Source organism: Mauremys mutica, chromosome 6 (assembly GCF_020497125.1).
Source record: "Mauremys mutica isolate MM-2020 ecotype Southern chromosome 6, ASM2049712v1, whole genome shotgun sequence".
Lineage (NCBI taxonomy): Eukaryota > Metazoa > Chordata > Testudines > Geoemydidae > Mauremys > Mauremys mutica.
The window spans coordinates 62,070,092-62,553,113 of NC_059077.1; the positions used below are offsets into that span (position 1 = coordinate 62,070,092).

Consider the following 483,022-nt stretch of genomic DNA (forward strand, 5'->3'; position numbering starts at 1 on the left):
TCAATTCCCTGAACATATTTGCTCCATTTTTCCCCCTTCTAGTTATAAACACCACAATGTGTCACAAACCACCCTTTAAAGAATTGACTAGGGAAGTTGAGGCATGTCCCCTTGTAAATTAAATGCATGTGCAGTGAATAGAGAGGGCAGTCAGTCTTGATGAAATAGTGGCTCTGAGTTTTCTTCTGGAAGACAGAACTCAATGAATGTCACAAACAGTAGAAACGTTTTCTATAATAAGTGTATGAAGTATTTCTATGATACTTCTTTGAGCATGGCTAGTTGTCAACCCTACCTGCAGCAATGGTTCAGGCTTTCTCCTGCCTTTCTTCCAATTTTGCTCCTGGCTGTTATGGCAAATTTGAACAAGTCTCCAGAAATTCCTAATTCCTTTTGCTAATTTGCCTAAAACTATTAAATATCTTCCTGACTATATATACCCAGAGAGGGATCTAGTCAGCTGAGCTGAGGAGCTCATGTGTAGCTGCCACTGTGCAATTACCAGGAAATATGAAATATTAGTATCATGTATTCTATTCATTCCTTTTAGTGCATTCAGCCCTTTACTTTCCTGTCCAACACACAGTCAGTTTGGTGCTCTCTATTTTGGGCACTGTAACTATGAAAGCACTCATTAATTATTTGTATTATACTGATGCCTGGAGACCTCAATCTGGATCAGGGCACCACTAGGCTAGGTATTACACAAACACAAAGACCAGTTAGTATCTGGTGAAAAACATCCAGGCCAGATGCTCTACTGAACCCCACAGGGAGGTGAGGGAAATAAAGGAGGCAGCTTCCTAGTTCTCTGTCTGATCTTATTCCTGAAGCCAAGAGACTGTCCTCTAGCGGGGGATTGCTAGAGTGCACCTTATGCTATGGACATGAAGTTAGAGGAGCTGGCTCTGCCAGATCTGACCTCTGATGGGTGAAATTCCAATTGGGAAAATATAGGCATACAGGGAGCAGGCAATGGTTCAGAACAGCTGGCCCTCTACTTCAAAACAGGAGTCCTATAAAAATAGTATGTGATCATATAACTCCAGATTATATGATAATACACATGGGCAGAATCAAGGTTACAGTTATTTCCTATTTATAATAATGGAATTTCCTAAGATTTTATTTTTAAAATATTTTTATATTTAAAAAAAAATTTTTATTTTTAAAAAGTTTTAAGATAGAGCCAAAGAGTGCATTATGCTATTTGTTTTCTAGATAGCAGTAGGATGCTGGAGATCAGGATTACTGGACTCTATTCTTGGTTCTGGGAGACGAGTGCAAACTGGTGGTTAAAGCAGGGGTCTGAGATATAGGTTTCCTGGCTACTGTGTATTTGTCAATGAATGATATAACCCTCAGTCATCTGTGGGTCTCAAAAGTGCTTGGTAAAGTGGGTATGTGGAAAGCAGACTTATTCTACAGACAGCATAGCCAAGCACATAGGTTTGGTATATTCTTTTCAACGGGCAGTGTCACTTAATGGGCAAAACTGTGTTCCTCCATGTTCAGGATCTGATTTTCCAGAGGACACTCAGCAGTTTTTACAGTTAAGTCTCTCTTACAGGCATCTCACACTAGCCACCCAGATTCAATAGCAGCTTTTGAAAATCTTGGTCCTGGGTTCCCTTCCTAGCTGAGCCTTCAATAAGCATGAGGGCTGACTGAAAATTTTCAATGAAAACTGTTTATCAGTGGCAAATTGGGTTTATGACAAAAAAAAATTTTCACGAGTAATGTCTGCTTGCTGCAGCTATTTCTACTTTTTGTCCAAAAATTTATCACCTGAAAAGGTTTGGGCCAAACTCCAAAAAAATCAGATTAGGAAATGCTAGCATGGTGCCTCATGCCCCCATTTTCCTCTATGGGCCAGGCTCACCAGTTAGACCAAGTTTCCAGTGATGTACCATAGCAGCGAGGCAAGTGGGGAGATATAGGCTGGCCAGGGAGCCCATCCCAAAGAGAAGAATGGGGGTATAAGGTACCTAAATGTATATTCCCCATCTGCCCTGTGGGGGTATTTCCAAAATGAAGATTTTGGTTTGCAGCTGAAATTTTTTGGTTTTCAATTTTTACCAAAAAATCAAAATTCTCCATAAAAAAAATCTGAAACTAACGTCATCAAAAATTTCCCTCAGGCAGAAGAACTATTTCCAACTAGCTCTCCTTCTGCATCTTCTAGTACTGTTATCAAAACTATGAACTAATGGCAATACCACTGGAGGTATGAAGCCTTGGTCAACAATAAGGGTCATGAAGTGCAGAAAACAAGTAACACCAGTCAGTGAAAGAGGTTAGACTAAAGCTCCCAGCCCTGGGCTACTTCCAAAAGTCAATGGGTGGTAATTATCTACTTCCATGGTTCCTGGATCTAGCCCCATTGTGGTGTTGTGTGGTTCTGGGACTCTGAAAGGTGCACCATAGCAAGCACACAAGTACAAAAGCTCCTATGCATGGACACATGGTAATTTTTCTCCCCTCCAAGCTCGCAACTCATCTCAACTCAAATTTTCAGAGAGAGGCAAGGTAAGATGTGTGGATGTCAGGAAGAGCAGGGCCCTTTCTAGGTTTAGAGCAAGTTTTTTTTTTTTTTAATGAAAAGAAAGAATGGTAAGGGAGACTGCAGGCAGATTCAGAGCTGGAAGATCAGTGAACCACACAACACATTTACCAAGGACTGTCACTACATGGTTAATCACATGAGTTCCAAAATCTTTGATAGCATGATAAAAATCACCAATGACAGGGACAGACTGAGCAGCCAGCCAGGCAGTCCTAAACACCTACACAAACCAGTTGGTGTGGTGCTCATGCTGCAAGGAGGCTACATCTCTGAGATTTGCTTTGAAGATGATATGGAGATGAGCAAAGACAGTCCCTGTTTGTGCTTTAGGCAGCCTTAATGTGCCTAAAAGACTCTAAAAACCTCCTTTCCCTGAAGTGTTTTGATGGGCTGGGAGTAAAACTGGAAAAATTCTGCCCATGTCACTGTAGGGCTATTTGTTTCTCAAGCAGAACAGTTCTTGCACTGCGCTTTGGCAGCTCTGCTGTTTCATGTGGTTGTAGAGTCTTGCGCCACCAATAAAGAATAGAAGGTGTAAAAGGCAGAGCTCACAACTTCCCCAAAGAGCTGGAAACAAAGTTGTAGAATAGGACGGTGTGAACCATTTCACCTTTCTGGAGCTGGAGACAGACTTTGGTCAGGTTGTTCAGCTTACAGTCCCGGAGTTTTCAGAGCTCTTGAACCACCCACAGGACTAGTGAAGAGGCCATAAAATGAAATGCTATGCTGTACTTTTGCGGTTAAGGACTAACGCGCTGTGGACAGGCGCATACTGTTAACTCTAATCTGCACTGTGTTTATAGACAAAATCCCCTTGTATAGTGGTGAAATGTGTTTTTACTAAACTATTCCCATATTCCTTGTAAAACAAGCATGTCAGTGCATATATACAAACTAATTACCAGACACATATTATTCACAAATATATATATAGTTGTAAATACAAGCATCTAACATTTCAATATTTAAAACTTGGCTAAGGAATTTAAAGCTACTAAAGCCCTTTCCATTCCACCAGAGATGTTTAGGACCATTTCTTCTAGTGAAACATTGTGGGGTTTTATTTACTTAAGTATCCTCTAGCTTGGTTTGAAGAGTCCAACAGCTTGAAGACCATTGCTCTGGATTTGAGTTAGCTGACAGAACGTTATGATCTTCAGTAAACTCAGACTGACTTTTACATTCTGATGGTTCACTGTCTTTGCAGGGTGGACACAGCAGATTGTTTGCTGCAGGGGTATTTACTTCCCCTTCGGCAATGGTGTCTTGTGGGCATGGCCCATACGAACTTTCCGATAAGCCAACGTAGTCATGGTCAACCACTATTGCACCTTGTAAGAGATAATGGTTGTCTGCAACAACAAAGAACATTTTGGTTAGAGTGGCCCTTTCTACTTCATTTAAAGTCATTCTACATAATTATAGAGTAAAAAAGGATGATGCTGGGTGCTAACCCATTTTCAAAGCAGTTTCAATAGCATGGCTAGAACATTTTTGTGAAGTCAGTCTTACAATGTGGACAGAATTTCAGGCCCTTAATTTCTATGAGCACCAAATTTTCAGTCTCCTCTCCTCTAAGATAAGGCTTATAATGCCACCGTAGTAGTGTACATTCAAGAAAACTCTTAAAAATTAAAGGAAATTTCTAAACAAAAAATTAAGAAAGCCATTAAATACTCAAAAGTGAAAGGAAATGTTTCATTTTAGGTCAAAACAATTTTTTCAGAATTATCAGTTAACTGAAAAAATCTGTTATTCACCCAGCTCTTCCCATAGCAGACTGCAAACTCCTGGGAGATTGCGGTTGGAATTTTTTTTGGGTAAAGGTGGGTTATTAGAGGCCATGGGTAAGGCTACATTTTAGTCACGGATATTTTTAGTAAAAGTCACAGACAGGTCACGGTCAGTAAACAAAAATTCATGGACCGTGACCTGTCCATGACTCTTACTATAAATACTGGTGAATAAAACTTGTGGGGGGGCTGCCCGGGGGCCCTGCTGGTTGGTGGAGGAGGGCAGCCTGGCTGTTGTGGGGGGTGGGGAGGGGGAGAGTGGGCAGCCCCAATGGTGCTGGGGGGAGGGGGTTGGCGGGGCCTTCCCACCCCAGCAGCAGAGTTTGGGTGTGAGAGAGGGCAGGGGGTTGGGCCATGGGGTGAGGTGAGGTGGGCTCTGGGTAGTGCTTACCTGGAGAAATACTCAGAAGTGGCGACATCCCAAGATTCCTGGCCAATGGGAGCTGCAAAGCCAGTGCTCTTGGTGGAGGCAGCATGCAGAGCTGCCTGGCCACACCTCTGCCTAGCAGCTGAGCAAGGGGGAAGTTGCCACTTCCAGGGAATCGCCCAGGTAAGTGCTGCCCAGAGCCCGCCTCAATCCATCCCGTGCCCCAATTCCCTGCTCCTTCCCACACCCAAACTCTGCTGCTGGGGGAGGAGCAGGGGCCCGAGACTGCTCCAGCAGCAGCCGTTGCGCCTGCCACAGGGGCTGCCTGAGCAGCCTCAGAGCCAGCCCTGAGCCAGGCACACCGGCTGCTGCAAACGTTGTGGAGGTCATGGAATCTGTAACAAACTTGCAGCCTTAGTCATGGGTTAAGGACTGATTCTTAGGGTACGTCCATACTTACCGCCGGGTCGACGGGTAGCGTTCGACTTATCGGAGTTCGAACTATCGTGTCTAATCTAGATGCGATAGTTCGAACTCCGAACGCACTCCTGTCGACTCCGGAACTCCACCACCGCGAACGGCAGTGGCGGAGTCGACGGGGGAGCCGCGGACTTCGATCCCGCGGCATCTGGACAGGTAAGAAGTTCAAACTAAGGTAGTTCGACTTCAGCTACGCTATTCGCGTAGCTGAAGTCGCGTACCTTAGTTCGACCCCCCACCCTAGTGTAGACCAGGCCTTAGAGTGGAGGATTCAGTTGTCCTAACCTGGAAAGTTAGGAGTCCTGGCTCTAACTAACCGTTTCCTAGGTGCTAAGAATAAGAACTGAGATAAGAAAATCTTAGCATTGTACTTTTAGGCACTGTCTTCACTGCTTAAAAAGGCGGGGCTTTTACAGCAAGATAATAAACCTGCAATAGTTACGGAACTGTAAAATTCTGTGGTGTTTAGATGCTGCTTGTGATTATTAGAACTGGGAGCACTGGCTGTTGGGAGTCTGGAAGGCCAGGAAACAGGAAGGGGGGGAGGAGTTGAGGAGGCAGGGTGAGAGTTACAGAGGATGCAGCAGCAGCTTGGTAAAGAGGTCTCCACTTTATTTTTAAAGTCCTGTTGAAGTTTGTTAGTACCTTGCCTGGTTGATAAAACAAATCCTTAGTGTTTACCTTGTGTTAGCAACAAGGTGGCAGCATTATACCCCTGCTTATGCACGCCTTGTCTAGTTTACTTTGCAGTAAAAACTAAAGGACTCTCCCTTATGTTTTTACAGCAAGGCAGTTAACAGTTTAGTTTTCCAGAGTAAGAAAACACCTTTTCATTAGTGAAGACAAACTCTTAGTCAAGGAAGTACATGTTCGCATATGGATGATAGTTCTCTTTCCTTGTATTTATTTATAAAAGGCCAGATTCCAATACACTTACTCATGTCAACTAATATTTTGCTCCTCTAATTTAACAATCACTGGGATTGCTCACTGCTCCACATAAGGAAATGCATCAAAATATGGCCCAAATTGTTTCATTGTTAAAGTTTGTCAATTACTTGGAAAAACCTGGTTAATCTCTCTCCCCATTTTAATGCCTGTAAATATTTAGTCCAGGATTTTTTTAGCTGTATAAATAGATTTCTAATTCTTTTTCTCCTTTATCTTGTGATTGTTGTCCTTAATCTCTGAAGCACTAGTTGGGAACAGGGGAAATCTAAATTTTTATGCAGTCTACGCAGAACATAGTAAACATATTAGGCTCTGATCCTGTCAAGACTTATGTTAACTTTTCACACTATAGCTCCATTGAACTCAGTCAGTGGGGCTACTCACATGAATAAAGTTAAGCACATGAGTACATCTTCACATGATTGAGGAGCCTTAAACAGAACTCAGAGGTAACTCTTAACCCTGAAACTAGTAAACGAGAAAATATGGGTTATTTTTATCACACTTCTGGGGAGAAAAATGATTAAGAAGCCAAGTTTTCTTGTAGCTGTGTGTAGTGGAGGCTGACATTTAGCATAATGACCAGTTTCTCCTAAGAAATGAAAGAAGTTCCAAGTTGGTTTCAGGTGTCTTTGCTGTGTTAATTACAAAGACATTGGTATTGCTACAACGCTCAATGAGTTTGATGCATTTTCAACAGTGGGAACTATCACATGTATGCCAGTAATGTAGTAGACCCGCCTGAAAAAAAAAGTAGTTATGTTCTGTGGTAAAGGTCTTTGAACCTTGAGTTATTCAATAGTTTCCAAAGATTGTGTTAAGTGACTCAGCACTAGAAACAGAAATGGCCACTGTTATCCGATTACAGATTACACTGTAAGGACAATGCAGCTCAAGATGTCACAGAAGCAGTAGAAATAGACTGGAGATGAGTAGGGGCACTTCCAGTAACTCTCTCCCTAAGTATAACATTTTAGGCGCAGATCCATGAAGGGGACTTAGGGGTTGTAACACTGAGTAGTATGGTGCCTAGAGAAGTCACAGGAACACTGCAATTTGCAAAGCCTGAGTTGAGGTGCCTCGTCTCCCCATACAGTAAGTGAGGAGAAATAGGTACCTAAGAATGGGCTCCACAAAAGCCAGCACACTAGGTGGGCAGCCACCTTAAACTACCAATGGGAGATTCTCACAAAATGTGTGCGCTAAGTCCTGCCCTTCTTTTGGAAATAGGCATCTAACTCTGGGCTGTACAGATCCACCTATCTGCTTAACAATCAATCCATGAACCAGGCAGGCTGATCTGAGGGCGGGTCTACACTGCGGGGGCGGGAAATCAAGCTAAGATACTTCAACTTCAGCTACGCGAATAGTTGTGTATCTTAGTTCGACTTACCTGGCCGTCCTCACGGCAGCAAGTCGACTGCCGCGGCTCCCCCGTCAACGCTGCTCACTCTTCCTGCCGAGGTGGAGTTCGGGCGTCGATTCGCAGATTGATTTATCACGTCTAGACGAGACGCAATAAATCGATCCCCAATAGATCGATTACTACCCACCGATCCAGCAGCTAGTATAGACGTACCCTTACTTTAAACTGCATGTGGGGCCTGAAAGAAACTGGCAGGGGAGAAGGAACTCCCTTATAACCTTTAGCCTAGTGGATAAGGCACTCACGCTGGATGCGCAAGACCCCTGCTTCAATTCCCCCTTCCTTCTGAGGGGAAGAAGCATCATAGTGCCTGCACTGCTAGGCTTTACAGCCAGTAATTCTCACTTTCCTGACCCAATTAATATTTTACTCTTCAATTATGTAATTAAAGGTGGAACAATTGCAATAGGGGAAATGAGGGAGATCCATATCGGAATATTCCCTAGCCTAGTGGGGAGGCTGGACTTCAACTGGAGGTCTCCCATATCCTGCGTGTGTACTCTACCCACTAGTTAGGCTAAAGGTTATAAAGGGAGGTTAAAAGGGCTATTTTGTGTGAATTCACCTGAGGGTCGCTAGCCAGTAGGTGTGCTCAGAGGCTATCTACCAGATTGGGCCTGCCTGCAACTTAGGTGGGCCAGATGACTCTCCTACTTCGTGAATCACTCTGGGGCTTAGATGGGAGATAGGCATCCTGCCCCTATAGTGAGGTAGTAGTGCACATGCTCAGACAGGAGAAACTTAGGTGATGAGTGACTTTAGGCATCTTCAAGGTTAGGTGGCAGCCAAGCAGGAGTTTCATAGATTGCAGTGGTGCCTAAAATAGGAATTTGGCATCTAGGTACCTTGTGGCTCACATCCTTAATAATTAGCAATATAACTAAAAGCATTCTCCCCTGTACACTACAGGTTGAAACATACCCGATCAGAAACAGTCCACTGAGATGGTAACTACTTTTTAAGGATAGACTAACAGGGTAGTCAAGGAGTCTCTGCCCTGTGGCTGGGCTATATATAAATAGGAAGGGAAGAGGAAGCTGAGAGAGAAAGGGGAAGTAGAAGCCACGTGTGCTGCGGGCAGTGGTTTCTTTCTGGCTCCAGAAGTCCAGCCAAGCCTGATTTAGTCTTGGGGTTATGTTTGGGAGTTCTGAACCTAGGGCCTGAGGTGAGAATTTTATCAGCTGGTATGGTACTTGGTCCTGTGCTAGAGCCTTATTAAAAAGAAAACATGTTATTTATTTATTAGTGTGTGTTGGCTTCTCCTCCCGACCCATGGCTATTGCCACCCCAGTTAGGGGAAGTTAATTAAGGGAGGCCACACCTGCAGCAGCACCACACTGCAGGGTCACTAGGGGACACAGAGGGACTGCCCACACCTTTATACATGGACTTTTTATATTATAGGTGCTTTTTACAGAATTTGTAACATTCAGCTGTTTGTTCTCTCTAGATTACTGAGAATGATCCAAAATTCCAGATGTGTGAAATAGATAAATAGTTTACCCCCTTTTTTCCATGAACAAATAAATGCAAAATCTCAGTAGTTTTGCTCCTGTCTTCATTGGGACAAGAACAAAGTTAAGAAATAATCTTTAAACGTAGTTCAACCTAGATCTGCTTTTAATGTGTTTACCAGTTAGTGTGATTACGGCCAAATCACGCTGAACTGGTTTCAAACAGGAGAAGAGTTTAAACATGATTCCTTAATGCTGTTCCCAGCCCAGAATCTTCTTTGTTGAAAATGCACGGACTGCATGGACTACTGTATAAGGTCTTTGTAATTAACACTGATACATTTGCTAAGATTCCCTCTTGCTCAATAATATACCCTATGACACTAAAGCAAGTGGAATTAGAGAAGTAACAGATTTACCTTGTCCATTGGATCTTCTTATGTATGGTTTAAGGTGAGACATTTTGATGGGTCTTTTTAGTCTGGATCCTGTGGTATCTCTTAGTATTGCACATCCATTATCTGTGATGTAGTCTATAATACAGGGACCAACCCACTCTGACTGGAAACGGCCATCTTTCCACCAGTTTTTCCTTTGTCTAAGCACTTCATGTCCAACTTTAAGATGAAATGGATTTATTTGCTTTGGTTTCCTTTTAATATTGACCTTGTTTCCAGTTTGCTGTTCATCAATCCTATTTTTCTCAATCTACATGGAGAAATAACATGAATTATAGCTTGTTTTCCTGAGAGGAACCGCATGTTTTCATAACATTGATTGAATACAGAGTTTACCATGAAGCATACAGAAGTGTTATTCAAAGATCTTTCGTCATGCATGACTCATTAATTTTTTCTAAATATTTCAAATATGTTCACCGTAACACTTTAGTATTAGGTATTTACCTGGCATTTTGTAGCTTTCCTTTCCTCCAATACTCGATCAGCCTGTTTAATTGCTTCAAGGATTTTGGCAAACATACATTTATTATCCTCTTGTGCTTCCTGCAGTACATTTGACGTCTCAGACACATAAGGGTTACGATTAAACATTTGGAAATATGGTGTGTTTTGGACTGGCTCCTATTTATAGGGGGAGAACACAGGCAAACTTAGTACTTGTCTTAGTGGGTACTTGCATAACAATGTCAGTCAACTCCCAACAAGAGAGACATAATGTACACATACCATGGGAGTCAAGTTAAAAGCATATGCAATGGCAGATAAATTATCATCCCAGTCATTGGGGTGGTCTGCGCAGTATTTGTTCAGGAAAGGCTTGATTGTCTTGCATGTTCTTTCATTTGTGTCATCTGTCTGAGGATAGGACAATACTATTTGTTTCATTCCAAAGAGCTCAAATAGTTCTCTGTTGATCTTTAAAGACAAAAACATACAATGCACAGGAACAATCACTGCTTGTATTACACTGCAGTAAATATTATGTACTCAATACAGTTTCTACTCTTTCCTACCACCATATATGGGTGACAGAAAAGATTGCCTTATATACACCCGTCTACATGCAAGTTCCAATTTAAATAGTGTGGTCTGAAGGAATGGGCATGGGTATGGGATCCAGGAACTGCTGAGTTCTAAACCTAATTTTAAAAGCACAGGGTGTGGGTCGTGAAATATTTTCAATGTATAAGCAAGTACAAATTTAGCAGAGTCACCATTGATAGACACAAGTGATCTTCATGCCACAGATTGGATTCCCACTGTAATATACACTAATACTAAGGAGACTACACAGAATGTAAGCTCCACAGGCAAGGACCGTCTGTGTTTGTACAGTGCCTAGCACACAGGGGTCCTGATCAAAGACTGGGATACTACAACACTACAAATAATAAAGGAAAGAACAGAACCTTCTCTCATGAGGTAGAGACAGTTATGCTTGAAGCATGATTGTCTTCTATATGTCACTGCCATTACTCCTTCACAGAACTTTTACTAATAAAAATACATTTATGTCTATACAAGATAGAGAAAATACTTTGACTTTTTGATATGTCTTGAGTAAATGTTGTTTTATCCTTTAATTTTCAGTGATCAGAAAGGAGCGTTCTGGAAAAATATCTAAGACTAAGGCAGAGATCAGCAACCTTTGGCCCGCGGCCCGCCAGGGTAAGCACTCTGGTGGGCCAGGCCAGTTTGTTTACCTGCTACGTCCGCAGGTTCGGCCAATCGCAGCTCCCACTGGCCGCGGTTTGCCACTCCAGGCCAATGGGGGTTGTGGGAAGTGGCGCGGGCTGATGGATGTGCTGGCCGCCTCTTTCGGCCGCCCCCATTGGCCTGGAGCAGCGAATTGGGGCCAGTGGGAGCTGTGAGCAGCCAAACCTGCAGATGTGGCAGGTAAACCGGCCCGGCCTGCCAGGGTGCTTACCCTGGCAGGCCACGGGCCAAAGGTTGCTGATCCCTGGACTAAGGCATCTAAGGCATTATAAATTAGTGCCCACCCTCAGATAGCTTAGACCAGGCCCTGAATCATGAAAGCAAAGTCAATGGCCTCAACTCCTCAAAGGTAAATGCAACACACCAGTTTTCATAAACAAGTCACTGTAAATTTGGCACCTAAGCCTCTCAGATTGTCTAAAATACAAGGGTATGGTAATCAAACATACCATCTTCTCTAAAATAAAGTCTTTTTAGGGCTGACTTCTCTTACCTGATGAACAAACTCTTCTGCTTGATCAATAATCATTTTTTTAAGTGGTCCATACGAGAAAAACACACTGACAATTGCCTTAGCAATTTCTACTGCTGAAGTGTCTTGTAGTGGCAGAACCACCACCCATTTTGTGAACAAGTCTGTCATCATTATGACATACATATGGTTTCTGCGGGTGGTATTAAACGGTCCCATTAGGTCTATTGTGACTGCAGTCCATGGATCCTCTACTTTGATAGGGTGTAATTTGGGTACTATGATGGCTGTATTCTTTGCCACCTGGCAATGCTGGCAAGCATACACCTGGGTCAGAAACAAGAATAGAGGGACATTACTAACAAGTGTCTGCTGAAGGCATGTCACTAGAATAAACATTTAAATATTATCATTCCAACGAGAGCTGGAGATTAGGGCATCTCAGTCATTCTACACTAATCCCATTCATTTTACATTTCTTTATACTATTAAACATTTGAGACAGATATTCAGCTATAGCAAAATCAAATACAAACACACAACATAGCACAGGTTGGAGGTAGTTGTATGAAAATAATTTACAGCTCAACTTGGAATACCACTGATCCTGGGACTCAGCGTGCTGTTCTAGACCCACAGTATAAATTAAAGCAGCCTTCACTATCTTTGATTAATACAGCAGCTGGGCATCAGCAGCAGGTAGGGAACCCCTGGTCATGTCCCCTTTGCTCCAGTCAAGCTTCCTCCTTTGGTAGAAGGGAGGTGATGTGCATAGGACAAGTTATGCTGGCCTTATGCCACCAGAAGGTCCCTTGCACTAAGGTCATTTTCCTTTGGCTAGGTGCACAGGTTATATAGGCAGAATCTGGCATAGCACTGCACAGACCAGATTTATCTGCTTAGCAGGATCTCATCTTATATCTATCTATCTAAACCAAATGCAAAGAACTGTTTTCATTTAACATAAAAGTTAGATAGATGATCACAAGTATAAAGAAATGTAGCTGACTGCAAGAGCAACAATAATCTGGCAACACTGAACAACATGTATATGTACATCTGTATATACATTTTATGTCTCAGGACTAGATTCTGTGGGTACACAATCTATGTATTTGTGTGATAAGGGGTGCAAGAAGATTTCCAATTGGGTGTCCCTCATAAGAAACTCCCCCATGTACCCCTAATGCCCAAAAGGAGATAAAGATTGGCACAGCCACAATTTCAGTCCTTCCCATGCTCTGACCAGCCATTCTGGCAGAGTGTGGGTGGTGCGGGATAGTAAGCTGTATCCCATAAAGGGGGTTAACAGTGGTCTTGCAGCCTCTATGTATCTATCAACACCTACACATATTCTGCCTCCCTGAGTCTGAATGCTTCCTGGTGCTCTCACTGAGGGAGCACAACCCCTCACCATCACTTAGTACACGCTGTGCCTACAATGCACCATTGTGCTATACATTAAGCTACACTGTTAACAAGAAAAGGAGAAACAGAAAATACTACTTGGCCACCTTGCACATATGTAAACACTGATCCTATTGGGATCTTAAACTTGTAGTTCTGACTTTGTCTGACTAACACTGTAACTTTAAAAATAATTTAAAAATCTAAATAAGTTCATGTGCTTTGCTGAATCAGAGTCTTAGAGCTACTCAGGGCCCCAAGCTACACAGAGCATTGGAAGTTTAGTCCCAATGATCTAGCCCACAAACTTAGTTTTTCTAACACCACATTTTCATTCACTCATAATACTGAAAAGAGTCTCTCTTTCTGAACTGAAGCTAGGTATCAGCCCAATAGCAATTTGAGGAGGAATTTTCAAAAGCCCCCAAGTGACTTAAAAACACAAATCTCATAGAAGCCAATGGGACTTAGGTGTTTTTTCGAAAGTACCTACAGATCTTAAGTCCCACTGGCTTTTAATGAGAAACATGTTCTTAAGTAACGTAGGGTTTACTTTTAGCACAAACATGCTCATACACCCGTCACACACACTTTTTTATTTTTAAGTATGAGCAAAATATCTGTTCAGCTATTTGAGTTAAAGTGAAGCAAAAGATATAAGTCTTGTAAAAGAATTATACAAAGTAATCAGCACTATCTCAATTAAGCTTATTACAAAGATCAGATAAAGATATCCTGTAGTTATGACTCATACCCACTGTTTGACGTCATTGGTTATGGAAGTCCAGTAGTAACTAGACTCCACCAGAGTCAGAGTCCTTGATATTCCATGATGAGCACCTGCAGCACTTTCATGGCATTTGTGTAGCACTCTCTTCTTCTCCTCATCTGAAACAATTACCAAACGCATCTGTTTCCTGTCTTTTCCCACATAGAACAACTTATTTTCTGGAAGGAAAAAAAATATTACAGATTATGTGTCATCAAGACAGAACGATCACAGAAGTCTATTAAACTATTGGATATACTTGGTTATGCATTTTATTAAACTCATATTATTCACCATTTTCAGCTGTGTACAATTACATACCAAATCTAGCTTTTGTGTGGAATATTTATTTACTGCAGTACTCCATTAACTCTGAATACAGGGCAATGCACCCTTACTTATCGCCACAGGAGCACAAGAGAGATTGCATTCCCCCATGAAGTCTCTCTGAAGCATAATCTATTAAGACTAAGAGGGTCACATGCTTCACAGTTTCTGTTGGCAGAGGTCATTGCACACACCAGGGGCTTTTTGCACATCCCTCCATTTCCCACATGAGCACCTTGGGAGCCAATCTCCCATCGGCTCTATGCCACTCCCTCCAACCCTAACTATTGTGGTAAACCAAATGCTCCTTGTCAGGAGTTAAAATTGAGGGTTTACATTTTGAGTTTCCTTGAGTCATGGTCCCCCAATAGCTACAGATTTCACTAGTAGCTAAAATGGGCTTTAATTATTAGATGGATCTCCATATCCTTTAAATATAATTAAACATGCAGATAAAGAGGCCAAAGGGGACAGATTTTCTGTTTTTGAGAATGTTCATGTATATGCTAACCTGGGATAGACAGATGAGTTTTATTTTATAAAGCAAGTACCAAAAAAAAAAAAAATAAAAAAAAATCAGATACTGTTCTCAATGTGCTATGAGCAAGTCTTCACCTGAAGGAAACCAGAAGTAATGGATTTCCCAAGAGAGAAAATATTTCTAACCTTTGAAAAGAAATTTTTTGGCTGCTCTTCTTATTCCACTTCTCTCACTTGCTAACGTAGTTGGATGATATTCTCCTGTTCGTTTGTAATAGGAGATTTGTTTCAGATGGAGCCCACCATTCTTTCCGCTACGAACCATTGTTTGCCTAAAATGCACAAATATTTTACAGTGTATTGCAGTGACAGTTGCTCCAACCGTTACTAGATCCCTTGTAGCCCCTTCATTCCCTTATGTTTGAATATCAATTCTACACATAATGTCTGACTGTCCCCTTTCCTCACCACGTTCTTGTGTTTGGGTTCCACATGCTGGACCCGTGTGCTTTTATGCTTTCCTGAATCTGAAAATGGTCCAGGTATGGCCTCTGGCTCTGGGTTTGTAGGATGACTCTCAGGGTGCAGAGTCTCTTTGTAGCACCCCCTCCTGAGACCTAAGACACTGCAGTCCATCTGCGTAGGCCTTGAGACTAGTGCTAGCTCTCCCAGACTCCCCAGTTGCCTAAGCACACCCTCTCCTAGAGCTCCAACCTCGTGGGCCCTTTGGTTTATAGTTTCTCTCTTCAGAGATATGTGAAAGTTGAAGCAAACAGACAGCGGCTTTGCAAAAGGGATTTCTAAAAACAGTGACTTTCTACTTTAGGCAGCACAAGAGATATGGAGATGTAGGTAAAAACAATAAAACACCTATATGTGCTTCCCTGCTTCAGTTTCCTCCCAACTCAAGCATTCTTTGGGGTTTGGTCAGAGTCCTCATGGACAACCCCTACTGCAGCTCATGGCTTCTCCTCTGAATTATAGACTCTTTCTATTTCCCGCAGTCAATTTCTTTCAGCCTTGGCTGGTTTTACAGTCCAAGTCCCTCCTCTTCCAAAAGACTTGTCCCTTTGTTTCTCTCCTGCTGCATCTTTTGTCTCTCTAACTAAACCACCTAGTTGCTGTATTTTTAAAGAGCGATACCAATGCCGCATCACTTTGTTCCCTCTCCTGAGAAAAGGCAATTCCTTCAAACCCTAGTACTGTGCAGAGAAGTTGGAGAAAACTGGTTTTATCTAGGATACAGTTACTCTTTTTTCCACCCAGGCAATTTCTACTCAGATGCTGATGATCTTTAACGATTGACCTCGTCACAGACAGACCCCAGCGCCACCCTGCTGCCCTGTAGTGCAAGGAGTCTGTGGTAAGAATAAAGTAAAAGACAGCCACAGATAGGTTATAAAATCGAAGTGGAATTCATAAATTGTACATTGACAAATTCCTGAAATCACAACATAGAAAGTTTTCTGTAAATATATTGCCCAAACAAACTTTACGTAGTCTAAACACTTCAATATAATTTTTGTCTTAGTGATTTTCTCATGTGTAAATATCTGGCCATATTAATTGTTATGCTAAACCAGGGGTAGGTAACTTATGGCACATGTGCCAAAGTGGCATGTGAGCTGATTTTCAGTGGCACTCACACTGCCTGGGTCCTGGCCACTGGTCTGGGGGGCTCTGCATTTTAATTTAACTTTAAATGAAGCTTCTTAAACATTTTAAAACCCTTATTTACTTTACATACAACAATAGTTTAGTTATATGTTATAGACTTATAGAAAGAGACCTTCTGAAAATGTTAAAATGTATTACTGGCATGCGAAACCTTAAATTATAGTGAATAAATGAAGACTCAGCACACCACTTCTGAAAGGTTGCAGACCCCTGTGCTAAACATTACATTCCCTTACTCCATATTTATGGCCATCATGCTACATCATTTGTTATCTCGTCCTTTACTCAGATGTAAAACATACACAACACCTATCACATCACCTAGTCAATCCCTCTGTCTATAGCTGATGTTGTTTAGTCAATTATATTGTAAAAGATCCAAGCAATGGGGCTTCCATCACATCCCGTAGAAAGACAATCAAATCATAGAGAGAGATTGCTATTTCTATTTTTAAATACTTAATAAGGTTCTTAAATACTATGGTTGGGGATCATATAATTATCTACCCAGACAGACAGCATCTTGGTGGAAAAAATGGACAAAAACAACTCCCAGAATAGAGATGACCACAAAAGCTTGTCTTGCTCATTAATCTGTCAGGCAAATTAGATTTTGAAATCAGACTTTGCACGACAGGTAACAATTACTTCCCCACCCATGTGTTGACTTTCCTCGGTTCATGGTAATAAACTGAAATGCCACTAATAGAATATGTCATTAGTACAGGAAAAGCTTAGGTCTAACATTAGTAGCTTCAGAATAATTCCCAATAAATGACAGGTGAACGACAAAAATCCATGCAAGTTGCATGGATTTTTCCAGTAGTCCATTTTAAAAAAAATCTGATACAGCATTTATAAGCAAGAGTTTAAATTTTTACAGTTTGATTCTGCTCCGTTGTCTTCAATGGGAGCAAGATCAGGCCATAACAGACTGACATGCTATCTATCTATCTATCTATATATCATTTCTTATTGTAATTAGGAAATTATTCTTGGTGTGTAAGCAATTTCCCCACTCATCCTTGCACTGCATCACAAGATACACAGTGTGACCGAGCACGTAATCAGAATTTTAGTTTCCATACTATGTCTGACAAGAGACAAATGATTAAGAGGAACTATCTAGTCACTTTGGAAATGATCCATTCTGTCTTATATGGTCTCATTAATGTTTCTATTTGAACACTAAAAATGTAAATCAGTGGGTATTTGTTTTCAGCTTACTGTTTATATCTTCCTTGTTAAACTCTTGGGAGGGAAAAAGCTCTACAATTATTAAGTATCCATGAATATGCAGTATATTCCCCCTCCAGAAAAAAAATGAAATGTCATGTGTTTGCCATTAATGAGATTTCATAAATATCAACAACACACAGCAGGTCTAAGTTTTGTTTTGTTATTTTTAAGGAACCTAAAATTGTGCTTCACAGGTCAACAGAAAGACAAGGTCTTTACCCCATAGAATGTCTAATTTTGGACATCATGGGCCAGACTTTCATGTACATATAAGTTCCATTTGTAATACTGCAGAAACACAAAGGGGGCTTACTACAGCTGTAAGGCCGGGGAGACTCCTCAGGTACTATAGATCTGGAGCTTATATCAGCTGATCCCGGTCCTCCAGCATAGAGGACATCTGATGGGGAAGGGCTATATCAGGAGTGGGGCCTGAACACAATGTGCTCTGGTGATCCTGGCTGACAGAGTGGCTCTTTGGGAGCCAGGATAAGTGTAAACTGCCAGCATAAATTGGAGCAACCCAGAGGCTGGTCCGACTCAACTGGTGGAAGTAGTATATATGGGATAACAAACAGCAGGAAGTGGATGGGGAGAGGAGGGATGGACTACACAGCAATGAGATTGTTTTAACTTATGTAAAATAAATAAATAATCAACATTAATATTTCCAATTTTCAGTTATACTATTGCTATAAGATCAGACATGCTGGAACAACAGCATTAAAAATCTAAGCTGTATTAAATGTAATAAGTTTTCTAAGTACCTCATACATCAAGTCACTGGAAACAGTGAATGTTTTTCACATAACATACAGTATTTGTTAGAATAGCATGAAATCACATATTTAGAATTGCTCCTATGTCTTCCTGTGCAGGAAAACGGCTTTTGTTTTGGTTAAGTGAGAAGTCTTTACTCATCTCCAGCAATGGTAGCAACTATATTAGTTTGAAAAAGAGGGCTGATAAGTAGATTATATTGTAGACTACAAGTACGATGGCTAACTCAACAAACACTACAGCAAATGCTTAAACATGTACTTAAGTGCTTTGCTAGAAAAAACTAAATAAGCTTCCTTCCTGGACACTAAGAATTTCCTATGTCCCTATGGATTGTTACAGTTTTAGTATTTAGTTACTGTGTGCTTTTCTTCACACCAAATTAGATGTCTTTCTGACATGGAAGCAAAAGGAAGCTGCAAGAGCCATCATGTGCCCCTCCCCAGCAGCGTGGGCATATCGTTTCAGGCACCTGGAGCATCTCGCAGAGAGGTAAATCGCTGCAGGGCTGGGGACACCCTGGCCGGTGCCAGATCAGACCCATGCCCTGTCCACCCAACCCCTTGCATCTAGACCCCCCCATACCCAGACCCCCCGCAAACCTCCACCCCATTGAGTCTCACCCCCTGCACCCAGCCCTTCCCAGCCAGTGGCTCGTACCCTGCACCAGACTCATCTGCTAGTCCTGGCTGGGCTGGGTGAAGAGTACAATTCCCCTGCACTGAGTGGCCGGGTCTGACCCACCTCCAGAAACTTCCCCCGGTTCTACACCTCCCCTGTTTCCTGCCCCCATCACTCCTCAACTGCAGAGGGAGAGAGATCTGTATGGGGAGCTGCTCTCCCATCTGCCCAACTCTTGTGCAACTGGATCCCCCCAGACCCCTCCCCCAGCCTCAACCCCCCCCTGCATCTGGACCCCCACCAAGCCCCTCCCCCCATCAACCCCACCCCTCCTGCATCCAGACCACCCACCCATGTACCCAAGCCACACCCCGCTGAGTCCCCCAACCTAAACCCCACCCTGATGAGCCCCACTCCCTATGCACCTGGACCACCCCATGAGCTCCCCCATGTCCAAACCCCCATCCCACTGAACTCCAACCAGCTGCATCTGGACCCACACTCTGCTAAGCCCCACTTCCCCAGTACCCTCCTGCTGAGCCCCATCACCCCACACTCAGCCCCCTCTGCTGAGCCCCAATAACCTTCACCTGGACCCCGTGCAGTGTCCCATTGCCCCCCCCGGCCCGCCCCCCCCACTGAGCAGTCCACACCCAAATTGCCCCACACAGAACCCTCTCATCCCACACCTGGACCCGCCACACTAAGCCCCTCCACACTTGGATCCTCCCTGCTCACACTTGGTGCGCCTGGCATGGGGCTGCTTACCCTAGTGAGTTGCTTCACCTCCTACTCCTGAGGGAATTCTGTACCAAAAAATTCTGCACCAAAAAAATAAAAATTCTGAGCATGATTTTAAAATTCTGCAAATTTTATTTGTCAATAATTTAAATTCCAGCATGGCAGTGGGGAGCACAGGCCACTGACTGTATGTAGGTCAGAGATCACCCTGCAGCCCCCCCCCCCCCTTAGGACACAGACCGCTGGGGCAGGCCTGGCCCCTGCACTGTGTCAGGTTTGGGCGCAGTCTCACTGCCAAGTCTGTGTCACCTCCGCCATGTGCCATGTGGCACCTCCGCATTTATTTGTTGACAAATAAAATTTTGCAGAATTTTAAAATATTGTGTGTAGAATATTTAGGGGGGGGAGACACAGAATCTTTAATTTTTTTGTCACAGAATTCCCTCTGGAGTAACTAGAAAAGGTGGGCTTTTTTAAACCACTTGTTAGGTAGCACATGTCAAAATCATAGCATGGATGAGGCAATTATAGTCCTAACTCAAGTGAGCAGGTTGTGGGGAAACACCCACCTCCATCATGACAGCTTTTCCAAGTCTGGATTCACCCAGACAGTTTATAATTTCATTAATGTCTCAACAAGTGAACATGACAAACAATAGAAGGAAAGAACAGGAAGTGTCTTGCAACTCATCAGATATTACTGCTTAAGAACATAAGAACATAAGAAAGGCCGTACCGGGTCAGACCAAAGGTCCATCTAGCCCAGTATCTGTCTACCAACAGTGGCCAATGCCAGGTGCCCCAGAGGGAGTGAATCTAACAGGCAATGATCAAGTGATCTTATATTGGGCCAGATTTTTTAATCTATTCCCGCTACTTTCTGCTATTCCAGTGGTACAAAGCAGCCCTTAACCAGCTATCTAAGGAGTCCCTCTACTTAGGAGGACTGACAAGTGGCATGGTTCATCAGCAGCATCTACTCTCCCCTCCTTCTCCAGCTGACAGAATAGAATTTACGGGCCACAGGCAGCTGGTATAAAGCAACAGAGCCCTGAGAACGGGGAGGCTAGGATCCAGCCCAATGCATGAAGTGAAGTTGAGGGGTTAATATGTTTCTCCAAGATGGAATTTCTGTTTATTCAGCAGTTTTTAAACAATTAAGAATTTACATCCCAAAATTAAAACAATGTCAATGAAAAGTCAAGCACTGAAAAGTTTAGGAAATTACTGGGAAATGTCAAATTAAAGTTGTTGGTACAATCTTAATTTATCCCTTGTTGCGCATATGCATTCTGATAGTCTTTAATTACATGACCACATATTATCGTATTTTCTTGTCCTGCAGTCTACAGGTTCTTTCCTTCCGTGCCTTCCAATTTCTGAAACAAATAGAGCAGGAATCCTACTGATAAAAGCCCCTTCACTATACAACCCTGACTCAGCTCCCCAGAGCACAGTGCATCCTGTGTAATGAATGAGGCAGGGGTCCTATGGGGAAAACGTTTGTGATTGGATAATTAAAGATGATAATGGACATATACAAGAATGTGAATGAAGGTTGCATGGGCGACTGTCATTCTGGCATTTCTTAACTTCTGAGTGCTTGATTTTGCAACACTGATGTTCTTTTAACACTGTTGGGGGGGGGCGTGGGGATGCAAAACAGATGTTTTTCAGTGCTGCCCAGAGGTTGCTGCAAGGCAACATGAAACTGAACAAAGTCTTGTTAATATCACCTTGATGTTGGCAAGAGCTATCCATCGGCAGCAGCTGCCATTGGAGCCATCTGTCTGTGGGCTTGGGCAGACAGGCCATGGCCCCCGGGGAGGTATGCAAGACTGCAAACTATGTCTAAGATTTCCAAAGGGGTCTGTAAACGAAAAAAAGGTTGAGCCCCCCCTAGTGTAGGCTGTTACGCATTTAGAAGATTATCTTTGCAACCGCAAATGTTGGTTGGTTTTCTGCATGGAAGTTTACTCTGTGGGAGTAGTGATGGGCGAGCCCCACTGCCACAGGCGCCAGGAGACGGGTCCTGCGGCTGAGTGGACAGCGGAGTGTCCCCACCCCAATCATCCCAACTCCCCGCTGAGGGCCCTGAGCGGAGCTGAAGGGCCTGGCAGCCCGGCGGTCCCACCGCGGGGCAGGGGCAGGGCGGAGAAGGGGGCCCCCGGCCAGCCCCACCCATCTCACGCAGGGACTCACTGTGCCCCGTGCTTGCGGGAGAGGCGAGGCTGCAGACTGAGCCTGGCTGCGTCCCTCCCTCAGCCCCGGGGAAGCGCGCGCCGAGCCCCGCTCTCCGCCGGCGCCGCAGCAGCCCCTGCCCAGCCGGCGGGAGTACTCCGAGCCACGTGGACTACGATTCCCAGCATGCACCGCTCCGATGATTCCCCCGGCCAGGCGGCGCCGCACCTTGGAACATTTTAGTCTCCATGGAGACGAAAATGGAGCCTTATGTGCCGAGAACGGTTGTCCTCGCGACACTGCAATGCAAGCTGGGGTCTTTAGTCCCGACCAGCCGTTTCTAAGCTCTGTTTGCCAGCGAGGATTTGCACATGCGCGAAACAAACCCCCTGCGCGATAGTTTCCCCCTTGTTGCCAGGACGCAACGAGTCGGGCACGTTCAGCGATAACCAGCCACGCATTAGATTCATAAACACGCACCTGGCTATCGCGATATCCTGCCCCGAGGGGGCCGAGATCGGGTTTCTCTGGCCTGGCGAGAAAAAGTGGCAGTTCCGCGCGAGGGACTTATGTGGCGCCCCCGGAAGTGACGACTCCCAGGGGGGTTGGCCCGCGGGGGGCGGGCCCAGCCAGCCCGGGGGCGGGGCGGCTCCTGTTCGTTCCTCAATGGGCTCGGGCGGCGCGCTGCCCCTGGCACCCGAGCCGGCATGGGTAGGTGAGGAGACCCCGTCCCGGGGGCCGCGGCAGGGTCCCCCTTTCTCCAGTGGGAGGCAGCCCGCCCAGTGGCGCGAAGGTCGCTACAGCTCCGCACTCCCGGGCCCGCGGGGAGCTGGAGCCCGCCGGGGAAGGGGCTGCCCCACGCTGCGCGCCCGCGGCCAGGCCGGTCCCGGCGCAAGGACCTGGCCGGGGCGCTCCCCGCCTCCGTGCCCATCCCCGCGGCGCCTGGGTGTCAGTCCTCGGGCTCCGGGTGGGGGTTGTTGAGTCCCGGCGCCGCCCCGGGCTCGGGGGGCGTTTACATCCGCGTGTGGCCGCGCCACCCTACGCGCTTCCCGCTTGTAAGTGCTGCAGCGCAGCCGGGGGGCGCCGGAGCTGCGATCCCCGCAGGCCTGCGGCAGGGACCGGGGCCCCGCTCTAGATGGCCGCGTCCCCGGTGCCAGCAGTGCCCTTCCTCCCGAGGGCTGTGGGGGCACAGGGGGTGCCCAGAGCCACTGGGGTGCTCGCTCGCCCTCCCTCCCCCCGTGCGGCCACCCTTCGCGTGTGTAGCGTGAACAGTGCTAGGGCTGCTTCCTAGGGACCAAACGCTGATCTTAACCAGGGAGCTAGAGGTTACTTCTGGAGGACAAAACTAACTCTTTCCTGTTACCAAACTCCCCTGAAACTGTAACCGCGTGTTTGAGGTGGGTGACGCTGGGCTTTGTTCCATAAACATGAGCAGTCACAAAATGTCACACTCCTTATTCCTTAAGTGTAGAGTCAGCCTGAGGGCAGTGAAATGATAACTAGGGTGATGCACAGGTTTACAAACTGAAACCCTCTTTTTTCCATAGGAAAAAAACAACTTTAAAGGCTATTGCATGAATGTTCTTACAAAATCTTAGTTGAACTTATAAGAAATAAAATTAGACTAATAAAGAGTCTTGGGCCACCAGGTGATTTTCTCCAACTATTCAATCAGATAAGTTGGATGCAATCCTAATGTTTTATTTCAAAGAAACTGGTTTTCCATTTGCTTTTCAGAACTCTTCAGCATTTCCCAAACACGTGGATGCTGTCCATCATCTAGCAAATTAAACATATTTCCTTTAAAACATGGTGGGCATAATTGTTAGGTTTGATATCCAGCTTTCACCTGCTTTGAAGTCAGCTGACTCCAGGTATATCTGTCCTACAGAGTCACAGCCCTGGCACTGCTGTTGTACCACTGTAGTGTAGACTCTCCTATGTTGCCAGAAGGGATTTTTCCATCAATGTAGATAATCCACCTCTCTGACAGGGGTTAAGTTGTTCTAAATTTTTGCCCTGTGAGACTTGTTTTCCCAGCCCTGAGTGATGTAGCTTGGTTAACTGAAGTTTTAGGTGTAGACCAGGCCTCAGAGAGAAATATCCATGGAACTTTCATCTTTGTTGCATTGGAGAGGTGCTCAAAGATCTCAGTCCTGGTTTTGCAACAACCAGCTGAACCCATTTCAGAACAGATTTGTATAAATGAATTTATATGGAGCTGTACTGACACCAGTTTGCAATGTGATATGACAACAAACAGGCCAATGCACCTTTTGGATGTTTACAGAGAAACATGGAGCAAGGAGGAAATGATAGTCTTGGGTGGAATCATACCTCCTAGTACTTTGACTTTGGGGCACTATATTACTGAAAAGATGCTCACAAAGAGGAACAGATTTAGACAAAATCAGTGAAAGATATTGGGGTTATAGAGATTGATTTGAGGAAAGAATAAATGAGCTAAGCATCACTTGGATAATAGCTTAGGAGTCACTGAGTATTAAGGTTTTGTAAAAACAAAAGATGGAGAAGAACTATAGTAATACAAGATGGGGTATATTTCTGTGTGGGGACAAAATTAAGGGGAAATCTAGGATAAATGTTAGGAAAAACTTTGACCTTTCTCAAACTGTGAAATTGTTCGCTAAGGGAAGTAATGAAAGCCCTGTAAACTAGGCTGGACAAAACAATAGAAAATATATTAGGGCTGTCAAGCAATTAAAAAAAAATCTCAATTAATTGCGTGGTTAAAAAATAATCACACAATTAATCACACTGTTGTTAATAGAATACTATTTATTTAAATATTTTTGGATGTTTTCTACAGTCAGTTAAAACACAAATACAAAGTGTACAGTGCTCACTATTTTTATTACAAATATTTGCACTGTAAAAAAACCCAAAAGAAATAGTATTTTTCAATTCACCTCATACAAGTACTATAATGCAATCTCTTTATCATGAAAGTTGAACTTACAAATGTAGAATTGTGTCCAAAAAAACCTGTTTTGTTTTTTAATGCAATCTAAAACTTTAGAGCCTACAAGTCCACTCAGTTCTACTTCTTGTTCAGCCAGTCACTTAGACAAACAAGTTTTACATTTGCATGAGATAATGCTGCCCTCTTCTTGTTTACAATGTCACATGAGAGTTAGAACACACATTCACATAGCACTGTTATAGCCGGCGTTGCAAGTTATTTACATGCCAGATGCACTAAACATTCGTATGTCCCTTCATCTTCATTCACCATTCCAGAGGACATGAGTCCATGCTGGTGACGGGTTCTGCTCAATAATGATCCAAAGCAGTGCAGACTGACACATGTTCACTTTCATCATCTGAGTCAGATGCCACCAGCAGAAGGTTGATTTTCTTTTTTTGATTATTCAGGTTCTGTAGTTTCCACTTTGCAGTGTTGCTTTTTTAAGACTTCTGAAAGCATGCCCCACACCTCGTCCCTCTCAGATTTTGGAAGGCACTTCAGATTCTTAAACCTTCAGTCGAGTGATGTAGCTATCTTTAGAAATCTCACATTGGTACCTTCTCTGCGTTTTGTCAAATCATCAGTGAAAGTGTTCTTAAAATGAATAACATGCTGGGTCATCATCCGAGACTACTATAATATGAAATACATGGCAGAATGTGGGTAAAACAGAGCAGGAGACATACTATTCTCCCTCGAGTTCAGTGAAAATGTAATTAACGCATAATTTTTTTAACGAGTGTCATCAGCATGGAAGCATGTCTCTGGGATGGTAGCCAAAGAATGAAGGGGCATACAAATGTTTAGCATATCAGGCACATAAATACCTTGCAGTACCAGCTACAAAGTGCTATGCGAATGCCTGTTCTCACTTTCAGGTGACATTATAAATAAGAAGCAGTCATCAGTATTTCTCGTAAATGTAAACAAATATGTTTGTTTTAGTAGTTGGCTGAACAAGAAGTAGGACTGAGTGGACTTGTAGGCTGTAAAGTTTTATATTGTTTTGTTTTTGAGTGCAGTTAAAAAAATCTACATTTGTAAGTTGCACTTTTACAATAAAGAGATTGCATTGTGGTGCTTTTAAGAGGTGAATTGAAAAATACTATTTCTTTTGTTTATCTTTTTCACAGTGCAAATATTTGTAATAAAAATAATCAAATAAAGTAAGCACTATACACTTTGTATTCTCTGTTATAATTGAAATCAATATATTTGAAAATGTAGAAAAAAATCCAAAAATAGTTAATAAATTTCAATTGGTATTCTATTGTTTAACAGTGCGATTAAAACTGCAATTAATCAAGATGAATTTTTTTGAGTTAATCACGTGAGTTAATTGCAATTAAGCGATAGCCCTAAAATATATTACCAGGAAGATGGGGCTGGATGATATACATTTTTTCCATGTTGCTGATGATTGCTGAAACATGAGGCATAGAATGGTCTGGTCTTTGTGTTTAATTTAGGGAATGGGAATATTGGGGGACAGTAAAATTTATTTCCACAGTTTCTTGGCTTCAAATATAAGGATGTCTTTTTACAATGTTTTGATGCTTTAAAAATGTATATATATTTTTCTTAAATCTACTTCACCAAGGTGTGTCATGGGTGAGTGAATATGTGAAAGAGATCGTGGGATAACAGAAACATCTGTTTGGCTTAATGTTTCCCCCTATCTTAAGAGGGGATCTGATGAATATTGCACTGTGCTTAAAGAGGGAAAGCAGCTCCACAAACTAGTAGGGCTTGGCAGATTTGGTAATTGGTGACTCTTGTTTCCATACAGTTCAGTTATGCCTGTCATGCCCTAGAAAGACAAATATTTGTGTTATGAATGTGACAGGTTTCCCTCTGGGTGCCACCTGGAACTAGAGAACCACTGAGCCCTCTGACCCACCAGCCTGGGCTCCCTCTCTCACTGTGCTGCTGTGACAAGCTGCAGACATGGTCCTGTGGTCTTATACTACCACCAGCATACACATAGGTAAGGACACACCCAGCTGCAGTTACATGCAGGCTCTCTGACCAGCCACTGCATGTGGACCAACAATAGAGAGGCTACAGCCAAAATAACCACCAGCTTCCCAGCCTAGGACCCCAGAGTGGTATCTTTCTGTCCTGGCCCAAACCCCAACCAGTATGAATTTATTATCCAGTTCGCCTCCCCCTCAATGTGGAGAGGAAATGCAACATCCTTTGCCCCATGCACTTCACTCCAACTCACTGGTTTAGATAAAGCAAAAACAAGTTTATTAATTACAAAACTTGGTTCCCAGACCGGTTTGTGGAAAAATACTGACATCCCAAGATGGAGTCCAGAGACATGTCATCTGGTCACATGCCTTTGCAGTGTTATAACAGCCATTGCTTACAGGCTGGCCAGAAAGTTCACAGGAAGGTTAAGTTCTTCCATGGTCCATTGTCTTTGCTGATGGGCCATCAGCACTGTTTGGCTTCTTCACTGTTGTACCAGAAAGGCTAATTGTGGGGGTCACCCTGAGTAAGCATGATTGATATACAGATACATATTCAGTATTCCTAACTTTAGATACAAAAATGATACATGCATACAAATAGGATAATCATATTCAGCAAATCATAACTTTTCTAATGACACTTCACATGACCCGTCTTGTATAAAATTCATCATAATTATATCATAATGTCACTGTGAAGAATATGGGGTGCACTGTCACAATTAAGTTTGATAGAAGAAAGCCATATTATATGTTTAAATTATTTGTACAATTTTGCTGAGAAGATTTAAGAAAGCAGTATGATACTCCAGTCCAGAAACAGCCTGCTGGTACTCAAGTGGAGCTACAGGTTTTGTGTAAAATTAACGCCTGAGATGGGAATGTAACTTAAACAGCAAAATTCAATTTAACCTTTTTGATGGAATATATTTAGATTCTGTACATTGTCCAGATGAGTTGTTGTTCATTTGTAGCTTTTCTGTCTATAGTGTTGGTCATGAATATCAATCTGTACCTCTCCTTTCTGACTGAGAAATTAGAATGTAGCATTCATTGTGAGGGAGCTGAGAGATTACATTACAAGCACCAATCTGCTGGTGAAATACAGCACTAATACAAGCATATTTATATTTATTTAAGTTGGATATATCTAGTTTAGTAGCTGAAAGATTTTAATTCCCACATTTTGCTTTTTCACATTCCTATTCCTTATAAAATTGTTGTGGAAAATTTTTTGGCTTGAATTCTCCCTCTTTTCATTCTCTCCAGTTTGTGTCCTCTCTGCTTCAATCAGATACAAGTGTGGAAGGGGCAGTTGACTTCACTTTTTATTCAGAATATTTCCCCAGGGCCCAACAGGAATTTAGAATTAAACTGACGAGGCTTGTCTGTTTCAATATCCCTGCTCTTACATAGCCTTTACTTACTTTTTGTATGGCGCTTAAAAAAAAAATAGTAAACAGAGTGGGTTTGGAAAAAATCAGGATATCCACAATCAGTGTCCAGTGTAGACCCTTGTTTCCAAATGACTGGAAAAAAATGGCTTTAGGGAATGAAAGGGTTAACTTCTGAATAGAGTTTTTCCTAATATACAGTTTCCCTCTGTGTCTGTGAATGTTGTGTCAACAGCTCAGTGTGGATTGTTACACAGTTTGATGCAACAAGAAGTCGTCTTTGACATCAGGTTTATAAGAAACAGCACAGGCTTAACTATATATTTTGTTAGTTCGGTCGTGACACATAGGCTTTTGGAAGCAAGCTCTTTTTAGCCAACTTATTGACTTCAGTTGTATATTAATTTAATTCCTCAACTAGTGTGTGTGATGCAAAAAGAAACATTTTAGAGACGTTTGTCAACTTTAAACCTGTTGTGCTCACACAGTGTTTTATTGGTTGTGATTATTTCTGTAGCATTAAGCAAAGAGCTGCTACTTTACTATCTATGGAAGATGGGAATAAACGTTGTAATTTGCCTCTGAAAAGTACGTATCTACCAATGAAAGTTGAAGATTCTTGATTTGGTGGTTCTTGACCCATAATTTCTTGGCTATTCGTACATTTTTGTGTAAATTTTCTATCATCTTTTTATAATAGTTATTGGACCTCATCTACTGGATTAAACTCATTTAATTCTTCTTTGTATGCTGTAATAAATTTTACTAAGTTAACTAATTCTGTATTGAAAATTCCTTTTTTCCCCCCATCAAAACTGCATGTCAGAAATTCCTAAAATAAGTCTGTATGGCTTGCGGGGGTTAATAGCAGGATAGACATTTTTCAGTTCTTTTAAAAGATCCTGTCCATGTAATTAATGTCTGGCAGATGTGTGTTAAACATTTTTGTAATGTTGTTATGGGAAGATTAATATCAAAGTGGCACAGTAAGTATTTAATTACTTTAAATGGATCAGAGATCTTAAAACCTCAGATCTATTCTTAAAATTGTGGTAAACTAGTGGGGAAGATACACCATCTTCCGTGTTTCCAATGTGTCTTATTACCATGTAAGATATATGGCACTGTACAACAAGTAAAGCACTGAATGTGCCCTGGATGGTAATATTTTCATAACCATTTTTGTTCACTCTGTTTTGTATCTCTTTCCATCTTGCCTGCCTTCCTTCCTTCCCTTGTAAAGTTTCCTGATAGTGTTGGACTTGAGAAGATGCTTTTACTGGGGTTAGGCCTTATTAAAGATGTAATTCTTGCATTTTAATCTGAACATAGTTATAGTCTGACTTTGGTTTGATCCCCTGTAGTAAGAGGTTCCACATCTACAATTCTGGCACTTAAAATAGTCCCTTAAACCTGAGAGCATTTAAAGATAAGGTTGTTAGGTTGCTGCTGATGTGGAGCCAAATGAGGAAGCCAAGCTCTACATATTTTGCTGCTTGGCTCCCTAATTTGGCTCCACATCAGCAGCAACCTAACAACTTTATCTTTAGTCTTCTGTTACATCATCAACTATGTTGCAAAACTAGAATTTTTAGTCAAATAAAACTCCATTCATAGCAGTGGAAAAGAAATCATTGCATGTGGCAGAGAAAGTGAAGTGGTAAGGAGAAACATCTTATTTTCAGGCTTTTAAGAAGCTTTTGGAAACAAATGAGCTTAAGCAAACAATAATTGTCAGTCTCTTTCTGAATAGAAGAGTAAATAATGTTCCAAAGGTAAAACACTTCTAGTTGTATAATACTGACTGCCTTTAAATGCTGACAAATGGCTCTTGAGTAATCAATAGCTGGGTTTGGTCAGTGTGTATCCGTGTTTTAATTGTGCTATCAATAAGTTACTGCACTATGAATCTGATGTGCTCTGTACATGTGCTTTATGTGAAGCTGGGTTTTTTCAGACCACAGAACATATTTGACAGTAAGTGTCAAGTATTTCTAACACTTGGTTCTTGATAATGGCATAGTTGTCCCAGTGAATAGTATGCATCCTGAATGCAGTTTTTGGCAACTTACTGTGGGTATCTAAATAACATACTTGCCTTCAATACTGTTCTGTTGTTTTTCTCACCCGCATGGATAATTTAGGCTGGAATGACCTGAAAATAGCAACGGATGAATTTCACAGTCTTCAGAAGTTGGCTAGATCCCTTAATTGCTACATACAGTTGCACACTCTGCTTTAGTTCCTGACCACTCGAGTTGTCTTTTTTTTTCCACAGAATTTGAATGGGAGAGAACTGAAGGAAACTCTTAGAAGTCTGACCATCTTTCCTATGATAAGAACTGAAACCAGATGATGGGTAATGCCTTTAAAAGCAAACTAAATAAAATTCCCCTAATTATTAACGGTATATGAGTTTTGTAAAAGTCAGAAGTTTTAATTCCAGTTCTGACAATAATGGTATAATTTTTGATTTAGGAAGCATTTATGTAGGTAACATACTTGGCTAAGCATTGTTGGTAGTTACGAGGAATATGATACAGCCCTCCATGAGAGAGAACAAAAGGACATATATACTGTAATTTTATTTTTTTTAAAAGTGATGGTTAAAACCCCCTAGAATGCAGTAGAGGTAATGTTATGTTACTTTCCTGTGTGTCCACCCTAGCAAAATTAGTACCCCTATTTCAGCAGCCAACAGTAATGGCACGGATGCTGTCGTACTTATCTTTTCATGTAGGACCTTATGTGTTAGGTTTAATCAGGATTTTATAAAAGCAGTAAAACCCAGAGCCCTTTCCACACTAGCACATGCATCTTTGCTACTATTGGTGCAGCTGCTTTGTTTCTGGCAGTTGCTGAAATACTAAGTTTTATGTAGGTGAGTATGGTAAATCCCAAGTTGAATTCCTGTGGAGGTTTCTGGGAACAGGGAAAACTGCTGAAGGGAAGTAGATTTGAATCAGGGAAGAATAGGTTTTACATTGGCAAAGAATGCTCTTTGGATTATAATTTCTATTTTAGAGTACATTTGGAGAAGAGGGAGGTGGCATTGTATTCCAAAACTCCTATGATGCGTCACTGAAGTAAAAAACTCACAAAGGTCTGATTTGGCTGTTTTATTGCTGAATGTTTGAAGGTCTATATCATTGGAACACACATCCTTTGTTTGGGTAGGATTAAGTTTACATATATGTATTTTATACCTGTTTTTAATTTATTAGTTTGCTGTGTTATTTCTGGTACATGTTTAGGTGCAAAAAAGTTAAATAGTTTGGTATGCTACTGCTATGCATGGTCAAGAAGTGAACTATGGAGAGCATAAACAGGAAGTGCTAAGGCTTGTAACTTAAAGCAGGAAGCATGAACATGATGTGCATTCTGTTGACATTCGCTTTAAAGGAATTTTACCATTGCTGGGTATCTTCTGAAAAACCACAATTTTTCACTAGTATAGCTATTTACAGATTAAACTGTAAAACAGAATGCCTATTTGTCAGTCAAGGTATAAGGGGTACATACAGTCTAACTTGGTGCACCTTGAAAGCATACTATATTGAGGAACAGAAGGGAGGAGTTGAAGATTCTTGAAGATCCACAGGAGATACCTCTTACCCTAAAGATCTATCTTGTTCCTCTCTGGATGAGGAGATGACAGCTGCTCCAGTATCACCTCCTGATGATGTTGAGTTCTTTCAGGAGTTACTGGGAAGGATAGGGAAAGCAGATAAATTGACACTCTCCATTCCAATCTGCCAGACAGATTGGCAGTGCAAATAAATGGAGTCATAGAAGCCTGCAAAAGACCTATGGCAGACTTCAACCTCTCTACTTCCAGTGTGAAATGAGCAGAAGAAAAGATACCAAGTCACGCAAAAGTTATTTGAGAAGTTCTACTTGCATCCGACTCCTAGCTCCCTACTGGTATCTGCAGCACAGGAGATATCCAAGCAGACAGGACCACCTAAAACCACACTCCTGAGGACAAAGATCCCTAGAGACCTCTTAGGTAGAAGGACCTACACTCAGGCATCTCTTCAACTACAGACAGCCAACTGTCAAACCCTATTTGCTAAATATGGCTATTTAGCATGGGACAGAGTATCACTGTTCATTGAGCTCCCCTAGGAAGCTAGGGCTGACCTTATAGCCATTGTTTAAGAGGAACAGTTAGTAGCCAGAACGTGGCCATGGCTACCACCATGAGAAGGGCATCCTTATTACACTCCTCAAGGATTCTCAGAAGTCCAAATGACCAAAAAAGATCTCCACTTTGAAAGTCCAGATCTGTTGAGCTCCTGCATGGATGAGTTCTTGCATCATCTTTGTAAATGATTCTAGAGCTGCTCTGATGTTATGCTTATAAGAAGCACACGGAAGGGGGAGGGATAGCTCAGTGTTTTGAGCATTGGCCTGCTAAACCCAGGGTTGTGAGTTCAGTCCTTGTGGGGGCCAGTTAGGGATCTGGGGCAAAAATCAGTACTTGGTCCTGCTAGTGAAGGGGCTGGACTCAATGACCTTTCAGGGTCCCTTCCAGTTCTATGGGATAGTTATCTCTCACGCTTTAATCTTTTTAAAGGGGATAAGGCAGTCGGTCACGTTTATGAGAGTACAATTTAAGCATTGAAATCAGCATATGCTTACACACATACACCCCAAAAGGTTCTGCAGCTGGATCTTATAGTTACCAGTCCTAAGTGTTGCTCAGTCAGGTCCAGTGGCCAGGAGGGAGGGGGAGCTGGGCTCTGTCAAATGTGGCCAGCACATCCCTCGGCCTGCGCTGCTTCCCGCAATCCCCACTGGCCTGGAGCGGTGAACTGCGGCCAGTGGGAGCTGCGATCAGCCGAACCTGCGGACGTGGCAGTTAAACAAACCGGCCTGGCTCACCAGGGTGCTTACCCTGGTGGCCACGTGCCAAAGGTTGCCGATCCCTGGTTTAGCATTATTTTGAGTTGTTACCAGGAGGATCCACAGCTGTTTCTTACCTGTCTCTTTGGCTCAACTCCTTATCTCGTCCTTGGGGTGTATGCCTTTGCTTTAGGGTGGTCAATCTGCGATTCGGGTGATTGATAATAAAGTTGGTGCCTCTTGACTCCTCCACTCCCTTCTTTATCATCCGACCCAGTTATCCTTTCTCAGTTAATCACCATACATTCTTCACTTACACACAACAGCAAGTAAGTCAATTACAGCCATAAAATTTCTATCCTTCTGTGCTGTATAGACTATCGCCACCTCCCCTTTGAACTCTTATCCAAGTGCTCTCTTCACCATCTCACTCTTAAGTCTTCCTGGTGGCCATCACCTCAGCCTGGAGCATTAGTGAGATTCCCTGGGATAAGATGGTGTCTGGGTGTTTGCTTTTTGTGTTTTTTTTTTTTTCATTTAAACCATCAACATCCTGTTTTCTTCTTCAAAGCACCCTGAAACCTGTGAGGAAGTACTTTATATGTTTTCAGAGTTTGTTTCTTTATTACTTAGACAGGACAAAGCCATTCAAGAAATCACCCTGTTTTTGGCATTGGGGAAGGGTGTGCAAGGTCAGGCCAACTCATCCCAGAGATTGTTCAGTTCAGTGCATTACAGTCTGTTACCAACTGGCAGATACGTCCTTTCCATCAGGAACTCAGGCCCATTCAACTACAGCTGAGACTACCTCTTTAACATGCCTAGAATATTTGTGTATCTGAGATATGCAGAACAGCCTTTTGGCACGCAGCCCACATCTTTATCAAAAATTATACCCTGGATTTGGTGATGTGAGCAATTCTTTGTTAACTGTAGTTAGGATCCCCTAGTACTCACCTCCTATTAATTTGGAACTGCTAGCTAGTCTCCATAAGAGGGATCCACACAAGACTCAGAGAAAGAACAGTTGCTTACCTTACAGTAATTGTGATTCTTTGCTTTGTCTGTGTGGATCCCAAAAGCTACAGATTACAACAGGGGATTGATCATCAGGGCTCTTTGGTTCTATAGACAACTGTTTTGGCCAAGTTACTTTGCTGTGCTTCAGATTTCTGCTTAAATGGGCATAACATATGCCTTCGTCATAAAATCATTGAGTCTTTATATTTATAAACCACTTTAATACTGAAGTGAAAGTCATTGTAAATGTTTAACTTTGTATTATCGCTTTAGTGTAGAAGTATCATTCATTTTGCAATCTTTTTTTAATGGCCTGGAAAAAATCATGCTGTCAAGTAGAAATATAGTTGTTTCTCTGCTACTGTAGAATTTTTTTGAAGGTAGGTCTGTTTGCAGAACTTAACTGGCTTTAAAATCTCTAATCATGGTGATTCCCTTATTTAATTTTTGGCTAATATTATTGTCAAACACCTTTCTTTTTGTCTTTGTTAGTTGCATAATGTGATCATAAAACTGTGTAGTAAAAGTAGCTGAAGTCAAGAATGAGAGTTAAATTTCTGAACTTTTAAAGAGGATTTTATTCACTTCTCTAACAAAGGCAGAGGAAAAAAATTTTTCTGCACTTCATCTTTTTCAACCACCCTTCCTGATGGAAATAAATTTGCTTTTGACTATTATTTCCTTTGTTTCATGATTGATGTCCAGTGGTGATTAAACTGTAAATCAGTCTCAGAAAGAACCTTTTCCCCTTAAAATAATATACACATTTATTTAAGGTTAATTTTAGTTTGTCTTGGGATTTTTAATTATTTTGGCACTTTTTCTTGACCACGTATATATTTTTTGTATCAGATGGTAATACATTTGAAAATTGTGATATAAAAAAATGGTTCGATGAAATGTAATTTTTTTCAGGAATTGTTCTTTCTTTTCCTTAGGATAAAAGATTGCCCTCTCAGAGAAAATTAACCTGTGGTGTTTTGTTTCTTTTGGAGCAACAACTCAGTGAACTGATGATAGCAGTTAAAGTGCATTTGGCAGCTGACTTTGTCACAGTAACAAATGACTGCAAGAAGTGACAAACTGCAAAGGATTTGTATGTTCCCTGGCTACTGAGAATATGCACAGTATCTCAGATATTGGAGTGGCTGCAGTTTCAACATAGATCAGTTTAGTGCTTGTAAAGATGTCGGTTAGTGCAACAGAGAGTGACCCTCCTAGATTCTTTGTGGGTGGTGAAGATGGAGATGAATTATTGGATTCATCCAGATCTGCCGACTTTGATCATTTCTATGACCATGCAGAAGAGGAGGATGAAGAGTATGATTCTGTAAGTACTGTAGGAAAGTATCTTTTTTAAAGGTATAGTTAATGGCATAACTTACTTTAAAATACTAAAGGCTGAGAAATATTCTCAGAATTTACAGGTACTGTGATCATAATATGCATTAGGAGTTTGATTCTGTTAGTTGCTGAGCGCATTAGACTCACCCCAGCAAAATATTTGAGTACATGCTTAACTTAAATCATGAGCAGTCTACTAAATTCAAAGTTAAGCATGTGCTTTAGTGCTTTGGTCAATTGGAGCTAGGCAGCTCAGAATCTTGCAGGACTGAGTCCTTTGTGCAACATGTAGAAATAAAGGCATCAATAAAAATAACATGACTTTATGGCAGGGGTGGGCACACTTTTTGGGCCGAGGGCCACATCTAGGTGGGGAAATTGTATGCAGGACCGGGGCAGGGCGTTGGGGTGCGGGAGGGAGTGTGGGGTGTGGGAGGGGGTGCAGTGTGCAGGAAGGGACTCAGGACAAGGGATTGGGGCAGAGGAGGGGTGTGGGGTATATGAGGGGGCTCAGGGAAGGGTTGGGGTGCAGACTGTAGGAGGGGTCACAGGGCAGGGGGTTGGGATGTAGGAGGCGTGCAGGGTGTACGAGGGGACTCAGAGCGGGGAGTTGGGGTGCAGGAGTGGTGCAAGGTGCAGGCAAGGGGCTTAGGGCAGGGAGTTGGGAGGTGGGAAGCAGGAGGGGTTCAGGCTCCAGCCCGGCGCTGCTTACTTAAAGTGGCTCTGGGATGGCAGCAGTGTGCACTGGGGCCAAGGCAGGCTCCCTGCATGCTTGCCCTGTCCCCGGTCCCGCGCCGCTCCAGGAAGCGCTGTGGCCCCTGGGGAAGGGGGTGTCGGAGGGCTCCGTGTGCGCTGCCCTTGCCACACCTCCAGGTACCTCCCCTGAAGCTCCCATTGGCCACGGTTCCCCATTCCTGGGCAATGGGAGCTGTGGTGGGTGGTGCCTGGAGGCAAGGGCAACGCACGGAGCCCTCTGCCGCCCTGCCCGGGGGCTGCAGGGACGTGGTGCCGGCTGCTTCTGAGAGCGGCGCGGGGCCCACGGCACCATGGGGGACAATTCCACGGGCCGGATCCAAAGCCCTGAGGGGCCAGATCCAGTCCGCGAGCCGTAGTTTGCCCACTCCTGCTTTATGGTCTTAGAATAAGTATATCTACTAGCATATTTGTAGCTACTTTCTCTTGCTGCTACAGGACTCTTCTTTGGCCTTCATCAGTGTAGTATACATGTAACTACACAGATTACTTTAAAAAGATGGGGTCTTAATGACTGTTGTTGGTGAGTCAAGATATTAACCCAGAGAAAAAATATATACTTATAAAAATTCTTCAGTTTAGAAAATCACTGATTAAGGTCCTTGTTTCAGCTTTAATATGAAATCATGTTATGTGAAGAAAGTCATATGCTAATAACTTCTAAAAAAAAAATCTGAACATTTTTTTTCCTTGTGTGTTGCTTCAGAGTTCACATATGTGCAATTTTCTGGTCCTACAAGTTTCAGTCAATAAGCAAGTACTTAGCCTCTGAAATCTTGCAATTTAATTTACATTGTACTGTACTTAACTTCTGAAGTAGTGATCTAAAATTGATATTTGGGTGATCGCATGGTCACTCATGATTATCATGGTAGGGTAGTGGATGGAAAACAAGTAAGATTTTTTTCATTCCCTCAATTACTCCTCATTTTCCAGTAATTGACTGCCACCTTTCCACTATCCTGTTGTTTCTTACACTGGTCTCTAGAAATACACAAGGAAGTAGGGGTTTTTTTTGTTTGTTTGTTTTTAAAAATTATTTATTTATTTAAAGTATACCATAGGTGGTCTTTCAGAAGGTTCTGAGCTTGGAGTTACAGTTGGTGTATTTGCTAACATCTTAGCTTGACTGATATAGTAGCTCTTGCTTTGCAGTCTATCTAAATCATTATGCTATAACTCTTTTTAAAACTACAGTTCTCAGCTCAGCCTTTGCTTCAAAATAATACTAGAAGATGCATAACTTGACTTCTCCAGGAAGTGGTCACTAGACTACATTTTCATTGATTGAGAGCATGTCTGCTTATAAGCGAAGTGCAATACACTGTTAATGCATCATAAGGCTGCACAGTTAAAATCAATTAGGAAAGGCAAACTAAGCATCCAATAGCATTTGATAACTTGAACTGTATTGGCTTTTGATATATTTGTGGCACACTACACATTTAAATAAATCCACTTAAAATTGTCACATTTTCTTATCTCTAAAAAATTTTGCTTTCCTCCTTTGCTGTTTGAAAGATCCACTCAAAAAAGGAGAAACCAATATAAAGAGAGACTGTGAAACTGGCTATACAGGAGGTGTTTTGAAATGCACAAAGTAAACAGAAAAACTAGAGAGAGATTTTTCTCTAATCTGTTACAATAATCCTACTTTATTTGTAACAATAGTGTGTAATAAAATAAAAGGAGGTTTGGGGCTTCTAGGTATGTCTAAATTGTTTACATTTCCAGGGGACTCTTTTACATAATCTCATTTGGTTTTGACATTCACAGCTCAGTTTTTGATTCTCTCAAATTTGTGCCTGAGAAAAGCACTCATAACAATATTCATAAGTGTGCATTAGTGCATCAGAACTTATATCAACGCTAGTGCTGCTGACAATTTGTCAAGTCATTGTTCATGTGGCAATAGTAAGGCAAATTGTCAAACACTTTTTTGTGAACATCTAATATTGCAAATTGGTAGATGATAATTTAAAAGTAATATCTACAAATGTTGGATTGGACTATAATGTTCCTGTTCATTGGCTAGTTAAGCACTTATTGTACCCTGGGAATACTTAATCACTCTCCTTACCACCACAAACAAAAAAAACCAACACCACTAACTCTTACTAACTTTATTTTTTGTGTTAGCCACCAGAAAGGCTGATTGTGGTTGGGATATGTTCCATGGCAAAGAAATCCAAGTCCAAACCAATGAATGAAATTCTGGAACGCCTCTCCATGTTTAAGTACATCACAGTGGTAATATTTGAAGAGGATGTCATTTTGAATGAACCTGTAGAAAACTGGCCTTTATGTGACTGTCTCATTTCTTTTCATTCTAAAGGTAAAGCTTTCCAAGTAGTAGCATGAACCTCTCACTTTTAAACTTCATTTTAGCCTCTTTTTTTATTCTTTTAATTGAATATTTAGCCAAATTACAAGTTAGCAGTCTCTAGGGGCTTTTTGTTTTGGGTATTTGAAAAAAAATAACATCACAATTATAATATTTTAAACCCAGCTTTTAGTATTTCAGCTATTACAGCGTTAAAATATTATTGTATTAAATGTTTGGGATCATCTAGTCTGCTGTGGCATTTGAAATCTAGTTGCTGACCAGACAAATAACATTTACTTATGAAGCTATCAAATATATTTGTTCACCTCACCCCAGTAAGCACAGGACCATTCTCACTTAAAGAAATACTTTTGTACATCTCTTGAGGAATCTTTCTCTAGAAGAAACAATGTTCATTCTGGATAGTCACATCCCTCTACCTCTCTCCTCTGTACACTGGCAAAATACTAAAGTATTCAGTGACTAGAGATGTAGAACACAGTTTTCTAATGGTTGGAACGAAAGGGCAAGGAGCCAGAGGAAAAGGTGTTTTCTAATAGTCTAACTTGATTTACTGGGTTACTAGGCTACTCTGACTTTTGTGCATAGGTCAATTCAGCTATAGATCACACTGATTAAAACATTAAAAAAAAAACCCTCTACTCATTCAGGTCATATGTATAATATTGAAATTGAAGGGTTTTTTTTACCCAAATACTTAAACATGACACTAGTAAGTTAATATATATATTCCTTAATAAACCTTGTTTAGGATTTCCACTGGACAAAGCAGTTGCCTATGCAAAACTCAGGAATCCATTTGTAATCAATGACTTGAATATGCAGTATCACATACAAGACAGGTAAGTAATAACCACAAATCAGATATAAACCACTTCAGCTCTATTTTACTGAAAATCAGCAAATAAAATAACTATTTAAGACTGTGAAATACTGGTAATATCTTGGGATTGTCATCACAATGACACCACTAATATATGCATCATTCTACAGCAGTCTAGTAAATATACTGGCTGACACTATCTCAAAAATACTGTGTGTATGTGTACGTGTGTGTGTGTATATATACACACACATGTTCTTATGTTCTTACATACATGTAGAAGACAGTAAATTACAAAACAAATGACTAGTAAATAATAGATAGGTGTATCTTGTTGACCTTAATCTGGAATTGGACTGTACTGCTTTTGATCAGTCCTTTAGAATTATTTATTGCTTTATGTTGTGGTGTCTCTTAGAGGTCTGGTCTAGGTCAGGACCTCATAGTGCTAGGTTCTGTACAAACATATAGTAAAAGACAATTTTTGCCTCAAATTGTTTACAGTCCTGAAAGTAGAATGGAGTAAGGGCAGTGCCTTTCTCAGTTTGGTAAGATTTAGCATATAGTGGGTACTACTGCAGTCAAAATAGTAATCACAAGTTCTTCTTCGAGTGCTTACTCATATCGATTCCAATTAGGTTTGCGCGCGCCACGTGCACGCTCGTCGGAAGATTTTTACCCTAGTAACACTCGGTGGGTCAGCTGGGTCGCCCCCTGGCGTGGCACCACTATAGCGCCGGATATATACCCCTGCTGACCCAACGGCCCTTCAGTTCCTTCTTACCGCCCGTGACGGTGGTTGGAACTGTGGAGCGCGGCTTTGCTGACCTCCACATCCCTAGCTTCTCGTAGTTCTTTACTCTTTACTGTGTTTATAGTTCGAGTTCTTGTAGTTATAATTAGTTTTAGTACTTATATTTATAGTTAGTGTATATAGTTGAAGGGGGGATCGGGGATTAGCCCCTTTCCTCCGACCTGGTGCGGGCCCATGCCCAAGGCTCCGGGATTCAAACCATGCTCGGCGTGCCAGAAGCCGATGCCAATAGGGGATCCCCACGACTCCTGCCTCAAGTGCTTAGGGGAATCCCACCTTACGGACAAGTGCTGCATTTGCAAGTCATTCAAACCAAGGACAAAGAAGGAGTGGGACTTTCGATTGAAGCAGCTCCTCATGGAGTCGGCACTTAGTCCTGCAGCACCGGTACCGAGTGCCCAACAGACTGCCTCGGTGAGGAGTACCCCTTCGGCACCGGATCACTCCGGTACCGAGAAGGAGCCCCGGCACCGACCTCTACCAGCACCGACTCCCCGGCACCACTCCCTTTCCCCGACTGGGAAACGCCATAGTGCTCTGACCCTAGCCTCGCAGAAGGAGCGCTCGTCTAAGTCAGTTCGTCGGACACCAGCATCCGCTGCGGCACAGTCAACACCGGCAACGCAGATGGCAGCTCCACCTAGCGCGGCACCGTCGATTCTGGTCCCACAAGGGCCGTTGAGTCCAGTGCCAGATAGCTCCCGGGCTCATGCTGTGGTTGAGCTCGCTCTCCCTTCTACGCCAGAGACCTTCTCTATGGCAAGAGAGCTCATTGCTATGACGGAGCCGATACATCCTCAACCCCCGGCACCGCCGGTGTGGGTTGTTCAATCCGTCGGCAAGCCGGCCCTGATAAGGCCTCCTTCCGTCAGTCCACTGGAGAGACGTCATTCCAGATCACGGTCTCGGAGACGCTCCTGATCACGCCGTTCCCGCTCCTGGCACCGCTCTCCATCGCAGTACTGGTCGCACTCGCGGCGACATTCAGCATCTCGTTCACCGGACAGATACTCCTGGCACCGATCCCACTCTCGGCACCAATCTCGGTGCCGTGTGTCCCGCAGTCTCTCCCGGCGCAGGGACTCGAGATCCCAGTCAACCTCCCGGCACCGGCATGGTAGAAGGTCCCGGTCTTGCTCGCGGTACCGCCATGCTCGGTACCACTCCCCGGTACCGCTCCCCGGTACCGCCCCGGGATCGAGCGTCAAGAACAGTGGCGCCCTCCCAGGGTCTCTCGGCACCACCGTGGCCTTCGAGACACACATCGGTATTGTCTCAGGCTGGTAGTGCATCCTACCATCAGGAACGTGACTCTGATGTTCCCATTATCCAGAGACACAAAGCCACGAACAAGGTCCTCATCGCTGGTCCTTTTGGACACCTTGGGCATACCACCAGGCCCAAGGTGCCCCATCAGTGGCTCAAAGGTCGGCCCCGTCAGAACACCTGGTACCAGAGGCGACAGTGAGCCACCCTCCCCCCGCGGGCACGGACGAGGCTCCAATTCAGTCTGCAGTCACCGAGGTTCCACCTGATGCAGATGGTGCCCCTCCAGTCCACGACCCACCTCAAGACCCGTTGGTCCCAGGCTTCTCCTCCTCCTCCTCACCTGATGAGGCGGTAGCAGGAACATCTTCCTCAGGCCCTCCCCCGATCGATCTCAGGACCCATCAAGACCTCTTGAGGAGGGTGGCCCAGAACATGAACTTGCGGATGGAGGAGGTTGCTGAAATAGAGGACCCGGTCGTGGACATCTTATCGGCTGATGCACCTCTTAGAGTGGCTCTACCGTTCATCCGCACTATATAAGCCAATGTGGACACAATTTGGCAATCCCCAGCTTCAATTACACCTACAGCTAGGGGAGTAGAGAGGAAATATATGGTCCCCTCAAAGGGGTACGAATATCTCTACACCCACCCACCTCCCTGCTCCCTGGTTGTCCAATCGGTGAATGAACGGGAGCGTCATGGCCAGCAAGCATCAGCTCCTAAGGCGAAGGAGGCTAGACGCATGGACCTCCTAGGCCGTAAAATATACTCGGCTGGGGGCCTCCAACTTAGGGCGGCAAATCAACAAGCCCTCCTAAGTCGGTATAACTTTAATATGTGGGTGTCTGTGGGGAAGTTTACGGAGCTTCTTCCCCAGGAGTCCCGTCCAGAGTTTACGGCCCTACTTGAAGAGGGTAAAAAGGTGGCAAGAACCTCCCTCCAGGCCTCTCTGGATGCAGCGGACTCGGCGGCCAGAACTCTCGCGTCCGGGGTAACGATGAGACGTATCTCCTGGCTACAGGCTTCAGGCCTTCCCCCTGAATTGCAGCAGACCATTCAGGATTTACCCTTTGAGGGCCAGGGCCTTTTCTCAGACAAAACCGACCCCAGGTTGCAGAGTCTGAAGGACAATCGGGTCATAATGCGCTCGCTGGGTATGCACACGCCGGTGACCCAGCGAAGGTCCTTCCAGCCCCAGCCACACCACCCTTACAACCAGACTAGGCCGCGTCAGGACGCTACCAGAAGGCGTGACGGGGGAATCGGCGGACACAGTCTGGCCCTCAGGGAACCCAAAGTCAAGTGCCCCGTAAGCCACCAACGGGGCCCAAACAAAACTTTTGATGGGACGTCCGAGGACGGCCCACCAGTTACCCTGCCGGATCCTTCTCCCTCCTTCTTCAACCACCTCTCCCATTTCCTCCCTGCCTGGTCCCAGCTGACCTCGGATCGTTGGGTCCTCCGCACGGTGGAAGTGGGATACCACCTCCAGTTTGTTTCAGCACCCTCCTTCCACCCTCCCTACCCGTCCCTCTTCAGGGACCCCTCTCACGAGCAATTCCTCTTAAAGAGGTCCAGGCGCTCCTAAACCTGGGAGCCATAGAGGAGATGCCAAAAGACATGAGGGGCAAGGGGTTCTATTCCTGCTGCTTCTTAATCCCCAAGGCAAGGGGCGGTCTCCGACCGATCCTAGACTTGCGAGAACTCAACAAATTCATGATAAAGCTGAAGTTCCGCATGGTATCCCTGGGGACCATCATCCCATCCCTGGATCCGGGAGACTGATATGCCGCCCTCGATATGAAGGACGTGTATTTCCAATCGCCATTTATCCACTGCACAGACAGTACCTCCGTTTTGTGGTCAGCCACCAACACTTCCAGTTCACGGTGCTTCCCTTTGGTCTTTCTACGGCCCCAAGAGTCTTCACCAAATGCATGGCTGTAGTAGCCGCCTCCCTCCGGCGTCGTCGAGTACACGTCTACCCGTATCTCGACGATTGGCTCATTTGAGAGACTTCCCAGTCACAAGTTCACAGAGTCCTACTCAAGCTCCGCAGGGACAGAGCCCACCTGATCCTCATTGCTCCAGCGTGGCCGAGGCAGTACAGGTATACCCTGTTGTTCGACCTCTCAGTGGCAGACTCGATTCCCCTGCCACTCTGGCCGGACCTCATAACACAGGACTTCGGCAGGCTTCACCATCCGGACTTGCAATCCCTTCATCTCACAGCATGGCTGCTGCGTGGTTGAGCCAATCTGAGTTGCGTTGCTCTGCCTCGGTACAACAGGTACTCTTGGGAAGTAGGAAGCCTTCCACTAGGATGACATATCTCGCCAAGTGGAAGCGTTTCTCCCACTGGTGTGCTCAGAGTAACTTAGTCCCCGGACAGGTATCTGTCCCTACGGTCCTGGATTACCTCTGGTCCCTGAAAGAGCAGGGCCTGGCGGTCTCTTCTATAAAGGTACATCTGGCAGCTATTTCTGCCTTCCACCCAGGCGAAAGTGGCCGTTCAATTTTTTCTCACCCCATAGTTTCCAGGTTCCTTAAGGGATTGGAACGGTTGTACCTTCAAGTCAGACGCCCAACCCTTACCTGGGATCTAAACCTGGTGCTAGCCAAGCTTTTGGGTGCCCCCTTTGAGCCTCTGGCCACCTGCTCGCTGCTGTACCTTTCCTGGAAGAATCACTTCCTCGTCACTATCACCTCGGCGAGACAAGTATCGGAGCTACGGGCCTTGACAGTGGATCCCCCGTATACGGTATTCCACAAGGACAAGGTACAGCTGCGACCACACCCCTCTTTCCTCCCTAAGGTGGTGTCTGCCTTTCATGTCAATCAAGACATCTTCCTCCCAGTTTTTTTCCCGAAGCCGCACTCATCGCGTTGGGAACAACAACTACATACTTTGGATGTCCGTAGGGCTCTCGCGTTTTATAGAGAGAGAACCAAACCCTTCCGACGTTCGCCTCAGTTCTTTGTAGTGGTGGCAGACCGCATGAAAGGCATGCCGGTCTCTTCCCAACGGATCTCATGTTGGGTGACGTCCTGCATGCGAACATGCTATGAATTGGCTCACATTCCCGCTAGCCATCTCACCGCCCCTTCTACTCGGGCGCAAGCCTCTTCTGCCGCTTTCCTGGCCCATGTCCCCATCCAGGAAATATGTCGGGCGGCTACCTGGTCATTGATTCACACCTTTGCCTCACATTACGCATTGGTTCAACAGTCCAGAGACGATGCAGCCTTTGGTTCAGCAGTTTTGCATTCTGCAACGTCTCACTCCGACCCCACCGCGTAGGTAAGGCTTGGGAATCACCTAATTGGAATCGATATGAGCAAGCACTCGAAGAAGAAAAGACGGTTACTCACCTTTGTAACTGTTGTTCTTCGAGATGTGTTGCTCATATCCATTCCAAACCCGCCCTCCTTCCCCACTGTCGGAGTAGCCGGCAAGAAGGAACTGAAGGGCCGTTGGATCGGCAGGGGTATATATCCGGCGCTATAGTGGCGCTACGCCAGGGGGCGACCCAGCCGACCCACTGAGTGTTGCTAGGGTAAAAATCTTCCGACGAGCGTGCACACACCTAATTGGAATGGATATGAGCAACACATCTCGAAGAACAACAGTTACAAAGATGAGTAACCGTCTTTTATCTCGCTTAGGTATGTCCCTAATGTCCTTCCCTTACCCACACCAGTTGAGTCTGTGAAGCTCAAGCAGTGAGATCCTGATGTTGAGTTTTTAAAATTAATTAAAAGTTTAACTTTTTTTACTTTCAGCTTTGTTCTGTGGAGACATTTGTAATTACTGTCAGTCTCAAAGTATTATTTCATGAGCATTTCACTTTGTCGTTGCACGAGACACTTAGTGACAAACATTGAAAGATATTGGCAATGGTAGAGGCCAAGATAGTAATTGTGAAACAGTGGTTGTGAAACAAAGAGAAGTTTAGCTGAAATTATATTAAATTAAGGGTGGGCAAACTACAGTGAGCTGCACCATGCGTCTTGGCCCTGCTCTGGCCGGGGCACTGGGCTGGTGGCCACACCATGCGTCTCGGCCCCACTCCGACTGGGGCGCTGGGTTGGTGGCCACACCATGTGGCTTGGCCCCACTCCGGCCGGGGCACAGGGTCGGGGCTGCATGATGCAGGTTGGCCCCCCGCTCCAGCACTCTGGCCAGGGCGCAGGGTCGGGTTCCGCACCACGCAGCTCTTGGAAGCTGCAGCATGTCCCCGCTCTGGCTCCTATGCGCTCCAATGGGAGCTGCAGGGGCGGTGCCTGTGGATGGGGCAGCATGCACAGCTGCCTGGCTGCACATAGAAGCCAGAGAAGGGACATGCCACTGCTTCTGGGAGCCACTCAAGGTAGGCACCGCTTGGAGCCTGCCCCAGCCCTGATCCTCTCCACATGCCCCCCAATCCCCTTCCCCAGCCCTGATCCACCTCCTGCTCTCCTAACCCCTCGATCCCAGCCTGTATCACCCTCCTGCAACCCAAACCTCTCATCCCCACCTCCACCCCAGAGCCTGCACCCCCAGCCGGAACCTGCTCCCCTTCCCACACCTCTGCCCCAGCCCTGATCTCCCACCCTCCAAACCCCTCGGTCCCAGCCCAGAGCATCCTCCTACACCCCAAACTCCTTATCCCCAGCCCCATCCCAGAGCAGTCCTTCCTGCACCCCAACCCCAATTTTGTAAGCATTCATGGCCCACCATACAATTTCTATTCCCCAATGTGGCCCTCAGGCCAAAAAGTTTGGCCACCCCTGTATTAAACAGACGAGTCTCACTGAAATGCACGGAGAAGTTAGTGATGTCCCAAAAAGTCAGATATTACATTTCATATACTATTTGTTATACTTACGTACAACATTATTTGATTGTAGGTTCATGTGGTTTATTTGCTATGTTTTTATCCACAACATTTATGCAAAGAAAAAGCCTGTTCAGATGTTAGTGTTCTGAGTCCCCATTGTCATCCAAAGTATCTTCTCTGTCTGCATCGTGACCTGGCGAAGAGCTCTGGGTAGCTCAAAAGCTTGTCTCTTTCAACAGAACTTGATTCAATCAAAGATATTATCTGACCCACCTTTTCTCTCTCCATCATGAAAAGCAAATATTAATAAATGAATAGTTAATGAAGTATAGAAACACTGGAGCCTTTTGTACAGTAAAAAAAGTACAATTTCAGACACCTACCAGTTGATGACCAACAATTGTTGCAACAGTGCACAAGCATTTCAGCAAATTTGGAATTGCACTTGCATGGAACAAGTCTCTCCATACTCTGCTGTTCCTGTCTTGTGACAGACTAAAAGTGTTGGCATTGCAATTTGCACTGGTTCAGTGACATTGGTGTGAAGTGCAACTGTCTAAATAGACATCCCTTAAAGCACTGCGTACGTGAACAAAGTACCATGATAGTTATGATTATATAAAGTAAGCTTTGAGTTTCATGGACTATAAAATGTAAATATTCAGACTTTATTGCTTTGGTTGGATAACCTTTGTGCTCTTCTTTTAGGAGAGAAGTGTATAGCATCCTCAAAGCTGAAGGCATTTTACTTCCTCGTTATGCAATTCTGAACCGTGATCCAAACAATCCCAAAGGTAACAGATTTTCCTAACTTTCTTATTAAGGTTCTGTTTTTACAACTTGGAATATTTTGTTAAACATTTTGAATGGTAACCTTTAGCGTTCTGAACCCTCTGCTTGCCTGGACCCACTTCTGTGCCCCTTTCCTTTAATTCAGTCAATGACGTCCTGCTCATTGCAAGGGGGAAGGAGATGGGGAGGAGCAGATGCTTACAGCAAAAGTTCCCTACAAAATGTAGTTTTTAACTCTGCTGTGGAGGTGCTTCTGACAGATTTTGGACTTGCCATGGTCCCTCAGAAGCAGTCCCATCCTGAATAACTTTACCAAATCTGTCTGGCTGGTCTCCCGCAGCCCAACATAATGAGACCACACAGGGCACAGATACTGGGAGACAGTAGGAGGAGCTAACATTTTGAGCTGGCTGAGGGCTGTCATTCTGGAGAGTGCTAAGGATGAATTAGTACCAAAGAGCTTGCACAGTCAATGCGTTAACATTTCAACAGACTTACAACAAAGATGTTGCTCCTGGGATAAAAGGGTCAACATCAACAGTTATGGCAAATATGCAAATAACTTCATAATGAAAATAGGCTGTCCAAGCTTCTGTTGATCTAACTAAGGTATTTATATGACCCTCATCTTTAAAGTATCTGAATGCTTCACAGTCTAATGTATTTATACTCACAACATACCTGTCAGGCAAGGAAGTGCTACTATTTGTACTTCAATTCCCATCTGTAAAATATAGAGACTATATTTAATTAAATAAATACTATTGGGAATTGTGTGATTATGAGAGACTTTAATTTCCAGATATAGATCAGATGACAAATGCTACTACTAATAGGGCCTAGATTTTCCTTAATGTGATAGCTGACAGATTTCTACACCAAATAGTCACCAAACCGACATGAGGTGATGCCATTTTAGATTTTGTATTGATGGGTAGTTGAGGACCTCATAGAAGAACTGATGGTTGGAGACAACCTTGGTTTGAGGGATCATGAGCTAAATCAGTTTAAACAAAATGGAAGGAGAAACAACAATAGGTTTGCAACTAGGGTCCTTGATTTCAAATGGGAAAACTTTTAAAAATTAAGAGAATTATGGAAGTGGACTGGACTGGAGAACTCAAGGATCTGAATGTGGAGGAGGCTTGGAATTACTTTAAGTCAAGGTTGCAGAACCTATCGGAAGTCTGCATCCCAAGCAAGGAAAAAAATTCATAGGGAGTGTTTGCAGAGCAAACTGGATAAGCAAGCATTTCAAACAGTTGATTAAGAGAAAGCAGAAAGCCTACAAAGAATGGAAGATGGGATAATTAGCAAGAAAGGCTACCCCTTTGAGATCAGAAAGTGTAACTGTCTGGCTGGTGGTTCTTGCCAACATGCTCTGGGTCCAACCCATATTTCGGGTCGGGGGGGAATTTTCTCCCTGGGTTAAATTGGCAGAGACTTTGGGTGGATTTTTTTGTTTGTTTTTTTGGTTTATTTTTGCCTTCCTCTGCAGCATGGGTCACTTGCAGGTTTAAAGTAGAGTAAATGGATTTTCTGTAACTTTAAGTCTTTAAATCATGATTTGAGGACTTCCATAACTCAGCTCGAGGTTAGGGGTCTATTACAGGAGAGGGTGGGTGAGGTTCTATGCCTTCAGTCTGCAGGAGGTCAGACTAGATGATTACGATGGTCCTTTCTATCCTTAAAGTCTGAGTCCTTGAGAGGCAATCCATCTGTCCTGAAAATTCACTCTGCTTAAGATTGTTGCCTTGGAATTGGATTTATTCATTGTTTTTAAAAAAAAACAGAAGTTTTTCTCACTAGAAGTGCAAATCTCAGTGCATCCTTAACTGCATGTCAGCCTACTGATGATTCCCTAATACTTTTTTAAAAAATATATAAAAACTAAAATTTGTTACATGTCTTGTAAGACGCTATATCTAAAACTGAGAAAGAATCCAGAAAAAAGGGTTTAGGGAACATTGGGATTAAGGGAAATACCACAGTTGTGTTCCGTGAATATAACTGATTTCCTCTTTGGAGGGAAGTTGAATGGTCTTTCATAAAAACTGGAAAAACTATGACGTTTAGAAGGCAAGCTGAGAGCATAGGTCAGAATTTTCCAAAATGATTGGTAATTTTTGAGTAAAACATTCAAAGTGCCTCAATCACTTTCAGCTGAATTTCAGTGAAGTATAAGTCACTTTTGAAAATAGGGCTGGGGCTCATAAGTTAATGAGGCATTTTGGGAAAATTGTACCCATTGGTACCTCAAAAATTGGAAGCTTAACTTGATTCCTGTTAGAGACCTGAATTTCAGAAAGTGCCAAAGTACCCTAGATTAGAGACTGTTAAAATAATACAATGGGACACTCTAACTTCAGACTTAATATAACAAAATATAACACAGCTAGATGGACAGGAGTTAGAGCAATAAGATAACCTGGCAAAAGCTAGTGGGAAGTATGCTTTTTTTTTTTAATGTTGTGTGTGTATATAGACTCACTATTTCATGTCACTGCAATAGAAAGTCAAAGGGATTTGAATGAGGAGAGACTGGTGGCCTGATATCTTGCCTCAGGAAAGGCATTCCACATATAAGGGCAGCTTGAAAGAAAATGGGATATTTGAAGTGGATTAATGGGATATCAAGACTGATATCACTAAGATGGTTTGGCCGGAAGGCCATTAGAGATCCATTTTTGGAGAAATGGATGTCCCTTGCCTACTAGGGGCTTGGCTACACTGGAGAGTTGCAGCGCTGGTGGTGGCTTTACAGCGCTGCAACTCACTGGCTACAGCGCTGGCTGTACTTCACCTCTGCCTGGGGAATAACGACTGCAGCGCTGGTGCTGCAGCTCTGGAGTGCCAGTGTAAACAGTGATTAATCTTACTATGCTGTAACTGACCTCCGGAATTTTCCCATAATGCTTTTAACTAAAGAACTCTCTCTTTGTTTTGTTATGATGCCTCTCTTTGTTTTGTTGTGAACTCGGGGCTCCCGGAGCTGCTTATCTAAAAAACAAACACAGCTACTGTTTGCTGTGAATGAGGCAGGCAGGGGGATGAATGTCCACAGCTAGTGTTTGCTTGAGGAGAGAAACAGCACGGCGGGGTGGGGGGAGGAGGGGAAAGGAGTCTGTCGGAGCAGCTGCTTATCTGGTCTGAAGGCTAATTACATTTAAGAGTGAATGAGGGGTCGGGGAAGTAGTCGGAATTTGCAAGGCAGGGAGCTGACAGTGTCGGCTCCAAAAATCCACGCTCTCTCTCTCTCTCTCTCTCCCCCACGCTCCCTGTCACAGTCCACCCCACCCCCCTCTTTTGAAAAGCACGTTGCAGCCACTTGAACGCTGGGATAGCTGCCCATAATGCACCACTCCCAACACCGCTGCAAATGTGGCCACACTGCAGCACTGGTAGCTGTCAGTGTGGCCACACTCCAGCGCTTTCCCTACACAGCTGTACGAAGACAGCTTTAACTCCCAGCGCTGCACAGCTGCAAGTGTAGCCACGCCCTCGGTCTTAGTCACATTTATAGTAGAGACATTGAACCTGGATCCTTCTAATATACATGGACAAATACTCTCTCACACCTGATGTTGCCGGAGGAGGGGAGAGAGAAGAGGGAATGAAGATGCAAGTGTAGCTGTGATAGCCGTAAAAGAAACAATCTTGCTTTAAAAATATTTCATAAAGTCACTTACTTACATCATCCATTTAACTATTGAAGTCTCTTTGTGTTCCCACTTTTTCTTGTGTATTGCATTTGAGTCCAGTAATTTAACTACAGTGGTAACATCAGGCATATGAGCAATGAAATAAGGTTGGATGGTAGATCAAGTTTCAAAGTTCCTTTTGAACTTTCCTTAAACATTTTAAACAATTGGATAGACCAGTATTTCTTCGTCACCTTTTTCCTCCTCAGAAAAAGGCACTCACTTTGATGAGATTCTAGCTCTTGTATCATAAACTTTGTAATCTACAAACCACAGCCAGGAAATTGCACACGGCCTGCTTAAGCAAATACTGTAGCTGGCTGGACTTTGTGCAATAGGCAACTTGAAACAAGTGAACTCAATTCAGTTGGAAATTGCAATACAAGGTACTGAACGTTTGCCACGTGTTTATGTATCCATTATGATGCAGTCTTACAGTTTATTCCATTAATAAATACTTAGTTTCAGAGATTTTAAGATTTTTGTATTTTTAATTTCATTGGTGGTAACTTATATAGCATGCTACAATTCTATCTCAAAAATCTGAATTTCTATCTAAGTGTTGGTTTCTAATCTAATATATGGCAGTGAACATGATTGGCTTGAGATGATTAAACAGACACTTTGGGACAGAATGATTTCTTGAGGTTATGTACAAGTATATGCATCTTCTTGAAATAAGAGGGTGAGGGGAAAGATGCTAAGGTGAAGAAAACATTGATATACCAAGGCTGGCTCTGCCCAGTGTGGAAGGATGTGACAATGATGGTTCATTTCCCTGTTCTGTAATGCCAAGGGGATTGTTATGAGCTGGTGTTGCAGCATAGATGCTGGCTCTCTCTCCCTGAAATTGAGAGACTGAGGCAAGCAGATTGGATTAAAAAAAATCAGTGATTTAAAAATAAATCTTTTCTTAATAGCATTTTTTATTAAAATACAATATTTTTTCTTTTAAAACTATTTTCAATTAAATTTGAAATCATAACTCACATTAAGAGCTAAACGTACTATAACCTATCAAAAAAATCAGGCAATGCATGTTTGCTGCCAAAGTTTTAAAAGACAGACCAGTGAACTGGTGGAAGTCACTAGCTAAGCATGTGGAACCAGTGTTTGTTGACGCGCTAGACCAGTCTTTGATAGCAATAGCCTCTTCTGCAGGCGCAGAGAATATTTTCTTTGTTCAGTTTCTTCAGTTAGTTGAATTCAGCGACTAGTTAATCAAAAGTTGAGAAACCAATTGGGAGCTAAAGAAGTAGGAAAGCTTATTTTTCTCTTCCACGTATGAATATAAATGAGATTTAGAGGATGAGATCTATTAGTTCTAAAATCTTGAAGGACATGGTGACCAGAAACAGTCAGTTCAGTTCACTAACTATTGGTAATGCATCCTTTTTTTTAATCAGATCAGTCAGTTTTAAATGTAAAACATGTTTTGAAAAACTCATTCTTCTTATGTATCATGCACATTTAAGGTAGTTTTATTTAACAAATAAACAATTTTAAAATGCTATTTTTATACATTTTTAATTGAATTCAAGTTTCCGTCCACAAATGACAAACCATGAAAAGAAAATCAGTCTAGTACATAAGAAATGTATCACTCACCATTTTCTGCCGCCATAAATGGATCAATTAAGCACCTGAATAAATATATGTTAAATTATATAATTGCTTAAATAAATGTGTATAGATAAAGTGTATCCTCCTGGGTAGCAAAAAGAAGTACCAAATTATACCAACCATTGAAAATCTGCTTTTCTTTAGGAAAATAAAGTACAAAGGCAAAATGTGATTAAAATTGGTGATTTAAATCAATTTCATGTATGCTCATTTAACTCATAATTAAATTGCTTTGATTTAAATCAATCCACCCAGGAAGCAGGGGTGGTAGAGATGCTGGTGTGTTCTTTCTCTGTGCCTAGATGATGCTTGTAAATCACTGTTGCACTGAGAAAGTTCTTCCCAGTGACCTGCAGGGAAGAAACACAGATACTCCTGAGACAAAGTGAATTCCCTTCCTGCACCTATAGGGATGGCAGAGAGATGCTAAGTTATGGAGAGGAGGGTGACGAGCAGGCACCAGTGCACCATAGTTCACTGGTTATTAAGTGTTTTAGGGCTCAGCCCAGCACTGATGGAATAGATGGAGTAGAGGTTCATCCCCAGTTTGTACCAGGGGGTGTTCTGATGCCAAATCTGGGTCTGTTCCTAGTGCTTCCTTCCTTGAATGACTGCTCCAAACATGATTTATAGGAACTTAAATTGGTGATTCAATTTCAATAGTTCAATATTTTTCTTGTCTTAAACTGAAGACTAAAGATATTAATAATAAATTGTTAATTTTTGGAAAGTGAGTAATTGTGACTTTTATTGTATATACCTTTACTGCTTAATATGTCTTTAATTTGTGCTCATTTCTCCAGAATGCAATTTGATTGAAGGAGAAGACCAGGTGGAGGTCAATGGGGAAGTTTTCCAAAAGCCATTTGTAGAGAAGCCAGTGAGTGCCGAGGACCACAATGTATACATTTATTATCCAACATCTGCTGGCGGTGGAAGCCAGAGGCTTTTTCGAAAGGTGAGGAAATTGCCACACTTAAATTATTAAAAAAAAAAAAATTGTACTGAATTACTGTAATCTTGGCTCTATTATAGAGACTTAAAAAAAACAACCAAACTTTGAAATATCTTTGGAGAATCAGATGCAAATCTACACAAGCCAGAATCAAAAGACCAAATTCTCTAGCAGAGGTATGGCCTTTGTACCACAGAAGTGGTGGAAAAAGGGTCTGTAATCTACCTGCAGACAATTTCCTTAACATAGCGGAGGTCTGCTAGGATATCTACACTGCAACCAGGGTCATCTTCTCTGCCCACCATCTTGTTGCACATATGAATGGATTCATTTTCAAGAATACAAGTTGCCTAATATACTGGTGTTTTAAACTAAAGTGATGAGAGAACATACACAAACTCCTCTTGAGGAGGTTGTTGAATTTTCACCTCAAATACTCAAAACAGGTCAGAACGGAAGCTGTTATAGAGATCTGTTGACCTGAATCTGTTGACTAAAATTAAAACAAGGTTCTTTCTAGTGACAATGCATTCCTACTAACTATTGATTAATTAAAAAGTCATTGCAATTAGCAGTGAGGATGCATACTGAGGCTGGATGTAATGTAACTTTGTGTATAGCCTAAATGTAGTACTGTGTAATTTCAGAATCTGTGCCCTTAATCTGGTAGTGCTGCAGGATATTAGCACAGAGGTAGCATTGTACCATTTTATGGTATAGAAGTAGTCAGTCATTTGGGAAACTTTTGTTTAATATTTTCAAACTCTATTAAATAGATATGACTTCATAGTCAAGTCTCTAAATAGTTTAATGTATTTGTATCTATAAAGCCATCCTTTGTGGAATATGTTTAGTTATCCAAAACCAGGACAGGGAAGGAAATTGTGGAAGAAGAGACAGAAATCAGCTCTGTGTGTGTGTATATTTAAGGAGGTGAAAGGGTCTATCTTAAAGAGAGGCTTTAATAGAAAATATTTGTTTCAGATTGGCAGCAGGAGCAGTGTTTATTCCCCTGAAAGCAATGTGAGAAAAACGGGCTCCTACATTTATGAGGAGTTCATGCCTACAGATGGCACTGATGTAAAGGTATGAAACTGCACATTCTGATTTATATTTAGAACAGTCAAATACTCCCAAGAGCTTTGGCAGTTTTTGAGATGAAAATGTGTCTTGTAGGGTGGTAGGGCTCAGGCAGGCTCAATTATTACAAGACCCTTGTGGGGGTCTTGTAATAATTTCTGTTGTCAGAAGGGGGTCACGGTGCAATGAAGTTTGAGAATTATTAGTATTAGAAATTATTATTATTAGTAGATATTTGAGAAGTATTAGTATATTTACTAATAAACTATGACTAATTATAAATGCACACTGCTTTGAAGAAAATACACTAAAAGTACATTAATACATTATCTACTTTTTTTAGTTCATTTGCTTTATATATTTAGTTTTTATTAATTTAGAATTAAAATAATTATAAAAGACTAGGCATCCTCGCATTATTATTAATAAAACAAAATCCCAGCAGCGTTAAAGTAATTATTTCAGCAGGAACTCAGCCAGTCACCTACAGAATTTCCTTCCCTTAATTGTGGGGGGAATAGATTCTGGAAAGTCACCAAATTCATGTTATTTTGGACCATGGGAGGGAGCAAGTTCCAGAGTCTCTGAGCCCTTGCTGCGAACGCCCTACCAAGAACCCCCCCTTATAATGAGGGGGAGATCCTGCTTGGATACTTTGGCTGCCCACAACTGTGACAGTATGGCATGTGGAGAGGCAGTCTTTCGGGTAGGCCTACTCCCAGGCTAGGTAGACCTTTATGGGTCATAACCAACCTCTTAAACTCCACCTGGTGACCAGTAGGAAGATGCTGCGGTGCAGTGCAGATCCCAGAGTACTGATGTATTCTCCCAGTTAGATGCCTTCCTTGATAAGCAAGCTGCTGCCTTGTTCACCATTGTCACTCTTCAAATGTTTTTAAGGTGTAGCCCCATGTAGAACACATCGCAGTAGCTAATCTTGAGGTTATGAAAGCCTGAGTCAGAGCCTCCTAGCGAAACACAGATGATAAAAGGCGGCCTGTGTTGTAATGCAACTAAACAGAAGCTGGGGGTCTAAAATTAACCCTAAGCTGCAAACTCTCATAACTAATGGATGTATTCCAGCAATCACAAGGACTGATGTTACCTCCACCATCTCATCCAGTTGCTTCCCCAACTCTGCTCACCCTCATCCATTTCTTAATCTCAGTTAGACACTGGCTGAGCTACTGAATCACATCAGATGTGATGGAGACATACAGTTGGGTGTACCTGAGAATTCTTTGGGAAGAGGAGCAATTGCCCACAACTACCTATTGACATCTTGGAGAGAAAAGAACGAAGCTGTTGAAGACAGAGTAGTCCTGACAAGTAACACCTCCCTATGATCGGTGGTATCACAGGCAGCTGATAGAAGTAGTAGTACCTGTATTGACAAATGATCTTCATCCAGGAGGAGATTATTGAGCACTTTAGTCTGTGCCAAAGCCACGCTTGTACGTAGTGTGACAAGGGCCTAGGAGGTCAAAGACCTCTAGATACAGTGACAATTGTCTCACTACAACCTTCTCCTGGGAAAGATGTGATACTGGTCAATAATTAGTTAGATTGTTAGTGTCAAGTGATGACTTCTTGAGTAAATGCCACACTGCAGCTTCCTTTAAAGTAATAGGCAGCCTGCCAGCTCTGAGGCATTAACAGACTCCAAAAGTAAAAGACCCAGTACTTTCCCATTGGCCTTATCGCCCAGGAAGGACATATATCCAAAATACAGGTTCAGGTATGAAGTTCTCTAAGAACCTCAGCAAGTATTAGTGGCTGAAATTCTAGAAGAGAAGACGAGGCCCTTGTTCTCTCAAGACCAAACTCTGCCACCACAGAAGCATCCCTAATTTGATCAGTTTTGTCTGCAAAAAAATCAAGCAATTTCCTCACAACAGGAGGTATGTGGACTAGCTCCCAAACTGAGATAGTTCAGTAAAACCAGACATTTTACCACTCCAAAAATTATATATATAATCTGCTGTCTGAGACTTTGCAGGTCCTATGGTGGAGGAAGAGAACTTACTCTTTGCTTTCTGTACTGCCACAGCATATGAGTTTGATCAGTTGTAGCATAAATATTTTTTTTTAGCCTTGGCACAGACCTCCACCACTAGTGTTCTAGCCATCTTCCTTCCTGCTTTGTTTGTCACTGATAATCCATCAGGCTGGATGTCCTGTGAGAACAAAGTAAAGAGGGAGCCTAGAAGCCACCTCATCATTTGGCTAAGAGCACTACCATCTAATTTGCAGTGAGTCTATATAACAGGATGCTATTAACAGCTTCAAACTGGGTTCTGCGGAAACCGGCAACCTGGTCACTTAGAACACACAAGGAACTGTGGTTAAGTGTGTGATTCAGTATAAGGGAACACTTACACCTGCTGGTGTGCTGTAGACTGAAGGTTGGCCTGTGGGTGGCCACACAGTAACTTGCTGTGTAGACAAGCCCTCATAATGTTTTTGAACATGTGTATGCCGCTACGTGATCTGAAGTTGACATAAACTCGGTGTAGCTAAATTAATAACTTCTAATTTTTAAATAAAGGTGTACACAGTCGGTCCAGACTATGCACATGCTGAAGCTAGGAAGTCCCCAGCTTTGGATGGCAAGGTAGAACGAGACAGTGAAGGAAAAGAAGTGAGATATCCAGTCATCCTGAATGCAAGAGAGAAGTTGATTGCTTGGAAAGTGTGCCTTGCATTTAAGGTAAACAGACCACTTACTAGCTGATAAAATGTGTAGTACTAATTGTTTACTATGTGAAAATTCTGTTAATCAGTGCTCATAAACAGAGGTATTATTGTTAGAGATCTCCTGGGATGGAAAAAGAAATTGCACTCACATTTTTTTTTTTAAATTCTGGTGGACTTCTACTGTTTTTAAATAATTAGTTTTTTAATATTCTTACTGCATACTGTCAGAGGTCATAAAATGCGGAAAACCTATTCTACTGCAATGTCTTCATGAGTTAGTCTGCCTGTGCTGGAAAGAGGGCAAAGTACCACAAGAAATGAGATACCAACATCATCACTCTAAAAACAAAGGTGACAGGAGTGACTGAAACAACTATCGTGGCATTTCCCTTCTTAGTATTATGGGAAAAGCCTTTGCCCAAGTTGTCCTGAATAGACTTGCAGACAAAATCTATCCTGAATCACAGTGCGGCTTCACAGCTGAAAGGTCTAGTATCGCTGAGATAACTACCAAAAAAACCACTAACAAAAAATGCCCTTTTACATAGTGTGACAGGATCAGGCCAGATGGCTACAAGAGAGTGATAGAAGGCAGATATATTAGCCTCAGGTTAAGCAGGTCCCTTTTCCCTGGGTAAGGTAACAGGGCGGTTCCAGAACAATCAGGAACTTGCTGGAACCAGTTAAGGCAGGCAGGCAGGCTAATTAGGACACGTGGAGCCAATTAAGAAGCTGCTAGAATCCGTTAAGACAGGAAGGCCAATCAGGGCACCTGGTTTAAAAAGGACCTCACTGCAGTCAGTGAGGGGCGCGCAAGGAGCTAGGAGCAAGAGGCGCAAGAAGCTGAGAGTGAGTAGGCGTACTGCTGGAGGACTGAGAAGTACAAGCGTTATCAGACATCAGGAGGAAGGTCCGGTGGGGAGGACAAAGAAGGTGTTGGGAAGAGGCCATGGGGAAGTAGCCCCAGGGAGTTGTAGCTGTCACACAGCTGTTACAGGAGACACTAAAGACAGCTGCAATCCACAGGACCCTGGGCTGGAACCAGGGTCCTGGAGTAGAGAGCGGGCCCGGGTTCCCCCCATCCTCCCAATTCCCTATTTGATATAAGAGGAGTTGGTCTGGACTGTGGGTCCCACCAGAGGGGAAAGTCTCTCGCCTGTCCCCCAACCCATCAGGTGGGCCAGCAGAGACTGTGGGGATTGTTCTCCTCCTTTTCCCCATGCTGGCCAGTGATGAGGTTAGCCGAGTGAATGGCAGGTTTGTGCCACTAACAAAAGGAGCCAAACTGAGAACTGCCAAAAACCTCTGAGGCGAGCAAATCTACCAGAAAGCGCAGAACCCACCAAGGCAGAGGAGGAACTTTGTCACAACAGCCTTTGTCAATCTCACAAAGGCTTTTGACCTTGTCAGTAGAAGTAGACTATTTACACTTCTAGAAAAGATTGGCTGTCCATCTCAAGCATGATTTGATCTTTCCATGAAAACACGTATGGCACAGTTCAATGCAACAGCTCAGTTTCTGAGGCTTTCCAGATGCATAGCAGAGTTAAGCAAGGTTGTGTACTTGCCCCAACTCTGTTTGGGATCTTCTTCTCCTTGCTACTGAAACAAGCTTTTGGTTCCTCAACCGAGGGAATCTACTTCACTCAAGATCTGATAGGAAGCTGTTCAGTCTTGCAAGACTCAGATCTAAAACCAAGACTTGGGACGCCCTTATCTAACACTTCCTCTTTGCTGACGACGCAGCAGTGACAGCCCACACAGAAGCCCATCTCCAAAACCTTACATATGGTTTTTCCAAAGTTTTTGGCAGGCTTTGGGCTTACCATAAGCCTAAAAAGGATGAACATAATGTGCCAAGTAGTTGAGAAAGCACCCTCCATCAAGATCAACAAGTTCACATACCTGGGATCCACTATTGCAGTCAACCTTTCACTTGAAATGGAACTCAACATCCACATTGGAAAAGCCGCCACAATGTCTAGACTAAAGAAAGAGGGTATGGCAAAACAACAAACTGACAGAACACACAAAGATCTGTATGTATTGTGCATGTGTTATCAGCACACTTTTTTATGGGAGCGAGATGTTGACCTTATACTCTCGTCAGGAAAAGAGGCTCAACAGCTTTCATATCCGTTGCCTTCATCAAACCTTTGGCATCTCCTGGGAGGACAGAGTCACCAGCACTGAAGTGCTCAAGCGGGCCAGCATACACAGCATGCAAACACTCCTCAACCAGAGATGCCTCTGCTGGCTTGGGCATGTGTGCCGAATGAATGATGGGCGCATCCCAAAGGACATAGTCTACAGCGAATTGGCATCTGGAAAAAGACCCAAAGGACACCCAAAATTGTGTTTTCAAGGATGTGTGCAAGTGAGACCTCAAAGAAATGGACATGGATGTGGACAACTGGGAAGATCACACTCAAGACCGCAGCCTTTGGAAACAAGAGCTAAATAAAGGTCTCCTGAATTATGAGGGGAAGCAGTCCAGCTTAGCAGAGGAGAAAAGAGCTTGCAGAAGGCAGAGCCCCAAAGGTCAAAACATCACCTTTAAATGTGACAGATGCAGCAGAGATTCTCTCTCGAATGGGTCTCGTCAGCCACAGCTACGGCTGCCATAAAACCAACTGAGTACATTTTTTACCTTTCAGAGGTGGATTCCCATGGTCTCTTGAGACTGAAAGATGCCTACTATTGCCATTTGTGGACAAATAGAGAGAGCTGAATTCAGAAAACTCATACATAAAATATACAACTATAGATTATTACGACACGCACATTTTTCTCTCCTGTTTTGCATGTGTGCATGCTAGCTTACATTCACTCAATTTAATTTGTAAAGGTTGATTTTTTTGTATTAAACAAATCCATTTGCATTCAGCTTGCATAATCTTAAATATATGCTTTGTTGGTAACAATGGGCCTTTAGTGATGCAGTTGCAGTTAATCACATAGGTGTGACTCCTAACTGGTGCCAGCACTGGTCCCAGTGCTAGAATATATTAAGCTGTAAAGTCTTCAGTGATGTCAGAACCAAGAGTCCCAAATAAAGTGTATAGTTTTTGTATTTGAAAACTAATTTGAAATAATCTGGATAAGGAGCAAAATGTCTTTACTAATAACTATTTAAGGCTTACATCTACACTATGAGCTAGGGTGTGAGTCCCCTCCTCATGTACGCATACTCACGATAGCACAAGTATAACAACAGTGTAGCTGTGATAGCACTAGTGGTGACAGCAGAGGCACAGCTGAGCCATGTTCAGTACATTCCCACCAATTTCAGGTGTGTGGTTCTACTCTCACGCTATCTTTGGGATAGGAACTGTCTTTTGTTCTGTGTTTGTAAAGAACCTAGCACAGTGGTTCCTGGTCCATGACTAGGGCTCCTAGGTGCTATAGTAATACAAATAACAAATAATAATATTCTGAAAAGAGATGGTTAAAAATGGCATTACTGCATCAATTTTATAAATAGCATATTTTTTGGTAATTCTGAGAGATAAGGTGTGTGTGTCCGTCCGTCCGTCCCCGTCCTTATCTCTTACCACTACCAGAAAAGAGGATTCTGCAGTCCAAATTCTATGGACAGTGGGAGTTCTGACGATAATGTGGATGCACAAGTGTAACGGAAAGCAGAATTTGGCCTGCAGAATTCATGTTGCTACTGATGTGTGAGAAGTTAAGAACTCAGGTTGGGATGTAAGGCAATTAATTAGGAAAACATGTATAAACTGAACAAATTTAATATGGAGTCACTGAAGAACAATAAATATAGAACCCACAATGCCATTTTTGTGTTGCCTTTTCAGATCAGAACCATACTTAACATGCAGGTCTGGAAACACGAGACCCTTGACTGAAATGGAAACTGTGCTTTTCACTATTTATTCTTAACAGCAAACAGTTTGTGGCTTTGACTTGTTGCGTGCTAATGGACAATCCTATGTCTGTGACGTCAATGGCTTCAGTTTTGTGAAGAACTCCATGAAATACTATGATGATTGTGCGAAGATACTTGGGTAAGAGTTCGTTAATTGATATTATATGATTGGTTTATATGTTCATGCAATCATTTCTTTGCTATGGAAGTTTTCATCCAGTTTCCAAAGTAATTCTGTCTTAAACATTTTTTTTGAGAGCTCCTTTTACTCCAGGATTGAAACAAGTTCATGGAATCTTCTGGATAGTTTTTCTTTAAAGCAGGAAAAGCCTTTGCTTTTAAAGCGAGCACCATCTAGAATAACTAGAAATAAAAAATAAATGTATAAAAATTAATTTTTTTTATTTTCATGTGCATTCCCTTATGCCTTAGAAAAGTGACAATTGCAGAATTCAAAATCAGTCTGAGAACATCTTTGTTAGACAGAAAAAAAGAAATATGCTAACTTGTTATATTTGCTTAACGGATTAACTAACCCAGATAAAGGGCTTGGCTACACTCAAAACTTCAAAGCGCTGCCGTGGGAGCGCTGCGGCAACGCTTTGAAGTGTGAGTGTGGTCGCACGCCAGTGCTGGGAGAGAGCTCTCCCAGCGCTGCACGTACTCCACCTCCCCGTGGGGATTAGCTTGCAGCTCTGGGAGCCACGCTCCCAGCGCTGCGGCACTGTTTACCCTGGCACTTTACAGCGCTGTATCTTGCAGCGCTCGGGGGGGTGTTTTTTTCACACCCCTGAGCGAGAAACTTGCAGCGCTGTAAAGCGCCAGTGTAGCCAAGGCCAAAAAGTGCAAGTTAAGGTGTGCTGTACAGAGGTTGGTTGAAAGCACAGCTTTGCACTGCCCTCGTCCAAGTGCGGCTTTGGGCCTGGCTGTTGCTGCCCACATTGTGTTGAGGCAGTCATCAGACTACTGTAATTCATATTGGCTACAACAGCCCAAAGGGCTGAAAATTTAGACCGGGATTGGTGTGATATAGAAGGATCCTGACTGTGCCTTCCCTTCCTTCAACCATGCCCCCTTTTCTCTCCTACCGTGCCACTGATTTGTCGCCCATAAACTAGGGTGATTCTGTGTTGGCCAGTTAAACTGTCTTTACAACAAGATTATACTAGTGGTGTAGTGCAAAAAGGCCATACTACACTGAATCACCTGAGCCGAAAGGAGGGAAATAATTCTTGTTAGATAATAACATCGACTATAGTCTCGTTGCTTAGATTTAGTGGCAGGAAGTCTGAAGATTCAAGTGCACTTATCCAGTTTAATACAGTCAACTTAGTGTAGATTCCTACCATGGTGCAAAGAGCTTTCATCTACATTTTTTCTTTATATTAAAAATAGCATTGTTATAGCAGAGCTAAATCAACAGCAGACTTGCACTAAGTTTGGGAAGTCTAGGAATCATTCTTCATAGATTGAGTTAAGTATCTAAGATACATTACACCATCCTTTAAAAGTTCTCCAGATTAAAACCTGTATGAACAGTGATATATTCAAATTGGTGTATTTTAACATGACACTTACTAGAGTAGATCACAGGAAGCTCTTAGAAGAACTACTTATACCTACATTTTACAGATAATGTTAGATTGTCTTCTTTGTAGCTATTGTGACCAGACTTCAATAGTTCAACATAATAGTATTTAAATATTTGAAAAATAAAAATACATCTGTAAGTGCTCAGTGTTTGTCTAATAAACAGTTGTTGACTAAAACAGAATATTCCATTTAAAGAAATTAATATATACAGTATTTCAGCATTTTAATTTAGTCATAAATTTCTGGTTTTCCCCATTTAGAAATATCATAATGCGAGAACTTGCTCCACAATTTCAAATCCCATGGTCAATACCTTTGGAAGCTGAAGATATCCCTATTGTGCCAACCACATCTGGAACAATGTAAGAGAAAAGTATCTATAGCTGAATTGTGCAAAGTCCTTACATAACCTTTTTGTGAATTTTCTCTTCTCCCAAGGTATATCAGCTTCAGCTAAGAACACTTGTTTTGTGTGATGAAAACAAGAAGTGAATTGTAATTGATGTTCCAGCAATCGAAGTTTTTTACCCTTAGTCAAGCTGAGTATAGAACAGCAGATTTTCAAGTGTCGTCTGTTCTAAATATAGCTTGCTTTATTGCTAATCAGTATTCTAGTGTCAGTTTAACACACTTTTTTCATAAACATGCTCTTTTACTAAATAAACCTCAAAATGGATTTGTTTAAAAAACTATTTAAAATAGATATTCTGTAGTTAGCTAAGTTTTAAAACCAGTATTTATAGTAAATTACATTCTTACATCATTTTCAGATAACTTTGTTCTTCATATCCTACAATCATTTCAATGCTTAGTCAAGTATGTTTTGGTCGACTAAATAATAATCTGTCTGACTCACACATTTAATAATATAAAAACCATGAGTGGTGTATAGAACTGGGAAATGTAACTTGACTTTTTTAAAATTTCAGGATGGAGTTGAGATGTGTTATAGCTGTAATACGTCATGGGGACCGTACACCAAAACAAAAAATGAAAATGGAAGTTAAACATCAGAAGTAAGTCTGAATTTGGGTAAAGACAGACCTTATTTACACGTGCAGTAGTGTGTAGGGTACGTGAGCTACCCGCTGCAGTGAGAGGCAGGCTGCATCCACATTCAGTGCCGTGTGTAGCTACACCTAGCAGTGAAAGTCTTCAATGGGGAAAGGCTCATTACTGGAGCCTTTCTTCCTGCTGCCTCCACCCTGCCAGAACCTTTCCCTATTCCTGGAGTCTCTCATTCCAGTGGTGAAAAGCTCCAGCAGTAGGACACTGCACTGCTAGAAATAGTATTGTAGATGTGGGATGCATGGCATGGGCAAGTAGGGAGCCAAGTAGGGTATGTACCCTAGGGTTCAAGTATGTCGCGCATTCTACTAGCCTAAGCAGTGCCTCACCATTTGCACTGCTATTTATCCCTATACTAGCTGGGCATGCAGAGTTTGTATGTTACGCACTGCCGTAAGTGTAGACATAGCTTAAGTTTGGTATTTAGGGCAAAATTCTTGCCTTGGATATGCGAGTTCGACTCAGTGAAATCAGTGGGAATTGCACATGCAGATGCACAAACTACATTTAAATCCTAATGCTTCTTCCTGCATAACATCTCTAAGGTGCATCCCTTCATCTCTATCTACATAGCTAATTCACTTGCCCAGGCCTCCATCATTTCACATCTCCAGCAACTGTAATCTCCTTCTCTCCAGCCTTGACAGTGCAGTTTGTCTAATGCTGCTGCAAAGATCATTTTCCTGGCTCATTGCTTTGACCGCATTTCCTCTTAATTTCTGCTCTTTTTCGACTGTATCAATTGCAAACTACTAGTCTCTGCTTTTTAAGGCCTTCATAAACTATTGCTTACTCAGTTGTTTCTTGATACCTTTTGTCTCTTGCCTTATACTTGAAGTGTAAGCATTTTGGGAGGCTAGGGGACCCTCTTTGTTATGCATTTGTACGGTACCTAACACAGTGGGACCTTAATCTATGATTAGGTGCTACAGTAATAAAAATATCATCATTTGAGGGCTAGATTCTGCGCTTAGATTTTAAGTGAAAGATTTGCTGTAAGTCTGCAGAGCCATATGTTTAGTATTTTATAGCTAATAATGTTGGTTTTTTTTGTTAAATTTTGAAAAGATATGGCTGTTTACTCACGATTCTTCATATCTTTTGTGTAGAAGCTGTATTTTTTCAGTCTTAGTAAGCTAACAGAAAAAGTTCTCTCATTTTGCAGTTGTGTTTAAGGCATGTGCTAATGAGATGAGACCCCATTGAACAGAGAGGTTCACATCAGAACAAACTTTCTCATTATTTTGCAGTGTTCAAATTGGGGATTGATGAGGGAGATTAGTTCCAGCTCTTCATTTTGTTTTAATTGAAAATCTTCCTGTTGCCTTAAAGTGTATTAGATATCCTATTTATTAGATATCCTTTTAATCTGTATGTTTTCTCCTAAAGATTTTTTGATCTCTTTGAAAAATGTGATGGATATAAGTCAGGAAAACTAAAACTGAAGAAACCAAAACAGTTACAGGCAAGTCTATCTTGATTGTCTTTTTCTTGGCTCTATAATTGATGAGTAATAGAATTTCTTGTTATATATAGTGGTTTTGCTTTTGTTTTTTTAGGAGGTGCTTGATATAGCAAGACAGCTCTTACTAGAACTTGGGCAAAACAATGACTCTGAAATTGAAGAAAGCAAAGCAAAACTTGAGCAGCTGAAGACTGTTTTGGAGATGTAAGGATCTAATTTTTAATCCTCACATCGGAACTGGCATAACTGTTATATTGATCTCAATAGCTTTCAAAACTAATTCCCTTACGTTAATTTATCAACTGACAATATAATGTATAACAATACTAATCTGAATTTTTGAATATATTAAGAGGAAGGATGGTTTTGTGATTAAAACATTGCCCTGGTAGTGAGGAGGTCTGGTTTTACTTCCTGTGTGACCTTGTACGAATCACTTAATCTAACCTGTTCCTCGTCTGTATGGTGGGGAAAATACTTCCTTTGCCTTATCCTGTTATCCATGTTGTATATACTCGATCATAAACCGGTTCGTTTATAAGCTGACCCCCCCCCCCAAGATGGATAAGTAAAGATGGAAAATTTTTGTAACCCGTTCATAAGCCGACCCTATAATTCAGAGGTCAGCAAACTTTGGCTCCCGGGCCATCAGGATAAGCCGCTGGTGGTCTGAGATGGTTTGTTTACCTCGAGCGTTCGCAGACACTGAGGTAAACCTAAGTAAACAAAGTGTCCCGGAACGCCAGCTGCTTAACCTGATGGGCCCAGTACAGCAACTGGTGGGGAAATTTTTTGGTGGGGGAGAAGTTGGGAGTCAGGGGAGTAACCCCTGTGACCACCCCCCTCATGACCCTATCCCAGGACCCCCACACTCTCCCCATCCCATCCCATCCCTTCCCACCTTATCTGGGGAGGGGCAGGGGAGGATGTCTCTTACTTGGTAGGAGCTGCTCCGGCAGGCTGGGCGGCGCGGCCTCAGCCTGCTCCGGCGGGCCAGACCAGGCCTGCTCTGTGGAGAGGGGCTGAGCGGCACAGCTGCAGCCTGCCAGCCCCAGAGCTGCAGCTGCTTTGGAGGCTTGGGGGAGAGCAGCGTGGCCAGAAGTGGAGAGACTCTGGCCCCGCCTCTTCCCTTCTGTCTCTGCTATCTGTGCTGCCTCTCCTTGCTCCCTCTGTTGGGGGCAGGGGCTGTGTCCCACCTCTCCCTCTCTCTATACCCGTTCATAAGCTGAGCCCCATCTCTGGTGCTTCCCTTTTTTACTAAAAAAAATTCGGCTTATGAACGAGTATATACGGTATAATCTTTTGGGGGCAGTGGCTGACTCTTGCTATGTGTTTGTACAGTGTCTTACACAATAGAGTTCTAACCTCAGTTGGCATGTGTAGGCACTACTCTAATACAAATGGTAATTTGTGGTGTGTATACTCCCTGTATTACAGAGAGTTCAAAAAAAGAGTTGTTGCAATTGAATGAAAGATCTTGTTCTCAGTAACCCACACATAGTATGAAAACTCATTTTAAACTTTAAATAATTTTTAGTATCTCATTATGTATTTAAGGTATGGCAGTGTCTAACTAACACTTAGTGCTGAAATTGATATTAAATATTAAGTAGATAGTAATAATTGTTTCTAGACAGTTAACTTGCCCTATAATATATTGTGATAAAAGCTTGTTACACTTGGAAGTGTTATGAATCCCATTTTGGGGCTTCATTGGATAACAAATAGTGGCTATCAGTATGTGACAGATCAGATCTGGATACTGATAGCTATAAGGATGTATGGTGCCAAAGTGGAATAAATTAATCATGCAGCTGGAGAGTGTGGATGGATGGGAGTGTTTATTTCTGGTGAGAGAGACATGAAGTTTCTTGGGCAATGTGATGAAAAGAAGCAATGGACAGTACTTAATATAGCAACTGCTATATGGTGATGACCATTTAAGTATTCATTCAATATTTTTTTAATTTGACAAATCAGCAAAAATGGGCAGGTTAGTAAGATTCAAGGAATTATTATGTCCCTAATTGATAGAGGGGTATGATAGTATTAAATATATATTGGAAAATCTGTCAGTTTATTTTCCACCTCACTTTAGGTATGGGCATTTTTCTGGCATAAATCGCAAAGTCCAGTTAACCTATCTCCCTCATGGCTGTCAGAAAACTTCTAGTGAAGAAGAAGGTATAGTATAACCAGTACATACTCAGTTACATAGTATGTAGAACTTAACATGACTAGGGGGTTAATTGTTAATATGGTGTTAAATAAAACAAGGACTTGTACTCTGGCCAAGTATTCAGCAACATTTTGTTTTGTGATGAGATAATGTGATTAGCAATCTCTAAGCTGCTGAGTTTCTATTAGTAGGGTTAAGATATACTTTGCATTTTAATATTGTTTCCTAGATAACAAAAATATGGAGGGAAGAAATTTTGTAAACTGTTCACCAAAAATGATGTCATCTAGAAAAAAATTAGGTTTTCCATACATCTCCTAGTACTCTTATTCCTTTCATACAGAAAAGGCTAAAACATACAATAATGCCTAGGTATTTAAAATCCAATACCTGTGACTTTCCTGACTGCTGATTAGTTTTGTGCTTACTTTCACTTACTTTGTTTTCACTGTAATACGAGTTTCAGTTGTTTTAAAAGTACCTAAACTATGGGTATCTTAAAAGTTAAGTATTAACTTTCACTGAACTAGAGGGGTATTTCTCTATTAGAATAACAAGAGACTCAAACTTTGAAGTCATTTTCCTGAAGCACACAAACCTCAATGTATCACTTCCAGTATTATTTTAATATAATTTAATGATAATTCTTTAATAGTCATTAAATAAACATTTGCATTTGTTGGTACACTATTTTAAGTGATCTGTCTGCATATAATTAGATAACAGAAGAGATGAACCATCCTTACTTCTGGTTCTGAAATGGGGAGGAGAACTGACCCCTGCAGGCAGGGTCCAGGCAGAGGAGCTAGGGAGAGCTTTCAGATGCATGTACCCAGGTGGACAAGGTAATCTTCTTGTGCTATATGGCATAAATTAGTCTTTTAAATATACATAAAAATAAAATACATGCACACAAATACAAAGAGTCTCTGAAAAAGAATATCTGTTTGTTTGGTAGGAGATTATGCTGGATTTCCTGGGTGTGGTTTGCTTAGATTACATAGTACTTATCGACATGATCTGAAAATCTATGCTTCTGATGAGGGACGAGTTCAGATGACTGCAGCAGCTTTTGCAAAGGTACTGTGTGAAATTGTATTTTCAACAAAGAAACCTGAAACTCTCAACAAGAATCTTGTCTGTGTTTTCTAGCAAGTTAGGGGAAATGCAGAGTTATATTGCAGCCTATGAAATAAAAAGAAAAGTTGAAATTTTTTTATAGTTCATTTAGTGCTCATGAAAGGAGATCCAAATTGACATCTCTTGCATTTGCAGTCTTCCAAGCATCAGAAGACATACAGCATGGAAAGCTGCAGTAACAGTTTTTATTTATGTAGCCGCAGCAGTGTGCATCAATCCTTTCCAATAGACCACTTTTGAGGGTAAAAAGGATATTTTAGTCTCCATGCCCGTTTAATTCTTTATCTAAAAGTTCCAACAAACTATGACAAATTGTGGGCATGATGGGTGAAATAGACATCTTTTAGGAACTGAACTGAGGCCACAAATTCACTTTACATAGCTGACAGCAAATGACACATAGAGGACTGGATTGCTTTTGTGTTTTGATACCACCAGAGATGTAAAATCAATATAACCTGATTTCATTTTCTTTTTAATATAAGATATTACAAGATGGAATAAACATTTTTACTACAGTAATATCCTTTTGTAAGATTGTTAGAGCAGAAACATCTTAACATTTAGTTGATCTCAAAATAATTACTAACTGGTGAGATATAGTGGCAAACTGGCAAAAGAAATGCTCTTAATCATTATGCTGTTCAATTATGCATATAGTGATTTTGTTGTGCTGTAAAAATTCTAGGGTGATCTTGTAAAATTAAAAAAAAACACTGTTCCATAGCCCTGAACACTGTGAACTTTTAGACACAATCTGTGAAAAATGCAATCTTCAGAACTTCCATGTAGAATTATAAACTTTTTTTACCAAACTTTCACAATACTTTACCTATCTTCATATCAGACAAATTTCCCAGCCCTCTGATCACAGCCCAGAAGTTCTGTACCTACTTAAGTTTTCCACTCATTCCCCTTGTAGCAAAAGTTTGATAGCTTATTCCCATCTCCAAGAAGAGGGATATTTCAGGTATCCTAAACTTATGTGAGAGAGCACATACAGTAAGCTGTTACATGAAGATTTCATTGACTGAGTGAATTTTGATAATCACAACATTTGAGACACTGGCAAGTTATTTGAACAATATAATGTAGAGTTTATATTAACACCTTGGTTTAGAAATAGATGCATTACTACATTTTTATCTTTGTTCATTTCTGAATAACTGTATTATTCTTTCCAGGGATTACTGGCTTTAGAGGGAGAGCTCACTCCTATTCTTGTCCAGATGGTGAAAAGTGCTAATATGAATGGTCTGTTGGACAGTGACAGTGACTCTTTAAGCAGCTGCCAGCATCGTGTTAAAGCAAGGCTCCATGAAATACTCCAGAGGGATAGAGAATTTATGCCTGAAGACTATGAAAAGGTTAGGAGATATTAGAGAAATTATTTCCAACATAAGTTTATTAAAGTTTACCATGACTCAGTTTTCACACAAGCATTCCTTTATTACTCCAAAGTCCACTTGCTGTTGGTTATATCCAAAATACCAATACAAGCATATACACATTTTATATCCAACAATACAGCCAAATATTCACAACAGGATCTTGCTTGGGAGATACCTTCCCATCATGGCATGACTCCAGAAGGGTGAGGGAAAGCTCTGACAAAGAAATCCCTAAAATCCTTGCTTTTTTATACAATGTAATAAACAAGTGATGTCATTGCTGGTTATAAGACCTTAGCTAAAGCCAGAAAGAGCCATTTTAGGTCTGTACCCTACGTTTTTGCATGGTGTAGACAAACTTAATGGTTGGGCCCCCTTTTCAAAGTTATCTTCTTTCCTTCTTTTGCCATATTTCTTCCCAACTTTAGGATTAAGCATTACTTTGTAAACAAACCACATATAACCAATTATTTATTGCACCTGGTGCCCAGTTAATCAGACTAAAGAAAACATGGTTATCTCAACCCAAATCTGAAATAAAATAACACTGTGGTTTCAGTGGTCACTACAAATTTTAAAAGCGACAAGGAGTCCTGTGGCACCTTATAGACTAACAGAAGTACTGGAGCATAAGCTTTCGTGGGTGAATATCCACTTTGTCAGACACGAAAGCTTAACATAAGTGGCGAAGTTTAATTCTATTCCTGACATCCCTATGGTATTCCATACAGAATAGTTTGCCCTGTAAGTATCTCATACAGCCGTAGCTTTTGACACTTGGGTTAAGCTTTCTGCTCTTGATTTATATCACAGTGTGTTAATTCTGACTTTAAGGAAGTTGTGGACTTTGTACTTTTATGCATATGTTGAGTCTGGAAATCTGAGAGTTGAGAGCTGTGAAGGGTTTGGTTTTGTTAATGCATCCCCTTAGGATTTCCTAGATACACCTCTACCCTGATATAACGCGACCCGATATAACATGAATTCGGATATAATGCGGTAAAGTGGCACTCTGGGGCGGCAGGGCTGCACACTCCGGCGGATCAAAGCAGGTTTGATTTAATGCGGTTTCACCTATAACACAGTAAGATTTTTTTGGCTCCCGAGGACAGCATTATATCAGGGTAGAGGTGTATTTAGATATAACCAATATTTCTGTTTTATTTCATACTGCAGCTTACTCCATCTGGAAGCATCTCTCTCATGAAATCAATGAAGGTGATCAGAAATCCTGTGAGAACATGTGACAAGGTTTATTCCTTGATCCAGAGTTTGACTTCTCAAATCAGGCAGCGAATGGAAGATCCCAAGTCCGCGGGTAACTGAAATATTTTAAAACATGTGTTTAATTTGACTTCTGTCCATTTGAGACCACTAACTTTAATGGATATGCAGAAGGCAGGCACCCTTTCCTCATTAGCTTCACTGTCTCACAGATTTTTGCTAATGATACTTTAGGGACTCATACAAGTTGAGCATATATGGCTTTAGAATACAGGCTCTTCTCCTGAGAGAGTTTGCTGCAATTAGCACAAAGTTTAGAGCAAAAGACTGTGTAGTAACATTGCAATAATCAGTTATTTCTGGGGTGTATATTAAAAACTACAGTGATTGTCAGGCATAATATTACTCAAATACCCTGCAAAACTATACGTTCACAAAGAGGGTAGGCTGCTGTAAATGTAATTTAAGTGAAGATTTCCTTTGAATGTTAATATCTTCATTAAAGCTTTTGTTTGCTCTACACTAAAAAAGGTCCATGATGAATAGAAATGTTTCTCTATAAATTGTGTAGTATTAAAACAACTTCATTTTTTTTTATTGCATTTTATCTCTGTAGGACTTGCACTGATAGCTAGAATTGATGTTCTACCATTATTGCTCCTTTTCCCCATCCAAACCTCTTGTGTGCAATTTGGGGCATCTGCCCCGGCTCCGGTCAGTCTCCTGGATCCCCATATTCCTGTCTTCTGCACTTGGGATGTGTACAGGAGTGGATGGGAAATAGGGGGCACATCCCCAGAAAAAAATATTTTAATCTAAAATGTTAAAGAAGTTCCTGAGTACTGCTTAAAACCACACTGTATATGATTTATCATGCTACAATTCTGTCTGAAGACCTAGCGATGCACTTGGAAAAGGGAGCTGGGGCTAGAGCAGACATGCTGCTGTCTTAGTTACCATATAATAGTTCCATGCTAGTAGCAATGAAAACTGAGATTTCAAAACTACCCATACACATAACTACTCCCTCTTTTTCGAGCCCTTCAGATAATGATTTCAAGTATCTCTGTAGTACACCTCTACCCCGATACAATGCTGTCCTCGGGAGCCAAAATATCTTACTGTGTTATAGGTGAAACCGCATTATATCGAACTTGCTTTGATCTGCTGGAGCGCGCAGTCCCGCCCCCCCGGAGCGCTGCTTTACTGTGTTATATCCGAATTCGTGTTATATCGGGTCGCATTATATTGGGGTAGAGGTGTAGTATTCACAGTCCTCTGACCACTTTGCCTCAATGCATTTGTTATCTGGAGTGAGCTAACATTGTTTTACCCTTAAAACACATTTTAAGACTATAATTTCAATAATACATTTAAATCAGTTTAACTTTTCTGTTGGCTGATCAGTCCTAAATAGTGAAATAAGAGTAAAATATTTATCTGTCTAGATATTCAACTTTACCATAGTGAAACGCTAGAGTTAATGCTGCGCAGGTGGGCCAAGCTGGAAAAGGACTTTAAAACAAAGAATGGAAGATATGACATCAGCAAAATCCCTGATATTTACGACTGTATAAAATATGATGTCCAACATAATGGATCCTTAAAGTTAGAAAACACAATGGAATTATACAGGCTATCAAAGGCATTAGCTGACATTGTGATCCCTCAGGTAAGCACTTTACAACAAGAATAAAAATCTGTAAAAGATGCTTGCTGTCTCCTGTTTTTGGAAGGCTTCTGTATTTTGCAGTGACTAAAGGCTCCAAGATGATTTTCTGTTTACTGAAGAGATTGAATGTCAATGGTAGAGTACAGATTAACTGGCTTCACAATAAATTAGTAGTTCATAGTCCATCAAATCTATTAAATTTAGAGTGAATTTTCCAGTAGCTTGCATAAATGTGACTAGGTCTTAGTTCCCATTAGCCCAGTGTGCTAAAACTAAGTGCCCCATAACGACTATTCTTCACAGATTAAGGAGGGCAGTATAATTGGAGTAATCAAAGATGTCCCTATCTGAAGTTGAATTTTTTTGTCAGCCCTTTTGCTTCCTTCTCAGGCTGTTTGTAAGGGGCACAGTTAGCTTCAGTTAAGTGATAATAGGCAAACTGGTAAAGAATTTAAACCAAAATGGAGCTTTCTACTGCTAAAATGCATTTTGGTTTTGGTTTTAAATATTATGCTAGCAGTTAAATACAGATACCATCTTCCTTCTGTTATTTCTAACAAGACAGATGGTCATCAGGCAAAAATATACAATTTGGGTAATGTCTATAAAATTATATCTTTATTACTCATCCATATTGGTGAACAAAATAGTATCTACTAACGAAAGGCATTCAACAGGGAACCAGGAAGGTAGGAAATAGTTATCTCACTGTTAGTGTGGGAGCAAATTGTCTTCTATCAGTAAAGGAAACAAAACTTAAAATAGCAGAGCATGGCAAAAACACACAGAGCAAGATTATGGAAATGAATGCACATTAGTATTGTCTTCGCCACATGGTTCTAGATCTGTCTGCTTCTCATTTCCTTTTTTTTTTTTTTTTAAATCTACTGTCTGCAGTGCAATTTCAAAACTAAATAGTCATATACGTTACATGGAATTTCACTGGATGTAGATGGACACATAGATACCGTTGTCAGTCAAATCTAAACTGCATTCAGTATTGTGCTGAGTAGACGAAGGGAAAAAAACCCTAAATATAACCTTCAATGTTAATGTCTCTCTTTGGCATATCGTTAGAATTCTTTCTCTGTGAATCAGGCTAATTCATTCACTCTAGTAATGGATTTGCCTTTGTTTTTTTGCTTAATATATGTAACATCATTTCTGATAAAATGTCTGCTCTGCAAGGTCTTATTTCCAGTTTTGTCTACTAGTTCTTTGCCTAGATGAGAAAAAACTTTTTTTCATGAAGAGAACCAACTCTCTAATTGAAATACCACTGTATAACACCTTTAAAATTCTTGGCTGTTGGGAGTTGCCCAGGGGATCAGATCTCATATTGTGACATGGGACATTGAGAGCCTGAGAAGATACAAATAAACACATAACTGGAATACAAATATTGTACCTTATGCACATCTGTAACCTTCACAGCTTGTACTTATTGGGAGTATTTTTGTACAAGTTTGTCAGCTCTTGAAAGAATGGACTGAATTCTCATATTAAGGTGTTGGGTGCCATTGGACAAATTAAGATTGTTTTGAAAGTGCAGTGTGCTGTACTTTACTACAGAAATGTTGAACTTTTGAAGACTTGAAGTCCATGTGCAGTTTTTTTGTACAAATAGCTGGATAGACAAGAAGTCATTTTGCTCATTCAGCAACCTGATTTGCTTGTGTTGGTTCTTTGTGTTAATGCTGAAAATGAATACTTGGTTTGGTAAGCCTATTTATAGTCTGTATAGCAATAGTTAACACAGATAAGATGTTCTTAAATTCAGAATGTATTTACCAATCAAATTTTTGTAGTAGAGTACCACTGGACGTGTCCTAATGCCAGTGTAGGGAGGGAGCGAAAGAAAGACAGGCTTATCAGATAAATGCCATATTATAGGGATTTGCAAAGTTTTCTTTTAAATAGGTTATTTGTAGCAATGGGGAAACAGTACATATAAGAATACTCCCTTAAAAAAAGTTGACAAACCAACATAACATACAAAGAAAAAGGCCCTTACCTTGCTTTCCACAGTAACCAGAAGTTCTGTTATGGTGTTGGGGAACATCACCAGCAGTGTATGATTGTTTGTTTCATTGAGCAGGAGACTCCTGAAATAGAATTTTAAAGTGAATATTTTAAGTGCCCAAAATGACCAACAAGAGTATCATTCTGATGTTAATGGAGATTTCTTACTGTAGTTTTCAGATTATATTTGACTGCCATATTCCTTCAGAAAAAGGGCAGTACCTTTCTTGCAACTGTTGGAGGTCAAATGAAAAAATAAAATGCCTCCTCCTTTCAGTTAGGCCACAAAAGAGAACCTTCTTTCAAAAACCAGATTCATCCTGGTATGAAGGAACTTGGTACTTTTCTGCTGCCACCAAAGGAAACGTTCTTTCCATTCATAGGTCATACATTTCCAGTGCAATTTCTTTGTCCACGTTCAGACACTTAAAATCCATGTTTTTCAGCCACAAGAAGTGGCAGATAACTAGCTACTATTTTTCAGTTATGAGTCTTGAGTTCAAAATTCACTTCAGTGTTCTTTATAGTTTGGTTTTAAAAACTTAATTTCTTTCTGTCCAGGAATATGGTATTTCCAAGGTTGAGAAACTAGAGATTGCCAAAGGCTACTGCACTCCTCTAGTTAGGAAAATTCGTTCTGACCTTCAGAGGACTCAGGATGATGACACTGTAAACAAACTTCACCCTCTGTAAGTTCAGAATTTCTTATTACATGTATGCTGCAAATTGTCTTCAATACTTAAATGTTCCTGCAACCTTGCTAGATAACCACGTGCTTATAAGCTTAAACTATCAGTAAAGCTATGCTTGCTTCAAACAATGTATAGTAAGATTGTAGTAACAGTTTTCTAATATGGGTATATTTTAATGTCTTAAATAATTGACTGCGTCTTTTTTCCATTATATTTTTTATTTTAGATACTCCAGAGGTGTTATGTCTCCTGAACGTCATGTTCGTACTCGGTTATATTTCACAAGTGAGAGTCATGTCCACTCCTTATTATCAACTCTTCGTTATGGTGCCTTATGTGATGTAAGTTGATCATTTTCCTATTAGAGCATAAGCCATGGCTGGTATTTTTCTGAAGAACCTATGGGACCAAATCCCACTAACCTTAAATAGAAGTTGAGTGCCTAACTCCCTTAGGCTACCTTGAAAATTGCAACCTATTTTATTAAACATATTGATTTCTAATATGTTTAGAGTTATGCACCCAAGTCATATTGCCAGTCTTTGCCATATAGATTTTTTTGTTAGCAGAAAACAAGACGGAAAACATTTAGCATTACCTTGTATTTTTGATGGAAGTTAGTAAATATTAGTGTATTTGCTAACATTTGAGCTCTAAATTCCTCATGCTCAGAAAAGACTAGACCGCTTCCATACATATATTCAGATCAGGCAGTAATGCAAAATACCTTGTAAGAATGTTTTGCTTTCTTGTAAGTAGGTTGAAATTCTTCTTTGGGAAGCTGAGCAGTACTGTCCATCTCCAAAATTGTTTACAATTGGTCCTTAACACTAACTTGGTGGTGTCTAATATGCAACACATGAATATATTTCACTTAGCTTAAACATCCTTCACCTGGTAGCTGCCTACTCAGAAATCAAGCAGAACACTTCCCGAAATTCTGTTCCTGGAACTTAAGAACAACAATTTCTCCTCCCAGGTTATTGGTTAAATTGAGGGCAGGGGAGGAGGGATAGCTCAGTGGCTTGAGCATTAGCCAGCTAAACCCAGGGTTGTGAGTTCAATCCTTGAGGGGGCCACTTAGGGATCTGGGACAAAATCAGTATTTGGTCCTGCTAGTAAAGGCAGGGGGTGGATTCAGTGACGCTTCAGATGAACATGTGTTGGTTCGGTCTGCTTTGCATCGTTATCGAGCAGAATCCATCATCAGCATGGACGCATGTCCTCTGAAATGGTGATTGGAGCATGAATGGACATGTGAATCTTTAGTGCATCTGGCACGTAAATATCTTGCGACGCTGGCTACAACGGTGCCATCTAAATGCCTGTTCTCACTTTCAGGTGACATTGTAAACAAGAAGTGGGCAGCATCGTCTCCCACAAAGTGTAACCAAACTTGTTTGTCTGAGCGATTGGCTGAAGTAGAACTAAGTGGATTTGTAGGCTCTAAAGTTTGACATTGTTTTATTTTTGAATGCACAGTTATTTTTTTGTATGTAATTGTACAGTTGTAAGTTCAACTTTCATAATAAAGAGATTGCACTACAATACTTGTATTAGATGAATTGAAAAATATTTTTTTTACTGTGCAAATATTTGTAATAAAAATAAATATAAAGTGAGCACTGTCCACTTTGTATTCTGTGTTGTAATTGAAATCAATATATATGAAAATGAAGAAAACATCCAAAATATTTAAATAATGATATTCTACTATTATTTAACAGTGCAATTAATCACAATTAATTTTTTTAATTATGTGATTAATTGCAATTTTTTTAATTGCTTGACAGCCCTACTTATTAGAAGTTTACGAGGAGCATAGTAATGGCTTTATTGATCATGCTTTGATTCAGTATTTTTATTTTTTTACAATGAAGGGCATTCTTGTTGAGGGATTCATTCTATGGCTTACGGCAAATTCTCTAGTCATTTCTACAGCCCTAAAATTTCAGCAAATGCAAGGTTCTAAATGTGGCCTGAACTTGAAGAGCTAGTCTTTGGTTTGTTTTTCTAGAATGTTTGTTTAATTTTCATTAATTTAGAGGAGCGATGAGCATTTTGGGTTGAATGTAACATTTATTTTTAAAATATTACTTAAATATTCATAATTTAAGATCACAGTTTTATCTGAAATAACTTCAATTTTATTTTCAAAGTTTTTTTAATTTAAAATGTCTTACAAAATGTTTCCATTTCTTTAAGGAATCAAAAGATGAACAGTGGAAACGAGCTATGGACTATCTCAATATTGTCAGTGAACTCAATTACATGACCCAGATTGTTATCATGCTCTATGAGGATCCAAACAAGGTAAGTAGATACAATTGATAAATATCTACAGAAATATGGTTAGTTCAAACCATGTTTTAAAGAGGAGATATTCACTGTCTTTAGGAACTTTCTTCAGAGGAACGTTTTCATGTGGAGCTTCACTTTAGTCCAGGAGCTAAAGGCTGTGAAGAGGATAAAAACTTACCAGCTGGTTTTGGATATAGACCTGCCTCCCGAGAGGTAATACTTCTGGCATACTTTAGAACAAAAGTTCAAGGATTCTCTGTTCATGAATATGTTCCAATAACTTTTGTTTTAATCACTGAAGAATTAGTTAGAAAGAATGACTCTTTCTAACTAATTCTTCAGTTTTTGATTTTGATTTGGTTTTGAATTAACTTTGTGTGTACTGTATGCATATAAAAATAAACTAGTGTACAATGAGTAACAGTTATACGTCATAATTCAGGCCCTCTGATTTCAAATAAATACTTTACTTCAATAAAAGGTATACTCACTTCATTTGTTCTTTTACTGCCTTTGTAATTGCAGCCTTTTATGACTTTGCCTAATTTGTTGTTGGAGATAGTTCCATTTCTCCAATGTTATGACAAATGCACAAGATGACATTTAAGAAAAAATATGAATTGGAATTTTAGGGAATATTGGCTAGTGAGACTATTGATATTTTTCAGTTTGTATCTATGTACATGTATATAGTTAAACAATTGGGTGTTACACATGTTCAGAGACTGTGGGTGAAATTTTGCCCCCATTGAAGTCAGTGGGAGTTTTACCATTGACTTAAATGGAACCAGGATTTTACCCTTTTCATGTTCAGTGAAACTTGTAAGAAGACATGGTGTTGTGAGCAACGATATTATGGTCACATTGTCACATGTGGTAGAAGCGAGTTAAAGTAGCAAATTCTTTTTCTAGGTGTATAAAAACAGTATTTTTATGGTTTAAGAACCTTGTGTCACTAAACTTCATGCATATCATTAACACTTTACTACCTATAGAATAATTTAAGCATTTTTTGTAACTGATTTATTAATGGATTTCCATGTCCAAATAGTACAAAGTATATAGCTAACTTGAACAGATAATAAATACCTTTACTTGTAGAATGAAGGCTCAAACAAAACCTCCCATAAAAATGATAGTGATGAGGAGTCACATACTTCTAAAAGGGATGAAACGGATCGATCAATAGTGGTATTCAAGCCAATGGTGTCAGACCCAATTCACATACACAGAAAGTCGCCCCTTCCAAGATCCCGGAAGATTGGTTCTGTTGAAGTAAGTATTTTTGTCATAGTGCATATCTACTGAAATGAATTCTTCATTTACTTCTAACAAAAAAGTACAGACTATTCTGTTTTTGATTACACAAAAATAGAATGGTTTCATTCTTCTCAAAGTGCTGCTTTTATTTCATGGGAAATTCTCCATGGCAATGGTTGTCTGAAAGGAATTTCAGAAACATCGGCCATATAAATTCTTTTTTTTTCTTTAGTATTTCAAATCTTATTATATAACTCTTATTCTATGACAATGAAGATACACATTTTTTAGTCTCAACTCCTTCTTCTCCAAGCTGACTAACATACATTGCTTGCATATGCATTCTCACAAGACTGCTGCTAATGGAAACAAAACATTGAGCTTTTTCATTTGTGGGGATTGGGGTGGAGGAAGGAGAAGTAGCAGTAAGAAAATGTTGCCATCTACAATTAACTTTCATAGGGAGCAACTGATTCCAGAGGCACAGTGGTTGAAGGTAAGAGAGCAAATTGGCAGCATGCTTTGAGGGGTGGGGAATGTGTGTTTTCCAGAGTCTTCAGATAAGTTCCCTAAGACTTTTTGGGCTCCCAGTGTAGAGGCCATGACACCAAGGAGTTGAGAAACTGTCATAAAAGGTGCTCTAACATCACAATAGTGAAGCAAGTCAGTGATGATTCACTGTATGTCATTAATATGGTTGAACAGTAAAGACACTGTTGGTGCACACTAGTACCTAAGTGACACTGAGGCCTGGGCTACACTAGCGGGGGGGGGTTCGAACTAAGATACGCAACTTCGAAATACCTTAGTTCGACTTACCTGGCCGTCCTCATGGCGGCGAGTCGACTGGCGCGGCTCCCCCGTCGACGCCGCTTACGCCTCCTGCCGAAGTGGAGTACAGGCATCAATTAGCAGATCGATTTATCACATGCAGACGAGACGTGATAAATCGATCCCCAATACATCGAACACTACCCACTGATCCGGCAGGTAGTATAGACGTACCCTGAGGGTAGGTCTACGCTTAAAATACCGCAGTGGCATAGCTGCACAGGTGTAGCTGCACTGCTGTAGCACTTCAGTGAAGACGCTACTACACTGAGGGGAAAGCTACTCCTGTTGGTGTAGTTAATCCATCTCCGCAAGAGGCGGTAGCTATGTCAATGGGAGAAGACCTCCGGTTGACATAGTGCTGTTTACACTGGGGAGTAGATTGGTATAATTGCATTGCTCAGGGGTGTGGATTTTTCACACCTTTGAGCGACATAGTTACAGTGATGTAAGTTTATACTATAGATCTGGCCTGACACTAGAACATAATAGGTACAGTTTACTACCTTATTCTCAGTTGCTTAAAACCTCAAAGAACTGTATACTCTTTTCCCTGCATATTATCTCAGGAATAGATGCTTATATAGACTGGGAATAGTAAGGATTCCAAGTAACTTGGTTACTGTCAATGTGTGGAGAATAATACGGATGTTTTTGTTTTATTATGATCCGTATATAACAAAAAATTAAGAGGTGATACGTGTGAATGTATTACAGCGTTGCATTTCCTGTTTTACCATAAGCAGTGTTCGAGAGGAGTAATCTTAATGTTTTTGAAAGTGGCTTTCACACCGATCATGCAAGCTCCCTTCCTAGAGAGAAGTTCACATGCAGTTTTATAGTATTTCAAAATTTTAACCATTTTCATTTTTTGTAAATTTTCAGAAGCTGCTTTCAAGAGGTATTATTGATATGCATTGCTAAACTTTGACTTTCAGCAGGTAAAACATTCAAGTAGAATCTGTTCCAGCATCCAGCTTTTATGGAAATTCTAAACTTTTGCTTCCTATTGAATTTTGATTTTACTCATATAGCTGTGAAACTTTGTGCAAAAAAGGTAAATTGGAAGAGCAAATATATTTGTGTCTGCCACACTGAAATCTGCAAAACAGTCTTTGAAGAATTTTGACCAGTTGGTATCTTGAAAGTGTAGTTTGACTTCATCTTAAATTGCCTTTGAATTATTTCTTTAAAGATAACTCTTTCCACTCCAGTCCATTCATTTAAAGGGACACTGTCAGGTAGTTTAGGCTCAACCTAAAAGTCTTTTTTTTAAATTTTATAATCTCTAGTAAAATAAAATTCAAACTTTAAATTTATCTGGATTATAGTCTTCAGCAGGGTCTAATACAAACATGGCAGCACTGTACTAGTGATGGAGACCAGAAATGAAGTTGACTAGTCTCATTTCCTTGAGCTTACAATTAAATGGAAAAACTAAAGAATATAAATTGTGAGAAACAAATTTACATTTCTGAAAAGGTTCAGTGCTGTTTAATCTAGATCATGGGTTCTCAAAGTGGGGGTTGGGACCCCTCAGGGGGTCATGAGGTTATTACACAGGGGGTCGCGAGCTGTCAACCTCCACCCCAAATCCCGCTTTGCCTCCAGCATTTATAATGATGTTCAATATATTTTAAAGTGTTTTTAATTTATAAGGGGGGTCACACTCGGAGGCTTGCTATGTGAAAGGGGTCACCAGTACAAAAGTTTGAGAGCCACTGATCTAGATGGTATTAACACAGGTAGACCAATAGGGCTATTTTTAGCCTGACCTTGTCCCTTGAAATCTCTTTCTACTCTTTGCCACCAGAAGTTCCTTAGTGCTTTAAGGTTAAGAAATCCTTCTTGCCACCCCTGGGGAGTCAGTCATGTAATCTCCAGTCCCGTTCCAAAATCTTCTGGCTCTTTGAAATATGTGGTAGTACTTTAAATTCAAAATAAAAATCTATTAAATAATAGATAGAAAAGCTTACTATACATTGAAGGGGGAAAAACTATTAAACAGTATGTTCAGAGTAACAAATGTGTTCTGTTAACAGTGTTTTTTAAGGCCGTGGACCAGTTACTGACTACCATTGTTCTTCTATCTTGCCATTGGTAAAATTTTAGTCTACCAGAAACTTGGTGAAAGTAGTGGATTAAAAGATGTAGTTTGAAACGTTAGTCATTCCTAATTACTGTTTAATAGTTTTAAAGCTGTATATAAAAGAGTGCAAACAAACTGTATTTTTTTTTCTGATCACTGGCTCTGTGGAATCTAACTTTGCATGCTTTGCTGTTTTTTTGCCCCCTTTCTCACTTCCAGGAAGAGAGCCCCCTGAGTGTGTCTAGCCCAGAGTGTATTGGTACCTGGCTGCATTACACCAGTGGTGTGGGTACTGGGCGTCGAAGACGCAGATCAGGGGAACAAATCACTTCTTCCCCTGTCTCCCCTAAATCATTGGCTTTCACATCCAGTATTTTTGGCTCATGGCAACAGGTTTTTAAACTTTACTTCATTAAACATTATTATGCATTCCAAGCAGCAACCAACTGTCTTTAAGGACATCTAATCCCTTGTTATGGATTACATTCCAAGTAAATTCTTACCACTTGTCATTAAAATGTACTTTTTAAAATACTAGTTTCTTCCAAGAATGTTGGGGGAGGAAGGAGGAGAAAGCAAATGCATGTTTTTCGCAGAATTTTCACTGAATGTATTAGATATTTCCACAGTGAATTGGTTTTTTTTACAGGAATTGTAAACATTAACACTCTAGAAAAGGCATAGACTACTGTCTAATGAAACTGACTTCAGCTTTGGCTTAGTTGTCCTTTAAGACTTTAAAACAGCATTGCTTAATTTGGTGGTAGGTAAATTGAAACTTTTTTAAAAAATAAATGACAGACGATGCCACTTTAAATTATTGATGTGGGGTCTGATATTACTATTCAAAACTTGTTTTGTATAGATCATATTTTCAGTGGCCTCGTATTAATTGAGCAGGAAACAAACTCTAGCACTAACCATTCGTGTCTTCACTCCTATATCTGGAGATATCTAATGAAAAAACCAACACAGTACTTCATCCATTGGATTGTACAATATTTTGAAGACTTCTTGTCTAAATATTGGGGAAAGAGCAGGACAAATGAGACATAGTCAAAATATCAATGAAGATCTAAAGATTCCTCAATTCAAAATATTGTCTGTATATAGGACAATGGATGGTGTTCTAACCATGCCCCTTTCTTTTCTAAGAGTTTCAGTAATTTCCATGATTTTTTTGGAAATTTAAGGAACTTGTATATAGTAAAAGAGTGCATCAGTAAAGGCGTCTGAAGGCTACGCTGATAGAGCCCGTGCATGGATCAGTGACTGTATGGTGACTTCAACAGCCTGTCTGTCTTTCCTTTCCCCCTCCCATTTCCCTTTCAATACAGGAGCAGTTTAGGAGTGTGCATTTGGTAAAATAAAGTAAAATCTATCTCAACTGTCTGTGTTTTCATCTCTGTCTTGGTCTGTGTTCTTTTTAATTCTGAATGCCCGCTTTGCACCACCTCATTGCAAGGACTTCATATGTGAAATGGACTCCCTTCACAAAGGGATATTGCATGATCTTTCATATTTCTTTTATGTATTTCTACTAACATTTATCATACAGCTTATTAACACTTATCGGTCTGGAGCAGGCCAATATATCAAGTTTAATGGACACTTCATGCTGCTATTCTATTTTTTCTTATTTTTCTGTTTTCCATATGCAGGTCCTCTCAGACAACAATAGTAACTTACGAACACCAAGAACTATTCTGGAACAAAAGCAGAGTGGTTTAGGTATGTACATGCAATTGAAATTTTGTTTCAAGTAAGCAGACTTTCCAATGCCTTTTGTTTTGCACACAGATACATGATCTTGGATTTTTAAAACTCTTGTGTAAACAGTTCCAAATAGTATTTTGAATATAATAGTATCTACTAATTCTTTGGGACAGTATAACCCACTGAGTTGAGCAATATTTCAGCGGCAAAAGTTATTTTAATGGAAACTGGATCTTAGGGAACAGCAAAACAATTGAGACTGTTCACTGATTCTTTACTCTAACCAAAGAAAGTACTCAGGGTTATTTTTAAATTTTAAATTATGACTGACATATTAATATTTTTGTGGAATTCTTTGAAAGCAAAAGCCCCAGCATGCAAACTATTAAAAACACTTCTCCTCAAGCGAAAATAAGTGTCTTCTGCTGTGGTCACTTGAGACAACTGAAGAGATACTAGTGGGTGCAAAAAAAACCCTAGCTGGCCTTCACCAAGAAACTTTAGTTTCTAATGAGAGACTAAGGTTTTTGTACTTCCCTCTCATTCCCGCCCTGAAATATTTCTATCAGTGGGCTGAATAATTAATTTTAACTGTGGATTATAACATCTTAACTTGCTTTAATTCAGGAAATGTTCTTCTGCTGTTACCGTGAAACAGGCATTTCTTTGTATAGTTATTATGCATTAGATAGGAAATTTTGTGCTGCTGTAAGTTAATTGTCTGTTTTCAGAAATAACTAACTCGGAACACATTAAACAACACACACACACACATAAATACCTTGCATTGTGAGTTAGAAGTAAAAGTTCCACAATCTTTCCATTTAAGGCTTTGCACTTATTTGTATGTTTGATCGTTGCAATACTCTTATTCCTGTTACATTTTCCTAGTAAAATGTATACGTCTGGTGGTCTTGACTACTGAAGCCAATCTTTCTAACTTTTTGTTAAAATTTTACTACCTTCTTCAATGTGACACACTATAATTCATAGAAGCTGTTACATTTCCGTGTATAGTTGAAAGTATTACTTTGGTGAAAAAGCTTTTGCCACAGACCAGGCACCAATTTATATTGGCCATGATTTATCACATGTGCTAGTAATGTTTCCCACTGTTGGAAGGAAATAAATCACTGGGTAGATGGCTGTTTTTAAATATACTGCCATGTATATGAAATACAAACAATGAAATGTAAACTGGGCCTCCATCAAGTAATAACATTGGCTTTGCAGAATAATAATGAAGATTAAAGGAAAATACAAATTCTAGACAGAGTAATTTCTTCCCATTCTCTTAATTTGGATAATTTCATAGTATGGTGGACGATGTAAACAGAAAATGTCTTCATACTTAAGTGTATTAATGGTATTTCATCAATTATTTGGTAAACCACTTCTAATTATAAGATTTGTTCATGACTGGGCAACAAAAGTATACAGGTTTTTACATGGAGGACTACTTAATACAAGGGTCTTCTTTAGGAAAGAAGTGAAGCTAAACCTGGTGAAACTTCTGTTTTAAATTTCTATGGTTGGCTGTGACAATCGCTGAAATACAGATGCAAGAATGGACAATTTGGTTAACTTGTTCCATGTTAAATCATGAGTGATGGAAAGTGAATTTTTTCTATGTAAAGTCTGAGGAAAATGTGTGAGTACTTGAAGTTACAGACTGCCATTTCAAGGGAGTCAATTTCCATGAAAGCAATAAGCAAGATTTTCCAGGTTATATTTGTTTCAGAACTGCAGGTTCTAAAACACGTAACTTTCATGTCTTTTTTTTTTATTATTTATTTATTTATTTATGTTGATGCTGACCGGTAATTTTTCTTTACCGAACCTGACAACAGGAAATAAAGTCCCTTTGTTAAAGTCCAGTCCTCTCTAGTCACATGTAGCAGAGGGTGGTCTGATATGTGTAGAAGCACAATAAATTATAGTAGTTACAATCTACAAGTACCACTGTGACATTACAAGCATATTGTGAACTGTTCCAGGCACTGCCAAAGGCTGCCTTTTGTGTGGTAAGAGCCAAGTGCTTGCATGCTGCATGCATCCCCAATGTGAATGGAAGAGCACCTGGTTGTTGTATGTATTTTCTCTAACTCCCATCAGGGTCTCACTGTGCGGGCCTGTTTAGCACCTCAGTACTCGGGGGTTCTTCGAGCGCACCTAACCTACAGGATTATGCTCGTACTCAACGTAAAAAGCTGACTTCTTCTGGCTGCATAGATGGTATGTGCACACTCTCTCAGATGCACACACAAATCCATGTGCACACATTGAAGTTCTAAAGATGAACCCTAGGCTACTGAATCAGTGGAATCCTAGAATCCTTTGCCTTAGCATTAATTGTACGACTTTTTACTGCCTCTTTAGTGCCCATAGCTTGGTTATATTAGTTTAATGACACAGTTAATCCTTGTTCCTGGCTTCTCTATTTGATATGCCTTGAATAAATATACATTGACAGATTTTCAGCATGTACAGTTTAAGAACAATGAAGAGCTGAAAATGTAGTTGGAAGTGCTCATCGCTTAAGCCTCTGATTTTGATAATTACATATTGACATTGAATTGAAACATTACAATTCATGGAGTATTTACAAGGAGCGAAAAGGAAAAGACCACTTTAATATTACTGAGTGAAAATTTTAGGATTCCTTTTTGGTGGGTGTATGGGTGTGGATAGAGGAGTGGTAGGTTTTAGGCTTCAATAATCTTGGGTAGAACAGCTTTCACAGTAGGTTTCAGCATTTAAAGAAAATGTGCTAATTTACTTTTTTAACGCTGAGGTCGAGCAGTATTGATGCAATTTGTCCCCAAATTCATTCTTCTCAACGTTCAGCTCTAACCAGATATAACTTTGTATGCCAGAATCACCAGCTCATCCTGCTTTTCTTTCATACACTTCATTAAACACCTTGCAGTTATCAATAAAGCCACACTTTCTACTTTTAACCTCTTTTTGGCCTCTAGCCCTTTCCTCTTCTCCTCTCTGCATGCCACTTAATTCTAACCTTTTGTTCATCTTTTTTCTTTCCTTTTTTGAAATGTGTCCCTCTTTTGGTAGCTGTTACGAATTTCAGGTACCTGTTTTTCTCTTTCTCAGACACCACACGTGGTTCTGCTGTTAAAAGATTTTCTATCTCATTTGCTCGACACCCAACCAATGGTACGTTTTGCTTTTATTTAAAAAAAAAATACTCCCTTGCTTCATCCCTTAATTTCATTTTATTTCAAACACGGGGTGTACAGTTTCGTCCAATCATCTGTCCTTCCTGACTTCAACCAAGCATAGTTCCAAACATATTCATAATCACTAGATACATTGATATAGTCTTAAATACCTCCTTTATTGTTCATTTATATAAATATGATTTCAAAATTCACTCATCAAAAAATCTTGTGAAAATGGAAATATTGCTTATAATCATGAATTCCTTGACAAATTGCATTCTCTCCAATGTCTCAGGTGATCAGACTGTGTATGGTATATGATAAAAACAAACTTTTCTGATCTTGAATGGCATATACTTCTCAATAACTTAACATTCCACTTCTTTCTCTTCCTGCCGATGAGCTCCACTGTTTCCCTGAGCCTTCTGAATCTAGATAAAGTCACAATAACTGACAACAGGCGGTTGCTACCATCTTCTTGAAGTGTCACTAGATTAAAAAGTAAAGTAAAATTTAGGGTCCATTTCAGTTAATCTGCAATTTTGATGACTGAACAGAAAAACTGCTACTTAACCTTGCCATACGTAATTATCAATATGTTCGTCACGTATGCTAGTTAATTAAATACTTCACTAATAATCAGAGTTGCCTTCGTCTTGTGTTGACCTCTTGAACTCTATGGTGAAAGCTCACTCATCTCCAGTCTACCATATTTTAATGAAACCTATCTTAACATATGCAAGTTGAAAGTATGAAATATGTTACTCATAACTTTCTAGCTCACTACATGGGCCCTATAGCATGCCCTTTTCATAGAAGTTGGCTTCAATCTTCAGCATTTATCACATCTTAGTGTAGATTTTTCCAGGTTTCTTAATTACCATTTTAAAACTGTGCACCACCACTTACTGACACAATACAGTGGCAGGGTTTAATAAGGTCTTGCCATTGAAACTGAAGTGAAAATAGCCATAAAGATCTGTGCTATTGCCCTCCAACAAACCTTTTACTTAGAAGATGGTTCAGGTTAAAAAAACACAAAAATAACCATAGTTCTCACTTTGTTTTGCTTCTGAATAATTAAGTCATGAAGTAGTACTTGAAATATTGTATCCATTTGGAATTTTTAGTCAGTATTTGTACTGCAGTGGCTTCCTGAAGAAAGTGTTTAGTATAAAACTGTTAGAATCACCACAAAACCTGCAGTTATTAAAAAGTTTTTAAAAGACTGACTTAAACATCCTCCTTGAAAATGAGAAAGGTGGGCCTTACTCTGTATAAAATCAAGTCCGATAATCTAAACAAAAGAGCAGATGCTGTATTTAAAAACTCAGTGTTGGCAAAACATTTGAAAGTTGTAAAGTGAGACTAGATTCACGGAGTAGAATAGTTTCAAAAAATTTGTTAGTGCTAAAGGGAACAGATAGCAACCTACTTATTGTAACTGGATAATTTTTTATAAATATCTCTATTTAAACACAATTACTTTATTGTGCACATTGTGTATTCTGTTTCATTTAATATAAATGCTTTCCACATACCTTTTACAAGTTAATGCATGCCACATGTGCTCCTGTGAATTTTAAATGCATTCCCTGAGGTGTACCAGGTTCCCAAGTGTTCTCTACCAACTTTTTAAACATATCATTGTTTGTTTGTCTTCTGGACTGTCATTTGATTCTCCCTTTCACTTTTTTATTTCCATAACTTTGTGATATCCTTACAACCTCTAACCTATTTCACAGACACTCCCCACCCCCTTATTCTCTACCTCCCTGCCCCTTCATCTTTAGTTCAAGGAACACATTGAAACAAGTAATCTTCTGACAGTGCTTTACCTTATTTTCTGGGCCTCATGCAGAACATCCACACCTCTTTAGGTGCTGGTCCATTTCCTCTGTGGAATTTCTAAGCTCCAATGGTATGTGTGTCTATCTATTAAATGTAGGACAGCAGGATGTCTTTTTAAATTGCTGTGTTAACCCTTTCATGTCTTGCATTTTGTGTAGTCTGGGTAAAGGAAATTTCAAAAAGTAAATATAAATAGTTAATTCTTTTAAAATTTTCTTTTTAAATTCCTATGGATTTTCTATAACAGCTGTTATAGTAGTAGTAGTAATAATCATCATCATCATCATTGATAGGCATTGAAACATAGGTGGGTTTTGGGTTTTTGTTTTTTTTAGTAAAGCATGTATCCTGACCTACCCTGACACTGTCCCACTAAATTGTTCGTTAGAATAAAATGTAAATATTTTGGAAAACATTTTTGTGATGGTAACAGTTTCATTAGGTTAAAATTAAATCTTGTTGAACTTACAGTAATGCAAAGAAAGGGTTTGCGCTTTGCATGCATGCATAGTATTTGTATATTTTACACGTATGCCAAACACATTTATTTTAGTGCTTATACTGCAGCTTCGTTGCTGTCATATTAAAGAAAGTATACATGAAGTTGTGTGGTGTTTGTTTTGCACATGACAACTGAGTTTCTAAAAACATGCAACATTATAACTGTTATAGTGTAAGTGAAGCTGATTTAAGTACCCTTGAGTAGCTTGCATAGCAGGATTGGCTCTCACTTGATTCCAAGGCTGGGTACAAATATGAATACAAAAGCTCATGAGTTGAAATTTTGTAGAATTATTTTCTATGTAAATGCTTAGTAATAAACATCTTGGAAGAAATATACCAATTTATAATTTTTCAGTTCAATATTGTAAATTGAATGTTGCAGCTGTATATGAGAACACTAATGTGGACAAGTGTCACCTCTTTTGAAATGCTGTAGGATGAACGTTTCACTGAGTGCTGTCAAGCTTACATCAGTTCACAGAACTGCACTATTAACTATAGATATGTATTTTGAATGCTTTGTTTTATTTCATTAGGAATAAAAATGTGCATGACTGGTTTATGAAATGTCAATATGCCTATACTAATATTGGAAAACAAAGTTAAATATCAGTTCAGTTTTGACTTGGTATAGTTTACAGTTTTAAGTTGTGAAATTTCGAGTGATTGTAAATTATTGTTTTTAGTAAAGATAGGTATAAATGTGTGTTATAAAATTAAAATATAGTCTCAAGGTACAAAAATGCTGGTAGTGGTCTTGGTGGACCTTAAGGTGGAAACCTAAAGCAAGTCTTGTTCCTAGAATACCTGAGAGGATAGAGTGTATGCTACAAGGTGTTGCCTGTCAGGAATGCCAATGTTTTTAGCTGTTCTCTGTAAGAGCAACTCAGTTAAAAATGTTCACAGCATGACCATGGTGCTACTCCATCTTGAATGAATTAGTTACCTATATATTATTATGACTGGTATGAGAACAAGTAGGGAAAATACTGATATTCCCTGCCTTTTTTAATGAGTTTGTCTGGAACAGTAATTAACTTAATGTATTAAGCAAAGACTAGAGCAAAGATATATTTTGTATCTGTGTACACTGATTTATGTGGACATGGGTTTTGTAGTATGTAGTACACTATCTTGAGCTTACTATATGATGGAATCTGACATACCTTGTTCTAACTCCATATTGCATAGCGTCTTATGTCATGACTTCGAGGATATTGTATGTTTGCATGTTTTGATATCAGACATGTACTTTATGTTCATTTTTATGCAGTGTTTCCTGTCTGTACAACAGTTCCATTCTGGTCTTATTTCTAATGTCTGGAAATTCTCTCTCTCTCTTTATTTTTGTAGGTTTTGAACTATATTCCATGGTGCCTTCCATCTGCCCTCTAGAAACCCTGCACAACTCCCTGTCTTTAAAGCAGGTGGATGAATTTCTTGCCTCCATTGCTGCTCCTTCAAGTGACAACCTACCGGAGATGTCTACTGCTTTATGTTGTAATTAATTTTTTTTACTGTAAACCATAAACACTATTGGTCATAGTTGATCCATAGGCCACTTATCAAAATGAACAGACCAAAAAGATTATCAGTGATTGGATGACTAACATAGCGAACATCAGTGTAAATGGGGTAGGATATGAGGCTAAAATAGGGAAAGAACAAATTAAGAATTACTTAGCCAGTTCATAGGTCTTCAGGTCAGCAGGTCCTGATGAAATATGTCCTAGAATACTTAAGGAACTGGCTGAAGAGATCTCTGAGCCATACACGATTCTCTTTGAGAATTCATGGAGGACAGGAGAGATCCCAGAGGACCTGAAAAAGGCAAACATAGTACTGGTCTATAAAAATGGGAATAAGGACAACCCAGGGAATTATGAACCAGTCAGCTTAATTTTGGTACCTGGAAAGATAATGGAGCAAATAATCAATCAATCAGTTTGTGAGCACCTAGAAGAAAATAAGCTGATAAGTAACAGTTAACATGGATTTGTCAAGAACAAATCATGTCAAACCAAGAGGGTAACAAAGCTTGTGTATGGAGGAGAGCAATACATGTGCTATATCTTGGCTTAAAGGCTTTTGTTACTGTCTCTCATGATCTCCTGATAAACAAAACTAGTGAAATATAGCCTAGACAAGGGGTAGCCAATTATTTTTTGTCAAGGTCCAGATTTCTTGGTCAAGGTATAGTCAAAATCTAGACTCCAGAGGAAATAATAAAAAAAGATTTGGGGCCATTCAAAAATGTCTGGCGGTCTGGATTTGGCCTGTGGTCCACCTATTGACTATACCTGACATAGGCAAACCTACTACTGTAAGGGAGAGTGCACAACTGGTTGGAAAACCGTGATTAAGAGTAGTTAAGTGGTTCACAGTCAAGCTGGAAAGGCATATTAAGTGGGTCCTGCAGAGATCTGTCCTGGTTCTAGTTCTAGTCAATATCTTCATAAATGACTTGGATAATGGCATAGAGAGTATACTTACAACGTTTGTGGACAATACCAACCGGGGAGGCATTTCAGGCAGTGTGGAGGACAATTCAAAGTGATCTTGACAAAATGGTCTGAAATAAATAGGGTGAAATTCAGTAAGGACAAATGCAAAGTACTACGTTTAGGAAGGAATAATCAACTGCACAAATACCAAATTGGAAATGACTGCCTAGGAAGGAAGTTTGCAGAAAAGGATCTGGGGTTTATAGGGGATCACAAACTAAATATGAGTCAACAATGTAATACTGTTATGAAAAAAGTGAATATCATTCTGGGATATATTAGCAGGAGCCTTAACTGGAGTAGTGTATCCAGTTCTGGGCACCACAGTCATGGAAAGATGTGGTCAGATTGGAGAGAGTTCAGAGGAGAGCAACAAAAATGATTACAGGTCTAGAAATCATGACCTAAGAGGAAATATTGAAAAATACTGGGTTTGTTTAGGCTGGAAAAGAGAAGACCGAGGGGGGACATAACAGCCTTCAGGTATGTAAAAGGTTGTTATAAAGAGGAGGGTGATACATTGTTCTTATTCACTGAGGACAGGACAAGAAGTAATGGATCTAAATTGCAGCAAGGGAGGTTTAGGTTAGACGTTAAGAAAATCTTCTTAACTGGAAAGGTAGTTAAGCACTAGAACAAATTACCTGGGGGGTAGGTGGTGTGGAATCTCGATCATCGATCATTTTAAGAACAGGTTGACAAAGCTGTCAGGGATGGGCTAGATAATACTTAGTCCTGCCTCAGTGCAGGGGACTGGACAAGATGACCTGTTGAGGACCCTTCCAGTCCTACATTTCTATGATTCTATAATTTACCAAAAATGTTAATCAACTCTTAATGTGTTTGAAATACTTTTTCACTATGTGGTCATTGGTTTCTCTGGAATATGGAAAACTTGGAAACATTATCATACTTGAACCAATTAATCATTCTGTCATTTTAGTGAGATCACTCTTCCCCACCCACATTATTGTAACTCTGGAATGCAGGGGAAAATCAATGTTACTACTGTCAAATATGCAGTACTTTGTGGTTTACACTACATTTCCACGTTGGTTGTAATTTGTTACAGGATATCTGTTAATGCCAATGTTAACTAAACCAAACTCAAATGTGTTGTGCATCATGTATGCTTTGTGGTGTGTATATTATGGCAAACAGATGTTAAACTACACAGTTAACCAGAAATACAGGAATAGAAAATATATGTTCAACCTGGCTGAGCTAATGTTGCTTCTGGAACCATAACATCTGTATTTCCTGTTTCTTTATTATTGAATCTAAATGTTCCACATGCACAATATCTTTTCATTTAATTTTCTTTCTATAAAAGATTCCCTATGCTACATGTTAATGTTTAAATGGTCCTGAATAGAACTTCAAGTTTGCATCCATTGATGTGAATGTGCTGGGGGTGATTGCCTTCTACTGTGTGTCTGTTGCTGCTTCTCTTGAAACAGTTTTCTGCAATGTTAGACTTGCAACATTTGTGGTTTTCACTGTGATTTTTGTACTTTTTGCATAGGGTGAAAGGGGAAATGCAAACTTTTGAGGGACATGTAAAGAAATTAGACTTCTTGTGGGAACAATTGTACTTGCTATTCTTTGATATAGTATAACAAACAAAATTAGAGATGCTTTCCTCTTTCTAGTGTTTTTACTTTGACAGCACTTTATGAATAGTCAGTTTCATTTTTTATCCAGTGTAGTCAATTCCTCATCTTGTTTTATGTGTCTTTTATACATGAACAGATGGAGAAACATTTTTTAAAAAATAGAAATATGATTATAAAATGACAAAAATGTACAGAGAGGCTCACCAGCAGTTATACTATGTTTAGGGGAAAAAAGGAGATTTTAAGTGGATAGTGTCCCTTTAAAATGCAATCTTAATTTTCAGGATGCAATAGAAAAATGAGAAATGTAGACTGCCTAAAATTATAGTTTGTGATGTTGAGAGGAAACCTACAGGGCTTGCCACCTAGAGTTTGAGACCTCAAAGAATTAAATGGTTAACTGTTGGAAAAGAAGTGGGTCAGGTTGCCCTGTTTTTTGAGGGAGTGTTTGGCAGTTGGAAGGAGGAGGGAGTCTTAGCTGCTGTGGGGAAGGGCTCCCCTGTTGGTGCGGAGTTGGCTTTTATTGGTAACAAGTTTTGGGACCTGGGAGGAAAGGTCAGTGCTCTTGTTACTGGCAGGATGGAGCATGAATGCTTTTGGGAGTGGAAAGAAGTATTTTTCCCCACCCTATCTCCCTTTGCGGGGAATTGATTTGTGTGTGGACTTTTTAATTTATTTTTTATTTATTTATTTTGTCCTCTTCCTATGATGTCTTCTAGCAGTTGCCAAATGTCTATTTGCTCCGTTATAGGCTTGTTAATTAGACATCTCAGACTAGGTAGAGCAAACAAAATGCCAGTCCTAGCAGCATTCCATGCCCTGTCAAAAGTCAGGAGCACTTCTGGCAAAGCAACAATCACTATTCACTAACCTTATTATTCCTGGCAGTGTGAAGCTCTTGTGTTGCTTTCTTAGGATGGATCAGGCAGATTTTCCTCTCCTTCCCCACACTATGAAGCCATGATAAAGACCAAAAACCCAAAATCCATGGCCGGATTCCAGATTCCATAAGTATGGAATTTGACGTTTTTGTCATTTTGGTAATGTGCAAATACTTGACCAACGTTTTGTTCATGATGGTAAAAAAGACCTTTTTTTTTTTTTTTTTTTTCCCCTTCAGCTTCTTCAGCGTATTTGAGTTCGCTGTCTGGAAGAAAAAGTTCTTTAAATACATACACCCCTGCAAAAATCCAACCAACACCACTTGCAGCCTTGCCTGAGAGGCAAGCAATAGAGAAACCAACCTTATGTAAGTAACTTCTGTCATAGAGGCAGAACAGCAAACTCTTTTTGCTTAAATATGCCCAATAGATATTCAAGATGCAAAGATTTATTACATATTAAGATAATGTGCCATCTACCTGTTGAATCATTTCTTCACGAATGTTATGAAATAGCTGCCTTATTCTTGTATTTGGAATCATGTAGATAGTCACAAAATAGATGCATTATAGCATTGCACAGCTACTTTAAAAATAACACTTCAGCAGTAATGGCTGAACTGAGGCCTCCATAGAATACAGATGTGGTGTACCTTGGTGGTTACAAAAAAAACTTTCAAATTGTATTGAGGTGACTTGGTGTCTGTCAATCTGCAGTTAGGACTAGACTTCCAGACTTAGACTCAAGGCAATTAGACACAGTTTAAAAAAAAAAAACAGCAACACACAAATGTTTTGGTGGTAAAGGCAGTTTTAATGTACTACGGCTCTTCAGAAATCTAGTATCTCTGATGATGGTCCTAATGCAGACGTATAATCGAGCTACTGTGTATTAAATAAATCAGCAGAGAGGAAAGGATCATTCCACCCATGCTAGTGAAGGTCTGAGTAGTGTCCCACTGCTCCTAGTAGCCCCATAGGCTTTAGATTTTAGTTTTGATGAGCTAGACTTGGGAAGGCTTTATCAGTTGATAGTGATCAAATTCAGTGTTTCTCCCTGTGTTTTTAAACAGCTGAAATTTAGATACACTAATAGCCTTGGAATGACACATACAAATAGAAATAAATAAAACTACCTATTAAACAAATTTTGAATTCTGACTAATTCTTTGCATCTGTTTATCAAGTACATGGGGCACTTGTTACATTGTTATAGGATCATAGACTCAAAGGACTGGAAGGGATCTTGAGAAGTCATCTAGTCCAGTCCTCTGCACTCATTACAGGACTAAGTATTATCTAAACCATTCCTGACAGGTGTTTGTCTAACCTGCTCTTAAAAACCTCCAGTGATGGAGATTCCACAACTTCCCTAGGCAATTTATTCCGGTGCTTAACCACCCTGACAGTTAGGAGGTTTTTCCTGATGTCCAATCTAAACCTCCCTTGCTGCAATTTAAGCCCATTGCTTCTTGTCCTGTCCAATGTTAATATGATCCAAATGACACTGCGAGCTCTTTTTCAGTTGCTCTTTTCCTGTGTTCTTGGGTTTCTTCAGAGTGAAGCCATTTTTCTAACAATAAATTGAACCTTGTATAGTAAGGTTCAGATTCTAGTGACTGATCCAGTTTACAACTAAATTCTGTAAATATATTGTGAAACAGATGAATCATAAAGAGAATGACTTACTTTCACCTTAATCATTTGCCAATATATCCATTCCAGTGAAGCCATTCTCCACAGGCCCAGTGTCTATTTAAGAAACAAAAATGATCCTAGGTTTTTTCCTAGCACAGACTGAAATCTTTGTAAAGTTCATCCACCTTTTAATTCTATTCAGTATTGACAGGTTCTGTCTTCAAAAAAAAAACATGTCTAAATACTGAGTCCTATAAACATAGCCTTCAAGTTCTGTGAGAGTCTGCCAACTTCTTACCCTATGTCTGTCCAGGAGATTTGAAAAGCAGAATTATCTTCTCTACGTGCATTTACAAAATACTGTTCTTTAGATTTGACCTGCCTGTTACAAAATCTTCCATTTGGAGGGTCCTCAGACTTTTCGGCCCTCCCTATTTAATACTTTGGTGTTGCATCATTTTGAGGGCTGTTATAACAGTGTGTTTTTGGGAGATAACTATCTTATCCCTTCAAGATGTCTTATGCTTGTTCTTCAGGATATGTCTTGTTTACTTTTTCGCTTCCCGTTGCAATGTGATCTCCCCTCCGAGTCAACCAAGTTTACTCCCCCCCGAGTCAACCATTTATCTTCTCCAGAGATTTAAGGGATATTGAAGTTTGTCTTCTGTCCTTTTTAATTGGCTATTTGTAGTCTATTGTTGCTTCCTGCTTGAAAGAAACTGATAGTTGGAGCACTGGAGCCAGTCTAACTATCACAGCAGGGATACCATATTACTCCCCTATTGGAGCCAGTGTTTTAGAGCCTTTGGCTGAGATTTCCCATAAAGCCTATGCACAGGTACATGAACCCAATAGTTTTTATTTATTTGACTATAACTAACCATATGAAAGACTTCAACACTATTGTAAATGACTGTAGTAAAAGGTTGAACTTTTCTTATTGTAAAAATTCCAAACTGTATATCTTCAGTTTATACTAGAAATTGGCTGCAACACATTTTTAAGTTGTTTGGCTTAAGTGTATATAGTAAATCTGTTTAAAAATGCTGTCAAGAACAGTTTGTAAAAACTTTCCTTTATTTGTACTACTGCTGAGAAGCTTGAAAATATTTTTTCCTACCAAATTCCTGCCTCTTCATTAGACAGAAAGAATTGTTTGTTTTTCTGTGGCTTTCAAGCCAGTTCAGATCAATATAATTTGTTAAAATGTATTCCCTCTTCTAGCTGTCTGACTTCTATAAGAGCAGATGTTAGAGAGTTCCACAAACAGTTGCTATTGCTGGGTTATTTTTTTCATCTGTGGCAGACTATTGAATTTCAAGAGTGAATTGCTCAACACATTGTAACAATGTCAAAGTATCTCAAAAGTGACTTAATTAACTTGATTCATCAGAAGAAGTGGGTTTTTTACCCACAAAAGCTTATGCCCAAATAAATCTGTCAGTCTTTAAGGTGCCACCAGACGCCTCATTAATTAACTTGAGTTACTTAGTGATTATAATGGGTTACTTGAGTTGAGTTCACAGCAAGATTGATATAAGTTTTAATATTGACCTTTCTTTTGCTGTACAGTCTTACCAGTGTGGGGTTTTGTTTTGTTTTTTTGCTTCTCTGCAGCTACCAGTGGACCCTCCAATCGCATCTCTGATGTTACACCATCTCCTAAAGAATCTAGCTTGATGTAAAATTTGGTGATGAAACCCTTACTGAGAAGAAATGAGGCACTTCAGACAAAATTGGAAGCATCTTCCTTCAAAAACAAGCTTCAGTATGCATTTTTAATGGTAGAAAAGCAGACTAAATCTTGACTCAACTCTCCAAAGCCATTCATGTCTCTGTCTGTCTTGGTGCACTTACCTGTATATAAATTTAAATACTCTTAACTAGTGCACACTGTATATATTCAGCTGAAAGGTCTCTTCTCATTTTCTAAAATATTTAAGGCAAAGAGGTTTACTCAAAGTGTAATGAATTGCACAACTTTAATGAAAAAGCTGCACACCAGTTTTTTCAGTATCTGTTTACTATATATGTATACTAAGCAAAAAGAAAAACACCCCAACCCAACGGTATGTATTATAGTGGCTCTCAAAGTGCCGCAGTAGTTTTCATTATAAACTCCTGTTTTCAGGGGGTTTATAATGTGGCTGTGAATTTTTTTCCTGGGCTGAAATTTGATGCACATGATCTTGGCTAGGAGCATTTTTTTTATTTGAATACATTTCCAAAGAAATCGCTTGGCTCTTTGAGTTAAACAAGTGCTTCTTGCATTTGGATTTTTTAATACCATATATGCTGCAGTAACTAGGCACAAGTGAATTAAGGACGGTGTATTTTCACTTTGAATCTCCTTGTTTTTTGTGTGTTTACATCAGACCCCTAACATTTGAATATACTTTTTATTTTGTTGTTTAATATACATGGTTATATAAGGTACATGTCTGTATATCCTCCTACAGAAAAAAATTCTGTTTATATATTTTCTTATTCTAAGAAATTGTTTTGTTTACTGAAAAGATGCCTTTATTTGCTACATAGGTTTGTTTTTTAAAAAGTCACTAAAAAAGGCCACAATAAAAAACAGGGTTTTTAAGAAGCAATTACAGTTGATCTGGTAGTAAATTACCCTAGAAACTCTAAATATCCCAGGTGCGTCCTACCATCCTTTCATATGAAAGAGGAACTGCAGTGTTACCAGCATGTTTAATGTTTCAAAGTTTATCTGAATACTTAGGCTTCAGCATTTTCTGTAATGTTCATACCATTGGCATTCTAAACGCAGCTGTTGTCAACAGCTCTCATTAAGACCGTTGAAGACTTTATTAGAGCTATGAGAAGCTTTGGCAACTCAGATTATGCTTTTAAGTGGTCAGATTTTGCAGAGCAGTCATCCAGGTTCAGCAGTTTTGTGCTTTCATCTGTGGCATTTAGAATTATAGAATATATTCAAAACGTCACTGTCCACTTTTGAAAGTTCAAGTGGCTGATTATTAATAATGACTTTATAAACTGCAGGTTAGCCTTTTTTCCATTTTAAATTACAAGAGATTTAGCATCAAAGAAATATTTAAGCATCAGAGCCTTGTTTTCCTTATCCAGCAATTCTCAGTGTAACTACAGTTACACTATGAACTTGCTACAGAGTCTGTACAAATCTTTAAACATGGCACATGTGAAATGGCTTCTAGAAAATAGTCCTACTGAGTGCTGACTAAATAAATGATACCAAAAATATAAAGGGTTCACAGCTGTATATTTCAGATATTTCATTTTCTATAATGTAACCATGCAGTATGGACAATGTTTGTCTTGCACACATTTGAATGTACACATCATGTTTACTGTTTTTTAAAAACACTATTAAAATTAAGTGTGCATATCATTCCAGTCAACCAAAGCTCTGGTATAAAAATTTTGATGCGCTCGTAAATAAAAACAAGGTCAATGGCTAATTTAATGTCTATTCTGCTTTTTCATTAATAGATAGTATCTGACTTTCAGTATATTTACCTGCTTTTTTGTTCATCCCAATGCAAAAAAGCTGAAATAAAACATGTTTAGAAATATGAATTTGGATAAGAATTGGAGGCAGTCACGTATATCATCATTAAAAGCAATCATCTGAAATGGGGATAGGAAAACACTTAGCCCCCCCATCTGCAATTCATTGCATGTGAGTGCACTGCTGCACACATGCAGAGCTCCACTTACTTCTGGGGGGTCCATATGGGCACAGCAGTCTGTCCTCATGCAACAAACTGAAGGATCAGGGCCTAAAGTCACTCAAATATGAAATGGAAAAAATAATTAGAACAAGATCTGGGCGAATCAAAAGTAGGGCAACAACTTCCAGAGAAACATAAATTCAGTAAAATTTCCATTAGTCGAAAAGGAGAATTTAAAAAAAAAAAAAACCCTATCCAAACACTCAAACAGCCTACTTTTGAAATGTTAAGCTACTTAGAGTAGATAGCTTCTGCATTTAAATTCTAGAGTAGGTTACAGTACATTTGATGGCTAAATTTACTAAAATGTACATACTCCAGAACCATTCTACGCTGGCATGAGATGTGTTATGTGAAAATTTGAGGTGGATTGCTTTGTTGTTGAAGATAGAGATGAGCTGAAAATCTGGGTTTATAACAAAGTACTTTTAATCATTAACTATGCAGAGGTGCTGGTCCTTCCACAAGTAAAGAATTTTTCAAAATCAGTTTTATGTATCCCAGTCACACCCTGTCACTATCTTTGATCAGTGACTTGGGATTTTCCTCTCTACCATAAAGCAAGCAACACAATTTGATGTGGAGTTAGGACCAAAAGAATCAGCTTCACAATTCAAAAGCTTTGGAAATCATTTAAAAGTTGTAGGAAGTTATATAATTACGTTACCAGTTTTTAAAAACTGAAGATTTCATAATTTTAAGTATCTTCTGGTGCTTCCAAATTGTGATACTAATTTAATCCTCAGTATCGTGTAAGATGGCAGCTGCGTGTAATTTTATTATTTAAGACAAATACTATTCCTTGTCACTGTTTCTTGCCCCACCTGGTGGAATAGAATAGACCGAGGAAGCCAAAAGCACAAAGATGTGTTTCAACCGTGATGAGATCTCTCAAGATCCACAGACGGGGAGCTCTGGCATGATTGCTCCCCGCCCATAGAGAGCACCCTCATTCAATCAGTGGGATAATGACAGCTGGACTGCTTTTTTGGGGCCTTCACATCCCTTCCACAGCCACTTGGATCATCTCCAGAGACATATGCAACAGTGGGTCAGTCCTTTCAGCCCTTGAGACTCAGCAGAATGGACCATCCTCACCAAGCAATGATTTCCCAGAGGTAAATCCAAAAATCCTTCTGAATTTAACAATGCTATCCACCTCTAAAGAGAGAAACTCCATTGTCCAATCCCAGTTAAGTGGGAGCAAAGAGGCAAATTCATAAATTACCAGTGTAGATATGGTAGTTTTAAAGTCGAGTGAATAGGTACGTTCACAGGAAGACGTAAAGCAGAAGGGCACCTATGATAGAGCTCAGTGGGACTTTGTGAGAAGTGGGAGAGGGGTGGATGATAGGGACCCAGCTAAAGATACTTGACTGCCACAGGGAAAGCAGGATAAAAAATACTGTTTCCTCCAAGGATTCCAAACTTTTATTCTCCCATCCCCCACCCAATTCTCTGGTGGTAGATGCAGTAAACGAGTAGGGTAAGCAACACTACTCCAAGTCTCCCCTATATGACAAGGAACAAAAGTGCTTAGCCCTCTTGGAACAGATGTCCAATTTATCCATGACCCTACAATTTTGGATTGTAAACTATCAGGCAATCACGGCTAAATATAATTTCACAAACTATAATAAACTTACAACATTTATTGATCATCTTCCACAGGAACAGAGGGAACAATTTCAGGCTATAATTGCAGTTGATCAATTATTAGCCAGAACATCTCTTTAAGTGTCCTTGGATGCCACAGACACTGCTGCCAGGCCCATATCCATGGCAGTAATTATTCACAGGGCATCATGGCTCCAAGTCTCGGACCTACCAAGAGAAGTTCAGAATATTGTTGAGGACCTCCCCTTTGATGGTCAAAAGTTGTTCTCAGAAACCACGGACCACTCTTGTCATATGCTGAAAAACTTCAGGGCCACATTAAGATCTGTGTGTGTGTATATATATACCTAGAATAAAAGAAGATTTAGTAGCTCTCAAACCCCCCAGAGATCTCACCCTCCTCGTTTCTGTGGGTTTGAGATCCATCAGACCCCCCCCACAAAGTGACATAAGTTATAGAGAAAGAGGGCTGCTCATCCTCCTTCCATGAGTACGTAGTCATTGAAACAACAGTTTTGATGGATTAGTCAAGGGTTCGAATCCTCCCACACCTCTAGTTCAGCAGCTGCAACCCTTTGCCCACTTGTCTCCTTTTGGAGACCACCTTTCCCTTTCCAGCATGCTTCGAGGTGGATTACTATGGACAAGTGGGTCATACAGGTCATAACATTGGGCCCAATATACTGTGCAGCCCTGCCTCCTTTCCACTCCCCCTTTTCCCATCCCCCTGCAGGGACCCCTCTCACAAGTTTGCACTGAGACAAGAAATAGACTCTCCTTCGATAGCAGTGACAGAGTGAGTCCCAGCTCCTCACAAAGGAAAAGGGTTCTATTTCTCTGTGTCAAAGTAGGACAGAGGGTGGAGACTGATTTTGAATCTGAGACTACTAAACATATTCATAAAGTCTCAGAAGTTCAGAATGGTGACCCTGGCTCAGGTCAGATTGGCAACTCAGGAAACCTGTCTCCAAATTAACCTGTTGGAACTCAGGGCGATCCTGATTGTCCTATCTTCATTTCCTACCCCGTATCAGGGGCAAATCAATCAGGATCATGACAATCGGGTGGCTCTAGCCATTTCGCCGCCCCAAGCACGGCGGCATGCCGCGGGGGGGGGCTCTGCTGGTCGCCGGTCCCACGGCTCCGGTGGACCTCCCGCAGACGTGCCTGCGGATGCTCCACCGAAGCCGCAGGACCAGCGGACCCTCCACAGGGACGCCTGCGGGAGGTCCACCGGAGCCGCCTGCCGCCCTCCCTGCGACCGGCAGAGGCCCCCCCGCCCCAGCGGCTTGCCGCCCCAAGCACGCACTTGGCTTGTTGGGGCCTGGAGCCGCCCCTGATGACAATGTGGCCTGCATGTTCTATATCAACAGACAAGGAGGATCAAGATCCCCTTCCCAATGCACTGAAGCAATTAAATTGTAGAACTGGTGTGTAGCCCATCAGATCCAAAGTTCAGCTCTCTACCTCCCTGGCATTCAGGACACCACAGCCACTACTCTCAACAGGCATTTCTCTCATGATTATGAATGCAAACTGGGCTCTCGAATTCTCCATGATATTCTCCAAAATTGGGGACTTCCAGAAGTAAACCTCCTCAATATTCCAGGAATAAGAAGTGTCCTCTGTTTTGTTCAGGAGATGGTGTAGGCCATCACTCTCTGGAAGATGCCTTTCTCCTATCTTGGACAAAGGGACTGTTCTACGCATTTCCTCCAACACTGCTAATAGACTAATGAACAGGATCAGACAGGACAAAGCCAGGGTTATCCTTAAAGTATCAACCTGGCTGAGACAAGCTTAGTATCCTTAACTGCTTCATCTGTGCATCCAGCAATCAAGCTTCCAATCATTCATCGTCTCTTATCCCAAGACACAGGTTGTTTACTTCACAGCAACCTAGGGATCCCCTGCCTCAGGACCTGGTTCCTCGATGATTCACAGGCTTAGTTTCTACCAGCTCTGCAGAAGTACACGTTATTGAACAGCAGAAAGGAGTCAGCATGAATTACTTACCTGCAAAAGTGGAAGAGATTCAGCCACTGGTATCAATGCCACTGATTAATGTCTGAATTCTTGTGACTCTCAGCTATCCAGGGTTACCTGCTGGACTTAAAGGAATCAGGGTTATCAGTTAGCTCATTTAAAATTCACTTGGTTGCAACATCAGCTCTTCATCCTCCGGTAGAAAGGTTTTCTATATTTGCTCACCCTATGTCGTCAAGGTTTATTAAGGGTTTGGGGAACCAATATACCCAAGTTGGAGACCCCACTCCAACTTAGAATCTCAACCTCGTACTTATATATCTGATAAGACCTCCATTCGAAACAATGGCAACCTGTTCTTTGCTTCACTTATCCAGAAGATGGCCTTTTTAGTAGCTATCACATTGGCCCAGAGAGTCAGAGAAACTGGGGCCTTAATGGAAGACCCTCAATCCCCATTTAGGGTGTTCTTCAAGGACAAGATCTTTTTACACCCACACTCTAAATTCTTACCTAAGGTACTATTGGACTTTCATCTTAACCAGTCCGTCCATACCAGTGTTTTTCCAAAACCACGTAAGTCGCAACAGGAGACCTTTTCATAACATATATGTTAGATGTGCATTGGTCTTCTACCTAGATAGGACCAAGCAATTTCAGAAGCCGCCTCAGCTGTTCATTTTTATCACATACAGATCCAAGGAGTCCATGATCTCTGCCCAGAGATTGTTGAGGTGGATCTCTAGGTGTACTGTCACATGGTACAAAGCAGCTGGTGCTCAACCCCTGGAAAGGTCAATAGTACATTCTACCAGATCTCATGCAATGTCCATAGCATTACTCAAAAACGTGCCAGTATCTGAGATATGTAAGGCTGCTACATGGGTTTCAGTACATACATTTTCTGAGCACTATGTCTTGATCTAGGCATCCAGTTCAGATGCAGCACTTGTTAATGCAGTCCTATCTTCAGTTCTGGACTCAATTCTGAAGCTTCCTCCTCCTTATGGGAATATTAGTTGGGAGTCACTTGAAGTGGAGCACCTCTAGAGACACTACTCAAAGAAGAAGAAGAGGTTATTCCCCCGGTGCAGTAACTGTGGTTCTTTGAGATGTGTGTCCTGATGAGTGCTCCATTATCCACCCCATTTCCCCTCTGCTTTGGACTGTTCTCTGTGGGATGTTTGGGAGAAGAAGGAATTGAAGGTGGTACCCACACAGCCCTATATAGCAGCTACGCACAGCACAAGGATATATAGGATGCCTGCATGGACCGAACAGACATTGCTAATAGAAAATCTCTGACTCGGGGCTCTAGAGGTGCATGTGCAGTGGAACACTCATCAGGACACATATTTCGAAGAACCCCAGTTACTGCACCGAGGGAGTAATCTCTTCTTTTTTATTCTTTGTATTCCAACTGGATATTAAGGACCAAATTCAATCCCTATATTAGTAGGCATAATTCCCACAGTAGTCAGCTCAATTATGCTAAAATGAATTTTGGCCCAAAGAATAAATTTAATAAGGAGCACTTTTAACAGCTCCTTAGTCATTATCTCTAATCCATACAAAAATGGAGTTACAGTAAATCACATGCTTAGTGCATGGCACTTAGATTTTAAACAAATGATCACAATGTTTTTATCAGACCTTTTATAAAGGCCTGTTGGCAAATAATGGCTGAGCTTTTAATTGTTTAGCGCAAATTGATCTAATTTCCCCAAATTTACATAGATAGTGTTGCCCCTAATGTTGATTTTTTTTACTGACATAAACAATGTTCAGTGGTCCCACCGATTATTTTATGTTTTCAGTTACAAAAATTGCATTGGTTCTTCAGCCACCTGCATTCGCATCTCAGTGCTGCCACACTGCTGTCATTTCTATGTACTGTCAGCTGTACTGTAGGTGACCCTGTATCAGCAATTCAGCTTTGACTGCTGCATGCGTGTACTCATATTGCCCATTTTGTTTGCTTATTTTGCTTTAGAATTAAAAAATAAATAAAAATTAAATTGTGTCAAAATCTATTTTGATAGCTGATCTGCAAGTAACTTTGTTAGTTGAGGGGGATGCCTGTTTCATTTTCTCAGACTGTATTAAGAAGACATAAAGTGTTATTTTTAAAAATGTTTGTGTTTTACCTCTGGAAATATCATGAATGACCATTCTGATCTCCAGCAAAATCAGGGGGTTCAGATGTTAACTGTTGAAGAGACTGGAGTATTGCATCTTTAACAAACATGTCCTTTGTCCCAAGTGCTCATTAGGCATTGGAATTAACTACATGCTAACAAAAAAGGACCTTAATTGTCATTTCCTCAGCTTTCAATCTTTCAGTTTTTGTGATGTAATAAAGTCACCATATCAGTTTCCTGGGAAGACAAGACTGCAATGTATAATGTTTTTTAAAAATAAAAAGGAAAAGAAAAGAAAACCTTTTAACAAAAACTTTTCGGGCATTCTTTATAGATGAAGAAAAAACATCCCTTTTTACCTTTGTAGCTCACCATTAATGTATATAAAAATTATTTCAATTCTGCAGCAGGGGTGAAATCAACTTCTACAGATGTCTACCAGTGTGTGCTCCAGCTGATCTCTGCTTTGGTCGATTGTCAGATTATTTTTAAGTACAGCACAATGACAATAAGAAAAGTCCTACAGTAGCTGCTGATGTGTATAGGTCTGCTTCTTTCCCTGCCTTTAACAGGACCTCTTGAATACATGCCAGGAGACCAAGCTGTTCTTCTGGAGAGTTAAAAGTACTGGGAGAAAAGTGGTCAGCAGAGGCAAGAGTTTTAAAAAGGATATATTTAATTATCAATAACAATTGGAATTTGGGGAGGGAGATAAGTGGGGCAGCTAACCTGCTACCCAAACTTTCAAAGTGAAAAAAATGCTCAACTTCTTAGGCTTGAGTTCATGGCTCAGTGTAAACTTTAGACCAATTTGCGAACACTGGAAAATTTTGTAAAATTCTGTATATTGGTATAGGTGTTGGTGAAATGTCCTCAGCTGTTGCAAGAAGGCAGCAAACACCTGATTCTGAGGCACAGGAGGAGATGATTTTCAAACATTTGATTTCAAATATAATTGTAATCTTAAAGGAACAGGTTTTCAGCAGCTGGCCTCCTCTTTTGCATTGACAAATTACAGATGCAGTTTTACACCACATTAATTTGTCGTACAATTATTGTCACTTAGATGTTCAAGTACTTGAGTTGTGGGAGCAAATCTGAAAAGAGAAATATATAAAATATGTCCTTCTAACAGCTGAATATTTTAAACAACTACTTAGATAAAATGCATTACAATTTTCCACAAAGGTTTCTTTCCACTATTGAGGTCACTTACTATTGTAGTTTTCTCACTTTCAACCTTCACCACTAGATGAGACTCCATTTCAAAGCCTGAGAAGTCAGGCACTAGAAATGAGTGCCCTCTGACCCCATTATTAGAGTTGCAAAAATCAAACCACATAACCACAGAAAGCATTACTGCTAGACTGTCTTCCCAAGTGTACAGAGGTATATGTGTGCTATTTTTTTTAATTTATGCACTATTTGCTTAGCAAAACTAAAAGAAAATAAATAGCTTTAGAAATCTGTACATTAATAGTATATGATAATTAAATATCAGTAGTTCCTAGGAAAACTAATTTTCCCCATTACTTTTATCATTTTGGTTTCACAATAATTTATAAAATGACAGGCACTGGAGGATTATTGTAATACTAGATAGGTGGAGGCAGAAAGCCAATATGTAGTATTTCTCTAGACATTTCCCTATGCTTTGATTTTTTTTTCACTTAAGCAATACTAGCAGCAGAAGAGGAACCAAAAGCTCAAGCATCCCAGGATCATGCATGGGGTAAATACAAGGGATTACAATTATTTGGTTCCATAGAAGACAATTTGCTTGTCTTTTGGGAGAGGAGCAAAGAGCTTCCAATGGCATTTAGCCCCACTTTGTGCTCATCTCACTGCCTCTGTCCCCATCACTTTATATTTGCACTCTCTGCCATTTAATGAATATTCCCTTGAGCACTGCTGTAGTTATCAGAGCCATGACTCCAACTGTGACTTAATTTACTACCACCATTAAATTGGCCTGCTTCTTTCAATGAGTTGCCCTACAAGCTTCCAAATGACTGTTCCTGCTTGTAATCTGATTGCTATGCCATTTTGCTTGACTGCTGATGTTCTAAAACGTAGCTTGATAATTCCACCCTATTTGAATGATTGGTCTTGCATATTTGCTCTGTCCAGCTATCCCCACAGATTACTACTACTACTACTACCCTACTGATTACTCTCCCCTCAGTATACTCTGCCTCTGCTCTCTCCACACCTTTCCTTGTGTCATTGGCTCCTTTAGTCTTCATGGGAAGTTGCACAAGGCTGTATCATTGCTCCTGTTTCACTTTATATCCTTTCTTTGGTTATATAGCTTCAGCTACTAATATCTTTATGGTAATGACTCTCAAATCTTTTCCCACTCCCAACTTCTCTCTCCAAACTTGCATTTCAGTCCATTTCTCTGGCAGCTCCCCCTGGATGTTTTGCAGTCTCCTTAATTCCTTATTTTTCCTTCTGAACACTCTGATTTGCCCCTATTTTCTGTCCACTGTTATAACACTACCATCCTCTCTGTCATTCAGAGTGTAAATGGGGATTATCTTTGACTCCTCCATCTCTCTAGCTTTGCATAGCCAGGCATGCCACTTCTTCCTCTGTTACTTTTCCAAAATCTGGCCTTTTCTGTCTGCCTACATCTGCTCTGTCCTGACTACTGCCTCCTCCTCTCTTCTCTCTCCTTATATGCATCACTCCCCTCCAATCCATTACAATCTGGAATGTCAGGAACATCTTCCTTGCCCCTTCGTCTGACCATATCACTCTATTCTCTGTGAATCCCTCCACTAGCTCCCCTTGAGGCAGACATGCCAAACCCATGAAAAAAACGCAGAAATTGGGCTTGTTTTTGGCTTAATTGGCTTGTGAGTTGCTTGTTGGCTAATTTTTGGCTTGTAGCTTGTTGCTTCTTTTTTTTGATTGGCTCCCGGCAAGCAGGGGAAGGGGGGCAAAGGGGGTACATAGAGTGTTGGGGTTCTTAGATATTGGCTTATTTTGGGCCTTGTTTTGAAATTGGATTAGCTTGATTTATAGCTTATTGTGAAAGTCGGGGTGCTTATTTACCATGTGAAAGCTGGCAACTGTGCCTTGAGGTAGCTCACTAAAAATAGCAGTATAGCTGTTGCATCTGAGCTCTCAAGACCACCTGATCCCCTGGGTCTGAGCTTGGGTGGCTAGCCTTAGTCTCCACCAGAGGCTGAGACGCAATGTCCACACTGCTATATTTTGTGCACTAACTTGAGCCCCACTAGCACAAGTCTCTCTACCTGGGCTGGAAAGCTTACTCTGAGAAGGGATATAGACATACCTGGAGCGATCCAGACCTAGGAAAAGTGACCTAGCTCTATGCTGACCCAGAGGGCTTAGAAACATGTGGGATCCAGCAGTTGGGTCTATTCACAGCAATCTGGTGCCCAACTAGAGAGGGTGACTGAATCAGGTAATGACCTTTCCTTTCCTCCCCCCTTCTTCCTATCCTCCCAAAAAGGGATGTTAACTACTGGGTGAGTTTACTAAGGTCAATTGTAACTAGCGATGGCTTATTAAATAATTGAGTTATTGGAGTGGATGGTAGATTCTCACTTCAAATTAGATACTAACAATCTGTTATGGAATTCAGATGCTTTTGGCTTTTTTCACCAGCTTAAAAAGGCTATAGATCGGAGTGGCAGGGCATGACTTGATTTTCTGCTTCCAGACCTTCCTACTTCAGTGAATTGTTACTTGTGTGCTATGTATACACATAATAAGAGAGTTGCTCTCCTTTTAGTGTGATGTGAAGGTTGTCATGTGGTTAGTGTCTAATTCAGTGTGTACTTCCTGGTGGCCAAAGAAGCCATCCCCCAGCTGCAGAAGATAGGCTGATTGTTCTGGAGTCAAGTTGGGGTATTTTGGGCAAAGAGATCAGAGACTGGAGAGGTTCAGTGGGATGTGTGCGCTTTAGCAGATATAAGTGTGGAGGTTGCTGCTGCTGCAAGGTAGGTTTGTCAGCATGTTTGAATTTGAAGGTTTCCACCTCTGAGGTGCAAAACCCAGGACATCCAGCATGATCCTGAGCCTATAAAACCTGGAGAGCTGGCAGTGTATACTCAGCACTCTTACAACATTCCCAGGGCCAGGACAGCTATCTCAGGCCATGTCTATACATACAGCACTGCAGCGGCACAGCAGTACCAAGACAGCTGCACTGCTGCAGCATGTCTGGTGAAGATGCTCTGTGCCTCATCCCACCTCTGTGAGCGGCAGAAGCTGTCAGTGGGACACTGACGTAGTGCTGTCCACACCAATGCTTAGGTCGGTATAACTTATGTTGGCTTGCACGGGGGGGGGGGGTATTCACACCCAAGTGACATAAATTATGCCCTCATAGGCTGTAGTGTAAACATAGCCTCAAAAAAGGGATGATCCTGGGAAAATGTGGACAGATGGCAACCCAGTAAAACCACCTCTGCGAATGGAGGTAGCTATGGGCAGGTCTACACTACCATGCTACATCAGTAGCGCATCTGGTGAAGACAACGCTAAACTGCTGGGAGAGCACGCTCCCTTTGGCATAATTACTCCACCATCACCCAAAGCAGAAGCTAGATCGGTGAGAGAGTGTCTCTTGCTGACACAGCGCAGTGTGAACACTGCTTTAAGTCAATGTAGCTTACCTCGCTTGGGGGTATGCACACCCCTGAGGTAGGTGACACCGACTGAAGCGGTAGTGCAGCTCAGCCCCATGTGTGTCGCTGGGAGAAGCTCTCCCATACAGCGCTGTGCACGCCAGCGTTTAGGTCCGTGTAATTGATGTCGCTTGCGGGGTGGCTACTTCAAGCAGTGAAAGTGGGGAAGGGAGATTCAGGATAACCGCAGGCGGCTCTGCCAGCCCCTCACGCCGCCACGCCTGTGTGTACCGGGGGCTGGCTGAAGCGCCAGGAGCGGCCCCTTGCACGCAGCGCGCAGAGCGGGCGCCCCGCCCCGGGCCCGTGTGATCTGGGGGCGGAGCGGGGCGGGGCGGGACTCCGCGGCGTCTCTGTGTCTCTTGCGCGCGCTCGCTGCCTCTTTCTCCAGCGCCGCTGCCAGCCGGGCCCCGGCGCCCTGGACCCAGGTAGGAGCGAGGGGGTGGCGCGCTGCGGCCGATCCCGCTCGCTGACAGCCTGGCAAGGCCGCAGCCGGGCCGGCCGGTGCAGGGGGGGCGCCCCGCTCCCATCGCCGACCCCCAGTGCCAGCGGGGAGGGGTGAGCTGGAGACCCGGCTGCATAGGCGGCATCGCCCTGCCTGGCTGCGCGCAGCCGCGCTGCATGTTGGTGCGCTGCGGCCGCGGGGAGCGGGGCCTGAGCTGCGCGGCGTAGGGCGGTGGGGAGCGCCGCTGCCCCTGGTGTACGGAGCACGCACGCGGGGCGCGGGATTGCCCAGTGCCTGGGGCCTGTAGCGTGCGGGGCCAGGGCTGTCGCTTCTGCCTGTTTGGCACGAAATTGGCACTGAGTCGGGGGCACGTGTTCCAGCTGGTGGATGGGATACAATGCGTGTGCGTGGGGTGCTGTGCCCTCCCGGCTCGCTGGAGCGCCGCGCCATAGCTGCAGGGTGCGTGATGATAGGGTTCACCGAACAGCGTTGGATGGAGGATGTGTTGTGCTGTGGTCAGAGTCACTGTGGTACCTAAGCAGTGTTGTAGGTGTGTAGTTGTGAAATAGGGTGTGTGCATGCATAGCAATATACTGTACAGTGTTGTATTGTGTGTGTGTGTGGGGGGGGGTGTATGCAGGGTCCTGTAGTACAGCTGTTGTACCATGTGTGTGCATTGTAGAACATCGATGCCATGTACTGTGATACGCAAGAGAAGTCGTACAGTGTCTGGCATGTATGTACATGTGCAGTGATATAAAGCAAAGATTGTAGAGTATCTGTGACATGGTGGCAGGGTATCAGGTCCCTATAGTTAAATAACCACAATACAACAAACTCCAAACTTCATGTGTGTATATGTGTATGTGGGTGTATATATGTGTATGTGTGTATTAGTTAGCTCTTTCTGCTCAATATTAAAAGCATTAAGCTAACTAATACTGTACCTTTATTCTTCTTAACCTAATTTAGCTTCAGTAAGAAAAGTCAATGAGACTGTTAAATTCTACCAGCTACTCTAGTTCTCTGAAGCTGTCCAGCCATTCCTCAGATATGCTTCCATTGTCCTTGAGCCATGGAATTAGGCTGGGCAGTAGAGGATGTGAGGTATGTGACGTGAGATTATGCAGTGGCAGGGTTGGAGAAGGGAGCCTAGTCTGCATGTGCAATGCATGAGTAGTTGGTGCTACCCCTGCATCCTGGGCAGCAGCACTTTGGGTGGGCTGGGAGCCCTTGTTGCTTCTGCAAATATAGAGTTGACTCCACTTTTAGCTCAGAGCTCCTTATCCCTCTTCTTTCACACAGTACTGCTTCTCCCCAAATCCCCCCACCTGTCTTGTGGATCACATGAGGGACGAAGTGGGGCTGGAGATGAGCTCCTTTATGGCATGTTCTGTGTCAAAGTGGAATTTCTCTCCAGGCCTGCTTTGCCTCTTTCCCTCCCCTTCTCCCCCCCGACCCCCATTACCACCATTTCCCTCTCATAGGGGTCAGCTCCTCCCAGTTAATATATAAAAACTTTGAAAAAATGCTTTGGGACGGGGCTGGGAGTGGAGGGGCATGGCAGAGCAGTGGGGTTTTTAAGATTAGAGAGGGTTTAGGAGAGAAATGATCTATTTAACATAGATATATCTATGCTTACCCATCTTCAGAAACCTGGGAAATGTTCATATTAAAAACTTTAACTTAATGAAGATTGCTGAAGTGCATTTCCTATCAATGCAATCACTAAAACCCTAAAAAATCATCCATAAACTTAGCACCCGCCTTGGCTCATTGATCTCACCATCCATGTCTTTTAATGCCCAGATTAAAACAGACTCTGCAGCTCCACAACAAATTCCTTTTCATTTTCCACATAAACCAACGATAGTGCTCATCATTCAGTTCTTCAAAGTTGCACTGAGATGTAGAACCTGAACTCCAACCTCAGACCATTCAGTCTAGAAGTAGTAAAGTTCACCATTATCCATATTTCTATAGGTAACTTTGCCTTAAAATAGTTGTTTAGGATTTATATTCTGCATTTAACTTTCAGTTAACAAAAATTTTGAATGGAGATATATAGTGCACCTTGCATAAACACACTAGCGGTGTGCCATATAGACGCTATACAACACCCCCACACACCACAGTATTTACATAGTCAAATATATTAGCTGGCAAGCTGTTTCTGGTTTGACAGAGTGATGTGTCTCTCAGGCCTGCTCTGCTCCCTCTCCCTCAGCAATATTTATATTGTACTAGTGCCCAAAGGCCCCAGTCAGGGTATGGTGCACATTGTTACGAGTGCTCAACAAATATGTAGGAAAACAGTGTTCCTCCTGATAAGAGCTTATTATATAGCTTTAGTTTCTGTTATTTGTAGTCTAAACTCATACTCTTCTTCTATGTAGATATGTTTATATACCGTTGCATCTGTTTAATATATAGAGATGTGTTTAATGCATAACCTCACCTTGAGCAGGCACTCACATAGTTAGGTGTATATATTTAAATAGCTGCAAATAGTAGCGAATTGAGAGTAGAGAACTGCAGTTATACAGATATGATTAGGAAACATTTGGTTAGTAATTGCAGAGGGATGTGCAGTTGCAGAGGGGAGGCTAGTTGATATGCTGTGATGATGACCTTCTACCTCTGGCAGTGGTTGAATGTCTTCTATTCTGCCATTGGTTGAACGCAGTGGGACTCTGTATGATGAGTGAGAGACTAATCATTTATCCCAGAAGGGGAGTATAAGTTACTGACAGGAGAGCTGAGAATCAGACTCTCAGACACACAAGTTGTTTTCACCATGATGAAAAAGACACCCTCTTTTTTTCATCTGGGGAAGTGTATGTAAATCAGGCTCCCCATCCCTAATGGGATTTCTCTCCTTTTCCAGTGTCATGTGCAGTGCTGCTCTCAGTGTATTTTAAAGCATGTACTCTGCCCACTTAGCTGCTCAGCTGTTTTGCTGGATTATAATTTGGTCTGTTTGTGTTTTGCTAGACTAGAAGGGGTTATGAGGTTAACAAGCACAGAGGGTGGTACTTTTCAGTCATTTTGAGATGGAGAAAGGATATGAGACAGCAGTTACTTGATCACTGAAATTAAATTTTTGCATAGCACTACGGGCATTGTGGCATGGCTCTTATCTTTTCTTCTTTGAGCAGCCATATGCTGCTTACTTGGCCACCAGGCTTAAACAATCAGACACAGACACTTGCTTTTACAATAAAGATGGATGGACGGACTGATTGCTAATACTCAGTTCAGTTGTCTGGTGACATTAACAGTAAATTTGAAGCAAGTCTGGTGTATAAACAAGTGCAATTTGGCTTTTAATAGTCTTTTATCTTGAACTCACATTACACTTGCATAAATGAGTAAAGAGCATTTATAGCTTTCAGCATTTGGAAGCATATGGGAATGTGTTTGAAAAGAAGCAAAATTAAAAGGATGATGTACCCACAGATTATGGGTCACTAGCAAAACATTGGGACCTTTGTGTTTCACCTTACATTCCCACCATAGGTTTTGAGGAATTATTTCATTGCCTAAAAGTTGCCTTTTTATCTGGAATGCTTCCTGTCAGAAGGTAAATTACCATTAATTTAACCCTAGCAATAATTTTGAATTACACGACACAGGGTCTTAGTTATAAATTTCCATTCTGAGTTGCAATAAATAATATTTTTTCTTTTGAGTGGCTGTCCCCTGACATAGTGGTTGAGTTCAGGATAGTATTGTTTCAGAAATGACACATTCAAAAACCTAAAGATCTGTATTTCCAGGTACGCCTGCATACACCGTAATAACAAGTATGCATCCATTGTTCTGCTATATAAGTGAAACTATGTAGGTCAAACTAACAAAGTAGTAGAAGAGGCTACATTCCAAGGAGAGTTATATTATCTTAAGATGTCATGAAAAAATATTTGTAGGATTTAATGATTTTTGTGATATTTAAAAATACTTTTTCATTATTTTTCTGCTTTTAAGTTTTTTTTTTTTTTAACAGGGCAATTGAAGTCTTAATTGCAGGAAGTTTGGGTATATCAGGTGTTCCAAAATTAAAAATGTGAAAACAGACTTTAGAAGTTAGTTTAGTTCTTTTTGAACAATAAACATGTTTGAAAGCAAAACATTCAGGGTCTCATTCTTAAAGTGAAACTGACTGTAGTCAAAAGGAAACCTACTTTATTCATTTGCATTGTCACTTGCATGCAAAAAGTAAACAGAGTGCATAAATAATTACAAGAGAAGTGGATCTTTTAAAATTTTTCATTTTTAATAAATCTGAGTTATTAACAATGTAGGGAAATAAATTTGTTTACAACAAATGGTTTTTTTTTATTTGTCACAATCAGGGTTTCCAGTCATTCAGTAAGAACCAATTTTTAACTGTAACAAACAGGAATGTCCTTGTGATGGTTGGAAACATTGTTTTATTAACAAATGCAGGGAGATTTTTTTTTTTGAACTGTTAACAGATGGTTAAATTCAGCAAGAAGGTTGTAATAACATTTACAAGAACTTGTAGATCTTCAGGAAAAGTTAAATTTGTCAGACACATTATTTGTGAATATCCTGTAATAATGCATGAAAATATTACGAAAGTATTGAATTTTCTTAAATTGTAGCCCAACGAGTTATTAAAAGTTACATAGCCTTCTCTTCGGCCTTTCTCTTTTTACTGTTTTCAATGTCTACTCATGCAAGTTTACTCATGTAGCCTGCTCATGCAAAATGCATTTGTCCAAAACTACTTTTGAAGTCCATGCCTTTTTGTCCATATAAGGTATACACTCGGTCATGCCAATCTAGTCCACTGGCAGTCACATCTACAGAATGAGCTGGTTGTCACATGTGCCAATTCTGATTCCTCAGTAATTTATTTGTGATTCTCATCGCATTTATGGCATACTTCTCTGGGCCATCTTTGTCTTCTACTTAGAGCATCTTGTTACATTTTGTCCTTGAAGAATGGGCAGGCTGTTAACTAGCAGTAAGTGGTTTTGTTTTGTCTTTTTGTAGGAGCCTGTTGTTGCAGTTTGCTTTGAATGTCTTGGGTGTCCTCTCTGCCAAGTATTCTGTCTTTCCTAGTGTTTGTCTGAATCACATTATAACTGATGCTCCAGTCATTCAGGGTAACTTTTCCCTTCATTTCCTTAAAGGGTTTTGCTACTTCACCAGTGACTGCAACTTGTCTTGCCTTTTGAGAGCTGCCATTCTTCCTTTGTCAGGTTGATTATAGTACTTTACAGCATTAGATAAAATTGTTGCACTTGAATAATAAGTTCAGTTTGACTTCAGTTACATCTTTTGATTCTCACCCAACCATTTACTCTCAGGTGGCTTCTGTTTTTCTTCTTCAGATTTTTCCCATCCTTGGTAGTCACCAGGGTCATGTCATGCTGTCTTATGTTTACTTCTAGTCTTCTACTTATGCCTCTTCTTGCAGAGCTATCTATGTTATATTTTATTTCTTTCCAAGCTGAATATTTTTTCTCTCATAAGGTAACATTTCAGTTTTTCTTCTAAGCTGTTTGCTTTGTCTGTATGTTTCGAACAATTTGTGCAATTAATGGGTATTTTTATCTCTGAAGTTTTCTCTCTAGTTTGATAGTCCTGTGATATCTCCCCACCCCCCAGAACACAGGGTCTGCCTGCTTTGGAAAGAGATGTCTGACAATTGTGGATCCCATCGGCTGTTGGATACCTCATTTCAATTCTTTGGAGTCTGTTTTCTCACAGATGAGAATCTTATACCAGTAGCCTTTCTGATGCTGAAAGAGTTATGAGCATTTCCTTTTTGATAAGATAATATAAACTTTGTGTATTTCCTCCCACCTTTACCACCTGGGATATTTTCATTTCTGGGCAGGTCATCTTTCTTGAAAAGGATCTTGAAATGTTAAGCTTACTGTGAACTGCAACACAAGATGTTTTTCTAGAACCTGTGTACTGATAGAGAGAAGAATTCCTAATGGCAGTACTGATTTATGAACATTATGGATAATGTTATAAAATTAATGAATAAAGTACTGGCATCTTAATGTCCTCTTTTTTTTTTTTTTTGTCATCCTGTGCTGTTTTTAATATTGACTCAGCACCTCTGAATACTGTTTTCAGCTTCTGAGTCAAAAGTACAAAAAAAAGCTTATTGCAACTGAGTTACATACTATGAATTTTTTTACTCTGCACTTCACCACCATCTGACCCTAAAACAAAATATAATTTGAAACTGAGTTCTAGTGCCTCTTATTCTGAAGGTGAGCACATATTTGAAGCTCAATTTGGCTGGGCACTCTACCCAAGCTGGTTACAGATTTGCATGAATAGAGTATTCAGCACTATAATTTGTGGCATTAATAATTATTAGTCTTCATCATCTCAAGTGCATTCAGAAATACAGTTCCTCAATTAGTTGTATTTGTGTGGTTTCAATTGTATCTGTTTTTGAGAAATGTTTATATTTGGTCTGTAGGATGTGGAACCAAGCAGGAAAATTAATGTGCCTGCTTCTTCTCAAGGTCTTCTGGAAGGTGTACAGTGACATCTCTTGTAGGTTTATTTTGGGTGAACTTTATTTCTTTCGGCTATGTGGTTCAGCTTTGCCTTGTGTGTACTATAGGATACTTATTGAGCTCTATAATGGTAATAATCCTTTCAGACAAAAATAAACAATTGTTATACAAGTATATAATTCCATCGGGGATTTAGTGACATGAAAACAAACTGGAATTTCCACATCATACCTATTGTGTGTGCAATATATATAGAGTCACTATCATACATACACAAAATATTACACATATATAAATTTGCCTTAGAGATTATAAAGTGCACAATCTGCATTTTATTTTTCTCATTTAACAAATATGTAAGACAGCTATTTCCTTGACACAAGATTATAGTATTTTGCAGAGAGTGTCAACATACAGAATCTGTTTGGGCTACTTTGACCTTCAGATGTCAAAGCCATGTTTGTTAAACACACCAAAGTGACTTTGCGACATTCTTTCGTGAAGTTCAGGAGAAATAACGTTCATATGATGTATATAATTTTAATATAAAGCACTTAAAGTATTTAAATAAATGAGCAAAGAACGAAATCTCCCTTCTGTGACCATACTTTTTACAGTATATTACACATATCAATTCCTTTTTTCAGGATGTTTCTAAAAATACGAATACCAAAGTGAAGTGGTAGGTTCAAGGACTGTAAAATTGTTACTGATGTTTTTCTCTTTAATTTCTTTATCTGATGCAGCTGACCCCTTGGCCTGAATCTCTTTTTGGACAAATTGGCTGCAGGGACTTCGGCCAAATTGAAGAGATTTCTGAACACAGTGGCTTAGCTTTTTGTACTCATTTGGCGTATACTGACTACAGTACCTTGTGTGCATCACCCCGCTTCATCTGTGTCTTTGGTTCTGTTTAAAGAACTGCATGAGTCAGATGTCTTCATGGTCCTATATGAGTACTACTAGACACTTGCCAAATTAGTCTCCAGAAAGGAAAACGTGTAAAGGCTATTTGCTTTTCTTATTGTTTTTGGAAAGCAGATAAATGTGCTGAGTCTGAGAGTGTGATTATGAGGACTTGTTTGAGGTTTGGAGCACAGAAATCTAACATTTGTTACAAAAAAACCAAAACGAAACCCCAAACAAAAACTGAACGGAGAAACTTAATTTGACAAGGTTTGCTGAGCTGATTGTTGCTCTCAGTTCTCCAAAATGAACCATTATCTCAGTGGAGGTGGCACTTCTCAACCAGTCAACAATATGAGACCATTTTACACAGGGAGACCAGGGCAATCATCTGTATACTTTTAGTTTTGATCCTGGACCATCCATATAACTAACTCTCACACACACACACACACACACACACACACACGAGGGGGAGAGAAGGGGCACAAAGACAAACTATACATATAACAAAGTAAATGATTTTTAATAATAATTTAAAATTACGAAAGCAGTTAGAGCAAGTGACTAGGGGGCAGACTTGGGCTTTATTCCTGACTGGATCGTTGACTTACAGGATAACTTGATCTGTCATTAATCTGTGTGCTTCATTTTCTCTGTAAATTATTGCTATTTTACCACCTTTGTAAAGTGTTTTGAAATCATCAGATGAAAGGTGCTATAGATGCAAAGGACAGTGTTATTTTCTCCACAGCCTATCCCAAGCATTAGCCTTATCACAGTACTTTAAAACAAACAGCAGTAATTTCACCAACATCAGTTGTCTCACTAAATATCAGATTACAGATTTCACAAACAAACCACCTGTATGACTGCAACTAATTTGACTGCTGTAATTCCAATCTCTCCAATCTAAGGCCTGGTCTAGTCACATTTTTATATCAGTTTTATCTGATTAGAACAGATATAATTAAATAAGCATAAATGTAGATAGTCTGTTTACAGAAATAAGCTGTATCAAGGTAAGGACCTTTATACTGTATAACTGCCTCCCTATGAGGGGTTGTGCTGATTTCTAAACAGATATTAAAATGGTGCAAATGCTATATGTAGACAAGCCTTAAGACAGGTCTTTCACATGTTCCTGTGAGAAGAGAAGACTTTGCAGCATGGCTATAAAATTACTAAATCCTGGATTTAGTATAAACCAAGCTGATTATTTATTGGTAATTGGCTATCATGGGAAGATACGGTAACTGTTTTGCAAGTGAAAAACAAATACCCACGAACTGTTCCTGAAGCATCCTGATATTGTAGTGGCTTTGTAAAGAAGTAGAGGACACACAAATAACATTATCTGTTTGGTTCATTGATACAGACTGTTTTTGTCAGCTTTAGAGGAATGCACAATGCATTCAAAAAACCTGTGCATAAAGTAGAAGTTGGGTCCACATCAAGTTTAAAACTGATAGGGGTTTCCTTCTGAATTATTGTTTGTTTGTTTTTTATATTTGTGATGCCTAGTTTCAGTTAAGTGGTGGTTAAATTATTTGTAGTTTATAAAGATGTTGTAAAATCAAATTATTTTAATTAAATAAATGACTTGCAGATGGAGAGAATTTAAGTATTGGTTAGCATAATCCACTTACCTTTTAGGTATGTATTCCATAATCCTTTACCATGTCTGAAGAAATGGCTTAGATCAGCAGTCCAATCTTGTTTGATTCTGCAGCAAAGTCTTAATTCTGAACACGGAGTTGGAATTACTTTTATAACAGTGTATTTTGATTTGTCAGACTTCACTCAGGACCCAGGCTCTAAAGAGAAGTCGTCTTCACTATCAAAATGCAAACTGAGAAAACACTGACCAGGCACATTTCTTCAGCTTTTTTCTTTGCTTCAATGTAAAAGTTCAACTTTAAAGAATGGCGAGGAGGACTAGGCAATCTGATTTATGATTCCATTCCGCAAGTTGTTAACTTCCTGCAAGGTGCTATGTATGCTCAGCCATCTGTGAATTTATTGAGAATTGAGGGTGATCAGGACCTACTTCCACTGTCACCACCTTCACACTAGTCAATACTGGTAAAGATTAGAATTATCTAACTAGTAAACTCTTAATGAACCACCTAGTGGCAGATAGCCCCCCACACTTCCTGGATTCATCTGGCTTGAAAAACTTTTAAGGAAACCTTGCTTATATTTGCCAGACTTCCTTTGTGCTATCTAGATTCTGGGTACTTGTGATTCCCTATCACCACAGAATCTGAGCACCTCAGAAACATTAATGATTTGCTCCTCATACCATTCCTTCTGAGATAGGAAAGTCTATTATTACTTTTTTTAACGGGTGGGGAAAATAAGCCACAATGAAACTAAATGACCTCCCAGAGTATCACATGAACTCTATGGCAGAGCTGAACACAGTGCTGGTCCTTAACAACAGGATCCTTTCTTTCAGTAATTAGCATTTCCCTCCCCGTGAAGCTTCTAATATTCATCTAGTCCTAGTTGCTCCCCTTAAACATACCTACTCGTTTTTTTTCAGATACTACCCATCCCTTTCAAATGTTTCCCAGTTCCTCTGCAATCTGGTCTTTAGAGCTTTTCAGTACAACATCATACAGACACAGTACAAATTGTGTTGCATTTTGAAACTTCAGTGCTAGACTTGGAACACTGATGGTTTTGGGGATGGTTTTGTCTGTACTCTGTATGATGCCACTTTTGGCCCTCAGGAGACTTTTTATTGTTCCTATAAAGACCATCCTGGTCTTTTTTCACCAATTAAACTCTCTATGGGATGCTGCTTTTCTTCTTCCTTTTTTGTAGCAGGAGACACCATGTTTTGAACTGAAGTGAATTAAACTTAATAGTGAAAGAGCACTTGATATAATAAAACCTTTTGGTTTTTGTTCTTTCTGATTTCCAGTCTTCAGGGTTTAAGCGTAAAGTACAATGCCTTTCTTTTAGTTTTATTTTAGATAAATAATTTACATTTTTTTAGAGAAGATGTAAAAACACCAATACAAAAAGTAGTTTTGGGTTGTTTTAATCATTTATATGGATACGAAATAATGCAGAAAAGTTAGGAATTAACTCCTTTAGTATTTTATAACCTTTTTTTTGATACTTGTGCAGTATCTTTTAAGAAAACTGCTGAATCTTTCTGAAAGGTATTATCAAAAAATATTTCTAAGTATAGCTTTGCTTTATGGTGGGGGAGGATAAAACATCAAAGTTAAAGATCTGGCGCTGCTAGATGTTGAAGTTATCTGGCTGGAGGCCCAGGATAGCTCAAAAGTTTTGGTTCAAGCTTTGATGTTATAGAAATTACAATTTAACATGAAGAACTGCAAGGCATGAATACCTCTGACTGTGATAGCTCAGCATTCTTTACTGTCTGCATTGGTGCCTAGATAGGGAGGTAAAGATGCATGTGATAGGAAATGCCAGTTACTTCCATTATTAATTGGATTGACTCCATAATTAAATTACATACTTTAGCTTAAACTGGGGCATCAGTTTCTATTTTTATTTTGTGTAGGTGGCCTTTCGGGTTGAAATTTCAATGTTTGTTTTTACGCCCTTTGAATCTTCTGTGTCGGGGTTGCTAGACTTTTGCATAATATCCTTTTAATAGGAAATGTTTAAAGTTGGGTTTTTGGCTGAAATTTATCATGGTTTTCATGTTATATTGTCATCGTATCTTTAAAACAAGAGTTTAAGTCTACACAAAATTGGCAGAGCTTAATCTTGAGTAGGTCCAGTACTATAGGTAGTTGATGAAAAGAAGTATTTAGGGTTAAAGGAATTTTTTTATTCACTTTCTCTTCGTAACTGAAAGTTTATTTGTCAAGGGCTGGTGAGTAAAATCTCCTCCAGAGAAACTCATAAAGAAATTGCTTCAAAATGGCTGCCATGTCCCATTGTTGTTAATATAGGACCCAGGCCACAGGCTGGCTTCAGGCTAAAATAGCCTCTAATTCTTAATAGTTTGGGCAGGAGGAAGCTTTGGCTTCCCCTAGCAAAGATGGCCAATGCCTTCCATCGATCCCAATGGCAATGAATCAGGCTGCCTTTACAGAAGGAGGAGACATAGGGAGGCATTGTGAGGAACAGTTGATGTTGGGGAGGTAAAATCCAAGAGCAGGGAGAGAAACTGGAGGAGTGTTTGTGTCCAGGGGAATGTGGAGGGCAATGGGAAAGATGGAATGTGTGGAGGAGAATCTGAGGGGCAGGAGACAGATGCAGGCATATGAGGAAGAATGAGGGGGAAGGGAGGACAAATATGGAGAGGGGCACATGAATGGAACAGAAGACTGAGGTGGTCACTGTTGTGATCGGGAAGGGAATGTGGAAGGCTATAATGGCAGCTTTACCAACCAGTAGAGGGTAAGTAGTGGCTTTCTCCCTCCAAGCAAACATGAGGCAGTCTTACATTTTGCATTTAAGGTTGAATTTTGAATCTGAGATATTGTGCACAAATTGTGGATGAGGAAGCTCCTGGTTACATTTTCCTCTGCCTTCTGATATTTGAACAACATAATTTTTCTCTTAATCGTGTTATTTTTTTAAGTCAGTCTCATGATGTTTCGGAATCTGATTCCAGATGTATGCATGGTTGCTTGTCAATACTGCATCTGTCACCCTCCTTCATTCCTCCCTCTGCAATTTCTGATTCTGTGTTCACCCCTAATCTCCTCAGCCGCAGAATCGAGACCAGTAGCAAACTTCCCATGGAGTGTGATAAAATAGTTCCCCCAGTGGCTGTTCAGTAATGGAGCTCAGAATTATGCTTCTCTGCGGAGCTTGCCTGCCTGTTTCCCTTTCTCTTTCATGTCCTAGGACCTGGAAAGCTACAGAGGGAGGCTCCTATTGGTGGACCATTGGAAGTTTATTGGCCTGAGAGAGCCATCTGTTATCATTCCAAGTTTGGGTGAGCCTGGAAATGAAGAAAGAAGTATGGATTTGCATGTTGATGTTACATTCAATGCTTAACCATTTAAAAAGAAATTAAATGAAAAACTTTTTGAAACTGTTAGAATTGCTAACACAACCACAAAAGCAAGGATGTGAAAATTTAGTTGCCCACTAGTGTATAACATCTACTCCTCCACCCACAGGCATACACCTTTCCACTACTGCTACGGTACACCACAGCCGTAACTGTTCGCTCTAAGGATTCCAGCTTTCCAGCACCCACTTTACTGTGCTGTTGCCTCCAAATACACTATACTACTACACCAAATACCCACAAGTAATACTGTTGAGAGTGGGTTAAGTGATGAAGAGGATGTGGAGTAAGGGAAAATTGAAGGGCAAACTCATGTTTAAAAGGGGTATTTTTAAAAAATGGTGAACAGAACTAGAACACTGGTACTACCTTGGTCTTACTGGAGGAGTTTCTTCTAAGTGTGTGCTTCCTGTGGCTGGAATGGAGTGTGAAACTTAACTTTAAGTTTGTGGTATTCTGGGAAGTGCAGTTCAATAGCAGTTTATTGCTGTTATATATGTTTGTGATGTGGTAAATTAAAATATGCTGGTGGTTTTACCTGGATAATTCCATCACATGTGAGTGAGTTGGGAGTTTGTTCTTTTGCATGGAGAAAGTTGTTAAATCTTTTGAGAGGGGGCTTGGGGCAACCTATAAAAAGGGCTAATCTAAACATCCCGGAGGCCTCTCTCACTAGGGCCTAAAACACAACTGTTTCATTTCTTCAAATGTAGAGAGAGGAGGAGACCATGACTTCACAGGTATATTCAGACTTGGCTAATAGGTCTAGTCTTTGGGCAAGTAGCTATTGGGTAAATTTTTCAAGCATTTACTAGGATTACACACCAGTATTTTCCTGTTGTGGTTGAACATATCTTGAAATTATCTTATATGCAATAATGGGTTGTCGTGAAGAAGGCCTTAGAGGAAAGGGAGTGTAACACTTTTAGAATAAAGAGATGAAAAGATTTCAGGTGTAGGAAGTGGAAAGAGTATTCATATTGTGCTTTGTTCAGTTAAAAATAGCACCAACAAATAGAACTATCTGTACTTGATCAGACTGAATGCTGTGTTCACAGAAAAGCAACACAAGTTTTTGTATTGAAACTGAACATTTTTGTGGCATTCTTAGTTAAAACTGGCCAAGTAATTCTGAGAGACACAAATGAAGAGCATTTGATTCCTCGTTGTAGGACACTTTCTAGAATGAGATATAAGACTGGAGAGAGAGGTACTGCCTGCATTTTCTGGCCCAAGTAAATTTAGGAGCATTACGCTTTCTGAGATAATCTTGCTCATCTTAAGGCTTCATAAGTGTTTTTTGTATTTCTAATTCAGCTCTGTTTTTATTTTTAGGAGAGTAGAGTTGTATTTAAAATGGAAGTTGACATAAATGGAGAGACCAGAACTACCATAGCTACGCTTCCCTTACCTATTGCAGAGGTGAGTTCCACAGGCAAAGTGGAAGCAGAGAAACCTCGATGCTCCAGCACCCCATGCTCACCGATGCGACGGACTGTTTCAGGTTATCAGATCCTTCACATGGATTCTAACTACTTGGTTGGTTTCACAACTGGTGAGGAGCTCTTGAAATTAGCCCAAAAGTGTACAGGAAGTGAGGAAAATAAAGTGGAAGCTGTGCCCACCGTACGCTCCAAACAACTTGATTCAGGACTTACACGTTCCTCACGGTTGTACAAAGCTAGAAGTAGATACTACCAGCCATATGAGATCCCAGCTGTAAATGGAAGGAGGAGAAGACGGATGCCCAGCTCAGGGGATAAATGCACTAAGGCTTTACCATATGAACCCTACAAGGCACTTCATGGTCCTCTGCCTCTTTGTCTCCTCAAAGGTAAGAGGGCTCACTCTAAATCCCTGGACTACCTCAATTTAGACAAAATGAACATCAAGGAACCTGCTGACACAGAAGTGCTACAATACCAGCTCCAGCACCTTACCCTAAGAGGGGACCGTATGTTTGCTAGAAACAACACATGAACTACCATGTGGAAATTAAAGCCAACTCCTGGTAATTTCTTCATTGCTGCAAAAATCCACTGTTGGACTGTGTACATGACTGTCCACATTGTAGGTGGTTGTATCAGCTAAGTGTTATCAGAACGTTATTTATTGAATACAATTTTGAAAACTCAAAATGTCACAAATATTTGGAGGGAAACTGAAGAAAATCTGACTGCAATTGGTGGACATTTCTTTGGGACACTTTTTAACAAAGAAAAGGCTTTTGTACAGGTATCCAGTATTTACAGTGATTTGACACTCAGAAATTGGTGATGGTGTCTACTTAGTTGTTGCTAATTTGCCTTGCTATTGGAAGTTGCTGTTGAATAAGCATCAAGTTCTTCTTTTGTCATTTTCTGTACTTTACAATAAAATGTCTGTATGGTAATGGTTTGTTGTACTACAGAAAAGAATGTGAACCTGGCTGAATTGGACCACTTGTTCTTTAAAACAATCCAGTTTAAACATTTGGAAACTGGGTCTGCGCTATAAAAAAGTTTCACTGATGCAAATGAACAAAGGCTTATTTTTACTTAAAATTTATTGAAGTTATTTTTTAGTTGCACATGGGAATAGTTGCTTTTCTTTCTTTCTCTGTTTTAAAAAGTTTGGTTAAATAAGTATTTGGAATATTTAAAAAAAAAAAACGTTCTGGAAGTAAATATTTTCATTAAATTTTAAGATGATTTAATGTAATACATTTTGGGAGTTTTACATTGTCTTGACATATAAAAAGGACCCACTTTAGATCCAATATATAGATTAGAATGTCTACATCAGAAAGTAGTATTGAATGAAATTTTTGATTTTTAAATCATAATTTATATTACATATGTACTTATGGAAGATGTTAAAAACACAACTTTAGCACTGCATTGGAAATTCCAATTATTTGCAGCACCGAACACTTTTTTTAAAATTAAAAATCCAGATGCCTGAATTAGTTTGAAGGCGTAGAGTGCTTCTATAGCATCCTTGAAATTCTGAATCTGGATTGAACAATTTATATCAAATGAACTGGCTTAATTTGTTGCTTAAGAAATCATGTCTAACCATGACAGGAAATGCAATTTTAACTACTGCAAACTTAAATATATTTGGAAAATATATATAGCTTGCCTTTGTAAAAGTACTATTTTTCATTCTTTGTCTTTTTTTTTAAAGGTGCAAGTTATTACTGAGAAAGTGTGCAACCATGCTTGGTTTTGCTCAGTAAGTTATTTAGAAGTTAAAGATTTAAATAAGCACCATGTCTATGAAGTAGAAATAATTTTTAATTGGTCAGTCATCTCTGGCACAATTCTGATTTTCTTCAGAAAGAATGGAAAGCACTAGTGCAGAGTGTGTGTTGTGGAAAAACAAGAATTATTTTCTTTCTTTCACTTACTCCACAGTTGTATTTGGCTACATTAAAGAGCCCGTGGATAGTTTGCATTCTACTGGTTTGGTTGATTTTTTTTTTAAAGGTATGTTAGGAATCTTTACAGCTGATGTATATTTTAAAGTAAACTGCACCTCTGTAAACTTATTGTATTGAAGAATGATCTCTAAACTATTCCTATATAGTCTCTAGTTTCACAAACAGAATACTGTCAGATGCCAAAGAGAGTTGGGTTTTATGTTTAATGATTAAACATCACTATTTATTGATTTTTACCCTATGAAACTGTATTTCTGGCTATGAAATAAAAGGGTGATGTAAATACATTGTTGTGTAGTGCTTTGATGTGCAGAAAATGGGAGGACACTGATGGATAAGTGTTTCAAAACCGTAAGTCCTATATTAGCTTGGGACTGCATGAAGCATTTAGACTCCTGAGGGCTGATTTTCAGAAAGTCGGATGTGCAATTGTAAGTATGCTTTTGTCCATGCTGTTGCTGCAGTTGTATGCTACACATGCAAGCTGGCAGGGATGTGCGTGGCCAAATGCCAAGGTGAAATATTAAGTCAGTGCATGCATCTAACTGTCCCTTTGCTCATGCAAACAGATGTATGTGCCCATTCATGGTAATGGTGTATGCCAATTAGGCATGCAATTGCACATGCCTTTGTACATACATAATTGAATGCCTGGTGCTTTGAGAATCCTCTCAACCAATGAAACTCTCAGTCAAGGTTTCAGGGCACATAAAGTGGCTCTTACATTTACAAGAAAGCAAAATCTCAGCCCAGTGAAATCCATTGCTGTCGTCTTGCTTTCCTGGTGCAGTATCTTCCACTAAGGTCCTTAAACTCTAAAGATGCATTGAAATGGAATCTGAACAATTCTGAATCAACCTGTGAGGATCTCACTTTCATATCTTGAATATAGAGCTTCAGTCTATAATAACCTATCATTACAAAAAGAATCTTTGAGTGGGCAAAGTCTTTTCTGTAGCAGTACAAACGAGCAGAGCCGAAAGGGTGGTAATATGACACTTATTTCTGCCTTGTGCAGGGCCAGCAAAACATAAGTATCTTCATGATAAACTATGAATGGATGGCTAACTTACTGGTGTACTGAGACCAGCCTTAAATTCTTGGGAGTATTATAGGGCTTTGTGAAGCCTAGAGAAATAATGGTTTCACTTAAAGCAGAGTTGACTTAGCATATTCAGGGAAGTAAATTGGTGCTTAAATAGGTACATACAAATTCTGATACATAGTATGCAGACTAATAGCTGCTATAGGAAATAATTTAAAAACAGCTTAGAATTCAGCTTTTCCCTTCCTAAATTCCAATTTGATTCAAGATATCAACCAACCAAGCAAAAGAGATACATACATATTTTAAAAAGAGTTTACTCAAAAGCTTAATCAAACCAAAACACTTGCCGCACGCTATGAGTTTTGCCAAACTCTGGCTGTAGCAGACAGAGGTTGAGGTCCTGGCCTTAATGAAATCAGTGGAGGTTTGTCAGTGACCTCAATGGATTCAGGAGTTCACCCCAATTTCTGAGTCTCAACTGAGAATCTCCTGCTACTGACCTCAGAAATCAGATTTCAAAAGCAGACCTACCTAAGCAGACTTCAAGTGTAGCAGCAGCACATAAGGTAGGAGACAACCTTTTAAAGAACTGTTGGAGACCATTCAGAGCTTTAAAGACTGTCTTAAGCATCTTGAATTTCACCCAGAAGTGACTAGGTAGTGAGTGTGATATACAAAACACACATATTGGGGCACTTTGAGAGGAAGTCGCAGCTTTCAGCACTAGCTGAAGCTTCCACAAGCTCTTCAAGAACTCTGGCCTTGACACCGCCTCTACATCACTTCACTGGCTTCCCCTTTTCTACCACATGAAGCATAAACTACTTGTCATTTTTTAGGCCCTTTGTGTCCTATTTCTGTCTTTCCTATTGTATGTGCCATTAAGCCATTCACGTCCCACTTCTGTTGCACCAGCAATACCAGACCTTATTGTCATTGTCACATTTATTGTCATTTGTCACATTTTCCACCAAGAACCATTACACCTTCTCCCATGCTGCCCTTCATTCATGGAAGGGAACACCCAATAAAGAGCCACTACATTATCCTTCAAATATCTCCTTAAAACCCATCTCTGGTGTGGTATCTACAAAACACTTGTCAATGTTAATTGTTGTTTTGTAACCTCTGTTTACACCTAGTAATTGTTCAATTGTTACCTTGTGGTACTTTGTGCCTTATTCCACCCCATATGTGTTTGTTGTATTCACCTGTTATGTCTCATCTTGTACTTAAATTGGAAGTTTCCTGGCAGAGAACCATCTTTTCATTGTATTTGCCTTGCACAATGGGACCCCAATCATTATTTGTACTGTTGTAGTGTCTAAACTGTTAGAAGTAGAACTAAGTTTAAAACTGTACCAGACTAGAACACAGTTGTTTAAGAAGGAGAATGAAGTAGGTAGCAGAGATGGATGATGTGAACTCTTCAAGTGCTATGGGTGTTAATATCACTGCATGTTGATTAAGGATATGCTGTACTTGTATTACACCCTGAATTCTGAATATATAATTTTGATCATTGGAAAGGTAAAGTGAAGAAAAGCAATTGCAATTTTAAAGAAGATGACTAGAGAGGATCAGAAAGACCTAGACCTGAAAGAAGTAGAGAAAATCCTAGTGATAATGGAGAAGAAGCCATAATAGCTAGAGAAATATGAGCTGATAAAAACAGATCAGTCTCAGAAAAGTTAGGTCATGTCAAAAATTGGGTAATTGCTTTTGAAGAGATGATGATAATGCTGAGAACACAATGCTATGGACTGGTGAAATCTAATTGGGTTTCAAAATGTTTTTTTGATGCAAAGAGAAATAATAGATAGAACTTAAGCTTGGGTCCATGGCGAAAGTGCTAAAAGTAAAAAGAATTCAGCAGGCAAGGGACAAGGGAGGTGAATTGTGAAATACTATGAGGGTCAGTATGACAGCCAATACTTCCCAAACGCATGACTGCAACAGTGTCGCTAATGTTGTTTCTAAGTTTTGCTGATGACACCAGACGCAACAGACCAGAAAACATAAAGGAACATAATCAAATCCAAGAATCCTAGATCTCTAGAAAGTTTGCCTGGGTTAAGTATAAATTTAAGTTAAATTTCACATATAAATGCTGAGAGTAAGCAGAATATACCCCAAAGAGAAACAACCAATAACAGTTGAAAGGGAGGAATGTGAAAAAATTCTCTTGGAGAGGTGGATGGTCTTAAACTAAACACTCAATGTTTCTTAAAAGTATTAAATAGAAAAAGTAAATCTGAGAAGAAAATGCAGCCATTAAAAAAGAAAGTGGAAAAGAGGCACCAATCTAGCTCTAGAAAGCTAAGGCAAAGATAACCAAAACCAAAGCTATAAGAAGTAGTAGTAACATTCAAAAAGATATAGAAAATGTGTAGCCAAAATGTTATAAAAGAGGATGTGTAGGTAGTAGTGATTAAATTGGTGAAGCATTTGATAATGTGTCTCACTCATCTTTGACTGTATCATGTCACCACTGTCTCTTGGGATTTATTCCAATATTCCAAATCCCTAAGAAGCTTCAAACAAATCTTGTTTCCCCTGCCTGAGAAATGTTACACCAGTTTCTCTTACTCTAAAAATAGAATGCCTGCTCTCCATCCAATTATGCAATCCCAAGCAAGAATTAGATTGTTTTCTTGGTGTCTGCTGGTTCTCCAGGGCTAGAAACAGGAGCCTTTTCTCCTGTAAGGTCATCACATTTTTATTATAGAATCATAGATTATTAGGGTTGGAAGGGACCTCAGGAGATCATCTAGTCCAACCCCCTGCTCAAAGCAGGACCAATCCTCAAATGGTCCCCTCAAGGATTGAACTCACAACCCTGGGTTTAGCAGGCCAATGCTCAAACCACTGAGCTATCCCTCCCTCCGTTAGGTATGGAAATACTATTTAAGGTCATTTTTGGAAGTGTTTCATTTGTTTTAATTTTTCTCTTCTGAATCCTGTGCAGTTTGTACTCATAGTTACTAAGGCACCAGGATTTTTGGGTGGTGGTATGTAAGAAACAGAGCCATGGAACATCATGGATTCATAGAAAACTATTCAAAAAGCTCCCTTACGTCATCTTAGAAACTCTTATACCCAGAAGCTCTATTTAAAACCTAAGTGGACACGGCAGTGTTGCTTAAAGTGAAATTCAACAAAATTAAAGTCCTCATTAAGCAATTCCTTAGAATCCTCCCTAGGCATGGCACATTAATGCCTTCAGCTAGGCAGTATGAGGAGAGTGATTAATCATATTCCTTTCCTTGCCTGTAATTTTGTCTTTCAGTAGGAAAATGCCCTGCTTCACGACGTGTCCTGGTTTATTGCATTTGGCAACTTTTGAACATCTGGGTGCATAGTGGTGGTAATTGATTCTCGGTGGTTTTGGTTAGAGAGAAAATGACAAATTTTAATTTTTATTTATTTATTTATGATGTGGAAGGGTAAGCTCAGCCTGATGTTTCAATATCTGATCTCTTTGTTGTAAATTTCATTCATGTTTCTCTTAGCTTTGGCAGTATGGCTTAGGAAATAATGTCATTGAGGCACACTTGTGGAAAGAGCTGACAGAAATTGCACTAGCGGGGAAGAGGACCCTCTTGTTCACCTCCAAGACTTGGAAAAGCCCATCAGCAAAAGACTCCCATTCAGGGAAAATTAAATGACAGGTAAGGGCATGAATGTTACCATGTTTGAGTCACTTGTGTAAAAATGAGTGGATGAGATCACCCAAGGAAACTGGAGCAAAAGGAGGAGGGGGCTAAAGGGGGAGCGCTGTGGGAGACCCCTCTCACCTTCCTGGGAGAGTGGGAGAGGGAGGAGGAGGATTCACCAAGAAAAATGTCAAGTGAAAGGCTAGAGAGGTAAGAAGATGAATTGGAGGTGCGGGGCAGGATCAGAAAACAAGAGTTTGAGGAGGAGGGTATGATCACAATGTCAAAAGCAGCAGAGAGATGTCAAGGATGAAGTAGAGGCCCGAGGTTACACCAGGGAGAGGTTGATCGAGACCTTAGTGGAAGCTGTTTCAGTTCAGTGGAGAGGGCAGAAGCCAAGTTGGAGGGGGCTGAGGGTAGGGGTAGATGGGAAGAACTTGAGGATATGGCCGTACTGCACGCTCAGTAAACTTGGAGGAGAAGGAGAGAAAAATCTGAAATCACAGGAAAAACTAATAAAAAGAAAGAATCAGTCAGCTGAATACTTTTGCACACACTTTGAAACAGAAGTAACGTATACCAGCCCCTCAACACTATAAGGGTGGCTTGAAGCTCTGGTCAGTGTGCATGGGCAGCTGGCCCAATTGTTACAGACTTGTTCATTGATAATGCCAAAAATATAAGGAGCAATCTGAGCAATGAGAAGAGAGAAACCATACAAATTTTATACTATGCATTTTTATTAGATAGCTTTGGTTTAAAAGTTATTCCCAAATGTGTCTGTGTATTCCAGCATAAATGTGAAATATAGCATGTTGAGATTACAAACCCTTTATACTAGCTTTGTAACCCAGTCTCTTTTTAGCAACATTCTTGCCTACTCTAAATCAAGGTGATCAGTTATTTCTCTGAAGGTCATGGAAACCTGAGTGCTGAAACATGCCAGAATTCTGAAACTAGTGTTAGAAGCTTGAGCGAGGCCATGATTTTTCTGTAGTACTGTGCATTAACCTATTTTTCTCACACGTACAAAAAATCTCTAACAAAAGTGTTAGGAACTGAGATGCTTTTAGCATTCTATTTCAGGATGCAATACCACAGTGGCTGAAAAGCTGCACTGTGTGAGCTACCGTCTGCAAATGGATGAAAGTACAAAGAGAGGGATAGAGTACCATAGTGCTGGATCTGGCAGAGCGCAGCAGAAGTAGGACTAAATTAAGGATATGAGGTTGGGGAGAAAAGAGCAGGAAAGTGTAAGCAATGTAAGATTATTTTCTTTAACACCTTAGTTCAATGATTTAATATTTCTGATTGAGAGCAACTTGCTTAGAATTTGATGAAGGAAAATGTGGGTCTAAATCAAGGGACAATTGTGAAAGGTGTCCAGAACAACAATAATGTTATAAGTTATTAAATCCACTGAAAATTTCAAACTGTCTTTCTATATTAGTGTTTTTCTATAGCATTTCTCCCCATAGTATTTAAGGTGTTCCTTTTAATTTTTATCGAAATCTTTCACATAATTCAATTTATGTTCAATAATTTTATTTTATTTAGAACCAGAAAAAAACCAAACCACCTTAGGCTAATTTGGGGGGTGAGTGGGAAATGCTAACCCTTAAATCTATTAAATTTGTGTGGGGATAGCCTTTCAAACAAAGGATGGCAGCCTCATTGCTTGTCATTTTAAAAGCAGAACTGAGCAAAAAAGCTCTCAGTGCTGTGCTGTAGGAAACTGAGGCAGGACAAGAGGATCTGAAAAGACAGTTCCCATCCCTAATTTCTGTGAGACAGTCATCTTTTAGAGGTAATCAAGCAGTTCATAAAATCCAGTCTGTGATTAAACATTTCAAAAGGGTCTTTCGAAGGTTTAGATTATTTAGAAGTTCTCATCAGTTAGATCAGTTATTGCATGCTAGCTTCTCATATTGGTTTTTCCATTGGTCTGATAATACCTGGGGCATATCAGCAGCAATAAGCCTGAGCTAAAAATAGCCCCCTTTACAATTTCTTCAAAAGCTAAATAGCTGCATTTGAAAGGAAGGGAGCACAGAGAGTTATGAGTCTTAATGGTGAAATTACAGGGTTCAGAACAAATGTCTAAAGATACTATTTTAAGATGCTTTCCCTTAAAAGGTAACTTTGGAGTGTGAATATTCAAATCCACGAATGGAGGATTAGAAAAACAGAGCACCATATGGCCTAGATCTGTATCTTCTCAGACTATCTCGCAAGCTCAGCTGAATCCAATCTAGTCAGCACTTGTTGGAGAGGTTTCCAAGGAAGTTCCAAGAGTTGCAGAAAGTGGTGGTGGTGGTGATTCAATCAATAGGTGGCGCTCTCCCTCTAAATCAGCAATGAAGCAATGCCGGAGAATGATGGAGTGGAAAGTAGAGGAGACACTGCTGCTAGCTGATCCAAAGTAAAACTTGGGTTGCTAAATGCCACTCATGCCACTTTTAGCAAGATTAGAGAGGTTCACCCCAGTTACCTAGCAAAGATCCAATGTGGGTAGGGAAACTGAAGTATTGACATGTCCATGTGTTCAAAAGTCATAAGGCAGGCCCTCCAAAACCATGCAATTGGCTGAAAATCATGTTGTTTAAAAAAAAAAAATTAAATTGGAGGGGAGTATTTTTATTTGCTTCCTAGTTTCGGAGCCTTTAAAATTCTCTGGATTCATGGTATCAAGTTTTTCTCTGCTGTCAGGAAGGCTAGAAACTTTTTATATTTTAAATGAAAAACTGAGATTATTATGTAATCTCTTGATTCCAGAAGCTAGGACTTTACCAAATGTTGTAGAGACTCAAAATGAAATCATGAGAGTTGGGAATGCTGAAACTGGGAACTGTGTTCTGCCTTCTTCAATTCTCCCTGTAGTTTCTATATGATATTTTTAATTTTCTGTCCTTACCTACTATGTTGCTGTGAAACAGCTACTGGTTTCACCTTAGAGGTGACGGGTGGATTTCTGTGAAGGATGAAATGCTAATTTACATATATGTCTCTAAAACACTTCTGTATCCTTTGGTTTGAGGGTGCTATGTAAACAAGCATTTTTGCTATTACTGTTATCAGTAATTTGAACAGTTCTGCCTCAAAGTAAAAGGTGGTGGTTGTTTTTTTAAAGTTAGTATGTAAGTAGGAAGCGCCCTTCCTCAGTTAGGGCCTTGTCCTGCTGCCAGTCAAGTCAATGGAAAAATGCCCATTAACTTTAATAGTGCAGGATTGAGACTTTATAAAAGTGAAGCTGTAATCCTCCATTTTGATAGCAGTCCTTCCAACAGCTGCAGGTTTCCACCTCCACTACTTTGTAATGGTTTCACTGATTAAACAAGCAGAGCTTGAGCCCAAAGGCAAAACATTTCTGGAACAAATGAGATTCTTTCTAGTGAGCAATATTCAGTAGAAAAACTTTACCTCAGCTTTATACATTTCAAAAATGTGTTTATCTGTGACTTAGAGAGACAAGGTGGGTGATGTAATATCTTTTATTGGACCAACTTCTGTTGATGAGAGATACAAGACTCACTTACAGAAGTTGGTCCAATAAAAGACATTACCTTGCTTACATACCTCTCTAATATCCTGGGACCTACCTGGCTACAACTACACTGCATTTAGCTGTGATTTGTCTGTCACAAGGCATTCTTTTGGGGACTTGGGGCTCTTCCCTGCCCCTGTAACAGTGTACTGTTTGAAAAGAGAGAGAACCTTTGATTGACAGCAGTTAACACTTAATACTGATTTGTAAAAGTACTGCGCATGAAGTATACAGCAGTTTTATATCTGGTTAACAAGCTTGAAGAGCTAGAATCAGCTTTAATGAATGAAGGGAGAGGTGGTGTCAAATATAAGAGAAAAACCTCCTTCAGCACTCTGAAGGAGGGGTGTGGGGGGTGTGTGTGCACGGATGCGTGTGTGTGAGAGAGTGACTTTGTATGGGTGATCTTGAAAGTTCACCTTTAATACTGATCTGGGGGAGCATAATCCTGACTGGTCAAATGATACAAGTTTAAATTTCCTGTGAAGGAAAGGTCAGTAATGCACTATTCACTGGGACAATCTCAACACAGTGAGTAATCATTCTGATTTAAAGCTCCTGTTGAGATTGAGTGGTTTGTCTGATTGGAAGACTAAATCTGTCCTTAATCACCCTGATAAAATGACATCACCAGGACACTATAAATTGTCAAAAAGATTAATGCCCTTTATCTGAAATGCAAACTTAATCCTGAACTTGGATAAGCGAAAACACAGACTGTGCTTGATATATTGCCTTTTCATAGTTCTACGAATTTCATTTACATACATCGCTATTAGTCTCTGAAGACCAGTGTAACTGAAAAAAACCTTTTGGGTTATAATTTTGTATTATGGCATTATTGTTCAGTGCTAGAGTATTGACAGCACTTCCATTGTAATCCTCTACCTTCACAGGATTTTGATTGTGTCTAAATGTGAATGAGCATGTTCACGCTATTGGGTAAAGAATGTACATTTTTAAATAATATATTACAATGTATTTTAATGGATTAGCAATGGCTTTGTTGTTTGAGTTTTTGTGTTCGTTACATACTTTAAATGAACTTGTATTAACATATATTTAGGTAGGAAAATGGTATATTTCTTTTGGTAAAATCTGTGGACTATATTTTCCTCTTGCATGTTCGTTTTTCCTGCTCAGGGAGGAGACGACCTGGTGAGTTTCAGCTGGTGAAGTTTCATGCTGGTTGTTCTACTGGAATAGAGCGAGTTAGACCCTGTCTGTGGAACAGACACATGGGACACACCGCCTAACCAACTGTCATTGGCTAACTTCAGTATGGCAGCACAATGGCAGCCATATATAGTCTCCTGGTGTTCATGTTGCTTCAAGCTTTGTAGCCTCAGAATTAAAGATGGCAGCTGAAATTCACTTTGTCTTTGTATGGAAAATGGCTTGGAAAACTGAATCACTGGCTAGAAACTTTAGGCATTTCCATAAACATTGATAACCTTGTAGGAGTCTCTTATGACAAATTATTAAAGAGTAGCAGGCACTACAAATACATTTCAAGCACCTGACACTGTACTGCTTTTTCAGGTGAGATGGTACCTTCACCTACATCTTCTAGCTCCCACTCCCAAAATGCCATGGGATTGGAGGGATCTCTTTGATTCTGATGGGGCCAGTCGTCGTCTTCTGGTTAAAGTCTGTTTTGAAGTTCTCATTTTAAGAGGTCTTCAAGCTGTCCTGGCCCATTTAAGAACTTTTCCTGGCTCATGAGTTGTTAGTCAGCCAAGGAATACACTGCTCCTCACCAAGGATGTCAGAGGCTATGATGTGCATGCCCTGCATGTCGTATCATTCCCTATGGCTCCACTGCTATACAAGACAGCACAGTAAAGTGGATGATGGGACTCCCTCCACCCTTTGGAAGGGAGCAGGCTTGGGAAACCTCATAAAAGTTAAATTGGTTTTAAGTGGCTATCTTTTGAAAGGGAAATGCAAAACAGAGAGCAGCTTCCACTGCAGTGGAGCTCAGGAGAACTCATTAATATTTCATGGATTTTGCAACCCTGGAGGCAAAATTAGGCTTAAAATAGCCGTGAGTAAGTAAGGACTTGTGGGTGCTATTCTCTGGTAATTCCTTTTTACAGCAAGAATCCAGGACCAGTTCAGGCAAACACTATAATTATGCAACAAAGGGTTAAAAGAAAGAGAAAATATATATTTTTTCTACTGGTGGGGCAGTTGAAATCTGTTGTACAGTTTATAGGTTAAAAAAATAACAAAACCATACAAAAACAACAACAAAACCCAACAACTTGGTGCTCTGTACCTTTTGCTAAAGCCAGGTTTAGCACCTGAATTGTTTCGAGTTACATGAGGTTTTGTTTAGCACTTTGAACACTGAGTGGGGGAGTGGGAAGTAACATGGAATGAGAGATGAAGCTGTTTTGTAGATCAGTATCCTGTTAATAATTCATCCTTCTCACATGGGGCCTTGGTCTGCACATTCTAAGTAATGTAAGGAACCCTGTTGAGCATGTGTGCATGATTTAACCTGTAATATTCTTGGTTGTTTTACAAGATTTGTTATGGATGGAAATGTGTACGCTACTGGTGCATTTCTTCCTATATAACACTGTGGGTGGCTAATACTGTATAGTGAAGGCTGAGTTCTTCCTCCCCCATTAGATTGCTCATCCTTTCATGCTGAATTATACTAGCTTTATCTCAGCCCAGAAGTGAATAATATTGGAAACTTTGCACAAAATATGTTTGGCCATTTCTGAGTTGTGCATGTATGATAAATACTTTCCCCCATATGTTGCAAACAAAAAGTTTGAACCTGATTATGGCTGAAGATATTAACATGAACATTGGCTTGTATTCATCTTGTTGAGATCAAATAATAAGTTATGTTTGGAAAAGCTTGATTCATCATTTTTAAAGTTGAGTTTAAAGGCGGAAATTTCACTCGTGAACTGGAATTGTTGTAGTCTGAATTTGTACTAGACTGGGTTAGAATAATTGAGCTGTTGAATTGCTTTAGCTTTGAGATCATCTAAAATTTTAGCTTAGAGGAGTCCTTTAAAAACTTAGATTTTTTTAGTTATGCATACATAATCAGATTCTACCATTTTCTCCTATGTTCACATCAGGTATCTTTCATATATATAATTTGGAAATGGCTGATAGTAAAAAATTCAGAATGATTGGCTTGTTTAGTAGACCTCCTTGATAGATAAAGAACAAACAAAATTTGTATTAAAAATATCATTTTTATAGTTCTAAGCATATGAGCATTTTAAGCTTAGGAGTTTCTCAAATGTATGGTAGAATTTTGCTCTGTGGTTTTCTTAGTTTCCAAACTATCTACATGTTGAGTTGGCACAGAATTTCAGATGATTCAGGGCATAAGGATACTATGGTTAATAGGGATGTAAAATACTAAATGATTAAACAGTAAGCATTAGTCTTACCGGTTAACCACCCTAACCGTTAACCTCCAGCCAGAGCAGCCCCATCCGCACAGGCCGGCCAGCCGGAGCATCCCCAGACCGAGCCCCGGGTTGGCCAGCTAGAGCAACCCCAGCCCCTCTCCCTTTAATCGGTTAACCGATTAAACAACATAATTTCAGTCGCTTAAATGGTTAACTTTTAAAATGGATATTTACATCCTTAATATTTAAGAGCAGACCTGAGTTTTGAAGTACATTGGCGAGGGACATCCTGGTTTTAGGATTGTAGTGTTAAGGACGTAGTGTTCTGGAAGTATCAAATGCAATAGTCTAGAGCTAAGAATTTACAAAATCCTTTGGCAATCTTTCATAATTCATAGATTCAAAGACTGTAAGGCCAGAAGGGGTCATTATGGTGATTTAGTCTGACTTCCTGCATAACATAAGCCAGAGAACCTGACCCAGTAATTCCTGCAACAAGCCCAGGACTTCTGGTTATGCTGGAGCATATCTTTTAGAAAGAGATCAGATCTTGATTTAAAGATTGCCAGTGATAGAGAATCTAGGTAAGTTGTTCCAATAGTTAATTATATTCCAATAGTTAAAAATTTGCACAGTATTTCTAATCTGAATTTGTCTAGCTTCAGTTTCCAGCCATTGGATTTTGCTGTGCCCCTGTTTGCTAGATTAAAGAGCCCTCTACGATCAGAAATGTTTTCCCCATGATAGGTACTTATTGACTATAGTCAAGTCACCTATTAAGCTTCTTTTGGATAAACTAAATAGATTGAGCTTCTTTAGTCTCAGGTAGGTTTTCCAGACATTGAATCATTATTGTATCTTGTGGTGGGGTGCCTGCCCCACACTTGGTAAAGAGGTTTTAATGTGGGCCTCAGAGGCCAATTAACCAAACTGCTTGCACCTGGAGTGTGGGCCAGGCCTCATTAATGATTAAATCCAGCTCAGGAGGGGCTGGGTGGAGCAGAAAGGGATTGCAAGGAAAGAGGGAGGAATTCTGCAGTTGTTCTTCTAGTAGTAGGGAGTGAAGAGACCTGTAGGGGCAGGAAGGCTCTGGCAGGGTGAGGACAAAGTCTGGGGAAAGGCTTGATAAGTAGTCCAGAGAGGTGGCAGCAGGGATTCTGGCAGGATGAACCTTGACTGCCTGTCTTAGGAATCCTGGACTAGAACCCAGTGTAGAAAGCGATCCTGGGTTCACCTACCAGCACTGGTAAGGTGGCATGAAGCCCCTGGAAAGGGGATATGGACTATTGGAAGCCCTGAGAAAAGGGCGTGTCAGACCACGAGGTTAGAATGGAGGGTGGCACACCAGGTGGAGGGATCAGAGATTTGTTTTTGTTGGACTTTCCGTTACCCCAGAAGGGGAAAGACAATGGTGACCTGGTCCAAGGGCTGAGTCACGAGAAGAAAGATTGCTGCAGGACCAGAGTGACTGTCAGCATCAGCACGGGGTGCTAGACGACAAAAGAGTGGCCACGCCCAGCCCCGAGGGGTGCCCTAGTGGTGAGTCCATTTTTCCACACAACTCTTTTCTGAAATCTTTCCAATTTGCCCCTGTAATTTTTTAAATGTAGAGACCAGAAAAAGAACACAGTATTCCAGTAATGATCTCACTAATGCTGTATAGTACCACCTCCTTGCTTCTACTCAGTATTTTCCTGCATATATATCCAAAGGTCTTATTAGCTTTCTTAGCCATTGCATTCATCAGGAGCTTGTGTTCATCTGTTTATGCACCATGATCCCGTGGTCCCTATCAGAGCATTACTTACTAGACACCCTTGTAAGTGTGACCTACGTTCTTTATCCCTAGATGTATGGACTGAGATTTGGCTATGGTGTTACTAAATGTTTTACAGTGTATTGAAGCTCATGCCGTTCAAATGAGCTCAGTTTACCAAGTTATCTAGATTTGTTTAAAACAATGGAATTTAAGCATTTGTTTAAGTGCTTTCCTGGAGAGTTAAGGAGTTAAACACATACTTTCCTGAATTTGGGCCTAAGTGACTTCCTGAGTTAGGATGCTTTCCTGAATCAGGGCCCCTGTGCTTGCTTTGACTAAAAAAGAAACAGAACCACATATTTTAAATGACAAGGCTTGAAGAACATTTGAATAGTTGGAAGGAATGCAAAAGACAGCAGTGGGTTTACTGTTTGTTTTAGCATGAAGAAGGGAGAGGAGAGCAGTGAATGAATGATATAGTGCAGTGGTGTACACAGAGGTCTTCTAGGGGGTACATCAGCTCATCTAGATATTTGCCTAGTTTTACAACAGGCTACATAAAAAGCACTAGTGAAGTCAGTACAAACTAAAATTTCATACACACAAAATGAGAAAGTAAGCAGTTTTTCAGTAACAGTGTGCTGTGAAACTTTTTTATATTTTTGTGTATGATTATGTAAGAAGTAGTTTTTAAATTAGGTGAAACTTGGGGGTATGCAGGACAAATCCGACTCCTGAAAGGGATACAGTTGTCTGGAAAGGTTGAGAACCACTGATATATTTCTCATCTTCTAAACTGGATGCAGTGCCAAACGCTGCTTGTTTTACTTATGTAAGTAGCTGTATTGAAGTCACTACACATGTCAGTAAATTGAGTGGGATGTAGCTAAGTGTCTGTGTTGCACAGTTGTGCAGTATGCATGCTACATGTAAGGCTATGTTTAAAAAAATCCGAGTGTCTATCATATTATTATTTCTGCCATGTGCATGAGGGCACAGAGTTAAGGGGAAACTTTCAAATTTAATGCTAATTTTCCTGACCTTTAAATAACATTGTACAAATGCCAAGGGGGTTCATTTTAAGGTGGTTCTTTTTGTTTTTGTTTGTATGCAGCATTATTTGATGCAGTATATGCTGGGCCAAATTCCTCATTCACTTATACTTGTTTAACCACAGTGAAAGCACTTAGATTGCACAAGTGTAATTGAAAAACAGAACCTAGATCTCTGTTTTAATAATCACATTAAATACAAATACAATTTTTAAAAGTATGATAGCTGTTGTTTTAAAAAAAAATCCTGTAAATAACATGGATGTTTTAACCTCAACTGCCAAAACCTAGAATATGCAAATTCAAGATTACCACTGAGTTCATGTTATAAGAAACAACAAACAAAACCCCAAACTCTGAAAAGTGTGAACTGTGTATCTTTTCGTGTATTTGTGTGACTCAACTTCAACTTTGTATCCCCCTTTTGTCTCTTTGACTCTCAACCTTAATGTTATTAATGTATTTCTGTGTAATACATAAAGGGTATATCATTAGTGAATGCTTGCTGCATGGGGTTGGGAAGGAGAAAGAGGAATCAAAACCAGTTTGCCTGCCAGATGTCAGAAAGAATTATTTCTATTTTGCACTGTGATGTTGTTACATTGTTGACTCTCTCTGTCTGACTGCATCATCTAAAATCTGCTTGGAGTGTTATCTAGCATGCCGTGGGGGAGTCACACAAGGACAACAGCAATATGCAAGCCTGGGTTCTTCTCCAGCCCTCCAAGAACTGTCCATATGAGACTTTATTTATGAGGAGATATAAAACATTTCTGATGAATATAGATAAAATATATTGCTTAAGTTTTGAAATCTGTCTTTTTATGATGATGCTTTAAAACAAATTATCATAAGATGGTGAAGCATGACAGTTTATGGAACTCTGTATTAGTGTTTATATTAGCAGTTTCGGTGTGGGATATTGTGAGTATTTATCTACATGTGCGCATGCGCGCACACTGTGTGTGTGTGTATTCATATAATATATAGTAATATATTTAACTAACTGGTGACTTCTAGGTCTTTATATAGTTTTAGTGCTGTTCTGGGTATGATATAAAAACAGAACCTTCTGACTAGAGTTCAGCATAAATTTCCTATTTTGTGTATCAAGACTTAAAATATTACATTAATGGATTTTTATTAATATTCTACCAAAATATACCTTCATTATTCTTGATTATTTTAAAGTATAATACAGCAACTTCACTATTAATATGAAGGATATAGCTGGGTTGAACAGCATGAAGAAGTAGTTGGAAATCGGGTTATATTTTGTTCTCATGAAAATTTATATTTAGGTCATATTTATTATTTTATGTCATTTACTAACATACATTCTGAGTTTAGTATAGGGGTTTTAACTGGGAGCGGAACTATTTTTTAAATATATGTTACTGAAGAATACAGACTCTCTGAATGTATTATAGGGCATTCCTTGATCATGGTATTAGCGATTACAGATTTTATAGAAGTCTCAGTTTTGGCTTTGTGTTTTAATGCTTTGCTTCTTACTGGTTTCATTAGCTTTTGAAATTAGGTCATACCTATTTGAAAATGGACACTGCTATTACACTCTCTTGTATGTATATAGATTGCAGGAAAAAAGCTATTGAATCTGTGCACAGAAGATTAAATGTACAAGATCTGCAGTATTTTTCAGGAGATCTGCAGCTAATGGTAAGTTAACAGGAATATAGAGAAATGCATGGATGGAGGGAAAATGAAGGGCACCTTTTTCCCCAGAGTTAATCTTTCTCTCTTCATTTAGTGAAGTTCTGTGTCACTCTTATTCTCTATTAAATTTGTTTTGAGTGAGGAGGGAGAAACATTATGGCCATAAAACTGTGTCTAGCTACCTTTATCCATTACTGTGTAGGTGAGCTTTGAATTATGTACAGTATGCTTAATAAATGGAAAATAATAGGTACATGGGTGTGGATTTTTAAATGTCAGAGGGAAACTCTTTATTCCTGCTGCCCTTAAATCCTTATTACTCAGAGTAGTCCCACTGAACTACTGGAAGGGCAAGAATTTTGAATAAACTAAGTGTGAGTGATATACACACTCATTAAAAAGTATGGTCTTTCAATACTTAAAGGGACCTGTGTGTGTCATGCTTAGTTTACTCAAAGCTCCTGCTCTTCCAATGCCCAAAACATCTCATGTTTCTATATATCAATATAATATTAATTTTCACCCTTGTTGGGTGAAACAGCACAACACAGAAACATGCAAAAATACCCAAGCCATTACTCCTAAATATAAATATGCTCCTTCTATTCATATAAACATTTGCTTGTCTCTGTGTGTGTCCACGCTTGCTTAAAACTGTTGTTTAAGATCAAAAGCCAATAAGTTTCCGTAATGTGCTCTGCAGCCTAGAAACAAACTAAGTCCCATGTGATATGGCAGTTGCTAGGGGAACTAGCCTTATTTGTGAATAGGAAGTAAAGGGGATTCTGTTTCCCAGAGCAGATATAGTTCTTACTCCCTGAACAAAGGGAGCATAAATGGCATTTCCACTCCAAATTTTGCAGGGACTTCTGAGAGAGCTATTTAGACTCTGACTTACCATCTGGGAGGTGAGGCCCTTTGTAGGTGTGGATGTATTTATATGCAACTTATGCTGTAATTTTGAAAAAGCACATCTGACTTTCCAGACTCTTTCCCATGGCAATAAATTTTACTTCTGCTGACAGCAAACGTAATTGCTTTAAGCAGAATAAAATTAACTATAAAATGTTGAGCTCTGTCGTCTTGCATCATTCTACAATTCACCGTGTGTTTTTCATACAAATGTAAGGATAAAATACATCCTTTGTATTCTTTGGAGTGCCTGAAATAACTCCCAAACAAATTCACTGAGAAATCTTTGTTTTGCTATTAGGCCTGGAGTAGATGCTTTTAAAATTGCAGAACTAACTTTGGTATGGGAATATTACCATGCTGACTCCTCCATTCAATAAAAAAAGAAGCGAATTGAGAACCTCAGTTACTGTGAAACTCATATATTTTACCCATTTACATGCTGAGAAACGCTATTTTTCAGCCATATGTACAAACATCCTAGCTTTTGAGTCCATTCTAGAGCTATAGGACCCAGACCTACAAGAGTTCTACATACAGAACTCAAAGGACGTTCTTAACTGAGAAGGCTTGCAGGTTAATTTATGTCCTTGTTCCGCAAGCAGCTCAGACGCCTTGACTCATGCAGAGCCCTATTGAATTCATTGGGATTCCATGTGGGTATAAGGATCTTCCTATGCAGATCACCTTGCTGGATCAGGGCCTTAGATAGCAAACTCTTCATTGCAGAGGTTTGCTTCTATGTGTTCTCTTTGAAGCACACTTGTGGGTGTTATAAAATAAATAATAAAGGACTGATGTCATGCTGAATAAACCTTACAGGGGTGCTGAGGCTTAATTAATATCAGTAAAGGATTTAAATTCATGAGTAGAAGGGGAGGGGTTACAAACACAACAGCAGTATGCTTAGATAGTGGAGGTCTGTAGTGCTAAGTGTCCATGACCACACTGTATGGCTTTATTCCAAGCATCTAAGAGCTCAACGTGGTTATTATTCATCTAGCGCAGCCAGATTCATCACGGTCAACTGCATGACCACCACCAGTCTGTGACCGAGCAGTGTCCCCTCCTAACATCATATCCAGTCTTTAGAGAGTGATATGCTGGGGTTTTGTTTCTGAGGAGGGCAACATGACCATAAAGGGCCAACTGGCAGTGGCCGATGATGACGGTAGTCCTCCTGGGGCCAGTTCTCAGTGATACATCCCTATCATAGATAAAGTCAAACCATCTTATAGCCAGTAGTTGCTGCTGCTCATGCATATGAAATGTCCAGCCTCCTGATGGCTTGGTAAAGCAGTGTCCATGTTTCAGATCCATAAAAGAGAATTGGAAGTACACAGGTTTGCTAAATCCATACTTTTATGTATAGTTTGACCCTTTTTTTTTTTTAGCTATATACCCTATGTGGGTCCTTCATGGCCAAGGCTGCTAAACCAGTTGTCCTTAGGATGTCTGTCTGTGCCCATTTGATGACCATTTACTGTCTAGATAGATGAAGTCATCCACTACTTCTACAGTTTGTCCAGAAGTACTGTTGTCTTGTATGACAACTTCTGCACTGACACTCTGGATTTTATTTTTGCCCAAGAAACCCTTAGCCCAAGAGCAGCTGCTTTGTGCTGGAAGCTCTCTAGTGCATTTTTGAGATCACTGTGTCTTGAACAAAGACGACTACATCATCTACATAATCCAGGTTGGTAAAAGAGGTGAACCCACAGTTATACTGATATTTGTGGCGATGTGTTCAAGAAGCTGGGGGCCGGACACATCCCTGCTTCACCCTGAATCTAGTGTGAAAACTGTCAGATCTATGGGTCCCCCAATGCACTGGTGCCCCTGAGTCATTATGTAGATCTTGAATTCGTCTCAGGAGGATGTTGGGAACACTGATGCTTCATAGGGCCTTCCACAAGGAAGCTCTAGTGGCAGAATTGAAGGCTGCTGTCAAAGGCTGGTTAAATTCATGATGGATCTCATACAAAAGACGGAGAGCAAGTATAGCATCATTTAACATCATTCCTATTTCTGATGAAGTATTTCAGTAAGTTTTAAAAATAATTTGGTTTTCAGAGCAAGTCATACCTGGTAAAAGAGGCCAAGATGAAAACTGAAGCAGGCATGCTTTCAGTTCTTCGGAACGTCATTGGATGCTTTCTCTGCCTTGATATAAAACACAGTTCCCTGTAAGAATTAAGCATCTATTTCTGTTGTATGGAATAATACAGGCCAAAAAACCCCATTGTTACAAAAGCTTTTTTTGCTTTGTCAAAATTCTTAAGGGCTTGTTAAGCTCATTAAGGCAGAAGAAAATCTATCACTCTTGTTAAGCACTTTTTCTGTATGTGTCCACAAGTCAGCAAAAAGCAACTGAGATTATGCTTTAGAAATTATCTGGAGAGAGGTTGGAGGTTGTGCCACAGAAAAAAGACACTAACAATGAAGAGTGATAATCTTGAATTCTCATTTATGCTTTGCCTAACACAAAATTTGAGCATAAAAGTGGCTATGTGAATTTTCTATGACAGCCTGGAATTACTTCTTTTCAGGACTATTTCTAGCTCTGCTGCTGACTGCTTGTGTGACCTTGGGCAAGTCACTTCACCTCTCTGTGGCTTTCTTTCTCTTTCAGGGCTGAAGATATGCATGTGTTTATGGCTCAGACTGTTCAGTCTCTTGTGCCTTGTCATAAGGAATATAGGCCTTGCCTTTTGTACAGCAAGGAAACAGTTAACAATCTTTCTAGTGGAAGAACCACAGCTCTCTGCCCTCATTGCTGGAATATTCATAGGATGGGGAGAGCCATGGAGAGGAAAAGGGCATCTGTTCCATGCTCTAGATGAAGGGGAAGCTGCTTTGGGAGTGGTTAGATGTGTCTGAACAGGCTGAGGGAAACCACCCATGCTTGGAACTCTCAGCAGAGGTGAATCCAAAAGGCAGTCTGGAAGGAATGAGTAGGGAACAGAATGGGAAATCTTTGTTTGGCTTTTAAAGGGGCAGAGTCTGTTAGCTTCATATCTTGTGGATTTTATCACGGGCTTGAAACAATTTCCTTTTAATTTCTGAAGTGACTCATCCATGTATGCAAGGGCCTGGCCTGTTACTCAGATGTGACTTTCTTGGTAAGGAGAAGCAAGATAAATAGCATAAATACTCTCTCCAGTGTGCCTGACCTGCACTCGAGCTTCCCTAATTATTAATCTGTACTTTTTGTAGTCACCTGGTTAGGATAAAAGCACTTAATCCATTTTCATGCAATGCTGGTTCTAGGCTCTTTTTTCTACAGACATGCCCTATCTTCTCTCTCTGATAACACATTTTCTCTCATGTACAATTCTGGTAATGAAGGAAAGTAACTTTTTTGTCTGTGACAAACAGGGTGGTCCAGACACCCCAACAGGAGAACTGAAGGTTTAAGCCTTAAAAAATAAGCAGTTAAACTAATTCAATGTGAGCTATATTATACTATAAAAGTATATTGAGTAGGGCTTTTGCAAAAACTTGTCATATTGTGAAGTTGATGGTCACTGAGATATGCATATAGGGTGTGGCTATGAATTTGTGTATAGAGAAAGCTATGCTCAGAATCTGAGCTGCAACTTCAACTCTGCTTCACAGCATGGTGGTGAGCAGTCTAATATGAAAGTGTAAAGCCTGAGATTGCATCTTTGTTTATTTTCAGTGTAACTTGCGAATGTTTGCTTGTCCTTACTATTTCATCTTTGAATCTGTGGTTTTTCTGTTATTAACCTTTTTGTTTATTTTAATCCCTAGCAGGTCTCTGGTGTGCAAAGGAGTATGTGTGCCAGAGTGAGCTGATGACCCAAAGGGGAACGATCCAAGTATCTGGTAATCAAGGGAGGATGTATTTGGAGAGAATTAGGACAAGAAGGGCTATTAGTGTCAACCTGCGAAGTGTAACTGGATTGGTGAGAGCCAGGGTGAGATCTTATGCTTGTGGGCTGGCTACCGGGTGTCAGAGATCTGAACCATAGCAGCACATCATAAAGGCCCCCAAGGTTACAGGGCAGGCAATGACGAACTGGTCTGGATAGTCCCCAAAATGCCACACTGTCCTTTTTAAAATTCATTAGTAACCTTTTTCTGAAGGTAAATCCTTCAACCTTATAATGATTACAACTGGGATGAGGAGGTGTATGATGATTTGGGGTGCAATTCAGACCAGTGAGGGGATGTCACTCCTGCCATTTTTTTTCCAAAGTGACAAGGTGAGTGAGGAAGTACCTTTTATTGGACCAACCTCTGTTGGTCAGAGGGACAAGCTTTTGAGCTACACAGAGCTCTTACACAGAGTCACATACCACCCCCTCCATAGCCTAACTCATTGCCAGTCACATACCACCCCCACCCTCCTGAACAACCCAACCAAACAGTCTATGCAGCCTCCAGTGCACTGGGAATTTCTAACTGGGCAAACATTAATACCTTTCAGACAGGACTTGCACTTGTCAAAAGTAATGAGGTTTCTTAAAATAGGCAAGATGCAGCTTTCCAAGTCTACAGTCATTAAATATAAGTAGTATTGGTTTATGCATTTAGGCTCTGTAAAGACGACCTTATCTAAATGTGACAGCAAATGCCAGAATTAAGATTAAATGTGCGAGTCTATTTTTAACGCTTACTCAGCCAGAAGTTTCTATTTTAGTGATGTTGGGCTTTATTAGCAATAATTGATTAGCAGTCTTTGGGGAATTAACTGCACAGGATTCATGAGTCAAGGAAAGAAAAGATAATATGTAGAATTCGTGCATTAAAATAAAATTCCATTTAAACTAGTGTATAGGTGTTAAGAGAACACGAGTGATTCTGTCTCCAGCTGAATTTAGTTTAGTGAATATGGGCTGGTTTAATTTATGAAGCCAAAGTGCACTTTTCCAGTTACTGGGTGAAAGCCTCTGACACAAGAATTGGATTCTGCAGTATACAACTGGTGTGAGACCAGAATCAAACCCTTTTTGTCAACCTTGGGAATAGATAATACTGGAACAAAAATTGTCATTTTCCAGAGTGCTGGGATTATAAATATTTTATTCTAGAACTCAAACTTATTTTCAACTATTTTCCTAACTATAAGAACACCCATGTCAAGCACTGAACTTTTCGGGTGGATATTGTTTTTGTTTGTTTGTTTATTTTACCTAATAATGGATGTGTATGCATTAGCAGAACTAAAATCTTGAATTTAGTAAAAATAGGTTAAAATAAAAATAGCAGATTTGAAGTGTTCTGTATTGTAACCAATGGCATCAGTCTTATTCAACAGCACAGTTAAATTTTAGGGGATTAGACTGATCAATCATAGCTAAAAATTGCTGTACAATTATTAACTGTCAGCTCTACAGTAGCTTTTGATAAAAACTGTACATTATATAAAATGCGGCACTCAGATTTACTACAGCCCTCAGAACTAATCATCTGAATGCCCACAGTCACTTTGGCTGCCTCAGTTTGTCTTTTCTCCAGTTAAAATATCACCATTATTTTTAGCCCAGTTATGTCTCAAAATATTTAATTTTGAGACTTTGCTGTATCATTATAACTTGAGGGATCTTACTTGCTAATAATTGCATTCTCCTTGGGTAATAAATACCTCAGGTTTGGGCCTCAGAGATGATTTAGCCCAGAGTATAGTTATTCCCTGGTAAATAGGAAATAGTTTATTTTAGTTTTGAGTTCATTTAATCAGATTATGGTAATTCCCTCATGAACAGAAAGCACCAAGTTATCATCAAATAACTTTAAATTAAATTAGCTCAGTTTACCATTTTCTGCTTTATTGGCTGAGCAAAGAGATGTTTTTCTTTTATACTCAACTTCATGGCATTCTGTTTGTATATAACACAGTATCTATAGATCAAAGAATCAGTTGATGGCAGCAGTTAACACTTCCAGCATAACAACATCCCCATCCCAGCTCTGCCCATTGCCCCAATACAGTTTAAAATGTTGACATTCTGAATGCAGTGGTGGTGTTGCCGTCTGGGTCCCAGGATATTAGAGTGACAAGGTGGGTTAGGTAATATCTTTTATTGGACCAGCTTCTGTTAGTGAGAGAGGTGGGCTTGTCTCTCTCAACAACAGAAGTGGGTCCAATAAAAGATATTAACTCACCCACCTTTCTCTCTCAAACCCAGAATGACTTTTCTGCCAGACAGAAAGAAAAGAAATAAGAGCAGTGGGGTAGCGGGGGCATGAGGAGGAAAATGGGACTGGGGTGGGAGGAGATACACACAACCAGCCCTGGGTGTGGGGATGAGGGGGTTGCAGGGAGTCCTTGAAATAGAGGAGAATGGAAGGGTGGCACACAGGGAGCTTGTAAGTGGAATGGAGGGATGCTTGGAGTCCCTGGTGGGTGCAATGTGCTCAGCCTACAAAAGCACTGAAGTATGCAACTCTCTAGTTTGGTATATATTTCTGCTGAAATAATAGGAGCTGCTAGTGTATATCTGAAGACAGAATCTGACCCCTAGTAACTAAGTAGTATTGAATGTACTGTAGGCAGGGGAAGAGATACAGTAGTGGCTTTAATTTTACAGTTTGTGCATGACATCTTCTTAATATCATTGTCCTTTCCTTCTTTCCCACTTTGTAGATGCTTGAAAAAGACTTATTCAACTGTATGATTCCCAACCTCTCTAAGTGTATATAAGCGTGTGTGTCTTTGGAAGACTTCCTGTCAGACAAGAACAAATGTGCCAAGTCTTTAGCTTCCTACATAAACATTGCAGTTTTCACTTAACACTCAGCCACTCTTATATAACATGGCAGATTAAAAGCCTGACTGTTCTCAATGTTTTATGAGCTATCTGTCCTCACCATAACAAGCAGTTATCCTTGGCCTAAAAGTGTTGCTGTGGTGATAGGCAGTTGGAAGGCTTTGCCATTTCAGCTTATTTTTTTAAAACCCTTTTTAGCACTTTATCTCTGCTTAAAATCATACCTTCCGAAAGGTTACTTTTCAAAAAAAACAGAAGATTTTTGTCACTTGGAGAGGTGCATTGAAATTAAATGAAGTTCTTTATTTGAATTGTAGGAGTTGTGTGTGTAGGAATTAGGGAAGGGGAATATTTAACTGTTGATCATCTGCTCTCCATTGTTAACTTCTTCAGAATCAGGGTCATTTTTACTGAAAATGCTTCATTCTTGTACACACAAGGGTATGTTTTGTGATTTTGATAAGCAGAGATCTGTTAAGGGAATTCTGAGAGTTTCATGTGTAACCAACGTTCATACTGAAATATACCAGAAATTATAGTGGCAGTAGGGATATATCGCACAAAATGTCTTATCCAGCAAACCCTTGTCTGATCCAGCAAATCCCTGCACATGAAAGGGTTACCAGGGATTCGACCCAAAATTTGTTTAGTATGTATAATGGTATAAAGGTCAATTCCAAAACATATACTTAATTGTTGTAAACAAACATCTAACCAAATGTATTTTTTATTTGTTTTAAGTTTTTATGCTGACACAGCGACACATCTGGTGAGAGTTCTTGTGGCCAGTGTGAAATGAGTTAAATGACTTCAGTCCAGTTCTCAGTAATAAGGTGGTTAAGTGACTTCAGTCCTCAGAAATCGAACTCAACAATAAGTATGGAATGTTTTGCAGACAGACTCAGAGAAGAAAAGCATTGAAAGGGCCAGTGAGGAGGAAGTCCCCTTACACTTCAAGAGATGGTTTATTGAAGACAGTTGATGGAATAGAGTGGAAGACTTGCACTGCCAGTATATATACTGTGCCCATTCTGAGGAGAACAGTAATTCAGCCTCCAAGACAGTCAAGCTGGCATCTTCTGTGAGCACTAACATTATCTGAAAATATATAATTTTGTGGGATTTCAAAATAAAAATCGAATATAAAGCTGAGTGGTAGTTAAATTAAAAATAAAAATGATACTAAACGCTGAGGAGAATTCTTGGGAAAAGATAACATAGTGATACAAATTTTGGTGTATGGATTGCAATTATGTATTATGCTATGTGAGGTTATCTTCTGTAAGTAAGTAGCATAAGGCAAATGAGGATACCAGTAATATATTATAAGTGTTGAGGATTTTGCATTAGTGTATCTAACAGGAAAAATGACCTGCAAAACATGCCAGAAAATTACTGATTACAGAACCTTGTGAAAATATTTCTCTCTCACTATGATGAAATACAGTTTTACATTCTTGATATTAAATCAGGTCACTTCAGTTTGGCTTTTCAATGACGTTTTTAATTCTATCAGAGAAGACACACTGTGTACATAAAAAGTAGGTCACACTGCATAGATTTCACTATAAGACTGATAAAATATGCTTGCATATTGAATCTCCTTGGTGTGAAAGATAGATGGTTCTGACATTGGGATTTGGCATTAGAAAGATTGCATATATACATTTGATGGTGATATCATTATAATAACTTTTAACCTATTTTTCACATAAACATTTATTTGACTAATTTCTTTAATTATGCTCTGCTAATTCAATCGATATTGCCAGGTAGGTTAGACCCAAAATGTAGGTATTGTGTAAATATATGTAGAAAATACAGAATGGCATGATATATAAAGCTTTTATCAACAATTTTGGGATGGCTACATTACTCATGAATGGCTATGAAACACACCATGCCATATATTCTGTATATGCCCTCTCTGGTATAGGAAAAACTATGTTAGGAAAATCTGTGGTGGTTTTTTTTTAATATTGAGGCTATTTTGTATCCCTTCACCTGTTGAGCTAGGTGTCTTAATTACCAGCCCTATGAGTACTAATTGTACAGGGCTCAGGAGAAATAATAAAAACTTATGAAAATGGCCCAAAATAACTTTTCTATATCTACAAAAAAGCCCATTATCTTGAGTTTTTCCAGGGGTAGAAGGGAAGGCTGAGTCCCACTGGGGAGATAGGAATCTACCAGTCTCCCTTTTCCAGTGGTACTGTATAAAGCTCATGTTCCTCCTTCAAGTGATTGCACATGTGCATTCCACTTTGTTGCCCGTGTGCCCAGCACATGGCTGTTGGGAACTATTTCCCTCAGAGGTGCCAGTTGAGTGACTCGAGCGCCCTCTGCTGCCACCTGTCACTGTATGCAGGTATAAAGGGCAGAGCTGCAACTAGCCCCCCTCAATTGCTTCTTACTGCCTGTGATAGTCATTGGAACCAAGCAGAATAAGGACAGTGGACTTCAGAAAAGCAGCATTTAGCAAACTCTGAGAATTGGTAGGTAAAGTTCCATGGGGAAAAAAAGTTAAGGGAGAAAGGAGTTCAGGAGAGCTGGCAGTTTCTCAAGGAGACAATATTAAGTGCACAACTGCCAACTATTCCAATGCACAAGAAAGATAGGAAGAATAATAAGAAACCAATATGTCAACACCAGGAGCTCTTTAATGACCTGAAAATCAAAAAAGAATCCTTTAAAAAGTGGAAACATGGATGAAGTGCTAAGGAGGACTACAAAAGAATAGCACAAGCTAGTAGGGGAAAAATCAGAAATGCTAAGATGCAAAATGAGTTATACCTAGCAAGGGATGTAAAAGGCACTAAAAGAGGTTCTATACAAGCATTAGAAGCAAGAGGAAGGAAAGTGTAGGTCCTCTAGTTAGCAAAGAAGGAGAGCTAATAATTGATGATCTCAGTAAGACAGGTGTTTTAATGCCTATTTTGCTCCAGTCTTCACTAAAACGGTTTATGGTAACCAGATACTCAACACAATTAATATTAACAAGTCGGAAAGGAACACAAGCCAAAAGAGGGAAAGAACAGATTAACAAATATGTAGATAAGTTAGATGTGTTCAAGTTGGCAGAACCTGAAGAAATTCATCCTAGGATATTTAAGGAACTGCATTCCTTGTTTCTATACATATAATTTTGCAATTGGCAGTATTAAAACATGTTTTATTTGAATGTCCAAGCTTATTAAGCAATCCAGATTGCTCTGTATGATGGTCCTGTCCTCATGGTTATTTTCCACTCCACCAATATTTGTGCTATTTTCTTTCAGTAGTGATTTCATATTCCAGATCATTGATGAAAATGTTAAATAACATCAGAACTAGTTCTAATCCCTGAGGACCACAGCAGAAACACTCCCATTCAATTATTTATAGCCTAATGATGACTACTTTTTGAGATCTGTCAGCCAGTTCTTAATCTATTTAACTTGTACCTTATTGACATTGCATAATGATAATCTTGTAATAAGAAAGTCATGTGGTACTAAGTCAAATGCCTTATGCAGATAAATTGTTTTCCTTCCTAGTGAGAATCCTGGAGTGTGGCTGGATTTTCAGTGCTCTGTATCAGTGTCCACACAAAACATTACTGTGTGGCAAGCTGGTGCACTGTGAATTAACACCACGGCTTGCCACTCTGTACCTCACCATGTAGACAAGCCCTTAGAGTCTTTCTGAATTATTCATTTAGAGGAACAGAGACCCCGGGGGTAAAAACCCTCATATAAAATATATTAACATGATCAAAACCTATTTGACATCTATAGCAGAATTAACCTTTAAACAAGGGATTCTAAAGCACACTGGTGTTTCTCTTTGAAGTGTATTTGAAATTCAGTTTTGTGTTTTGCTTTTCCTCTGCTTTATAATTTTAAAATGGGTCAGAGAGAGAGAGAGAGAGAGAGAGAGAGAGAGTGTGTGTGTGTGAGAGAGAGACAATATGTATAATCTTCAGTAAGGAGAGTTGTCGTTATTGGGAGCTTCCTGATACATTGAGATGAGAAGATATTCCAGAGTGGCCTAAGCCTAGCTTTTTACTTCTGAAGAATTTAAGGGCAGGTCTACACTACAGCAGGTATCGACGCTCTGAGATGGATCCATCGGTGGTTGATTTAGTGGATCTAGTAAAGACCCACCAAATTGACTGCAAATCACTCTCCAGTCGACCCCTGTACTCTACTCCTGACAAGAAGAGTAAGGTAAGTCGATGAGAGATTTTCTCCCATTGTGTAGACCCCACGGTAACGCGACCTAAGGTACGTAGCTGGAGTTGCGTAGCATAGGTCAACTCACCACAGTAGTGTAGACATAGCCTAAGTCTTGGAAGGTTTGTTTCACCCAGATTGCTTTATTTAGTTTTACTCCCTCATGAGCAGTTTATAGCTTTTCTGAGATACAGGAATCAATACAGATACACTGCTCTCTAGAGTGGTCTAACCGATGACACATTCAGCAGTGCTGCCTCTTCAATTTACTTGTGCTGCATTTCTGTAATGAGTCTCCTCAGCATTATGTTTGGTATTTTCACTGGAATTCTAGAGTTAATGGAGCCCAGGATTTATCTCAGTATATTAATTTTCAAATCCTGTTACTGGTCAGAAGCCGTTGTACCATACATCATTTTTCAAACGTATTTCCTCTTGATATATTTTGCTCAAAGGCCTGTTCTCTCTGCATTAATGTGCACTTCGTGGAACTGCATTTGATAAATAATTATTAATTGCCATCCATTTAACCCAGGTGTTTGGGTGACCTAATTGTCTCATATGGTATTTGATGGCAATATTAATCTTACATTTGATTGAATAAACATAAAATAAATCACCAGAAGTCAGTAAGGAGTTATATTTAATATATAATTTTTCTATTAACATTAGAGCTAGATGAAGCATTTTCAGTGAACAGTTCAGTTGCCAAAAAAAGGAGGGGGGAAAAAAAAAAGGCAGTTTCGGTTCAACCGAAATGATTTGTGAATTTTGTTGAATTTGCTGAATAGTTTCAGCCAAAACAAAAAATAGAAACGTTTTGGTAATGCTGAAACGTGTGTCAGGTTGAAATATATATTCATATATATATTTCAATTTTGACATAAGTTAAAGGGCTGGATTCACAAATGGGGGAGGGGAGAAGGAGGAGGTGGTGGTGGTTGAAGTCTACCTTTATGAGCTCTAGCCCAGGGGTTAGGGCATTCAGCTGGGATGTGGGAGACCCAGGTTCAGTTCTCTCTCTGCCTGTTGTGGAGAAGGTATTTGAACTTGGTTATACCACATTGCAAAAGAATCCCCTAGCCACTGGGCTATGGGATATTCTGCTATGGAGCTTTCACAATGTCTCCTGTTGAAGCTGTTCCACTTATTATAAATAAATAATCATTGGGGTAGGGACTTGAACTTGCATTTCCCCCATCCTAGGTCAGTGCCCTAATATCTCCCAGACTTTTATACTCATGTGATGTGACCTTTCTCCTCCAATGGAGTAAGTGGGTGGGGAATGTGATTCCATCCTTGACTTGCTGATGAGGGCAACTGAGCAGAGACTTTTTTAAATTTGCTGTCAGCCGCAAATTATTATTCCTCCTTATGCTACTCCTTCCCTCCCTTCCCCTCCCAAAAAAGGGTGGGGGCAGCAGGGGAGAAATTGTGACTTGAGGTGTGTTTTGGAGTCACTATGCCATACAGGGATACTCTTGAGGCATGGTGCAGTGTGAACAGTGCCCTTTGCTCTGGGCTCTGCCTTAAGTCACAGTGGAACCACTACTGAAGAGATGCATTGGAAATGCATTAGTCATCACAGTTCCTTTATGTAGTGTAGTTTCTAAGACGGGGTGGGCAAACTTTTTGCCCGAGGGCCACATCTGGGTATGGAAATTGTATGACGGGCCATGAATGCTCAAGAAATTGGGGGTTGGGATGTGGGCTCCGACTGGGGTGTAGGCTTGGGGGAAGGCATAAATGAGGAGTTCAGGGTATGAGAGGGGGCTCCAGGCTGAGGCAGGGGGTTGGGGTGCGGGTGGGGGGGTGAGGGCTCTGGGGTGCAGGAGGGTCGGACTGAGGGGTTCGGAGGGCGGGCAATGGGAGCTGTGGGGATGGCACTTGGGGCGGGGGCAGTGTGCAGATCCCCCTGTCTGCCCCTATGCGTAGGAGCCGGAGGGGGGACATGCAGGGCTGGCTCCAGGGTTTTTGCCGCCCCAAGCAGCAAAAAAAATAAAAAGACACCGTGATCGCGATCAGCTCTACTGTTGCTGCTCCAGTCTTCGGTGGCAATTCAGCGGCTGGACCTTCCCTCCGACAGGGAGTGAGGGACTTGCTGCCGAAGAGCCAGACGTGCCATCCCTCTCTGTTGGCCTCCCCAAGCACCTGCTTGCTGGGCTGATGCCTGGAGCTAGCCCTGGGGACATGCTACTGCTTCCAGGAGCCGCTTGGAGCCACAGCACGTATGGAGCAGGGCAAGCCCCGAACCCCACTCCCTGGCAGGAGCTTGAGAGCCAGATTAAAAGGTCTGAAGGGCTGGATGCAGCCCCCAGGCCGTAGTTGGCCCATCCCTGTTATAAAAAAATGATTTGCAAAATAGCATTGGAATATCACATAAAAATATTTAATGTAGTCATTCATTTACTATCTCTGGACTCCAAAGGGGCTTGATTCTTGCATTTGTCTGGCTTTCCTCAATGGATAATAATCTGGCTGTCATACCGTAGAAGAATGTGAAGAACTTCTCTGAGACTTTGTGATTTTTTAAATTCCGTATAGAAAATGTTAACACTGAAATAAGACCGGAATAGAGAAAATACAGACATCCATACTACAACTTTAACTTTATCCCATCCCACCAAGGCCCCTCAACCTTATTCTGGAGGGACCACGTCTAGAGATGACATGATGGTTGAGTCTCATGAACTGTTGTTTCATATGTCACTCTATGAGGTACTAAAAATAGTGCTACTTGCAAAATAGAAACTTGGTGACTACAAATTGGACTGATAAATCTAGCTCATTTCACGTAGGTCACAAAAGATGGGATAATTATTACTTTCAGTCACTGCTAACTTGGGCCAAATTCACAACGATGGCCTAGAGATGAAATAAATTGTATCCTCTTACCAATGCCCCTAAACTATCTAGTCTCTTGGTGTGGAATTTTTAATGAAGATTTTTTAAACTAAATATAAGCATATCTGAATTATCTGCTTTAAATAAGCAAAGCATCTTGCAGCAAATATTAAGAGACCAAAGAAATAACCATATAAGACCTTGATTTCCACAGAACATAATCCCTTCACACCAGGATTTAATTCCTATCAACTCCACTGGTACTCACTAACTTTGCCTTGGGAAATTCAAGGAATTAATTATATGCATTTCACACAAAAATATGCATCAGAAGAAGCATGTACCAGGGAATTTTTCTGTGTAAATAGTTAATAAATAGAAAAAGGAAAAAGAAAGCTTGTGCAGAGACTATGGAATGGATTATTTGACCTGCAATACAGCAAAGTAGTCCCAAATTATTTCATTTTATGGAAAGAGAATTATCAATTGATATGGATTAGGTAATGCTAGATGATAAAGTATATTCATAACCTCTGAGATGCTTTTTCTTTCTGGGGTCAAAAATGGAAGGTAGCACTCAGCAGCAGAATTAAACATCGTATTTCACCTTGAGAATCTTGGCTGAGAATTCATCTATTGCTTTCTGCATAACCAGTTGATATCTGTCTTACATACTTGAAGCTGGCAGTATTTATGAGCACCTTGTGTGACATTTGAATATCCATGATTTGTCATTCATCAGTGTGCCAGCATTTGATTGAATTTGTTCATGCCACTTTACTGATATCTCTCAATACAGAGCAGCAATTCAGAGAAGCAAGTGCTCTGACAACCAGGCTATACAGATTAATAGTAGCATATTTCAGTCACCGCTCAGAATTCTTGCCTGTAGGGACAACTGGTGAATACTCCATTTTGAAAACTGTCAGCTTAGGTTTGAATAGGATCTACTTTTAGTCCATTATCAGTTTCCTAAACACCCTGAGACCAGTTGAAGCTTTGAGTATGTGACAGTTACGTTTTCTGTGAGGCATGGTTATATTCCAGGAAGGATGCTAACCTCTGTTATACCATTTATTTATATATATATATATAACCTAATAATAAAAGGTCACTGTCAATGCTGTTGGTGCAAATTGTAACCTACTTTATTATTTTATGGTGAGAAAGTCTTCTAGAATGTGTCTGATTTTCAGAGAGACTGAGTCCCTTGCAGCTCCAAGGACTTCTGCTGGAGTTGTGCATGCTTGGCAATCCTGAAAATCAGGGCAAAGGTGTAGGTCTGAAATTGGTCCACTGTAGGTTTCTTTAAAATAGCTATCACTCTGTGAGAAATTTAAAACAAAGAAAAGACTAGCACTAGTCATTAGTTTTATAGACGCAACAAAAACAATACTGCACACGTTCACACCCTTCCCTGATTTTCTGCAGCAGCTGTTAATGAACAAATGCCATTCTTTCAAGATCTCTGCTAATATCATTGATGATACTGGTGCACACACAAATGTGTTTTGGCATGATAAGTCGCTATATGAGTTGAAGATCTTTTACATAAAAGAGAGCTTTAATTTTGCCCACTCTTGGTTTTGTGCTTCCTATCTCATTGCCCCCCTAAGAACAGAAGACCCTAGAATGTGAATAATTATGATAAACTGGTTTAAATAATATACGTATTTTGAAGGGAGATATGAACTGCAACCTCTAATGCAGGAAACATTAAATACTGCATCAACATAGTCATACTAAGCCTGATCCAAAGCCCACTGAAGTTAATAGAGTGTTTTGGGAACAGGTATATAACACACTTTCCAATACCATTTTTATTTTGCCTCAGTTACACAACAGCTATGAACTTGTTCTCTGCTGACGTTTCAGTAGCTTGGTAATGTGACCTTGGCTCAGTCAACTTTCTATCTGGTCAATATTTAAAAGGAACTACAATATCGATTGGCTAGTCAGGATAAAATTGCAAAATCAATTTTAGAACACATGACCTTGTTTCATCCAACTATAGTGTATTTCGCAATCTGTTGCTCCATTGAGGAGAACATACACCACTACCTTGAAATAATGCCAGCTGATATAACACGAATTTGAATATAACGCGGTAAAGCAGTGCTCCTGGGGGGGGGGGCGAGGCGAGGCTGCGCGCTCCAGTGGATCAAAGCAAGTTCAATATAACACTGTTTCACCTATAATGTGGTAAGATTTTTTTGGCTCCCAAGGACAGCATTATATCGAGGTAGAGGTGTATTTACATTTTATGGTTAGTTTTCTGTCCTGCTAGAATTTTCTTTCTGTGTTTCTAGTGATGGCTGTAAGTCAAAATTTTAAATGACGCACAGCACCTTCAAATAGGCTGTCCGTTGAGATTCAAATCTTGCCGATCAAATCCCCTTGCAGTATTCAGTGGAAACTGAGATGGCTCAGCACTTCACAGAAGGGGCCCTAGTACTTGGCCCTACTTAAGGCCCTCTGCTGAAGATGTCCCTCAGTTCTCCAGCCTGTGGCTGCCAGCTTGCTCAGAGAATCCTGCTTGTTGCTTTAGAGCCTTCTGCTGGAATGTGCATATGGGCAGCATACAGTCTGAAGCACTGATGCTTCAGCTGAAAGAACTGTTCTCTTACATAGAAAATGCTGCCTAAAGTTTGGATGGTGATAAATGGTTTTCAGTCTTCTTTTATATTCTTTTTTTCCAGAGTCTGAAATTGGTCCAGCAGCAGAACCACCGCTGCGTGTTTCTGGGCTTTGATGGTGATTGGGTTTTTATTTTGGATTTCCTTTAAGGAAGCTAGACTCTGGGGTGTTCCTCACTGTGTTCAAATATTAATAGTTACCAGATGGTCTCTTGCCATTATCGTACATAGCACAAGATTCTTACCGAGTTTCCACTAGTTTGTTTTTGTCTTAGTTTTATCATGGACTGCAGCCTCAAATGCTATGTATTTTATATAGCAAATAAGTTGGTTTTGTTTGTTTTAAACATATTTGGTATAAAATGATATAGAGGATATAGCAATGCTGCCTAGCATCACCAATGTAGAAATTATATATTAATATGTCCCCCTCCATGCTGTTTATTATCATGTGTTGATCTTGTATTTCACCTTGATGAAGGGACTGCAACACTATGCAGTCCAAACTCTTTGTTTTGAGTCAGATCTCAAGGGAATGACGTAATTCAAAAGATAATCTGTGGAGCTCAGAGATTTCACAGTTAAGCACTTCTGGTGAGTCACTGCTGGCAATGAAGGCAAATGAAGAGTGCACACAGACATGATTTAATGATGTGAACGACTGGGAATATTTCTGTTCTGCAGAACAGGTCCTCTATTTTTGCCAGACTCTTTCATAAATGGCTCATTGCAGCAAATGCTTCATTCTGCAGTGTTTAGTCTGCTGTTCCTCTCATCTTGATGTGTGCACATTACATAGCACTGACACTCCAAGGGCATCTGGGAGCTGAAACATGAATACAAGCATTTAATCTGTGAGGCACTATTTAAGCAAGTTCGGGTTTTAATAGGTTATGTTTTTAAAAGCTTATAAAAGTTGTTTTTATAGAGGGAAACTTAAGAAGATTGTCCAAGTTAGCAATTTCTACAAATGTCAGTGGTATTCCCCGATTTATTACAAAAGGACTCTCTCTCTCTTAAACCAGCAGAATGTCAACATGGGGAATAAACTTTAAGATTGCTGATTGTATGCAAATAATAACGCTTTAGCTTGCTGACTGTTCTCCTTATTGTTGGATCTCTTATCCTCTTTGGCCTCCTTATAGCTCTCTCCTGTCCGTACAAAGCACTTCTGCTGCTCTAATTACATCACTCTCTCCTAGAATCCCTTCACTGGCTTCTTGTCTCCTGCTGCACAAGACAGTCTTCACATCTCTTTGTCTTGCCATAATGTGTTTTGTCCTCCTGCCCCATTTCATTCTTGATTCACCTCCCAATCCTCACTTCTTGGTGCTTCCTTTTTTCTCCTCCTATTCTCAGGTTTGTGACTTCTACTATGCAGCACTCTAAGAGTGGCAGAGGCTTCCACTTCTTATTTGCCAAGTGTCTTCATCTCTTCCAAAATCTTTCTTAAAATCTGCTGCTTCTGGGAATTTTAACTACCTTATCCCTATTACCAATAATCTCCTCACTTCCTTCATTTGCCTGAATTCTTGTTTTTTGTGGATTGTAGGTACTTTTGTAGCAGGAAATGTGTTTAAACCTGGATTTGTATACAATGCATATGTAACCCATTGGTGTGTGTATGTTTCAGGTCCCTTTCTATGTCGGATCCGCAAAGAATACAGGTTTGATATAGCCACAGTGAAAGAGTTCCAGTTCAAGCAGTAGTATCTCATGCTTTTAGCTCTGGAGGTCCCCAGTTCTGTTCCCAATGGATGGCAGCTACCATACATACATTTACAGCATTCCATACATGATTATTATCACTGATCGTTTGATTTGTATGGTGGTGTATCAGGAGGGGGGAATTTGTTCATCTGAGATTGACCCTTATTCAAGTGCTACAAAAAGTAAACTCCATTGTTGATTACTGGTTTTCTGTTTTTGCGCTCTCCTCTTTGGGTGGAGTCCTCCCCTTGGGGTTCACCTCAAGATCTAACCCAGATGAGGGCTAGGGGTGAACTTTACCTTTTGATAGAATCCTGTCCATCAATAATTGCCCTAATAGTATTCCCCTCCAGTTCTCCTCAGAGGGTCCCTTCTCAAGGTATGGACACAGAGTCCTTTTCTGAGAAGCAGGGGCTACATCTGCTCAGTTTCCCCCCTTCCAGCACATGGAGCTGAGCAGCCTGCTGTGCAGAAAAACTGGAGTACCTACAGGTGGAGGCTGGGGAGCCAGCCTGGATCTGGGGCTAGAAATCTGAAGACTGGTGCTAACTCATTTCAGTCTGTAAGAAGCAGCTTCTTTGAATAGCCTCTAGCAAGTCCTTTGTATTCTCAGAATCCCAGATATATACTACTTGCTTTTGTAAGAAAAATGCCCAGAGATTGGCCAAATTCTCCTGTCAGAGGCACATGTGGGCTCTCACTTGTGCACAATATATTTTAATTTTGCAAATAATGCCTTTAAAATTGGCAAACTCACCCTAGAATTATTCAGTTTGCTGAAATAAATACGTACTTGAGTTTAGCTACTTTTCGCTGTATCAGGTAGTTTGTTCCTGTTCTACAGTTTCAGAGCATTTAGGTTATCATAACTCATGAACTGCTTGCTTTCTGAACTCATTGTATGTGCCCCATATTCCACTTCAAAACTTCTTCCCTGCAAGGCAAAGATTTTATTATTCATATCAAGAAACCCCTTTTCTCCCTGTTAAATGTTAAATTGCTTTATGCAGGTTCCTCCAGGAGTTAGTGTGATGGGTTGAATCACAGAACCCCCCTTGGGAACTGCCAAGTGATGTGCCAAGACTACTTCTGCCCCTGCTTTCCCTGCCACTTGGGACCCCAGCACCCTGTCTTGCTGAGCCAGACATGCCCGTCTGCTCCAGCACCGACCAAGGGTCTGATTTACTTGCCCCAAAGCTGAAGACTTAACTGAAAGCAGCTAACAGAAGTGTTCTTGTCTTTAACACTCAGATGCCCAACTCTCAATGGGGTCTAAACCCAAATAAATCCATTTTACCCTGTATAAAGCTTACACAGGGTAAACTCATAAATTGTTCGCCCTCTGTAACACTGATAGATATGCACAGCTGTTTTCCCCTCCCCCCAGGTATTAACACATACTCTGGGTTAATTAATAAGTAAAAAGTGATTTTATTAAATACAGAAAGTAGGATTTAAGTGGTTCCAAGTAGCGACAGCCAGAACAAAGTGAATTACTGAGTGAAATAAAATAAAACACACAAATCTAAGCCTAATACAGTAATACAACTGAGTACAGGTAAAAATCTCACCCTGAGAGATGTTTCAATAAGTCTCTTTCACAGACTGGATGCCTTCCTAGTCTGGGCATAGTCCTTTTCCCTGGTACAGCCCTTGTTCCTGGTCAGGTGGTAGCTGGGGGATTCCTCACGATGGCGCTCCCTTTTGTTCTGTTCCACCCGTTTATACATCTTTTGGATAACCCTCTGGGTTCCCACCCCTCCCCTCTTCTCAATGGAAAAACACTAGGTTAAAGATGGATTCCGGTTCAGGTGACATGATCACATGTCACTGTAAGACTTTATTACCCACTTGCCAGCACACACCTATATAGGAAGACTTACAGTTAAAACAGAGCCATCTGCAGACAATTGTCCTGGTTAATGGGACTCATCAAGATTCCAAACCACCATTAATGGCCCACATGTTGCATAATTACAATAGGCCCTCAGAGTTTATAGTTGATATTTCTAGTTTCAGATACAAGAGTGGTACATTTATTCAAATAGGATGATCACACTCAGTAGCTTATAAGCTTTGTAATGATATCTTACAAGGGACCTTTTGCATGAAGCATATTCCAGTTACGTTAGCATATTTTTATAAAATCATATAGAGTGCAACGTCACAGTTAGTGCCTTCAAAAAAAATCTTGGATTAAAACCTTTTATTTTTACAGTGAGAAACCATTTTAAGGCATGATGCAGTGCTTAATGCTTTTTAATTTTCCACAAGAGTTGTGTGATTGACTTTTTGAGCTCTGTTCCATGTCAGGAAGGAAAATAAAGCAATAGAAGGAAAATGTTAAAGTCATATAAAGGGTAAAGAGCCAGAAAGAACAGCTGTGTGTGCTCAGTTAAAAGAGACTAACCCAGATGGTACTGAAAAACACAGGAGGGTGGCTTCCTATGGAATGCACGGTACCTGCCCCAGGTTCAGTGTGTTTCTACTACTGTGTCTTTAGTATGACTGAGTAAAGCATCTCTGCAAACCAGGGTTTTGCATGTTGGATTTATCAGATGCAGAACAATATTATTTACAAGATCACATAATCTGCACACTCCTCTTAGTGTAAGAAATGGCTCTCCTCTCCAGCCTCTAATAGTGAATGGTAGTTGCCTATGAGGGTAATCTTACCCATAAGAGACATCACAAACCAGAGATGATTCTATTGCTCCTCACTTCAGGAAGAAGTGAAGAGAAATGTGATTATTAGTATTAGGGTTTGTTGAGGGGATGCTTGGTTGTTCAAGGCATCAGGTAAAAGTTCTTGTCTCAACAGACATTTAAAAATATAATTAAGGAGTTAACTGTTCTTTCAAATTATTGACTTCAGATGAAAGCATTGCACCTATGAAGTGCAGCAGTATCCCTTAGTTAAAGGATGCAGTGCAACTTTAAAACTCAATTTGCTTTGACCCCAGGATTTAGACATTACATTTCAACATTAGTTATCTGCTAGTGACATGTGACAGGGACACGGCCTGAGGTTCTATGGCTCCAGGTCAGATGTCAAGAGTAAAAAACAACAACAAATGAAAACCTACATGAAAAGCCATGTTGCTACTATTTTAACCTTTCTCTGTCTTTCACATCTGTGTTGCAGGAGGTGGACTGAAGTGGATACACTTTGATAAGATTATTATTCAGAATTATATCATTTTCATTGGTCAAAAAGGAATGACAAAAATTTCATTTATTTTTCATTTTTATTTGTTAAAGACGTGGGCTGTGGCTAAAAGGGAAAAAACGGCATGTTATTATTTATATCCTGGTAGCAACAATTATGCACTGTTTTCCAGCTATGTACACAGAGCTTACACTCCAATAAAATAAGCAGTGTATAATGACTAAGGAAGAGATGTAAAATATTCAAACATATACAATTTATATATTGTCTACTTTAAAAAAATTAAGTGATCCCTAATAAACCCTCTATCTTACCATTATTAGTTGTCTAGTTTCTTGTAGGTGTCAAGAGCCTAAGCCCCACTCCTTAAAATGCAACTGATTTTTACTTACAACAGGCTTAATTAAGTCACTTAGGTGCTTTGGAAAATTTTGCCTTTACTGACTCAAGTCTTAGAGATGATGAGCACCTGTAACAGCCAGTGATTCACATGCTCAGTACCTTTCAGGATTGGGCCCTTTAACTGGGATATACACCTAAGATGACTAAATTCATGCCTGGCTTAAGTGGGTGCAACTCCAATTAAAGGCAAACAGAACTGCATCTGTTTCTGCCAGGGCTGAGGTTTGACGCCTACAATCCTTGGTCTATATCAGGGGTGCCCAAACTTATTGGCCCTCCAAGCCACATATGACAATCTTCAGAAGTTTCAGAGCTGAGCCCCCCCCCCCCCTCGCTGGACATAAGCCCCTACCCCACCACCCCACTGCAAGGCAGAGGTCTCAAGCAGCCCACTCCCAGTCTGGTAGGCAGAGAAGAGGAGGCTGTGGGGGGGCTTGCGAGCCACACTTTAATGGTAAAGAGCTGCCTGTGGCTCGCAAACCACAGTTTGGCCACCTCAGTCAATATTTCTCAAGGGGTTGGGGAAAGGAGTTGACTCCCATTGAAGATTTGCATAAGAGACTAGGCTTTGGGCCAATATGTTGTAAAACTAAAATGAAAATATCCAAAATGTATTCCACAGCTTAGTGGATGATGATAGATTATAAAATGAAGAGAGGTGTTTACCTGGGAAATTCAAAGGGAAAGTTGGTTTTCTTAAAAACTGGTCCAATATGTTGTATTTTAAAACTGATTGATTTTTTGCCTTCCTCTGCAGTGTAGGGCACGGGTCACTTGCCGGAGGATTCTCTGCACCTTGAAGTCTTTAAACCATGATTTGAGGACTTCAGTAGCTCAGACATAGGTTAGGGGTTTGATACAGGAGTGGTTGGGTGAGATTCTGTGGCCTGCATTGTGCAGGAGATCAGACTAGACGATCATTATGGTCCCTTCTGACCTTAAAGTCTATGATTCTATGATGACAGTGGCGGTTTGTCCCATTTCCCTGTAGAAATGGCAAAAGCAGGTCGCTAAGTGTGTTTGTTATGGGAAGTTGCTGCCTGGAGCTGAAGGAGTCTGGACTGCCTTCCTGGCTGGCTGAAGGAGCAACAGGACCATGGACAGATCAGTCACTGTCAGGGAACGGGAGCAAGACAGAGCTCCTGGCTAACTGCTGGGACTGAGTAAAAGACTTCATCCCTATAGTAAGGGTGAAGTTTTTGAGAAGGTGCTGGGCTGCAGTGAAGTGGCCCAGGGAACAGAAACACAGTTTAGTTAAAGGGACACAGCAGGCAGCTGATATTCATAGGGTTCCTTGGCTGGGACCAGTAGTGGGTGGGCCCGGGTCCACCACTAGTCACTAGGGAAGTGGCATAAGTCCCAAAGAAGGGGAATGTACATAAGCCCAGGAAAGGGGATGAAGACCTGGAAGAGGGTCAGTCTTTAGGACTTTGATACCCCTGAAGGGTTTAGTGGCCCAGCTGGAGAGCTGGGACCAGAAAGGGCCAGAGCAGGTGAAGACTGTCTCCAGGGAGGAAACTCTGGGGGGGATGGCCCCATACCAGGGCTGGGACTATTTAAAGACTCAGAGAGCTACAGAGATACCAATGGAGGGGTACTGGGATTTGGACTATTGGACAATATACCTCAGAAGGGGTCTGTTTTGTTTCACATACAGACTGTGTGAGAGACTTGGCTGGAGGGCTGAGTCACTGTACACCTGCCTGACAGTGAGGCTCCTGTGAGAGGTGGGTGCCACCCAGTTATATAAAGATTATGTTAACTTTTTTTTTTACACTAGAGCAAAGGGTATAAAGAAGGGCCTTGCAATGACTGATAAAAGCATAACACGACACAGTGGGAGCTAAATTTATTTACTAGTGCACACAAAAACAGCCTACTAAGAATGACAAACAAAATTTCATCATGTAGATCTTAGACTGCTGCCAGGCTCTTAAGAATTAATTGTTGGGCTTTAGCCTTAGCTAAGGGTAAAAGCTGATATTATACACACATGTGCACACACACTCTGAAAATGACTGTACTGTAGTCACTACCTTTTAATGTGAACCTTATTCAGGTCACTCTAGACCCAGTGGGACTCAGCTGTTGTTTACCATCTAGTAGCTCAGACATGATTTGCTCTGGAGATGGCTGCTCAGAAACAACCTTTCTACAGAATGGAAAGTTTTTACCCAGGAGCCCCCAAGGGAATTGGTTACAGATCCTTGTAGAGGCTGTTGAGGGGATACAAAAAAATGTATAATAAAACACAAAGTGTTACCTAATTGAAACATAGTGTGGGTTTGTTGGGTTTCAGCTTATTTGCTTGATTGTTTGCTTGGAGTGTCAAGCTGGCATCCTGGCAAAAGCAGTGAACCCAAAAATGCAGTCAGTTCAGAAATATGCAGCTTGGTAGAGGAAATGCAGACTACCCGTTGTGGGTAGTAGAATCTTGGTTCTCTAGCCCATCAGTCCCTGTCCTGGGCTAATCATCTAGTCACTAAGAGGGTGTATTGCAATGGTCCAACATTGTCAGGTAGGGATCCCTTTCTGTCTATTTTGCCTTTGCCAGCAGTATCTTGGCAAATTGTCTTTAACCAAATTGTCTTTACAAACTTTACCTTCCCATTGCTTTCTGGGTACTCAGGAAGATGTTTTGTTCTCAAATTCTCATTTTTGGCATTGGAACATTTAAATTTTGATGCAGTATCCATTGTCTGAGCATAGTGTGTTGGGTATTCTATAACTTGCAAAATGTGCCTAGGGTTTCCTGATCACAGTTCTTGCCTGAGTGCACTCCAGATAGTCCGTCTCCCATAAACTGGAGTGGTAATCTCCTGTGACCATGTAGTTCCTGCCATCAAAATTAAGAGGTCAGGTGTTCTGACCTTTTCCCAGGGTTGGGTTGGGATTTCATCAGGCTGTAGAGTCTCTTTCTGTTATCAATCACTATAGCCTTTGCACTGTTCAATGGAGCTGCTCATAACTGTGCATTCATGCCTGGCTACTTGATATATTCCCTGGCTCATTTCATACATGCCTCTATCCCTACATGTGAAGTAGTGTGTATCCATGGCATGATGTCAGAATTTAAGTCTGCTGGGATTCTGTCCAGTCCTTTTAAACAAAATCTGCTCTTGCACACACACTCATCTCTCATGTGGAAATTGTTAACTTGCAATTCTGTAGCACCACATCCTGTTCAGTGCTTTGTTGGATTGCCTAGAGCCTCCCATTAGAGAAACAAAGCTAGAGCATGTTGGTAGACTCTCTTGTTCCACAGATCCCTGGAAGATATGTTCTGCCCAGTGTATCTGCCACCAATAGTGACATTCCTAGGCAATATCTTATCCTCACATCATAGTCCTGTAGTCTCAATAACGTATGATGTAGTCACTTGGGTGCACTCAGCAGTAGCTTCTCCTTGATGCTTTCTGTTGGCTTGTGATCAGACTGCACATCTACCTTGATCTTGAGGGTGAACTGGTGAAATCATTCTATGTCAAAGAGCCCAGCCAGTAGCTCCTTTTCTATCTGAGAAAATCCCCTTTCCATGTCTGTCAGGGCTCTGCTAGCAATTGCTATGAGCTGCTGGGCATTGCATCGGCTGTTCCTAGGATTCCTTCTGGGGCATTATGCTGTAGCTGTAGCAGCTCTGCAGGGCTGTAGGACTTAGACTGGTGTCTCACTTATGATTCTCTTTACTCTTTCAAATGCCTGTTCTCGGGTCTCTGACCATGCCCATACAACACTGTGGTGTGTTAACTGTGGTGTGTTAAGGGTTCACAGGCTTTGGACAGGTGTGCGCAGAATTTGGAAGGACAGTTGGCCATCCCTATACGTTAGTGAAATCCCTTCATATCTTTTGGTCTGGGCATTTCTTTAATGGCTGTGTTTCTTAGAGTCTGGTGGAGAGGTCAATTGATGTCCCATATTGGGGACTCAGTTCTCATCTTCAGTTTATCTGTGTTCATCTTAATGTTCTGCTACTGGCATTTACTTAGGAATTGCCACAGATTACCTCCTGTTATCCTGGGCCTGGATTACCTCCTCCTTCATATCTTTCTAGATCGGCACTATATTTGTCCTTTTCCAGTCCTCTGGAATCTCTCCCATTCTTCATGACTTTTTGAAGATAATGGCTAATGGTCATAGTGGATCACAAGCTAAATACGAGCCAATAGTGTAACATTGTTGCAAAAAAAGCAAACATTATTCTGGGATTTCTTAGCAGCATTGTTGTAAGCAAGACAGGAGAAGTAATTCTTCTGCTCTGCTCCACGCTGATTAGGCCTCAGCTGGAGTATTGTGTCCAGTTCTGGGTGCCACATTGCAGGAAAGATGTGGACAAAAAGTCCAGAGAAGAGCAACAAAAATGATTAAAGATCTAGAAAACATGACCTACCAGGGAAGATTGAAAAAACTGGGATTGTTTAGTCTAGAGAAGAGAAGACCAAGAGGGGACATAACAGTTTTCAAGTACATAAAAGGTTGTTTCAAGGAGCAGGGAGAAAACCTCTCAGGATAGGACAAGAAGCAATGGGCTTGAATAGCAGCAAGAATGGTTTAAGTTGGACATTAGGAAAAACTTCCTTACCATCAGGGTAGTTAAGCACTGGAATAAATTGCCTAGGAAGATTATGGAATCTAGGGAGTGTGGGGTGTGGGAGGGGGTGTGATATGCAGGAAAGGGCTCAGGGCAAGGGATTGGGGCAGAGGAGGGGTGTGGAGTGCAGGAGGGGGCTCAGGGTGCACAGGGGTGTGAGGTGTGGCAGGGGGCTTAGGGCAGGGAGTTGGGGGGGCAGGCTCCGGGGTGGCAGTGATGTGCTCTAGGTATTTTGGTGCCCCAAGCACAGCAGGAAGGCTGCCTTCGACAGCTTGCCTGCGGGAGGTCCCCAGTCCCATGGATTCGGTGGCACACAGGCATGCCGCCGAAGGCAACCTGCCTGCTGCCCTCGCGGTGACCGGCAGAGCGCCCCCTGGGGCTTGCCGCCCCAGGCACGCACTTGGCATGCTGGTGCCTGGAGCTGCCCCTGGACATGGGTCTTCATGGTGACAATTCTTGCTCCTCTCTCAAGTAGAGGATATTGTAGTGTTGCATTTGCTCATTACCCTCAAAATGGTTTTGTTGTATCTCACCAGCACCTAGTTACATTTCTCCAATCTAATATTGCTGCTTTTCAAGGTTGTTGGGATTATGTTTCAACTGGCTCTGCAATCCATCTGGAATCAAATTAGTTGTTAATCCAATAGCAGATATAGCAATAGAATGGCTGGTAGCTTTCTTAGAATCATAGAATATTAGAGTTGGAAGGGACTTCAGGAGGTCATCTAGTCCAACCCCCTGCTCAAAGCAGGACCAATCCCCAGATTTTTACCCCAGTTCCCTAAATGGCCCCCCCCACGATTGAACTCAGAACCCTGGGTTTAGCAGGCCAATGCTCAAACCACTGAGCTATCCCTTCCCCCCAGTACCTGTACATTGAGAGTTTTTGATCTGCTCAAGTCATGTTGCAAGATAGTCTACCATTCATTGGAAGTCTCTATATCATCAATCACAGCTTGTACTGCTGTTTTTTCTTCATAAGGTTACTGTGGCATAGTGTTTCTGTTTCTCACACCCCTTACACCATTGCCCATAGGCCCAGCTTTTCAGTGGTGGATAAATGACCTTGACTGCCTTTATACAGAGTTTGGGACTCTTATATAAAGTATGTAGTTCTTCTTCCTGATCCAATTATAATTTTTTGACTTATTTTTTATATACAGGTATGAGTTCTAGTCACAGTGGGTCACATTCATGCATGAATTTACTGCACTGTGAACATACTGCAGGATATAGGCTCAGGGTTTTTCAAAAGTCTTAGTGTGGATCACAACTTAATGGAGGGTGTATTTCTTTTTGGCTCCTCCTCTTCCCTTCGTGACCATGTTGTCCATGTCCACCTATCAGTGATCACACACCATCCTTGTGGTAACTACAGTTGTGTAACCCCTTTGGGGTTTAGAGAGCATGGCCCCTTTAAATCTTCTTCCTAGGGAGGAGGGGAAGAGTGAGAAAAAAGGAGGGGAAACTCCAGGGGTGGCTCTGGAGCTGGGCGGGAGAAAGAGGCAGCAGCCCACAGGCCCTCGCAAAGGAAGCAGCAGAGAACCTGCCTGAAGCCTGAGAAGGCCAGAGCAGCCAATCGGGGACACCCCAGGACAGGAGCCAGGAGGAGCACTGGGCCAGGGAGGAATCGCCTGAGAAGGACAGGCCGGAGCTGGACCCAGTATCACAGCTGCCCAGAGCTGCATGGGGCTTTGAGTACTGGGGCTTGTGACTCTGCACTGGGAACAAGGTTGCTAGATAGTTAAGTGGGGAGATGGTCGCTCTGTGTGGCTTTGCAGAGAGCGGCAGAAGATGGCATCGGAGGGCTTTGTTGGGGGAAAGTTCACTGGCGCCTAAGACGACCAGGAGCACCCAAGACTCGGACTGGAACTTTGCTCAGGCCTCCTGAACTCTGTGTGCAGACAAATTGCTCAGTGTCTGCCCTTCCAGACTGTGCTCCCACTGGGCCCATGGGGCCTTGGCTTGGATGCAGCCCTGTTTTACTGCTCCCCCTATATTTCCCCTTGTTGTTTTTCTCCTCTCATCCCTCTGAAAATAAATACCTCCCTTTGTTATATCCATTGTACTTTTCCTGTGTGTGTGTGTGTGTTCACTCTGGGGGGTTTGGAACAGGTGAAAGGGATTTCTCCTGCTGCATTCCTGCGCACGCCTTCTCTTGGCCAGAGCTGCCTGCAGAGCAGACGCCATCTTGGCAACGAGGGCGCTAAAGTTACACTTGCTTATATAGAGAAGTAATAGTTGGACATATATTTAATTAGTTTATCTTTTAATGATAAAGCAGTCTAAGCCACTGGCTAATGCTCCACAGTTTGAGACCTACTGATCTAGGCTTTTTGGATATCACATGTGTGATGATGGACTCTTTGCAATTAAATCATTGCAATGTGCTATATTTATTTACAATTCCAATATGTTAGCTTATACTCCCAAAGCGTCATGAGCATAACAGCAGTTCTGTCTAAATACCGGGAAAGACAAAAGTGCCAAGGTTCTGTTTTAGTCTCTATCATCTCTGGCTTAATTTAGGATAATTGAATGGACAGAGTGGTCCAGATCCTCAGTGGTAGGAGTTGTTTAATGTAGCTCTGACTAAAGTATGTGGAGCTATGATGTTTTACACCAGCTGAGGATCTGGACCAGTGTAGTTGCATCCGAAGAAGTGGGCTGTAGCCCACGAAAGCTTATGCTCAAATAAATTTGTTAGTCCTGTTCTTTTTGCAGATACAGACTAACACGGCTGCTACCCTGAAACTTGGCAAAATATGTATCCCAAACTGAGTCAACTGAATTGTCTGTGTTGCATATAGTGTGTTCTACAATTTTTTTCTCTGCCAAGGAATATGAAAGTAGAGAATGCAGCATTCACCTTTCTTTCTCTTACCAGCTGAGGCCTCCAGAGATTAGAGAGTTCTTGAATGGTGACTTTGTTTAGCTAATATCTGAGGAGGCATTTTTACGTGTGAAATTTTGAATGATTATTCTGGGAAATTATTCCTGCTCTCTGATGGCTTATTTCCATATCTGTCCTGAAATTGAAACATTTATGACCTACCTGTTAAAAAAGAAGTGTTTGATGAGATGTGACCAGCAATAAAATAACTAGGCAGTATTATGTCTCAGTAAAATTAGCTATCATCTTATTATTACTTAAAATGCCTGTGATTGTGACCGCTAGATCCTTCTTTACAAATTCAAAAGCCTCTCTAATAATAATATGTACTTGTAGGGTGACAAGTTTCATCATATTGCATCAACCTAATGAACCTCTAAGTGGTTTATTAATTATGAGGGAGACCTTAATGGAAACAGTAATTAACTAAAGGCCTCGGAATGTCACTGTTTAACACTTTGCACATGACATGCCTTTCTCTTTTCATGTTCAAAATTCTGAGCACCAAAGACTCTCTAGAAAAGAAAACAGAAGGTGAAGACCCACATTGATACTATAACGCTTAAGTATCAGCAGTGAACCCTTATTCTGAAGTGTCTAGCCAGCCCATTTTAGCATTATTTGCCCCTGAGAGGATCTTCCTGAATAAGAGATGTTAATTCCTGTTTACTGCAGACAATCCACCTGTAAACCTTTGGTTGCCTCTACTTTCTTAAAATTAGCATGCTATCATGCCAGCATAACAGCTGTGCATAAGTGTTGGTATATAAGATAAGTCTGAGTATTAGGCAACCTGATTTCCATCCAAGAATGCTGCAGTGTCATAGGTTTGGCTATTCCATCATTCCTGCAGTTTAGCACTAGATTAACTCTGGTAAATCAGGCTGCGGGAGCTGACAGAGAGGTGGAGAGGGGGAAAACAGAACCAAACAAATAACTGTCCTTGACCAGCCCTCTACTGCTGGCAATTATGTACTTGGCAAAAATGTTTTTGTGGCACAACTATGTTTCCTGCTAGTTTCTCAGCCCAATGTTGGAAACACATAGGTGACCTTCTGTGGCTTCCCCTTGTGTACATTTTCTGCTGAATAGGGCAGAAAAAGAGTTCCAGTTGGAATGTAGCAAACCTGATGAATAAATCATGCTTCAAGAACATGACCTGCAATATCATACTCTGCTAATGGAAGCATTCTTGTTTCAATATAGCTATCTTTTTCCTGGCAGAGGTAAGAAAACCTTGCTTATGGATGGATTTTAGCAATAACTATAAATTCTTGAAGGCAAACAAATGAGACAGTATGAAGCACTGACAATGTAGTAATTGCACAGCAATGCCAGTCTGTGCTGCCCTGAAAACACCATCAAACTTAACTTGCATCTTTCCCAAAGTTTCATTTTTGAAACTTAATTGCAACAAAAAACGAACATGCTATTTTGTTTCTCTTCCGCCTCCCTTAAAAATTAAAAATCTAATGTAGAACTGAATCAAAACTTGGACTCCAAGCACCTCCACCATTGGGAAAGCCTGGATTGGGAACTGATATTCCTGGCTGACTGCTATTTGTCCAATTCTGGTTCCACACACTGTCAACCGTCTAATGGCTGACTAGTGGTACAACAGCAGGGAGACCAGTACCTTTGTAATGCACCTGTCTTCTTCTAATAGAAAATGGAGTGTCATGATTGCTTTCAAATTTAGACCCATATTACACTGGCTTGGTACTTTGACTATTAGCTATTTTTGTAACCCTTCTGCCAGGTGGAGCCTGCAGTAACCAGGGCCAGGTTCAATATCTAGGGGTTCCTTTTCAACAATACAACACAGAACCAGCTTGAGCCCCCCACTCAGTAAACCTGGGAAAATTACATACCACCCCTTGGCACCTTAGAGGCAATATTTCCCCACTCACGAGCACAGAGTCTGAGTGTGGAAAAGAAACTTTTAATGAAAGGAGGGAAGTCACCCAACATTAATTAGGGAAAATGTCACAAGCAGGCGTCATAATCATAAAACTATGAACAGGACACCTACCCCAGAGTGCGTGGGGCAGCGCCTTCTGCCTCATGTTCTTGAGTTCTACAACCAAAAGTTCCATTACTGTGCCCCTCTTTGCTCCCTCACTATACCCCATTCATGGTGGTTGCCCTTGGACAGTGAGGACCCAACTCTCTGTGAGTTCACCTTCCACCTGGGGAAGAAGGCACCTTGCCTGATGGGCAATCTGAGCATTTGCTCGGGCTGGTTGCCCCGCCAGCCACTGTTCCTCAGCCAACTGCTTGCCACTCTCCAGATGGCCACCCATCAGTAACCTCCTGCTGCCACCTCTCTCTCTGCTATGACTTCTGTAGGTCAGGGTACGTCTACACTACGGGACTATTCCGAATTTGCATAAACCGGTTTTGTAAAACAGATTTTATAAAATCGAGTGTGCGCGGCCACACTAAACACATTAAATCGGTGGTGTGCGTCCATGGTCCGAGGCTAGCGTCGATTTCTGGAGCGTTGCACTGTGGGTAGCTATCCCGTAGCTATCCCATAGTTCCCGCAGCCTCCCCCGCCCCTTGGCATTTCCGGGTTGAGATCCCAGTGCCTGATGGGGCAAAAATCATTTTCGCGGGTGGTTCTGGGTACAGCCTCACCCCTCCCTCCCTCCCTGACAGCGGCAGACAACCGTTTCGCGCCTTTTTTGCTTGGTGAACCGTGCAGACGCCATAGCACAGCAAGCATGGACCCTGCTCAGCTCCATACCGCAATCGTGGATGTTTTAAACACCTCGCGCACTCTCGTGCAGTATATGCTGAACCAGGACCTTCGAACCGAGGCGAGTAAGAGGCGGATACGGCAGCGCGGCGATGACAGTGATGAGGACGTGGACACAGAATTATCTCAAACCGCGGGCCCCGGCGCTTTGGAGATCCTGATGGTAATGGGGCAGATTCTATCCATTGAACGCCGATTTTGGGCCCGGGAAACAAGCACTGACTGGTGGGACCGCATTGTGTTGCAGGTGTGGGACGATTCCCAGTGGCTGCGAAACTTTCGCATGCGTAAGGGCACTTTCATGGAACTTTGTGACTTGCTTGCCCCTGCCCTGAAACGCCATAATACCAAGATGAGAGCAGCCCTCACAGTAGAGAAGCGAGTGGCGATAGCCCTGTGGAAGCTTGCAACGCCAGACAGCTACCGGTCAGTCGGGAATCAATTTGGAGTTGGAAAATCTACTGTGGGGGCTGCTGTGATGCAAGTAGCCAAAGCAATCACTAAGCTGCTGCTACGAAAGGTTGTGACTCTGGGAAACGTGCAGGCCATAGTGGATGGCTTTGCTGCAATGGGATTCCCTAACTGTGGGGGGGCGATAGATGGAACCCATATCCCTATCTTGGCACCGCAGCACCAGGGCACCCAGTACGTAAACCAGAAGGGGTACTTTTCAATGGTGCTGCAAGCACTGGTGGATCACAAGGGACGTTTCACAAACATCCACGCGGGATGGCCAGGGAGGGTTCATGACGCTCGCGTATTCAGAAGCACTACTCTGTTTAAACGGCTGCAGCAAGGGACTTACTTCCCAGACCAGAAAATAACAGTTGGGGATGTTGAAATGCCTGTCGTTATCCTGGGGGACCCAGCCTACCCCTTGATGCCATGGCTCATGAAGCCATACACAGGCAGCCTGGACAGTGGTCAGGATCTGTTCAATTACAGGCTGAGCAAGTGCAGAATGGTGGTGGAATGTGCATTTGGCCGTTTAAAGGCGCGCTGGCGCACATTACTGACTCGCTCAGACCTCAGCCAAACCAATGTCCCCTATGTTATTGCTGCTTGCTGTATTCTCCACAATCTCTGTGAGAGTAAGGGGGAGACCTTTATGGCGGGGTGGGAGGCTGAGGCAAATCACCTGGCCGCTGATTACGCGCAGCCAGACACCAGGGAGATTAGAAGAGCACACCAGGAAGCGGTGCGCATCAGAGAAGCTTTGAAAACGAGCTTCATCAATGGCCAGGGTACAGTGTGACTGCTGTGTTTGTTGATGAACACCCAACCCCTTGATTGACTCAGTCCCTGTAAGCAACTCCCCTCCCCCTTCGAGTACAGCTTACTTATGCAAATAAAGTCACTCTCACATGAATTCTTTATTGATTCATTATAAAAAGAGGGAGAGAAGTAAGGGTGTGCTTTGGGAGGAGGAAAGGATTAAAAAAATAAAATTCAGAGTAACGACATCCTTCTGGTTGGGCTGTCCACGGGGGTGGAGTGGGCTCTTTCCTGTAATTTGAAACCACGTCCTTCCACTCATTCAGATGAGCTCTTTCATTGCGTGTAACTTCCATAATATCCGAGAACATCTCATCTCGCGTCTTCTTTTTCCTCCGCCTTATCTGTGCTAGCCTTTGGGATGGAGGAGGGACGCTTGAAATATTTGCAGCTGCATGAGGGAGATAAATATTTAGAAAGATACATTTTACAGAACAATGGTTATACTCTTTCACAGTGAAAAGCACTATTCACCTTACATAGCACATGTGATTTCCCTACAAGGTCGCATTTTTCATCTTAATAGTGCCTGCTTGCAACTCTTGGGTTACAGATCTCAGACACAGGTCCAGGCATCAGGATTCAGCTTGCATGCGGCCATGGTAAGCCACTGTCTCAGTGATTTACCCCTCCCCCCCAACGCATGGCTAATACCACGCTAGCTCCCTGCTAATCAACAACCTTCCCCCTCCCCCCCATCAGTCTCTTAGTGATTTTTAGATCTCAGCAGACTGGGCAGAAACACTGCCCCACCACAAGTGATTTCAGCTCTTATTGAGTACTTAGGATAAGAAAAGGCTCCTAATTAAGCCTATTTATTTCTCTCTTTGAACCATGGGGAGGAACAGGTTCAACCAGACTGGGGACCTTTAGGGAGAGTCCACATTGCCTGACTAGTACATCTGTCCCCACGCCTCTTACTTTTACAGGAGTCTGACATTAGAGCCCCTGGTTTAAAGAGGTCCTTTCAGCTGAGGGTGAGCCCCTCATTTGGGACAGGTGAAGCACAGGTCTTTTCCCTTTCTTTATACAATAAAGACAACAACATTTCACTACCCCTACATTCAGTACTAAAGTGATTGGTAACCCAACACCAGCCAAAGTTGATCACTTTGAGCAACACCGCTCTATCTGCTGGATATCTTGGCAGAGTAGATGGGTTCATATAAATACAGTTTGCTCCTGAAATCTCCCCCCACCCCCTGATAGCTGTCAGGGGAGAACTCTGTCAGACCCTGCTTACATTTTAAAACTTCTTCGCTCAATGTTGTTACTGTTGTTGACTTGGACTGATATATTCATGAAGCTTTTAATTCCAAATGTATGGTTGACAACCACTAACAAGTTTATTAGTACAAGTTTAACTTATTTTCACCGAATTGGTTCATGAGTAGTAGATCATGTAACAGAAAAGCAAGATATGGCAGGAGGGGTGGCTAATTTATTCATGTCAATGTCTATGAGTGCCTATCCAAGGCTTCAGTCACTTTGCACACTATAAATGACACAGTACTAAAATATTACATATTAAAAGACTATATAATGTAATCAAATGCCTACCTGCTAAATTAATAAAATAATAATGCATTCCATAGCTAATCAAGTCTTCTGGCCTTCTACCCACAATGGCTTCAATGCAAGTGCAAGTACTGCTCAAGAGCTGGCATAAGCATAATGTTTCCTATATTGAACAAGTGTCTGCCCTCATCTGGACCACTGTCTCTAGTGGTGAAACCCCCCCTGCATTAGGGACAGTGTAGTGGATGCTGAAAAGGTCCAGAGGAAGGCAATGATGACGGCTTAGGTAAATGGGAAAGTTAATGTGGTGTTGTGAGCTAGCTTAAACTTGATGGATTGAGTTAAATACTTGTGGAGATTGAGGGGTGTTTGGTGTGAATGTACGCTTCACATAATTGTAAAGTTGAGTTAATCGCAAGCCCCCACCTCAGACAAAAGGAGTATGTGAACCCACACAGATATTTTTGATTGTGTGGGTAGAGGGTTGATTTGGGTTTTTTTTGGTCTGAGTATTGTTTTAGAAAAGTGTGTGGAGGTGAGAGAGAGAGAGAGAGCAGACAGAACGCAGGTACAAACAGCAATACAGACAGCCTGAAGAAAGCCACACAGGTGCCTGTATGCTGGGTGAAGCCACAAGGGAGTATTTTGAGTCTGATGCTAGGCAAAGAAGCTACCCCTGCTTCTTAGTTCTTCCTGTGTTCAGAGAAGCAGGACTTTGTATATTCTTTGTAAATTAACAAGAGTGCATCAAAGCAAATACCAGGCTCCATTAATTTCTTCTCCCAGCTGGAACATCCCCAAGGCCCTGAACTTTGACTAGCTACTTCGGTCGAAAAAGGGTAACAGTATGATGAGACATAACAACTACGACTATTTAGCAGGGAAAGGAGAAGACTCAGAGGGGACTAAACTGAAGTATTCAGGATTCTGAAGGGGAGACTAAAAAGTTACTAGGCCCTCCCTATGTTATTCTAACTCAAGAAGCGTGGTCTTTTGATTAAATAAATGGCCATTAAAGCTAGACAATTTAAACAGAAATGCTTCCTCCAACAACATGCAATCTGTGGACTTCACTGCCACAGGAGGTTATAGAGTTAACTACTTTAGCTGGATTTCTAAAAGGATTGGCTAACTTTATGATCATGACTAACATTTTATGCTACAGTTCTATGTATGCTAAACTAAGGGAATCATATCTCATGATTCAAGGTGTAAGGTGATTGCTACTAGAGTGAGAGCTTTTTTCTTTTGTTTGTTTTGTTTTTTTGCTGTGTGAAGCAGTGCACAATTGACAGGATACAATTTTTTCCCCCTTTCTCTGAAGCAACACAAGCAGGATTCTGGACTTGATGAATGAAAGGTCTGATAAATCCCATGCTTCTAATTATGTGTTAATTTGTTTTAGTGAGCGAGCTGCAATAATGTCAAACTAATGCAGAACACACACACACACTTGCAATAATATACATGGATTTTTTTCAACCTCCCCCCACTTTTCAAATATAATTAAAATGATGAGGCATATTAAAAAAAATACCAAAACAACCCAAAATCAACCTCTACAGCCAGAGAGAAACACTGAAAAATCCTTAATCTCCCTTTCAGGTATCTGGGAAAAAACTCTTGAGAGAAAAATGTAATAAACACAACTTGACAAGTACCATCAATACATTTTAGTGACAAAAGGAACTCATAATTAAGCTGACTCAAATGTATGAACGCAGAATTATATACTGCTATTTATAATTACAGTTGTCCAATTAGAATTAGATTACACATGTAATTACAACTCCAGACAAAGGTGAAAAGTCAGATTGAGAAATTTGTGTGTGTTGAGGGAACATTTATTCAGAAAAATTCCTTTTGGACATCTGCAAGGGGACTGGGAAAAAGTCCCAGGAGAAACCTCTCAAACAAAATATATATCAGATAAGTGAATACTTTAAAAAATGAAAATAAAACCAGCTACATTGATGACAGCTAAGTATGACCCTGACCCACTGACTAAAACCTCTCTGGCATGGGGTCACCAGTAGGCATAGAGAGCTCCTTCCTATGCTAGCCCTCTCGATCCAAACACTATTGTCCCCAGCAGTGTTAGGAATGGGAAGCTGTGTGCATTGCTCTATGACAATTCCTGGCTGGCAAATTGCCACTAAGGCAATGCTTCCATTTGCCACTTCACATAAATTAGAACAATTCCCAGGCTTCTGTGATCTATGCAGGCGTTAGTGCTGGGATAGAACCAGCTCTGACTCAGAGAAACGTGACAAGCCATCTTTTGGATCCTCTTCCTTTGTGTCCTGTAGAACCTGGCTGCAGCCGAGAGCTGGCTTGTTACTTTTAAAAGCAGTGACATATTTTTTGACAGATGATTTGTATTTATGATCATTTGGAGAAAAATGAAATGGTGATACTTTTCCCTTCAATTTGTTATTGATTTTGCTTCCATTTGGAAGCATCAGAATCACAAAATATAAAGAGCCAGATCCTGAAGCTATGCTTATTTACACCAGCTAAGAATCTAGTCTTGATTCTACAGCATGGAAGTGTAAATCTCAACAATAAAACCAGTGAGCCAGATTTTTCTTTCACTTACACAGGTTTTATAGCAGTGTAACTCCATTGACTTATGCTGAGTGAGACTATTTTTTGAGTTCTGATATATTTGCAGTAGAACGTATGTGAAAATAAATAAAAAACATAGTAACGTAACACTAGTATGCTTCAGAGACGATGTCAAGCATGGAGGAAAAGCGATGTATCTAATTTGTAAGGCACCTATTTGGGGGCAAAGTCTGGTAAGGTCATAAGAGAAAAGGTCCAATTCTATGACCCCTCACTCAGACTGAGTAGCACATACTCATGGAAGTATTTGTATTGAAGTCATTGAGCCCTACGTCTTGTGACCTTTATATCAATTCTCTGTGCCCCGTGGCCTAGCATTATTACTTTCATATGTGACTTAAGTGGTTTATACAACCACGAAATCTGATTCTGACATCACTTACACCAGTGAATCACTTCAGTGGCAGTATTTACACAAGAAGGGAGTATTCAACCTGAGTAAGGGTTGAAGCAAGAACTGGGACCGAACTAGGCATAAGTGCGTTGCTGGATCAGGATTGTGAGGACCCCCCTGCCCTGTCGCCTCACATATCAATTTTTTTTGTAATTGTTTTTGAATTTCTGTTTAGTTTTTCTGCTTATTAATATGGTGCAATTTTTTCCTTCATGATTTTTCATTGCAGCTTCTCTACTTGCTAGATCTCAACGCTAGTTCTCAGGAAGTATTTGCATTTGTCAGTCTCAAGCCAGTTGCACTGACCCAAGTAAGGCAATGCCTAGAAGTGCTATTTTGATTTCTATGTAGAAAACAATAACAAAAAGGAACAATTTATGATCTCTCCATTACCTGCTCTAAAAGTTGTAACAGAAATATAAATTCCATGGCTGTGCATCAAAGGAGTACAACATTATCACTAGACATGAGACATGACCATTTCCTCAGAGTTCATTTGTTTTCAAAAACACTTGTACCATTTACTTTTATATAAACTATGTTCTGTGGAAGAATTTGTTAGCATGAGCAGTGGATGGTACAAAAGATTGGTGCAAGAAAATGGATCATACAGCGGATTGCCTGTAATATTTCATTAAACATGGTGATTTCTGTATTCAACTGTTCAAACCATTGTAGCAACCCATTTGGAATGTTTAACAACTTTCCTTCCTGGGTGAACTGCAAACTAGCTACCTCAAGCATTCAAATATCAGGAGCCAGATCCACCCAAAAATCATTATTTTAAAGCAAAACATTCGGAGCTTTTGTCACTTGCCTTCTGGCTTTGCCTTGTCTAGGCTTTATGTTTTTAAATTTATTATCCACAATCCTGAGGGCTAGAAACTTACTTTTGCTTTAAAATTAAAGCTGAGCTCCTGATGTATTCAGATGATCCCAAGGTCTAAAGCCTTTGAGAAAAAGACCAAATATCACAAGACTCGCAATGAAATCTCAAGAGTTGGTAACTTTGCAACTGTTCTTCTTTCAGTTAATTGATTGTAACAGTTATATGTGTGTACCCACATCCAATTCACACTTATACTTCTGCAAATTGCAAGGCTCCTGTCTAAAATTAGAGGTAAAGTCACCACTAGAACTGAGTGAATAACTGTAAAAAATCTTATATTTGTGAAAAATCATAAATTAATTGGCTAGCTCTATACACTGGAAGAGTGATTGATTCAGACTTCTCTATAGGTCCTTACATCCGGACTACAATAAAATCTAGCAGATTCTTTCTGCATAACATCTCTGTATCATGGCCTTTTCTGTTTCTCTACACAGCTAAAACTAGGGTGACCAGATAGTAACTGTGAAAAAATGGGATGGGGGTGGAGGATAATAGGCAGCTATATAAGAAAAAGTCCCAAAAATGGGACTGTCCCTATTAAAATGGGACATTTGGTCACTCTAGCTAAAACTCACCCAGGCTTTCATCATCTTGCACCTTGGTAAATGCAACATCCTTTACTCGGGCCTTGATTAATGCAGTCTTAGCCTGCTCATATCCATTCAGTGTACAGCTGCAATGATCACTTTCCTAGCCCTTCACTTTGACTACATCACTCCTCTGTTTGCATCCCTTCCACTGTTTTCCCCGGCTCCCCCTTCTCTATTGCACCAAACATAAGCCATTTGTCTTCACTTTAAAGGCTCTTCACAGCCTTACTCAACCTGTCTATCATCTCTCATTCAGTACTGAGAGGCTGAATCTTGCCTCTGATCAGCCCATGATGCCAGCTTCCATTACCAACTTTTAAAATTTTCGAACAAGCACCATTGTGCTTTCTCTCTTGCTTTCCCCTCATAGTTGGGAGGGACGCCCCATAAATATCCACTAAGTGACCTAATTATCCTCCAGAACCCTCTTTAAAGTTCTCCTTTTCAGTGATGCCTACCAAAAACTTGACAGTGGTTATGCCACTGGTGTGCTGAGACCACTGCCTATCAAGTTGTCCAGTACTGGCTCATTGTTTCCTTGTTTCCCCCTTCCGTCTGTATCCATCTGTTGTCTCTTGTCTTAGCTTGCACTCCAAAGAGCTCACAGTCTGTTTGTTTTGTGTCTGTGCAGCACCAATGTGGTCCTGGTCCATGACTGGGGCTCTTAGGTTGCTATGGTAATACAAAAAATTAACTATAATCATACTTTTGTAAAAATTAGAATTTAGAATATTACATCATTGAATAAATTATTAGATGACTATTTTTGACTCACTTGATGTATAGTTATGGTGCATCCGTAGGTTCAGAGGAAATAGTTCTTCTCAGCCTCAGATCCATTCCTCTCCATAAATGTGGTGAGCTGTGATAGCGGTTGGCCAGACCAAAAATACTTTACAATTAAAATTTACATTAATATAGAGTGAACATGAACAACAACAAAATAATATACATTCAATTCCATATACACAGCACTGCCCTAGTGGATATGGGGCCTTTGGCCTCCCCGTCAGTCCTTTCTGTCAAAATTCCTCTGACGTCAGTCAAAATACCTCAAAATGGTATTTTGAGCTTCTCTCTTTCACCAATAGAAGTTGGTCCATTAGAAGATATTACCTCACCCATGTTGTCTTTCTAATATCCTGGGAGCAACTTCACTGCATGCTCAATTTCAATCTTTTCTGGCCCCAGCCCCACCTTTGAGTTAGACACAGTCCATATATTTCAGAGAAAACCCAACTGAGGGATCATCTTATAAAAGTAAATCCTCACAAGGATTATGTTTGCATGATAAAAACAACATATGCATAAAAAAACAGAGTAAAATATATACTGAAATTCAGTGTTTTCTCCCTTTAGATAAATACATCAGAACCTCAGAGTTACGAACACCAGAGTTATGAACTGACCAGTCAACCACACACCTCATTTGGAATGGGAAGTATGCAATCAGGCAGCAGCGGAAACCAGAAAGGAAAAGCAAATACAGTGTGTTAAACGTTAACTACTAAAAAAAAAAGGAAAAGTTTTTAAAAATATATTTGACAAGGTAAGGAAACTGTTTCTGTGCTTGTTTCATTTAAATTAAGATCATTAAAAGCAGCATTTTTCTTCTGCATAGTAAAGTTTCAAAGCTGTATTAAGTCAATGTTCAGTTGCAAACTTTTGAAAAAAACACCATAATGTTTTGTTCAGAGTTACAAACATTTCAGAGTTACAAATAACCTCAATTCCTGAGGTGTTTGTATCTGAGGTTCTACTGTACTATGATGCAGCAAGAAGTGTAGTTTATCAATTAAGGCAAAATCCCTGTTCACTGGTATAAATCCAAAGTGACTCTGCTTAAGTTAGGGGACCATGGACCACAAATAGAAACATAAAAAGACCATCCACAATGCAGGTAACATAAATTAGCTTTTATTTACTAATGTTTACAAAAGATGTGTGGTACATACCACTTCAAAAGGTCACCTGCTGCTAAAATATCATCTGTGTGGGAGATATTGTCTTGAAATGTATTCTAAAGAAAAGTATGAAGAAAAACTAGATTATTTTTCACATCTTTGTCTCTTCCAGGGGTCGGTTCATGAAGTCTTGAATGGCCTGGTGTAGGGTTACCCATTTATTAATTGAGGTTTTCAAAGCAGTAATCCATCTGAAAGAAAGGAAACACCAACAACTGCCACTGAATGGGTGTCATATGTTCACTTGGAAGATAAACTTCTCCTGAAATTGTTTTTTATAAATCGGTTGTACTGTCACGTCACTAAAAATGCTAATAATAAGTGGACTGGAGAGGTGGGAAGGGAAGAATTGGCTGTAAGAGCAACATATCTGGGCACAAGTTTCCAAATTATTTAATAGCTGCTCATTATAAGTCAAATCCTACAACTTTTAGTCTTAGGGACATCAGTGTGAGTTTTTTTCTGCACCAAGACTACAGAATGTAGCCTTTAGAAAATGACTTCATAGGCTATTTTTTTAATTATGATGATCAGTGTTGGAAGTAATTCCTCTGTGAGAACTAGAAGTACCTACTTTTCACTTAGTCTGACCTATCATGAAAGGCACTCAGGTGCTTCCATTTAGTATGGCCACCCACACATCCTTATGTGAGATATCATGACAAGGTTCCTTCTTGAACTGCCGCAATTCAGCCTTGCTATAAACTCCACTGATGACAATAACAGAACTCATGACTCACAGGTGCCAGGATATTTTGCTGCAGTGAGACTAAAGCTAGTGTTACAGAGAGATGAAAGCACACAGGTGAAAACAAAATGGAAAGATGTTAGCAAACGTTCTTGAACCACAGTATTCTTACTTGCTTTAAGAGTTTGGCAAAGAGAAGTGAAACAAAGATCTCAATTTACCGTTTGTTTTCATTTACATTCTCTGCACATAGGTAGAAGGTTTGAAACTCTTCGGATGGGGGTTTCATTTCAATTACAGATCTTCTGGAGCCAAGCGACTGTTCACTTACAGTGTAACCTTGCAGGTAAATCCCACCTAGAGAAAGGGAAACAGCACAAACAGAGAGTAGCATGAACCACTTGTTGGTCTACTATAAACTACATATGTGCCAAGTTCTTTCCTTCTACTTAGCAACGGAAAGGTTTTTACATTCTCTTTTCAGAGACCTAGGCAGTGATGCTTCCAAAAATCATGCAACAGAGAATTAAAATACACATACATAAAAAATAGTTTGTGAAAAACCATTAATGTCCATTTTTACTTTGAAAAGTGACTGGAGAAATGGCAGTTCCTCAATTGCAATGATTTCCAGATCAAATGTATTCGGTTTACAAGTAAAACAAATATTTGTTTTTCTTATTTGCCAGCCCTGCAATTCAACCTGAGATATGAGAGTCAAATTGAGTTCTTTTAATTTTGCACAGCATCACCATCAATTAAGGTTCTACAAATCTTTGGATGAAAAACGCTATACAACTGCTTAAAATTTTTTTTATTACAGTCCAAATTTTGCCCTCTGTTACACCTGTGCGCTCCATGGTGTTGCACAGATGAAACTGATCTGTCACTTATTGGAACTTAGTAAATAATTTTGTTGCTACATGAAAAGTATTGAAATCCAGCTCAGTCCCTTCTGGCTGTATTGACTCTACAAGGATAATGGAAATAAAAAGCATTAGAAAGGTACTTATGTCACTTAGGTCAGCATATATGAATACACAGAGTAGCTGTTCCTTTGAGTAAGAAAATGCTATTTTTACATAGCCACTTTTCAAAGTGAAACTGGGCACTAGGGCTCTGACTTGAAGTGTCAATAACAGAAATATAAAGTTAAGACTTAAAATGATTATGAGTCCAAATACTCAGAATAGCCTCAACCCATGTTCTACATTCATACACAGAAAATCATGCAGCTAGCTTTCTAAACACACAGGTTTGGGCAAACTTCAAAATATGGGTGTGTAATTTTGGTCATAAGAATTTAGAAGTTGCTTTTGCAAATGTGGCTCATTTTGTCAAGCACTTTAGACACATCATTTTACCTGCTTTCAAATACTTATTACATGGTGACATTTTTCAAATTCATGTTAAATTCACCAAATTGTTTTTTCCAACTGAAATACCAAACCCAAACATTCTTTCCCAAAATGAAAACGTTTCATTTTGACATTTTTTTAAACTAACAATTTCAATTGATTTAAAAGGACTTTTCATTTCAAATTTTACTTTAATTTTATTTTAAAAGATTTTTAAAAATCCTCAAAAATGAAATGTTTTGTTCAACCCAAAAGGAAATTTTGAGATTTTCAATTTGCTAGAAAATTTAAAAAGTTTTTGTTTCAGGTCAACCTGAACTGTTCAGCTACTGAACTGAAACGTAAGTTTACACAACTCTACTTAAATGTCCCAGGAAGCTGATCCAAAGTTTATCAAAGTTTGTCTTCCAAATTGTGAGTCCTACATTAATAGTCCTACTGACATCATATCAGGTACCAAGGAGACACCAGTTATTACAGTGATAGTGGACACTGTGTTTGTAAGGTACTATCTGCAATAAGCGTGGAACAGTTCAGAAAAGGAGTTAGGGTAGCAAGAGAAGATCCACTACAATGTCAAAGAAAGCTGGTTTGGTTTATTTTAAACAATAGTGTATTTAAAGACCAGAAGGGCATGATGCTGAGCAGTTAGACACAGAACTGACCTCCCAAAATATCTGATAACTAATTCTAGTTCTGCTATTGATTCATTTTATGACTTTGGGCAAGTTTCTGTCTCAGTTTTCAACCTCAGAGAGATGTTGTAAGCACTAGTTATTTCATTGTTGTACAACCCTTTGAAGCTAAAGAGTGCTATATAAATGCTAAAGATGGAAGTTCCACTCCTCCAGTGGATAGAGGTGTTTCCCTGCCTACATAATTGGGAAATACCATAATCACAGGGAAACCCGCTCCAAGCAATAACTCAGGGCAGTTTGCAACAGAGTGTGCTGTCGGTGCGATGAAGTTAAGGAGCTTGAGCAATTTTTGACCTGCTCTGGCAGGGTGGATCTTGTCACTAACATTCAGCCAATACTGCTTCACTCTCCAACCCGCCAACCCCAATATGCTTTCTGCCAGTAAGGGCACTATTTCACCTTTAGAATAATAAAATACTTGCATTAAAATAGTGTACACTCTTTCATGTTAATATGAATAATTTAAAAACAAAGAGTATCACCTACCTATGGCATGTGTGGAGCGAATGCCGGCATAAAAATACAAACAGCCATCCTTCAGAATGCAGTAGTGCTGAGTCCACATGTCCCTGCTTTTATCCAGTTGGTGGAGGAGACCCAGACACTCTGGGTTTTTGATAGCGAGGGGTGGAAGGCTTGTGTTGTGCAGGGTGACATCTACCCATACATGATTCTATAGAGTTAACACAAAATAGTTTCATGAGGAGCATGCTTTTATTCTGCAAAGACATTAGCCCCAAATTCCCTATTCTAAAAATAGCTTTTATTGCCACAGTGATTTGGAATGTCAAGGGTTCTGGAAACGCAATTAACAAGCATATATTTTATAGCAACTACTCGTTTCCTTCTCATTCCTTCTTAAAAGAATTATTTGTCTTTTTCTGCACTTCAAGTTTTGCTGGTACTAACAAGAATGGACCAAAGCTGTACTAAGAGGACTATCATGCTAGCTGTTTGGAAGTTGCCTGACTTAATTTCTTCTTATTTATTACTTCAGTTCTCACTGTTGCCAAAGCTGGAACTACCAATCACATCCTGTCCTCAGATACTTGCACATCAACAGGAGTTTCACAGAAGTATCTGAGAACAGAATATGGCAATGAGACTTGGATGAATGCATGACCATGTGCTAGATGTCTGTGACATTTCTAGAAGATGTAAATGTCCAGGTGCTAATATTATAGAACAGGCCAAAGAAAGATAGCAGAGCTAGTAAAAATTAGGAGGAAATATAGAAAAAGGTATTTAATAAGGCTGAACTGCCAAAAATGAGTTTAAACAGGAACCATGTAATTTCCCTCCCTCTTTTTTTTTTTTTAACTTCTAAAGGACATCTGGATCCAACTTCTACATCTAAACCTAACATGCTTTATTTAGCTGCAATATCTAATGTTGGGTCAACCTATGTCATTGTCATCTGAATTCCTTGTGGAGAGTGTCTGCAATATCGGTAGCATCCTGCTCTGTTTCTATAGGGATTTTCTTTTTCACTCAATTGTTATTTCTTTCTCATCCTTGACAAGCCAGAGAGAGAGAGAGAGAAAAGAGTTGATGCTATATAGCTAGCTATATTCTTTACTGTGAACAGGAAACCTGCTGGGACTTACTGCAGCAGAGTGCAATAGATAAATGTAGTCTTACACCATGCATTAGTGGAATAGATATCGCTATCTAGATTCATTAGGAGGACAGTGTCGGTGTATTAGTGTGTTGAGCCATTGCATTTGAGATGAAGTATTACAGCCCTGTAATATGTTTTTGCTGGTGGTTCTAAAAATTCAGGTACAGCACCTTGGATAGCATTTCAGACAATGCAAAAAAAGCTTCTCTGCAAAACTGAAAAATGAATGCAAAGTTCATTTAAAAAAATGGGAGAAAGCAATTAGCTGAAAACAATACTTACTAATGAAACAAGTTGTGCAATGAAATCAGTATATAACCCTCCTACCCAAAAAAGGTTATTGTCTGCTTAGAGACAAAACTAAAAGGTCAAATCAGTTAAAATAAGCACCCAGTAACTTAGAAAACAAGTCTAATAAATGGCTAATTACGCTGTTAGTGGCTGAATCAAAGTAAGGTCTTTCGATTGCAAGAGGTAAGATGGACATTGATAGCTTAAGGGCTTTTTTTATTATTATGATGTTTCCTATCAAACTAAAGTAAGATTTTTTTTCCTTTTGCTTCTATGGCTTGTTTTCTAAGCTATATTTATTTTTTATTTCTTTGGCTTTGGGTGCATAATTATAATTTTTTGTATTTATTTAATTGACTTTGTTTTCAGGCCCTGTAGATTAATTTGCATTCACACTCTCTGATCAGATTTATTTGGCCCCAAATGTAGGTTTTGTAATAATAAGCTCCTATAACCCCTGAAACCAATAGAAATGTTTCTATTATTGATTTTATTCTAATGGAGATAATTTAAAAAGAAACAACTAAACATTTCCCTTTAATGTTTGCAAAGCCATCCCTGTAGCACACTGATTGGAGAAATGACTCATATGGAGAAATGGACTATAATCTAAAGCCTAACTAACTAATTTAAACTGTGAAAAATAAACAAACAGCATGAATATTGAAAAGTAAATTAGATTTTTTAAAATTCTTCCCTTTTTACTGATCTAGGATGTAATTTTTAACCTAAATAAGAAAATTGTTTTAAATTTTTTATTTATTTTCTTGACAGTGTCCTTTTAAAGACATTTAGATTTTTACCCTAGGCTTAACCCCCAACTTGTGGTCCACTATGACCCCAGATCCCTTTCTGCAGTACTCCTTCCTAGGCAGTCATTTCCCATTTTGTATGTGTGCAACTGATTGTTCCTTCCTAAATGGAGTACTTTGCATTTGTCCTTATTGAATTTCATACTATTTACTTCAGAACATTTCTCCAATTTGTCCAGATCATTTTGAATTTTAATCCTATCCTCCAAAGCACTTGCAACCTCTCCCAGCTTGGTATCATCCGCAAACTTTATAAGTGTACTCTCTATGCCATTATCTAAATCATTGATGAAGTGAACAGAATCGGACCCAGAACTGATCCCTGCAGGATCCCACTTATTATGACCTTCCAGCATGACTCTGAACCACTGATAACTACTCTCTAGGAACGGTTTTCCAATCAGTTTTGCACCCACCTTATAGTAGCTTCATCTAGGTTGCATTTCCCTAGTTTATTTATGAGAAGGTCATGCAGGACATTATCAAAAGATTTACAAAAATCAAGATATACCATGTCTACCACTTCTCCCCCATCCACAAGGCTTGTTCCTCTATCAAAGAAAGCTGTCAGGTTGGTTTGACATGATTTGTTTTTGACAAATTCATGCTTACTGTTACTTATCACCTTATTGTCTTCTAGATGTTTGCAAACTGATTGCTTAACTATTTGCTCCATTATCTTTCTGGGTACAGAAGTTAAGCTGACTGGGCTGTAATTCCCTGGGTTGTCCTTATTTCCCTTTTTATAGATAGGCACTATATTTGCCCTTTTCCAGTCTTCTGGAATCTCTCCTGTCTTCCATGACTTCTCAAAGATAATTGCTAATGGCTCAGGTACCTCCTCAGTCAGCTCCTTGAATATTCTAGGATGCATTTCATCAGGCCCTGGTGACCTGAAGAAATCTAATTTGTCCAAGTAATCTTTAACTTGTTCTTTCCCTATTTTAGCCTCTCTTGATCCTACCTCATTTTAACTGGCATTTACTACATCCAATTCTATACAACTCTGTGAGGTAGAGAAGGGTAATGGACACCATTCCACAGATGGGGAAACTGAAACCCAGAAAAAGCAGCAAAGAGTCCTGTGGCACCTTACAGACTAACAGACATATTGGAGCATGAGCTTTCGTGGGTGAATACCCACTTCGTTGGATGCATGTCTTGATACTTGAAACCCAGAGAGATTGAGTTGCCTGCAGCCCCCATTGTGTCAGAGATAGCAGTATCACTCAGGAGTTTCTGTTTCCTAATCTTGTGCTGAATTCACTAAATTAGCTTGCCACCCGAATAATAAAGCATTACCTGATGGACAGGATGCACAGCTTTATCCATAGCCTCCAGCCACCTACAAAATGCCAGAAAAAGAAAAAAAAAAGAAAAAAGAATAGCTTGGCTTGGTACAATGGAATAAATATCCTTCACAGAGTCTTTTAGTTTGCTGATACGGACATCTTTCAAAGACATATGCAACATTGAGGACCATCCTAGGGCTTGAAAATATATATATACATGCACGGGCTTTGAGCATTATTTACAAGATGGCACTTCTAACTAGTAGCAGAAATAATTTGCCAGCAACAGACTAGGCTTATTATAAGTGCAGCAATATTACAGACAATGGATTCTTTTTAATACAGTTTATCTGTAGACAAATTAACAATACTTTCTGTTTCTTTGTTACTAGGCTGGGTAGGAGTTGGAAGTAAACTTAAAATACTACAACAAACTGGGTATTTTAAAACAAAAGAAACCGATTTCCTGACCAGGTTTTGCAGTTGTTTGGTATGACCATCCCACCACAACTACGCTATGCACACCACATATTGTTGTTATTTCTAGATATATCTACTTGGGAGGTGCTCAGATACTATGATTAGGGTGACCAGAAAAATCGGGATGGGGTGGGGGGTGATAGGAGCCTATATAAGAAAAAGACCCACAAATCTGGACTGTCCCTATAAAATCGGGACATCTGGTCACCCTAACTATGATAATAGCTTCTATGTAAGTACAGAGCTATAGATGGATGGATGGATAGATAGATAGATAGATGAGATAGAATCAGGGCCGGCTCCAGACCCCAGCGCGCCAAGCGCGCGCTTGGGGCGGCATTTTGCTGGGAGGGCGGCAGGTGGCTCTGGTGGACCTCCCGCACGCATGACTGCGGAGGGTCCGCTGGTCCCGCGGCTCCGGTGGAGCAGCCGCAGGCATGCCTACGGGAGGACCACCAGAGCCGCGGGACCAGCGGACCCTCCGCAGGCACGTCTGCAAGAGGTCCTCCGGAGCTGCGGGACCGGCGACAGCCAGAGCACGCCCCGCGGCGTGCCGCCCTGCTTGGGATGGCGGAATTCCTGGAGCCGCCCCTGGATAGAGTGTATCAAATAATTCATCCTTCATCTCTTTACATTTCTGGAAATACAGAAGAAAGCAAAAAGCAAGGAAAACTGGTTTTAAACACATCCTAACTGCTCTGACAATAGATGCTAGATTGGCCTAAAATGAGTCAGGCTGTTTGAAAGTGTTGCTTAAAAGAAACATTACCTACATGCTGCTTTTTTAAAACAGTTTTAAACCCTGGGTGGCAGCAGAAAGAAAGCAGTAGATTTCAAAAGCTCCCTAAGATTATATCTATACTGCAGCTGGGAGTGTGCTTCCAAGCTCAGGCAGACAGAGTGCTAGTGCTAGTGCACTAAAAACACAATGTGGACAGGGATAGCATGGACAGCCACTTGGCTAGCCATCTGAGTACATCCCTGGGGGAGACCGGGTGAGCTAGCCTGAGCCGTTGCCCTTGCTACCCCCAGCCTCACTGCTATTTTTAGTGCACGATCTTGAGCAGAGCTAGCAAATGTCTGTCTACTTGAGGTGGGAAGCACTTTCCTAGCTACTGTGTAGACAATATTCCCTAATTGAGAGACAAAACCAGTGCTATGGGCAGTGAGACCCAACAGACTCTTGTGGTGGGTTAAAAGTTTTAAATTGGGGTAAAAAACACAAATGCGACAGGGCAAGCAGAGGAGAGGGTAAGGAAGGGACTGTGCTCTTTTTCAGTGCTCTGCTGGCCAGAACATTGAGTGACATTATACTTGGGTGTGAAATGATGTATAAACAAGTACAAATCCATGAGAGGATTTACAATTACATTGAAGTAGTGGGATGACAATATGGGGGTAAGAATGTGCGTGTGTGTGTGTGTGGGGGGAGGACGGGGAGGCGGGTGATTCTCTCTTAAGGTCACAAAACTCAGGCATGTTTTCACCCAGGGAAATCCTGAATGGCATGAGGACATTATTTGTTCTGAAAACCTGTAGAAAGTGAGAAAGCTGAAAAATAATTTTTGGGACCTTTCAAAATCAAACCCTCACTTCTATAGGTGTGACAGGTGTCTTTTAGAGAAAATTTTGCACAAAACACCCCCACAAGCTCTAGAAAAAAGAGTTACATAAATAGATTGCTTACCTCTTCATCTCTTGGTTTGAAGTTGCACAAAAGTAGAAAATCTTGTTTCCGGTTTGAGGCACGCATTTAAACACAAATGGTTTACCCAGGCTGCTGTCAACACCAATTTCTGCACCTTCTAACTTTGTTACATCTAGAGGTTTGCACTTTCCTTCATCCTGTAATTGATGAGATAAAGGTGAAGGAAGTTTTGCCATGTCTGTAGAGCACAATCTTGGGGAATTGAACTGTTTCCTGAAATATGAAAACTGTCACTTTCCCAGGGCCTGGGATAAACGCACGGAGACATTTCCAAATAGAAGTTTGGTGTCAAACTGACATTTGTGCCTCTGAAAATATTCCCCTAATTTTCATATATTGTGGCAGCTGGAGGCTCCAAAAAACCTTCCCTGTAGATTCACTCAAGACAAAATTTTCAAACGTGGCCTCTAAATTTGCCCCTGCAATTTTGCTCTCGCAACCATTTTCAGCAAAATGTGTTTGTACATCTTCCAACTTTTGGAGGCACAACAGTAATTATAAAAAGCATCTTCATAGGTGATTTGGGAGCACAAGGCTCTTTGAAAGCCAGTGTGGCTTGTCCCCTTACGTTATTTCTGCATCTTTGAAACTCTAACTGTGCAGATCTGAGGTACCAAATTCTTGCGCTTTCAAAATTGTGTGCATACATTAAAAAGGTAGATTGCCGTGCTTTTGAAAATGTGGCCCTTAATGTCAATCTCTAAGTCAGTAGTTTTCCCCATTAGCATCAGACAACTTTCAAGAGAGCCCATTTCAAAGTCTTTTGGAGAATGTTTTAAACCGCTTTGCTTTTTAACTATTACTGGAGCACTGACAATTGCATAAGATTTGCCAGCGGCAAAATGGAAGCTGACAGTTACTTTTGGAAACATGGGCAGCATTAGTGCTATTAGCATAATGCTCAAATAATGGGATTTTATAAACTAAGAATGCATGAATTATGATGAAATTGCATGACCTTTATCAATAAGGGACAATTATTCAAAAACCACAGAAAGTGCTTATGTTGCATCTGAAAAATATACACTCAAACAAATTCTGGCATGTGCAAAATATTCAGCTATGTGTGTAAAATGAGTATTTGTGCATGTAATAATCTCTGGGCACATGTGATTACTCATTTGTACCTGTGCATGCCTTTTTCTGCAGGAGTAAAATAACCACCTAATTTTGAAAAGTAGAATCTAAAAGCACACTCGTAAGCACATTTCCCAAATCCTTGTGCTTTTTTCCCTCTCTTTCATAGCATCCAAAGTCAAAGCCAATACAATATCTGAAAGGCATTTCCAACAGTCAGTGCTGTGTGACCTACTTTATAAATAATACTTTCAATCACAAAAAACACACTGAAATATCAGCATAACTGAACGATATGGAACCTCGATGGCTGGCTCCCAAGCAATCATTTTCACTCCCTTTCAGCCTTATGTGCCTATATAGCAGGTGGGTCAGATCTGGGGTTTACGATTCAAAGTAGGATCAAATGTCCTTTGTTACCTCCTAGTTCTGTTTTTGATTAGCCTAGTCCTCCAGCACACAAGTTTTACTGTGATGGTTTCCTTCAACAGTAACTGTAGCATGACTATGCCTCTTTTGGGGCAAATGTATTTTGCCACCGAAGGCACCAATGGCTTATTGTTAGAAAAATATCTTGATATCAGACATCGACCATACCTGGGCCTGGAATTGACCCCACTAGTGCTTACTGCAGTAGTGACACATAAACATAACTGCAGTTATGACACATTAACATAACTCTACTGGTAGGTAGAGGTGGAAGTTAAAGGTTCTACTGTTTGTGTTTCATTGAGTTTGTGGAGGGGGGAAATTGTATGGGGCTGAGATTTATGTTCATTCCATTAAGTAGCCAAGACTTGGAAACAGCTCTCTGCAGACCACCAGCAAATGTTCCACAGACCACTAATCCTCCACAGGACATAGCTTGGGGTCCTCTAGGTATAGGGCAGAATGTGTATTCTATGACGCAGATGAAATAACCCCTCTTGTGGTTATTTTTTTTTAGTTGGCCTGAGTTTCGAGGGAACCATTTCACCAAAAAATGAAAGCATTTAGCAAAGTGTATCAGTCAGTAAAAGCAAAGGCTTATTTGAGTCTTAGAAAGAGACCAGTAAAAAAAAAGATGGATGTGGTATCTAACACTTCATTGAATTAATTGGTCAGTAATATAGAGTGCACAGTTACATGTTCTCGAACCAGCCTTATTTTATTTGGTGTAAATACATCCAGTGAGTAAATGACATGCAGAGCATTTTCCAAGTGATTTGCTATGATCAAAGGATTTTGTTTGACTAGAGTCAAATTTACTATTCTAGTTAAGCTGCTTTGTGTAAGAAAAGGGAAGAACTGGAGAGCTACATGAGCACATTTCATTCCATCTGCAGCAAGTGAACTCAAAATCAACAAAAGGGATAAAAAAGAAAAGATTAAAAATAAGCTATTCAAGAGAAGGCAAATCCTGAGGAGATGGTGCAAAAATAACTTTACAGAGAAAGAAATCGAGTCCTAGAGAAGAAAATATGAAAGGGAACCTGAAATGCAGTCAAAAAATTAAACAGCATTAGAAAAAGGGAAAGTGAGGGACTGGGTGGCTCAGGAGACTAGCAATGAGAAACGTAGGCAGTCATCTCCAGGTCATTGGATCAGATTTGGCTTAGTGGCAATTGGAAAGTACCTTTGCCTGTCATCTCCTCCTAAGTGTCCTCCCATTTTCTGAAACTCAACATGTCAGAAATGGAACTCTTCTTTCCTCCTCAACCATTACCCTTCCCCTCTTTCCCATTATAGCTGACAGTTCCCACCTAGTTCTCCACCTTGGGGTCAGCTTTGGCTTCTTCCTATTTTTCTCCAACTTCCAGAGTCTCTCGCTGACTCCTGTTGCTGCTCCCTGTATAACATCTCTAAAATCAGTCCCTTCTTCTTTGCCTTTGCTGCCTAAAATTTGGATTTGCATCTCAATAATTTCTTGGCTGTAGACTCCTCCTCTCTCACCTCCTTTTATCTCTCCTCTATAGGGTGGGGCACACTTTCTGGGAGAGCATGAGACCTACGTTTTCTGTCAATAAATAGAAGACTTTAGTCTCGAGAGCTGTATGCGTGGCACCTTTCACAAATATTAATTTAATGTAAAAATACTTAATTTTTTAAAACAATGGACATCTAAAAAGATAATAAATCTGAGTGAGAGGAAAAATACCTGAGGCAGGCCAGGAGAAAAAAAAAAGGTGAAAAAGTGACTCCAGTTTTCAATCTCCCATGTATACCACATATGAACCATAGGTGCTGCCATCCATGGATACAGACAGGCAGTTTTGTTGCTGTCATATAAACACTAATACGATTAATCTTCAACTCCAGTTTGGGTCCTTTTGCTGCTATTTTTCATGAGGTCTCTGTGTAGCATCAGCAAAAGTTAACTAATGAAAACACTGTTGATTGTTTAGGTTTCCTGTAAGGATCAACTGCAGGATGCATTACCTCATAAGAAGTAATCAGCATTTTACAAGATCAGGCTCCATAGGAGGAACAATCAACGGACAGCATTTGGGATAGTCTGAATCAGGACAAGTTATGGATTCGTGTGTGTGAGACTAGTCTCTGGGTAAGAGCATGCAACCTGCTGGTCTGCCAAATGCAACTTATGCATCACATCAGTGAACAGTATTTTTTTTATTTATCAATGAGAGGAATTCAGAGGAAATGGAGGAGACCAGGGAGTCAGTAGCTTTTTAAACATAAATTGATAAATATGTCCTGTAGCAGTGGGAGGCATGAAAGGTGCACAGAAGGAATCAGATTGTATGCTGTCTGTAAATAATGTGGCAGCTCCCTGACTGTGATGATAAAGCTCTGAGCAAGAATGAAGAACAAATACAAGTGGTATCTCTACAAACAATGGCTCAGACCTAAATCTATTTATAGCTAAGCCTTTTATATAAAGAGCTTATGCTGAGCAATGAATACCCCAGGCCTGTATAAGAGAACAAAGGACTGGATGTTTGTCAGACTGAAATGCTGTGAAAGGTCCACACACAGTAGGCAGATTTCTTTCTTGTTACAATAATTGGAATCTGAATATACCGCCCCTCCCCCCCCAAAATTAGGATAATTTAAAGGACTCTCTCTCTCATTCTGATGCTGTATTCAGTGTATGTGCAATCAATAGAGACCATGTACCATCTGATTTTCAGATTTCTACAGTTGTACAAACCTGTCATCTCTGTAATGCACAGTCCCAAAATGGAGAGGCGAGGTGGAGGCTGCTTTGGCATTTTGGAAAGTAGATGGCTACCTATGTTAAAGCTACCTGAAAATTGCTCTGTCCAATTAGGAAGTGATTTCACTTTAGCTTTATTATTCCTAACTGTGTAATTTTCCCCTGTTCTGTACAGCCTGGGAATGGAGTGATGTGTCAAACTCAGATATAAATAAAGCAGAAGAAAGGAGACCTGCATTCATCTGGTCAGAGGCATGTGTCTGTCTATGTGTAAACGTTGCTGATATTGAGCATTGTTCAGACCATAAAGAAACAGAAATTGTTTGCTTTTGGAGATGATTTAAAGACAAGTGGCAAGGTATTCTGAACAAGAAAGATGTTGGGAGGATAAATCTACTAACACAGGCATCCCGTAATAAAGACAGCTGCACACTGGCTAGCAACAACCATCCAAGAAACAAAGCAAAACCATTCCACTGAAGAAACCACCATGAATGAGGGGGAGACCTAGATTAGGGTTCTCTCGGTTGAAACAGGTGCTTTATAATTATCTATATGGCATCTAGCTACCACAGAGTTCAATGCATTAAATATATCTTACGTAGGGAAGAGAAGATAAAGATTGAACTATTGAGATGGATTGGCATAGGCTTTGTAATAGAGACAGACATGATACAATATCTTTCACTCAGGCAAGGTGATGTAATACTTGTTTATTAGACTGGGCTCTAATCAACTTTATTGGCTGGAAGGATTCTGTTGTTGTGAAATGCACAATCCACTCTTTCTGCTCTCCCCCACAATACTCAAGCTGTCACTCAGTCACCCTGTGCCTCAGGGCTTCCTATAGGCACTAAACCTGGGAGCCTACAAAATGCAATTTTTTTTAAAACTGTGCTATATATAGCCATGGTGACTGATACAAAGTGTATTGTCTTCCCCTTTGCTGAGATACTGGGAGTTCAGAGAGACTCCTTAGTGAAGGCAGCAGTGTGCCTACTGCAGGTTTCTCTGTAGCATGTTTCAGAATATTACAACTGTGAAAGAAATATATGGAAGGCCAGAATTGTGAGGTTTGGCCTACATGTGCCAGAGGATTTAAATGGAAGAATGGTATCAGTTTTTATTCCTCTGTTTCCATCTTTACTCATGTCCTGGCCCTCCCTAGATCATAGAATTATAGAAATGTATGTAGGGATCAAGAAGTCATCTAGTCCAACCCCCCACGCTGAGGCAGGATTAAATATACTTAGACCATCCCTAACAGTATGGGTGCAGCTTGTCTTGAAGTGGTTTCCATCATATACAGGGTTTACAATTTGGTTCAATGGCTCTCAGCACCTCCACTATAAAAATTGTTCCAGCACCCCAGCCTAACAGGTGTCTTTCCAACCTGTTCTTAAAAATCTCCAGTGACAGAGATTCCATAACCTCCCTAGGTAACCTGTTCCACAGCTGAACTATCCTTATAGTTATATTTTTTTCTTAATATCAAATCTAAATCACCCTTGCTGCAAACTAAGCCAATTACCTCTTTTCCTACCCATGCCACTTGTCTTTAAATCATCTCCAAAATTTGTCCCTTTGTTCCAGTCCCAACCAAGACATTAATCCATGTTTTGGTAATTTCCTAGCCTAATTACAAAAGCCTCCTTCTCTCCACCATCCATTCTGTCAATTTTCCCACCTCCTGTCCATCCAAAATGTTGCCATCAAGATCATCTTCCGTATTTTAAAAAGTCTGATTACAAAGTTCCATACCATTCTGAACTGGTGGCGTTGAGAAAGCAGATGGAATAAATGAAAAGGTAATACAGTATGAGCAAGTGAAGGGCACTAACTCACTCTGGACTATAATTCAAGTGGTCTGTAATTTCTGGAAATGCCAATTAGTTTCTTCTGGAGACATATATAAATGCCACATTTTCACATTTGAGGTCATCTTTGTATCTCCCAGTATACTGCAGTTTGAATTCGTTTGAATTCAGTCTCCATTTCAATTACCTGCCTGTCTCTCTCTCCCTCCTCTTTTCCTACATGTGCTGATGGTAAAACTCTAGGCAGTAGATATTAAGGACATATCAAGACACTATAGATTAGTGTTTTAAGTTCTCTATTTTTTTAAATACATGTTTTCTGTTGGTTTCTCAAAATCCTATAAAGTCCACTCTTTTTCTTTCTAGAATCATGGCACCACATGCTCTATTTTCTTTTAATCTTTTTTATTCTGTGACAAATTGATTATAAGCCCAAATTGTCAAAGTCTTGAATTTGGAAGTTGTTTTCAGTAGTTTAGTAAATTGTTGTATGATCCTCCATCAACATTTTGTTTGTATTCAACTCCAGTGTGTTGAGCTTCTTGTATAATAAATAATTGGAATGACTTCTTCAAATCTGTGAGATCTGTACTCTATTGTTGGTAGAAACCAAACACATTTCCATGATGGGGAAGAAGAATTCCATCCCATCACTTACCCAGGGAATCAAAAATACTGTGTATGTAGTTCATTAACAAAAATATACCAGCTATAAATAGAGGAATACAGATTCCACAGACTTAACATCCTCTGGGATATGTGTGGGTTAATTTGTGCCTAGTACAGTGGGGGAAGAGAGAGTTTAAGGGTCAGATTTGTAGAGGTTTTTAGGTGCCTAAAGATGCAGGTAGGAGCCCAGAGAGATTTTAAAAAGCACCCAGGTGCCTAACTTCCCAGGGGAAGGACCTGGAAGCAATGGATCAGGTTCTCAGCATAAATAATTATAACTCCATTGAAGCCAATGGAGCTGCAGCAATTTATGCTGAGCATCTGGCCCAATGTTCCTACTCTGACCCTGATACTGCAAACATGCCCATGAATAGTCCCTGCTGAATCCAATGAGATCACCACTTGTATAAAGCTACTCATATACATAATTGCTTGCAGAATGTAGGCCAGTGACATCTCTCTGAAGGGAAGACAAAATGGCCTTGCAGGCAATGTGACTGAAATCTATTGCAATACATATCATTTCACAAATGTGTGATAGGCGAGAATAAGTCTTCAACAACAACCATATGGGCAAATTATTAAATAAACAACTGCATGAACATCAGGGCAATTAGTTTAACTGGTTTTTAAAAAAAAAAAATTCTGTAGGATGGAAAAGCAAATTTCCGGTTGGATAACTTCAGTATTTGACCCAGATGCCTGTAAAATAGAGCTGAAGGAGGACATCAGTGTTTGCTGATATGAACTAAAACAAGAGCTGAGCTCAACAATGCAATCTGTACCCCATCTGGTGTAAACAGAGGATCCGATTCTCTTCTCACTTACCCTGCTGTAAATCTGGAGTAAACTAGTTGAGGTGAGAGGAATTACATCAATGTAAAACTTATATTTTTGTGATCAGAACCTGGCCCTAACTATACTTAGAAATTGGTAAATCCAACTAATTTGTTGGAAGGAGATATGCAAATAGGCCCCAGAAAGTACTTTTGTCCTCTGTGTATTATTTTAAAGAATTCTTACATCCACTAAGTAGAAGAATCTGTCTTCATCAGTGAGCTGAGGCTGAGGACATAACGTTTCATGCTTTATCTTATAGTTGACATGGACATATAACTCTTGAGTAAAAATGAGAGCATAATTTGTAATTCTCTCGGAAAAGAGAGAGGGATGAGCCAGATCTATCTATTGTTCTTCCCTTCTCCTGGCAGAAATAATACCCAGAAGAAATTACACTGCCAAAAGGCCTTATTCAGATCCCACTGACTTCATTTAGAAACTGGATCTATCAAAAAGTGAAGAAGTGCATTATTAGGAAGACCAGATTGAAAAGGTACCTATGTTAAGAGCTCTTCAAAGGACCATCAGACCACAAGAAGCAGTTGAGAGGGATTCATGTTTTTTAGGTGTTTAAAAATAGTTTAAATAAATAAGTATTACAACATTGTACTTTAAGGTGTTCTTTGGAGTAAAGAAAAAGAGGGAGAGCTGATGGTTGTCAAGAACTGTATGAACTGATGCAGCATGTGTCTCTATGGTACGAAGACTGCTAAGGTAAGAAGATGAATAATAATTATTAATACAAAACATTCATGTGATGCTCTAGATTTACACACCCTTATTCAGATCCCACAGATAAAAGCATGTTTCCTGTCCCAAAGAGCCTACCATCTAAACATAAGGTTTGGATTATTCAGATAAGCGTTTTCTTTGAGGCAATAAACAAGGCAGGGAGGGTTGTGAAAAAGGCAACATTCTTTAAAATAAATCAGGTGGTTAGAGGAAAAATATGGAGTCTTTATGTGGTCAAATACAAATGACAGTAAGAATGAGGTACACTTTCTTGTCACTAGCTCATGTTAGTTAGAACTCTACCTGGTGGAGCTCCCAAGGAGTACTGAGTAGCTGGTTGAGTGAGAAAAGAAGACTGTGTAGAAGCCATGACTACAGTTTCTTTAGTTCCAAAGGGTAGAGATGGGTGAACTGGTTTGGACGAAATAAGAAACTCTCCACATAAAAAAAAACAACTGTAACCCAATAATAGTACATAACTCAGTTCAATCCTGGTGAAGGTTTTGATATGGTTTGATACTTTCTTTGTTTGAGGCCAGAAGAAATCATTGGAGGAAGGCTGAGATATTTCTGGATTCCCCTCAACTGGACTAAAGTGGAGTCAGTCTATAAGCCCACCCCAGAAGATGCAAAAGGGGCCTACTAGCCATTCCTGGAAGCAGGGTGGGAGGGTCTATACTGGAAAGCAGTGACTCTGAAAAAGATTTGGTAGTTGTGGTGGATCATCAGCTGAACATGAACTCTCAATTTGATTCTGTGGCCAAAAGAGCTAATGTGATCCTGGGATGCATAAACAGGGGAATCTCAAGTAGGAGTAGAGAGGTTATTTTACTGCTGTATTTGGCACTGGTGTGGAATACTGTTCAAGAGTTCAAGAGACACAGTTCAAGAAGGATGTTGATAAATTGGAGAGGGTTCAGAGAAGAGCCTCTAGAATGATTAAGGGATTAGAAAACCTGCCTTATACTGATAGACTCAAGGAACTCAATCTATTTATCTTAACAAAGAGCAGGTTAAGGGGTGACTTGATTACAGTCTCTAAATATCTACATGGGAAAGAAATATTTAATAATGAACTCTTCAGTCTTGCAGAGTATAACGTGAGCTAATGGCTGTAAATTGAAGCCAGACAAATTCAGACTGAAAATAAGGCATCAGTTTATGACTGAGGGTAATTAACCATTCAAACAATTTACCAACGGTTGTAGTGGATTATCCATCACTGAAAATTTTTAAATCAAGATTGGATGTTTTTCTAAAAAATATGCTCTAGAGATTATTTTGGGGAAGTTCTATGGGTTGTGTTACACTGGGGGTCTGATTAGATGGTCACAATTGTCCCTTCTGGCCTACAGGTCATTGACTGACAGGGCAATGGGGCGGGAAGACATCCTCCCTCTCCCAAGAGCTAGAGAGGGCCTACCATGCTGTTACCTTCCCCGCTAGATTATTATTATTATTATTTGTATAGTGATGGCTTCTGGAGACCCCAGTCAGGAGAGAGGCCCCATTGTGCTAGCAGTTGTACAAACACATAGCTTGACACCCTTCTCCCACAAGGTAAGAATCTATTATGCAAGAAGCAAGGATAACAAAAGAACAGGGGCTCATGAGAGGGATAACAAAATAAGATCATGCAGTTACATAGGTGAGCTATGTATACAGTTTGATGGGTCAGAATCATTTAGAAGTTTTTTTTTTAATTAATAATTAAATAAAGTCTGCTAGCTCTAATTGCCCTCTAGTGTAACCATTACTAGTTGGTTAGTGTTTGATAGGAATCTCAGTGGAGGTGGAGAAAAAGGCCTATCAGGTTGCCTATTGACAATGCCAGGAGAAAGAAGGTACAGAAGGCTCTCCCTGCAATTGTCAGAGGGGGTAGCAGGCTGCTATAGCTCACGACCAAGAAAGCAGGATCACATAGGAGGAGCCATTGCCTCTTGGGGAAAGGAGTTTTGTGGGGAGGAGGGCTGGAAGACCTTCCAAGGCTGGGATTGTTCAAATGATTATCCAAGCTACAAAAAATAAACCTGGACTCAGACCCTTTTTTGAAGTTTCCCCCCTCACTCTCTGTGAGGTTTGTTCAACTTTCTTCACCGAGAATCCTACTTTATATGCAAACTTCATAAGGATGGTGACTGAAGGTTGTTGCTCCCTTAGTGTAACTACCAGAAGTTAATCAGTCCTGAATAGAGAAATGAATTCTTTCTAGAGTGGTGGCAGCAAAGAGTGGGTGGTTGACTCTGAATATGATCAGTTTCAAATATGAATTTTCAGTGAAAATAAAAATAAACTCTGCTCCAGATATTTCAGGAAGCCCATCCTTTTTTCTTAGAAGCATAGAATCACAGAAGATTATGGTTGGAAGAGACCTCAGGAGGTCATCTAGTCCAACCCCCTGCTCAAAGCAGGAACATCCTCAACTAAATCTTCTCATCATCTTATACTTGTGTTTTGAATGTGAGCTCTTGTATCTATGGTGAAAATTTTGAAAAATGATATTTTTTTTTGCAACAAGTGCCTGCTTTCAATGGATTTTTTTTATTTTTTTTTTGGTCAAAAAAAGAATACCTGAACACCAAAATATTTCAGTTTGAATATGCTACCATGGTACCTCATGGGAGTTGTAGTTTGGTTTCCTCATGTCTCCATTCTCCTCTATGGGCTGTGCTCCTCAGCTGAACTATATCTTCCATTATGCACCATAGCCAGGGACTCAGGTTATATATTGCCTCTGCTCAACAAGATGAGAGACTGTGGTGCATTATGGGAGATGTAGTCCAATCCTGAAGCCTAACCTATTCAAATGGAAGCAGGAGGTACCACCACAGCATTTCTGAATCATAATATTTTGATTTCCCCCCACCCCTCGAAAAGGATAAATTTCCACAGAAATTACTTCCATTTTCTATCTAGGCCTAATATTAATGTAAAAAATGGCTAAACAATAAAGTAGACATGCAACATCTTCTGCTACTGCAAGGACAGGTATCAAGTTACTATTGTAACTAGGGTGACCAGGTGTCTGGAACACCCGGTTGAAAAGATCCTGGCGGCTCCGGTCAGCACCACTGACTAGGCCGTTGACTGTCCGGTTGACTGCCCGGTAGCAGGCTCCCTGCTAGCATCTATGCTGTGCGGCTCCCAGGAAGCAGCCGGCATGTCCCCACTCCAGCTCCTAGGCATAGAATCAGCCTGGGAACTGCAGCCAATGGGAGCTGTGGGAGCAGCACCTGTGGATGGGGCAGCGTGCAGAGCTGCCTGGCCCTGCCTCCATGTAGAAGCCAGAGGGGTGACATGGAAAGCGCCATCTGGAGCCTGCACCCCTGAGTCCCTTGGCACCCCAACCCCCTGCCCCAGCCCTAATCTCCCTCCCACCCTCCAAACTCCTCGATCCCAACCTGGAACCCTCCTTTACCCCACAACCCTCATCCCTAGGCCCACATCAGAGCCTGCACCCCCACCCAGTGCCCTCACACCACTGCATCCCAACCCCTGCCCCAGCCCAGAGACCTCTCCTGCACCCTGAACCCCTCATTTCTGGCCCCACCCCAAAACCCGCACCCCCAGCCCAGAGCCCGTACCTCCTCCCACACCCCAACCCCCTGCCTCAGCCTGGAGCTCCCTCCCATACTCCAAACCCCTTGGCTCCACCCCCAGCCCAGAGCCCCCTCCTACACCCCAAATACCTCATCCCTGGCCCCATCCCATAGCCCACACCCCCAGCCAGAGCCCTCACCCCCTCCTGCACCCCAGCCCCCTGAGCCAGCCCAGTGAAAATGAGCGGGGCCTAGGAGAAGGGGTGGGGCAGGGGCGGGGCCTCAGACGAGAGGCGGGGCAGGGGGCAGGGCAAGGATGTTCAGGTTTGTGTGAAGAAAGTTGGCAACCCTAATAGTAGCTGTGGCTATGCAAATAAGATAACGTAGAGTTAATATGCTAATACTTGTGTTAAGCATGCCCAACAGAGGCCTGAGCAGAGTCAAGCTGAGATGACAGCTCATCTCTGACCAATCTACCTCCTGAGTGCTAACTAAATGTTACAACTACTGTAAAGGGGCATTTTAGTCCAGTGCACAAACTCCATTATAAACCTAGATATACAGTACCAAAATCTGTTCTGAGTCACACCAGTTTACGTTGGAGTAATTCAAATTCTTTATGCAAAAGCATAATAAATATCTGCTGTCAGACGTTACCACATGAAGGTGCAAACTGCACTGGGACCAATGTCCACCAGGAGAATTCAATGTAGGTGGTATTTCTTCCACTTGGGGCTCTATGGGAGTTCTGCTAGCTAGTGGAGGCAGCTGAGGAGATGTGCTGATTCATAGCATCTCTCCATCCCCAACTGCTTTGGCAATACGCCTTCCCTGGCCTGCAGTGTACATTTTTTGGCTGGTGGCTGAGGGGTTCTGGTGCTATGTGCTGCTGCATTCCTACTCCCATGAATTGACTTTCCATTACAAGGGCCTATGCCAGGACTATGTTGGTGGAAGCTGGCACAGGCCCTAGAATAAGTTCCCAGAGAAGACTGTTGAAGCCTAAAGCATAAATTAGTACAAAATGGAGCTAGATTTGTTTCCTTAGAAAAACCGGATTAAGGGTGGCAATTATGCAAGAGAAAAAACCACCTACACAAGAAGATACAATTACGATAGACCAATTAAAAGCATATATGAGTTTGGAGCAGTAGGCTTTTTCCTGTTCCTAAAAGTTCTATACTGTGGGCACAAGTTAGAATGCTGCAAAAGGGACCACAGTTTCTGGGTGATTGCTTATCTGTCTGAAGCTGACATATTAGTTCTATGTAAAGGACATTTTATAAAATATTTGAGAACATTAGGAACAACTGAGAACATGAAGAGTTTAATTCATCCCTGCTTCATTCCAGTTTTATGTCAGTAGTGCTCCAGTGATTTATCATTCAGGAGGTGTGTAACATACATCTGAGAGAGGGTGCACTGGAGAGGGGAGAAATGGTAGTAATAGGAAAAGCAACTGAAAGGAGGTTGTATGTTAGAGAGTGGGGCTTGCTGTATATTGCATCTTACTATTATTTTCTGCCTGCTATGCCTCTCATTGCACCCCTTACTGTATACATTACACTTACGTTGCACATCCATTGACTGCCAAGTCACTGCAAATTACTCTGATTTATCCCTTGCATCTACTTACAAATATTTTCTGGCCAGCTGACACTATCATTTATGTTATTTGGCCTAGAGACCGCCCTGAGAGTTGGGTTTACTCCAGAGTGAGGGATGGATAGATTCTCAGCTGGTGTAACTCAGCATAGCTCCACAGAGCTAAGGCTCTAGCCCTGAATTTGACCCTCATGTCTTCCTGCATTTAATTTTGCTTTAAAAGTGGGGAAACTAATGCTTGAGCTAATTGACGTGTGTCTTTTTAATAAGCTATGAAGTGTTTTACTATAAAAGACCAAAAATAGACACACTTAGAAATCAGTATATTTAATTTTGGAAGCATAACTTTCTGCTTAAGTAACTTTGTTGCAAAGTTACATAAGGGAAGGGACTGGTAACTCGTCATTATATGCAACACCTACTAAAGCGCCTTGCAAATTGTGCTATAATAGGATTGTGTAACAGATGAATTCAGCTGCTCTTCTAGGCATAGCAACTCTGAAAAATATCCGTTATCAAAATACTCCATCTGCTGGATACAGGTTGAAATGCAACCATTGGAACCTTTAGGAACTGTCCAGCAGTATTTAAAATATAGAACTTCTGTTATGGTGGTGCTCAGGGTAAGCAGATTTAAAGGAAAACTGTAATTTATGTTAAAGATTTTTAATCTCTTCATATAATTACAAAGAAGAAGAAACTTAGAAGCACTCATATATTTATATTTGACACAAACAGTAAGCCATCATCTTGCCAGTCTGCTGATTTACGCCTAGATTATGCCATTAAGAGACAGCATGTAAGAGTGCGTACAGAGGTCCACATTGCGGTGGAAGTCTTGAGAGAATTTTTGGCCAGTTCAAATATTATCCCTTATGGGGCACCATCTGGCTTTCTTTTTGGGGAGGTTAGTGCTAACTGTGACATAAATCTTGTGCAGTACCTGTACATCCCAGCCTTGCTGTGGCTGGCGCCTCCACAATTTTGCACTTATGTGCAGAAGTCTCATGCTCATGGCTAAATTTAAAAATATTTATCTCAGTAGGTGGGTCTAGAGCTCCTGCACTTCTAAAATTACCACCTCACTTAATGTCTCTCTGAGCCTGTGCTCTGTCTTGGTTCATAACACACTGTAGAACCCTAACCACAAGATAGAATTAGAATCCACCAAAGCCTAACATTGCTATTCTTGAAGTAATGTCTTCAAAGGAGTTGCATGGGTGTAAACAAAGGTAGAATTTGGCCATGAGCTTGAAGTGAGGGAGCCTCCTGTTAACATCTATGCAAAAAATACCCATCCAGGTGATAGCAGTCCTCGGCATTAGAAGTGAATATATCTGAGCACACTTCCATTACATGTCTGAGTACAACACTGCTGCACCTCTCCGTTGTAAACTATGCCACTGTTTGCTTTCTCATCACACCCTCTTCTCCTTACCTTCTTGTGTTTGTAGTAGTGAAGGCAGCCATCATGTTTCAGCACAAACCATCTCTTCCTCCAGCCCTTCAGTATCCCTGAGTGAGTTCGCTTGTGCAAATATCCTCGACATGTTGGCCTGGGAGTGTTGGGGCAGCGGCTAATGTCTGATCCAACCAAGAGGGTCAAGATATCAGGGCCTGAAATTTTTCATTACAAATATTTAAGAGTGGAGAAGAAATGGAAATAACAATTAAACTAAACTAAAAAGTGTATCCTCCTTCCTTGTAGAAATGTAAAACAAGGAATGAACAGAAAAAAAAATCTGAACTCATTTTGTACTGGAGACAGCACTGTACCTTCAGGACCCAGTTTCCAAAGAAGCCCCTGAAGTTAGGCCTGCACATTTTTCACGTGTACCTCAATGAGGTTGCAAAGCCTACATTTGAGGGGAAAAGCTGGTAACTGCATATATATATATACCTGAAGGGGACACTTCTAAGTCCAAATCCAGATTTGTGTGCACAAATGTTAGTTCACACAGAAATGTTGTGGGTGCATCTTAGGAAGCTCCTGTGAAACTTTAGCTTTTAATCTCTTAAATACGTTCCTTGGGAATTTTTTCTATGCATGTAGGGGTCCTCCTGGATTGCCACAACTTCTGTCTCAACCATCCTCCAGGCTATGGGGTACTGGATATGTGCCCCATGTGCACTTCCCTGCCCTCCCACCTGCTCCTTAATTGGCTGATGGGAATTGCTCAAAAGTGATGTTAGACTGCTAGGCTAGCTGAAAATACATGTTCATGATCAGATTCTCCTATGCTATGCTATGATACTATTTTACAATAATCATACAATACCTTGATGCTATCAGCTCATGCATGTATTTACCCCCCAAAGACCTGAAATCCTTATTACACAGATGGAACTTCTAAGCAGCACCAGGACAGACAGCAATCCCTAAAAAAACCTTGAAAGCTATGACTATGACACATTTTCATTTGCAAAATGTTTGCTGTTAAGGCTGCATCTTTTTATGGTGACAGTTGATGTTGGAAATACTGCTGTTAAGCCAAAATTCAGACCATGGGGAGTTTTCTTGGGTGAGTTAAACACCCCTCTACCCCATGAACAGGAATTTATCCAGGAAACAGCTGGTGTACACTTAAATTTAACAGTATGAATCAGTCCTCTATATTTAAAGAACTTGCTATGTGTCAAGATAATTTTGACACTGTTTTGTAAAAACATTTCAATTTACTGAATTTTCCTTGAGCCCCTATAAAAATCATATGTGGGAGAATTAAAAAGACTACAGCAGATTGACTCTCAACATGCAAACATGGATGTATTTTGATTTTAGTCACTACTGCTACTGGAAAAATATGAATGATTATTATCACTGACAATTTGTTTCTGCAAAATGCTGTGCCCTGAAGTAACCTTTCTGCTGTCCATACTAGATCTGGGTCCCCAGTAACAAAGATATTGCTAATGGGTGCATAGAGCCAGACTGTGAATTTTCCCGGTGAGGAAACATCAGACATAAATAGCATATTGGTGTCTCAGAGGCCCCTGTCAGCAGACATCTCTCTTTGAGGCATGAGTCCCAAAAGCCATATCACAGAATGTGCTCTTTGTCACATGACATTTTAGCTCAGGTTTTAATGATAGTAGAAGTAGATAATATTAGCATCTAGAGCAAGGATAAAATTGAGGTCTTTTATCTAAACCATATCTTTATCCTGTCATCAGGATATCTTTATTGTACCATCAGGTTCCAACTCCACGCATATCACATCCCTGATGTCAAACTCAGACACCCATAGAAAGTAGAGATAGAATACAAAGTTTGTCTTCTTTCTAAATATTAGGAGAATCAAGCTTGCAGTGTTTTCAGACATCACAGGAGTGGAAATTTTAACACTTGTCTGAGTTCCTTTCTGTGATTTGCTACCTCTCTCTCTCCTTTTAATTACAGAATGCACTCACTAACAATGAGACATTTGCAAAACATTCATCTGAAGGGCATAAACAATGCAGACATAAGAACATAAGAATGACCATACTGGGTCAGACCAATGGTCTATCTAGTCCAGTATCTATTTTATGACAGTAGCTGGTGCCAGAGGCTCCAGAGGGAACAAACAGAACTAGGGCAGTTAGTGATCCATCCGCTGTCATCCAGCCTCAGCTTCTGGCAGTCAGAAATTTACGAACCCCCAGAGCATAGGGTTGTGTCCCTGACCGTAACAGCCATTGATGGACCTATCCTTAATAAATTTATCTAATTCTTTTTTGAACCCAGTTATACTTTTGGCCTTCACAACATCCCCTAGCAACAAGTTCCACAGGTTGACTGTGTGTTATGTGAAGAAATACTTCCTTTTGTTTGTTTTAAACCTGCTGCCTATTAATTTCATTGGGTGACACTTGGTTCTTGTATCATGTGAAGGGGTAAATAACACTTCCTGATTCACTTTCTCCACATCCATCAAGATTTTATAGACCTCTCTCATATCTCTATTCAGTAGTCTCTTTTCCAAGCTGAACAGCCCAAGGCCTGGTCTACACTACGCGTTTAAACCGATTTTAGGAGCGTTAAACCGATTTAACGCCGCACCCGTCCACACTAAGAGGCCCATTATATCGATATAAAGGGCTCTTTAAACCGGTTTCTGTACTCCTCCCCAACGAGAGGAGTAGCGCTAATATCGGTATTACCATATCGGATTAGGGTTAGTGTGGCCGCAAATCGACGGTATTGGACTCCGGGCGGTATCCCACAGTGCACCACTGTGACCGCTCTGGACAGCAATCTGAACTCGGATGCAGTGGCCAGGTAGACAAGAAAAGACCCGCGAACTTTTGAATATCATTTCCTGTTTGCCCAGCGTGGAGCTCCGATCAGCACGGGTGGCGATGCAGTTCCAAATCCAAAAAGAGCTCCAGCTTGGACCGTACGGATGTGATCGCTGTATGGGCAGACAAATCTGTTCTATCAGAGCTCCGTTACAGAAGATGAAATTCCAAAGCATTTTAAAAAAATCTCCAGACAGAGGCCACAGCAGGGACTCAGCACACTGCTGCGTGACAAGCGTAACGGAAAGCCAAAGAATCAAATGGACGCTCATGGAGGGAGGGAGGGGGGACTGAGGACTCAAGCTATCCCACAGTTCCTGCAGTCTCCGAAAAGCATTTGCATTCTTGGCTGAGCTCCCAATGCCTGTAGGGTCAAACACATTGTCCGGGGTGGTTCAGGGCATAGCTCGTCAATTTACCCCCCCACCCCACCCCCAGAAGGAAAAGGGAAAAAATTGTCTCTTTACTCTTTTAAATGTCACCCTATGTGTACTGAATGCTGCTGGTAGATGCGATGCTGCGGCACTGAACTGTAGCATCCTCGTCCCCCCTTCTTGGTGGCTGATGGTACAATATGACTGATATCCATCGTCATCATCAGCCTTGTGGCAGATGGTGCAGTACAGAAGGACTGGTATCCGTCCTCATCATCAGCCCATGAGTGCTACTACTTCCCAGTAGATGGTACAGAACGGCTGGTAACCGTCTTCATCATAGCAACAGGGGGCTGAGCTCCATCAGCCCCCACCCTTCATGTGTAAAGAAAAGATTCTGTTCTGCCTGGACTATCATAGCCGCGGGATGCTGGGCTCCTCTCCCCCACACTGCTTAATGTCCTGTCTGGACTATCATAGCAGCTGGAGGCTGCCTTCCCCTCATTTTATCTCACTAACAAGTCACTGTTTCTTATTTCTGCATTCTTTATTACTTCATCACACAAATGGGGGGACACTGCAACGGTAGCCCAGGAAGGCTGGGGGAGGAGGGAAGCAACAGGTGGGGTTGTTGCAGGGGCACCCCCTGTGAATGGCATGCAGCTCATCATTTCTGCGGGATCTGACACGGAGCAGCTGTGCTCTCTGGTTCCCTGATACACTGGTTCTCTAGTACACTTGCCCCATACTCTAGGCAAGACTGATTCTATTTTTAGATACCATAAAGGAGGGATTGACTCGGGGAGTCATTCCCATTTTTGTCTTTTGCGCCCCCGGCCGACCTCAGCCAGGGGCACCCATGATAGCAGCAGAGAGTACAGTACAGAAGGACTGGTAACCATCATCTCATTGTTAATTTACAATGGAAGCAGATGGTACAGAACGGCTGATAACCATCTCTGCTATCATGCAAAAGCAAATGAATGCTGCTGTGTAGCGCTGCTGAATCGCCTCTGTCAGCGGCATCTAGTACACATACGGTGACAGTGACAAAAGGCAAAACAGGCTCCATGGTTGCCATGCTATGGCGTCTGCCAGGGCAATCCAGGGGAAAAGGGCGCAAAATGATTGTCTGCCATTGCTTTCCCAGAGGAAGGAGTGACTGACGACATTTACCCAAAACCACCCGCAACAATGATTTTTGCCCCGTCAGGCACTGGGATCTCAACCCAGAATTCCAAGGGACAGGGGAGACTGCGGGAACTATGGGATAGCTACGGAATAGCTACCCACAGTGCAACGCTCCAGAAATCGATGCTAGCCTCGGACCGTGGACGCACACCACCGAATTAATGTGCTTAGTGTGGCCGTGTGCACTCGATTTTATACAATCTGTTTTACTAAACCGGTTTATGTAAAATCAGAATCATCCCGTAGTGTAGACGTACCCCCAGTCTTTTAAATCTTTCCTTGTATAGAAGCTGTTCTGTACCACTAATCATTTTTGTTACCCGTCTTTGTACTTTTCTAATACTAATATATCTTTTTTGAGATGGGGTGATCAGAACTGTACACAGTATTCAAGGTATGGGTGTACCATGGATTTATATAGTGACATTGTGATATTTTCTTATTATCTATCCCTTTCCTAATGGTTCCTAACATTCTGTTAGCTTTTTTAATTGCTGCTGCACATTGAATGGATGTTTTCAGAGAACTATCCACAATCACTTCAAGTTCTCTTTCTTCAGTGCTAACAGCTAATATAGACCCCTTCATTTTGTGTATATAGTAGGGATTATGTTTTCCAATGTGCATTACTTTGCATTTATTAACTCTAAATTTTGTCTGCCATTTTGTTGCTCAGTCACCAGGTTTTGTGACATCCCTTTGACAGCATACTACCTCCTCAGACAGATCCTTAACTTGTGCCATTTATCTTTTATCCCAATATTTTGTTTGTTTAAACAAAATTATCTGTTTTCAAACAAATATTATAGTCTATTCCAGAAAAGTCCAAAATATGTCATAGCAGCAATATTCTGAAGCAAATTTTTAAAGAAAGAAAGAATTCCCAAGGAACGTATTTAAGAGATTTTTAATTTTTTAATTTTTTAATTTTTTAAATTTTTATTTTTAAAAATCAGCTTCCCTTTTCTCTCATTCTTTAACTGTAAAGAATTTGTTTGGTAAACTGAGTAAATGAGAATAATTTTGCCTGTTTGTCCATTTCCCCATATGTATTGGCAAGGCCTAGAAAAACAAGCGACTCTACACTCAATTTAGAGGGTCGACATCTTAAATTGCTAATTAAGTTTTCTATGGTGTCTATTCACCATCATGTCCAATTGCTCTCAGCACTGTACAATTATCCTGTCTCATGGAATTAGTGATGAGGTCAAGCTTACCCTTTCTTGCCAGATTTGCAGCTTGTGAATGTGGCATGCTGGTGACGTCCGTTCCATTGACAGCCAACACAATATCTCCCACCTGAAGCCCTGCTTCCTCAGCCGCACTGTCTAGAAGCAAATAGGAAAAAATGATTTTATTTAGGGAAAGTACCACAATGCATATAATTCTGTTACATTAGAAATATTGTTCGTATTTTGAATTATAAACTTCTCTAATATTTAACAGAAATCTTGTTTCTCTTAAATATGAGGGGACTTGACTCCCCGTACCTGCAGATATATATTGCAATAAGTTCAGCCTTCTCTTCAACACAATTCTTTTGTCATGTGTTCCCTGAGTTCATGAACATATAGAGTCAGATTTTTTTAAGTGGACTATACCTGGTCTGTAAGGTTTTTATTATGCAAAGGACTCTGTGAAGATGCATGGATCTATCTGTGCTGAGTTCCTTGGAGAGCCTAACTTTGTACCCCTAAAGTCCAACGCCTGTCTCTCTGATATGTATGCATGAAAGCTATGTGCATATGCTAATCTGTATTTTTACATATGGAAAATCTTGGGCACAAAACCTTGGGCACACAAATTTTAAGGCCCTTTTGAAAGCGCGCGCACACACACACACACACAATATTTTACAGCATCTCTCCCTTTACAAGACAGAGTATAGGACTGTTTAGTAGACATTCAATAAAAAATAAACCTCAGAGCAAGCCCATGCTTAGCCTAAGATGACGCATCTTCTCACAGAGATTTTTTCCTCCATTTTTTTTTAAATTTTAATTATTGTACCTTGTCCTGTGGTCATGAAACTGTATGAAACACTTCAGAATCAAGAAGCGAAAGGGGGGATTTTTAATTCACTTTCAGATGAAAAATATCATGCTGTGCAAACACTTCCAGTTGAGCAAGCCAAAAATGGTTTTAAAAATATTATCATTTTTAATACAGTAGAACTTCTTTTAGATAAAATCTTCATTGTCCAAAATAGGGTTATATCCCTTGCCACGAAACATTTACATAAACATTCACATTCTTACCTGAAATCCCAACCATCAGAATAAAGATCATCTCCCCTACTAGATTGGAATAAATAAGGTTCTGTGGTACTACACATCTAACAAAGGGCTGAGGCAGGGGTGCTGGAACAACTTTTATAGTGGGGGTGTTGGCCATTGAACCAAACTGTAAACCCTCTGTGTAATAGAAACCACTTCAAGCCAGGCACAGTGGCATCCCCAGCACCCCTAGTTCTAGCACAAATGGGCTGAGTGTACTCAAAGGACAGGCTCCCATTGACTGCAACGGGCATTGGATCAGGCTTCAAAATTGTACTCTCTATGCCAATGGCTAAATCCTGCTTGCCTTATTTCTGTCGTTACCCCATTGTTTGGGGACTACTTATGTGAGGAAGGCTAACAGGATTCTGCCCTAAATATTTTTAAACCCTTTTTCTTTAAGAGAAAAAGCAACTGACACACGGACAGTAAAATTGTGGCTGCTTCAGAACTGTTATGGGATTACTTATTTGTTTATACATTAGTTCCTGAAAACGACACGTACAAAAGGCTCATGCAAATGCCAGCTAGGAATATAGGATAAGTTATATAAGCAGAAAATATGCTCCACTTAGGTACACTAATGCATGATCACTTAAATTCTACCTACTTGTGTCTCAGATTCATTTTTCTTCTTTTCAGCGTGTAATTAAGCATTCCCAAATGTACCATGCAAAAAGGTTCTTCAGAAAAATCACTCCATGCTCTTATTGTTGAAAATATGTATAATTTTAAATTACCCAAGCACCATCATTTAGTAAATGTGAGCCTACAATATATTTCAGAGGCTGTTTATAAGCAGTGGGGAGCAAATTAGGAGGTTAATGGTAAGTAGTAGACACAGCAGTAGCATGAGTCTCTACCAATTTCAGAAAAATAAACTCAGATTATAGATCAGCTGTGTATAAAATGGCAACTCAGCCATTTTGAGTTGTATCAGGTTAGAAGATGCCATACAAGAATTTACCAGTTGAAAGGTGATTTAAGCCCACCCCTCTCCATCAGTCTTCTATTTCAAATGTTAAAAAAAAATCATAAGGGTTTCACATGCTGTTCCTTAATACAATTAGTCACATTTTGAAGAAACAGAAATATAAAGCAATCTGGCCTTAAAGACTAGTCACTTTTTTTTTTGGCAAACAACAAAAGTGTTTAAAAAAACCAACTTAATAGCAGAGATAGATAATTTACAGTAGCTATTTAATTTTTCAATTTCTTTTGCTATACACAGTATTAGTGTTACTTCTCTATGTATTATCTATGATGTATGTATTCTTCAGGCCAAAACTGTCCCCTCATCCTAGCCCCAGATACCTTATATAAACTCTTATTTTGGGTTACATTCACTGATAGAAGAGGCCAGGAGGAATGTTTCTGCAGAGCAGAAGCAGGCGGAGCTATTTAGTACCAGAGAGAAGCAGCATCTCCTCTTATTCTCCCCTTGTTGGGTAAGAGCAGAGGTGACTAACTTTGCATGTGTGGCGACATGAATTCTTTGTTTCCCAGCCTAGTGTCACAGCTGGGTCGTGAGTGGCCAGAGAGACCTAGCCATTAGAGCCAGAGTCTGCAGTCACAAGACAGGAGTCAGGTGGGTCAGGATGCTAGGGGAGCCGGAGCAGGAAGCACAGGGCACATAGCCCAGAACAGGGTGGAGCACAGATGTTTGAACAGCTTCCTGTTCCTTCCTGCTGCTGTCTTAAGTAGGGCCAGCAGACCAATCAGCTGCTCTGGGGCTCCACCAATAGGTCTGCAGGGGCAGAGCCTCATAGTGGGGCTGGGTTCATGGGGCCCAGGTAAGCAAGTACCTGCAGGCTACCAGATGGAGTGTGGGACCATGGCTCCTCTTTTAAATCCTGCAGACCTGAGTCTGAGTCCCACAGATCATGACACCTTGCAACCCTTTATGGCAGCTAGCTGTTCCAAGATATGTCGCCACATTTTCACTACTTCTAGCAATGATAGGCGCAAGTGGTAACTTGACAATTCTGCTAAAATTATCAGTAGTGAAATTATTAGCAATTCTGACATTTAGCTTTGTCATCATTCTGGTTCAGAGTTAACACCCCCTTGATAGAAGTGTAAGCAGCTTACAGTTCTCTCCAAATGACTGTTTCAAAATTACATCAGTGTCATTTTACACCTGATTAATACTGTCAAGGTAATCTTCACAACAATCACAGCTAGTGATTCCATTTTTTAAAAGAATGGAAGCTTAGCTCTGGAGTAAAATTACATGGCAATTTCTGGAAATAGGGCAATTATGGGGCCATTTGAACCACCGTATAATCATATTATATATGGAGTCCTGTGTGTATGTGATTCAAAAGTCAAGTTTTCCTAGGCTTGCAATGTTGTCTAGCATTTGACCACTGACAGGACATATTAATGGTACATATAACATATAGATAAACAAAGCTATGATTTTCTAGGAGGTATACTGAAAAAGTCATATTTATTTACTTGCATACTACGTTAGGAGATCATGGGATAAATTCTAGAAAATATTGCAAAGGAAGTGTAATATAAATTATCCGTTTCTAACATATTACTTTCCCCCCCACTGGATAAGCCTGTCCTTTGTATGGGAAGCTCTTCTACTCTGAAGGTTTTATTTTTAACATTTAATAAGCAGAACATTTACTCTGAGGCAACAGGCTAGAATGACTTTTAGAACTGAGCAGATGCTTCATGCACAAAGCATGACTGATATATAAATCTAACTATTCAGACCTTAAGGCTTTGTCTGGGTTTCTGATTGAAGTCTTAAAGCCGGTAAGTTTTTGACCTTTTCTGCTATGTTCATGGTTCTGTGCATCGGCTTCTCTATACTCCATTTTTTTCTAGCAATCCTGATTTTTTTCTCCAGTGCAGTTTTAGTGTTTGGTAGCACTACACAGATTGACTTGAAATTTACTTTTTAAGGGTTCTGTATGGTCTACAGATTTGCAGCCCTCTGAGGTTCAAACTCTAAAGTCCATATAAACTGGCTGCATGTCGGGCCATCATATTCAGGAGACAAGACAGTTTGGGACATAAGGCCAGGAAAAAAGCCCAGCTGTACAGTTATTCTTGGTTAGGGCTTGTCTACACTTACATTTTATAGTGCTCTAACTTGCTGGTTCAGGGGGGTGAAAAAGCGCTAGTGTGGACAGGCTCTGAGCACTGGGAGCTGTGCTCCCAGCACTCGGCACTTTCCCCTCATGGAGGTGGATTACCAGGAGTGCTGGGAGAGCATGACCACACTCACACTTTAAAGTGCTCCCGTGGCAGCGCTTTGAAGTTTCTAGTGTAGACGTAGGCTGTGGCTACACTTGCAGATGTAGAGTGCCGGGAGTTAAACTAGCCCTTGGAGACAGCAGCAGGGAAAGTGCTGCCGTGTGTTCACACTGTCAGCTGCAAGCGCAGTGGCGTGGCCACATCAGCAGCTCTTGCAACGCCACAGAGAGCAGTGCATTGCGGTAGCTATCCCAGTGTGCAAGTGGCTGCAACGTGCTTTTCAAATGGGTGGTGGAGTGTTACAGGAAGTGTGTTGTGTGTATGTGGGGGGAGAGACAGTGGTGTTTTGGGGGGCACAGAGTGTGTCAGCATGCTGTCTTGTAAGTTCAGACAGCAGCAGGGGGAAGGGGGAAACCCCGACATCAGCCCCCACCCTCCACCTCTCTCTCACACACACACGCACATGCACAAACGCCTGCCTCTGCAGCAGGAGCATTCCACAGTAATGGTTTGCTTTGTGTCCTGGAGCAGATAAGCATGCTGGCTGTCAGAAATGGAGCTTTGAAAGGGGGTATCTACATGCCTGCAGCCGAATTCAAAACAATGACGAGAGTGGTCACTTGACTTCAAGGGATTATGGGATGTTTCCAGAGGCCAATCACAGCGCAGTAATACAACACATCGTCCACACTGACACCTGGGCATTTCAGCCAGGGTGCAGCAAGCTCTATGCTTCTTGTGGACGTGGATTACCAGAGGTGCTCCAGCCGTGTAGTCCAGGCGCGCTAAGTGCCTTGTCAGTATGGACACCTCAGGAGTTAGGGTGCCCGGACTGATTTAATGCGCTCTAATTTGCAAGTGTAGCCAAGCCCATAGTCTCCCTCCATGCTACTGGGGCCACACAAACAGGGGATGGTAATATACCCAGGGCCAGAATAACATTTATCGTGTGGCTCTACCTATATGTGGGAGGAGCAGGAACAGATACTGGATAGTCTTTCTTTTCCCCCCTGAGTTTCTGCTGTTTCATGTGGGAATAAGGACCCTCTTCTGTGCTCTTCTGGTGGCTGGAGGAACTCCTACATTCTTGTGGAGCAAGGAGCTACCCACTGCCAAACTGATGTTTGTGCTACGAGCACAGTGGGCAGGACTTGCACAATTAAAGGAATTTTTTCTCCTGTCCCTTGTTAGGCCTTTTGCGGCTAGACTTCACCATTCCTTGACTTGTTTTTGTGTGCATCTCCTCTTTGGGATTCTTGCCTGAATGGAAGGCAACTGGGGAAGATCTGTCCCGTGCTATAAATTGGGGGAATGTTCTTATCATAATCAGTGCATCTTCTATGTCAGTCCCAAGGGTTTAGTTGCCATTTATGGCAGTCAGACTAGCAGACTTTCAGACCCCATCTTTGGGAAGAGGGTTGATTCAGGCAACTACATACAGCAGAAACTGGCTTTATTTGGCCACTTCTCAAGGGGAAGAATTCCTTCCAAATAAGGAGGATGATAGCATCTGTGCTGTGAGACTTGTGGAGCTCCCAGCTGACTAGATCCCTTAGATAGCTTGCCACAATCAATTCATGGATCTTGTTAGCTTGTTTTACTGAGTACTATGTAAGTCACTTTGGTATATTTTCATAATAGAAATTAACATGTACAGGCACCACTTACTAGTATCCACTTCAGTCACAAGGATGGGCTTTGAGAACTGGATTCGGAATCCCCAGGGGTAATCACCAGTTCCTTTTGCGATCCTCACTGTTCGTTCACGAACTGTAAAGTAAGGAAAAGGATTGACCTCAAAGACTCCCTTTATCTTTGCAAATCAAGCCCAGTTGAACAAATAGACACACACTTTTAAAGCTTGCCATCGAAGTTTTCAGTTTCAGCAAAATATGGGCTGAATTCTTGAACAAGTATAACTCCATCTCTTCCCAGGGCTATCATTCTTTTTTCATGCGGAAAACCTATTTATCTTCTGGAGATGTGTCCCTTCTTCCTCTTCGTGGCCATCTTTTCCCCTCCTTTCTCATCCATAACCCCCAGCCTGACTCTTCACAACCTTGATTCTACGTTGGGAGCTGCCAGCACAGACCCTTAAGCCCATATGGACTGCCTTTAAAGTCAGTGGAATTCAGCATTGATACAGGAACCAGCCACAATGTGAGATCAGGATCTAAACTTCTATTCAAATCCAAACCTGTCTCCCCAATAGCAATTGAAAAGGGATAGCATTAAGTGGAACTTACACATCTCAGAAGGTCTGATTCATTAGGAAATGTCATACTGATGAGTGGATTAAAAATATCCTAGAATGCACTCCTTAGAACTTCAGCTTTTAGTGGCTTGATTCCTTCACCAAGTATTTGTTTAATGGGAACCCATATTAAATTATTTATGATAGCTTCAAAGGTTACTTTACATTCAGGCAAATTGACTCTCTGTGTGTTAAAGGAGGGTAGACACTGAAATAACTATTTTAAATGGTGCGCTTTGGGAGACATTCTAAACATTTATGCCTTATTGGATTCCTCCACTTTCTGCCCTCAGCATCAGTGTTTTGGGCCCTGCCCATAGCTGGAGTTCTCTCAGCATGACCATACAGCCACAGAACACCTAGACACACCGTGAGGACACTTTGTACTTGTAAGGTTAGAATGCTTACCTGCCACTGGCCTAGGCCTTTTGCTGAGACATCTAGGGCTATTATCCGGACTGCTGTCATCCCCTCTGAAAACCCATGAAGCTGAATGAAAGTTCTCTGTGTAGAAACCTCTCTCCTCATTTTCACTACGGAGACTCAGATCCACTGAACGGGCTTCCTCTGAGTTTACTGGGAAGATACAAATGGGAATAATTTAGTTTCACTGCCAAATTAAAAAAATGCCATATGTGTAAAAGGAGTGACAGCAAAGGATGGAGAATACTTGACACTTTATCATGCGAGAATGAGGCTGGAAAAGGAAAAGGATTTTAAAAAATAAAGTTGTGTTCTTTTTTGATTCTTTGTTTATGTATAAAGACATTCTGAAAGGTTTTTAATTTTTCTTGTGTCAGGCAGGATGGGATTAGTTCATAGAAAAGACAAAGTAAGGGACAGGGGACATTGAAATCTGGGGCGGGAGGGGAATATATGAGAAAGAGGGTGAAGCTGACTATGAGTGGAAGGGTGCGGGAGAGGGAATTGGAGCAAACAGCCAATCAACAAAGGAGAAAGAATGTCCAAATGTACTATAACAGGGGTCGGCAACCTTCAGCACATGGCCCATCAGTGGAAATCTCCGGCGGGCCGCAAGACATTTTGTTCACGTTGACCATCCTCAGGCACAGCACCCCACAGCTCCCAGTGGCCGTGGTTTGCTGTTCCCATCCAATGACTGCCTAGGAAGGAGTACTGCAGAAAGTACTGCCTAGCTGCGAAATGACTGCCTAGCTAGGAGTACTGCGGAAAGAGATCTGGGGGTCATAGTGGATCACAAGCTAAATATGAGTCAACAGTGTAACTCTGTTGCAAAAAGAAGCGAACACCATTCTGGGATGTATTAGCAGGAGTGTTGTAAGCAAGACACAAGAAGTAATTCTTCTACTCTACTCCGCACTGGTTAGGCCTCAACTGGAGTATTGTGTCCAGTTCTGGGCACCACATTTCAGGAAAGACGTGGATAAACTGGAGAAAGTCCAGAGAAGAGCAAAAAAAATGATTAAAGGTCTAGAGAACATGACATATGAGGGAAGAATTAAAAAATTGGGTTTGTTTAGTGTGGAAAAGAGAAGACTGAGAGGGGACATGATAACAGTTTTCAAGTACATAAAAGGTTGTTACAAGGAGGAGGGGAAAAATTTGTTCTTCTTAACCTCTGAGGATAGGACAAGAAGCAATGGGCTTAAATTGCAGCAAGGGAGGTTTAGGTTGGACATTATGAAAAACTTCCTAACTGTCAGGGTGGTAAGCACTGGAATAAATTGCCTAGGGAGGATGTGGAATCTCCATCATTGTCTAACCTACTCTTAAAAATCTCCAAACACCTGTCAGAGATGGTCTACATTATACTTAGTCCTGCCTTGAGTGCAGGGGACTGGACTAGATGACCTCTCAAGGTCCCTTCCAGTTCTATGATTCATTTCAACTGTGCTGGCTTACAGAACAGGTCTGAATTTGGCCTATTATGTGCACATCTTTCTCTGCAGTCTTATTGGTTAGGAAACTGAGTACAGTTTCTGGAAATTTGGTATTATGATTCAGTACTGGAGGTGCTTGGAAACTGCAAAACAGCAGGAGTGTGTGGGAAGGAAAAATCAGGAGCTAAAATAAGTGTCATCACTCAAACAATGATTGAAACGTTTGACTGCCTGTTATATTTTTAGTGCTGTTGTAGCCATGTTGGTCCCAGGATATTAGAGAGACAAGGTGGGTGATGTAATATATTTTATTGAACCAACTTCTGTCAGTGGGAAAGACAAGCTTTTGAATTTACACAGACCTTTTGTTCAGGTCTGGGAAATGTACTCAGGGTGTACTCATTTCCGAGACCTGAAGAAGAGGTCTGTGTAAGGGCAAAAGCTTGTCTCTCTCACCATCAGAAGTTAGACTAGTAAAAGATATTTTTTAAAGATATCACTCACCTTGTCTTGCTATTATAATTTTGGCTCTTTTACACAGGTAAATCATTATATTTACTTGAAAAGTCCTATACATATAGGTTTATACTCTGTATATTTACTGACTGTTACACGTTAGTCCAAATTTGAATAAGTTTTGAATTGGACTCAGTGTTACATTTGTACTCGTGCAGGTTTCATAAAAATATAATTAATGACTCTCACACGTAGTATATCCCACTCCAAGTCAATACATTTCTGTGATGACTTCTGCTGATCCTTCTTATTAAAAAACACAGCAGATTTATAAATACATATTGTAAGTGGCGTATTACAGTACACAGTATTTTTTATGTGACTATCTTCTTGTGTCAGATTTTTGTTGCCTTCTCTTAAGTAATACACAACAACATTACTTTGATTGTGGAATGCCAAAAATAACAATACACATTGACCCACAAGCACACACCAACTTACCTTTGTGTTCTCCTCTTGACCACTGATTGCCCATATGTAATCAGTACATTATCTCTGTGAAAATCCTGAGATTCTGAGCCTTTAAAGCATAGTGATCGTTATTTATGTTCCATTGGATAATGTGTTAAAATAGGGAGTTTCTTAGGAACAGATCTGATTATGTGGATGAGTGATTCACTGGTCATTCAGTTACAAAGACAGCACTAATCAGCATATTGTTACATAAGCTGCAACATAAAATCTGTGTTGAAGTCTTATGAACTAGCAAGATATTATTTATGTATATGGCATAGCTGCATATACAGGACTGTGCTTAACTTCTTTAACATGGTAGAATATGAACTATTGATTGTGGTGTATTGAAAACAATGTTAAAATCATAAACTATCACTTTAAATTCTCAGGAGGTTTCCTGGTCCTGCTTGCAGGCTAGGGGACTCTGTAGGGAAGCGTATGAGCCAGGGCTTCAGCAGTCAGTCTGCAAAGAGCTAGTCTAGAGCAAGGTGGTGTGAGTTGTGCCTCTCTGCTTTACAGAATAGATTTGAGTTGTGTGTGTTAGGGGTCTGGATTAAAAAATGAATTCAGTACTTGTGAAAGATGCCAGAATGGGACAGCTCTGAAAACTAGTTTTAGTCACAAAACAGGGAGAACATGGGCAGCAGAGAGCAATCTTTACCAAACTGATACATCAAAATGGGGGAATCTTGAGTAGGGAAGTTAGATTACCTGTGTGTATCTGGCTTGAGAATACTATGTCCAGTATTTATGTCCACACTTCAAAAAGGATGTTGAAAAATTGTAGAAGGTTCAGAGAACAGCCACAAGAATGATTAAAGGATTTGAAAACATATCTTATCGTGAAGGAACTAAGGCCTGGTCTACACTAGGAGTTTATGTCAAATTTAGCAGTTTTAATTCGACTTAACTGTGCACCCGTCCACACCAGGAAGCTAATTAGTTCAACCTAGAGGGCTCTTTAGTTCGAATTCTGTACTCCTCCCCGACGAGGGGAGTAGCGCTAAATTCGACATAGCTATGTCGAATTAGGCTATGTGTGGATGGAAATCGACCTTAGTAGCTCTGGGAGCTATCCCACAGTGCACCACTCTGTTGACGCTCTGGATAGCAGTCCGAGCTTGGATGTTCTGACCAGCCACACAGGAAATGCCCAGGGAAAATTTGACACGCTCCGGCGCCTTGTGGATGTTCTGCAGGACCGCAGGCAGGAGGACAGAGCACCCCTGCACTGTATCTGCAACCGCTCTCCCCCGCCACAAAGTCCCAAACCCCCCTCACCCAAAGTAACAAGAAGGAGGGGTGACAGGGGCCGTGAAAACTGTCACTGCACCCCTGCAGAGTGCACAAATACAAGAAGGCTCTCATTCCCTAAATGTTGAGAAGTCCTTCCCTTCCTGGCTCACCGAAGCCCCAATCCCAGTTTCATCCCCTAACTGTGTAGTTGATTATTAAAAGTAGTTTGCTGTTAATTACTATTTCCGTCAAGTTTTTCTACAGAAGATTGTCTGTGAAGGGGTGGGGAAAGGGGGTTGTTAATTGCATAGGACAGTCACCTTTACCAGGGTACAGACACGGGGGCAGGATCAACAGCAGGTCACACACACAGTGCAGTCAGTAGGCACCCTGGTCGGTCTGGGAGGTGTTTTCCATGTTCTGTGTGGGTGGGGGGTACGTGACTTTGTGGCATGGGAGGGCGGTTACAGAACTTATGCAGTGGTCCTTGTCCTGGACCACAGAGCCACGCAGCAGGGGAATCTGTAACTGTCCTCCCCCGCCACAAGATCACGTAGCCCCCGCACACAAAGTCCCGAAAAGGAGGGATGGCAGGCTCCGTTGAAACAACCAGTCCGGCACTGCAGACCGCTCTAGGAGCAGGAGCCTATCATTCCTCGAGTGTAGAAGCAGTGTTAACATCACTGCACACCCTACCCACCACAGTCTGCGTCCCTGTTTCAACCCTTTAACGCGAGTTCATTAATAAAGAAAATGTTGTTAATTAACAATGTTCCATGAACTTTATTTTTAAACATGTGTTGGAAGGGGGGAAACGTGGTGAAGGGGTATGTAACCGCAGAAGACAGTCAACAGTAACTGAAGCAGGGGCAGGTTCAGCTTCTCTGTAAAGAAACTGAACAGTCACAGGTCACGCTGCTCGCTGAGGAACCTAGCTTTCAAAGCCTCCCGGATGCACAGCGCTTCCCGCTGGGCTCTTCTAATTGCACGGCTGTCTGGCTGAGCATAATCAGCAGCCAGGCGATTTGCCTCAACCTCCCATCCTGCCATAAAGGTCTCCCCCTTGCTCTCACAGAGATTGTGGAGCACACAGCAAGCTGCAATAACAATGGGGATATTGGTTTCGCTGAGATCCGAGCGAGTCAGTAAGCTCCTCCATCTCCCCTTGAGATGTCCGAAAGCACGTTGAATGATGACAGTTACCCAAGACCAGCCTCGACACATTCCCCCCCCCCCAGCATGCATTGTGGGGAAATCCCAGAATTCAAATGGGCAGCGGGGACTGCGGGAACTGTGGGATAGCTTCCCACAGTGCACCGCTTCCAATGTCGACGCTTGCCCCGTTAGTGTGGACTCACAAAGTCGAATTAGTGTCCTTAGTGTGGACACACAAATTCGACTTTGTAAGGTTGATTCCACAAATTCGAATTAAGTTAAATCGAACTAATCTGGTAGTGTAGATAAGGAGCTCAATCTGTTTAGTTCAACAAAATAAAGGTTGAAGGGTGACTTGATCAAAGCCTAGAAGTACTTACATGGGGATCAGAAATTTGATAATAGAGGACTCTTCAATGTCTGGAAGTTGAGGCTAGAGAAATTAACCCTAGAAATAAGGTGCAATTTTTAACAGTGATGTTGATTAAGCATTGGAACAATTTGTCAAGGATTGAGATGGATTATGCATCACAGGACATTTTAAAATCAATATTGGATGTTTTTCTAAAAGTCATGCTCTAGTTTACTGCAACTACTGGACTTGAAGCAGGAATTAATTCAGGGAAGTCTGGTGGCCTGTGTTATACAGGAGGTTAGACTAAACAATCACAATGGTCTCTTCTAGCCTCATAGTCTATAAATCTGTGAAAATGCTAGCTGTGACCTGGAGGGTATTCCCACAGGATGGAAGGATAATCTGCATGCTAATTCTATCTTTGGCTTCTCTACTGAACCTGCCAAAAAGTTGCCAATTAGTGCAAACTGTGATAGTGATTTTTGTAAAGTGGACATCTATCTACTAGGTAATGAGACAACTAATTCATTTCTCAGAGACACCCGCACAGCCATCAGATGAGGTAGTAGAAATGTTGTTCAAACTGACTATCCCCCAAATATTCAATTGTCTATGGACTTCATTGGGAGGTTTTCACATAGGAGGGTCATGTGCAGAACACTCAACCCTTACTCTTTCAAATACCAGGCAGTTTGTCCACTGAACCCTTTTAACAAGTGGCAATATCCCATATCTACACCAATACCACTGACGTGCTAATATCCAATGCTTCTGTGTGGAGAATTGTTTCATATTTCTTCAGTAAGATAACAAAGTGCCACAAAATGATTTGCATTCTAGAACAGTCTCACTGACTGTATACAATGTTGCGCTGTATATTTAAAGATGTTATTATGGAATAGTCCCACGTAAAATGACAATGAGCCATAGTCCATCCAGCAGAAAACAGCTGAACTAATTCAGGCATATTTAAGAGATAAGAGTAGGGTTTGCCTTGTTTAGCATGTATTTGGGGGCAGAGTCACATGCACCTGTCATTTCAGAATTGAAAATACAAAAATTAGATTTTTCTTCCTCAGTTTATGTTCAGCAAGTTATTTACCAGATGTATGTTACTCAGCATTTTCTTTAGCTCTGACAGATTGATTAACTGTGTTTACAGATGTAAAAGCATCATATCTACCATCTTGTTATGCAGAAAATTTGAGTTGAGCAAGACTAACAGTTTGAAGAGCACCAGATGTAACTCTGGACTGTAAAATTGTCATTTTAAAGCACATCTTAGGTTGATAGCATTTCCTGTCTAAAAATGAAGGATAACTTAGGCCACACACTAAACAACTGCCCTACCTGCTGGACTGGATATTTTATGTGTTATGTAGATTTTTGGCAATAGTTCATATTTAATTATTAAGATTGTAGTAGCATTCAAAGTGCACTAGAAGCTTCCCAAACACAAGTGAAGACATGGTGAAGAAGAAGGCCATATTCTGTGTTCCATTCCTGTCCCGCTCACATTACCCTGATGGTAGTAAATGGGCTATATACCTGAGGGGACCAGCCCTAGGAGAAATTCCACAGGTGGTGCAGAATTGCAGGAATGGCTCTACACCACTCTCCATCACAGCATACCAAGAGTGGGTTAAGGAAGGAGGGGACTGATCCAAGAGCATGCTGCACTTTGGCTCTTAATTACTGAAACGGCCAGTGGGGTACATCACAGACAAGTACAAGTTAGAATTGTTCTGAGTGCATATACCAGAGAATGGGCTAAGAATACAGTGAAGTGCAATGATGGCTTAATGACACATTTCTCCCACCAAATCTATTCCTGAACCAAGTAGAGTTTGGGATTAATAGACTCTAGCCGACAACAGTTAGTCTAAAAATACAGAATACTATAATTCATAATTAAGTGGGTCAGAGTCACTCATGGGTTCCACAGGCAACAGGCAGGGAGAACCAGGGTCAGGACACTTGATGGCAAAAAATTAGCCTGGAGGAAGCATCAGTAGTGCAAGGCTCCTGCAACCCCGGTTCCAGTAAGTTGCAGTTTTGGATGTTTGTTCCTCTTGAAATTGGAGTGTATTTGTTCTATTGAACATTACAATATACACATGATCAATTCCCACTGAAACCAATGAAAGTTCTGCAGGCAAATTTTGCCCTGCTATGTCTGCTTATAGATTGTTGTGATTCTTTTACTCAGGAGATTTGTAATAGATACCTTCAACGTATCTTCAGAGCTAGTTTGGATCTAGCCTAGGTTGGTAACAGCTTGCAGTTGCTACTATATGACAGCTTTTGATGGTCTATGTAAAATGAGTTAGTCATCTCAGTCCAGTTCTTAGTAGATTCTAAGACTCACTGACTTTTCACTTCCAGCAATTATCCCTTCAGTACAAAATCTGTAGATACAACATAAGCAGTGGCAGAGTTTATTCGGTGAATAAACTGAAGACATCAGTCCAGGGGCTATCAATCTTTTATGAGTACTTTCAGTAAATTCATTTTAGTAAGCCAGCAACCAAAACAACCCCAATGACAAGTATTTCTGCTGAAAGTGGAGCAGTGTGTTCTGCATGTGGATAAAAATTTCAGTTCTTTAAAAGGATAAAAAGTTCATTTACCTCTTAAGACAGTTTGTTTAAATTAGCTAATATGACAAACAGAGGCAAAACCAGTGTTGTGTGAGAAGTACAACATATGTTGTTTCCTAGCTGGGGAATCCATCTGCATGAAGCATAAATTCATTAAACAGCTCAACTTGAAAATTCTGCCCAAAGAAAATTCTGAGACAAAGCCAATGAGTTTGATGTACTCTGAAACATGTGAAAAGGTGACAAATTTCTTAATGAGACAGTGTGATGGGAGACTGTCTTCCTAGACCATGTCTCCTAATGGTCAGAGCACTGGCTAGTCATACCACTTTGTGGGTTCAAGTCCAGGGGTTGTCGGTAGGAGAACCCAGGCTTTCCTGTTCCTCCAGGTTTCATCCCAGGGCCCTGGGGCATGCAGTTCAGGTGTGCAACCTGGACCAGGGTATCACCCAGACTAATCTCTGGGTTACAGCCCACAACTTGTCCTCTCAGGACGGGGTCAGGAGGTTCCCTTCTCATGAGGAGATACTCGGCTGTCTCTTTTGCCATGCTTGTGGTTCTGAGTTGAGGTCTGCTTCTGGAGGTGTGGGTCTCCCACTAGTTTCCTGCAGGAGCTACCAATGCAGGCCTGCTCCCTTGGACTGACTGCCCTAACTGGGTTGTACTGTGCCCTTTTAAGCTCTGCCTTCATTGAAAGCATGCCCAGCAGGCACGGCTGGGCAGAGTCTCTTGTGACCAGAACTGCTCCTTGTTCCCCGGTTCCCCAGTGTAGGGTTGGTATACCCGCCAGTTACAGGAATAGCTGTTCCAAGAGCAGAGGGATAGTGAAGGGCAATCCAGGTAGCAGGTCTTAGGAAAAAGGGCTTGATGATGAATATAAGGATTATAGCGATGGGAAGAGGACAAGAGCAAGAATTCTACATTATACATTTAGGACCAGACTCTGCCACCATGCCCCTTGTGGAGCAAGCCCCACTGACTTTTTAATAAGACTACTTACAGTTCAACTCAATGTGAGAAAGGGTGGGAAAATCTGGCCCTTAAACAGGTTTTTTGTTCCTCTGTCATTCAGAGGAATGACAGAGGCACCTACCTCATATGAGGGGGAAGAAGGAAACATAGCTCAGTTGAATCAGATATAATCAAAAGAAGTTTGGGAAGCCATAGTTCTTGTATCTATTAATATGATTTATGTTTGTAACCTCAGTCATAATCCTGGTGAAAATAGAACTAGAGAAAAGCCTCAGGATCAGGAAATTATTTCTGGTTTACAGTGTGTACCCAATTAAGGATTACACAGACATCCAAAATGAATGAAAAATTCAATTTAGAGGACAGTATCAATACACTCAGCAGTGTATTCTTCAGCAGTGAACAATAGAACCTCTCATGGGGTACATGGGCTGTGCAATCTGAAGATGAAAACTCCTTGGCTGATAGTTCTGATGGCAGTGTAAGTCACAGAAGAGAAGAGGTACAATTGCAAGACCATTATGTACTTACTTGATATCTCAGTGATAGTGCTGTTTATGGAGCTCCCTCCTGTTGAACTGCACTTTTTACTGTCTTTGAATTGCTTCCGTTGCCGGGCCCATCGGTCTATTGTTTCTTCCTGGGAGCTATCACTGGCTCTTGTATCTTTTAACACTGGTTCACCGGGTAGCTCTATGGTCTTATTCACTTCTGACTTCAAATCTAAATTAAGATCAGATTTTATCTGAGAGCTAGATATGTGAGATATAACAGTTCTTTTACAAAATGTTCTGTCAATTATACCTTTTAAAAATTGAGCTTTTCCTCATTATAAATGATGAAATAATGTATATAACAATAGTCTATTTGCAAATATATGAGAGACATAAAATCAAAATAGCAAATAGCATTTTAAATAGTCATGGGCCACATTTAAAAAAAGATATCCAAGACTTATATGAAAAAAATGTGTGTGTGTAATTGCTATGCTTGTATACATAAAGCAGATTGTGCATGCAGATAGCTAGTTAAGCACCTACATAGCCATCTGCCTGGATAATCCCTCAATTTGCAAACACAAGCATGTTAATTGCATGTGCAAAGGAATCTGTGCATTTCTGTGTATGTGTAAAGCATGTCTCAGGTGCCCTTATTTAAAAATTTGGCCTTAAAAATATAATTAGGAGAAAAAGCAGTTAAGAAGATAATACAAAACTCAAATTAGAATACTTCCATATTAATTTATTTCTAAGCAAATTATAAATGTAGTAGTACTACTTTATTGCTATTTCAGACATTAAAAACAAATCTAGAAATAAAGACCCTGGGTAGATTCATTTCCATAAGTGCAAGGGGTGCTAGCTGCATCCATTTACACCTGGGAGGACAAAGATGTCTGAGCAGAGAGGGCAGGTAGGATTACCAGGAGAGGGTAGCACTAGGGAGACTTAATCTAGCTGTAACTCCACTGGGGATGAGCTGAATGACTGCCTCTTCCAAGCACCATTGTCCCAACAGCCTCTTTACATGCTTCTACATCCCTGAATGATCAAGGTTTATGCCACTGTGCCTCTATTCCAGACAGACATTCTTCCGCTGAGTGGCAGGAAACTAAATTCTTCTAGGATAGCTTGTTTAGTGGCAAATGATGGGAATATTTTTGATATAAATTAATGTTTGAAAAAACTTTCCCCCCATACATTTTATATCCTTAAAATGATAATTTAGTTTCAATAACATTTTGAAAACAACTATTCAAATTAAGGAAGCTTTTTTCTGTGTGGCATACTTTAAAGATAACATGTCATCTGGAACGCTGACGCTCAATATATTTATTAGAGCCATCATTTCATTTCAACATTTTAAATTGAAATGGGATGATTTGACATTCCTGAACTGAACTGGTTTGGTTTGTTGAACCAAATCAAAATGTTTAGTGTCGGATCGATTCAATATTAAACTACGTCTGCCTGAGCCATTGTGGTACGTCACGTCAGCTGTACTTCATGTGCTTCACACCCCCATTCTCTTCTCTGGGTTGGTCTCCCTGGCCAGACTATATGTTCCATGATGAATTGAAATCACTGATATCCCATGATGCATTGTTGCAGCTCATTCAGAGGAAAGACTACATTGCATCATATGATCTCCAACCTGAGATCCCACCCCAGAAGGAGAATAGGGGCATGAGTTACCATGGCAGTTGAGGCAGGCAGACACAGATTAATGTTGAATTGACTCAAAATGAAATGTGTTGATTTGGTTTGACAAAACAAAATGTTTTGATTTGAATAATCTGATCTGAAACTAAATATTTTCTTTCAATTTTTCCAACAGAATTTTTTTTTTTTGGAGGGGAAGGTTGGGAGGCACAAAATGTCATTTTCCTACAGAAATTTTGATTTTGCAGAAACCATAATTTCCATTGATTTTTTTTGATGGAACATTCACAAGCAGCTTTAATATTTATGTTATAAAAATTGATACACCTTGGTTTTCATGTACAGTATGGATGCCGAATGATGAAATATTAATATTAAACAAACAAAAACAAGGATATTTCCCCATAACCAGACTTTGTTGTACCTAGCCATTGGTGCACATGCTACTCTTCATTAGTGCGTATTACAACATTGGATGGTGGTATCTTTTCTATGTCATGGAGGTACAACAACACTAGATTATGGTGGTGGTGGGTTGTTTCTTTCTTCTTCTTCTTTTTTTTTTTTAACTTTGGAAGGCCACCGTGGGTTTAAGGACAAATATAGTAATTCACTTATTCAAAGGAAACTTATTCACTTATTCCCAGGAAACATGGGAACTGCTGCTTTGTTTCAATGGTGATCTATAAATAAAATCCTGCTGCTACCAGGACAAGTAAATAAAACTAGAGGAAACATATTACTGGAATTTTATATGGCCTGGACTTTTTTTTCTCCTCCCTCTTTTCTCTCTTTTTTTTTTTCATTGAAACTGCCATGTGTGTCCCTTTCAAGTACCATTCTGTTGTGGGTATGGCAAGCCACACACTGCCTCTCTATCTGCAGACTGTTCAATGAAATGGCTGCACTTGGCCAGTTGCCGGATGGAGCAGGATGTTGCCATATCCTAAAATGACTAAGAGCCTGATTCTGTGACCCTTATTTATGCTATATAGTATCTTACTCCATAGTAAAATCAATGGAAGCACTTGCAGATTAGGATACTATTCCTCGAAAATGTATGTGGTAGAATCAGGATCTTAAGAATTATTTTGGATTCAAAGAAGAAAGAAAAGGTCATGCTTTTCAGGCCATTCAAAAGGACTTCTAACGACCGAATGTGTGGCCCTGAGGCAATTTTGTCTATGTGTTTCTGGGGCATTATTTCAAACAAATTCAGGGGAGGGCAAAGTTGTGTCAGCATATAGAACATTACATTGTATCCTGCAATGTTGGGAGACTGGGTAGGAGGGTGGTAGAAGACATGCTGGAACACATAAACCTATGAAAAGTCAAGGGACGGGCAACTGCCCTCTTCCCCATGGCAACTGAGACTCCTGATATGTTTACACAATACAGATGTAGTGTAATTCACTATCAAAAATCTATGTTAAAAAGAACTATGGTTGAATGTATATTTCACTGGAATCTAGGGTGATCAGATAGCAAGAGTGAAAAATCAGGACCGTGTGTGTGTAATAGATCCCTATATAAGAAAAAGCCCTGAATATTGGGACTGCCCCTATAAAATCAGGACATCTGGTCACCCTACTGGAGTCCCCCCTACAAATATATTACATTTTCTTTACAAAAATCTAAACCTTAAAAATACCTCCCTAAACATTAATAATGTCTGGAAATGAATGGTTAAGGGATCCAGTCAGTTTCCTCTTCTCGTATAATACTTCACTACTATCAGCTCCCTGATTTACCCTTGTCACCAAACAATCGCTTGGCCCCCTTCTCTTGTTTTGGTCTGTAATGGAATGTTAATTTTATATAGAGCACTATTTTCAACAGTGCATTGCACTGGCCTAACGCCAGTAAAACTCTCAGTGGCCTTCCTCTGGTCCCATTAACATCAGTGAGAGTTTTACCATTAACTTCAATGGGCACAGAGTTAGGCCAATGCTGAGCATTTTGAAAATCTAATTTTAAGTGTGTAAAGTTATATATATATCTAGAAAAATTTAAAATAGAATTAAGGAGGGACCATGGTAACCACATTGGGAGTTATAAAATTAAACAAAAATAAATGTCAGCTGAATTTCCTAAGGATGATCTATATATAGTTGGTAACAACTCAAAACTGTTAAGGAAAGGGACTAGAAAACTCATTCTTTTACATTGCTATGCTACAATTTTTGTTTTGTTTTTTTAATTGTTTAATTGTTACCTAGGTATTCTTATGGGATGTATGGATGGTAGAAAGGAAGATAAATAGGAAATTTCAGAACAGATGCAGCATCTTGTTTAAAAAAATATTTCTCTGTACCCCATTTTCTCAGATAGGTAGAGAGAGGCAGAAGGGAAGTCAAATGATTTGATTAAGGTCATCTAATGTGCTGAAGGTTCAGCCAAGATTAGAACCAGGATGTGCCCGGCTTTCAGTCTTTTGCTGAGGTCACTAGACCACATGCATCTTTAAACATACTTACATGGTTTCTAAATACAGTACAGAGCTCTGAGGACATGTCTCATGGCACCTATATTAACCCTGCTCTGGTATTTGCTTTACTTACTTGGAGGATCACATTGGTACACTGTTTTGTTAGGATATGTCAAACTCTGTGTAGCAAAGCTGTTTTAAAGTGTTCTTTTGTTAATAAACTACTGGCCTGCCTGATTCTACAGAGAAGGGAGTGGTGAACAGAGTACAATCAAATAACTAAACATACCACCAGGGAGATGACGGAACGAGATTAAGAAGCAGGATGACCCTTGTATATTAATAATTCACCTCTGTTTTTTCCAAGCTATCAGTCACTAAAACACGAAGGGCTTAGCATATGCAGTATATGCAAAAGTATTAATAATGCAGAGAATTCTGGAATGCTTACCTTTTTGACTAATTTGCTTTCTTGGTGACATTGGTGTGTCTGTGTTCTGGCAACAATCCTTTGTCTCACATTTTTTCTCCGTTTCTTCAGAGTTGGATTTAACTAACTGCTCTATCTGACATGCTACAGGCTCTGTTCTTAAATGATCAGATAATTGGCTTATCATCTCTTGTTCACTGCAAAGGTTCTCTTTTGTTTCTTTGGTAAATGTACCCTCAGTGAAAACTTGCTTATCTTCAGGATGTATTGAGGAGCTGGACATTGAAGTAATATGTGTGGAATCATCATGGAAATTGGTTTCACCAGGAATATTCCCGGATATGTCCCGGATCTCAGAAAAGCTCTGTAATTCATTATCTATATCTGACTCCTCAGCATCCAACAAAGGGGACATAAATGATTTTTCTCGTATGCTGCAGGGTAGCTTAGGCTCATTTTTTATCCCAGAGCCATAGGAATCAGCTATCCCCTTACTGTTGCCTTGAATGATAAGCCTTCGTTCTCGCTCTCCAGTTATTACAGTCATCACTGATCCTTTCCGTTTCTTTATTGTTACCCCAGGCTCTGTAGTAGCTGGATGAACATACTGTCTTGGCTGTAAAGCTGAATGTTGACTTTGGACACAGTCTATGGCTACTGTATTGGCCATGCTTTTGTCACTAATATGGTCATTTGAAGGGTTTCTGGAAGGAGAAGGGACTTGAAATATCAGGGCTTTATTCTGTACTTCAACATGGCCTTGTACAGCAAAGTGATGATCACTCTCTAGTGTCTCCTCATCAAAACCACTTTCTGTAAACTCAGTGTGTTCATCACATAGAGCAAGGTTCTGCAGAGGCTCTGAGTATCTATGCTCCAGTTTCTGTTCTACACTTGAATTGATGCTGGAATGAAATGTTTCCACTAATGTCTCTTCCATTTCTTTACAGTCCCCTATATAGTCTTCATAGTGAGTCAAGAAGAAAGCATCATCTATACTTCCTTCCGGCTCAGAATGGTAAATAGTCATGTCATGATTGTAGGAGGTGAAGGCATATTGATAAGATTTGAGAGCTCTCAGACTGCTGAATGATGTGAAGCTGGAACACTTACAAAGTTCTGTACAGCTGGTATGAGTCTGAGTATTCTTGCTGTAAACATCTACTGCTTTGGCCTGCTTGGGCAGTACTTTTAAGGATAAAGATGGCAATGAATAAAAGCCAGAATCCCTTCTGTGGTGAACTGGTGACAATACATCAATGGTGGCATCTGGAAAAGACTTTCTTCTAACTGCTTTTGGCTCCTGGTGTGACGCTAACATAGTATTCCTTATGTCAATGAGACTATTGTTTCTTTTTTGCCCTGCTTCACTGGTCTCATCAATAGGTTCCTTACCAAAGCTTTTTTCACTTGAACCATTAGTATCTAAATGACAACCCCCATTATAAGTAAATTCTGAGAAAATTATCTTGTCTTTACAGAAATCTTCCTTTTCACTGGCAAGATCTTCAGTCCCAGGTTCCTTCTGTTTACAGATATGATTTCCTTCCTCCCAAGCTGGTAAGACTGCAGGCAAAGTGTCAAGTTCTTTTCTATCACTAATTGGGAGTAAGGATGCAACTTCTGTAGTGGTATCTAAACATATTTCTTTGCTGTCAGCAAACTCTTCAGGTGGAGGAAGAAGTAGATACCAGTCTGGACGTTTATAGTTTGTAAATGACTCTTCCTTTTCATGAAGGCTAAAATCTGACTCATAATCAGTGCTGCAGGATACCTCTGTTACAGAATAGTCTGTATCATTGGAATAAGTGTTTCCATATTTCCTGCTGCAAGTTTTGCCACGTGTCTGTGTGTGTTCCCCTGGTTCCATATGAATTATTGGATCTTGCTTTCCATTGTTGTATTTCACTTTAATTTCCTTTCCTACAATGCTTACTTTCAGTGAGGTATTCTTGTTGCTGGCAATTTGTATTTTGTGTTTAGAAGATGCCTTGTAATTCTCATTGTCATCTATAGAATGGTCAGTTGATGGATCCTGACACTTATGGCACTTAGAGTAGTGGCTTTTCTGATATTTCTTGTCACGATAGCACTTTCTGTTCTTTGGACATTTCCTTTTCTCAATTACAAGGCTTGTTCCAGAATCAAATAAGCCCGTCTTAATTTCTACATTCATATTAAAACCACCACATTTTAATTCTGCGGTAATTACTTCACTTGCCAAATCAAAGGGTTCTGCAGAGCTTGGGTTGTGCTTCAGTGTAATTTTTCCTGTTGATAAGGCTTCTGATTCACTGAAGGTTACCACTGCTAGGACCTCTTCCTGCTGATGAGAGAATGCTGGTGGAGAGCAATCTTTTTCCTTCCCTCCTTCTTTTTCACTGTCATCTGTATTTTCTTGTTCTTTATCTTCACATGCACCTGAGTTATTCTGTTGCCCAGTCATTGGTGTACAAGAGTGATCTTTCCTGTTTTCTTCGGACCTCTCCATGTCCACTGGGTCCTCATCTGCTTTATTTTTAAGGCCTGTTACATTTTGCTGGCATTTACAAATCGCTGGCAAATGTTCATCTAAATTGGAAAAAAGGAAGAAAGGCTTTTGCAGTGGTCTACGTAAGCAGCATCTTGAAATGTATTATAAGGCCTTACAGTGTTTTTCATATTCAGTGCTTATGTCACTGACGGACTATACTTCAGAAATACTGTATATATCATAAGAACTGACCTATTTTTCTTCTTTTTAGTATCGATTGACTACACATTTTATTTAAGTGTTAATTGTTTTATAATATAAAGCCAAGTAAACAGTATATCTCACACTAAGAATCAGCCTACCCACATGAAATTAGTAAGAACCATACAATTTTGTCTTTAAAATGCTCACACATGAGATTTTACACAGGACAAATGTACTATGCTATAACATGTTCATTTAGAAAGATCTACTTTTCTTTCTCTCTCCCCCTGGGATATTTGTTCCTCTCCTCAGCACACACTGGAACAATCAATATCCTATTGCATGGTTGCAATTTTGGGTACATTACATGGGAGTTGTACTTATTATAATCCTTTTACAGATGAGCAAACAAGGGGATTCATTAATTTAGCCAAGGTCACACAGCAAGTCAGTAGCAAAGTACCCAGGCATTATAATGTTCTAACTAATGGCCAATACTGTTTCCCAATGGGAGTTGTACTGTGCAAGATTTCATGTGTAAATTACATGAAAATCTGTCTTGTTTGAGCCCTTTTCAAATAGATTTTAAATAGCAAGGACAATAGATTAACCAGGATTAGTTCAGCTATTACACTTTATTAATTTTCAGAAATATATTGTTCTCATTTTTGTCCATACTATAATTTCTACACACAATAAGTCTGAAATAAATTTGGGACATTTAAACACCACCACCTATGCCTGCGCATTCCCAGAAAGAGACAAGTTAGCAACACAACAAGAAATCCAGTCTCAGGAAGCAATCACCTCTGTTTATAATTATTTAATATGGATGTCTTGGCATAAGCAGAAAACTAATAGCCCAAGCAGGAAATAGCTTTAGGGAACTAAGATGCACTGATATCTGTTTTTAATCTTGTTTTAATTATGTTGCCATAACTCAAGTATTTCTAGAAAATGTCTGGAAAATGACCTGCTGGGACGCTTGTGATATACATTCAAACTAATCATTTCATGAACTTACATTCTCTGGCATCTGAGCTTTTTCTGCCCTTGCAGCTTTTTCTTCTCTTTCTGCTCATTTCTGAGACCTGAGGACATCCAGATTTTTACTTTCCTGGGTGGGAAAAAACAAAAATAAAAACCATTGAATTATTAAAATTATTCCCTATTCAGCTGCAAGGTTGCTTTCTGTTCTCTAATTTGGCTTCTCTTCCTGAGTCCATAAGCCCACTGACTGGAATTCTGAATTGAAAATAGGAGCTTGAGCATCTAGTTGTTTCACTTGTCATTCAGGGCCAGATTTTCAAATCTATTTAGATGCTAGGGTGACAAGATGTCCCAATTTTTGGGTCTTTTTCTTATATAGGCTCCTATTACCCCCCCGCCCCATCCCTATTTTTCACACTTGCTGTCTGGTCACCCTATTAGATGCTAAGGATGCAGATAGGGCCTAGTCGGATTTTCAGAGGCAAAGTCACAATCTGATACCTGGTTCCTCCCTTGTTTTAGGATGTATGGTGGAAATAACTCTCACCAGCCCCATACCTGGTGCAGCTTACAGCCTCATCTGTGCTGGGGGTGCAGTGGAGGTGGGAGGGCTGAGCCAAAGCTCCATCCACTCCTTGCCCTTTTGTATTGCTCTCCCACCAAGGCTGCTACCCACAATGTCCACGCAAGGGAACAAGAGAACAACTTACATCACCGAGTGCGTATGCAGTGTAGTTATAACCCTTTTTGGACTCACACAGGAAAATGATAAAAGACAAAAACACCCTATCACCTGTGGGTGAACACTTTTCACAAAGCGATCATTCCATATCTGACCTATTAATCCTCATCTTCAAAGGAACCTTGCACAACACTTTCAAAAGACGAGCCTGTGAGCTCTGCTAGACACTAAAAAATCATGAACTGAACAGACACACTGCATTTATGGCTTATTAAAACAATCTGTAACCCCCTTTTAGTTCTATAACTGCAGAGGTGTTAACAAGCCACTCTACCTTGAATGACCCTTTAAAATATGTGCTAACTACACCTTGCATTGTGCTGTGAAGCCCAACCTTTCCCAGATCTGAAGAAGAGTTCTGTGTAGTTCCACAGCTTGTCTCTCTTTCTCACTAAGGCCTTGGCTACACTGGCGCTTTACAGCACTGCAACTTTCTCACCCCCTGAGTGCAGCAAGTTACAGCTCTGTAAAGCGGCAGTGTAAACAGTGCCCCAGCGCTGGGAGTGTGGCTCCCAGCGATGTAAGCTAATCCCCTCGGGGAAGTGGAGTACGTGCAGCGCTGTGAGAGAGAGTTCTCTCCCAGCGCTGGCGCTGCAACCACACCCACACTTCAAAGCGCTGCCATGGCAGCGCTCCCGCGGCAGCGCTTTGGAGTTTTGAGTGTAGCCAAGCCCTAACAGAAGTTGGTCTAATAAAAGATATTACCTCACCCACCTTGTCTAGTCACATAAGACAGCACACAACTGAGCCACCAACAAATTAAAAACCCTTGTGAGAAGCAGTACCCATCTTCCCATAGAAACGTCTCCTGCAGCCTTCAAAGCATACTTTGTCTGTGTTTTGTAAAGTGCTGTGCACATCAAGAGTGCCCTATAAATAAACAATAAATGCATTTATCAACAATTAAAATCCTATGTAATTTGAGTATGGCCTTGTAAATTGCCAATGTGGTTGTTGGCGCTTACACTGCCTGGTGGCCACTGTTTAGTGATGAGGTTTGTACGAAGGCTTAGAAAACATATTGGTTAAAAACTTGAGATTGTTAGGGCAAGTACTGACATTAGCACTGGAATACAATATTTTATGATGCAAGCTGAGTTTGAGAAAGCAGTTGTGCAGTGTATATATTGCTTTCTGATGGGGCATTTCAGCCATATCATTTGTTTGATGTGCTATTTAAAGAGTGCTCTTTTTTTTTTAAATGAACATTTTATCAGACAAGGATATGATGCTCTGTAGTTCAAACAAAACAAAACAAAACAAAATGCTGAATACAAGCTGTGCGCACACATATAGAATCACCTCCTCTTCTGATGTAAAACTTGCTAAATGTAAGATTAGATTTCAAGTTAAGGCTAGTTTGGTGTGTCAAACAAAAGAGAGTGCTGCTCACAATTCATCGGGGTGCAGCTCCATTACAAAGTAGAAGTTTCATTTGCAAGGTCCTTTCAGGGTTTTTTGGGGTTTTTGTTTTTTTTGGGGGGAAGAATTTTCTAAATCTTTCCCTACAGGAAGTGTCACTGTCTGGGTGTATTATGCTCTAGGTGTATAAGCTTAATTCAACAAATATCACTACTAGGGAGGAAGTGTGGCCAAGTGGATAGTGCACTAAACAGGCACTCTATTCTGAGTTATTTTTCAAGCTTCATCATGCAATAGTGGTATCAACCAGTAGAGATTGCCATGGTTTGGCCTAATGGCAACTCTAATTCCTTCTTGATGAAGCTAGAGATTTTGGCTTGTGGTTTAAGGCTAGGGTCCTGTTCTGGGTGGCCCAGATGGTTAAAATTGGCTTGGTGGCTTCTTTCCCTGACAAGGAAAGCTGGATTATTGTGTGATTTAGTCAGGGTGATTGGCTACAGCTACCCCTTTGTGGTAAAGGCTATGCTTGTTTATCAATTTACATTTGTGCATTGTTATTTATTAAAGTTGTGGACTCTGTGTCTCTGTTCGATCCCCGGGGGTCAGAAAACAATTGGCAAGTAAATCCTAAAAAGCACATACATGATCCACAATAATGTTGCAATTTCTACTACTTCTTCTGATATTATTTATGCTTCTCCCCCTCCCCCCAGATTCATTGCTTCAGGTAAGAGAATAGGCAAAGGTGACTGCTGGGTGTCTTTTCCTTCACAGATTTTTCACCGTGCTTCTTCTCACGTTATTTTTTTCCTTTCACTGTACCAGTGTACCTACTTGTTTTTTGTTGGTTCCACATCTTAGATTTGTAAATTTTGATGAGAATTAGCAGTCTTATCACCTTTAATCCTTAGTCACATGAGCAGTCCCATTGATTGCAGTAAAGATTACTTGAAGGGATAAGGATTGCAAGGTAAGACCCTTAACTAGGACTCAATTCTGTACATTGCTGTGAACTTCCTATGAGACACTGAGCATTGACAACTTTCATCAGCTCAAATGGGAGTTAAGGGTGCTCAGCAGTTTGCAGGATTGAGCCTGAGATGTACTGGCATAGAGCTCTACGTGCTAAGGTTATTCCTGATATAAGCAGCAGCACTCTGGCTGGCTCAGAATAAGTGACTAGTATTTATATCTCCTTAACTAACAGACATGAGTGAAAGATTATCCACAACCATAAAGCTAATTAAAGCTTCGGTCCATATCTTTGTTGTGAATACCATTCTAGTTCCTGTTCATAAGGGGCAATGTATTTCATTACTTCTTACAAGCCTTGGTATTAACTCTCTTAGATGAAAGAAACAGTCTTAACAACATATATTTTTGAGATCCCACTGTTCTTTGTTAGGTATGAATTGCTGTAAGAATTTTTTTTCCTTGTTTAACTGGTAGTAGGAATTTAAATTTTAGGCTGTGGAACACAGTTAAATCTATTTTATTATGTTTTAAAAACGTGAACTTCTTCAAGATAGCAGTAAATATTAAAAACATGTAGTGAGGTGACATTACAATAATAGTCATTGGCTTAAAAGGAAAAAAGATAGAGGAAATTAAAGAAAAATATGGAGGAACAAAGCATAGTGTAATAATATGTAACCAGAGAAGAAACAATGAATCAGTATTAATTTTTTTATAGCAGTGAAGAAAATACCTTTGTAAAATGTTTAACATTCTTTCAGGATAAAAATTAGCTTCAAAGTAGTGTACATTCTTTTTTGTAATTAATTATAGTTATGTTTTAGATGGCCTAGCTGTAGCCATAATACACACGGCAATGTTACATTGAACAGTCCTATTCAATCCTTTAGCTAAAATGTTTCACATTCCAAAAACATATAATGCTGGTGACTGCACACTAGTCAGCTCTCCTAGCTACCCAAAATGTCATTGCTAAAATCACCTGCCTCTCATCCTTCCTTCCTCTACCATATGAATCTCTTACCAGGCCCTAAATAATTTCCTGTCTTCAAATTCAACATCCTTGTCTTCACATTCAAGGACCTACATAAACGTATTCCTATCTACTTCTCTTTCTCATTGCCTTATATTTCCTCTCTCACTCCCTAAGCTCCTCAATATCCTCTCTCTCCTTACTGTTGTGTTCATCTTCTTTTCTAACTTGTCTTTGCTCCTTGTAACATGTTGTCAACTACGTTTGGAACAGTCGGTCACTGGTTGTTTCCCAAGTATCCTCTCTCTCTCTCCTTCCTCCTTCAAAGTAATTCTTAAAACCCACATTGTTCCTGAATACTTCCTATGTTGCTCTCCCCACCCAAAATCAGTTGATCTCTACACCCATTTTTGTTCTGTTGCATCTTGTCTGTATTCAGATTTAGAGAGCAGCTCTTGTCCTTCATCTTGTAAAGTGCCATGTACATTGATTGTACTCTACTACTAACATTGATAACTCTAATTAGGGGCAAATCAGTCCATCAAGTTATGTAGGCAGAGAGATTCATATCCTTGATACCTTTCATATTTTCTCATATGCCTCCTTCCACACTGCCTTTTATTCTAGGAATGCTCTTCCAACATCTATCTGTTCACCAAACCATCACTGTCAGCTCATTTAAATCACTCCTAAATACCCATGGCCTGCAAAAAGAATTTTTTTTATGTTAAATGCACAAACTCACACACCCAAGACAAAACACATGTGCTGCCAAGACATGTAGGCCTTAATTAAGTAATTTTTTTTCTTATCTCTTGCCTCTACTGCTCTACACTTTATTCCCACTTATATTGTACGCTCGCCAGAGAAGAGAGCTGGCTTTCTTTAAAATATCTTCAGTTGAGTGCCTAGAACACTCACTGGTACTATAAAATCACCACAAAAGAAATGGGAGGCAAGGCAAATGGGTGAGACCTTTGTTCAACAAGACCCTGAAACATTTCACAAAACATGAAAATAATTTGCTCACAGAAATACAGCCTCCACTTAGACAGAACTCTTCAACAATTTGAAGCATCCAACACTACGTGCTGGTTCAGAACAGGCAATAAACAAGAATAGCATATCCAAATGAAAGTGTAGGTTTGGGAATTATTCTCAGACTGAGGTCAGGCCAACACATCATGATTAACACTTCTATCCATATGAAATATCCCATGGGATTTTTAATAGCCAAAGATATTTGGGTCTTGGTTTTCCATCTCACCCAAAACAAGGTACCTCCCACTGCACAGTGCCTCTCAACACCATACTGAATTGCAGGAAAGAGTACTATCTACAGAATTAATAACATCACTTATGTAGCACATAGGGTTTGTCCAGAGGTCCCCCAAACAAATTACTCAAACTTAGCATGGCTAATACTGTAACAAAATGAAAATGGAATAATCTAACATCAGACTGATAGTGTGAAACAGATTTAGACTGGCAGCTTGGAAGCTGGTTGTGCCAAACTGATGGTAGCTTTCATGTAGTCCTTCACACAGAGCCAAATCCCTTCATAGTATTAAGAGCTGAAAGTAGAAGTTATTTCAATGTTACAAAGAGGCCTTTATTTTAACTGAGAATTAGAAGTAGTTTAAATATAGGCAACATTATATATAAAATTATACTTGGGCTGTCACTGGGGGGCAGTGACAGGAAAGGGAAGACTTTTTTCCCCTTTCCTTTTAAGAAAGGAAAAAGACCTAGCTTCAGCTTTCAATTGTTCATCATCTCTGACCAAGCCACTTCTGACATTTTCTGTTGTGAAAGCTAAATATATGCTCTGAGTCCCCTTTACTACTAAGCCAAGCTGACTTTTTCTTAAATTATTTTGAAACTTTGTGGGGAAAAAAAGATTAAGAAATCATACATAACAAGGGCACCATGTCTTGCCCATGGCAAGGTGTGGAGACCCATTTTAGCCCTGCATCACAAGAATTAGCCTTTGCATAAATTTGAAAATATACATCTCCCTTCGTTGTATAAAAGAATGAAATCAATAAAGATACCTCCCCGCCTCCCCGCAAGCCTTCAAACAGTCCATAAACAGAGCTCCTGTTGACTTTAATGGGAGTTCTGTACATTGAAGGTTCTGGGATGGGGCTTCTAACATTTTCCAGTGACCAATATTAGTTCAGAAGAATGACAGATGTTCATAGTACCATTACTGTATATATGCCTTGTAACTGACTTAAAGGGCTTCTGCACTTAGCTTAATTAAAAAAAAAAAAAGGTTATGTTAAGTTCCTTGCCTTACATCCTCCATTATATTGAATCAATTTTTTTTTGTAAAAGTTCTGTCAGCTTAATAAATTTTTCGCTGCATTTCTTTTTTCCGTCTTTTGCCATTTTTGTCTCAGAACTCTTGGCACTATCCTGCTCCCAATGAAGTCAATGGAAAGACTTCTAATGGCTTAAATGGGAGCAGGATTAGTTCCTTTTGATGAAAATGAGTTTGTCAAAGCTCCTAGGGTATTTGTGGTACTGCACAGGTGTTTTATAGTAACTTTTATATTCATTTTTGCTTGGCAGATAATCCTTGATAATAAAGCATGATTCCAGAGAACTGCCAGGTCAGGCGATCCTTTGGCAGGGCAGAAGGATGTGAAATTATTAGTAGCTGTAGGCTAAATCTTCATCAACTTTAATAAGGGAGAGCATGATTGCTGTAACAGTGGCCTGCTCAGCCAGTCACAAATGGGGCACCCATAGCGTCAGCCAGCTCTGGCTTTGCACACCTCAAATGCGTCAGTGACAGTGAGGCTGTTCTGCAAAATGGGCCACAGACCCAAAACACATTGTGACCTCCCGAGTGTAGTTACTAATATTATGGGTAAAGGATTGTCTGGTTTATTTGGTTCAGTTGGTTACTCACTAAAAGCTACTGTCTATTTGACTTCCAAACCATCGGTGTCTACTGTAACCAGGCACTTAGCAAGTGTCCATTTTATTTTCCTTCCAACCATAACATGCATATTGTTAATCTTAAATCTTTTCCTGATTACACTTACAATTCACAAGTCCCACAGAAAAAGACTGTGCAATGCTTGCACACTGTCAGTTACAATTTTCTTTGGATGAGAGTCAGGTTGTCATTTACCAGAGATTATTGTGACTATTGAACACAGCAAAATAACATTATGATTCTAAGTAAAAAAAAAGACAAAAAAAAGACCAAACAATTTTAGATAAAATATAACAGTTAAAACTCCATCCTGTTAGCTTGTGGCACCACAGCTCCTGCAATATCCTCAAGGCTCTCATTCCCTAAGCCAGAGCAGCTCAGATACATTGTACAGCACCTTCTGCCCGTGGAGCAGCACTGATGTAAACTTCTGGGGTCACTCTCTGGAGTGTCTGTATGGGACAGGATTCAAAGGTGAGTGAGGGTGATGATCATGATAGAATGCAGTGGTGTTTAATATTTAAGAGGCCTGCCTGAATTGACTTTTAGTTCAGTCTAGATATGTTGAGAAAACACCTGTTTCTTGATTAAATTGTTTTTATTAGGATTAATGATAGAGTGCTTGTCTTCTTATACAGGAGTGGGGAAACACTTCCTCTAAAGAGGTTAAATAGGCAGAGAAGAGTTGACAAGAAAATATATAACCAGTTTTAGTTAACTTACCATCATATATTGCTGAGTTGGTAAACTAGTAACCAACTCTGCAGTGCAACAGGCACTGCTGGTTAAGCATTGCACCTCTCCATTCTACCTGTATCAGTCCTCACAGCCACCATCCGTCAGTCCTATACAGATATACTTCCTTCAGAAAAGTGCTCAGGTAGTATTACAGATGAGGGCAATATAAATAACTGGGCAGATGGCCTTTAGCTTGTTATGCCTTCTGCTACGCAAAGTATTTGTATATTAGAATTAAGTCTCATATATAAAATATCAGATTTAACACCAGGAAACAAAATCTACTCAAAATATCTGATGCTATTAAATGTGAATGAAGGTTTGCTAAATTCACAATATTAAATTACTCACTCAAATGTAATTGATTCCTTAAATTGAACTTTTTTTCTTATTATGTAGAATTACTATAGAATTTCCATATTTTATAAAGTTGGTTGGAAGGAAAATATGAATATGAGTTACAATAATTATATAGCTACACAATCCATTGTGGACATTTAGGCCAGTTATTTTAAAACACAAAAGATGTTTATAGACGCATTTACTGTCATATGAGCCATTTTTCTTAGCTGTTCACATTCCCCATGTGTTAACACAGAAGCTTCACAAGTTTTCTAAGATAAAGGACATGCTGGGATCTTGTTGGAGCTAAACAGGCTAACAAGTTAAAACATTTTTTCCCTTTGCACTTATCCCTTTCTGTACTCTCAGTCCAGGTCAGCAAGAATAGTATAACTATAGACATGTATCGTTCCAATTACTGAAGGAAAAAGACACCACTGGTGGCTAAAATAAAATAGGAAAAACAATAAACAACTCACCTGGGTAAATATTTTATCAACTGTCCATCTTTTCTGGAAAGTCTGGGTCAATACAATTAGTTACATTAAAAATAAAGATAAGAGGAGAGGCAGAATTGTTCAGTGTGTTGGCCTGCTCCACTTCTTTTGATTTCTATTTCTGTCCCTTAAGCACAGAATCTGATTAGTATATCTAATTCCATGCTGCATCAGGAATGGTCTACCTTTAATCAGCCTATTAGCATCCACCTTCTTTTTCCTTCACATATTTTACAGATTGAAAGATAAGAATTAGAGATATCTTTGTCACTATTCAAACTTTTAAGATATTTATATAGAAAATTATCATAAAAAATTCAACTTTTGATAGTTATTCACCATGTTAAAATGTGCATCTCACCAAAATTTGCAAATTGAAACTACTGACATTTTATTTTTCACAAATTTACATCTTCACTATAATATATTGAAGTTACAAGAAATATGCTTAAGGGAAGGGTCCTGGTACACATTAAATATTTAGTTTTTGTATACAAATGTCACTTCTGAAGCCTCAGGTCATATTTTTAATGTGAGTTTATCCTGATTGCTCAGTGTTTCCTCATATATTTATGTTCTATTGTTTTGTCTATTTTTGACATTTATACATCCAGTATATATATATTGCATGCATTATATTTCTATGTTTATAATTACAAGGTATTTTATAAAGGATAAACATTAATAGTAATCAATGTAAAAGTGATTAGGAAATAAAAAGTATTTATGTCCTCTGAAACAGCCCTTCTGCTCTCACATTTCCATACAATCCCTAATGCTTTTCAGTTTGCTTTTGTATCAAAATGAAAGTGTTTTAAACAAACTCCAAGGAGGTTTCTTTTGTTTCATACATTGAGCCATAGAGATGCATCCTTATTGGGATTGAAGCAAAACCACTAAACAGTATTAGTAGTTCAACAGACGGTATTATTCTCTCTCCATCAGCACTGATTCAATGCACTGTCATGGTTCTCAGGAATACTCTGCTGGTGTAAGTGCACTCTACTGAATGAGACACAAAACATTAAAATCGGTCTAATCTTGGTCAAATTCCAATTTGAGTAATTATATTCTGTCTACTTTAATTCCCCATGCTAAATTTCAGTTGTGTTCATTTCTAATGTGCTGCAGTGCAGCATTTCATGCAAGAGGTGGCAGCATTTCAGTTAGCTGGTCCATATATTTGCAAATAACTATTCTTAAGAAAATTATTATATATGCGGAGCAGATATTTTTCAAAAAAAATTCAAAATGAAGATTCCAGCAATAACTAAGAGGCACCAGAATACAAAGAAAGCCATGGCAAATAGCTAGCTAAAATAGCCTTTATTTCCCATAATAACATACAAGTATTAATGTTTCATTCCAGTCATGTTTGATAAATTAGTTAGAGTGAATGTAGCCTTTTTGACACATCAGCACCTTCTTGAAATGTACAACTTTTGGGATGAAGAGACGGGATAGTCATTTACATGTAGTAGAGAAGAGGGTTAAAAAGGCCTGTCAGTTTAACATTTATATAATGTAATATTTTAAAAAATAAATGTCCTTATATGTTACAAATAAAACCAGAGAGGATTAAAACTGAAAGATTATTAAATCATTACTTTGTTTTTCACAATTTACCTTTCATTGTCTTTGGGGGAAGAAATACAAAAATAGTGTAAGTGACTAGAAAATAATGGGTTTTTCAGGTTCTTTTACAGTAGTACATGGATTCTCAAATTTTTCATAGTGTGGTCTGCATCTTAAGAAAGAGATTGTCTTGTGGATGCCCGCCTATGAGCTTCAGTATTCATTCTATCCCTATGGCAACTAACATGAAAAACTATTATTAGGAAAGGACTGTACATCCATATTTTTAGCTGCTTAATGTGATAAGTGATTTGTCTTTACCATGTCTACATTTGCTCTTCACTTCTTCTCCCCCCTCCCATCTATTCCAGTCTCTCCAGTATCATTCTCCTGCCCATGCTTACCTAATCACTTTGTCCTCCTCTCTGCTTCACATGCTGCCTATTATTCTTTTGCTTCTCTGAACATGCTGCTACCTGATTCCCTTCTCTCCACCCTCCTGTCAATAGGAGCAGCAGTTCCATAGGTGACACTTGGTTCCAGTCCTACTGGTGGCTCGGGCCCCTGAAAGCATTTCCTATATTCTCTCCACTTGTGTAGCAGAAGCTCCTAGTGTAGGCAGATAGTCTAGCTCACACTCCTCTCTTCCAGATGATTTAACAGACATCCAGGCTCTTCAACAGAAGATGCAACTGGAATAAAGATCAGCAACATATGACTTGTTAGCTCCCTGTGAGCCACCAGAAGTGGTGCCTGGACCACAGTTTGAGAACCACTCTGATAATAGTAAAATACTGCAGTGTTTGCACTGCAAACAATGCACAGGAAAATTTATTTCTACTGGGATTTGAAAGAGGCCATACAAATATTCCTGTTGGCCTCAGACTCTTTAATCAATGAAAGAGCCACTTACGTCAAGTTTGGTCTCACATTTTCTACAAAGACATCTAATTTACTCTGAATAAGTGAATCCCATAAAGCAATACACTATTTCTATGTTTGAATCTTATATAATTACAATTTCTTCAGGTCATTTGCATTTCTCTTCAGACCACTACATTCTCTGTGTAATCAGTTTATTAAATAAAAATCTTTCCAGTATGATGCTTGCTAGTAGCAATGTATCGGTGCCCTTTTTCTATGTTGCTCCTAAGCGGCTATTGCTGTTACTAGGAGTGTTGTCTGACCAAAGGCGTATGAAGTGTTAAGGGTGTTTCAGAAGGGGTGGGGCACAAAATCTGAAACAGTACTGTAAATTACTAACGTTAAACATATATCAATAAATTTATATTTTATTGTTTAAAAATGCTGTCTTCTCTTCATTACATTTAGATTTGGTATATTTAAGTTACCTAACATTTTTGATTATATATTACTTATATAAACAGCATTCCTTAACGTCTCAAATTTTAAAAAACACTATTTTGTATTTAGATGAAATGTCATTAATTCTTGTGTCTTTTTTGTCTAGTTTAATCTACTTGTCTTCTGAAGTCTCTAGACTAATTTGCACTGACCAAAGAAGCCAATCAACTGCAATCTTGTTTGCTGTCTACCAGTCAACAAGTCTGTGGCTGCTTATAACAGTATCTAATATTTAGGCTTCTGTAGCAGCCATCCTCACCCACATTTATTGCAAACACAATATTGCAAAAGGCCTTTAAAATACTGTTTGGACAATATGTTAATGAGTTGACAGGATCCACATAAGATTGCTGGCTCAAACTCTAGCATCAGCAACACTAATCATATAAGATATAAAAAGCATTACACACCTAGCTTGTAATGAATGTACTACCAGCATGTGATACCTGTTGCTAATAGAGCTTCTAGAATTAAATCCAAATATTGCTGCTAGAATGTAATGCTAAGTGTTCCTTGGGGTAGAGGGGAGTGACGAACGGCCAAAAGTGAGGGGAGCGTGGAAAAGGGAGGGAGGATAAAAATGGGAAAAAGAGGAAGGTATAGAACAAGAAAGAGGAAACAGGAGAGAAAAAGGAAAAACAACCAACAAACTTACAGGTAAACACAGAGGAAAAGAATCTCAGACATAGCAGGCATAATCAGCGGAGTTGTCACAACTTACACCAGGGCTGATTTTAACCTAATGTCTCACACAAAAAAAGTAGATCTAGAAGAGCTCAGACAAGTGCTGGAAAATAAAAGGAGGGATAGTGAAGGGCAGAATAACCTGATTATAAAAAAACCTTCAAAATGATTCTTTAATGTTGACTTTTTTGTTTGGGGTAATCAGTGAGTGACTGTCCCACTCCAACAAATTTCTTAAAAGAATCACTGAGTGCAAGTATATCTCAGTAGTCAAAGGACTACGAAACTCAAGAACTACTGTGGTCACCACTTCACTAAATGACCAATTATTTCAAATTTATTTACATTAGCAGTCACTGGAAACAGTAATTTAACTCAATTAACTCAGTTCCTTGAATTTAAAGATTAGCATTCATTCCAATCCAGTGTTTTATCAACTGGTGTGCAATAGCTCGACTCGGTGGCACAAAGAACGAACGCTGGTTTCCTTTAATGAGAACGTCCACGACCTGCAATACATACAGATTTTGTTTTGGTAAATTAATCTTATAAACACACGGAATCTATCATTTTATGAAAATAGGAATTTCCATACTGGAGTGATCTAGTGGTCTTCTCCAAGTCCAGTATCATTTCTCTGATGGAGGCCATTACCAGATGCATCAGAGGAAGGTGCAAGAAAAAAGAGGGAAGGCTTTTTAACCCATCAGGCAGCAAGTGAATTATGCCCTAAAGCCTGCAAGCTTATTATTCTAAAGTAACTGTGTACACTCTCACTAACCATATACATGACTAATCTTTTTGTGTAGCTGATTGCTAGGGCAGGAGTCACCAGATGGCACTGTTACACTATTCTACAAGTTATTTTTCTTTGCGTGTGAACAAGCTTTTAGTCTGGGAAGAAAATGCTGTGTTGTTTATTTTTCTGATACAGATTTTTAAGGAGCTGTGGTAAGCAGTAATGGAATTTGCTAATTAAATTCTTGAGGCAGAGTTGTTCCTGAAAAGTAGGTATTTGTGTTTGGGCTGAGATCCCTAGAAAAAGGGACTACCCCACATGCTGTTTGTGACCATCTGTGTTCAAAACCTGCATATACTGTTTAAAATAAACAAGTTACTCTAAGAATATATCCAGACTCCATGCCACTGATTTCTTCTTTAATGGGAAACTGACTTGCAAAGCCCCAACATTTGCTACTGTTCTGAAAGATGCGTGACAATATTAAGATCTTGGCCCAATGGTCGCTCAGGGCAATGAGCTGCAGAGATTATATGGTGTGTTTATTAAAAGCATTTCTTTTTATCAATTTTAAATTTGCTGTCTATTTTTATGAATGGCTCCCTTGGTTTTGTATTATGAGAAACAGTAACGATTTACTGTTTTCTATACCATTCATTAATTTATACTTCTATCATGCCCTCTCTCATTTGTATTTTCCTTAAACTGAACAATCTTTTTCAATCTTTCCTAACATGGAAGACTTTTTGTGCTTCTAGCCACTTTCACTGCTTGTCTTAGTACGACTTTCTATTCTGTTGTTATCTTTCTTCTGGTGGAATGACAGAACTTGAACACAGTCCAGTTGAGGGTGTATCTTTGATATATATAGTGGCATTATAATATTTTTATTATTATTTTATATTTCATTCTTTTTTCTACCATTTGGAATGTGAGGCATTGAGCTCCAATGAGGACTGAGAAGATATTTTCACTGAATTCTCTGCAACGTGGTCACATTTAATTTAAAACCCAGAAATGTGTACATTAGTTAAAATTACTCCTTCCAATATGCATTACTTTACAATTACAGTAAGACAGTCACATAGTACCATCACCTTATAAAATTGTGATTTACATGCTATGGACATATTTGCACTATTTTAAAACTAGTTTCTGATAGATTCTTTATAATTAAGGATAAGATATTGTCATGGATCCTGTGACTTTCAGAGACTTCCGTGACATTTTCTGCTTCAGCCCTGTGCCCTAGGGTGGTGGGGGCCCTGGAGCTGTCAGCACCCCCGCTCCCCCCGTTATTTTTAGTAAAAGGTCACTGTTTACTTTTACTAAAAATAACTGTGACAAAATCTTAACCTTATTTATAATACACAAATCTCTTACAACATGTAAAGCCAAATTCAGAACTGGTGTAAGGCTGTGAAACTTCACTGAAGTTTCTTGCCCCATAATCTTTCAATCATCTTTTGAGAAATCGCTATTGTATTTAAAGTATCTGGTTCATCCTACTTTCTGCTTTATGAAAATAATTGGCAAACAGATATCTGAAGTTAGGCTTCTAAATAAAAGTGGCCTGATTTTCAAAGGTGCTGAGCACTTGCACCTCCCCTTGACTTTCATAAAATTTGTGGGAGCTCAGCACGTCTGAAAATCAGGCCACTCTTATTCAGTGCCTACATACAGGTTTAAGAACCTAATTTTAGACACTCCCTTTTGAAAAATTTGAAAATAAATTATTCTCCATTTCCATTACAAATTTAGAGAAACAAAAGAAAGTAATGCACAGGAAGGCTAGGTTTAGGCCCTATGTATAGTAGAATTCTAATTTACTGAACTCTGATAACCCTAACTTGCCTATTCACTAAACTACAGCATGTTGCCTTGTAAAAATGGAGGTTCACATACAATTTCAGTACATGGGGAGTTGAGCTGCATGTTTCACTCCTGCACAACTTGGGTAAGACAGAAGACTGAAACCAGCAAGGAAATTTACAGTCTGAAGACAGGAGAATCCCAATATACTACATTTCTGATTATTCAAACTGAAATGGAGATGAGTAGGTGATTCAGATAACTGAAGTACTGTTGTATTACTCAGACTGCACTGGATGCATACATTTGTTTTTCAATAAACTTTATTTTAATTTCGATCATGACAATGGAGGATATAGTCCCCTTACCCCCACCCCCGGTCCTGTTTTAATATGCTAATAAAACACATGACTGTTAGCATATAAATGCTGCCCTGATGCTACACACTGACTCCTCCTTACTTCAGATAGTGAAGAATTCCCTAATAAAAATAGAGCAGGGATCTGTAGGAGATGGAAGTGAAAGCAATATGAAGGTGGAAAAGAATGCACATATCTTTCCCCTTAACTTATTTCCATGCTTTTAAGGTTTTAGGTGGAGGGATATGGCCTGATGCCACCTTCGCTGTTGCTGAATGTAGTTTTTGTTTGTTATTTATACAAATGTATAGACACATATTTGCTTTACTTGCATAAGACAATAAGGACCCGACTGCAAAGTACTTGCCATTTAAAGTTTATATAACAATGTAAATGCTAACTGACAGAAAAGGTGGCAGAAGGAATTCACCAACAACAACAAAAAAGCCTCATGTAATTTGTTTTATAGTTATATTTAAAATTCCATCCATTGTGATTTTCATTAGTTTTCTAGTTTTACCCATTTAGACTCTGATCCTGGAGTGTGCTGCACAGTACACAGGGCATGCCCATGCACAGTGAATTGGATGACTGGGGCCTACAACTGTATGAAAAAAATATGCCAAAAAATAACAAATTCTCTTTTTTAAATCTGTAAAAAAAAAGTACAAGTATTTCTAAAATTTTTTTTTTAGAAAAAGCTCAAAAATGAATGCTACTTAACAATTCTCTTATCTAGATCCAAACAAAACTCAGGAAGTAAATAGAAAGGTATTAGAATAACTAACAATAGATACTGCCCAAAGAGAAGCACTGAATAGTTAAGCATGGCAACAATGTCTTGAAATGGGCTTGCAGTGGGCACAGCATTCATCACACAGTCTTTTATAAGTAGCTCTCTCTCTCTCTGGCTATGTGTAATTTACAATTACAATGTAATCACTGTATGATGTGGTGCGTATAAACACCTATTCAACTTGCTGAAAAAGGGTGCATTCCTATTGTACACCAGAACCGATACAGTCACAGAACAATCAATGAGAGAAAGAAATTAAATTGAACTTTACCTGTTCTCTAGTGAACCAACGGGCATCCTCTATTTCATTCTTGTCGACTCTAATTTCTGTAGACACTGCAACAGCTAAGCAACCAATCATTAGGGAGGAGGGCATTGGCCATGGTTGACAAGAGACATACTGAACATGGCCAATTTTGACTCCACTTTCCTCCTCTACTTCTCTTCGAACAGCATCTTCTATTGTTTCCCCTAATCAAACAGGGCAAAGAACAAGCATCTGATGAAAATTCTCCAAGCAAGGATTACACTCTGTGCTTTGAACTGACTCAAAAGATTTAAAATTGCCTTGAACAATTATCTACAGCGGTCCAGTTCCCAGGGTAGGACACAGATCTGAAGTATGAGAAGCAGAAGTGTAATAAAAGAAAGGCAGGCAACAAAGCAACATTTTCAAAATGAATAAAAATAAAATAAAAACTATAAAAATATCAGAATGTCAACATCGTAATGTGTATTTCCTATGTAAAGCTACCATTACTCCTTGAAATTACTATGCAAAATGTATAGAAAATAACACACCTTACCTCAAATTAACTTTGAAACAAATAATCATTTGCTCACTATAACAGGTAAATAATTTTGTTAACTTTAATTTAAGGTTTGTACTATGACTATAATAGTGGAATGTTACAGTTTAAAATTTAACTAAGCCTTTCAAAGTATGACAATCAACAGTAAAAAGATGGTGGATATTCAAATACACTCAAACACATGCCTACATTACCCACTCTGACACATTCTTCCTCTCTTCAAGGAGCCTCCTTTGCACCTCACAACATATAAAGAAACACAAAACAGACACTAAATTCCTCTAACTCAAATTGTAATGAAAAACTTTAACTCCACCCTCAGGAATATTAATATTTATACACTGTTGGCATATGTGCACTGGATAGGTTTATAATATATTATTTGTACATGGGAAATGGCTGAAGTCAGTTACATTTTTCCTTAATTTTCCTACCTTCTGGCTCTTATTTTTGAAAATCTTGGCCTACATACTTTAGGATTCTAGTACCCTACATAAGTCCCATAAAAGGAGGAGTTTTGTTCAAAGGATGAGTTGTCAGGTATGATTAAAACATGAATAAATGTCACTTTTATCCTGGAAGATCTCTAGCATAAAGAAATACACCACTTTTCCGCCAAACTGAATGGTGACCAGTACCTCTTGGTACAGTAATATAAAACTCAGAATTCTAGCTCTATTACATCTTGACAGTGTCTCTTGCTACTTTTCTTTTGTGGATAATATCCAATTATTTTCTTCAATCTTTGCTTTAGATATGCAAGTGACATCTTCCCTGCCCGAATTAAATGATAACACAGGCATTATTGTTATATGAGATAACTCCTAACCTCTTCCTTAAATTATGTGGTCAAAGGCTCCTTAAAGTAGATAACCCATGCATCAACATAGGGTCTTATCTGCAGATATTTCCAAAATTCCCTTCTCTGAAGTTTAAACTGGATCTGCAGTCACTGGAATTTCTCTCAGGCAGATCTTAATATACTGTGCATCTTTTGTGTTTTCTATTCTGACTAGTAAGAGGATAGCCCATTAATGCAGAAGGTTGAGTTCAACCAACTAGGCGCTTAGCTGCCAGATAAGAGGCTGTCTTTTCACAATTTATGTTTGTTCTCCAACACTTGATTGTTAAAAGGTTTCTCAAGTAAATAATTAGCTGATGGGTGAACCTGGAAGAGTTGGGAAGCTCACTGGTTGTTTATCCAAACTAGCCAAATCTCTTTGATAAGCAAAACTGGTATGAAGATAGCATGAAAATATGCTGGCTCATGAGATTTCCAATAATACAGTCTTTAATTCAGCCTGGAAATACTCTGATAACAGGTGTCCTTGTATTTCAGAACTTTATGTCCACTCAAAACCAAAAAGTGCAAAGAGGTACAACAATGAAAAATACAAGGGAAGGTGGAACATGTGAGGAAGTGAAAAAAAAATCTGAACTTTTACAACCTCTAAAATAATATTTGAGTTAATTCTTATTTTATCTGAACCAGTTCATTCAACCATATAGCAGAAGTCAGTCACACAGAGAATTTTTGGGCCTAGCTATGCATTATGGTCTCTTTAGTGAATAAGACACATTAGAGTAAGAGTTTAAAGGAATAATTTTTGCCCCTTTTTTCCAAAACAAAGGAAAGTCAATGATTTTGTGATTTAAATCACAGTTGTGGATAGTGACAAAAAACAAGTAATTCAATATTAAGCCTTAATCTCTGTCCTTAACATGTGTAGCCAAGTGCCCTCCTTCTCCCCTGCTGTTCATTTGTACCAAAACCTCATAGTAGTGAATGAGTACAGTTTATTTGTACTAAATTCTCTAGACAATAACGGAAAAGAGGTTTCAGCTGAAAGGGATGCCAACAAACTGAAAATCTCATTTCTGTCTGAAAATTTTGTACCCACTATAATTATGTTACTACCTGAGACTATTATTGCTGAAAACAGCTAGCAGAAAAAACTATCTTCGCTTTACCTTGTACATTTTACAAAGCTTTTTCAACTTTCACTGTTCCTCTGTACAGTCAATTAGGCCTTGATTCTGCAGAAACTTAAGCACATGCTAAATTTTAAGCATGAGTAGTCGTGCTGAGTTCAATTTCAGTTTCTTCCTGGCCAAAAATATCCTCATAAATACCATGAGGGGAACAGAAAGAAATCCTTATATAGATCGTTAAGACTTTTTTTTTAAACTTAGGGCCTGGGATGTTCTATCATAAAATGGAATTTTTTAAAATTAACCTAAACAAATATTCAAGTTGACAAATGTTCCTTTAAAAAAAATCAACTGCCAATATGTAAGGTGTGTGGAATATTTATTATAAAACATGCCGAATAGATAATGTAAACATTTAGTTGACCTAATGTGGATCAAACTTCTGACATTCTTTTCGAAGTACAGCACTGTTTAAAATCAATTTGCAGGAAAATCCTTTTGAAAAGCTCCAGGCAATTTCAAGGGTAAGCTGGGATAGAAATACAAAATGAATTGACATCAAAGCCATGAAGAAAATCTCACCAGGCTCTACAAATCCAGCAAGGCAGGTAAACATGCCAGGAGGAAACCTCTTCTGCCTGCCTAAAAGGCACTGGTTCCCATCTGGATGAAGGACTTGCATTATCACTACAGGATCTGGAATGCACGTGAAAGAAATATATTTAAATTTTTTGGGGCTCAAAATATAGTAACAAATTGCAGGCATGTACAATTCTTTGTTCAATATTCATGGTGTAAATACAGATATAGTATAGTTATGAGCTTGAAAGTCCAATTCTGTAGATGTCCCAACTCAGGTATTATCAGGGTGTTTTTTTTAACAAGATCTCTATTCACCTGTTTTTGCAATACACAGGCCTAATGGGGGTACTTAACTAGCCAACGTTGGAGAGCCAGGATAGAAATTACTTGCAACTGTATGCAATTTGTAGAAGTACCCACAGCATTAACCTAGTTACATATCCAACAGAAAGCAACAATTTCAGCAGCAAGAATGATAATCCATCACCTCTTCCTCAGTCACAGATCTGTGGGATGTATTTCCAAATGAAAAACACTATAAAAGAGCTAGATATTATTATTATTATTATTATAATGACCTAAATGTTGTCATGTTTTTTCATTTTTACCCTTTTACTTCCTTCTCTTGGCTTCTAGTTCTCATTTTCTCCTTTGGATTTTTTATCCATTTTCCCTCTCCTCTCCCTGTCTGTCTCTTTCTTTCTTTTAATTTTCTGTTTTGTTTCCTCCCCTTTCCATCAGTCATATCTACATTGAGCCTCTCCCCTTTTTCTATACTGTCTTCGATTATCTCTTTGCCTTCTTGGTTGCCTCTCTCTCATTTAACCATCCTAATATCTATGTTTTCTTTTTGCCTTCCTTTTCTCTCTCTCTCTGCCTTGGTATTCATCCTACTTGCTTTATCTTCCCTGCCTCACTGATCCTTCTTCTTGTATTTCCCCCTCTGTTAGAATGACTGATTTATCAATCTCACTAGGCAAATGCTTCTCAAAGACTGGTGTCTTATTCAAAAAGTACCTGCCATGGAGCACATTGTAGTATTTCAAGTCCTGCTGGCTACCAGCTTTTTTAGAAAAAGGTACCACAAACAAATGCTGGCTCAGCAATTTTTCATTTACTCTTACTCCTTTTCTTAGTGCGTTCTGCTGCAGACTGTAAAAAAAAATTACTAATGATTTTAGTAAGTTGCACTGCAGTCCACAGAGCACAAGAGACAAGTGGAGCAGGTAGGATTAATAAAAAGGAGAAGCCACAGACAAAAGGAGAGAGAGAAGGGCCAGACAGACAACATACTATGATTGGGAGGGACACACTACAGAGTGAGGGGAAAGAAAAAGAGGTCAAAGGGTGAAGTATACAAGAAAAAAGATGGTGAGACAATGGAATGAGAGGAAAGATACAGTAACCTCAAGCTTTTGAAAGGCTAAGGAGAGGAAGTATGGTCCAGTGATTAAGAAAGTAGCTTAGGACTTGGGAGACTAGGGTTCAAGTCCCTGCTCTACCACAGACTTCCTCTGTGATTTTGGGCACATCACTTAGCCTCTATGTGCCTTAGTTCTCCACCTGCAAAACAGGGATAATAGTACTTCCTTCCTCATAAAGGTGTTGTGAGGATCTAAAGACTGCGAGGTGCTTGGTAATTGGGGCCATTTAACGAACGTAAATGGATTAAAAAAAAAGTATACATTTCAAGAAAATATATTCTACATATAGTAAAGGGCCAACAGGGAAAGAGAGAGATTAAGAAGGAAAAATATGATATCATGGCATAGGTAGGAAAGCTGTTTACTTGTTTAATTTACTTTGAATGTTTTATATTTCCCTGGCAGAAAGTCCACAACTCTGTAACTGGAAAGAAAGAACAGAATTCTCTCATTTGTTACCTACAGGCATGTATCTTTTTATATGACAAGGGTTTCAGGGGCAGGCAATTTCCCCCCTGAATTTTACCTGTTTGTTACAAAAGCTTGCTACTTAAAATAGTTTCTTTAGTCTTTGAAGTATCCTCTATTTTGCACAGCTGTCCCTAGTTTACCGTACAGTTCTAAACATCTTTTTACAAGTAAATGAAATAACCACCTTTTGCACAATATGTACAACATTCAGAATGTCAAGCAAAACAATTCTATAAATTAACCTTTAAGGTAAAAAGATGTTAGATTATGGATTTTGGCACAGGATTCTCAAACAACTTTCCAAGTGCAGATGTTACATGGATAACAAAAGAAAAGATTCCAGCTCCATGAGATCTCTTATCAGGGTCACCATTTATCATGGATTTTCTAGAACTGTTGCAGTTTTTATGGGGCGACCTGATTTAAGCACTGATTGCAGAATCATTTTACTGTCTTAAAAATTATTTCAGACTGTAAGATGTAAACACATTGTGATGCCACACTGGAATGTTATCTGTATTGGAGTAACACCTAGACTAGAGTCTGAGGCCTTTTGTATGTAGCACTGAACAAGTATATAATACAAAGACAGTCCCTGCCTTGAAGGGTTTACAATCTAAGTACCAGACCACAGACAGCAGGTAGATAAAAGAAACAGATGGCACAAGGAAATAATAGCATGGAATAAAGGCATGAAAGAGAGTGCTCGCAGTGGAAATGGTTGCCTAAGCACTGCAGAGTTTTTTTTGTAAGTAACATGGCAGACGAGTTTTTAAAAGGATTTGAAGAAGGATGATGAGGTGGCTTTGTGAATATCTATGGCAAGCCCTTCTTATGATGAATGACAGCATGAGAGAAAGCTGAATGTTCTTGATGGAAAATTTAAAAAAACAGGACAACCAAAACTGGCATCTTTTGCAGAATGAAAGCTTGTGTCAATGTCCCTATATCATCTAAGAGAAGACAGGTTGGGCAGGGTTAGGCCATGAAGGCCCTTAAAAGTAAAGAAAACTAGCTTATGACCGATACAGTGGAGAAAGGGGAGCCAGTGGAGGAACACAGAGAGATGCGTCATGTGGTCAAAGCAATGTCCCATAAAATGACTGTTGCATCATCATTTGGAATGGACGTAAGTGGGAATAGATAGGATTTGTCAAGGCCAGAGTGAAGGAGGATGCAATAATCAAGACCTGAGATGATGAGGGCCCGGATGCTGTGTGGATGAAGAGGAGAATGTTAATGTTATTTTAATCATTTGCTTACATTGTTGTAACATAGGATTTTTAGTGCTCTGCACAGCAACCAAGAGGCTGAACTTGAATTAAAACTTTTTTTTTTTTTTGTCATGCACAACTCAAAGACAGAGAAGCTTGGACTACTTTACCTTGAATAAAACTGACAGAGTGGGGTCTGGGGAGACAGTTGAAAAAAAGACTTGGAGGGACTGAGTGAAGAGGATGGGAGAATTAAAAGGGATTAAGGTACATGAATACAGTGAAGTAAGTAGTCAATAATAAGATCATGTGAATAAGATAATGGAGCAAACAAAAATCAAATAATCAATTTGTAAGCACCTAGAAGATAATAAGCTAAGTAACAGGCAACATGGATTTGTCAAGAACAAATCATGTTAAACCAACTAATATCTTTCTTTGACAGGGTAACAAGCCTTGTGGATGGGGGTGGGGGGCGGGTAGCTACAGATGTGATATATCTTGACCTTAGTAAGGCTTTTGATGCAGTTCTGAAGCTGTATGATTGAATATGACCATTTATACCACTGTTATGCATTTGCAACAAATCTTGTACAAAGTATATCACTTAAGGTGTCAATACAGAAGTTATGATTTGCTAAATAAGATTATCCTGTTTAAATCCATGTGAAGTTATGAATATTGGCTATGTATCTGTATCTCAAATACATTTGTTCCTGGGGTAACAACAACAAGGTAGCTTACATCCAGTCTTGCCAGCCCACTGTGAGTGGACTAGTCAAGCTTGATGGCCCATTAAGGACACTTCACTCTAACAGTGGGCCATAGAAGAAACTCATCCTGCCCAATAAGCCTTTCTGAGGATGCCTCAGCAAGTATATGGGTAATGGCTGCCCATGTGAGTCATCAAAGCATGTAAGGATATGTGATATGCTCATGTGACTCTGGACTCCATCTTGAGCCAGTAACTTTCCAGGCATATGGCAAAGAGTGTAAAAGACCCCTGAGATATCTCCATTTTGCCTTTCCTGCCCTGATTCTCTGGAGTATGGACTTACAACAGAACAGAGCATATTAAACTATGGACTGAGGACTTTCCAATCTTGGAAATTACCAGGGAGACTTTACAAACTAGCAGTCTATTCCATTCATTGCTTCAAACATAATATAAGGACTTTGCAACTATTTGTATGTATATGATCTATTAACCTGTCTTTTTTCTTTTATTAATAAACCCTTAGATTTTAGTTACTAAAGGATTAGCAGCAGCATGATTATTGGGACACATCTGAGTTATATATTTACCTGGCTGTGTGGCTGACCTCTTGAGATTAGAGGACTCTATAGGTGATGAAACTGATTTTAAATAACCATTCATCATAGAGGCCAGTGTCTGGGTGGTAAGACAATGGCTGGAATGCCTAAGGAGACTGCATCTGAGACTTCCTGTTAACCAGCGTGGTGAGACAGAAGTTTACTTTTGTTACTGCCGTGGTATAATAAGAATAGAATAACCACCAGTTTGGGGTGAGTATGCCCTATTTCTCAGCGGTTTGTCCTGAACCTGGTATTCTCAGCTGTGACCCACTGAGGCATGCTGACAACTGTCTCATCTGACGTTCTCATAAGCATACTAGAGAAATATAGCTTACACAAACCTACTATAAGGTGGGCACACAGTTGACTGGAAAACTGTACTCAGAGAGTAGTTATCAATGGTTCATAATCAAGCTCGAAGGAAATATTGTGTTGGTTCCCACAGCGATCTGTCCTGGGTCTGGTTCTAGTCAATTTCTTAATAAATGATTTGGATAATGGCATAGAAAGTATACGTGTAAAGTTTGTGGATGACACCAAGCTGGGAGGGGCTCGAAGACAGGATTGGAATAAGAAATGGTCTGAAATAAATAAGATGAAATTCAATAAGGACAAATGCAAAGTATTGCTCTTAGGAAAGAATAATCAGTTGCACAAATACCAAACGGGAAATGACTGGCTAAGGAGTATTGCAGAAAAGGATCTGGGGGCTATAGTGGATCACAAACTAAATAAGAGTAAAAAATGTAATACTGTTACAAATGCAAATACATTCTGTGATGTATAGCAGGAGTGCTGCAAAAAACACATTAGAAGTATTTTTTTTTCTCCTCTGCTCATCATTGATAAGTCCTCAACTGGAGTAGTGTGTCCAGTTCTGGGCCTCACACTTTGGGAAAGATGTGAACAAACTGGAAAAAGTCCAGAGGAGAATAACAAAAATGATTAAAGGTCTAGAAACCAAAACCTATGAGGAAAGACTGAAAAAACTGGGTTTGTTTAATCTGGAGAAGAGAAGACTGAGGAGGGCACATGATAAGTCTCAAATATGTAAAAGAATGGTATAAAAAGGAAGGTGATAAATTGTTCTCCTAATCCATTAAGGGCAGGACAAAAAGTATGGGTTTAAATTGCAACAAGGAAAATTTAAATTAGGCATTAGGAAAAATTTCCTAACTGTAGGGGCAGGTAAGCACTGGAACAAATTACCTAAAGAGTTTGTGGAATCTCTGTCATTGGAGGTTTTTAAAGAACAAAGTTAGACAAACAACTATAAGGGATAGTCTAGATAATACTTAATCCTGCCTCAGTGCAGGGGATTGGACTAGATGGCCTATCAAGATTCTTTCCAATCCTACATTTCTGATTCTATGATACAAGCCAGTTTTCTTCATCCAATTGTTTATTTTTATGATATTCTTACCAACTCTTGGGTACGATGTATTGTGAACACCTTGAAGACTGGGACAGTCTTCTTTTAAGCAGGTCGTCTTGTAGCCTCCTTCTTCAATCTTGGTTGCACTGCCACATGTTGGACAGAATTGGTATCGGTTATGCCATGCTAGAACAGATCTGGCCTGGGCTACTACTCCTTTAAAAGAATGCACCAAAATGATAGAGTCACATAAAATCAAATTACAAGCTTTCTAATCTTTTAAAATATATAGCACAACAAGAAAATTATCGTAATTCAACAGGAAAATCACACTAAAACCACACTTTTAAAATGTCCTCTTGATAATCTCATATTGTTCAAATTCCCTTATCTATTTTCCCTTGTAACTATGTTAATTTAAGGCCTGCATTGTCCTGAACCCTGTGCAGTCATTTACACCCTGTGCAGTCATTTACACTAGTTTCAGGGTAACTGTACCTCTATTCCCCCTCTCATGATCTCTAGATAGCACCCACTTAAGGTTTCAGCTCCCATCAAGCACCTCTTTTGGAGGGAGACCTGTGTCTCTCTCCCTCCTGACCAGGAGTTTTAAGACTGTACAGCTCCCTGCCTTACACTGCAAAATCCCAAGCAAGCCAGACTGCCTAAAAGCCAGTGCCTGTGCTTTGCTGTCTCTTCAAGTGCTATAAACAGTGTATTTATTGCCAGCAGCTGCAAATTATACCAGGTATCAGAGGGGTAGGTGTGTTAGTCTGGATCTGTAAAAAGCAACAAAGAGTCCTGTGGCACCTTAACGACTAGCAGACGTATTGGAGCATACGCTTTCGTGGGTGAATACCCACTGCGAAAGCTTATGCTCCAATATGTCTGTTAGTCTATAAGGTGCCACAGGACTCTTTGTTGCAAATTATACCAGAGATTTTTTTCTAGGCAAGCACATTTATCCTTAAGGTAAAAGCATACACTTAATGCAACATGTTCCCCACAGATATTGCATACAGTTGCAATATTATTGTCTGGTTTTACAGACATTAGTATCTTTCAACTGTGTATGCAAATTTTTACACAACCAGTTGTAACTAGTGAAAAAATCAGGTCACGGATCTCTAATTAAAACCCCTGGAAACAACGGAATTTGCCTGTACTAGCTGGCTGTCATTTTTAATTCAATCTTTCTATAAAAAACGTTGCACCTTTTATGTGAGGATCGCAATGCATACTTCAAACAAACAACAAAACTCTTCTATGTGGAAGATATATATTATTACAGCTTATTATGGGCATCACGGAAGCACACAAATTGGGTAGGGATTTGCTTAAGATCATGCAACTAATCAGTAGGAGAGGGGCAAATAGGAGCCAATACAGAAGCCCTTCCACGGTCCTTCTCCCACTCCCCATTTGCTCTTTTCTGACTAGACAATTGCTAAAAGTTACATTTTGGACATCTTACCAGCTTCTTTTTCAGGCAACTGCAGCAGAGCAGGCATTGGAGGATGAAGAAAATAACAGTCTTCATGCTTCTGTTTAAACTGTTCAGCAAAGGTAGAATCTATGCTGAGGGCAAACCAAGCAACTAGTCCATCTTCTTCTTCCTTCAGAATTCCTCCATTCAGAGTAGCCAACTGAAGTTCTACTCCAAGAAAAATCAAGGTGACTTTTTCAGTCTGGCTCATGTATTCCTTTACATCCTTGTGGCACAGCCTGCAAAGCCTGACTTCAGGCTGCTGGGAACCATCTTCCCCTCCACTCAAAGTGACCAATGGGTTTAAATTTGAGAAAAGGATGTATACTGTGGCTGGATGGTTTTGTTTTGTGTTTAACCATTTAGAATCTGTTCTTTTATCACTCCTTCTATCCAGAAGTGTCCTGCTAAAATAATTTTCATACTCTATTGTATCGTTTGGCAGGAAAAAAGGCTTCTGTCCACCCTTAACATTTGCTAGTAAATTAGCTATATGCTTATACCCCCAAAATTTAGCAATGTCTAGTGCAGTCTGGCTCGATTTATTGACAATGGACCTGTCACACCTATAAACAGAAAAGAAAAATGATGGTTACCATAGTGACTGTGATTCTGTAAGAGTCTTGCTGGAGCAGATTCTCACTGTGAGATACATCCACACCACCACTGAGTTTTGGGGACCTTTAGAAAAGTAGTCCCAACTGGGGCCATGTATGTACTCTTTCAAAGCAATGAACATTTAGAAATGTGATGATAAAATGACCGTATGTTCCCAATACCTTCATTCCATCCTGCTAAATCCAACTGTTGGAGTCTTAGATTCTAAGGCCAGAAGGGACCACTATGATCATTTAGTCTGACCTCTTGTTTAACAGCCACAGAACTTCTTCAAAATATTTCCTATAGCATACCTTTTAGAAAAACATCCAAATATTATTTTAAAATTGCCAGGATGGAGAATCGACCATGACCCATGGTAAATTGTTCCAATAGTTAATAACCCTCATTGTTAAAAATGTACACCTTGTTTCCAGTTTGAATTTGTCTAGCCACTGGATCGTGTTATGCCTTTCTCTGGTAGACTGAAAAGCTCATTATCAAATATTTATTCCCCAGGTAGGCACTCATAGACAGTAATCAAGTCACCCTGTAACTTTCTCTCTATTAATCTAAACAGATTGAGCTGCCTGATCTATAGAGACAGGTTTTTCTAACCCTTTAATCACTCTTGTGGCTCTTTTCTGAACCCTCTCTAATTTATCAACAACCTTCTTGAATTGGACACAGATTTCCAGCAGTGGTCACATCTATGCCCAATACAGAGGTAAAATAACTTCTCTACTTGTACTCGTGTCACAGGACAGTAGAAGTCTGAGAAAACCTGTAACTACCTAATTAACTTTAATGCAATACAACATCAGAAATTAAGGGAGTCCTGGATCAAAACCCAGAAATTGCTCCAGGCCTAGAAAGAATAGATTCCCCTGCAGAAGGGGAAGAACTAAGATGGACCACCCAGCCCTTTTATAGCTTTGGCTCTGAACATTCAGTGCTGCAAGAGGGAGCTCCTGCAGCTGTAGTGGGCAATGCTTTCTAGAAGGATCCCAAAGATCAATGGTACTAAAAGGCATATTCCACAAGTGAGAATATGCAGAGGAAACAACATCAAAGAAGAATCAGGGAAATAGCCTGTTAGCAAAACATTTCTACTTTCAAGAAAATATTTTTGTTTGTAATCACTCTACTTTTCTTGCCTAATTCATTCAAAGAAGAAACATTTCAGCCTTAGTGGCATCACAATGGACTATCTTGGAAACAAGTGTGACACTCAGAAGAGGCAAAGATTCTGGAACCCTTTCTCAGAGGTCTGCAGAATGAGCATTTTAAAATCTGGCTTTGGGAGAAGAGTTGATCCACAGAAATCTCTCTCTTTTACAGAGCTGTCCACAGAATGAAAGAGCTGGAGAAACACTGCTGTAAGGCATATATTAAACTATTCATAAAAAAATGTTAGAATACTTGGGATTTCAGTGCATATAATCTGTTTCAGACTAGGAGGAAAAGATCACAAGCATAAATAATACGAAACCAATCCATACTCTCATACAATTTGACTTGTGAACTTTCCTTTTCCAATTAGGATTACTTGTTCATTCAGGGACAAATTCCACCCTCACATATTGACATGCAACACCAGTTCTCTCAACTGGGAGCTAAGCACATGCCCTAACAATCATCTTCTATGGGGAAAATCTGATCCTCACTTTGTAAAATGTTTCAAGTTTAAAATATTTTCTTATAAACCAATTTTAAAATCACTGAACAACAGCATGCTGTGAATTCTTATATTGAAAATAGCAATTTTGGTAAACAGAAAGTTCTGAAATACTATGATTGGGAAGTCAGGAAAAGAATGCACTTGTTTTTGTAAATACAAACTCTGGTGGATGATGGACAACAGCATTACCATAAATCACAAAAAAAAATAGTAGATATTGGGTCAGATTCACCTGTATGTTCCAACTGCTTTGTATTTCTCCATGAGCTATTTTCTGTTGGTACTGATGCTTGTTTATAACAATCAGTGGGGAAATTATAGTAAAGATTGGATTGGGAAATTTTTTTTTAAACAATGTAAAACAAAATTATTTAATCTTGTAATTCTACTTCCCTGAAGCTTTCACTTTTAAGAAATCTCAGTTCTGAGTTTCAGCTCCTTAGCAAGAGACTGACAAAACTTCCCTAACTCTTAAGGTTTTTTACCTTTGAGGGTAATGGGGCAGAGTGAGAGTAAGCCCCCTATTTATCATGTTTAGCTCAAATGCTGCCCCTCTGAATATTTCAATAAACTCCTCTGACTGCTTGGAAAGCAACACTCAGAGAAAAAAAGCCAATTCAAGATGAAAATATGCGCCTCAGAAAAATGAAAATAAAAGTGGAAGAAAAAATACTTCATGGATTAGTAGACTTTAAGACCAGAAGGGGCCATTAAGATCATCCAGTCTAACAGACAGGCCAGAGTATTTCACCCCATGAGTCCTGCCTTAAGTCCACTAATTTGTGACTGAATTCGAGCACCTTTTAGAAAGACATCCAATCTCGATTCATACTTCAAGTGATCGAGAATATACATCCAGGGTAGTCCATTATTTTTTGTCAAGGTCCAAATTTCTTGGTCAAGGTATAGTCAAGGTCCAAACTCCAGAGAAAATAATAAAAATGATAAGTAAATATTTGAGGACCTTTCAAAAAGCCTCTGGCAGTCCAGATTTTGGCCCGTGATTCACCTACTGACAACCCTAAGCCACACCTTTAGTAGTCTGTTCTAGTGGTTAATTAGTCTCACTGTTATAAATTTGCCCCTTATTTCCAGTTTTATTTTTTCTAGCTTCAACTTCCAACCATTGGATCTTGTTGTGCCTTGTCTGTTAGACAAAGAGCTCCATCTTCTGCCTGAGTAGGTATCTGTAGATTGCGATCAAGTTGCCTCTTACCCATCTCTTCAATAAGATAAATAGACTGAAATCCCTTGAGGCTCAATGTAAGGTGATTTTGCATGTTTCAAATAATTCTTGTAGCCTTAAAACTGCCTTTAATTCTTCAATATCTTTTTTGTGTGGAAACAAAACTGGATACAGAATTCCAGTAGTGGTCTCACCAATGTTCTATACAGATGTAATAACTCCTTACTCTTCATTTATACCTCCAACGATCATATTAGTCCAGGGGTGGGCAAACTACGGCCCACAGGCTGGATCTGGCCCATGGGATTGCCAGCCCCGAGTCCCTAACCCCCTGCCCTGAGCCCTCTGCCACATGCTGCACCCCTCCTGTGCCCCAACCCCTTGCTGAGCCCCCTCCCTCAGTCTGCACCCCTCCTGCACCCCTGCCCTGAGCCCCTCCTGCACTCCACACCCCTCCTGCACCCCAACCCTCTGCCCTGAGCCCCCTGCCACACCCCACACCTCTCCTCCACCACAACCCCCTGCCCTGAGCCTCTGAGCCCCTTCCTGCACACTGCACCCCCTCCCACATCCCGCACTTCCTCCCACACCCCAGTCCTACATTCATGGCCCTGCATGCAATTTTCCCACCCAGATGTGGCCCTCAGGCCAAAAAGTTTGCCCACCCCTGTATTAGTCCCTCTTGCCATAGCATCACACTAGGAGCCCATATTCAATTCATTATCTAACAAGACTCTAAGTCATTTTCAGAATCACTGCTTTTGAGAATCCTGTAAATATGATTTTCATTCTCTGTGACTTGATGTGATCTTGCATTTGGCTACATTAAAACACACTGTTTGTACCCAGCTTATCAATCAATCCAGATTGCTCAGTATTAGTGATCTTGTCTGTCATTTTTTACCTCAAAGAAGATATCCTCCAAACTCCAAGGCAGGTGTAAGGTTTCCCATCATAAAGAACACACATTGTTGCTTGAGGCAATCCAGTAGTAGGAGAGGGCCTCAGTCCATGATGGGCAAAGAGGGTGTAATGAGTTAAAAAAAGATGTGGACAGACCACCACTGAGTTTGGCCAATTTGTGGCTGCCAAAATGGTCCCTTGGGGCTGTGGATAGCTTTCTGCAAATTATTGAAGCCATCAGATTACTTATTTAGCCAGGGATTGGATCAGGTATGGTTGTTCCAGGAATGGGGGAACAAAAAGGTGACAAAGTCAACTTTGCTTCCTTCTGCTCTGATGCAAAGTACAGCTCAATTGCATTAGAAAATCTGTCCCTTACTCAGGCTTTAGTTTTGAGGGTTTTATACTTCATAGCATTCTAGTCCAGCTTTGTGTTGGATTTACAATAGTATGCCTGGGGTGTCCAAACAAGAGCTTTGAGGCAATCTTTATGTTCCTTCAATGCTCACAATGTTAGCAGCCATATCTAGCAGTACTGTGGTTGACTTGAAGGCAGACAACACAACATACATGGTAGTCAGTCTTTGACATTGGTTTGGTATGCTGACACGGTATGAAGATGTTACGTGGTTTTCCTTTCTCCTTAGAAGCCACACTTAGAAGGCAGTGGTGCACAGAGGGAAGAGTTGAACCAGCTGAGAAGTAAGTGCCATGTGACAAAACAAAGAAATTCAGCATCAAGTAGTATTAAGATCCTCTAATAAAAGGCATGGCACAGTAGTGCCCTAACTCCAGTGAGAACAGTGCTAGCACTGGAGTACTAAGAAATACAAGTAAAAGAAAATACCATAGAAGTACTGAGGTACTAGTCAACAACTGTGCCAAGAAAAGCACTGAAACAAAACTGTTTGCACTACAATACAAAGGCAAGTGCTGGATTAGAGTTAAGGCTTTGAGGAAAAAATAACTGGAATATTTAGATTTATTAAATGTAATATATTCAACTTATATATGCAAGGGGAGCTGTGCAATGGTCAGTTTAGGGCCTGGCTCATGCTTTACCCTGTTACCACTACTCTCAGGAATGAAAATAACCTTACGCGATAGGAGAGTTCCACCAGTTTGGCATGAGGAACTGAGTGAGATCCCAACACAGGAGGTAACTTCAGAGAAGAAAGATGTTCATATGGATCTGAATATAGTGGTCATTGAGAGACACTGATCAACAGGGCAGAAAGGGTACAATTAGATCCTAAGTAAAGGATCCTCTAACTTTCTTACCCTTTTTCAAGAAGAATTTGTACAATCTCAAAGTGTCCATTTCTGGCAGCATACATCAAGGCTGTCCAACCATTCTCAGCAACTTCATTGATAAGGGATGGAGAATGACTGCATAGCGCTGTCAACCTGATCTTGTCTCCAGTAGCAGCAAAACTGTGCAGTTGAGAAATCATTTGGTGCCTGGGGTTCCTTTCAGTGTTTGTCATTGTCTCACCTATGTTAAAAAAAACAGAAATATGTCTGAACAAATTTTGGATTTTATATTATTTAAAAAAGAAAGAATAAAGAAAAAATATAACATGTAGAACAACAAAACTCACCCACAATTATCACCAGGAAAAATGATACAATCGTAACAATGTCATGTGTAGTATGAAATTTAAGAAAATCAATTAAATTCAATGTTGATAAATGTCAAGTAATGTACACTAGAAAATATATTCCAAACATACAAAATAATGGGGCCCAAATTAGCTGTTACAGATGAAGAAAGAGATCTTGAAGTCATTGTGGATAATTCTCTGAAAACCTCTGCTCAACATGCAGCAACAAGTCAAAAAAGCTAACAGAATGTTAAGAACCATTAGGAAAGGGATGGATAATACAGTAAGTATCATAATGCCACTATATAAATCCATGGTATGCCCATACTTTGAATACTGCATAAGTTCTGGTTGCCTCATTTCAAAAAAGATATATTAGTATTGGAAAATATACACAGAAGGGCAACAAAAATGATTGGGGGTATGCAACAGCTTAAATTTGAGGCGAGATTAACGAGACTGGACCTGTTCATTTTAGAAGAGATGACTAAGTGGGGATATGACAGAGGTCTATAAAATTCTGAATGGTGTGGAGAAAGTGAATATGGAAGTGTTATTTACCCCTTCATATAACACAAGAACTAAGGGTCACCCAATGAAATTAATAGGCAGCACGTTTAAAACAAACATAAGAAAGTACTTCTTCATACAACCCAGTCAACCTATGGAGCTCACTGCCAGGGGATGTTGTGAAGGCCAAAAGTATAACTGGTTCAAAAAAGAATTAAGTAAGGAGGAGGATAGATCCATCAATGGCTATTATCCAGGATGGTCAGGTCAGGGATGCAACCTCATGCTTTGGGTGTCCCTAAGCATCGGACTGCCAGAAGCTATGACTGGATGACCTGGGATGGATCACTTGATAAATTTTACTCATACCCTCTGAAGCATCTGGCACCAGTCACTGTTGAAATACAGGATACTGTGCTAGATGGACCACTGGTCTGACCAAGTATGGCCATTAATTTCTAATGAAATTGTCATCACCAAGCAAGTTTCTTTATATCAAAACTCACAGGACAAAATCTCTTTCCTTACACATTTTCCTCCAGGAAAGAAAACTAGCTTTCCGAGAGACTTGAAGATTCAGTGAATTGAAGGTAAACACTGGTGCTCAAATAACAACAGACACCATCAAATACTTCTTGACTGTCTTGGAAGCTGAGACAGAAGACACAGCAGTGAAGGGCCAGGAGTGCCCCCCCTGCTGGCACCACAGTCCCAGCAGCTGAGGGGGGAAGAGAGTTGACTGTGGACTCAACCCCCCCTCCCCTAATCAAGCTATGAACATCTGGTGTGGCCAAAGGAGCTGGCCCATGCAGCCTGGGCTGTGGACAGCTCTGCTGGCGGGGGAAGCAGTGCAGACTGGGGTGGAGGGGGTATCCCAGGAGCCATGCAGGAAGTAGGGGAGATGAGGAGCGGTCTGGGGACCCACATGCATGGATGGTCACAGAAATGGAACCATTTCACTCAGAGGTGGTCCCCTTTACTTAGATTGTCAGAAAGGCACACTGACAGGTCAGTTTGGAAGCTTGCACAATCATTGCCTCGCTCTGAACATGCAGGACTTTCAAAGCACTAAACAGCTAATCCAACAACTCTCACTAGCACTAAATTTATTATATATATAGTTTTATAGCTCCAAGAAAAAAAAATAAAGTTTCAGCCTCAGATTTACCAATAACAAATCTAGATTCTCTATATGTTAAATGAAAACAATGAAGTTCAGAATTGCGTGTGGTCTCTAGCGTATATATAAAAATATATATTTTAAGACATACTTTAATTGCCATGTTAAAAGGCTCAATGACAGGCCACAGAGGATGCATCCTCCTGGATACCAACTGTGAAGGATAATGAAATAAAATAAACCACCCTGGACCAAGGCTTAGAATCATAGGACTGGAAGGGACCTCAAGAGGTCATCTAGTCCTCAAGAGATCATCTAGTCCAGGCCACTTCACAAACACCTCTTACTAATTTCATTTTGCTAGTGTGCCACACAATATGAAAAAAAAACTCTCAGAAAAAATATACTTGAGATAAACTTTTTACCAAGTCTAAAAAACATATTTAAAAAAACATTAAAGATGAAAATATTGATACATGTACCTATTCAGGAAAGAGCACAAAATCAATCGTGTATCGTGATCAATCTATGTGGTTTATTAAAAATATTTCTGGTCATGTTTCTATAAAAACAATATCTATTAAACTGTAGATTTCTCCCATGTTCACACCTTGCCAGCCCCTTAGTACAGGCCAATGAAATGGGAACAGAAGGTGCTAACCCCCCCAACCTTACTCTTAAAGAAGGAAGACAGGACTTGGGCTTCCTTCCAGGGGGGGTGGGACAGAGCAGGATGAGAACCACGGGGACAGAGTCCGTTCCTGGTCGTGTTGAGGCTGCCCAGGAGAGGTGACAGCCGCACCTCGCTGGCAGCTGCGTGACAACCGTTTTTTCAGCAGGGCAAACCCACGTGCCCGCGCTGCACCAGCCAGGTTTCCGTTAGGCAGTTTCTGGTCCGATAACCGCTAAGGCGGAACGGTCCGGCTACGAGCCCCCAGGAGCCTGAGGAGGGGGCGCGCCGGGCCTGCAGCGGCGCGAAGGGCCGCACTGCTGAGAGGCGAGCGGTGGCTCTCGGACGGTGGGAGCCTCAGGCCCCCCAGCACGGGCGGGAGGGCAGAGGGGCGGGTTCGGGGCGCTGGACAAACCCCGCTCCCCGGGGCGCTGCCGTTACCGTTATGGAGGAGGCGGGCGCAAGCGGAAGAGAAACAAATCTCACCACGGTCCGCTTCCGGTCGGGCAAAACAGAAGCGCCCGCACTTCCGGCGGCTCGCGCGCTGCATCCTGGGAGCCGCAGTTGGTGCCGGCCGGCTCGTGGCTTGCGCTCCGCCCGGCCGGGCCCCGCGCGCCCAGTTGCCCACCGGCCGCAAGCCCCGAGTCAGGGCCGCCCAGAGGGGGGGGGCAAAGGGGGCAATTTGCCCCGGGCCCCGGGCTCCGCAGGGGCCCCCAAGAGAAGAGCGGAGGCTCCCGCCTCCGCCCCTCTCCTGGAGCCTCAGCGCATCAAGCGCCGAGTCTCCGGCCGAGCCCCTGAGCCCCGCTCCGCTCCGAGCCGCGTGGTGAGGGGGCGGAGCTGGGAGCTTCAACGGGGCCTGAGCCCCGCCCCGCTCAGAGCGGCGTGGGGAGGGGGCGGGGCAGCTGCCTCCGCTCGGCGTGGAGCTCCCAGCCCCGCCCCCTCACCACGTGGCTCTGAGTGAGATGGAGCTCAGGCCCCGCCGGATACGCGCTCGGGTAAGAGGCGGGGGCGGGACCCGGACCCGCCGCCGCCTCCGAAGAAGCGCAGCCTGGTCTTCGGGGGGCCCCTTCCGTTCCGGGACCCGCTGCCGAACTGCCCCAAAGACCCGCGGCGGGGACCCCCCTCCCGCCACCGAATTACCGCCGAAGACCGGGCTGCGCTTCGGCGGCGGGTCCCGCTTTGGCGGTAATTCGGCGGCGGGGGGCTCCCGTCACGGGTCTTCGAGGCACTTTGGCGGCGGGTCCTGGAACGGAAGGGCCCCCCGCCGCCGAAGACCCCGGGCCCCCGGAATCCTCTGGGCGGCCCTGCCCCGAGTCCGTTTCAGTCACAGCTCGGGCGGCTCGAGCTTGGTTAGTGCAGGGCCGGGGGCGGAAGCCTGGCTGCCCCGAGCCTGGTTTGTGCCCTCAGGCCCGGTCCTGCCATGTGCGCCCTGCCCGCTGGCGAGTGCGCATGGCGCCTGGCTCAGCCCTGTGCCTTGCCCCGCACTAGGTGCCGGGCACTGGGGCCTGGATCCGCACAGGGACTTGGAGGTTGCAACACTGATGTTTTCTAAGCATAATGCTCAGAGGAGCGGCCCTGTTAGCTGCAAAGCCTGAGTTGGGAGCCTCGGCTCCCCCCATGCAATGAATGGGGAGAGTTGGGCACCTAATTATTAGGGTTGCCAGTTTTGTTTGAATGTATTCCTGGAGATTTAACCATGTGACATAATCTTGAATTCCTGGCGGGCTGGCAACCCTACTAAGAATGGGCTTAACAGAAACCAGCATGCTAGGTGGGGAGCGGCCTCAACTAGCCAAGGGGAAGAGGCTGGCGAGAGGGGTGTGTGACAAGCCCTTCCTCTTGCACTGAGTGAGGCACCTAAGTTGCGGCTGGCAGGAAGTGTTTGTCTCTGTTAGGGATCCACGGACTAGGACCCCTTCTATTGAAGTCAGATGATATAGGCACCTAAGCCATTTCTTGTGAGAATGAGTTAGATGCCTGCCTTGCTCCACACAAAATGGCTGAGGCGGGAGGAGGTGATGCTGCTGTCCACCTTATAACTTTTAGACTAGTGGTTAGAGCACGGACCTGGGACATCAGGTCAATTCTCCCTTGTGTCTTATGAGAAGAAAATAGGTAGGAAACTCCTCTTCTAAAAGAGTGCTGTAACCACTGAGCTATGGATTATTCTGATGAGACCCCCTCCTGTTAAAACTTCCACTGTGTACAAATAATAAGAGTCACTGGTGCAGGAGGACTGGACACTGCATCTCACACCTTGCAAGTGGTCATGCTAACCCCAAATGTACAGATTCATATTCTCTCTTTAATGACTGTCTTTGGCCTAATGACTCTTAAGTATTTATCCAAGGAACAACAGCTTCATCAGGAAAGATCATGAGTACCCAACGTTAGAATAGCTATAGCTCCATGAGAGGTGGAGAGAGAGCTCTTCAAATCCATCCTCCTATCAGTCAGGGAGGGAAATTGAACCCAGGTTTTTCTCGTCCCAGATGACTGCTTTAACCACTAGGCTGAAAGTGGTAAGGTGGATACCATCTTCTCCTTTGGTTAGATTTTGAATGGGACCGGATTTGGTATGTGGCCCCTAAATATGCCAGCTGGATGGGCCCTTCTGCCAATATTTCCTTGTTCCTGGATTGCAGTGGGACTTAATGGGGAAATAGGGATCCAGACACCTAGAGTGAGACAGCAGTGCACATGTTCAGGGGCAAATATGTAGGCACCTAAGGAATTTTTTACAATGGAAATTTAGGTGCCAAGTGAGTTTAGGCACTTATAGGATTAGGTGGCAGCTGAGCAGGGATTTTGTCAATTGCAGTGGTTTCTAAATCTGATTTAGGCATCTTGCTTCACATTACAGAGGACTAGATGTAAAAGCAAAGTTTATTCTTAAAAAATAATTGAGTTAATTACAGAGCAGTATGTCCAGTGCTATGCAAATTATTTAAGTAGTCAACATTAATGGTTAAATGTTACATGCTTCATTATAAATGATTTAGTGAACATATTAAGTAGTTCAAAATTTGTGTGTTTAAGTATTTACAATTGCCCGATAGGCTTTCAAGTCCCTGCTGAGTATTGCAAGGCACTGAATTCTGCTACTGGTCAGTAAAGTAGCATCAGTATCAAGCAAATACTACAGCTTGGAATATTAGGCACAGTTTAATAGGCTTTAAGTTGTTAATGTTCCTTTTGGCTATACCTTTATTATCCCACGCATGTGGCAACTTGAAATAGCATTTGTGATGGGAGTATAGCTAAATGAACTCATACCTCAACACTCAACCTTTGAGACTCTACATTTCTCTTGCTCTTAAAATAGCTGATTTATGTTCTCTTAGGGTACAAACACACAAAAATCACTCATATCAATGGTAATTTTATCTGAGTCTTGAATTTATTTTACTATGTGTTTTAGGATTTTTCTTCTTGCATGTGCATGCTAATATACCTATATATGTTAAACTACCCCAGTCTCAGTTTATTTCTAAATAAATACTTAGAATTTGTTATTTTGGCTATGTCTACACTATGCAGCTTTTAGCAACACGGCTGTGTCAGATACAGCAGTGCTGCTAAAGGCATTCAGTATAGCCGCTGTCTGTCAGCAGGAAAGAGCTCTCCTGACAAAAAACTTCCACCCCCAGTGAGCGGTGTTTCTGCATTTGCTTTGTCGGCAGGAGAGTGCTCTTGCCGACAAAGCGCTGTTCACACCAGTGCTTGTCATCAGCAAAACTTGTGTCTTTTGGGTGTGTGTGTGTTTTTTAAATCACTTCTGAAAGACAAGTTTTGTCGTTCTGTTGCCAGTTTAGACAAACTGCCTTAGTGCCATATTCTGGGCCCCTGGGCAAAGCCTGAATAAATAGGCCTTGGACTATAGATCTGTGTGGAAGCTGCATGTATGAAATCCTCCTCGCAAAGGGTATGGAATGCACATCAGAATCTGTTAGGCCCTATGAACCTCCTCCCTGATTTATAATTGCAGACCGAACCTTTATCTCCCATGGTCTACCTGAATTCCCCCATTCTGTCTTGCTGAAGAGAACTGCTGTTGAACAGTTCCCCTGAATGACCTCTCCATGGACAAATCTCCTCCCCCAGTAGAAAGGAACTGTGGCAATTGTACAGTCATTAAGGGCCTTCCTTACTTACACAGGGGTAGGTAGCAGGATTTGGGTCTTAAATCATAAGCTTTTGGGGAAGGGGAGGGAGAGGCAGATTTTGCTGTTAGATTTTTATAACAGCTAAGATACTGGTCGTAACTATGTACCACTCTTTGCTGCTTTTACAGATCCAGACTAACATGGCTACCCCTCTGATACTCTGTACCACAGTAGTGCTATATAGATAATGATATTTCATTTTGTTGTGTATTTAATAAATTAGCCACCATGACACAGGAATGTGCCTGAAATGGAGCAAAATTAACATCACTTGAAAGATTTTTGTGCACATGTTGAGGTTAATTGATACAATAAATTCATCATTGAGTTGTACACTTCATGTCAGTTACTTGGCTTGATTTCTTCTTCTGAATATTTAGACTAAATAGCTCTTTGGGGGCTTTATTATATTTTAATCCATTTAATGTAAAGTATTACAAAACTGACTGTGGCACTTCAGTTACCATATTCAAATTGAGTCAGTATATTTAGTCCAAATACTTATCCCTGTGAAGCTCTGATTCCCCACTTCTTTTTACATTTGACTCCCTTTGTTTATATTTGTATGAGTGTTAATGAGGGTTTAAAATGTTATTTAATCATGTGTTTAGGCTTTAAAATAATTTTATTACTATTATTAGATATGGACATGAACAGGAAAATCAAAACTACCCACTCGCTCTAATGAATTTTTATGGGAGGTCAGATTAAAATCTCTGGCTACACACCCATCTCTACACTTTTGGTTCTATGTTGTATCCAAACCAGAAGGGGTCTCTTTCCTGGGTCTGATTGGACACGTCCTATGCTGGTAGAAATATTGCAAAAATAGCTTGTTTGATTTCATCTATTACAAATCCTAGAGCCTACACTTAGTCCAGCTACATCCTCCTAGCTCTAGTTAATATTTTCAGGCAGTTTTAAGTACTGTATGTATGTCTTTGAATGCACACAAAAGCAGAGTACATATGTATTTTTTGGATCTCCTATGCTTTTGCCTTTAAATTTGACTTGAGTGTGATTGCAACACCTAATCTTTCACCTGGAGAGAGACAAAGCAGTTCCTTTCAAGAGTAGTGAGTGCTCAGTGTATTCTTTAAATTGGCTGGCAGGGAATGTTGCCCAGGCAATGCAGTCAGTGACCCTCTACTGAGCAAGTATCTGCAATGCACATTAATTCCTTCCACCCAGTGATTGAGAGCTCTGCATCTTCTACATTCTGCAGTGCATGGAATCCATGCCTGTTGCACTGTAGGGACAGATGATTTAATATTTAAAACCACAGGGCTTTTGCCTTGCTATGTATTTTCTATTGCTATGTACTGGTTAATTTATTATTAGAGAATAGTAATGTGTTGCTGAATCACAGAAGTAAATGTTGGGATTGTATATCTGGAAATAACTTTTTAAAAAGAGATTTCTTCATGCTGATTGAAGGGTACCTGGAATCCTGAGAGTTTCACTGTATTATCTTCCAGTACTCCAGAGTCAGACAAATTATGGAGAGAAAGCTTGTCCTCTGCTAGTGCAGGGAGGAAACAATACATACAAGTGGGTAAAACACATTTGTTTTATAAATAAATATAAAATTGTGTGATGTCTGATTACGTAGATTCAGAGTTGGTATTAGAAAAAGCGTGAAATGTGATTTATTGTCTAACAAAAAATAGAGGAAAAGATGAATAAATCACATCCTAGCCTGAATAAAGTCTGAGTTGGAGTCAGATTACAGACAAAAATTTCTTTTGAAGTTATTCAGACTCATTCTGAAACAGCTGCAAAATTATGAAAGGTTTGCCAGTTCCGCATTTGGGTCTGTATTGCATTCTTATTACCTCATTTTAACATCTTTTACAGCAACTCATTTTCCCCAAGGGTTACCACACTAGGTGAAGGCTAAAAGGCAGCTTTCATTACAAGTTCATTGAAAGTGAAGAAAAGTAATAATGATGGATCTGGGAAAGGAGTATGTTGCCAAACCTTTTGGTTTTTGTACAGTGCATTATAATGGATTAATCTTTTAACACTTTGGCTTCAGCTCAGAACTGTAAGGCATACCTAGGGATTTAAGGCTGTATGAGGCAGGTGGAAATCAGTATGATCGGACTGGAATTCTTGAATAGTGATTGTAATGCCCCAGAATAATCCTCTCGGTGTTTCTAACCATGACTGTGCTATAATCAAAGTAGACACAGTCCCCACAGACTCCATCCTAAGAACTGATGCTTGCTGGCATAGGACATGTAGGGCCTGATCCAAAGTCCACTAAAGACAACAGGTATCTTTTTACTGAGTTCAGATTAGGTCCTTAGAGATTTTCAGTTAGTTCAGTGGAAGACCTTTTAGCAAAGTTGGATGTATTCAATAAAACTGCTTATTCCCTCAGTCAACTAAGTGGTATTAATGGAAGGCTTTTTGTTAGCTTTGACACAACCATGACATTCCATTCTTGACAAGATAGACAATCAAATATCATTTCAGCTGGTTATTTCTTTGTTTCCTTGTATGAAAGGCATTGCTGTGTCGAAACCTTGGCCTTTTGACTGTCTTATCTATTTAATAATAATAAATAGATTTGACTTCTATAGGCACTACATTTTAGGCAGGGCTGGTCACTTCTAATCTTCCTAAAAAGATTAGGATTAATAAATAGTTTGAATGGAGCATAAAACAAAACTAACCCCAAAACTTGCACATATTTGATTGAATTGTTATCTTAAAAGGAAGTAGGTACAAGTGCTGAAGTTTTAATGTAGAGGATCAGCATCTGGCATGAAAGTTGGTAAAAGACAAACCCATTAATAAACAGCAACACCAATATAAATATCCAATTTTTGCATGACTATTGGCTGCAAAGTTCCAATCACATGAGGGTATCCAGTATTGTAACATCAGCCAAAAATTAGAGAGCAGGTGGATACTAAAACTTCCTTGCCCTTCCTTAATACCTGAACAAGCTCCCTTTCTAATAGCCCCTCCCTCCCATACCATCTCTTCTCTCTGGGTACTTGTTCGGATACCATAGTCTACTTACTTCCCGAAAGTGGCACCTCTCATTACAGTATTAATCGTATCAGTAACCTACATAAATTATTAGAATACTCAATATTTGCAGTATCACACACAAAACTATATTTAAAGATTATTAAGGTTGCATAGTCAAGCACTCAACTGTTAGGAAATGCCAGAATTAAGATTGTCTGTACAACCTTAACTTGGCCCTTTTGTTGTGTGTTCACATTATGATGCAGTCTTTAATGACTTGACTATTTTTTCCAAACAACCCCTGCCATATGAACTCTGCCCTGACGAGTTAGGACTGTGTTGTGAAAAAAAAGCTGTTGTCTGTAAGACTCCTGCCTCATTTATTGTAGAAGTTGTAGCATGCGTACGTAGTATAATGGGCAGGGGACTGCAGAGAGAGAGAGTCTCATGGTTAAGGCAGTCAAATGCTAGTGCAGAGAAGTGGATTCTGTCCCTCTCTGACAGATTTCAATCCACTTAAAGCCTCCACAGATTCCTCATGCAGTCACCCCCTCTCTAGCTCCTTTTCCCAAGGCTCACCCCTCCCTGGTTTCTTGCCCTAGACTCTTTACTCAGCCAGTCCCAGTCCCCACCACAGCTCCTTGTCAGATCTCTCTCACCTTCCCACTCCTGGTAGTGTTCTCCCCCTACTGGTTCCCAGTACCCTTGCTCAGCCAGATCCCAGATTCTCATCCCTGGCTCCCAGTCTTAAGTATCCTTGGCCAGCCAGTCCCAGTCTCCCTTCATCCCCTCCACCCAGCTCCCAGTCTCCCCTGCAAAATCCCAGTCAGTTTCTCTCCTCCCTCCCCAGTTTTCCCAGGCTCTGTGTCCCAATCTTTTTTTCACTGCCTCCCCATCCAGCTCTTGTCCCCTGTGCATTTGAGTCAGGTAGGTCCCTGCTGGTGTGTGGAGGAGGAAAGGGGGGCCGGGTACTGATAGAGGAGGGACAGTCTTCCTGCTCTTAATTCTAGTGCCTGGCCCCATCCTGGCCTGAAGCAACTGGGAGCACCAATTACAGGGAAAGTCCAGCTTTGTCCCTGTAGCGCTGGGTTAGAGCATACTCACTCTGTGAGGATGGCACATGTAGTCTGGTCGCACATAGGACATGTTAGGGGCTGGAGGATGCTCAGTGTGCATGGATTCTTTGGAGAGTTTAGCTGCTAAACTCTGCAAAGTTTCTCTGTGTGTGCATACTGAGATTTTTTTCAAAGGCATAACTTGACCAAAATTTGGCAGATTTTCACAGAAACAGCAAGAGGCACATTCTTAACAGGAGGTCCACCTCCTTCCATCCTTGCTCCAAAAAAATGGGGGCACTAAAGGTTCTCGAAGAAAAATGTCACAGCATTACAAAACATTTTTCCTTAGCTTCATTCTTATAAATGGCTGAACTGTTTTGGCTGAAGCTTTCAAAAAAATACTCAGCCTGAGACAGACACCCAGCATGGAAAAAAAATTTAGCCCAAGCAGTTAAAGTTTGGGAAATCTATAAGCAACTGAAAACATGGAAAGTGCTAGAGAATATTGATAAACAAAGGAAGTGCTAAAATTGTAGCTTGTAATTGTACTACATATAAAAGAGTAAAGTTATACATTGAAGTAAGAGAAAAGAACTACTAGCAGCTCTCAAAAATGGAGTTATAGTGTACAATAAAAATAAGCCTTCAAAATTAAAAGAAATGTGACTAAAGCAAAAATTAATCTTCAAAGCTAACAATGTAAGGTTTACTTGTGAATGAAATGCGGTTTTATAATTTATCATATACTATTATTACTCATTTAATAGAGACTTTACTTATATCTATCCACTTGTATTGCGTTTGTCATCATAGTATCAGATTTTTTTTGTAATCTTGATTTACTGGCTGGCTGAATTAATGTGTTACTTGTATCTTTAAGCTGCTAGTGGAGTTTATATGTTATTTGTATATCAGTATTGCATGCCAGCAGGTGGTCATCATTATGTTATCAGACATTTAAATAACTGTTAGTGCCTAGAACTTTTTGTATGGGTAACTTTGTTAAATCTAAATAAATACATAAGTTAGCAAATTCAGAGCGTTGTCATACATTCTAGTGCTCCTCTACAATGTATGCACATTTGCCTCATGCAACCTCAACTGTTAGGTGTTTTATGATGGAAATTAGCTGTCTTTTTATAGTGTTTTAAAGTGATTTTCATTATTTGAGTGTTGCCTATTATATTACTGTTGCTGCAGGATTCTTATGAAATACACCTAAGTGTATTCAGTATGATGATTTAACCTGTAGTCCGTCACTTTCTAGAACACCATTCAAGGCTTCATTGAGCTGCCTTATGTGCTTGTGCAGGGTAGGATGCTTACTTAATCCCCCATACTGGATGTGAGTCAGTCCCCCCACTACTCTCTGTACCAAGAGTGCTGGAACAATTTTTATAGCGGGGATGCCGAGAGTCATTTAACCAAACTGTAAACCGTGTATATGATGGAAGCCACTTCAAACCATGGGGTGCAGCTGCACCTCCAGTTCTAGCAACAATGTTCTGTATCAAGGTTAACTACCTTCTAGTTGCACACTCATGGTAGGGGGTAACTTCACAGGCACGCTTCCTGTGTTAGCCCCCTCTTGCAGGCTCCTTACAAGTTCCACACAGTCTAATTTGTGGCTAACAGTGCCCCCACCTAGGACTAGTTTAATAACAAATGGTTCAAACAATCAGAGTCCCAACACAAAAGTTCACACTCAGACCTGGTTCTTCTGCCACACACAGAGCTCTTCTTCTGTCCCAGTCTGCTTCACCCAAAATTGCCAGTCTCAGCCTTTCCTGATTGGAGTTCAGCTCTGACCCCTAATTTACATCCACCCTGTTTCCAACCTGGGATGCAGACTGTGGATGAGGCTTAATTGGCTGTTCCAGTCCGCAGCCTGATGCAGAAATTTGGCTCAGTCTAATCTTCACAATGTGACTGTAGGGCAGCAATGTGGATGGTCAAGCATGTGGTGGAGGAGGGCACAATTAGATGGGTGGGTGAACTGCAACACCTTGCTATCCTTGATGATGCAGCAGTTAGATTGTTCAGCAATCAACTTGTGACTCATACAAAAGTGGTCTCTTATTCAGGGTTTGTGTTAACTCTGAAATCTTGCTGTAAAAGTGATAATAGAATATGATTACAATTACATTGTATTGTAATGCATATGCACAGGGGAACATAATTATGCTGTGACAATAGTGCTTGATGGTCAAACCAGGGCTCTCTGGATCTAAAAACGTGCGCCTCTCCTGCTAGAGCTAAAGGATCAGCACTGCTAGCTTGGATACAGTAGCTGATTCATAACTTCTATATGTGATCTAGCTGCTAGAGGTGGACAAAAAACCCAAACAAACCCACACTATTTGCATAGTACTCTTAGCTTTTGTATTTCTAGACTTCTGATTGCTTAGCTGAGCAAATTTAATACTGCCCTAATACAGTTTATGAATGTACTAGGTAAACCTAAAACAGTATTACATTGTTCTCTATATTGCCTTAATACATAACATAGGCTAAATTTTCAAAGAAGAGTCCAGTGAGTGCAATTACAAATGTATGCAAGTATATATTATGCCTGCATTGGTGCATACAGGCTGACATTGGAGGCAAAAATGGGAAATTGTGCATGCAAATGAGTAGTTAGCTACACAGTTACCTGATTTGTCCATGCATATATCAAGTTGTATGGGTGCAAAAGATTCAACAGCATTTTTAAAAAAAATAATTTTTCTGAGAAGCTTACGGATGAGAGATATACAATGGACTCTACTACAGTGTCCTTTAAAAAAATTGCTACTGTATGATACAGTATGGTTAAGCCAGTGATGCTGGGGAAATCAGAAGTAAATTTTTTTACTTCATCTGACAAAAATATTTTTAATGCACAGATTTTAATAATTGTACTTAATTTCCTTGTTTCAATTGAAGCCCCTTCTCCTCCCCACAAACATGGAGGATGGTTGAATACAGTGCTGTCCTTAGGCATAGGTAGCATATGCAGCTGCGTAGGGCACCTGAAAATTTGGGGCACCACTGGGTCTTAGTGTCCCCCCTGCCTTTTCACATCCCTGTTCTGACCCTTCCTGTAGGCTCCCACAGCTGGCTGCTGCAGCCTGGTGACTCTTACTCCAGAGGGGATCTAGTAATGTAAAAGTGAAAAGCCTTCCAGACCTATTAGCACAATACTGAAACTGTTAAAGAGCCATTCAAGTGGTAATGAAGCCATTTAATAGGTATTTGCCAACCTCCAGGTATATACTGTCAGTTTCTGAATTTACTGACAAAAGTTGTGCATTACTGTAATATTTATTCAGAACATGTTAGTCGGCAGGACCTTAGTTTAAAATTTGCTTTAAAAATATTTCATTAGTGAGTTGGTGAAGACTATAAAAATCACATCTCTGAAAAAAAAAGTCCTTGCATAGATTTTTAGATGCATAATCATCTTTAGCCTTAAATGCTTGGATCTTCAGACCTAGGGCTTGGCTACACTTACAAATTTGCAGCGCTGCAGCAGGGTGTGAAAACACACCCTGCTGCAGCGCTGCAAATTGCGGCGCTACAAAGCGCCAGTGTAGTCAAAGCCCCAGCGCTGGGAGCCGCGCTCCCAGCGCTGTCCGTTATTCCCCACAGGGAGGTGGAGTACGGACAGCGCTGGGAGAGTTTTCTCCCAGCGCTGGTGCTTTGACTACACTTAGCACTTCAAAGCGCTGCCACGGCAGCGCTTTGAAATGCAAGTGTAGCCAAAGCCATAGTTTTTAAAGTAAATCCTTCAAAAGACCACCCTTATCTAAAATACACATTTTAATTACTATAGTAAAAAAAAAAAACCACACAAAAAAACCACACACAACTTGCTTCCAAGGTCTTCCTGTCCATCCTTTTCTCCCTTCACTCCCCGCTCCCCTGGTGAAGAGAGCCCTTAAAGGGACAACACCCCTTTTCTTCCAGATAGCTGGACAAAGTTTCCCTTTTACTCCTGACTATCTGATGAAATAGTTTTAAGAGAACTTCCAGCAAAATCAGTACTTAGTAAGATATAAAATCCTTTGGTATGCCTAAAAATCTTTGGAAACATATTTAAAAAAAAAACAGGAGTACTTGTGGCACCTTAAAGACTAACAAATTTATTTTAGCATGAGCTTTCGTGAGCTAAAGCTCACTTCTTCGGATGCATAGAATGGAACACAGACAGGAGATATTTATACATACAGAGAACATGAAAAGGTGGAAGTATGCATACCAACAGGCAGAGTCTAATCAATTGAGATGAGCTATCGTTAGCAGGAGGAAAAAAAACTTTTTGAAGTGATAATTAAGATGGCCCATAGAAGGTCAGTGAGGAGAACTTAACATAGGGAAATAGATTCAATTGGTGTAATGACCCAACCATTCCCAGTCTTTGTTTAGACCACAGTTAATAGTATCTAGTTTGCATATTAATTCAAGTTCAGCAGTTTCTCTTTGGAGTCTGTTTTTGAAGTTTTTTTGTTGCAAAATTGCCACTGAGTGGTTAGAGAGGTTTTTTTTGCGGATACAGACTAACACGGCTGCTACTCTGAAACCTGTCATTTTTTAAAGTTGGTGAAATTTCATAAATATGTCTAAACCTCTGATTAATTTAAATCAATGTCTTTGTTTCAGTGAGTTAAATATGTAGTAGTCTGAAATGATTACTTTATGAAGGCTTGAGTTCATTTAAAATATAAAATCAACTTAGAAATACTGATTAAGAAAATGTAAAACAGAAGAGCTGCATCATGTATTCCATAATATTTAATGTTGTATTCAGCAAGACAGCTGACTCACCCTTACTACATAGTTTTCGCAAATAAATCTGACAAATTTCAGGGCATATCAAAAAACCTGTGACTGACATTTTTATTCCCAAGTTTAGTGCTTTTAATTAGGTACCTTCATGTCCATTCTTCACCCATCTGGCATGCAGTGGAAAACATGCTCCATTTTTTTTTAGAAAAATTGCAGAAGAGTGTTTTTTCAAATGTCATTTGCTTCATTTGGGTTCAGGGATTTGGCTGGAAGGGGGTGAGCAGGGTGGGGGAGGGAAGAGAAAAGGGAGACAGTGGGGAAAGGGCAGGGCCTGGGTGGAGTAGGGTAGGGCCTGGGGTGGAGCAAGAGTGGAGTATGGGTGGGGCCACAGGCAGAAGAAGTGGGCTGGGGAGCTAGCCTCCCCAAGCGGCAGCTTCACCCACCGCTCATGAAAGCGGGTAAGAGCTCCAGCACACCCAGTGCATGCTCCTTAGGCAGGGGCCGTATTCACAGAACTGAATGTGCCGGCACTGTTCATTCTGCGTGAGGGAGAAGGTACGGGAGTCTCTGCGGGGAACTGTGACTCTCTGCTATCATGAGGTGGGCCGGGCATCTTGGTATCCTTTGCTGCCTCGTCCCTTCCCCCTGGGCTTGATACAGGCAATATTCTGCTAAAATAAGAACTCAGGATAGATGGTGCAGGGGAAACTATTAATCTCAAACTCAGTTTAGGTGGGTAAGAGGCATTTCAGCTTAACTTTTAAATACAGTGCACTTCTTGCATGAATTGTTCAGTGTTACATTAGCATTAAAAAGTTTAACAATCCAATGACATGGCCTGAGAAATAAAAATCCTACTATATCCTCCTAATATATTTGTTTACTTTTATCAGGGCTGGCTTTAGTCACGTCTTATTTCTATAATTTAAGGGTTATTTATGGCCTTACTTTACTCTTCAAAAGTTTTAATTTTTGTTTATATACACACACACACGTATGTATGTATATATTATACACACAATTTATTTATTTATTTATTTATTTATTTTACACACAAACACTCAAGAACCACATAAAATTACAAGTACCAGAAAACGGGCTTTTTAATATGTTTTTTCTGTTTAATCATCTGTAAAAACAGGAGAGACAAAGATTGTCACATAGCCGCTGCCAGTGGAATCTGGAACAATGAGTGGTGTTTAAAAGGTCTGAAAAAAAATCAATATAGATGATGCTTGTTCCTTATTGATTAGGCCAGTTTAACAATGCAATATTGGTGTTCAAAAACTAGTCAGCTGAAAACCAAAAATAATATCAACAGCAGGTGGCAGTGCTAGCAAACTTGTGTGTCTGTGTAATCAGCCAGGACTGGGAATATGACAGCTCAATCCAGAAATGAGTTAATTTATTTTGCATAGAGCCAAAGTCATGTGATATCTTAGTAAATGACTAACTAGACTCTAGTTACAGCAGTTGTTTCAAAAGTTATTCAGTGCTGAAAATGTACACTGATAAGGAAAGTATATGCACCTAACAAGACTCTTATCCTGAGTTCTTTCAACAAGTTATTGTTGATCAGCTGTATCTATAAAATACCAAGCTTGATTCCTTGCTTGCTTTTAAAAGTATAATTGATTGTTAACTCTGAAAGGAAGTATCAAAAATAATCAGAGCTGGGGCTCTGAAATTTGGGTCTCAGAGCCCTGGGTCCAACCTAAGCCTGAATGTTTACACTGCTGTTTTTAACCCTGTAAGTGAGCCCCAGGAGCCCGAGTCAGTTGACCTGAGTTCTGAGACATGCTGCCCTGGGCTTTTTTTGGGTGCAATGTACATGTACCATCTGTCTATAGCCTTGGTTCATTACATGCATGGGAATTAAATACATTTCTGTTTTAATTAAAAGATGTATTTTTCTTGCTTCTCTATGCATACACAAGGAAAGTCATGGGTATCTCACATTGGTGAGAACTAGGAATAATTTGATTGAGTTACACCACTGTGAATAGAATTAACACCCTTTGGCATGCACTGGGCAGTTCATTCCTCTCAGACCTGACGTCTCATGCTGTCTGCTGACACAGGCAGACATCCCTTTTATAAGTTACAACCAAGAGGACTAAAATTCCTTTTTAAAAACTGAAAGCTGATTCTCTAATGTTATCAACTAACTCCAGAAGCCAGAGGTCTAGCAATGGACTAATAGTTTCTATGCCTTGATCTAGCCCTATCTTAGTAATTGGTAATAGAGTATGGTAAGAGAAGTGTAACAGCTGCATACTATACAAGAGGAATAGTTTCTAAATTGAAAATCTTTCAAGGTGATTTTCCACAAGGTGTCAGCAGGTTTTTAAAGTTTAATATTCATCTTGAATTCAGCTTCACATAAGTTTTGTTAAAAATTATGAATGGTAAATAAACAGTGTAATAGGCCCCTGATGGTTTGTATGTGATTGCTATTTATAGAAGTAAAATGGGAAGCCAAGCAAGTCACCATTTCATAAAGAGGCTCAGGTCATCTTCAAAACGAAGCTACTGGCCTCAAAAAGTCTGACTTTATCAAGTTTGGCCTGTGGTAATCTACGTTTTAAATTAAAGCACAGCTCATTCCAAATCAATATAATGAATTGATTTGTACACATTTCAAGTAGAACTGCTTTCTTTGGATTTTGAGTATTGAATGTGCACTGCAGTTAAAGCATCTTTTCTGCATAATTAAATCTATATTTGTTGGCTTTTTCATTGAGTTGAAATGGAGTTTAAAAGGCAGAAATGTAAAGTAAAGCAAAAATTATGCACCCCCCATTATTTAGTCTCTCTTTAAGGTGCTGATGTAATTTTTTTCTTCTGTAAAAAATAAAAGCTGGAAAAGGAGTATTCTGTGTTTTGATTTAATTTGCTAGAACTCTTAACTGTTTCAAGGGAGCAGAAAGCCTCTTTCAGTGGAATTGTCATGGTGCCCAAAGAACATTGTGTTATGCTGGTGCTCAGCATCTTCCAGGTCAGGCTCCTTTGAGTAGTGATGCCTTTGCTTAGAAATGGGGCACTGAGTGGTAATGTGATACAATTTTTATGCAGTACTATGGGATAAACAATAGATGGTAAAGGAATGACTTTTCTTTTAGTGGTTATGGAACAATTTAGGTGTTTATCTCCTGTAGGGGTGAAAGGGATCATAGGATCCAATGATATGGGTGACTATGAATTGGTATGAACCAAAATCAGTGGTCAGTATTATCAGAGCTTTGCTAAAGCAAAACCTGGATAAGTGTCTGATCTGTTAATAAACTTATGAATCTGACTCCTTCAGCATGATTATTTGTGTTTAGTAATGCCCAGAGGATCCAGTCAGAACGGGGTCCCCACTGTGCAAACACATTTTTAGAGATGGCCCCTGCCCTGAAGAGCTTATAATTTAAAAAGACAAAGAACAGGCAAAGGAAGGTGGAACAGGATACTACATGCAAACAAAGGGATGACTGGCACATATGTAGTTAGTTGACTTTTATCAAGTTTGTTTTCCCTGTCCCCCAGGAGACAAGAAATATTAAGGTGGGAAAAAGGGAAACAGTTAAAAAACCAATATACATATATATTTGATATAACTAGTGAGACACTGACCATCTGTAATTAGTATCACTATCTAAACACACCTACTCACACAATCTGATGTCTATACTATCTGAGCCTTTGCACTAGAATCTGTATTCACGGGAAACACTAACATATATTCTGTTTTTAAAATGTCTATGTAAATTGTTGAGCTAAAAACAGACACAAAAGAGTACTTGCTATAGGAAAGCTTTTTCTACTTTAATTGTTACTATAAAGAGACCTTTTAGAAGATGGTGAGAAAAAAGTTAGGGTAAAATAAGTTAATGTACTCTGTGAATATCTCTAGCTGTGTTTAAAACAGATAAGGATTTTTAAGTTATGCATTTGCACTGATTGGAACAAGAATGTGGGAATGTTCTAAGGAAGGTGAAGTAGTTGGTAAATATTTGTATAAACACTAATTACTAAATTGGTTGTATAGACCATTACATTGTATTGCTATATAGCAGAGAAAAATCTCAGATGCCTGATAGACTCTGGAAATAAAAAAAGCTTCATGTGGAAGTGTAAGATTTTTCCTATAAGGAAAAAGAGGTTAACTGCTACATTACAATTCTCAGTAGAAGTAAATCAGCATAACTCCACTGAATCCAATGGAGCTACACCACAGTGTTCTGGGCTTTGAGATGAAAAGTGACTAAAAAAGGCTCTTCTTTGATTATAGAAGAGCCAATATTGTGTTAGTGTGGAAATGGAGTCTGTGACCTCCATTACAGCAGCATTCTTACCAAAGCACACACTATCTTCACATTAATACCATCACGACCAGCTACTTATATTAAAGTATTGCGACCTTAATTAAAAATTCCTCTTCTAAATGTGCTCAGTTATTGTATGGCACGAACTATAGTAGAACTATAAAACATAAGTAAAGACACAAGTATGTTAAATAAAAGCTCAGTGCTGCTATGTGCATTTTGCCCTGCAGTCTTGCCAACAGAGTCCTCTTGAATACCTAGAAATATATATTTACCACTAGAGGGTGCACACTGGCCAGGTATTGCAGAAAAGAACAAACATTGCTCCGTGGATTTTTGTAAGGAGCTGAGAGAAACATGTCTGAGGAACCCTAAACGTTTAACATTTCAAGGGGCATTCAAAGGTTTCTAGAAAAATTTTCTGAGCATCGTCTGATCCTACAGCAGAGTTTACTCAGGGCAACTTTAAGGTTAGCTTTCTTTCAGTTTCTTCTGAAAAACAAGTTGTCATTGTGTTCATTCTTGCAAAGCTAAAATATGTTTGAAACTTTAAGATTGTAGAGTCAATAAAGAGTTCTATTTACACTTTGATAGTTTCAGGTATTGCTCCTTCTTAAAATCTGAACCTTGTAGGACTATTGGCTGAACTACAAGTAATCACTGAAAGTTCACTTACCTTTCATATTATACCATTGACCTAAGAATTCTTTAGCAAGAACTGCACTTCCCCTGGGGAGTAGAGATTAAGTGCACCATAGAATATCAGGGTTGGAAGGAACCTCAGGAGGTCATCTAGTCCAACCCCCTGCTGAAAGCAGGACCAATCCCCAGACAACTTTTTGCCTCAAATCCCTAAATGGCCCCCTCAAGGATTGAACTCACAATCCTGGGTTTAGCAGGCCAAATTTGGTAGCATTGGGAATCAAAGGATATAATAATTGAGGCAGAAGATTATGTACCATGAATATTTCTGCTTTGAAATTTTCAAGTACTGAGAAGATTCGATTGTTCAGTCTAGTTCTTTTAATCTATTGCGTGAACTCCTTATCCTTGCTTCAAGCCTTGTGTGCTGTGCAAAAAGTCAGGAGACCTGTAAAGAGGCCCTAAAAGCCCCATGTCCAGCTGTAATTGTGAGGAATAGCCATTAGGCTGCCTTCTGAAAACATTCCTGCAAGCCCTAGCAATGGGAGCCTGCCAGGGGTGGGGTTAGATGCAGAAGGGATGTGTGCGAGGGTGGGGCTGCCACACACAGGACTGCTATGATTCCAAGTAGTGCTGGGGCCTATAGGGCAGCCGGAGGAGGTTTCTGTAACAAACAGGCCCTGAAGGTTGTCTCCAGCCCCCAGAGCACCCAGGATCATGTCTTAAAGCTACCTTAGCCATGTCTTCCCTTGGGCTGCGAATTCAGGGCTGCACCTCTTTGGGTGTGTCTACATTGCAGCTGGGAGCATGTTTGTACTCAGATGGCTAGCCCAAGCTGCTGCTTGTGCTACTCCCAGCTACGCTGCTATTTTTCATGCACTAATTTAAGCAGAGCTAGCATGCTCTGTGAGGCATACTCATAACAGCAATGTAGACAATCTTAGAAGGGCACCATTGAATCTCATCATAAGCTCTAGGCTTTAATTATATCTATTTTCCAAAACAGATAAATTAAAAATAACCCACTTTTCATTCTTCTGACATGCTGATCTGGATTCAGAGGCATAGGTAACAAATAGATGTTAATTTTGCCAACAATTCCAGTTTACCAAGTATAGGGCTTACTACCATGAATATTCCAAGTGACTTCAATGGGACGTCATCTGATAGTAAATGTTCAGAGGATTGTGCTCTTAATGATGAAGAGCCAGATTTTCAAAAGAGCTCAGATTCCAAAAATTCTCATTGTCCGATCTTTTAATTAGGGTTGCTAGGTATCTGGGTTTTTGGACCGGAACACCCAGTTGAAAAGGGACCCTGGTGGCTCTGGTGTGCTGACCAGGCTGTTAAATCCAGTTGGCACGGGACTGGCAGCCTCCTTACCCAGCTCTGCATAGCTCCCAGAAGCAGTGCCATGTCCCTCGGCTCCTAGGCAGAGGGACAGCCTGGGGGAACTCCGTGCGCTGCCCCTGTCCTGGGCACTGGCTCTGTAACTCCAATTGGATGGGAACTGTAGCACTCAGAGCCCCCAATTTCCCCTGCACCTAGGAGCCAGGGGACAATGTCACGATTTCCAGGAGCCACCTGAGTGAGGTAAGCACCATTCGGAGACTGCACCCCTCCCACATTCCAACCCCCGCCCCAGGGGTTAGTAGAACTTGAGTTGCAGACTCTGGCTTTGTTAACCTAGGGCTTGATCCCCCTTCCACTCCCAAACTCCTTTCTGGATCCCACACCCCAACCCCCCACCTGTGCTCCAGTCCCCTGCCACAGCTCAGAACCCCATCCCACATTCCAAACCCCTCATACCAGAGCCTGCACCCCCAGGCCAGAGCCCAACCCTCTGCCTCAGCCCACAGCTGCCTCTCACACCCTGAACCCCTCGTTTCTGGCCCTTCCTCAGAGCCTGCACCCCCTGCCAGAGCTCTCATCCCATCCTGCACCCCAACTCCTGCCCCAGCCTGGTGAAAGTGAACAAGCGAGGATGGGGGAAGAGCAAGCAATATGGAGTGAGCAGGAGCTGGGGCCTCAGAAAAGGGGCAGGGCAGAGGCAGGGCCTCAGGGCAGTGGGTTCGGTTTTGTGCTATTAGAAAGTTGGTAGCCCTACTTTTAAGGTATAAGGTAAGGGCTGGCTCCAGGCACCAGCGCAGCAAGCTGGTGCTTGGGGCAGCCCATGGAAGGGGTGGCACGTTTGGGTCTTCGATGGCGGGTGTCTCAGTCCCTCTCGGAGGGAAGGACAGGCCACTGAATTGCTGCCAAAGAATGAAGCAGCGCAGTAGAGCAGCTACCAAAGTGCCGCCAATTGCAGCTTTTATTTATTTTTCTCTTCACCGCAATCGGTGGCAAAAAAGCCGGAGCCAGCCCTGTATAAGGTTGTCTAAGCAGGGAAGTCTATTGCACAGATTTAACAAATAGCAATACACAAGCTTAGGTGCTGTGATCCTTTTAAATATTTATCTGAACTTAATTTGTGTTCCAGAAACATCTGTTTGTGTGTATATATATATATTAAACACAGTAAAAAGGTAATCCTCCCCAATTATCTGCTTTCAACCTTTAATGAAAAAGAATGTCGCTAATTGATTAAAATGTAAGTTACAAAAGAAAAATCTTTGTTAAATGTCTGATAAATCTGGCCCTAAATGTCATGTTGCATCACAGTGGTTTTGATCATGTTGGCTTATGGAAGGCATTTTCCTTCTTAATTTTTTTGATTTTTGTTACAGATCACTGAAGGTGTCAGTTTTGTGTTTTCTTTATCTTTTGACTACTAAAATTCTCGTTGGTAGAAATAAAGTAGGTACCCCTAGCCAGCCCTAGGATGTATGAATTCTGTGGTTTTTTGTAGTACCCTGTTGTGGGGCAAGTACACCCAATCACCCTTTGGGGCAGAGGGAAGGGTGTTATAGCCCCATGGCTGAGGCCAGAGTCAATATGGCTGCCCATCTTTGCAGGGTCACATGGCCTAGTGGCCAGAGTCAATATGGCTGCCCATCTTAGTCAGAGCTGTGTGGCCTAACAATCACTGGGGAACCAGGGTAAGGAGACCCAGGCCCTCCTTGCTCCACCAGATCCCAACCCAGAGCCCTGATAGCAGCACACAGATTCACTCTAGGAAAGTGGGGATCCATCTGAAACACACTGCCTTTGTCTCAGTTCCACAACTGAAACTACATCTAGTTCCCCTGGGTTACTTCCTACCTGGATTTCCAGCATTAATGTCCACAAGCCTTCTGGGCCTCTGGGATCATTGGCTTGCAAACCTGATGACTCCATCCCCTCTTGGGCTTCAGCAGGCAGTCACATAACCACCTGGGGCTTGGCCTCTGCAATCTGAGGCTCCAGCAGCTCCCAGGAGGGAGCCTGCAATGTGCATCCTCTCTCCTCAGCAGTCCACCCCAAATAAGCTGGGCTGCTCCCTTTTATACTGAGGCTTCAGTTTGAGCATGCTCAGCAGTGGCAAGGGGGGGCGGTTCCTCCGCCCACAATGAAGGGTTAACCCCTTCTTCTCCAGTGTGGGGCAAATACACCTGTCACAAAGCCATTTTCCTATGGTACTCATAGTTGTCTAAAATAGTAGGACTGGGTGCATCAGCTGTAAAATTTTCCTCTTAGAGTATGCCTATACTGCAATACAAACCCTGGGTTAGTAGAACTTGAGTTAGCAGACCTTGGGTTTGTTAACCTAGGATTTGAGCATCTACACTCATTTGAAATCCTAGGTTATGAATTATTGAACCCTGTGTCTCAACCTTAGACTCCAGTCTCTACATGGCATTATGCTGACCTGAGTACAGCCACCCATAGCCCAGTTTTCCTAGCGACCTCTCAAAATGTGGCTGCTCTAGCCCTTTGTTAGTGGTGCAATGTGAGAAAACTTGATTGTCTTCCAAACTTGAGTGTCCAGAGGACAAAGGAAGTCAGCCCATGGGATTGTGGAATACTTTTGGTGCTCTCCCAGAGCATGAGTCCAGAGGGGCTGTATCTACACTGCAAAGCAATATGGCTTGAACCCTGGTCCCAGCTTGACTTAGGCTTGGACCCTCCGTGCCTGTGAGGTCCTGGGACCCTGGGTCCAAGCCCTGAGTTAGTACAATTTGTGTGTAGGTGGAAGGAGGGTTAGACTTGAGCCTGAGTTCAGACCCTGCATTGTACACTGCATTGTACACTACAATGTTACACTGCATTGTAGACATACTCTTAGCCTAGAAGGCTGAAATTAACATATAGAGATATACCTATCTCATAGAACTGGAAGGGACCTTGAAGATCATTGAGTCCAGTCCCCTGCCTTCACTAGCAGGACCAAGTACTGATTTTGCCCCAGATCTCTAAATGGCCCCCTCAACGATTGAGCTCACAACCCTAGGTTTAGGAGGCCAATGCTCACCAAACTGGGGCCCCGATTATCCTCTCCCACAGAGAAACCTACAAGACGGGATAATCTAAGGGAGAAAATATCTATGGAAAAACACTCTCCCAACTTTGTCCTGTCAGGGAGGGGTAGTTACCATAGGGCCTACCCTTAAATCCATCTGGCCCCTGGGAATCAGTGGGAGTTACTGATGTCCTTTCCTACTCACTGGCTCTGGCCCTTGACTGGCCTTCCTTGTCTCCAGTTCCTAGGCAGATTGGTTCCATGGGAGCCCTGGTACCAGGCCTTCCCTGGAAGTGGCTATTCCCAGAAGCAGGGAGTGCTGTAAAAAACTTTAACAGACCAGCAGACTTTATTATCTTTTTTGACTAGTTTCTGTAGGGCCCCACCTCTTCCTGGCACTCCAACCTCTGGCCAGATGAATTCACACTCCCTTCCCCAGCATGAAGCCCACACTGCACAGAGGTCTCACCAGAGTCTAAGAAAGAGGGATGATACTGTGGAGTTGCCCATCTTCTCCTTCCACGCTGAAAGGGTTCACTACTGGCTCTGGGGAATGGATGGAGGAATGAGTGGTGGGAGCCTTCTAACAGGGATAAATAAAAGAGGATTAAAGTCAGGAGCTTGGTGGATTGCAGGAGTTTGGTGGATCATATCTGCTTATCTCTAGTTTAGAGGCAGACTATGTTTAGTTCTTCTTCTCCAGATATAGGTTGGTGGCTGTTGCTTTGCTGCAGAAGTAAATGCTGCCCATTTGACTTCCAAAGCCAAAGTGCACTGAAAGGACCAGAGAAGAAACTGAGAATTTAGAATGGTGATATTTGGTGGTGATGGTGGTGGGGTTATGCTGAGAACTCAGTTGAGGAAGAGGGAGTGTTACACCGCCATGCGTGTTAGACATAAAGTCATGATTCAGCTGCAGTTTTATGTCACACTTAAGAATTAATGATTAAGGACTCAATTCAAGATGTTTGAACATTCTGACAGACAGACAAAAAACAAAAATTATAACAATTTGATTTCACATTTTTAATTTTTAAAAAGTTCATACAATAGGAATATTCTTATGATAATCAATTAATTACATTTGTAAGTTACCTTTAAATAATCCACATGAGAATTTAGTGGTATAAAAGATGCTATAATGTCCCTGAAGAAGGAAGCCCTCTATTCACCTACAGAAAGGAGGGCCACAGTGAAAGCTTCCCCTTACTGTGCCTAAACTCTGAGCTGAGAGTGATTTATTTCCCAAGTGCATTAATTCTTTGTCCGTGCTACCGAGACTGCCAGCAGTTGTAACTCACACCAGTCATGGTGGATTTCTTGATATGGAATGGACACCTGCGTCACCAAATTCATTTAATATAAAACCCCAACCATAAACTGGATGGTAGTGACATTTAGTCATTATCACTCTCAAGTGGATTTGAACTTGTCACCTCGAGGAGAAAAGCAGTAGATGCAATTACCCAGCTTTCTGAGCCATTCAGTTCCTTCTCTTTTGTAACCTGCTTCAGTTTCAAACTACAGGTTTTTATTAAACAGTCAGTTAAGGACTATTAATAATACACACCATTTTATCAAGTGTACAGAGCACAGTTTTGGGGAGGGGCAGAGGGAAGATCAAAGCAGGACACACATTTTCAACATTAAAAAAAATGATTGAAATAGAATCAAGAAAATGCCTCTTCACTGTGACATTGTTTATTTCCTGCTCATTGATTTGGGAGGTCAGAGGGAGAAAGTATTTCTTGTTCTCTTTTGAAAAGAATCAGTGGCTGTCCTCTTACAGTCTTTCTTTCTTTTTTTTTCTTAAAGTTATGATTTGTGTTGAAGTGCTTTAGCAGATGCGGAATAACAGAAAATGGAGAACAGCTGTCAGGGAAGTTATTTAGGGAAAATAAGAGGAGGGAGGAACACCTGGATACTCTTCTTCTCCCCAGCTTTTATTCATAGCCCCCTTTCTGCCTTTCATCTGGTCACATCTGTTTCTCACCATTGGTGTTTCTCTCACTCCTGCCATCGAATCCTTGTGCAGAGCTTTCAGTGGCAGGCAGTAGATGATCGAGAGTGGGGAAAGATTGGCATGGCAGCTAAAAAAGGCCTGGAAAACTGAAGGGCCCCCTGCTGAGGCCCCTATACACTGCATTGGTGTTTAGGGACTGCCTGAGAACAGTAAGTGGTAGAATTCCATTGGTGCAGGAGCAACGTAGAGATTATATAATGGACCCTAAGTTGCTTCTCCTCTCAAGCCTTGCTGTAAGTGGTGTGGAGGACAGACTGGGGTGAGGACTAGCGGGAGGACCAGTGTCTAAGCACTCTGGGGATTTGGACTGCTGCACAGCTCATAGGCAGACCTAGGAGGTTGCCATAAATTAGAGTAGCTCAGAATCTAGACTGAGTAAAGGTGATCTAAAACCATCCTTTCCTACTTACCCTTGGGCAGCCTCTCTCAAGAGGCTAGTGCAGAGTCTAGACCAAAGGGGTCAGCCCACATGGGGGCAAAATATGAGAAGGGTGAGGAGTTTGCACAAAATCTATGACTCCATTCTTAAAAAAATACTATCAGACCTGCACCTGGCAGGAAAGTGTGTCACTCAGCAGGGCACGTGGCTGCTTTGCCAAATGGCTGAACAACCTGAGACTGGACTTTATGTATCTGGGTTAGAAGAAACTCCAAGACAGGAAACTCTTTTTGTTATATTTCTGGTGTTTAGTTAAGAGTAGTTCTTTTCCTCGTACCTTAAAATTCTCCCAGAGAAACCGGCATGACTCTGACGGTGTGGGGCTTCTTTGGCTGAGCTGCTGTGCCAGTACAAAGTAGAATAGTTTGAGAACACTGTCTGTAGCATTACTGTACTTCATGCAGAAAATCACATTTACAATAGCTGTGTTGCATGTATACATAATGACAACACATTTTGTTTTTAATGCACTTGTTAGAAACGTGACTCATCACACCACACCATTTGTAAACCAATAGATATCACCATGTGCTAACAAGTCAAGTTAGCGTTTGCAAGATGATGGTGTAACAGATAAATTACTAGTGTGAAAATTGCATTGGAATGGAATGGAATATAGCAGTGACAACCACTACAGCAAAAGTCATTTCAGTAACAAGTAAAGGCCATCTGGCCTACATACGTGCCCTTTTATAGCCTATTTTAATTCCACCTTTCTACTTTTTCAATCTCTGCCTTCTACAGAAATCCATACATGTCTCTTGACCTCATTTACACTAATTTATTTACTCTCCAAAAGCACTAACAGCCTTACTCTGCAAGATACTAAACAGCCCATAACCAATAAGATGAGGGTGCTTAGCACCTGACAGGATAAGACCTCAAGTATTGTTCCGCTGAGAGCTGGTAAGCATCTGCTGTGTTGCACTGCAGAGGCAGATGTATTTCACCGATGGGTGAAGTGATCCCTAAATATCCTTTTCCAACCTCACAGGGATGTTGTCAGGATGAATTAGCAAACTATTCTGAAATGTTTTGAGATCTTTGGGTGTAATGTGTTATACAAATGCAAAGTATTATTATGATTGCTATTAATAAGAATTACTAATGCCAATAAAGTAGGCAAAGGATTTTGGTGAATGAGTTTGATATAATTTCACTGTGTTAAAAGCTATTAAGATGTGGCTCCATAGCTCCTTGAAAGAGTAACACAATTTACAAGGCTATATGTAAAAAAATAAAAATAACATCTTTACTAAATACATTTAATATCCATTTTGTTTTTAAAATGTACATATTACACATGATTTGCGTAAAACTAAAGGGTCATTCACTGATTGCTCATAATTTTTATTAACCATGAATATGGTCAAAATATCTAAAGTGCATTATGATTAATGAGGAGAAGCAGGTGAAAAATTTTTGACCTTCGGCCCCCTTCATTAAACCTGCTACTACCAACAGCATTAACATTTTTGTATTAAACTACCCATTGCAAACTTGTTACAGCACAATTTAAATGTAATGCTATTATAAATGAACTCTGCATTAAGAGTGGAAACTGGAATGGAGCCAACCTTTCCTCACAGATCCTGAGTGTCGAGGTTTCTGATGGAAGCTGCAATCTCCAGTCCTAGGCTGCCAGTCGCCTCATGTAAAGCAGCAGTTATGCTTTCTTTGGTGAGAGTAAGAACTCTCTTTTCTGTGTAGGCTTGCCCCCTGAAAACATGGGTGTTCTTTGCAGTTGTAACTGTTTCTCCTCTCTGTAAGAATAAAATAAAGCAGAATAGAACATCTCTAAGAGCATAAACAAAGGGGGGACATGAAGGAGCTTTTAAGTGGTTTTTATTTTACAGAAGGACAAGTGCACAAAAGATGAAATTTGCCGCTGGCACAGGTAGTCAATCGCATTGAGTTCAGCAGAGTTAGCCCAACAATACATGTTACCTGAAGTGTTAGTATGTATAGTAGACACAAAGTTTTTTCTCATAATTAAAACCTAGGCAAACTAGGGGTGTGAGGGTGTATTATGGTTATCATTGCAGTTATATTTCATTATACACAATGATGTAGATGGGAGTTCTGCATGTGCAGGGAAAACTGGCTTCGCCTATATTGTGCTATTAGGTATTTGTTAATTCGCAAAAGAGAGCATTACCAAACTGGATTACATGAGGGCAGCCAAAGAGTTTCAGTAGCTTTTTATTTTCCAAACAGGTAATAACTAAATTCCAGACTATGAAATATAGCCAGTCTTTGAATTAGGGTTGCCAACTTTCTAATCGCATAAAACCAAACACCCTTGCCCTGCCCTGCCCCTTCTCTGAGGCCCCTCCCCCGCTCACTCCATCTCCTCTCCTTCCATCACTCGCTCTCCTCCACCCTCACTCAATTTCACTGAGCTGGGGCAGGAAGTTGGGGTACTGGAGGGGGTTCAGGCTCTGGGGTAGGGTCAGGGATTGGTTTGGGGTGCAGGAGGAGGCTCAGGACTGTGGTACGGGGTTGGAGCATGGGGAGAGATTCGGGGTGCAGACTCTGGGAGGGAGTTTGGGTGCGGGAGGGGGCTCAGGGCTGAGGTAGGGGGTTGAGGTGCAGGCTCTGGGAGGGAGTTATGGTACGGGAGGGGGTTCTGACGTAGTGCAGGGAGTTGGGGTGTGGGTGGGGGTGTGGGATGCAGGTTCTGAGAGGGAGTTTGGGTGCGGGAGGGGGCTCAGAGATGGGATATGGGGGTCAGGGTGCGGGCTCCAGCCGGGCGGTGCTTATCTTAAGTGGCTTCCAGAAGTGGCTGGCATGTCTGACTCTTAGGTGGAGGGGCCAGACAGCTCTGCTCACTGCCCACACCTGCAGACGCCGCCCCCACAGCTCCCATTGGCTGCAGTTCCCAGACAATGCAAGCTGTGGAGCTGGTGCTCAGGGCAGGGGCAAAGCGTGGGACCCCCGGGGCCACCCCTGTGCCTAGGAGCTGGACATGCTGGCTGCTTCCAGGAGCCATCTGGAGGCAGGGTAGGCAGAGAGCCTGCTGTAGCCAACTGCACTGCCAACCGGACTTTTAGTGGTCCGGTCAGCAGTGCTGACCGGAGCTGCCAGGGTCCCTTTTCGACCAGGCGTTCCAGTCGAAAACCGGATGCCTGGCAACCCTACTTTGAACATTCTGGAAGTTTTAAAGTGCTTTCATAAAGGGCCACATTTACACAGCTTGAAGGCAAGAATAACCCAAAGCATACAAAGGGAGGCCTCAGGGTGCACAGATGGGAAGATTTATATGGTATATTCCCTCTATCATCATGTAGCTGCCTCTTTTCCACACAGCCTCTGTGCAGGAGTTCTGTTTGTGTGCCCAATGTGCTGGTCACTAGCTAGCAGAGTGGAGAAGTCAAGGGAATGGCTGCTCCAGATGGCATGTTTCCCTCACAGGATAACAGAACTTGCAGTGCCCTTTGCAGCACCAATTCCCTCTCAACTTTGACAGGTTGTGGAAGGTTTTTGGTGAGTCTGTGGTGGACAGCATGGAAGTGGAAGGATTTCTGTATTGGGCTTGAGAGCTGCTATGTTCCCTGTGCATATTCCTGGCCTTGAAGGACTTGGTCCTTGCCATGCACTGTTCCTTCAGTTCTCTTCCCATCCCCCTTAGGAAAAGATAATTTTGACTTCAGTAGTGTTGTACCAATATAATAAAAACCAGCAGGAACTTATTAAGAGGGATAAGGCAAAGATGCCACACCTATTGTAAATACCATAACAAAACAAAAGACAATGTTTTCCTACTTGTTTCCATTACTACTTATTCCTTATACACACACACACACATGTCCATCCAACTTATCAATCACCACTTGTGTCCAAAAAACTTTGGTCCCCAGTGCATCAGGTTTATTTTTTGTTAGGTTTTATTAATACATTTGTATTGTTAGTTACATTTGCTTGTATTGTTAATTCCACACTTTTCTCTATGCACTCTGGTTCTACTTCCCCAAGTCCTAAAGGGTAGTTCTTGGGCCCCCATAACCTGTAAGGCCTTGACCCATAATTGCAGGGCCCCATCTTTCAGGTCCCCAAAAACCTCTTAAGTACAACTGTTAAAAATAGGGAATTCTGCAACATTTTAGCAAATAAATGTTAAAGTCCAAATCAGCTTAACCCTGCATAACAACTGTGGTCCTCCTACAAAATCTTATTTCTTGTGTGTGCTTAAGAACCTCAGAAACTTTTATTGTTTGATGGCTATTGCAGCATCAAACTTAGACCTCATCTTATGTGTCAATGTACCCAATTATTGTAATGGTTATGGTTTTATTGTATTCCCAATTATTATAACTATAATTGTTTGGATTTGTGTTTAGGTTATATCTGGTCTTTAGTCAATTGTAATGGTTTTAGTTATATTCACCTGGTTATAATTGTTTGGTTTGTTTACAACAGATCACCTGTGCCCTACCATGACAACAACAACTGTAATAATCATAAATCAAGGGGCAGAGTGTTATCAGCCCCCCCCGAGTAAATAAATGTAAATGCAATGTCAAATTACAACCTACCACTGGTATAATATATTCTCTGGATGGCCCCCAACCACCACTGGCATCCTATCAGTAATGCTACATCCCTTAATAGTTGTCTTAGTATTAAATTGTATTTGTATTATTAAAATGTTTAGCATGTGCTTTTGGATAAAAAGAATGTACAATAGATTGGAATCACAAACCCATGTTGCCTCACAGTACCTTCTTTTAAACAGGTTACATAGAACGTGACACTAACGAATATAAGTATATCGTAGTGTCAAAAGGGGGATTATGTAGGGATATTAAAGAAGGTTTATATTAGACATGGTTTATATGAAAAATGACTTATTGTTAATTGATGCCTCATAACTAAAGGTTTATGTTAAAAGTAAATTTGTGATTCTAACCTGCAAGCCACCAGCTGTGTCTGTGTGAAGCCTGCTCAAAGAAATACTTTGTATAAAACTTGTTAAACATTAATTAACTCTAAGTAAGCCAAAACAGTAGCTGTTATAGTGTATAAATAGAGACCCCCACCCTCTGTAAGTTTTCATCTCACTTTATCTTTGATTGTTAAAAGACAGGGAGTCTCACATAAATTGGTAACACCCCAAAAAGTAAAGAAACAGTGAAATAGATGTGATTAAGATAGAGAATGTATGTGACTGAATGGTTAGGGAGTTACCAGTCTGAAGAATTCAGTGTTGGCTGAAGAAGGTGTCAAGTGGGATCAACCAGATGACCCACCACACCTCAAAGGAAGGAAAAACAAGCATCTGACAGAATGGAGCCAGCCATCTGCTGATTGATTTAGCAACAGCAGAATGAGGCAACTCCTATGAACTAACATAGGGAAAAATCCCTATAAAACTGGACTCTAAAGACTGAGGACTTTGAGTCTATGGTTCTGATACCAACCTCCAGGAGCATCAGATGCATCTGACACAGACTCGGCTCCATCCTCATGACCAAGGTACCTGGCCAGTAACTTGGCATGAGCAACATCTAGGCTGGTAACTATAACATCTATACAGAACCTGAATGAATGATTGTGTGGATGAATATGTGTGTGTGTGTGTATAAGGAATAAGTAGTAATGGAAACAAGTAGGAAAACATTGTCTTTTGTTTTGTTATGGTATTTACAATAGGTGTGGCATCTTTGCCTTATCCCTCTTAATAAGATCCTGCTGTATTTACAATAGGTGTGGCATCTTTGCCTTATCCCTCTTAATAAGATCCTGCTGGTTTTTATTATATTGGTACAACATTTTGGTGGAGAATGCGGGCAGTTTTCTGTTTCATATTGTTTTAGGACTTGGTATATGGCATGGAGTTCAGCATGTTGTGCTGAGCCATGATCCAAGTACCCCTTCAGTACTTCCTCTTCTAAATTGATGGCTGCATATCTGATTCTCTTTTTACCGTGCACCACCATGGAGCTGCCATCCGTGAACCAGATATTTTTCTCCTGACCCACAGTATCCAAGTCTTCCAGAGGGGGTGCTTGGGCTTGTGCTATTCTCTGTTCTAGTGTGACTGCTGGACATACATGCTTAGTCCCTTTTTCAATAAGAGCATGTGTCAGCATGTCAGGTTTAGATACTGTGTCAGTCCGGACTCCTCTGTTTACCAGTGTTAGAGTCCATTGTGCCATTCGGGTGTTAGACACCCTGCCTCCTATTAGTTTTCCAGATAGGATGTATTTTAGAGGCGTATGTGTGCTTTGTATAGTGATTGGGGCACTGCCGGTAAGCGGCTCAAAAGACTGAACAGCCCATACCGCTGTCAGGCATTCACGTTCACAGGCATCAAAATTTAGTTCAGCTCCCTGTAGTTTTTTAGACTCATAAGCCACAGGTACCAACGTTTGGTTTTCATTTTGTTGCAAGAGAGTAGCCGCCATGGCCACCTCATTAGCTGCTAACCGGATGACAAATGGTTTAGATTCATCCGGGAAGCGTAAAGCAGGGGCTGTTAGGGCTTTTTGCTTCAGGATATTTAAGGCGTTCTCCTGATCTGGACCCCATTCCCAATGCGTCTTCTTTTTTAGCAGTTTCCACAAAGGAAGTGTAATTTCTGCATATTTGTAGATATGAGGTCGGAGAAAGTTAAATCCGCCCAGCAAAACCCTTAGAGAGTGTACATCGGTAGGGGCTGGCATTTCAATTAAAGCCCGTACCTTTCTTTGATCTACCTGCCTTCCCTCCTGGCCAATGATAATACCTAGGTAGACGACCTGGGTTTGCACCAATTGTGCTTTTTCCAGGCTTACCTTGAAGCCGGTGTCCTGGATCAGTGCAAGGACGTCCTCTGTAAGTCTCTGCACCTGTGTCTCGAGCTGGCCAAAAACCAAAATATCATCCACATAAGAATAGACAAGTGGTCTATCAGAGGGGCTTAACTGGTCCAGCATATCTACCACATGTTTGTGGGCGATAGCTGGAGAATCTTGGAACCCTTGGGGTAGGCGCTGAAATGTGTACTGCTGGTCCCTGATGGTGAAGGCAAATCGGTCCTGTGAATCAGGATGTAATGGGATGGCAAAGAAACAGTTAGCCAGATCTATAACTGAAAAATACCTGGAGGTGGCTTGCACCTTTTGGATGACCTGTGTCATATCTGCCACAATGGGGGCCATGGGTATACTTCCTTTGTTGATCCTCCTGTAATCAATGGTCAGTCTCCAGGATTGCCCATCTGCCTTCATGACTGGCCAGACAGGGGAGTTAAAAGGGGAGTTAGTTTTTCTAATTACTCCCTGCTCTTCCAGGTCCTGGATGATTTGGACAAGCTGTGTCTCTGCTTCCCTGGGATACCGATATTGCTTCTGTGGGGACACTAGTTCACCTACAATTTTAACACAAGCATTAATTCTACCACAATCTGTTTTCTTCTGGGTCCAGACCACGGGGAATTTAAAACGCCACTTCTCCTGCTGTTCTGCCGTGAGTGCAGCAACTAGTTTATCGCTTCTGTTACTGACAAACGTATCCCGGCTTGCTGTAGGGAGATAAGGGGGGAGGGTTTCCAGTCTCCATAGAGCGCTCCTAGGGAGATCAATAATAATGTTATTTTTGAACAACCAGTCCGTGCCTAGGATCACGGCGTCCGTCATATGTTTTGTTTGAATCAGATTCCCAGTGGTGTGGAATCCTTGAACAGAGAATGGTACCTGCACCCATTCTTGTCCGGTGCTGGGTTTTCCCTGAAATGAGTGCAATATCATATTTTGCCCTTTTGTTCCTGCTAGAGGAGTGGTTTTAATTAGAGAGACAGAAGCTCCAGTATCAATTAGAGCCATCATAGGAGCTTGATTTCCCTGCTGGACGTAGATATAGGGTCTTCCTCCTGGATCCCAGGTCAGTTCTCCTATAAACCTCCACTGTTGGGCTCCTACGCCAAGTGGGGGTTCCACGTCCAGTGGGCTTCCCTAGGAGTAATCCTGATAATCTAAAGGAGCGCTTGGGGTGGTGACCTCAGATATGACTCCTCGCTGGTCCTGTAATCTAAGAATCTCGGTCATGATATCAGCCAAGGGGGCCTTATCCCACTTTTGTCTATCTCCTCCCATCTGTAATAATAGCCTCCATGCCATGCGGCGCACATCAGCACCGGGTCTTTCCGGTTGATTACTGTTTTCGGCTGACTGAGATCTTTGAAGGTCTGGGTACATCCGACCCCTGGACTGGTTATTCCCCCTTCCCCTAAATTTGACTTTTGAATGCCCTCCACGGGATCCTGCAAAACCCTTTGTCCCACTTTCATTTGAATAGGTGACTGTTGGCTCCATTGCTGCCACATATGCCACCCTTTCCTTTTTAATATTGGGCTTGGGTCCAGCGTGGGTAGTTATCTGTTGTACCATCCCTTTTAATTCTCTTAAGGTGGCAGGGTGCCCATCCTGCCAGACTGCAAGCTTGCCTGAATAGTAGGGAAGTAGTGAAGCAGCGCAGTCCCTAAGAGATGGTACAGAGAAGGGGATTAAATCTAAATCCGTATTAGCAGGTACGGTTACTATACCGGACATAACCTGCATTAGGGCCCACCTGGTGAGATAATTTTCAGGATCTTCGTTAGTGTCCTGAGTAGAGGCTACGGCTTGAGCAATAAAATTGCGCCTGCCTATTTGTTCTCCAAAGGTGGCCATTAGAGCTAGCTCACTATCATCAGCGCCAATTCTTATGCGGTCCAGGGCTGCTCGTATTTCTGGTGCCGCACATATGCCCATGAGGCGATAAATTTCCTGAGTAGTGAGTGCTTCTCTCCCTGCCAACAGAATGGCATTGGTACACCATCGGGAGAAGGTTTCTCTATTTAGTGTTCCCAAATGATCAGCCATTGCTTTTAAGTCTGAGGCTGATGCTGGAACAATAGTGACCTGTTGATTCCCCCCACCTTCTACCGGGGTGATCACAGTGCGCCGTTCTATAGCTGCCACCGGAGCTACAAGACCCTCTTGTGGGTCATGCCAGATGTCTCTCTGGTCAATTTCCCGGGGGTCCCAAATATCTGGGTCCCAATCCAATTGTTTTTTACATTCGGTTGGGTTCCATTCTCCTGATGTGACAGCTGCTACTTGGCGGGTTGCAAAACCTAACTTGTGTTTTAACTGCTTAATAATAGAATCGCAGTGGGTATGGTTTCCCGAGGTTTTGCCTTGTTCTAATGTTAATTTCTTAACCATGCCCTGTAGAATTTGGTTTTCTTTGATCAAAGCCTGATTTTCTTTTTCTAATTCCGTGAAGGCTGTAATTTGGTCCGTCAGGAATCGTTCTTTACTTTTACTTTCCTGTAACGCTTGTTTTATTATTTCCATTTGGTTGTGAGAATTTGTTGCCATCACTTTCCAATTTTCCACCCCTTTTTCTAATTGGGATATTTTTTCTGTTAAAAATATTGTTTCCTCTTTACAGGCTGTTAGTTGGAGGTAGCTGTTATTACAAGCCTCCCACAGCAGCCAGATTCCTGCGGCATCTCTTTTTGCCGCAGTTAGGGGTTTGCATATGAGGATATATTGAGCCAATCTATCCTCTAAATCCGAAATGGTGCAGATATCTGCAAGGGCTTGTTCAGTCCAAGGACTGTGCCCATATCTTTGGAGAATTTGCTGAAAAGGCGTTATCTCTTTAATAAAAGGTGAGGTAGAAGCTACTTTTGACTTCATTTCTTCCTCTGGGACTGTTTTCCCTTGCCTTTTCTTAAACATTTTAAATTTTGTTCAGCGAGCAGCACTGTCTGGTCCCTGGGACCCTCTTGTTGCTCCTGATATATATATATATTTATATTTCTTTTTCTGCTACCTTCACGGAGGCCAACAGATTTAGTTAACAATATTCCTACTACCCACCCGGGGGCCAGCAGTTTTTGTTAACAATATTTTCTTTCCTACTACCCACCCGGGGGCCAGCAGTTTTTGTTAACAATATTTTCTTTCCTACTACCCACCCGGGGGCCAGCAGTTTTTGTTAACAATATTTTCTTTCCTACTACCCACCCGGGGGCCAGCAGGTTTTGTTAACAATATTTTCTTTCCTACTACCCACCCGGGGGCCAGCAGGTTTTGTTAACAATATTTTCTTTCCTACTACCCACCCGGGGGCCAGCAGGTTTTTGTTAACAATATTTTCTTTCCTACTACCCACCCGGGGGCCAGCAGGTTTTGTTAACAATATTTTCTTTCCTACTACCCACCCGGGGGCCAGCAGGTTTTGTCAATAATTTTATGAGCTCTTTATTTTCCTGCTACCCACACGGGGGCCAGCAGTTTTGGTTAACCAAGAATAGAACCGTGCTCTGTAGAGCCGGTTGTGTGCACACAGATTGGTTTACAATAAGTGAGGCAAAAATACCATAATCCCCCTTTCGCTATTCTCCACCAAAATGTTGTACCAATATAATAAAAACCAGCAGGATCTTATTAAGAGGGATAAGGCAAAGATGCCACACCTATTGTAAATACCATAACAAAACAAAAGACAATGTTTTCCTACTTGTTTCCATTACTACTTATTCCTTATACACACACACACACATATTCATCCACACAATCATTCATTCAGGTTCTGTATAGATGTTATAGTTACCAGCCTAGATGTTGCTCATGCCAAGTTACTGGCCAGGTACCTTGGTCATGAGGATGGAGCCGAGTCTGTGTCAGATGCATCTGATGCTCCTGGAGGTTGGTATCAGAACCATAGACTCAAAGTCCTCAGTCTTTAGAGTCCAGTTTTATAGGGATTTTTCCCTATGTTAGTTCATAGGAGTTGCCTCATTCTGCTGTTGCTAAATCAATCAGCAGATGGCTGGCTCCATTCTGTCAGATGCTTGTTTTTCCTTCCTTTGAGGTGTGGTGGGTCATCTGGTTGATCCCACTTGACACCTTCTTCAGCCAACACTGAATTCTTCAGACTGGTAACTCCCTAACCATTCAGTCACATACATTCTCTATCTTAATCACATCTATTTCACTGTTTCTTTACTTTTTGGGGTGTTACCAATTTATGTGAGACTCCCTGTCTTTTAACAATCAAAGATAAAGTGAGATGAAAACTTACAGAGGGTGGGGGTCTCTATTTATACACTATAACAGCTACTGTTTTGGCTTACTTAGAGTTAATTAATGTTTAACAAGTTTTATACAAAGTATTTCTTTGAGCAGGCTTCACACAGACACAGCTGGTGGCTTGCAGGTTAGAATCACAAATTTACTTTTAACATAAACCTTTAGTTATGAGGCATCAATTAACAATAAGTCATTTTTCATATAAACCATGTCTAATATAAACCTTCTTTAATATCCCTACAGTAGAACTATTCTGACTTTTACTATCCTCTAAGTTTATATTTCTTGTCCATTAGGAGGAAATTCCAGATCACAGTGCAACCAGAATGGTATATGGCATGGGAGGAGGAAGGACAGGTTTCAGAAAGGCATATTGCACCCCTTGTGTATAATGGAGTACAGCTTGACAGGACCATCTTTATTCCACTGTGAAGCAGCATTTAGGGGTTTTGGCAGTGGCCATTTCACCTCTGGGGGGGATCATGTTGTTGAAGGGAGGGGAAGGAATGTTATGGGATTTGGGCACCTAGCTCCTTTATGTCCTTTTGAAAATCCTAGCCTAAGTCTTTTAAATCAAGTAGTCAAACACTTGAACATTATACAGAGATACTGGTGATGTTTAATTGACTAGTGATCAGGGCTGGTTCTAGGGGCAGACGAGCAGAGTGGTTGTCCTGGGTGCCAACTTCCAGGGTGTTCCAGACTGCTGTGCTGCTCATCTTTATTTCATTTTGTGTGTGTGTGTTTTCTGCTCTGATGGTCTGGTTGTTTTCTGTTTTGCTGATGGTTGGTTGGATTTTTTTGGTTGCCCCCAGGGAAGAGGGCACCAAAAATGTTTTCCACCTTGGCCAGCAAAATGGATAGGGTAGTTCTTGCCTGTGATATTCAGATGGTCAGACTAGGTGAGCCAATGATCTCTACTGACCTTAAACGCTAGGCTCATCCTTTCAGTCCTGAAGGTCCCAGATGGGCTTGGTTACACTTTGAACCTGTGTTCCTAAATAATAGAGGAGAGAAGAAACAGACACAACAATTCATTCATAGATATTGCTAGAGCACTTTGGTCATTCAAGGAGATCCTGTTTCTTTTAATTCTTGACAAATGTACTGTGGTTTGTTGTCTTTTTCGTGTCATCAATTCCATTTCTTTTGAGTTCCAGTCATACCACCCTTTTGTGCCAATTCTCCAACCCATAAGTACTTGAACTGTACTTTATGAGTAGTCCTTTGACAGCTCCTGCATAGGTAAGTATTGCTCAGTGGGAGTAATGGTTGGAGAATCTGTCCCTTTATCTACACTATGACACAAAACTATTGCTGCTACTGAAGCAGCTTTTAAAATATAATTGTTTCCATATAAACATAAGTTCTTAAGAAGATTTGTTTTCTGAATATCTTCAGAAAATGCAATAGTTTACTGAACTTTCAGATTCTCCATCACATCCTCATTCTTTTCTAAGATGGAGCTAACAGTGGCTTTTTTTTGTCCTGACCTCTAATTCACTGATACACTTTCTCCTCATAGCAATTTAAGGCACTGCAAACAAAAGATGCTTTGCCATGTGTTGAATCTGTCAAGCCTTTAACTAGTTTCTCCTCAGGTGTCCATTGAAGATGAAGCAGGTTTGAACAAATGTGTCTTGGGGACTATTTGTTAGCTAATTTTTCATCTGAGTTTCCAGCTGCACCAGCAAACTGAGTAAGGAAAAAAGAAGGTGATTTTTAAGACAAATCCTTTCTGAATGGAATCAGCAATATAGTGCTTGCGATAGATGTTTGTGATAAATTATTTTCACCAATTATCATCTTTTTCTTTGCTTTGTTACCTATACATTTATTTAAGATAGCAACACAATATAACTAAAGATACAGGCAAAGTTCTTTAAAAGCAGATTTTTCTGTCATCTCTTGGAGACTTAATTCCAAGGCTGCTGCTGTTTCTGCCACTGGAAGACTCAGTAATTTTGAAACACTCTCTGGATACAGACTAACACGGCTACCTCCTGATCTCTGGTAATAAAGGACATTAATCAAGAATGGAGAATATCTATCTCTACTGAAGTTGCAGCATGTAGTAAAAATCACCAAAAACCCTTTGTTTCAGATGATCATGTTAAGAGCTATAAAATTCAGGACACCTTTTCTAATGCCTTTAAAAAATGGTCAAAATAATTTAGCTAAAGCAGCATTTTTTACTCTCCTACTGGGGATGGCTTGAGAGCACCTGCGCATCAGCCACACAGGAGTACAGATAACTCCAGGGGGAGGCACAACCCAGGAATCAGAGGGCTATGGGCTAAAATGTGCATACGATGCTGCTTGCCCTAGCTGCGAGTTTGCTACAGAGGTCCTGAAGAGTCTGAGTTCCACAGGTTTCTTTGAAGGACTGAGTGTGAGGTGTGACTGCTGTAAGCTGTGGTTCCCTGCTTAGCCATGTATTGTAGAGTGTGCACCTACAAACAGTCCAATCCATGAATTTGGTTCTCCCTTTCTTTCACTCTCTGCTGAGGTTATTGACGAGGGTGTCAAATGTGAAAGTTTTTTTTTCTTCATAACATGGATATCTGTATGCTAGGAACTGGACCAAGACCACCATTTCATTTAACATAAGCCACCAGACAGCCAACATGTAATAACAATATTTGGTTGCTACTGACAGTTGCCCAATGGATTCTATGTTCCATTTTGTCCTTTAAGACTAAATTATAATTTCTGGCATGATATCAAGATCTCCATGGATGAGTTCACACTCTTTCCTTAATCTCCTATCCAGATTAAGTCAATCCAGGGTTTTAGGGTCACCATTTCAGGTTTTTGAATAGTGCTCTACATCCAGCATAAAAAAGGAGAATTTAAGATTGTTCTAAATTTAATAAACGGACCCAATTCTACGTGTCTTAGTTCATTTTATATGGTCTGTTGTCATATCTTCTCATTTTTTCCAGCAAATCCAATGTGCAATAAAGCATCAAGACCCATCATTTCTAGAGATGATTCTGTGATGGGCTGGATCACAGAAACCCCCTTGGCAACTGCCAACCAATGTGCCAAGACTACTTCTGCCTTTGCTTTCCTGCCTTGGCTGCTTAGGACTCCAGCTCCCTGTCTTGCTGAGCCAGACACACCCGTTTGCTCCAACACAGACCCAGGGTTTGAACCCTGTGCCCCAAAGCTGCAGACTTAACTGAAAGCAGCTTACAGAAGTGTTCTTGTCTTTAACACTCAGATGCCCAACTCCCAATGGGGTCTAAACCCCAAATAAAATCCGTTTTACCCTGTATAAAGCTTACAAAGGGTAAACTCATAAATTGTCCACCCTCTATAACACTGATAGAGAGATATGCACAGCTGTTTGCCCCCCGCCCCCAGGTATTAATACATACTCTGGGTTAATTAATAAGTAAAAAGTGATTTTATTAAATTCCAAAAGTAGGATTTAAGTGGTTCCAAGTAGTAACAGACAGAACAAAGTGAATTACCAAGTGAAATAAAATAAAACATGCAAATCTAAGCCTAATACAGTAATACAAGTGAGTACAGATAAAATCTAACCCTGAGAGATGTTTCAATAAGTCTTTTTCCCAGACTGGACTCGTTCCTAGTCTGGGCACAGTCCTTTCCTCTGGTACAGCCCTTGTTCCAGCTCAGGTGGTAGCTAGGAGATTCCTCGTGATGGCTGCCCCCTTTTTTCTGATCCACTCATTTATATATTTTTTGCATAAGGCAGGAATCCTTTGTCCCTCTCTGGGTTCCCACCCCCTCCTTCTCAATGGAAAAGCACCAGGTTAAAGATGGATTCCAGTTCAGGTGACATGATCGCATGTCACTGTAAGACTTCATTACCCACTTGCCAGCACACACGTATACAGGGAGACTTACAAGTAAAACAGAGCCATCTGCAGACAATTGTCCTAGTTAATGGAAGTCATCAGGATTCCAAACCACCATTAGTGGCCCACACTTTGCATAATTACAATAGGCCTCAGAGTTATATTTCATATTTCTAGTTTCAGATATGAGAGTGATACATTTATACAAACAGGATGATCACACTCAGTAGATTGTAAGCTTTATAATGATACCTTACAAGGGACCTTTTGCATAAAGCATATTCCAGTTACATTATATTTAAACTCATGAGCATATTTTCATAAAATCATATACAGTGCAACGTCACAGGTTCCTCAAGGACAAAGTTGGGATGTGTGTGGAAATTTGCACTTCTGCTGCTCCTGTTGTACCTGTTCTGTGGATGACTCATCTCCAGGGCTGTCAACCCAGCACCTTTCACAAACTCTAAAATACACTTATTTATTTAGCTATATTTCAGAAGCTTTAACAAGTGACTTAACTCCGTGTTTTGACTTTAATAAAAGGATTTCCCCTTTTTCTCTTGGGTTTTCTTAACTCTGTCAGTGAAGATACAAGTGAGATTTGAGCTTTCCATGTCACAGGTCCTCTTGCACATTGAAACTAAGTTACGGAGGCAGAAGCAGTCATATTTCAAGGCTGTAGTGTCACAGTGCTATTATGAAATTTTTCTCATTATAGACCTGTGACTATTAACCAATAGTCTTGCTACTTCGAATCAGGTGATTTTAAGGCAGAGTTTATATAGGCCTAGCTCTTCAATGAAATGGGAAGCAACATCAGACTATTGCAACTTCAAATCAGATACTGAATTACAAGGCACAGCCTTGAAACCACATTGAATTTTAAATAAAGAATAAAAACAAGTGAAAACAAATACAGATTTGGGCCCTGATTGAGGAAAACACTTAAGTACATGCTTAAAGCTAAACAGGTATTTAAGTGCTTTCTTGAAGTGGGGACTAAGCTGAGAAAACTATAGTCTCTTGCCAAACCTTTTTCATAGTCTTCTAACTGACTTCATATATTGTTCAGAGCACTCTGAGTTAATAAAAAAAGTTGTCTTATGAGAACACCTCCCTGTAGTAATGTCTATGATGTACTATTGCCAAGTTTAAATTATTTAGAATAGAAATCCTGTACAGAGGTAATAAAACTACCAGTAATAAATTCAGGGACAGTATAAAACATTTTATGATCAGTTCAGGAAGATAGTATTTCTGATAATTTTTCTGAGAAAATGAGAAAAGAATAAGATGAATTGCAGAATGGGAAGGGTTTGGACTTTGGAAAGACAGAATTTCCTTTGGACTGTTTGGAATCTGATTCAAAGTTCCTTCAGTATGCCAGTTTGTTTTAATATTGTATACTTCCATTTTTGCTTATGAATTTATAATGAGTTTTATAGTTTGTACTTCCTATTTTGCTAACATGTAGCGATTAATATCTGCCATATAATAAATGTTTGGGGAAGGCTAACTTATATTGTTTTACCATTCCTGACATATCTCTGTATTTGTACTGGGTGGTAGATCTTTTAGAGAAATTGATGGTGTTACAATTCCAATGCACATTATGTAAAGAACTCAAGTTGAAATGAACATACTTCTTGAGACAAAAACTTGTCATCTTGAGGCTAGTGAAACTGATATAAGTGTTGTGCATCCTATGTGAAGTAGCAGCTTAATATGCAACAAGTACGTATTTCTTGAACAATGGGAGTTTCATTTTTTCAATCTAATGGATAAAATGCTTACTATTATAGGCTTTTTGCCAACTTTTTCAATCTAAATATATCTACCTTCATAAACAGGAGATTTTTGAGAGAAGAACATTCAGAGCCCAATTGATGCTCATGCTTTATGGATTGCAAAGATGAAGTAGGAGATATAAAAAGATTAAAGTTAAAATGGAGGTAGATTCCTGAAGGCAAACAAAGGCATGAAAAAAATGCAAAAAGCTTTCAAGGTTAAACTCAGTGGTAATTCCTAAAGCTAAATGGGTTTAAAGCCTCCTTTGTTTTGAATCACCATCACTTGTAAAGACTGTCATACAGATAGGCTTTGGTTAATTGTGAATGTTGATGCAGGTAGTCTCACAAGGAAAGATGGATTAAATAAAAAAGCCAACAGCGTATTAACATTTTACTTTTTATTTAGTGTTAGCTCAAAATGTTTTTTTCCTTGAATTTTTGCAGTATTCAGCAATAACCCAGGCTTTTAAAAAAATATTCTGGGTTTTGAATAACTGGCTTTAATTTACTGTCTTACCAGTTATGTACAGATACCATAACAATTTATGAAGGACTATACTGCTAGATTTCAGAGATTTTATTTGGTATTACAAATATTGATACCCTTTTAAAGGTAAGAATTATAATCAGAATAGAATAAGAATGCCATACCATTTAGTGCAATTCTAGACAGGCCAGGACTTAGGGGAGCAAGGAGCAAAAGGTTAGAACTATGATTGCCAAGCTAAAGTGTGTGATTTACAGAAACAATCACTGCCCTATTCACTGGATCTGAGTTTTAGTATCATCAGAGCGCCTCTTTTCTGAACATCCATAATTAAAAAAAATATATAATTTATTGAATTATATGCAATACTTCATAAAGAGCTGAAAAATATCCAATTGTAAATATGTCTGCATAAAAATCAGCATAAGTATTAGCATGCATAGCACATTATTGATAAAACACAAATAGCTTTAGAACACTGCTGAAAAATTCTCAGTTTGTATTTGGCATTCAGAACAGTGAATTGTTACACAATGGAATAGATTTCAGTTGTGAATTCCTTGCACACCCCAATGGGTGTGCAAAGAATACAAGATCAGGTGACATTTTTATCAGTGTATAATGAATGTATCTTCTACCTCGCACTATTATAATCATAACATGTATTATTTGCTGTAGAAATGGACAGAGGATATAAACATTTATTCAGACAGTTGTCTCATAATATTTGTTTTGTTTGTACTGATTAACCAGAAAAAATAATTGCTGGATTAACTTTCTTCATTGTGGCACTTGTAGTAATTGACAGTGAATTCAAATTAAGCATCTTGTCTGTTGGCCAATGTTGTACCCATTATTCTATGTATATACGTATTAACTATAAGTGTCTGTTGAATCCCTTTCTAACTTCTCCTGTATCTAGTATATTTTTAATAATAACTTGTATTGCAGTGGCACTATTCACACAACTATAAATTAAAGTCTGTGGATATTTCATTGGTAAATATTTATTTTCATAGGTTTATAAGTTAGCTGTAAAAATGTCTCTGAAAATAAATTTGGCATTGAAGACATAGGCTTGGGAACAATGTTTTTTCAGAAATGAGTCAGTTCATCCATTAAGGATTTTGAAGTCCTTTGTTTGAAATGGAATGGCTTCATATGCTAAAACCATCTGCCATTTTATGACAGTAAAACAGGAGGAAAAGGTATGTTTTCTATGTTAAGGTGTCTTCTAAGTTTGCATTTCTAAAAGTAAAATACACGTGCACATAGAGAGAAGAATAAACTTTTAAGGGACATATTCTTCCCTCTGATGTACACTGTAGTTCCCTTATCTAACATGGGGCAGATCCTCCACTGGAATTAATTGTTAGAGCTCCATTGAAGTCAATGGAACTATGACAATTTATACTAGCTGAAGATCTGTCTGCTGTTGTTCATTTCCCACACTGTCTGCAGAGGTTCCCTGATGTATATCATAAGATCAGGGAAGTCTGAGGAGGCAAGGACCTATCAGGTCATCCACTCCATTTCTACTCCAATGGACCATTGCTTTCTATGAGATACTTTTTAGTGTTCTATCTAATTTTGAGTGTCTTACGTAATGTGGTTTCCTCAACTTCCTTTGGTGAGCCAACAATGGAACCAGGCAGGCTGGGAACTGGGATAAGGAGGCTAGAAGACAGCGTGAAATTCAGGAAAAAGAGGCCAAGTGACAAGCAGTGAGGTGATTAGGAAGTGGGAGAACCAGCAGGATTTTAGTTTATGGGGAAGTAGCAGAGCCAGGGTGCAGGAGGCCTGAGAGGACAAAGAGTCCTGAGAAAGCAGCTCGTCATGGAGTAATTTGAAATAAACTGTTGCAGCTAAGGTGCCTCAGACACAGGCGAATTAGCAAGGGAGAGGGGGTCAGTGTGATCTAATGGTGCATTAGGCCCAAAGGAGAGAGGCTGAAGGGTTGTTAAAGGAGTAGTTATAAATACACCAGGATGGTAAGGTGGTATTGTAACCTAATTGTCACCCAAGGGATGCAGCCAGAAAGCAGGAAATGTGAGGCAACTGCTACAGCTCGATGACAACATCAAGACTCCCCCAATGACACAACAGACAATGGGATTGAAACTAGGCAGGAGACATACAGGCCAATAAGTAATTGCCTCCTAATACAGATGCTTGGCCTGAGGAGCCCCTGGAGGTGAGGTTACCCTTATTGTCATCTATATAACTGCCACCTGGAGCCTAAATTAGGAACTACTGTGTTCATCTATTGTAACTGACTAAGTGCTTGTCTACACTAGCAACCGGATTGGCGGACAGCGATAAATCCAGAGGGGATTGATTTATTGTGTCTAGTATAGACACGATAAATCGACTGATGAGTGCTCTCCCGTTGACTCCAGTACTCCACCAGAACGAGAAGCACAAGTGGAGTCGACAGGAGAGTGTCAGCTGTCGACTTACCGCAGTGAAGACATGGCGGTAAGTAGATCTAAATATGTCGACTTCAGCTATGCTTTCACGTAGCTGAAGTTGTGTATCTTAGATCAACCCCACGCGGTAGTATAGACAAGCCCTAAGCAATTGTAGCTAAGGTACTTGCACCCATTTCTTTCTATTATCCCTAATAAACAGTCTTTTAATTATCGGAGGGGTAGCCGTGTTAGTCTGGATCTGTAAAAGCAGCATCTGACGAAGTGGGTATTCACTCACGAAAGCTCATGCTCCAAAACATCTGTTAGTCTATATGGTGCCACAGGATCCTTTGCTGCTTTTACAGTCTTTTAATTGGAGCTGGGCTTATGATATACCATATATGCAACCAAGTATCTAAAGATCTGATATACCATAGCACTCCAGCGACCCCTTAGGCAAGCCCAATTACATAGTTATTGACTATGAAGGATGAACAACTCCATGAGAATTCTGAATTCTGAATGTGCATAAAAGATCCACACAGTGGAAGAATAGGAGAATTTTGCCATTTGTTATTAGGACAATGTTATGGTCCACACTAACCACTCGAGCACCCCTTGGTAACAGGGCAGGATGTTGAAGGAAATTTATTTTCCACACCTCCTGCTTGTCATCTGCCTTTGTGTATGCAATGTTGTTGTAGCTGTGTGAGTCTACAGGATATTAGAGAGGAAAGGTGGGTAAGATAATATCTTTCATTGGCACAAGCTTTCAGGCTTACACAGGAAAAAGACCTCTGTGTGAGCTCAAAAGCTTGTCTCTCTCACCAACAGAAACTGGTCCAATAAAAGATATTACCTGATCTATCTTGTCTCTCTAATGTGCCTTTGTGCACAGTTCAGCCCTCTGGGAGGGCTGAGAGAAGCATCTAAGTCTAGGCAACAGAAACTTCAAATAAGTGTCCAGTAAGTATCTCAACTGCTCTGCCCTTCTTTTGGGCTGTGTCTTCAGTTGACTCCTTAGCTACTCCAGAGTCTTCCCCCAGCTCCAGCCTTGAGCACTGGCTCCTCAGACTGCAGATCTCTGAGGTATCAGTTCTCCTTCAGCACCTCAAGCCTCTTCACAGGAATCCCTCTGCTCACTGAAATTCCTCCTTTCTGACAGAACTCGCGCCATTCTATGGGACTCATGTGTCCATTAAATTATCACCTGTTGCCTCTTAATCCCACCTCTTTAGCTGAGAAGCAGCTAATTAATTACAGCACAGGTGCAGTAGGTGTAACTAACTGGCTCTTAATCCCCTTTCAGCCCATGATGGGTTTCACCACAACAGAGTTGGATTTTGCACTTTTAATTAAAAATACCATTATTCATGTGAAAAACAATCATTATTAAAAATATTCTCACATGTAGATTAGCCTTGCCATAAATTGCTAAGTAATGTAGAATGTTAATGTAATTACCTTTTTACAATGCAGATCTGGGCATAAATATGGCTTCCCTCACAAGTGAAAATTAGTTTTGTGATATCTATTTAGTCCTTAGTGAATATCTGTCCAGATAACAGAACCACAATACCAGATAACTTATGTCAGTCTCTGCACAGGAGAGGTCCAGATCTGGAACAGCAGGGGTGTGATAGGTCAGGAATGAAATACATTGGCAGAGCTCTGCAGGGAAGCTTCTGTAGCATCTGCTAGTACTATGGCATTTTTAACCAGTGCTATCAATTCCTTACTTCAACAAATATACTAAAAATTCACCCTGAACTTGAAAACAAAACAAAACCTCAAAACAAAAAAACCCAACCTTCCTTATGTTCTTATATAAAGGAATGAAAGATTTTAAAAAATTGATTATATTCGTAGATGAAGAAAGTACCAATGCTACTGAAGTATAAAAGTATAATATACATCTTTGTGGCTAAAACTATTTTTGAAGAGAACAAACAGTTTGAAGATAAAAATGTACACTCTACAAGAAATTGTGCATGAAAGATAAACTCCATTGGGTGCATTGATGTGGACACAGTGGCAAAATGAGGACAGACACATACATGAAATTAAGCGGCAGGCCACAACTTTTATTAAATTTTAACAGAGGGGTGGGAGTGCTACCTGCCCATCACCCCTACTCTTTTATACCAGACATTTAATAGGTTCCAGTGTGGGGATTATATGGTTCCTTCCCATAGAACTTGTAACTGCCACAAGGGTTACAAGGGTCCTTACCATATAACCCATAATGTAAGGTAGGGTCTCCTCAGCCTACCCCTCAGGATTCAGCTCTCTCTGAGTCCTAGCATGGGGGGCAGAGGGTGCAGCAGGGTAGGGACCTTGGCCCACAAGGGCTACAAGGCCTGACCTCGGCCCACGAAGGCCACAAGATCTCACCCCTATCACATGAGCTGAGGCTCATCAACAAAATCCCATGTCTTTTACCTCTGGGAACCATTCATTTTATTCTCTTCACTGCACTGGAAACTGACCATAAGTCAGTTGCGATGAATAAACAACAGTACCTCAGTTAGGTATTAAGCACATTCCTACTTAACACACTGTGGCTTGAAGGTGCTGTGAAGAATGCAAAAAATTGCCTTGCTGTCTGCCAATTAGCCCATGGGAGAAAAAATTCCTTCCTGGCCCTCTAAACAGGTGATTGGCTAGACCCAGAGCATTTGTCAGGCTAGGTTCCCACTCCTAGTTCAGGTGCGTAGAGTGGGCTGCTGGAATGGAGATGAAAGAGACTCCACATGGCCCCTGCCTTGGGCTAAATCCTGGGAGCTGGTGAATGCTGGCCAATCAGCACCTCTGTCCCCAAGCTGGCCAATGGGTGCCAGAGACTCCTGGTGGAGGAGTTACCTTTTGTCCCTTGGCAAGGGTCTCCCTCCCTTGCTACTGGGACTGACCTCCTTTCATTGCCAGCCCCATCAATTTCCTCACCCATTGATGTAGATGGGTGGCATTTATCAGTTCTTTTCTCTTCTCTGAATTGTGGTCAATATCCAACATAAGAAAGGAGCATTTAGGATTGCAATAGTCTAATAAAACAACTCAATTTTACCTGATTTATATGGTTTTATAGAGTGTGTTGTCTCATATCGTCATGTCAGTTTTTTCAATGAAATATAAGGTTCACTTAAGCTGTCTTTTTTGTAGAAGGTTTTGAGTTCTACCATTCATATGAATGAGGATCTACATTTATCCTTTATCCTAGTTAAAGAATACGATTATGTTTTAGAGGATTAATATTTTGAATATCCTTGAATCCAAGTTAAAGTAAGACAAGACTAACAGACAGTTGTATGTGTGTGTGCTAAAATCAGTGTCAAAATTAAAATTTGTCTAGGCAAGAATTGGAGAGTATTAATGACAAAATATCTAGCCCTCTGCCAGATTCATCTATGTGGCACAAGGAATCACTGTAATGAATATAAAAATTACCATCAATACATTTGGCAAGAAAGTACAACTGACCACAGTTCTTGTTAAGCAGCTTATTACTAATGACTCATTACTAATGACAAACATGGATGAATAAAAAGAACAGAACACCATACTTCCTAATTTACATATTGCAATATAAGGGTATGATGGGAGAAAATAACTAATAACTATTATTCTATTGAGGTGTTAATTATTTCAAGATACGTGGCTCATATTTTAAACAGTACTGTCAATTTCTTACATCAACAACTACTAAAAAATCAGTCCAAACTTAACTTCTGCTCCTTATATTTATACATATTTCTTGGACAACAAGCTAACTTTTAATATTAGTCATCATAACAATAAAGTACAGTCATACTGTATGAAAATAACAGTTATACTGTATAGAATACATAGCTATTCTGAAGCTGTGCCCATGTTTGTTCATCTTAGTACCTGAGGTACAAGCCCTACAAGGCAGAATTTAAGATTAAGTGGAGTAGTATTGTACAAGATTTAACTATAGAGTCACTAAGTATGAAGAGTGGAGGAGGCAGCAGTTTGGATATCAAATCTGTCGCTGGAAATATTTTAGGATGGAAGGAGGAGATTGTTGGAAGCATAATATGTATTATATTAATTTTGTATAATCTATAAATCAGTGACCTGGAAGAATGACAGTTGGAAGGACTCAGTACAATGGAAGAAAGTAATATAGTTCAGCACATTTTAGATAAACTAGGAACATGGGCAGATGAGAGGATTATGCCACTCAAGGGAAAGAAATGTTAGGAACAACAATGTGGTTTAGTTCAAATGAAAGAAGAGGGAATATAACCACTGCAATCTCAAAACCGGAGAAGGATCTGAGGGTAGTGATTGATGAAATCTTAACAGCAGTAAAAAGCAAACAAAATTCTAGGATGCATAAATAGAGGTATCAAATGTAACATGGGAAAGGTATTCTAGCCCATGAGGCTACATTTGGAGTACTGTGCATGGTTCTGTGTGCACTTTAATATAACAAATCATTATAAAAATGGAAAAATTGGGAAAATATAGCAGATGGCAACCAAATACAGCAGATGGCAACCAAAATACAAGGACTCGAGGAACTTGGTTAGTCTTAAAAAGTGAGTCTATATTCTTTTGAAAAGAGAAGATTAGAAGGATACCTCAAGGAGATACAGGATACAATTTCTGAAAATGCAGTAGGTTATTTGTCCTAGAGTAAGGGCTTAGAACAAAGACACATGAGTTTAAATTAAGGAAGTCAGGCAACTAAAAGCTTTTAGATTGAATTCTTTTGTAGAGTCTTTGTATTACACAGCATAAGCTACCAAGAGCAGCAGTACAAACAACTAGTACCAAGAGATTACACACATCACATAGTAAGTCCACTGAGAAAAGGAGAGACTTTCTTGTATTCTATGTTTCTTAACTTGGACAGCAATTTGCAATCCAACCTAATCATTTCTGAGAACTAACCAAAAGGAATTCTTTCTGTAGCTACAGCTAATTTCTGACTCTCCCCGCACACACATTTGGAGTTGGTGATGTGTTCATATGTGACATTTATGCAGGTCATATGACTAAAGCATTCTCAAAACTACAATACCCACATGAGGAAATAAGGAAACAGATCAACAGAGCCAGACGTGTACCCAGAAGCCTCCTACTGCAAGACAAACCCAAGAAAGAAACCAACAGGACTCTACTGGCCATCACATACAGTCCCCAGCTAAAACCCCTCCAACGCATCATCAGGGATCTACAACCCATCCTGGACAATGATCCCACACTTTCACAGGCCTTGGGTGGCAGGCCAGTCCTCGCCCACAGACAACCTGCCAACCTGAAGCATATTCTCACCAGTAACTGCACACTGCGCCATAGTAACTCTAACTCAGTAACCAATCCATGCAACAAACCTCGATGCCAACTCTGCCCACATATCTACACCAGCGACGCCATCACAGGTCCTAACCAGGTCATCCTCACCATCACTGGTTCATTCACCTGCACGTCCACCAATGTAATATATGCCATCATATGCCAGCAATGCCCCTCTGCTATGTACATTGGCCAAACTGGACAGTCTCTACGGAAAAGGATAAATGGACACAAATCAGATATTAGGAATGGCAATATACAAAAACCTGTAGGAGAACACTTCAACCTCCCTGGCCACACAATAGCAGAGCTTAAGGTGGCCATCCTGCAGCAAAAAAACTTCAGGACCAGATTTCAAAGAGAAACTGCTGAGCTTCAGTTCATCTGCAAATTTGACACCATCAGTTTAGGATTAAACAAAGACTGTGAATGGCTTGCCAACTACAAAACCAGTTTCTCCTCCCTTGGTTTTCACACCTCAACTGCTAGAAGAGGGCCTCATCCTCCCTGATTGAACTAACCTTGTTATCTCTAGCCTGCTTCTTGCTTGCTTATATATACCTGCCCCTGGAAATTTCCACTACATGCATCCAACTAAGTGGGTATTCACCCACGAAAGCTCATGCTCCAAAACGTCTGTTAGTCTATAAGGTGCCACAGGACTCTTTGCTGCATAAATTAAATGAACTTCATATGTTTCTTTGGGGTTTTATATATGATTGCAAAAGAATCAGAGAAGTAGATGCCTGTATTGTTATTAAGAGAAAGGAATTAATTAAAAATGTCAGTTTCTTTTGATGAGTTCAGGGTTGTAGGTTTGGGGTTTATTCCTTAGCAACATGCTGTAAGCACAATTTCTACCTTATTTGTACATGTCTTTTTATTTGGCTGCAACCCCCATTGTTTTTAATGTTTAGCTTAGAAAAACAAAGCACAAATATTTCAGGTAAGTATGAGAGCTGACATGATAGATCCTTTTTAGAATTCATGGTCTGACTGGATAAATAGGGATTTTGGCACTTTTTGAAAATGCATATCATTTACTCAGTAGACTGTAATAGCTTCAAAAGAGTCATTACAGTCTGTCAGTTAAATATGTATTTTAGGCAATTTTTTAAATGACTGAAATGGCTCTTTTAGAGTAATAAAAATCCAAAATGTAATGAGAATACATGGAAAAAAGGAAAGATTCACACCACTTTTAGAGCTAGTAAAACATCATTTCCTACCCATTGAAAGTCGGTATAGGACTTGCAGTATTTTACCCTACCACTGGTCTTATTCACAGTCACTTATCTCAGAAGTTGAATTGCTATTTACAGTCTTAGACAATATCATTGATCAATTTGAATTCTTATATAACCTGTACATTGCCATTTGAATGTATAACGTGCTTCTTTCAACAGAGTGGCACTAGGACTTCCAGTATCTGCTATTCAAATGATTATCACAGTTCTCATGTTTTATTCAAATGAGTAATGCAGACTGAACAGAACCAGCCTAGCTCTTGATTGCACATAATGGGGCAAATTCAGCCCTGAATTACTTTGCCTTTGCTTTCATTGCCTTCTGTGGGATATAAATCAGGACGTGAATTGGCCATATGGATGGCAATAAATTGGATAAACCCTTTTAAAAAACATATATTATAATCTACACAGCTGAAGGATCAGTTCAGCTCCTTTGCATCCTTTCAGGTAAATAACAAGTTTTAAGAACAGCTGAACTTAATATGCATAACAAGCATTTGCAAAATTACAATGAAAATTTTCCAGCTTAGGTACAACATCTATTGGCCTGCCATTTTATCATGATGACTGATGATAACTAAAAAGGTAATGATATTTTACTTCCCTGTAAAAAAAAAAAGTACTTGACCTGGATGAATGGATAAGTAGAATTTTGAAAGACTGATTTGTAATATAATAGCTTCTATTTGTTTGGAGGTGCCATTCTGATCTACTGAGTGCATTCTAATTTAGGATATGAGGGCTGATTCTGCAAGAGGGAGGAAAGGGACATGGAAAGAAGCCACTTTTACAGTTGATCTTCCAGAAAAAAGTTGGTGGCAGAAACACGATCTACACAAATCACAGAAAGCAAAGACATTCTGAACAAGTGTAGTCATAGATACATAATGACAGCTCTGGAAGAGTTGTTTGTGGGGTGTAAATTCAGGACATCTGGCTCTAAAAGTAGAAGCGTCTACTGCCTGAGATAAAGAAGCAGGTTCATTATCTTGGGGACAGTAGCAAGTTCTTGAACCTTTATATGTGGGCTAGCTACTCTGGAGAAACAAAGAGCTACTCTGTGGTTAAGACCAACAGCTTATAGGATGCACCTGTATATAACCTTCAAATTGGGGCTATACCATGAAGGAACAAGATAGCCCTCAGTATTTACTGTTCCATAGTAATTGTGGTAACCATTAATTGTCCTTTTCTAAGTATAGGAAGACACAACAATGGCCATAGCTACCTGGAAAGAGAAATTCTGGGTGTGTAAAGGTGCCCAATATATCTTGTAATTTCTTTTAGGCAAGGTAATGACTAAGGAAAGCTATTAGGGAATATTGTCAGTGACATTGTAAACTTTATTTGTTCTCACTGTAATGAGAACTCTGTGTAAAGAATTTAACAATATAGGTAATCAGGAATTTTGAACACTTGTATTTTACAAGAGTGCCAGTAAAGGCCATAAATAAGCCTCCTATGGTAGGGAAATGATAAAACTAATGGTATGAAATCAAAAATGTTGTAAGGAAATGCTTAATGATGAAAAGTTAAGATAAATTTGTCATTTTCTCATATGTTGAATATTCATCACAAACTCTATGCAGCTGTATTTCAGAATGCTGAGGGCTGTTGTTTGTACATAAAGTAGATTATATGTGTAACTTACACGCTGAACTAGCTATTGCAAGTCAGCACAATAAATCTTGCTTTGCTTTTTTCAGACAGATATTTTTCTCTGACCTTGTACTCAAACACCAAATAGCGAATGTCAAGTGATTCATATGTAGATTACCATTTAAAAAACAATAAGCAACAACTAGAGAAGAAGACTGGTCTCATGTTTAAAATCATGAAACTCCAAGTTAAGTGATTTGGATTCTAGTTCTGCCACAGACTTGTTGCGTAACCTAGACTGAGACTGTCCCACAAACTTGCTGTGTAGCCTTTGGCATGTTTCGCCATCTGTAAAAGGGGGGCTATTCTAATTACACAGGCCCCAGTTCAGGAAAACATTTAGGGCCAGATTTTCCAAGATAATTAGGCATCTAAAGATATAGCTAGATGCTTTGAAAATCCCACTAGGCACTTAACTCTCATTGAAAAATTGATCTGCTTAGGTTCTTCTGAAAATCAACCAGACGCCTATTTACATCTTTAGGTGCCTAAATATCTTGGAAAATCAGGGCCTTAGCAAATGCTTAAGTCCCATTGACTTGACAATGGGCCTTAAGCACATGCCAACAGTTAAGCATATGCAGAAATGTTTTCCCGTATGGGGATTTAATTAAGCATGTCCTTAAGTATTTTGCTGAATGAATTGGGACCCTAATTTCCAGGGTGTTTGTGAGCTAGCCAACAGGAGCAGCTAACAGGGGAGTTTTGTGAGGGACTCTCCAGGTGAAGGAGGAGCGGTTATGTGACCCTTGGGGTAAGTTTGTTTGTGTATGTGTGTTTGTGTTTGTTGTGGTGTGCTTGCTGCTGGACTGAAATATACCGCGTGGTCTGTTTGTTTGGGGGACCGTGTGCTGACCGTGTGGGTGCTGAGCCTAGCAGCCTGGTAGGCAAGGCTGAGAGCTTCTTAACAAGACTTTGATCCGTAAACCCTTTAGCACCCATCAACCCTTAACCATGGGGCAGGGCTACTCAGGAAGACCAGGTCTTTAAAAAGCCCCCTCCTAAGCAACCAGAAGAGCTAGTGAACAGGTGCGGCTAAAAGGGGAGTTTTGCGAGGGAGTTTACAGGGTGGGTGTGAGGGGGGCTACATACCTTTAACATTTCTTAAACTTAAGCCAAAAAACATCCCCTGATAAAAACAAAACAACAACAAAGGAACCAGCTGCTGGAGTAAAAAGAGAATGCAGGCAGAAGTCCAGTGGTCTATCCAATTTATTGCACCCAATGCAGCATGTATGATTACCTGCCCTATGGGCAGGTGACGTATGTGTGCATTTGGTGCAAGGAGCTCCTGGCCCTCAGAGACAATGTACAGGCTTTGGAGGCCAGGGTGGCTGAGCTGGAGGAGCTAAGGGAGACTGAGAGGTACATAGATGAGACTTTCCGAGACACAGTAGAATGGTCCCACCCTCGGTCTGACAGCCTTTGTGCTATTGAGGAGGATGAAAGCCTCAGGGAAGTAGAATATCCAACTGGAGCAGAGGGAAACGATCCCATAGTTGGGACACTCCTTCCAGATGATGTTGTGATATCCTCTTGCACTGAGGATACCTCTCTGGAGGAGGGAACTCCAGTTATTAAGAAGAGGCAGGTATTAGTAATGGGCAATTCGATCATTAGAAACATAGATAGCTGGGTTGCAATGATGGGGAGAACCGCATGGTGACTTGCCTGCCTGGTACAAAGATTGTGGATCTCTTGAGGTATCTAGATAGACTTATGTGTAGTACTGGGGAAGAGCCGGTGGTCATGGTACATGTAGGTACCAATGACATAGGCAAGGATAGGAGAGAGGTCCTGGAGGCCAAATTTAGGCTGCTAGGTAAGAGATTGAAGTCCAGGACCTCCATGATAGCATTCTCTGAAATGTTTCCAGTTCCACGTGCAGGGCCAGTTAGACAGGCAGAACTGTAGGGTCTCAATGCATGGATGAGATGTTGGTGTATGGAGGAGGGGATTAAATTTATTAGGAAAGGGAAAAGGGGGAGCCTATACAGGAAGGATGGGCTCCACCTAAACCAAAATGGAACCAGATTTCTGGCACTTAAAATTAAAAAGGTCGTAGAGCAGTTTTTAAATTAAGGGCTGGGGGAAAGCCGACAGGTGCAGAGGAGCACATGGTTCGGACAGAGGCATCCCTTAGGGGAGGATCTATTAATGGAGATTCTCTATATCCTAGTAAGGAGGAGAGTATGGAAGATAAAATACAGGTAGGATTTGATGAGAAACAGGCAAATGAAAATAAGTCTCATTCAATTACATCATGTAATGGGAGACAGCTAAAAAGTGACAAGTTTTTAAAGTGCTTATATACCAGTGCTAGAAGTCTAAATAATAAGATGGGTGAACTAGAGTGCCTCGTATTAAATGAGGATATTGAAATAATAGGCATCACAGAAACTTGGTGGAATGAGGATAATCAGTGGGACACAGTAATACCAGGGTACAAAATATATCGGAAGGACAGAACAGGTCGTGCTGCTGGGGGAGTGGCACCATATGTGAAAGAAAGTGTAGAATCAAATGCAGTAAAAATCTTAAATGAACAAAACTGTACCATAGAATCTCTATGGATAGTAATTCCATGCTCAGATAATAAGAATATAGCAGTAGGGATATATTACCAACCACCTGACCAGGATGGTGATAGTGTCTGTGAAATGCTCAGGGAGATTAGAGAGGCTATTAAAATAAAAAAACTCAACAATAATGAGGGATTTCAATTATCCCCATATTGACTGGGTACGTCACCTCAGGATGGGATGCAGAGATAAAGTTTCTTGACACCTTAAATGACTGCTTCTTGGAGCAGCTAGTCCTGGAACTCACAAGAGGAGAGGCAATTCTTGATTTAGTCCTAAGTGAAGCACAGGATGAGGTCCAAGAGGTGAATATAGCTGGACCTCTTCATAGTGACCATAATATAATTAAATTTAACATCCCTGTGGCAGGGAAAGCACCCCAGTGGCCCAACACTGTAGCATTTAATTTCAGAAACAGGAACTACACAAAAATGAGGAGGTCAGTTAAACAGAAATTAAAAGGTACAGCACCAAAATTAAAATCCCTGCAATCTGCATGGAAACTTTTTAAAGATACCATAATAGAGGCTCAACTTAAATGTATACCCCAAATTAAAAAACATAGTAAGAGAACCAAAAAAGAGCCACCGTGGTTAAACAACAAAATAAAAGAAGCAGTGAGAGGCAAAAAGGCATCCTTTAAAAAGTGGAAGTTAAATCCTAGTGAGGAAAATAGAAAGTAGCATAAACTCTGGCAAATGAAGTGTAAAAATATAAATAGGAAGGCTAAAAAAGTATTTGAAGTACAGATAGCCAAAGACTCAAAAAGTAATAGCAAAATTTTTTATAAGTACATCAGAAGCAGGAGCCTGCTAAACCACCAGTGGGGCCAGTGGACGATCGAGATGCTAAAGGAGCACTCAAGGATGATAAAGCCACTGTGGAGAAACTAAATGAATTATTTGCATTGGTCTTCACAGTTGAGGATGTGAGGGAGATTCCCAAATCTGAGCCATGCTTTTTTAGGTGACAAATCTGAGGAACTGTCCCAGATTGAGGTGTCATTATAGGAGGTTTTGGAACAAACTGGTAAACTAAACAGTAATAAGTCATCAGGACGAGATGGTATTCACACAAGAGTTCTGAAGGAACTCAAATGTGAAATTGCAGGACTACTAACTGTAGTCTGTAACCTATCATTTAAATCAGCTTCTGTACCAAATGACTGGAGAATAGCTTTTGTGACGCCAGTTTTTAAAAAGGGCTCCAGAGGTGACCCCGACAATTACAGGATGGTAAGCCTGGCTTGAGTACCTAACAAACTGGTTGAAACTATAGTAAAGAACAAAATTGTCAGACACATAGATGAACATAATTTGTTGGGGAATAGTTAACATGATTTTTGTAAAGGGAAATCATACGTCTTTGAGGGGGTCAAGAAGCATGTGGACAAGAGGGATCCAGTGGATATAGTGTATTTAGATTTTCAGTCGTGGGATAAGAGGGAAGGTTCTCTCATGGATTGGTAACTGGTTAAAAGATAGGAAAGAAAGGGTAGGAATAAATGGTCAGTTTTCAGAATGAAGAGAGGTAAATAGTGGTATCCCCCAGGTTCTGTTCTGGGACCAGTCCTATTCAACATGTCCATAAATGATCTGGAAAAAGGGGTAAACAGTGAGGTAGCAAAGTTTGCAGATGATACAAAACTACTCAAGATAGTTAAGTCCCAGGCAGACTGCGAAGAGCTACAAAAGGATCTCTCAAAACTGGGTGACTGGGCAACAAAATGGCAGATTAAATTCAATGTTGGCAAATGCAAAGTACCGTATTTTCTGCACCATAAGGCGCACCGGATTATAAGGCGCAGTCTCAATTACGGGATCTATTTCTGTACTTAACCCATACATAAGGCGCACCGTATTATAAGGCACATGCTAAAACATACGGTCTACAAAAAAAGGTAGTCTATACCAATTCAGAAGTGATTGGCACTTGGGGATTCTTGTCCAATATTTCTAATCACACTTGTTTCTTTAGAACAGCAGATGCTCTGTTTTCATTGTTCCAAGTAGTGTAACTCATTTCCTTCATTATTTCTAACTGTGGCCACTTCGATTTGTTCCCGCGGAAACTCTGTTTCGTCTTCTTAACTTGGCGCAGTTCATTTTCTTGCTTCCTCCACTTCCGAACCATAGATTCATTGATGTTGAATTCTTTCGCAGCTGCTCTATTCCCATTTACAACCGCGTAACTGATAGCCTGTAGTTTGAATTGTGCCTCGTAAGCATGTCTCTTCACTGGTGCCATTTTCGGGGGTCCTTAGACAAACAAATGTTGTTTTGCAGCATACCGGTAGTATACCTACCGGAGGAGTGGAGAAGGTAAACGTACGTACTGTACGTATTACGTAATGTTCTCTGATTGGTTTATCGCTGCCAGCGTACGTAGTTTACGTATTACGTCCCTGTGTTACGAAAAATGGTCCGACAGTCAATCAAGCAAAGCGCTTACCAAAGTCGCACAACAACATTTTTACAGATTTTGGAACTCAGTGCACACATAAGGCGCACCGGATTATAAGACGCACGGCCAATTTTTGAGAAAATTTAAGGCTCTTAGGTACGCCTTATAGTGCGGAAAATACGGTAATTGGAAAACATAATCCCAACTATACATATAAAATGATGGGGTCTAAATTAGTTGTTACCACTCAAGAAAGAGATCTTGGAGTCATTGTGGACAGTTCTCTGAAAACATCCACTCAATGTGCAACGGCAGTCAAAAAAGCTAACAGAATTTTGGAAATCATTAAGAAAGGGATAGATAATAAGACAGAAAATATCATATTACCTCTATATAAATCCATGGTACTCCCACATCTTGAATACTGCGTGTAGATGTAGTCACCCCATCTCAAAAAAGATATATTGTATTTGGAAAAGGTTCAGAAAAGGGCAACAAAAATGATTAGGGGTATGGAATGGCTGCCATATGAGGAGAGATTAGTAAGACTGGGACTTTTCAGCTTGGAAAAGAGACGACTAAGAGGGAACATGATAGAGGTCTATACAATCATGACTGATGTGAGGTAAATAAGGAAGTGTTATTTAGTTCTTCTCATAACACAAGAACTAGGGGCCACCAAATGAAATTAATAGGCAGCAGGTTTAAAACAAACAAAAGGAAGTATTTTTTCACACAATGCACAGTCAATCTGTGGAACTCTTTGCCGGAGGATGTTGTGAAGGCCAAGACTGTAACAGGGTTCAAAAAAGAACTAGATAAATTCATGGAGGACAGGTCCATCAATGGCTATTAGCCAGGATGGGCAGGGATGGTGTCCCTAGCCTCTGTTTGCCAGAAGCTGGGAATGGGTGACAGGGGATAGATCACTTGATGATTACCTCTTCTGTTCATTCCCTTTGGGGCACCTGGCATTGGCCACTGTTGGAAGACAGGACACCGGGCTAGATGGACCTTTGGTCTGACCCAGTATGGCCATTCTTATGTTCTTAATTCACTCATGCTTGTAAAGAGCTGTTGTATCCTCAAATGGAGGGCAATATAAGTATGGATTGGTTTTTTTTCTGTATATTTAGCAGTGACTAAAAGCCTGACTCTGTAATAAGGCACTGAATGGGCAAGATATTTAAGCATGCTGAGTGCAATAAATTCACATGCTTAAAGTTACACATGTACCTAAGTACCTTGCTGAATTGGGGTCCTAATTAACAACACAATGATAAACTAAAGTCCTGTAAACCACCCAAAGTTTACAGATCTGTAACCTTGAAAGTTATACTTGCAGTGTTTATTATTTTAGTTTTGAAGCTTAAGTGACAAGTTAATTAAAATACTTTATTTAATGTCAGTGCTTGATTAGTGTACAATAATCATATTTAAGTTCATTGTTAAATGACCTAGTTTTGACAAAGCAATGAATAAACTAAGAAGAGCATGTGCCTAAGCATCCTTAATGATAAAATGTCTCAGCTCTATGAGTAACACAACTGTTTACAACTGATAATAAAATTTAGAATGTAAATAATTTCAAACCACTAAGTGGATATGTTTACCTCATTAAAGAGCCACAATGATGTACAATATGGAATACAAGTAAAAAGATTAAGGTGTTGGAATATATTTGCTAACAATTTTAATATGGGTCAGTCAAGGAGGACTCATTAATCTGGGCAGAAATTCTAAATATTGCCTATACTGTGTTATTAATCTCCATTTTTCCTAAGAGAATAATTCAACCAGTTAGTTTTACATTTGAGTACACATTTATAAATCTACCAGATAAGGTGCTGTGGTAACATTTATTTATTGCTTTGCTAAGATTTATCTGCTTTCCCTTTTAAGCTAGAAATTCTGAAGGGCCATTCATTGGAACTATGCTGTTTTATACCAGCTGAATATGTTCCCCTATTTTCTTTTGACTGTATACCAAATTCTGCTCTAAGGTAAACACCAAGAAACCCGATTTTAGTCTTTGGATTTGCCTGAGTGTAACTGAATGCAAAATTTGACCCCGTTTTTCAATGTAGAATTATGCCAGGGCTGAGTCCTGGCAATTCAAGGAGGTTTTTTTCTTTTTTTTCCCTACAGTGGGAAATTACATTAAATGAAAGTAGCCCTGCCTACTTCTCCATGCAGAATTCCAACAGATTATGGGCCTGAGTCTTGAATTGTTCTACATGTAGAACTTTTATTGAATTAATTGGAAGTTCTGTGCTTGAAACAGCTCAGGGTAGCCCTGTATGCAGTATAGGCTAGATTTTTCAAAGATGCTCAATTCCATAGGAGCATATGAAAGAGATGCCACCATATTTTCTTAAGTCTTCAGCTCCTACGGTTCTCAGCTGTTGGGAGCTGAGTCTTTTGAACATCGGAACCCAATTGTGGGTACCAAGCACTTTAGAAAATGTTGTCCTGTTTATGTGTGTGACTATAGACACATCCTAAACACTTCTGAAATAATATTTGTACAAAATATGCCTCATGGGGTATTGTATGAAAGCTAACAACATGATGGTTATTAATATAATTGTAAAATACATGTATTACTGTTATATGAGAAGTTATGAATTCTCTCTGAATTATGTTACTAGAACATGTTTAGGACTAGACAGCCTAGCCTAGGTAAAAGTGATAAACAGCTCTGTCCTAGAGAAAGGAATGTGGGCTTACCTCCATTGACATATTAGCAATAAGCAAAGCAATCGAGCTAAGCTGGTGGGGGCTATCATTTTCCTGAACTCAAGAGACAGAGAATTAGCATGGCTTCTGCACCCCAAAGCATAGGCGCTGACTCCGTTGGTGCTCCTGGGCTGAGGCACCCATGGGAAAAATTAGTGGGTGCTATGCACCCACCAGCAGCCAAGCTCCCCTCCCCACCCCCACACCCCACCTCACCTCCGCCTCTGCCTCCTCCCCTGAGTGTGCTGCATCCCCGCTCCTCTGCCTACCTCCCTCCACCTGCCGCTGCCAAACAGCTGTTTGGTGGCATAGCAAGCTCTGGGAGAGAGTGGGGAGGAGTGGGAACGTGGCACGCTCCGGGGAGGAGGTGGGGCCAGGGCGGGGATTTGGGGAAGGAGTTGGAATTGGGGCAGGGAGGGAGAGGAGTTGGGGCAGGGACTTTGGGGAAGGGGTTGGAATGGGGGTGGGGCAGGGGCAGGAGGGGGCAGGGCAGGGGGCAGATGGGGGTCGAGCACCGGCGTGAGCAGAAGTCTGCACCTGTGCCCCAAAGAGACACAGGAGACTGAATCCCCAAGCGACCTTCTTGTAATTGTATCTCTTTGCAAACATACGGAACAGAGAGAGACTCCATCTTTATCCTTCAACATAGGAAACAAAAAAACCAACTGATTTGATCTCTGTGGTGGATCTTGGCCAGGCCAGAAGGAGACTGTGAGTGAGAGAAATCAAAGACTGTATCTTGCTATGGTAAGTTGTAGGCTTTTTAGATGTGTGGTTTCACTTTTATTTGCTTGTAACCATCTCTACCTTTATCTCTTTTGATTGGTGTCCCCTAATCCATACTGTTTTGTTCATAAACTTGTTTTTGCTTTCATTATAAATCTTCAGTGCTGTGTAAGTTCAGTAAAATGTGTATTTCTAGAGAGCTAACAGGTTGGGGTGTTTTACTGTCTCTGTAAAGGAAGAGAACCTAACACTTTCTCTGTGAGGGTCCAGTGTGAGGGACTGATCTCTGCAGTAGGATGATTTTGGGGTGAATTTGGGACTGGAAGGGTATTAAGGTTGGCCTACAAGGAGTAACCAGGTTGCACAAAGCCAGGGTGAGGCTTTCTGGGCTGCTGGAAGGCTACTGGGGTCAGGGCTCTGAACCAAAGCTGCCCAGCCACAGGAACCCTTTACTGCCCTGGGTGAACCCTGAAACATCACAGTGTGCCTGTACAAATAACAAAAACTATCCGGAGGGTGTACATTAGGAAGTCAGGAAATGCAAAAATTCCCTGCAGGAATATTAATTCCAACATGTTGCACTATGAAATATTTTCTATTCCTATTTCCCATAATAAATGAATGCCTTGATATAGTACTGTATATATTGTTGAATGACTATCATTGAAGTCCAGTGACGAATGTGACTTGCCAGTTAGTGGAATTCAAGGTCTACATTTTCAGCTATAGAGACCTAACTAGCTCATATGCTGGCTACCTTAGTCATGTAACTGGGACCATGAAAGTGGACCTTTAAACTCAGTGGGGCTCTGCACCAGCAAATGGGTTGGCCCATGTGGTTCTGACTGTATGATTGGGACCTTAGGGATCACTATTCTAAGTACTGTAGTGGCAGTTGAGAATAAATTGAGGTGCTTATGCTAACAGTTCTCCTGTTTTAACTTTGGGAATCCAGAGGCAGGGCATTCTCAAGGAACAGCCTTTTGTTCTGAAACTTGTTTTTCCTATTGGCCGGGCCAAGCCCAAGTTTGTTAATCTCTCCAGGACACAGAGTAAAATATTGGTTTACTCTGTCTTTTGCCCAAGTATAGTGATGATACATTGAGCCAATGTTTGAAAGAGTTCATTTCAGCTGATATCAGTAGGTTTTTCTGAGTATATTTGTACATGTGCCTAAAGACAGAGTCCTGGGCTCATTTTACGTTGTAAAATAAAATAAATTCCCATATCAAGTTTAAAATAATTGTACTGTGATTGACAGCTACTTTCTTTTATCCTGACAGCATTCTCAACTCAGAACCATTGAGCCTATACAATTATACAGTCCATAAGAACATGATAAAAGCATATGCTGTATTATATTCTTTGTTACATGTTGGAAATTAATTGCATTTCTATGCATATATTGCTGTAAATTCTCATACAGGACCAAATTCGCTCCTGGGGTAACTCCACTGACTTCAGTGAGCTGAGGAATGAGTTTGGCTCAGAAAAATCTATCAAATTGTTAAAATGGTGCCAAAGATAAAGTTAAGCGAACACATGATCTCCCAGCTGTTTCTCTGGTGTAATTGTTTTTGAGCTGTTTGGTGTGGCTGCACCTAAAGTACTTATTGCTTCTGTGTATTCTTGTGGTTATTGATGGTGGCGAGGGAGAGTTGCTAGAGGGCAAGGCAGCAGATGCGCTGAGTCGCTAGTACTTACAGCTTGCCATAATGAAAATTGATATATTCTGTTCAATGTGTGAAGACTGTCACCCCAACTTGACATGTCAGCATTATCATTGCAAGCATTTTGTTACCTGTCACAAGCGATTCTGTTCCCACCTTGAGGCACTTCTAAACTTGGCATCATCCATATTTACATGAGTTTGTTCCTTTTACATGCACAAAAATGTCCACTTTAAACATCTTGAACTATACAAGGGCATTACACCCTCAGAGATTACCCATGGAAATTACAGAAAAGAAAAAAGAAACCTTTGGAATTACAATGAGCCATTAACAACCATCCTGAATTCATTTGCAATGACAAATTGTCATATCTTATCGAATATTCCTCAGACTAGTCTCTGTCTCTCTCGTTCTTTCTGTAAGAACAAATTTTGGAGTATTATTACATTTGGAATCAAAGTGATGTAAATGATTTCTAATATAGGAAGATACTCTTACAAATATGATGGTACTTGAAAAAGCATGTAAAAATTGCCAGTTAGTGTTAGCACAGGGAAGCCATTACAGCATGAAATTAATTCAAAGAACGCTTCTCCAGGGCATGTCAGAAGAATCTTTTTGCTGGTATCTTCACATTGCTTATTAGAATAAGGATGACTCCGAATGCTTCTGCATTGGCGCTGGATTGGCTCATTCACCTCTTAACAATGTTTAACTATGTCAACATGGTCTCATTATCATAACCTTGAATTTTGAATAGTGTGCATAAGGTAAAGTGTAAGAGTGCACCTTGCAGGGAAGACTCTGCAGGTTTGTTTTTAATAAGTAGAACTTCTGGCTGATGCAATGCAAAAGGATTTAGAAAAACAAGATATGAGGGGAGTGAAAATATATATCCCACCCAATGACTGATCTGAGGTAGCTCTGCACATTACCAGTGCATTGTTATAAAGTTTAATCTTAACAAGAGATACATTGGCTGGTAAAGCAGCATTATTGACAGTAGAGGAAGAATTGATTTTTCTTGAACAGTTGATATTTGCCATGATGTGTAAAATACAGGTCAGAACAATTTTAATCATCTTTAAATAGAGTCTCACACCTTCTTTATACCTGGTTTATCATCTACCCACTCCGTGTCATACTGTGTGCAAGATTCTGATCTCATATTCTCTGGTGTAAATCTATAGAAGCTGTATTGTTATGCCAGTATAAATCCACTGCACTCAATGGATTTATCCCAGATTTACAGCAGTGTAGCTGAGCTCAGACTTTTGGCACATTTGCAAAGAACAGTTCATCTTATTTACTCAGAACCTGTTTCTTTTAGAAATGCTGATTTTGCAGAGCAGGGAGCAGGTGGACCAACAACTCAGGCAGACATCAAACACAAGTGTAATCACATCAATCAGCAGTAGTGGTAGATTTCAGTCACACAGCTGTGTAAGTGGCCAGAGGGAAAAACGGTATTCATTTTCTGACTAACTCCTTCAGTGTGTTGTTAATGGAAACTAAACTTTCCCTTAAAACTTGAAGGCTTGCTTGTAAGCATCTGGCATTGGCCACTGCAGGATACTGGGCTAGATGGACCTTTGGTCTGACCCAGTATGGACATTCTTATGTAATGTTCATTAACAATTTGAGCATCTTGTATGGCACCATTACACTAATGGGAAGAAACAAAAGAACATGACTACTGTTAGCATTTGAGGGTACCCAATGCATTGGGCCAAAGTGGGTTTTAATCCTGTTGTTGTGCTTATTCAGCTGGTAAAGTACAAATTGTTCTCTTCCAGTGCAGCTTTCCTAGGGAAGTTCTGTTCTGCTTATGATGGAGCCAACATCCCACCTGTCTGTTCTTGACTGGCATACAGCCCACAGGAAACAGTTCAACAACAATGTGTGGATGAAGGAATCAAAGAAGTTAGGGCTGGAAAAGACCTGTTAGGTCATCTACTCTATTCCCCTGTTAGTGCAGCATTGTTCCTTGCACTGCCTCTTTCTATCTAGTTTTAAATGTCCTAAGCAAAGAGGCTTCCACTACTGACCCTGAGCTTACTTAATAGCACGCAGTGAGGTCCACAGCTAAGCCAACTGCTTCCTCAGAGATGAACAGTCTCCAGTTTGTTTTAACAGCTAACATAAAGAGCTGCAAAACGGAAGCAATTTTAGTGTACAACAAAAAGTAGTTTTTATTAGTAATTAAAAAACAGAAGCTATGTTACAAATCCTTAAGCACCATCTACTAGCACCTTATCTACTAGCTATTAACTATTTACATATTCAATAACAAAAAACGACATTAACTCAGAGTTAAAATTGCTTGGTGGTATGTCATACCCTTGCAGAACATTGAGTTGAGCCAAACTCAAACTTCTGAAAACTAGGAAATGCACAGTTAAGGTTGCCCAGGCAACCTTAACTCTGTTCTCTTTCAGAAATGCCTCAATATCCCCATACCTTTACTATGCCAACTCTCTAGTTGTTGACATGTACAAGCTCTTCTCATTTTTCAACCCATTCACTCACCCACAGGATTCCATCTAGCACTATTAAAGGACAAAAAGGGTGAAAAGAGGGTTGTCCATGCCACCTTTCCTCTGTTCCCCTGGGTCTGACAGAAGGGGAGATAATATATAGACATAGAGCTATTTCATAGCAATCTGGACAAAGAAATGTATTCTGAGCCGCACTTGCAAACTCCAATCCCTCTTGGACTGCTCATTATCTGGGAGTCAGCTAGGGGTGCTATTTGGAGTGACGCCTCTTCCGCTTCTCTAATGGAGAATATTGAAGGAGAGGAAGTTAATTAGAGAACTTTTCCCTTTGACCTCTATACTAATCTGCTCTAAGGTGTTGACACCAGTTTGCTGAAGGGAATCTGTTTCCTTTCAGTGAAAGTGCTAAGAGAACCCTCTACTTTGACCTCTGAACTGCACTAACCAGGTCTTTCCAGAGATTCCTGGGCAAACACCAAGCAAAGCAGGGTAGCTATCTGTGTTGTAGTGCTGACAGGCACTGCTGCTACTTTATGTCCCTGAATTCTATCCATGATGGGAACCCTCATTGTCATACAGCAGCTGCTAATGTGCCTGTACTCCAGGTTAGTGGAGCACCACATGTCCATATGTTAACTGAATGTTCTTGCCCTTGGATGGTGTAATATAGCACAGCACATGGCATCAGTCTATGTCAATTTGTTCTCTTGTCAGTTACAAGGAACATTTTCCAAGACCCAAACATGAAACTTCCTTTTCTGATCCATTCTACCCAAAGCTGAAGAATGCTGTAGAACAGCACACAGGAACTATGCACGTCACTATGCCTGATACCATTTGTTTTTCTAGGAGAAGAAAATGGTTAGGTTACTGTAAATTTGTGCATAGACTGTGCATTTGAAAAGGGGAACCTATTTACAGTATTTTCATTAGCAAAGAGTGCATATGGCATGGTCACCCTTAAATGAAAGAAACTGATTGATCTTTAACTCCTTGCATACCTTTTCAAGGTTCACTCAGTGCTTTCAAAGGCACAGCAATATAGCATATGAATATGGGAAAAGTATATTCATAGTGCCAGGACCTGAGCTTGGTGTAAATTGGTGTAGCTTCATTGACTTCAAATCAATGAGGAGGATCTGACCCTGTGGAGTTTTGCTGCCATCATGGATGTACAGTATATTGAGATGGGGACTAAAAGGACTTGCAAATTCATTTCTAAACCTATGCTTCTCACTAATGGCTACCTTTCCTTTCAAAGGAGCACAGAGCACAAAGGGCCAGATTCTTAAACTTGAATGCAGCCCCTGTGTGCCATGTAGATGGTGTTGGGGGGGGGCATAATGCCCAGCTGAGAGTTTCCCTGTATGTTAGTGGAGCTACCTGCTGGTTGCAGCTGTGCTGCTCCTGAGTCTTCTGCCTCTGCCTGCCCCTTCTCACAGGAGAGGGGGCATGTCAGAGATGGAGAGGGGGTCTGGTAGAGCTCTGCTGTATTGCAGAAATCCTCCTCTGGGAAGAGTCCTGGGAGCAGCTCTTGGTGGTGAGTGAGCTGTGGCTGGCTCCCTCAGAATCAGGGAGACACTCCTTCCCCGGTCTCCTTGGCTGAGTGGAGTTTTGGCACAGGAGAGAATCTGCCTGATCGTTAGCTAACTCACTGGCACCTACAAAGGAAACATTTCCTTTTGACTGTAGACAGAAACACGTTGTTTCTGCAAACTGTACTCACGTCATGCTGCAGAACCCTTCCCCCATATTGCACCAGTTGTATTTTGCCACCTTTTGCTTGTCTGGTGGTAATTTAAAAACATATTAACACTTATTGCCATGTTAATTAGATAATACTGGCAAGGCCAAGAAACTGTCAATAGTTATTGAACAGTGACTATAAATAAACTAATCATGGTAATTGGATTTGTCAGCTGACATGGAAAACAAATAACTTTATGGATGCTTTAAAGGTAAGATCAACCTATTGCAAAACGTTTGTCTAATCAACCGAATGGATGCAAGCTCAGCTGGTGGTAACAATCATGAAGGGGGAAAAATTGTCCTGGAGAGTAGAATGATCTGCTTAACCATTTCTTTCAAAAATAAGGTGAGATCCTTGAACAACCAGAGTCTTTCCAGAGAACACAAGTTAAAGAGTAAAACACTAATTAGAACAGAGCAATATGAAAGCAAGAGAGAGACACACAGATCACCACTTCCCCAGACACTACAGAGGCATTAGAATGAAGAATTGGGAATATTCTCTGGACCTCTTCCAAGTAATTTGTTTTATCCTGGGAGACTTATGAGAAAGCAATAAGTAGGGACAAAAGGTAGGGGTAGTCTTCTCAATGCCCAGCGTGTGTGACTAACAGCAGTAACAACAACAGCAGTACAGAGCACTTTTCCTGAGACACAATGCAACCTCCCCACACCATCTGGTTTGTAGGGGGAATGGACATATTGCATGGATGGGGCAGCATTTTCATTCCTCAGCACCTGATCAGCTGTGCTGGTGAGTGGAAGGATGGTCTTGTGATTAAGGGCCCAAGTCCTGATCCTCAGGGATCAGATCCTGAATATTTAATGACTAAGGCTACTATTTAGTCATGGGTATCTTTAGTAAAAATCATGGACAGGGCATGGGCAATAAATAAAAATTCACGGCCCCTGACCTGTCCATGACTTATTCTAAAAATACTTGTAATTAAATCTTGAGGGGAGGGGGTGCTGGAAGGCTGTGGGAGGCTGCTGCTGAGGAGGATGTCGAGGGAGGTGCTGGAGGCGGGGCCCACCTGGGGCCTGCGGGCACCAGCTGCCCGGGGCCACGGATCAGGACTGCTCCGGCTGGGGACTGCTGCCCGGGGCCATGTACTGCAGCTGCTCCAGCCAGCCGGCTGCTCTGGCCAGCCAACTGTCTGGGTACCAGGGTCACGGACCCTGGCTGCTCTGGCCGGTTGGCTGGGGACTGGGGCCGTGGACCCCAGCTGCTCCGGCCAGCTAGCCGGGGACCACTGTCCCGACCGCAGCTGCTCCAGCCAGGGACTGCTGCTCCAGACCGCGGCTGCTCCAGACTGCGGCTGCTCCAGCAGGCTTCCCGGGGACCGCTGCCTGGGGCCACAGACTGCGTCTGTTCTGGCTGCCCTGGGACTGCTGCTGCGGGCCGCTGGAGCAGCAGCTGGTGTTGCTGTCCCAGGGGCTGATCCAGCTGTGGCTGGTGTGGCTGTCCTGGGGGCCAGCTGCTTGGGCAGCTGTGGGGTCAACCACCCTGGCTCCTGCAGAAGTCACAGAGGTCACGGAAAGTCACAGAATCCGTGACTTCCACAATCTCCATGACAGATACCGAGTCCTACTAATGACACATTGTCAATCCACCTCTGGATAAAGACAATGCATGCACTATTCATTAGAACACTAATTTATTTAACAGCTCAGTCCAAAAGCACTGGGCTACCATGCCCTACAGGTGAAAGAGTTTAGGGCCATTACACAACACAGTTTCACCAAATGCTGCATTACATGACATTTCAGAAGAATAGCCAGAACAGTAAGAGGTGAACAAGGTAAAGTAAAGGCAAAGGCACAAAGAGGCTTATCCTCTCAGTCCCCAGTGTCCTCACCCTTTGAGTCCTTATCATCTTTCACCTTATCTTAGCTGCTTAGCTTTAAAGCAGAAAGCTGATCACCAAAATACATTACATGCTTTTTATTGTGAAATACAACATGTGGCTTAGTACAGCTCATCCTGTCAGAAAAGGCTGCTTGAAGGACTACTGCCACATGGGCAAAAGCAAAGCTTTAACAACCCCTTGACTCTAATAGGATCATATGATGTGAATTGAAGAAATGCAGGGACACAAGGCCAGGGGCGGCTCTAGTAATTTCGCTGCCCCAAGCACGGCGGCACGCCGCGGGGGGCGCTCTGGCAGTCGCTGGTCCGCGGCTCCGGTGGACCTCCCGCAGACGTGCCTGCGGAGGGTCTGCTGGTCCCGTGGCTCCGGTGGAGCATCCGCAGGCACGCCTGCGGGAGGTCCACCGGAGCCGCCTGCCGCCCTCCCAGCGACAGGCAGAGCGCCCCCCGCGGCATGCCGCCCCAAGCGCGCGCTTTGCGCGCTGGGTTCTGGAGCCGGCCCTGCACAAGGCCCCACCTGAAGGAAGTCATCATTTTATAGGTATCTTTGTGGATACACAGCAAATTTCTATAGGGCACCAAAGAAACTAAGCTGCCGTGTTAATTTTTTCTTCGTTTACATTCATTATTAATTAATTACAAAGACATTTGTGATCAAGCCTGCTTCTATGGAAGTCAGTGAGAGTTCTGGTATTCATTTTAATGACAGCAGGATTAGGCCTTATACTTCTATTTCTCATCTAAGCACCTGAAATAAAATCCCTTATCCTATTGTGATGCACCCATTTGTAGTATCACACTAATAGAGTTTGCATTTACAAGCACAGGATGGAAACTATTATTTAAGGAACAAAGCAAAGCAGATAGATCAGGGCCAGATGTCTGGTCCTAACTGTGTTTGCCCTCTATTAGCAGATTGAGAATTTGGAAGAACATAAGGGTCCTTTATACTAAAGTAAATATCCTTAAATCAGACTATAATAAGCAGAGAACTGCAAGGGTATATCCACACAGCAAGTGGCATCGAATCCCAGAGTATAGATCGAAGGACTTGAGTTTGCAGAGTTTGGGCTACTGTGCTAAAAATAGCTGCCTAGGTAGGGGAATGGGCTTCAGAGCCTGAGCTCCAGCCCTAGTCACAACATCTACACAGCTATTTTTAGCGCAAGAGCCTCAGACTGTTGACCCTGGCTCTGAGACTTACTGCCACTTGCTGTGTAGACATACCCTAAGTGGTAAAGGCCTGTGTTTATGGAACTTTAGGTCAAGATTTTCAAATATGACTAGTGATTTTGGGACCCTTAATTTTTAAGGGCCCAACTTAAGAAACATTAAAAGGCCCTGGTGTTCAGAAAGGGCTGAGCATCCACCCTTTGAAAATCTTCTGAAGTTGGGTACCCAAAATCATTAATCACATTTGAAAATCTTGGCAGAAGACCTTTGGAACACTGTGCAGGTGTGTATTTATGAAGTGGTGGTAGCTTCTGTATAGATAAAGTTGCAAATGTTGATCTACTGTAAGGTAGACTTTGATCCCACCTGAAATGCCAAAGAAAAAGAGAAATCCTCCCGCTTTCATAGAACCATAGAATATTAGGGTTGGGAGAGACCTCAGGAGGTCATCTAGTCCAATCTCCTGCTCAAGCAGGACCAACACCAACTAAACCATCCCAGCCAGGGCTTTGTCAAGCTGGGCCTTAAAAACCTCTAAGGATGGAGATTCCACCACCTCCCTAGGTAACCCATTGCAGTGCTTCACCACCCTTCTAGTGAAATAGTGTTTCCTAATATCCAGCCTAGACCTCCTCCACCGCAACTTGAGACAGTTGCTTCTTGTTCTATCATCTGCCACCGCTAAGAACAGCCTAGCTCCATCCTCTTTGGGACCCCTCTTCAGGTAGTTGAAAGCTGCTATCAAATCCCCCCTCATTCTTCTCTTCTGCAGATTAAATAACCCCAGTTCCCTCAGCCTCTCCTCATAAGTCATGTGCCCCAGCCCCCTAATAATTTTCATTGCCTTCCACTGGTCTCTCTCCAATTTGTTCACATCCCTTCTGTAGTGGGGGGACTAAAACTGGACACAGTACTCCAGGTGTGGCATCACCACTGCTGAATAGAAGGGAATAATCACTTCCCTCAATCTGCTGGCAGTGCTCCTACTAATACAGCCCAATATGCCATTGGCCTTTTTGTCAACAAGGGCACACTGCTGACTCATATCCAGCTTCTCGTCCACTGTAATCCCCAGGTCCTTTTCTGCATAACTGTTGCTTAGCCAGTTTGTCCCCAGCCTGTAGCGGTGCATGGGAGTCTTCCTTCCTAAGTGCAGGACTCTGCACTTGTCCATGTTGAACCTCATCAGATTTCTTTTGGCCCAATCTTCCAATTTGTCTAGGTCATTCTGGACCCTATCCCTACCCTCCAGCCTATCTAACTCTCCCCCCATCTTAGTGTCATCTGCGAACCTGCTGAGGGTGCAATTCATCCCATCATCCAGATTAATAAAGGCTTTGGTTTGAATTTTCACTAACCAGTACAACATACTATAAACTTGTTGATTGAACTCAGTGCTTTTTAAATGTCTTTCTATGAGAGGCATATTATATAACAAAAACCTTAATTCTCATTTTATTGCCATGATGAATAATGCATTTCTTTTTACTTGATAAAAATAATATGCTTGTGTTTTACATGGGTAATGTAAGATTCTTAACTATGCTCATCCTTGCTTTTTCAAATGCTTGGTTTTGGAAATGAAATGATAGGTAAATATATTAAAACTGACTTTTGGACCAATGTTTTTTGGTTATAGAATTGCAGTGGCATTATGGTAGAATACTGCATTATGTATTTTGTCAGTGGGGCAGTGGTTGTTTAACTGTGGAATCTGGGCAGGAAAGAAGCTAAGTTTCCTGAAGCAGAATCTCTCTACTTTACATGTCCTGCCATAAAAATTTTGACCCTTCAAAAGAGAGAAAGAGACTAACAATGTTCGGCTATTGCCAATTCTGTATCATACTGTGGAGTTTCACACAGGAGTACTATAGCAATGTTCAGTAGATCAAAATTCACATGAAAATAAATTAATTTCTTCATAGACACATGGAAATATTGGCTCTGATTTACTGACCTACTGAAAAATGTAGAAATGCTCACTGGAATATAGTTCTCTAGTAGCTTGTGAGTTGTCTGTCTGTCACAGAGTAAATCTCTCAGGTTACTCATATCGCTGCTCTTAAGACCCTGGAAAACAGTTTTAGGAAACAACTGCCTCTCAAAGGTGTCCCTGCTGTGGATGATGTAAGAAGACAAAAGGCTTCAGCCTCACTGGTGAGTGATGGCTCAAGTATCAAAGGACCCATCACTGCTGTCCAAGTTGAGGGCACCTGGTGATCTGAGGAGTCCAGCTACTTACAGCAGTAGCCATGCTATCTGCCGCAGAAACATTTATAAAAACTATATGACTATGGGGCAGGACAGAGCGTTGTCTGTCTCTGATTTATTTCAAGTTGAACGGGTGATAGGCAGCACATTCTTGCATTTGAGGATACATTGAATCAGATAATAAGTACAACTCTTCTTTTATTCCTTGACACCTTCACAACAGCCAACAAATCCGTATATGAATATTACTGAGGGTAGTGTTACAAAAATGTTACTAGGATAATTAAGTGAATTGAACCAGGTTTGATACAGAAAAAACAGCTAAATAATACCTCTTATGAGGTGCTCAAATGGCTTGTTATCTTAACTCTTCATATAAAGCCTGATTTTCAGAAGTACTGAGCTTCTGCAACTCTCATTGACTTCAACTGGAATTGTGGGTGCGCAACACTTCTACAAATCAGGGGCATTCTCAAATATGTTGGCAACTAGGAACTTCAGAAGTATCCTCATATGATATACCATGGGAACTCAGTCTTCATAATGGTAAGAGGGACCTATCTATCTATCTATCCAGCAGCCTATCCAACTGTCTAAACTTTTATTCTGTGCCTCTCACCATAGTGTTTAGGGCCTCGCTATAGGTTTGATTAGAACTCAGATGCTCCGCCTATTAAAGCACAGGCCCCACTTGAGCTAATGAGGTTTCTTTTAGCACTGCAGTGTGGCTGGGCTTTGAAGGACTAAATTTTTAATTGGTAAATGTAGATTTCATCATACATTCATAATGCAATGAAAAATATTTCCATCAATAATAATAAAAAATAGCCGATAGGCAAAATAAGAAAAATTCTGCTTACAGTTTGATTTAAGGATATTTACTTTGTATATTTTGACATGTGATGTTGGCAATTTGTGTTTTAACAGTTATAGGGCATTAACTGTTTGAATCTCAATGGCTACTCTATCATTAAATTATTAGTATCTGTACCCCTATAATTTCCTCTGAATAAAAATTTAATTGATAATAATTGGAAAAAATGTTTAAAAATAAACATTAATATTATCCACTGAAATGATAAAAAAATTGAATTCTGCCAAGTTTAAGACATGACACATAGTAGAGTGGGTCTAATTCCACCCAGTAGGCATCAGTAGTGCACTACCTAATCCATTGCACAATATATACATTTTTTTCACATTTGCAGGAGAACTCTCATTTGCTTCTTAGAGTGCATTTATTCTCTGCTCCATACCCTTTGGAAATTCCAGTATATTTTATGTAGTATATAATGTAAACACACAATAGCGTTACATTATCCTTCTGCTATGAAAACTGAAGTTTCAATTTTGAACATTTCATGTGCTAGAAATGTCCAATGCATATAAAGTAACCTTTCATGCCTCCTCCTTTAGTGGATTTCAAACAGAGAAATAGTAATTTGAGTCAATTCTTGCTGTGACTTCCTTATTTCCTTTCTCTGGATCTTGTAGCTCTTAACTAAATCAGCTTTCCCTAATACTACTTCCAAATTCATAGCATGACAAACTTTGGATAAAAAATTTATAGAGCTTATCACATCTTTAGTCTTGCAGAGTTCCATTAGTAAATACTTTATAGTACTCAGATTTTGACATCTGACATTCTAATTATACCAGTAAGCATAATTTCAAGAGTTTTCCATACATGGAAGTTGTAAATTCAGTGAAAATTTTTGGGCTCTGCAGTTCTTTTATGTACCAGGTTGCACTCACAATCTGATTTTGTAGAAATATTGACAAAGACCATAGGCCACTGCCTGTGTTTTACAGACTCTCCAAATGAAGAAACGTAAGTGAAGAAAAAGATAAGTAAAAATAATTGAAACAAACAAATACCTTCCCCCCAAGAAAAAAACAAAACAAAACAAAACACACAAACCCCTACAGCACTGTTAGGGAAAGAAAAGGTTTGAAATGCACCAAGGGCTTGATCTAACATCCACTGAAAGTCAATGGAAGACTCTCATTGCCTTCAGGAGCATAGACCTTTGCAAAGCAATGAAGCCAATTATTATACATCAGTGTTTTATCTGAAGGGTCTTTCAAAATGAAACTCTTTAACAAGATAATTGTAGACAGCTGGTCCATGTGCTGTAGTGATGACAGAGCCAGCATTTTCTAAAATCATCTGCCTGTTTACAGCTTTAAGCAAAAGGACATATCGACAATTCAGTTTGTACATAATAGACAGACTATGCAAAATACAAAGCTGGAATTCTGCATTGTTGTAGAAATGGTCAATGTCACCAGAGCTATTGACTTCTCCCACCTGGCTTGCAGACATTAGGAGAGGAATAACATATGTACCTTAATTGTAAAATGTGGGCTTAATGAACACATAGGCATTATGTTACACCAAATATAACAATAGACATGATGGCAAGCTACTTAAGAACATGTCACAATGTTTTGTTTGTAAAAGATTTGCCTTTGGCAGTGTTAAGAGGAAGAATGTAGACATAAAGTTTCCAGTTCAACACTAAATATAAAATATTGGGCATGTATATTTGTGTTTATTTTCCATAGCTGTGTCAATATTTTTGTTCAAAGTATGTGGGATTTTGTGCCTCAGAGAATTCTGAAAATTCTCACAGAGAAAGCATTCTGTAACTTATTTATTTGACTTTGATTTAACTTTTTTTTTGTATTTTTTCAGAAGAGTTCCACTGAAGCATTTCTTGTGGATCAAGACAATATAGTAGCTTCCTGAGTTGTTGTGCTAAAAAATAACGAAATGAAGTAAGTCATTAAATAAATGTGCAAGTGAAACAAACCTAACCTGTGGTTAGACGTCCTCAGTTCAGTAACCTTGGGGTTTTGCAGAATTAGAGCCTAATCCTGCACACACTTGTGCATATGAATAAAGTTACTCATGTATGTAAGAACTGAAGGTTCCTTACTGTCCACCACAGATTCTGGAAATTTCTGAAAATACAGAGGACCTAATCCTTCTCCTATTGGTAAAAGTTCCATTATCTTCTAGGGGAGTAGTATGATCCAAAGGACAGGCTCCTGGACTAGTAGACAAAAGACCTGGGTTCTTTTCTCTGTTTTGAATGTCACTCTTTTTAGGGGTTGGACAAATTATTTTGGCTAAAAACTACAAGTGGCCACTGATTTTGGGTGGCTCAGTTTTTGGGTGCCCAACTTAAGATACTTGAGGCACATTTGAGGCATCCTGGTCAGCCGACACATCTGAAAATGTTAACCCTAACTGCTCTCTCCTTCCGTTTCTCCATCTACAAGATGAGAATAGTAGTGCTATCTGCCTTGGTAAAGTGACTGGGATCCTGGAAGTGAGAACAGACCCCAGATCACCTCTTGTCAAATAAATAATCCCTTGGAGCATCTTTCCAATGGTTAGTCCTCTCATGTGTGCCTAGAAAGTAGGTCAGTCCTTAAAATAAATTGAAAATCCTAAACCACTGCTCCCATTAAGGCATGTTATAGAAAACTCCTAAATCATAATAGACTAGCTCATGCCTTTTAGCCTATGTGTGAAGCCTCACTGCCCAAGTCATTGGAGTTATTGTAGAGAGTTGTCTGAAAATATCCACTCAATGTGCAGCAGCAGTCAAAAAAGCTAATAGAATGTTGGGAATCATTAAGAAAGGTATAGGTAATAAGACAGAAAATATCATACTGCCTCTTTATAAATCCATGGTACACATCTTGAATACTACATGCAGATCTGGTCACCCCATCTCAAAAAAGATATATTACAATTGGAAAGGTATGGAGAAGGGCAACAAAAATGATTAGGTGTATGGAACAGCTTCCATATGAAGAGAGATTAATAAGATTGGGACTTTCAGCTTGGAAAAGAGACGACTAAGGGGGGGATATGATAGAGGTCTATAAAATCATGACTAGTGTGGATAGAGTAAATAAGGAAGTATTATTTACTTCTCATAACACAAGAACTAGGAGTCACCAAATGAAATTACTAGGCAGCAGCTTTAAAACAAACAAAAGAAAGTATTTCTTCATACAATGCACAGTCAACTTGTGGAACTCTTTTCCAGAGGATGTTTTGAAGGCCAAGTCTATAACGGGGTTCAAAAAAGAACTAGATAGATTCATGGAGGATAGGTCCATCAATGGCTATTAGCCAGGATGGGCAGGGATTGAGTTCCTAGCCTCTGTTTGCCAGAAGCTGGCAATGGGCAACAGAGAATGGATCACTTGATGATTACCTGTTCTGTTCATTCCTTCTGGGGCATCTGGCATTGGCCACTGTTGGAAGACAGGATACTGGGCTAGATGGATCTTTGGTCTGACCCAGTATGGCTGTTCTTACGTTCTTATGTTACTGCTGTGAGCTCTTTCCCTCAGAGCAGAATAGCTGGGTGAGGTCCCTGGTAGGGATGGGGAGAGCTTCTGCTACTACAGCCCTTTATGAAATGCAGCCTGCTGGTCCTATGCTGCAGATTGGTGTTGGCTGGTGTGGCTGGGCCAAGGAACCTCCCTACTCCATCCCCTTTGGGGTGCCATGTACCCACCCAGGGGGAAGGAACATACCACTCTCTGCAATTCTCCCTATTTCTTATGTGGGCTGTGTGAAGTGGGGCAGGAAGGGCTTCTTGAACCCTTCCCATCTAAATCCGCTCAAGCCAACAGGAGCCTTTTCATTAGCTTCAGTGGTCTTTGGCTTAGGACCCTACCATGTAACCATATAAAGGCCAGAAAGAATCTGACCCAATGTGATGGGAACAAGAATTGTCCAATTACGGTGCCCTTTCTCCACAAAAGCCTGTTCCCTTGTACTATCTACAAACTGTTGGGCAATTCTTAATCCCAAGAACATTTTCTGACATATAAATTAAAGCACCCTTTTTATAACAGTTGTATAACAGAGTATGTGTTATCCATAGGGATAGACTTAAACAATTATTGCATTCATAAATTAAATTGACATTTTGAAAGGTTAACAAAAAAAGCTGCTTTGCTGTCTGTAATCAATATAAAAAGGATTTCAAGTAATTAAAAACTCTGATGTGGGCATTTCTTCTTTGGTATCTATTAGAAGGAATATGAGCAAGTAGCCATAAACACGAGATATAGATGAAACAGGTCTGGCTCTTATTATCTACAACAGGATTTGTGGGAGTTTGTGGAAGGCTTCTCAGGATCAGGTTGCAAATGACTTTGAAAAAATATGAATAAATATTGCAATGATTTTACACTTATTGGAGAAAAAGAGAGAGAGACTAACACCACATCATGTGTTCAGTGTCTGAAAGATATAATTAGACATAAGTTATGCTATCATAGGTAATATATGGTCTCAACTATGTTTAGGGTGCAATGGATTTAATTGCTTTAATAGATATTTAAACTATAGCTAGATTTCCATTTTGTATTGTTTATGATATGGGATCAAACCAAAACTTTATTTTATATAGTCATACAATAGAAAGCAGAAAAAGAGAGAGAGAAAAAGGAAAAAAAGTATATTTAAATGAAGCCTTTGGATTTTTGCAAATTTGTTTCCTATTAGTAATTATTTAACAATCATTTTATGCAAATAAATATCATCCTATTGGTTACTGGTAAACTATGTTTACAGAGCATTTTTGCTATTCATATAACCGCTATTATCACAAGCCAGAGACCTGGGTTCAATCCCCTGCTCCACTACAGACTTCTTCTGTGATCTTGAGCTCTCTCTCCCTCTATGCTTCAGTTCCCTATCTGTCAAACAGTATTTCCCTATCTCAGAGCCGTGTTGAGAGGGCAAATACTATTATGCTGAGAGGTCCTGGTGACTGCTTTCATCATCAGTCTCTGAGACTGGGTGTGAATGTTCTCATTTAGGTGCTGACTTCCTCGGTTCCTGGGGGTGCTCAATCCCCGATTAAGGGTGCTTATCCCAGGCTCTGCCCCCACTCCACCCCTTCCCCCAAATCCCCACCCCTGCCCTGCCTCTTACCACTCTCCCACCTCTTCCTGCCCCTGCTCCTCCCCTTTACCCCCAGCGCCTCCCCATCCCTCCCAGCTGATTGCGGTGGGCAGGAAGTGCTGGGAGGGATGGGGAGGCGCTGATCAATAAGGCTGCTGGCAGGTGGGAGGCACTGGGGAGGAGGGGCAGGTGCTGATCTGTGGTGCTGCCAGTGAGTGCTGAGCACCCACTATTTTTTTTCCATGGGTGCTTCTGCCCCAGAGCACCCATGGAGTCAGTGCTTATGAACACACCCTTCTATTAACATAACTGTCAAGATGAATTAATCAGAAGCCCCTCATTTAAGACAAAACATGAGTTTAGACTGAATGGGTGGAGGAGTTTAGCTGAATATTGTTTTGGGTAGATGTGTGTGTGTGTGTGTGTGTGTGTGTATGTGTAAAGGCAGAACAGACAAAAACTGGGAGAGACTGAGAGCATACAAACAATCTAACAGAGCGGCTGAAAGCATGGTGTCTGTCCCTGGGAAAAATTTGGGGAGTGTTTTTTGGGTCAGAGGAGCAGGCTGAAGAGTGCTCTTGGTGCTGGGAGAAAAAGCAGCTGTTTCCTGCTGTTGGATTCCTTCTGAGTTCAGAGACAGAGGACTTGATGCATGTACATATGCATGTAAATAAACAAATTAGCAAAGAAATACTTGACTACCACTAGTTGCTACTCCCAACTGGAATATCCCCAGGGCCTCAAACTGTGACTAGCCACTGGGGATGAAAAGGAGGAAACAATACATTAAATATTGTAAGTTGCTCAGATACTGCAGTACCATATATATATACCTAAGATAGATTGTGATTGATCACCTTAGTAACATGGCATTGGTTTTGCTTCCTGAGTGGCTGAGTGCCACTGTCATAAACAAGGGAGGGTATGATCAATTTAAATTCTTTCAGAGAAAGGAAAAGAGTAATTTATGGAGTTAGGAAGATCTAGGCTGGCCAGGTTTGGAATGTTTACACATTGTAAATCTTTTGCTTTCTAGGCTACTCATGTCAAATCTTGTGTAAGACATCTCCCCTGGAAAAAATTGGGCTATTGTAACACCATAGACTGGAGAAAGATTTAAAATTAATTTTATCTCTTTACATTCACACCAGGCAATGATGTACGGTGTTTTCTTGCACAGCTTCAAAGGATGCCACTAGATCCTTGTCTGGTTTCTTTAATTGCCCTTGTGTCAGGACTTTGGCCACAGACTTTGCACAGAGGGTACTGTCTCATACACTTGACCATCTTGATTAACAATATAGGGCATTTGTTGAATATACTGGTCTCCAGTCTTCTGGCATCTGTTACTATTTCCTCGAGTCATTGTTACAAACAAGTTAGTAATTGTAGTAAGCGGATGTAGATGCACAGTCATAGATGGGTTGGGGTATGGCCAGATCTCTATTCATCATGGAACAGTCCTGTGGAATCTGATAAAAGCTGATAACTTTGTTGTAGGGTTGTTGGGTTTTTTAAACTATCAAATTTAATAGAAAATTATATTCCTGTAATAGAATTCTATAGGATGGTTTTATCACCGAAGAAAAGGATAACATCCTTTATTAAATGATATAGGTTTTAGAGTAATTTCAATAGGAACCTATTCAATTTCTATAGAAATCAAGTCAAAAGAGTTCTATATAACAAACTTCTAGGGACTCTAGCATCTGACTGTCTTTGGGAAATATTGCAAAACTTTCCTCTTCAAAATGCCCTGGTTCTCATGGGTGACTTTAATCACCCTGATATCTGCTGGGAGAGCAATACAGCGGTGCACAGACAATCCAGGACGTTTCTGGAAAGTATAGGGGACAATTTCCTGGTGCAAGTGCTGGAGGAACCAACTAGGGGAAAAGCTCTTCTTGACCTGCTGCTCATGAACAGGGAAGAAATAGTAGAGGAAGCAATAGTGGATGGGAACCTGGGAGGCAGTGACCACGAGATGGTCGAGTTCAGGATCCTGACACAAGGAAAAAAGGAAAGCAGTAGAACAGAGACCCTGGACTTCAGAAAAGCAGACTTTGACTCCCTCAGGGAACTGATGGGCAAGGTCCCCTGGGAGAATAACATGATGGGGAAAGGAGTCGAGGAAAGCTGGCTGTATTTTAAAGAAACCTTATTGAGGTTGCAGGAACAAACCATCCCGATATATAGGAAGAAAAGTAAATATGGCAGGCGACCAGCTTGGCTTAACAGTGAAATCCTTGCTCGTCTTAAACACAAAAAAACAGCTTACAAGAAGTGGAAGATTGGACAAATAACCAGGGAGGAGTATAAAAGTATTGCTCAGGCATGCAGGTGTGAAATTAGGAAGGCCAAATCACACTTGGAGTTGCAGCTAGCCGGAGATGTTAGGAGTAACAAGAAGGGTTTCTTTAGGTATGTTAGCAACAGGAAGAAAGTCAAGGAAAGTGTGGGCCCCTTGCTGAATGAGGGAGGGAACCTAGTGACGGAGGATGTGGAGAAAGCTAGTGTACTCAATGCTTTTTTTGCCTCTGTCTTCACAGACAAGGTCAGCTCCCAGACAGCTGCACTCTGCAGCACAGTATGGGAAGGAGGTGACCAGCTCTCTGTGGAGAAAGAAGTAGTTCAGGACTATTTAGGAAAGCTGGACGAGCACAAGTCCCTGGGGCCAGATGCGCTGCATCCGAGGGTGCTAAAGGAGTTGGCCGATGAGATTGCAGAGCCATTGGCCATTATCTTTGAAAAATCATGGCGATCGGGGGAGGTCCCGGACGACTGGAAAAAAGCTAATGTAGTGCCCATCTTTAAAAAAGGGAAGAAGGAAGATCCAGGGAACTACAGGCCAGTCAGTCTCACCTCAGTCCCTGGAAAAATCATGGAACAGGTCCTCAAGGAATCAATCCTGAACCACTTAAAGGAGGGGAAAGTGATCAGGAACAGTCAGCATGGATTCACCAAGGGCAAGTCATGCCTGACTAACCTAATTGCCTTCTATGATGAGATAACTGGCTCTGTGGATGAGGGGAAAGCAGTGGATGTGCTATTTCAGGACTTTAGCAAAGCTTTTGATACAGTCTCCCACAGTATTCTTGCCAGCAAGTTAAAGAAGTATGGGCTGGATGAATGGACGGTAAGGTGGATAGAAAACTGGCTAGATGGTCGGGCTCAACGGGTAGTAATCAATGGTTCCATGTCTAGTTGGCAGCCGGTATCAAGTGGAGTGCCCCAAGGGTCGGTGCTGGGGCCGGTTTTATTCAATATCTTCATTAACGATCTGGAGGATGGTGTGGACGGCACCCTTAGCAAGTTTGCAGATGACACTAAACTGGGAGGAGTGGTTGATACGCTGGAGGGTAGGGATAGGATTCAGAGGGACCTAGACAAATTAGAGGATTGGGCCAAAAGAAATATGATGAGGTTCAACAAGGACAAGTGCAGAGTCCTGCACTTAGGACGGAAGAATCCCATGCACTGTTACAGACTAGGGACCAAATGGCTGGGCAGCAGTTCTGCAGAAAAGGACCTAGGGGTTACGGTGGACGAAAAGCTGAATATGAGTCAACAGTGTGCCCTTGTTGCCAAGAAGGCTAATGGCATTTTGGGTTGTATAAGTAGGGGCATTTCCAGCAGATCGAGGGATGTGATCATTCCCCTCTACTCAGCACTGGTGAGGCCTCATTTGGAGTACTGTGTCCAGTTTTGGGCCCCACACTACAAGAAGGATGTGGATAAATTGGAGAGAGTCCAGCGGAGGGCAACAAAAATGATTAGGGGGCTGGAGCACATGACTTATGAGGAGAGGCTGAGGGAACTGGGATTGTTTAGTCTGCAGAAGAGAAGAATGAGGGGGGATTTGATAGCTGCTTTCAACTACCTGAAAGGGGGTTCCAAAGAGGATGGATCTAGACTGTTCTCAGTGGTAGAAGATGACAGAACAAGGAGTAATGGTCTCAAGTTGCAGAGGGGGAGGTTTAGGTTGGACATTAGGAAAAACTTTTTCACTAGTAGGGTGGTGAAGAACTGGAATGGGTTACCTAGGGAGGTAGTGGAATCTCCTTCCTTAGAGGTTTTTAAGGTCAGGCTTGACAAAGCCCTGGCTGGGATGATTTAGTTGGGTTTGGTCCTGCTTTGAGCAGGGGGTTGGACTAGATGACCTCCTGAGGTCCCTTCCAACCCTGAGATTCTATGATTCTATGATTCTATGAAAAAAACATTTACACCATAGCAAAAATGACACTCAAAATGCATCCACTTCACCCATCAAAACACCCCCTCCAAATAACCTCCAAACCCCTGTGACATACCAGGGTACAATCCAGACTAATGAGTAGCTATGTCACCCATGCCCTGTAACCTGGGGTGCCCTTTACAATGCTTTGCTGCTGTAGCCTCCAGCCTGGACTGCTCACAAACAGCCTCCAGCATGCAAGTCACTCCCAGCTATGTCTCTAAGGGCTAGTCTACACTTACCAGCCGGGTCGACCCGGTGAGTTCGACTTCTCGGAGTTCGAACTATCGCGTCTAATCTGGACACGATAGTTCGAACTCTGGAAGCGCCGTGGTCGACTTCGGTACTCCACCACTGCAAATGGCGGTGGCGGATTCGACCTTGGAGCCGCGGACTTCGATTCCGCGGCGTCTGGACGGGTGAGTAGTTCGAACTAGGGTACTTCAAATTCAGCTACGCTATTCACGTAGCTGAATTTGCGTACCCTAGTTCGACCCCGCTTGTTAGTGTGGACCAGCCCTATGTGTGCTGCAGAAGCCAGCCACACCTTGGCTGGCTCGACAGCGTGTGTTTTCCTTCCTTAGAGGTTTTTAAGGTCAGGCTTGACAAAGCCATGGCTGGGATGACTTAGTTGGGTTTGGTCCTGCTTTGAGCAGGGGGTTGGACTAGATGACCTCCTGAGGTCCCTTCCAACCCTGAGATTCTATGATTCTATGATTCTATGGCTCCTACCAGCCATGGTTATACTGCAGGGTGACCCCAACACACGTCCAGTCTTAGTTTTCCCCCAAGAAATGTATGTACTGTACTGCCCAGCTCTCTCCCGTATAATACAAGTTTATATAAAGTCTATTATCTCTTTAATAGAAATAATATGTGCACAACTTGCCACCATGAATGGAGTTTCTCAAATACTACAATTTAAACACACTGGATTAGATAAAACAATAAAACCAGTTTATTAACTACAAAGAGAGAGATTTTAAGTGAATACAAGTAATGAGGCATAATAGTCAGAAATGGTTACAAGAAAATACAGTTAAAACGCTACTGGTGCCTAACTTAATCAATAGCATATTCAAGCAAAGTTTCTCACCATATGCTTTCAGCAGTTTTACTGACCAAACTCTCTAGGTCAGGACCCCTTCTCCCAGAATTCAATGAAGGCTTCCTTTGTTTCTTCAGGTGCAGAGAATCGATGGAGGTCAGGGGGTGTCTCTTGGGGTGTGTGTGCCTGATGTTTTTCTAGTTTCAGTCCCTCCTTTGAAAGAAGTTTTCAGCTGGGTACCAAGAGACAAGAGGTTTACATGAAAGGATGTTCCCTGCTGCTTTTTTCTCACCTGTTTGAGCTTCCTTTGTCTGCCCTTCCTGCTTGATGACTCTGCTTACTGTTTAAATGCAAATAAGCAAAGCACACATTCCTTTGTTTAGGTCAGTCCTGTTTGCCAACTTCTGCTTGGATAGGGCTGGGGTTTGGAACATGTGTTAATAATACCATACAGTGGAATCTTATAACTTCACATACAATGTTGCCACACATGTTTTATCAGGACAATAATGACCAGCTAATTGTGAGTTTTCAAATGGTACCTCACAAGGCATACTTTGTACAATGATTATTACTATAGAGCTTAAGGTGTGGTCACGGGGGTACATTCTGTCACTAGCCCCTAAACAAAAACTTGAAAGCAACCAACCAAGTAAAAAAACCCCAGTGCAACCAAACCTGCTAAACAAACCTTACCACAAGCAGCATTTTTACCATGAAAAGGAAGAAAATCCAGGCACTCCATTAAATCCACCAGGACTTTGATATTGCAATTTACATGGAAAGTTCTCAGATTCCTAGGCAATGAGCACCAGAATATAATCCTAGAACAGACAGGCAGACTGAGAGATGACTATTGGTCAGCAGCACAGATAACAAACAAGAGGTCTCTGTGGAGGGGGAAAAAGAAGATTGGCAAAATGACATGTGGAGTACTGACTCACTAGACAGTGTTAACATGGATACCAGCAGCATAGCTTTGTTCTCACCATCTGGCACTTCTGCTGATGGCACAGAAAAATCAGACTATTTTGTGCACTTTGGGAAAAGCAGATAGTCTCCATCTGGGGACATGGCACAAGCTGTTATCAAATCACAGGGTGATGTCAATTAGGTCAGTATTCTAGAGAGGAGCATTCATCATGGCTGACAATGACTCATAACAGCTTTTCTTCTTTTGAGAGAGATGATGATGATAGTGCCAGTTGCTCCTGAGGAAGGAGTAGGAGGAGCATGGACATGAAGCAAGGACATGAAGGGAGAAGATATCATTAGGGCTCAAAGAGTCCCCCCATGTTATGTACTCCATAATGTGCCTTGTGGAGATCTACCAGTGATTATTTTAATTTATACAGAAAGCACAGGCTGCCTTTTTGTGGAGACTATTTGACTTAGGTTAATAGAGAGTGTGAATGAGGCCACAAATACTTGTTGCAGCACTTGGCAGGCAGACTAGCTAACACTAGTGCCAGTCTGCATGTCAGAATGGTCTCTCTGATGTCTGGTTGGTTTTTGTTCAAATTGATTACATCAGAGCTGCACACATCTATGTATTGTCTGCTAAAGTTTGAGAGGTGGAGGCACCATTTTATAACATATCTCTCACCCTTAGCTTGTGTTTTCTATATCTTGCAGGCTCAGCACACATGACCTGCAGTGCATTCTCCTGAACATCTGCACTCTGCTGTGGAACAGGGCAACATATTTGCTCAGCATAACAGGCCAGGCCACAGTGGATTGATGTTAAGGGGAAATAGGGAAAGGATGATTCCTCCAGGAGCATGATTTTTGTGTTGCCTAGTAGTCGCACCATTTGGGTAGCTTGATCTGCTCCTCTATGTGGGGAGAGCAGGAGGGCAGGATCCCTCCTTGACCCCTCTGGGGAAGCTAGTGCTTCTGCTGGTTAAAGCCGGAGCAGTCCTTGAGCTCAGGAAAATGCAAGGATGGCCACTGTACCCATCTCCTCTGCCAGGGCTCAAGGGGGAAAACTTTCCTGCATCTATTATCTGCAGTGCACTGTGCTGGGCAAAATTAAGACTTAATTTCTCCCAACTGCCCTTCATGTTTTCTCTATTTTTCCCCATTCCATCACTCTCTCCCTCTTCCAAAAAACATTTCCCTTAATCTTTCCTTTCTCTTGCCCCCTTTTCTCCAGTACAGGCAGGCTGCACATTTTTCTCCTCCCACTTCCACACAGTATAACATATTTGTATTTTTTGTGCCAATCAGGGTACACACACTTTTGCAAAAAATTAGCCTCTACAGAACAGGACTTTAAAATGTGGGATTTATTTTATTGATGTACCACCCCCTCCCATCCACCCTTTCAGCATCAGCACAAAGGGTAGCAGCAGCAACAACAGTGAAGTAGCAGGGGCTGCGTTGTTTGTGCTTTCTGTTATTCATGATTCTGTTTGCCTAGAAGGGAGTAAAATGATAACATGGACCCTTTCAGCTATGCCTGGTCTCTGCATTAGCACCACAGGTGCTTTAAGGAGATGGGAAAAGAAGGGAGAGGAACAAAGACATAAAGCAGGTAATACTTCTTGAACTCTGACTTCTAGCAGCTGCATTTTAAAACCTCCGTTCCATTTTGCTGGTGCATCTGTGAGGCCTATCCATTATGCGTGCAAACACAATCTGATTAGTATTTTTTATAAGCTAGTCTTGTCTGCTTTTATTACAGACATCACCTTCAGATGTGGGGCCACCGCCACCATTAAATCAAGAATATTTAGCTATTATTTGTAATAAATGTCAGCAGAGCTGAACTGAAGCCAGCAGGAAATGTTCAGGGCAGAAAACACACTGACATTCATTCATGCAAATTTGTACCACCAATAGAATTAATCATAAAGAGGGAGGGTATAACATATAATGCATTTGTATTAATGGTGCAACCAGTTCTGATTCATCATGTAAATGAGAGGTAGAGTGGACAAACAGCAGTTTATGGACAACCAGCCATGTGTAAAGTACAGTAAGGCTAGGATAACTTTCAAGAGAGGACATTTAAGGGCTGATTTTAAATTGTGATGGGCAAATGTACAGACAAAATGAGAAAGACAATCCACCTGATTTTTTTAAGCCAATCCTGACACTAACCTTGAGCTATAAAAATTTAGACAACCTTTTTCACCATTATGTATTATGTACTTCCATGTTCCAGCACTAGAACTGTAAGCCCCAAAACACTGTGAGAAGGTCTGTTCTCACAGTATTTCTGGCCAGGGCTGGAAACAAAGGTGTCATAAATTTTTCAAAGTCTTTTTCTCATCAGATTTTCAGCCTCAAGGGACCCAATTCTAATCATACATATACTAGTTGTACAGCAGCATAGCAACACTGGGCCAGATGCTGGCAGTAGATGGCCAGCAGAGGATTCCCTATTGGTGTAAAATCAGGTTGGGAGCTTGGTTGGTCTCCACTTAGGGACTCTTATGCCAATGAGGAAGTTAAAGCGCCATTAGGTTGTGCTAACTGGTACCGGGGCAGGCCAGTACAAGGTCAGGTATCCCTCCATACCATGTGCTGAGCTAAAAGGGGACAACTGAGCCCAATTACTTCAGTGAACATACTCTTGATTCACATAGCTGTGAGACCAGAATCAGGCCCAAGAGGTTTGGAAATATTACCTTAGATTCTTTGGTGCAGCTGAATTGCGCTCAGTGGAGGAAGGGGGGGGGGGGGGAGAAGGGAGGCATCTTCAGGCCAGTATTGGCTTCTCTAATTTAGGTCTGGCTATATATGGTAGAATGTTCCAGAAGCTGAAGATCAGCTGCATGCATGGACACCACAGCAACACCCTCTTTTACCCAGCAACATCTCCTATGCCAGTGGTTGTTGTCGGGAGTGGGAGAGACTAGGAGCTGCTATGTTGGCTCCCAAAAGATTTCTCCTCCTGGGGGACATTCAAGTGGGGGACATTCAAGGGTGCTGGAGTGGGGCAAAGCAACATGTCATTCTGGTGAATTCATCCCTAAAATGTTGAAATTTACCCACTGATCATTTAAACAAACTCCTCACTCTCCCAGCAGTATACTCTGTAGACTCCAACCCAGAGAAAGTAGACTTTAATATAACTGCATTAAACACCTCACATTCAGAAGACTTGAGGAGTTATGCTTTCATAAACACAGGCCTTTGTTGGATGTAGCTTATCCTATTTATAAAACAAGAGCTAGTATTACATTTGGATGTCACTGTGTCACAACTGGTGGATTGCCTATTAGGAAATCATTGCCTGACAAAAAGAGGACATTTTTAAACTCATTTGAATTTATCTCAGTTCAATATCTGATGAAACCCACACAGCTGAATAATTTAGCCCATATGAATGAAAACTGTAATCACAATTTTCATACAGAAAGAGTGATCCTTTGCACTAAACACCAAGGAGGATCATTTAAATCTGTGAGTGATTAAAATTACACCAGAAAAGAATTAGAATAGTATTTTTTTTCAAATGAGAAAAATATAGGATGGAAGAATATATTTTAATCTTTCCCCATTATCTTGATGCAAAACCAGGCTTCATACCTGTTCGTGAAAAGATTAAAAAAAAAAACTGATGAAAGAGGCTGACATAAAAATTATAGGTGAATTTAGGGACAATAATTATTCTTATGGTACTTCAGTTGTATAATTTAAATACAAAAACAGAGAAACAATGAGACTGAGATATGATTCATACAGTTAAAATAAAAAACTTTTCATATCAGAGGCTGAAGAGTTCTCTGAGCCAAATATAATTCTCAGAGTATTTCTGACTTTCTCTAAGTATTGAGGAACTAAGCGCAAAACAAATATTCTGTTACTGTTTCATTGTTTCAATGTACTATTCTCACTGTTTATAATCAGTGCGTTAAGTGTTATCGTGCAGAGACTTGGAGGGTATGTAAACAAAAACACCTTTCTAAGTGCCAGTAGCTTTCAATGTAAATTATGTTTCTTTAGTGCTTTTGTTTTTAATTGCTAAAGTCAAGGGAAAGAACATAATTTGGTCAACGGGAAACAAGTGCTTCCTGTTAGTTTAACAGAGGCTGGATTCATATAATGTATGACTTTGATGTTCCACACTACTAACCCATAAAGCTAAATCATAATTTCTGTATTACATTTTGTGGTGGAAATCATAGTTGGAAGCCTTTTTTCATTTTGGGCAAAATCCTGTTTCTGTCTCACATTGCACTGAGCTTTGGGTTAACTCTTACTATTGTATAAACAAACCTCACACCAGGCCAGTCCTGAGGGCAGCTGTGCTTGGGGAGGTGGAAGGCTCTGGGCTAGGAACACAAGGAACTGAAGGTGGAGAATTCCTGATGAACAGGCCTCCACAGATTCTGCCTGCCTTGTCTTCCAGTAGACATAAGGCTGCAGTGACACTTTACTGAACACCTGTATCAAGACATGAGAATCCAGCATAAGAGGATTTGTATAGGATAAAAAAAAAACAATCTGTTTTGGGATAACTATCCGGTTCCCCTTGTGCTCCTACCAATGGCTATTGTGCATGTCCTTCCATGACAATAAGCTGCTGGTTCCACTCCCTGGAAGACAGTTGCTTTTCAGGTAAGACGGACTTCTTCAGACACAGATCCTTTAATCTTCCTTGTAGACTGACAGTTGGAGAGAACCGCTTCTCTACTCCCCCACCCCCCAGTTGGCATGTTCTTCATATTAAGGCACAGAGAGCTTGTATTTATAAGACTTTTTAAAAAAAACATTACATAACACACCAACAAAACCTGGCTGTAAACTGCAGACAGCTTCATCCTTTTCTGCCACTGTAATGCTGAACACTGCCTTCCAAAATGGAGCCTGACTTTCTGCCGCACCCACTCCTTATATAACAGTGACAACTGCTTCACACAGTCATACACACATTGCACATTCATGTATCTCCAGTACTGCCAAAACCAAGGGTGAAAAAATCATGAATCAGCCCTTGCTCCCCCTATCATGAGCCTGGTTTAAGAAATCAGAAGATCTAAAAAAATAATCTTTTTGGGGAGTCTTTTGATTTGCCTTTTGGTGTCACAGTGTTTAGGGTACATTTTTACTCTGCAGCCATGAGGGCTAGAAACTTACTTGTTTTTAAAAATGAAAGCTGAGATTCTCATGTAATAACCTGATTCCAGCATCTGGAGCTTTAAGGAAAAACACCAAATATCACAAGAGTTGGCAATTCTGCATCTCTTCTGGAGTCACACACTCAAATTTTGTGTTACATGGTATCCTCTTTACATCACTCCAGCAACATATAAGGGGGCTTAAACCACCTTTGTGGAATATTCCCATCATAGGCTGGCATAGAGCTAGTGTAATGACTCTATGTCAGCTTTTCTCCTGGCTTTTTGTGTAGGGGTATGTGCTGGAGTGGGGCACTGCCTGAGGTGAACCATACAGCAGTGTCCAGCTTGATGCTGCAGTTTCAAGAGAGACCAGGATTTTGCCCTGAATGAATTGTCCTTGTTTTCTTGGGACCCTTTGGTCAGGTATGAAATAAAAGTTCCTCCCCCCTTCTGGTTGCAAATTCTATAAGTAAGTAAATTATTTTTAATTCTAGGTGATTATTATTTGTCTTTAGTATCCACCTTGAGAATGACAATGGACATTGAGAGAGATTTTCAAAGCCACAAAGGGGAGCTAGGTGTCCAACACCCATTGACTTCAACAGAAGTGGGGTGCCAAATCTCAGTATTGGGAATATTTCACAGGGCTTGTGCAACATGGGAGTTTGCCTGTGCCAGACATATGGACTTAGGTGCCTGGGGTTCAGACATAGGTTCCTGAGAATGGAGTTGAGTTGGGAATGAATTATCAGAAAAAATTATTTTATGGCATAGCATAAATAAAATTAGTACAGATTGTGAAATTTGTTTGCTGTGATTGTAATCGAAGGGTAAGCAAATAGGGATGAGGGATCAATTTACTACACGAGACTATAGCCTTAAGATTCTCCTTTAGGCTATATGTACTCTAATGGCTTAACAGACATAACCTGACTTTAATTCAGCTTAATTCTACATACCAGTCTTGTGTGCAGAGAAGGAATACATCTTAAGTGGCAGATGAGTTTCTTAATGCATATACATAGCAACCCAATGACAAACAGATGTAATTTCATTCTTTTTGGAAAGAAAATAAAACACAAAACAGTTTCTAGAACACTTGAGATGCTGAATGAGTTTAAAATAATATGGGCAGCAGTGAATTTGGTTTTTTTGCCCATTTAGGGAGACTTTCATTATTCTCAGACTTAGATGTATCTGAATTTAATACTTCTAAACATTTAAAGATTATTCATGTAAATATTTGGAGCTTGCTACCAAAACCAGATTTGCTTAGAGATTGGTGTTCTTTTTCTAATCCAGATGTCCTACTCCATACAGAGACATAATTTGGAAGTAAAACTCTTTTTCTTAAAGTGTCAACAAGATTAGTATATTTTTAGAAGAGATAGAAACAGTAGGGGCAGAGATTTAATGTTTATTAAATCTAAGCTTAATGTTCCGACATTCCAGTTCCTCAGTCGAGGAATAAAAAGTAAAAGGTTTTGGTTTTTAAAGTTGATTTTACAACTGGTAAAAGTTTTTTTTTTTCCTTCTTGTTCTTTTCCACTTCTAATTTCCAGCCCTGGGTGTGAATATGAAGTTTGTCATGTATAGTTAGAGGTTTCTTTGGCTGTGATTTTACTCAGAGTGAAATTCACTCCATCCATATTGGACCTGATCCAAAGCTCATATATGTCAATGGAAGCCTCTTTAAATGACTGTAGTGGGCTTTGGACCAGGCCCATAAAGTCCAAGTATTTGGGCTTTATGTGGGTACAACATGAAGCGAATGGGGAGCGGAAGTCCACCCTTGAAAGCTAGGGTGAAGGTGCAGAGCTGCTGTCCACCCCTTTGTGGCTACTATTTCAGTGCTAGTTGCTCAGGCTTAGATTCAGATCCAGCAAAACACACAAGCACATTGTGATAGATAGGGCAACTTCCTGCAATATTTTTGGGAGATCATATAGTACTAAATGTATGAATGGTTTAGGTATAATTGTGGGCCAGGGTTTGTATGCACTCTACGGGATGAGGGTTACCACAGCTCTTGCAGGAAGTGATATTGATAGGAGATGATTTAGGCAAATCACTCAGCTTATAACACCTTCCAAGAAACACCACTTTCTTGGATATTCTAGTTCAAACTGAATTCTCCAGTGACCAACAGACAAAGAAAAGACTTTTGAAGAAATAGCTTGAGCATAACTAAATTGGGGGCCTTCACTTTGGTTCCTGATCTGAAGACTGATATGAACTTGTAATCACAGGGAAAACTCAGCTGTATGGTTTGAAGGACTAACACCTACCACAGCCCTATGTTGGAGTTGAGGGTGGCATCTGCTAAACATTTTTGCATGTGTGTAGGTTCTTTTATTGTTTTTATATGCTTTCTCAGGAATGCATTTTGTGCTTGCTTAGGAGCTGTGTGCTAACTTGTAATTGCTAGCAATACACTATCATAACCCTCAGAGAGAAAGCAAAGCACAGGCATTGGCCTTTTAGGTTGGGGTTATCACATGTAGATCAGGGAGCTGTGGCACCTTAAAACCCCTGGGAGTGAGACATGGGTGTCTGCCCAAGAGAGGTGATGGGGAGGAGCTGGAAACCTTTTAGTAGGTGACCTCACAGTCCCATGGTGGGGAAAACACATGTGCAGTTACCTTGAGAGTGTAACATACATTGAAATTCATTGTTGATAAATGCAAAGTAAAGTGCACTGGAAGACATAATCTGCCACTGGACCACTGCTGGCCTATCCCCAATGTGTCCTACCACAATATCCTATGAAAGACTGACACAAAAACCTTTTCCAGACAGAAGACTATGCATGGAGGGCATAACATCAGATCACAACACCTGGGTGAATTTTACCTGGGGTGATGAGAATTTTGATTAAGTCCTCCTTTCTGATTGCAACTATACATTCAAATTTGCAATGAGATCTTTAAATAATTGCAATTATTTGATATTGGGAATGATTCATTGTGGCAGAGAACCCTGGACTGTATTGATTATAAATTGCTCTATGGAGTATGTTACACAGCTATGACTCACATAAACTTACCATTTACTGGGGCACAAATAATACATTTTGCCATAGGTTAACATCACTGCCACACTTATTTTTAATAGTCATGGTATTGTGGCTTTTTACAAGACATAAAAGCAGGTAGTGCTTAATCTGTGCCTCATGGTAGCTGGGGTTTGCCCAAGCTCTTTTAAATACCATTGTTTTATCTTGTGCATCTGTAAAAGATGTACAGCTTTTAGTATCAAGGAGTGCAGAAATGTAAAAGGTTATGATTCTCATGCCTCTATATAATTTTTCTTTGATTCCCCTGATCAAAGATAGAACTTATTCTTTCTAGTAAGGCTAGAAGGCATTTTATAAACCATATTTTTTAAAAAATGTTTGTTAAAATAGTACTCTTTCTAGATGGCTGAAAATGAAGAGAAAATCATTTCTTTAAATGAAGAGATTTGACCTTTATTTTTCCCCAAGGTGTTAAGCTAAATCTACAAATCTTAAAGCAGATTGGGGTATTTAAAGGAAGCTTAGGAATCAATTTAACTTAGGTGCCGTCTATGCAAATATAAAGCCCCATAGTTACAGGATACTTCTTCCTGCTTTCAAAAGTCTTTTTTTTATGAGAACTGTAATCCTAAAAATGTGTGGGATACATTGTAAATGGTTTGACTAATCCTTCACAGTCTAAATTTCCAAGTAAAATTTTTGGATGGGAAACCTCCAAAGAAAAGCACGGTGCTGCAGGAAGTTTGGTTTGTGATGCAGTGAAGGGTGTACTTCCCATTATGTTAACACTGAACCAAATACTTCAGGTTGGTGTCAGGGGTGCTGTGATTTTATAAGACATAAACCCATGCTCATGACATCCTGCAGCCATCAAATATTTCATGGCACAGTTTGCAAGAATAAGGATATTAATTCTACTGGCCTGGGCCTGAATCCAATTGGGGTGATTACATTCTGCCTTCCTTAACTTCCCTACAAGTTCTGTTGGATGGTCTATTCCCTTCCTGTAGTAAACTGGAACCAAAAGACCTGGGCATTAGCTTGGGGTGCTAATTTGCCTTTTTAGCACTTTATATCAGTATTTGGAGTGAAGATAGGCTTTACTGCAGAGGTATGTGTGGCTAATTTAGTTGTGTAGTAAATCTACGTATTGTGGGACATGGTGGTATGTGCCTCAGTTTTAAAAAGAACAACAAAGCACATACTTATTTTTGAATAAGCACATGAATAAGTCCATCCCTATTCAGCAAAGCACTTAAACATTGGCTTAACTTTAAGCATGTGAATAAGTCCCACTGAGTAATATCATAAATCTATGAAAATAGTCAGTGGTTGCCGGATAGACTTGTTACTTTTCTTCACACAGATCTAGTGTTATTCCTTTCTAAGGCCTATAAAGTAATCCTGCAACCATGAGAGGTTCTTTTTGAGTTCTGTTTTCTGGTCACCCAGGAAGACTCATGACTGCACCCTGCAGTTTAGGTCCTGCCTGATGCTGGGCAATGACACCAATATTTGAGCTCACTCCCACCTTTTGGTAAAAGCCCTGGTGTCCCTTGTTTATCTTTTCCCATATGTCCTCTGTTGTGTCTTCTTTTTCTACACAACATTAAGAATATGAGGAAACCAGATGCATGCATCTGGGTTCCAAACAACCATTTTCACTAACTATATGCAAAAATACAAGGCCTAGTTATATATATACACTGCTGCTCTGTTGGCTTCTGCCATAGAAAACAAGGACAATCACTTCCAGACTATTTAAGGGAATATTACTCAGTTCCTATATATCCTTCTGAAAGAACAGTAGGGCTCCACTATATTTACTGTAGGCAAAGCCGATGTTAGGTGTAAGCAGACTAAGCAATTGCTTAGGGCCCGAGCAGCTCCACGGGGCTCCCTATTAATTATTAGTATGTGTTGTGGGGGGGGGGGGCAAAATATTCCTGCTTAGGGCCCCCAGTGGACTAGCACAGGCACTCATATAGATGAAAAACCTTCAGTTCTGAAGAGTTGCCCTCTTCTCTTATTGTACAGGAATCATTGACTGGATGTGGAACGTAATGGTCAGCAATGTCTTATTATAAACTTGAATACAGTTTGCAGTTGTGCCTCAGTATTGCTAACTATTTTAATTTCTATGGTGTGGCTGGCAGGCCACTCAAAATAGCGCCCACTTTTGCTTCTTTGTCATCCAGAGTTTCTGGAGAAGGGATATAGCAGATACTACCCTCTCCCGCAAAATTCCTGAAGTCTGACAGAGAGGAGAGTCTCTGCTGTGGATTTCCTGATACTCCCTCTCCTGGAGAGCTCAGGAACTCTCCAGAAAAGGAGTAGCAATGACAGTTGGGGAGGGATCCCTTTGAAGCTTGGGGCTTGTCTACACAGTGCAGGAATGCACAATGTAGGGATATGATCTCTAAAGTATATGTTAAAGTGAACTAGGGAACTTTTAGTGTGCACCAGCAGGTTCTTCACGGATCAATTAATGCACAACACATTAGTGCACTTTAGAAATCACATCCCTGTACAGCACATTACCCTGCCATGTAAGCAATCCCATAGCACTCCTTCATAACACTGGTTGCTGGGGCAGTGTGAACCCTACTAGGCTGCTTAAAGTTTTATATGGTATTCATAGAGTTAAATTAGCTTAATCTTCTGTCATTTTAATGCTTCAACAAATTTCATGCACATAAAACCTTAAGTGCTGAGTGCTTAACTAGCTGAGGTCTAAAATGGCTTGCATCTACAAGCATAAAAATTTAAGTAGCTCAATAGGTTCAAGGACTACCTTTAACTCCCAGTTCCCTGTAGAGCTGCTAAATTCCAGAGGTCCTCAGGCTATGTCATGGCTCCCCAAAGCTCTCAGTAATTTGTGGAGCTTCTAAATTCTGCAGTGGCCCTCGCCAGCAACCTGTGCAGTGCTTCATGGTGAACATTTTAACCAGCAGCTTGGTTCACATTGAAAGATTTATACATGAGTTCAAATTTTCAGTGGCTGCATTGCTGGTGGGGATCCAGTCCTAACTGATAAAGACTGCTAATGATATTTTGATTCACAACATATTTCCTTCAAAACTAATCTACACCCCAAGCTCTTACAGACATCTAATTATGGGTGAATTCAGAAATGTGAAACATTTCCATTTCTGAGTGAGAGACAGCCAAAAATATGAGACACTTTCAAAATTTTCATTTGAAGTGTATTTCCTATATTAATGAAAGTATGGGCAGGGGAGAATAAACAAGTACTCCCATACATGAATGGCAAATAAGTTCAGATGAAAATCTCATTTCCATATCCAGTTAGCTGTGTACAAATTATAATAAGGTGCCGAATGGAGCTCTGATCACAACCTATGGACTTCATAACTGAATATATATATAAATATAGCTGTTAACACTCTGGAATCCTTGGGGCTGAATGACCTTATAAAATGTAAGAAAATTAATAATGATATTCTAGCTAATGGGACTGGGTCTAAGAATAATTCATCTGCTTATAGTTTACATGCATGTAAATGTATGCACTTTTAGATTTTTTAAAAAAAAAGTTTTCCTTTATTTTGACTGGAGATGTTCTTCACCACATTTAACTTATTTGAATATGATTATTAGTTGTATTATGTATTTTTTTTACAGTAGAGGTTAAAGGCCCCAATCAGTAACAAGGCTATTTTGTGCTGGGCACAGCACAAACACATTGTAAGGGACAGACTCTGCCTCGAACAGCTTACAATATCAGGGCCTGTTTCTGCCAACACTTATACACGACAACGTTTATTCCTTCCAATAGCCCCACTGAATACTTTTCCCTCCCTTCCCCCTTTTAATGATTAAATTCCCTTTAACTTCTTGATTTAAATTATAACTGAATTCTGCAAACATGCATGTGAATAGCTTAGTTAGAGCTGTGATCTAACTGATCAGTTCTAGTGATGAGGCCATTATTTAGAGCAGCGGTTCTCAAACTTCATTGCACTGTGATCAGCTTCAAAACAAAAATGACTACATGGCCCCAGGAGGGGGGACTGAAGCCTGAGCCCGCCCGAGTCCCACTGTCTCTGGCGAGGGGGGTGGGAGGGTAAAGCCCAAGCCCAAGGGCTTCGGCCCAAGGTGGGGGGCCTGTGACCTGAGCCCCGCAACCCTTCAGCTTCGGCCCTGGGCCCCAGTAAATCTAACGTCAGCCCCAGCAACCTCATTAAAACAGAGTCATGACCCACTTTGCGGTCACAACCCACAGTTTGAGAATTGCTGATTTAGAGTCTTGCATTGAGAATGCTCTGCCTGTAGCATCCTGAAATGTCAGTGGGCATCGTTGTCTTCAAGGTTCATGGAAGGAGACACAATCCCTGAGATACACTGGCCTTACTCCCTTCATAGCATTAAAGATAGGGATGTAGAGCTTGAATTTGACCTGGTATTGAATGGGGAGCCAGTGGAACATGCAGGGATATTGGTGTACTACTTTTTCTCAGCTCTGACTTGTTCAGAAGACAGGCTACTGCATGACATGGAGTTGAGGTGTCTGTTTGTCCTTCAGTTTTCACCCCAGGTAGAGAGCACTGCAGACATCCAGTCTGCAGGTGACAAATCACTTTAGTGAAAAAGAATTAGGAGCCTAAGGGTGTCATGGTTTGGTCTTACCCTGTCTAATAGGTGTTTATAAAGAGCTGTTCTCAGATAATGCTTTTAGCTCTATCAGAGTCCTTCAAGGTTCAGTTCTTGTCTTGTTACCTTTATCATTATATATTAATGATATTGATCCAGGCTTTTGAAACTCAAAGTTTCATCTCTGTGGGGATGACACTATTATTTATAGGTCAGATAAATATTTACATGGTATTTAGTTTAGTCTCCAGTGTGATTTTGATAAATTACAAGATTGTGATAAATTGGATAATGTTGTTTTAAATTCACAAATGCAAAGCTTGGGTAGCTGGTGCACGTCCCAGACTGAACTCTCGGAATTCTGCACTGTATAGTCCCAGAATGATGGTTCCTATTATCTAAAGCCACACATTTTGAAATATCTTGGAATGTGGTTAGATTAGACTTTGAAATGCAATCATCATGTTGAACAAGGAATTACTAAACAGGGCTTGTGGCGAGGATTATTTTATGCAAATTGTCATTGCTTTAATTTTGCAGTCATGGCAAAACCTATACTATATACTCACTCTTGGAAGAATTAAAATTGATATTTTAAAAATAATTTTGATGGATAATATCAATGTTTATTTTTAAGCATTTTTTATTTGTATCAGTTAACATTTTTACAAAATTATGGATTTTAAGTATTTTTAAAATTTCTATCTATTTAAATGTTCCCACTTGCAGGAAATCATGGACGTGCCAGACACTAATGGGACAGGGCCATAAAATAATTGTTTAATGTCAGTAGACATTGAGATTAAAAAAGCTAATGCTTTATAACCATTAAACCACATATTGTCAACATCACATGTCAAAATATACTAAGTAAATATCTTTAAATCAAACCCCAATAAATTCTCAAGCAGCATTTATTACTTTATGCCTCTACATTTTGATTATCATTGATGGATTTTTTTTCTTCTGTTTGTGTGAGGGTATGGTGAAATCGGCATTTACTGACAAAAATATAATACTTCCAAGGCCATATATATCAGACTTTATAGCCTATTTTAGATTGTGGTGACTTAAAAATAATATAATACTTTTCCAACTTTATAACATGCATATGCTTTACAAGTCCCATAGCTATGGACTATCCTCAATCTCTGGTTCTCTTTCACCTTCAGACTTGATGCTGGGCAGATACAGCTGTTGGATCGTGGGTGCACATTTTGTTACTCTTAGATAGGCGCCACACACAATGCATCCCTTGCTCTACCCTGAGCATAAGGGCCATGTGAGGCTAGTACTGCCAATACCATAAGTTACTTCAAAAGAGTTGGAAGTGGGACTGGATGGCTTCACCCTGGCCCACAGACTTGTGCCTGTAAGACACAATCATTATTATTTGTATTGCTGAAATGCCTAAGGGGCCTCAATCATGGATCGGGGTCCCATTGCTGCAGCTGATGTTCAGACAACTAAGGCTACATTATGAGTGTCTGTGTTTCCATTGTTTTGTTATGTTAAAACAGTTAAATAAAAGTTAAAAAACGTGTGGCAGAGGCAGAACATGATGGCAAGAGTTTCAGTAATTAGAAATATACAGTGCAATCCTGGCTTTATTGAAGTAAATGGCAGAATACCCATTGGCTTTAACAAAGCCAGTGTTTTACCCAGTGAGTAAGTAGCTATTTTTGTGAAGACAACAATAGCTCAGTGGTTTGAGCCTTAGCCTGCTAAACCTAGGGTTGTGAGCTCAGTTTTTGAGGGGGCCATTTAGGGATCTGGGGCAAAAATCTGTTGTGGGATTAATCCTGCTTTCAGCAGGTGGTTGGACTAGATAACCTCCTGAGGATCTGTCCAACCCTGATATTCTATGATTAATAAGTATTATTTTTGAGTACACAGATATGTGCTAGGCACTCACACCAAGTAAAAATGAAATTCTGGCTCCAAATAGCTTACAATCTAAATCTGCTTTTAGAGAACAAGTGAGGTTCATAGGTAGACAAAGAGAAATGGGACGTGAAAATGTACGTTCTATATGAGTAATGGGGTTCTTAGTTTTTTGTTGTCATTGACTCAGTTTGCCCACTTTTTCTTGCTAGATCACCATCTTCCTCAGTGAATGGATGACAATGGGATTTTAAATGAATCCCCACCTTTCAGGGATCAAAACAAAACAGTCCAAACAAAGACAGTCTCTAACTCTGCCTGTCCTCTTTGGGCTCTGTAGTCATGTAGCCCTGGTTGTGCTTAATCAACAAAATTAGGCCTGTTCCTGGGTTCTCCAGCGCAGTATTCTTCTCCTCTTCTAGCTTGCCTCTGTTCATGGCACTGCTGTGGTGTAGAGGAGACCCTCCTTAAACTGTGGGTTCCTGCCCAGAGACCCTAAAGTTGTGTCCCCTTTGTTGACTGGTAGGCCTAAGGCCTGCTGGAGAGCCAAACTCCCAAGATGCTTTGAGAATGCTGTTAAGTGGTTGTAGGATGTGAAAAATACCAGTTTGCAAAATATGTTAAAAGTTATTTCATATTGTGTTCGGTTGTTTAGCTTAGTAAGTGATTTTGCAAGGAATGTACTAACCAGAAGAATAGCGGATGTTAAGTTGACATGTTTAATGTATTTACTGGAAATGTATACTCTATGTAAATGGCACCAACAATGAATATAGAGCAGCTGCTGATCTTGCAGTTGGACATTTATGAAATAGGATAGGAAGTTTGGAAATGTGCTAAAAATAAGGATAAGTATGTATATGAAAAGAGGAAAAGTGCAACTGTAAACAGAGTACCTATAATAAGGTCCGGTTATAGGCAATTAATCAGAGCCCTGACAGAATCAGAAGGAGATGTCATGCTGCAAGGACATGGCTCTCACAGAACTGCACGGTAACTATTGCACCTCTTTCTATTATGTGCTGTCTAATCTTCTAATAAATTCAGTCACTCTGAATTATCCAAGGTCTCTAATTGTTTGGTAAATGTAAACTGCTTAAATGTCAAAATTAAATAAAATATTAATAATTAAATTAAAATATTAACTGAATAATTATTAGCTATTTATTAATTATCAATTATTGGAAACCCTGGTCTTCACCTTCATACCAAATCCCACTTCATTCTTCTGCGGGCCACCTCCTACTTGGCCTCACATTTCTAGGCCAGGTGCTATGGTTGGAGAACCTGCCCACTTCCTCCTGCTTTCTGTAGTTCCTCCTGGCTGTTTTGCATGGAACTTATCTGGCTCATCTCAGCTGGCTTTTCTACCAGCTCCACTCTGTTACTAACCTGAATCAACTGTCATATGACCCTCAGACAAATCTCCCACAATTCCTTTTCTTAGATGGCTGAGCCTTAGTGATGCTATTAGCAGCAGCAACTCTTAAATTTGCTTTATTACAATTAGATACAGACAGGGTTCTATAAATATTCACAGTTTCAGTTAAACGGAGCTAATGGCTAATAATATATTTGCCAAGTTCTTTAGGCCTTGTTCTCCTCTGACACTGCTGTAAATCTGGAATGACTGAGTTATACCACAGATTATAATCTGTGTAAAAGAAGACAAAAGCCGTATTATGTTACTCATATTAATTCAAAACAAAAAAGGGTAAAATGGAAATGAAAATAACTGGTTTCTTAGGGGATGGGTCAATAAAAATCAATGGGATAGGACTATTTCTGACATGTTTCACAGGAAAGACAGGCAAAGTAACAGGAAGGGGGAGGGATCATGTTATACATGATAAATTCCATTATTACTATAAACATCTTATTCTAGGATAGGAATTATCACAGGAGTAGAATCTGGTCCATGCCTAATGTTTGTAAAAGTTCACTGGTCCTAAAGACATTTTGTATTGCCAGGGCATGAGATGTAGGAGCTCCAAGAATAGGTGCCAGTTTATTCACTTATGTTCAAATTTCTTAGTGGCACTGTAAAACCTTTCAATAAATTTAAATAAAAATTGATATTTGTGCCTACATTGTTGTTTCTCCCAATAAGTATGGCAGGCTATTTGAGGACCAAACTATAGCTGATGTCACAAGCAGATCCCCTTTCCATATTCAAGAGAAGCTACAATTATTCAGTTAAGTCAGGTGGAGAAAAGACAGCTTGAGATCCTGTTTGACAACGAATCATCTTGGAGGCTATTTAAAAATACCATATTAGAGATCCCTATGTTTTATGTACTTCTAAGCAAAATAAAACAAAAAGGTGTGAGAGCAGCAGCATGGAAATGTGTTGGGGCTTACAGCTGGACAAATACTACAAAATATTTTCTGCAAATGTCCACTCAGATTTTAAAAGAATTTACTTTGGCTGTACATACATGGGTGAAAGAACACTTGCCAAAGATAGTATCATCATGGCATTGCCAAAAAAGTTTGATCTTACTCAGTACACAAACTGAGAGATATTGTACTGCCATCAACCCGGGCAAAGTATGGGCTACTGTCATTCAGAACAGAATGAAGAAGGCAGTGGTTGAAATATTACGAGAAGAACAGGCTGGGTTCTATTCTAGTAGGTGGAATATTGCTAGAACTTGATCAACATAATGACTTTATATGATGGAAACAGATGGATCAGCATTCATGTTGCACTCCCCACCAGTACCTGGCTCAAGCCAGGGAAGATAATGATCCAACCAGCAGACCAAATTTGGTGATGAATCCTGGTCACGTGCCACTTGAGGCATGTTGCGCATATGCTAAGAAGATGTGCAGTAAGATCAGATATAGGACTGAGTGAATGGTTCAATATTGTGACTGGTGTTAGAAATGTGTGTGTATCATCACCAATCCTCTATGCATTACCATCAGGCTGGGTGATAAAGCAAGAAACAAAAGGCATCATAGCCTGTGTAAAATGGATTAGAGTAGATGAGTTACATGACCTCAACTTTGCCAATTATATTGCTTTAGTAAATATAATGTGGAAAGAAATGATTGCCCTACAACAGAGGTAGAACTGGAAGCTATAAAAATTGGATTGAAAGTAAATGCAGAAAAAAACAAGATTATGAATGTGGGAAACTGAGCAACAGATGCAAAGGTGACATGGATGGAAGAGAAATCGAACAGGTAGAAGAGTTCTTCTATTTGGAGTGATGACATTTGAAGGTGGTTGTAATAAAGATATTTATACAAGATTAGGAAAAGCAATCATCAGTTTTGGAAGGACTAACATTGGTTCAAACAGATTTCCATTCCAAACTAAAGGTCAGATTACACCATGTGATTGTACTGAACACATTATTGTACGGAGCAGAGATTTGGCTGATGACAGTGGTTAACAAAAAGAGATTGGAGGCTACTCATTACAGATGGCTGAGGAAGACACTACACCAGTGGTTCTCAACCTGTTTATCACTGTGGGCTGCATATGCTGTTTCCCCGTCAGCCAGCCCTACCCCGTCAGACCAGAGCAGCAAAATTTGAATTTTTTTTAGCACAAAGCTAACTTTACTTTACTTGAACTTTACTTGCATGAATGCTCCCAGAAAGCAAAGTTTAAGCTTGCATGCAAATGTCTCCATCCTCTGCTGCTATGACTACTTCCCTACACTGTGTGCTGATGAGCAGTGGGGGTGGTTAGTGTATTTTATGTACGATGCAGCTGTTGAGGAATGAAGCCTCAGTAAGAACTTTGGGGCCTGGAAAGGAAATGTTTTAGGGCTATATTCTCTCTAGTGCCAGAACTCTGCTTGGTGCAGGAGAGAGTGGGGTGCACCAAATAATCAGTTATGGCTAACTGGTTTTCAGGACCAGCCTTATTCCTGATGACACAAGAGCAGCAAATGGTTCAAAGTTGTGCCACTGGAGTAGGGTCATTCATAGGCTAGGCATAGCTCTGCTTTGCCATGCACACTCTCTGCCTGCTTCCTCCAGTAGCATGCTCCCTGTGACATATGAGAAGGGCAGGAGGGTCGCTAGCCCAGGACTCAGCTGCAGTACACTTGTACCAGGAGAATTTTCCCCTTTGACAAGGGAATTCTCTGCTGGGCAGCTGGCCCCAGCTTATGGCTCCTTTGCACACCCGAGTTATACAAAGGGGATGTAAGTGTATAAAGAATCTGCCCCATAATAATTTCTAAAATTCCCTAATTTCCATAATGCTGTTTATTTGCTGCTTCTCCCTAAACTGTTACTGCTCCCTGACTCAAATAAACAAAGCCAACTGGCTTTTTTAAACCTTCCACCTGATTACATATTATGCTTTTGTCAGTCCAATCAGGGAACAGAAGCAATATCATGTGACTTGTGTGGCTAATCATGACTAACTAGCAATGCCCATATTCTGAATATTGAGCATCAAACACTTCAGCAAACTGTTCACAATAAATCCATAAAGTTGTGGGCACAAAAGGAGCGTTGGTCAATGAGATTGGTTGAAATAACTTGGCACACAACACCCTTCCACTTCCATAAAGTAAAAACTTACAAAAATATGTGATGGGTAAGTTAAAATGAATACACTGATAGAAACTGAAATCTGCTCATGGATAGTGTGTGAGCAGAATGAGAGGCTAGATATACTGAGTAAACTATTTTCTGCAAATTATTCTTTCAGCTCTATTAGGGTTAACTAGAAAAAATCATTTAAAAATGGAATGAGTGGAAAGTGGAACAACATAAATAGAGTAGATCAAACCAGCAGCGGGGAACAGTGCCCCCTCTACTTAAGTTAACAAAAATAGTAGATAAAGGTGACCCAATGGATATAGTTTATTTGGATTTTCAAAAAAGCTTTTGATAGAATCTCTCAAAAGAGACTATAAAAGAAAATAAATAACCATGTGCTAAAGATCAAAGCCTTGATAAGTGGCTTAACAACTGAATAAGTATTAGGAAAAAAAGGAGTCCCTGATTGGCTACTCCAGTTGTGGAAATGAGGTTGATAGCAGGATGCTCCATTGTTAGTTATTTGGACCAGTGTTATTTATGCATGGTTTGATGAAGGAATTGAGCAGTGAGTTAGTAAAGTTTGCTTATGACATTGAGCTGTTTCCACAGGTTAAGACTGTGGCAGATTGTAAAATATGACAGATTTCACTTGGATAAAGATTAAACAATACACATCTGCTAAAATCCAGACTTCTCTTGTGTGCTGTTGGGCTTTGAATTTGCAGAGAACTTTGAGGAAGACCTAGGAGTCATGGTGGATAGGTTAGTGAAAATGTCTTCCAAATGTGCAGTGGGAGTATTCAATAAGAAAGAGGATACATGGTGACATTAATCTCCCCCCCCCAAAAACAGTATGGAGAGTATTGTAATAACTGCCTCATGCACAATGATAGTCTTTTCTTTAACTAAATTTTGGTCACATAACCTTAAAGATATTGTGGAAATTGAAGTAGTCTATAAAAAGGCACCAAAGAAATGGCTAGAGGTGCAACAGGCCAAACATAGAGTGAGAGATGGGAGCACTGGGATTAGTATTTCCTTCTTAGCTAAATAGAGCAGACATGATTGATGTATTCAGAATTATGAGAGCACAATGAAAATCGATCAGTTTCTCCTTTTTAATTAGTCACATAATAGAAGACCACTGGGAAACCCAGTGAAACTAAAGGGCAGTACATTTAAACCAAATAAAAGAAAAAAAGGAAAACACAGCTTCACCTGAGCCTAGATTGTGCCACACTTACTCATGTTGGACAGCATCTACTCATATACATAGTATCACTGACATGAGAGAATGCACTTCCTAATGTGAATGCAGTTGGCTCATATTAGCCCAGAATGTATAATCCACCTGTAGAATTAAGATGCATTTCTGAAGAACTGTAGAAATGGCATGACATTAACAGACAGTCAAGCTAAGGTATTAAGCACTATCGATTCTCATACTTCAGGAGACGTCAACATCCTCCCCTTTACTCCTCTCCATTTGTCTGTGTTTTTCATCACTTTGCATCTTATCATAATCCTAGATTGTGAGCTCTCAGGGCCAAAGATTGCTTTATGTGGTGCCCATTGGTACAGCATTTAATACAATGGGGCCCTGATCCTTGACTGTGGTTTTTAGATGTTACTCTAATACAATAATATTAATAGTTATTAACAATAATGACACATTGATAAATGCAGCAGTCAGGGAAGATTTCCCCTCTATGTACAACGTTGCATAACTGGCCATGTGCGTTCTGGGCTTTTTTCACCAGCTTCTAAAGTATAAGTTACTGACTGGTGTGGCAAATCCTATGTTTTGTAAAATCACAAATGTTAAAGATGGATAACTATTAAGTCATCTAGTCTATCACTCTGCCAGTGTAGATTGTTCCCTACAACACATTTTCTAATGTTTTCATTTCAACACAGTTTCAAATGTCCCTAGCAATGAAGGTTCTACCACTTTTCTTGGAAGACTGTTCCACAGTTTAATAGATTTCACTGTCAGGAAGAGTGAGATCTGTCCACAAGATATTAGAATGACCACAAATCTTACTGCCTTCCAGATGAAATGTCAGACCTATCTATCTGCTACATCTTTCCTGCAAATAACTACCACCTCTGACAAACTTTAACTAAATCAGCAGATGATAGTGGGAGAAAGAAGAAATCTACATACAAAGGACAGGGAGCGTAGAGAAACAAAAGTTCAGCTGTATTCAGACTTTTGTGACTTGACCTATTTTTCTTCAAGCCTTCAATTATTGTAGTTAAAATAGCTAGATAGATTTGACATGTAGACAGATAATGACACTGGTTTCTATAACAACAGCTAGAGCATGAGCTATGAAAGGATCCAAGACAGGCCATCTGCAGAAAGAACCCTGCTTTTCTACTCTTTTTGAACTATTGTTGCATTATACATCAGCAAGCACTAAGTGGAAAATTTATAAAAGTAGTGGTAAAAACTAATTCATTTTAAAGCAGACATTTTTAGGATTCTGTGTTTCAAAGCTTGCTTGATTATTGCTTTTTAAATTATTTTTATTGTGCTAGTGTACAGAGATCCCATTGTGGTAAGTCCTGTACAAACCTATAGTAAAGGGGCTTAGAACTAAAAAGAAAAGGAACAAAGAAACATGGAATGGAATGGAATGGAATATAAAAGGGCTGTGCATAAATTACATAACATCTTAGGGATTGGTTGGTAGCTGTTTGTTTCAGTGTTACAAAGTGTTACGGGGATGGGTGGATCTTGGAAAAAAAATCACCACAGTGATATGGATGATAATAAGCATAGATATTGTTGGTTCCAATTCTTTCCCTTTCTTGACCCCAAGACAAGCAACATATTTGGGTGAAGTAGAGGGGAATTATCAAAATATGTTCAGTTTTATGTACATTATGCATATATAACATATTTTATTATACTTACTAAGGATTATTTCTAATGAATACACATCAAGCATACATGAGAGACCTTCAAACTAATTACCATTAGTTGGTTTCTTATAGGTAACTCAGAAGAAATGAGTCTTGAGGAGGGGTTTGAAAAAAGAGAAGGCAGAATTAAATTTCATGTTGCCTATGGAGATTTGATTTCGCCCTTCAAGGTGAGCTTTGTAAACCTTTTACTGGAAATGAGAATATGCTTGGAATCAAGAAATGAGGAAGATAATGAGGTGACAAGGTGTAGCTGTGGGAGTTTGGAAGCTGTCTATTCCTTCCTCTTCCTGTCACCCTTGAAATATGTAATGGCCCAAATTTTTATAAATATATATGTTAAAATGCACCTGCAAAATATGTATCTACAGTTGACTAGGACAGAAGGGTTAGCACCTCTAACCATTGCTAAAATTGCTATAGAATCATTAATGACAAGTGTTCAGAGTCTTAGTTCTGTGACATCCTGCTGGGGTATTGGTTCAATACTGACTCTGAAGAAGGCTGCAGTCCATTCTATCACCAAGAGTTTTCCTTGGAGATCTCCCATCCAGGTATTGACCAGGCTTGACACTGCTTAGGTTTTGGGTTCCTATGACATCACAGCCTGAGCAGGCCTGGTTAACATTTCTGAATGTAATCATAGTATGAATAATGTAAAAATACTTACTCCACCATGACTATGTCAAGTAACTAAACTTATTGCTGTGTTCCCTGACCTTCCTTCCCCAACACTTTCCCACTGTTTTATCATTTTTGTTGCATCGGATCATTAAATTAGACTGTAAGCTATTCAGAAACCGCGTGTCTTCTTACTTGTGCTGTGAGGGACTTAGAACGTATTTCAGGGCTTGTAAAATAAATAATAATAGTTAACTATCATAATCATTTGAAACTTGGTAAAGGGCTTAAGAAGGATGCAGATGAAGCTATTCTGTGAAATCATATAGACAAAGGACAAGGTAAAAATCGCTTTGCCTGATAAAAATAGCTGATTCCTTTGGAGTATTCTGCTTAGGTGCAGTGAAGATCTGTCAATAATGCAGGAAGGAAATTTGGAGTTAAAATACTAATTTTGCTAACTACATTAAACGTAGTAAATGTTGTCTATAATTAACATAAATATTTGAAGTAATTGATCTGGGCCTGGTGGATATTCTATACAGCCACCATTCAGCTGCAAATGATATTATGCCCAGAAGTATCAGTACCATCTCTGGAAAGCAGAGGGATGACATTACAGTGACAGCAAATCAGTTTTTGGGTTCTATAACCATGAGATTCTGTTTTCTGGAGGTCATTACATTTAGGAATTACATAAGAAATCCTGATAATACCAGCGTGAGTATTTTTAATGAAATTTAATGTTGGGATATTTCAATATCCTTCCCACTTGAAGACTGGCTGTGCACTTACATACCAATCCTTTCCTTAAAGTTGTCTTCAATACCTGTTAAAAATATAATAACCCTAAAAGAGGCTTGAGGACTGGCAAGTAAACTAGTGTGCAGACACATTCTACATGATGCTTTTTAAAGGTCTGAGTCTGTCAGCATAAAGAACAACTTTTCATTCCCAGGATTTCTCTCTCACTGTATTACGTGTTTCTCTCTGTTACACTGATACTGAACAAACTGTAAATGGAATAGTGTGAAACAAGTGGGAGAAAAGCTGACAGTCTGGCCTCCTAATGACCTACTGAGTCTTCGCCTCTGCCAAGCCATCATTGGCATTGTTATAGATAGTCAAGGGTGCGCTCTTGGTAGTACTTTTGTCACAGCCATTGGTGCAATTAGTGCCATTCTAAAAAAATGCATGCTGTTAGCATTGCTACAACAATTTCCCAGCCTTAGGTAAACAAAGAACTTTCAACATCTGTACAGGCCCATTTTTTTCTTCCTCTTGGAAGCAAATACTTTCCCTGCCAAATGAAAATGAAACAGTCCAGGCATGCTATACAAGTAACAGATGAATCAAATAATTTGCTCATGTTACTCACATCAATATTAGATTTTTTGACACCTATTCTCCATTGGGAGAGGGAACGTAAGTATGGGGGGACAGAAGTATGATAAAATGTGTACTAGAATGAGAAATAGGGTCAAATCCATTGAAGAGGGACAATAATCAGTGATGGAGTTTGATGCAACTGAGAGTCCAGTTTGGGGGAAACATGGGAAGACAAAAATACAAGGGCCAAAGGTGTATGCACCAATACAAATAGAACTGCAAAATAATCTTTCTGACATATACGTCAGCATAGTGACTCGTGACACTCAACATGCATCACACTGGCACTGTAATTGAAATGAGAATGCGAAGTGTCATTTTACATGCACAATTACTCATTTTGGTTTAACAGTTTGCACCTGGAAGTGGATGGTATACATACATTAAGAACAAAATTGCCCCTTGAGTTTTGAAAATTTGGCCTGAAATGTCAACTTTCAATCTAAAATGTTAATTTATAATTGAGTGTTGCATTTTTTTTTGTTTCAGTGATTCATGAAGATAGTCTGAATATTAGTTTTGATGAGCAGCTTTGATATATTCACATGGAGCTTAGTATATAGTAAATGAAAGTCTTTTCAAAGAAGAACTAATAATAATTATCCACTAATAATTCATCATGATGACCTATAAGACAGCAATTAAGAAGTTTTTTTGGTAGAGAGCTGCAAAAAGGCAAATTGAAGTTTGCAGCCTAAATTAAAGCTAAGGTTGAATAAATGCTCCGGATGGGTTGTCTGTGGAGACTGAACCTGGAGTCTCTGGGTCTAAAAGCATGAGCCTTTACCAGTTGACATAAAGGATGAAATCCTTTAACTTGGCAGCAGTCGCAGACTCAAACTTCCCTAAACAATCACGTGATTAGATGGGCAAAAAAACCACGATTTTTTAGTATATATTATTTTCACAATGTGTTAGCTGATTGTATGGAGGATAGAATTTTAACTTTCCAAGTTTTAAAATATTTTATCTTGAAGGAACCTCCCCTAGATTTAATGTAATTCAATTGCAGTTTACACTTGAACTAATATCATCTTGTGTCCATTCTGGAGATGAGCCTGAACCAAAATCCTGAATTAGAACATTCGTGGGGGAGAGATGGGGGAATATGAGACAAGGGAGGGGGAGAGAGTGTTAAAAGGGGAATTAGCAATCTAAAATTGGATCAGGATACATATGTGACAGTTGACCAATGCCAATACGCCTAGCTAAGATCCAAGATCCAAACCTTCCTGAAATTTAAAGTGCTTGAAATTGCAATCAGGATCTGAATTATGTGGTTTGGTCCCATCACTAGTATTTTTGTGACACACTATATTGTGCTTGTGTAGATGTATATTCATGAACTAGGTAATAAAGAATTATGATCTGTTTCTACAGTGACAGCCTATCTATTTTATTGATTCCATTTGTTTCATGCTTCTAGTAGTAACTCTATTTTGATGCAGTTCTTCTCCATACTTACTTTTGTCCTAGAACTATGTGCTACAGTTAGCTAAAACCTATTATGCATTAAAATAAGACAGTTCCTTTGCTAGTACTGAATGTGAAATATCTCCAGATATTGTAATTGCTTTGCAGTGTCAGAGAAGTAAACACTGTTCCTGTCTCAGCAGAGAATGTAAAGAGACTTTGTGTGGACATATTTTAACATATACTTAACCATTCCATGAAAACTATAAAGAGCATTCTTATAGCTGTGTAGCTGCAGCTTTTTTGTTTGAAAATGTTTATATGTGAATGTATAAGTTTTGGTAGCCAGAGACACACAATAGCCCTGGCTAGAATGAAACTTTCCAGCATAACTCTGCCATTATGAACCATAACCCTGATCTGCAAAATCCTGTGCTATTCAAGTCTCTTGGCTGGAGACTGGCAAAAATGCTGAACTGAGGCAAACTGCAAATAGACAGATCAACCCTAAGGACTAGCATGAGATTCTCAAACTCATTAAAGCTTATGACTAGAGCTGGTTGGAAATTTTCTGAAAAAACATTTTAACATTGGAATACGCTGATTCATTGAAACAAACTATTGGTGAGAAAAGGTCAGTTTTGACAACTCTCCCAATTTAAAAAAATTGTGAAAAGAATTTTGAAATTGTCAGATTGGCCTGTTTGGACATTTTTTTAAACAAAAAGAGTAATTTTTTGGTTCAAGATAACTTTTCATTTTGAATTTTTAGTCAATTTATACAAAAAAAATGAAAAAGAAGTCAAAATCAGAACACATCAAAATAATTAAGAGGAATTTTTATTTGGATTATTGGTTCACAAAAATGTTTGAGATTGACTATTCGTTCTGATTTGGGATGGGGACTTTTCCTCAAATTCTTAAAAATTCTAATTGGATGGGAAAATAATTTTCAAAACAGCTTTATTTATTTCTGAATTCAGGTTTTGGAGAAGCTATCTCCCTCAAACTGCATTCTCCCCTATTGGTAGCCTGGTAAACAGAGTTCTACAGCTGCTTCCCTTGTCCCTCACCATAGACCTTCACTGAGCCACCTGCAGACAGATCTTCACAATTTCCAGCAGAAAGAAGCTGATGCTGATGGCACCAGATCTCAACATTCAGCACCCTTGCTAGCTTCCTTCTCATCCAATTCACTCCTGCTCCCTCACTATGCTCCCTTCTGTCATCTTCTATATTCCCATTGTGACTGGGTGCCTGGAATGAACCACACTGAGAATGCCACCTTGGGGCAGAGATACAAGAAACAGGGCAGACAATCCCTCCAAACTGGTGGTTTATTCTATAATTAGATTTGCCAAAGCAGCAGCAAAAGAGCTTCTCTTACTCCATCCTGGTTAACATAAACCTAACACAGTCCCCTTTAGGCATTCCAGCCCTTGGCTCCCATCCAGACAAACAGCTCTAATATAGTGAGAAGTTACTGAAAACCCAATTCACCATATGTGAGGCTCTACTAATCTCAAAGGATCAGAGACCTACCCCACGGTCAATATGTATCTCAGATCCTACCCAAATATCATTGTCAGCCAATTCTTAGTAAACTAACTAAAGCTTTATTAATAAAAGAAAAGATTAGAGTTATAAATGGTTAAAAGATCATATGCATACAAATGTCTGCAAAGTCCTTAGAATCAGGTTTGTAGCAATGATGGAACAGATTGCTGGCTTGCAAAAGTCTCTCTGGTAACTTCCAAAAGATTGGAAGATCCTCAATCCAATGTTCAAAGTACTCCTTTTAACTGTTAATCCATAGTCCAGAGAATTGAAGCAGGAATGAAGCAAAATTGAGATGTCTTTTATATCCTCTGTCATGTGTACGGAACTTTACTGTCCCAAACAATCCCCAGAGCACCTGTGTATGGAAAGTTATTGACAAAGATGGAGTCTGAGGTCACATGTCCACATCACATGCCCTTACAGGTTTTGCTGAACTACAGGGCTGGCCATTGACTCCTGTCTGTCTGAGGCATCCTCAGGAAGAGCTATCTGGAGAGTTGAGTCTTCTTAAAGGCCCATCAAGCTTGAATAGTCCATTCACAATGGGCTGGCAAGACTGGATGTAAATTACCTTGGGGATGTCACCCCCAGGACAAACACATTTGAGATACAAATACATAGCCAATATTCATAACTTTAAATACAAAGATGATGCATGGATTTAACCAGGATATTCATACTTCATAGACTAACTTTTCCATTGACATCTTACATGATACACTTCGTAAAAGATTTGTTGTAATTGCACAACAGTGGTAGCAATAATGATATAAATGGTAATTTTCAATCATATAGCATCACACCCATACCCACCTCTCCATTCTCTCACATTCCTTACAACCTCCTGTAAATTCCATCACCCCAAAAACCCAAACAGCAGAAAACTTAGAATCATAAAGTTGCAGACAGAATGTCTCAGTCATCCTTCAGCATTGCCCTTGTTTAGTTTTGTCATTCAACATGCTATAAGTTATGTTTAAGCTTGTACCATAAGTTCTGCAGTGCATAGCCTGCATCTTTTATTTTTCTGCAAAATACCTGTCTTGCTTTGGGTGTTCTGTAAACAATAATAATATAAATAATTGACGTTTCTTTAAGGACTGCAAATGTTGGCGCCTAAACAGGTTTACATTATCTCTTTAATTCCCAGTTTAATCAGTTCTATTATCTATAAATAAATGCTGGAAGTGCTGCTGTACAACAACAACTTAATAGACAAGTTTTCTCTCTTCCTAGACCATGGTGTGATTGCTGAAAAGGTTACACTTCCATACACTCTCCTGTGATTTTTAATTAAAGTATTTAATTGTTGGCAGGTGTGTAAGAGTATTGTTAAATGCGTTGCCTAATTGTTTATTCTTACCTCTTTGTTATAAATGAATGGATTTGAGAATGCATTAGTCTGAAAATGAGACTCAAGAGGTCTGTTCGGTAAATGTACTCATAGGCAATACTATTTCCCTTCTAGAGGGCAAAGCAAAGTGTTATTGTAAAGGCCTGTTTTTCCTAGTGTGGTATGTTGTCTTTACAAGAATGTGACAAAACCAAATACAGTCCTGGAACTTTAAAATCTCACCTGTCCTGGAATGTATTTCCTGCCCATCCTTTCAGTTCCCTTAAAATAAAAAAAAGGCAGGTAGAAATTTAACACTACAGGTCTGTACATAGCCAACCAAATAATTCCAACTAATATGAGAGCCTCATAAAATAACAACTATAAGTATTAAAATAGCTGGATAACATCAAGTAGAGCAAGGTATTAGAAAAGGATTAGCCAGGTGAATAGCCAAGTTAAACACAACCCAGCTGGTTATGCAAATAACTTGCAAATAAAAAGAGGGTAATAAAACTCCTAAAACAATATGTGGGAGTAGTGGAAGTGCAAAGAGGGCAGTGGCTATAGCAACTTCTTTGGGACTTGTGGAAGCCCCTGTGTCTAAACTGAAGCCTGACAGGACTTTGTAGTTTAGAGTGGGGAGCAGCTGAAAAGCAGTTGCTCTGTGTATCATGCCTCACTCTGAACCTGCAGAAATTCTGTCAAAGAGTTATTGCTGCTAGAAGTAACATTAATTTTCATTCTGCAGTCTTCATTCTTTGTGGAGGCAAAATTGGATGGCAGGCTCAGGAAGGGGCAGCCAATGACAGCACTTTAAAGCATTAAAAGAAATCAGCATTAAGGAGACCTTTATTAAGTTACTTTGATCCAGGGATTGATTATTAGAGGTGCCTTTTATTACATACTGAGCCAAATTCTCATAATGAGGTCCATATAGAGAAAATGCATTTTCAGTTGCAGTAATATGCACAATGTGCAGTTAAAGCAGTCTGGATGGTTACATGCAGAAATAGCTGTTTACATGTCTAAATCTTGATCTGTGTACTCAGTTACACAACTGAGTGAATAGCCAAGTTAACTATAACTGTGGTATGGCCTCTTTTATCTTCATATGTTGGTATGCAATTGCATATGCATTTTTTGCATATTCTATTCTATTTGATTCATGTTCTTTTACCACCCTCATCGCAGCAGTCTCTGAGAACCTTCCAGGAGTGCATTAAGTGACATAACTAGCATCTGTCCCATGGGGTTCTCTTCCTCCAGGGGAGGAGAATTATTGCAGTGGTGTTTTTGTGCAGCTCAGGCCCTTGCTTTGAAAACTTGGCCTATAATGTGCTAATGGATATGTCATATCCAAAATACTGTGGTGCTGGCTCCTCTTTATACACCATGGTGAAACACTAATTAGTATGTTCATTTTCATATGTCTGAACATTTTCTAAAATATGCCCTTGTAAATCAAGATGACAGTTTTACTATTTACATTTCTCACCTTAAAATCAATCATTGAAAAAGCCCTTTATTATCCTCCTTTGCTATTCAGACTGTTTTGTAATGTATCAGTTTGCAAACGTAATCAATTTTCAGTCTGAAATATTTCTTGTAGATGAACCCCTATCAGCTAAATGCAGATTTTTGTTTTGGACATATTGCATTGTGTATGGCTTTGCATGGCATCATCAACACAAATATGCCAATTTGTTCTGGCATATGTTTGGAGATTTTCACACATGAGTATAGGTGGGAAATTTTCATGTCATCGCAGCTTATTATCCACCAAAGAATGACTGTAGCACTGCCATTAGCAAACACTTTTAAATGCATTTTTTAACATGAGCATGAGACATGCATAATATGAGCTGGGTGTTTTATATGAATTTTTTTGTGTTGGATAATTAATACACTGAATTCTTCATGGGCACCAGGTGTTGTTTTTTAAAACTCTGGTGATGATACTTTATCAGACTTCCAATTTCTCTTCATTACACTTGGTAATTTTTAACACATGTTCTACAGGATCACATTAACTGATAATGTAGGATCATGTAATCTGTTCTAAGAGAGATCACTGCTTTTCAGACTGAAGATAGGTTATCAGTTTCACTAGCGATGATTATATCCCAGCTAAAGTCTAAGGCCATGAGAAGAGCTGATGGCAAAACATCCTCTGTATTCATGAAGTAGCACACATTACATTACACGACATTCACATAGGAACAGCTTTATGCTTGAACAATACAATGCACAGTAAACGGAACCTTTTAAGATGCTTGTAACCCATCCCCAGATAAATCAATAGCAAATAGGACTTTCAAAGTTTGGTCTTTTGGGGAATCTTTAACAACAATATATAAACACAGGTTTTGCCCTTTTTTCATGGAACAGTCTCCCAGTTCTACCTCTCAATGAACCTGTCTTCATTCAAACCACTTCTGGGGACATACTGTGCCTGAAGTTCACCAATAATAATCCATGAAAGAAATAGAAATTATTTATTAAAAGAAGAGAGGAGCCTAGAAATTTGTGAAACCAAGCAATTTTTGTGATCTATGCTCTGCAGAAAACATACTTTCACTCTCCCCAGAGCAGCATTCCTGCCTCATTTTCACTGTTATCTCTCCTCCCACACTTAAGTAACCCCCTGTGCATGTTGATCTTTTGCCATTTGTATTATTGGTCTAATTTAGATAGCGCCTTGAGGCCAGGATTTAGTAAACCCAATTCCTAGCTGCTTTCTGCCACCCTTCTGCTAATCCTGGAGACTGCCAGAGGCTAACCCACTCCCTGGGGCAAGTTAGAGAAGCCCAGGGATACTCTAACTTGCTTTAATGGATAATGACTCCCAAAGCAGTTACTCTGCTTGCCAGGATCACTGGAACACATTGTCATTCCCTCCCCTCTCCCCACCACACATTGTGCTCCAGTCATACCCTTTTCTTATTCTTATACCTTTCCCCCACTCCCAGCCTATTCCAGCATGCCCCCTACTCTGGTGAGGGGGATTTCCAGGTGCCTTTATGTGCCAGGGATACTTAGGAGGGGTTGCAGATCTCTCCCTTCTAATTTGGGGGATCTCTCTATGTAAATCTTATGAATTCTGACTGATTTTGTGAACTCTTTATATAGTTCTAGCCCTCAGTTTGTTATCTGCCAGCAAAGACTATGCTCGTATCTCACAAACACTGTCTGGAAACTGCTACAGGACAGTTAAAAAGGCATTAACATTGAATGACTCTGCCCTGGTAGAACAATGGGAATGCTAAAGAGAGTGGCCAAGCTACAGGACGCTGGTTCTCCCAGGTTGTCTGCAACGGAAAATCCCTAGCAGAAAAGAAGGGATATTAGAACGTGCTCTCTGAGTTTGGGGAACATTTTGACTGCCAGATCTGAACAAGCTAAGGGGAACCTGTTGCAGGGGAGACCCTGACCAAAAAGTGAAGGCTGAGCAGGAGAGGGGTACATGAAGGACCTGGGACTCCTGAAAGGACTGACCAAACCCCAAAGGACTCTCAAGAGAGGTAAGTATACTTGTGTGCAGGTGTTTATTTTTCTAAAGAGTAGTGTAGCGGTTGTGCTTTCTCTACAATAAATTGTGTGTGTGTTTAGACATTCCCTTCACAGAGACTCTATGTTACCTGCTTACTCTGTCACATAGTCCCCCTAGAGGGACGCGAAGGAGTAAACCAGAGGGCTCACAGCTTTGGTGGAACTCTGGGAGCATGTAATAGCTATTGGGGAGGCTTGGATGAGTCAGGACTAGTTTCAGGGCCTAGGCATCTGTATTGCAGGTTCCCCAACTGCCAAGAAGGATGTCAGATGTGTGTGTGTGCATTTGAAGCATGTACCCAGAGACACAGTGCCTAAACTCTGCTCAGGCCCACCAAGGTAAAAGCATATGGGACCCAAGGTTTGTTACCAGTACAGTGGCCTGGTGAGTATCCAGCTGGGGGAGTTCATCAGAGTTGTAACCCTTTGTATTTGTATGTTCCTGTAAAGCACCATATACCATGGTAATAAAATAAATAAGCGGTATTCGATATTTGAATTTTTACATCTGTTTTATAGTGCACACGAACACTGCACAACAGAGTTCAGGACAGGAAGTGAAAAAAAATACCACATCCAGTTGAAGCTGCAGGAGGAATGTGGTTACTCCAGGAATGTAGAATGCAGTTACCTGAATTGGAATTTGGCAGAGGTGTCAGGATTGCACTTATAAAAACTGTCATATGAGTTTTAATAACCACAGATAGTCAGGAATTACGTTTTACATTCCCTCCTAAAGATTTCACCCTCTGCATCCTAGTATTGGATCTAAGCACTGCACTGGGGCATTTGTTTAGCAAGGAATCAAAGGGATGATTGAATAGATATCAATGACACTCCTGCAGCTGGGTTGTCTTGGAGGTCTATAATGCTGTTGGGATCAGGCAAAGAACAAATAACAGAAGTTTTATTAGAACCTGATCTGGTAAATTGAAATAGATGAGATTATTATTAAAAAAACCCAACCGTTCTGTAGGAGATACAGTTTGAAGCCCCCCCCTTTCCCCCCACACTAAGAGTGACCTTTCAAGTAAATGTGCACATCTTGGAAATGTTAAAAAAAATATTAGAAGCATTGAAGTATTAAAAGGCTGAAATGTCATTTCGTACTATATTGGGCTGAATTCAGAAGTGATGCATAAGTTTTAACTTACACACCCAGACACTTACTTAGATTCACTCTGCTAGAGTCTATGTTGGGGAAATTTACACCCTGAGATGAAGGGTAAGGTACAAGTTAAAGCAGGGTGAGTAATTCTGTAATTTACATCTTCTTTTGGCTCCTTGGAGTGCTAGCTCTACTGTTTCACACTCCTAGATATCTGGGGAGGAGGCTGAAATATGTTGAAGTAGGTCTAAGGCTGATTCTGGGTCTGTGAGCATAGATCCTTGTGCCTCCACTGAAGTCAATGGGTTCAAGCAGGCGCAGGGAGTCATTTTACAGGGTCAGGGCCTAAATTAGTAATAGGGACCTATCTCACTATGCATCCCCTCTGAATGTTGCTTGCTGTGTTTTCCCTTGATATCATGGCATATAGAGTGCATGTAAAATCATGTACTACTCTGAAACCTCTTAATAAAGGATCATATTATCTTTTCTAAATGCTGATTGTTGACCTGGCAGACCATAACATTTAGAGAATCATGGACTTATTTATGTTCTGTAGTAAGCAGTTAGAGACTCTAACCACTGAGGTTTTTTCAGTAATTATGTGTGGCAGCTGAGTTCATGTGCTAAACATCTTTATGAAATTTTCATTGAAAGAAAGAACTGGGGTTATCTTTTCAGCATGGTGTGGGGGATTTTAGCTGCCTGACTCCCATTAATGCTAATAGGAGTAGTGCATCTAAATCTCTGTGCACTGCACTGAAAATGTACCCCTTAGTGTGCTTTGGCTAGAACCATATGCATTTAAAATCATCCATCCCTGAAATACCCTGGAAATCTAACAGATATATAAGAAAAGGAAAAGTGGGGAGGAATTGAGAGTGACCAAAACAAAAAAGGACTAGAAGGAACCACAGGGAAAACAAAAAGAGAGACAAAATAGATCAAACAACTATAAAATCAAACAGGACACATACTGGAAACAAATGATGGTGTTCAAAGCTTAACAAGCCACACTACAGAGGGTATGTGGGCGGAAGCACAGTTGTACCCCCTAACCACAAAACTGTGTTTCATTCAGGTCATTGTCAAACAAAAGCAATATATACCAAAGCAACTAATCAGCTCCTGCTGATTCATGCTAGGATAAAACAGTTTTCCTATAGGTGCTGATAGCCATAAATTGTAACGTTCAAAGAGATGCATAGAAGGTCCTATATCGTCTGATAAAATGGCAAGAGCGAGGGCATTGGGTTTATTTTCTAACCTTTCACTACAGGAGATCTCTGTTCAAATCTTTTAAGATCACAAAGGAAAATGAATTTGGTTATCCGAGGGCTCGTCTACACAGGGACACTCAGGAAAGTTAATCCAAATTAAGTAAAATTGTGAATTAAATTGGATAAAATGGCATTAAACACCTGCGTGGATGCTCTTATTCAGAATTAAAGTGGCCTGAGTTTGGTTTAGTTTAATTTGCTTTGGAAGAGACTAGAGATTAGGGAATTTTTCATCATATCATAAAACCATCTCACTTGATGCAATAACAGCTCAAGAGACATCCAGGTCCCTGATACTCAGATCTGTCTGAGCTCTGCTCAGTTTAGGTCCTGAAGGGAAAGTGTGGGAGAGGGGAAAGTGAATGTATGACATTTCACAGATTCCCAGAACAGCGGGATCTTCTGGCTTAACTCTTAAAGTAGATAAGAGCAGATTCATAGTTGCTCTAATTTATATCAGCCTGTAAATAGCTCCCAAGGAGCCATTGTGCCAATTTGGCATCATGGAGAGCAGTGCACGCTAGACGCATCCTTCCTTCTCCTGGGGTCCTGCCTCCACAGGAAGAGTGGGGACTAAAAGACACTAGTGTGAAATCGGCTGGAAATTACCCAATGTCAGGGAAATCCTTAACTGTCTGTTTAGGGCAGTATTATTGCTCCTTTGTGAAGCTGGAGTTGTGAAAAAGGACTGTAGCATAGGGCAGGATTTGACCTCAGGATTGGAAGAGTGGGAAGAACAAATCAGAAATAAAAAGTGAAATTTCCAAGAGATTTGCATGGAAAATCTAGCTCAGTTTCTACAATTGCTTAGTTCTAGCCAGTTTTGCACTTTTACGACTGCCAAACATTTCACACACTTCTACTGAAAAAAGTCTGCATAAATTATAGTCAAGGGGAATTTGGGAGAGCAAGACCTTCTGTTATTAATATCTGGTATGCAATATTTCATTCAGAAAATAATTACTTTAGTTCCTTGGACCCTCCACAAGTATCTAAAACAAATGTAGCTGCATTTTATAATAAGTGACAAATCACTCTTTGCTCCTTTAACGATATCGCAATGAATATCAATCAATGCTGAACTCCTGATAATAAATCTTGATGCTCCTATGTGTGCACAAAATGCATTATTCCACTGCTGTCCGGAATTCCGTGTATGGCTTTCTTTATAGAAATCAACCATAAGGTTCCTGGGAAGCAGCTTGACTTTAAATTCATCTATTCAACTGTTTCATTTTTGAGCTCAAGAAAACTACCTTGGGATCTCATTAAGAAGTGTGAAAATTGCATTGTCATTTGTCTATTGTTCCTGGCAGGCAAACAGTACTTCATTATGATATTGAATCTCTACTCTAGGTATACTCTATCTCTTCCTTCCTCCCTTGTGTGTTTATATACCTGTATCTAGACAAGCTCTCTCTCTTTAGTGGCACCTCATAACTGCAAAATAACTAAACAGCACTGCAGTCTGCTATAGAGAGTTAACACTTCCAAGTGCAGTATCTAAAATATATACATGCCTTCTGAAGACGTACCATATATGGGGAGACTACACTGTGTATAGCTAGGAGAGGGAAGTTGGATTTCAGACTTATCTGATCTACTTTGTGATGTGGAGTACTCTCCATTAAGGGTTTAACTAACAGAAACAGACTGCATTAGTTTGTGACCAAATTTAAATAAAAAAGGGTAAACAAGAAAAAAGAGACAACAAATCTAGGATTCTACAGAGATTATTCCATTGCTATGTAGTTTATCCTGCCCTGGAAAGTCAAAGTCAGCTGATCAGACACTCCTTTTAAAATGTATAATCAGTCCTTAATTTGTAATGAAAGCAGTTAGGTGCCAGGCTGCAGAAGGGGTAACACTTCCATAATGCCTTCTGTTGTTTGATACTTCTACCAGAGGGGTAAATTTCTCCCTGACACCAGCTGGTGATTATCTTATACTCTGAAACATGCAGATTGATGGCCTTTGTAATTTTATTCCTGCTAGCCTAGTGTAGCTGCAGATATTATTCTTATTCAAAAATGTCAAATCTTTTTTGTATCTTACTAACCTCACTAATATCCTGGGGTACTGAACTCCACAGATTAATTATATGTTGTAAGAAACATTCTTTTATCCATTTAAACATGACTCCTTTTTATCAGAGTTGGTCAAATGGAAGTTAGCTAATGTAACGCCAATATTTAAAAAGGGCTCTAGGGGTGATCCCGGCAATTACAGACCGGTAAGTCTAACGTCGGTACCGGGCAAATTAGTTGAAACAATAGTAAAGAATAAAATTGTCAGACACATAGAAAAACATAAACTCTTGAGCAATAGTCAACATGGTTTCTGTAAAGGGAAATCGTGTCTTACTAATCTATTAGATTTCTTTGAAGGGGTCAACAAACATGTGGACAAGGGGGATCCGGTGGACATAGTGTACTTAGATTTCCAGAAAGCCTTTGACAAGGTCCCTCACCAAAGGCTCTTACGTAAATTAAGCTGTCATGGGATAAAAGGAAAGGTCCTTTCATGGATTGAGAACTGGTTAAAGGACACGGAACAAAGGGTAGGAATTAATGGTAAATTCTCAGAATGGAGAGGGGTAACTAGTGGTGTTCCCCAAGGGACAGTCCTAGGACCAATCCTATTCAATTTATTCATAAATGATCTGGAGAAAGGGGTAAACAGTGAAGTGGCAAAGTTTGCAGATGATACTAAACTACTCAAGATAGTTAAGACCAAAGCAGATTGTGAAGAACTTCAAAAAGATCTCACAAAACTAAGTGATTGGGCAACAAAATGGCAAATGAAATTTAATGTGGATAAATGTAAAGTAATGCACATTGGAAAAAATAACCCCAACTATACATACAACATGATGGGGGCTAATTTAGCTACAACGAGTCAGGAAAAAGATCTTGGAGTTATCGTGGATAGTTCTCTGAAGATGTCCACGCAGTGTGCAGAGGCGGTCAAAAAAGCAAACAGGATGTTAGGAATCATTAAAAAGGGGATAGAGAATAAGACTGAGAATATAGTATTGCCCTTATATAAATCCATGGTACGCCCACATCTCGAATACTGTGTACAGATGTGGTCTCCTCACCTCAAAAAAGATATTCTAGCACTAGAAAAGAGTCAGAAAAGAGCAACTAAAATGATTAGGGGTTTAGAGAGGGTCCCATATGAGGAGAGATTAAAGAGGCTAGGACTCTTCAGTTTGGAAAAGAGAAGACTAAGGGGGGACATGATAGAGGTATATAAAATCATGAGTGATGTTGAGAAAGTGGATAAGGAAAAGTTATTTACTTATTCCCATAATACAAGAACTAGGGGTCACCAAATGAAATTAATAGGCAGCAGGTTTAAAACAAATAAAAGGAAGTTCTTCTTCACACAGCGCACAGTCAACTTGTGGAACTCCTTACCTGAGGAGGTTGTGAAGGCTAGGACTATAACAATGTTTAAAAGGGGACTGGATAAATTCATGGTGGCTAAGTCCATAAATGGCTATTAGCCAGGATGGGTAAGAATGGTGTCCCTAGCCTCTGTTCGTCAGAGGATGGAGATGGATGGCAGGAGAGAGATCACTTGATCATTGCCTGTTAGGTTCACTCCCTCAGGGGCACCTGGCATTGGCCACTGTCGGTAAACAGATACTGGGCTAGATGGACCTTTGGTCTGACCTGGTACGGCCTTTCTTATGTTCTTATGTTCTAAATGTTTAAAAAAATATCAGGAATATTTTTGTGAATTAAAGTGCCAAGTTTGGTTCACTGTGGTTCTTGGAACCATATTGCTCCTGGCGATTTGGTTAACAATGAATACTCATAAGTGTCAAGAGTGTTAGCAGGATACCAGAAAGTGTGTTATTAATACCTATTCACTGTTAAATATTCTGCTGCTGTAAAAGTTTCAGTCATCCAATCAGGGAACAGAAATATGACCACATGACTAATAATTCAATGTGAAGAGTAAATAGTCAAAATGAACAGCTCACAGCCAACCTACCGGCTAAAAATTGTTCACCCAAACTATTCAGCCATTATCTATGAATAACACATATATTTGAAGAAAAGCAGGATAAATTAATGAAATATGTCAATGAGAAATGGAGCTAAATTCATAGGTCTAAATTGTGACTTGCCAAGGATGGCAGCATAGAGACATAAGCAGGGGCAAGGCAATGGAGCTATGCTGATTTATATCTGAGATGAACAGTTTGACAAGCTCTTCCTTCTGTCTGTGGGTTTTTTTATTATGCAAGAGGATAAATATGCCTTCATTTTCCCCATTATGTCCCAGAGCTAGAATCCCATTTCCAGGCATTCCACTCATTTTTTCAAATCTTTTAGTATAGCGGGAGCATTCATGAAAAATGGATTTTAAATTCTTAAATATGAATGTGCACTCCAGAAACATAGTTTTCAGAGTTATGCTCATCCAATCTGGAAGCAAAAACAAACCATCTGACCAATCAAAAGAGCACATGTTTAGAAAATCAAATACTTGCAGTGAACATCTGGCAAAGAAGTTACAGAAAACTGCTAGCAGAAATTCTTGTGCTAATAACAATTAAAATAACTCATTCACTTTGTCAGTCCAAGAAAATTCCAGTCTGCTTGCAGGCAATTCAAGAACAGAAAGGAGATGAAATTTTTCAAATGAATTATCATCAGTTCTCATTTTGAGTTTGAACTGGGATCAGTGAAACAGGTCATAAAGGACAAATCACATAGTGGAAGACAGGGTAATTCTGTCGGGTCTCTTATTTAACGAGTCTATGTCATTAGATCAAGAAGGTCTATTCATCTTAGCTAAGGCTTGGCTTCTCAGAGAAAAAAGAGAAAGGTTGCGTTTTAATTGAACTTTTTGATTAGATGGAAAAATAGAAACAAAATTTCTCCTTTGCCCAGTGCCTGACTTTGATGCAATTATTAATTTCAATAACTCCCTGTGTTATTGAGAATTCTCATTATTAACTGAAATTTTATAATTATATCTCAATTTTAGAAAGGAAAATTCCCTGAGATCAGAGTTCTCTTGTAAATCCTGGTGATTTATTGCCACTTAATTTCTTGAGCTGTTTTGAGATTTCTGTAGAAACTAATGAAAGATTGCCGTGCTGATAGATGCAAATTATTATGAGTAAAATCAGCTACTGTACTGGAGGTCTGGAAGGTGACCATTGCTATATCCATCTTAGAAAGATTTTAGGAGAGGCCCAGTTTATGTGTATTCATGTAAAAGACCTGTAGAATCCTGGAATTCTCCCATTTGTGGGAACTGTCACAGTATTAGTTAATATTCTGGATGATACTTCTAAAAGTATAGCCAATTGCTTGACTACACTTGAGACATGATTTTTAAAATATTTAAGAGACCAAATAACCAACCTTAGCCAACTTTATATAATTAAAGACAAAGCAGTACAATACAGGAAGAAGAGTTAATACTTGACCAATCCTTCTGGGAAGCCTGTTCCTCACAGCGTGCAGTTCACCTTACACAGGTGTGTGCTGAAGTATGACCCCAAAACTACATATATTTATGTCATAGTTGTTTATGAGCTAAAAGCACTCTGGTAAATTTTAGTCTTGGGTGATGTTGTGACACTATGCCCCATATTCTTCATGGAGATATTGTTATGATATGATTATGGCATAACTATGATGTATTTTATGCAAGATAGGTCATGTAAGATATCATTAAAAATATGATTCACTGAATATGACTGTCTTATTTGTATGCATATAACATTTTGGTATCTGTCTGTTTGAGGAGGCACAGCCTCCTCAGCCTATGATATCTGCCGCCCATGGGGCCAAAGCTGATTTCAGCTTTGTAGAATATTGTGGGATATATATCTTGACATGTGGGACAGACATAATATAATTCGGTTAACATAACTGCCCACATGCAGGGTATAATAAAATATTAATGTGGTGTGCACAAAGCCTAATATATATGTATTGGCTAACAAAGTTGTAATAATGTGCATGGGGAAATTTGTTTCTATCACATCTGATTTCTATTGTTATACCAGAACTTGGCCTTTCTGTGGGGCTTTGATTACCATGCTGGAGAAGACCAGTCATTCTTGTCTGGTGGGCTGTACCAGATGTTTCAGAGAAAAGCATCTGAGAACTGGCAGGTTGTGTTCACTAACATTTAATTCTCTGGGGAATAACTACCTTGATTGTTAATTAGTTTCATAGTATGCAAAGCAGTCAGAAGCTGCTGCTGAGATTGATTCACTGAAAGGAAGCTGGGACCTTTCTTGTGATATTTTCACCTCTGGTGTGAGGCAAAACTAGGAAATACAAAGGCAAACAAAATTAGAACAATCCCACCCTCCCCCAGCATGTATGCATGCCCCCTTTCTCCCAACACACACACAGAATTTACTGAAACTTTTCCAAACATCTAAAAAGATTCCCTTTGTGGGGAAATAAGTTTGGGGCAGTTTTTGTTGTCTCTGATTCAGTTCATATACTTCTACTGTAAATAGCTTGTCATTCAAAACAGGAGTCAGTGAGACAGTGAGGAATGTATTCAGAGAGAAACAATTGCTCACAAACACCAATAATTAAATGTTTCATATTTTTACTTTGTGTCACTTCCTGAGTTTCCATCATTTTTGAAGTATTTAATCCTCCCTAGAGATTATATTTAAAACTCCTGTAGGCTGAAGAGCGAGGCAACCTTTCAGAATTCTTCCATTGTAGGAGCTAACCCCTTTCATGGCCAGGCTTCCCCTGTCAGCGGCACTGGGGCTCTTCTCAGGTACTGGGGCAGAATTCTACTTCTCACCGTCATCAAGAGCTGCAGTAACCACCTCAACAGCAACGTGGGCAGGTGAAGAAGGGCTAGCAGGAGAAGCTGCAGTAGTATTCACCTCATCAGTCCAACCACCACACTGATGTTCTAGCAGGGCCGGCTCCAGGCACCAGCATTCCAAGCTGGTGCTTGGGGCGGCATTCTGCAAGGGGCGGTACGTCCCTGTTGTTTTGCCCCCAGCAGCGCGCCGAATTGCTGCCCGGGACAGCGGGGGCAGTCCGTGTGCCCTTAGGGCGGCACGTGCGTTTCCGCGGTGGCAGCAATTCGGCAGCAGCTTCTATATTTAGCTGTCCGCGGCGGCTTCAGGTAAACATAGAAGCTGCCGCCGAATTGCCGCCGCCACGGAAATGTGCCTGCCGCCCTAAGGGCACACGGACTGCCCCCGCTGTCTGCGGCGGCAATTCGGTGCACTGCTTGAGGTGGTGAAAACTGTAGAGCCGGCCCTGTGTTCTAGATGGGACTCTCCTGGGCAGTATGTTAAAATTCTTCCACCAAGCAAAGGAAAGGTGGAGATGGTGGAGTTCAGTGTCTCTAGGAAAGAAACATTTCTGCTGCTTGAGTATCCTCTTCTCTTTGTTGCTGCTCATGCAAAGTGATCACTCTGGTGTTTGTTTAAAAATCACTGGTCTTCTTGCCCTTCCATTCTGTTCCTGTCTTACTTCAAAATAGAAAAGCCAGTATGTACAGAGTTGGATGGGCAAGCTCTTTTGTTGTGAATATTCTCCTTGAATACTCATATCTGGGTGAATAAAAGCTCCTTCCCAAATGTGCATGTGAACAAAAACTGCTTGCTCATGTGTTAATAGAAAAGAAAACAAAGGGTATGAACATTAGTCTGTGCTTATGGTTTGATACTGGAGAAACGCCAATGGTTTTCAATGGAGTTACTGTCCTGGAGCCATCCATTTCAGCTGTCCTGCAAGGTGAATTTTATTGAATGACAGAATTCACCACTTTCTGTTAAGGTTCCATGACACTGGCAGGAGATCAAAATCAGTCTCATTGTTAGACTGAATCACAAATTAGATTTAGCAAATATTTGGTGAAATTCACCTCCAAACAGAGGAACAGCACAAGGTCTACACATAATTTAAGTCCCACTTTTACCCACAAAACTGGCCTCAAAGGTGCATATGACTTGTGCTTAAGGGTGAATTGCATCCATTCCCACTAGTCATCCATTACTCTCCCAACACATTATGGGCAGGTTAGGAACCAAGTTTTGGACTATTGCACAGATCTTTAAGGGTTATTGTTTTCCAGATTTTCCAAAATATATAGTGCCCTACTAAGGGTTAAAGACCAAAAATTTGTAATACTTGATCATTTTGATGAATGGATTTGGACTCTCTGCCTGGTTAGAATGAGTTGAGTGTCTCTTTGGGGTATTACAGCAGAGACCTGACCTTTGCAAGCAGAGAAGTAACACTGACATCAGCTCTAAAAAGGAGCCAGTCTTCTATGCTGGAGTGAAGTCACCAACTAGTGTCTGTCCGGAAGGCAAATTACAATGAAAGATGATACACAGAAGAATTAAAGTAGCTGTTAATTTTAGATGTCTACAAGTTTTAGTTATGAGAAATAACTTAATTAACTTCAATAGGGTTACAAAGTAGGAGAGAACAGCTGTTATCCTGGTCTGGAGGGATTCAAAACTATACTTTTATAATGCTAGAACAGAAGCTTTGGGAACTTTAGATAGGAGATACTATAATGACTATTACTTCTCAGGGTATATGGCACTCTGCTGGTTATTATTAATGTTATGTGACAGGGAGGTAGGAACCACAAAAAGGGGTGTGTTTTTAAACATAGAGGCCCAAATCCTTGGTAATGGCTGATATGTACTGTATCTGTGCCTATACACAAATGCAAGAAGCATGGGAAACAAGTAGGGAGAACTGGAAGTTCTGGCACAGTCAAGGAACTATGATGTGATTGGAATAACAGAGACTTGGTGGGATAACTCACATGACTGGAGTACTTTCATGGATGGATATAAACTGTTCAGGAAGGACAGGCAGGGCAGAAAAGGTGGGGGAGTTGCATTGTATGTAAGAGAGCAATATGACTGCTCAGAGCTCTGGTATGAAACTGCAGAAAAACCTGAGAGTCTCTGGATTAAGTTTAGAAGTGTGAGTAACAAGGGTGATGTCATGGTGGGAGTCTGCTATAGACCACCAGACCAGGGGGATGAGGTGGACGAGGCTTTCTTCCGGCAACTAGCAGAAGTTACTAGATCACAGGCCCTGGTTCTCATGGGAGACTTTAATCACCCTGATATCTGCTGGGAGAGCAATACACGGTGCATAGACAATCCAGGAAGTTATTGGAAAGTGTAGGGGACAATTTCCTGGTCCAAGTGCTGAAGGAACCAACTAGGGGCAGAGCTCTTCTTGACCTGCTGCTCACAGACAGAGAAGAGTTAGGAGAGGAAGCAAAAGTGGATGGGAACCTGGGAGGCAGTGACCATGAGATGGTCGAGTTCAGGATCCTGACACAAGGAAGAAAGGAGAGCAATAGAATACAGACCCTGGACTTCAGAAAAGCAGACTTTGACTCCCTCAGGGAGCTGATGGGCAGGATCCCCTGGGAAAATAACATGATGGGGAAAGGAGTCCAGGAGAGCTGGCTGTATTTTAAAGAATCCTTATTGAGGTTGCAGGAAAAAAACATCCCGATGTGTAGGAAGAATAGTAAATATGGCAGGCAACCAGCTTGGCTTAACAGTGAAATCTTTGCTGATCTTAAACGCAAAAAAGAAGCTTACAAGAAGTGGAAGATTGGACAAATGACCAGGGAGGAGTATAAAAATATTGCTCAGGCATGCAGGAGTGAAATCAGGAAGGCCAAATCACACTTGGAGTTGCAGCTAGCAAGGGATGTTAAGAGTAACAAGAAGGGTTTCTTCAGGTATGTTAGCAACAAGAAGAAAATCAAGGAAAATGTGGGCCCCTTACTGAATGAGGGAGGCAACCTAGTGACAGAGGATGTGGAAAAAGCTAATGTACTCAATGATATTTTTGCCTCTGTCTTCACAAACAAGGTCAGCTTCCAGACTAGTGCACTGGGCAGCACAGTATGGGGAGGAGGTGACCAGCTCTCTGTGGAGAAAGAAGTGGTTTGGAACTATTTAGAAAAACTGGACAAGCACAAGTCCAAGGGGCCGGATGCGCTGCATCCGAGGGTGCTGAAGGAGTTGGTGAATGTGATTGCAGAGCCATTGGCCATTGTCTTTGAAAACTCATGGCGAATGGGGGAGGTCCCGGATGACTGAAAAAAGGCTACTGTAGTGCCCATCTTTAAAAAAGGGAAGAAGGAGGATCCGAGGAACTACAGGCCAATCAGCCTCACTTCAGTCCCTGGAAAAATCATGGAGCAGGTCCTCAAGGAATCAATTCTGAAGCACTTAGAGGAAAGGAAAGTGATCAGGAACAGTCAGCATGGATTCACCAAGGGCAAGTCATGCCTGACTAACCTAATTGCCTTCTATGAGGAGATAACTGGGTCTGTGGATGAAGGGAAAGCAGTGGATGTGTTATTCCTTGACTTTAGCAAAGCTTTTGATACGGTCTCCCACAATATTCTTGCCGGCAAGTTAAAGAAGTATGGGCTGGATGATTGGACTATAAGGTGGATAGAAAGCTGGCTAGATCGTTGGGCTCAACTGGTAGTGATCAATGGTTCCATGTCTAGTTGGCAGCCGGTTTCAAGTGGAGTGCCCCAAGGGTCGGTGCTGGGGCCGGTTTTGTTCAATATCTTCATTAATGATCTGGAGGATGGCGTGGACTGCACTCTCAGCAAGTTTGCAGATAACAGTAAATTTGGAGGAGTGGTAGATACACTGGAGGGTAGGGATAAGATACAGAGGGACCTAGACAAATTAGAGGACTGGGCCAAAAGAAACCTGATGAGGTTCAACAAGGACAAGTGCAGAGTCCTGCACTTAGGACGGAAGAATCCCATTCATTGTTACAGACTAGGGACCGAATGGCTAGGAAGCAGTTCTACAGAAAAGGACCTAGGGGTTACAGTGGATGAGAAGCTGGATATGAGTCAACAATGTGCCCTTGTTGCCAGGAAGGCTAACGGCATTTTGGGCTGTATAAGTAGGGGCATTGCCAGCTGTATAAGTAGGGGAATGATCATTCCCCTCTATTCGACATTGGTGAGGCCTCATCTGGAGTACTGTGTCCAGTTTTGGGCCCCACACTACAAGAAGGTTGTGGAAAAATTGGAAAGAGTCCAGCTGAGGGCAACAAAAATGATTAGGGGGTTGGAGCATATGACTTATAAGGAGAGGCTGAGGGAACTGGGATTGTTTAGTCTGCAGAAGAGAAGAATGAGGGGGGATTTGATAGCTGCTTTCAACTACCTGAAAGGGGGTTCCAAAGAGGATGGATCTAGACTGTTCTCAGTGGTACCTGATGACAGAACAAGGAGTAATGTCTCAAGTTGCAGTGGGGGAGGTTTAGGTTGGATATTAGGAAAAACTTTTTCAGAGAGTGGTGAAGCACTGGAATGGGTTACTCAGGGAGGTGGTGGAATCGCCTTCCTTAGAGGTTTTTAAGGTCTGGCTTGACAAAGCCCTGGCTGGGATGATTTAGTTGGGAATTGGTTCTGCTTTGAGCAGGAGGTTGGACTAGATGAACTCCTGAGGTCCCTTCCAACCCTGATAGTCTATGATTCTATGATACTCCATTTTTGCATTCCCCCATTCCTGAGGGCTTTCAGGGCTAGTTCAGCCTCTGGCATAAACTACAGCAGCTTTGGAGCTGTTCTAATTTACACTGATTGGTAACAGCTCCCTAGGATTGGTCTTTAGTGACCTGGGGGAGAGCATATTGATATCTTGGAGGTGACGCATATTCTACATGGGAAGAGGATCAACAGCATTTGGAGGCTTTCCTGTACATGCAAATCTAGGGACCAGCAGTCACCTACACTGGTGACTCTGTTACTTGCAGTTCTGTGGTTTAATTTCCATTTTCCAAACTGACTGCAGCAACAGTGATCTGAGAGAGAATGAGGTCAGAATAGCAATGAAAAACAGAAACATATTTGTCCTCAGTGTAAACACAGTACATATGAGATACCCCTATGAAAGCTAGTTCAGAAAAAAGTAGTGTTTATGGCTCACTAAATGAATTATGGTTTTATAATTCAGCAATAAAAACACCATTAGCACCTGGTAGTGGAGATGCTAAGATGGAGTGCATTGAGATGCCAGCTTAATATTTGTGATTTTGATACACAAGATTTAATGCTTTACAAACCCTTTCATGTTTCAACAATGAACACGAGAAACTCAGTGCATATAACTAAGGTCTCTGAAGTCACACATTAACATAAATACCATGTTGTATTTTCTAAAATTTCTGCCATAAAATATGTTGCAGTGTTGTTGTAGCTGTGTGGGTCCCAGGATATTAGAGACACAAAGTGGGTGAGGTAATATCTTTTATCGGACCAACTTCTGTTGGTGAGAGACACAAGCTTTTGAGCCACACAGAGCTCTTCTTCGGCTCTTTTTCTTCTGACCTGAAGAAGAGCTCTGTGTAGCTCAAAAGCTTGTCTCTCTCACCAACAGAAGTTGGTCCAATGTAGGATGACCAGATAGCAAGTGTGAAAAATCGGGACAAGGGGTGGGGGGCAACAGGTGCCTATATAAGACAAAGCCCCAAATATTGGGATTGTCCCTATAGAATTGGGACATCTTGTCATTCTAGTCCAGTGAAGGATATTAACTCAACCACCATGTCTTTGCCATAAAATATGTAAACTAGCAACTTGTAAGGGAGAGAACCGGGCATCTTAAAAATAAAGGGTCAGATTCTATGGTTTAGATCAGCTCTGCTTTTTGCAGGGTGGGGAGTACCATTGGCTTTGTGATCCTGATAGCATGTTATAAAATAGTCCAGTCTCCACGCAACCCCTGCTTGGGGGGATTAAATGAGTTGGTGGGGATTACTGTGTGCAGGAAAATCCTCCACTGACCAGTTTTCAGGCTGCCCTGCACTCCTGGAGGGGTTCAAAATAGTCTTATCAGATGAGGGAATCTGGCCCAAAGAGTCTGAATGTATCGGGCCAGTCATCTTCCATTTGCTTCAGTGGAACTATATCACTTTACAGCAGCTGGGGCCCTCAATCTGTGATTTTAAAATAACTTTTTATGGAGCTTTGGTATGTTTATTGGTAGCTACTCATTTAATTTAATTTTGCCAGCCTTACTTGGATTTACTCATGGAGCAAGGTGTGCAACATAAAAACAAAGGCAGAATCGGGCCCTTGGACATGAAAGATGCAACTGTATCCCAGACTGTGACAATTTAAAATGTGCTAATCCTTTTTAACAAACTAATACAAAAGTCAAGTGAATTAAATAAAAGACGATGATGGACTTTTAAAAAGAGCCTTCAGTTCACCAATCTAGCTGTGAGACTACAGAGTCAAATTCTGCCCTCATCTTTCTTTGGAATACATTTGGAATAACACTGTTTTCTTCACAGGATTCACTCCAGATTTGCATCACTATAAATGAGAAGAGACTTTGATCCACAATCCCCATCTTCCTGCCTAGGATCTAATTCAGGATTCAGCTTCTAGTACTGAATAGGATGTTGTTGTGAGATGCTGCTAGTACTGCACAATGATTTTTTTTTAAAGCGAACCCATGAAAACTTTTAATAATTTGATAGCCTTGTAAAAGCTTTCCATAGAAATTAACTTTTAGGACTTTAGCATTTATTTTCTCATAACAAGGGTGAATCGATTATTGAACGGTCGAATGCACACAATGCATATTGATCTGTTCATGCGTAGCAGCTTTATCCCAGCAGGCACCTTGCTGCCTGTAACATATTTTAAATAAGATTACTACTCATTAAATTACAGTGACCTGGAGCAATGGTCAACAAAAACGAAATTGCCTCAGTTCATCATGGTTTGGATCACTGCCACTGAATTTCAGTGGCTGTTTCCCTAGAGTAAATAGACTTGAATAACATATATGGCTGAATGCTTCAACTTCTTGGATTTAATCAAGTAAAACTAAAAATTTCATACCTATATCTGAAAGTGAAAGAAGTGCAAAGTTTTTTTGTACTGTAGTTTTATGGCATTTTAAAACTTGGATGAAATTAAAAAATAATAGGCTTTAATTGGTGCAATGTGTCAGGACAGTACAACACACTAGGATGTTGGCTCCTGCACTCAAGGGACCACACTTTGATTTCACTGCTGATTTGGTAGTTAGGCCAGGGCAGTAACCTTCAACTGTGATGTTAAACTGTATTTGTGTATCTGAAATATAGAAACAGGCAGAGGTTATGGGAACCTAATCAGTTATACTGGTATATGTCCTACTGGATCAAAAATTGGCAATGGTATTGCTACTTGGGGATCAGAGATGGAAATACCAAGGATAAGCAAGATTGTTAGAAAAAACAATAGCATTTGTAAACTTCAAAATAAAGTTCAGCACAATTGCTTTGATTTTGAAGGTGTTAATTGCTAGAATACATGGGCCAAATTTGACTCTCAGTTACACTGATACTGATGTAAGTCTGATTTCACTAGATTTAACATGGGTTTAACATTGGGATAACAAAAGAATTTGGCCCCAAACGAAAAAGTCAACAGCAGGGCAATGACAGTATTGCTTTGGTTTGGCGCACTACTCTACTCTAGTTTTTGACATTCTGTTACTAACAAGTATGACTATTGATTGGCTGGACGGAGTTCATGAATAACTTTCAACTGTATGAAGCTTTTGCTAATGCAGTGTTGAGAGGACTTAGTTTTTCATTTACCATAGATTATAGTTTATGTTTTGTAGAAACCCAATGCAGGGTGTAGTGCCCCAAGGAGTCTGCCTTCTATTGAGGAAATAAATAACATGGTCATTTCAAAGCAAGAGTAACATTGCAGAGGGGAGAACATTCTGATTTGGATGGACTGAAGAATGTAATTCTGACACACAATAGATAGTGTCTGTGTTTGGAAATGGCTGGCAACATTTACTCTTTGCTGAACAATATTAGATTGTAAGTCATAATTTAATCTTAACAGAAGTCAGCATTTATTATCAGCCTCTGCAATTTGAAAAATGTCTGATGTATTGTATATTTTAGACAGGACACGTAGGGGAAAACCACAGCTGAGCATGAAATAAGAATTATATTTTAGTAGAGCAAAATACACACAGATTTGTACAGCTTTAATTAGCTATATGTCTATATGTAAATGGTTCACATACATAGTATTTTCAATTATTTTTGTCACAGCTTTTCAGTAACACTGTATCCGATCCATTGAACTGAAGTTAGTGTAAAGACTCCTCTTGATTTCAATGACAGCGGGTTAAGGCTCAGTCTGTCCTCTCACTTTACTTCACTTCCTGCTGCTTTCACTAAACTTTTCCCGCTTAAAACTAGTATTCTTCCCTCTAGGCTTTGCCACAGATATCTATCAAAGTAATGGATCAGACTACCAGAAGGGGGTCATTATAGAGTATCCTCTATTCTGTTTATAACTTTTCAGGGCAGAGTGAGCTCCCTGATATCATAGAATCATAGACAGTTAAATAGCCCCTTAGCCTGAGCCCAAGTCAGCTGTCACTGGCTAGCCGCAGGTTTTTAATTGCAATGTAGACATATTCTTTATCTACAAGCAACAAACACTCCAATTGGGTACTATTAAACAAAAGATGGATTTTTATGCACACACTATCCAAGCACCAAGAATAATAGAGAATGAAAACAAAATACAATATCAGATAAACCAAATATGCATACTTTATCCTATGACTTACTAAGGGTCTGACAGGTCCTGTGAACAGCAACTGAAGTTCTGGATGATCAACATCTCTAAAAAATTAAGACTAGGTGTCTCAAATCAGGCATCCCAAAATGGACTCTCCTCATTTAGAGGGTACTTCTGAAGTTTGGTCTAAATCTCTCTTTACCTTGGATTGAGTATAATTATAGTTGTGGTGTGTGCTGATATTGAACTAGTATGATTTTATTTTATCTGTACTGCATTACATTTCTAAGAGTCTGCTGCTTTCTTTCTTTTTTTCCCCCTTCTCTCTGCCAGAGGGACTCTGGGACTCTGCACTATTTTTTTTGCTGTGCTGGCAAGACTCTGCTTTTTTTTTTCCCCTCCGCTGGTGGGACTCCCCCCCACCCCAATGTGTCCTGATATTTTCTTCATCCCATCTGGTCACCCTAGCCTCCTGGTACAGCTACAACTCCCTGGGCTACTTCCCCATGGCCTCCTCCCAACACCTTCTTTATCCTCACCACAGGACCTTTCTCCTGATGTCTGATAATGCTTGTACTCCTCAGTCTTCCAGCAATATGTCCTCTCACTCTCAGCTCCTAGCGCCTCTTGCTCCCAGCTCCTCGCATGCATGCTACAAACTGAAGTGAGGTCCTTTTTAACTCAGGTGCCCTGATTAGCCAGCCTGTCCTAATTGGTTCCAGCAAGTTCCTGCTTGTTCTGGAACTGCCCCTGTTACCTTACCCACAGAAAAGGGATCTACTTAATCTGGGACTAATATATCTGCCTTCTAACACTCTCCTGTAGCCATCTGGCCTCACCTTCATGTCTGGAACAGTCCCCACGCATTAGTACATGTAGCCACCTCATTCTCCTTCAACTTCTATCTACAACTAACTTCACTTAGCTAATATAAGGGTATATCTACACTAGAAACAGCACAGCTGCAGCACTGCAGCTATGCTGCTGTGGTGCAGACACTTACCAAAGCAAGGGAAGGGGTTTTTCCATCCCTGTAATAAACCCACTCCCTCCAGAGGTGGTAGCTAGGTTGATGGTAGTTGTGTCTGTAGTAGGGATTAGGTTAGATTGACCTAACTATGTTGCTCAGGGCGTGAAAGTTTTCACAGCCCTGAACAATGTAGCTAGGTTGATTCAAGTGTTAGGTGTAGACCAGGCCTAACATACAAAAAAAAAATCAAAAAAAAAAAAATCAGGGAACTACAAACCTCAACAAGCCAAGCACCATTCTCCATCTCCTTTGACTTCACATTTTCTAACTCATGGCCTAATCTCTCAAACTTTTATTCATGCCAAGTTGAAATGCTTCACTCATTGAAGTCAATGGGACTATTTGCAGGATTAAGGTTTTTGCAATATTGAAGCTTTAGACTGAAAGGTCTTCGGGACAGTGACTTCATCTTCCTGTATATACCTGTAAAGTGTCATGCACACCTGTGCCACTGCATAGCAATAATAACCACACTCTTTCCAACAGGTATGCTTTTTCTTTTATCTATTCTTAATACTGGATTTCTTTTCATATGAGTGTCAAACCTACAATGGTTTGTAGGTGAAAGAGAGGAAGAAACAGGCCTAGTGGCCAATACAGCTGTTTGATAAATGGGACACCTTTCTTATAATTATTTTTTCTTCCATATAAATATCATGCTTATTATTATGAATCACCACAGAAGTGGATGGTATTAACATATTGAATATGTTTTCTAAAACAGGTTTGAAGGGTCAAACTCAAACCAAAAAAACTTGTTCCCAGCTCCAGCTGAAATTATTTTGAATCTGGACCAATAGATATTTCAAGCTGGCTTTTTGCTGTGTGGGAGAGATGCAATGACTTGCTTTGGAATGATTGTATTGTGAACAGGAAGCTAACATTACTCTCCTGCTCACAATCACATTTTCACCTGCTCATATGGTGTACACCTGTGCCTTGCTGGCAATACAGTTGGTTGTTTGCCACACATCCAATTACCCCTGCACCTGATGAAGTATGTTTATTTTAGTTTTTCCTTTTCAGACTATGCTGGGTATTTCCTAATGGATTCTTTTAAAATTGGCACTTAAAAATTGCCAATGCTTTCACTGTCATAATATTTTGGCTTGACTAATATACATCCACATGACATGGGTAATGCCGACTTAAGTCATTAGTAGAATCTCACAAAACTATTTATGGAAATTGAATAGTTTTACCAGGGGAGAATGAATTCAAACTAAATATATACAGTTACTCCGCTCTAAACATGCAATCAGTAGCATAGTTTGGAGAAATAACAGGATGAAGCAGTAATATTATTTCCAATAATTTCAAAAGGGGGAACTATGCAAAAATGAGGGGGTTAGTTAAACAGAAATTAAAAGGTACAGTGACTAGAATGAAATCCCTGCAAGCTGCATGGACACTTTTCAAAGACACCATAATAGATGCCCAACTTAAATGTATACCCCAAATTTAAAAACACAGTAAAAGAACTGAAAAAGAGCCACCGTGGCTTAACAACCATGTAAAAGAACCTATGAGAGGCAAAAAGGCATCCTTTAAAAAGTGGAAGTCAAATCCTAGTGAGGCAAATAGAAACAAGCATAAACACTGCCAAATTAAGTGTAAAAATGTAATAAGAAATGCCAAAAAGGAGTTTGAAGAACAGCTAGCCAAAAACTCAAAAGGTAATAACAAAATGTTTAAGTACATCAGAAGCAGGAAGCCTGCTAAACAACCAGTGAGGCCCCTGGACAATTGAGATACAAAAGGAGCACTTAAAGACGATAAAGTCATTGCAGAGAAACTAAATTAATTCTTTGCTTCAGTCTTCATGGCTGAGGATGTTAGGGAGATTCCCAAACCTGAGCCGTCCTTTGTAGGTGACAAATCTAAGGAATTGTTACAGATTGAAGTGTCACTAGAGGAGGATTTGGAATTAATTGATAAACTTAACAGTAACAAGTCACCGGGACCAGATGGCATTCACCCAAGAGTTCTGAAAGAACTCAAATGTGAAATTGTGGAACTATTAACTATGGTTTGTAACCTGTCCTTTAAATCCACTTCTGTACCCAGTGACTGGAAGATAGCTAATATTTAAAAAGGGCTCTAGAGGTGACCCCGGCAATTACAGACCAGTAAGTCTAACGTCAGTAGCCGGCAAATTAGTTGAATCAATAAGAATAAAATTGTCAGACACATAGAAGAATATAAGTTGTTTGGCAAAAATCAACAAGGTTTCTGTAAAGGGAAATCATGTCTTACTAATCTATTAGAGTTCTTTGAAGGAGTCAACAAACATGTGGACAAGGGGGATCCAGTGGGCATAGTGTACTTAGATTCCCAGAAAGCCTTTGACAAGGTCCCTCACCAAAGGCTCTTACATAAATTAAGTTGTCATGGGATAAGAGGGAAGGTCCTTTCATGGATTGAGAACTGGCTAAAAGACAGGGGACAAAGGGTAGGAATAAATGGTAAATTTTCAGAATGGAGAGGAGTAACTAGTGGTGTCCCCCAAGGGTCAGTCCCAGGACCAATCCTATTCAACTTATTCATAAATGATCTGGAGAAAGGGGTAAACAGTGAGGAGGCAAAGTTTGCAGATGATACTAAACTGTGAAGAACTTCAAAAAGATCTCACAAAACTAAGTGATTGGGCAACAAAATGGCAAATGAAATTTAATGTGGATAAATGTAAAGTAATGCACACTGGAAAAAATAACTCCAACTAAACATACAATATGATGGGGGCTAATTTAGCTGCAACTAATCAGTAAAGAGATCTTGGAGTCATCGTGGATAGTTCTCTGAAGATATCTATGCAGTGTGCAGCGGCAGTCAAAAAAGCAAACAGGATGTTAGGAATCATTAAAAAAAGGATAGAGAATAAGACAGAGAATATATTATTGCCCTTATATAAATCCATGGTATGCCCATATATTGAATACTGCATACAGATGTGGTCTCCTCATCTCAAAAAAGATATACTGGCATTAGAAAAAGTTCAGAAAAGGGCAATTAAAATGATTAGGGGTTTGGAACGGGTCCCATATGAGGAGAGATTAAAGAGGCTAGGACTCTTCAGCTTGGAAAAGAGGAGACTAAGGGGGGATATGATAGAGGTATATAAAATCATGAGTGGTGTGGATAAATTGAATAAGGAAGTTATTTACTTGTTCCCATAATATAAAAACTAGGGGCCACCAAATGAAATAGATGGGCAGCAGGTTTAAAACAAATAAAAGGAAGTTCTTCTTCACACAGTGCACTGTCAACCTGTGGAACTCCTTGCCTGAGGAGGTTGTGAAGACTAGGACAGTAACAGGGTTTAAAAGAGAACTAGATAAATTCTTGGAGGTTAAGACCATTAATGGCTATTAGCCAGGATGGGTAAGGAATGGTGTCCCTAGCTTCTGTTTGTCAAAGGATGGAGATGGATGGCAAGAGAAATTACTTGATCATTATCTATTGGGTTCACTCCCTTTGGGGCACCTGGCATTGGCCACTGTCGGTAGACAGGATACTGGGCTGGATGGACCTTTGATCTGACACAGTATGGCTGTTCTTATGCCTTGTGAGGTATCATTTTAAAAATATGATCTGTTGAACATTAAAATCCTGTTGGATTGTATGTGCTATCATTATATTTGAGGTTATGAAGTATTGCTGTATGTGTTACTGAAAGATATTGTGAGGTTGGGAACACACACACCCAGTCTTTCAGGTACAACCATGGAGTAGCCAGATGGCATTAATGGCTCAGCAACACCCATCAAGAAAAGAATCCACTATCCTAGAGATTTCTTGGAGGAGGCATGTATGCCATGGGGGGCATCTTCACAGCAAAGATCTTTCCAGCGAGCTGGAAGAAAGAGGGGAAGTGACATCATCACTTGGCCTCTCTCTCCCCCCCCCCCGCCCCCACAATATCTGGAGGAATATCTAGGGGACAAAGACTTTGAACTGGGGAGGATGGCCCCAAGTTGAAAAAGAGTCCAAGCCTGTGTATTGAGGATCTGTGACCTGTTTGTACCATCTGTCAAGGTGATACACTGTTTGATTCAAATCCTGTTTAGTTTGTAGAACTCAGACTGAAATTATTTTTATTTCTCAGGTAACCAATTTTGATCTCTATGCCTGCTACTTATAATCACTTAAAATCTATATTTCTGTAGTTAATAAATCTGTTTTATATTTTACCAAAACAGTGTGTTTTGGTTGAAGTGCTTGGGAAATCTCAGCTCAGTTTATGAAGGCTAGTGTGTTTCCTCTCCATTCTGAGGGAGTGGCAAACTGGCCAGGCTTCTGAACAGTGCAAGATGGTACAGTTCTGGGGTGCAAGGCTGGGAGCTGGGGGAACTGGCTGAAACCTTTTTATTGTTTGTTCATGAGTGGCTGGGAGATCATTCATGTAACACAGTTCACTGTGTTCCTGCCTGTGGATGACTGTGTAAGTGCAGTGCCTGCCAGAAGTTTGTAGCTTGCCACCAGAATCAGTGTGAGAGGCAGCCAGGTTGGTGGGACAGAGGGCTCAGCGGTCCCATGGTCCAGGTTTCACGCCGGGGACTCTGTCACAGTAAGATATTGTCTTAAAAACATAAGAATAGCCATGTTGGATCAAACCAGTGGTCCATCTAGACCAGTATCCCGTCTTCCAACAATGTCTGGTGCAAGATGCTTCAGAGGGAATGAACAGAACCAGAGTATTTTATTGAGTGATCCAGTTCCAGCTGGATCCAACAACCCCTGTTGTCCAGTTCCAGCTTCTGGCTGTCAGAGGTTTAGGGACACCCAGAGCATGGGGTTGCATCCCTGACCATCTTGGCTAATAGCCATTGAAGGACCTATCCTCCAATAATTTATCTCATTTTTTTTAACCAAGTTATACTTTTGGCCTTCACAATACCCTGGGACAATGAGTTCCACATGCTGACTGTGTGTTGTGTGAAGAAGTACTTCCTTAGGTTTGTTTTAAAGGTGCTTCCATTAATTCCATTGGTCAACCCCAGTTTGTGTGTTATGTAAATGGTTAAACAACACTTCCTTATTCACTTTCTCCACACTATTCAGGATTTTATAGACCTCTGTCTTATCTCCCTTAAGTCGTCTCTTTTTGAAGCTGAACAGTCCCAGTCTTCTCATATGGAAGCTATTTCAGACCCCTAATAATTTTTGGTGACCTTCTCCATACTTTTTCCAATTGTAATATTTCTTTTAGAGGTGGGGCAACCAGAACTGCACACACTATTCAAGCTGTGGGCATACAATGGATTTATAAATGGCATTATAATATTTTCTGTCTTATTCTATATCCAGTTCTTAATGGTTCCTAACATTGTTAGATTTTTTGACTTCACATTGAGCAGGTGTTTTCAGAGCACTATCTATGATGACTCCATGATCTCTTTTTTGAGAGGTAACAGCTAACTTGGACCCCATTATTTTATATGTATAGCTGGGATTATGTTTTCCAATGTGCATTACTTTGCGTATATCAACACTAAATTTCATCTGCCATTTTGTTGCCCAGTCACCCAGTTTTGTGAGCTCCCTTTGTAACTCTTCATAGTCTGCTTGGACCTAACTATCTTGAGTAGTTTAGTCTCATCTGCAAACTCTGCCAGATCACTGTTTACCCTTTTCCCCAGATCATTTATGAATGTGTTGAACAGCGCTGGTTCCAGTATAGATTCTTGGGGGACCCCACTATTTACCTCCCTCTACTGTTTAAACTGACCATTTATTCCTACCCTTTGTTTCCTATCTTTTAACCAGTTACTGATCCACGATAGGACCTCCCCTCTTATCTCATTACAGCTAACTTTGCTTAAGAGCCTAGGCTGAGGAACCTTCTGAAAGTCCAACTACACCTCTACCCTGATATAACGTGATCCGATATAACACAAATTCGGATATAACACGGTAAAGCAGTGCTCCGGGGGGGCGGGGCGGTGCGCTCCGATGGATCGAAGCAAGTTAAATATAACGCGGTTTCACCTATAACGTGGTAAGATTTTTTGGCTCCTGAAGACAGCGTTATATCGAGGTAGAGGTGTACACTATATCCATTGGATTACCCTTGTGCACATGTTGACCAGGTTTTTGTTGACCACCTAAAAGAATTCTAATCGATTGGTGAGGCATGATTTCCCTTTAAAAAAACTGTGTTGACTTTTCCCCAATGAATCGTGTTCATCTTTGTGTCTGATAATTCTATTCTTTACTCAAGTATCAGAGGGGTAGCCGTGTTAGTCTGGTTCTGTAGAAGCAGCAAAGAATCCTGTGGCACCTTATAGACTAACAGACGTTTTGCAGCATGAGCTTTCGTGGGTGAATACCCACTTCTTCAGATGCACCCACGAAAGCTCATGCTGCAAAACGTCTGTTAGTCTATAAGGTGCCACAGGATTCTTTGCTGCTTCTATTCTTTACTATATTTTCAACCAATTTGCTTGGTACTGAAGTTAGGCTTACTGGTCTGTAATTACCAGATTCACCTCTGGAGCCTTTCTTAAAAATCACTGTCACATTAGATATCCACCAGTCATCTGATACAGAGGCTGATTTAAGCAATAGATTACATACCACAGTGAGTAGTTCTGTAATTTCATATTTGAGTTCCTTCAGAATTCTTGGGGGAAATTCATCTGGTCCTGGTGACTTATTACTCCTTACTCTATCATTTTGTTCCAAAAGCTCCTCTATTGACACTTCAGTCTGGGACAGTTAATCAGATTTGTCACCTAAAAAGAATGGCTCAGGTGTGGAAATCTCCCTCACATCCTGTGCAGTGAACACCAGTGCAAAGAATTCAGTTAGCTTGTGTGTAACGGCCTTGTCTTCCTTGAGTTCTTGTTTAGCACCTTGCTCATCCTGTGGCTCACTGATTGTTTGACAAGCTTCACGGTTCTGATGTGCTTAACAAAATGTTGCTGTTAGTTATTGTGTCTTTTGCTAGTTGCTCTTTAAATTCTTTTCTGGCTAGCCTAATTATACTTTTACACTTGACTTGCCACAGTTTATGTTCCTTTCTATTTTCCTTAGTAGGATTTGACTTCCAATTTTGAAAAGATTTCTTTTTGTCTCTAACCATCTCTTTTACTCCATCTTGATTTATTTTAAAAATTCAGTTGTATTGCAATTGCTAGAAGGCTTTGTTTTACATGGGCATTCTTTAACACAACAATTGTTAAATGTTTTGGTTTTAATAACTGCAATCAGTTAATCTAATTTCTATGCTCAGTGGCTGCTTTCGGCTTTTGGAGTGCTTTTTCCTTAGGTTACAGTGAAGCCTGAGGTTTGTTCTGAAAGCAGGCTTTGAATGTGTTGCTCCCTGTGTCCTGTTATCTCCTAATTGTTCAACAACATTGCCTCAAGTACAAATTAGTAATTGGACCTTTATAAGGAGCTTTGAGATCTACAGATGAAAAGTGCTAAGTACAAAGTAAAGTATTATTCCATACTTTTAAATGTAAATGAATATAAAAAGGTAAAACAAAAGGTGACTGCTTTAATAGATAAGAATGTATTAGGTTTTTCAAAATATCATTTTTATGTCCTGGGAGTCTAATCATTTCCAGTTCCTTCCTGCTACTTATTTACATATTCATATGTATCACAGATAATTGGTAGTTAATTTTTATAGTACTTAAGAGAACATGAAAGAAAATATTTCAGATACTAAGTTATCTGTGCTCCTTAAGTTAAAAATAAAAATCCTAGCTGAGAACTTGGATATGTTTGGACTGTGTGTGTCATTGGGGAAAACTATGGAACTCAGGTAATTCTAAATGGATCAACTGATCTGAATATACTTATATCCTTTCCTCTCTCCCATCTCTACCCCAATCTGCCTTTAAAAAAAGTAAATAAATGAAAAAGGCTGAGCATTGCAGCACCTAACATTTAAGTGCTCAGCCACCCACTAGAATCCACAAACTCTGGGTCAGGTGCTTAAGCTCCCTGTAGAATGCATGGGGAGACATAGGTTCCTAAGAATGGGATCCACAAAAGCCAGCAAGTTGTTAGCCCCACCCCTCTCTGGGAGTTGGACACGCACACACAAAGAATTAAAGATAATCCAGTGTAGTATTGATGACTGCTCCCAACTATGTAATCTTTCAGGTTTTGTGTCCAACATAAGAATTCTGGTAAGAGTTTTGAAAAACCCTAATAATAAGGTTAGGCCAAGAGCATGTGGTGTCAGTTATCTCTGGAATGCCATTTATGTCTTATCACCAGTGTCTTTTTTTTTTTCTGTTTGCAAAATATTGCTAAGCTGAAGAGGCCTTTGTCACTTCCAATATTGATTACTGGGATTCTTTTTTGTTACTAGGCTAACAAACTGTTTCATAGGCTCCAGTTGTGTGAAACATTGCAAAAAGTACAAAAAATCAAATCTACACTTCCCTTCACTCCTCCATTCTGTGCAGTGGCTGATAGTTCAGCAACTCTTTGATTTCAAGGTTTTGCGCTTTATGTAAAACTTCACAGCCTGCTATACTTGGGCGCTTTTCTTCTGCCTGAGGATCAGGAGATGCTGCACAGCTTGCTGTTTTACCTAAACAGAATTCCTGGGGCCCACTGTGTTCTTTGTCATCCTGGAAAAACTCTTTTTGTTCAAGTTTTAAATGTAGAATGCCGTTTTTCTTATTTAAACGGATTTTGTAGTATTCAGATTGGATATTAACTTGTTACTGGGAAATGCTTTCCCATTTCTTGTTGAAACATCATACAATATGACATGGATTGTGTCTTATTATTGTAGCAATTAGCAAATTGTTATACTTTCCTATATGCAGCTGATCTTTTTAGTAGAGGATGGTGGTTAGGTAGATATTCCGTTCTTTCTTCCTTGAAAAATAAAGTTCCAGAATTGTCAAAATGAAACAAAACAAAAAAAAATGACATTTTCAAAACCACAAGTTCTATTTTTTGGTTCAAAGTGATTTTTTTATATAGAAATTTAAGTTAATTTCTAGTAAAAATATTTGAAAATCCAATAAAACTCAGATCAGGTCAACTGAAATGTTGTTTGATTTTTAAAAAATATTTCATTTCAATTTTGACTATTTTTAGTTTGTGAACATTTTTGAGATTTTGATTTTCATCCTGATTCGGGATGGGAAAATCTTTTAAATCTTGAAAATTATCATGGGATGGGAAAGCCATTTCCTGCCCAGCTCTAATAGCCTCCAACTTAAAAATAATTTCCAATCTCCTCCTGTGGTATAGGGCATGGATGCTCCTTAGGCAGCAGAACTGGCATGTTTCTGCTACACAAAGCAGTTGAGAGGCTGTGCACAAGGTGTCTGCATTTTGGAAGTGAATTAAGCTAAACGGAATTAAGGCCACTTTAAAATTTAAGAACATCCACACAGGGGCTTAATGCGGTTTAACTAATCCACTTTTTATTCACAACTTTAGTTAATTCAAATTAATTTTTCTGAGTGTCCCCATGTAGACAAGCCCCAAGTCCTGAGGAGCCAGAGAGAGTGTTTCTCCCATCTAGTCCATGTCATGTCTGTGACTAAAACTGTGCAAGTTATACTAAGTTCTTGCAAAGAGAACATAATTATATTCCCAAAGATCCTACCATATGCTCTGTCATGAACTAGGTGGGGGGTGGGAAGGGAGGTTGAGCACAATATGGTACATATGATTTGCCCACCTCTTGGGTACAAATTAAAAATTGATATGACCATGGATAAATCCCCTGCAAAGCAGCCTATAAAAAGGGATTAAGGTAAGGCTGTCCAAAGCAGAGATTAATGACCCATCTGTGGGAGATAAAGATGAATAGTCAACCAGTTGGAACACTGGTTTTGTGATCTGTATTCCAAGTGTTTTTAATAAATCAACCAATCTATTTATATCTAGATAGATAAATATAGTTATATATACACATGATGAGTGCTTGAGTATAAATTGTTTCAGGGTTTACTAGCTATACAATAATCAATTACTTAAAAATAGCTGCTTTGTTAAAGTAATGTGAGGTGACAATCTGCATTATTTAACCCTGCATATGTTATTTGTATCCTTGTCCAATATCTTTAAGAAGCCCAGTCACTGTTTTACTACTGCTTCCACAGTGTTATACAGTGGTAATTCCAAGTGATTTATACCTTAAGGGAAAAAATAAAATAATGTATTTTAGTATAGGTCAGAAATTATATAAACAGAGCTTGACAGGAAAGGGTGAGGATTTTGGCTGCCACTTTGTTCTGTGCATAGCAGACAGGATGTGTGTATGTGGGTGATTGTGTGTGAGAGAGAGAGAACATGCTGATTCCCTGTCTTCCAGTAAAGACATTTCAAATAAAAACAAACTCTTGATTTTTGTGAACTAGCTTACCAAACACTGCCATCTATAACGTCCACTAGGTTGCCCTTAGACTAGTAACTTGAGGAAATACAGAAGGGGGAGCCAGGAGATTTGACTCAATTCCAGGATCTCTCACATACTTACTTTTGTGACCTAGGGTACAAGACACTTAACTGTGCAGTGTCTCCCTGATCCCTCTGATGCTGTAGTAGTATTTTTAAGGTTAGTTACAGTAGACTGCTTCACCTCCCTATTTAAGGTATTAGTCCAAACTGAAAAACTTCGTAAAATATTGTACAAATGTAATTGTAAAGTCCATTATTCATCATGTCGTACTGATTTGGATATCAAACTTTCTTAGTCTATTAGTAAAAGGATGGTTCATATACACTTACCCAGGGCTCTGACAGTGAAGCTTACACATCAGCACTTGTAACAGAAGTTCTTTGGCCAAATTATACCCCCGGATATATCTGTGCAACCTTATTGCCACCAGCAGATTTACATTGGTGTAAATGAAGACAACATGATTCACATTGTACAATGAATGACAATAACTAATCTTCCATGTCAGCTTCCAGCTCCAGTATGAACTTGGAACAGACAGACAGGTAAATGAAATCTGCACCTGTGATCTGTGGCAGAGTTGGACACCTTTTCAGGTTCTACAGCTCCTGACTGGATAACTCTTATGTCAGGATCATGTTATCCTGACACGCTAGGACACACTATCATATCTGGTGATGTCAAAGTTATATTTGTGATAAAAAGAGATTTGTCCATATTTATAAACTCTTTAATCAGGCAGCAACCAAATTGAGAAAGAGTGCTGATAAAAGTCTATTCATGCTAATTTAAATTGATCACTGATTGATTAACCTAGTTTCTGCATGAAACCTAGTCTCTCTATCGAAAACTGTTTAGTTTTAAAGAATCCTGTGGCACCTTATAGACTAACAGACGTTTTGCAGCATGAGCTTTCGTGGGTGAATACCCACTTCATCGGATGCAAGTAGTGGACATTTCCAGGGGCAGGTATATATATGCAAGCAAGAAGCAAGCTAGAGATAACGAGGTTAGTTCAATCAGGGAGGATGAGGCCCTGTTCTAGCAGTTGAGGTGTGAAAACCAAGGGAGGAGAAACTGGTTCTGTAGTTGGCAAGCCATTCACAGTCTTTGTTTAATCCTGAGCTGATGGTGTCAAATTTGCAGATGAACTGAAGCTCAGCAGTTTCTCTTTGAAGTCTGGTCCTGAAGTTTTTTTGCTGCAGAATGGCCACCTTAAGATCTGCTATTGTGTGGCCAGGGAGGTTGAAGTGTTCTCCTACAGGTTTTTGTATATTGCCATTCCTGATATCTGATTTGTGTCCATTTATCCTTTTCCTTAGAGACTGTCCAGTTTGGCCGATGTACATAGCAGCGGGGCATTGCTGGCATATGATGGCGTATATTACATTGGTGGACGTGCAGGTGAATGAACCGGTGATGGTGTGGCTGATCTGGTTAGGTCCTGTGATGGTGTCGCTGGTGTAGATATGTGGGCAGAGTTGGCATCGAGGTTTGTTGCATGGATTGGTTCCTGAGCTAGAGTTACTATGGTGCGGTGTGCAGTTACTGGTGAGAATATGCTTCAGGTTGGCAGGTTGTCTGTGGGCGAGGACTGGCCTGCCACCCAAGGCCTGTGAAAGTGTGGGATCATTGTCCAGGATGGGTTGTAGATCCCTGATGATGCGTTGGAGGGGTTTTAGCTGGGGACTGTATGTGATGGCCAGTGGAGTCCTGTTGGTTTCTTTCTTGGGTTTGTCTTGCAGTAGGAGGCTTCTGGGTACACGTCTGGCTCTGTTGATCTGTTTCCTTATTTCCTCGTGCGGGTACTGTAGTTTTGAGAATGCTTGGTGGAGATTTTGTAGGTGTTGGTCTCTGTCTGCGGGGTTAGAGCAGATGCGGTTGTACCTCAGTGCTTGGCTGTAGACAATGGATCTTGTGGTGTGCCCAGGATGGAAGCTGGAGGCATGAAGGTAGGCATAGCGGTCGGTAGGTTTTCGGTATAGGGTGGTGTTAATGTGACCATCACTTATTTGCACCGTGGTGTCTAGGAAGTGGACCTCCCATGTAGATTGATCCAGGCTGAGGTTGATGGTGGGGTGGAAGCTGTTGAAATCGTGGAGGAATTTTTCCAGAGTCTCCTTCCCATGGGTCCAGATGATGAAGATGTCATCAATGTAGCGTAGGTAGAGAAGGAGCGTGAGTGGACGGGAGCTGAGGAAGCGTTGTTCCAGGTCGGCCATAAAAATATTGGCATATTGTGGGGCCATGCGGGTGCCCATAGCGGTGCCACTGATCTGGAGATATATATTGTCATCAAAACCTCCCTGGCCACACAATAGCAGATCTTAAGGTGGCCATTCTGCAGCAAAAAAACTTCAGGACCAGACTTCAAAGAGAAACTGCTGAGCTTCAGTTCATCTGCAAATTTGACACCATCAGCTCAGTATTAAACAAAGACAGTGAATGGCTTGCCAACTACAGAACCAGTTTCTCCTCCCTTGGTTTTCACACCTCAACTACTAGAACAGGGCCTCATCCTCCCTGATTGAACTAACCTCGTTATCTCTAGCTTGCTTCTTGCTTGCATATATATACCTGCCCCTGGAAATGTCCACTACTTGCATCCGATGAAGTGGGTATTCACCCACGAAAGCTCATGCTGCAAAACGTCTGTTAGTCTATAAGGTGCCACAGGATTCTTTGCTGCTTTTAAAGATCCAGACTAACACGGCTACCGCTCTGATACTTGTTTAGTTTTAATTACTAAGTGGAAAAATGTATTTGCATGTGGACTGAATGACCTTATACGACAAAACTGAATCTTTGTACACTTTTTGTCAAAGCAAGTAATGGAATTAGTTCACAGAATGAACTAATTAATGACTGGTCACATTTCGCTTTCATAAGGGAAATAGTTTTGAGTTTTAGAAACACAGAAAAATCTGCAATATATTTTAGAGGGCCCTCAATTAAAATAATCCACAAATTAGTTTTTCAAAATGCTAAAAAAACTCAAGTGCTTGTGACCTAGGGACTCTTAGTGCCAACTGGCAGAGGGCACAGGGGTGCATAAGGGCTACAGGGTTCCCCTGGATCTGGGATCTACATACTAGTTCATCAAAGCATGTCATGTAAAGTCTCTAATGAAAGTCTGTGTAAGACTGGTCATCATAATCATGCAAGATTAATGTACAGAAAATATGCGAGAAATTCTGTCTATATATTGAAAATTATATTCTTTAGGTCTACGAGTTAAGGTGATCCACATACTCCTGTCAGTCAAGGGAGAATAGATGCTTTTCTCTCAGTGGTTGTTCATGTGCAAATTTAGTTTTGTATGAGTTCACAATAGACTCCCATTTACAGGCTGAGCCAAATGCTAATCAATAGATAGCAGGGGCTGCAAGGAGAATAAACAGCAGGGCTCTCCTGTTTAGAAGCAAAGACAATGAACTTTTGGGACTCTCTTTGGGGTGCACATGAATCCTTAGTTATACATCATTGGGTAGCAGGCTGCCAGCAGGAGTGGCCTTATGAAAGAAGGCTTTCAGCCATCCTCATTGGAAAAATGCTGTGAGAAGGACTTTGGGGTTAGCAGGACCTTATTAGACAAGAAGGTAATTTGTTAGGTGAGATTAGGCTCTAGAATGTGTGTTATGACTCTCTTTTATTGCTTCCAATATTTCTGTTTGCTGTCATATGAGTGGAGTTATGGAGGTGACTCCTGGAAGGCACAGACAAGACTTCCTCATGCTAAAGGCAGGTTGTAGCAAGGTGCCTCACAACCTGGGGAGTGTCACATTCTTTTAACAAGATTTACACTGTATTGTCCCCCAAACCTGAGATTTCTAAGTGATAGAATCTCAGCTAAACTTGTCTGGAAGTGACCTATAGCAAAGGCCAGGATGGCTTTTGAATAGTCCTTGATGTTAGGCATAGTGTAAAGCAGCTTCTGCTCTAATAGAACAGTGAGGCTATTGCTACCGTGATGCAAACAGCATATTCGCAGGGGACTAAATAGCTCATCTCTGTGTCATTATTTCAAATCCAGCCCAGGTCAGCAGTGCCTGAAAATTTTTACCTTAGGATGGCTGTTCAGCAACCTAAGTGATGTGAGTTCCCTGTGGATAGGTGACTCCATCACCTCTACAATTGGCACTAATAGGTCTCTTTGCTCACAATCTTAGCAGAGAATGGGCAATGGATAGTGATTTACCCACTCACCTTTGAGAAGGTTAGTAGGTTCAGTGTAGAGAAATGGTGGGGTAAGGAGAGGCAGTGGTAGTGCAAGCTTCTCATGCTGCATCTTTTCTGAAGAGACTTCAATCTCCAGGGCTTTCAATATGGCAACTTTCACAAGTGCCAAAATCACATGAATAAAAAGAAAATCCTCCCCCTTTGTATTCCCTGATTACTTCCCTTTATACAATGCTGATAAATTAATACTATTAACTGGCTGCCCCATCAGATACGATTACCTGTGTGAAAAACATATAGTTTTACTATTAGATTAGCTCCAAGTCTGACATAACCTCACGTACAACCTTTAGCCACGCTGGTGTGATAAAGCAGGGAATATAGATAAAACAGATTTGCTATTAATTACTCTATTGGAGATATTTACAGAGTAACCGTGCAATGCTTTCAAGCAATTTTGATGCTATGGACAGTAAAGGTATCAACATTTATTTAAGGTATTGAAAAAGTTTGCAGAGTAACTGTGCAGTTCTTTCAAGCAATTTTGATGCTATGGACAGTAAAGATATTGGAAAGTAATTTGTAAGTGATGATTTGTCACCACTTTTGTAGAGAAGAGTAATATTAGCTGGTTCCCAGAACACAAGGTGCCATAGCCGAGGTGAATAATAAATAAAATTTGTATTTGTGAGTCTATAGACTTCGGAGGATATTATAATTTACAAGTTAACATTTGTTTCTTCATTCTGCATTCCAGGGAGTTGAATTCCAAATATAGGACTTCGCAAATTTTTCCAATCACTTTGCTTAGTGCAACAATTACAAGACATTTATAATAAAACTGTCAAACACAGCTCAATTCAAAGCATATCCAGGGTAAGTAAAACATTTTCTGTAGTGGGAAAAGTATGTGGTTCATGATGAAAAACTGGAAATAGGCTCACAGACTAGCTCAATGCAAAGCCTTAATTTACTTGCAAACTACACATTTTGCCCTTGATTTCACAAAATTGAAGAGTAAGAGGGATGTCATTTGTAACCTAATATCCCTTCCCTTTTGTCATGGCTTAGGATACATGACAAAATGTCACTGATATGATTTAGATACTTTTATTTCTCACAAGGCTACCTAGAAAAGTAAGGAATCATTTCTAGTATAAGAGCAATCTTTATCCAAATGAATCAACATGGGCAAAGCTAATTCATTTACAAATTTGAATGAGTATTTACAGAAAATCTTTTGTAGTATTTCCTCAGTTCTACAATTCATCCTATTAGACCCTCTGCAAAATATTCAGAGTTAAGCAAATGACACTATGCTTGTTGTGCAAACAATATAATTGCTCACAACATGTCAGCTTATATTTGCTAGTCTACTGGCAATCCCACAGCCATAAATATAGTTGTGGATGGGGAAAAGGTGTGAGAACTGGAGAAAGAGAAGGAGAGAAGCAAAAACCCAGTGGAATTAATGTTATTATTGTCACTGCCACCCCATTAGGCCTAATTTTCTGAGCTATAAATTAGAAGAAGAAAGTAATATCTGGAAAGTTTTCCAGACTATCTTTAAAAGTAGTGAGGTACTTGATATCAGGTGCATGAAATAGAATTCCTATCTGAAGTAATGGCATTGTGAACACTGAGAAAATAGCAATTTTTGCTGGTGCTGTCCTCAGTTGAATTCTCAGTTTCCAGTTCAGTAAGAGCATTTGCTACTTGTAGACCTTTCATTAAGGAAATAGTGTCTAATTAATCTGGAGGAAACTTAAGCTATATCTTTAATTTACATTTAGGTGATCTACAAAGACCCAGTATCTGCATGCCATTCTCTACAGCCCTCAGAAATCCATTTAACTCTGTATTCAAGTTGAGGTTCTAGTCCCTAGTCTCTTAGCCTTTCCTCTGTGACTGAGTACACCTTGCTTTACAAGCATGCTCCAACTGGGCTCAGTAGGGTAGAACTTCTTTCCACAGGAAATCAAGATAACCTGATTGCCCTCAGGATGCAATTCAAAATGCCCCCCATTCCCTCCCACCCAAAAAAGTCTTAGCTTAGTGAGGATGCTGGGATAATGGAAGAATGGGCCACTGGCAATCCTCCTACAGATTGGAGGAAAAAACCTAACTCCTAAAAAGTTTTAGGTAACAGAAGTCATACTGATTAGAGTTGATGTAGCTCAGGTCTCTTGTTCGGCAGTTTATAATTCCATTGCATCCTGTACTTGGCATTAAGTTACCATGGTGCTGGATAGTTTACAAACGAATAAGAACAGATAGAACAATGCAGGTGCCATGTAATCTGTTTGGTATTAATAATCAGATCATTTTTACCAATCTCTCTTACATGCTTTGTATTTCTGGAGAGTATCTGTATTGTCTGTTTCAGATGCACTTAGTTTGGAGGATGGAGAAAAGAAGAGGACAATGCATTAGCCCCAAACAGTTTGCTTACAAGAACATCCTTCCAGTACTCTATATTACTATGGGGTGGAAACATGAGGTCAGATTTGCAGCTGATGTAATTTGATACTATTCCAGAAAATACACCCATTTGCCCCAGCTGAGTATCTGGGCAGTGGTATCAATTCTGAATCTGAGACATAAATCAATAAATGTTACCAACACATGATCTGACCTGTGAAATAATTGTATGATTCTGGAACCTGAAAACATCTGAAAACAAAGGCAGAGATGTAAAGCTGTACCAATACGAATGTGTGAAGTTTTAAATCTCTCACTCAGCAGAATTCTTCATCATAAGAATAAGATACTTTAAGAATAGATTTAACATTAATCCAAAATAACAGAGTCTCCCTCCAAATGACTAAGACTTGGCAGATATGGGCAAGTTTTTTTTTTTTAACCTTCCCTTGGTTTCAAATTTCCCAATTCCCTTTCTCTTTTCACCCCATTAATTATGCAGATGCCAGATTAGTACCAACACAGGCTTATATTCAAATTACTATTGCTGATTTCCCAAATGGATGGGGGGAATGTTAACAATATTGGCATCTAGTAGGTGGAGTTGAGTACAACCATGCCTTTCTGATCATACGATTGCCAGCACAGGCATCTGTGATTTGTTTTGCTGTCCTTTAAATTCTCAAGCACTTCTTTCCCTTTTCTTTTATCTCTGCTTTTTCCACACCACCCATTACCACAGTATCTAAGCCAGACCAGGGAAATTAGATTGCAAAATCTCTAGCAGATGTCAAAAAGTACTCTGCTTTTTCCTCTTTTTAAAATCTGAGTCTCTTTTTGGGTGTTCCAATGAATTGTACTTTTTTTCTGATACTTCAGCAGTTTGTTTTCAGGTTCTCTCTTTCAGGTCTTGATTTATGGGAGAAGTTGCTATTAAATCTATGCCACTCATAACAGACATGTTGAAGTTATGAGGCTTGAAGATTTTAGGGAGCAAAAAGCAGACATGTAACCCTTCTTTGAGGCAACAATTATCATGGCAACATGATCTGGTAAAATGAACCTGGGGACTCTGAGATATTGGAACTTCTAGAGCTGACTGACAACTGCATTAATTTTTTAAAAAATCTTTGATTCACAGTGCTGTATTTCTGCATTATTTGACTTTTATAAGATCAAGGTAGGGAAAAGCTAATAGACTGAGAGATTGCCCATTGTACAAGGAATGACAGAAAACCACCATCTGACTGGTGCAAACATTGTTAGTGATGTGACGATGACTCCACTTCAGCTTGCTTTAGACCAGACATTATTCATCAATGCAAGGCTTTGTAAATGTGTGGAAAGGGCTTTATTGACAAGGATATTGAAAGCAGCAATGAAGGTCAATATGAGCTGTTGACTTTCTTTACTTAGGGATCGATTCTGGCCTTAGATGTGCATGACTGAAATCTCTGACATTTGCAATACTGCATACAGTATACGTCTCTATGCTAAGCTTTTGATGCACCTATAGACGAACAAGCTCCAGAAAGGTCACATCAAAAGACAGATACCTGGTCACTTACTGATGGCAGAGTTCCTAAAAGTGACCTGGAAAGTGGATTTACCAAATGGTTATACTGTTCATATGCTACCATCTGAAAGAGATGGATTGGAACAGATATAGTTAATTATATTGAAGCTATTATATCAACGTTTAGCACAATTCATCATATCACCAGTGATTATAGCTAGCCCCTAGTATTAGCAGTATTTTCTTCTGCTCAGTGCAGAAACAGAGCATATAGGTTCTATGACATGCTCATCAGTAGCAATGTGGGGAGAGTACCCTCTGTCTAGATCAATATCGGAGGCCCTCCTCCAAACTCCTACATCATTCTCATGCTCTCTTCCCAGCTCTATCCTTCCCTGTCTTGGATACTTAAGAGCTTCTGAGTATGAGGTCTTCATAAGTGGGGAGAAGAACAGGAAAAAGTGAGCTGGGGACAGGCTGGGGAATGAACATCTCTCCATACCAATCTCATGGAAAAGGCCCAGGAAAACATGAGGAGTTCACACCTCTAATAAGAGGGTCTCATAAGTAGTCACTGGTTGGAGAATCCCTGACCAGTATTGGTGCCTTAGAGAGTAAAGGTCCAGTTCAGAGGGTCTGTAAGGAAGACTATGCTACTGGGGCCCCAGCATTTTGAGGCAGACACTTTGCTGTTTATATCCATCCATATAGGTTCTCCCAGCAGGACTTCTCAAGCATTTTTGCATTGTGGACCATGTTTGAATAGAAAATTGGCTCATGGACACCTCCTCTCTCATTTGAATTTGCATAACATCCTCGGGGCAGCTAGAACAATGAATTGCATGGAAAATTAATATTAGGAAAGGGCTGTACTTATTATGTATTTTAGCTGTCTTTAATATGATGGGCGTTTCAGCCTGCTTGAAAAAATATAATCCTATTGCCTACCTTTGTGCTTCATTTCATCTGCCCCTCCCATCTGTTTGCTGTTATGCAGTTGGAACAAAGGGGAGAGCCTGTTGCATGTGAGCAGCCAGGCTTCCAAGTATTCTGTAGGCTAACGAGTACAGTCAGGCAACCTTGGTACTAGAAAAAAAAATACCTCTTAGGGCTAAATTTAACCATGCTGTCGAGCAAGTGCAACTCCCATTGATTGCACCGTGAGTTACTGAATTTGCCCTCAGCGTTTTTATTCAGGAAGACCCTGGACAACTAAGAGACTTTTCTATGTGTTCAACTAATTTATCTGCTGCTTCTGCATATTTACAAAATGGCAGCGCCCTCTGCCTGTGTGGATCTCTTTCCTTCTAGGAACATCCAAGACACCAGTTCTTTAGGTTTATATGAATAATAGTTCTCCCTTCCTGCTCAAAGGGCAAGGGGAGTCATATTTCAGATGTTAATCCAATAGCAAAGACATTACTTCATATCCTTGGATATGAGCATGTTTCCCCATAGAGTCATCTTCTCTGAGGTGTGACAGAGAATGATTAGAAAATCTGGGATTTAGAATCAGTCATAGTGAGTTGATTCATGGCCTGTTCAAGTTATTTTTAGATCTACTTCCTCCTCCAAAATAGTCAGGGGTTGCAGTAGATAACTACTATGGATCATTTCCAGCTCTTAATATTCAGTAAGGCTAATAATAAAAACATGACATTTAGGAAAATACAGATGGTAGGAAAATGGAGATGGGGATACAATTGATGCATAGCTAGTGTGTTGCAAAAATATATGTTATTAAAATAAAGAGTCAACTTGCACTAATATCACAAAGGCAAAAGATTTTCTATGATATCTATTTAGTTGGTATTCTTTTTGCCTTAAAAAGAATGTGATTCCTTGTCAGAGGATGCCAGGTAGATATTATGGCCTATATAGTAATTTGTGCAACAGTCCCATTTATTATGCTGTCAACGAATTATGCAAGCACACATCAAAGTCCACAGACAGTGTGTATAGTAGTTAAAAATGTTTTTCTTGTTGGAAATCATATCTGCTTAATTATCTGATGTCTTTAGGAAACCCAGCCAAAGTATTTAAAATAGTAGTTCCTTCATTAAAAAGGAAAACAAAAATGAACACAATATTGTGGAAATGACAATAATTATGACCTGATACTGTAACATGTCCCACTGAATTACAGCTATCATCTAGACTTCAGGCATTCATATCTGTACCATGTGATGCCTCTAAGCTACAATGCAGGCCACCAAAATTCTGTTGTTTTTTTTTAAACGGCTACTGCTCTTCAAAGGACTTAACTAGCTCCAGAACTCTGTGCTGCCACTATCTTTTGAATTTCATTCTATTGCTAATTGGGTCCCAAGACTGCATCAACCATTGAAAGTAACAGCATGTCTGGGAATCAGACTGTAGAAGTGGCTTGACCTTCACAAAGTAATATTGGCAGTGGAATTTTTCTGGAGAGGAAAGGAGGATACCAGGGGTTGGACTGAAAAATAGCCCTTAATATGCCATGTGAATATCGGAGCCTCTTGATACATACAGGGTGAATTTGTTTTTGCCTTTGCACTATTTTTATTTACTTAAACTAAGTCATGTTAAACAATGGTGAATTTAAATACAAATAGCACTTTGTCAGCAAATGATTTTTGGCATTTTTCTGTGATTCAGTGAGAACATATTGCATTTAACATTTTTGTAATAAAGCACCTAGGGTCAGATTTGCAAAGGTATTGCCTTGCCTAAACATGCAGAAAAGCGCATTGTGTGATTTTCAAAAGTACATATGCACCTAACTCCCATTGATTTCAATGGGAGATAAGCAAACCAACAACTTTCTCATGCTATTATAGAACACCAGGGGAGACCACAGCCTCCATGAGTAGGGACAGATGGTATTTAGAAATCTGTCAGCAGTTATTACAAAAGTAATGGAAATGGAAGAAGAATCATCAGAGGATGATGATTTGGTAAATGAGCAAGACATTCAAGCAAGGATGACCTAAACAGCAATAAGAAATCCCAGCAGAAATCCAAGCATTCTAGAACCAGAAAAAATGAGCTCAGTGTAGACAGAGGAATTGTTCTCAGGGGAGAGAAAGTAATAATCCGCAAAAGCCAAAGATTGAATTTTGTACGGAAGATATATGAGGGCCATTTGTGTATGGTGTTGTGTAAATGTCAAACTAGAGACACTATACAGCCTATGAGGAACTGACATATTTATGAAATGATCCAGAACTGTACCACCTATGATACACATCAGTGACAAAATTAAAAAAGCCATTGAGGAAAAGGCATGGCATAAAATTAGCAATCAGAGATGGCCTGGATATTTTTTTGGGATTCACAGTGTATAGAAATATAGAATATTTTACCTTTTCAAGTTTCCCCTGTTCATTTATGACACCCTGAAAACATAATCTATTCTCTCCCTTTACATCTTGCACTGTTTCTACGATTACCAGGAGAATGATTCCCAAATGAGTCCTGCTAAAATATGTACACAAGCATACAGAAGCCTATGGTCAACATTTTAAAAATACATGCATAAAGAGAAAATTATCATTATGAAGGTACAACTTAAAATCAGTGATGTGGATCCAAGTTTTCAGAGCTTGGGGTTGGATAAGCATTGAAGAGTTTTGCTCAATTGTCCCAGTGATTTTAGTTCATTTCCATTTTATATTTGGGTTCCACTTATTTAAATCAGCATTTTTGGGGCTGTTTATGATGAATAGTTCTGGTTCTGATCTACATAAGTAAGAGGTCATCCTCTGTCCTATCCATAACTCTTTCTCCTGGTTACACATCAAGCAGATGAGAAGCACTCAGATACCATGCAGACATTCAGATTAGGGCTGTCAGATGATTAAAAGAATTAATCACAATTAATTGTGCGATTAATTGTGCTGTTAAACAATAATAGAATAGCATTTATTTAAATATTTTTTGATGTTTTCTACATTGTCAAATATATTGATTTCAGTTACAACAGAGAATACAAAGTGTACAGCACTCACTTTATATTTATTTTTGATTACACATATTTGCACTGTAAAAACCAAAAGCAATAGTATTTTTCAGTTCACCTAATACAAGTGCTATAGTGTAATCTCTTTATCATGGAAGTTGACCTTACACATGTAGAATTATGTACCAAAAAAACCCTGCATTCAAAAATAAAACAAAGTAAAACTTTAGCGCCTACAAGTCCACTCAGTCCTACTTCTTGTTCAGCCAGTCACTCAGACAAATAAGTTTGTCTACATTTTCAGGAGATAATGTTGCTGGCTTCTAGTTTACAATGTCACCTGAAAGTGAGAACAGGCGTTTGCATGGCACTGTTGTAGCTGGTGTCGCAAGATATTTAGGTGCCAGATGAAGTAAAGATTCATATGTCCCTTCATGCTTTGACCACCAGTCCAGTGGAGATGCATCCATGCTGATGACAGGTTCTTGATAATGATCCAAAGCAGTGCAGACTGACGCATGTTCATTTTCATCATCTGAGTCACATGCCACCAGCAGATGGTTGATTGTCTTTTTTGGTGGTTTGAGTTCTGTAGTTTCCGCATCAGAATGTTGCTCTTTTAAGACTTCAGAAAGCATGTTCCACATCTCATCCCTCTCAGATGTTGGAAGGTACTTCAGTTTTTTAAACCTTGGGTCAAGTGCTGTAGCTATCTTTAGAAATCTCACATCTTCTGTGTGTTTTGTCAAATCTGCAGTGAAAGTGTTCTTAAAACAAAAAATGTGCTGGTTCATCACCCGAGTTTGCTATAACGTGAAATATATGGTAGAATGCAGGTAAAACAGAACAGGAGACATACAATTCTCCCTCAAGGAGTTCAGTCACAAATTTAATCGATGCATTTTTTTTTAATGAGCATAATCAGCATAGAAGTATGTCCTCTGGAATGGAAGCACAAAAGAGCATACAAATGTTTAGCAGATCTGGCATGTAAATACCTTGCAATTCCAGCTACAAAAGTGCCATGCGGACACGTGTTCTCACTGTCACATGATATTGTAAATAAGAAATGGGCAGCATTATCTCCCATAAATGTAAATAAACTTTTTTGTCTTAGCGATTGGCTGAACAAGAAGTAGGACTGAGTGGACTTGCAGGCTCTACATTTTTATATTGTTTTATTTTTCAGTACAGTTATGTAGCAAAAAACCCTATATTTGTAAGTTGCACTTTCATGATAGAGATTGCATTATGGTACTGTATGAGCTGAATTGAAAAATATTTTTTTTTATTTATCATTTTTACATTGCAAATATTTGTAATAAAAATGATAATATAAAGTGAGCACTGTACACTTTGTATTGTGTGTTAGTAATTGAAATAAACATTTGAAAATGTAGACAAACATCAAAAAATATTTAATACATTTCAACTGGCATTCTATTGTTTAACACTGGGATTAAAACAGATTAATTTTTTTAATCAAGATTAATTTTTGAGTTAATTGCATGAATTAACTGCAATTAATCGACAGCCCTAATTCAGATACTACAATGCCCTTGTCAAAAATAGAACGAGAATGGACTAGTCAGCAGTAGATAGCTTTCCCTTCCAGCAGTGGGACTGTGTATCTTCTGTTGTCATACCAAGACCAGCACACACCCTCTTGAGGGACTTTGGAGACATCAATCATTAATAGATGTGTTACATTTGTTTCAGAATGGAGATGTGTGCAAGTACAATTTAGAGATGAATTCACAACATCAGGGATGAGTGAAGGATGCTTTATTATGTATTATTTAGTATGCTTTATGCTACAGGAAATTGTAACCTGAATCCTACAGTGAGGCAGCAAATAAATGTATTTTCGTATAGGTGTCCAGACATTTAAATCATCCATTTCGTGATGGAGACTTGAACTATTTGTTTTTGAAGTTTAACATCTTACAATGTACTTTGTCATTTTTAGTATTTAACATAATGGTAATCACATAATAATAAAATGGTAAAAGATCTTCTCTACCATTAAAGACTTATATTCCTATTTCCTATAAAAATAACATTACCATTTTCTATAAAGATTTTACAGTCAATGTTCTAGAAGTCAGTTTCTCATGTGAGTTCTCTATGCTCGTCATATTTCTTAGTACTGAAGTGACACAACAGACTCTACATTGTCACTTTCTGAGCCTGGGGGTGGGATCCAAATATACTTTATTCATTGTTTCAGGCTGATGGAAAGAATCAGGTTCTTTGTTGTTTGGAAATATCTGTCATGAAATATGAGCCTACTTTTTGAAGGATCAAAGTTAATGTATTCAATTCTCCAGTCAAATCAGATCTTATTACTTCATTCTGGCCACCCATGGTTTATAGGTCTACTCTATAAAATGAGTATCTCAAAATGATCAACAACTAACATAAAAAACAACGAATGAAAAAGCAAAATTGAAAAGACTTGGATCCACATTGGAATATTCTTCTTGGCATTATTTTCAAGGCATTTGGAAGAACAAAATAAATACAAAGGTACCCAGTTTCATACCAGACGCTGAATAGTACAGCAGTGTGAATGTAAAGAAATATACCTCAATGGACCTATGGCAAAAGAGAACACAGAGTATGGTATCTCTCTCTCACACAGACATAGTGTTTTATGCGGCAGGAGAGATATGTAAATAGTTAATAGATAAGGTGCTAGTAGATGGCCTTGAAGTCCATGTAGGATAGTTCTTTGGTTTTGGAGAAAAAGTAAAATTGATGTGGTGCACCAAAAATGGCTTCCTCTGGCTGCTCTTTACATCAGCTCTGAACCAAAAGAAGGGTACAGATGGTGGAAGACAGGAGGAAAGAATATATAGAGTTTGGTGATATTTAATCTTTGATGAGAATTGGGCTTGTGGTGTTATTCTAGTAAATGCACAAGGTTAGCTGTAGTCCTGTGCCACACATAGGGAACACAGTGATGAGGGATCATTCACAAAGAGGTGTACTCAGACCTGCTCCTGAGAGCCCAACTTCATGTTACAGAAAAAAAGAGAGGTGGGCACCAATCCAGATGACAGAAAACTGCTCTGATAGAGGCAGCAGCAGCAGCAGCATGGATAGAGTTTAAAGACATTCTGATGTGGTCTTCAATTAGGATAATTTCCCATTATTCTTAATGTATAACCAAAGCATTATGAATGTGACCTATGCAGTTGGGGCCTGATCCAAAGACCACTGAAGTCAGTGGAAAAACTCAAGATGAGAGTGGTAGGATTAAGGCTTAATTACACCATATTAGGCAAAAAGCATGTGCAGAAGACTTTGAGCACATGAGTTGGATCAGGCAACCAGGGAATCTGTGGAAAACATGTATCTTCAGTAATGTGATGATACACAAACAGTCCAGCTTGTGTCTTGAAAAGCATGTAAAATTTTCACTGAAATCTAGATAATGAAAAATATGTACCCATTTGTGATGACATTTGCAGATGTGAAAAATGTTCCTGGAAACAATTGATGTAGACAAAGTGGTAAATAATGAGAAATATAGGGATGCATTTTAAGCTGCTGGCTGCAGCTTTATTAAAATGTACCAGAAGGGCACTGCCTGACCTGTCACCCAGACTCTCACCTACCAGGCATTTTAAGTAGTTCCAATGCATTGGTTACAAGCCCTCTACCATAGAACCCACAATTCGGGGTAGACTCTCCTCAGCCTACTCCTAGAAATCACTTTGTTCATCTGAGTTCAACAGTCCCCCACCCACAAGGGGTGAGGAGGGACAGAGGGAACTACAAGTGGGAACCTTGGTTTATGAAGGCCAAAAGATCTATCCCATGAGCACAAGGCCCATCAGTAGAATCCTACATCTTTTACTTCTGGTAACCTTTCCTTGTAACCTTTTAACTGCACTGGAGACTGTCTGCAAGTAGTGTCGAACTAACTTTGCTACCAAATACTATCACAAATTATTAAATCCTAATCCTATTTAACCTAACTGCACTTCCAGAATGCTATGAGGAAGGTGAAAAACTCCCCAGGCCTATGCCAGTTTGGTCCGGTGGGAAGAAAAAATTCCTTTCATACCCCAAAAGAGATGATTGGTCAGATTCACAGCCTCTGCGAAATAGCTCTGAGGCTACCAGTACAGGGTGGGAAGGGTGGGGCTGCTGGAATTGAGCAAAAAGAGGATTCACATGGCCTGGGCTAGGGTTTAAATTAATGAACTGGGAGGGCAAGGGACCAATCAACTCCCTTCTTTCCCAAGCTAGCTAATGAGTGGCTAGAGACTCTGAAAGAGAGGGGCACACCTGCTTCTCCTCAGCTGTGTTCTCCTCGTCTGTTCAACTGGTGGTGCCCCAAATGCTGCTGGTCCCACCAGGCTTTCCACCTATTGAGACAGGTGGGTGGCATTTTCATAGAAGGGTGCAAATATAAAAGTGTTGCTTGCAGTTTTACAGTGAATATTTCCTTGATTAGGAAACACACCGTATTTCATAAGTGATAGACTGCAGCACAGTGTGCCTTAGAATGCTACTTTTGTTCTGTTAAGAGTTGTGTCTTTGCTGGGCTGTTCCAAGAAATATTATTTTCCAGCGTTGCCTTTGTACAGCTGAACTTGTTAAATTAGCACATTTTCTTACTGCCATGCAGCACATAGAATAAAATAGATTGTTCAGTACATATACTTAATGTCATACCTTTTCATGATTATTTTGTTTTTTTCAAATACAGAAGCCAACATAATTGAGACAAAATCCTAGCAATTAATATTTCCCGTATTTTCTCCTGTTTTGTCACATACAGTATGTCGTAAGTCAATCTCTATTGTCTTTTGCCTTAGTTCTGATCCTCTGTCCCCTATGCATGAATGTCAAAAAGACCATTTTTTGTTACACAGCCTGTTCAGGAAAAAAAACACCTCCAAATTACTAATTAAAAACAGAAGAGAAAGGAGCTGTGCATATAAATAAATGCTTTCTCAAAGACATTAAAGAGGAGCCAGAAAAAATAAATGCTTTATAGCAGCAAGGCAAAACCTTCCAACAAAGCTGTAATATTTAAGAAGCAAAAAAGCAAAATAACCTCAGGATACTGGCCACTGTCCCAAATTATGATTCAATCATTGAAAAGTAACAAGAACTCTGTGAATACCACCTTTATATGAGGTTGTTTTTAAGTAGAACAGTGTGATCTTGGAAAAATACCTGGGTCAATATTGATGTCTGCATTTCAAATGTGAAGTCCTCATCTATTATTATCTAAGCCAACACCTGCATTTGAAACCATTTTCTTCAAATTACATATTATGGTCCTGCCATCTCAGAAACAATGGCATGTAGAGCATGTCATGAAAACATATATTATGTATACTTTCTTATGGTATATTTTTATGTCATTACCTTCCCAAGGTAGCATGCAGTTCTCAGGACAACAATATTCAGTGATATTGTCAGGAATAGAATACAGGCGATGTTTTTAATTTAAATGTTACTTATTGGAGAGATGTGGGTTGGGAGATGGAAAAAGACAGTAAATTGAGCCTACTGTAATCTTTCTTGGAATTCTTTTTATAAACGGGAAAATGAATTAGTTATTTAGCTGGGACTGTATTAAAATGGAAGTTTGAAATTAGCTATGTAAAGATTCTTGGCAACTTAGGACCCCTCTGTGATAAGCCTTGTGGGGTTTTCTGGGATGCGCTGAGCCTATTTCAAATCAAGACACGTTGTAGTTGAAGGACATCTTCCTGTGATGATTTCTTATTTTCACATTAAGAATACTGTCCCATTCCAATCTGCTTTGAGATTGTGAAATTTTAAGACTTTCAAAAAGATTTCATTTAGCTTTGCAGAAAAAAAAAAGTTTGACTGAACCTAAAATTTAATACAAAACAAGCTTTATAAAGCATACCTAAGAATGCTTTGTGGTGTTGAACTCACCTTATTAAAAATACAAAATGAAAGCAATGGGAGAGAGTCATTAAGGGGCATAGGCCTGTGTTCTGATGGAATGTTGATGAGATGGAATATGATAGGAAGGTATTCAGGATGGCAGGAGCCTACAGTGGAGACTCTCTCACCAGCAGTAGTCAGGCTGTGTAAAAGAACTGAGAGGAATAGAGGAAGTGGGAGGGAATTAGAGAGAAGTAGAGAGGAAAATGGTGATTCCATTTCACAGAGGATTTTGAGATTTTATTTCATTCTGATTAAGTACAAGAACAAAAAAACCCTGACATTCTCTGCAAGAGAGAAAGCCAGCTGGTCCAGGAGTTGGGAGTCCAGGGTCACCAACTCTTAGGCATCTCACTTGGTGGGCTGCCCCAGAGTTGGGGACCCAGTTTGTTTGGAAAGCCTGGACTGGCAAGGAGCTATGGGTCTGGGAGCCCAGGTTCTCCAGCAGTTTGCCTTGTGGGCTGCCAAGGAGCTGGGACAGTGATTACTCAGGAAACCAGAGGTTCCATCAGAACTTTGTCAACATCAAACTGTCCCTGCAAACTGTTTTGATGTGATGAATCGGGAAATTCAGATGAAACATTTTTCAATGAAATTTTGCTTTTCTCTTCCATCGAAACATTTTTTTCATTGGAATTTTCTGATTCTTTGTGCAAAAGAGGACAGGAAAAGATGTTAAAAGCTCTAAAATTTCATAGGCCAGCTCATTTCTTGCTCTCCCTAAAGTGCTCCTCAACATTTCTTCAAGCATTGCTCTTGTTCATAAAGGTTAGGGTCATCCAGTGAAGGAATAGAAACCATGCCATCCTGGCAGGCCCAAATATGTGTATTAAAATATTTGTAGAACATGAATAAAGAACTAATTAACAGAAGGCCATAAATGGTTGGTGGACAATTTGCAAAGAGAAAAAATCCAACCTCCCACAGGGTCCTAGAGCCTGGGTGCCCGCCTGAACCCAGAAGTCTACACAGCATTGAAACAACCCTGTAGCTCGAGCCTCACAAGGCTGAGTTGGCTGGTATGAGCCAGCCACAGGTTTTTCTTTGCTGTGTAAACACACTCAAGGTGACTAACCCAGGGTATTGAGTACAGAATATATTCTACAGAAAGCCAATGGTATTTCTTTGCATAAAAAAACTAAGGACTTAATCTCAGTATTGCGCCACAGTTTGTCTAATCCTCTTCTCCTGCACTTGTGTATTCAGCATGTTAGATGAGATTAGAGGGTAAGTGGTGATGCAAGCCTGCTGATTTGAGCCAGGATCATTCCCTAATTACAGAAAGTCCCATAAAGCAGAAAGAACCTTTTCTAAGTGAGTCCTGATCTTGTCTCACTCTCCATTTCTCTTAACAATAACCTTTAAGTTTGACTGCTTAAAAGAGAAATAATCCAAAAAAAGAATGATTCCAGAGTGAAACGTCATGTCATTTTACATACATATAGAATAATGGTATAAAATATAAGGTCACATTCTGAAAAAGGGGAAAATGGAGAAAATAATAACTCAAACTAATTTGCCAAAACCACAATAATCCTCGAGCATCACATCCCTAAATACATATGACTACGTCAACCTTAAAAGAACATCTTTTATCACTTCAGTGCTTTGCCCTAGGAACTTGACATGTCTTATATTAAAAGATCATCTTTTCTCATATGAATCTCACTTGCAACAAATACTCTGTAGACAGTACATTGTTCACACAGAATTGGTTAATGAAGCCTTATTATAGACATTGTTTTGATATTCTTTTTTCATGGCTTGAAATTCAAATTCTATTATCATCTACCTGTTGACAGGATTTAGTGCCTGCAGCAATGACAAAAGAAGAGCATGTCAAACGACAATATTACATGGCATGCTGCTGTGTTTGTCTGTCTGATCACCGTGGCAGTACAGAACTCCTTAAGGTAATCAACAGACTCATAACAATAAGGTTCTGTGCTTTACATAAATATGACAGCTTAAAAATTGAGAATGTAAAAATATGATTTAAATAGTATATATTCCAGGCTTTGGCGCATTTTCACAGTCAATGGAAGGTGATTTTCTGATGTAAAAAGGACCAAATGATTACGTTATAGTCCAGTGGATATTCACTGTATGTTTCTGTAAAATGCTTTTAAAAATGATCATAAAGAGATTTTTTTTACTGAGAATTAAAAATAAAGCAAGTGAATGAACTTATTCTGTGCGTTCAAATATATTGGCTTTCTTACCAAGAGTTAGTAAGCCTCTTTAATAGATACATGCTTATTTCCAAGTTGATCTATATCAGCAGCGCTGGATTTGCCATATTTGATCAATTGCTTATCAAATCTGGTATCCTGCCTTCCTCAGTGGTCTTCACCTCATGTTTCAGCGAATGGCAAAACCTCACAAATAAACTAGTCAGTTGAGCACTATAGTATATGTGAGGGAAAAATACTTCCTGATTCCTGGGATGATTTCCAGTTTAAACACTGGAGCATGAGATTTCAGTTTTCTCTTCTTGGCACGTATATGTACATATGTTAATATTGGTCCATGTCTTTTGAAAATCTGACACAGTATTTGACTCTGTGACATTTAAACTATAGGCTAAATAGGCTTAAAGGGACATAAGAACTCAAAAAATTAATTCTGAAAAATTCTGAAAAAGCTCACATCTTTCAGGCATAAACTGATACATAAATTGGCAATTCTTATAGCTGTCAGATAGAATTCAGAATGTTACTGGTCAGTTAGCATTTTCTAACAAAAGGCGGGGTGGGGAGAAGGCTCAGGGCTATTTAATGACAGTTAAATGGAACATGACTGACAGTCTGTATCTGCATGAATGAAAAATAAAAAATATAAAACAAAAAAAGGGGACTCCCGAGTGTTAGGTCCTTCCCCACTCTACTCCAACCCGCCCCCGCCAAAAATAATAAATGTACCCAGCTTGAGCAGCTGGATTGCTCATTCTGCCTGACCCATTCTTTGATGTCACAATTCAGAGTTTGCGTCCACTGCAAAATGTGGCTAGAGGTGTAGAAAATTTCAACTCAACTTGAAATGAGCCTTTTTTTTTAATGGAGATGATTCTGCAAACATGTTCCCCTCTTTGATAGATTGTTCTGAATGCCTACAACCTTTAGGGATTCAGGAACTCACCCAGGAATCACTCCAATGCCAAGATCTATCCCAGTGCCTTTATTTGTAGGGTCAGAACCCCAGTGTCATTGGAGACCTTAGTGAAAATATAATGTAAATACAAGATGCATAAAATGATTCTAATTCCATCAATAACAAGCAGTCTGGACTGCCCCTCCTACTTCAGTCCCTTATTCCCAGATGAGGGCACCTTCTTCCCTTTGGGCCATTTTTTACATGCAGTGCAGATTTATTGGGCCCACAGACTTGGGCTGCTCCCATGGCCGAACCTTGGACTACTGTGTCACCTTAGGCCATGTGGTCTTTCTCTCTGTGGCATTTATATTCTCCACTGGGAAGAGAAAAGGCATCAGGAAGTCAGGGGGTTGGATCTGCTGCCAGATTTCTGGTCAAACAAGGCCCAGGAAGGGCATGGACAGGCCATCTCCTTCTCTCCAGCCCACCCCTCCTTCTCTCCAGTCCACCCCCTATCCTCCAGCTCTGGAGGAAGGGCTGGCATTTATACAGGGCTGGCTCCAGACCCCAGCGTGCCAAGCGCACGCTTGGGGCGGCATGCGTGCGGGGGGGTGCTCTGCCTGTTGCTGGGAGGGCGGCAGGCGGTTCTGGTGGACCTCCCGCAGGCATGCCTGCGGAGGGTCCGCTGGTCCCGCGGCTAGGGTGGACCTCCCGCAGGCGTGCCTGCAGAGGGTCCGCTGGTCTCACGGCTCCGGTGGACCTCCCGCAGGCATGCCTGTGGATGCTCCACCGGAGCCGCAGGACCAGCGGACCCTCTGCAGGCACGTCTGCAGGAGGTCCACCGGAGCCACGGGACCGGCGACCGCCAGAGCGCCCCCCGCGGTGTGCCTCCGTGCTTGGAGCGGCGAAATTGCTAGAGCTGCCCCTGCATTTATACCTCTGCTACATGCTGCTGGAAGTGGGGGGCTGCAATGCATGCAGTGTAATGTTAGAAATGCTTTTGTATCAAGGACATTTTAAACAAATATAGACATCATGTTTCCACTATCTAGGGGCCCCAGAAGTCATGGGAAAGATTCCTATTGCTTTCTATAGGCTTTGGATTAAACTGTCTTTGCCTCTGTTTCCCCATATGTAAAATGGGGCTAATACTTCTCTATCTTACAGAGATGTCCAAATTTTGGATGTTTGAGAAGCAAAATACTAGGGTGATTAGGAACACTGATAAATAAAATAAAATAAATCCAAGGATGGTGCCTGGAATTTTCCCCCACAAGTTTGCACTTGTCACAAAAGTAAAAACATCTTTATCTGCAAATCAAAGCTTCCATATTTTAATTAGAATTTGTGAAATTTACAATTATAGACAGAGTAAAGTACAGGAACTGTACCAAATCATTTGGCTGTTTTTTAACAGGACAGAGAATGTGGGTCACACACAGTAAAAGTGTGATTAGCAAAACTGTTCCTTATTTTATATAAAGCTCAAGTGTTGGTCTAATGCAGGAAGCGGCGCGGGCCGAGGGAGGTGCTGGCTGCCACTTCCCACTGCCTCCATTGGCCTGGAGCGGCGAACCATGGCCAGTGGGAGCCATGATCAGCCGAACCTGTGGACGGGGCAGGTAAACACACCGGCCTGGTCCGCCAGGAAGCTTACTCTGGCGAGCTACGTGCCAAAGGTTGCCGATCCCTGGTCTAATGAATCCTGGAGCCTGCAATCTAGCTAGGCAAAATGGAAATAGATGAAAAGATGTACACCAGTTTAAAGATCAGTGTACTGAAAGAACAGTTACCACTATTACAGTAAATCTGATCAAGAACATTTGAATTTGAACTTGGGGACTTCATTAATAACTTCTGTCCTAAAGAAATCAATATATAGTTTCCCTTACTGTTCTGGTAATAGATTTACAAATAGGTCTTTTCTGCTGATGGCCAAATTCAGCTGCCTTTCTTTTTAAGATACAACTTCCACTGACTTCAACAGCAAGCACATTTGTACTGAAACTTCAATGCTTTCACAGAAAACTGCCTTCCAATAACTTCATGCATCCTGAGTAATTAAGGGCACAGTCCTACTGTAGACCAATGTAGAAACTTCCAATTGGCTTCAATGAGAGGTTTCCCTGAGTAATAACTGCCGACTCTGGCCCACAGTTATTAAGAGATCTGGTTAATGATGGTTTTCCTCTGCATCTGGAAAAAAAAATCACTCATTACAGACACCCAGGGTGAATTTGAGTTTTATATTGTTATCATTATTTGTTTATTTCTGGTAGTATCCACAATGTGGTAGATGCTGTACAAAACACAAAAGAAGACCTGCCCCGAGGAACTGCCCCAACAAACTCAGACTTCCCAAAAGAAAGACAAACAGAAAGATAAATGAAGTGTGGAACCTTCAAACAAAGAGGACAAATAATGCTTGTCCATGTCCTTATAATTTAAATAGAAAGATATATAGACCATTCCCAAGAACCCACAATCTGGTTCCTTGCAGCATCATTGTAGAAAGGGGTCTTTGTAATGCAGAGAAGATAATGGTTTTTCACACCAGCTCAGGAAGGGTGCTCCATTTGTACGTGGCACTATAAAAGAAAACAGGGAAATGCTTGTTGAAGAAGTAGAGGAATGGGGCATTGCTGGTGGCACTGGTTTGAAACAGAGGAGAATGGGGAAAAGCAGAAAGTGACAAGAATGGATAACTAGGATGGGTTAGTGTTATAACCTTGAAAGCATGGACAAGAAGCCAGAACTTGATGCAGTAGAATGGGGTGCCAGTGTAATACCCCAAAGAGGAGGGAACATGGTAATATCAGTGTGCAAGAAAGATTATCTTAGGCTGGGAGCCTCTGTCTATCTAACTATTAGTAGGGGACTGGCCGTGAAAACAGTGGCCCCAGACCTGGAGGAGTGAAAAAGTAAGATTTATGCCATCTTTATGCCCCTTCAACTTTATTTGTAAAATTAATATCCTTAGGAATCATCAACCATACTTCCATTACCTCCAGCACACCTTCATAGATGAAGCCTTACAATTATTATATATTGGAAAAGCAAATAAAAGCAATTATGTCTCTCTGGACAGCTAATAATCTTGTGACTTCTGAAGGAACAGAACACACCAAGAGACAAGCACAAAAGAAGGTGTTTTTTCCCATTTAGCCAGAAAACTACATGATATTCCAAAAAGAAGATGTTTATCCTATTTGAAGCAGCAAAGCAATAAAAACCACTACAACCCAATGAGACAACTGTAAGTGTCACAAGATAAATGAAAGCAGTCTCAGCTTGTATGCTGGTATACAAGATTACACATCCCAAAATTGCAGTAAATTGGTACTAATTTGGCAATCTAAGCTTTGATATGCTCCTAGTCTAAAGGGTCTAGAGAATAGAAACATAAAGGGGGATATTCACACCAGGTTTGAATGAAATGTATTTATAGCACAGTGGGAGAAATTTTTATACTATTTTTGATGTCTTTTGGTTTCCTATAAGGTGCCTGGTTCAGAATAGAAGAAATAAAATAAATATTATTAATCTTTAGCAGCTTTTCTTCAATGTGATAAGATTAACAATGGCAATTCTATATTAATGAAAAATAACAATGGCCAGATCTTTCCAAGTCTGTTTTATGTGTTGTTGGGGGAATAAAAGATAATATTCCTAAAAAACCCCATGATGTGAATGTCAGGCAACTATTTTTCTTATAAGGCTTAGACTTTATAAATAATAACTAATACTGTGTTAGGGCAATGGAGGATTTGCTCAGACTCCTCTGGGTGCCAGGCAGAATGCTGGCTGTTATGTTGCGTTTATAAAAAAGTATTACTTTCCTGCTAAAACAGATGGATTTTAAATTGACATTTTGACATCCCCAGAAAATTCATACTGTCCTTTCAAAAACTCTTCTAGAGTACATAGGGAAACTACAATTAAGAGAAATGCAAGACATCAAGACTTCTTTCTGTTTTTCTTATCTGGGTGATTGTTTGAATTGGGCAGAGATAGATTTCCAAGAATTTGAACTGCGACAAACATGATTTGATACAATCATAGCTTGTCACAGCCCAAAGTCCTCTTGGTACTATGGATGAAATAAGAACCAAGCTGAACTCCCATGCCGTCCTCATACCAAAGCTTTCAAGGCTTGGACAATTTATTTTCTTTTATAGAACAATGATCTTTACAAATCTACCTTTCCTAGTTTAAGCTGTAATACCAGCAGAAATGCTGTTTTCATAGTATAATGCTGACAGGCACCTGTCGTCGGCTGGCAAGATCGAACCTGAGACTTCTGGAGCTTAGTGCATGAGCTTCTACTGCATGAGCTAAAAGCCATCTGCCTCTTAACTAAGGCTGTAGAGCAGACTCATTAATCTCTCTCTCTCTCTTTCTCTAAGTGGTCTCAGTGCCATTAATCTCTCCCTCCAGGTGGTCTCAGTACTACATGGGACAGAACACCACATCCAGGAGGTGTGTGGGTTACATACTTCCCCTCGCTGAGGAAGCATGTCCTGAGCTTCAGAGACTTCCCAGTTGGAATCCTGGATGAGCCCCCACTTGGAACACTGACAGACCCTGGTCGTCAGTGGTCAGAATTGAACCTGAGACCTATGGAGCATAGTGCATAAGCATCTACTGAATGAGTTAAAAGTCATGTGGTTTTTAGCTAAAGCTGTAGAGCAGACTCATTAATCTCTCTCTCCTCTCCCCCTGCCCCCAGTGCCACTACATGGGACAGAACACCACACCCAGGAGGTGTGTGGGTTACAATAGCAATTCCTATCCTGGCTGCAGTCAGGAATTCACAAGAAAGTCTATTCTCAAGTGAGGATTGGACAGGATTTCTCAAACTATTGTGGTTCACCTGTACCTGATGCTAATGAAAATATGAAATTATTATTATAACATGTTTCCAATAGTTCCTACAAAATAGTACTTGCCATACAAACACAACTGAAAGTATGGACCTCTTCCTGAAGAGCTCATACTCTGAAAAGATGAGACAAGCTGACAGGGGGAAGATGGGGAGGGGAAGAAGTTCAGCATAGAAGTAGAGTGAACTGGGGTGAAACACATCCTGATAATAGTGAGGATGTAACGATATAGGCCAGATGTTCAAAAGATCTCGGGGACAGAGTTCCAAGCATCCACAATCAGGGCCCGATTTTTAACAAAGCTCATTGTCAATTTAATAAGGCATGTAAGGCTCAGCACCCAGCAATTTCTATTCTATATAGGTTTTTATTCTACCCATAATGCTATATTTTATATGGGAAGATTTTCAAAAGAACTCAGCACCTAAGGTCTCTTTTCAAATCCAGACACTTATTTGGGTGTCTAAATGGGAGTTGACTGATTCTGAAAATCTGGACTGAGTTATGCATACCATACCTTCTGAAAATACTGGCCATATAGACAACCTTTACCCATATTTGGCCGGTTAGTTTTGGGACAGTCTGGTTAATGAGAAACCTGGATTTCTTTGTTTCATCCCCATAACACCCTTGTCAAGTGGAACAAAGTAAGTAAGTTACAGTAAGAGATTCCGTAAACTAGCAGTGTGCTTGTGGAGACATCTCATTTGAGGCTACTTTGAGAATAAATTAGATTATGTAAATTTTTTCTAGCTGAAAAGTGATAGACAGTTAATGGTGATTATTCTTTAAACAATTTTTACCAAAATCAATTTTCAAGTTTGCTCTTGTAGAAGCTCTTTTGATATCATCTTTCCAAATGACATAAATTAACTAAAAATATTTGCATGCTGAAGTGTTTCTTTCTGCTCTTCTGTATTTATTTACTTCTAAAACATCAAGTATGCTACAAAGATACTTTGGTGAATGATGATTTATTTAACTACATTCAATGATACTGAAGACAAAATTTGATTCACCTTTTGCTTGAACTTTGCAAAAAAGTAAATTAGAAAGCTACAGGGAAGCTTTTCAAAGGATTTTTATAATCAATTAAAAAACCTTGTTTTGAAAGAAAATCTCATTTAGCTACCATATGAGTGGCATTTCCTCTTTTTCTCCATATTTTCCATAGCTTGCTCTTAATGGTCTTCTATTTTCCTCCCCTGGAGCTTCGATAATCATGTTGGTTCAATGGTCCTCACTTCTGCATAAAGCTGTTTAATCAGCAAGATAAAAATTAGTCATCCTTGACCTTTCCTTGATCTTTGTCCCATTTATTGAACCCAGTTTCTGCCCTTCTTTCCTTGCAAACACAGCAAATGATTCAGAAAATTACTAGCACTGGCAGTGCAGCCATCTCAACATTTACAGGGCAAATCTGAAAAGTTTGGTTTCAGAGGCTTAGTTATTATCCAAATTATGCAAATGTCTTAGGCCTATATGCATAAAGGACCATCTTCTCAATCCTGAGAGGAAATGCAATCAAACCTCAGTTATCTGAACCCCAGTTAAGTCAAACTTAATTTTTAGGGGAGGAATATGTCCCATGAGGTTTGATTCTAGGCCCAGCCCTGTGGAGGACAAGAGTTTAGGAATTTCACATCACTGGAGCTTGTGGACAACTCATTCCTGTAGCACTTCTAATTTGAAACCTTGATTAGCAAAGGTTTCTGAGTGTCCCCTTAACTTCTTGTGTTAGTTGAGCTTCTGTTGTACTTCTATATTAAAAAAGAAACAGCCTGGCACTGGACAATACAAAGGGAAATGGTGAATGAATTATCAGCTTGGCATTTAATTAGAATAAATGAAAATGCCAGAATGACTGAAGTATTTGAATGGAAAAATCGAGGCGCAAGATTGATATAGGGTTTTTCAACTAGGACACCTTTTGTAGTATTTTAAAAGGAAAACTTCACTGTATAGGCAAATAAACAAACATATTCTTAAACTTCAAATATTGCTTAAGAAATACCCATGAAAATGTCACCCTTTTCTATGGCTGTGGAGAACTCTGATCCTGGTATTTTCCATTTGCAGGACAGAGGGCAAAGTTGGCTGTGGCTTATTGTCCCTCTACTCCCTTGTGTACCACCTCATAGTGGGGGGGAAACATGGTTGGATGTATGGAATATGAGCTGCTGAGGAGTTCTGGTGTGTGTGTGTAGCCAAAAACTGCAAGCGGGTGGAGAGCAGAAACAACACAGCTCACTTTGTTTTCATTCCTACATGGTGTTAGCTGCAACCTAGTAGGACTACCCAGGCCCAATAAGAATTAAGCATTTTTGGACGGCATAGTAGGGTACAGCTGAGACAGGGACTCTCTCCTGATGAAGGTGGTAGTGATCTCTCAGCTAATAAAAGGGCTGGTTTGATGGCTAACTCTAGTAACTCCATGAGAAGTGGCCAAATCCAGCCTTTAGTTAGCAAAGCACAGGCCTTACAAGCTTCTCCTGCCTCTTCCACCAAGAAGCAGGTTTTTTCCTTCTGAAAGTGTCACTAACTTGTATTCAGCTTGGGCACTGGTACTTTGTTGTTAATTTTTCTTGTTTATTGTGATTAAAGAGGATCTGCCTCAAACAAACAAACAAGAAATCCCTGGGGCACTATGTTGCATGTGTGTGTGTATTTCCTTTTTGGCCTCAGCTGTGGCCAGGTGACATTCTACTGGCATGACACCTACAGAGGGATATTTCCAGCCAGAAAGGAAAGAAGCAATCCAAACTCAAATGAGTCATCCTGTTTTTGGATACTTCTGGCTCACATTTGCAGCCCAAGATGGTTCAGATACTTTAGCTGAAGTCCAAAAAAGGTAAGGGTAACTATCTGTGCATGAACTATGCTCCTTCAGGGCTGAACATACCACATTTATCTGAGAGCAAAAGGGTATGATAGGAGAAATAGACACATTTTCACTGTCCTCTGTTTTTGTTGTTCTCGTCCATCCTCTATCAGAGCTGATTGATGAGACCATATTCAGGCAAGCATATAGTCATTTTAAACTACTTACTGTATGTTCCAAACGTCCACATTTGGGTAATCAGCCTTCCTGCTAGCAGTGATTATGGTACCCTGTACATGGGTATCCATGGCTATTGGATATTTAGATTCCATCCCATTCCTTGCTTTGTTTCTAACACTGAAACTCACCACATCACTGGAATAATTCATTTCAGAAAGGTAGCTGGTTGAATGACTTTTTTTGTCCTAAGCTATTTATTAATGATTTTTTTAAAAAAAGGAAACTATATTCCTAACTGCATCTAAAGATGTGCCTGTAGAAATTACAGGTCTAAGTTACTCTATTGTTCCTTGAAAACATTAGTGCATCTAGTTCAATACTGATTGAATATATATGCATGAAGCACTGCAAGAGAATACTTAATAGTTCTCTTGGGAGACTGTACTCAGTGAAACATGGTGGGGCATGCATTTTTGCATTGATTTTAATACACATATATAGCACAGATACCAACTTTGCTACTTAAACATGTAAAGAATAAGAATATAGAAAAGTGCAATTCATCATTAAGTACTTGTTAAAGTGGGCTAAATTACCTTCAAGTAACTGGCTGTCAGTAATGCAGTGTGATTTAATGTTCTTCCTCCAGAACCATTCTTTTCTATGTGACAGAAATTTCCAAGGAAGGTCAATGATATCCCTAAGAGATTATGACAGCTGAATTATGGATTCAAACAGCTCTGGCTTTTACACTACCACAGAAAATGAAATAGCTTTTGATTTATAACCATTTTATTCTAATATATAGTTCATCTTAAATTAGGCAAGCCAGGTGTATACACTCCACATTAGTTCTTGATTCATCCACTGAATTACATATTTTAAATGATATGGTACTAGCACATAGAATATATCAGCTGCACGGAAGAAGTAGGAGGACCTAGAATAGTAATTGCTAATTCAATAAAGTGGTGCCCACGAAAGAAGGGATGTGATTGAGGAGAGTTCCTTTCTGATTAGAGCTGGAAGCTTGGATCCTCTTCTTTTTGAGATCTGCTTCATTTAGAGTTTAGGTCTTGTTTACAATGGAATTTTTGGACCTGTAATTCACAAGAAATGCAGCTAGATTCTGTTGTGTACACAGGGCCTGATGATTAGATGACTGCATGGTAAAAATGCTTGTGGCTTGTCCACACTACAGTTTCCATTGATGCTACCAGCAGTGTAGACACAACCTGTGCTTGTTTTCAACAATTGGCTTCTGCCATTGAGAAGATATTGTTTTGTTATTTATCTTCTTTAGGTTGGGGGCCACAGAATATGGGTTTTCCTTTCCCATTCCTGGTCACGATCTAAAGATTCATTTAGATGCAACCCTTCTGTATTTCTTCTGTTTATAATTTTAGGACCATCATTTGTTTTTAATTCTCTCTTCCTTGTCTCATACTACTTTTGTTTTCCTACCTCTAGCAAATATTGTAGACCAGGCTTGATAACTCCCCTTTGGATCACTGTACACTATATATCAGCTGTTAGAGGCTGCTGATTGACATCCTTGGCATGGTATGTTCTACTCTTATGACAAGACTTGACTGTATCAGCTTGAGAGTGAGGGATTCTCAACATCACTCCCAATCTTAACTCTCCCAGATGGCAACCCAGTGCTTGGCTGTTATGCCATTGGGCTATTCTATGACTAAGGAAGAACAAAACAGTTGGGTAAAACAGGATACCACCCTAAACTTTTTCACACATTTTTCTCAACCATACCTTTATTGTGATAGGCTGTGGGGAAAATTGTAGAATTTTATAAACATATTTGTATTTATATAACAAAATATTTTATTTTGTTGCAGAGAGAGACCTGTTGGGCTAAAATTTAGGCTGGGATTTTCAAGAGCCTAGGGATTTTAGGGACCTCAGGCTTCATCCTGCTCCATTGAGGTCAATGGGAGCTTTACCTTTGACTTCAGGTAACAGGATCAAAGTCCCTAAATTCCATTGAAATTCAATGGGAGTTGAGTGCTTAATTCCCTTAGGTGCATTTGAAAATCCCTACCAGAAAAAAACAGTCTATAGTTTATTCCAGAAAAGATATATACATGCAAAAGTGTTTCTGTGATTATGCATGCAACTGCTGCAGCTGAGTGTGAAATTAGGTAAGTGCACACACCCGAGATTCTTCAAGCAGTTTAAACAGTATTAGCCTCATTTTAGAGATGAGGAAACTATGACATGAAGTCAAGTGACTTCATCAGGTTTATATAAGAATCAATGGCAAAACCAGGACAAGAACGCAAGTCTTCTTGCCCTGTGTTTAGTGCTGTAGGCAGTCATCACAGAATCATAGAACTGCAGGTCTGGAAGGGACCTTGAGAGGTCATCTAGTCCAGCCTTCTGAAAGGTGTTTGTCTAATCTGTTCTTAAAAACCTCCACGGATGGGGATTCCACAACATCCATTGGAAGCTTATTCTAGAGCTTAACTACCCTCACAGTTAGAATTTTTTTCCTATTGTATAACCTAAATCTTCCTTGATGCAGATTAACTCCATTACTTCTTGTCCTACCTGGAGAACAATTGATCATTGTCTTCTTTTTAACAGGTCTTAATGGATTTGAAGGCTGTTATTGGGTCCCTCCCCCCTGTCTTCTTTTTGCAATACTAGATATGCCCAGGTTTTTTTTTAGCCTTTCTTCATAAATCATGTTTTCTAAACCTTTTATTATTTCTGTAGTTCTTCTCTGGATTCTCCAATCCACATCTTGTGGTGCCCAGAACTGGACAAAGTAGTCTAGCTGAGGCATCAGCAGTGCCAAGTAGAGTGGGACAGTTACCATGGTCTGAATCTCTCTCTTCAGTAATGGCCTTTTTAAATTGACATGGCCTCACAGAGATTAAAAAGAAAGGTTGTCTACAGACCTATACAAAACATTTTTGCACCTGAAATGAAACAATTACTTTTTGGCTTTGGGGGAAGGGACAAGGGCCAGATCGTCAGCTCTCATGATCTGATTTGCCCTATTGACTTCCATGGAGGTATGCCAATGTATATTTGCTGACGATCTGGCACTTGTTTTTCTTGGTGACTTGTCAAAAGCTAATGGCAGTTTTTGAGATTGGAAATTGCTTTTTGACTTTGAAAAAATGGGACACTTTATATTTAGAAAATGGCCTTAGAGAAAAATGATTATGAAATTTGTGAAATGAAGACAAATTCCTGATGTTTGACAATACATATCAAATTGCAGGCAGTAAGAATGCTCACAAAAATATTCCATTGTTCCTGAAAAAAGATCAGTAAGCAAAATCCACAGCTTTCTCTTATTTCCAGTTTACAGCATTTAGTCTTATGTTAATACCGAGACTCAGATCCTTAAATGAGCCTTATCCTGGCCTCCAATATAACAGATCCAATTAATTGTGCCTGAAATTAGCCATTTTAAAATCAGTCTAACTACCGGATTTGTGGATGTAGATTTGTAAGTTCAGCTCTGGGTACAAGTAACTGCATTTCCATTTTTTCAGCTGCATTTAGATGTTCCTGCAACGTGGGAGGCTTTTCTGATGTTATGGCCCTAAGATTTAGTCTTAAAAATTCCCCAGATATGATAAAAAAATTCTTAGTGGTCAGTGTTCAGTAGGTGTGCCACTAATGTACTGGCAAAGAGGCCAGTAAGCAGTTTATTTATGGCAAGATGAGGAAGCCTGTGTGACCATGTGTACTTCACAGGGCTAAGAGCAGCTATTAGCAGTATTTTCTACCTGAACTATGGTAATTAGCTCATTCCATAACTGGGTCGCTTTACAAACTCCTATCAATTAACGGACACTTTTCTTGTATCTTTGTAATCTTAAAAAAACCCTTTTCTTTTACTACATTGACCTTCACAAATGAACAATTTAGAACAAACACTAAAAGATATTGATTATAAAACTATCTTTTCTCATTTATTTTAGCTGACTCCAAAGAAGATTTTTAAATAGTATTATTATTATTTGTAACCTGATATACTGATCTTTACATTTGTGTGATTTTTATGCAGGAGCTGTCAGTGTGCATTAGAGACTACTCAGTAAATCTTTACAGAGAATAGACATTGAAAGATATTCTTCTGATTATCCATTTCCCTCTGGAGTCCAGATGTGCACTACACATGACATACAATGTTTTAACTGAAACAGTGGAGTTTAGTTGATTCTATTTGCTGGATTTCAGTCCTTTGTTTTATAGTTTCTTTTCATCGGTGTTAAAAAGAAATGTTAATAGATCAAAAAATGACTAGCAGTAATAGAGGGCAAAATTTTGTCCTGTTAACTGGAGTGGGTGCAGAAGGTGTGTGTTGTAGCTGAAGCTCTCAGGAAGAATACACGCTGTAGCTCCTGGGGTGCATATGCCAAAACTGTAATTCTGCCATTCTTGGAGAGGGGGTGCAATCTTCTTTGCTCTATATTTCACCTGCTCTACTGACCGGGGCAGGAAGGTTTGTCTCACCTTTCCTGGAATTTGTCATATGGTTCCCCTTCAGAAACCTCTCTAACTTGGTTCTCCCATTACTCTCTCCCTACTTCCCAGATCTCCTCTTTCTGCTGACTAGAGCAGCTTCCTCTAGTTACCTATGCTAACACTGTAGGCAGTTCAGTGTCTTCCCATGCTAACTGTCCATGTAGGCTCCTAAGCATGGGAGGAGCCAGCCTTTTCTCCTCTTCTTGCTTGTATCCATGTCTTGTGACTCCTACATGCCACTGTGATGGAATCCTGGACACAGGATCTTTCTGGTCAAGCCTTTGGTTCCATCATCCCACTTCTGCCTGTACACAAGGATGGGGTCCTGGAACTGGGAATGCCTGGACCCCCTTACTGCCCTTCTGAGTATACAAGAAATGGTGTTGAGCATGAGATTTTTTTACTCACCACTACTTCCTTCTCCTCACTGCTGCCCATATGCTGGGATCAGATCTGAGATCGTTTCAGTTTTCAGTTAGGTCCCCTCTCCGGCTTCTTAGAGGGTGCTTACCTCTACTCTGTCACTGGCTGGGGATCTCTAGGGCAGAGTTTCACAAACTTTTGAAAGCTGAGCTCTCTTTCAGGAAAAGGAAAACAATCATGTTTTCCTACAGCCAATCAAGTGTGGTTAATGGTCTATGCATCTAAATGTATACATCTTCTGTGTATCTCTAGTTAGTCCTTCATGTCCCTCTCCCCCATTTTGGGAAACACTGGCATAAATCTTCATAATCATACTTCCTTCCTTTAAGGAGCAGTTAAATAGTGACATCTAAAGTATCAAAGCTGATATCTGAGTTACCACCCCTAGAAATGAATGGGGGCAATTAATGTCCCAGAGTTATTGTTTCAGGCTTTCTTCAAATTCAGGCAGATGTCTGCCCATTGTTACACTCACTTAATGATTGGAAGTTTTCTTTCACAACCTTAGCAGCTAAAAACCTATGTTTTGTTTTAAATAAATGAAACCTGAGGCTCTGGAGAATAATTGACAACTTATCCAGGACTCCCACAAGTAGTTCCTAATGTTTCTCTCCCCCAGGAATGATGCATCCCTCACTTTAGGAAACAGTGCCCTTGGAAATTAGAGCTAGAGAAGCCATTATTGCCAGTATTGACAAAACTGCTGGTAGGTTATAACAGCTCTACCAAATCAATTCAACCCCTGCCTGGCTGTATGCTCTTCTTCCCTGATTTGAACTGTCAAAACTTCTTCCAACATTTTTAGCTCTGGGAAATCATAAAAACCTGATTCATATATCCTTAATCCTTCTCTTTGCTGGTCAAAATGAAATGGGCTTACTCTGAAATCATGAATTGTTAATCCTGTTTCCTGTAGTTGTTAACAGTGAGTCACTGTTTACAATTGGATTATCCCCTGGTGTAAGCACCACATGTCAGGTGTTATGAGAATCTAAGGTCTTGTGATCAGCTGTCACTGAGTTTTATGGTGCTGTACAATGTCTTAATGTAAAAAAATCATTTGTGTAGTACCCTAACACATGGATATCTCATGATACATGGCAGTAAAACTAGCATCATCTTATGAAATTACATATGTCATGAAGTAAATTAAAAAGAAAAAATTTGACTCTGGTAAATAGATGACATAGCTGCCAGTAATATTGCATCATAGCATTTACTTTATAATATGTCTTATTTTTAACTGAGATAAAATACTGACAAACAATCTGGCTCTCAGTCAGTGAGTTGCTAAGTGAATGAGGAGTGAGCCAGATACATTAATGAAAGAATAGTCCAGACCTTTGCCCAAATAAAGAAACCTCAAATCTTTTTAGAAGTTTGAGAAAATTCTGTTAATGGGTTTTATTTTAAAGAATATTCCCCAGCTCTGTGCTTTGTTGAAGTCATTAGGGCTGTGCAAGTATTACTGAAATCAGAAAGTGAAGACACTGGGTTCACAAGAATGTAACTGAGGGCATAGTAATAATTTAAAAAATAATAACACATAAAAGACAATGGAGTTGCACAGGTGTAATCAAGAGCAGAATGTGGCCTGCAGAATTCTTATTCCTGGTGATGATGCATGGGTCAGAAAGGTTTCACTTTCTGGTCCTAGATTAAATATGGAGGTCTGGAGTTAGAAAAAAACATCTTTTTTACTTCAGAAGTGAACAAGTATGATAGATACTAAACCTGGAGGGTCATGGAGACATTTTCATCAAATCACTTACCAGGGTAGGACTACACATTAAATGCTATGCCAGCCCAGAAGGAGCCCAGGGAAGAAACTGACCATTAACAGTAGCAGAATTCTACCCTCCTGCCGTACTGGCTCAGCTTCATCCCTCCCAACCCACTTGCACTGGGGAAAGTGGCAGCTCCACAGTCTGAGTGGTTATCTAAGGAGGCCATGATGATAACAAAGGTAGTGTTGAGGCAGGATCTTATTCCCCCTTGTGAACTAACTGCAGACATTTTTTGCCATAGCGCTTTCTGAAAAAGAATGGTTAGCAAAAAATGTGGGTTTATTTCATTTTTGCTGAACTTCAAAATGGCTGAAGGGTTTTGTGCTTAAACCTATTGCAAAAAAATGTCACAGAGGCAAGGGGTGAAATCCTGGCCCTGCTGTCTTCAGTGAGGTCAGGATTTCACTCCAAATAAGGAATATTTCTTCTCAGAAATGAATATTTTAGAACCCTGAAGCTGTGAAAATAGGAATGATTAGTGAAACTGTTTTGACAACTTAACTATAATGGGTAGGTACTCCCAAGCAGAGGGCTATCAAGATGTTACAATTTGAAAGAATGGGTTAAAATGTAACTTTAAATGTCTCACAGCAAACTATTTAAAATTTAATGTAAGGTATTTTAATAAATGTTGTAAAACTAATCCAAATATGAGGACACATCCTTCCAAATCAGTAAGTCTTGGCAAGTCTGTGTTATTAGAACTATAATGCCTTTTGTTTTTTGTATTGTCCCATTCCTAAGAATTCTCCCTAGTATGCAGAGTTCAGCAGTCATTGGGTCTCAGAGTAGCTGCAGTTTCTAGTGTAAACACAAATACAAAAAACCTAAGAAACTGAAAAGCAGGAAATTCAGAACTAATAAGAGGAAATACTTTCCCACAGAATGTGTAATTAAGTTGTGGAACTCATTGCTACAGGAAGTTACTGAGGCCCAGAACTTAGCAGAATAAAAAAGGGATTGAATATGGATATCAAGAATATCCAGAGTTATCATAATCAATGACAATAAACATTTTGGAAGGGATATTAAACCTTAGACTAAAGCAAATTTCTAACTGTCAGAGATCAGGATTAGTCCTATGTGTATGTGTTTGTAGTGAGGAGATTGCTCCACATTTGCCCACTGCTGGGTTTTTGCTCCATCCTCTGAGGTATCTGCTACTGATTACTATTGGACATAGGATATGGGACCTGATGCACCTCTGTTCTGATTCAGTACAGCAATACCAATGTTCCTGTAACAGTCTACTCTCATGGAGACTTTACTTTTGTTCTTTCTTCTTTCTGTTTTCCTTAATTTTAAAATAAGTCATTTTAGTCTGAAAGTATGTTTTGCTCTGTGTATTGAAACAAAATTCACTTTCATTCAGCATAATAATAACCATGCTAATTTATGCAATACTCTGGTTTACCTCTTCTAAATAACCTGCAGATCTGATAGTTATCTCAAATGCCCTGTAGAATTCATTAGTGTCAGTAAAGGCAGAGGTGAAATCATTTGTGTGTTTTCATTTAAGAAAATGAGTGAACACCTCACAAATTGCAAGATGACTGAAAGCATGGAAGAGAGCTAGAAGATTGTGACTTATGTTCTCTGAGATTTGAGGATACCTAAAACATCTGAATAGATATCGCTAGGCTGGGATGTTTGGAATCAGAAATGCCAGTGTCTACAGCACTATGGACAAAACCATTTGAGGATGATTTTGTGCCTTTCAGACCTTCAGAAGACATCCAGAAATGAGAAAAAACAGATTCTCTTAGAAACCCATGTTAATTAGGAAAAAACCCCCACAGGCCAATTTCATGGCTTGGTCATGGTCAAAATGACAGATTTTATGGGTTAACGCATATTAAAAGAAAAACCATATTAAAATTGCAATTATGTGGATTGCTTAAACAAATGACTGTCAAAGATTATACATGTCTTCTGAAGGATACAAATGAATACAAATTAACAACTCATCAACTCTGTATCATTAATTCTTTTACAACATTGCAATTGCAAGTAGAGTGAAATTTCTCCTTGTCCAGCTGCACTGAACCCCACCCGTCCATGAATATAAAAATGGAACCAGATCCTCAGCTGGTATAAACGGGTATAGATCCAGTTACTTCAATGGAGCTATGCTAATTTACACCATCTGAAGATATTACCTGGAATATTTACATTTTGAATTGAAATTTCATTAATCTCACACACTTGTTACAGACAGAATGAAATAAATGCTAACATGAGTATTTCCTTTGTACTTAACTATTCAGCTGTTTGTTGTCTGGGATGAAAGCACTTGATCACATTAAGAGACATATCTCTTAGCATCATTCGAATTGGAGAATAATTGTACTTGCTTTGAAATACAAGAAAGGTCATTGCTAAGGTAGCTTGCTTCATCAACATAATTTCACATCTATTCAGGGCATTTTGCGTAATTCACATTTTCATACTTAACAAATCTTTGGATGAGTTCATAGTAAGTGAAATGATTTTATGTAAAAATTCAGGCTTTACATGACTTTCTGAGGCCTTGTCTACACTACAAGACTATTTCGAATCAACTTAGTTTGAATTTGTGGATTCGACCTTATGAAGTCGAATTTGTGTATCCATACTAAATACACTAATTCGAATTTCTGAGTCCACATTCACGGGGCCAGCGTCGACTTTGGAAGCGGTGCACTGTGGGAAGCTATCCCACAGTTCCCGCAGTCCCCGCTGCCCATTGGAATGCTGGGTAGAGCCCCCAATGCCTGCTGGGGGGAGAAATGTGTCGAGGGTGGTTTTGGGTAAGTGTCGTCATTGAACCGTCAATCACAACCTCCCTCCCTCCCTCCGTGAAAGCGCCTGCGGGCAATCTGTTTGTGCACTTTTCTGGTCAGTGACAGCGCAGACGCCACAGCACTGCAAGCACGGAGCCCGCTGCGATCATCGCCGTTTTCTCCTCCTCGCACTTTATCGTCCACGTCTTCTACAGTCAGCTGCTGAGAAATTGGGCTACTTTTCAATGGTGCTGCAAGCACTGGGGGACCATAGGGGACGTTTTACAAACATCAACGTCGGGTGGCCGGGCAAGGTTCATGATGCGTGTGTTTTCAGGAACTGTGGGCTGCTCAGACGCCTGCAGGAAGGTAGTTTCTTCCCGGACCACGAAATAACTGTTGTGGATGTGCAGATGCCTATAGTCATCCTCGGGGACCCAGCCTGCCCGCTAATGCACTTGCTCATGAAGCCCTATACAGGCGCCTGGGACAGCGACAAGGAACTCTTCAAATACCAGCGAGCAGCGAGCAGCGTGACCTGTGACTGTTCAGTTTCTTTACAGAGAAGCTGAACCTGCCCCTGTTTCTTTACCCAGTTACTGTTGACTCTCCTCTTCGGTTACATACCCCGTTCACCCCGTTACCCCCACTTCCAGCACACGTGTAAAAATAAAATACATGTCCCATTATTACTTAACAAAGGTTTCTTTATTCATGACTTTTCGTGAAAGGCTTGAAACTGGGACGCAGGCTGTGCTGGGTAGGGTGTGCGGTGATGTAAAGACCGCCTCTAAACTCAAGGAATGACAGGCTCCTGCTCCTAGAGGGTCCGCAGTGCCGGAAGGCTTCTTTCAACGGAGCCTGCCATCCCTCTTTATGGAATTCTGTGTGCGGGCGGATATGTGACCTTGTGGTGGAGGAGGACGGATACAGATTCCTCAGCTGCGTGACTCAGCAGTCCAGGACAAGGACCGCTGTATAAGATCTGTAACCGCCCTCCCCCGCTGCAAAGTCACATCTCCCCCGCCCACACAGATCCTGGAAACCACCTCCTAAAACCGACCAGGTTGCCTACTGACTGCACCGTGTGTGTGACCCGCTGCTGATCCTGCCCCCGTGTCTGTACCCTGGGAAAGGTGACTGTCCTATGCAATTAACCACCCCCTTCCCCACGCCCCCCATTCGAACACAGTCTTCTTTGAAAAAACATAACGGAAACAGTAATTAACAGCAAAGCATTTTTATTAATTAAGTAGACAGTTAGGGGATGGGACTGGGATTGGGACTACTGTGAGTCTGGAAGTGAAGGACTTCGGCAAAAGTAGGGTCTGAGAGCTTTTGGGTACTTGAGCACTGTGCTGTGGTGCAGTGACAGTATTCACGTCCCCGGCCGCCCCTCCTCCTGATTATTTTCGGTGAGGGGGGTATGGGACTTTGTGGTGGGGGAGGGCGGTTGCAGATACACTGCAGGGGGGCTCTGTCCTCCTGCGGTCCTGCAGAACATCCACAAGGCGCCTGAGCGTGTCCGTTTGCTCCCTCACTAGTCCAAGCATTGTTTCAGTCGCCTGCTTGTCTTCCTCATGCCACCTCTCCTCCCGTTCGCTGTGTGAGCGCTGGCACAGAGAGACGGTCTCCCTCCACTGGCTCTGCTGGTCCGCCTCTGCTAGGTAGCAGCCCATACGTTCCTCGAACATCTTGTCCCTTGTCTTTTTCTTTCGCCGCCTAATCTTCGCCAGCCTCTGCGAGGGGGATGCTGTGGCAGGTCTGGAGACAGTGGAAGCTGTGAGATGGGAAACAGGGAGTGAATTCCTTGCAAAGATACATTTTTGCGAACAATTAACTGAGTCTAGGCTGTCTCTGTGAATTCTGGGTTGAGACCCCTGTGCCTGCTGGGGCAGAAATCATTTTCGCGGTGGATTCTGGGTAAATGTCGCCAGTCATTCCTTCCTCCGGGAAAGCAACGGCAGACAATCATTTCAAGCCCGTTTTCCCAGAATTGCCCTGGCATACGCCATAGCGTGGCAACCATGGACACTGTTTTGCCTTTTGTGTTTGTCACCGTATGTGTACTAGATGCCGCTGACAGAGGCGGGCCAGCAGCGCTACACAGCAGCATGCTTTTGCTTTTGCATGACAGCAGAGATGGTTACCAGCCATATTGCACCATCCAAACCCTTCCATAAACTGGAACTAAGATGATCATGGCTACCAGTCCTTTTGTACCATTTGCTGCTGTCATAAGTGCCCCTGGCTGCTCTTAGCCAGGGGCGCAAAAGCCAAAATTGGGAATGACTCCCTGAGTCAATCCCTCCTTTTTGGTATCTAAAAATAGAATCAGTCCTGCCTAGAATATAGGCAAGTGTACTAGATAACCACTGTATCATAGAACCAGAGAGCACAGCTGCTCTGTGTCAGATCCTGCAGAAATTATGATCTGTATGCTATTCACAGGGGGTGCTCCTGCAACAACACCACCTGTTCATTCCGTTCTTACCCCAGCCTTCCTGGGCTACCATACCATTGTCCCAACACTTGTGTGATGAAGTAATAAAGAATGCAGGAATAAGACACAGTGACTTGTTTGTGAGAAATGAGTGGAAGGAAGCCTCCAGCTGCAATGATAGTCCAGGCAGGACATTAAGGAGTGTGGATGAAGGAGCCCATCATCCCTCTGCTAGTCCAGGGGCAATTGAATCTTTTATTTACAATGAAGGGTGGGGGCTGATGGAGCTCAGCCCCCTGTTGCAATGATGAGGACGGTTACCAGCCATATTGCACCATCTGCCATCAAAAATTAGGGACAGGCGCCCTTGATCGACCTTACTGATGCTAGTCGGCATGGTTACCAGCCCTTTTGCACTGCCCCATGTGCCAATAGGCTGATGATGAGGATGGATTTCCATCATTTTGTACCATCAGCCATCCATAGCGTGGGGGGAGCAAGGATGTTGGTGTTGAGTGCTTCACCATCGCGTCTATCTGCAGCATTCAGTAAAGATAGGGTGACATGTAAAAGAGTCAACAGAGGATTGTTTTCACTTCTGGTGGTGGGTGGGGTGTGTGCGCAAATTGCCGAACTATGCCCTGACCCACTGCAGACACTGTGTTTGACCCTAGAAGCATTTGGAGCTCATCCAAGAATGCAAATACTTTTCGGAGACAGCAGGAACTGTGGGATACCTTGCATCCTCATTCCCCCCTCCCTCCATGAGCGTCCATTATATTCTTTGGCTTTCCGTTATGCTCGTCACGCAGCTGCGTGCTGAGTCTGTGCTATGCCGTCTGTCCGTAGATTTCTTAAAAATACTTTGGACCAGGCGTAAAATTACAGTAATTACCCTAATTAGATGCAGGAGTCTCTGAGCGAGATCACCCTGAGGAGGGTCACTGAAGGAGATAGAGATCGCATGCTGCGTGAAAGCTAGCACGAACCAGGGCCCGATGCAGCCGTGCTCGGGGAGGCAATGCTCCCTGAGTTCCTCATGAAAGCCTCGCGCGGAAAACTGTGCTACCACGGAGCACCCAATAAGGCAGCTCTCCCCAGGAACCTCCTGCTGATGCTTTTCGATTAATGCAAGGAGAGCTTCGTGGAGATCTCCAAGGATGATTTCTGTTCTATCCCCATATCTAGAGAGCCCTCCTTTTCACACAGTTAAGATTCCTGTTATATTAAGAATAAAAGTTAACATGGTTACAGCACTTACCGACTGCTCCTTCCCCTGATTCAGGGTCCGGGTTAATGGCCGGGGAGGGTTGTTGGGGGATCTCCGTGACGGTGATGAATAGATCCTGGCTGTCGGGGAAACCAGCGTTGTAAGCGCTCTCGCCTGCCTCGTCCTCCACAAACCCTTCCTCATCTTCCCCATCCGCGAACATCACCAAGGAACTGGCCGTCGACACTGTCCCATCGTCAGAGTCCACGGTCACTGGTGGGGCACTGGTGGCAGGCTCCGTAGCGTCCGTTTGCCGCTTTGATTTTTTGGTAGCCTTGTCTGGGGTCCTTGATTTTCACACGGCGCTGCGTTGCATCCCGCCTGTATCCTCTGTCTCTCATGGCTTTGGAGACCTTCTCGTAGGTCTTCGCATTCCCTGTTTTGGAGCGCAGCTCCGAAAGCACAGACTCCTCGCCCCACACACCGATCAGATCGAAGAGTTCCCAGTCAGTCTATGCTGGGTCCCCCTTTCTATTCACAGATAACATGAACTCCTCTGCTGGAGAGCTCTGCATCGTTGCAGGTGCTGCGGAGCTCGCCCCGATGTCCAGCCAGGACGTCAGATTCAAAGTGCCCAGACAGGAAAATGAATTCAAATTTTCCTGGGTCATTTCCTGTGTGGCTGGTCAGAGAATCCAAGCTTGGACTGCTGTCCAGAGCGTCAACAGAGTGGTGCACTGTGGGATAGCTCCCGGAGCTACTAAGTTCGTTTTGCATCCACACCTAGCCTAATTCGAGCTAGCCATGTCGAATTTAGCGTTACTCCACCTGCCGGGGTGGAGTACCAAATTCGAACTAAAGAGCCCTCTAGTTCGAATTAAATGGCTTCCTGGTGTGGACGGTTGAGCGGTTATTTCGAATTAACGCTGCTAAATTCGAATTAAAGTCCTAGTGTAGACCAGGCCTTAGTGACAATTCATAAAAAAACAATGTAACATTTTTCCATTTGTAGAGGAGCTTTTGTCCTGGAGGATCTCAAAGTGATTTACTTTCTTGGTAATGGCCTGTGGGTCACAGTGAAAAAAATAGAAGATAGGTGTGCGGGTAAAGACAGGGTGGAGCTGTGAAAGGGGAAAGGTTGTTATACTGTATTATCCCTCCCCACCAGATGGCTGCTTATATCCCATCCACAAAGATCTGTGTATCTAGAAAATGGGAATCTGAACAGTAGGTAAGAGTAGCCAGGGAAACAGTCACACTAAGCAGCACATTGTCCTACTGAAACTGCTTATGTTCCCTAGTAAGATTTATGGAAAATTAATGCTGCTTAAAGCAACTCTAACTCCCACGTGTGCACCTGGACCCCTCTTGAGGCAAAGAACACAACCATTAGCTAGCCAATAATTGTACTTCCATGCTGCCAGAGGGGAGCACAAAGGGAGAGTCCTTTGTGTATTTGGCCAGGAACTATGAGGCTAGACTCTTGCTATCTCCTTGGTCCTTATTCCTATACACTTGGACCACCATCTTTCTCAGTCCTGCAGGCAAAGCTCACGAGAAAGAATGCCACTAAACAGGGCTGTTTGACAGCTGCATAGTTGTAACCAAGGACTGAAAGTCTGAAGTTGCTTATTCTGAAACTCTGGACAGATGTCAAAACAACCAATATATTTTGTTAAAGACCCTAAAAGCTTGTCATAGCCTTATGTTTGAGGCTGTTTTAAACTCTGTCCTAAACTCTGGCTGTGTTCTGAAGACATTTCCATCATACTGTTCCTTGTCTAAGGAAATTAATATCATTGATGATCTGTCTGTGCATACTTTACTGGAAAAGATAATGGCAGAGCATTTTTTCTGGGTAAGGCAAATGCCTCTGTGATGTATTACATCCTACTTCTAGTGCATTAGTGCCCATCTTCCCAAGCAAAGTTTTCACGGTTGTCCTTCTGTAAAATGGAGGTCACAATAGAGCTATTAGAGACATCTCTTCTGGCTATTGACTGGTGTTCTTTTAGACAGCACAAAGCAAAGCTTACTGTCCCCTTTAGAAATGTCTGCTCTGTTCAAGAGGTGTTATTTTTGTTCTGTACGTTGGGACTTTCTGCTCAGGCGATGAGTATGCATGTGTCTTCTCCTTTCTTATGTCTGATCCTGAACTTTTCATGGCCTTTTAGTGACGTTTATTCTGGGTGCACTTTCCCCCCATTCATATGAAGCTGTCTTTATGCTCTTTCCAGGTCAGCTGAGAACGTGAGACAGAATGAGCATGTATATGAGTGAGTGTGCATATGCATACACACACCTGTATGTAAAAATGCATCTATTCTGTAAAGAGCTCTTGGTCCAGCAGGAAGCAGGGAGCAGAGAGTTAAAATAACCAGTAATGACTGGGGGATTTCAAAAGATGGAAATTTTCAGTCCAAGTACCTGCCTAAACTTTATCTGATCTAGTCTAACTTCAGCTTAATCCTTCTCTTACTTATAGCAGTTTTATACCAGTACAATATCAGAGACCTCCTTTGAGTTTCTTCTGATTTATGCTGATCATAATCAGACCCACAGAGTGGAAAACTGGGCTGGAAATCTTGCAAGAGCAGTTGTTCTCTTTAATTTATATCCTTTCTCAGCTCAGGGCAGAAAGGCTGCAAGAAGCAGGTATTTCAGCACTTCCATTTCTGATCCTGCATGGAGTCCGGAAACTCAGAGCTACGTGAAAATGAAAAACAATTTTTAAATAGTAAAGTGAAAATTTTGAGATTGAAAAAATAAATTGGTGGGTGAATTTTTGCTTTATTTCAACCAAATTTGCCCATCCCAATCCTTTGCACCTCCCTGCTCCTAAATTCAGATTTCTCACACTGCATTTTTTTTTACCTTATGCTCAAGCCCTGAAGGAGGCTCCAATTTCAGTTTATTTTTCCCTTTTAAGTAGACAGCAGCCAACCTATATATGTGTGTTTGCATCCACAACCTAACTATTTTCATACCACAAAAGGTGCAGTATATTATTTCATGGAGCTTAAACCACTGCTATTCCATTGTTTTTCCTCCTCTTTTGGCTCTGCTCGAGAACTCCCAATTTGATTCACTTTCTCTTTGATCAGATCAAGAATTGCCAAAGCAATTATCAGTTAGTCTCTGGATCATTTTATTACTCCTTCTGGCTGTGCCTTAGTGAGGAGGAAATAAAAAAGCATGAAGAGAAAGTTAAACATCCTGCACTACTGCAGAGATGAACAACATTGATATGGTCCCAGTGTGGTGGTTCTGGCACCGGTCAACAACCCAGAGAAAACAAGCAAAGAGCAACATGGGACAAACAAGAAAAAAATGGGGGTGATGAGGAAAGTTCCCATAAATTCAAATTTCCGTGAAATAAACTCCCTGTGGTGCACACCTGGCAGACCATTAACTTTTGTTACTTTCTTTCCTTAAAAATCCTGAGGAGAGAGAAGTTTATACATTTAAGGGACTGACTCAAAGCCCTTGTATTTCTTTAAAAATCAGATTCAGAATTAGAGTCTTCAGCACACTGAGCAAGCTGCAGCAGGGTAACTTGGTGGTTCAATATACTTTTGTTCATCATTGCTAGGCAGTGCAATCAAATACAGGAAAAGCAGCCTGTTGTCATTTCTCTAGTTCTCAGTACTCTTGCTTCTGTTTGATGTAAATCATTTGAAAGACTGTCTTTATCTGCTAGCAGAAAAGTTGCTGAGAGCTTCTTCCTACTCTGTAGCCTCCTATTTGGTTGTATTTTGCTTGACTGTATTATTTTTAACAGCAACTCAAACATCTTTACATGGAGTTATTTCAGTGATTTGTCGAAAACATATGTACTCTTGAATTCACCATTTGCTTTATGTCCAGAGCTGCTGTAAGCTTCAGTATAAATCATTTCACTGTAATGTCTTCCTCTCCCCACTCCTTTGTGAGATGTAATGTACATTTTCTGAAGTAAACATTTCAAATTCTATCATCAAAGCTCCATTCTCACATATTAGTCCAGGAGACACATGGTGGTTCATTGTTAAGATGATTATTTGGGAAATATAGAATTTGCTCCTGGGTGAAACCAATGGCAGGGGAATTTTACAGAATGTAGTTGCACAAGTCTTCGTAGCCCATCCTGGAGGAAAATCAGCCCTCTCTTCTGTGCGAAGAGCCTCCTGGCAGCAGAACCAATGGAGGTCAGCCACCTAAGGGGCTTTATGTTGGCAGTGGGGGGCATATAGGGTGTACACTCCACTCAGCATGGGGTCCCTCTCTGTGCAAGCAACCTGCATGGCAGATTGTAAGTAGCAGATGGGACAGATCAGGTCTGGAAGAACCACTGTTATGTGAATTTTCCCTTCTCATAACGACCTGCAGAGGTTACTGTCACATAGACTGCAGTCATCTCCTCTGTGGAGTGGCTCCAATGCAGCTCTGTGACCTAGGGAGTGGGGGATTATTTCTTCCCCTTCCTTGTGCCTCTGCCAGTTGCCCAGCCCAGCTACTCAGGCTAAGTTCTAGACTCTGGATTTGACCCTTTTACGCTCTTCTCATCTTGTGTGTATTGAACTAATTACTTATTTTAACAAATGGGACAGTCCTCCTGTCCCCTGATTCCCTTCAGTATGACCTTTGTATGGCCTATAGGACTCTCAAAAGACTCTCACTTGACTAGAATAATTGGAGAAACCCCAAACCTGCCAAATTTCTTTGCTGATATTCATAACCTCTTTTAATTGCTTATTGATGAACATCAACTTGGGGATTATTCATCAGCATGACATTATCAAATCCAGTAGTTAAGACATGAGCCTGGGATACAGGAGATCTGAACCCCATTTCCTGCTTTGCCACAGACATCATGTGTTACTCTGGGCAAGTCACTTAGTCTCTCTGTGCCTCAGTCCCCCCATCTGAAAAATGAACTCAGGTCACATTTTTCAAGCTTGTCTCTTCAAATATAGTTTAAAAAACCTTAGATCCTGATGTAATCACCTGACTCCAGGAGCTGAGCCTTTAAGAAAACACAAAATATCAGGAGAATTGTAATAGAATTGTGAGAGCAACACAGATAATGTGGCAACACAGATATTTTGCCCTACTTCCATATTTGCATGTATATTTACCCCCACAAAATTTGTGCCTGCAACTCACTGTTGGTGAAAATCTGAGTAACTGTGACTCAATATAGCTATTGCAGTTGCAAATCTGCTGGTATAAGTAGTGTAACTTGCACCTACAGTTAATTAAATGATATGGACACAAAATTCAGCTGCAAGCAGGGAGGGTAGGCCTCATATTTCTTGTCTGGAAGAGTGTGTGCAATTCTGGTCTCCCATGTTTAAGAACGATGAATTCAGACTGGAATAGGTACAGAGGAGAGCTACTAGGATGATCCAAGGAATGGAAAACCTGACTTATGAGAGGAGACCTTAAAGAGCTTGGGTTGTTTAGCCTAACCAAAAGAAGGCTGATGAGAGATATGATTGCTCTCTATAAATACATCAGAGAAATAAATATCAGGGAGGAAGAGGAGTTATTTAAGTGTCAATGTTGACACAAGAACAAATGGACATAAACTGGCCATCAACAAGTTTAGGCTTGAAATTGGATAAAGGTTTCTAACCATTAGAGGAGCGAAGTTCTGGAACAGCCTTCCAAGGGGAGTAGTGGGGCAAAAAGACCCTAACTGGCTTCAAGACTGAGCTCGATAAGTTAATGGAGGGAATGGTCTGATGAGAACTGCCTACAATGGCATGTAGCCGATCTGCGAGTGCTGGGAGCAAATATTCCCAACGGCTGGTGATGGGACACTCTTTTTCAGGTGTCTGGCTGGTTGGTCTTACTGAAATGTTCAAAGTCCAGCTGATCACCATATTTGGGATTGGGAAGGAATTTTCTCCTGGATCAGATTGGCAGAGAACCTTTTTTTTTGTGCCTTCCTTTGCAGCATGCGGCACACGTCACTTGCAGGTTTAACCTAGCGTAAATGATGGATTCTCTGTAACTTGAAGTCTTTAAATCATGATTTAAGGACTTCAGTAATTCAGCCAGAGGTTATGGGTCTATTACAGGAGTGGGTGGGTGGGGCTCTGTGGCCTGCAATGTGCAGGTCAGACTAGATGATCATGATGGTCCCTTCTGGCTTTACAGAATATGAGTCTAAGACAGGGGTGGGCAAACTTTTTGGGCCGAGGGCCACATCTGGGTGGGGAAATTGTATGCAGGGCCGGGGCGGGGGTTGGGGTGCAGGAGGGAGTATGGGATGTGGGAGGGGGTGTGGTGTGCTGGAAGGGGCTCAGGGCAAGGGATTGGGGCACAGGAGGGGTGCAGGGCATATGAGGGAGCTCGGAAGGGGGTTGGCGTGCAGGAGGGGTGCCGAGTGCGAGAGGGGGCTCAGGGCAGGGGGTGGGGTGCAGGAGGGGTGGGAGGTGCAGACAGAGGGCTTAGGACAGGGAGTTGGGGGGGCAGCGGTGCGCACTCCCTGCACGCCTGCCCTGGCCCCACGCTGCGCTGTTCAGGAAAGCGCTGTGGCCCCTGGGGGAAGGGGGGGTGGAGGGCTCCGCATGCGCTGCCCTTGCCGCGCCTCCAGGTACCTCCTCCAAAGCTCCCATTGGCCATGGTTCCCCGTTCCCAACCAATGGGAGCTGCGGGAGGCAGTGCCTGGCGGCAAGGGCAACACATGGAGCCCTCTGCCCCCCCGCCCCTGGGGGGCTGCAGAGAAGTGGTGCCGGCCGCTTCTGAGACCGGTGTGGGGCCTGCAGCACCACGGGGGACAATCCCACGGGCCGGATCCAAAGCCCTGAGGGGCCGGATCCGGCCCGTGGGCCGTGGTTTGCCCACCCCTGGTCTAAGAGATTTATGAAAATCCTAGTTTGAAGTGACTGGCCCAAGAAAACATAGCAAGTCTGTAGCAAAGCTGGGGAAAAGACCCACATCTCATGACTCCCAGTTTTGTACTTTAACCACAAACTCATCCTTTGTCACATCATACAGTGAAAGATTAAAGGAGAATGAGAGAGAAAGAAAGGTGTGAACTAAAGACAGTAAGAAGCTCCGAGTATATGAAGAAAAGTCAAAATAGGTTCAGAAGCTACAAATAATTTCTATCCAAAAATATGCAGTCTTCTGATACAATCAGTTTCTTTCATTCACTGTCACTGATTCTTTTTACTCCATAAGATTCTTGACAGTCTCTCTTCTCTACTGCACACTTTCATCACCCCTCTATTTTAATCTCCTTTCAAGCTGTTTATATTATCACTCTTTTATTTTAAACTTGCTTCTTAACCTTTTGATCTACTAATTGGTGTTTTACCTTCTGATCCCTTTTGTGCTTTCTTTTCTGTGCCACCTGACTCTATTTTCTCCTAACACACATCTTTTTTTTACACTCTCATTCTCACCCCTCCTTTCATCTTTCAATTTATATTGTCTCCCTGGTTCCTCTTTTCTTCGGCTGACCTTGGGGTTTTTTTTGGCACAGCCTGAAAATGCCCTCATGACCAGAAATGTCTCCTCTAATCTTATTTGCCATTTCTAGTGTGTATTTTATTAACCTCTTTTTTCTTTTTTCTTTTGTAGCTGACGCACTTACACAGTGCCAGCTTTATTTCAGGATTTTAACTCAGTCAACTCCAAGTGGCATGTGTTACTCAGGAAAAAAAATCAAACAGAATTAGAATTATAGGAAATCAAGTGCACTTTCTGGAAGAGGAACTTCAGTAATTGAATTGTTACATGGCCACTAGGTGAAGGGAAAGGAATACAAAATAGCTAAAATAAAACTAAGTGGAGATACAGAGTTTGTTAAATTGGATTTGAATACTTAGCTAGTGACTGAGATCTGGAACCTGTGGGAAGGTGTCCCATGGCAGTGTCTGAAACAAGTAGTATCATGTTTTAACGCTAACTCTTAACATGAGAATTTCCAGCTGGGATAATATATTAAGTAGCATCCCTGTGAGCACTGTTCTGGATGACCATCTGCAGCAGAAGATAAATACATTGCACATGTATTGTGTTTTAAGTTTGAATTCTCTTTCAACACTACTTTAAAAAATGAAGAGAAGAGAACATGGAGATCCATTGTCTTATAGGGCCATATGCTCCTCTCCTGCAGAAAACAGCAGGAGGGAGCAGAGATGCTCCAAAGACACACAAGAAAGAGTTAGAAGATGTGCAGTATGATAGTCACATAACCCTTCCACAAAGATGTTCAACAGGGAATGTGGAGATGCACAGCACAGACCATAGCTACAATACTTGAAGATACATAGATCACAGCACAAATGTGTGGGGCTGCTGTAGGATCATTGCACAGTTTTTGCCTTTGTTTTTTTTAAAGGGAGAGTTATCCAGAGCCCTCCAAGGGACATTGTTGCTCATATCAACACACATGGATGGCTTCTGTACGACTCTAGAGATGCGGAAAGTTGAAACGGACCATGATGTGGACAGTTTATTACTGTTCATACAGCAATACCTTGCAATCAGCTTTCTGCTGAAGCATCATGCACATCTATAGGGCTTTGTAAATAACTAGAGATGGCTGAAAGATGGGGGAGGAATCTAAAAAAAAAGTTATTTTTCTCCTTTTTTTCAACCGAATTTGAAATAATGACATTTGTTGCTGAAAAATCACAATTTGGAAAATGTTAACCAGTTTTATAAATAATAATAATTTCTGGGTTTAGCATATAATGTATCTGCATTTACCCCTAATTCCTATCACATGATTTCCACCCTCATTGTGAATCTCTTTGTGAATCCTGTGGCTGGTTTGCCCTTTTACGTTACTTTGCTTTTGTGTAAGTTCAGAGGGGAGCATATATCTCAGGCTGTTTTCAATTGCACAGTAAATCTGCAGCCTTTGTACAGCATGGCCCCCATTCTGTGATCTTCTGCACCAGGACGGATCCTTTCACCCACATAATGGGGATTCATACAGACACAAAGGTCGGTTTACTTGGCACCAGCTGTGAGATCTGTTCCATACAACAGAGGGGAACATATGGCCCATAGTATTTTTTCTGGACTGCAAGCCTGTTAGTCACAGGTGGCAATATTTATTTAGTTGAATCATTTTTTTCCCATTGAATCCACCAATTTTACAAATACAACTATTGAAAAGAACCCATTCCCCTTCCCTGCCCAAACAAAAAGGTCAGTTGAAACTCATCTCTAAAGATGTCATTGAATCAAATAACAATGGGGAAAAGTAGAAACCCCCAGGGAATTATGTCCTTAAATGACGGGGAAATATTCAGAGTGTTAGAGCAGCAGTACACTCCACACATCATATCAATTCCAGCTACAGAGGTAATCTCTATAGAATCCCAACGGGACCAACAAATAATTTATAACACAGAAGCTTTCAAGATGAAAGATCCTTTCTTCATTTATTTAAAATCATTAAACACTTCACAGCACTTGGCGAACATTCACTCTCCATCATAGTTATGAATACCTACCCTTAGAGCCTCCAAAATGGTTAGGGCACTTGCTTGGACAGAGTCCTGCTTAAAGGCCTGCATTTTGTTAGTTGCCCCAGGTACTTTAAACAGACTCCAAGGGTAACACAGCAAAGGTGCCTTTGATTTTCTGATTTTTCAGAGTTAGGGGCACATTTGCAAAACAGGTACCCACATGCTGCTTTCAATGTATAATTGCAGGATCAAGAACAGCCTAGAGACATGACAGTGGACTAATATACAGGAGATCTGGGTTCAGTTCTTGGCTTGGGCATACATTTTCTATGTGCCCTGAGGCAACTCACATTATCTATATCTATGTTTCAGGTATTGAGGATAATAATGTTGGGATCAGGGCCTTGTAAATACCTAGATAGGTGGATTCTTCTGGGGTTTTAGGTATTTTTGGGTTCAAAATATGGTTGCATGAGCAAAATGAATAATTTCACAGAGAGAGGATATTGCTTACATGCACAACTATCTGTTTGCCCTCTCATGCTCATTTGTGTGTGTGTGTGTGTGTGTGTAACACAGGCACCTGTTTTTCAAAATGTGTGTCCTAAATGTCCCAAGCTGAAATAGGAGAGAGGGGTGGCTTTTTCTTTTTTATTATCCTACACAGCAAATGATACATTTCTCAATATCTTATTTTCCTACTGATAGCAGAATATTAAGGTGTTTCTAACATTCTTTGAATGGTACAGTAGGTTGCTGAGACTAGCATGCTAGGATGGTTCCATCTGTTCAATATAATGAGCAGAGTTAAATGAAGAAAAATGTGGGGAGATGTTATTCACTAAGAAATGCAACTTGGGGAACCAGAAGTCTCAGCATTAGTTTTAGGGGTATGGAACAGCTTCCATATGAGGAAAGACTGGGACTTTTCAGCTTGGAAAAGAGACGACTAAGGGGGGATATGATAGAAGTCTATAAAATCATGACTGGTGTGGAGAAAGTAAATAAGGAAGTGTTATTTATTCCTTCTCATACCACAAGCACTAGGAATCACCAATTGAAATTAATAGGCAGCAGGTTTAAAACAAACAAAAGGAAGTATTTCAATCAACCTTTGCCAGAGGATATTGTGAAAGCCAAGACTATAACAGGGTTCAAAAAAAGAACTAGATAAGTTCATCAATGGCTAGCAGCCAGGATTGGCAGGAATCATGTCCCTAGCCTTTGTCTGCCAGAAGCTGGGAATGGGTGACAGGGAATGGATCACTTGATGATTACCTGTTCTGTTCAGTCCCTTTGGGGCACCTGACATTGGCCAATGTCAGAAGAAAGGATATTGGGCTAGATGGACCATTGTTTCTGGCCCAGTATGACTGTTCTTATGACATACTTGAGGTCCTTTGCAGATTTTGTGAACATGAAATTTTGGAATGTTGAAAAGAGCAGTAGTTCTCAGTTTGAGCCATGAGATAAGGTAGATGATTTAACAAGGAATCTGCTTCACATCACACATTTACTACATTCTTGCACTGTCTCTTGACTTAAATTTCTTGGTGTTTGGTACTTGGTCTGAGCAAAATGAGCAAATGCTAGTCATGCCACAAGTGTATAAATTAATTGATTAAGATCAAAACTTATTGGCATTATAAGACAGAATCCTAGATCATTCTGAACTGATTTAGAATAAATGCCATCACAGCATGAACCTATTCCTGACAGGCCTACCAGCTCATTGTGACAGATGAAAGAAGGAAAGTTAAGTGAGAAAGTAGAAAGCAACCCCTCTTTCCCCAATTCCTTCTGCCCAAAATAAACAGGAAAACAAAACAAAAAAGAGCAAAGACAAAACAAAAAGTATAGTGTGTTGAAAACCTATTCAAGTAGAGGGAGATTTTGCTCTAGGCTCAGAGCTACTGGGATATAAATTAATGCTTAATAGGACCCAGACAATAGATATTCGGAGAATTGCTGTGAGACAACACAATGAAAACGTTTGCCAGAATTGGGCTATTTTGCAAAGATTAATGTATGTTGTAAGTCATCTTTGAGAAAAAGAGCTGGCATTTCATAGGCATAAAAAATCAGATGACTCCCTGAATTGAGCAATAATGTAGAAACCTTACAATGAGCAAGTTTGGTCCTTTACTCAAGCAGCATTTGGAAACTTCTACTGTTTTTTCTGGAAAGGCGAATGTCATCAAAGCAGTAACTAATGTCTGACTTAATGCCATTGCCAACGAAATTGAGGAGGCATTGTTTGCTGCTATTTTACCTGATGAAACCTCATATATTGCCAATAAATCTCAGCTTTCTACTGTACTGCGTTACATGACCAAGAAAGGTGATGCAGAATGCTTGTTGGTTTTACTGATGTTAGTAACAACTGAACTGCAGTTGGCCTTTGCCATCATGGTGAAATGCTGTCAGCACTGCATACCACGACATATTTTTGTAGGACCTCTTTTTTTTTTTGTTTAGCATGGTTAGGGAATTGCATTTGACAATCTGACATGCTCATGAAGGATAAACTGACAATATTAACTTAAGCCTTAGGCAGACAGACATGATGTAAGCTTCTAATACAGATCTACAAAGGTGAAAAGCTAATGAATTAAAAATGACTACAGTGTCTCTTCTCCTATTGTGACTCCTTTTAACTGCAGAGAGTTATGTTGATCCCTGCTTTAAGTCAAGTGGTGCATAAGGAAAATGACTTGGTAAAGTAGGCGACAACTGTTAAAATGATTCTCTATAAAAAAAATCCTCTACTATATATTATTGTGAAGTGCCTTGGGACATTGTATTACATGAAAAGTGCTGTGCTAATTGAAATTGCTATCTTCTCTCTTAATAATGGATTTTAAGAGTCTCTCTTTTCCCAAGTGATAGAAGAGGAGGAAGAAAAGGAGGAAAAGAAGGCATAGCCTCCCACCTATTGCAGTTAAAAAATAGCTACATAGCAGCATTCCCTGGGAAATAAGATGAGAAGACTAAACTCTAAAGAAATTGTAGGCCCCCAAACATACACATGATCTAAATTTTTTAGGTACTTTTGATTGGCAGGGGTCAAAAGAGTGAATAGTTGCTGAGTATTGGTCCTGTGGAGTTATAGACTGTATGGTAGATGGCACTGAAAGCCTGAACAAGAAAGTATGACATGCTAAGCACTGGAGAGGAAATGTAAGTAATCAAAAAGGTATCCATGAGTATCATAAACTACAATAGGTTGCTACCAAAAAACAATCAAAATGGAAAATTACTTGCCTTGTTTATCTTTCCCAAGCAGGCTGGTGACCCTTACAGAATTCATAAAGCACATCTAACACTTTAAACATACCGATGGGTTCAAATCTAGACAATGGTAGATGTGAAGAAGCTAATATATAGTATGTCCAAGAAGGCCAGATATTTTATTTTTTAAAAATCTCATATATTATGAAACATGGAAGACAAGGATGATAATATTGGGGATATTTAAAGTACATCAACAGCTAGTTCATCTCTTTTCTCTTAAGCTATTTTCTTCCTCTTTTGCCCCTTCCCATCTTATTTTTTTTGTTGAGCTGAACACATAACAGAAATTTCCTAAAATGTACTTCAAATATTGTCATGGTCAGAGCTCAGTGCACAATTAATCTCGACATGAAGGCATTCCTAGGATAATGAAGCTGAAGAAGCAGCATTTGTCTGTAAGACAATGACAAACACCTAGAATGAGTAAAGGGCAGAGGATTGTCAGTTTGATTCTTAATTATGTAGTAGTGTTTATATGCTGTTGTGATGGGTATCTGTAATAGGGTGTATAGACCCCATGAGGGCCTAGCAATCAAGGAGTTAATATAGGAACTGACAGCCAACACTGACTGGCAGCCTTATAGCACATGGACAAATAAAAGAACTGAGAAGTAGAAGGGTAGGGCAGCTGCCAAACAAAAAGCAGGCCAGAGACAGAAGGTCCTGCTAGCAAGCTGGTAATAAACTGCCCCAGAATGACAACAACCCAAAGAAGGGATGACCAGAGCCACAGCCTGCAGAACCAAGGGAGGTAGGAAGGACCTCAGGGTACAGTAGAATTTTTGAGGACTGATTCTGCCTACCTGGGTTAAGTTCCCTGAGCTGAAACTAGTGGAGTGGGTGGGCCTGGATTCCCCTTCCTAATCCTTAACAAAGACTTAAGAGCCAAAGGGGGTTCCAGCCCTCCTGAGGACAAGCACCCCATAAACCCTGTCAAACATATGGGGGAGCCTGTACACCTTAGTGGGATAGAAATTAACATCCTTGCCTCCAGAATAGGACTATAAAGATTCAGACAAGAAGGGCAGACAGACTGCTCTGCTGGTCTGAGCAGACTCTGTGCAATGTCTTGCCTGACCTAAGCCCACAAGTACCTTAGCACAAGCACAAGCCCACAATACCTTAGAACTGTAGAGAGATTAGACAGACAGAAATATTAGATAGGAGGTGAAGTGCTCATTTCACACATAGTGGTATAGACTTCTCCTATGGTTATCAACACATCTATCTGGATGAATAGATCTAGTCTCACCCAGGTTAGTAGCATGGGCACTGCATTCTGTTCTGATTTAATTTTCTTGCATTAGAGAGCATTATGGACTGGGATGTAGGTGGTCCTACCTCGTAGTCAGAGCAGGAGTCAGGTCTAGTGGGCAGAGCAAGCATCCAGGTTGAGGAACAAAGCTAAGGATCAGCAACAGCATCAGCTGCCAATTACCAGAGCCAGGGTCAAGCCAGAGTCAGAGCCAGAAATAGAAGCTGAGGATTGCAGCTGGGGTCATTTCCTTTGGTTAAGATTGGGTGGATGCTAAGGTCTTGGAAAAGAAGTATCTTTTGGTCTTCTTCAGGGCCATGACAAGATTGTTTGAGGTTCTTATGCTGCAGATGGTTAGATTCTGTGTGGTCTTGCACCACTGGAATTCCGAGTTTCTCCTCTTGCATTTCAGTTGCCTACATTCATCAGAGAACCTTGCGTACCATTTAGGGGGTCATATATCTGTAGTTGTGTGGGATGATGTTTTTAATAATAATAATAATAATAATGGATGGTTATAGTGTTTTATCAGACACAGCACACTGGTCTTTAGAAGAACACTCTTCACTACAGAGTTTTCAAAGGGGGCAAATCCATGCAGCTGTTTCATGTCTCCAGTTGGAAAGGGAGGGAATAATGCAATCATCAGCTCACTTCTGATGTCTTGTTGCCTGATTTGGGGAAGGTTAGTAGGGACAGTGGAATTTATCCACTTAATTTAGTTTTATTTAATAATTAATTTTCTAATTAATTAGTAATGTTAGATAATGTAATTGATAGATATTAATAATATGGGTACGGCTCGCCAATATGTGTGATCAGAAGATAAAGTTCGTCTTGAATCAGGCTTCACAGAATTTATACAAGGAGATTGGGGTATGTGACAGAAAACTACACTGAGACAGAATTAGTCAAACAAGACCTTTTATTTAAAATCAATGAAACAAGAAGTAAATGTAAAATGTTAAAAGCAGTTTGAGATTACAAAGTTACAAAATATCACAGTTCTTAATGCACTCTGCAATAGTAGTACTAGAGTGAATTTTCACACCCTTGATAGAGGAAGTATGGTTATAAAGAAACTGGTTATGAGTTAAACCCTTCTTAGCATAGATGCTTTAGCAGAAATAAGAATTGGTTCATACTTACAACTTTGAAAAGAATTAATACTACGACTTAGTATTGACAGCTTTCATAGGAGAGAGAGAGACCTCGCTGTAGGTTGAGACGATAAGGAAACAGAGAGGTGTATCGCCCGTCTAATGGAGGATTGTCACCCTTTTTATAGGGAGAAATCCTTCCTCCTATGCCCAAATTTGTCTTTCCCCATGGAAAGGTGAGGGTACCTGTTTTCATAGGTTGACCTTTTATGTGCGTATTAATGACAGCTATGTACGTATTTTGTGGTATACTTGTTAGATTTGTGGGCAGAAATACCCCACTCTTCACCCTATTTAGGTGAAAGGTTAGCAGGCATTCAAAAGTCCCTAGACAATTTGCGTAGGTTTATATCCTATTATTACTTTTCTGAGTAAGGGTCTTAAAGGTTGCTGTCAGCATCACAGAGGAAATAGGCCAGGATGTCTGGCCTAGAAGCTTCTAGGTATCTTGCATTACAGCTATTGCAAATTTCTATTAATCTATGCAGCCTACACACTTTTATCAAAAAGACATTTTATACAGACCAACGGATTAATCCTCAGGGCTACAGTCTGCCTAAAGGCCAAGGATCAGGTCCTATGTGTGACCGGCTGTCTGGATGTATTTAGAAACTGCCTATGTGAATTCTGTGGTTCTCATGATGTATATGGCATCCAAGATAAGTATGTTAGAGGAGTCAACAAAAAAGATTATGATGTCATTAATCACAATCAGGCTTTAAGAGGTCAATCACAGTGGCACCATCAGCTCTGATAGGAAGCCATTGGAATTATGTGGTGGTATGCAGACATACAGGATTCATGCTTTAGATTTGCTGTGGGACTGGCACCAGTTAGGAGAATATGTAGGATTTGGTTTTTAAGGAACATGTTTTTATCTGAGACCAGATATAATTACTACACTCCCCTGATTGCTTTGCCTATGGATATGACATGTCCAGTAGGCCAGTGGGACCAGAACATGGCTGATGGAGATGTCTGGCCATGTCTTTGCGATAAATAAGAGGTCTGGTGCTTTGTCTGAGATCAGGTCATGTATGGTGCTGATTTTATTTACCACTAACCCATTAATGAGAATGAACTCAACTTTCATGTTGACTCCTGTATTTGTGGTTGTGAACATCTGCCTGTTGCAGAGATGTGGATTAGCTGCCTGGTTCTGGTTTCTTGCTCATGCCTGGTGCTTACGTCTTGTATACTCTTACAGTTGGAAAGATTAGGACTGGGAAGGTTGAGGAGTCCTCCAGTCCTAATATTTCTGTAAATTGACATCTTATGACAGTTACATTTAAGTGTTTTGGATATTCTGCTGGCATGATGGTTGGTGAAAAGGCACATATGTTGCTATATTGAATCCCTGTTAAGCAACATTTTTTAAATGTCTGAGGGTAAGGGGAAAGAAGATGGGTATCCAGGGGTAGGATCCAAGGGGAACGGGATTTGCTGGCCATGAATGAAGAATAATGCTAGAATCATTTGAGGAGAGAGCCTGAAGCAGCTAGGCTTACTGAGCCAAATTCAGTCATGAGCTAAATGGCAGTGTAAATTATATGTTGTGTATACATGTAGCCAGTCTCTGAGCTGGGATGAGAACTCAGAAGATTGTGGCTCACAATCCTGTGCCTTGATCATCTGTACTTTTGTTTTTCTTCTGAGTGGGATCATTAGCTGACACTAATGGCAACTTCCTCTATTTGTTTAAACACTTAACTTTGCTATCATGATTGCTTTTTGTACACAGAGTGCATTAATCTAAGTGCATGTGTGCACATATGGTACTGCACATATAAAACTAACACAAGGCATGGCAATGACATGTAAAATATTAGATGATCTAGTTGCTAACAATAGATTTCCATAATGCCATCTAAAAAAACCTAACCTATAATACTGCATTATCATTAGGCAGAGTTTACTATTACATTTCTTTAAAAGATTTAATAAATAGTGATGAATGTACATAATATTTGCTACTGGAGTGACAGAGTTAAAGCTTAAACAGCCAGCAGCTTTTAACAGTTTTTGTGGTACCACTATGGGATAAGCTATAAATTTACATTGATTGATGTTGTGAGCTCATTCTGGTTTATTCATGTATTTCTATTGGAAAAAAACCCACAGTAGTTTTGTCTCAAATTTAAAGCTCCCAAGTGATATACCACACAATGAAGATCACCCAAAACAATTTAGAACAAACTTTGAAAAACGATTCTCGGGTTAAATTAATGTGGAGTACATAGTCTCTGATGAGCTCAGAGTTAAAAGTTAGTTCTACATCTTTTTTTTTCTTTGTGACCCTCAAGAAGTGCTACATCTTGTTTGAAAAATCTAAATCAGGACTGGGCTGGTATCTCTTTTTTTATTTTAAAGCAGGAGTGATAAAGTTACTTTAGAGAACTTCAGGTATAAATCTCCATAAGCTATCAGCCATTTGAACTACTGTCATTGCTAAACTCAAATCTATGCTGAATGAAAGTCCTAGAGAGAGGTCCTGACTGCAGGGCAGATATATTTTTACCTCATCTTGACCTTTTCCAACTAATGAAAACATGTAACTATCAATTCAAAGGTGTCCTTTTTTGATCATGGTGACAGTAATGGTGAGGCTGCTGATTTTCAGACAGTATCCAACTAAGTTCCTTCATGTAAGCTGAACCAATGATGTGGGGACTTTTAGGAGAGAGGGAGAGATCTGAGTGACTCTTGAAGCCATATTTTACATAGAAAACAGGAAGTGCTTCAGAGAAGTACTAATTTAGAGAGTACTTTTCAAATAATATAGTGGGTTAGTTCCTGCAGTGTTATATATTACTCATATGTTTAGTGTGGACTTGGGGGCTCATTTATGTTTGAGGACAAGTTAGTCATACTTGCATCTATACCCAGTGAAATTTGTTGTGACTTATAGGCAAATGAAAAAAGTAGTACCTTATATCCAATGTCAGCCCTTTGAGTCCATTGGAACCTTGTAGACTATATGATAAAACATGTCTTTTGTACTGTGTGCACTTCTGTATTTAAGTCAAGTGTGTCATGGCTTTTGCACAGTGTGTAAATGCTATCAGTCATTAATAATCTTGCTCATATTTTTTTTAAGTCAGGAAAAAAAGAAGCCAGGAGTGTGGTTACAATTGACCAGTGATGAGGAACCTGAACTTACTTCTCAGAATTTACTACTCTAGCACAGTATATAAAGAAAACCATAATGACTAGTTCCCCCCATATTGGATACCATATGGACTCCCTGATGGCAATGAGTGATGTGCACCTCTGAAGAATAGATCATTAACTTGTCATATTTACCTGGACCATAGACCATGTTGTGAATGAACATAAACAAGACTTTTAAACCCATCTCTACCTGGAATTCAAAAACCTTGACAACAAAGGACAGTTTTGTGGTTAAAGCCTGGATTGGGTCTGAGGATATCTGGGAACAGTGTATTTGTCCAGCATCTTGCACAATTGGGTCCTAATCTTGGTTGGGACATCTACGAACAACTGTTATAAAAATAAGTTAGTCCAGTTAATAAAGAGCTATTCAAAAAGAAGAAATAATTTCAGATAAATTGGACTGTATATCAAACAAAGTACTTCATTTCAGATTATTATAGCCCCCAAGAAAGATTTGGCTTAGCAGTTTAATTGAAGAATATAACATTTTCGTTTTATTTGGTCCTTATTAGTACAGGTGTTAAAAACCTTTTTGTTGCTGCAAGGAATAATAATTTGGTTCTCAGTCCATCTCCCTTTGAGATTAATGGTGTTAGGCCCCAGGAGAAATGGGATGAAACAACCTCCAAGGGAAATGGTGAGAACTTCATCAGTTGGATAGTTAAACATTTGCTGTGCATGACACTCTATTTTCCATGTTAGCCATGGGTTCTAATGCTAAGGGAGATGCCTACAAAATACTTGACTCCGGCTAGGTTGCTGTTGTTCTGAGATCGCTGCCTATCATGCTGACCAATACTATCTCAATGAGTGTTTTCTTGTACTCTCCCATCTGTGTGTATCTGTTGTCTCTTGTCTTATATTTAGATTGTAAGTTCTTTGGGGGCAGGGATCATCTTTTTGTTCTATGTTTGTACAGCACCAACACAATCACACCTGGGTCCTGGTCTGTGACGAGGGCTCAAAGGGCCTATAGTAATTCAAAGGATAAATAACAATAATAATCATATTTCTCCTTTCCCGTGCCTAAAAATTTACATGGGGAAAAAAGTAGGCATCCAAGAACAAGCCTTGGCAATGGTTAGCATTCAGGAGAAAACCTCTCGTTCCCTTACACTGCAAATGTCCTCACACTTTTTAATATATAAAAAGTAAGAATGTATAATATAAAATATTCTATGTTCAGCTGTAGTCTCCTCAAATCATAAATATTAGAGATGAAAATGACCTATTAGATTATGAACTCTATCCTATTGCAACCTCTATAGGCCTTGGTCTTTTAAAGAAATCTCCTTTCAATTTTGTGTGAATATCTATGGTCACTAGGCGGATACAGCAGCTGCTCTCCCTTCGTGCCCCATATGTAAGAGTTCCTAGCTACTGGATTTCTGTGAGTGCAGATGAAAGTGGCCCATCAATCTGTGCAATCTTATTTGGAGCCTTTTCCATGAAACAAAAGGTGTGGAGGACTGCCTATATGGTTGCATTGCCTGCACTCTCTCTCTGCAGGGCAAGGCTAACACATGGATTTCCTAGTGTGGACATTCTCACCTGGGCCTTATGCAAAGGAGTGAAATTCCTCTTCTGATGCCTGTTGCACACCCTGTAAACTAATGTCAACTAGAATATTTTACAGTTTTTGCAAAAGAATATAACCTAGCTTATGAACTTTGGAAAATTTTAGAGACTACTGTTCTAAAGCAGCTTAGTATTTTAATGAATTGAAATGCCTTGAACACCTGGGGAAAAATTGCTGATCTTTTTATAAACTGTTCAGAATTATTAAATAACAGGCATAGTTTCAAAAGCCTGTTCAAGTCAATAATTCTCAAATGTGGTAGGATGAACAAACAGCTGTCTGAAATGTGCTATTCATGTATTCAGGGGAGTAAAAAAGGTGCTAATTCTACCTTTCTGAACATAATTGCAATCCTTCTTTCAAATAACATTTTAAAACACATATGGCTTTAAACCTTCAAGTTTCTTAAGGCAAATTGGAAGCCAAGATATATGCAAAATGCTTCCAGAATAAATTATTAAAAAGATTCATTCTTTCATCTTGTCTTAAAGTGAAGCAACACTTCCTTTTCTATAAGGTTTTCCTGCAAATGCTTTCTTTCTCTCTCTCTCTCTCTCTCTCTCTCTCTCATACACACACACATTCCAGTGCTGTAGTGGCCTGTGCTCTAGCCCCCTGTGTAACCTTTACAGTTGTGACGATTAAAGTTTACCAAATGCCTTTGGTGACTTGACCTGTCAGAAAATGACATGAGTGACTGATGTGTTTCTAGGACTCACCTTCTGGGGGGGGGGGGGAAGCTGCCCCAAATCCCTTTCCAAACATAAGGCTTTCTAAGTTGTTGAAGGCTTGTTTGGAAAACAAATCAAAGAGAGGAAGTAAAAAGTACAAAAACATATACTGGGTACTTCTTTCAGAGGAAAAGCTTTGTAAGAGTTTATATGCAGACTATTATGTGAGAAATCCCCAAGCTATGTGTCAATATGGCTGCATTAGGCAATTAAATACAGTTATTTCATTATGCGGTTTGATAGTCTGTAAAATATATAAGGATAAATACCACCTAATAATACACTACCACGTATTTAAACTTACAGTTGTGACAGACTGTTCTTCAGAGCTGAAAACTGTAGGGAAACATTTTTGAATTGGAGATTTCCCACTCCCTAATCCTGTATTCAAGCACCCCTGAAGTTGGGTGAAGTACGAATCCGAACTTAGAAAATGAAGACAGCCCAGTTGCAATCTGACTTCTTTTTGCCCAGTGGGCTTGAATTTCATTGCTACAATTAAGCAGCTGAAACTTGTGTGCAAAAGCATAATTTTCTGCACAGCACATAAAAGCTAGCCTGTGTGTTACTCCCTCTGGGTGCCCACTATGTGGTACCCAGATATGATTTTTAGCTCATATTCGTTCCCCTCCTCATTCTGCGCTCCATACCTCCAGAAATATTTCTTCCTGTAAGATAACTGTAGCTGTATCAAGCACAGCTGGAGTCCTTCATAGACGCTCCACAGGGAAAGCAGGTAAAACTGTGAAACTAATTTTTAAAAGCCCTATGACTGTTTTAAGAACACTTTTAGTAGAAGCATCTAAGTCATGAGTCTGTTCATACCGTGCTTAAAATGGAAATTCATTGTTTAGAGGAAGAGTGTGGACACTTTTCTCTGATGCTGAGAGAAACATCTCTGTATGAAAAATCTGGAAAACACAGCACATCTCCAGTCTGTCGGGTTAATTGTTCTTTCAGATCACACGTGAAAAATAATAGCCATACACATCCTAACATGTATTCATTCATATGTGCACACAAACACACTGTGTCTCAATAGGCAATAATTACCAATGGACATCACTCCATAGTAGCTGAGATGCTGCAGCACTAAATATAGATACATACTAAACTACTGCAATAATTCAGATATCACAATGGTGTAGCTGATGGTAAATGTTGATTTTTGCAACCACTATGTGGTGTGTTTGCAGGGGTGGAATAGTTGTGGAGGAGAGACCCATGTGATAAAATGCAAACTCATGTAATAAATTGCTTTGCTCATGCACATTTGACTACCTCATCTGCACTGTGCCCACTAGTCTGTCTCCTGAAAAACTACTACAAAATTTCCAAATTGCAGAGCAGCTCAGGTAGCTGCCATTTGAGTAGGGAAAGAAAGCCTCACCGAAAAATGTAGTTTT

General features: G+C 40.5%; 5 protein-coding genes and 2 long non-coding RNA genes across 22 annotated transcripts; 3 read left to right on the top strand and 4 right to left on the bottom strand.

The window, feature by feature from the left end:
• Window positions 1–1,192: 1,192 nt before the first annotated feature.
• Window positions 1,193–22,606, bottom strand: GIN1 (gypsy retrotransposon integrase 1). 4 transcript variants are annotated; one of them, XM_045020393.1, is made up of 9 exons: window positions 22,389–22,606; window positions 21,464–21,597; window positions 14,856–15,001; window positions 13,848–14,041; window positions 11,708–12,013; window positions 10,225–10,413; window positions 9,943–10,119; window positions 9,457–9,745; window positions 1,193–3,918 (listed from the first exon to the last, which is right to left on the bottom strand). In XM_045020393.1, the coding sequence occupies exons 3-9, from the start codon at window positions 14,992–14,994 to the stop codon at window positions 3,635–3,637; spliced, it is 1,578 nt and encodes a 525-aa protein (XP_044876328.1). In that variant the 5' UTR covers window positions 14,995–15,001; window positions 21,464–21,597; window positions 22,389–22,606; the 3' UTR covers window positions 1,193–3,634. The 4 variants fall into 4 exon arrangements, with proteins under 4 accessions (XP_044876328.1, XP_044876329.1, XP_044876327.1 ...); XM_045020394.1 differs by lacking the exons at window positions 21,464–21,597; window positions 22,389–22,606 and adding an exon at window positions 22,137–22,241; XM_045020392.1 differs by lacking the exons at window positions 21,464–21,597; window positions 22,389–22,606 and adding an exon at window positions 21,930–22,056.
• Window positions 22,607–28,598: 5,992 nt separating this feature from the next.
• On the top strand, window positions 28,599–99,445 carry PPIP5K2 (diphosphoinositol pentakisphosphate kinase 2). Of its 3 annotated transcripts, XM_045020388.1 has the most exons (33): window positions 28,599–28,858; window positions 30,549–30,629; window positions 31,295–31,443; window positions 35,077–35,468; window positions 38,375–38,570; window positions 39,334–39,424; window positions 47,019–47,104; window positions 53,230–53,384; window positions 54,366–54,467; window positions 57,010–57,171; window positions 61,065–61,186; window positions 62,901–63,002; window positions 63,570–63,656; window positions 65,098–65,173; window positions 65,268–65,377; window positions 67,272–67,357; window positions 68,072–68,197; window positions 68,311–68,432; window positions 69,677–69,859; window positions 71,060–71,201; window positions 72,556–72,779; window positions 75,363–75,490; window positions 75,720–75,834; window positions 77,699–77,806; window positions 77,891–78,007; window positions 78,896–79,069; window positions 82,194–82,367; window positions 83,636–83,705; window positions 85,806–85,925; window positions 86,802–86,864; window positions 90,578–90,724; window positions 94,465–94,593; window positions 97,481–99,445. In XM_045020388.1, exons 4-33 carry the CDS (start codon window positions 35,325–35,327, stop codon window positions 97,546–97,548), a joined length of 3,729 nt encoding a protein of 1,242 aa, XP_044876323.1. In that variant the 5' UTR covers window positions 28,599–28,858; window positions 30,549–30,629; window positions 31,295–31,443; window positions 35,077–35,324; the 3' UTR covers window positions 97,549–99,445. The 3 variants fall into 3 exon arrangements, with proteins under 3 accessions (XP_044876323.1, XP_044876324.1, XP_044876325.1); XM_045020389.1 differs by lacking the exons at window positions 31,295–31,443; window positions 82,194–82,367 and having other exon boundaries at window positions 28,600–28,858; window positions 97,481–99,334; XM_045020390.1 differs by lacking the exons at window positions 31,295–31,443; window positions 82,194–82,367; window positions 85,806–85,925; window positions 86,802–86,864 and having other exon boundaries at window positions 28,601–28,858; window positions 97,481–99,334.
• On the bottom strand, window positions 87,191–91,170 carry LOC123372354. Its single transcript, XR_006580233.1, has 3 exons — window positions 90,905–91,170; window positions 88,708–88,879; window positions 87,191–87,358 (listed from the first exon to the last, which is right to left on the bottom strand). It is a non-coding gene; the product is annotated as an uncharacterized LOC123372354 (long non-coding RNA).
• Window positions 99,446–110,348: 10,903 nt separating the features above from the next.
• MACIR (macrophage immunometabolism regulator) lies at window positions 110,349–126,577 on the top strand. 5 transcript variants are annotated; one of them, XM_045022153.1, is made up of 3 exons: window positions 110,379–110,421; window positions 122,708–122,798; window positions 124,212–126,577. In XM_045022153.1, the coding sequence occupies exon 3, from the start codon at window positions 124,233–124,235 to the stop codon at window positions 124,854–124,856; it is 624 nt and encodes a 207-aa protein (XP_044878088.1). In that variant the 5' UTR covers window positions 110,379–110,421; window positions 122,708–122,798; window positions 124,212–124,232; the 3' UTR covers window positions 124,857–126,577. The 5 variants fall into 5 exon arrangements, with proteins under 5 accessions (XP_044878090.1, XP_044878088.1, XP_044878086.1 ...); XM_045022151.1 differs by having other exon boundaries at window positions 110,404–110,421; window positions 122,708–122,822; XM_045022152.1 differs by lacking the exon at window positions 110,379–110,421 and adding an exon at window positions 121,104–122,254 and having other exon boundaries at window positions 122,708–122,822.
• A 57,946-nt stretch (window positions 126,578–184,523) lies between these two features.
• LOC123372975 lies at window positions 184,524–237,001 on the bottom strand. Its single transcript, XM_045021686.1, has 11 exons — window positions 234,722–237,001; window positions 230,212–230,403; window positions 220,937–221,104; window positions 219,943–220,044; window positions 214,000–214,110; window positions 208,375–208,553; window positions 193,480–193,637; window positions 191,323–191,365; window positions 187,783–187,969; window positions 185,462–185,597; window positions 184,524–184,743 (listed from the first exon to the last, which is right to left on the bottom strand). The coding sequence occupies exons 1-11, from the start codon at window positions 236,874–236,876 to the stop codon at window positions 184,644–184,646; spliced, it is 3,531 nt and encodes a 1,176-aa protein (XP_044877621.1). The 5' UTR covers window positions 236,877–237,001; the 3' UTR covers window positions 184,524–184,643.
• Window positions 237,002–248,251: 11,250 nt separating this feature from the next.
• Window positions 248,252–273,779, bottom strand: NUDT12 (nudix hydrolase 12). Of its 4 annotated transcripts, none has more exons than XM_045021063.1 (7): window positions 273,647–273,779; window positions 270,538–270,751; window positions 264,878–265,455; window positions 263,452–263,619; window positions 257,603–257,716; window positions 254,548–254,747; window positions 248,252–251,079 (listed from the first exon to the last, which is right to left on the bottom strand). In XM_045021063.1, the coding sequence occupies exons 1-7, from the start codon at window positions 273,708–273,710 to the stop codon at window positions 250,969–250,971; spliced, it is 1,449 nt and encodes a 482-aa protein (XP_044876998.1). In that variant the 5' UTR covers window positions 273,711–273,779; the 3' UTR covers window positions 248,252–250,968. The 4 variants fall into 4 exon arrangements, with proteins under 4 accessions (XP_044876998.1, XP_044876997.1, XP_044876999.1 ...); XM_045021062.1 differs by having other exon boundaries at window positions 273,602–273,678; XM_045021064.1 differs by lacking the exon at window positions 273,647–273,779 and adding an exon at window positions 273,166–273,576.
• LOC123372716 lies at window positions 266,480–425,693 on the top strand. 4 transcript variants are annotated; one of them, XR_006580416.1, is made up of 9 exons: window positions 266,480–266,865; window positions 268,278–268,346; window positions 269,904–269,958; window positions 271,913–271,960; window positions 334,120–334,217; window positions 348,072–348,151; window positions 379,703–379,800; window positions 423,834–423,952; window positions 425,463–425,693. It is a non-coding gene; the product is annotated as an uncharacterized LOC123372716 (long non-coding RNA). The 4 variants fall into 4 exon arrangements; XR_006580415.1 differs by having other exon boundaries at window positions 266,482–266,865; window positions 348,069–348,151; XR_006580418.1 differs by lacking the exon at window positions 271,913–271,960 and having other exon boundaries at window positions 348,069–348,151.
• The last annotated feature ends 57,329 nt before the right edge of the window (window positions 425,694–483,022 follow it).

Excerpts from the sequence above, each read along its gene's own strand:
- PPIP5K2 (XM_045020388.1), top strand. The coding sequence starts at position 35,325 with ATGTCGGTTAGTGCAACAGAGAGTGACCCTCCTAGATTCTTTGTGGGT. Across the intron at positions 47,105-53,229 it reads TGATCCAAACAATCCCAAAG|AATGCAATTTGATTGAAGGA; the intron begins GTAACAGATTTT and ends TCATTTCTCCAG. Across the intron at positions 65,174-65,267 it reads AGAAACCAAAACAGTTACAG|GAGGTGCTTGATATAGCAAG; the intron begins GCAAGTCTATCT and ends TTGTTTTTTTAG.
- NUDT12 (XM_045021063.1), bottom strand. The coding sequence starts at position 273,710 with ATGCAGCGCGCGAGCCGCCGGAAGTGCGGGCGCTTCTGTTTTGCCCGA. Across the intron at positions 270,752-273,646 it reads CCGACCGGAAGCGGACCGTG|GTGAGACAATGACAAACACT; the intron begins GTGAGATTTGTT and ends TTTTTAACATAG. Across the intron at positions 254,748-257,602 it reads TGCTGGATTTGTAGAGCCTG|GGGAAACAATAGAAGATGCT; the intron begins GTGAGATTTTCT and ends CTGTTTGATTAG.
- GIN1 (XM_045020393.1), bottom strand. The coding sequence starts at position 14,994 with ATGGTTCGTAGCGGAAAGAATGGTGGGCTCCATCTGAAACAAATCTCC. Across the intron at positions 12,014-13,847 it reads CCAATGACGTCAAACAGTGG|GTGTATGCTTGCCAGCATTG; the intron begins GTATGAGTCATA and ends TTTCTGACCCAG. Across the intron at positions 10,414-11,707 it reads CAGAAGAGTTTGTTCATCAG|ATCAACAGAGAACTATTTGA; the intron begins GTAAGAGAAGTC and ends TTGTCTTTAAAG.
- LOC123372975 (XM_045021686.1), bottom strand. The coding sequence starts at position 236,876 with ATGAATGTAGAAATTAAGACGGGCTTATTTGATTCTGGAACAAGCCTT. Across the intron at positions 208,554-213,999 it reads TGCAAATCTGGCAAGAAAGG|GCCCTGATATCTTGACCCTC; the intron begins GTAAGCTTGACC and ends GAAAAATTTCAG. Across the intron at positions 193,638-208,374 it reads ACTACTACAAACACAAGAAG|GATGAAGGAAAGTGCAAACC; the intron begins GTAAGGAGAAGA and ends CATCAATTACAG.